The sequence below is a fragment of the Zalophus californianus genome, chromosome 6 (assembly GCF_009762305.2).
Source record: "Zalophus californianus isolate mZalCal1 chromosome 6, mZalCal1.pri.v2, whole genome shotgun sequence".
Classification (NCBI taxonomy): domain Eukaryota; kingdom Metazoa; phylum Chordata; class Mammalia; order Carnivora; family Otariidae; genus Zalophus; species Zalophus californianus.
In genome coordinates, this window is record NC_045600.1 from 136,713,023 (window position 1) to 137,289,738 (window position 576,716).

General features: G+C 44.8%; 2 protein-coding genes and 1 pseudogene across 18 annotated transcripts; 2 read left to right on the plus strand and 1 right to left on the minus strand.

Annotated features, from left to right (window-relative positions):
- Positions 1-16,998: 16,998 nt before the first annotated feature.
- AKAP13 (A-kinase anchoring protein 13) lies at positions 16,999-340,213 on the plus strand. 17 transcript variants are annotated; one of them, XM_027570087.2, is made up of 40 exons: positions 16,999-17,192; positions 99,388-99,431; positions 142,320-142,467; positions 155,316-155,612; positions 164,106-164,289; positions 185,560-185,758; positions 188,434-189,069; positions 189,961-191,482; positions 192,436-192,522; positions 195,236-195,369; positions 243,073-243,148; positions 248,106-248,242; positions 258,552-258,922; positions 261,154-261,207; positions 264,359-264,424; positions 266,246-266,438; positions 269,570-269,678; positions 281,778-281,820; positions 283,520-283,652; positions 289,747-289,921; positions 304,811-304,878; positions 307,059-307,125; positions 310,945-311,080; positions 312,508-312,620; positions 313,243-313,395; positions 314,010-314,260; positions 316,591-316,716; positions 316,827-316,944; positions 317,792-318,040; positions 321,800-321,876; positions 322,865-323,046; positions 323,164-323,246; positions 325,667-325,861; positions 328,493-328,654; positions 329,209-329,279; positions 329,701-329,745; positions 332,627-332,677; positions 333,399-333,848; positions 334,618-334,951; positions 335,768-335,817. In XM_027570087.2, the coding sequence occupies exons 2-40, from the start codon at positions 99,399-99,401 to the stop codon at positions 335,815-335,817; spliced, it is 7,578 nt and encodes a 2,525-aa protein (XP_027425888.1). In that variant the 5' UTR covers positions 16,999-17,192; positions 99,388-99,398. The 17 variants fall into 17 exon arrangements, with proteins under 17 accessions (XP_027425888.1, XP_027425872.1, XP_027425876.1 ...); XM_027570071.2 differs by having other exon boundaries at positions 188,434-191,482; positions 335,768-340,213; XM_027570075.2 differs by having other exon boundaries at positions 188,434-191,482; positions 332,630-332,677; positions 335,768-340,213.
- Positions 340,214-366,366: 26,153 nt separating this feature from the next.
- KLHL25 (kelch like family member 25) lies at positions 366,367-399,729 on the minus strand. Its single transcript, XM_027572834.2, has 3 exons — positions 399,570-399,729; positions 374,987-376,791; positions 366,367-367,977 (listed from the first exon to the last, which is right to left on the minus strand). The coding sequence occupies exon 2, from the start codon at positions 376,778-376,780 to the stop codon at positions 375,011-375,013; it is 1,770 nt and encodes a 589-aa protein (XP_027428635.1). The 5' UTR covers positions 376,781-376,791; positions 399,570-399,729; the 3' UTR covers positions 366,367-367,977; positions 374,987-375,010.
- Positions 399,730-559,253: 159,524 nt separating this feature from the next.
- LOC113910349 lies at positions 559,254-560,416 on the plus strand (annotated as a pseudogene).
- Positions 560,417-576,716: the final 16,300 nt, after the last annotated feature.

Genomic DNA, 576,716 nt, shown 5'->3' on the forward strand with positions numbered 1-576,716 from the left:
ATTGGAAGGATGCCTTGTAATGCTGGATATTGTGTTGTGTTCCGAGGTAATGTAATAAGATGTGCCCCTGTCCTCAGGGAGCTCAAATCTGGTAGGGGAAAACAAACAAATCAAACACAGAATGACGTGCTGTGTTCTGTGAGCCTAGAGGAAAGGAATAAAATTCAGCCTGAGGAAGCCAAAGAAGGCTTCTCAGAGAAGAGAAGGGGCCAGACCTAAGTGCTTAAGGATGCCCTGGAGCTTGTGATGGAAGTAATTTCAGGCAGAAGAACTAACTCCCACCTGGGAAAGCAGCGTCATGAAGGGCAAGATAATGGAATCAGGGATCAGGTGGTTCATGGTAAACGAGTAATTTAGCATGGCATCAGTGAAAAAGGGGAGAGGAAGTTGAAGGTGGAGATGGACCAGATGATGACAAGTCTAACTGAAGAGTGTATCCTGAGAGCAGTGGGACTCACTCGAAGGTTGTAAGCAGATGAGACTTGGGTTTCTTGACCGTGGCTGCCAGGAATCCCCCATGAGGGCTGCTCCTCTCCATTCTTGCAACTTTCCCGGGATGCATCTGGCATAGACCAGCAGCTGCCCTTACTGAGTGCTGGAGAGCAGGGGCTCTCTGGCATGGAATTTGGGTGACAGTAATTATAGATAATGGGCCTCAGTTTGCCTGTCGGGGATTTGCACAGTTGGCTCTATCACTGGAATTTGAGGATTTTATGTCCTGCACGTGCACCAAAGTCAGGCAGCCAAAGAAGCAGGAGTGGTCACAGTTTCCCATCGACTCATTAAGTTGACCTGGGAAATAGCTCCGTGCCTTTCTGTAGCCGTGGCCCTTCCTTTGAGGAGTGGGCATTCCCTGAGAAAACCCATCCTCCCAGAAAAGGTTTGGAGCCACTCTTCTCAGGCACCAGGTCTGGGAGGCTAAGGAACAGGACCTGCTGTTACAGTGATACTGTGGCATTCTTCTGGAGTCTCTGGCTGGGGAGAACTGTGTGCCTCCAGATCCTGGGCTCTAACTCAGGCTGACACACCCTCACACTTCACTGCCGGCAGCCAATTTTTTAAAAAAGCTCCTTGAACACAAATATTTCAGTTTTGCTTGGGGCAATTGTCTTGAAAGCTCTTGCTTCATTACTACTTTTGTTTTTTATGCCTTCTTCAGGTCCAGGATCAACTCATTTTGTTTTCTATCCTTCTGGTTTGGTCTTCTGTTCTTGTCCTAGCACTGACCCTGCTACTTATCTATTTAACAAATATTAATGTAGTATTTGGCCATCTACTAAGTAAGGTTCTAAATGCCTTATGTTGATTAATTCATTTATTCCTCATACCAAAAGTATGGGATAAGTACAGACAAGGGAGCTATTGTTAGACCCATTTTACAGATGAGAAAATGAGGCAGCCAGTAGTGGAACTCAGATTTGAACCAGCCAGTGTTGCTCCAAAGTCCATGCCATCCTTCACTGGATCTGGATAAATTTCAATTTGTCTCTCCTTAGCACCAGAGATAATGTTTTCTAGGCACTTTCTTGGTACTAGGCACTTGGCATGTGTGATCTCCTCCAATCCTCAGAGACAGATACAGATAAGAGAACCAAGTCATACTGACCTAGCCACCTTAGACAAGATGATTCCCATAGTAAATGGAAGAGTTGCTGTCCACTGAGCCCAACAGAGCTCTTTATCCCCAATTTCTGCTGCTTTCCCCCAGGACCTGTCTAACTCGCTCCTGTACTGACTGCTTTGGGTATTCTCAGCTAGAGTCAGTCCCTGGGACCCAGCCACCATGACACTAGACACACCCCTAGCCCACTCAAGGGGAGCATACAACCTGCCACACCCCCGGAGAGCTGAAACTTAACCTTGTAGCCTGCTCTGTGAAAGCCACCTTCTCACTGCTTCAAAGGCTCTCTTAATAAAACTAGCTATAACAATTATATTTGCCATTTATGAAATGCTTTCTAATGCACCAGGCACACTATTTACAATATTCCTAACCATTGTGACAATGCTACAAGGTAAATATTGTTACGGTTCTTCCGCAGATGAGGGAAGGTTCAAAGAGGTTAATCAACTTGCTCGCCATCACAGAATTATTCAGATGTGCCAGCTCCAAAATCTATGTATTTTTTTTACTATGCTTGGCTTCCTCTCTTTTGAACTAGATCCAGGACAAAGCTTTCCAAGGGCTGGGAAGAAATACACAAGGTGAAAGAGAATAGGTTCCAGCTTGGGTTAGGGGGACATTTCTTTCTTTTCTTTTTTCTTTCTTCCTCCCCATCTCCTCTCCCCGCTTCTTTCCTTCCTTCCTCTTTTTAATTAAGAAAAATGAAACAGTGAAAAACAAAGCTAGCAGAAGCCATAGACTTGGCCTTCTGTCGTCTTTAAAATCCACCCATGCACAGTCATGACTGCTGACAATAAAATCCCAACCCAGTGTGAATCAGCACAGAGAAAAAGCAAAAGTGGGCAGGGCTGGGGCTTGGTGCTCAGCATTAGCCCCAAAGTTATGAGTCAGAGAAGCCTCGGAATAATCTCCTGCCAAGTTAATCCCAGGCCAGGGCTTGCCAAGGTGCAGCTGGTTTCACAAACTCCAGAGGCCCGGAGTGGACTGCCCTGGGGAGAAAGGGCAGTTCTAGCCAGGCCTGAGAGAGACAAAGCTCCACCACATTGAACCACGTTGGTGGCACCTGCTCTTCACTGTCCCCGGGCACTCAGTAAAGGTGTGTATAATGCCTCCAAAATGGAGGTACAGATGTGTTTGTAATTATTAAATAACATCTGAGATGTGAACTAGCCAAAAATAAAATGTCAATAGAATGACCGCATGTTCTTCTAAAAACAAAGGCATGAGTTTGTAGAGACGTAAACAAAATGAGAAAGGCTTGCCCCAGTTTGTCCTTGATTGCTCTCCCCATCATGTCCAGTCCACCTTTTTTTTTTAAACTGAAGTATAGTTGATGCACAATGTTACATTCATTTCAGGTGGACAACACAGTGATTGGATGAGTCCACACGTTATGTTGTGCTCCCCGCAGGTGTAGCTAGCATCTGTCACTCATAAGGCTATTACAAGACCATCAACTCTATTCCCTGTGCTATGCCTTTCATCCCTGTATCTCCAGGTCTGCTTCTTTATCTGCATCAAAACTTTGCTAGGAAATTCAGGGGTCAGAAGGTATCCAACCTTGTGTTCCAACACCAGACAGATCTAGGCTCCCGTGGGTCTGAAAAATCTGCATTTCTTTCTTTCAAAGGACAGCAACCAGGAAATGTTCTCCTCACTCAGATCCTCCCAGAGAAAGAAAAAAGGAGTTATGTATTCATGTTGTGTGGAAATAGGGGATTTTAGCATCATAAAGATCTGAAAAGGAGGAATCCCAGCTCTGCTACTTCCTGGGTGCACAGGATTTGAGCAGCTTATTCATCCAAAGCAGCGAAGAAAATAAGAACTTACTCTGGAAAGTTGTAGGGAGGATTACATAAGAAAAAGCATGTGAACGTGCCCTGAACAGTGTCTAGGTCATGGTTATATCTTGGTCACCCAATCTCCTAGGCTGACCTGTTCTTTGTATATTATCAAGTCCTTTTGAGAGCCCCCGTGTCATCTGTTTTTTCTAACATAGGGCTTATTGATCAGAAAGGCACTGGGCATTCCGGGATACTCTGTGTTCCAGAAACAGAATGAGCAATTCAATTATTCTTTCATTCAATAAAAATTATTAGGCACATTTTCGGTGTTAGGGATGGAACCAGGAAGGAGCTGGGGATATATACGTGAGTGGCAAGTCTCTGTTTAGAGGGGGAAACAGACAAGTAAGGCTATTTATTGCTGTGAGATCTGTAAGGGCAAAAACAGTGCCGAGCATGTTCCAGGAAGAGCACCTGAATGGGATTCTCCGGATATGCTTGAGGTGTGTGGAGTTAGTTGGGGTGGAGTAAGGCATGGTGGGAATTGGGGGCAGGTGAGAGCCTGAAATGACAAGCAGCAGTAGGCCAGGTGGAGGAGGAAAAGAAGGATCGGCTTTGCCTGCAGAGGGAAGAGCAGGTGCCTGGGCACAGTGAGTGCCATTACCGTTGGTTCTGACCTCAGGACCAGAGGGATTGTGCGGGGTGGGGCCCAGGCAGAGGCTGGTGGGGTGGGTAGAGGTTGGATTGCAAAGGGCCTGGGGAGCTAAGCTATGAAATTTGGACTTTATTTTGTGTGTGTGTTTTTTTTTAAAGATTTTATCTATTTATTTGAGAGAGAGAGAGAGAGAACATGAGTGGGGGGGAGCAGCAGAGGGAGAGGGACAAGCAGACTCCCCGCTGAATGTGATGCAAGGCTCGATCTCAGGACTCTGAGATCATGACCTGAGCTGCAATCAAGAGTCACCCAGGAGCCCCGAAATTTGGACTTTAAAGTGAAATGTGTGGAGAGTCTTTGAAGCATTCCAAGCAGGAGGGTAACATGAACGGAGCTGCTTTTTAAAACTGCCATAACACAATTTCTGTCCACAGATTTGATTTGTTTCCACAAATTCATGACACTACCCCAACAGAAAAGAACAAGTTACATCTTCAAAAAATAAAACTGTGAAAGAACGCCTAGGTGGCTCTGTCCGTGAAGCGTCTGCTTTCTGCTCGGGTCATGATCCCAGGGTCCTGGGACTGAGTCCTGCATCGGGCTCCCTGCTCCGCGGGGATTCTGCTTCTCCCTCTCCCTCTGCTGCTCCCCCTGCTTGTGCTCTCTCTCTCTCTCAAAAAATAAATAAAAATTTAAAAAAATTATCAAAGAACCTCATGTTAAATGGGATTTGGGGTTCATTTGGTTGTGGTGGTGGTGGTAGTAGTAGCTTTGGACTTGAATAGGAATATTGACTCTGAGACCCAATCAGTAGGATCTCTTTTTACCTGCAGGACCAAAGCCAGGGTTATTAGAACAGGAACAGGACTTTTAAGATTTTTTTTTTTACCAAATCTTCCCTCCAAAAAAACAGGTTCTCAGAGATCTGTCTGGCACCCAGCCCTGAAATTTATTAGCAGAAGCAGTTTATAGCTATAGAGTCTGGCCGTTAAGGCAACCCAGTGCTTGCCCTCTATTTCTGACCCTAACCAAAGCTGTTAGCGTCTCACTTCCAGATGCATTGAGTTCGTGTAATTAAAAAAATATTATAATAGTGAGAAATCTATAGAAGTCCCCTGAAAATCTGATGACCTCATACTTGGTAGCTCCACGACATTTAGGAACATTTGTTTTTAATCACTGTCACTTCTTTTGATCAAATGTACTGTCAGGGCTTGGGAGTTTCAAGGGCAATTTGTCCTACCAAACAGGACCCATTTATCTGAGCCTTTGTCTCCATAACCTAAATACAACACGCCCACATATAATAAAAATCCTACTGTTGCCAGCAACAGGCAAGATCTGGAAAGCACATTTGGAAAGTGGATTAGGAGGAAAAAAGCCCAAACTTTCTGTGTTGCAATCCTGTACTGCCCTCGGTCACTGGAAGGCTTTTCTAATATGACATTTGTCTTGGCAGATAAAGTGTCACATACTAAGCAGGTGATAAGTGGGCATAACTCAATAGAAGCATTCGGGAAAGCAAGTCAGAGACAAATGACAAGCTGGAATGTGTAACTGTCAGCACACAGAGGCCAGGGTCCCAACATAAAGGTTATTTTGAAGGCTTCTGTCTGACTTGGCAACCCTGCCGAAGTTAGACTGGTTTGGGCTGACTTTTAAAATCTGTCTCCGTGCGTGTGTGTGTGTGTGTGTGCATGCAAATGTGTGTGTTTTATACAGCTGCTGTGTTTCCATCACTGAATACTTAACGTAGAAAATCAGGAAGTAGTGTTGTACTAAAAATGAAAAGAGAGAGACAAGGATCTTCAAGAGAAAAACAAAGAGAATAAACCAGATTTCCGAACAGACCTGATACATACTCCAAGACACCAGCCAAAATCACCCCAGCTAAACAGTGTCCTGTGTGTGTCACAAGATTTGTCCCCAATGCACGCAGAGGCCAAACCTCCAGTCATTGCTCAGTTGGGAATTATACTCCCGTTGGGGTATTTAAGTGCCTTAACAAAGGGCCTCCTCAAGCTAATGTGATGGAGACCCATCAAATCCAAACTGAAGCCAGAAAGGGGGAAAGAAAACAAAATCAAATAGTTCTTTCATAAACTTCAATGAATTGGGGCGCCTGGGTGGCTCAGTTGTTGGGCGTCTGCCTTCGGGTTAGGTCATGATCCAGGGTCCTGGGATCGAGCCCCGCATCGAGGGGCTCTGTGGGAAGCCTGCTTCTCCCTCTCCCACTCCCCCTGCTTGTGTTCCCTCTCTCGCTTTCTCTGTCAAATAATAAGTAAAATCTTTAAAAAAAAAACTTCAATGAAGTTTCACAAATTGGGACAGAGATGTGATATTTTAAAAACATTCTCTTAAAGGCCCAGTTCTTAATGAGTGGGTTTCCACATGTAAGCAGTTTTGGCATTTGCCAGGTGCTTGCTTTGTGTGACGGGAAGTGGATGTATGGCTAGAGGACAGCGAGGGGTGGGGAGTGAAGGCCAGCCTGCAGGCCGTAACTGTTTCCAAGGCTTCCTAAGCTCTAAAGGTCTTGGGTTAGAGATACATTGACACATTGGTGAAAGCAGCTCCCAAAAAGAAGTGAGACCCAGAACTACCTTTCTGCGAGATGGTGACTAATCTGACTTCCCAGACTGGGAGCTTCATGGAGGTGGTGTGCTTGAGCCGGCTTTTCAGCTTTGTGGAATTAGCCCGCAGAGATGCAGTGGGAGGGGATTAGGTATAGAGGCAACCACATCAATGGCGACAAGAGAGAAGAAACCAGAGGACATGTTCTGGGTGTGTGAATCTAGAGAGTCAGAAGGACTTGGCATCAGTCTGGATCTTTGGGGCAGGGCAGAGGGAGGTGCCAGAGGTGACTTGCAGGTTTCAGCCCAAATGGTGACCTTTAGTGAAGGACAGAACATGGGAAAAAGAATGAATTTGGGAGGGAAGGTGATTAAGATAGGCGTCTGTTAATTTCGCCTTCCAGCGTCCATCCCACCTGCTTCTGGCCACTGTACGTCAGTTTCCCTCTCAACACACACCCCTCCCACACTCCGAATTCATGTGGCTCAGGTGTAACCAACACCATCTTTGGTTCAACGGGAGGACATGCGACCCAGGTAAAACTAATGAGAACATTTCGTCTCCCAGGCAATGAGGGCTGAGTCCATAAATTTCCTATGCTATTGCTTATGAATGCTAATATAATGGGGGGATGGTGGAATTTTAAGCTGTGTTTGCACAGCAATTTGTCAGATTGAGATATCATCAAAAATGGGAAGATGATGAGGATTATGGGGAGCTAAGTCTTCTTCGATGACCTCCCTGCGGTGCCATGGCATCACCACTGTTGATTCAGAGATGGACATGTGATCAAAGTCTGGCCAATGAAAGACAGCCCTGAGACATTTGATGAAAGTATTGAGGTTCAGAAACTCTCATTTCATTGGGGGTACAAAGCTGATAAAATAGGGGCCTGGAGCTTCTCGTGGTTATATTGTCACTATGACAGAAGAGCTTTCAGAGAAAGAAACCAAGACAGAGGAGAGCAGAGCCAAGAGAGGGAGATGGGGAGAGACAAAGAAGGTGGTAGAGAGAGACAGATTCCTAATGGTACCTTTGGATCATTTGCTGGAAATCTATCTCCAGACTTAAATTTTCCTTTTTATTTTTTTCTTGAGCCAGTGAACCAAAAGAGTCTTAATGAATACAAAGATGCTGTTTCTGGACATATATGTTTAAGGTACTGGGCGTCCCCCAGGCAGTCAGTAAAGGAGAATTAGTGCCTTAAATACTAGATAAGGTGCCTTGAGCTCTTGATAAAGACCTGGCAGTCATTCACGTGGTTAAAGCAATAAGAGCCCACATTTGTCACGTTCTTGCTGGGTGCCAGGTAATGTTCTCAAGGGCTTCATCTATATTCTCTCATTCACTCGTCAGATTGTGCACTTAAAAATGGATATAGTTCTTGCGTGCCGATTTTACCTAAATGAAGCTGAAGGCAGATGACGCGGAGGTAGAATGAGTGGCTGCGAGGCTCAAAAACATGATGGTGAAGGACAGAACAGAGATGGCACAATGTCTTATGCATGTATCTGGGTCAGCAGCTTTATTTATTTATTTTGAGGATAGGAGAAACTTGAGCAAGCTTGAAGGCAGAGGATAAGGACTAGATGTAAAACAGAAAGCATAAATTATAAAATTCCAGAGAAGACTGAAATAAATGCTATTAAGCAGGAGGGTTAGATGGTGAAAGTCTTCCTAGGAAAAGTGGCCAGCCAAAGACTGGGCACTCGGATCTGATGTTCTTGGAAGTGGAAGACCTACCTGTTTAACATGCAGGAAGTTAGAGGCTTTGCGCAGGGATTGGGGTTTAGGGAGAGAAGAAGTTTAATGTCATTTTTGTGCAAGTGGACAATGCAAGTCAATTACTTTTGGATTCCCTGCTATGGTGGTTAGTAGTATTCAGTAAGCAGCGGGGAGCCATTGAAGTTTTTTGAACAGGGAAGGGACAGGGAGGGCCTACTCTAGGAAAATCATTCTGTAGCAGAGAGAAATATGGACTGGTTGGGAGGTTTTAGAGGCAGGGAAGCTGGTGGCGGTGGGGGAATGGTGATGAGGTGGGAGAATGATCGAAATCACCTGGTCAAAAGTTGGTTAAATGAACATGAGAAAAGCAGGAAAGGAAACACAAGCCTTGGTTTGTGAAAGTGATTGTGGCAGAACGAAGAAAAGGCAGAACAGACTGTTAGAAATGACTGGGTAGAACTGAGCGGGTGGGAAAGCAAGAATCAGAGCAAAGGAGGGAGAGAAGATCTCCCGTTTGGAACTGAGTTCCATGGTTCAGCAGACTATCCAGGTGAAGAGGTGCTTGCGGCCGGTGGGAATGCAGGTTGAAATCTCACAAGAGTGACCACATGAGGCTGGAGATGAGATTCCTGAAGCATCTGTTTTCCTCTCTTGACTCTGAAATGTTGACAGTGTGGGTGTATGCATCAGCTCAGGCTGCTATAACAAAATCTCACTGACTGGGTGACTTAAAAAACAGACATTCATTTTTGTACTTCTGGTGGCTTGAAAATCCAAGATCAAGGAGCTAGAAGATTTGGTTCTTTGTGAGGGTCCACTTCCTGGCTAGCAGATGACCCTTTTCACTGTATCCTCACATAGCAGAGAAAGGATGCTCTGGTGTCTCTTCTTCTTATTGGGGCACAACTCCCATCATGGGGGCTCCATCCTCATGACCCCATCTAAACCTAATTACCTCCCAAAGCCCTACCTCCTCGTATCATCACACTGGGACTTAGGGCTTCAACATACAGGTTTAAGGGGGCACAAACATTCCGTCCACAACAGTGCATAGATAGGGAACGATGCTTCGAATCAACTATACCTAGACTGTTCTTTCTGGAAGATGAATGGAATGGATTCAGGCATTGTTTCTCAAAATGAGTCCTTAGCATGATGTAAGATATTAGTGCATTTTCCAAGAGAAATCGGTTTCGTCATCAAATAAGTTTGATAAATATAGGACTATACAAAGCTGAACAGTTTTTTTAATGCAGGACTTCTCAGAGTCTTAGTATATACTGGAAGTATGCACAGTGAATCTTCAAGAGGACAGGGATATATAATATAAAGTATTTCTTCTATGCCCTTAAACAGACAATGCTTTTTCTAAGGAATAGTTCCAGTAACTAGTGTTTTCAAGGGTAGCACTTTATTTTTTAAAATTTTATTTATTTAAGTAATCTCTATACCCAGTGTGGTGCTCAACCTCATGATCCTGAGATTAAGAGTCAAATGCTCTTCCAACTGAGCCGGCCAGGCACCCCTCAAGAAGGGTAGCATTTTATTTATTTTTTTTTCTTTTTTTTAAAGTTTTTTATTGTTATGTTAATCACCATACATTACATCATTGGTTCTTTTTTTTATTTTTTTATTTTTTTTAATTTTTTATTGTTATGTTAATCACCATATATTACATCATTTGTTTTGGTGTAGTGTTCCATGATTCATTGTTTGTTCATAACACCCAGTGCTCCATGCAGACTGTGCCCTCTTTAATACTCATCACCAGGCTAACCCATACCCCCACCCTCCTCCCCTCTAGAACCCTCAGTTTGTTTTTCAGGGTCCATCATCTCTCATGGTTCGTCTCCCCCTCCAACTTACTCCTCAAGAAGGGTAGCATTTTAAAAGAAATCAGTTAAAATGAGCCAAACAGACCTCTGTGATGGAATGCAATAAGGATATAACATCACTTAGATAGTATTCTTGTCCCCCCCAAATTAACCTGATTCTACCAAGGAGGGCCAATAACACAAAATTTAGATTGTGCAATAAATTAAAAAACAACCTAAATAAGGTCAAATAAGTCAAGGTCATCTAAGGCAAAAAGCAAAAGCCAAAAAAAAAAAAAAAGAAAATCTTTCTAAATTAGAGGAGTCTAGGGGCGCCTGGGTGGCTCAGTCGGTTAAGCGGCTGCCTTCGGCTCAGGTCATGATCCCAGGGTCCTGGGATCAAGCCCCACGTCTGGCTCCCTGCTCAGCGGAGAGCCTGCTTCTCCCTTTCCCTCTGCCTGCCATTCTGCCTACTTGTGCTCTCTATCTCTCTGTCAAATAAATAAATAAAATCTTTAAAAAAATAAATTAAAGGAGTCTGTCTAAAGAGTCATTATTAATAAATGCAAAGCATGAGCCTTGATCAGGTCCTCCATGAAAAAAAAATAAGCACCACCGTAAAGACAACTTGTTGTCTTATGAGGACAACTGGTGAAGTTTGACTATGAACTCTATATTGGATAATAAAAAGTAGGGAAGAAAAGAAGGGTCTAACTCAATCATAGTGAATTGCCCCGCTTTTTCCTGAAGTACTTTGGTATCTGGGAATCTATATGCCGTTAAGACCTAAAAACATGAAGAGTACAAGTGGTATTTTTGTTCTATTAAAAAAAAAAAGAAAGCTGGTTGAAGCTATACTGAAACTGTAGTTACTGGTAACAGTTGTGTGCAAATGAAAATTTCTCTTTTAATATTGCAAACTCCATGTAATTTGGGGGAAGATATTATATTAAAGATGAAAACAAAATAAAAAAAATCTGCCCAAGCAAACCCACGTTTGGGCTTCACATGAGTTGCTGACCTCCATTTCTACTAAATGCTGTTTAAGGGCTCAAAAAACATGATGTTTCTCCAACACCAGCTTCAAAAGCCTACCATTATAAATAATTGGGGATAATTATGAGAGCAGCTGAATAAACTGGAAAAGGCTGGGCATAAAGAGAAAAGCAATAGGATGAAATGTGTGGTTCTTGAGCCAGCCCATAAATCTCTCTGGAATCAGAATAACAGTCTCCACCTTCACCAAACTGGAACCATGTTCAAAGTAAACACCAAACCACACCTAACTGAATCAAAATAAGGTTATCCCAAAAAGTGACTCTGGTTTTCCTTTCCAGCGATGGGGAGGGAGTCTCTGGACCCTATGAGATCCCTAAAATTAAATCCCCTTGACTCCAGACTGAGAAATACGGCCATAACTTCTTTTGAGGCCAGGGTGGTCCCTTAACCCCGAGGCTTTAGTGATTCTGTCCCTTGCATCAACCCCATGGCCCCTAACTCTTCTATCACTGGAAATGTAATGACTTTAGAAGCTTAACTTGAACCCATGAGCAGCCTTTAAGCAAATCTATTATTGGAAGTGTCATTATGGAGAAAAGCAAGGTTTCAGAAATTAAATAAATTGTTCTATCACTAAGCAGGGCATCTGGCATGTATTAATTAAAGGCTGGGAAACTCTTTGGGGCAGATTAGGTGGCTGCCACATCTATTGGAGAGGTCAATGCGTGACAATATGTACTTTTTGCTGGAAACTTTCTATTAGAATTGCGGTGGGGTACATGTTTCCCCGAATTTCCCTAATAGCACTTTTTTTTTTTTTTTTGCATCATCAGATCTACTTCTGGACTGTCATTGTCTGTAGAGGAAGAAGTGGAGAAGGTATTTAGTTGGCAGAGCACTCTGTGCCAGGCCAAGTGCTAAGGGTTATGCACATATTGTTTTATGAATTTGCCATTGTGTGGCTATTGGGTAGGAGTGATCACTTTACAAAGAGTTTGAGCATCCAGGATTTAAAACCAGCCCTGGCTGCTTCTAAAACCCTGGTCTTTCTTCCTTTCTTCCTTCCTTCCTTCTTTCCTTCCTTCCCTCCTGTTTATTTATTTAAATAATCTCTACACCTAACATGGGGCTCAAACTCATGACCCTGAGATCGAGAGTCGCATGTTCCCACCCACTGAGCCAGCCAGGCGCCCGAAGTCCAGGTCTTCCTAATACAAGAACTTAAGTCAGAGAGGCAAGGCACTCTGACGCCCTAAGAGTCAGGATGTAAACCAGCAAGACCTTTTTAGAGGACTATTTGCAATGAATGCACATCAAGGTCCCTAAAAATGTTAATACTGTCTAAGGTGGCAATAATCGTAATGATAAATGCCATTTGCTATGCATTTATCTGTAATTCAACATGTAACTGTTCTGTTTTTTTCAACATTGGTTAGTTTCTGCCTGGAGAATTTTTTTTAATAATTTTTTATTGTTATGTTAATCACCATACATCATTAGTTTTTGATGTAGTGTTCCATGATTCATTGTTTGTGCATAACACCCAGTGCTCCACGCAGAACGTGCCCTCTTTAATACCCATCACCAGGCTAACCCATCCTCCCACCCCCCCTCCCCTCTAGAACCCTCAGTTTGTTTTTCAGAGTCCATCGTCTCTCATGGTTGGTCTCCCCCTCCGACTTACTCCCCTTCATTCTTCCCCTCCTGCTCTCTTCTTCTTTTTTTTCTTAACATATATTGCATTATTTGTTTCAGAAGTACAGATCCGTGATTCATCAGTCTTGTACAATTCACAGCGCTCACCATAGCACATACCCTCCCCAATGTCTGTGACCCAGCCACCCAATCCCTCCCACCCCCCACCACTCCAGCAACCCTCAGTTTGTTTTCTGAGATTAAGAATTCCTCATATCAGTGAGGTCATATGATACATGTCTTTCTCTCATTGACTTATTTCACTCAGCATAACACCCTCCAGTTCCATCCACGTCGTTGCAAATGGCAAGATCTCATTCCTTTCGATGGCTGCATAATATTCCATTGTGTATATATACCACATCTTCTTTATCCATTCATCTGTCGATGGACATCTTGGCTCTTTCCACACTTTGGCTATTGTGGACATTGCTGCTATAAACATTGGGGTACACGTACCCCTTCGGATCCCTACATTTGTATCTTTGTGGTAAATACCCAGTAGTGCAATTGCTGGATCGTATGGTAGCTCTATTTTCAACTGTTTGAGGAACCTCGATACTGTTTTCCAGAGTGGTTGCACCAGCTGTGCCTGCAGAATTTTTGAAATGTGTGATAGGCATATATTCTGAACAAGGGATCAGTTGCTTAAACAGCTCTTTCCCAAGCACCCACTCCGTTGATAGGCTGACCCCTTACAATTCTAAATGGAGATGGGGAGGGGGGCATGTGAGAGAACCAAGTGTGCCATTCTAAATTGGATTTAGTAACTTTTTCTTAGTTTTCAACCCTTGGAAGATAAGCTGTGCCAGTCACTAGCTATGTGATTTGGAACAAATTACTTAGTTTTCTCTAAGCCTGACTGACTTTTAAAAGGGGGATAATAGCGCCAGCCCAGCGTTGTGCGAAATAAATGAGGGAATACAAGTGAAAGAGGTACAGTGAGGGAATTATGGCTCCAGCCACATGTTGTGGTTTAGAACAAAATCCCAGATGGAGACTCTACATGTGAATTAATCAATCTGAACTGTACTGTCTGCGACAATAGCCACCAGCCATATGTGTGGCTTTTGAGCGTTTGAAACGTGGCAAATCTGAACTTCGCTGAGCTGTAAGTGTCACATACACACTGGATTATTTTGAAGTCTTAGTATGATAAAAAGAATGCAAAATACATTGTGCTCTCTCTCTCTCTGACAAATAAATAAACAAAATATTTATTTGACAGAGAGAGAGAGAGACAGCGAGAGTAGGAACACAAGCAGGCGGAGTGGGAGAGGGAGAAGCAGGCTTCCCGCCGAGCAGGGAGCCTGACCCCAGGACTCTGGGATCATGACCCGAGCCTAAGGCAGCCGCTCAACAACTGAGCCACCCAGGTGCCCCAGTAAAATCTTTAAAAAAATAAAGTTAACAAGAGATGTAAGTCAACTGGACAGATAGTACGGAGATATAGAATCCTCTCAGTGCTTGATAAGGCCCTGGCATCTGTCTTGGCTTATAAAGTTACTCAAGGAAAGTGAGGAAATCACTAAACCCCACATCACTTTCTGGTGAAATGGGGCACACTGGATGGAGATATTTGCTGTACTTTGGAAGAACAAATCTTTAGTATCGGGGACACTCAGTTTGAGGACCCCTCACAGTAGCTCGGTTGGTACAAATTCACTCATGCAGACCTTTTGAGTTCTTCCTGTTCCCACAGGCACTATGATAGATGCAAGAGAGAGGGGGTTAAACAAACAGACTTCAGGGAGCTTACACGATAGTGGGGGGAGAGAGGTAATAAGCACACAAATAAGCTCTTTTCAGACTGGGGTAAATGCTATGGAACAATTTGAGTCATATGACTGAGAGGGACTAGTGGAGGATGGGTTATTTTATTTTATTTTTTTAAAGATTTTATTTATTTATTCACAAGAGACACACACACAGAGAGAGAGAGAGAGAGAGGCAGAGGGAGAAGCAGGCTCCCAAGGAGCAGGGAGCCTGATGCGGGACTCGATCCCAGAACCCTGGGATCATGACCTGAGCTGAAGGCAGACGCTTAACCATCTGAGCCACTCAGGTGCCCGAGGATGGGTTATTTTAGATAGGGCAGGCAAGGATGTTTCCTTGGGGCTTCCCAAAGAAGACGCAGAGCTCAGCTGTCTAGAAAATTTAGAGAAGACCCTTGCTTCTCAGAGTAGGGTCCCAGACCAGCAGTATCAGTATCACCTGGGAGCTTGTTAGATAGGGAGAATTCCAGATCCCACCCCAGACCTACTGTGTCCGAATCCACATTTAACAAAATCGCCCAGGTGATTTTGTAGCACAGTAAATTTTGAAAAGTGCTGGGCTCGAGATCACTGGATGCAGCATGCAGCCCACCGGAAAGGTGTAAATCCTGCTGAGGCAGGGAGCAGGGAATGATGTTGTCAGCAGTCACCAGAAAGATGACCTGGTAACATTTATTTGCTGATGCCTTTGTAATGGAGCAGTCAGGCTCTAGGAGAAGACCCTGGGATTATCACATATGACAGTCTAAGTGATATTCTGGGTTAGCTCCCTTGCTTTACAGGAGACTAAGGCTCTTGAGGAATGGCCTGTTCATGGTGGGCTCCTTTGTGGCAGAGTCTGGTCTAGGATCTAGGAGACTCCTTTCTCCATGCCGCCTTTCAAATATTGGCAAGGACAGAATAAAGTGAGTGTTGAGGAAGGTGGGCAGGATGATGAGATGGCTGGAAAATAATTTCACGTGATGCACTGGGAATGTTTTTCATTCTGTGAGAGTGAACTAGGAAAATATATGTGAGAACCAGGTCCACTTACAGGGAAGCAAATTTCAGCTCAAGGCTAGGAGCATTTCTAAGATTTAAGGCCACCCCACAGTGGAAGTGACTGATATAGTAAGTATTCACAATACCCCTCTCTCAGGTATTCAGTCCCTGGCAGAGAGCTTGCCTGGATTAGGGTTTTCAAAGAGTCATGTTATGTTTTCTTTCTTTCTTTCTTTCTCTTTCTTTCTTTCTTTTTGTTTTTCTTTCTTTCTGTTTCTTTCTTTCCCTTTTTTATTCTTCCTTCCTTTCTCTCTTTCCTTCTTTCTTCCTTTTGCCATATCCTATATCAGTATTTTTTAAATGGAAATAAAAAATATATGTGTAAACTGTGCAAAGTGCATTTAATCTTAAGCGTCCACTGTCTAGATCAAAATACAGAACACTTCCAGCCCCTCTCCTGCTCCTTCTCAGTCAATAATCCTTCTACCCCTAGGTAACCACTGTTTTTACTTCAATCACTATCAATTTGCATGTTCTTGAACTTCATATAAAGTGTCATTTTTTACTTAATATTTTTCTTTAGTTAGATTCACTTTTTAATAGCTTTCTATTTGATCTAAGAAATAACATCAATGAAATAATGGTCTGATGTGATAGGCATTTTCCTCCTAATACACAGTGAAATACACACTGAAACACACACACACAGACACACACCTATCAAAATGAAGAAGTTTCTTCGAACCAATGGACCACACTTCATTTCTCAAAAGCCACCAGATGATTTCTGAGGTCCTTTGCAACTGGAAGATTGTGATCGAGTAGCCAAAAGTTCACGGAATGCCTTGTCAAAACCTTGATGCCGCCAGAGAGCCATCCTTGTATCCAATGGTCCATCCATCTAAAACACTTGTTGAATATCTAACAATGACGCTCAGAGGCACTGACCCACAGAAGACTAAGCCCCACTTTGTGATTCCAAGTGGAAAGAGTAAATCATTTCAGTCCGTGTGGTAACTGTTACAGTCAGGTAAGCACCGGCACACAGAGGCAGGGCGGTTTCCGGAGACAGGGCGGAGAGAAGAGGGTGGGTGGGCATTTTCCAGAGAAGCCTCCGCAGGCCACCCAACTCAGATCACTTTGCCGCGGCGGGCAACCTCAGCCTCCCTTAGCAACCTGAACGCACCGCCCAGGTGCCTTCCTATTGGTCTCCTGGAGCTTGATGGGCAGCTCTGCAGAGCAATCCCAGCTCGCGGCCCCTGGCTCCGCGCTTACTCACGGGAGGGCTCGTAGGCGTTACCGCCCTCCCCAGGTGCCCCGCCCATGCCCGAGCGGCTTGTGGCGCATGCGCGGGCGCGCTGGAGCTGTGTGGAGGGCCAGCGCGGAGCCGGAGCAGCCGCGGTGAAGCTCCTGGGCTCCGCTGAGACCGCTGTGCCCGCTCGTCGCCTCGGCCGCCGCTGCGTCAAGCTGTCGCCGCCGCCGGTTGAGCGGCTGCCTATTGTCCTTCTCGGCGGCGAAGGTGCGGAGCTGCTCCGGCTGGGCCCGCGGGGGAGCCCCGGGCGCCGCACGGTGAGAGCGCAACTTAGTTGGCGGAGTTGGGGGAAGTTTTGTGATTTGGGGAGGGGTCGCGGGCGAGGCGCGCGGGCCTCTCCCCCTGCGGCCGCTCCTCGGGGCCGCGGCCGGGACCGGAGCCGGGAGGGGGGCGGGGCCGCGGGGCTAGGAGGGGGCGGGCGAGGGATGAAGGGGCGGTGGGGGACGCCCCCGATCCCCTCCTCCCCCCGCGTCACCCCCTCGCTCATTGTCTGCTCGCGGGCTGCGGCGCGCCTCCCCACTCCCGCAGCCCGGTTTCGGGGCCGCCGCCGCTCCGGGGGCGGGGGGGCGCGGCCGCGGGGCTCCCCTCGAGCGAGGCCGGTTCCCCCGGCGCCGGGAGCCGCGGCCCCTTCGGGGTCCCTCCTGTTGCCGGGCTCCGTGAACAAGTGCTGCGGACGCGAGGGAGCGGCTCCCCCGGGCCGATGCGGACGGTAAACACTCCGGGCCGCGCCCGCCTTCGGGGGGCGCCTTCTGCGCCCGCTCCCGGGCCGCGCGGGTCGGGGCCGCGCCGGCGGAGGGGACCCACGCTGGGACTGTGCAGCGGACTCAGCTCTCCACCGAGTTCAAGTGCAGCCATACTTTGAGACGAAACAAAACATTTTTTTTTTTTTTTGGCTAACTTTCTTACACTATATATTTTTTTTTCTAAAGTCAACCAATATGAGAAGGTTTTTTTTTTTTTAAATGGGGCAAACCCTCAATTTTTCTTCCCCAGAAGATAGGATAGACAGGTTTTTTACATTTTGTTTTTTGGAAATACGTAGTTTTTACAGCAAAATGATTTCATCACATTTAAGTTTTTAAATGTTACTGTGAACTGAGGAATTCACAATGAAAGTTGGATTGAGCAATATTTTGGTGTTCTCAGCTTTTACACTCCTGGGTGAATTTATTTTGGGAGTTTATTGCCTCAGGCATATACAACTAAAGGAAAAAGCAGTGTGCCTTTTTTTCTTATTCAGTACACCCCCCCCTTTGTTTTCTGAAGAAGCATCTTACTCTGTTTTTCTAAACTGTTGGGATTGTCCAGATCAGAACAAATGCGTGCAGTTTTTGAAAGATGATTGATTGCGAGTTTGTAAAGGAGTTATGATCAGCTGAGATAAATCACTGTTCTAGTTCCTGTATTCCTTGGTCTCTTGGGAGATTTGCAGCCTGCATTAAATACAAGCCTTGTCAGGTTTGGGCTTCGATTCTACTGAATTTGGTTCATTTGGCTTATGATGTTTAAGTCCCCCACGTGGAACTAGTTTAAGTGTCTGTCAGGTCGGTAGTGGAACAGAATGACCAGAATGTGTTAATACCCGTTTTTATATCCCATTGCCATCTGCTAAATTAAAAAGAAAAATTTGAGAAATACTCTGTGTGTCAGTTGGATTGATTTCTCATCGGAAGTGAGTAATGTGGGGAAGTGTTCCTGGGTTTTTCTGGTTCGGTTGGCCTTGTTTTGCTTTGAAAAACCAACTTTCTTCACCTGATGAGGCTAGAGAAAAATGTCTTTATGGCTTAAGCATTGTACTTTTAAACTACAGCAACAAGTTCACTTTTAGGAGTCACAGTTTTTGCTTTTACAGCTTTTCTTCCTGGTTGTGCAGTTGTGCATGCCTACATGGGACGGTTGTGTGGATGGAGGTTGGCAGAGGTTGCAAGGGTTGTCAGGGAGGGACATAATGTAAACAAACACAACTTAAAACTGACAAGTAGGCCAGTTCCTTTCCTTCTCTGAGCTGTTATACCATGTTATACATTTGTTTTAGGATTTCTCACACACTTCATCTATTTGCCTAATGATAACCGTATATTTAGTATAAATGGACTCCTCCTCTAGTCTGTTAACTCTTTAAGGGCTGTGATGGGCCTTATTTCTTAGTTTTGTCCCCTCTTTGTCAGGAAGGATTCTTAACACAGTGCAGGTGTGCAGTATGTGTTTGAAATGGGTGAAGTGCTTTGTACTAAGCTAGTGATAGTGCGCATAGAACCACTAACTCGGGGAACTTGCCCCAAATGACAGCTCACTTGGCAGATCTGTGATGAAATTTAGTTTACTTAAAAGGATTTCAAACCTCTTTTTTTTAGTCTGTTAATTACTCCTTGAAAAGAAGTGAAGTTTAAATAGTGCCCAATGGATTTTCAAAATGTGGTTCTCATTTAGAAGTTTTCTCCCTTTTCTGATGAAATAAGACTGCTGGACAAATCATTTCACATCTCTGCCTAGGTTCTTCTGTTGTGAAATGGGGAGGTAGCACAGTTTTGAAGAATACACATTTTTTTTGTAGCTAGGTACATTTGAGTTCTGATCCCTACTCTTCCATTGACTAGTTGTGAGCCTTGAACAGGTCACTTAGTCCCTCAGAGCCTCTGTGTCCTACCAAAAGGTGTAGTAACATACTTTGCAGGGTTCTTTGGAATAACTGAAACTATGTGAGGTACTTAACAGTGTGCCAGACATTAAGTAGGTGCCTGTTACTTGGTAGCTGTAATGATGATAATTTTGATACCTTTTTATGTGATTTGAAGCAATTTTAAAAGTCTGATGCTTCTGAGTTATTCTGAGCTATTTCTTTCATAAAGAAGGAATCCTGAGAATTGTCTTTAGTTGAATGCATTTTTTTTTTTTTTTTAAAGGAGCTAGTTGAACTGAATGTTAATAAAAACTTATCTTCTCATTGACCTTAACAGGTGTTTGAGTAGAATTTGCAGAGTAGCTTGGTAGGGTATGACTGTGCATTTATGGTGTTTAGGAAATGGTGAGAGATGGATTGTTTTCAACACTTGTAATAGGATATCCAAGTTATTTAGTCAGTTCCAGCTTTTGTACCTTATTTTACTTCAGTCTTGAAAAATAATTGATAGGGATTATGACTACATTTTTCAAACTCATGTAAGATGGAACTGGACTGGGGGTTAACACAGTGTGAGCACAATTCAGCTGTGTTAGCAAATTGCTCACTTCCCCTTCAAGATAACACCTTGGAAGGTGCCACCATTTGCGGAAGGAAGCAGTGATTTAAATCTGTTTTACCAGTTCAGTTTACACTACTCACAGTACCAAATGGAATAGATATATTCTAGAACCTGTAATCAGGACATTTCTATATATTGAATCTCATCTTTCCATTAGTTTTCTTATAAAATGAGGGTAAAAAGTTAGACATGGAGGGTTATAGTAAACCTTCAAAAATTTTATCTGATCAGACTCACAGATTGAAGAAAAAACATACCTGACAAAGCTAGATGAATAAACTTGGACTTTTTGATAATCTTTTCTTTTAAACTTAATACTTAAGTGCACTTGAACAGACTTGGTTATTACTGATGGGGACAGGGGTCCATTTGGAAGCAGTGCTCCTGAGTCATTGTCAGCTTGTCTTACCGCTGTAAATGAGGAGAGAGGGGGAGGATGTTAGTGGAAGGAATTTCATTTCCTTCATACGTCCTCCCATTTATGGTCTTGAAGTCCACCTACGGGTTGATGGGGACATAATAAATAGAAGATGAATAGATAACCCGTTTTGTTAGCCCTTGCTGGGAGGATGGACAACCTGGTACTATTTATGTGGAACAATAGTGTGCTTTCCTTTTTTACCTCTTCAGAGCTGTGTTAGGAGCCTGGCAAAGGTGGATATCAGTGTGTTTCTGTGATGTAGGTATTGGGGTGGGGAAAAGGAAGAAGTGTGAGGAATTAACCATTTATGTCACTCTAGGCTCTTCTTTTGGAAACCATGCTTTTGAATTTTCACTTCTGATAATATCATAAGCCCATATTTGGCCATAGCCTCTACCGTCCAAAATGGCCAGTTATTCCTGAATGGTTAGGAATTAAGTAGGTATGTCACACTGTAACTGATTTGTCTTTTAGACAACTAAAGATGGCAAGTTAGGGAAAAGCATGTAGGAGTTATGTGAAGAATTTCATAGAACCCAAGATGATTCTATGATGGTGATCTCTACTGAAAAAAAAAAACATGATATGGAGCCACATGTCTGACTTCACATCCAAACTTTGCCATTTATTGACCGTGTGTCCTTGAGCAAGCCACTTCATCTGTCTCAAACATAAGATCCTTGTAAACTAAAAACAAACTTAATATTAATCATCTCCTATTACATACTACTGTTGCGAGAAATAAGGTAGAATACTATATAAATGCTATACCATTTTGTAACTTTATTGGTTGGCTACTGGTTTGGATAAAATTCAAATCCTAGTTGAAAAGAGGAAAACATCCTACTATGTTGGTTTTTTTTTTTTTAATAAAAGATAATTAAAATATGTTGTAATTATTGTCATTCTCCTTGCTTGGGAAAACTGGTATGTTTTACTTTGGCTCTTTTCAGTTTTCCTTTTATAACATTTGTCATGGAGTATTTTTCTAAACTCTAAAGAAATTTTAGTTCACAGTGCTTGCTGTTAGACCCAAGTAACTGTGAAATCACAGGAACTGATGGTCGATGCCAATTCTTGAAGTCAGGTTAAACCACAATAAACAGCAAACAAAGAATGTCAGAATATTTCAAGAGTACAAAAGAAGCTAGTATAGTTGTCTGATGTTTACTGACTCATTTTCTAAAATAATGTTTTTAATTGGTTTACTCAGATCGGGAGTGTGCCTCATCTGTGCCAGATGTTCTACTCTGTGTCTTACCTACTTACATTTCTTATTTAATTTTGGTGAAAAAAAAGCTATGAGGTAGGCATTATTAAGCTGTTTAAGTATGGGGAAACAGCCCCCAAAGTGATTTGACAGTGATCACATAGCTATTAAACTAAGATTTGAACTCAGATAAATCTGGCTCCAAAGGCTAGGCTTTTCACAATATTGATGCTATCACCTGGCAAGAATACATTTTTAAAACAAATCAAGGGGCGCCTGGGTGGCTCAGATGGTTGGGCATCTGCCTTCAGCTCAGGTTGTGATCCCAGGGTCCTGGGATGGAGCCCCACATCCGGCTCCCTGCTCGGCGGGGGGCCCGCCTCTCCCTCTCCCTCTACTGTTCCCCCTGCTTGTGCTCTCTTGATCGCTCTGTCAAATAAATAAAATCTTTAAAAAAAAATAAAAGCAATCAAGTTTATTGAAATACTATTTATATGATAAAATGTGCCTATTTTAAGTATATATAGTTTGATGAGTTTTGTCAAATGTATCCATGCAGATAATAGCACAGTTAAAATACGGAGCATTTCCATCATTCCAGAAAAGTTCCCTTGCAACTCTGACCAGTTCCTCCCCTCAGCCCTCACCCATTCCCTACCTCACCATACGTAACCACTAGTCTGCTTTCTGTCATTGTAGTTTTGTCTACATGAGGGGTCCTCAAACTGTAGCCCCCAGGCCAAATCTGGCCTACTACCTCTTGTAAATAAAGTTTTTTTGGGACAGAGCAGTGCTCATTTGTCTGTGGCTGATTTGGTGCTGCAGTGACAGTAGAGTAGTTGCCCTCAAAGCCACACATTTACTGTCTGGCTTTTTACAGAAAATGTTTGCTGATTTTTGTGTTCCTCATAACCAAATGCATTGGTCACATTTAAGAAAATTAACAATTCTTTTTTTTTTTTTTTTAAGATTTTATTTATTTGACAGAGTGCGAGAGAGGGAACCCAAGCAGGGGGAGAGGGAGAGGGAGAAACAGGCTTCCCGCAGAGGAGGGAGCCTGATGCGGGGCTTGATCCCAGGACTGACCTGAGCCGAAGGCAGACGCTTAACAACTGAGCCACCCAGGCACCCCTAAAGATTTATTTTAGAGAGAGAGCATGCGTGAGAGCAGGGGGAGGGGAGGGGCAGAGTGAGAGAGTCTTAAGCAGACTCGCACTGAGTGCAGAGCCCCATGCAGGGCTTGATCTCAGGACCCTGAGATCATGACCTGAGCCAAAACCAAGAGTTGGACGCTTAACTGCGCCATCCAGGCGCCCTGAGAGTTCTATATATGTTCTAGGATCAGACACATGATTATTGTCTTCAAATACTTTCTCCTAGTCTGTGGCTTATCTTTTTATTAATGTCTTTTGAAGAGCAGTTCTTACTTTGGATAATGTTGAAGTTGTTTTTTCTTTCATGGATCATGTTTTTGTTGTAATATCTGAGAAATCTTTGCCTGACCTAAACAAAAAGACTTTCCCTGTATTTTCTCCCAGAAGTTTTATAGTTTAAAATTTTACATTTAGGTTTATGATTCACTTTGAGTTAATTTTTCTAAATGGTTCAAGGTATGGGTTGAGATTTATTTTTTTGCTTTTAGATAAGCAGTAGTTCCAGCAATTTTTTTTTAAAGGATTTTATTTTGTTTGAGAAAGCATGTGTGAGAGCGGAGGAAGGGTCAGAGGGAGAGGGAATGAGAGAATCTCAAGCAGACTACCTCCCCACTTTGCACGGAGCCCCATATGGGACTCCATCTCATGACCCTGAGATCATGACCTCAGCTGAAATCGAGAGTTGGATGCTTAACCGACAGCCACCCAAGTGCCCCCAACCCGGTTTTTGAAAAGACTTTCTTTATTGTATTACCTTTGAGGAAAGTCAATTGATCATATACCTGTGGGTCTATTTCTGGATTCTGTCTTCTGTTACATTGATCTGAGTCTTTCATTTCACCATTACCACACTGTGGATTATTGTAGGTTTATAGTAAGTCTTGAAATCAGGTAATGTGGTTTCTGTAGTTGTGTTACTTTTTCAGAAATGTTTTTGAGTATTCTAGTTGCTTTGCCTTTCCAGGAACATTTTAGAATCAGCTTGTTGATCTCTGTAATCCTGCTGGGATTTTTGATTGGCATTGCATTGAATTTGTAAATTGGGAGAATTGACATCTTAATGATACTGAGCCATGAACATGGTATATCCCAGGACTGTTTTTGATATTTTCATTTGTGTTTTGTAGTTTCCGGTAACTGGATCTTGCATATATTTTGTAAGATTTTTGCATGTACCATGTTCTTTGGTGCTGTTGTAAATGATGCTTCTAAGATTTCAATTTCCAGTTGTTCATTGCTAGTATATAGAAATAGGGTAGAATTTCATATGCCAACCTTGTATTACAACCTTGCTAGACTCAGTTTTGGTTCTAGAAGCCTTTTTGTAGATTCTTTGAGATTTTCTACATAGATAGTAGTGTCAACAGCAAATATAGGTAGTTTGATTTCTTCCTTTGCAGTCTGTATGTTTTTTATTTCTTTATTGAATTGGCTAGGACCCCCAGTTTGCTGAATAGGCATTTTAAAAGTGGACATTCTTTCCTCATGTTAGGGAGCAGAAAACATTCAGTGTTTCACCATAAATAGGATGTTACAGGCATACTCTACAGAGAATGAGGGTTCAATTCCAGACCACTGCAATAAAGTGAGTATGACAGTAAAGCGAGTCAAATTAATTTTTTGGGTTTCTATTACATGTGAAAGCTATGTTTATATTGTAGTCTATTAAGTGTGTAAAAGCATTCTGTTTTTAAAAAAGTATATACCTTAATTAAAAATACTTTATTGCTAAAAGATGCTGACCATCATCTGAGCTTTCAGTGATTTGTAATCACTAATCACATATAATCATAAATATAGTCACAATGCACAAGTTTGAAATACTACTGCAAGATTTACCAAAATATGACACAGAGACACAAAGTGAAGCAAATGCTGTTGGAAAAGTGGCTCTGAGAGACTTGCTTGATGCACGGTTGCCACAACCTTCAATTTGTAAACAATGCAGTATCTGTGAAGTGCAATAAAATGAGGTATGCCTGTATTTGTATTTTGTTTTTGTATGTGTCCTTTATCAAGTTGAAGTTCTTTCCTGTTTCTAGTTTGCTGAGAGTTTTTATCATGAATGGTTAGTGAATGTTGCCAAAGGCTTTCTCTGCCTCTTTTGGGACGATCTTGTATTTTTTTCTTCTTTACTCTGTTGAATGATGTCTGATTTTGGAACTTTGAACTAGCCTTGTATTTTTGTGATAATCCTGGGTTGGTCATGATGTTTTCTTCATACCTTGTTGGATTCAATTTGCTACTGAATTTTTTTATTTCTTCCATTTGTCTTCTATTTGTATTCATTAAAAAATTCTTGACTGTATGTATAATACTCATAATAGTTAAGGTTTCTGTTAATCCCATTATGTCTGTTTCTGTGGACTGATTTTTATTTTGGGTCAAGTTTTCTTCTTTGCATGTCTAGTAATTTTTTCTTGGGTTCTGGAAATGGTGAATTTTAAGTTGTTGATTGCTGGATTTTGCTCTTTTAAAGCAGGATTTCTCGACCTTGGTCTTACATTTTGGGCCAGGTAATTCTCTGTTTGGGGGCTGTCCTGTCCTTTGTAGGATGTTTAGCGTTATTCCTCGCCCACTAGATGCCAGTTGTGATAACCAAAATTGCCTCCAGACATACTGAAAGTCCCCTGGCAGGGGATAGAAATCATCCCTACTATCAGAGGCACTGCTTTAAAGAGGATTGGATTTTGTTTTTGCAGGTTAAGTTATTTGCGTGATACTTCTTAGGATAATTTCTGAACTTTGTAGGATTGGTCTAGAGGAGCTTTTACTCTAAGGCTGTTTCACTCCATTAATTAATCATGAACCTTCTAGTTTCCATTGAAGAGTTGGATGTTCTCTGCTCTGATTGGTCAGAATATGAATGTCTGACAGCCCTGTGCCAACTCTGGGATTATTTAGCTTATAGTTCTTGGGTCATTCTTTGCCTGCCCCGATAGATTTTTCAGTATGCATGTATAGCTTACTATTCAATATCAGACTCAAGGAGGCTTCTCTCTCCTGAGTTTTGAGATTCTTTAGCCTTCCCAAACTTTCAGGTCTTACTTCTCAACTTGACAAGATTGCCATGCTTTGCTCAGGATTGTCCTCATTGCACCATGCTCCAGAGTGCCTCCAGGCCGAGAAAGCTGGTTGTGGGGCTCATCCCTGTTCCCTTCTGTTAGGGATTGCAGTCCTTTGCTCCTGTTGTCCAGTGTCTAAGAGATGTTGCCTTATATATTTTGTCTGTTTTTCTAGTTGTTGGAGGGGGTGTTGGCAGGATAAGTCTGGATCCAGTTACTCCATCATGTTTGGAAACTGAAGTCTCTTTGAAGAGTATACTTTATTGGTGGGGCTGAAAGTCTTGTTATAGGATTCTTCAAATACTGGGGGGTATAAATATCAAAGAAACATTTCTTAAAGGTCTGCTGTCTGTAGCTCAGCCCTTACCTGGTGGGGAATACAGAAAAGTAGATTGTCTTCCAGGTGAGGAGGGACATACACAGTGCATACATAAGATTAATCAAAGGTGTGAAATGCTCTAGTGATGAACAGAAAGAAAAATCAGTGTGGTCTGATACTTTCATACAGAAATGCATTCTTTTACATTTTTGTTCTTTAGTGTATATGTATAATTCAGTTTTATGGCCCTCAGTCAGTGGAAGAGTACTGGTTCTTTCAGATGCATTTGGCAACTTATTGGCTATGTGGCTTTAGGTAGCTCAGTTTTCTCATTTGTAAAATGGGCATGTAACATCCCTTGTAGTGTTTGTTAATTTATTCACATTTGGGTGCCTTCTGTATGTAAGTTCCTGTTCCAGGTGGGGATTCATTGGCAAATAAGAGGCAGTTGGTGCCATCAAGGAGCTGACATTCTGGTAAGGGGAAGAGATAAATAAGTGATGGTGGCACCTGGGTGGTTCAGGCAGTTAAGCATCTGCCTTCGGCTCAGTTCATGATCCCGGGGTCCTGGGATTGAGCCCCGTGTTGGGCTCCCTGCCCTCTCCTCCCTGCTCATGCTCTCTCTCGCTGTCTTTGTCTCTCAAATAAATAAAATCTTTTAAAAAAAAGAACAGTTTTGTGGATGTCTGGGAGTCATGATTTTAGGAAGAATATGAAGAGTATTAGCAGAAATTGGTGTGGTCCAACAAGATCTTCTGGAGGAGATGAGATTTGAGCAAAGACCTGAAGGAAGTGAAGGAGCAAGCCACCTGAAGATCCCTGGGTGTTCCAGGCAGAAGGAACATCAAGGATGAAGAGCTGGAGGTGGGAGTACGAACAAGGAGGTTGGTGTGGCCGGAATGGGGCAAGGAAGGGGAGCCATAGGAGATAATGCGTAGGAGGCAGAGGCCACATCACATGGGCTTTTAAGGATGATGAGAAGCCACTGAAAGGTTTGAGGAAGGAATAACAAGAGCTGATTTTGGTTTTAAAAGTTTCATTGTGCGTGTAGGGCACAGGAGTGGAAACAGGGCGACCAGGAATTGTGCAGTAGTTCACTGGAGAAAGGATGGTAGCTTGGGGTAGGGTAGCAGCAGTGAAAGTGGTGAGAAGTGGTTGGAAGCAGTATACATTTTGAAGAGAGAACTGATACGATTATTTATGCATTGAAGCAAGGTTTTGAAGGGAAGAAAGCAATCCAGGATGATTCCCAGGTGTTTTCCTTGAACAACTGGGTGAATGGTGCTGTGGCTTCCTGAGAGGGTGGGGGGAGATGTGAGTGAGTTTGTCGAGAGGAGGAAATTGTTATTTCTCTTTTCTCGGATGTGCTAAGTTTGAGATCTGTGAGATTTTAAGTGAAGATATCCATAAGTAATTGGATATGCAAATCTGGAGTTTGGGAATGATGTTTGCACTGGATATAAGAATTAGAGACCCATAGATAGAGAAGGGGGGGTGGTTATTGTGAGTATTAGGGATATATAAACTCCTGGCACATGGCAGGGTCACATGGCATGGTAGCTAGTAACAATAATGACAGTGGTAAACAACAACAACAACGGTATATCTAGGGGGGCTACCAATGAGTGAAGAAAGAAGGTAGTGACCTAAACAGTACCTTGCCTATTAAATCCAAGTCAGTTAGGACTGTAAACATGGTGAAAACTGTTCTCTGAGCATGAGAAAAATATTAGTGAAATCTATTGTACATTTCCAATCTCTGAGGATAGCTGTGATTTTTAATGTGATGCAGGGCTGTCATTTGTACATTTCTCATATACATAATACAAGAGTCTGGAAGGAAGCTATTGCAAATTGTTTTCAAGGAGATGATAGGTAGAGGTATTTCTTCTAAATGTTCTGGAACATATATATATATATATATTTTTTTTTTAAGTAAATACTGCCCCCCATGTGGGGCTCAAACGCACAACCCTGAGGTCAAGAGTCGCACACACTACCGACTGAGCCAGCCAGGCGCCCTAGTCTTATTTTTAATAAAGGGAGTTAGTGTTTTTGGAGAGTCCTGCTCAGTTGGTGAGCTTCTGGGTAGATGAATTTCATTTGTTTGTGGTTGCTAAACCCTGCTTCTTCCCATAGCTGGGTCTTTGTGGTCTGTTGTCTTGAAAAGTTGAGCCCTTGATCACAGGGGGCCATCAGGTAAGAGAGTAGTTGGTGGTTTTGATATGGGTTCATAACAGCTCCTTGGAAAATTGTTAGCACATGTTCTCCCCACCTGGCTAGATGTGGCACCATCTTGTTCAAAGGGGACATTATTCAGCACTTGAAATTTGCTGGGTAGATCCCTTGAGATAAATTGAACTGAGCATGATACATATTTTTAAAATCTGAATTATACTATCAGCATTAACTTAGTTTTTTAGAAGTATTCCTTTTCTCAGGTGATAACTGCTAAAGGGGGTAGATATGTCAGGGGCTTTTTGCAAATTTGGCATTTTCTGTAATTCGTGAATCACTTCTAAAAACACTCAGTATTGTTTGAATGGTATCTGTAAATAAATCCACCTACCTGGTCTTGCTGGTTGAGTTCTGCTTTGTGTAAAGTAGGTGTGTTTCTGGAGTGGGAGAAGGTAGGCCCATTGTGGCATTGCATGGACATTACCTTTTGGAAGCTGGAAGAAAATGTTTTTTGGTTTTTTTTTTGCCTCTTAGGTACTTTGTGCACAGCATGGCTGGGCTCAGAATGCAAAGGATCTCTGGATGCGACCTTGCAGTTTGGGAATTATTTAGGAAAAAAATGTGGCAACAAGAGTTGAGAACTAGAGTTCTAATTGTTCATTTGGTCACATGAGGCCTTTGGGGCCTGGTCGAGGTGCTTTCTCTGTTGGAGGATTAAGGATCTATATGGGTCAGTGGACAGGAATGACCGAAGCTTTTGCCTCGGCCCTCCTGCTAAAGTGGTGCTGTATGTGTGCCTGGAGCTGGGGGTAGTGTGTTTTTAAAGAACTTCTGCAGTCTAGAAAGATCTTTTGAGGCAGGCTAGTTCCTAAGAGGTGTTTTCTAAAAAAGTGAAGTCACTAAAAGACGAAGCTTTTGCATACTACCTATGTATTGTGCGTTCCTTTATATTCTCTTAATTCCTTACAAGAACCCCATAAGATAGGTATTATTCCCTCTCCCTGAACTTTTTTTGATGAAAAAATGGGGACTCAGAGATTTTACTTTGCCCTTTTCAGGTCAATGAACTAGAATTTTCATCCAGGACTTTGTGACTATAAACATACTCTGGTTTTATTATATATGCCGTAAGTCACTTTTTTTTTTTAAAACTGATATAATTATATCCAGAATAACCAGCTTAAAATTCCAGCTTGTTCATGTTGTAAATAGAAAATCATTGTGGTTTGCTCTTAGAATTTTCCTAGAATTCTTAAAAACATGCTGGACTTCCATATTTGTGCCTTGAAAGTAGCAGAAACTTAACCAGTAAAATTGTATTTTACTTCACATGCAGGAGTTTTGTGGATCAACATTAATAATTAACATTTACACACTCTTTCACATATTCAAAGTGTTTTACAGTTAATTAGTTCATGTTTAATCTATACTGGAAGTTGAAAAACCAGTTTAAGTTCATTTTAGCAGTACAGAAGTGTTCAGGGTGGGTGATAAGGAGTAAGTCTTCAGTGAGAAAAATGCAGGTATTGCACCATGCAGTGTAGGAAACATCTTACCTCAGTCCCCTTGCTCTGTGCCCAGATTAGCTTATATTAAGCATGTTTTTTTGGGTGTACATCTGCTTAATGCAAAGGAATGGAATTATGTGTACTGAAGGAAAGACAGGGTTCAGGATGGTCAGGGAAGGACCTGGGTGAAATGATTCAGTGAACTGTGTTGCATGTTTCTTTTCTGTAGTCCTTTAAATGTGAATTGTCCTTGCTTAATTCCTGTGGGGGTTTTGGGGGACGGGAAGGGATTGGCACAGAGACTCTGGCAGATGAACAGAGTTGTTATACGTGCTAGTTTCTGGGAAAAATTCTTTTCTTTTTCCCTCCTGGCTCAGGAGATGATAACTCCGTAACAATACTTTGCTGGTTTCTTCACTACCACTTGTCACTTGATTCCATCTCTTCTCCCCTCCACCCCCAATAAAATGGCTTTTACTTGGCAAGGTTGTGTAGTGGGGAAAAGACTTGGAAGGAGACAAGCCCCAGTTCAGCAGCGTCTTTGTCACATAACTAGCTGGGCAACCTTGAGCAGGTTACTGCTTTCTTCTGCCCCTGCGTTCTTTTGTTCAGTGAAATACGTGTTAACCTTTTACTGAATGCCATGAGGGTGCGGGGGAGGATGTGAAACTCATGCTCTTGGATATGAAGCGAGCAGAGGATATTTTAACATCAGTGAGGATTCTTCAAAGTTGCAGTGACTTCTTCCTTCCTACTTTGGTTGGAATAATTAAATTATTTTCTTGCTATTGTTGCCAACCGCATTACCGCACTTTAAATATCTTTCTTTTCTAATACAGAGCAATAAATAGAACCATTTGATAAATATTGTGTCTGGGTGATTTCCTAAAACAGGACATGCAAGTTCCTTTTCATCATTGCTTATAGCCCGGTCATTCAGAGGGACGTCTTCATGAATTTTTGTCTAGGTGACCTTTCCAGGGAAACCTCAGTATGTGATGGCAGAAAGGAAAAGGCTTCTGAGAGCTTGGATGTGTACTTGATTAAATTTTTATCATCAGTGGGAACCTGTTCTTTTAATGGGGCCAGATAGGAATGGCCCTGAACTTTTCCCTCTACCAAATAGTGTTATTTTCAGGTCTTTCTCTTTTTCCCTCTTTCTCTTTCCTTGACCTTTGGAAAATCTGAAAACCTAAAGGTATGATAAATTGGCTTTTGAACCTTTTTGTAACATTAAATATACCCAGGTTTAAACTTCAACCTTTTCCACCAAGATTTCTGATAACTTGGAAGGAACGTTGTACAGCTGGACCTTGGATAATGCTAGATGTGAACTTTGAATAATTGGGATTGACTTAAATATTTAGAAAGCCACTTTTATTTTAAAGGATGGCTATAGGTAATATTTTTTTTTATGTTTTGAATAAGGAGACCTTTGTTTTTGTTTCAAGAACTTATTTATTTATTTGACAGAGAGCACAAACGGGGAGCGGCAGACAAAGGGAGAGGGAGAAGCAGGCTCCCTGCTGAGCGGGGAGCTCGAACTGGGGCTCAGTTCCTGGATCCTGCGATCATGACCTGAGCTGAAGGCAAACACTTAACCAACTGAGCCAGCCAGGCGCCTCCTGAGACCTTTGGTTTTTTGGGCAGGATAAAAATTATGTATATAAATTAGAAAAGATGGATGTTTTCTTCTGGAAACACCTAGTTGGTTAGAGCAATATTGTAAAAGACAGAAATAAATGTTGGTTTTTTTTTTTTCCGCCCTAAAATACTGTGCCAGCAACCGGGACAAATGATTGTTTTTCCTGTTTACAGTAAGTGTCTTGGGTTGTACTGTTTTCTGTTACCTCTTTAATGTTTCTTTTCTTTTCTTTTCTTTTCTTTTTTGGTTGGAGAGAGAGGGAGGGGCAGAGGGAGAGGGAGAGAGATCCCAAGCAGGCTCCACGCCCAGCACGGAGCCCAGCATGGGGGCTTGATCTCACAACCCTGAGATCCTAACCTGAGCCTAAATCAAGAGTCGGATGCTTAACCAACTGAGCACTCAGGTGCCCCACCTCTTTAACTTTTCCATTATGTCTTCGTCCACTGTACATTTCCTCCCTTCTAGTGAATTCAGTAGGATTCATTTGTCACACTGTGCCCTGACTAGGTGGGGATAACGTAATAACTTATGTCTGTATTTCCTCTAGATTGTAAACTCCTGGAGGGCAGATTTTATCTGCTTTGTTCATCGTTGTATCCCCAGCACCTGGCATTGTGCATGGAACATAGGAGTTAGTTCTATGCGGGCAATATTTGGTTGTTGATGGATGAACTTGTGACAAAACTGTACATATTCTAATATGTGGATATTATTGAACTATTAATAAAATCTACCCTGTTGAGAATAAACAGATTTTAGTTTTCCTGGCATCAGTTGTAGTTTGATTTTGGTGAGTTAAATCATCCTTTTTGGGGGAAGAGAAACACCATGTTAAATGGAAGATTGGCCAGTGTTGACCAAGACTGCTGGTAAAATCTGTACAAATCTCGTCTGGTTTTTGTGCCTGGTCAATGTAGGTCTCTGTCACTTTACATTTTAATCTGTTTGGCAGCTCAACACTGACAGACTATAGGTGGGGTTTGTCTGCCTAATTTTTAAGAAATGTTATATAATAATTTTAAAACATACTCAAAAAAACCCTCAAATAGAACAGTAGAATTGACCCTTGTTGTACCCATTATGCCAGATTCTAGAGAATTAGCAAGATTTTGGCATTTTCTTCATTCATCGTTTTTTAAACTAAAATTTCACTGAAATATAACCCATATAAGGTAATATTTAACCCTGCTTCACTTGAATATGCTTATTCTAGTTGTCTTGAAAGTACTACAAAACTATCATTTTCTTAATAGGGATTCTTAAATAGTATTTTTACTCCAGTGTATAATACTGTAAACGATGAGACGTCTCTATAAATCACGGCATGGTATGTTTCAAGGATACGGAACCAAAAACTTTAACTCACAACAAACGAATGCTGAGTAGCCTTTTTGCCTTTCAACAGAAATCGTTGCAGAAATAGGACCATAAACCTTCTCTTAAGCACTTTTGTATGAAATTCGAGGTTTCTGTCAAATTAGACATGGGAAATTAAGCAAAGCTGCACAAATGACTGATGTGGGCAGTTTTTTGTGTTCTTCTAGCTAATGGTAAGGCTTTCCCCCCCCACTCCCCGCCCCCAATACTGTTTCTCTCTCAATACCAGTACAAGAATGTTATGACTTACATGAAATGATTTCTGGTTTCATGTCAGTAGTTTTTTCACTTCCCTGCATAGAACTTAGTGATTTTATTTCCTCTTGACGATCTGCTTTTCTTCTTAAAATGCATTCCCATTTGTTATGATTTTTGTGAAAAAATGCTTTTTAGGTAATTGAATACCTTCATGAATCTTAGACTTCCTTAATAATTCACTTGGTCACATATATAGAAATCATGTTGATTTTTCTTGTGCTTCCCAATTGAGGTCAACTTAAAAGTTTTCATTTGGGGGCACCTGGGTGGCTCAGTTGGTTAGGTGTCTGCCTTCAGCTCAGGTCATGATCTCGGGGTCCTGGAATCGAGCCCCGTATCAGGCTCCCTGCTCAGTGGAGAATCTGCTTCTCCCTCTCCCTCTGGGGTTCCTCCTGCTTGTGCTCTCTTGTGCGCTCTCTCTCTCTCTCTCTGTCTCTCTCTGTCAAATAAACAAATAAAATCTTAAAAAAAAAAAGTTTTCATTTGAAGCCCCAGGAAATACTGATTTATTGGTCTTCATGGTCTGTATTTGTATATATCATGTCCCAAGCTCACGGATTCTAAATTGCCAGAAGTGCTTGTGACAGTCTAAAAATTACCACTTTAATAGTTAGGCTGCTAGGATATGTGCCTGGAAAGACAGAATTTTCACTCCTGAGTCTAAAAAAAATAATGGACGCAAATATGAAAGGAAATTGAGAGGAAAAAAATTATATCTATTTTCTCCCTTCAGCTTTCGTGTCTATTGAAACCTATAGGGACAAGTTCAGTATAATAGCCCTAATTTTTAGGAGCCTCTTTTGAACTAGGTGTCTTATGTTTACCAATTCTCACCTCTGCAAGGTGTTTTTATGATTTGTCAGAAGAGGAAATTGACATTCAAGAAGCTTAATTAATTTTAGGTGTACTTCATTCAGCAAGCACTTAATGAGGGTGTGCTGTATGTCAGGCACACTATTAGGTGCCAGGGATCCAGGGATGAACAAAAATAAGACACGGTTGCTGCCCTTAAAGTGCTCATGATTTTGTTTCTTGATTAATATGTGATAGCAGCAATCATAATGGTAATAATTGCCATCATTTTTGACTGCCGTGCCAGGCTTAGTACTGTGTGCTCTATATACCGTTCTTTCTTTTTAATCCTCACAACCCTCAGAGGTGGGGTCTGTTACTGCTGGGTTTCATGGAGACGGAGTGCTCAGGGTCACACTGTTGGTGTGTGGCAGAGTTGGGACTTAAACATGGATCTCTAATTCTGGGGCACAAGTCCTTTCTACATGTGTCAAGAACATTTCTAGCAAGGCTTGAGATGAGTAATTATGTGAAAGGGACATTCATTGTGAGCTCTGATTTTGGCAGAACTTTATGTAACTCTGACTTGGCTGGTAGATTTATTTTTATGGTTAACTTTATACTTTATTATCTCTTATTCTAGAAGTTCTCAGTTTTCATGACTCATGAAAGACATTTTTTTGTCTTAGTTTTATTAAGAATTGTGATGTACAGTCCCTCTAGAAATTGGGGAATTACACATAAACTGAACAAAGTACACCTCTGAATAAATGACACTACCTAGCAAATTTTTTTGGTACAATTTGGTGTTTTTCTTTCCAGACTTGAAAATTCATAGAGGTTTTGTGTGTGTGTGTGTGTACATTTACGTATATACACCATTTGTGATCATATTCTATATACTCTTGAGTATAAGCAGATTATAAAACATATTTCATGACTATACCTTTGTGTGCCGTCAAGTAACCCACATAGTTATTTTAATGGCTGTATATAGTATCTCATTGTGTGGATTTAGATTTATCTTCAGTTTACTGATTACCCTTGGTTGAATAGTTGTCTTTCTTTTCTTTCTTCTCCCTCACTTCCTCTCTCCCTTAGTCTCTCCTTCCTTGCCTCCTCCCTACTCTTATAAGCATTGCTGTGATGAACAACCATGTATGTACATCTTTGTATCCTTGTTTATCTCTTGCGGAAATGGAATTAGGGCAGAGGCTGTGCATTTCAACAGCTTTTCATAGATATCGTCAAGTTGTCCAGAGAAAGCTTTTATCATTGATCCAGTATGAGTATCTGTTTATCGTTTCTCCCTAACCGTTAGAAAGTTTTAAAAAACCCAGCATTTAAAAGGAAGTTTTAAATGCCATAATAGAATTACTAGTAGAATTACTGGATTACTGGCAACCAGTTATAAATCGAAGAACTCTGTATTTCTAACATAATAGGAAGAAACTCGTGAAGCATAGTCACTACTCTCAAGCACTGAGAGTTAGTCTGAGATCGGTTCTCAAGATTAAAAGACATCTGAAGGGAACTTTCCAATAAAAAGACAGTCACTGATTTCATATTCTTTAGGCTACTCTTTGTCAGTCCAAATTAACTCCTGTAAGGAAGAGTTTGCTATAAGATTTAGAGAGGTAATAGGGAGTAAGGTCCCTCTCTATACAGAGTGCTCTGTGAGAGATTATCTGTGTCCATTCTGTTGCATATCCAAATGCATATTAGAAGCTTTTAATATGAATGGCTGGCTCAGTCGATAGAGCATGTGACTCTTGATCTTGGGGTTGTGAGTTTGAGCCCCATGTTGGGTATAGAGGTTACTTAAAAAATATAAAATCTTGGGGCACCTGGATGGCTCAGCTAAGCGTCTGACTCTTGGTTTCGGCTCAGGTCATGATCTCGGGGTCCTGAGATCGAGCCCCACCTCTGCCTCCATACTCAGCAGGGAGTCAGCTTGAGATTCTCTCCCTCTGCCTCTCTCCCTGCTCACTCTCTCTCTTTTGCTCTTGCTCGCTCACTCAAACAAATCTTAAAAAAACAAAATCCTTAAAAAAATAAAATTGATGTTTCATCTAATTTAGTTATAAAGATGCATAATCCACATGTGTTCCCCAAATCACAGTCAAGTGTTGACATTCTGCTTTAAATAACCAAGAAAATAAGCAAATTAAACAATGGACTGTGCTCTTGACTTATTAATATAGCCAAACATTTTTCTTTGAGACAAAGATGAGTTAATTGGTCCCAGCTCTCATAGTAGTGATTTTCAAGCAGATAACACTTGCCAAGATTTTCTGTGCAATGGGTAGGAAGAATCTGTTGCCTGACAAGTTATAAGTCAGATAGGTGCATAAGCTGATCTCCCAGCACTGGTAATGCTTCTCTTGGGCATTCTTAGGTGTATTACCTCACTGATCTTTAGCCTATTTCTGGTGCAGAGAAGGAGCTAGTTAATTTAGTAGATAAATCATATCACTAGAAGAGGGTTACACAGTAATATTGTCCTGGAACATGGAGATGGTTATTTAGTTGTGGGAGGACTTCTGTGGTCATCTTGGAATGACCCAGTTTGGACAAAGCGTACCCGATTATTGAACTGTTCAGATTTCATTGATCTATCTGGGTGTTACTTTGGCCATCTCTCTGCCAACCTGAATTCCCAAAGGACCTCTGTTTTAGAAATCTTTGGGGATTAGGTGAGCTTTTTTGTTTCCCCTGTTACCTCCACACTACTTGGACTTTCACAAGTGTGCCATCTTTCTTTCTCACTGTTTCTTCCCTCTGGTCTCTTGAAATATTATCTGTTTACCAAAGAAGCTAGTCATTTTTATCCCAGCATTCACTTGATAAACTGCTCTTTTGGAGATACAGCAGAGGGGGTGAAACATTGAGCAGGTCAGGCAAGGAATAGGATCTCAGCACCACACATTTCAGAGGATTCTCCCTTTGAGTCTCATTATTTTTACTGTCTTATAGATCTGCTGGGCACAAACATAATGCACTTGGTAAATCACTGTTAGGAGTGAAATGTTTGACTGCCGTTGTTCTGGACACCTGACAAGACTAATGGAGAACAAAATGATAAGAGAATAAGTAATATGAGAGTAATAAGAGAGTCCTAAGAAAGTAAGGATGTCAGATTAAAATTTGGGAGATTGAAACTCACAGACTATTATAAAAATAAGGGTAAATTCTGATGCACAGCATTCAGTAGTAAGAAGAACTTGACTGTTAGTGGACAAACATTGGGCTAGGATTCCAGAGTTTGCATTCTAGACTTAGTTTGCTGCTAACAACCTTGGACAAATCACTTAGACACACCCCCACCTCCCATTTTTGCCGTGAAAAGTGGAAGTATCCATTTTTGTTTGTTTTGTGAAGTTTTTTTCCCTAAAGGTGTTCTTAAGCTGTGGGGTTCCTTAGAATTACTACAGGGAGGAGCCAAATGGACTTGGAGAGGGCATGGGGAGGAGACCCAGCCGTCCCCCCAGAGTAGCTCCACTCTCTTATGTTACTTTTGTGGGTTTCCTGTAATGTTTCCTTTGAAGAAAGTTCTGTGGCCAAAAATCAATTTGGAAACATCTAGACCAAAAACATCTTGAAAATGGCTTTTGATGCTAAGATTTGGTGTCCGTGAATACCCACCCATTGTCTTTGTTCCTGGTGTAATTCTCTCAGGGGTAGGGAAATAATTGGCTCAATTGCTGAGTTATACAGTTGCTGTAGTACAATTGGTAATTGTGGTGTTTGACTGCTTGGCTGTGCCCTGATGTCAACTGCTCATGAAATATTTCTCAACTAAACAGTAATTAAAGTCCTTTTTCCTGTTCCTGACTTGGGGAATCCTCATAAGAAGGTAAAGAAAACCATATTCCTTGCTTATCAAACATACTCATACTATCTGCCTCTTTAAAGAATACCTAACCTGTAGCATTTTATGTAAGATGTCTCATTTCACCCTAGGATGGTCTTATGAAGGAGCTGGAATTAACTGTACTGTAGATGAGGAAATTGAGGCTCACTGGGATTCTGTAGCTTGGCTGATGTCCCACAACTAGGGAGAGAGAGCTGGGGTTTGAAACTAGGATTGTATTTCTAAAAGGTGTGCCTTCTTTATTATGTTGGCTTGCCTCTCCTGAGTTTATCCAGGAGATTTGTAGCTTGAAGAAATTATTAACAGCATCGTTACTACTCATGTTTCTCATTAATTAAATCTGGTCATGTAAGTAAATGGGCAACTTTCATTGTTCTTAACTGCTTGGATTATGCCAAAGACTCTTAACAGCTTTCTTAGGGTGATGTAGTAGGGCCTATGTGGCCATGGTTTTCTTTTACCTTTCTCTTTGAACTGTATCTAGAATGTTATATCGTAGGACATGGTAACGTACCAATGGGTCTTCTCTACCACTTTGTAAGGTCTGTTTTGTGTTTCTTTAAAGCGTTACCATAGGGTTTCGTAATGTAATGTATGGGATAAGTCTGGGGCTTCTGAATGTGTAGGTCAGCTGTACCAATTCAAACTTTGTCTTTTTTTTTTTAAAGATTTTATTTATTTACTTGAGAGAGAGAATGAGAGCACGAGAGGGAAGAAGGTCAGAGGGAGAAGCAGACTGCCTGCTGAGCAGGGAGCCCAATGCAGGACTCGATCCTGGGACTGAGCCGAAGAACCACCTGAGCCACCCAGGCACCCCAAACTTTGTCTTGTCTTGGTGTTTTGTTTTCTCTACTGATAGTCTTTTGAAAGATATGTGCCTTTGATTCAGAGTTTTGAACTGGGTAGTTAAAAAGACCCAGATTCTAGTCTGGTTTGGCTACTACTAGCTAACTTTAACTTTGGTTGTGAACTTTGTATCCACACAGAAAGTGGGTTTGACAAGAACTCTGTGATTCTCATTCTGATTTTACAGAGGACCAGGTAAGTTATTGGAATTCTAATCTCGGGTGGATGCTGAAATTAGAGAAAAAATTTGGTGGAGTTGGGATAGGATGAAGGAAACTTTAGGTTTATTGAGTGTTTACTCTATGCTAGATGCTGCTTATTCACTTTATTTACTGTTTATTGACTTTGTTCATTTTATCTCTGTGTTTCAGTTAAGAAAAGTTGAGATTCAAAGAAGCCAGGACACTTGTATTAAGCTGCATAGCAGGCATGAGCAGGATCCAGAATGTTAGCCAAAATCATTCTCACTCCAAAGCCACGGTCCTTTTTGTTGTTAATTACAAGCAGAGTAACCTTTAGAACCAAAGGAAGGCTGGTCTGGATGTCTCTTGGGGGAAGGGCTCTGTGTTGCACATGATAGTGTTTGTAAAATAATCTTAAGGTCCGAAGGAGAGTGTCTGGGTAAAGTCTCTTCCTGGATCTTCCATTAAGACTGTGCCCTCTATACTGTAATAGTGGAGGAGTTCCCTTTGTTTTCCATTGCTCTGCTTTCCTTCTGACATGAATGTCCATTGCTCTGCTTTCCATCTGACATGAATGAATCTGACCGAAATCCCCAGAGCACTGCATGGTTTCATGATTGTGGGTTCACCTTGCTCTCTTTTAACTAGTTTTTGTGAACTTGAACTTAACCTTTTTTGAGCTATAGTTGTCTTGTGTGTAAAATGGAAAAACAGTACCTGCTTTGTATGGCAGGTTGCTAGATTTCATCTGTAGTTGTAGCTGTGACTAGGAGGAATTTTTTTGAAGTGTGGATCATGGTATAGGACTTTGGAAGAAGGTAAAAGAAGACCTACACAGCATGTACCGACCTTCCCAGTATATGTTCCTATTAAGAAATAAGTTAGCTGTGAGATTTGTTTGTTCCGGTTTTAGGATACATGGATGTTTAGTGCTCTAATGAATTGTTTGCAGCTGTGTTTTTTTGCTAATTTTTGGAAATGCAACTGAATTTCATAATCAACATCTTATGTAAGCAGAGCATAGACACTTTGAGGGAAAAGTATATAAGCATGAAGCTAACTTGATTTTTGTTTCTAGGGGCAGATTATCCTGGGATTCTGTTCAGCTGACATTTGAAACAGCATGTTAGAAGCTAGGCCTTGAAAATACTGAGGGAGAATAATGCACAGTCCCAGTTCACTAAAAGCTCATCTCTGGAGGATAAGCATCTTGCTTGCAAAACAAAAAGAAGAGATATTATGCCAGTTATAAGTACATGTAGTATGAGCTCATTGAAAAAAAATGTTTGAGCAGAATGAATGGAATCAGCCACTAGGAATGCAAAGGTAACTTTGGGGTAGTTTGAGAGAGATGGAATTTTGTGCTGCGACAGTGATGTATGCAAAGTTGTAAAGAACACAGATGAGGGATGTGACATTTGAACTGGACCTCAAACCGCAAGTATTTCTCTTTCTGGGATTTTACGTTCTAAGTGCAGTTATTTGACCTCTTGAGTAGTGATGCTTTCCTTTCTTTTTTTATGGCCCATCACTATGGTTATTAGAATAAGCATCATGCCCATTATTTTCTTGGGTTAGTCACTCATCGCCAGCTGTCCTGTTGGAGCCAAGTCCTGTCATACTGTCTTTTGTGAACGTCCCTTCACTGTTGTCTTGAGGCCTGCTCATGCCTTTGCTTCTTACCTTCTCATGGGTCATGGCACTGGCTTCCAAGTAGGCCTTCTGCCTCAGATTCCTTTTACCTTTATTCTTCCTGCACACTGTTCAGATTGGCCTTCCCAAAATGCCTTGGAAATTAAAACCGAACCTCTTTCAGGGGCTTTGTGATGTTTCCAGAGTCAAGTTCAGACTACTGAGCTTGGCAGTCAGACTTCTTCCACCTCGACCTGATCCTTTCCAGCCTTTTTACTTCCCAGGTCATTACTCTGTTGGTGGTGTTCTTGGTCAAGATGTTTTCCTTTCCCTGGGCTGGGCTAAGGTGGTTGGCAGCTGGGACATTGCTCCCTGTCTGTGACTTTCCAGATTTTCTCACTGTGCCCTGAACGTGCGTGTCCTCATGCTGTGCCCTCTGCCTGGAATGCTTTGACCTCTGCTTGCCTTTTTCAGACCCCAACTCAAATGCATTTCCTCCCTGAGTCCTTCTCTAGCTGCTGCAAATTGGGATCATCTCCCTTTCTTAGAAAGATTATGGCATTTATTTTCTGTCCTGTTTCACTGGGCAGTTGATTATAACTGCTTATTGTGGTTGGTTTTTTTTGTGCGTGTGTGTGTATATGTATAACCCCTGTCCCTCTTGGCATAGTAACCATGTCTTATACTCTGTACAACCCTACATACATAGGTAATTGATAGCTATTCATTGATCTATAACATTGGTTTTCCAAAGTGTGGTCTGTGGACGACCCTTGAGGATTCCTGAGACCCTTGCAGTGGGGTGTGAGGCCAACACTATTTGCATAATAGTATTGAAATGGTATTTACTTTTTTTATACTGTGCAGACATTTGCAGTGAAGCAGCCTGGATAAAACTGCTGATGCTTAGCATGAATCAGGGCAGTGACCCCAAACTGGACTCGGGTAGCTGTGGTATTCAAGCAGTCATGTACCCTGAGTGAAAAATGGTGTCAATTAATGTTCTCGGTGAAGCAGTAAAACTATTAATTTTATTAAATCTCAGTCTTTAAGTACTCATTTTTTGAGGGTCTCTTTGACTTGGGAGGTGAACTTGACTGCCTTTATTTATTTATTTATTTATTTCAGGGGGAGCATCATTTTTACTTGAAGGAAGGGTTGACAAACTGTGGTTATTCAGAACCTGGGTGTTTGGCAGACATTTTCTTGATGGTGAATAAAGCAAGTTTGTTACTTCAAGGAAAACAATGGGCAGTATTTGTTGACGGTGATAAAACTTGAGCTTTGAAGTGAAAAATCCGAAATTTGGAAAACTTGTATTTGCTGCCTTGAGCTTGATGGCTTCCTAGTATTTAAAAACTTTCTTGTGAATTCGGTAATGATAAAATGTTCCTTTTTAAAAAAGGTTTTATTTTATTTTTTATTTTTATTTTTTATTGTTATGTTAATCACCATATATTACATCATTAGTTTTTGATGAAGTGTTCCATGATTCATTGTTTGTGCATAACACCCAGTGCTCCATGCAGAATGTGCCCTCTTTAATACCTATCACCAGGCTAACCCATCCCCCCACCCTCCTCCTCTCTAGAACCCTCAGTTTGTTTTTCAGAGTCCATCGTCTCTCATGGTTCGTCTCCCCCTCTGACTTACTCCCCCTCATTCTTCCCCTCCTGCTATTTTCTTCTTTTTCTTTTTTCTTAACATATGTTGCATTATTTGTCGCAGAAGTACAGATCTGCGACTCAACAGTCTTGCACAATTCACAGCGCTCACCATAGCACATACCCTCCCCAGTGTCTATCACCCAGCCACCCCATCCCTCCCACCCCACCCCCACTCCAGCAACCCTCAGTTTGTTTCCTGAGATTAAGAATTCCTCATATCAGTGAGGTCATATGATACATGTCTTTCTCTGATTTATTTCACTCAGCATAACACCCTCCAGTTCCATCCACGTCGTTGCAAATGGCAAGATCTCATTCCTTTTGATGGCTGCATAATATTCCATTGTGTATATATACCACTTCTTCTTTATCCATTCATCTGTCGATGGACATCTTGGCTCTTTCCACAGTTTGGCTGTTGTGGACATTGCTGCTATAAACATTGGGGTGCACGTACCCCTTCGGATCCCTACATTTGTATCTTTGTGGTAAATACCCAGTAGTGCAATTGCTGGATCGTATGGTAGCTCTATTTTCAACTGTTTGAGGAACCTCCATACTGTTTTCCAGAGGGGTTGCACCAGCTTGCATTCCCACCAACAGCGTAGGAGGGTTCCCTTTTCTCCGCATCCCCGCCAACATCTGTCGTTTCCTGACTTGTTAATTTTCGCCATTCTGACTGGTGTGAGGTGGTATCTCATTGAGGTTTTGATTTGGATTTCCGTGATGCTGAGCGATGTTGAGCACTTTTTCATGTGTCTGTTGGCCATTTGGATGTCTTCTTTGGAAAAATATCTGTTCATGTAAAAGGTTTTATTTTTGAGTAATCTCTCCACCCACCGTGGGTCCCGAATTTATAACCCGGAGATCAAGAATTGTATGCTCCACCCACTGAGACAGCCAGACGCCCCACAGATGTACTTTCTAATATTGTGTAAGGAAAGTGCGAACATTTGGAAGAACTGGATGAGTCAAAGAACCAGTAATTTTCAGGTGATCAATATATGATGTTACAAAATCATGCGTGGGTACTTCTACCACTTCTATTCAAAGTGGAAGATAGAGCCATGACTTTTAATGTCACAGAGTACAAAAAAGTCACTGATATGGTTTCAGATTTTATATCACAACTAACCTCTTAAGAAACTATCACTTGTCAAGGTTTAGTATAGTATCAGAGAAGAATATTAGCAATTATTTGAATAGGCTATTAAAATATTACTCCCTTTTCCAGCTATGTATCAGAGGCTGAATTTTTTTCACACACTTCAACGAAAACATTGTATGTAATAGTTTGAATGCAGAAGCAGATGTGAGACTCCCAACTATTTTATGAAGCCAGACATTAAAGAGATTTGTGAAAATGTGAAACAGTGCCACTTTCTCATCCAACTCTTGTTCAGAAAATAGTTATTTTTTTTATAAAAATGTTATTTTAATATGTAATGAGTTCATTGATTTTTAAAATGAATTGATAAATATTTTGTAAGTTTTTTGGTTTTAATTTCTGATACAATAACTATCAGTAAATATAATCCACGTAAATAAAAGGTCTTTGGGATCCTCAAGTTGTAAAGAGGAGTCTCAGAAAACCAAGAAGTTTGAAACCATGATTATAGGTTACAGTGGACTGAAATAAAGTGAGGAAATACATTAGTTTCTGGATTATTTGAAAATCTTTATAGGAGCAACACAGCAGAAAAGAGAAATAATTTGTTTCTAGTTGTCTCATACTGAGTTATTGGGCACTTCATATGTGTCTGGTCTTGTGCCAAACAGAGTACCTATATTATTTTCTCTAACCTTTATTTTGCAATATGTGAATGTTAAAATTAGCACTGTATCTATATTACGAATCAGTAGTTGGAAGAAATTCTGAAGATTGCTCTTGCAGGCCTCAAGCAGTGGCTGTGGGTCGGGCTCGTGTTTGCTTTGAACCCAGGCCATAGTCTTGTGCTGTTACATGGAGCCAGGTCCTCAGAAGGTGAGGGGCACGTCAGAACAGACCCTGACTGGAAGTCAATAGGCTTAATTTCTAATAGGTTAGTAGTACTGTGTAAATGCAGCTCAGGATCCAAGAGGATGGCTTTGGTTCAGGGCCCCTGCTTGCATTAGCGGCCCTTCTGGATTTCATTCAGGGGCACAGAAAGCTGAGATCGTCTGAGAGTGTTATTTTAGATCAGCAAGGAGTTTTCCCATCGGGAGAAAGGGGAAATAGGACTGGAGGTGAGTCAGGAGGAACAGGTGGTGCGGAGGGGAGGGCAGTGTGAAAGCAGAGATTGAGAGGAGGGGAAGCTGCTGCATCCGCACCCCGCCCTGGGATGCACGTTGCATGGTTTCAGCCCGGGCCTCTGGGATGGCAGTTGGTGTTGTCAGGCCCTCTGGTTTGGGACCCCCTGCAGAACACTGTGTTTCTGCTTGGTGGGTCTGCTGCCAGAGAACCTCACCTGTGTTTGTACCCGCATGCCTGCGCAGCTCGACTTTCTGCTCATTGGACAGATGCGTGTGTTAAAATTGTCCCAGTAGATGTGTTTTGAAATTAATTATGTGAACATCACATACACATACACATTATACCTCTCTCTTAAAGAGTATACATGTTTCTCATACTTTATTATAATTATTAAACTCTCAGTATCTTCCTTTTTTACCTTATAAATGGAAATGAAAACAAGGATACCTATGTTAGCCTGAACAGCAGAGTAAGGAGGTGTAATTCTTGTTTATTTTGATCTTGATTAACTCCAGCTTTATTCCCAAGTTTCTCTCTGACTTTCGTCCTGTGCAGAAGTCTGTCTTTCTCTCAGCACTTCTGAGGACATTTTATAGTTGCAACTTGTCTTTCAGATTTGTGTCATGTAAATAGGCTTTGACAGGGGGCAAATTTAAACGGTTGTAAAGACTGCCTATTCATTTCTAAAACTGCATTTTGTGGTAGAATTGAATTGCTAATTACATGAAGGAGTTTTAAAATGCAGGAAAACAAAACGAGAACTTAAGAATAGTTGCACAGTAAAACAGTGGAAGAGGAATATGATCATCTTGCTTTTGTTTCCCAGGGATCGTCAATAGCTTTTTATTCCAGTGATCAGTAACAAAAAAGGATTTCTGTACATACACAAAAATGAGTTGTCGTGAGATGGAGGTGATGCTATAGAGAATAAAGATGGGGAAAACACTGTTAATACAAAGGTACAGAGTGTTCCTTTATTTAGTAATTAGGAAAGAGTTGCAGAGCTCCAAAATTGGATAAGCCAAGTTGGTGGACTACATGTTTTGTTAATTCTTATGTCAAAATGCCTTCTCTTGGTGGATGCATTTCTAGGATGAATGGTTAATTTGTTCTTGGTTCTTTTCAATGTCTGTATTTGAGTGCAAGACATACTGAGAAGATGTCCTAACAGACTGGTGGCATCTGCTCGAGATGTTTTCTTTTAACCTTCCCTTTGTATTTGGGAAGTATGTGACTGGAGGTGGTCTGGGAGTACGGTTAGTATTCTCTTTTCTAAAGTTGCTTCTGGGCTTGTATTATGTGGAGTTGCAGTTTTATGATGGGGGGAAAAAAGACCTGCATGCAGCTTCAGAGTGTGACCAACGGTGTTGTGTGAGCTTTTTGGGTTGGGTTCTCTGCAGTTGGAGTGTTTTGCTTCTTAAATTTTAGTTTCAGGTTTGGGGTAGTAAGTTGCTCTAGAAACTGGCAATTTTTCTTTAGCGTCCTGAGGAATTTGACTTTTTAAAGTGGGACGCCTGTGTGCTGTTTATTCGCTTCTCAAGAGTGATGCGAGGTTTGTGAGAGAGCTGGTGCCTTCAGAGGCCTGTAGTTCAGCACGCGTAGCCCTTGACCTGAGCTCAGGATTTGGGGGTCCAGGCAGTTTTGTAAACAGAAAAATGAGTCAGAGTGGGTAAATGGCATTAGAGAGATTTGAACAAAGTGAGGTGGGAGCGGATGACACGGCAGCTCTATCAGCTTTGAGGTTTTGGGAGGGAAGGAGGAGGAAAGGCCGTCCTAAAACCTTGAGAGTGTTAAAGAGGGAAGGGATGGGGTTACCCTTTTATAAATTCAAGAGTTCACTGGACTGCCTGTTTATCTAAGCGGACACTTAAGAGTTAGAACAGCTCTATTCATTGTGCAGTTTATGTTTAGCAGTGTGCTGTATGCTTGGGGAGGGAGTTAGACAAGGAATATACGGTGGTCCTACCTCTGTAATTTGGTGGGGTGGGGGTTGGGGGTGAGGAGCAGACTTTGTGAGCAGCATGAATAACAGTGGTTCAAGACGCAGCTGTGGGTAGCCAGGTACTGTGGTAGGCTGGTGCCTTTTTGTTCATTCTCTTTTATTTTTTCCCCTCCCTGTGTGAAGCCACTTTGGAAATCCTCTATCTCATTAATGTAGAATCATACCGTATACCTCTCCCTAGTAGCACCCATGGGCATGACTGGTAGCCACAGTAATTCTGGGGACTCTGGTCATTGAGTTTGTGTTTAATTTCTTCTATAGCTAACTAGTTTTTAGTGGGAAGAGGAAATTTGAGAGAAGTTGGGTAATTTGCTTTGATTTGCAGGACATACGAAGTTTCAGATCACATATGTTAGGATTATGGGAATTTTGTCGTATGTTTGAATGCTAGACATAGTGTCACAGTCATTCTGCTGAATATGTTCGCTGTGAACACAATGTGTTCTGCTGAATGTGTGTTCACTCCAGTCGATGTTCATGAGGGCCATGGTTTCCCTGTCCTCATGGTTCATGCCTCCTCCTCCCTCTCCATTAAAAGATGGGGAAATTTTAGGCATTTTAGTAAATTTTGCACCCATGCTTCCTTAACATTGTACTATAACATGAAAGATGGCCTTCCCACCAAGGGTTGTATACTTACAGAGTTGACGTCTGGTGTTTGTGGTGGTTGGTTGGTTAGAGTCCTGGAAGTGTGCTGTGTTTCAACATGAAATACGGAATTTTCTTCACCAGTTTAACTGTCTTCCACCGTTCCTTCCTCAAAGAATATTAATGCTTAACTTGAACAACCGATTTTTGCAATGGACTTTTCCTTATAAGCTTGCCGACTTGGGAACAAAAGGTAACTTTTTCTTTTTATTTTTTGCTGATTGATGTTAAGTTCTAGGTTGCTTTTGGAAATATTAATATGTTCAAGCTAGGCAGGGGCAAAGCTCTTTAAAGTGTACACCACATGAGCTTTCAGTAGTTTTTGGACTTGGAGATTTTAGGAACCTCATTTCTGGGAGGGATTTTGGCTTTGCTGCTTTTTCTTAGCTTTAAATTGTTAGGTGTGACCCAGTGATCGTTCTGATAACGATCCTTTTTTGATATACTTGAAACAGCATTCAAACAATAGACCTTTAATTAGAAAATATTATTTTATGTAAAAATAAACCAGAAATCACAGAAATGTAGTTTTGGAGTGTTGGTCAGTGCTGTAGAGTCAGGTTATATGCTTAGTGGTTATTGTCAGGAAGAGAAATGTTGTAATGTAATGACGAATCATGCATTGTTTAAAGGACAATCCATTATTTCCCCATTGACAAACTGTTTATGTACTTATTTGGGAGCAGTAGCATCATTGGCAGAGTTAGTAATCCTTTCTTTGCTGATTAAAAATGACGGCCATCTACTGAGTTCCAGCCATTATGTCCTAAGTGCTTTTTCATCCTCACCGTGACCAAGAGAAGAAGGTGCTGTCATCCTAGTTTTATAGATGGGGAAATGAAGCCCAAAGGTTAATCAGCTTTCAAAGTAGGCCAAGTACCGCCTAGTGTGTATATAGTGAGCCACATATGTGATTGAAAATTTTCTAGTAGTCCCATCAAAAAAGTAAAAAGCAGGTGAAATTAACTTTAATAATATTTTCTTAAATCAAAACATACAACAGTATGATCACTTCAACATGTGATTAATATAAAAACAAGATATTTTGCATACTTTTTTTGTATTCTTCAGTCAGTGTGTATTTTCCATGTCTAGCACACCTCATTTCAGACTGGCTGCTCTTCACGTGTTCGGTACCCTCAGGTGACTGGCGGCTGTTGTGTTGGGTATAGTCCAGGCCTAGTGCCTATGCTGTTGGCACTACCCCATTCTGCTTCTCTTAAATGTGTAGGTATGGAAGAACCAAGACCTCACCAGCAACCAAGGTTTTGTATGTTTTTGACTGATTTCAGCTTATAGCATACAATTATAGCATTGACTAATTTAATAAAATCAGTCATTAGAAAAAGTGGCATAGTAGCCTTATGGAAATACAGATATTTGGTTGTCTTTCCCATATTTAGAAATTCTCCTCTGAACAGTAGTTAAAGTAACCGTATAGTATTTAAAAGGCAAATAATTGCACTAAGTCTGGAGATTGTAAGGAATGCAGTCACATAGTTATCCTTAATAATAAAGACCACATAAGGCCACTTGTAAGCACAAAAGGGAAACAGTTGAGATAATGTACATGGGTTTAAGGTACATTATTAAATTCAGCAATCTACTGTTAGTGTCTACTGTGTGCCAGGCTTTGTATATATGTTTAGGGATTAAAATAAGAAATTGACCCTGTGCTCAAGGGTCTCACCCTCAAGGGTTTACTTAGAACAGTTTTTTCCAGCAAGGTATTTTTTCCCATCTGATTGGGGTTGAGAAGAAAAATTTGGGGGTGATGGAATGAGTCAAACTCTTGAGGACATTTCACCATGAAAACAGTGTTTGCTTTAGATACGGACTTTATCCCATAGTATTATAGGATTTCAGAAAAGGACTTTGCAGACTAGTACTCTGAAAACTTTGTGTGCATCTTAAAAAATACTCTGTTGTACTGAGAGGGTTGAATTGTGACAGTCCCATGGTAAGTTTATAGAGTCCTCTCCTTTTGACAGTCTGTGACCTACCATTATGTTGCCACATTTGTATTCCTGATAAAGACCCACTGATCGTATTGATGAACTTGCTCTGCATTTTTGACCAAGCTTTTCATAAAAGTCACATCATCTAGAATATGATTGTATATATTCAACTGGATATTATTATGTATAGAATTGCTTGTTTGCAAGAAATAAAAATAGTTGCCTAATCATTTAAAGTTCGTTGGCTAGATTCTAGTTTATTTGGGTTGGGAGAGGAGAGTCCTATTTTTCCAAGTTTAATGGTATTGTTTTTGTTTTTGTTTTTTGTTTTGGTTTTTGGATTTTTTTTTTTTTTGGCGAGGAGATAGAGAACACAGAGTGCAATCATTAGCTAACGAGCATTTGTTATTTCAAGAATGTAAAACTCTTGAAGATAGTATATGCCTTTTGTCAGTAGTAACAAACATGTATGTCTGCCATGTTTTCTGTTGCTGAGTGTCACTGTCTAAGGGTAAGTAGGGCAATGAAAAGAGAAATTTGTGCATCTCATTTTCTCTCTCTGTGGTTGCAAAGAGTGAAGAGGGAGGGAGAAAGAAGACACACCTTTCATAGTCTTAGTTTCTAGATGCCTTAAGAGTGTCTGACCCCTGAAACAGTGCTCTCAGAGCAGTGGTAGCTTCAAGATGCAGGCTGTTGTCATTTTATGTTTATGGTGACCTGCAGAACAGAGCAGACTCATTCATCACTTGGGACGCCATCACTGGGCCCTGTAGCCTGGTCTGTTACCCGTCCTGCTTGAAAGAATGGATGCAGTGTAATGTGTGGTTTTTGTTTTGAGGTTTTGTTTTGTTTTTTTTTTTTGGTCCAGTATGAAGGCTACTGCCTAGCTATTTCTAAAGCAATCAGTTGACCATATCCATATGCGAAGATGATGCCAGAAAACTTTTCCTGAGGGTAAAAATGTAGGGACTCGGGATACATTTTGAAGGGGGTCAAGAGCTGATTATTTTATGTGAGAGAAGTTATCTGAATGGCATGGAATTGTAGGGCAGAGAAACTGAAATATAAAAAGGATTTCTCTTTTTACTATTTTCTTCAACATTGGAAAAAAATTTAAGGAGGCCACACCTAAAAAAATTAGAATACTGCATTTAAAGGAGTTTTGTTCTTTCCTAGTTTCATAGATTAGGAAACTTGAATTATTTGAAAGTCTGTGAACCATTGCCAGTAGGATCTCATTAAACAAAGGTCCAGATGGACAATGACTCAGATATTCAGGCAATAATAATTTTGATTATGTTTGTGTGGATTCTCAAATTAAAAAAAAAATGGTGACAGTCTCAGGGAAGGTAAGTATTTTGTGAAATCTAAGTGTTGAAACAGTGCATGGCACACACAGAATTGGGATCAAGTTGGGGGGATTGTTGGCTTTAGACTGCATTGGCGCTCTGTGACAGTGTACCACTGTCTCTTAAAGGCTGGGCAGAGCTAAACCTAAAAATAATTGGAGGCTTATCTGCACATTTGAACTTCTGGAGCAGCTAGAGTGGGTCTCTTACCTCTTACCCTTGCAACGGAACAATTTTCCCTGTCTGTTATCAGCTTGGTTGAGATGTCCTCACTGGCTCTGAGGGCGTTTTTGAGAAAGATCAGAAAGGGACGTGAACTAGAGCACAGGAAGTGGAATGAATGGCAGGGAGTATTTGGTACTTTCTGCTACTGTCAAAAAAACACCATTTGGTTGGAGAGGTTGCAAGAGAGTAGCATATGTTTTGATGGAGGGGTGTGTTTATGTTCATATTCTTTTTTTTTTCTTTACCTCTCCTCCAATCTAATGTTCACTCTTGTCAAGACTTTGACGGTGTAATGGAAGAGGTAAAGACACTTCCTCCTCTGCTGATGCATTAGAGACTCAGGTCCACGGAGGGCAACAGAAGGAACATTGTACTTCATAGGCTTATTCTGAAATCTCTGAGTAAAAGTTTATTTTTCAAGTTGCCGATTTTTGAGTGTGTACACATTGTTAAAGAACTGCATTTCCCGGGGCGCCTGGGTGTCTCAGTCGGTTGGGTGTCTTCCTTCGGCTCAGGTCACGATCCCAGAGAGTCCTGGGATCAAGCCCCTCATTGGGCTCCCTGCTCCACAGGGAGCCTGCTTCTCCCTCTCCCTCTGCCTGCCGCTCCCCCTGCTCGTGCTCGCTCTCTCCCTCTCTCTCTCTGTCAAATAAATAAATCTTAAAAAAAAAAAGGCTTAAAAACCAAAAAGAACTGCATTTCCCCACGTTTAAAGAACATTTGTGGGGGTGCCTGGGTGGCTCAGTCATTAAGCATTTGCCTTCAGCTCAGGTCATGATCCCAGGGTCCTGGGATCGAGCCCCGCATCGGGCTCCCTGCTCGGTGGGGAGCCTGCTTCTCCCTCTCCCACTCCCCGTGCTTGTGTTCCCTCTCTCGCAGTGTCTCTCTCTGTCAGATAAATAAATAAAATCTTAAAAAAAAAAAAAAAACCGTTTGTGTTAGTAACGTCACTGCCCTCGCCCCCAGCCCAGATTGATGTGAGAAGTATAGATGATGGTGGGCTCTCTCATAATTTCCATCTGCAAGTGATTTATCTGTGGTCATTTGAATGATTGCTAGGTACCAAGCAGTGTGTGTGGTCCTGGGGGTCATACATTTTTAGGACCTCATCTCACCCCCAAGGAACTTACATTTTAGTAAGAGACGCTACACTAGGTGGCCTGTAATTACAGTATGGCGGGGATCTGTTAAGAGGTTTGACAGCATGCTTTGGAAAGCATAGAAATGGGCCGCTTAACCCAGTTCAGCATGAATTGAGAAAATTAGGGGATTGTTTCTTGCAGGTGGTGGTGTTTCTATTACCATGTTTGAAGGATGGGAGGAGTTAGCTAGGGAACAGCGGGAGTTAGACTAGGAAAGACTTGGAGGAGAAAGAACTTTGTCCCTTGCAATGGGGAAGTACTGTATTCAGTTTTCAGGTTATGTGCCATTTTGACTCATCTGTAAGGAAGTGTAATTGGCTTAGTTTGGACTTAACTCCTCTCATAATTTTTTTTTTTTAAGATTTTATTTTTTAACACAGAGAGAGAGAGAGAGAGAGAGAGAGAGAGAGAGAGAGAGGGAACACAAGCAGGGGGAGTGGGAGAGGGAGAAGCAGGTTTCCTGCTGAGTAGGAAGCCCGATGTGGGACTCGATCCCAGGACGCTGGGATCATGACCTGAGCCGAAGGCAGATGCTTAACGACTGAGCCACCCAGGCGCCACTCCTCTCATAATTTGAACAAAGTTCTCTCTTAAGAAAAAACTTATTAATCCTACCTTAACCTAATCTAATCCTAACCTAACATAATCAACTAATCTTAACCTGATCAGACCGAACAAATGTTGCCTCCTTCTCAGTACATCCCTGTATTTGATGCTAAATTAAGGAAAAGACCCACCCCAGCTTTGTTATTTGTAGAACTTAGTGTTAATGTGTAATTTCTTATATTGGTGGCAAGTCTATCTCAGTAACACACATAATAACTCAGCTCTTCAGTAAAATGGTTGACTGAAAATACTTAACACTTTATTAATACAGTATTTTTAAACTAATATATTAACACTTTATTAGTTATATATTGCATGGCCAGTATTTAAGTGAGCTACTTGAATATAGCACAATATTATGTATTCAGGTTTATTGTTTATTGGGATTACCTTTACAATATTTATAAAGAAAAGTCCGGTTATAAATGATACTTTCCTGGGGGGCACTCGGGTGGCTCAGTCTGTTGAGCATCTGATTCTTGGTTTCAGCTTAGTTTGTGATCTCAGGGCCCTGGGACCGAGCCCCAAGTCCAGCTTAGTGCGGAAGTCTGCTCGTCCCTTTCCCTCTCCCTCTGCTTCCCGTCCTGTGCACGTGTGCTCTTTCTTTCTCTCTCTCTCTCAAATAAATCTTTTTTAAAATGATACTTTTCTGGGCATGTTTAAATTATATAACATAACAAGTTTGGTTTCTTTTAATTCTGGGAGTATCAAACTATATGTTCACTTAAAGTCCTCTAAGTTCTTACACTAGGCAGGACTTACTTTCCTCATTCTATTGCTATAGGAATCAAGGCAAGGCCTTTTGAACATACTAATAACTGGTGGGATATATGGTTTTTGAGCAGGTAAGAGAGAGTTTTGGTTTTTAAAAATAGCCCAGAAGAAATTTAGAAACACAGGTTAGTGTAAAAAACTAATAATAAATTTGCAAATGACTGTTTTGCATAAAGAAAGAAAATAAGAGACATATCTATAAAGTAATGAGTTTCTAATGCTCTTTGAAGATCCTTGTAAAAAAGAAGTTCCAAAAATACTTTGAGCAATGGCAGCATTGGTGGAATAAGTATTGACTCTTCCAAAAGGACTTTGCATAGGATAATCCTTGGTTCATTGTGTAATTTCCAATTTTGCCCTTTAAGTGCTTGGTATAATAGTGCCTAATTTGAAAATAAGGTGTCGTTCTCCAAAGCATTTCCCATTTCAATTAGAATTCTTTGTTGTCAAAATCTTTAATGTTCTGTATTGGTTTTTAATCTAAATGTAAGGTTTCACTGTAGCGTGAGACCTTGATAATTATTAAGCCAGCTGCTAGTTAGGGCAGTTGGCAAAAGAGCAGTGTTCAGCCAGTGGGGTGAGAATTTAATCATTTCTTACAGTGTATGAATGAGCCTTCCCTGCTCTGGGGCCTCTGACAGTTTTAGAAGCAAGGTTCATCAAAGATGAAAACAGGGAACAATCCAAGAATAAGTTTGTGTATACAGTTTCACTTGTATTTTGAGGTAGCACAGTCTGTGGGTAAATTTTTTTGGGGGGGGGATATAACTGACATGGTTTCTTTAAAAAATTTTGGTATAACTGACATAGTTGCACATATTTAAAATGTATTTTCATATTTTGATTTGTGTGGAGGAACAAATGAAAATGTAAAGGAGAGAAAATAATTCTGAGTTCTTAATACCACACAGGCACTACTTGGTGGAAAATAGTACGTGATGGTTTGATCTATTGACTTAGTATGGTTTCTACCCATTTACTATATTTTCTCATTTAAAATCCTGAGAGGAGAGATGTTCTAGCCATAGCCCTGTTTCTAACCTTAGATGTTTTTTAGAGGCTGGTGCCCTGTAGGAGATTGTGACTTATTTCGACATCATACCCTCTCCTTCCTAACCATCTCAAGAATTTTCTTTTTTTTTTTTTAAGTTTTATTTACATAAGTAATCTCTACACCCAATGTGGGGCTTGAACTCACAACCCCGATATCAAGAGTCACATGCTCCTCTGAGCCAACCAGGCACCCCTGAAGAATTGTCTTTCAAGTAATTCTTGTGGTTATCATTTACATATATAGTAGTGTTGATTAGAGATACAGATTGTACATGTTTAAAATCCAGTTTCAACATGATCTTTTTAGTACTCTTTCTGGTTTATGGGAATTCAAACCTTGTTCTTCATTCTTCTGTGCCTTATTTCTGCATTCTGCTTTCCTAGGCATAAAGAACACTGGTCGTTAGAAATTTTGGAGTTTGTTCTCCTTCCTTCTTCTAGTACATGAAGTTTTGAGAAGCTTTGTTCTAAGCTAAAAGCTTGATAGGGTGGTTTTATGGCGGGAGTATGAGTAGCATGCAAGCATAGTGATTCCTTTAGGCAGAAATCTCTATTTGTGGTTGGGGAAAAACTAAGTCCTTTGAAAATCCCAGTGGAAATAAAATTGCTTTAAAATAAAAAAGTTGGGGCTCCTGAGTGGCTCAGTCGGTTAAGCCTCCAACTCTTGATCTCAGCTCAGGTCTTGATCTCGGGGTTGTGAGTTCAAGCCCTGCACTGGGCTCCACGCCCAGTGTTGGAGTCTACTTAAAAAAAAAAAGTAAAGTAAAATGTTAACTATATAAGTTTGGTAAATGCTAGAAATACGATTTGGAAGCTGGATGGAACTATTGGAGTCATCTTGTCAAGTCGGTTCTATTAGTGAGAAATCTGAGGGCCAAGGAGGTGAAAAGGGACTGAAATAGTATGCCAATTCTGATAAGGCTAATTGTTGTAGACATATTTGTAAGAACCTACATTTGGGTTCAGAAAACCAGTTGTGCAAGTATAGATGAAGCAAGTCTTGGTTTAATGAGAGCATTAGTTGACCATAATAAGCTTATTTTAGTCATGAGTGACTTTGGCTGTCAGAATCACTCAACTGATACTGATTTGTAGTAATAAAAGTATAAGGTCAAAAAAAAAGGACATTGGTGGTCTGTAAGAGGAGACAAGGACATGCCAGGAGATTCAGCGTATTGTGTTGGGTCCTTGATCACCTATTTTCAGAGGAGCATTGTCAAATGAGTTTGTGTTACCATCCATCTGATATTCCTGAGCACCGTTTGAGACCCGAAGCCCAGCCAGGTTCCCAGGTGTTTCTGAATAATCCGTTCACTGTAATTGACTTCAGATGTTGTTCCTGGCCACCTGAACAAGGTTGGCGTCTTGCCTGTTTTCCTTATTATTTCTTACCTTCTGTACTACGAAAAGATCACAGTAACACCTTTTACATTCCTAGAGGCCTGCTCAGCACATAGGACTCTTAAAGCTGTGAAGGTTGGAAATTGTTGTTTTTGGTGTCTTGGGAAGTCAGGCCTTGAGCCTTAGTAAAATAAAGTTAAGATCTCTCCCCCCCCGCCTCACCCCCTGAATAGCTGGTCGGGGGTTAAATGGTCATTTGTGGCTTTGTACCTGTGCTTAAGGTCTTGTTTCTAGAAAGATTTATGGGCACAGCAATGCCTTTTTAGCTTTCCTGTGATCTTGCATCTCAGAGATGGTAGCTGAGGGTAATCTGAGGGTGGCATACCTTCAGGAATAGAAAAACCAAGAAACATCTGAGAAAGCACACAGGCAAAAATCGTGCTAGAATGAGCACCTGATCCTTTTTTTTACTAAGTAATCATCAGTTTTTATTGTCTTACCTTCTGAGTTTCCATTTGAGGAGGAATCTTTGTTGGACACCTAGGATGTGCCAGATAATGAGCCCGATGCTTTTACAACTATTTCATTTTTCCTTGCCTTATAGTAGTGTTCTTATTCCACTTCTGGATGAAGAAGCTGTGGCACATGGATGAAGTAATGTCATATAGCTAGTGGAGCTGGGATTTGAATTCAGTTGTGTCTTGATCTTAGAAGACCTACTTTATGGCCACAGAAGACAAATTATGTTCCTCTTATTTAGAATGGCCTAACAACCACCATCCTCTTCTTACCTAATTATGTACTTCTTAGGCACTTACATGTGTTTTCCCTTTTTTTTTCCTAGTGAATTTTCTTGACTTCTTAATTTTCTTGAGTTTCTTCTTTAGGGTCATGTTTTACTTCTAGAGTTTCCCCAGATGATCTCCCTTCCTCATTCCCTTACAAGACTAATGGTCCATCTGGGAGTTGTCTTTCAGGCCAGGGAAGAGGGAAACATGGGAGGTAATTCCCTAAACTGCTTCTTAATACTTTGTTTTTGTTGGACTAATTTCCTTTGCTGGCTAAGCATCCGCTAGAGCGCTCTTTGCTGACGTGGTTTGGTGCTAGGCACCCAGGAAAATAGTAACCTCCTTTCTGGCCTTCAGGAAATTTAAGATTTAATTTGGGAGCTGAAGTATGCACAGTTGGCATTGTGATAAGTGCCACAAGGCCACAGATTTTCTAACCAACTAACCAACCAACCCAAACCAAACAAACCACTGTTTAGAGGGGGAAGGGAGCACAAATTTCTATCGCTATTATAGGGAGGTTGTGGTTCTCAAGGTCTAGGGTGAGGCAGGAAATCTATGATTCTGAAATGCACCATAGTTTATGCCATCAAGAAGAATCTTTTATCTTAGTGCTCAGAAATAGGTTTGTTCTTTTGAGAGAACCTTTGCATTTTCGTCTAGCCTTTATCCTGTACTTTACTCTGAAGTGGGAATATTGGATTTTGGTGCCTTTTGGCTCATTCTTCTTGTCTAGTAATAATCTGTGAATGAAATCTGTGATTGACTTGAGAATTTCCAATGTGGAAGTAAATTCAGGATGGGGGACTTCATTTATTTGCATATCTTTTGGGATAGATTTGTGTATTTAATAGCAAAGCATCATATTCTGTAAATTCTCATTAATTTGGACTTTGTTAATTTAAGTTTGTCATTCGGAGGAAGCCTGGGGTAAAGTTTATCCTTAATGAGGGCACTGTTGTTTACTCAGTGTGCTAATTACATGTTTTAATCACTGTAGCAGGTCAAACAGAACCTCTTGGCGATGTTTTGTTGGCTCCTAGTTTCAAGTTGTTATCTGCATTAAAGTAGTAAAAATTTAAGTTCATTAACATCCTCAACTAGATTATCTTTACCAACTTTGCAAAAGAAGTTCAAGTTGTAGACGCTATTCTCTGTATGGAAGTATGCTGATGCTTTCCCTTTGATTGTAGAGAGAGATGCGTGTGACTCAGTCTTTCCCATCATTGGGAGATGAGCGATACGTATGTTAGTGGCTGTTGGTGGATTTGTTTCTTAAACTCTAGAAGTTGTATTTCACTGAACCAGCCTATTGGATTTCCGGTTGTACAGTTGTGTTGTCTTGAAGTTTGTAGTCATTCCTACTCTTAGTGCTTGAAGTGACACCGAGGGTCTTCGTAGCGTTCCTGCTTTTTATCCTGTTTTGACATGTCAGACAATTATTGTTTATCTAGTCATCTTCATTCCCGTCTTGATCATTACATATAACCACTTAGCATTTGCACACTTACTATATACCAGGCTCTGTGCTTGATGGCTTTACTCTTATTTAACTATTCATGATAATGCCTATGTGAGTAGTACTGTTATCCATATTTTGCATATGACAAAACAGAAGTTTTGAAGTTTCACTACTTGCCCTAGAACTAAGAAATTAAAGAGCCCAGGTACAAATCTACCTGTGCCTTCAGAACCCATACATTTAATTTCACTGCACCAGGACCAGGCCAGATCTGCATCATCAGTTTACTGTTTTCTGATCAAATTGGTAAGCACCCATACTTCTTCAGTCTGGTGACACTGAGAGGTAAAGGTCATAGTCAAGGACTAGTCAGTAGCATTTTTTTTTTTTTAATAATCACTGGAGACTGTGATTCCAGGGAATGGAATAACCATATGTGTATTACTTCCCAGACATTCACACTGTTGGTGTAGAGGCTAATGGTTAGCGTGGGTCATTCAACATTATAACATTGTTTAGAAGCATATTTGTTATAGATTTAGGAGCCTGGTGTATCAGGAAAATCTAAAATACCTCTGGTTATGCTGATACAGTGATTAAGAGCTTAGGCTGGGAGCTGGACTGTTGACATTCATGGTATATCCCTGCCAGCTCTGTGCCCCCAGGCAAGTGACTCAGTGATCCCAGTCCTCAGCTTCTTCCCTGTAAAACAAGGGTAGTACTAGTACCTTCCCCAAAGAGAGATCATGAGGATGAAATAAGAATGTAGAGTACTTACCAGAGTATCTTGTACATAATAGGCCTCAAATGTTGCCTTACTGTTGTGAGCCAATAGGAACATCATTGTATTAAATTTAGAGCCTTTATAAAAGCTCTGAGGCGAAGACAGTCAAACAAGGAGGTGCCGCTTACTTTGCCCTGTCCCTTAGTGTTCAGTAGACTTGTGCTGATCATCCTAAGGTCTGCGATTTCCAGCTTGTAGGTAATTATTTAATTTTAAATATTTTTAAACATTTTAAAGTGATTTATGTTTTAAAATATTCTTGCTAGTAGGGAATATGAAAGTGAAGTAGGCTGTAAGAAAATTGATTACCAGATTCTTTTAGCAGACTGATCTTAGGATAGACAAAGCTTGAAAAATGCAAGGGAGAGTTGTATGTGCTTGCGTGTTTGTGTCTGGTTGGCAAAAGAGATGTCAAGTGGCATTTGTAGATCAGAAGGAAGCCTTGGTATAACTGTACAGATGCAGGGTTTGGTATATGAAAAAGATGCCTTTACTGTTAAAATGACTTTAAGAAATAACAGTATTTAACCAAACTGTCTTGTTTTGTCTTCTCTGTACTATTTAAACACATTATATGTTTTCAGAAGAGAGCCATTTGGGAAAACCATCTTGCTGCATAAGGTGGAATGGGAAACCATTTACTTTTTTAATGAAGGCCCCTGAACTGCGCAAAAATTCTTTGCAGGATCTTCTCAATAAGTGATTTAATTGGTGATTTTTTCCGTTTCCATTTTTGGAACATAGACTATTTAAAACTGTTTAACTGTCACAGACTGTGGTCAGGTAGAGGGGAAGGAATGGAGAGAGAAGCAGATAGGCGAACTGTTGGAGACTCTCTGGTGACTGTTCTGTAGAGTGGGATGTGTATTCATAGCCTTCCCTGGACCAGAAAGGGACACAATGCTCTATCACTCATATCTTAAGGTCTTTTATACTTAAATTTGTATTTTATTTTTACAACAACTGCGGCAAAAATGGCATGCTTCTTTGGTTGCATCTGGATCAGCTGATGAACTAGAACACATGATTTCTAAGAATTTATCCAGACCTAAGAGTTTATGATTCTTTGCCATCATCTGGTAGAAATAACGATTGCAGTGATAAATGAGCACTTGTAAAAAAATTCAAAAGTTTTTCAGTGAGTAGAAATAATTCCTGTTTACTAATTACTTCTGCATTTCATTGGGAGGCAGTTTAGGTGAGGGCTCTTTCCCACTGTTTTTGGGATCCTGTGTTTTTGAGTATTGAATGTTCTATACCAGATTAGTTCCCATTTCTTCGTTTTCAGTAGAATGTGTGCTTTAGCCTCGGAATAACAGAAAACAGCTTTCTCTTCTAGCTGTCTCCAGTCATTCTAACTTCATTCCTGACTGAGCTGAACTTTCTCGTTTATTTTGGCTGCAAAATCCTGCCCACTTTTTATCTGCTATAAAAAATGTATTTTTCCTTCAGTGAGGGGAAAAAATGCAAGCTAACACATATTTGTTTTGGATTATCTTCCCCCCCATTATTTTCCTAACCCCTTGAGCTTTGTTCAAGCTTCTGCCAATCTTTAAAAAAAAAGTTGATTGAGTTTGAGGATAACAAACATTTTTTTATGCAGCAGTGGTTTGTAAAATGTGCGAGAATTCTACTGAATTTCGTCTCAGGGCATCACCCAGTAGCAGTTTACTGATGACACTAGGTGATGGCTCGTGCCTTTACTATTCTGGGAAAGTTCTAGATTTAGAATGAATCTGTTAGAGTTTACTTCACTATAGAAAACAGGAAAAACTTTTACTTTGTTATCTGAAAAAGAGCTAAGTGGATGCGAGAGATTTTCATTCACTTTGCAAAATTAGACTTTATTCAGCTAATATAAGGTGAAAAAAAGTGATCTACAGTCTCGCCAGTGTTGTTACAGACTGGTCTTTATCATTTGGAATCACATTACTCTAAAAGAGCAGAAACCATTGAGAGGCTCTGGGCAGATTTCCAACAGCTCTGTTTCTTATGGTTGAAAGCGTCTGCCATCATCTTTTTATAAGGCTGTGGTGGTAGGGTTATCTCCTCCCCCCCCCCCAACCTCCCAGTTAAACAAGTGATAAACAAAATTTGGCAAATATATAAAAGAGGAAATAATTACCCATTATCTCTTTACCTAGAGATAGTTAACATTTTGATTTTAAAAACACATAGTTGAGATGAGATTATATATACAAATTCCTGCTTTTTAAATTTAGTAATGCATTCTCATGTTATACACGTTTTTGAATATTAAGGGATAGCCTTATTCTTTGGAGCTACCAAATGTAACTAATTCTCCATTAGTGGACGTCAAGTTTTCCTCTCAATTCCATCATTATTTCCTCATGACAAAATCAAAGTACTGCATTAAAGTCTGAACATTTTCAAGTTTCTTTATACTTATAAATTTGTTAAATTTTATACAAAATGCTTATGACCACTTGATATTTTGTGCCCATCATGTGAATATAGGGTGTTTGTTTTGCCCCATCTTTGTCAGCAGTGGGCACTTTGGCTTTCCTACTCCTTGATTTATAGGTGGAGAAATGCGATGAGATGATACCTTTCTAAAAATGTGATGACTGCTTGTCAATCCTTAAGCTCCTTGGCCTTCACTTTGGTCTGGACCCTATCATGGGGACCTCTTGATCACCGCTTCGTATTATTAGCTAAGTTTCCTAAACACACAAGTGTTTGTGTGACCAGGTCTGGAGTGGATTCATGAAAACCAGGTTGTCACTGAATAGTTAAGTAAGCATTTGGAAATTCCCTGAAAAGGAAAAAAGAACACCCAGCAATGCTATCCATGTTTATGGTATTCTCTGCCCGTCCTTTATATATTTAGCAACATACATTGGCTGAACCAGTTTGTGCATCCAGAAGAACCAGTCCAGATGCATCTTCCCTCCATCAAAGCAAAGACCTCGGTCATCTCCTGCCTGTTGCCTTTTCTTTTGACTATGACTAGCAAGTTCTCAGCTGCCTTCTAAGTTACAGACTTGTTCATACAACAACTTAAGCTCCATATTTATTGGGCATACATATATCTGTTTTATAGGGGAGACGTTTTCTTAATGTAGATTTCTCTTTCTCTGGAATTTATTCATGTGTTCTGAAACGCTGCTGTTGTAACTGACTATATTATAAACTTGGGGAATCCCAGGAGGGACCGACTTTGGCACTGGAGAGAGAGAGAGAGAGAGAGTGCGCCGATGCAAAATCAAAATCTTAAAAAGGCAGCTGTTGTACAGATAACAGAGCTTTCTTCTTCTCTGTTCATCAGTAGAAATTGTTTTATCTGGTATTGCATGGGTGAATCTTTCCTTGAATTAACCAGTTTTCATTTACCTTGAGGCCAGTCAGCTACCAACAAGGGAGGGGAGATTCAAAGCAGTCAGAGAGATGCCAACAGGGTGGTGCATTGAAGCTCTCACACACTCTTGTTCTTAGGATGCCTCCTTCTTCAGAGCCACCCCCAGTTTCTTGTGTCATATATGCGATCTGAAGAAGTTGAGTTACCCCTTTTCCTAGGGTGACACTTACATTCATGTCTGTGATCCATTTTGGGATTAATTTTTGCTGTGGAGTGAGGTGAGAGTTTAAGTTCGTTTTTGTTTGTTTTTTTCACCCATGGATATCCCCTCCTAGTGCCCTTTGTTGAAGGCTCTTATTAAAAGTTCTTTCCGTTAAGCCCTGTTTCTGCATTGCCCTCTTGGATATGCTGATGAGCAGAAGGTTTCCTTTTGGACTGAGCTGGGGGAAGAAGGGAAGGGGTTTGTGTTGAGTCTTGCTCTTATTGTAGGGTGGTCTCCTATCATAGTTTGCTTTGCTTTGATTCTGATTCTATTAAGAAGACATTTACAGAGTCTTTGTAAACAGTGAATAGAGTTTTAGCCAGCTTGGCTTTAGTTAGGATGCTTTGTTATCCCCTTCGTCTGAGGGTGATTATGAAATCTTATTTTAACAATTTGGGTCAGATAAGCCTAGGATAGAATAAGCTAACTTGAACATTTGTTAAAAATAGTTCTAACATGAAACTGATGAAACCCATCTTAAAACATTTTCTTTTCTTTTTCCAGTTATTTCTAACTATAAAAGTAAAACATGGGGGCGCCTGGGTGACTCAGTTGTTTACACGTCCAACTCTTGGTTTCAGCTCAGGTCATGATCTCTCAGGGTTGTGAGACGGAGCCCTGCATCAGGCTCCATGCTCAGAGGAGAGTCTGCTTGAGATTCTCCCTCTCTCTCCCCCTCTGCTCCTCTCCCCACACTCTCTCTCTCTTAAATAAATCTTAAAAAAAAAAAAAAAGTAAAACATGTTTATTATGGAAACTTTTGGAAGTTACCAAAGAATAAAGAAAAGCGTTTCTTTCCCCATCACTGCCATCCTGATTTTGGCATGGCAGCACTCTTAATTTTGTGTGATTGGTCTGTAGACTCTGGACAGCATAGTTGGGACAATATTTCGATCTACTGATGGGTTCAGGCCTGTTTACTTGCATTTGTCATGGAAGGGGAAAAGATTAGGAGCTGGTATTTGAAGAGTATCTATTAGCCAGGCCTTGTACTTCACAAAGCTCTGTGAAGTATTAAAATCATAATTAAAATAGTAATGAGAACTTTTTATAAGGTCTTTTTTTAAAGATTGTATTTATATATTTGAGAGAGAGCAAGCATGAGTGAGGGCAGAGGGAGAGGGACAAGTAGACTTCCTGGATGAGCGGGGAACCCAACATGAGGCTCAGTCCTGGGACCTTAGCTGAAGGCAGACGCTTAACCAGCTGAGCCACCCAGGCACCCCAAAAATAGTATTGAGAATTTATTCCCTTTCTGCATTCTTCCTACCTCCCCTTTCTCTTTTATAGTCTTAGTTAAATAATTTGCCCAGTGTCATTTAGGTAGTATGTGATAGATCTGAAAACTAGAAGAAAAACTTAAGTATCTTTCGGTTCAAATCATAAGCTGTATTTTCTTTCATGGTTTGGAAGGCTTTACAAGAAAGGATGCGGTAGCTCTCTTTTTCTTTCTTTCCTGGCTCATGTGGTCTCCCTTTTATTCTCTACCAGAATTAGAAGTTCCAAGATCCCCTTATGGCCTGCTCAAATTAAGGCTCGTTTCTCTTCTCTTTTCTGTGCTGTGCTTTCAACTTTGAGAGCCTTAGTTCTGACTTTGGTATTTATTAGTTGACTAGAAAGATGAGAGAGCTGGGATTTTTTTTTTAACATGAAAATTCCTTGAACTGGATTGACTGAATTTATTTTGTATTACCTAATAAGTAGCTGTGGATTACCCTGGCAAGCCACTCAGTTTCTTCATCTGTAAAATGGACTAGCTTACTCAACAAAGATCCTTCTAGGATTTGTCAGCATTCCTAATTTCTCATGTTAGCGGAACCATGAAATATGTTTCTGGTGATGTGGTCGGGAGTACCTATCATCAGGACCTCTGTCTTCCCCTGAGTGTCCTTAAATCTCACCTCATCACACTGTGTGCGTTTGAATTAATGGTTAAGAACATCAATTGTAGCATACTCTTCTTTTAAATGTAAACAAGGTGTGTATGTGTATGATATTTGTGATCTTGGAGCTCAGTCCTCCTTCATTTAGGAGAGGTTTATGATGGTCAGGGCCTTCTTGACAGCCAGGATTTCCCATTGACATCCTCACTTTATCAAATAGCATAATTTATTCTAATCTGTTGCTTATGTCATTGCCATAGTATCCTGTCTGGAAGCAGAAAGGTGGTTGATATGTTTGTATAGGAATCCAGGTTTTTTTTTCCCCTTCATTGACGTTTGTCAGCAGAAATTTTTTTCATCGTGGTTCAGGCTAAGGCTTGAAGTATAATTGAGTGTGGAGGGAGGTGGCATGTTTGGACTCTGGACAGTTAAAGGCAGAGTTCTTTGTATTAACCTACTCTGTTAATCACTAAACTATTTTGTTTAGTGATTTAGGGCTTTACACTTAAGCCAACTACTTATATAAATTGTATTTATTCCAGACAAATGTTCTTTTGGGACCGAACATTAGAACTCAGGCTAGAGCGGAGCATCTTACTGTTACGTTAGGCTCATGGAAACAAACAGTAGAACAGAAAACAACCAAGGGTCACGGCTTCCCACAGTCATCTTACCATATTTGGACCAGTGAATCAGGACAAAGAATGACAAAAGGTGGCTTAGTAGGTGTGGAAAAGAAATCCTAAAGGAAATAAAAAGTGAATTATTTTCATTTCTCTTATTCTCGTGCCAGTGAACCTTTGATTTGGTTGCAGAAGAAATCCACATGGGAGTAAGAAGTTGTTTAGAGTAAAATCTTAACTTTGTGTTGACTGTCATTTTGCTTTTCACATGTTCAGGAAAATTGGAAAGAAAAGCATTAGTGGTTGAATAAAATACCAGCAAACAAAACAGTCCTTCTAGGATGTCTAGGAGGGAGTACAGAATCCATTTTAATCTTTTTCAGAAGATTTGTGGGAAAGGGATTACAATTTAGTTACAGTTTAGTGAGGCCAACCTTGGGATTCTAACAGCACTTCCTGGTTGAGGGGATTTTTTTCTCAGTGGCTTTCTGCTTTCCATTTTGGACCTCTTCTCTCCTGGAGGCTTTCTCTCCCAGCCCCTTTGCCCTGAGGTATTCTGTTACCACAGAAGACGGTAACTCTTCATATGGTACAATCATCATAGCTGTTTTAAAACCTGTTTTACAGCCAAGGAAATTAAGGTAGAGAGAAATTGCATGGGGTCACGCATATTGTTTTTCCATTTAATGTCTGTCTGCTCTTGAAGTGTTTAAGACTTTGCTCTACTCTTCCTCCTTCTTCCGCCTCATCCTCCAGATGCTTGCTCAGTCGGAAAGCCCTTTATCCTCTGATCTCTGATAAGTTATCTGAGCAAAATAGTTCTTTGGAATGAATCTCTTTGGGGTTATTACTCAGATTTTTAAAATATGGTGGATAATTTTAATGAATATTTGGTTAGCACGGCGTGCAGGTGGTCCCTTGTTTTTGAGGCCCCTACAATACCAAAGAAATGGTGAACAGCTTGGCACCTCACCACTGAAAGGCACTTTGTCTCTGTTTCTGGAGCTCACAGTGGGAGCAGTAGGCTCTGATGGCCCCCCTGAGAGTCAGCCTGGGAGAAGACTGGTATGTTCTAATTTTGAAGACAGAGAAGTAAACTGATAATATGTTAAGATTTATAGTGATCATTGTTGCAGAAACCATTTTCCGTGCGAGAAGTTTGTTTGGGATATTCTCCGTGCGAGAAGTTTGTTTGGGATACTCTGTGTCCTGATATGTGACTTAATTCTGTGTTCTTATCTGCTTGTCATACTATGGAATTAATTTGTATAGCTGTGTGCTCTGATGAGAATTCATTTAATTACATCTTCCTTTGCGTTCCCATAGTGCTGTGATTTACCTTTATTACAGTACTTGTAGACTGGCTTGGGGAAAAAGATACCATCAACTGTGAAAGAAGTCAGGCCATAATTAAATTAATGAAATTCAATCAGTTAATTAAATTAAGGCAGTAATGGGGAGAGCCAAAAATTATTCACATTGGTCTCATTGTAATGGTACTGTACTTGCAGTTTTTCCTTCTAATTATTTTGACTTTAGTTGTGGAAGTGCCAGGATTAGCGAGCAGCCTGGTGACGGCCGCAGGTCATCAACATTGGGGTAGACAGTAGGTTGGGGCTAGGGAGTGTGGCCTTATTGTGGAGAAAGAGAAAGCAAGGGGCCCTTGGAAGGATTTGAGCAGAGAATTGACACACAAATTGTATCCCAGTTGTGGGGGAGTTGAACCTCGAAATGATGAGGGGGACAGCTCCTGCCCGGAAGCAGGGAGAACAGTACAGAAGCCATAGTCCAAGGGAGAGGCTGAGGACTTGGGGCCGTGGGGATGGGTAAGGGGTCATCGTGGGGGTAAACTAAATGGGGTTTGTTGAGATACAGGTTGGGCGGGGAGGGACAAGGGAAGAGTTTGCTTGAGAGCCTGAAGTGAGACCATTAATGAGGATGAAGGGCAGAGAGGGACAGTACAGAAGATTGGTTTGGTGGAGAACATCCACAGGGGATAGGATGGCTGGTGGGCAGTTAGGGTATGGAGCTCAGGAAGGAAGCTAGAGCTCCACACAGTCGATGCCAAGGGCAATCCGCATGTAAGAGATTGTGGAAGCCGAGGGAATGGAATGGAGAAGGAACTGTCGGATGTGAGGGCTATCCAGAGCCAAGTTGCCTAGGTTGTTTGGCCAGGCCAACGTGTCTTTTCTTCCCGCCACTTCACCCAGCCCTTCCTGAAGTTGATGAGCAAAACTAATGAGCAAAAATTGATTTGCGGTTCTTTCTCCTCTCCTTTTTCCTTGCTCTGGCTTTGGCGGAAGTTGAATGGTTTGTGCACCTTTCGGTGGTAGATGAGGTAGGAAGCGTCGCCACAGCCGTGAAGAGATTTTGGACCTTTTGTCTCTCATCCTCCCTCGTTCTGCTCGTCTGTGTGGGTGCCGCCGTCAGTGCCCCAACGTGGGCTGTATTGCAGCTTGAAGATGAGCTGCCGTTCAGTGAACTTTTAATTTCCAGTCCTCCAGCCAGTTGCTATAATGATTAGAAATGTTCAGAGGCGTCAAATAAATAAAATGTTTTTATGTTGGAAAAACCTGCCTCGGCAGCGTGTGGGAGGTGGGGGGAGAGGGATTGGATCCTCAGGGTTTGAGTCCCATTCAGTTCTGTCACCAAATAAGTCACTTCCTTACTTCTTAGGTTCGTTCTCCTTTTCTGTAAGATAAAAGGGATGGAACTGTATTAGCAACATTTCCTTTTAGCTTTGATACTGTCATTCCTAGAAAGAGGTCTCAAAAGGTTAAGTTTATCTGTGTAGAAAACAAAGAAGGGCATTTAAACATGAAAGTAAAATGATTGGTGTTTTAACAGTTTTATGAGAGAATGCCATTAATTTGATTATTTAGTGCAGGAGAGAAGATAGTTTGGGGAGAGAGGTGTAGTGCTGGAGGCAGAAACCCAGCATGTGACACTTGGCATCCTGTGGTGTTTTGGGGGGACTATGCTTAGTATTTTGTCCTGTGCTTCTGTGAAGTGTGCCTTCTGAACCGGAATGTGTGGTCGTCACTAGCCTTTAGCTAAGTTTTAGAGTAGTTTTCATGAAAACTCTTCTGTTGCTTAGCTAGAATTTTTCAGAAAATGGACCCCCATAAGGAAATCATTTAGATAAGGCTCCTAGCAGTGTGTGCACTCATGGGTTCGTTAGTATTTGGAAATCCACTGCGTGGCTCTCCTCGAGCTGTGGGGGAAGACAGGCATACACGAATTCCCGATCCTCTCCTTGACGTTCTCAGTAAACCGCACCACTGCCCGTCTCCACATGCAAGGCAGAAATCTAGAAATCGTCCTTTATGGCCCCTTTGTCTTACCCCCATATTCATTACATTTGTCCACAAATTTTGTTGAGTTTAGCATCCTGTTATCTGTTGCCTACCCCCTTCTTTCTTTCTTCATCGCTCACCTGAGCCCGAGCTCTGTCCCCTTACCTGAGTTCTTGCCACAGCTTTCTGCCTGGCATCCCTGTATCCAGCACCGCCGGCTGCCTTTCGCTCTGTTGTCCAGTATATAAACAAGGGATCCTTTTCTAATCATGACCCTTACTTGTAAAATAAAGACCAGAAGAGTTAATGGGGTCTAGGAGGCTCTCAGTGGTCTGGCTCCTACTCTTTTCCACCTTCATTTCGAACAGTATTCCCTCCTGTTCTCTTTGCATTTGTTTTCTTTTAATCCTTCCTATTCACCTACTTTGTTAGGGTCTTTGTACCTCAAGGATTCTTCTCTTTGACTATTATTTCTCAGCTCTCAGCTCAGATAGTGGCTTTCTTGGGGGGAAGCTTTTCCTTGACTTCCCCAAGCAGGTAAAATCTCCCTGCTCTTTGTTTTCATAATACCACCTCATCGTAATGTTGTTACAGTTTTCTGTTTATTAGTGTGCTGACTTGATTTTGTCCTTCACTAGACTGTAAGCCCTCTGAGAGTGCAGGGTAAACCCTCAGAGGACTCCGCATTGTCTCCGCAGTACCCTGTATGGCTCCTAGCATGTAGCACGAGCTCTGTGATTGTATGTTGAGTGAATGTGAGAGCTTTAGGTACTTAGAGGTCACAGAAGAGGCATTCTGGTATGTATAAAGTACAAAATTGTGTGGCCTGGATAGAAATAACCATAATTCTGTAATGAACACAGAGAAGTGGAGTTGGGGGCTAATGTAGACTGATGACCTCAGACAGTGGGCCTTATGCTTAATCTGTGGGTCGGATAATGCTGTTGTAGACTGTGGAAGTTGGTCCGTACCCTTGCAAATGGAAGTTAGGTAAATTAGATTTTCTTTTTGTTTTGGAGCAAAGTCAGTGCCAAATCAAACAACATGTGGGAAGACTTGAGCCATAGTTTCCGTGACTTCATTGGGTTTTGGTGTGCTACTTGACAGGACTTAATGTTCTTTATCCTGCTTTCTGAACTTCAAGAAAGGAATGGGGAGTGGGTTAGGCCAGAAAAGTAAATGTGTTGTAGTCATAAAAGCACAGAACCTCTGATTTGCTTTTTTAAATTAAAGATTTGTTTAAAAAAATAAGAATTCTTCAATAAGATGGAAAGGATATGGACTTGGGTTTGATTCTTAACTCTGATTTTTTTTAAGGCTTTATTGAGATATAATTTACATACCAAATAATTTATCTGTTTAAAGTGTACAATTTAGTGGCTTTTAGGATATTCAGAGTTGTGCAGTGATGACCCACAGTCAATTCTAGAATATTTTCCTCACCCCAAAAGGAAACCCTACACCCCCTGAGCTCTCAGCCTGTTCTCATATTTAATAACCGTTTTGTCTTGAATAACTCACCTAAGCTCTCTGAAGTTCATTTCCCTTTTCTCCTTTTGTCTCTTAACAGCTATCAAGAAATTGAGCCAGACTATCCCCTTCTTTGACCTGAAAACCCTAATTCATCTTATTGACAGAGGAGTGATTATTGGTTACCAAAAGTCACAGGTCTCTTTCTGCATATGCTGATAAGATAGGTTTCTTGTATCCATTTGGATGTTGACAGAAACCTGGAGGATTTATTTATACCCATATATAATTTCATCTTGGCACCTGGGGCACCTCATGTACATCCTTGCTACATTTTTCTTAGCCTTTCAGGGTTTTTGGATCCTCAGTCTTCCTCCCTCCCTCCCTCCTTCCCAAATTTATGGCTCTGAGATACAGAGTCATGCTCCACTGACTGAGCTAGCCAGGTGCCCCTGGATCCTCAGTCTTACTTTCAGTATATTAGTATTCCTAATGAACCTCAGATAGTCTGTATATTTGATCATTTTATTGTTGGATTTTTCAAGATCTTGGTAAAAGTGTTCATCAGATTTGGAACGAGTGTGTAGGGTGGGGAAGAGTTGTAGGTGCCTATAATAGAGACCTTGTTTCTTACAGATATTCATCAGTTACTCATTTTGCTTTCTTGTTGAAACCATGATAGGATTGAGGATGGCCGCAGTGGGGAATGGGGCATATTTACCCCCCCTCCACAGCGCTTCCCCAAATTCCTAGAAAAACAAACAACATGCGTTACCCTAGAAGTACAGACAGCAGCATGTGCTGGGGGAGGGAGAATTTTAGTCATACCGTGCTTGAATCTGAGGCTACCACCTCCTCTTAAACCATGTTTCTTTTCTTTTCTTTTTTTTTTTTTTGAGATTTTATTTATTTATCAGAGAGAGACTCAGCGAGAGAGGGCACACAAGCAGGGGGAGTGAGAGAGGGAGAAGCAGGCTTCCCACGGAGCAGGGAACCCGATGCGGGGCTCAATCCCAGGACCCTGGGATCATGACCTGAGCCAAAGGCAGGCGCTTAACGACTGAGCCACCCAGGCACCCCTTAAACCACGTTTCTTTACTTCCTTCACAGCAATATCATGGGAGATTTAGACAGGTGTTCTGTTGAAATCGACATATTCTCAATCCCTTGGAGTGAAAAAGTTACTTAAAAACAAAAAAGAAAGAAAGAGCTCTGTCTTGGAATGTCTTATTCATGGATGAATGCTGGGTTTTTAGATTATTTCCTTTTGGAAGGCTCACAAAGCATTCTTTTAACCATTTGTGGCTGATGTTGGCATAGAACTCAATAGATCACAGTTGATGGAATCTACTCTCTTAACTGCAAATTGCTATTGTCCCTTTATATTCTTCTGTCTCTTTTATGCCTACATAATTTTTTGGGACTCAGGAAGTACATTTCTTTCTGGCCTGGGACAAACTCCTTTAAGTCGGAAACTCTTGACAGAGTTTTCCAGGTCTTGGGCTGTTAATTTTTGCTTTGCTGTTATTCATTCTACATCATGTAGTCTGAAGTTCATTCTCCTTGGAGAAAAGGAGGAAATAAAACAGATAAGGGACTCTTTTATGTACTTCTTTTTGTATACTACCATCCTGAGTAGTAGGTCTTAGATCTTCCTTATTTGTCTTGCCTCAAACATAGAAAACCAGAAAAGCCCTTTTTGTAGTGCATGGCATTTTTCCAAGCTTCAGGTCATTTGGAGAGCAAAGAAGCATACACTTTCTGCTTTTATATTCTAAACTGTTGTAAGATCGTCCTTCTTGTTGTAAGCAAGATCAGAACTGTTTAATTGTTTAGTCACACGGATATATATACACTGAACATTTTAGTTAAACAGGCCTTTCTGCTTTGAGTTGGCGATGACTGTTCATAAGGTGTTAGAGATGACAACCAATTTTGACCACTCCTCCGTAACCAGAAGCCAGATACTAAGGACTATATACTACCTCAGAGTCTGCAGGAGACTCGCTGTCCGCACTTTCCATTTTCTGATAGCTCAGCTAGCAGCTCTCCAACCTGGCCTGGGTATAGTCCACTCATGCAGAGCTCTTCGCTCTGAGCTCTCATTGAGCTCATGAACCTTCCCCAGAAGTTCCATGAGGTTATGGATTCCGGGGAGGTATTTCTAAGTTTGTTTGATACTGTCACAATAATGGCAATAATTTATTATCTCTGGTGCGCCAGGCCTGATTGTAGCTAAGGATTCTACTTACGTTTTCTTGCTTAATCCTCCCAACAGTGTTGTAAGAAAAGTATGATCCCTTTTTTACTGACCAGGGACCTGAGGCTCAGAGAGGTTAAGTGAATTGCTCCAGACCTCATGGAAGGAGTCTATTCTATATCTGCATTCTTTGTCAGTCCTTAGAAGTAACTCCTCTAAAATAAGAAAGTAAGAGGCATACCAAAGTTCTAACCTCAGTCAGTTGACCTCGAAAGTGAATGCCTGTTCTCACCACTGTTCAGGGCCTGCTGTGGTGTGGGACCATGCCAGGTGCTTTGGAGGATATGAAATTGAAGGAAAGCTATTCTTGGCTTTGCAAGGCTTTTTTAAAAATAAGGGTTAGGGGACCCATTGAAGGTTTTTCATTTATTTTTTTTTTGAAGAGAGGATCTGCTGTTCTTTTGGGAAGCACGAGGTTGAATCTGCTCATCAGTGTGCAGCGTTGGAGCCGTGGTAGAAGTGGGTAGAGATTCTGTGTGTCAGCTCTGTGCTCCTTAGTTGTAGCGCCTGGCTCCTTGCAGTGGTCTGTAAGTCACTGCCTGTGGGCACACCTGTTTCCTTAGGCCTTTTCCTCTGTAGACATCTGTTGCCTGGTGACAAACAAACGGATTTGCCTTTATTTTAGGTTCTTCCATTTATTGTATCTGTCTTCACATAGAGAGCTCCAACCCTTATTGGAGGGTGGTGCTGAGCTGTGACTGCATTGGTAAAGTGTAGTGAATTCCTTTTTTGACGTTCCTAAGCCAGAGTATCATGAAAAGAGTTTGAATGTTGGCTGGATAGAAGCAGGTCCCATCAGGGGATGAAGCATATGCCTTAAACTGTGGTGAAAAAAACAAAAAACAAAAAACTAACTTTTAAGTATTCTTTAAAAGTATCTCCTTTATTCTGTTTTGTTTTGTTTTGTTTTTTGGAATATGCTCATGATGGGAATTTGGAAATATGTAGAACACAGCTCATTAAGGAAATTTTAGAATATGAAGTAGAAAAATAAAAATTAGCCATATTCTCACCTTCTAGGAATAATCATTGAATATTTGGGTGATCTCTACATGAATGGGGCAGCCAAGCTAAGGCTTCAACTGAATGCTGATTGGAGCTGCCATCTAAGAGGCAGAAGTTGGACATCTTAGTTCAGCTAACTGCCTGCTAAAACAAACAAACAAAAAAAAAATCAAGATTTTTTTCGGAGGATAGAACAATCCAGTGTTGCCACAATGTCCAGGGTACAATCTAAAATTCCTCAAAATATGAAGAAGCAGGCACCTGGGTCATAGTGCAGTTGGCTAAGTGTCGGACTCTTGGTTTCAGCTCATGTCATGGCCCTCAAGGTTGTGAGATCAAGTCCCGTGTAGGGATCCACACTCAGCATGGAGTCTGCTTAAGACTCTGTCCCTTCTCCCTTTCCCTCTGCACCTGTGTGCACTCTCTCTCTCAAGTAAATAAACAAACAAATCTTAAAAAAAATAGGAAGAAACAGGAAAACATGACCCATTCTCAAGAGAAATATAATCAATGGAGATTGATTCAAAGATGACTCAGATGTTGGATTTAGTGGGTAAAGATTTAAAAGCAGCTATTATTACTATTCTCAGTTTTGTACAGGGAGACTTACTTGTAATGAAATGTTACAAAATCAGTGCAGAAACAGAAACTGCAAAAAAAAAAAAAAAAAACCTGAAATAAAAATTTTCCAGGATAAGTTTAACAGAACAGAGATAACAGTAAAGAATCACTGAACTTTTAGATCAATAAGAATGATCTAATCAGAAGAACAGAGAAGAGATTGAAACAAAAATGAACAGACCGTCAGAGACCTGGGGGACAGTTTAAGAAATGTCTATACTCTGCATGTAATTGAAGTTCCAGAAAGAGAAGAGAGGCAGAATGGGATAGAAAAAATTACTTGAAGGAACAGGGATACACATTTCCCAAATGCAATGAGAGAATTAAGTAAAACTTATTAGTGTTTGATATTGTTTATAAGAAGAAGGCGGTAAAAAGGGTGGGGGGCATAGAGCCTAGGAAGAACCATGGCTTGATTGCTCTACCCGCCCCCCCCCCCCCCCCAATGTCTGGTCTTAAAAGCCTGACTGATTTCAATCCCTACTGGCGTGTTCCTTTCTGGGTCTTACAAATCCATGCTGTTAGGCCATCAGTAGATTAAGTTGCAGCCAAGACTAAATTGTGCAAAATGGTAGAATATGGTGGGTTTTTTGAACTATGCCAGGGCTGGTTTCCTTTGGAGGTCTGCAGTGAACACTGGGTCTTTTTGTGTGCACTGCTTTTCCCTCTGTCTTTCTTCTTTCCTTTCCTGCTGCCCTCTTCTTGTTTCTGAGAAAGGGCAGAAAGGAGACTGGTACATTTCATCTGGACTGGCTACATCAAAGGCAGTGAGTTCTGTTGGTATCAGAGTCAGCTTTGGCAGAGAGCAACCTCTGGGGAGGCTTTTGTTGGGTTTTTACTAGATGATGGTGCTGGTGGCAGAGCTAGGATTCATTGGTAATGAGTTGTCGTTAAGCCTTGATTGAAATGTGGAAGCCGAATTCCTGTGATTCTGACCTTAACCTTTTTAGAAATGCATGCTTGCACACCCAGCTAGTATGCGCTGGTAAGGCCATCATGATTGTTAAAAAGTTTGAAATCCTGCCCCAAGCCCCTGTTCCCATTTGCTCTGGCTGCCCTTGGACTTGCCCTAGGACAGTCCCTTCCCTTCTAACAGGGCCCCTGTGACCCAGCAACCAGAAGGTTAAAGTCGGTGCCTCTGCCTATTAGGTTTTTTTTTTTTTTTTTTAAGATTTTACTTATTTATTTAACGGATAGAGACATAGCGAGAGAGGGAACACAAGCAGGGGGAGTGGGAGAGGGAGAAGCAGGCTTCCCGCGGAGCAGGGAGCCCGATGTGGGGCTCCATCCCAGGACCCTGGGATCATAACCCAAGCCAAAGGCAGACGCTTAACGACTGAGCCACCCAGGCGCCTTCTGCCTATTAGGTTTTATCAGACCAGTGACTCCCCTGTTTATAAATATTCACATGTCTCCCTTGCCTGTGTGTCCTGCGTAGGTGTTAGAAATCTAGTTACAGATTTTGGGAGGTGGTATAGTCTTGGATTAACAAAGAAAGAGCTTTGGAGTCCTACTGATTCCAAAGTCTGCCACTTTTGATCCCGGTGTCTTTAGACAAGTCTTTGTACCCTGATGTTCATTTTCCTGTAGGATAGGGATAATGCCTATTTCTCAAGAGTTTTTGAAGCTTAGAAGAATCTGTGTCTAATAATATTTCCACATGAATATGTATTCCTTTGATTTCCTTTGGGTTTCATCATAGCTAATTACTCTAGGTCATTTCCCATTTTATACATCTTCGTGTAATTCTGTTTTAAGGAATTAGTTTCACAGAGGGCGTTCAAAACTGGTAGCTTTTTACTTATCCATCGTTTTCTTAAACTGAACGGTATTTATTGATGTCTAGGCATGTATTTTTAACCTTGTTCTGTACCTGTGTATAGATATGTCGTCTGTACTGTAGTAGACCAGAGGTCTTTAAAAGCAAAATATTTGCACTTTAGTACTTCCCGCTTCCTATTGGTCTTCCTCGTCTTATTTTGTAGCAACACGCCTTACTAATGAGAGACACAGAGTACGTTGTATTGGTGACAGTGATGACTTGAATAAACTTTTGAAACACCGTGAAAACTTTTAAAATTTATACTCGGTTGGCAAGCTGTAGAATCTTGGCATTAAGAAAAACTTAAAGATCCTTTAATCTAAAGATCCTTGGACCTTTTCTCCTGCTTAAACCTTTCTAGTTTCATCAATTGTTACTTTTTAAAACACAGTTTTCACGGGGCACCTGGCTGGCTCAGTAGAGTGGGTGACTCTTGATCCTGGGGTCATGAGTTCAAGCCCCACATTGAGCATAGAGTTGACTTAAAAAAAAAAAACTCACCACCACAACATGGTTTTCATTTCTCTTACCACCCCCTTTACTTTGTGCCCAACCTTTTTTTTTTTTTTTAAAGATTTTATTTATTTATTTGAGAGAGAATGAGAGATAGAGGGCACGAGAGGGAAGAGGGTCAGAGGGAGAAGCAGACTCCCCGCTGAGCAGGGAGCCCGACGTGGGACTCGATCCCGGGACTCCAGGATCATGACCCGAGCCGAAGGCAGTCGCCCAACCAACCGAGCCACCCAGGCGCCCCTGTGCCCAACCTTTATTGTCTGTGTCTATCTTGGTGGGGTTCTCAGAATGGACCATTATATCCCTGGACTGTTGAATAAATAGTGGTTTGGAATCACCTGCCAGCTTCTTTGCTTGGACAGAAAATATCTATTACTGTAGTGAACTACACACACACACACACACACACAACTGTGTTAATTATACATTTATTAATGCATACCAGTGATTTGGGCAGCCATTTTATGCTGTCGACTATTGATTTCAGTTTTGTGTCAGCCAACTCTTAAGTGTATTTTACAAGTGATTCTGCTCTGCCACCTCTTTCCTACCTTTATGTGATGTAGTTGATTCTGAATGCATACCTTGCATATTTTCTGTACTTGGTGCATAGTAAGTGCTTAATAGATGTTTGAGTGACTATGCTTTTTATCCCTGAACTTGCTTAATCCCTGAGTTTCTTTCTTTTTAGTGTCATCCCTACACAATCTGTGCTCTAGCCCTGTTGAACTACCAGTTATTAGACCCCGAAACAGCTGACCCTTTGTGCCTTTGTGTGTACACAGTTTTACCTCTGGAACAACTCCCCTCATCCCTGTTGTATTCCGCTTCTAAATTTAGCTAGGGGGCACCTTTTCAGTCTTTCCTGACCTCTCTTTCTTCCCCACACTCCCTCATGTCTTCTTCTACCTGGATAACCAGGTAAATCCTTTCGCTTACTTGTTTTCATATGTATCTCCCTTGGAATGTATATACTTCGAGAGCAAGGACTGTATTTTTATTTTTCCATCTGCAGCACCTAACACGGTGCTGGCATGGCAGTACCTGCATACTAAACTTGGTTAATGTGTGAATGAGTAAACGAACAGATGAACAGTTTCAGGGCCCTATGTTCCAGCCCATAATCTTTTTGGATTTGGGTTCTGTGATTCAGCCTTTTATCCCTTAGTAGATTGGGCAGGTTTGGTCAGCATGCTTTCTCTGTCTTTACTTGAGTTACTGCTTTCAGTGTTGACTAAGGCGGGATTGAGGCCTGATTGCTGTACTTCAGGGACTAAAATTTACCAGTTGCTTTTTTCCTGTATTTTTGTTTCAGAATAATATAAAAGAAGAACAGCAACAAAAATCTTATAATTTCTGGCTTCAATGGTGTAGGAACAGCTCAGACTAGCTTGCTTTGTACCCAGATTGAGAGTCTATTTATTATTTGCTCTCAAAATATTGTGCAGGTAGGTCATTCTTGAGCTCAGTCTCAGCTGAGTGAATATTATGAGACCATGTGGAAAAGCTTTCCTGCATTTTTCAGGGTAAAGGAAGTTTTGAGATCTTCATGGAAACCTACTTAGGCTGCGAGGAAGTGAAATTGGGAATCTTGTCTTTGCTTTGTGGTTTGTTTAGTTGGGCTCACAGTTTATATTACATGTTTAAGTTAGCCTGAACATGCTCTGTGTCTGATGCCCCTTCAAAACTGGTGAAAATCCCAGCCCTTCTAGAAGTATATTGACATTTGAAAATAACACTGTGTTATGACGGTTTCTGTGGATTTAGTGATTGTCCTATAAGTTTGGACTATTTTAATATCCAGGAGCAGATGAGAGGTAATCTTTGGAAAAGGATTGTGAAATAAAATTAACCTTCTGGTAAAACTGATTGTGATTTGTAGCTAGGAAGAGTAGGCACACTAGCATTTTAACAACACAGCTCTGATTTTTTTTTTTTTTTTTTTTAAGGATTATTTATGAGAGAGAGCATGAGTGTGTGAGCCAGTGTGGGGAGGAACAGACAAGCAGACTCTGCGCCGAGCACTGAGCCGGATGCGGGACTCAATCCCACGGCCCTGAGATCATGATCTGAGCTGAAATCAAGAGTCGGACGCTTAACCGACTGAGCCACCTAGGTGTCCCAACACAGCTCTGATATTTTAAAGAAGATTGGGGTTCTCAGATGAGTTCCACTTTGAAATGTTTTGTTCTTTATCTTATGAAGCAAAGCAGAGCTAATATAAAGAGCTTAGGACATGAACTGGATTTGTAGAATTCTGTATTACATTAATATTTGGGGAAGAGTTTAGTCTTTACTAGTGTTTTTAGGTCAGAGAACACTACTCCTGAGAGGTTAAGAGTGTGCCCATGGATTCCACACTTTGAACTTGGTAAATACCTATAGCATTATTGTCAATACCTTGTAATTAGGTGCTTACATATCATCTCTCTCTAACAGATTGAGAGCTCTTTCAGGGCTGTGACTACCAACTGATGAATTGCTGTGTCCCAAGAGTGTAGTTGCTGGCCCTTGTGAGATGCACAAACATTTAAGAGGATAAATGATAGACCTTAGACCTTTGTATGTGTCCTCTGTGACCCGAAAGTGCCTCTGATCGTAAGACATTGCATTTATTCGTGCCTTCTAGAATAGGTAGATCTAAAGTTCCAGCTATAGTTGCTGTATACGGTGTGCATTACTATTGGGTGTTACCGTTGTCAAGGTATCTCTTTTCCAGGTTGCTCTAAATTGTAACAGATAGTCCAGTATAGACAAGTACTGTGTTAGGTGTAAAGTTTAGCATTTATCCCTAAGCATGTTTCTGGAATAGCTACCTGAAAATGGGAATGACATGGCCGCCATTATTTCAGTGATTGATATGATGCAGTTCTGCATTATCACTTGCAGGTCATTTCTGGTGAACCTACTATTGTTAAGATGTGGACTTAGCTACTAACCTCTTTTTCCTTCAACCCAAGGACACCATGAGTATTAAACAGCATGTGGTTTTTGTGGGTTTTTTAAAAATTTTTTTTTATTTTTTGTAATCCCTATACCCAACATGGGGCTTGAACTCACAGGCCTGAGATCAGAGTCAGATGCTCTTCTGACTGAGCCAGCCAGGCACCCCTAAACAGCATGTATTAAATAACACGGCCGGTCTGTTCTAATAAGTGTGCTTACAGACTTTGGCCAGGACGCTTTGGACTGCGAACAGAGAATCCTAAAGTATTAGTATGGGGATTATAGGGTTTGTTTTATAGGGGAATAACTTGAGGCCTAGAGAGATGAAGTGGCTTGTACAGATTTTTTGAAGTTCTTATCTAGCTTATATTCCTGTTTTTTTTTTTTTAATGGCTTTTCCCTTTTTAGAATAGCTTCTCTTGTCCGTCCCTGACTTTGATTCTATAACTCTGATATGCCCTAATCACTTTTCTTTTGTTCTGAGTGTCCAGTGTACACCCAGTTAGGCTTGGGTTGCAGTTAGACAAAAGACCAGAGCTTTAAGCAATGACAGTGAAGAGATTTCAGTGATTTTATGTCTCTGTGAAGATGTGGGGACAGAGATACATCTTCCATGAATGTTCAATTTTATTCTTTCCTGTGAGCCGTAGCATCATGCAGCTGCTGTCGGTTACATGTCATTGTAAATGTACACTTTCTTACCCTTGTTATCCATGTACTTTTCAGTGCTATTTAGCGAAAGTATGGCAGTAGCTTAGTTACCTGGTTTTATGCACTTTCCATGCTTCCTGTGTTCTCACTGGCCCCTTGTTGCTGGCCTGTTACCACACACACTGGAAGAAGCTGAGACTTCGTTATCCTGGCTCAGCCATGGCACCAACGTAATTGATGTTCAACACAATGATGTAGAACATCACAGCTTTATAAAGGACTATTGAGTTGTTAGAAAAAGTGAAAAAAATTGTTTTGAAATTTGCTTTATTAGAGTACAATTTACATATAGTAAAATTCATCCACTTAAAATGTACAGGTCAATTAATTAGTTCTGTCGGCTGCATACAATCATATAACCACCACCACAAACAAGGGATAGAACTTTTCTGTCATTCCAGAAAGTTTCTTTCTTGCCTCTTGCAGTCAGTCCCCTTACCCCCACTCCAGAGCCCAGGCAAAGCACTGATCTATTTTGTGTCACTACAGGTTTACTTTGCTAGAATTTCATAAGAGTGAGATCACACAACATAGTTTTTTATGTCTGCATTTCCATAATGCTTTTGAAATCCATCAATATAGTTACATGTATCAGTAGTTCCTTTTTTTTTTTTTTTTTTTTGCTGAGAAGTATTCCATTGTATGGCTATACCGCAAGTTGTTTATCTACTCACTGGTTGGACAGACATTTGAATGGTTTCTAGCTTTCAGCTATTTACGAGTAAAGCTTCTGGAAATATTTGCATGTAACCATTTATAGACATGTATTTTCGTTTCTCTTGAGTAAATAAATACCCAAGAGTAGGATTAAGAAACGATGAAACTGTTTTTCAGAGTGCTTATACATTTTTCCCTTCCCACCAGCAATATTGAGAGGGTTCCAGTCACTCTTTACTTATCAATATAGGTATTGTCGATCTTGTAAATTTAAGTCATGCTGGGGGGTATGTAGTGCTTATCTCATGGAGGTTTTAATTTTTATTTCCTTGAAGACTACTAATAGTGTGCATCTGTCTTTGGTGAAAAGTCTAGTAAATGTTTTTTGGCCATTTTTTTGAGATATTTGTCACTGAGTTGTAAGAGTTCTTCATATATTCAGAATACATGTCCTTTATCACATACGTTTTGCAAATAATTTCTCTCCAATTTCCCCTTTTCATTGTGATGGTGTCTTAAAGAGCAGGAAGTTCCTTCTTTTGTTGAAGTCCAGTGTATCCACTTTTTTCTTTTTAGTTTGTGCTTTTTTTGTGTCCTCTATCTGTTCTTACACCAATACTACAGGGTCTTGAGTGCTGTAGCTTTATAGCTTTATAGTTGTAAAGTCAGGTAGTGTAAGTCCTCCAACTTTGTTCTTCACAGTTGATTTGGCTATTTTAGGTCATTTGCACTTCTGTGTGCATTATCAAATCAGCTTCTTGATTTTCATAAGAAAGTGTACTGCTGTTTAAATGCAGTAAATTTGTAGCTCAATTTGGAGAGAGTTGACATGTAACTATATCGAGCTAATCCATTAAGTGGACGTATCTCCCTATTTTTAAATGTCTTATGCAGTTTTTTTAAAGCATGTTTACAGTTGTAATATTTTGTTAAATTTATCCTTACATATATTTTGTTAAATTTATTCTTAAATATTTCATGTTTTTGGTGCTGTTATAAATGCTTGAAATTTCAACTTCCAGTTTTAATATTTAGAAATATAATGGATTCTTGTTTATTGACCTTGTAGCCTGCCATTTTGCTGAAAATCACTTATTTCTAGTAGTTCTTTTGTAGATTCCTGGTGAGAACTGATATTCTTGTTGCTTGTCTGACGGGTGAGCATTCATACTTTCATCTCTGTATAATTTCAGCTGTAGGGTTTTTATAAACTCCCTTTATCAGGTTGAGGAAGTATCGTTTCTGTTCGTAAAGGATCAGGGCTGAGTTTTGTCAGATGCTTTTTTCCTCCATCTTAATGAGATATTTGTATAGTTTTTCTTATTTTGTTGATGGTGGTAAAGTCCATTAATTTGCAAAAATTAAACCAACATTGTGTTCCTAGGATAAACCCCATGTGGTGATTGTGTATTGTCCTTTTTTTTTGTTTCTCGGTTTGAAATGGTAACATTTTGTTAGGGACTTTTCTGTCTGTGTTCATGAGGGCTTCTGCTTTTCTTTTAATATCTTTGTCTAGATTTAGTACCAGGGTAATGTTGGCTGCATAAAAAAAGAGTGGATACCCTTACCCCCCTCCCCCCCTTCCCCCACTTCTTGATATTGGTATCATTTTTTCCTTAAATGTTGGGAACATGTTACCTTGATACAGTCTGGGCCTGTACCCTTACCCCCATCCCCCACTTCTTGATATTGGTATCGTTTTTTCCTTAAATGTTGGGAACATGTTACCTTGATACTGTCTGGGCCTGTAGTTTTCTTTGTGGTAAAACTTAACTAAGAATTCAAGTTCTTTAATAGATGTAGGGTGATTCTGGTAGATGTGCATCTCATTGTATTTTTAATTTGGCTGTTCCTTAATGACTAATGCTGTTGAGCATCTTTTCATGTGCCTATGAGCCATTCATATATCTTCTTTAGGGAAATGTCTGTACAGATAGAGTATCTGTTTTTAGTTGGGCTGTCCTCTTATTGAGTTGGAAAAGTTTCTTGTAAATTCTGGATATAAGTTTCTTTTTTTTTTTTTTAAAGATTTTATTTAACAGAGACATAGCGAGAGAGGGAACACAAGCAGGGGGAGTGGGAGAGGGGAGAAGCAGGCTTCCTGCCGAGCAGGGAGCCCGATGTGGGGCTCAATCCCAGGACCCCGGGACCATGACCTGAGCCGAAGGCAGATGCTTAACGACTGAGCCACCCAGGCGCCCCTGGACATAAGTTTCTTACCAGATATATGATTTGTAGGTATTGTCTGTGGCTTCTCAAAGGTAAATTGATTACTCTTTTGCAAACATATGTGCTGAAGATTTTATCTAATTCACTTATCAAGGGATTCAGTCAGATGTTAAAACTGATTCCACATATCTAGTAATATTTTATTACATGCCGTACATTGTGGATGATATGTTTTAGAGACCACCATGGTTTTTATCTTTTAAAAATACTAACTTTTGTTCTGGCAGGCAGCTAATTGGATTGGCCCCAAACTCCCACTTTAGTTTGATCCCTGCTCAGTTCTTTCAACCTAATGGATTTGCTTTTTGCTGGAAATCTTGGACTCTCCCCAGTATATGTACAATTCAGGGGTCTACCAAGGATTTGGGAAGAGCTTAGATAGAGATTTTAAGATCGCAGCTTTCTGGCTACTGTGTCATGTGATCTGGGCCTTAGTTGAAAAGCAGTGTAAAAGTGATTCTTACCCAGTACTTTTTCCTTCTCTCCGCTGTCTGCTTCCGTCTCCTTCCAGTGCCTCAAACGGTAGCTTTTTATATTTTACTCAGTTATAATTGTTTATCTGTAAGAGCAATAGTTTAATATGGGGGAGTTGCCTTTACTTTTGTTGACTTTTTAAATAGTGGAGCTCTGTTTTAGTCTTCACATCGTTACTTATCCATTTTACTGGATTTGATGTCCATATTTTCCTTCTTTTCCCCCTCTGTGTTTCTGAATCCATTTGGTCCCCTGCCCCTCCCCCCCCCCCCCCCCCCCCCCCCCGGCATTCAGGAAGGCAGTATAGGATTTACAGAGCATATGAGACAGTATTGTCCAAACCTTTGTCGTTTCTACTTCCCAGAGTGTATTTCTTCTAATGAGAAACTGGAAACCTAATAACTTAAGAGTTCAGATTTTTGAGAGTGAAAGGAATAGGTTGATTTGATTGGTAAGATTTTAAAAATGTTTTCCTTGCTTTCAGTTCTGTTCTGATGAGAGCCCTTGAAAGGCAGAGCTTGCCTTGGGATTGGTAAATGCAGCTGATGCTGACTCTTAGTGGGGTTTCTGGTTGTATTTGTTAGAACTGGAGGCCCGAGGCTATTAGCCCATATCTGAATATCAACCAAGCAGGAGTGTCTCCTTGGAGATTCCATAACTGAGTTTTTAGATTCCCAGCTCTGTGGTATTTTTTTTTTTCCCCTCTGGTACTGGGTGGGGAGGTATTCTGTGGGTGGCTGCATTCTTCATTTGTTCTTTGCTCTGACCGGGGGATAGCATCAGGGTCTATAATGGGAGGTCGTGGACATGTCTCTTTGGTCTGTCCAACTTGCTTTGTAACTGCTTTGTTTTTTAATTTTCTGTTTAGCTTATTAGCAGGCTTCAAGAATGCTAATTACCTGTATGAAAAGCCAATGTATTTTTCAGTATGTGCCATGAAGCAATAAGATGGTATATTCCTTTATTAGTACTTGCGGTTTGTGAAATTTAATCTAGTACTGACAGAAACATTACCATTTGCTTTCACTGCAGTTTTGAATGGAAAAGACTCCCTGTTCACTCTCTTTTAAACTTGGGCATTGGGTCTGAAGCTTGATTATTTTCATCAGATTTTTGTAGAATTTAGGGGAAAAACATTCTAAGAAGTTCCTGTTGCTTATGTAAGAGCAACTAAATTTTTTGAGCAGCAGATTTCAGCTGGCGGATGTTAGCTTGTGTTTGTGTAGAAGGGAGAGTAGGGAGTTCATTCCCAGCTGATTCTCAAGCTTGTAAACATTTCCATTTGGATGTGAGTAGGAACATGTTGGTCTGTTGAGTGGCTGTACTTCTGGGGTAACTGTGTAGCTTTTTCTACAGGTCATTGCCTGTTAATTTGGAGAAACAGAAGAGGGCATATCTGTAAAGTAGTCCACAGGAGTAAATTTTGGGGGAGATGAAACAGATGAATTAGTCTACAGAGAAGCTTTACACAAGATAGGTCTTTACCTTCTTCTCTCCTTCAGTTTTTCAGTTAGTGAAATGCTCCCTCCTCTACCAAGTATTTTCTGTTAAAGTGAATGAGAAGAACTTCTCATCCTTTCCTTCGTCACTGTGTTCAGTCCCCAGCTCACAAAATCGCCTTGCGTCGTTTGTTTATATACCTAAGGCAACCAGTGTTTCTGAACGTGGAATTACGACGTGTTAGAGATGGGAGGAGCTTTCATGATTACCCAGTCGAACCCCTTCCATTCACAGAATCAGGAATGGAGGTTATAAGGCTCACTGCAGATTGCAGGAGGGCAGCAGTGCAGTTGTCTAGAAGTCAAGAGCCTGTTGGGGTCAGATCTGGGTTCAAATCCTGACTCCCACCATTTACTAACTGTGCAGATCTTCTACAGGTTAGTTAACTTTAACCATGGATCTCTTCATTTGTAAAATGGACTAATGTGAAGATTAGCAAGATGCCTGAACAGAATAAGTAAACTCTTACAAGTGCCATTGAAGATGATGGTAGTAGTTCGTCTTCATGGTTGATAAACTGTAAGATGTCAAGATTGTAGAATTAAGATGCTTACTTTATGGATGAACAAATAATGTTGTGGTTACTTTATGGATAAACAAATAATGAACAAATATGTTGTGTGGTTTTGGATGAGCATGAATTCTGAAAACCAGTGAGTACATATGTTTATCATCCAGTATACTTGTAGTGTATGCTTGAGAGAATGAGGTAAGGAGGAATATTTTTTTTAAATGCCCTTGGTTGAGTTTCAGAAATGGATTTCAGATGCCAGGACTCAGCTTGTAACAAGAGGATGAGATCAGTTGGTATAATTGGAGCTACTTGATAATCCTTTTACTCTGTTCTCTGAACATTTATGGCGTTCCTATTTCTGTACAAACATATGAGCTAGAAAATGACCAGGTCTCCATAGAAATGTCATGTGTCCGGCTGGGGCGGGAGGAGCACGGGGTGAGAAGCATGTGGTGTGGAGCCAGCAGGCTGTCTGCAGCCTTCATCTTCGCTAGGCTTCAGCCTATGGTAGGTACCAGGACAGTTTTCTTCTATTTAAATGCTTCTGGGGATTATTTTAGAATGTGATCTTTAGTTTGGTTATACCAGCATTTGGGGAGAGGAACAGAAGGAAAGAAAGAGGAATCAAGAATATACTTTTAAAACTGAAAAAATTGACCTCTGAGTTTCTACCTTGTGGGGTAGAGGCTGAGACTGCAGGCTTGTGGTTTTCACCATCGCCGCTTCCTGCTGATGGAGAGCCAGCCACAATGACAATGGTGACTGAGCCCAAGTTTGATAGTCAAAGTAGCTTTTTCATTTTATTCAAATCACTTAGAAGAAGCATCGGTAGCACTGAAGTTTTAACTTGAAGCTTCCAAGCTAGTGGTTATTTGAGTAGTCTCTTTCTTAAGGATTCTGCTGTGGCTGCCAAGTAAGGAGCAAGGATTTTGTTTCCTGGTGGTTCCGCATCTTGCATTACTGTCTTGGCTTGTTGGTTGTTCCAGGTCACGTGTTCCTGTTTGCTGGCCTTGTGTCCGTGAAGGACCAAGTTTGTAGAATATCTTCACTGTGTTACCACCACACTCAAGTGCTGCCCACGTTTATTTGATTTACAGCAGTTTTCAGAGGCAAATGATTATTAACCCTGGACTTCAGCGGCCTCCTCCCTCCTGGGCTTTTTACTGGGGCCACAGCGCTCACCCATTTGTCAGGTGGCAGGGGATGTGTAAGGTGTTGATTCTTCGATTTGCCCACCTCAGGTCTTTGGAGCAACCTTAAGCTGGTCTTCTGGATCAGTGTGCATTCTGGCTGTCTACTAGCAATGACCAGTCTAGCAGGAACCAACTGCTTGCTGTCGGGGTGCCTTCTATGTCGGGCCTGGTTAATTTGTGTGGAGAATTGGCCAGGATCTCAGGGCCCCCCCCCCCAGAGAGTTTATTTGGACTATTTATAGTTTGTTGTTCTGCCACAGTCTGTGTCTAGAGTACGCACTCAAATATTTATTTGTTGAATTATTTCCCTTTGTTGCATTTCAAATACCTTTTGTTTGTATGTTTTACACCTTGTCGTCTTCATCCCCTTGCACATTAAGTCACTTTCTGAGTAGCCTGGGCTCTTTGGAGACACAGATGCCGGTACCTGCTCCTCATTCTTACCCTCACTCCTACTTACCAAAAGCAGTTCTGCTTTTAGGACTGTATGCCTGGAAATTTTAGTCTTTTTCCCCTAAATTCCTTTTTCATTGTACAGATTTTCAGGAGAAATAGCCAATTGAAGTGTTCATTATGGCCAGATTATTAGCACTTGGGTCATTCTATGATAACATTAATTTTATGAAACACCTATATATATTTTTTTAAATTTTGAAGTATTGTAACGGTAAAGGAAAGAGCACTGCATAGTAGATGCCTTTCTCTACCTAGATTTTTGTATATATTCCTCAGCTATGAAATATTTGAAGTCTTGTGTGCATAGTAACATGCTCTGTTTACTAGAGAAAAACAATTTATCAGTATGCATATCTGTCATGTGCCAGGCATCTCCTCACACACAGCTAGAAATCAAATGTTTTAGGGCAGTAGGTCTGTAGTTTTTATGGCAACCTTATTTTTCAAATTAGTTCAGGTGGGGAAATTAATTTTCCATTTCTGCATTGTATAATAAGTTGTTAACATGTGGTCCTCTAAGAGTTTCCTATTAAGAGGAGTTCACAAAATTTGAAATTCAAAGAATAATCTCTAAAGTTTCTCTTAAATTTGTTATTTCTAAATCCAGAATAAGTATAATATCATCCATATTTAGCCTGGCAATAAACTTTTAGTAGTTTGATGAAAAGCTGCCTTTTTAAATTGTTCTTTTAAGCCATTTTCAATGAATTGGTCAAGTTAAGGAGAATTTGCAGGACTTTTTTTTTAACCTAGTAGTTGATAATTTAACTCAGTTGAGATCTAATCTTGCCAATTCTTTATTTTAGGATTGTCAAACACTTGCTCTGTTTGTTTTGTGAAGCAGAAGGTCTGAATTGAAAGTAAAGGATCTTTATTGATATTCAAACAGAATTAGCCACAACTGTTACATAAGTTAAATTTTCAAGATTCGCAGGTACTTCCTCATCTGTGCTCCTAAGGACAGACTCAGTTTCACCCTACATGTTACAAGGAGGAGAGATTGCTGCCATTCCCATCTAGTGGTTGAGAAATAGTTCTCTTATTTCAGGACACTGACAAATTTTTGTCTTTAGATAGCGAAGTTCTTTGCTAAAACTGCTAATCAAGTTATCACAGGTTCTGTAGCATGTTATAGTTCTGTATGGCATCTAGATTGCTGGAAGTCGGGATGATGATTTTCACGTGCTTTTAGTTGGCTGATCCTACTTCATTTCACCTAAAATAAATTTATCAGTGATCTTTACTTCCTTAATTTTTTTAAAGTATGCTCTACGCCCAACATGGGGTTTGAACTCACTACCCTGAGATCAAGAGTCACATGTTCTACCCATTAAGCCAGCCTATCAGTGATTTTTACTTTGATTTTATTTAATTTATTTGAGCGAGAGAATGAGAGAGAGCATGAGAGTGGGGAGGGTCAGAGGGAGAAGCAGACTCCCTCCTGAGCAGGGAGCCCGATGTGGGACTTGATCACGGGACTCCAGGATGACCTGAGCCGAAGGCAGTCGCTTTAACCAACTGAGCCACCCAGGTGCCCTATTTTTTTATTTTTTAAAAAAGATTTTATTCATTTATTTATTTATTTTAGAGAGAGAGAGAGAGTACGCATGCCAGTGAGGGGAGGTGCAGAGGAAGAGGGACAAGTAGACTCCGCTGAGTGTGGAGCTTGGGGAGCCTGATGTAGGGTTCCATCCCACGACGCTGAGATCATGACCTGACCTGACGTCAAGAGTCGGACGCTCAACCGGCTAAGCCACCCAGGTGCCCCTCCTATCAGTGATTTTTAAAAATACTCTCAGCTCATTGTGTGTTATGAAAACAAGAATGACTACTCAGGGGATAACTCAGGCCAGGGATGTTTTATGAATAGAAATTCTCCTTTAAAAATAAAAATTTTCACTTAAGTTAATAAAATGATATTTAAAAAAAAAAACCTAAATAGAGGATTGCTGAAACTATTGGAGTCTCTTTGACTCTGTAGTATTTTCACTTAATTATGAAATATATGTATTTCTTTTATTTGAAGTTTTTGTTCAAAACTTTCCCTCTGATTTTGAGATGGTTTAGAAAAAAAGGTCACTCCTCTTGTGTTTCACAATGTCATTGTTCTCAAGATGTTAAAGGCTCAGTATTGAAGAACTACAACATTGAAGGCAATATTTATCCTTGAGATAAGAGAACCATTTAAGCAACTTAAAAGCTAACATGGACGTTTCTAGTACCTCTTCCGCTTGCCACTTGTGGGAATAATGTGGTAGTGCTTTTGTCATGTTATATGTCCAAGAAGGTGGGCTGTGTGTCACTGAAATAATCCCTAACAGTAGCCACTGCAGGACCTGGCCTTCATCCACGTTAGGTCGTCCAGCTCGGTCAGGTCTGCATGTGTGTGAGAGCCCACTTGCCTATATTTTTAGTCTTTCCAAATGGTTTATCATCACTTTAGCCCATTGGGTTGCTTGCTTTTTGGATGATAGAGGTTGGGAAGGATGAAGGAAGTAGAAAGGATTGAATTTGGCAGTTTCGTTACCGGATATCTATTTTAACCCCCACTGAAGTTAATTTACATAAAGCCCAGCTGTGCATGAATTTTTCTAAATTCAAAGTTTATTCTTATTACCATAGGGATAAGAATGTCAGCACTTGCTGAACTGATGGTCTTGCTCTCCTGTGCCTGGACCTCCTGGCAGCTTACAGTTCCGTTTCCTTTGGATACAGGATACAGCTGGCCCCAAACTTCTCACCTGGAATAGCCATTTGGAGTTTTCTTCTCTGTATAGATCTCTGCAAAGCGGCAGACGCCATTTTTTTTTTTTCCAGGAAACCACAAGCTTGTGTTAAACAGCAAAAGAGAATTGACATAACATGTGCATGTGTTCTTCCCAGAGGTACCAACCGTGATGGTAGAGCCTAGGTGTCGTGTTGAGCAGCTCTTCACCCTCCCTTCTGCTTTGAGGTTTTCCAGTTAGATGATGCTGAATTCCCCCACTCTGGTCCCTATTACTTTTCTGGCCGATTAAGCAAATTGATCCAGACTGGATTTCCTAACACTTGGCAGGATCCATACTACCTTTGATGAGCTACTAGGTGAACCTTCTGGGACTACACTGACTTGAGTTATTTTGGCTTTGATAGGTTGGTTTTTGTTCTTAAAGCTAGAGCTGCAGATCCTTTGCTATCAGAAGGGGCAGGAAAACTGCTGATCAATTTCTGTCTCTGATGTTTATATCAAGTATGTTAGTATTTATTGCGCACGCAGCACTGCGCCAGGTGCTCTGGTGGGAGTGGGGATGGTGTGGCGGAAGACATCCACAATGTGCAGACTGGAAGAAACAAGGTCAGGAGAACAGGCAAGCACAGAAATGAAAGAGAAGAAAATGAAAGGAAAAAAAGTGACATTGCTGACTGCTTGGGTTAGATTACCAATAGTAATCCTGCTATCAGAATCAGCAGCGGGGGAGGGCATTATCATCATGAGCACAGTGTAAGGACTGGACCTAGCACGGTGCACGCCCGCAGTGTGTGCAGGCCTGGGTGGAGGCTGTGGGGCAGGAGTGCGGGTAGGGCTGCATGGGCAAGCCACTGAACACTGGCGGGTGGCACCAGTCAGAGTGGTGGGGGCACCTGGAGGGCTTCTGGGAGCTCACCAACAACAAAGGGCATGTTTAGTAGAGCACCTCATATGCTGGGCTCTACATGTGCCTCCTGGACACCCTCCCTTTAGAATTGGGGATCAGCACAGTGATGGCCGTGGTCCATGGGTCATTGGAGTTGCATGTGATGTGAGGTCAGTGCGCACAGCTAATCTGGTCATTCATATTGGGCGGTAGGGACAGGGACTTACCGAGTGTTTCCTTACTCCTCACTACTGTGTTAAACATTTCACACACATCTTGTATTCTTATTTTTACCCATTTTACAGATGAAAATAAATCTTGGCAGCTAAGTAACTTGTCCACAATCACAGAGCCAGAGGTGCCAGAATTTGTCTGTCTCCTTCTCTGAATTATATTGGCATTTTCATTTTTATCCTTATGATGTTCTACAGGGGGTTGTTAATGAAATCTTAAACGCTAGCAGATTGTCTCTAATCTGGCAGTCATCCGTTCCTTTAATATCTTCATTATTCATCAAAGTGGCTTACAGAGACTTAGTGTAAAATAAATATATATATATGAATATATATATATATTTTTCCTTTTTGAGAGAGAGAGCAGGGTGGGTGGGGAGGGGGAGAGGGAGAAAGAAGCTTAAGCAGGCTCCATGCTGAGTGCGATTCCTGACGTGGGGCTCAGTCTCACGACCCTGAGATCATGACTTGAGCTGAAATCAAGAGTCGGATGCTCAACCGACTGAGCCACCCAGGTGCCCCAGACTTTTTTTTTTTTTTTTTTTTTTTTTTACAGAGGAAATCTAGTGAGCTTAATCTTTCTGCTGGCAACTGATAGTCCCAAGCTGCCCATGTGTGTCTGTGGATGCAGCCTCTGAGCTTCTGAGCCCCAGGATGCAGGGCTCTACCTTTAAGCCCTGGAGGTTGGAAGCTCTACTGTAACTAAGACGGGTTAAATGTGTTTCCAAAATTGGGATCACATCTTACTTTTAAGCTTTTCTCTCCTTTTCTTGAGTCAGGGCAGATCTTAAGTGCCCTCTCCTAGAACTCCCTAAAGAAAAGAGATTAGTACCTCAAAAGAACCTTTCTAAAAAGGATTGCTTACTACTGTGGAGGCAGAGAGGGAGCTGCAGAAAGAAAATAGTGTTTTAGGAAGGTTGAGTCAGAGGTGCAAGTGGAGCCTGGAGAGATTTTCTCAAGGTGATAAGGCCCTGACACTCGGGGCTACAAGCTGGGGCAGGTAGACCGGCAGTGACTCCCACTTGGGGAAGAAGGCTGGTGTGGGCTGCTTCTGAGACCCCCCTCTAATTATAAAGTCCTGTGGCCGACAGGATTTGGCTCGGGTTTGGGATGCGGTCTCCAGGGCCGGCGGAACTTGACTGGGAAGCCAGCCATTGCGTGCTGCACCTCGGGGAAGCCGTGGTGGGAAGTTGGCCTTACTGCCTGTGACCCACAACACGTACTTGCTCGGTGTGAGTTTAGGCTACGTGATTACAGACTTCTTCCAGTGCTACTTTTTGTGGATCTTTAAACCTGCAATTGTGAAAGAATAGAAACTGGAGCTGAACTTTAAAAAAAAAAAAAAAGGATAAGAAAAGGAAAAAGCCAAACCAAAGACGTAGATTTTGGTTGATGCCAATGTCATCATGAGGCTGTCAGGTCTTTAGGGTAGAGCGGGGTTGCAGTGGTTTGTCTGTTCTTCTGTCTCCCTTCGTTGGCTTCTAAGGGTCAGGTGTGTGGATTTGCATGAGTGCCTCCCCCGCGTCCTCCCCCCCCCCCCCCGCTGTCCTCTGCTTGCACTTCTCATTCTGCTGAGTGCCCAGCAGCGCATGGCGCTGCCTTGTCCCTGTACTTGCAGCTCCTTCTGCTCTGTGCTTCCCCTGTGTCCACTGGGTGAGACTTGCCTCACGGTTGACCTCCTCCAGTAAATTGTGTTGGGGCCTCCACTTCCTAGCAAGTTTATCCTTCTTTCCTGACCCTTGTCACATTTTTATTGTGCTTACAGTACTGTAATATCATGATCCATTTACATCTCTCTGTCCCTTACTAAATGGGTAGGGGCCATGGTATTATTTATCTCTGACGCTCAGCCACTCCCTGTACATGCAGTATGGTAGGGACTCGAAACCTAAGGAGATTACCACCACTCAGAGTCGCCCAGGCAGATACTCTAAACATATGGAGAAGAAAAGGAGGCCCTAAGTATTGAAAAGTTATGTTGTACTCTCTGTGAATTTCAAAGTAAACTCCCGAGTATGAGGAGTCACAGAATTGATTTTTATTTTTTTTTTAAGATTATATTTATTTATTTATTTGGCAGAGAGACACACACACACAGAGGGAACACAAGCAGGGGGTGTGGGAGAGGGAGAAGCAGGCTCCCCACTGAGCAGGGAGCCGGATGCGGGGCTTGATCCCAGGACCCTGGGACCATGACCTGAGCCGAAGGCAGACGCTTAACGACTGAGCCACCCAGGTGCCCCCAGAACTAATTTTTAAATTAAATTTCTTTCATTATTGTTTTGGTAAGACTTGTTTATTCTGTGTTAGTGACTTTGATTATTTGTGTGTGTGTTTTTGCCCTAAATTCAGGATCATTTTGCCTGTTCGATAAACCAGCACTGATAAATAATAAATGAGTGAATGTGGGTGTTAGTGTTTCAGTTTTTTGGGGTTTCTGTTTTAATCAGCTGTGTCCTTTTGTTTTACTGTGAGTGTTGCCCTGTGTTGGACTCTTCATTCTTATCCTCTCCTACCCTCCTGCCATGGGTCCCCTTTTCCCTCTTACCCAGTTGTGACCAGTGCTTTGCTTTTTCCTTGGGGATTTGTAGTAGTACTGTGTCATGAGATAGTGGGACACAGAAGCCTGGCTGTGTCACAAGAGAACCAGACATATGTTCTGGGTCTCAACACCATTGTTGCCCAAAGTGTGGGCCATGATTCAAAAGCAGAAACATCACCAGGTCCGGTCTCCTGATTTGGACTCACTGATGGTGGAAGGGGGCGTGGGGCACGGGCAAGAATCTGTATTCTTTAACAAGGCCTCCAACTGATGCTTGGGTGCCCTAAAGTTTGAGAATCAGTGTTTAAAGCTAACTGCTCAATTATTAATTAATGCAACTTTAAACAGAAGAAGATAATTAGGCCCCTGTAAGATTTCCTCAGTCCCTTATTCAGGAATTGTATTTGGTATCTGTAGTAGTTTATATATACCTATTTTGTAGAACTTGGCATCTGCAACAGGAAACGCCTGTTTGCTCTTTGTACCCTGCTTCTTGTCTATTATTCAGAATTCCCTGCTCCTACCCCCAATGAGTGCATAACATGTTTATAGCCACCAGCCCAGACTCCTTAGGAATGAAGGAAAGAGTCTTTGGATCCTGTTATTTTCCTTGAAGAGCAGGACACTGTTTTACAAGAATCCAGAGTATGCACTGTCATTTCCATGTTAACCCTCACCCTAAATTTTTGTGGGTTTCGAAGGATTTACTGTAGCTCAGTTTTAGCAGGTTCCCTGGCCGTGGAGATTCCTTGGAAGCACATTCTGCAGTGCAGGTGCCCTGCAGGGACAGATCCTCTCTTTACACTTGGCTGAGTCTCAAGCAGCTGCCCTCTTCCTTTGGGGACTGGGGTTGGTTGTGAAGGTGGCTTGCACTTCTTTTCTTGTGGATTTGGAAGCTTCCCTGTTGTGAATGACAAAAACCATGTCAATTGAAGTGATAGGTTCGGCAGACCTGGACAGCTGGTCCTTAGGAAATGGCTTGAGGTCAAGAAGCTAACAGATTCGGAGAGTTTGCAGGTCTCTGTGTAATTCCTGATGCAGTGTTAGGCCTGTGATCCCCCTCCCTCTCTCCCGTTAGGGACATTTCATTAAGAGTGGAGCACCTGTTAAAGGCTTCTTTAGTATAATATACTATGGCTATTATGGCTAAAGAATAGTAAGATTGATTTGTATTTACATACATATGGGTACAGGCATTGTTATTTTAATTGCTTCTCTAGGGAGCTTTAGTAAAGATTGTAGATTTCTTCAGTTTGCACATTTTGGAAAAGTGTCTTTTTTTTGTTTCCAGTTCAGTTGTGGCACATTGAATGACAGGGGACTTAAAAAAGGATGTGCTATGTATAATGTCTTCTTCCTCATTACAAAAGTAGTATCTGTTCATTGTCTGAATAGTTAGGATTAAGAAACAGATAATTTAGGAATAAAATTCCCTGTAATTCTCAGAAATATGTATATTTAGCATTTTGTTATTTGTTCCTTCACATTCTTTTTTAGGGTTATTTTGTTATATCTTAGAATCATGATTTACCCACCAATATGTTTTTGGACAAATGTATCTCTGGATACCTGACGCCTTTTATTTTGACCACTTAGAATTTTCCAGGTACTTTCCTTGGTAGTCTCCGCTGAGACCCAGAAACTGCAAGAAAGATCTGTGTCTGGCAGTGTGCTTAAGCACCTCACTTGGATTCTCTCTTTTAATTCTTCCACCGACTCCATAGTGTAGGCAGGAATTTTTATGCTCTTACTGCACTTAAAGAGACTGAGGTTAGACAGTCCACTTACTTGCTCAAGGTCATACAATTAATCACTAGGGAACTTGGGATGGCCGCCCGTGTAATTTGATTGCTGGTCTAGAGGATATTGTATAGCATGCTAGGACTTCCCTATGCTGAGAAATCTTTTCTAGCTGAAAATATCTTTGAGACGTACAGAGCTGTTGAATGGGGACACTCAGCTTCTTTGGCTTATTAAGAGGTATTTTGTTAGCTTTGGTCAGGAGTTGGCACTCGGGCACACTGGCTGAATCTAGTCCACTGCCCCTTTTGTGAAAAGAGTTTTATTGGAACATGGCCACACCCATTCATTTACGTATTGCACCAGAGAGTGTATGATCCGCAAAGCCCCAGATATTTACCATCCAGCCCTTTTCAGAAAATGTTTGCTAGCCCCTGCTGTGGACACCGGTTATTATGAAGGCATGTCATCTTTGGTGGCTTCTGTGGTTTTGCATTCATTTGCTCAGGCACGCTGGTCTGTGGAAGCGCGTTCTGTCCCTTACTCGCCCCGCAAACCACCAGACACCTGTATCACTTCGTGCCTGAGTTTCCATGTGATCCTTAGGAGCTACTGAGTTTCTTCACAATTCTTTGCAGGTGGTGCGACCTGCAGACATTTCCAGAACTCTTGCCACTGTTAACCTGTGTCAGCACCACATGTCCCCACGCTGATCCATGCCGCTGATGGTGTCTGCCCAGCCCCCTGCGAGGGAAAAGCTGATGAGCGTTTATTCTAAAGTGCAGGAGGAGGTCACAGCTCGAGTCTGCTTGTCTGTTCAGCAGCACCCCGAGAGCTGCCAGAGGATTGCAGAGAGAGCTGGACTGACATCAGTGAGACCATTGCATTCAGGGTGGAGGAGGTCCTGCTTTGACATAGAGTGAATGTGTTACTTTTGTACAACAGTAAACTATTCCATTTGTTTTCTTTCAGCATTTTGCAATAAAATGGAAAATGTGAGAAGAATGAAAACACTTAATTACTGAGCTTGTTTTTATTCCTCACCCTGCAGATTTATGACTCGTCAGAATTCTAGCTGGCTACTGCTGAGTGGCAGATGTGGTGAACATATTTGAAATCACATCAATTATGTGTTTGAATTTTGATATTTCCATTTCATAGTCTTTAAAATGGGGTGCAGCCTTTATAGTCCCACTGGGTCTGTCGTGTGTTGTACTTGGTGTTACATGAAAGCAGCCCATGCAGATCTGGACTTGGTCAAAGTCATTCTCTAGTTCCCGGGTAAGGAGGAAATTGTAGGGTTTTTCTCTCTCAAAATTTCTTGATTAAATCATTCATGGACATAGTGCATTTCTTTCAATTTCCTTTTGGGAAGTCTTGATCAAAAATCCATGGACAAAAGCAAAGACTTTCAATTGGGTCTTAGAGAATAAATTTGGTTTTTAAGTGTGTTTACTCTGACCCAAAGACTGCCTTCCTGCAATATGCGTCTTCCTTTAGAACACAGTTCTCAAGTAAAGTGAGCTTACTTAAATGGATAAAGTTAAGTTGTGCATTGTCTGTAGCAAGTTTTCTGATGGCTTGGCATCAGAACTCTTGAGTTCTGTGTTTTGGGGCCAGTTTGGGAGTCTGGAACCCCTTCCACCTTTCTTATTCTCTTTGATTTTGGGTGATAAGTGTCACCTCAGAGAGGCCTTCCCTCAGTACCATATGTAAAACATTTCCTGTTTCCTCTTTTTCATTTTTCTCCATGGAACTTATCACTGAAAACCACTTATTTTACTGTCGTATTTAAGTGTTACTCTTACAGTAAACTCTCTGAAGGTTGGGAGTTTGTCTCTATTCCTTCTGCACCTTCAATGCCTCAGTACCATGCCCGGCACATTGTAGGTGCACAGCAGTAGTTGAATGAACAAGGTCAGGGGGAGTCTCTAGTCTTTGTAGAACAGGGGCTAGAGGTGGGACAGGTCAGTTTGTGGATTGAGGTCATTCAGGAGATCCTCTTATGGGGGGAAAGCACGTTTGGGCATCAGATGGGGTTCGATTCTGGGCTCTCTTCTTAAAGTTGGTAAATAACTTAGCCATTGAAAGACTCCATTTTTTTCCCCTAGTGAAATGGGGAAAATAATGTCTTTTTATGGGGATTAAAAATAATATTGAATATAAAGCTCTGTCACTATTAGTCCCGTGTTTCCTCATGTGTGTCAGCGTTGAAGAAGCTTAAAGCAATCTGAATTTACCAATCTGTTGCCTCTGCGGTCATTGCCCTGATGACTTCTGACAGATTTATTCTTTGAACAGCCTCTGTTGCCAGCATAACAATGACCTATCCCTTTGACCAGTGTGGGAGGACAGACACTTTGTCATTCCTCTTTAATCTTCCTATCAGAACAACTTGTATGGGTTCTGGCTTTGATGTGTGTTTAGACAAGGTCATAAGACCAAACAGTGAGATGGCATCAGCCCCTCCTGAGAGCCCTGTGAGTTCCACCCGCTCTTCCAATCTAAACGCAGTGGGAGCCACTCAGATAGCTTGATGTTCGTGGTCCTTACAGACGTAGTCAAGTTTCTTGGCAGATGAAGAACCATCAGAGGGCCAATAAGTCACTATTGTGTCTCCCTAGATTTCTCCACTTGTTATGGGTTACTGAAGTGCTAATTCTTGTTTCAGTTTCCACGGATACTTCTTGAGAGGAACATTTCAGAAGTTAAGGCAAATTGGTTTATAAAGTTATAGGTTCTTTCAGTCCTTTGTCCCAGGCAAGTCTGGACAGGACTTGGAAAGCTGATTAAAAGGCTAGTGAGCACAGTGAGCTCAATTTTAAATTAAATGGATATTTAATTCATTGAGAAAAATAGTCAAGTGGTTCGATCTTTTCCATCCATGTTTGCTCTTTGAATTTGATGGGCTGGAAATCTTTCTTTTTCTACTAAAAGAGTTTGTTATTGCTACATTTCTCAAGCTTGGTTTTCACTCTGGATTTTTGCAGGTGACTTTAGCACCTAAGGGTACAAAATCATTAAATGAAGGCAGGAAGGAAAGAGTGCCACAGAGTGGCCTGGGGAGTGGACCAGAGAATGAACAGGCGTGGTTGTGGAGGTGGTGGGTCAGGGTTGGCGGAAGCCCCCGGGCTGTTGGCACAACACACTGAAAAGCCAGTGGCTGGCAAGTGGTTTGGAGATGACTGGGTTTAGGAGCCCGATTACAGTTTTGGTTTTTGTTTTTTTCCCCCTAAGTGTGTGTTAACTGCTTTTTGGGTGAGCCTTGACCTTGGACATACACATATACAGTCTGACCGAACTGGCAGATCTGGGAGGATTCTGTTCCTTAGGTTACATGTGGTTGCTAAGGCATTCACTGCTCTTTAAACGTTTAGCCATTAATAAGCTGCTGTTCGTGCTATTTGGATTTCAATTCACTGCTGGTAAGGTTTTTGTAATCCGGTAGAACACAAAGAATGTGATTTCCTCTATTTTTTGCATGTGCGAATGACATTTCTGTACTGTTGTTTATATTACTGGTTAGTTACTGTGTGCCTTAATTTAATCCATTTAACCTATTATGAGTAAGAAACTTCCTTAGATCAAATTATAATCAAGTCCCTTGGGTCTGCCTCTCTGACTCCTCCGAGGCCAGGATCAGCTTATGCTCAAATTCAGGGTGTTCGGCAAAGGGCCTGCCATCCTGAAGTCCATGATTCAGGACCATGATATTTTAGCTTGAGGCTCCTGGTCAAATCACCAAGTTAAACCTTTGAGAGCATGCTGTTCTTGATATTTAGGGGAGTGTATTAGACAATCCTGTGAGTCTTCTTTAAAGTTCTTCCTAAGATTTTTGTGAGAATTCATTTAGTGAAGATAACAGTCGGGAACCCAGCTATTATTTTTGAGGAGGACAACGCGTAGTTGGTGGACCCCAGCTGTATCCTCCCTTCTCCGAGGGGAAGAGAACACTCTGGTCCCCTGCGGTCCCTCCCCCCACACTCCCCAGTGAGGCTGGAGGAGGCTCTGGCCAAGCAGCACTTTGTAAATTTGGGGGATTATGTAAAAGTATAACTGAACACACTGTTTTTGCTTTGGTAACTGCATTTAATATCCTGTTGGTTGTTGAAAATTCTCCTAGGACAGAGGAGACTTTTGTGTTTATTTTTCAATCTGCAGGTCTCTCTCCCCAGGGTGCCTGGGTGGCTCAGTCGTTAAGCATCTGCCTTCGGCTCAGATCATGATCCCAGGGTCCTGGGATCGAGCCCTGCATCGCCCGCATCGGGCTCCCTGCTCAGCAGGAAGCCTGCTTCTCCCTCTCCCACTCCCCCTGCTTGTGTTCCCTCTCTCACTGTGAGACACCTGTGTTTCTCTCTGTCAAATAAATAAATAAAATCTTAAAAAAAAAAAGTGTGGGGTGCCTGGGTGCCTCAGTGGGTTTGGCATCTGCCTTCGGCTCAGGTCATGGTCCCGGGGTCCTGGGATCGAGCTCCACATCGGGCTCCCTGTTTGGCGGGGAGTCTGCTTCTCCCTCTCCAACTGCTGTTTCCCCCACTTGTCTCTCTAGGGCTCTCTCTCTCTATCTCTCTGTCAAATAAATACATAAAATCTTTTAAAAAAAAGAGTGAAAGTGTCTCTCCAGTTGTAAAGATTGAATCGGGGCTACAAGAAGTTTTGCAGTCCTTGACCTTCTGGCCTTCCCAAACCTCTCAGGAAAGCCAGGCGTCCAGTAATCTCAGACTTTTGGTTGTGTTCATATGTCCGTACTCGACATCTAGCATTTGTGGCTTTTCTATTTTTTGGCGATGGCTTTTAATTTTATTCTCATTTATTTCTCCCTTTTCTCTTTCAGTGTCCTGGGTCATGAAACTTAATCCACAGCAAGCTCCATTATATGTGAGTACATTGCGAGATTTCTTGTCATTTCATACTCATCTATGCTTTTTACTTGTTATGAGAAAAGTCAGAAATTCTCTCCTGTGATTATCACAGGAATTTTTAACCATCTACACAAGTAGCGTACTTCAGAAGTTGAATTTGATTGGGTAAATGCTAAATGACTCACGCATGCCTGGCCCTGAGCTGAGAACAAAGAATAGCTGTAAGATGTGTGAGGTGAACTGGTCAGGTGGTAAGAGGCACCTGTGAACAGTGGCATGGCCCTGCCTGCAGAATGATGCCGAGGCTGGCGGCTTAATTTCACCATCAGCACATTTCTGTAAAAGTGGTGTGGGGGATCTTCCTACTGCCGTTGAGTTACCCTGTGTTGCAACTAGGTGGCACTCTGTCATTGGCGAGAGTGCTGTTTGCTTTAGGACTCGGGGTGCAAGCTGATACATCATCTCCTGAGAGTGAGGGAACTCTCAGATGAAGTGGATAAATCAATGAATCAAGGCTGGAAAAGGTAAAGTGTAGGTGACTCTCTCTCTCTCTCTCTCTTTTTAAATTACTGTGAGAGTGCATTAGTTGCATGAGGGTGGTGAAAAGTGGTGAGGGGTTCCTTTAGGGGTGTGGATAGTTAGAGCTTCCAGAGGCCATTGGATATTGGATTGGTATGGTCTGGAGAGAGTGAGGAAAATGTCTTTGATGGGACAGGACCTTGAAGATGAAGAAGCATTTGGTCAAGACCTAAGGCAGATGATAGAGGGATGAGGGGCAGTGAGCGTGGTATCCAGTGCATGGTGGGAGGGTGGGCAGTGGAAAGTCTGGCCCAGCTGCATTTGTGTTGAGGAGTAATGAGAGATGAGTCTGAAAAGGTTATCGAAGGTTAGCTATGAAGGCAAACAAAGATGTGGGGACCACTGAGGAGCCTTTGATGGGTTTTATTTTAAAATCTGCTGTTCCTTTTATGCATTTATTTATTTTAGACCATGCCATGTTAGTGATAGTCCTATTACACCTTTGTAGCATAGGACATTCATGTGATCACTCTTCTGCACAGATGAGTTTTATGTTAAATGTAACCTATAAAGAAAAATATATGCGTTCTTATAAGGTATTTTATGTATTTATTTTCTTTCCAGACTACTTGGAGAAAATTTATTATCTTTAACAGTTGGTTTGCACGTGAACTGGATACCTTAGACTTTTAAAAACAGCTTTTATTGAGATATAATTCACACACCATAAAACTCACACATTTAAAGTCTACGATTCAGTGGTTTTTAGTATATTCACAGTTGTGTAATCATAACCATCATCTAACTTAAGATTTTCATCATCCCGAAAAGAAACGCCATACCTATTTGTAGTACTCACCATTCCCTGTCTTTTCCCAGCCCCTGGCAACCATTTGTCTACTTTCTGTCTTTATGGAGTTACATATGCTGGAAATTTCACATAAATGGAATCATACATCATATGGCCTTTTGTGACTGGCTTCTTTCACATAGCAGAATGTGTTTAAGGTGCATGTTAGAGCAAGTGCCAGTACTGTGTTCCTTTTTATTGATGGACAATACTCCGTTGTATGGCTGCACCATGTTTTATTTCTCCATCAGTTGATGGGCATTTGGCCTGTTTCCACTTTTTGGATATTATGATTAATGCTGCTGTGAGCAGCAGTTTTTTGGTAGGCTTATGTTTTCATTTTTCTTGGGTTTGGATTTAAGAGTACAATTGCTTGCTGACATTGATGACGCTCTGTTTAACATTTTGAGGAATTGCCATGCTGTTTCCTCGGTGGCTGCCCCGTTTTACACACTCACCACCAGTGTTGAGGGTCTTGGTTTCTCCATACTCTTGCCAGTGCTTGCTGTTATCTGACTTTTGGATTGTTGTCATCCTAGTGGGTGTGAAAGGATAACTCTTCGTGGTTTTCCCTAAAGGCTAATGATTGTGAGCATCTTTTTAGGTGCTTTTGGCTACATATGTGTCTTTGAGGAAATGTCTATTCAGATTCCTTGCTTATTTTTAAGTTGGGTGGTTTTTTTGCTGTTTAGCTTTAAGTATTCTTTATATATCCTGGATTCAAGTCCCTTATCAGATATATGGCTTGCAACAACTTTCTCCCATTATAAGGTTATCATATCATTTTGTTGATGGTACTCTTTGAAGCACAAAAGTTTTTAATTTTGATCATGTCCAGTTTGCCTTTTTTTTTTTTGTTTTACTGCTTATACTTCTGGTATCGTGTCTACGAACGCTTTGCTTAACTCAAGATCACAAAAAATGAACCTCTCCATTTTCCTCTAGGAGTTTATAGTTTAAGCCCTTACACTGAAGTGAAGAGTACATTTTTTTTGTATGCTGTAAGGGAGGGTTCCAACTTCATTTTTTCACATGTGGGCATCTAGCTGTCCCAGCACCATTTGTTGAAAAGACTTTTCTTTCCACATTGAATTTTCTTGGGCACCCTTGTTGAAAATGTATCATAAATGTAAGGAATTACTTCTGGACTGTTAATTCTCTTCCTTTCCTTTAGATCATCTTTAATTTCTTTTAAGAATGATTTACTGTTTTCAGTGTACAAACCTTGTACTTTTGTGAAATTTATTTCTAAGCATTTTAATTATTTTTGATGCTATTGCAAATTATATTTTCTTAATTTCATTTTCAGATTGTTCATTGCTAGTATATAGAAATAGTTTATTTTTGTATATTGATCTTATAACCTATAGTTTTGCTGAACCTGTTTATTGGTTAATAATTTTTTAGTGGACCCCTTAGATTTTTCTGCATATAGATCATGTCCTCTGAAAATACAGATAGCTTCCTTGCTTTTTAATCTGAATGCCTTTTATTTTTCTTGCCTAATTGTCCCAAGTAGAACTTCCAGCATAGAGTTGAGTAGAATTGGTGAGAGCAGACATCCTGGCCTTGTTTCTGATCTTAAAGGGAAAGTATTCAGTCTTTCACCATTAAGATTAGGTATGATGTTGTTAGCTGTGAGTTTTTCATAGATGCTTTTTTATCAGGTTGAAAAAGTTTCCTTCTGTTCCTAGTTTGAGTATTTTTATTGTGAAAAAGCATTGGATATTGTCGAATGTTTTTTCTGTTTCTGTGAGGTGATCATGTGGGGTTTTGTTTCCCTTTCCTTTCATTAGTATAATATATTAGATTGATTGGTTTTGAATGTTAAACCAACCCTGCATTCCTGGGATATATCCTATTTTTCACAGTGTATAATCCTTCTCATATGTCGCTGGATTTGGTTTGCTGGTTGAGAAGTTTTGTGTCTGTACATAAAAGGTAAGTCTGGGGGCACCTGGGTGACTCAGTTGGTTAAGCGTTTCCCTTCGGCTCTAGTCATGATCTCAGGGTCCTGGGACCTGCATTGGGCTCTCTGCTTGGCAGGGAGTCTGCTTCTCGCTCTCCCTCTTCCTCTCTCCCCTACTTGTGTGCACACGCTCGCTCTCTCACTCTCTCTCTGTCTCAAATAAATAAAATCTTAAAAAAAAAAAAGATACAGTCTAGTTTTCTTCTGATGTCCTTGTCTGGCAGCATAATGTTTCCCAAATGTGTCCATGACTTAATCCCCAGAACCTGTGACTATTTATTTTACTTGGCAAAAGGGACTTCACAGATTTGGTTAAGTTAAGGGTCCTGAGATGCGAGCTTCTCCTGAATTATCCAGGTAGCCCAGTGTAATCACAAGCGTCCTTAGAGGAGAATCATGAGTCAGAGAGATTTGTAGATGCCACACTGCTGGATTTGAAGGAGGAGGAAAGGGCCATGAGCCAAGGAGTGCAGCCTCTGGAAACTGGAAAAAGCAAGGGAATAGTTTTTCCTTAGAACCTCCTCAGTGAACCCAGCCCTGTGGACATCTTTATTTTATTGTATTGTATTTATTTTTCTTTTAAAGATTTTATTTATTCATTTGAGAGAGAGAGAGAATGAGTCCAAGCAGGGGGAGAAAGAAGCAGACTGCCTGCTTGATCCCAGGACCTGGAGATCATGACCTGAGCTGAAGGCAGACACTCAACCATCTGAGCCACCCAGGCACCACTGGACATCTTTATTTTAGCACAATGAAAGTTGTTTCAGACTTCTGACCTCCAGAACTGTAAGATAAGAAGTTTGTGTTGTTTTAAGCCTCTGAGTTTGAGGTGATTTGTTGTAACAGCAATAGGAAATGAATACAGTTGTAGTTTGGAAAAATTAATTGGCGGTAGCATGAAGGATAACTTAGGGGAGATTAGCGGCAGAGAGATCAGTTAGAAGTTTTCCGATTTTGCCAACATGGAATCTGAGAATTCTATAGAGTTCATAAGGATGGTAGGCGTTATGTGCTTCAGCCTCTCTGTTGTGGAATGGGGACGCGAGCTCTGAAGATGATGCGATGAGAAGGCATGGCTGATCTGTGGTAAAATTATGATTTAAATCTATATTTTTGGGCTCAGTCATAGAAACTGTAAAGCTTGTTAGACATAAAAAAAAACAACAACCCTTCATTCTGTTAAGGAAGCAAGGCTCTTTAGAAATGAGTTCTGAGGAATACTCTTAATTAAACTAAGTCCTTTGTATACGATTATGTGTTTAATTGGGCAGGTCCTACTGAAGAAGAATATTTTGAACTTCAGATTTTAAGTATGTCTGTCAGCAAGAATACTTAGGGGCAATTTGTTATCAGTTTTTTAAAAGGAGAGTGACGATGTACCTCATTTTCAATGAACTAAGTCAGGTCACAGGAATTTCTGCTGTTCTGGTAAAGAGAAGTAACTGTTCTATTCTGTGTCCATTGGAGAGGGGGGTCAATGCTCTGCACCTAGAGAAAGGAGGAAGAAGCAAAAGAAGAGAAAGCATGTTGAAGTTTTTCTTTCAGCTTATATTTGGGATCTGCCAGGGGTAAGTATCATCAGAAGAGAGAAAACTCCTCATAAATAAGAAAAAACACTGGATCCCGAGAAGAACTTTTATCTGTAAGTGAAGAAAAATTAGCTGGATTCCAATAAATATTTTAATTCGTCTTTGAATAAAGATGTGTCCAGAATAAGTTACCATAGTTAAAAATGTGGGAAAGTTTCCAAACTGTGCAGGTGGCAGTACTGTTGAATGTTTACGTGGACTTTTCATGAATTATTTTTGATGAAATGTGCACAGTGGAACGTGAAGTCAGTGACCTGGAGCTTGAGAGACCAGGCGCTTTACTGTGGCTTTGCCTGGGTTTTCTTGTCTGTCAGCCCTGTGATCCCTTCGGTGCTGCTCGGCCTCCACGGAGGCATTGATGGTCGCTGGATGGATCGATGAGGATTGAAGGGTTATAAACTGCGTCGACAAGGTTAGGAGTATCCTTCTAGGTGATGAGGGCCTAGAGAGTTTAGCGGGAGTGAACATGGAGAGGCCATATCAGATGCAAAATATATTTTTTGAAGAAGCAGCAGAACCAAATCATAGGGGGAGTGAGAGAGAAGCATAATGGTTGATTGAGAATTTGAGCGTGAGTGACAGCAGATGCCATTGCCAGATGAGGAAAAGAAAGAGGTGCCGGGCTTGTTCTCCCAACATGTTGAAGGGTATCTTATTGACTCATGGAGATGTGGGCCTGGAACTGGGAATCCATTCTTTCATTGAGGTGCCTGCTTTGTTCCAAGCGCAGTTCTGGGTGCTGGAGATTTTGCCGTGAACGAAACACAAGGGGTCCTGCTCTCAGTGTCCTTGTATTATAATGAGGAGAAGGCAGACAACTCATAAGCAGGGAAATACATCAGGAGGAAAACCTTTTTTTTTTAAACTTTTAAAAAATTTATTTGACAGAGCACACACACAAGTAGGGGGAATAGCGGAGGGAGAAGAAGCAGACTTTCCGCTGAGCAGGGAGACTGATGTGGGCCTCGATCCCAGGACCCCGGGATCATGACCCGAGCCGAAGGCAGACGCTTAACCTACTGAGCCACTCAGGCGTCCCAGGAGGAGAAACTTTACAAAAATAAATTAAACAAGAAGATGTGATGGTGCCCGACGAGGGGCTATTTTAGGGAAGGCCTCAGAGGGGCATGCCATTTAAGCTGAGATGTGGGGGTGCCTGGGTGGCTCAGTTGGTTAAGCGTCTGACTCTTGGTTTCTGCTCAGGTCATGATCTCAGGGTCATGGGATCAAGCCCCACTTTGGGCTCCATGCTCAGCCGGGAGTCTGCTGGAGGTTTTCCCTTTCCCTCTGCCCTTCCCCCACCCGCAAATAAAATAAAATAAATCTTTAAGCTGAGACCTGAATGACCGGAAGGAGCCAGCCATGCGAAGATGTTGGCATGGTGTTCTAGCCCAGGGGAACAGGTGTACAACAGGTGTACAGGATCTAAAATGAAGGTTGGCTTGATAGATTTGAGGAACAGAAAGGACAGTGGCTGAGGCTCAGAGAGAATGCTGTGGGTGTGGGCACAGTCTTTCCTTCTGGAGGAGGTCAGTGACTGAGGGAGGAGATGAGAGAAAAGCCTGATGGAGGAATTCGTGGACTCTGGGCCACCTGCCTGGCCTGCCTTTCTTCATGCCCGATTCCCAGCACAGCACCCATCTCTGGGTGTGCTCTGAACACTGTAGCGCCTCCCATGGCTTGGGGTCACGTCAGACCTCTTAGGAATTAGTGATTTATCCTGATGCTTGGAGATGTTGACCTTGGGCAGTTTCAGCACAGTATTTTAGAAACAGAGTTTGGGCACATTGTGGTCATCTTTTAAGATCCGTGTTTTTAATGTAACTTGGATATTCTTGAGTTGAGGAACGTTTTCTTTAGCAGATTTAGCTCTCACTTATCAGAGGAGAATGTAATAAAAAAATTGTCTGGTTTTAATACTCTTTCATGATGAAATTGCTTCTTGGGAGAAAAAAGCCACATTTCCAATTACTTGTTAGTGTTAGTCCATTTGTGGACCTAAATAAAGGATGTATGATGCGATTTAAGAGTAGTCCTTTCACTTTGTGGTTTTCTGTGACTCCTTCCCCTGCTGGTGTGACACTCATTTGCATACACCTGTAGAACAGCTTCCTGAAACAAGAGACCCCCATTGGTATAGTCCTTCTAGTTTACAAAGCATTTTTGCATATATTATGCCATTTGGTTGTCACAGCAACCTTGGGAGGGTGGAGGATGCTACATTGTGACCCTCATCATCCTAAGGAAACAGAAGCTCAAGATGGCTCATCTCGCAAATGCAGAAAGTAGGGCTTTACCCAGAAATTGTGATTCTCAAACCCCTTTTCTTTCTTCTACAGAAGAAAGCTGTCTTACACAGTTGTTCCATAAAACACGGTATCACAGCACTTAATATGATAGAGATTTATACAAGTAAAGCCCTTTTTTCTTATAAGTAACCCAAAATTAATCTTCCACTTCACGTGTTTTTAAAATTTTTAAATGTTTTATTTAAGTTCAAATTTACAGGAAGGTTACAAGAATACTACTTTATCTCTACTCCTCTCTTACTAACAGCATTTAGTCACATTTACTTACCATTCTATTACGTAGTTTTTGAATTGTTTGAAAGTTGTAAACATCCTACCCTGTCCCCCCCTAAATATTTCAGCATATGTTTCCTAAGAACTAGGACATACTCTTTCATAACCACGGTGCAATTAACAAAAACAGGAATTGTAACATTGATGTAATATTCTTATGTAATGTAAGTCCATATCCAGATTTCTCCAGTTATCCCAGTAATGTCCTTTATAGCATCCTCCTGCTTGCCTCTCCCTTCCCCTCCCCTTCCCGGTTCAGGATCTAATCCAGGATTACACACTGTATTTATTTATATCTCTTTAGTCTCTTAATCAGGAACAGTTCCTCTGCCTCTCTGTCTTTGATAATACTGACATTTTGGAAGAGTATAGGTCAGTTGTTTTGTAGCAGTTGGGGTTTATATGTTGTTTTTCTCCTGATTTTGGCCAGAATATTACTTAAAAGATGTCCTTTGGCATACCACATTAGGAGGACACATGACACATTCTTGTTTGATTATTGGAGATGTTAACTTTGATCCCTTGGTTGGGTTGGTGTTGAATTTGCATAGTTTAATTTATCTGTTCTGCAGGAATTAAGCATTTTTAGAAGAAAATGGTGTAATTGTTCACTTTTCCCCTCTAATGCTGTTTCTGGCTTGGAAATGCTTTTTGCATATTGGATTTTCCTAAAATGGGCACCCTTGTTCTTTGCAAGGTGTGCCCTTGAATGTACGTAGAAGGCCTCATGTTAGCAGAGAGTTCACCATGAGTAATTAATTAAACAGCTCACTCTTTTTGAACAGAGCATTGCCTGTGCCCTCATGGATGCACACAGGGTTTTTAAATGAATGCAGTTCTCATCTAAGGTGTACCAAGCACATTTCACATGGAACATAGTAGACACTCAGTGGACCTTTGAGTGAGTGGTTGAAATACAATTTAGATAAGACTACTAAAATTTTAGTAAAATTTACTTCATTTTGATAGAACAACTGTCTTAAAGTTTCTCATCATTACACAAGTTTCATTATTAATTTACCTTATAGGGATGTTGAATAGTTAGTGATGCCATTTTTGTGATTGAAGGTGTTGCTAAACAAGGAAATAAATGTGCTCAACGGTGTCTTTATTGTACACTGTGTGTACAATAAAGTGTAACTGCCCTTGCAGTTGGGAGGAAGTCTGCACAGCATCCCTACGAAGTGTATGCGGATGGAGAATGTCTGGTAGAGTGTTACTCCAGGGATGTGTTCTTGCAGATGTTACTTACTTAGTCATTTAGCGCATTGAAAAGTCATACTAGAAATAGTGCCTGTATCTCTTGAGTTCTGAATTATGATCTCTAATCCTTAGGGGACTTACGGTCTGAGCCGCTTGTTTACAGCGGACTACATTCAGCAAACCACGTGACTGCTAATATTTTTTTATGAACATAGTACATGTACCCTTTAGCTCCAGAGCCCTTCTCACTGTCAAGATAAAAGCAGAGGCTTTTCCCAGAAGAGGTAGGGGATGAGGGATGCTGTCAGATGATAAAAGAAAAAGCCAGGCAACATGAAGCAAAGGTTAGTATTTATAAAACAAACAAAATAGGCCCTACCACCACCCCCGCACACTAAGCACTACCGGACCTAGCAACCAAGCAACTGGACATTAGCAACAGTAAACAAATCCTCCCCCAGACTAACAGCTGAAAAGGAAGCAGGGTTTTTAAATTTCCGAGGGAGGAGGAGGAAAAGTCTTTGGATTCCTCTTATCTCAGGCCCCAGCCTCATTCTGGGAGAGATCTGATGAGGCCAGGCCTTAAGCTCTACACGGTACAAGGAGACAATGGGTGTCAAAGGTCAAGAATAAGGAGACCTGGATGAATCCATACTTTCTGTGCCAGAGAAAGTTGCCTCCTTTCTCTCTTACCCCCTTACTTTTCTGGAGCAAAAGTTGTGCTGATGAACCCCAGTGAGTGTCCCATAGTCAGCTCTTTGTGAGGGAATGAACTTTGTGGGAGAGATCAGGACTCGGAAAAATTTGATGAATTATAGGAATCATTGTATTTTAGGGGTGATTGAGCCCCATTGTCTGGAAGAGTGAAGAAAATTGGGCCACGGAGAGATTGAGGGATTTGCCTAAAGTTTCATGGGGATTGTGATGGATCTGGTCAGGTAGCAGAAACTATAAATAATTAGCCTAGCCCGTGTGCTAAAAGGGCAGGCTAGGTCATCAGTTGGTTTGAACGTAAGATTCAAAGTACATGCGTAGAGAAGTCAAAGTACAAGACTTGGTGTAAGTGGGCTTAGTACGAGAAAAAAAAGGTAGCAGTGGGAAGACTAGAAGAGAGGAGTATTTGAAAAGATAGCATTGAGTTCCTTTTTTTGGAGTGAGCCCGTAAGGGTTAGAATGCCTTTATGGGCTGTAGACACATTGGAGAAGAATTTATAGTTACTGCTTGAAATCCTCCTTAAGTGGACAAAGTAGTCAAAATAAAATGTGTATCATACCTTTTGATAGAGGGGAGTCAGTAATAACCATCCCAAAGAATTACTTGATCGGGTACTTACCTTTATACTTAGAGCTTCCCCAAGAGGATGGGTGACTTCTTAGCTCCAGGCCAGTAAGAGGAAGGCGAAGGCCCTGGAACAGGAAGGCATTTGTCTCCTAAAGCACACCTCCTGCAGCAGTGTGGTGCTTGTCTGTAATAGAATAATTTTCTTTACTGGGTTCCAAAGTGTTCTAGTGGGCACTGGACGCATCATGGTTCATGATGCTCTAGAACAGATGGCTGTAGCTAACACTGACCGAGAGGGTTTATGTGGCTGACGATTCGCTAACTAAAATGACCATAAGAACACAGAAAGAGGGACAACTTGGCGTGCATTTATCACATTCTTCAACTATAAACTCGTCTTTCTGTGGTCTCGAACACCTCTCTAGGTCCCCCTCAGGAAAGCCAAAAGGCATTTTCCCTCTATGAATGAAATATTTTTTAAAATCAAATGTGAGATGTAAATTGTGCTCCAAGGCATGCTCTGAGGCTAGATACGGGATAATTACCATTTTATCCCATATGTTCGGATAAAATCCACATTTATTAGATTTTTGAGGGGAAGAGCCATTCCAATTACAAAACAAATTTCCAGAACCCCAGCAGATCTGGTTTACTATGTCCTCCTTGCTTTCTCCTTTTTCTGGAGTACTCAGTGGTTTTGCATATTACTGCCTCTTGGAAGAGGCAAAAGCATCCTGACAACAGAGGAACATCATTGGAAAGAAGATCTTTGGCACTGGATGCCTCTCTTCATTTAAAATGTACAAAACAAAACAATATGTAATGATTAAAACTATTTCTGTTAGGACAGGGACCATTTCTTATAACGATGTTGTTCCTCACAAGACACATGTAAGATTTGGTTAATATTTGCGCTTTTAGAGCCAGGGAAGTGAGGATCAAGGGAGTGACTAACTTGTCTAAGGATGCATAGCTGTGGTGGATGAAGAGTTCAAATCTTGCGAATGACTCCAAAGCCCATTTAACTAGGGGAGATCAAAAGAACATATCCATTTGACTCACATTTAGATCTTGAGAAAATCTTCCTGGAGTGATTTCCTGCCACCACATTGGATTCTTGTTGACTCTGGACTTCAGTTTCCAGCCTTGGTGAGGACCTGGACTCTGTGCGGTGGATTAGTGTGCTCTGGGCGTGCCAATCAGAGCAGCTCTCAAGAGCCCAGACAGCTCCAGAAGATGGGGGTACATGGGAAGGGGATGTGCTCAGAAAGAAGAGGTTTTAAAATTGTTATCAATTACAGCAGTTTATTCTTGAGTAAGTATAGTTTGCATAAATAATCACAATTTTGAAGGGCCACAGGATTTAGGTGCCTCCAGCTCAGTGTTCTCAGGTAGCTCAGTGTTCTCAGGTGGCTCATTGTAGGGGAGAGGGCCTGGGTGGTAATGGGCACATTTTATCAGTTCTTCCTGGGAAGCGTGTTTCCAGAGCACGAGTTGAAATAACCTGGCTTTGCCCCCTGCTTGGCTGTTAGGTTCCCTTTTGCTCCTACAAAGAGAGCTTTATCAGCCTTCTGATCTCTTAAATGAATTACCTGCTTTTCCCTTAACAATACATGTCTGATGGGTCTGCTCCAATGTTTTGTAGACTGGTGGCCTTTTCCAGCCAGATCTGAGGACTCTAGTTATATAACAGCATTTTGTCACCAGTGCCAGAAGAAATAAGGAAATCAAGTGTTCCTCAGTCTAGCTTTTGATGGTTTCACAGAGCAAGAACTTCAGTTTCCTTCTGTTGGGCTTTTTCATCAGTCACCAGAAACTTGCTTAGAAGTGAATAAGTCCTGCATTTGCAGGTAGCATTTTTTAATTTTCCGGTGGCTGTTTCAGCATGGATGAAGATATATACATAGAGCAAGGCTTTTCAGGGCCTGTCTGCAGGAAGCCTTTACTATCACTTGGTGTTTCCCAAGCATCTGAATGACTGCTGGGTGGGGCTTGGGGCGGGGTGGTTGGAGTAGAAATTTCCATGTGGTTCTAGTGAAGAAAGGTCTTGCTGTCCAAAGAAGACCAAAACGTAATAAGGCTCTATACTTTTAATTCATTCAACAAGTATTTGTGAATCACCTTTTCCGGAAGGGAGGGTCTGGTCTTAGAGGGATAGGTTCTTTCCCAGGGGCTCCAGTGCATGAGCATGAGAGCACGAGCCCTGCCCGTTCGGGTGTAAGAGGAGTTCTCTCAGCAGTGAGGTTCATAGCAGAAAGAGTGAGACGTTGGCAGAAGCAGTTGGGAAGCCTTCAGGAAATGTGGGGGCTCTCTGAGCCTAGGCAGGCAAGCTGTGGAGAGAGGGAAGAGCAGAGTGGGAGAGGGAATACAGTGTTTGAAGGGGGGGCATGGACATGGGGCTGCAGGGGTCCTGAGGCATCTGGCTTGACTGGGGAGGACAGTTCACATGGGAGAACACCTGAGGTGGTCTTCTGTAGAGCTGCTCTGTCCATTACAATAGTCACCAGCTGCACGTGGCTATTTAAGTTAATATAAATGAGATACATTTAAAAACTGAGTTCCTCCCCTGCGGAGTGCTCAGTCGTCACACGTGGCTGTCACTGCAGAAAATGCTGTTTGGACAGCCCTGGTACAGGGGATGCGGGATTTTACATAACAGGGTGGAGAGCGGAGCTCGTCTGACCGGACAAACAGGAGCACGGTGCCTGCGGTGCCCAAGAACACCGATGAGAGGGAGGTTGGAGGTGGGGGCACGGAGGCAGGGCGGGGCTGTCGGCTGGTCAGGCCTGTCACGTCACCGGTCCATCCAGCTCAGCGGGTGGAAGGTGAGACTGGTTAAGCTGTTCCAAAGGGAGAACGTATGGGTCTGCTGTGATAGAGCCACACGTGTTGTGACCGCCGAGGATGTCTGCATGAGGGGCCAGGGGAAGTGGCTCAGCACCAGGGGGTGAGGCGCATTCAGCAGGAGCTGCCTTGGAAGCCTGAGGGAGAGCGCATCAGTTCGACAACTGTAGAGGGTGGGAGTGAGGATAAAACGAGGTGAGGCAAGCGCATGTCACAGGTGATAGAAATTTAAAGAGAGGTGGTTTTTAAAGAGACTTATCTTGGGGCACCTGGGTGGCTCGGGCGGTTAAATGTCAGACTCCTGATTTCCCATCAGGTCATGATCTCAGGGTCGTGAGATCGAGCCCTGCATCAGGCTCCATGCTCAGCGGGGAGTCTGCCTGAGATTCTCTCTCTCCCTCTCCTTCTCCCCTCCCCCACCTGAAATACATAAATAAATCTAAAAAAAATAATAAAGAGACCCATCTCTATTTTGGCAAAAGCAAATACGCGTTTGGTGTGGCTTCCTTTTGTGTCTTTGGCATATGCACGTGTGCTTACAGCCCTCTCCCTGCTGTGCGTACAAAGGGAAGGCGGGACTCCCGTTGACTGAGGACCTTCCATTAAGGTGACTCGCGTACATTATCTCCTCACCCTCGGGAGACCCATGTGACCAATGAAGGAACATAGCTAGGGAGAGGTGAAGCAGGGATTCAGACTCAAAACTCTCCCTCCTTTATCTGATATGTACAAGTAAGGATGGCTTCACTCTCAGTTGCTGAATTGATACTACCTTCTCTCGACCTCCTTGCTTGAAGCCTGGTGCCTTTTTTTTTTTTTTTAAAGATTTTATTTATTTATTTGACAGAGACACAGCAAGAGAGGGAACACAAGCAGGGGGAGTGGGAGTGGGAGAGGGAGAAGCAGGCTTCCTGCTGAGCAGGGAGCCCAATGGTGAGGCTCGAACCCAGGACCTTGGGATCATGACCTGAGCTGAATGCAGATGCTTAATGACTGAGCCACCCTAGGCGCCCCAAGCCTGGTGCTTTTATGTTCCCTTCTACATTTAGTGGTTGTCCTTAGCACTGAATTCTACTTGTCATCTTTTTGTCGAATTTAAGACATAGATCCTATCCGGATTGTTTGTTTACAGCAATAATTGGTATGTGCGTGACCTGGACTGACTTTCCAACTGAATTGTTCTAGAGCACTGGTTTTTGGAGTGCGGTCCCTTGCCGGTAGCATGAGCATCACTAGGGATTTGTTAGAAATGCAAATTTTCAGGCCCTACCCCAGACCCACTACATCAGAATGTATGGAGGTTGGGCCCGCCAAGTCATTTTTTTTCCATAAGCCCTTCACAAATTATACTGAAGCACCCCAAACAGTAAGCATGAACCAAATAAACAAATTGGATAGTTTAAAAATCTCCTTTCTGGGGCGCCTGGGTGGCTCAGTCATTAAGCATCTGCCTTCGGCTCAGGTCATGATCTCAGGGTCCTGGGATCGAGCCCCGCATTGGGCTCCCTGCTCAGTGGGGAGCCTGCTTCTCCCTCTCCCTCTGCCTGCTGCTCCCCCTGCTGTGCTCTCTCCCTCTCTCTCTCTTAAATAAAATCTTTAAAAAAGTTCCTTTCTTATGAATTGAGGCCGTTTGGATAGATTTAGGGCTTTCCACGTGGCTGTTAATCCATCACTAGTGGTTGACTGTGAAGGTGTATGGGAAGTGACACACATTCCAAAAGGACAGATCTGTGGTAGATTCCTAAGTAAATTATTGCTAGATTATTGACTCAAAAAAATAACAAGGTGTGTAATATTACACACAGGGCTGGTTACCTTTTAGCAGAGGTAGTAGTGATTTTCAGTTAAGGGAGTTAATGCTCCACATTGTTTTTGACAATATTTTTGTATCATTTGGATTTCCTGTGAGTTCTTCCTTGTGTGGTTGTGAATTAATTAAAGCCAGTTCTGTCTTGTAGCTAGTTAGCAGAGCTGGTCACGATGCAAATGGAACAGGTTAGAGCGCCTGGGTTTTGGAATGAGGTGTAGACAGGCTGCTTCTGCACCTGATTTTTGGACAGGGTAAATAAAAACTATTTTGAAGTCAGCCTTTGGGAGTTTAAAACTCCGTAGCTGTGGACCCCCTGCTGAATCGATGCTGCTTCAGGTAAACCACTTCCCTCTCTGTGCTAGCCTTCAGCCGTGCAGAAAACAGTTTTTGCATCTCTTCCTCTCTGAAATCCAGTAAACCCCCTCCACCACCCACACCACACACATGAGGAAAAGCGTTCGTCTTTCAGGGTTCATTTCCTGTCGCTCATCTCAATGGAGCCCTTCCTGAACCTTCAACTTGCTGTGGGATCTGCTACGCCTGTGTCCATGCCCCAGCCACTCTGTACAGACTTTTTCAAAAACCACCTCAAACACTTGATGAGTGTGCTTTTGTTTACATGCCTTTTCTCCTTTACTGTGTGCATCTTGAGGGCAGAGATTATATTTAAGTTGGTTTTGTTTTTTTTTTTTTTTTTTTGCTCTCATTTTAACTTCAGCTTCTGTCACAGTACCTTGCATGTTATAAGTTCTCAGTGCATTTGGTTAAACAGAATTAAAGCTGTTCTGGAAAGAGCTTTTTTTGGGGGGGGGTAAGATTTATGACCTCAAAAGGAAGGCCACTGCAAATCATTAGTCAAGAGGTAAAACCACCCAGGGGGCTAGAACCAGTGACAAAAGTGTCACTGAGCTGGGGCCTCTAGGAGAACTTGGTACTGACACTTGGTGAAAAATTGAATTGCAACCCACATAGTTTGATACATCTGTGTTGTGTATGGGCTGTTTACTGGGAGCTCTCTTGTGTTTGCCTCTTTCTCTACTAACCTCATTTTGTTGGCCTGAATTAAACCTATGAATTAGGAGAAAGTGTTTTCTTATTTTACAGTTGGGGAACTGAGACAGCAAGGTTTGTATTTTGAAGTTCTAGTCCATTCATTATAAGACTGAAGGTTTTTATTGCTGTCTTTGGAGTTTGCTCATCTGAGATGAGGCTGTTAGGTAGATTTATAAAGTCAGCCCACTGAATCTATAATTCAGAAATCCATAAATAGCTCCTTCCAGATAGGACACTAGGAATATATTTATATCAGCAAGAATATGTAAAAGTTACATTTTCCTGAAAGGTACACTAATTTTTTGATTGATTGCCATACAGATGATGTGTATCTTCAGTGCCTTTTCTCGTGACTACATATTCTTTCTCCAGGGATTCTGATTGTTTCCTTTTATGTGGGGATTGTAACTAAGGTTCTTTATCCTTGAGCACAGAGAACATCATCTGTACTCCCAGGGTTTTCGCTTGTTTGTCTGTTTACTCCTTCTTAAACCTAGAAGGAGCCATTGGCCTTGTGCATCCCTGGAGCCCTCCAGAGAATTCTGTGTTTGGATTATCTGCTGACCCCATGTGATATACAGAGCATCTGGCAGCTGGGGGGGAATTCTCAGCTGTCTCTCTTTGTTATGTCCACAGAAGGAAATGTGAGTTTTATCTTACTGCTAAGGCATTGGTACATTCCTTTTTTGGTCCATGGGAGCCAGTAATCTGATTGTGGGCTTATTTTCTACCATTCCTGTCATCTTGAACTAGTTAGAGGCCGGGGGTGATCTTAACCTACCTGCATGACTATGAATTAGTTCTTGGTCACCTCCTGCATTCCTGAATACTCACCTTTTGAGTAAAGCTTACTAGGTTTTGGCAACACTGCCTTGTTCATCCTGTCTTGTGTGGTTCAGGGGTCCCAGGCAGCATAATATTAAGAAGCTACTACTACGGGTATTTCTCTTGATATCTTTCCTCCCCAAATCTCCCATTTTCCAGATCTCCCATGAAATTGGTTATTTTAACCTAGCCACATCTGTGGGTACGATTATATGTCATTCATAGTTTACTAAGTCTCAGAATTAGAAGTGGATCTTCACTCTGAGACAAAGATGGGTGTTTTAAGAAATAGTGTAGTGAGATTCCAGCCCCGGTCTTGCTGTTGAGTTGGGGTTGTGGTTGTGATAGGTCATTGGTCACAACGTATGTGTGTGTGTGCAGCGGAGGGCAGCAGAAACACATGTTGTATGAAAATGGTCATCATCAGAAACTCCATTTATTGAATACCTTCTAGTAATTAGTCCTTATGCTCTATTTCCTGCATTCATTTTCTCCTTTAATCACCCTGACAGCCTCGCGAGATAAGTATCGTTTTATATATCCTCAAGATGAGGTAGTAGGGCCAGAGGACTCCAGTCACGTGCTGCGGTCCCGCGGCTGGTAAGTGGTGGAGCTGGAGTTCGTACTGGGCCTGGGCTCCCGGTGTCAGTGTGTTGCTACCGTGTCTGCTGTTACCTGCGTGGGTGGGAAGCAGGCTGTTGCCCAGGACCTGTAAAGTCAGGGTGTTGATGGGTTATTGAAGATGGAATGAGACACAGAGAAGTGGAATTAGCTGGGAAGAAGGGGGACCTCCTGTGATAAGTGCTCCAGTTGAGTGTGGTGCAGTGGGCCTGTTGGTTCTCACACTTGTGCAACCATGGAAGTCATATGTGGGGTTTATTCACACAGAGATCGCTGGGCCACAGCCCCGGAGTTTCCCATTTACTACAGTTGGGGCAGGGCTGAAAATTTGCATTTCCGGTAAGTTTCCAGGTGATGCTTGCTGGTCCTGAGACAACACTTTGAGAGTCCTCGTAGAGAAACGTGACTCTGTGTAGGAGTCAAGTAGACATGGGTTTAAATTTCTGCTCTAGTAGTACTAAGCAGCTATGGAAGCCTTAGATTCTTCATCTGTAAAATTCAGCAGGGTAATACCTACATTATAGGGTTTCATGAGGACTAAATATGATTTTTAAAATGACAACAGTATCTAGCACTTTAAAAAATTTTAAATTCCGGTCGAGTTAACATACAACATTATATTAGTTTCAGTGTGCAGTATAGTGATTCAATAATTTCTTCCACACATCACCCAGTGCTCATCCCAACAAGTACTTACCTAGAACTTCTTGAATACTTACTAAGTACCAGGTGCTTTAAGATGGGCTTCACATATATCATTTCTTCTTCAACAGTTAAATATTGTTGTCCCCGCATATAAAGGTCTTAGCACATAAAGTAGTTGCTCAGATGATATTTCTGCCCTTCCCTGTCTATATTTAAGATAAGGCTGGGAAATGGGTAAGGCACCTTAAGATAGATTGTCATAAAACTTACTTGTTTCTTTTTAAAATTTTGGCAATTTAAAAGGAAAACTTTTTTTAAAAAAACTGGATATTTATGTGAAATGGTTTTACCAGTAATGCTGGATAAGAAAAATGTTACTATCATCTGAAATGATAGAATATTTCTTATTGTTTTTATGGTTTTTAAGTATAGTGGATTGTTTATTGCTCATATAGCTATTATTTACCAATTAGAAAGCTTAACCAGCTTTAAGAAATCTTTATAATTTACCTTTAAAACTAATCAAGCTTTTTACTCTTTCTATGTTCCCTTATGACTGTTCTTCTCAGAGGGTTCGTTCCATAAAGCCAACTTTGCCATCCTGTTAAAATTCTTCACCCATAATTAAAGAAAACAAAAAACAGTAAGATTTGTAACTTTGGCTGTCTTGAGAAATAATGTCTTACCAGCAGAGGCTGTAAAGGAGGGAAAAGACCTGAGGATTCTGAAGTATGGGGTATGCTTATTGGGAATGAATGGGAACATTTATTTTGTGCCCACTGTATGCTATATACTTAGCATACCTTCTTAAAATACTGGCCCTTACTTTATATGGTTGTTGAGGGGGTTAAACAATAACCCTAATCAGTGTAAGACATTAAAACAGTGCCAGCATATAGTTAGCATTTGATGAGAAGTCATTACTCTTGTTTCATGTACTTTAGATCTGTGAACATAATAGAGACAGTTTCAGTCCTCCTAGAGTTTACAGTCTGTCAGTTCCCAGAAAGGATGTGAGGTAGTCCCTAAAAGAATCACAAAGCTAGTAACAAGTGAAGCCGGTCTTCCTTTCCATGTGAGTGCAAAGCCTGTGGTCTTGCCTCCCATTCTGTATTGAAAGCTTCCCTTCTTAATCTTGATGTAGTTGACCCACTTGCCAACTTTGAATATCTCCCCATGGTCCCGGGGTTGGTTGTGTCCTTGGTTAGGAATAAGATTTGATCAGGTGTGGTTGAGCTTGACCTGCTGGGTTTTCCTCCCTAGGCATTGCCCACACACACGTCCATTGTTCACACGGGGCAGGCCCAGGGAGTTGGAGGAAGTCTTGATCTGCATGCAGTGGGTGAGGCATGCTAGGTTAGCTCAGGTAAGGAGACCAGGTACCTACTCAGGAAAGAAAGGCATTGTCTTTCTTGTTTCACACTTTATTGTAATCAGCTTGCTATGATCATCAGACGACAGGAGGATATGACAGGTAAAGGGACCCACAGGGCCAAGGAGTGACACAGGCAGTAAGAGTGAGGCTTCAATTTGTGTCTTCTCGACCTGCCAGCGGTTTGGTGTGATCCTTGTGAGGGTTTGAGGAGAGGCTCTGAGGGAGAGGGGGCTGGAGAGGGAGGCAAGGGCTAGCTCATGGAAGGCCTTGTGTGCTGGTAGCTGAAGAGATGCTCAGGAGTTAGGAGGTGATCCTCCTGGCTATCCATGAGTTTTGGGGCAGTAACTTGATCAGATTGTATTTTGGAGACTTCTATGCCTTCTGTTGGGTGGTGGACTGGCCTTTTGGAGACCCAATTCATGGATGACTTTAGAGGGGAACCAAGAGAACTGCTCGAGGAATAAATAACCAAGGGAACTAGGTGAGTAAGTGTGCAGAGGTGCGTGAGGGCAGAAGTCAAGCTGGCATACTGAGGTTACAGAACGTCTCTCCCCACTTCAGTCATCTGCTCTGTGGGATGGAGAGAGGGAGAGAGGGATGGGGAGCCAGACAGAGTGATTTATCCAGTCCTCTGCATTCAGTTCTTTCAATAAATTTCCATCAAGAATTAATAAAAATCCTTTATATTTTCTTCATTTTAAGCAAGTAGCTAGTCTTGTCAGTAAGAGGGAGACTGTCTCTTTAAGTGTTGGCCTGATTATTCTAGCTGTTCCAGAGAGTTGTGAAACATTTGTGGGAGGGAGAGGTTGTGTGTGTGTGTTTTAAAGCCACCAGCCAACACCCTCTGACCAATTTAGTTTGCTTAACAGGAATAGACTGAGAGGCCTGGTTGTGTGTTGACACAAAAAGTTCATATACTCTTTTTTTTTTTTTTTTTTAAAGATTTTATTTATTTGACAGAGAGAGACACAGCGAGAGAGGGAACACAAGCTCGGAGAGGGAGAGAGGGAGAAGCAGGCCTCCTGCCGAGCAGGGAGCCGGATATGGGGCTTGAACCTAGGACCCTGGGATCATGACCTGAGCCGAAGGCAGACGCTTAACGACTGAGCCACCCAGGCGCCCCAAAGCTCATATACTCTTATTAGAGTTTTCAAAAATTCTGTTTTAAGGAACACTTGCCATTAAGGAAACCGTATATTCAGTGATTTCCAAACTTTTCTGTAATTTGATTCCTTTTCCAGCTGAAGTTTCCAGATTCTTCCCCGTTGGAGAGAATAGTCTCTAAAACCACTCCATACCAAGAACTCAACCAAGAACTCAATAGGTTTATTGAGCGCCATCTGCTGGTTTTATGTTAATGGACCAAAAAGGCAGTGCTTGGAAACCTTAAAGAATTTGTTTGTATCTTAGTGTGGCAAAATTACGAAGCTGGAAGACAGTATGAATTTTTATTATTATTGTTAGTAGTAGTATTTAAAATAATAGTTTTTTGTTTGCATTGGGAAGGGGGGATGCTTTTGTCTGGAATTTAGATGTGTGATGAAAAATGAAGGCAGGTTATAGGGATTTCACTGACCCGTATCTTTATCTGGCAAAAGGTTAGCCTGGTGGAAATAAAAATTAAGTTTAAATGTCAAATAAAATTGTTAAATATTTTCTAGCATGGAAATAAGTCAGAGTCTATGTATATGAAATGAATTTAGTTTATGCTAAAAGTCAGTACATTTCTCAGTGGATTTCCGTTATGTTCCTTGCGGTACTTTGGGGCACCTTTTAAGGAAAGCTGTATAAACAGCTTTATAAACAGATAGCTTGGCTGTCCAGTCTGGAACATGGGCTTTCTTATGAGGGGAATGGAGAATATCTGAATATTTTTCCACTTAAGAGAGAGATAAGGGTACTTAAAGCCCCTTGGTTAAATAAATAGGGATGATGCTACTGTATTTTCTTCTTGTCACTGGTCCTTTTGAGCCTTAGTTCTATTTTAAGTGACTTTTTTTTTGCTTTGTTTTTCTTGTTGGTTTATTTTTAAGTGACTTTTTAAGGACAGCTGACCTAGAAAGTTGGCATAGCTGAATCATTAGATTTTAGATCTTTTAATTTCTCATCCCATCATCATAAGTGTTTAATTGAATTAAAGAGACATTGTTTAGAGGAAGAGAATCCAGTTAAGAATTCATTCATCTATCCATCTATCCATCCATCCATCCATCCATCCATCCAACATTTATTGAGCACTTAAAGCAACCATTTATACTTTTAGGCAATGGTGTTGTATTGAATAAAACAGATATGCTCCCTGGCCTCATGAAGCTTGCAAAATAGTTGGGAGGAAAGGGAGGAATCAGGGAAATACATAAGTATGTATGTACTCTTAGAATTTATATATATATATAGATGTAATATATGGTGATTAACATAACAATAAAAAAATAAAAAAAAGGCATGTATGTATAATAAAGGTATATACATAATAAAAAAAAAGAATTTATATATATATATATACACACACACACACAAGCACAAATATATATACACATGCATTGTACATATATACAAATAAATATATATGTCAGATAGTAAAAAGTGCTATGGGGAAAAAGTCAAGATAGATAAGGAGAGCTGGAGCAGAGGAGTTCATATGTCTTTATGATGGTCAGGGAAGACCTTGCTAATTAGAGGACACTTGAATAATGATCATTAATGCCATATAAAAGTTGTTTGTGATTAGCTTATTTGATCTTCCAACCATGTATAGAAAAGTACACAGGGCAGATAATGTTGTTAACCTTCCATGTTCCTCCTTGGACTCTGGAGTATAAAGGCTGAAATCCTTGGCTTTTATGTCCTGTCTCCTGCTTGTGTGTTCCCTGTGCAGAGATCATGGCACATTACTCCTGTGATGGGCCACGGTTTTTCAAAACATGTAGGAATTGACTAGGCAGACAAAGGATAAAGTCATTCCGAGGAGAGGGAATCATAGTGATTCTTTTAAAACATGAATTAAGATGACTTCACTCTATTCAAAACCTTCCAATGGCTTAGCATCACACAGAGAAAAAACTCCAAACTCCACCCTCATCTCCCATCCAGTGCTTATTCACTTGCTCCTCTAGACTGGCCGCCTTTGCTGTTCCTTGTACATGTTGACTTTATACTTGCCTTGCATTTGTCATTCTCTTGGCCTTGAACACATGTAACTTGCCTCTTTTTCAGGTTTCCACTCAAGTGTGACTTCCTGTAGTAGCCTTCCCTGACCACCCTATCTGAAAAAGCCTCTCACCCCACCCCTACTTCAGACACACTTGAACCCTCTACTCTGTCCTGTTCTTAGTAATGGAACTTTCCCCTGATGTTCCTTTCTATAATTGGATTGTCTTTCCTGCTGAAGTGTAAGCTCTGTGAGGCCAGGAGCCTTGTCTATTTCGTGTTTATTTCATACTCTTAAGAGTGCTAGGCGCATGTTTGATAATAAATACTGTAATGAATAAATTGCTTTTTGCTGACAAGCAAAATGGACTTCAAATTGTTATTTATCAGGTCTATAGCTATTAAGTGACTGACTCTGATCTTATTCCCTAGCCCATGTTTTTTCTACTTCACTATCCTGTGGTGAATACTGTTAGAGTAGCATGTTTCATTTAAGAAATGGTGGGTGCTGGAGGGCAGAGCAAGATGGCGGAGGAGTAGGAGACCTGGATTTCGTCTGGTCTCAGGAATTCAGCTGAACAGGGATCAAACCATTCTGAACACCTACGAACTCAACAGGAGATCGAAAAGGAGAGTAGCAACAACTCTCTGAACAGAGAAGCGACCACTTACTGGAAGGTAGGACGTGCGGAGAAGTGAATCCGAGGCGATATCGGGAGGATAGACGGCGGGGGAGGGGGCCTCCATCGGCCGCTTCTGGCAAGTGCTAGAGCCGCGGAGCACAAAATCGGAACTTTTAGAAGCCGGCTCTGCGGAGGGACGTCACTCCAGTGGCTAAGCGGGGGGTGGAATCCTCCCGGGACAGTGTGGTCTCAGGACCCTCGGGGTCACAGAAAGACCGGGGGTGCCTGAGTGCAGCAGAGCTCCCAGGTATCGGAGCGGGGAAGCCGGCTGTAGAGACGGAGACGAGGCGCGGGCTCTCAGCTCGGGGTTGCCATAAACTGTGATCCGCGGCCCAGTCGAGCCACTGCTCCTCCAGCAGGGACCCAACAAGCGGCAGAGCCGAGGAGACTCCCCTTCCTCCCCTGGGAGGAGCGGCGCGGGAGCGCACCGCAGGGATCTGCTGGGTTTGGAGACTCCACACGGGGTCGGGTGCCAGAGATAGAAATGCTCGGTCACAGGCTGGGTGAGCACGGAGTGCGGCCGGAGACCGGGGAGACGGGAGTGACTGCTTTTCTCTGGGGGTGCACTGAGGAGCTGGGCCCCGAGTTCTTGCCTCCTCTGGGGCGGACATTGGGAGGCCGCCATTTTCACTGTCATCCTCCAAAGCTGTACCGAGAGCTTGCAGGGAACAAAAGCTCCTGAGAGCAAACCCGAGCAGCTTGCTTAGCCCGGACCGACAAGGGCGGGGCAATTCAGCCTCCAGCAAAGACATTTGGGAACCACGGCAACAGGCCCCTCCCCCAGAAGATCAGCAGGAACAGCCAGCAAGCCAAGACCAAGTTTACCGATCAAGGAGAACGAGAGAACTCTAGCGCTAGGGGAATACTGCACCTAGAATTCATGGCTTTTTTTAACCATGATTCGTTAGTTTTTCAAAGTTAATTTTTTTAACTTTTTTTTTAATTTTTCTTTTTCCCTTTTTCAACCAACATCTTATCAATCCCTTTTTTTAAAAATTTTTTTATTTTTCATTTTTAGAGTCATATTTTATCCCTTCATAGTAGTTACCCTTATTTTTGGCATATATATATATATATATATATATATATATATAAGTTGTTCTCTCTTTAAAATTTTGAGATACAATTTCTTCTAACACATCAAAATATACCCTAAATCACTAGTGTATGGCTTTGTTCTAGTCTCCCGACTGATCACATTCTCTCCTTTTTTTTTAAATCTTCTTTCTTTTCTCAAACAACTTCTTATCGTATCAATTCCTTTTATAAAATCTTTTAAAATTTTCATCTTTACAGTCATCTTCCATCTCTTCGTTGTATCAACCCTTATTTTGTACATATATAAGTCTTTTTTCCTTTAAAATTTTAGGAGGCACTTTTTTCTAACAGACCAAAATACGCCCAAAATCTAGTGTGTGGCACTGATCTATGCACTAGCCTGATCATATTTGATCATATTCATTTTTTTTTGTATTCTGTTTTTGTTTTTAATCTTTTTCTTTTTTTTTTCTTTCTTTCTTTTCTCTTTCTTTCCCTTTCTTTTCCCCTGGTTTCAGGTCTTTTCTGATTTGTATAGAGTATATTTGCTGGGGACGTTGTTAACCTGTTAGCATTTTGTTCTCTGATTCATCTATTCTCCTCTGGAGAAAATGACAAGATGAAAAAAATCACCTCAGCAAAAAGAACAAGAGATAGTACCGTCAGCCAGGGATCTACTCAATACGGACATTAGTACGATGTCAGACCTAGAGTTCAGAATCATGACGTTAAAGATACTACCTGGGCTTGAAAAAAGCATGGAAGTTATTAGAGCAACCCTTTCTGGAGAAATAAAAGAACTAAAATCTAACCAAGTCGAAATCAAAAAGGCTATTAATGAGGTGCAATCAAAAATGGGGGCACTAACTGCTAGGATAAATGAGGCAGAAGAGAGAATCAGCGATATAGAAGACCAAATGATGGAAAATAAACAGGCTGAGAAGAAGAAAGATAAACAACTACAGGATCACGAGGGCAGAATTCAAGAGATAAGCGATACGATAAGACGAAACAACATTAGAATAATTGGGATCCCAGAAGAAGAAGAAAGAGAGAGGGGGGCAGAAGGTATATTGGAGCAAATAATAGCAGAGAACTTCCCTAATGTGGGGAAGGAAACGGGCATCAAAATCCAGGAGGCACAGAGAACCCCTCTCAAAATCAATAAAAATAGGTCAACACCCCGACATCTAATAGTAAAATTTACGAGTCTCAGAGACAAAGAGAAAATCCTGAAAGCAGCTCGGGAGAAGAGATATGTAACCTACAATGGTAGAAACATTAGATTGGCAACAGACCTATCCACAGAGACCTGGCAGACCAGAAAGGACTGGCATGATATCTTCAGAGCACTTAAATGAGAAAAATATGCAGCCAAGAATACTATATCCAGCTAGGCTGTCCTTGAAGATAGAAGGAAAGATAACAAGCTTCCAGGACAAACAGAAACTAAAGGAACTTGCAAACAAGAAACCAGCCCTACAAGAAATATTGAAAGGGGTCTTCTAAGCAAAGAGAGAGCCTAAAAGCACAGATCAGAAAGGAACGCAGACAATATACAGTAACAGTCACCTTATAGGCAATACAATGGCACTAAATTTATAGCTTTCAATAGTTACCCTGAATGTAAATGGGCTCAATGCCCCAATCACAAGACACAGGCTATCAGATTGGATTAAAAAACAAGACCCATCCATATGCTGTCTGCAAGAGACTCATTTTAGACCCAAAGACACCCCCAGATTGAAAGTGAGGGGGTGGAAAACCATTTACCATGCTAATGGACACCAACAGAAAGCTGGGGTGACAATCTTTCTATCAGACAAATTAGATTTTAAAACAAAGACTGTAATAAGAGATGATAAAGGACACTATATCCTACTTAAAGGGTCTATCCAACAAGAAGATCTAACAGTTGTAAATATCTATGCCCCGAACGTGGGAGCAGCCAGTTATATAAGGAAATTAATAACAAAAGCAAAGAAACACATTGACAGCAATACAATAATAGTGGGGGACTTTAACACCCCCCTGACTGAAATGGACAGATCATCTAAGCAAAAGATAAACAAGGAAATAAAGACTTTAAATGACACACTGGACCAAATGGACTTCACAGACATATTCAGAACATTCCATCCCAAAGCAACGGAATACACATTCTTCTCTAGTGCCCATGGAACATTCTCCAGAATTGATCACATCCTAGGTCACAAATCAGGTCTCAACCGGTACCAAAAGATTGGGATTATTCCCTGCATATTTTCAGACTGCAATGCTTTGAAACTAGAACTCAATCACAAGAGGAAAGTTGGAAAGAACTCAAATACATGGAGGCTAAAGAGCCTCCTACTAAGGAATGAATGGGTCAACCAGGAAATTAAAGAAGAATTAAAAAAATTCATGGAAACCAATGAAAATGAAAACACAAGTGTTCAAAATCTTTGGGATACAACAAAGGCAGTCCTGAGAGGAAAGTATATAGGAATACAAGCCTTTCTCAAGAAACAAGGAAGGTCTCAAATACACAACCTAACCCTATGCCTAAAGGAGTTGGAGAAAGAACAGCAAATAAAGCCTAAACCCAGCAGGAGAAGAGAAATAATAAAGATCAGAGCAGAAATCAATGAAATAGAAACCAAAAGAAAAGTAGAACAGATCAACGAGACTAGGAGCTGGTTCTTTGAAAGAATTAACAAGATTGATAAACCCCTGGCCAGACTGATCCAAAAGAAAAGAGAAATGACCCATATCAACAAAATCATGAATGAAAGAGGAGCGATCACAACCAACACCAAAGAAATACAAACAATTATAAGAACATATTATGAGCAACTCTATGCCAGCAAATTAGATAACCTGGAAGAAATGGGTGCGTTCCTAGAGATGAATCAACTACCAAAATTGAACCAGGAAAAAATAGAAAACCTGAACAGACCTATACCCGCTAAGGAAATTGAAGCAGTCATCAAAAATCTCCCAACAAACAAAAGCCCAGGGCCAGATGGCTTCCCAGGGGAATTCTATCAGACATTTAAAGAAGAATTAATACCTATTCTCCTGAAACTGTTCCAAAAAATAGAAATGGAAGGAAAACTTCCAAACTCATTTTAGGAGGCCACCATTACCTTGATCCTAAAACCAGACAAAGACCCCATCAAAAAGGAGAACTACAGACCAATATCCTTGATGAACATGGATGCAAAAATTCTCACCAAAATATACTAGCCAATAGGGTCCAACAGTACATTAAAAGGATTATTCACCATGACCAAGTGGGATTTATCCCTGGGCTGCAAGGCTGGTTCAACATCTGCAAATCAATCAACGTGATACAATATATTAACAGAAGAAAAAACAAGAATCATATCCTCTCAATAGATGCAGAAAAAGCATTTGACAAAGTATAGCATCCTTTCTTGATCAAAACTCTTCAGAGTATAGGGATAGAGGGTACATACCTCAATATCATAAAAGCCATCTATGAAAAACCTACAGCGAATATCATTCTCAATGGAGAAAAGCTGAGAGCTTTTCCCCTAAGGTCAGGAACGCGGCAGGGATGTCCACTCTCACCACTGCTGATATGATACTGTATGTGGAAAACCCAAGGAAAAACCCAGACTCCACCCCAAAACTGCTAGAACTCCTACAGGAATTCAGTAAAGTAGCAGGATATAAAATCAATGCACAGAAATCAGTGGCATTCCTATACACCAACAGCAAGACAGAAGAGAAAGAAATTAAGGAGTCGATCCCATTTACAATTGCACCCAAAACCATAAGATACCTAGGAATAAATTTAACCAAAGAGGCAAAGGATCTCTACTCAGAAAACTAAAAAATACTCAGGAAAGAAATTGAAGAAGACAGAAAGAAATGGAAAAACGTTCCATGCTCATGGATTGGAAGAACAAAGATTGTGAAGATGTCAATGCTACCTAGAGCAATCTACACATTCAGTGCAATCCCCATCAAAATACCATCCACTTTTTTCAAAGAAATGGAACGAATAATCCTAAAATTTGTATGGAACCAGAAGAGACCCCGTATAGCCAGAGAAGTATTGAAAAAGAAAAGCAAAGCTGGCGGCATCACAATTCCGGACTTCCAGCTCTATTACAAAGCTGTCATCATCAAGACATTGTGGTACTGGCACAAAAACAGACAGATAGATCAATGGAACAGAATCGAGAGCCCAGAAATGGACCCTCAAGTCTACGGTCAACTCATCGTTGACAAAGCAGGAAAGAATGTCCAGTGGAAAAAAGAATAACATAGGTAGCAACCTCTTCAACCTCAGCCGCAGCAACTTCTTCCTAGAAACATCACCAAAAGCAAGGGAAGCAAGGGCAAAAATGAACTCTTGGGATTTCATCAAGATAAAAAGCTTTTGCACAGTCCACAAAACCAAAAGACAACCGACAGAATGGGAGAAAATATTTGCAAATGACATATCAGATAAAGGGCTAGTATCCAAAATCTATAAAGAACTTATCAAACTCAACACCCAAAGAACAAATAATCCAATCAAGAAATGGGCAGAAGACATGAACAGACATTTCTCCAAAGAAGACATCCAAATGGCCAACAGGCACATGAAAAAGTGCTCAACATCGCTCGGCATCAGGGAAATCCAAATCAAAACCTCCATGAGATACCACCTCACACCCGTCAGAATGGCTAAAATTAACAAGTCAGGGAACGACAGATGTTGGCGGGGATGTGGAGAAAGGGGAACCCTCCTACACTGTTGGTGGGAATGCAAGCTGGTGCAACCCCTCTGGAAAACAGTATGGAGGTTCCTCAAACAGTTGAAATTAGAGCTACCGTTCGATCCAGCAATTGCACTACTGGGTATTTACCACAAAGATACAAATGTAGGGACCCGAAGGGGTACGTGTACCCCAATGTTTATAGCAGCAATGTCCACCATAGCCAAACTGTGGAAAGAGCCAAGATGCCCATCGACAGATAAATGGATAAAGAAGAAGTGGTATATATACACAATGGAATATTATGCAGCCATCAAAAGGAATGAGATCTTGCCATTTGCAACGACGTGGATGGAACTGGAGGGTGTTATGCTGAGTGAAATAAGTCAATCAGAGAAAGACATGTATCACATGACCTCACTGATATGAGGAATTCTTAATCTCAGGAAAGAAACTGAGTGTTACTGGAGTGGTTGGGGGTGGGAGGGATGGGGTGGCTGGGTGATAGACATTGGGGAGGGTATGTGCTACGGTGAGCACTGTGAATTGTGCAAGACTGTTGAATCACAGTTCTGTACTTCTGAAACAAATAACGCAACATATTTTAAGAAAAAAGAAAAAGAAGAAGATAACAGGAGAGGAAGAAAAGGGGTATGTCAGAGGGGGAGACGAACCATGAGAGATGATGGACTCTGAAAAACAAACTGAGGGTTCTAGAGGGGAGGGGTGTAGGGGGATGGGTTAGCCTGGTGATGGGTATTGAGGAGGGCACGTTCTGCATGGAGCACTGGGTGTTATGAACAAACAATGAATCATGGAACACTGCACCAAAAACTAATGATGTAATATATGGTGATTAACATAACAATAAAAAAATAAAAAAAAATGACATATCAAATAAAGGGCTAGTATCCAAGATCTATAAAGAACTTTTCAAAGTCAACACCCAAAGAACAAATGATCCAATCAAGAAATGGGCAGAAGACATGAACAGACATTTTTCCAAAGAAGACATCCAAATGGCCAACAGACACATGAAAAAGTGCTCAGCATCGCTCGGCATCAGGGAAATCCAAATCAAAACCTCAATGACATACCACCTCACGCCAGTCAGAATGGCTAAAATTAACAAGTCAGGAAACGACAGATGTTGGCGGGGATGTGGAGAAAGGGGAACCCTCCTACACTGTTGGTGGGAATACAAGCTTATGCAGCCCCTCTGGAAAACAGTATGGAGGTTCCTCAAACAGTTGAAAATAGAGCTGCCATACGATCCAGCAATTGCACTAGTGGGTATTTACCCCAAAGATACAAATGTAGGGATCCGAAGGGGTACGTGCACCCCAATGTTTATAGCAGCAATGTCAACAATAGCCAAAGTGTGGAAAGAGCCAAGATGTCCATCGACAGATGAATGGATAAAGAAGAAGTGGTATATATACACAATGGAATATTATGCAGCCATCGAAAGGAATGAGATCTTGCCATTTGCAACGACGTGGATGGAACTGGAGGGTGTTATGCTGAGTGAAATAAGTCAATCAGAGAAAGACAGGTATCATATGACCTCACTTATATGAGGAATTCTTAATCTCAGGAAACAAATTGAGTGTTGCTGAGTGGTGGGGGGTGGGAGGGATGGGGGTGGCTGAGTGATAGACATTGGGTAGGGTATGTGCAATGGTGAGCATTGTGAATTGTGCAAGACTGTTGAATCACAGATTTGTACTTGTGAAACAAATAATGCAATATATGTTAAGAAAAAAGAAAAAGAAGAAGATAGCATGAGGGGAAGAATGAAGGGGAGTTAAGTCGGAGGGGGAGAGGAACCATGAGAGACGATGGACTCTGAAAAACAAACTGAGGGTTCTAGAGTGGAGGGGGGTGGGGGGATGGGTCAGCCTGGTGATGGGTATTAAGGAGGGCACGTTCTGCGTGGAGCCCTGGGTGTTATGCACAAACAATGAATCATGGAACACTACATCAAGAACTAATGATGTAATGTATGGTGGTTAACATAACAATAAAAAATTTAAAAAAAAGAAATGGTGGGTGCTCAATAAAATTGAAGGTGTGTGAATGTGTAGGCACATGCTTTCTCTCTCTCTGTTTTGTAATGGTGTCAGTTGCCCAGAAAACCATACAAGCTACTTTGAGGAGATATTAAAAAGCCAATAAAAGTGCATTTTCCAGTGATTGAAGTTTGGGATTTTTCTTTTCTTCTTCTGCAAGCCTCCTATTTTCTAGCTTGATGGCAACATCATACATTTATGTTCGTTCTTAGAGATGTTTGGGGTACTACTTTGCCATGGCTCTGCCTTATAAATTTGCCTTTTATTTACCTAGAACACTCTGGTAAAGTAAGCAGCATAAATGTAACTCATGTGTCCTCCTATAATTAAAGTTTGTCATGTTCTACTTTCGAGTGAATTCCAGTATACAGAAGGCCAAGGAATGGCACTTGACAGAAGGACAGAAATATAAGAAGTTCGATATTTCTTTGAGGTTTGCTAATATATGATATTTTGGTAGCTTCATTCAGTGCGTAGAAGCTTTCAGATCTGACTGCCGTTTCCTGAGTAATTTTAGATTTAGTTTGTAGCCTCTTTCACCTCCTCCCACACATCACCCTTGTCCACTCATTGCAGTGGTTATCTCTTTCAAACAGTATGAAATCAGGCAAGAGAGGGTTCTCGCTGCGGCTCATTCCAATGGCCTGTGTTTGAGATGGCCCCTTGGGAAGCCTCCCTCCCCTGACTTTTGCTCAGCATAGCATCCAGAGCCTCCTCTACTTCCTGCAGTACCTGATCCTTGCTTTTCCTGCAGTGCGTTTTGTACAGCTGTAATCATTGCTTCTTGTGTTTCTCCCTTAAAAAGACTCTGAGCCCCAAGAGAGCAAGAACTGTCTTGTCTCAGTATCTTTGGTATCTGCCATGGTACCTCACCCAAGTGCCCAGCCAATGTTTAGCTAACTGAAGGGATGAGCAAAACAAGCTTAGTATTTTTGCTTATTTGTAACATTTTAAGTTTTGTTTTTTTAGAAGGATGAAATATTTTTGGTTCAACCCAACAAATATTGATTGAGCACTTTCTGTGTAACAGGCCCTTTGAAGGGATGTTGAACGCAGAAAGATGAACTAGACCTACCAGTTTCTTCTCCAGCTTCACTTGTAAATGGCTTAGCTTTCAGAATGTATGTTCCTGCCAAAGATGGTTTGTGTTGAGCCTTGAGCAGCATTGGGCATAGCCATTTCTCCACAGAAGCTTTCTTGATCATTCCCCTCAAGGCAGAGTTTGGGCATCCATCTCCGCTGCCCCTAGAGATGCCAGTTATATCACTTACCATGCAGCATTTTGTCTCTGTACATCTGTCTAGGCTCCTGGAGGGCAGGCACCAGGAAGTATTTATAATTCTAGGACCTGGTTGGCCGCAGAGATGAAATATATTAAACAGAAGGCCCTGTGTGCTTGTTTAGCACAAATGGATGACTGACTTTGGGCTGTGGTTATGAGAATAGAACAGAAAGCAAGGTAACAAACAAATTCATATAAATTATGTTTCTACTAATTCACTTATCTACTTGATGAACTGGAACAGAAATTTTATACTAGTGGTAAACAACAACAAAATATACATATACTAAAGGGAGGGTTGTTTGTTTGTTTGTTTTAAAGAAGGCTCCATACCCATTGTGGAGCCCAATGCGGGGCTTGAGCTCATTACCCTGAGATCAAGACCTGAGCTGAAATCAAAGAGTCTGACACTTGACTGATTGAGCCACCCAGGCGCTCCTAAAGGGAATTTTTAAAGTAATAAAATATTTTCAAACATTTTAAGGCTCATTTACATATCAACATTAATGTTTAATATAATATTCATATTTTCAAATATTCATATTTCAAAAATCTCAATACTAATGGCTAATCGTCGTTTGTATACTTGATAGCAATGAGTTATTTGAAAGTTCATTAACTATCATTCATTCAACCTAGCTTTCTACCAAATCAGTATAGATTAACAGTCGTATTTTGCCTAGGTTATATCATCTTCAAAGGCTTTTGTAGTTAGGGTATTATTAACAATAAGACAGTTAAAATAGAAACCTGAAATATTTTGCCTGGTAGAAATGAACTGTATCATGAATCTAGGAAGTGGTATTTATTTTAGTTTAGCAGTTGAGCTCCCTGGAAGACTCGAGAAAATACATGTTCTAAGTTTTTCACTGCAGACGGTTCAGTCGCAGCCGCCATTAACAAAGAGCGATACGGTAAGTCTCATCATCTTTCTTGGTGGCCCTGGAATTTGGTTTTTTCTTGGGTTCACAGGATCCTCTTTCTGGATTTTGAGGCACAGGAAAAGATAGATGAATGGTATGTTGTACAGAGGCCCTTTTACGGCTGGGGTTTCACGTGAACTGGAAGCAGTTCATGAGTTCGCTGCTCTTTGGTCTTCGAGTCTCTCCTCCGTTGCCCGCTCCGAGGATGGCTTAAAATTCATTCCTTTTCTTGCTGCATGTCCAGTCCTTGCCTCTTTTGGTGCCACTGATCCGCCCTTCTCTGATTTCTCTTCTTCCCTGGCTGGCCTTTTCTTGTTTGGTCTGTTTCTCCGGATCAGTTTCTTCTTCGTGCCCTCCCGTGCAGGAACACCAGGGTCGAGGCCTTGGCTGTCTGTGACCCGGAGAGCTTGTCTGTGCTCAGGGCTTCTCCACTGGGTGCCGGCTGACTCTCAGGTCGGCCTCACCAGCCCAGACCCCCTCTGACAGCCTGATCTGCTTGTCACCTGTTGGATGTGTGTTACCTACTTTTCATCCTGCTGATATGTGAAACTTGACATTTAAAGCTTATTGCCCTCTTTTTCACAAATCATTCCCCTGGCCCACCCCCACGTTTTTTCCTCGTGAGATACCGCTTTTCATGTTTACTCTCTTCCTATCTTTGTCCAGCCCCCAGCCAGTCAGCTACCTATTCCATCAAATTATTTTCAACAGAATGCCTTTCTTACATGTATTTCTTTTCAGATCATCTTACTACCGTAGCAGTTTAAGCTCTTTTTGTTTCCTTAAGTCATTTTTTTTAATGTTTTCCCCATGTGGTTTCCTCGCCTCTATGCTCATTTTCCTTCTTTAGGACGCTGCTGTGGGGTAAAGACCTTTCATGAGCATTTGCTGCTGTTAGCATGTCACCCTTCACCCCTCCCCCACAGTTTTCTTTCAGCATAGAGCACACAAGGCTCTATTTTTTCTTCTTGCCTACACAGGTCCAAGTATGAATCATTTGGCTTGCCGTTAATATTCTCCATGAGCTGAGCTCCACCACCTTTATTCATTCAGATAGTTGTTTAGAAACTTCCTGTGCCTGGTAGGCACTGTGTGCAGTTATACAAGGATGCAGTTCTTGCTATCCACAAGCTTCATACAGTGACAAGAAGGATGGATGGTTGACCCTTGAACTGCATGGGTTCAGGTATACATGGATTTTTTTTTTCATTAAGTATATTGGGAAATTTTTTGGAGATTTGCTATAATTTAAAAAAAACTCACAGACAAACCATGTAGCCCAGAAATATTGAAAAATTAAGTTGGGTATGTCATGAATGCATAAAATATTTGTAGATCCTAGTCTATTTTATCATTTACTACCATAACATGTACACAAATCTGTTATAAAAAGTTAACACTTATCAAAACTTAGGCACACAAACACGTAGAGACCGTACACGGCACCACTTGCAGTCGAGAGAAATGTAAATGAATAGGAAAATTAGTATTGAATCATAGTGGAATGAAATTAACTGGAGCGGAGTTTCGTATCCACCTCCTGGTGCTCTTGCCTTGAGCTCAGCTGTTGCCAGTATCTGCTTAAAACCACCTGAGGGGCGCCTGGGGTGCATCATCACCCACAGGAGCACCCAGCTTGTCCAGTAAATTGCATATGGCAGTAAAAAGTAATCTCTGGCGGTTCTCATTCTAAGTAGTTAAGTTTTTGGGGCGTCCAAAGTTATATGTGGATTTTGACTGGAGCGGGGGCAGGTGGGGTTCATGCCCCCAACCCCCATGTTGTTCAAGGGTCAGCTAATCGACACAGTAGGGTCAGATAGATACTGCTTTTGGTTGCCGTATCTCTTAGCCTTCTTCAACCTGGAACACGTCTGCAGCCTTTCTTTATCTTTCATGGCATTGACAGTTTGGAAGAATACAGTAATCCCTTTGTTTCTTTGGAAGAATACTTCTTATTTTTAATTTTTCTGTTGTTTCCTTGTGACTAGATGCGTTCTTGGCCAGAGTACTACATAAGTCATGTTGAGTATCCCTTCTGGAGGCACACAGTGTCCATCTGTCTTTATTGGGATGTTTATTTTGATTACCTGGTCGAAGTATTGGTAGATTTCTTCACTGAATAAATACATTTTTTCTTCCTTGCAACTAATAAGCAGTCTTTGGGGAGACATTTGAAGACAATGTAAACATCTTCTTCCTCCTTAGAATTTCTCCCTAGATTGATAATTGATAATTTTTGCTAGATGCAATTTTTACCAGTATGGTTGCAGAGTGATTATTTTTCCACTCTAGCACTCTCTACTGGTCAGCCTTCGTTGTTCTGTCATCTGCAGGAATTCTCCCTTCCCTGTTTAATTCATTTATCTGTACTAGTATAGACTCATGACTTCCTATTTTTTAATTATTTATAGTTTGTTACTGTTTTTAATTGATTTGATTTTCAAATTGTCCCAGATTTGGCCAGAGGAAGCCACTTCAATGTGCAACATGTCCCCTTCTTTTTTTCTTTTCTTCTTCTTTTTTGAGCAGTTCCTTATTTTCTGTCAAAAACAAGATGTTCCAGGATCCTCTTGTACATACCCTGACCCTAGGCCTGGGAACAGCCTTTCTTGGAGTAGCTTTGGTTCCTTTTAATGGAGAATGGTGTTTAGTGACTAAGAGCTGAGCATTAGGTATGCTCATTGCTACTGGGTGGCCCTCTGTTGTGTGAGCCTTTAATGCAATTGAAAACTAGCTGTCTTGATTTTCCAAGGGAGAGATTTTGATTTGAGGCTGTGGAAAAACTGTAGCTATCAGTCTTTTGGTTGCTTTAGGAACTGATGGCAAAGTGACTTATCAATTGCCCATCTTAAAGGAGAAAATGAAGCTAATTGCATGAATGCAAGTAAGTGTCTGAATTGTACAAGGACTCACTTTGGAGTTACTCTTTTGGTACTAGAATCATTGCTGCCTCATGGAAAGATAATACTTTAACATTCAATATTTACTTTGTACTACTTACCTCCTTTCACTGAACATTGGGTATAAATCTTATTATTTTGGCAAACTGGGAAATTGATTTGGGAAGGCCTGTAAACTCCTTAAGATTCTTGAATGAAAGGCCGCTGTTGTTATAATTCATTATTCTGGAACCCTGCAAGAATATCTTTCCTAAATATGTATGTCTGCAGGATACAGAAAACAGCCTCAGAAATGTAATTTAATTTTGCACCTTTTAACTTTTGAGTATTTGGTTACATAAATTATTTGAGAAATCATTCCTTAGAAATTTTTTATTTTAAAATAATTTCAAATTTACAGAAAAATTACAAGAATATTACAAAGAAATCCCATTTACATTAAACCCAGATTCACTGTAATATCCTGCCGTATTTGCTTAATCGTTGTCTCTGGTTTTTTGGGAGTAAGTTGCAGACATGCTCCTTTACCCCGATACTTCATTGTGTATTTCCTAAGAACGGATATACTCTTACATAAGCCCAGAAGCACAGCACAATGACCAAAACCAGGAGTTTTAACATGGATACGGTGTTGAATCTGTAAGCCTCCAGTTGTCCCAGTAATATTCTTCATAAGCAATTTGTTTTACCATTCAGCTTCCAACCCAGAATCATGTGTTGCATTACTGGGCAGGTCTCTTTAGTCTGGAGCGACACCTCATTCTTTGTGTATCATTAGTGACATTTTGGAAGAGTACTGGCCAGTTTTTTTTGTAGAAGACCTCTTAACTTGGATCTGTGTGATGTCTGCTTATGATTAGATGGAGGTTCTGCATTTTTGCTGGAGATGCTGTAAGTGGTGTTGTGTCCTCAGCGGCATCAGGTGTGGTGCTGGTTTGTTTCATTATTCATAATGTTACCTTTTCTGATCTCTTGATTCAGATGGTATCTACCAGGTTTCTAGCTTTCCCTTTGTAATTTATAAGTAAGCAGACTATTTAAAAAAAAATAAGGATTTTTTTCTTTTAAAAGAATCCATCTGTATTTGAAAATATTAGAGGGGTGCCTGAGTGGCTCAGTCGGTTAAGCGCCTGACTTTTCAGGTCATGATCTTAGGGTCTTGGGATTAAGCCCCACATTGGGTTCTCTGCTTAGATGGGAGTCTGCTGGAGATTCTATCTCCCTCTCCCTCTGCCACCCAACTCACATATGCATGCATTCTGTCTCTCAAAAATCAAGTCTTAAAAAAAAAAAAAAGAAAATATTGGAAAACAGAAAAGCATGTAGCACATTAAAATTGGCCTCAAGCCACCATGTAGGAGTAGGTACCTGCTATTAAAGTTTCGGCATTTTCTTTCTTTTCAAATGTGTGTTTTGAGCACCTCCTACTTCCTATTCTAGAGTAAGGGGATATCACAGTGAATAAAAGGTGGGGCTTACATTCTGGTAAATAATAATAGCTAGTATTTCTTTATTGAGCTACAAGTGACATATCACATTATATTTTAGGTGTACAACATGATTTGATATATGTGTATATTACAAAATGATTACTACAATAAGTTTAGTTAACATCCATCATCACATACAGTTACAATTTTTTTTTTTCTGGTGATGAGAACTTTTAAGATTTACTCTCTTTGCAACTTTCAAATATATGATACGGTATATTAACTGTAGTCACCATGTTATGTGTCACATCTGTTACCCGTTATATCTGCATTACATTTATCATTATACAAAAATAATTATTACAATAATTATTATTTATTGAACATGCGTTATGTCCCATGCAGTGCCGTAGGTGCTTCACTTTTTTTTTTTTTAAAGATATATTTGTTTGAGAGAGGAAAGAGTGCGCACACATGGGGGAGGGGCAGAGGGAGGGAAAATCTCATGCAGACTCCCTGCTGAGCACAGAGTCCAACACAGGGCTCGCTCTCATGACCCTGAGAGCATGACGTGAGCCAAAACCAAGAGTCAGATGTTCAACCAGCTGAGCCACCCAGACGCCCCCAGGAGCTTCACTTATCAGTTATTTAATTACAACCATGTGAAGTAAATATGATGGTCCTCTTTTATGGCTGAGCATTTAACATACCAAAGAGGTTAAAACAAAGTGATGTGCCATGCTATGGTTCAGACAGAGACCATTCCTTTACCAATGTGGTATGTTAATAAGTTAAAAGCCAAATTTGAAAGTTAGAAAACAAATTGACTTAAGGTGGTGATAACATTGATCTTTCGTGAGCAGAATTCTGGCAGCCTTGTTATCCGTGGACCTGGGATGCTTTGTACTTGCCTTGGGTTTTCTCTGATGGCTGGTCCTCAACTCTCATTCTCATAAGCAGTCTCCTGTCTAGATCGGGCCTGCCATGGCATATCCTTGCCTTCCCTGTAGAAATTCTCTCACTTTCCCTCTCTCCCCTTCTGCTAATCTATTCTCAATGATGTGATGGTTAAAAAGAAAAAAGAAAAGCCCTGGTTTGTAGCATTTGCCAATTTCAGTGTGTAAATACTGCTGTTTTCATTGATTTCAAGCTATCAGTGTTCCACATCACTGAACGCAAGGCTGGCAAGGGGTGTCTGTTGGGGAAAATGTGCAGTAGCACACCGTCATGATAGAATTTCTGTCATAGAGATAAGATAGATGTAAACCTCGAGATTAAAGGTAACAGGAAGGTGTGGTAAAATAAAGTGATGAGTTTTGAGTATTTATTAATCTGTTTTTAATTTACTTAATTCTGAGCTTATTTAATTTTTAATAATGCCTGTGTTTAACAAGTGGCTTGCAGAATTCCTAAAAACACAGCGATCGGCTCTCACGAGCCTGTACAAGCCAGCTCTGCAGTCACCTTGCTGCTTGCTGCCAGGGCCCACTGCCAGAAACCTGACGGCTGGCACTGTCTTGCCATCTGAGACATCAGTGCTGGCCCTTCTTTGACCATTCCTCCCACAAAACTTCCCGTCTCATTCCCCTCATCTCCAGCTAACATCTCCCCTGTTTGCAAGGCCTTGTTCATTTCCCACGCTGTAATTCACTTTCTCCCATCGCTCTGGTGCTTTTCCCTGGCCCATTCCTTTTTTCCCCCTAATCAAGATACTGTCCCTGGTTTAAGGAAGGCCCCAGGCATAACTCATATCTTGGGGCATGGAGAGTCTGTCAGCAAGGTGTTGGGTTTCATGTGGAGAGAAAAATCCTTGTTCTACAGAAGGAAGATCTGTTCTTTGAATTCCAGGTTAGAAATCTGAGTGGGAAAAAAATTTTGTTTTAGTCATTAGTAAATATGTAAAGGTGATTATAGCACCATTAATATCATATATCTACTATATACATGAGTTAAAGATGGGGAGAATTGAGACCACAGCTGCCATTTAAAATTCTGTTTTTCTGGTGGGCGTGAAGGGGAGGGCACGTGATGTGATGAGCACTGGGTGTTTTATGCAACTAATGAATCATTGCACATTACATCAGAAACTAATGATGTACTGTATATTGGCTAATTGAATTTAAAAATAATACATTTTAAAAAACAGATAAAAAATAAAATTCTGTTTTTCTTGGCAAATAAGTGACTGATTGGTGGCATTTAGGACTATGGTGCATTCGTATTTTGGGGATCACCAATATCTACAAAATGGAGCCTCGTATAGATTGTCTTTTTCCATTAGTTCTTTTGTCACCTGTCAGCAAAAATAATCAGGACTCTGACAAAACTGTGAGGTTCAAGGACATATTTCCCATTAATGAAGAGACAAGGAAAGTATCTTTATAAGGAGAGCACTATGTTTCTTCAGTTTACTGGAGAAGTGGAGATGTAGATGCCTCTCTTCGTGGGGCTTTAGTCAAGAACGTACAGAAAATTGCCTTTGTTATCTATTGTCGTTAGATAATATTCTAGATAATAATATCTAGATAATAATAATATTCTAGATAATATTGTCATTAGATAATAAAATTCATGGAATGAATACATAGGTCAACCTGGCTGCCCAGTTAATAAGTCTGTGGAATGAATACATAGGTCAATCTGGCTGCCCAGTTAATGAGTCTGTGGAATGAATACATAGGTCAGTCTGGCTGCCCAGTTAATAAGTCTGTCATGTGACTTACTAACTGGGCAGCCAGATTGACCTATGTATTCATTCCATGGGGTGTATCCTTCCCATGAGCAGCAAAATCATGTACCAGGATGTTCCTTAGGGGAGGTATGGTTAAAGCAATCACCTCAACAAAAATTCTTACTTAGATCTGTTTTTCAGCACTCCTGCACTAGCTTAATCTTACAAGTCCCTCTGCAGGGCCTCTAGGTGCCCCATACTGCTGGGGGAATGTAGGGGTCCTAGCTGGCTGGGGAGTGAGAGTGTGGATTGTTTGCTCCCAGGGACTTGACGAGAGTGCAGAGGGCTCTCCTTCAGGGAAAACAGGGTACTTTCGTGCCAGGTGCCTTTGGAATCTGAATTTCAAGTAGCTTTGAGGTGAATGAGGCTTCTGTGTGCCCTCTATATAGAGTTTTGGGTAGTTTGACTTAACATAAAAAAAAAACAAAACTGAAGCTATGAGAGCATTTTAAAGCTTGTTTACTTTTGTCTTGGGAATGAAGAAAGAAGTTGATGTTGAAAGCTTTGTTAAAAGGATTTAAACTGCCCTGTAGCCCTCTCCTCTGCCCTCAGTTAAAAGAAGGGCCCAGATACCACTTAATACCTTGGGCACAGAGTCTTCTAGCAAGATGTTGGGTCTCACGTGAAGAGGAAATCCCTGATCTTGGGAAAGAAGATATATTCTCTCAGAATTCCATGATCCCCCCCGTAGAAGAAGTCCACACTGTGAGTAGCTTAGGCTGGCAGGCCACAGGATCTCAGTGGGAACTGCTCAACTCTGCTGTGGCTCATTGTGCAAAAGTAGCCACAGGCCGCGTGCAAACAAATGGGCATGGCTGGGTTCCAAGAAGACTTTATGTATGGACACTGAAATTCAAATGTCATGTCATTTTCACATGTTAAAAGATATTTTTCTTTTGATTTCTTTTCCACCCGCCTAAAAACGTGAAAACCTTTCTTAGCTTTTGAGCCTTATGAAAACAAGCGGAGAGCTGGATTGCACCCATGGATTATAGTTAGCCAACCTGTGCTCAGAAGGATGAAACTTTAGAGCTTTCTTTCACACTTTTTTTTTTCCAGGTTAAAATGGTATTTCAATACCTTGAGAAATTTATTCTTCTTATGTGCTGTAGACATTTTAGCTGGTTGTGGTTTATCATGCCAAAGGGTATTAAATATTTTGCCAGCCTAAGCTTTTCAAAAATGTTTCCAGGAAAGGGACTTACACGAGTCTCAATTATAATTCTAAATAGTGACTGCAGCCAGTGATAATTCTGTTTTACCGACTGTGCTATTCCTGTGGTAGGGTGCTTGGGAACTTTGCAGTTCAGCATTTGTAGGAAGTCACAGCTTGTGGCTGTGGCTCATTCTGACTTCTTACCTGTTGCACTGAACAGATTTGAGCCCCTACCGTGTACAGGGCACTGCATAAAGCACTGGGGATAAATGAAGAGATGGGCATCTGGGACTTTGGGAAATACCTTGAACTCTGTTTCCAGAATCAACCTGTTGAAGCATTGCTTTTATTAGACTTGATCCTAAGTTTGCTTTTAGGGTTTTTGGTTTTCAGTGTTGAATAAAACACTACCCGCTGTTCTGTGATGTTGCTGGGCTTAATAAATTGTGGCCACGGGGTAGCATGGTTCTCTAATAGGCTTCACTGTTGCTGAAATGGAAAAGAAAAAAAATGCTGTAAGGAAGGAGTATTCTCACGCCTATTTAATGGTAAAGTAGCCTTGCTTTCTCTAAATTGGTTTTTCCATAGTACATTATTCTTTTTTTCTTTTTTTTCATGGTGCATTATTAAGATTTAGATGGTACTAAACCTCAGTGCTTTAAAATCTTATGGTGACAACATGAATTGTATAATGTTTATGATTGGGAGAATAGTAGTTAGGACTGTATTTAAAGAATATATTTAATTTAGGCACTAACCTCAAAAAAAAAAACCAAAAACCTCGAACGTGTAAAAACTAGAAAGAATATGCGAATAAACAACAGTGATATCTTCTCAGTAGTTGCAGAGTCATGGACAAAGGTACTGACACAAGGTTTTTGTCTAATTCCAAGGGTTTGATGGAGAGGTGGGTAAAGAAGAGTAGGGATTCCAGATGGTCAGGAAACACATAATTGGAAAAGTGATTGTCCCATCCTTGTAGATTAAGAATATTATCACAGCCTGAGAGCTGAATGTGTTCCAAGAGTTTTCATATATTGGCCTCAAGAAGAGAAGGTATTGTCTCCATTTATATAGCCAGGGAAAGTGGGGTTTAGAGGATTTAAGTAAAGTCTTTGTAGATTTGACTGGAGCCCAAGCGTATGCTCTTTGCTCCCTGCCATTTCTAGGCCAGCTCATTGGAGACCCTCCTTGTTGGAGAATGGGTAGACTTGGCAGTGATTTCTGGGATGGAAGAGTGAGAGTTATTGCTGCCACTGGAACAGGGGTCAGGGGGCGTTCCGGGTATAAGGATGTAACTGTTCAGTATGCCTCCTCCATCGTCTTGGCCTTATTTTTGGATTCTTTTGGATTTCTTTCTTTTTTTACCTGTTCATCAAGTAAATATCCAAACCAGCTATTACCTTTGTAATACCTCATTTGTCCAGCCACCTCCACTAAAACCTAAGCTTTAAGGAGGACAAAGATCTCATTTTCAGATAATTTTGTATTCTCAGTTCCTATAATACCTCCTGGCACGTAAGTGCTCGGTGTTTATATTTGTATAACCTACTAGAATGGGACCCAGTTTAGATGATACATTTGATTTTCCCTTGAATTTGATGTTTTGGGAAGACGGACTCCCAAGGGGAACCTGACTCTGTCTTTCCTTTCCTAGGGCGATTGTGTGGTTACCGTGTTGCTGGCTGAAGAGGACAAAATTGAGGATGATGTAGTTTTCTACTTGGTATTTTCGGGTTCCACTCTCCATCACTGCACAAGTACCCGGAAGGTCAGTGCTGATACGCTGGAGACCATTGCTCCTGGTAAGTACTGGGTGGAATCTTCTCTGGCCTTTACTGGTTCATGGACATTTTTATTTTGTGTTCATTAATGTGGAGTTAGAAGAAGAATGAATCAGGGCAATAGAACTCCTGTCAGATCCTTATTTTAAATATGCGTTGAATAAAGCATTTTGTTTAAATTTGCTTTTCCACAGAAATCTGAGCCTCACTGGAAATTAGCGAAATAAAATGGTGTCATAAGTTTGAAAGATAAAACTCAGGATCAGCAAAAACATTAATTTATTGGAATGTTGAGATTTGGGGAAAACTAAAACGGGTGGAAGATACAAGTTCTGCTGTGGTTCCCATGGTATGACGGTGTGATGACGATTTGATTATGAATATCATAGTGGCGAAAGCAAAGGCAAAACACAGTCAGTAATGCATTGCTCAGTATCTGTGAGGGAAAGACCTAAAAATGTTTCGTAAAAACCAAACTTTACCCACATTAACAAATTATAGTTCATGGAAGAATGAATGCGTAATCACTGTTGCAATTATAAATTTAACAGAATTAAAAGGGGAAGATAGGTAGTTATTAAAAATGCTTTACAAAGTCATGAAATCATTGCTACTTCCACCAGAAATGGTCCATAAAATAACGACTGTCTCTTGACCTGTCTGCCCCAACATCTGCAGGTGTACTGATTTGTGTTTGGAGATGAGCTGCTTTCCTTAACTGACCTGGCTTCAAAGTTAACAGTTGACCAGTTTTCATCAGGATACAAAGTAGGGCACATTTACGGGGTAGCCCCTAAAAAGTGTTGACACTTAACTGTTTTCCTTTAGAGAATAAGGTGGATTCAGTTCTTACTAAACCATTTCTTTTTACCGGTGTTTTTATAGAACACTGATTCCACTGTGTTGAAATAGATGGTGTAAAAAATTACTAGTTTATGAAGCACTTTTGGTATCTAGTCTTGCTGGTATTGGATCAGATTGCCAGGTTTTCATTGCTGTGCCATTTAATATAAATGAACTTCACGTCAGATACCTACCAGCTCCTGGAAATTATACTGCAGTCAAGGGCTGGGATTTATGACGGTTGAAAGCTGTGTTTATCCTCCTGCCTGGCAAAAATGACTTTGAAAAATACAGGATTTAAAGATTCTTGACAATTCCTATGAATTTCTCCCCCCCCCCCAAATTTTTAGGGATTAGAAATTAACCTGGAGTTCAGGATAGATACTGATTTCTTTCCTAAAGCGTATTAAGTATCCTCCTTTAAACTTGCTCCAGGCATCTTGTTTCCTGTGATGTATATCATGTCAGAAAGGCTTATCTGGAACTTGAGGTCTGCTCTGGGGCAGGTGCCATCCTGTGTCACCATTGCAAAACCTCTGTCATGTGTGGGTGATGGTGAGAAACAGCTCCTCAGCAAGTAGAATCAGTCGGTGCCTGACTGGACTCTTACTGGGAAAGGAATGGTGGTAATTTTTATAAACTTACTCCTTCCAGAATTAGAAACAGGTTAGGAGTTAAAGTTAGGGGGGTGGTGCGTGTGTGTGTGTGTGTGTGTGTGTGTGTGTGTGTGTGTGTGTGTATGATTGTGTGTACACACATGTAAGAAAGATGTAAGTAGATGTGGAGGATGCAAGGACCTGTAAGAGAAAGGACAGATGTGGCAAGGCTGTTCCCCTGTACACTAGTTGCAGTCCTCAGTTACAAGTACCGGCAGAGTCCAGCCCCGTGGAGACGGATCTGCCTGGCAGCTCTTGTACCTTCACTGACAAGGCACTGAAATTAGGGTGGGCGGCAGGTACTTCCTTTCCTTGGCTTCACAAGCCCCCCTCTGCTTGTATGACAGCCTGGGGCTCTGAGTTTGTTCCAGACCCTGTCTGATCTCCAGCCCACCTTCCTGAATTCTAGTTCCCATTTCTTCCCTTGCCTTTGGTTCTAAACCTCTTTATGTGTCTCTGCACCCCTCCTTCCCAGCCACACCCATCTCTGGGTGTCCTTTTGTACTTACGGACTCCGAGGACCCTTACCCTACCGGCCCCAGCAAACCAGAATGGTTATGGTACTCTGCTGTTTTCTGCTAACTTGATCCAAATCCTCAGAAATCATCCCTGACCCATTTGCATGGGGCCTGGAGTCCTAGTACTTGCCTTCTCCATTTTCCACGAATCCACGAATCCACTAATCCACTATCTCCCCTTTAAATTATGATCACTGGCACCTCCTGTGTTCTCTGTCATGCTTACAGGGCCCAATAACCCGTCCCCTTCTCACCCCAGTTGGCCTGCATGGTCTGCTCCTCACTTGAGGTCTTTCAGGCTGATGATAGGAGGTGGCCGATCACAGCAGAGGTAACAGAGGCTTAGAGTCCCTGCAAGACCCTCCTGTCCAAGCAGGCCAAACGGGATGTAGAGCCACACTGTAACGTAAACCTTTGATACGGATGCAGGGCAGCAGTGAGGTCCTCGCTGGTGAGGTAGAAGCTCTGTGAACTGTTTAAGCAGAGGAGATTGCTGAGTGGAGCCTGTTGCTCTGGTCATCATGTGTGAGATCTTTCCATTCACTTGTCTTGTTAGGCTGCTACATCTGCTGTAGTTGCGTGTGGAGGTCTAGTAGGGATAGGGGCACTGAGGGCATTGAGTTAGTTTTGAATTTCTTGTTGATATCATGGAGTTAATATTTTAGTCTAGAATTAAACTGCGTTAAATCTGTTTTTAGGGAAATCTTAGACTTGTTCCTTCCCTTCCTTCAGCTCTTTATTGAGCTATCATCTTCTCAGTGATGCCTTACCTGTCTACCTTATAAAATACACAATAGCCTCTAAGGGGCGCCTGGGTGGCTCAGTCGGTTAAGCATCTGACTCTTGATTTCAGCTCAGGTCTCGATCTCAGGGTCATGAGTTCAAGCCCCACTGGGCTCCACGTTGGGTGTGGAGCCTACTTAAAAAAAATACACAATGGCCTCCTCTCTGTATTCCCTCTTGCCCTTCTCTGATTTTTCTGCATTGCACTTACCAACTTCTAGCCCATTATATCTTTTATTTATCTTATTTGTTTTCTACCTGCCTCTACTAAAGTCAGCTTCATGAGGGCATAGATTTCTCTCTGTTTTGTTGGTGCATGCTAAGAAGGCTGTTCTAGGAATCCCTACCATTTGATGGAAGAGCATTTCTACTTTATCTGAATTCAGCCCGGTTCTCGGAAGCCACTCCTCTAGAAAGGTTGTGCACACATACACCATTTCTTTTGAAAAATGCAAAAGGAGTTTGCTCTGGTTTCTTGAGTTGAATTTTTGCTTGGGGGTGGGAGTCTGTGTTCTCTTTCCAGAGCTACCTATGATGATTTCTCTGCGTCAGTTAGCTGTATTGATAGCCTCAGATTTCCTGTCTGCTGTGGGCAGTGTCAGATTAGTCAAGATTTTTTTTTTAATTTTTTATTGTTATGTTAATCACCATATATTACATCATTAGTTTTTGATGTAGCGTTCCATGATTCATTAGATTAGTCAAGATTCTTGATGGAAAGTCTGTGCTTGCTTTGTGCACCCCAGGCACCGGATAAATGTGCACAGTCTGTTTGCAGCAGGTGCTGCCGGGAATGATGTCTGTGCACCCTTTCTGCTCACGGGTGGGATGAGCTCTGCAAGTCCTAGTCATTTTGCTTGACTCTGGGAAGAAAAAGAGCTTTGTGTCTTGTTCTTGCTTTTAATGTCATGTTTCATCCACATTGCTGGCTCTGATTTTTCCACTTCTCTGCATGTTTCACTGTCAGTGTTTTGTAACATTTTAGTTTTTACTAAAACCAGATGATTGATTGACCTTCAAAAGGCGCTTGGGTGGCTCAGTCGTTAAGCGTCTGCCTTCAGCTGAGGTCATGATCCCAGAGTCCTGGGATCGAGCCCCGTGTCCAGCTCCCTGCTCCGCTCCGCGGGAAGCCTGCTTCTCCCTCTCCCATTCCCCCTGCTTGTGTTCCCTCTCTCGCTGTGTCTCTCTCTGTCAAATAAATAAAATCTTAAAAAAAAAAAAGGGGGGGGGGGCAGCTACTTCTTGATGTTAGTCTGTAACCTTTTATTATTGGGGGGAGTGGAAGGGAGGAAGAAATGTTTCTAAATTGTGTCCTTTAGAAAAAAGTTTTAATTTCAGATACCAAGATTATTTTTTTCTATTTTCTCACTTTCTTGCTTATTTTCTAACGAGAAGTTTACAATGAACTGTGTGTGTGTATGTTTAATTATAAATTGTAAATGCTTTGTAAAAAATAATCTTTTCTTGCCTTACTGCCATCGAAAAGCTGTAGACCTGATATGATTCCCCTTTTTAATAAAGTAAGTACAATAAAAGCATCTTGGGGGGCAGTGAGGTGGAGACTTTGGTTTCTACTTTATTTGCCCTTGAATTGTTTGCATGCTTTACAAGTGAGCATGTTACTTTTTAAAACATATGTAGTAACTTTTAATAAAAACATTTTGAAGACTGAAAACAGTGTCCTCTCTTCGGAAAATAAAGCTATCTGGGTGCTGATTAACACTAGGCACAAACAAGCTATATAATAAAATGTTATATTCAAAACACCTATGAATTTTCTGGTTAAGAATATAATTTGCTATGAAATACAGCCTGAAATGGATATACATCTCTAAAGATAAAAGGTATTGCCTTTGTAGTAAAGGAAAATACCTCCATTCTTTTCTGTTTGTATGAAACAAATCCCGACCGCAAATCCCACCTTAACTAAACAGTGAGTTTCCTTTAGAGATGAAGCAGAGATTTTTCTTTAAAAGACTTAACACAGGACTGGTAAGTAATATAAAGAAGTCTGAATATCTTTGGAAGATAATTCCTGAGGGATATGGAATACCATTTTATTGTATTCATTTTTATTAGTTAAATTTGAATTTAGATCAAGCAGACATTGATTTCAGAATGGAAATGAGACAGGATGTTCAGTGGATGCTGCATACTATTTTTATGAAAGGCTTTGGTGCAGGATCTCTCCTAAAATGCAGTCTTTTTTCAGCATGTGTTATTTACTTTAAGAGTGTACAGCAAAGGTTCTTGTTGGACAGGAGAACTACAAATATTCGTTGACCTAAAATTTGACTCAGCTCTCCTGTTTTTCTCACTTGTCAAAGGGAAGATACTACATATAGTAGATTTGTCATTAAAAAAAAAAAAAGAAAGAAAAACCCTATTTGCTGTGATCAGAATTCCTTTTGGGTTTATTAAAAATCAGTGCTCACAGCCCAGGTCGCTCTACAGGTGGATAACAATGTATGTCTCACTTTTTGTGAGCCCAGACCCGTCTCTAGTAGCTGATGTCCACGGTTGCCAGATTGAATTACACATTTGAAAAGAAGCTGTAGACTTCAAACTGGCCTAATCGCAGAATGCTGGACCCTCCCTCTGTGGCGAAAGAATCCGTTACTTTGTATTGGACACTTTCTAACAGTCTCCCTCTTCAAAACACTCCTGCTGTAAGGCTGTCCCTAGACAGGTATGATTGTAGATTTTAAAAATCTTAAATTATTGTCCCAATGCTAGCCAGTGTATATAGTTGCTATCCTGGAAAAACAAACAGAACTAATTGAAGGGAAAAACTATCTGTTGTCTACTCTCCCAGCTCTCATGCTTATGTGGACGTTGTATACTTGGAACTAAGGATCCAGCACTGGACTCTGAGCCACGTGTATTATAGTGGAGGCCATGGCCCTGCCAAGGGAGTGAAAATCAGGTCTCAGAGGGCAAAAAATCTTTCTCTAAGCATAGAGACACATGTACAAATAGAGGATATTATCTGTAGTATTAAAGTCTCATTAGGATAGGGAGGGGCGAATAGAGAACAATGCCTACAAAGGCTCCTTGGGGGGATGACAGTGAATAAAACACTGAGAAACACTGCCTTACCGTAATAGGCTGAAATACGGTAGATTATGTTTTGTATTAATTAGCCCCTTTCCCCCCAAAAATGTACATGATGAAATTCCTGTGCCTGTTGTTTTTTTTGTCCCATTCTGCTTAAATACTCCCACACAAAAAGAGACATTTTACACACATACCAAATTTGCACATCTACCATTAGACCACCAAAACTAAGAGGAGGTGCTTTCTGCACATGATCCTGAAGACTGAAAATTTCCTTTAACCCTGTATAGCCACTTCTTAAATAACTTTAATGCCAAAATGAAACAATAAAACATAGTTATTTCTGTGTTTTCCACCCTGACTCATTACCACAGCCTTTCTCTTAGAACATGCTCTGAGTGGGGGCGCCTGGGTGGCACAGTCGGTTGAGCATCCGTCTCTTGGTTTCAGCTCAGCTTGTGATTGCGGGATCATAGGATCAAGCCCTGTGTCAGGCTCTGCGCACAGCGGAGAATCTCAGCTTGAGATTCTCTCTCTCTTTCTCCCTTCCCCCCTCCCTCCCCCTCCCCGTGCTTACACACACACACACACACACACACTCTCTCTCTCTCTCTTCTCTCTCTCTCTCTCTCTCTCTCTCTCTCTCTCTCTCAGGAATAAATAAATCTTAAAAAAAAAAAAAAAGACCATGCTCTGAGTGGGACTGGGCTGGGCTGGTCCAGCGAGCACTTTCAGCGTTCCTTTTTGGATAGTTGGTCAAACAAAGTCTCAGTTGTTTCATCCTCAAAAGAGAAGGCCCGGCTGGGATGTATGCCGCTTTTAGCTTAATAGGAAATGAAGTAATTCTTGGGTCATGCTTCAGCAGAGTTGTTTATCTGTAGCAGTATTTCGTTTCCATGGGTACGGTGCTTCATACAGTGATAAGGAGCCCACAGAAACACTCTCCAACTTCATGAGCACACATACCTCCTGACCTGCCATCCTAAGAAAGGGTGGAATTAGATGCTTTTAAGAGGAGCATTAGCAGTTAATTAACATTGCTGCTCCTCAGCTAGGTGCTGCCTTTTTTTTTTTTTTTTTTTTTGAGATTTTTATGTATTTATCTGACAGAGAGCACAAGCAGGGGGAGTGGGAGGCAGGGGGAGAAGCTGGCTCCCTGGGGTCATGACCTGAGCCAAAGGCAGTTGCTTAACTGACTGAGCCACCGGGGTGCCCCTTAGCCAGGTGCTTCTTGTTGTGTTTTTGTTTATTCTGCATTTACCCCGTGCTTCTTGTTGTGTTTTTGTTTATTCTGCATTTACCCCCCTTCTCTTTATCTTTTCAGTTTCCCAGTGCCAAAGGTAACTTTTAGCTTCGGAGCTTTACTGGGTCCTGCCACAGAAGCTCTTTGTAGAGTATTGGGAATCTCTTTTCCTTGAGTGACCTAAACAGGAACATTTTAAATTTAGTTTAGTTTAGTTTAGTTTTAGAGAGGGAGGGACAGAGGGAGAGAGAGAATCTTAAACAGGCTCCACGCCCAGTGCAGAGCCGGATGCAGGGCTCCATCTTACCATGACCTGAGCCAAAATCAAGAAGAGTCGGGTGCATAACTGACTGAGCCACCCAGGCACCCCCCTGCTTTGTGCATGGCCATCTCTAATGGTTTTTAACAGTCGGGAAGGCAGGTGGCGTTGGACTTCAGGGTGGAGTGACTTATTCAGGATGACCTACCCTGTGCGCAGTAAAGGGTAATGAGTCCACCTGGTATTTTCTGACTCCTCAGCTAGTTGCCCACATACCTCAGTCAGTCAGAAACAGATCTCCCTCACCCCAGAATTTACTGTATATTTCTGTTGTAGAAGAAAGAACTGGACCTGATTGCAGGGTAGATTGAGAAGGCAGTTTTAGAAATGGAATTGAAGCTTAGGCCGTATTTCTTTACTGGTTGTCTTCTTCCCTTTAAATTCTCTGGGGCTGCTTCCTTCAGAAGAAGCTCAGTAAATTTTTCAGAACTTCCCTTTCTAAAACAACTTGTGATTCTTATTTTCCTTCTTTGTTACCAGGAGACTGAGTGGAAGGAGAAACACTCTGCCACTGGCTGAAAACCCTCATCTTTCTACTGCAGCTTCTGTTTTTTTACGTAAAGAGAGGTTAAATTGTGGCGATTATATCAAATCAGATGTGGTTTCCGTGTCTTTTCAGTATAGGTGTGGGCATCGTTAATACCTTGCATTTTGTGTCTACAAAGGCAGTTGGAAGGCTGATGGCCCTGGAGAGAGTCATGTCTCTAGAGCTAATTCATGGCAGCCAGACGTTTTATGTGTGCCTATGCAGCGGGTTTTGTTTTATTACTGGGTCCGTATTTTATAACTTTGTTTTTTAACATGTTGATTTTTCCCACCCTAAATGCTTTATCTGAAAGGTTATAGGGATTAAAAAACAGTCATGAGACCCACTCGAGCATAACAGAAAACACTAGTGGGAGAGAGTAGTGCCGGCAGCCTCACGTGCTGATTTCCAGACGGCAGGGTGAGGCACTGTGGTTTTGAGTGGTAGAGCCCTCCCCGTGTACCCTTAAGTTTTTAAAATAAAGGCCGGTCCAGGACACCCTCAGCCCGCCACTCCTCTTTTACTCCTCAGTGTCTCTTTTGAAAAAGAAGCCTGTAATCATGCCAAACAAATTCCAGATTTATGGCACATTTTACTTAGGATGATCATAGTCTCGCCTTCAGATTGTGAGTTTATGTCTGAAGGAAAAAATATCAGGCTAATGATCGGATCGCCGCTCCTGCCTCCTCTGATACAGTTTTATTTTACACAAAAACGTATACACAGAGCTGACAGTTCACGCACCCATCCACCACCTTCCACCATCCACCTTCTAACCAATTTTTTCTGCTAAAGTGGCAGAAAGAGATAGGCACACGTGGGCTGCTAATAAACACATGCGTGTGTGCCAACACTCTCTCTCTCTCTCTCTCTCTCTCTCTCTCTCTCTCTCTCTCTCTCTCTCTCTCTCTCTCTCCCTCTCCCTCTCCCTCCCTCTCTCCCTCCCTCCCTCCCTCCCTCCCCTGAGCCACCTTCTGTTTCTTTCCCTTTACTTTGTCTTCACCCTGTCCTAGCCAGATGGATTTCTGTGCAGACACTTCTACCCTTCGCAGTTTTGAGTAAGGTGGTATTGCTTCACCGTGGCTTTTCTGCACTCACGCACCGTGTGTGTGTGTGTGTGTGTGTGTGTGATGAAACTGAAGGTCTGGAAACCTGGAATATGGAATGCCTCTCAGCTCCTACAGGGGGGGCGGACGGTGTTTAGGTATTTATAGGTTGGTGGATGCCATTAGTGGCATTGTGACTCCCTTTCTGGTTCAAGCTTTTGGATTTCTCACCTTTGCACAGGCTGGAGGCTTGTAATGCTGTGCTATAATTATTGGTTAGATTCATGAACCACACCGTTCTTACTTTAAAGTAATTCTTCTGACTGAAATACATATTGTTACACCTTTCTGTCTGTCTTATTTAATTGGAAATGAATCGAGGCTAGGTGTGATGTTGTTTTGGGTGATGGTATTAAGGAATTTGAGAAGACTCTTCTAAATTCTAGCTCTTCACTTATAAGATCCGGAGACTGTCTAGATTTAACAGTGTTAGAGGTGTTGTCATTTACCTCAGGCCACATAGCTAAGAAGTAAGGAAAATAGGTTTGAACCCTGGTCTCTGCTGTCACTGGGCATCTAGATGTAACCAAGTTAATATCCTCCCGAAACTGTAATTTCCATTCCTTGAACTTACTTTCTGCTTCCATTTTTATGCTTTTCAAACTGTTCTTTTTCTTGGAATCTCTTGCTAACTTTCCCTCTCCAGCTGCTGCGTGATGACACCCACCCTCTAGAGAAACACCGGGGACTGTAGGGGCTGCTCCCTCATGCTATAGATGAAAAGGTTGAGGCCCAGAGAAGCAGAAGTGATCTGGAGTCACACAGCATAAGAGTCTTACAGCCAGGGTTTGAGCTTGGTGTTCTTACTCCTTCCCTGTGGATTCTTCCATGGTCCCCTTATTTCCTCTTCAAGTCTTCTTGTACCCATAAATCTTAGGAGAAGGGGCAGACTCTAGAGCAAGGAAGTGGGCTTGAGTTCTAATTCTGCCACCTAGGAAATTTATCACCGTGGGCAGATTACTTAATATTTTTGTGCCTTGGTCTCTGCATCTAGTAAATGGTGTAATAATAGTATCTACCACATAGGGTTGCCCTGAGGAGTATGTGAACTGTTACTTGGAAAGCACAGAGAACAGAGCCTAGCACATCACAAGTATTATATAAGTGTGTTAGGTAAGATAACATAGACAGCATGCCTCTGAGTTCTGAGGGTTGCAGTGAAGAACCCCAGGGGTTGCAGAGCTGGGAGTGGGGTGCCTGTCACGAAGGTTCTTCTTAGCGGTCACCTCCTTTGTGAAGTCTTCCTGCTCTTATCTGTGAAATGTCCTGCTTCTCTCCTACCAGTTGCGCTGTGTGTTTCCAGAGAACTTCTTTTGCAGTTCTCTGCAACTTGTTTGATTCTGCCTTATAGACTGTAAACCTCTGGAGGGTTGAAACGGAGGGCTGAGACTCTCGCCTTTGTAATCACAGTGCCCTGGGCTTGGTGCATATCTAGCTGTTGGATGTTATAGAACAGAGTTTTTTGTTTGTTTGTTTTGTTTTGTTTTTTTACCTTTTAAAAACATTTATTTGAGGAAGAGAGGGAGCATGCACAAGCAGGGCATGGGGTGTGCAGAGGGAGAGAGAGACGCGGGGCTCCACCCCAGGGCCCTGGGATCGTGACTTGAGCCAAAGGCAGATGCTTAACTGACTGAGCCACCCAGGCACCCCATTATAAAACAATGTAAAAGAAACACTTTTCTGCCAGAAAAATCTCCAAATCTACTACCTGAATCAGTTGACTTGTTTCTATTGACATTGTTGTTTTATATAATTAGGCTGGCTGCCCTTCAAAGGAAGAATAAGATTTTTTTCCTAATTTCATTTCATATGTTAAATATATTAAACATATGTATTGAATTGAAATACATATGTGGGTATACACACAGGCATGTGCGGGCACACACACATGCACCAGGCAGGGGATGCTCCCTTTTCTTACAGCCTTCTTAGAAAGAATTCAACTCTGAAAGCAGGAGGTTGTATGGGGTGGAGTTACCTGTTTATGTGGAAGCTGATCTCAATGGTTAATGAACCTGTTCTTGCTCAGTAGTCTTACTGGCCTGTCATTTGAGTATTGGGCTCCTTGCAGGCAGGGACAGAACTCTTGCATCATGACATAATAGGCCACGTCCTTTGGCATCAGACTTGAATTTGAATAATGGATTCTGCTTCAAATATCTGTGTAACCTTGGGCATATTACTTCATGAAGTCTCAGTTTTGTCATCTGTAACATGAGGACAATACATACCTCATAAATTTGTTGTATAGAGAAAATGACATGTTGGGTGCCTGATATATAGTAGATACGTGGTCAGTAAATACTTGCAGCCCCCCTAAAGTTACACAACAGTGAGAGATTTCTTTTGACACTAGGGTAAAGGGTTTAAGGAGGCCCCTGGAGAATTGTATGCGGAAAATCAATTTACTTATTATTCTCATTGTTCACACGGAAAAACAATTACTGTTTTCTCTTTCAAAGGCAGCAGAAAGCTTAGTTTGTTCTGTCCACGTCTGAAGCCTCTCCTGGCCTGTGGCCACAGTATGGAAGGTGAGATCTGTGGGCCTGGAGAGGGCTTCCTCAGCCTCACTCCCACCGTGGACAAGCAGTCTCTGCGTGCAAGGGGGTGCAGGGAAACTGCGGGTGCAGGGGCCTGCGGTGATTCAAGCAAAGCACAAGGTGGCATCACTCACGCAGCAGAAACACCCGACTCCATTTTCCTTTCGGTTTTTCTCATCAGAGAGATTTTTTGGAAGAATGATGATGATGTTAGGAGCGTACTTCTAGCCAGTTGAGATCAGCGTTGAGAAGTTGAGGGAAAACAGTGTGTTTCAGTGACTATATTCTGCATGTTGTACATACTTAATTCTGTGAGGCTGAAAATCCCACAGAGACTGGTTTCTCCAGGAAGGTCTTACTCGCATTAACAGTGTGGATTTTACTCAAGTGGAGCTCTCTGGGGTGGCGTGTATGTGGCAGCTCGTGGGTTCTGCCCATTTGTATGGTGGGCACTGATCTCTGGCATGCTTGCTCTCCCTGAACCGGGCTTCTCACCACAGCATCGCATCATCCCTGTGTGAACCAGGTGATGTTGTTGATGTTATTACATTACAGGAAAGAACGTGTATCTGACAGCTGAAGTCATTTTTGTGGTAGGCCTTGAATTGCTAATAATAGTGAAATAAAATCAAGTAGTTTTGTGCTTTTCAAAATGTTTCATCATTTGATAGATTACATGGTGGTGATAATAGGGCAGTGCTGGGGAATCTCTACAATTCCTCCGATATTAACCAGTCCGCATGGCTTTCTCCCTGTTGGGTTTCCAAATCTAGCTCAGTTCGGTTGTATCAGACTTGGTAGGCCTGACAAGGTCCTTGAGCTTTCATTCTTTCCTCTGTTCAAGTTGAACAGCCATGATTCAGTACATCCTGAGATCCTCAGAGACTGTTCAGCTATAGGGGATACATTGGGGTACAGAGTTGTTTGCTAGTAGTAAGGGGATGAATTCATAGTTGTAAATAACAGTTCACAGAAAGAACTAGAAATAAGTGTAAAGTTTAGATTGCTGTCAGAGCAGAGGAAGGAGGGGTTTCTTTTAGGAAGAACTGTGTATTGTGTAAGAAGAGCGAAGAGGACCCACTAGTGTCCTCCTCCCGGCGGGGGGGCTCTGAGACCATCCTCCTCCCGGCGGGGGGGCTCTGAGACCGTCCTCCTCCCGGCGGGGGGGGGGGGGGGGGCTCTGAGACCGTCCTCCTCCCGGCGGGGGGGCTCTGAGACCGTCCTCCTTCCAGTGGTAGGACTCTCAGACTGTTTTTGTGCTCCCTGTGTTTTGTTTAGGTCACGACTGCTGTGAGACTGTGAAGGTGCTACTCTGTGCTTCCAAGGAGGGCCTCCCCATATTCGTGGTGGCTGAAGAAGACTTCCAGTTCATCCAGGATGAGGCATACGATGCAGCCCAGTTCCTGGCAACCAGTGCTGGGAATCAGCAGGCTCTGAACTTCACCCGTTTTCTTGACCGGTCGGGACCCCCGGCTGGGGATGTGAATACCCTTGATGAGAAGGTTGCTCTGGCATTCAGACACCTGAAGCTGCCAGCAGAGTGGAATGTGTTGGGAACAGATCAGACTTTGCATGGTAAGCACTTAAATGACCCACAGACGGACTGAGTTTGGAATACTTAGGTTTTCAGAGGGGCTGCTTCTATTGTCCTCAGACCTTACACAGTGGCTGGATAAATCTTGCAGTTACTGGAGCACAGTGGCCTTATGGCTTCTCTTCTCAGTTCTTCAGCTGAGCTGTTAAACCTGTTCTTGCAGTGAAATGCCCCAGGCCGGAGCTTGCTGTGGCTGATTTCAGTTCCCACTTAGAGCAGAGGGCAGCACACACATCACCTGCTGCAGGTCCCGAGTTCTGGCTTGTTCTCCCAGGCGTAGAAAGTGACCTCTCCTTCATAAGCACAGTAGCAGAGTAACTTTTTGTCATCCTTTTGGTAGTTAATTATCAGACAGGGCTTTCATTATTGTATTCTGAAGTTTTCAAGAGACTCGATGGAGTTGGAGGAAAGAAAAGATGGGGGGTTGAGGCAGGGGGAGCACCAGAGCTGCCTGGGCTCTGAGAAACCCCACGCTGCTTTAACCAGAGCGATTTCACTCATTTCATCTACTGGCTCTCCGCATGAGAGCTCACTGAAGGAAGAGCGCCACTTAAAAAAAAAAAAGGCACTGGTGTAGTAACTCTGTATGTTCCTCTTACTCAGGGGTTTTCCTACATAATCATTCCTGTAGCAGATGGGTATCTACTAAATGTCATGGTTTTATGGCTGTATTTAAATGAAAGAGTATATGCTTGGGGTCCAATAAATAACACCCTCTTTCCCTCCTGAGTTCAAATCAGACGAAAAGGTTTAGGAGTTACACAGATGGAGGTCCGAATGTTTGCTTTGCTGCTGATGACAGCTCGTTGGGCTACTGATGCTGCATCCGCTGGGAGGGTTTGCTCCTCTTCCTGCTTTATCCCTGGAAGAGCCAGAGAGTCACAGGACTGCCCTTCCCCAGCCACTCAGCTCTGATTATTGTATTCCATAGGGAGAGTGGGCCAGAAGTCACCCTCTCTGCCCATGAGCAGATCCTGAGCAGGAACACCCAGAGGGGACTGGGTCAGGGGCATGCTCAGTGCCTGCTCTCACAGATTTCCTCCCATGGAAGAATGCTAAAGAGGTATTAGCCAGCTTTGGTTTTCTTAAATCCTGTGACCCTATGATCAGCTGCAGGAATGGTGTCCCTTAGCATCAGGGGCTGGCTGCAGCAAACTACTGGAACAGTCCTGCCTCAGTAAAATAAAAAATAAAGTGTGAACTCTGAAATCCAGTCAAGGAAAAAAGGATTTATCCTTTTTTCTTCCTAATTAATATAGTGACCAAGGAACCCCTGCACTGCTAAGATCTCAAGATCAAAATACTTGCCATCATATAGGGCATGAGTACCTTTTCAGAAACCTCATGTTGAGGCTTTGTACCTCTACCCCCTACTGTTCTGTATTGGTATGGCAGCCTTAACTCTGGCTGCCATTTACAAAATAGTGTCAAGATAGGATTGCATTAGTTATTTATGGGGCTTATGGTATTTTTATGGTTTTGTTTTTGTCTTATTGAAAGAAGGCATAGGAGTTGGATCGTTTGTTCATATTACCACAATTAAAGAGAACTGTTAGAAAAAGCACAGGTCTGAAACTTTGGGCCTGTCACTTCCCCTCTCTGGGCCTTAGCTTCCCTGTCTTTCACAGGGAACTGGCCAGCTTTGATATTTTTGTGGACTTGCCATGTGCTTCTTCAGTTTCTGTTGTACAGAATTGCTCAACCGGTACTAGCAAGAGCTAAATGAAGTTTGAATAGTTGGGGAAGTGCATTAAAACCACAGTAAGGTACCATTACCCACCTCTTAGAAGGGTAAAATCAAAAATACCAGGGGCTGGTAAGGCCACAGACCAATGTCTCACATATTGCTAGTGGAGTGCAGAATAATACACTCTACAGACAGTTTGGCAGTTTCTTATAAGGTTAAGTGTACGTCTGCCATATGACCCAGCAGTTCCACATTTGGCTGTTTATTCTAGAGAAATGAAAACTTCTATTTTCTCAGAAAATCTTTGCACACATATGCCAACAGCAGCGTTATTTGTAATCACTCAAAATTGCAACCAACCCAGATCTTTCTCATTGGGTGAATATATAAACCAATAGTGATAATATCCATACAGTGGGACACTACTCATCATTAAAAAGCGGGGGTATAAAATTTAAAAATAATAAAGAGGACAAATTATTGGGGGTCCACATGCAACAACCTGGATGCATTTTGCTAAGTAAAACAAGTCCATTTCTAAAGGTTACTTAGTGTATGATTCTACTTATATGACAGTCTAAAAAGGGCAAAATTATAGGAACAGAAAATAGATGAGTAGTTGCCAGGGATTAGGAGTGGGGATGAGGTCTGACTGCAGAGGGCTGTCATGAGGGAGTTTTTTGGTTGTTGGAATGGTTTTATGTCTTGGTGGTAGTGGTTATAAGAATCTATGCATGTGTTCAAACTCAGGACTAAACGCCCCACACAGGTGAATTTTATTGTACAAGAATTACAAATAAAAGAACAAAAAGAAATTGAACAAGTTAGGTATATATACTTTGCAAGGTGAAGTGCATGCATGGAACTCGATAGCCCTCCTTTAAGTCAACAACTGGAATCAGAAACCTGATTTCAAGTGCCAGATTCGCTTTCTGCAGTGTCAGTTGTTCCATTAATTGTGGATTAGAATCTACACCACTGGGTACTTTAAAGGCAGCGTAGCATCAGTTAAGAGGTGCTTGCTGCTGAGGGACAAATGTAAAGGAATATTCTGCTCACATCAGTGAGTTGCAAAGGTACTTAAAGGAAGAAGGTATGAAGCAGGCTTGTTGCCTGGGATAATGAGACCGGTAAACAGGGCACCCTGTTACATAACAGGACTAGTTGCTGTTGAAAGCTAGGAGGTTTACAGTTGTCCCACCCTGATGTTTGCACAAAGGGGTCATATAAGATTTGTGGTTAATCCTCCCACTCTTTGTTTAGATGCTGGGCTTTCTTTTTTTTTTTTAAGATTTTATTTATTTGACAGAGAGAGAGAGTGAGAGAAGGAACACAAGTCGGGGGAGTGGGAGAGGGAGAAGCAGGCTTCCCGCTGAGCAGGGAGCCCGATGCGGGGCTCGATCCCAGGACCCTGGGATCATGACCTGAGCCGAAGGCAGACGCTTAACGACTGAGCCACCCAGGCGCCCCAAGATGCAGTGCTTTTTAACTTTTTTCAAATCAGTGACTCCTTTGAAAGTAGCTTAGATTTCTCCTCAGGAAGAAGTGCATCTAGGTGCCTACCTGAAACAGTTTACATATTACTTCAGGGCTTGTTGGTCTCCCTGGACAGCAGGCATGAACATGATGTTGAGAACTCTTGGTTTAGATTTGATACCGTAATATGGGAAGGGCACAGGCAGTGGGTTCCACTTGTTTATAGGCTGGCTTCATTGCAAGAGTTTGTGCCAAGTACTTCATCTCTGTTTCCCAGTTTCTTTATTTGTGAAATGGAGGAAGACCTATTGGGAGAATGTGTATTGGTGTGTAAGCTCTTTGTTTTGAATATACCTTGACCACTGTCCAGTAACCTATTAGAGATGGAACACTGTTGAGTTCTGTGAGGGACAGTAACATGTCCTGTAGAAGGCTGTCACAGGACAGCACTAGAAAGAACGGTTCTTTGAAGCAGAATGAGACTGTTTTTCTTTTGCTTTTACTTATCGCTAGAAAGTTACTCTTCACTTTAAGCCACGAGTTTGTCCCTCTAGTCCTTCCATCCCTAGTTACATAAAACAGCTTCTGCGCTGTACTTTTGGCCTTAGTTCTGCTTTAAATATAAGTAATAAGGATGCGTCTGGGTGGAGGGTGCATGGTAGGGTCAAGGAGATCTTCCCTGTGAGTGACCAAGCCTCACTTCCTTGTCTCTGCTCCTCAGAGTGGCTAGTGAAACCCTGAGATGGTTTTCACCTGAAGGGACCTTCTAGGGTAGCAGGGCCGGCCCCCTGCGGCCTAGCTCTGAAGAAAGGGGAGGAAGAGAACGTCCTGGGGGAGATCTTCGTCTTAGTCACCGTATTGTGTGACTGAATGAAAAGATCTTATCGTCTTTGGGGGTGGGAAGGATTAGGGAAGGAGAAATTTGGGTGGAGAGAAGGATTAGACAGGTTTAAAAAAGACTGCACCGAAAACGGCCAGGGCATTGTCCGTGCTGTGTGTCTCATGTCGGTCCCTAGAACCTCAGCCCCAATTGTCTGGTGTTTTAGTCCCTCTCCCTTGGCTACACTCACTAGTGTTTGCGTCTTTTCAGCTGTCATAGCTGCTAAAAAGTAAAATAATAAAATGTAAAAAGACCACTGGGAATTTTTTTCTTGGCAGAGGATTAATATCTGTTGACTCCAGGACAAGCAAGTCCTCGTCATGGCAGGACTTCAGCTCCAGAAGGTTTTGTTGCCTCTCAAACTATGATTCTCGGACCAGGCTACAGCTGTCGTTTTATACAAGCCCGTTGCTCACGCCGGCCCACCGTTCTCCTTCCCCGTGGACTATGAGAGTTACCGCGTCCTGTGGGACTGCGGCTTTGTCTAGGAGGCAGTACAGAGCAGTGGAAGGAATGGTGACTTTGGAATCTTATAGATACGGAACTCAGTACTGTGAGCAGGGCATTTAGGTGGATTGATGGGGAAGGAAAAATATATATAGTCTTTTTTTTTTTTAAAAGATTTTATTTATGTATTTGAGAGAGAGAATGAGTTAGAGAGCGAGAGCATGAGAGGGGGGAGGGTCTGAGGGAGAAGCAGACTCACTGCTGAGCAGGGAGCCCGATGCGGGACTCTATCCCGGGACTCCAGGATCATGACCTGAGCCGAAGGCAGTCGCTTAACCAACTGAGCCACCCAGGCACCCTATATATAGTCTTTGATTGCTATATTGTTCACAGAATTTAGAACATTTTGCTTCATCAGAAAATCTGACACTGAAAAAGTCGCTGCCATTTAGCATACTCATCGTGGTTGAATGCCTGTTAGGTACATCAGGTTTCTCTGCAGATTGGAGGGAATGGGTGTGGGAGGTGCTTCCAGCATATACGTGGATTGCAAGTGGGACTTAAGACATTTTCTGCTACCTTCTCTATGGGTAGAAGCCAGGCCTCTAAAGTGATTTTTCCAATTAAGCATGGTTAAATGGGAAAGCCAGCCAACCAGCACATGGCCTGTGAAATAAATTACAGCCTAAAGGAAACGGGAAAGTATCATGAGTATTCACATGGAACACTCCTCGAGTATAATTTTCTTTAAGAAACCAAAGAAAAATTTAGAAGAGAGTTCCCATTTGTCCTTTAAAAGCTCAGAGAGGGCAGACCTGTTATGAAATTAGAAAAGAAAGCAACCAGGAGAAAACTAAGTTTAGGAAGTATCTACTTAATATGCCGGAAGCCCCTCAGTCAGGGTTCAACCAGAGAATCAGAACCAGCAGGAGAAATATACATTAAGATTTATTGCAGGGTATGGTTTACATGATTGTGGGGACTGGTTAAGCAAGTCCAAGATTCTAGGGCGGGAATAGAGGAGAAGATCCTGGGCAAGCTCAAACCCACTGAACTGAGGGGTGCCTGGGTGGCTCAGTCATTAAGCGTCTGCCTTCAGCTCAGGTCATGATCCCAGGGTTCTGGGATCGAGCCCCACATCGGGCTCCCTGCTCCTGCTTCTCCCTCTCCCACTCCCCCTGCCTGTTCCCTCTCTCACTGTGTCTCTTTCTGTCAAATAAATAAATAAAATCTTAAAAACAACAACAACAACAAAAACCCACTGAATTGAGCCAAAGCTGTCATCCTCAATCAGGAAAGGGAGATCCGGAGCAGGATGGAGCCCCAAGAGCACAGGCTCAGGGCCTCCTCCAGGGGAAACCTCAGCCCTGCTTTTAAAGCCTTCCAGCTGATTCAGTTAGACCTAGCCAGATTATCAGGGATAATCTTCCTTATTAAATCAACTGATGAGGGGCTTTAATTACATCTGCAAAAAGCCATCACAGTGAGGGCAAAGATGGAAAAGGAGTTGCTTGAAATGATGCAGGGACATCCAGAATCCCATAGCATAATTAAATTCAAATTGGGGACAAAGGACTCAATTGACATCACAGGAAATGCAGTTAGTGATCTGAAGAACGAAGTTGAGTAACTCTCAGAATACAGAGGGAAAAGATAAAGGATCATGAAAGGAAAAAATACAGAATATAGAGACCAGAGAACAGAAATTGGTCCTGAATTGTAGGTGTGCCGGAGTTTACACTGAGACAAAAGGAATAAAAATGCTAACAAAGGATAAGTTGGGTAAAAATTTTTATTTATTGGAGGAAAACGTGAAAAGGTGCTTTGTAAATCCCAACATTAGCTCACTTGCCTGATGGCTTAATTTTTATAAAAAGAGGGTGGAGTTAATGGAGAGGGTATGGTCTCTAGACTTGACAGAAGAATTTCCGAATCTTGCTGATTCTTGTTGTGGGTAAGTTATTAACCTGTCTTTGTCTGCAGACTGAGGATAATGAGACCTCATAGGGTTATTGTGAGCGTGAAAAGCGTTAATACAAAATACATAGCCCAGAGCATAGCATCTCGCAGGTCCTGACCACGCATTACACTTTTGTCCTCTGTTGATTGCAGAAAGGGGGCAACCTATAAGTACATGTGGCACCTGCTGCTTAGGACCTTAGAATCAGATCTGGGGTGGATACGGGTGCTGGAACTAGGGTGCCAGCGTCGAGCAGGTGCATGGCCTTGTTGTTGGAACTCGTAAATACAGAGCTGACTCAGCAAATCAGGCATCGGAGAGGGTGAGGCCGTAGAGAAAACTGCTTTGAGGAGGTGTCACTTAGTAACACTGGAATTGACCAGTCTCTAAAAACTCACATAGTTCCTGGTCGGTGCCTTATTAGTTCTTTGGTTTTGATAAGGACGTCAGAGTGCTTGTGAACAACTGTAAGGCACAAGTCAGGTGGTGATACTTGATCTTCTGTGAAGGTTCTTTTTGCCCTTTTGTCTGGCCCTGCCACCTGCTCTGAGGTGTTGCTTATTACAGTTTGTACCTGCAGTGGTTTCTTCTGGGGTGTTGATGTCTTTCCAGCCACGTGCCTCTTGAATTGGTGTGCGTAGTTCTGTAGGAAAAATGTAAAATACGAAAGATAGCTTTTGCATCACAGTAGGGAGACTAGACTGATTGGAAAGCAGTGAGGTTCAGTGTAAAATCACAGGTTCACAGATGGATTCATTCTTCACTGCTAGTCACGTGAGAAGCATGGAGGAGTTATGTGTAAGGAGAAAACAGTGGGGTCCAAGAAGTCTGGGAACGCCCAGGGAAGGAGTTGAGACCTATGGAAGCCATGGAGAATGAGGGAAGGAGGCAGGCACAGCTCCTGGGCGCCATTCCCATGGCAGTGTCTGAGTAGCGCCCTTTGGAGGTGAGTCCCGCCCGGTCCATGTACCACAACCCTGCCGTTGGCTGTAGCCCTGTCATCGCAGGTTGGGCACAGGAGAGGCCCTGAGGAAGAGAGAGGTTGTTAGTGAACCGGGAACTTGAAGTCCAAGACAAGAGGAGAGAGCCGGGAACAGGAAGGAACCTGGCATTGAGTGAGGATCTTGTGCAGCTGGTCTTTATCCCCGTGTTCGCCTGCCTCCGCCCTTTTGTTGCAGCCACCCTGGGTGTGAGGTGCAGGTGCCCCACCTAAGGGATGAAGAAATGAAACTTAGAGAAGTAAGAATGGATCAGGCCTGGTCTCAGGTGGTAAATGGCCACATCCAAGCCCAGATTTGTCTGACTCCCGAGCCCTTCCTTGTTCCACCACTTGACTCGCTGTACCAAAGAGGGGCCTTCCCCTCAAGTGAAATAAGCCCAAGTACATGTTTTTCTTACTGAACTTACTAGTATATTATCTTAAAATTAGTCTTTCTTACTATGCCTGGAGATGCATTTCTTTCTTTCATTAAGCAAAACAAAAAAAGCTGGCAGTGTCTGCAATTTGATTTGCCCTTAATGTGGGGAAATAAAAAGACCTGTGTGTGCTTAACAAGCAGAACCTGTTCTTAGTGTTTGACTAGCCAACTCCTGTCTGGGTGTTATTTTTTCTTTAATTATACCTTTTATGATACACCCATCTAAGCCCCAACAACTGTTCCCTGTGGGTCCCCACGTTGTGAGGCTGCATTCTCCCCTCTCCTAGTTTAAGGAAAAGAACATGTGTGTGAATTCACCCTTATAAATCTGCCTGTGTAAAATGAATTGCACAAATGTGTTAAATCAGAATACAGAAGGGCGTGGTTCTCTTCGGAGACTTGACTTCTCGAACTGTGTTCCAGCTTTGTTCTCTCTTTGCGCGGGCGCCGGTTGTAGCCCGCCACAGTCAGACTGTTTATGTCGTGGTTTAACTTTAGGATCTTAGGTACTTGGAGGCGGCAGTGCAGTGCTCACATAACTTGTTTTTCTGTTTGTTTGTTTGTTGTTTTCACGTTCTCCATACTGATTCTCTCTCCCATGTACAGATGGCGGCCCCCGAGAGACATTGATGCATTTTGCCGTGCGGCTGGGGCTGCTGAGGTTGACGTGGTTCCTGTTGCAGAAGCCAGGTGGCCGAGGGGCTCTCAGCATCCACAACCAGGAAGGAGCGACACCTGTGAGCTTGGCCTTGGAGCGGGGTTATCACAAGCTGCACCAGCTTCTGACCGAGTAAGTGCTCCTTCTCCCTGTTTCCTTCCCCTCACCCCTGGCCCCACCCCCTGATTCATAGCAGCACCGCCCACTTGGCATCTCTGAGTGAGTTTGCCAGGAGTTAAAGCCTCAGCTCTGTGCCTTGCCTTCTGCTGGAGGCTTGTAAGCCTGCTCCTGCTAACCACTTCATTGTCTGAGAGACACAAACGTAAGTCATGTAACCAGCTTCTCTCCCTGCCTCACTGCTTCTTGCCTCTTAATATTTTACTGAAAACTCAGAGTAGGTCTTGTCTGTGGGGGTAGCATTCCATTACCACGTATGTAGTTTATCCCGGTTTGGTACAAGAAAAAAGTTTTTCTCTGCCATACATTTTTTTCTATTATGTCTTCAAGACTTAAGTTGATTAGAAACAAATATTTTAATGTAATAATTGCGTGCAGAAAATATGCTGAACCACTGGGTTTTGGTCTGAATATAATTTCTATGAATAAAATCAAGAGCCACGGTCTCTTCATATGAGTAGCAGGAGAAAGCAAAGGAGTTGTCCTGGGAACGGGCAGTAGGAAATCCTGTGTGTCTGCACGCGTTCAGTTGTGAGGCATTCTGACTCTTTAGAGAGGCCTTTGAAGGAAGGTTGTTAGAACATTTGAAGAGTCCTTTTTTCTTGTATAAATAGAGAAAGAAATGCATTACAACAGCCGACCTTTTTCACTGGAATATTTATAAAAGGTGGAAACTTCAGTTGTAGTGTCTCTAGTTTAATACATAGTTTTTATTGTTTTATGGTCACCACATCTTTTCAGCCACATAATCAGAAGAATAAACTCTATGGGATTCATGTTCTTCAGTAATCGAGGGACCCTCATAAGTTAAGTGGATATTCCCAAATTCTCTGATCTTTTACTCCTGTTAGACTTAATTTAGTTGCTTTTTATCTTTTATCATTTGTGGCTGTGTGTGGGGAGTGGGTGGGGAGTCTGGATGGGCCAGGAAGAGATTTCAGAATGTAATGCTACCTGCTGTTACTTAAACAGGTCGTTTGTTTGTTGTTTACTTCACCTGCCCAGTTTATAACTTTTCTAGTCAAGTCAGAAGGTTCTTTTCAGCCACTTTCTAATGGGTGCTTCGGATACCATGACAGTAGGAGGGGCGCTCTTCATCTCAAATGAGCTCTGGATACTTGAGCCTCTCCTGTGACTATTCCAGGGAGTGATCTGTTCCATTCCTTCGTACTTCCCATATGGCCAGTGATTAGATTCCTTCTGCTGTTCGCCTCAGGGCCTTAGGACGAGAAGCCTTGTTCCAGAAGTTGAAACAATTAACTCTGTATAACTGTGGTGCAGTTGGAGAGCAGTTCCTCTAAATGTAATCTTGTAGCTCAGAGTTTTTGCTGGGAAGCAGAGTTGGTTAAGGATTGCCATCCAAATGGGGAAATAAAGTGATTACAACAGCTTTATTATATGCTCGGTGAGGATGTCACAAGACCTATTGCAGAGCAGCTTTAAGGAAATAAGCGTGTTTGTTCTTAGAGAAGATTTTTTGGCTTTATAGTACGAGCTGTGTTCCATGTGCAAAAGCCACTTACCTCCTTTTGAAGGGAAAGCCAACTTGAGAAATCTTCAAATAGAGGACCGCAGTAGGATGTTAAAATTAGCAAGTAAAAAATGGTAAGGGGGTGATTTTACTAAATCGCTTGGTCTTACTGTGATGTTAGTAGACTTTGCTAGAATTCCAACCATAGAGTCAGGAAAGATCATCATTAACGGATGAGGAGGAAAGTGAGATCCAGAGAGGCAATGACAAGGTGACTGGGTCAGAACCAGAAGCCAGATCGCCTAAGAAGCTGTTCAGAGCTCCTTCCACTCCCAGGACTTCATGGGGTCTGCGGCCTTTACAATTATAGGCAAAAGTTTATGCACATGTGTTTCTGAGCGAGGAGTTTGTGTGGTTTGTGAAAAGCTACGAATTGTTCCACTGTGTGACGCCATCTGATACTTCACTAAAATCTTTAGACTTGGGTGTTCTTACCTCTCCCCTTATTTAAATTATATTTTTCCATATAGGCCCGTTTCATTTTATTCTCGCTTTTCAGTTAGTATGAAATTGAGGTAGGGCTACATACATTTTTACCTTTACAAAATAACTATTTGCATGCCAGTCTTAACTGAAAATTCAAGTTTATTTAAATCCTTTTATATATCTCCCAAAGTAAATTTGTTGTTTTCATTCCTTGCTGCTTACCCTGGTTTTTTGGTTTTTTTTTTACTTTTTGGAGGCAGGAGAGGAAGACATTGTGCCAGTTAGGGTTCAAGTTCTGTTTGTGTTTATGTGTCCGAGGCTTGTTTTGATAAGTCCATTTTGATAAACGGAGTCACTTCTGTGTGAAAATCGATTCTGCTGTGCTTGGAAGTAGAAAGATCATCTAAATAAGACCATGTCTTCAGAGAACTCTTGAATTGATACAAAATCCGAGCAGATAGCAGTAATTCTTCAGGACGTTTTTGACAGCTTCCCTTTTTTGTAATCTGTTATTATTAACTTCCACTGAGTTCAGTGACAGGGAATGGAGAGATTTTGTTGACTCACTGCTCTTTTAGCTTATTTTGATCTTGCATTATGAATGTGGATGTATTTGTGATCTGAAAATTTACCTTAGACAAAATGTTACCAGTCTTGCCTGAGAAGAAATCTTAGAACACTCAGGCCTACCCTTGCTTTTAGGTAGATGTACAGTTGGCTCCCCCATTTGGAAGAGAAGTTAGTTGACTGTCCCCCTGCCTGCAGTCCCCTAATTAGTGATGGGTAGAAGAGGGAAGGAACCTAAGTCTTGAGGCTCTTGGTTGAGCTCAGGCTAGGAGGTGACATTAGATGGGTGTTGCATTGGAGTCATCCAGAAAGAGATTGTGACAGCCAGGTGCTGTGGGACATCGCACACATAACACACAAGCCATTTGGGGACCTGGATCACTCATTTGGGGGAGGAAAAGAGCTGAGACCCAGAGGCAGTTCTAGGTAGTGGCTGAGTGTGCGGACTTTGGAGTCAAACCACAGTTTGCAGTTTGGCTTTGCCATTTGCAGCTGTGTTACTGTGGACACATTACATAACTTTATTCTCTATGCCTCAGTTTCTATCTCCACATAAAAAGAAACAAGGATAATACCTACCTTCTGAAATTATAACCAAGGGCCTGGCATGTGCACTGTGAAGAATCGGGTTATTTGTCGCACAGATGATGGTTATTGCTTGGAGCAGATACAGGGGCAATAGACAGCTTGAGGAGAGGGCAGTATGGTATAGTGGAACTGCTTAGGGACGAAGAGCTTAGTTAAAATCGAAGCTTCCCCACTTAGTAGCCTGTGTGAATTGGAAAAAAGTGGGTAGTCCTACCTGCCCATCCTGAGTTTCTCATCCCTTGGATGATACCTAGTTGGCCTATGTCACCAGGTTGTTAGAACCGAGTGAGATTTGTGCAGATACCTTGTTAGACTTTCAGGTGCGCTGTGTAAAAGTTTCTCGTGTAGTCGCGTAATCAGTAAGCTGATAGTTCACTGATCAGTGAAACTCAAATTCCAGTTGATTGGTCTACCTAGAGTATCTTTTTTTGTGATATTTATTGTAGCTGTCTGAATTGAAGTTGGTAGAGAGATTGGCAGAATTTGTGTTGAGACAGGTGAGTCTTGAACCCAGGATCTACCTCTGTGAAGCTATGATCTTCGGTGATCTCCTTACCCTCCTGAAGCCCCAGCCCTGTTTGTAACATGGGAAAAACAAGAGGGCCATCTCCAGGGTGAGTTGCTTTGAGAAATGAATGAAGGAATGTACGTAGAGCATCAACGTGGTGACTGATATAAATGGTGTCCATTGTTGCCCTTTCGTTGATATCCCATTACTTCTAGAGCCATAACATTTTTCATATGTTAAAGAAATTTTGCCAAAATCTTAAAAGGATTTCCAGGCAGCGTGTGGTTGTCCCTGCTTTTGATAAGAGTTTGAAATCGTTCCCTAGTGTAATAGATACCACTTCTAAAAAAAATTAGTTTGGTTCTATCTCCATGCTGTGATGTGATGCCTCTGGGTGATGATACAGGGAGCTCCAGATGGACAAGGGGTCGCTGCCACCCTTACAGGAAGAGTATTCCTGTAGAGAATGTCAACTCTGGAGTGTTGACACGAAAGTGTTGAAATATTTCATTTGCCCAGAGAGCAAGTTCCACAGTGTTCATCCTTGTGTCATTTTCTGTATTGGTTCAATAAATCTCTATATTTAATGAATGCCTGCAGTGCACTAGAAATCATGGTTTGGTACATTACAGCTAATATTTCACTTCAGTCTTAGGACAATCTTTCTGAAGTCAGCCTTATTTGTGTTGTACAGATGAATTATGAAGGCTCAGAGAGCTAAGGTAACTAGCCCGAGGCTTTATAGAAAGCGGTAGAGCTCCTGTCACACGCACACACACACACATCCATGGAATTCCGTGGCCCATAATCTTCCCTCTACAAAAACTTGACGGGAGGAAAGAGACTCAGGAAGAGGCCACCAGGACACAGAATGATGAACACTCAATTAGAAAAGGCTTAACAGCTTTCTCTTTTGGTCGTGGCCTCTACTTTCCATTCATAGTACCCAGCATATGGTTTTAAAAGTAGTGTTATTTACACTCAAGCTGTCTTTTTACCTTGGTTCTCATGACAGCCTAACGAGTAGATAAGTCAGGTGTTATTAATTATCCCTATTTTATAACTGAGGAAATTTAGGTAAAGTGAGTTGCCCAAAGTCGCTAGCTAGGCTACAAAGTAACAGAACCAGGCTCAAGCTCAAAGTCCAAGGATCTGTCCAGGTACAGATGACACGTGTGCACATGCAGAGCACCGACCCAGCCTGGCAGACACGAGGCACTAGGTCATGGTTTATTATTGTAGGGCAATGTTGGCTCCTCTCAAAGAGATTCCATTCTCAGGTCCTTCTTTTGATACATTTACACTTAAAACCTGGGTGCAGGGTCAGAGGGTAGAGTAACTACTCATGTGTACTTATTGCACAGTTGAGCAGAGTGCTGTTGAGCAAGATCTTCTGTGAACATAGTGATTGCCTCTTCAGGATCCTCTGTAAGTACTTGACAAGTGGGTCCTCAGTAGCCCATCTGGCACAAAACAAGTTTGGAACCTTTGCTTTTGCTCAAGAGGGGAAAGAATGAAGCAAATGTACAAACTTACCTTCAAATAAGTAGCCAGAGAGGAGGATTTTTTTTTTAAACTTTACGTTTCTCTGGCTCAGGTCCCATCTATCTGTCCATCCTTATTATGTTCGACCATTCATCCATCCCCCTTTGTCGCTATGTGATCTGGGTCTCTGTTCTGGTAAAGCTGAGTGGAAATTGGAAGGGGGGGGCACACATTTATTGGCTACCTGCTACTTTGGTGCTTCAGTGTGTTCTCATTTAGAACCTTCCAGCAGATGTTCTAAGGTATAGTTAATACAGCCAGCATTCCTCTAGAAATGGGAAAATTTCCAGAGGTTAGACAGCCTGCCCAAGGCCATCTAGCGAGTAAATTGCTATTCTTGGGGGCACCTGGGTGGCTCAGTCGGTAGGGCGTCTGCCTTCGGCTCAGTTCATGGTCTCAGGGTCCTGGGATCGAGCCCCATGTCAGGCTCCCTGCTCAGCGGGGAGTCTGCTTCTCCCTCTGCCTCAGTGATCTCTGTGGCTCTCACTCTGTCAAATAAACAACAACAAAAAAATCTTTAAAAAAAAATATTAAATTGCTGTTCTTCACAAGCTTGTCCTTAGGATGTTTTTAAACTTTATTGATAGAATTTTGGGAGGAAGCATGTTTGATAACATTGTCAGTCTTCTAAACAAGGTCATTTAATTTCGATGATTCATTGATCTGGTTTTCAATGACTTTTTTTCTTTTTTGGTAACTTCTGAATGGAAGCATTTTAAGAATTTTGACATTCCTAGTTTTTTAAGAAAGCCATTCAAATGGTAATCTCAAGATTGTTAGCCTGTGTGGCAACACGTTGGAAAATTGCAGATGCACTTTCTGAAAATAATACGTGTATTTATATAACAATAGCACTAGCTGCCATTTATTGTATTCGTGTTAGGCACTTTGCATAAATTCTTGTATATTTTTTTCTCGCTCCAACCCTTCGGGGTTGACATATTCTCATTTCAGAGGGTAATTGCCACAGTTGCTAGGTCATGGACCGGTAATTTGAACCAGTTTGTAACTGTAAAACCTATGAACTTTTACACTACCTTGGGTGGCTTGGTGTCGCAAGTTGGTTGGAATAACAAAGCCATCCCGTATGTCTTGTGTTCCCTTGTGTGCACTTCTTGCTGTATGCATGCAAGTGGCCCTGGCCTGTTTGCTCTTGGTGCCACGTAACTTCAGGCCTCAGTGCTTTTCTTCAGAGCGCTGTAAAGTCAGCTTAACCTCTGGTAGCAAATTCTCTGTGGCAACAGCACGTGATCTTGACAACATTTCTGACTTCACTATGGACCCAGGTGGAAGAAAACACGAGCCTAGAGGATGGGGCTTGATGGGTGAGTCCTCCACCCTCTAGAAAACATAAGCCTTCCGTAACCATTATATGTTAGTTTTATTTGGTCAGTTTTGGAGTTTCCTTAAGGGCATACCTACAGAAAGAATGACTTCGAGATTTTACTTGCGTGTATTATTAACAGACGTAGAAAGGATTCTTAAGGAAAAAACCAAGCATGCCGAATAAACAAAATCAATATTTGGCCAAAGCATCTGGCTGTTCAGCCTCACTATGGCAGATTCAAACATGGGTGTGTCCCGATTGACTATTGCCTAGGAGCCTTAGTTTTCTCATCTATACAATGGGAAATGTGATAGCATGTACCTCCTACATCTCTTAGGATAAAATGGGAACGTGCCTGTGAAGTTCTTAGAAACTGGGCACGTCCCTCTGCCTGGACAGTAGGAAGGAAGAGTCTGTGGAAATAAGATGACCACTCAGTTCTGTGTGAAGAGGACCTCTCTGCACCCCACCGAGTTTCTGACATGTTTTTTCCTGGTCAGCCTCACCCACAACGGTAACACTCCCTTGACACAGCCAGGAAGAAGAGCCCCATTTTCTTCTTGGATTTTTGGGAGTAAATAGTGGTAGGGTGATGTGGGTGTGGTTTTAGTTGTCTGACAGTTAACTCGCAAGCAAGGGTTCTGTGCCCTTTTAAAAAATATATAACTCAAAAACTGCCTTCTTTTTTTGTTCCTTAGAATCACATGAGCCCTAGAGTATCCCATATAGTCACAATTTATTGAGCACTTTGGGAGGGCTGGACACTATGCTGACACTTTACATTCATGTTTATTTGCTCTCACAGCCAACCCAGTATTCCCACTTCACAAATGAGGAAATTGAGCCACAGAGAACTTTCAGTAACTGACCCAAGATCATACAGGTGTCACAGAGTAAAGAATCAAAGCAAGGCTAACTTTCCAGCATGTTCTGACCATTATCTTAGTAAAGTTTTTAGTTATTTAACAGCATAGAATTTATAGCAAATTGCTGATACACAGTAGTTGCTCACATTATGTACCCTTTTTCCTCTGCATTCTTTCCGTACTAGTTAAGGGCAGAGTGACAGTACTAGGTCAAAAAAAAAGGGAAGGCGAGAAGAACTGAGTATCGTGTGCATGGATGCCAACTACTGTACGGTGAGTTCCTTACAGGCACCGAAGATAGTAGCCTCCTATCCATTGTGAGGTGCATCAGCGATCCCCCTCTCCCAGTTTCTGGCATTTCGCTCTCCCATTCCATTTTGTTGCAGTTGTAGTTGATTTTGTAGGACTCCCTAAGGCTCAACACTGTTACTGTGAGGTGGCTTCATGGAAGAAATTGCAGTAGCCCTCAAACAAGGAACTAGATGCTGCAGTTCCTGTCAGAGGGAGACTCAGCAAAACACGCCTTTGGGAGGGCTGCCTTTCTCTCTTAAAGCTGCAGTATGGAGCCAGGACCCAGATAGGATGGGCTTACGATATTCGTGGTGCTTGAGCAGCGATCAGTGAGTATCCGCTTCCAGACTGATGCATCGTTGGTCTTCAGTGTTGGTTCTCTGGCATTTGACCTGGCTTTTGCTGATCTCAAGAAGACGCATCTTTGAACTTCCCCCTGTGAATGACTCGTGTTGTTAGTACCGGGAAAATGGTTTTTTTCCTGCACTTGATTTGACAGGATTTTACATGTGTGGTAGCATCAGCCCCGACCTTTTGCTTGAGTTGCATCACACTATATAAGGTGAGGAGGCAGAGACTGACTGGTTGTCGATTGGTGCATAGCCGTGGGAACGCTGAAATGAGTTGAAATGTACTCTGTGCTTGTTGAATTTTATTGTTCCACATACATAAACCTTAGTTTTGGGGCCAGCCATGGATACTCGGGATGCTATAACCCCATCTCTGAGGAATGGCTTCTTAATGTATGGTTTTCTTGCTAGGGATCCTAAAAAAGAAACTTGTAACAGAAAATCTAACATACCTGATTAGCTTCTGATAAATATTATATCAGACTTACAGTGTGTATAATGTGGCCATTGTTTGACAATGTTAGAGGGTCAGTTTCACAGTGGACAGTGGAAGGAGGTACAGAAGTTTTCGAATTAGGTCTGGGTAAATTCTGGCCTTTTTGCTTACTGGCCATGTACGTGAACAAATTATTCCTTAAGCCTGTCATTTCCTCACATGAAAAATGGAAAGACACTGAGCCCTCCCTCAAAGTCGTTCAGAGGATTAAAAGTAAGTTATATTCATCTGATACCAAACTAATATTTTTGTTTTATTCTTTTGTATTTTTATCTTTGCTCTCCTCTTCCTCACATTTTCTCACCAAACGCAGAGTAAAATCCTAGTTGGTAACCACAGTCCGCAGAGCCCATGAGATCCAAACCCTGACCAACTCTGACACCTCATTTCCTGACCTTCGCCTCCTTCCCGTGGCTTTCTCTACACAGGATCCTTGCGCTTTGCTGTAGCCTTTGCCTTCTTTTCTGTCCCAGTAACTCCATAATGCTGGCTCTTTTCATAGGATTCACGTCACTGGTCCCCTCTCCTCAGATTTTTCCTCACCACCTGTCTGAGAATGCACTCTTTCTGCCCACAGGAAGTTTCTGCCATAAGCGCCCGGTTGTGGTGTGTTTTTTTTTTTTTTTTAAGACATTATCTCTAACTGTAACTATACCCTTGTCTAATAGAAGCTCCGTGATAGTAGGAACTTTGGCTGTCTTATTTATTCATCCATCTATTCCTAGCATCCAGGAACATAGTAGATACTGCGTGAATATTTGTTGAGGGTTTGAATGAGTAAATGTATAACCTAGGTCATTCATTTTCTGGAAATGTGGTATTTTGAGATATCTTGAAATACGAACTTAAGTACAATGTAGAGAAGCCCAGTTTCCAGGGGGGATTCATGTTTAATAAAATGTCATCCCATCTTTAGTATTATCTTTTTGATGGGCCTTTGGAGACATTTTATCAATGCTGGAAAAATACCTATACGGACATTTGTAAACAAGTATTCATATAGAACCTAATGCATTTTCATGTACTGAGAAGTAGTGTCTTTTTGTCTGTGCATATGTTTTTAGAAAATATGTGCTTATATGAAAATGATTTTATTGGTTAAGATAAGAGTGTTAGAGGTAGAATACCTCTTAATGTAATCTAAAACATTTTGCTCTTAGCTATTCTTTCAGCTCATTAATCCACGTAAGTTTAATACTAAATTGCTTGGGAATAGATTGCTTGGAATAGATTTTAAAAATTTATCTTTCAGGGGTGCCTGGGTGGCCCAGTCGATTAAGCGTCTGCCTTTGGCTCAGGTTGTGGTCTCGGGGTCCTGGGATCCAGCCCCTCATTGGGCTCCCTGCTCAGCAGGGAGTCTGCTTCTCCCTTTGCCTCTGTGCTCGCACGTGCTTGCTCTCTCAAGTAAATAAAATCTTTAAAAAAAATGTATCTTTTTGCCCTCATTCAACCCTTATCTGTGTGAAACCTTGGTTCGTTTATCTGTGCTTTTGTTCTTCATCTATATGCAGGTCATTGGCCCTTGTCACTTGGAAGAGTAAAAATGGTATTTATGGTGAAAATGCTCTGAAAAACTTAATCCTGCTTTACAGTATATTTTTATTATATACTGTGATTAGTTCCTAGTATTTCACATTTGGTTCAGGGAAGTCGTGTCAGTGAATTAATTATAGAAGCTCTTTGGGGGGGGGAAAAGAAAAAGCTCTTTGTGACATGGCTGTTAAAGTGGATATTTGGATGCTTTTGATTTTATAAAAATAATAATAATAAACACCAGCTGGGATTGAACTTTTAAAAATACTCTTGACTGCTATTGAGTAAGTGTTCAGCTTTGCCCGGACCTCTGTGAGGTGTACCTCAGGAGGAAAGGACACGTGGTCCAGTGCATCAGTTAGCTGGTTCCACATTCTGTGTCCCCGTCTGTGCCATGACTTTTCTTTCTCCTGCTTGCCTGTCTCGCCAGGGTCTGTAGATGTCAGGAATGTAAAACCGGTTCCTGGCAATCTGCAGGAATCTCTGTTGTAATCCACTGCTGCTCAGAAGGAGGCAGGCCTGGCTCAGCACTGAGCTGCCCGTTCTTTGTCACTGATCTGTGATGAGATCAGTGTGGAGGGAATGTGTTTAGAAACTTCTTTGGTAAATTGACAGTCATTTTATAGCGATTGAATCAAACAAGAACTTTGGGCTTCAGTTTTGTATTTTGTGTATTTTACTTCCTAGTAATTTATTTTTAGAATTTTTGCTTCTGTAATGAGTTGGAATTTTTTTTTTTTTTTTTAATCTTGTCCTTCGTCAATAGTTTGAGCAGCTGTCCTTGAACCCACCTACCTACTGATGGTACAGTGCTGTGCTCAGGGAGAGCAGATCGATGTTCTGTGTTGCTGCACAAGGAGCATGTTAGAGAGGAGAGACCTGAAAAAAGTCCCATCTAGTCTGTGAAAGAGACATTGTCTCTTTATTTTGACATATGTTATTTGTCTAACTGCTTCTAAATAAGACAAATCCATTTCAACAACGACTTATGAAAAATGCTGCCTTGGGACAATGGGTTATATAAAAATATACAAGCTCATTAGAAGCTTATTGGAATTATTAAGTATTGGTTCTTTTCTTAAATTTTAATGACAGTAACCTTATATAAAGTCAAGTGAACTTCATGTCTGAAGAGACCTGCCCAGACTAATGAGCAAGAACACCTTTTTTTTTTTTTTCCCCCTGAACTGGAAAAAGCTAGTTTATAGAGTGATGACTTCATTGTGATTAAAGTTACCGGTTTTTGTAAGTAGAACAAATCACTTGTCTATAGAATTGTGGCAGCTTCCCCATTGGAAGCTTGTTAGTCAACTGATTTTAATGGTCACCGTTACCCTGGAGTTACAAATTCATATTTAGGTCTTAATCTTTTCTGTTGAGTTTCAAATGCTTTTCAGAAATGAAAGAAACTGGAAGAAATGGATGTGCATTCCTTGCCCTCTATCAAGATTCGATTATTTAAATTGGTGAACATCTAGGGTTGCTGTTTGATTTTTGTTTTGTGTTTTTGCTTTATGAGAAAGCTAAAGAAACTTAAAATTTTAAAGATGTGTTATTTCTCTTCTAGTGGTTGGATATTGGACTTTTCTTCCTGATCTGTTTTCTGTCATCGGTTTCAAATTACTTTATCCAGTTCTATTATTCTTAACAAGTTTCAGATTATTTTGTAAGCATTTCTGTCTCTTTCCCCAGCCTGGAATTTGGTGTAAGTCACAGTGATAATGGTCTCCCTTTCAAGATAATTCTCACATGCCTGTATTTCTCCTCTCATTAAGTACACTTTGTATGCAGAAGACAGTAAGTAGTTATGAAGTCAGTAACTGTCATGGAATAGACAAAGAATCATATGTTCTTCGAGAGATCAACTTAGCTTTATAGAAATAGAAATCCAAGTAATACTTAAATAGAAATCTCTGTGTCCTCACTTAGATGGCCTCAGTCATCTGGGGAGAGAGAGGGTAGAAAAAAGAGTGCATTACTGAGTGAGTGGGGATTGGTCAGTTGGGTTATTTCTTAGATGAGGATCCATTTGGTGTTGGTCTGGGGATGAATTAAATATAACTGTCAGAGTCCAGACTCAGGTTTATTTCTGTGTCGCCCTGCGGTAGAGCTCCTGGTGATACCTGCACGATTACTGTGTCTGACCTCTGACTTAGACCAGCAGCAAGAAGCAAGGAGGGAGAATTAGCATTTATTTTTTAACAATTAAGTTAGACATAATGATATTCATAATGCTGCCACCAATAAGACAGGTTTATTTCGTTTTCAGGTATTACCTCCCACATTGCATTGTTTTTTAAGCAGTGCAGCTAATTTTCTATTTTGTGTTCTGGTATTTTTACTTTATCCTGTTATCTATTTCTGTGGTCTTATAATTGTTTTTGAGACCCTCTAAAATACTTTTTCGAGTATTTAAACCATTTACCCAATGTTAAATGTTAGTTTTAACATTTAAAAAAAAAATCAGAAATTAAGTAATGAATGCTGCAGTGAGCCTCATTTTTGCTTCTGTTAAAGTATTTCTATAAGCTAAATTCCGAGGACTTGTATAATTAGGTCAAAGGATAGAGTACTTCAGTATTTATTGCAGTCTTGTCAGCCTTGAATTTGCTTTTCTTCTTAAAATGAACTGGTACCCGTAGGTTACTTTAATGTGGTGTTTTACAACTTTGGCTGTACATTAAAATCCTCTGAGGATTCTAATTACACATTAGAATCTCCTGGAGGGCTTTAAAAACTGATGCCTAAGGGCCACCTCTAGAGATTTTTATTTAATGGGTGTGAGGTGTGATCTGGACATCGGGATTTTAAAAAGCTCTCCAGGTAATTCTAAAATGCAGTTAAGGTTTAAGAACTTTGCCTTAGTGGGAAAATGAGACTTAACACTACATCTGAAAATTAATTCCTGAGAGTTATTTGAATCAGGTTGGCGGCTTAAATCTGGTTCAGTAAACAAAATCAACAACTAAGTAGGTTGATCCCATCAGTGCATCATTTAGATGTCAGTCTAGTATAAATTTGACTTAACTTTAATTTTTACTTATCCTGTGAATTGTTGGTATGTTAGATATTTATGCAAATATCATTAATAGCATGGTAAGATATTAAAAATATTTTTTTTAAGATCTTGAAAACAGTGCAGTAAGGTGAGACTAGAAAATGGCAGAACTTCGGCTGTCAGAGGAGCGAGGTATTCCAGAAGTCATGGAGCCTTTCCAGAAGTCATGGAGCCGTTGAGTTAGAGACCCCAAGTAGCCTCTCCAAGTGAAAAAAGAAAAATGACCATGGAAGCCATGGGCCACAAAGTACAACCTTGTGTCTGTAATGCACAGTAATCTAGAATCTGCACCCCCAAAACTCAACCCCCCAAAGAGTATGTGTTAAAAATACTTCGTGGGCTTCACTGGTGCACATTTTCTGGTGGTTTTGTGTGGTGGTTTAGAGCAATAGCTCTAATTCCGGCCCCGTGACATACTAGCTGTGAGGCAGGTCATGACACTTCTCACAACTTCAGTTTCCTCATCTGCAAGCTGGGGTAATGTCCTCCTTCACAGCACAGTTGAAAGAATAAATGAGGTGATATGTATAAAACACAGCTCAATATTGGGTACATTGTTAAACCATTAATAAACGCAGCTGTTAAAAGGGAGTGACTAGGGTGTGTACCCCTTGCGTGTGGAAGGAAATTGAAACTAAATGTAATAGTAAGTGTATTTCTAATCCCTAAAACAACTCTGTAAGAAAGCTGCTGTTATTGCCACTATAGCCAAGCTAACTCAGCTTGGACCAGACCATGATCTAAAGGGGATTCCACTCTCAGCAGCCTTGGGCATCATCACCGAGTGATTCAGCCTCCAGGGAAATCTACCTTCAGTGCAGCGAGATATCTTTTTGCTTCTATGGAGGTGACGGTACCACCAATACGCCAGGCTGTGGCTATCTCACAGTAATTCCTGTTCCACCTGAGACTCTGTGTTTACACTTACCCTTGAGGAAAGCTGTCCTTTTTACCCTTGTAGCCCTGGCATCCAGCACAGTGCCTACCACTTAACAGGTGTCCAGTAAATGTTTCGTTGAATGATCTTTGACTGTCACCTTGTGAAGCAAGACCATACAAACAAGGTTCGAGCTAGGAGTAATTAGAAAAAAGAAATTAACTTAATTCAAGTGAAAATACGAAGTCGTGCAAGAAAGGGAGAGTACTCACAGGACATTCTGTGGAGCAGCTCTGAGCAGCACGTCTAGATGCAGACTAATGCAGACACCGAACGTGGCACGACCATTAGACCTGCCCTGAGGAGAACAGGACAGGCTGTGTGCCTGTGGTTTTACGGAGGGGGCAGGTAGGGAGCTAAACATTCCCTCTTGGTGTTGGGAAGTCAGTATGTAATGCCCCGGGTTCCTCATTCCCCTTCAGTATGCACATCTGTCTGCTCTGTGATTCTGTTCTTTGGAAGAGTGTAGTTTTTTCTATAACGTAGGCCCAAAATGATAGGCCGCATTTGCATTTGTTACTGAGCCAAAGAAAATAATAATAGAGATTCTCTGTACACTTATTTTTGTGCCCTGTGCTGATTTTCGATCTTAAACGTAAATCACAGCACCAGTAAGCACCATCCTTCTCTTAAGGAGCCTTGTATTCTGGTGAGAGGGGTAAGACAGGTACATAAATGACCATTAAATAGCCCAAAGAGGGTTTGGTTTGTTTTAAAGACACAAGACAGTAATAGAGTAAGGTCTTGTATAGTCAGAGGGGAGGAAAGACTGTATCACTGGAGAGAAGAATGGAAGAAGTCTGGAAACCAGACTGAAAGATGGGTGGATTTTGGATAGGCCGGTGTCCCTGGCTGATGAAGTGTGCCTGGGGAGTGGACATTTACAGTTTGGCTGCAGAGTAGGGTGTAAGAAGAAGAGAGTACAAGAATAGGGCATCAAGGGGCGCCTGGCTGGCTCAGTCGGTAGAGCACGCGACTCTTGGTCTCGGCATTGTGTGTTTGAGCCCCATGTTGGGCATAGAGATGACTTAAAAAAAAAAAAAAAAGGAATAGGGCATGAAAAGATAAGTTGGCATGAAGAAGGTAGGTGCCTTAACGTGGAAGTGTTGATGGCCAGCTAGAAGCATTGCTGCAATGGCGTGCCCATGAAGCTGTCATCATAGAGTGGAAAGAGATGGTTATCGTTCTGGTGTTCTTATTAGCTGCGTGGCCTCGGTCGTGCTGTGGCCTTCTGTTTAAATCCATACAGGGCAGATGGGATGCTTCATAGAATGCGTAAGAGTAAAAGGGAAAGCCTAGGCGATAGGGGCACACACAGCACGTGCTTCACTCCCGATGTAAAAAGAAGAACAAGAAGCACAGCAGAACTTTTGGGCAAGAAGATGGCATCACTCTTGCTTTCAGATGACTTCTTTGGGTAGATTTGGGGAGCAGTGGGGGTTCTAGGGCAGCTGGCCTGTAACAAGAGTGTCTGCAAGAGTCCAGATAATTCCGTGAAGCCCTGAGCGAGGGCAGTGCCTGTAGGAATTGAAGTATGGCACTGAGTGGGAGACACATTGCAAACACAAGACCAGTGGAGTGTTCTGAAGAGGAGATGGTGTTACTTGGGATGACAATGGTTTCATTCATGGAAGTAAGTTTGGAGTTGCTGCTGCTTTGGGGATGGGGGTTGGGGGTGGGGTATGACATATAATTGAGTTTTGAAATTTGAGAATGCCCACTGCACATCCTGGTAAAGACCTTGAAGTAGTTGTAAATGTGGGGCAGAGCTCAGACTTTGCAGCTGGAGAGGGATTCGGGAGGCGAACCGGGCCTGTGGGAAAGGATGAAAGAGAGTAGGAGAGTGTAGAAAGTGAACGTGTCTCCGCACCTAAGATGTGCAAAGAAGGAGAGAGAGCCAGAGAAAACCGTGGGCAAGTAGGATGGTTTTTTATGGATGTCCAGTGAGAATGAATTTCCGCAGAAGAATCGGGTCACTGTTTTAAAATTCTTCAAAACTCAAGGGTGATGGGGACAAAGGCCGCTGCATTTGGGGTTTTCTTGTCAACAGACACCTGTGACAAAGAGGTTTTAGTAGCGGTGGAGTGAGGAGGAGCCAAACTGCAGAGCCTTGAAGCTTCTGGATGACCATAAGGAGACAGAAGGGAGAGGGGGACAGACCGGATGGGTCAGGGAGTTGGCAGCAGGGTTTCTCAGCCTCAGCACTACTGACCGTTCCTTGTGGCGGGGAGCTGTCCTGTGCCTTGGAGAACCGCCCTGCCCAGGTTGTGACCACCAGAAAATGTCTCCATGTTGTCCCCTGCTTCCCAGGGGCCAGATTCCTCAGTGAGACCTGGTCTGCAGGGTAAGTACAGATTGCTTCCCCCAGGCGCCAGGGCAGAGTAATCCCCTCTGCTGCACCCACTGCTCCGTCTCCAGCTGGTGTTTTAACCACTGGGGTGGGGGGGGTGGCAGTGCGGAGCTCGCCCAAAAGCGTGTGGAAAACTGCAGGCATCCGGGGTAGGATTACCCAGTCTGGGAGGGCAGGGGCAGCAGAGCAAACCCACCATGGAGAAGAGGCACTCTTGACGTTAGAGGGGGTGGGCAGAGGCCGTTATTAGTGGATGAAGATTGTTTTAGCTCACGCTACGTGGCCGCAAGCTTCTCACTAAGAAGGGCAAAAAGGTCACCTGGGAATGAAGTAGCGTTAAGATTGGGCCTTTGAGGAAATTAAAGTTTCACTAACACACGAGTGAAAGCCTTGCAGAGCAGCAGTGAGTCCTAGCTCAATAGGGAACTCTAAAAAGTGTGTTAAAAACATTTAAATCTTGGGGAAGAAAACCTACAGCCCAACCACTGTAATGCTATTTTTACTTGTGCATTTTACCATCTAGACTTACCTAAATTTTTATCCTTTCTATTTTGCTTATTTTCCTGAACGTTGTAGATTACAGTGTTACTGGACTGTTACTTCCATTATTTTTAATGGCTATGTAATAGTCCAGAGATCTGTTTTTCAGTTTACCAAACAGGCCTCTAATTACTGATCTGGTGGTGTCCAGTTTTTAATACCATTATACCAAAAGTTTCAGTAAACATTCTTATGCCCAGAGCTTTGCCACGTTATGTTAGTGGATGCAGGACAAGTCTAATACAGTGCTAAACACAGAGCACAGAGCATACTGGCTTAAATTGCCACCTCACGGAGCACCTGGGTGGCTCAGAAGCATCCGACTCTTGATTTTGGCTCAGGTCATGATCATGAGGTTGAGCCCCATATTGGACTCTGTGCTCAGCGCAGAGTCTCCTTGGGATTCTCTCTCCCTCTCCCTTTGCCCCTCCCACTCATTCTCTCTTTCTCCCTATCTTCAGTCAATCAGTCAGTCTTTAAAAAAGCTACCTCCATGAGTCCTTCCACATTTAAAATTGTAACCCTCAGGGAAACAAAAGCAAAAATGAACTATTGGGACTTCATCAAGATAAAAAGCTTTTGCATGGCAAAGGAAACAGTCAGCAAAACAAAAAAGACAACCGACAGAATGGGAGGAGATATTTGCAAATGTCTTATCAGATAAAGGGCTAGTATCCAAAAATCTGTAAAGAATTTATCAAACTCAACACCCAAAGAACAAATAAGCTAGTCAGGAAATGAGCAGAAGACATGAACAGACATTTCTCCAAAGAAGGCATACAAATCGCCAACAGACACATGAAAAAATGCTCAAGATCGCTTGTCATCAGGGAAATCCAAATCAAGACCACAATGAGATACCACCTCACACCAGTCAGAATGGGTAAAATTAACAAGTCAGGAAACGAGAGATGTTGGCGGGGATGCGGAGAAAGGGGAACCCTCCTGCGCTGTTGGTGGGAATGCAAGCTGGTGCAACCACTCTGGAAAACAGTATGGAGGTTCCTCAAACAGTTGAAAATAGAGCTACCCTACGATCCAGCAATTGCACTACTGGGTATTTACCACAAAGACACAAATGTAGGGATCCGAAGGGGTACGTGCACCCCGATGTTTATAGCAGCAATGTCCACAATAGCCAAACTGTGGAAAGAGCCAAGATGTCCATCAACAGATGAATGGATAAAGAAGAGGTGGTATATATACACAGTGGAATATTATGCAGCCATCAAAAGGAATGAGATCTTGCCATTTGCAACGACGTGGGTGGAACTGGAGGGTGTTATGCTGAGTGAAATAAGTCAATCAGAGAAAGACAATTATATGATCTCACTCATGTGGAACTTAAGAAAACAGAGGATCATAGGGGAAGGGAGGGAAAAAGAAAAAAACGAAATCAGGGAGGGAGACAAACCATAAGAGACTCTTAAGTATGGAAACAAACAGGGTTGCTGGAGGGGAGGGGGTTGGGGGGATGGGGTAACTGGGCTGGGTGACGGGCATTAAGGAGGGAAGGTGATGTGATGAGCACTGGGTGTTAAATACAACTGATGAATCACAGCACTTTATGGAAACTAATAATACACTATATGTTGATTAGTTGAATTTAAATAAAATAAAAATAAAATCGCAACCCTCATTCATCTCTGCTTTATTTTTCTCTGTAGCACTTGCTCTCTTCAAAAATGGCGGCTGTATTATTTAATCTGACTGCTGTTGTCTCCCTTGCTAAGTATGTAAACTCCCAACAGGCTTAAGAATTTTGGTGTGTATCACCAGCACCTGGAATATTGCCAGGCCCATAAATACTTGCTGAATGGTGGGGTTTACCCCGACCTGCAGGCAAAATGGGTTTGGAAGAGTGTCAGTTGCCCCAGATATTCATGAAATCAGTAAGAGAATAATTGCATTGACTAGTTGTTGGTATCTAGACAGACTAGGAAGCAACACAAATTCACAGGGACAAGGAATTGGGAGATTGAAGGGTTAGCACTTAGGGGTAATTGTGGCAACAAAAGCACATTCCTCTGGAAGGAGAGCTTGGGAGCCCTAGAAGGTAAATAGTTTGTGGTTACAGACGGGAATTTCTCAAGGTTCGGGCAGTAGAAAGGGACGGTTTGAGAAGTGGTAGTAGCAAGGTTGGTAGAAAACTCTATTTTGCTGGGAATGGATTGTGTCCCTTTTTAATTGCCCCTGCTTTGGCAGAGAGTCCTTTTTTTTTTTTTTTTTTTTTTATTAGAGTATGGCTGTATGTGGTAATCCGAGCAATCGGGTATGCTAGTTATGTCTGTCAGACAGTTAATTACCCAGAGTTAGTGGCAATGTCCACCCAAGCTTCAAAGCTGAATTTACAGAGAGTTTGCGTCCCCCCTCATTTGGTGTAGCTGATTGGCTTCTTAGTTGAGTCATTCAGTTGAACTTTTTTTTTTAGATTTATTTATTTATTTGAGAGAGAGAATGAGAGAGAGAGCACATGAGAGGGGGGAGGGTCAGAGGGAGAAGCAGACTCCCTGCTGAGCAGGGAGCCCGATGTGGGACTCGATCCTGGGACTCCAGGATCATGACCTGAGCTGAAGGCATTCGCTTAACCAACTGAGCCACCCAGGCGCCCTCAGTTGAACTTTTAAGTGACTATCTTACAAGTAGAATTGGCCCTTGAACAATGGGAGGGTTAGGGGTACCAACCTCCTGTGCTGGCAAATATCCGAATATAACTTTTGACTCCCCAAAAACTTAATAGACCGCTGTTGATTGAAAGCCTTACCAATAACATAAACAGCCAATTAACATGAATTTTGTGTTACGTGCATTATATACTGTATTCTTAGAATCCAGTAAGCCAGAGAAGAGATGTTAGTTAAGAAAGTCATAAGAAGTGGGTCACCTGGGTGGCTCAGTCGTTAGCCGTCTGCCTTCAGCTCAGGTCATGGTCCCAGGGTCCAGGGATCAAGCCCCTCATCGGGCTCCCTGCTCAGCGGGAAGCCTGCTTCTCCCTCTCCCACTCCCCCTGCTTGTGTTCTCTCGCACTCTGTCTCTCTCTGTCAAATAAATAAAATCTTAAAGTCATAAGAGAAAATACGTTTATAGAACTCTACTGTATTTATGAGCAGGAGAAAAAAAAATGTGTGTGTAAACGGACCCGTGCTGCTCAAGAGTCAGCTGTACTCTTCTACTTGAGGCCACTTTACTCCGAGCAGAGCAGCTCGGCAGGTCTGTAGAAGATTGAGCATAGTGTGTGCTAGGTTCATTTTCAGCAGCTGCTGGGGTGTCGCTCTCGAGAATAGACCTTACAGTAGTTTCCTTTCAGAACAGCCTTCATCATTACCTTCAGCCAGCGCACAATTACTCAGTTCTAGGCTTCATAATATAGCATATAGTTAGTTTCAAATTCCAGTTACTATCTGGTGAGTTGTTCCTGACAGACAGGTATGATTTAGTAAATAAAACACTGCAGAGAGGGTTTCCTTGTCCTTTTTGTCAGTGTGTAGCATGTCTGTTACTTCTTCATGCTTGATTCTGTTTTACTTCCATTTTAAAACATGATGATCTCAAAGATCACCTTCCTCCTTCTTCCAGAATCTCTGGGATACTTTACCAATCTACTGGTTCATAAAGAGATTTCATGTTTTGGGGCCTATCCCAGAAATGTTTCTTTACATACCTGTGCCTTTGTCGGCTGTATTTGTAGATGAGGTATGTTTATGATGATATTAGCTGAGCAAGGTCATTCATTTTTTTAAAATAAAAAGAAAAATTTTAACTTGAAGTTCTTAGAACCAAGTGCTTCTTCATAATTGTATTGACAAGTATCATATGGTATGGGATCGTAGTCTTTGCATCGTTGACCTTGAGAGTTGCTAATGAAAGTTGGAGTGCCCTTGCATGGGTTATAGTGATTCCTTCTTCCCAGTATAATCGACTGCAGTTAGCATGTGGTACAACCCAATTTAAGAGAAGTGCTTAATATAAGCCTTGCTTCTGTTGAAAACCAGGCTAAGACCATCCTCCTTACATTTCCTCATTAGTTGGGTGTTAGCATAATATTAACTATTTTAAGCTGCCAGGCCTCTCTTTATCTTGATCAAAAGAACATTCTCTGGGAGGAATCCTGCTGTTTTCATTTAATCCATTTGTGACCTCTTATGAGGTAGATGGAACAGTTACTTATATGCCTGGATCATTGGGGAACTCTACAAACCAGATTTCTGCTGCAGAGCCTCCAGAGCAGTGGGGTAAGACTGAGAGGAAAGAGCCCTGCCAGGGGTGAGGGAGCAGAGCATATGTAGACTAACCAGAGACTGCTTGCTTACAGGGAGAATGCTGGGGAACCAGACTCCTGGAGCAGTTTATCCTATGAAATCCCATATGGAGACTGTTCTGTGAGACATCATCGAGAGTTGGACGTCTATACATTAACCTCTGAATCCGAATCACATCATGAAGCCCCATTTCCTGGAGACAGTTGCACTGGACATATTTTTAAACTTATGAACATCCAGCAGCAGCTAATGGTAAGGAAGAAAATGTCCATTTTCAGGCTTTTGTGCCCTTGCTCTTTCTCCCAGTGAACCTTCCTATAATTAGAACATAGAAATGCTTTCCTCAAAGACTGTGGTACCGAAAGCAGTTCTAGCAGCATTAGATGTTACAGACACAGAACAGCAACAGGGGACTGGGAATTTTTCTTTTTTTTTTGCCAGGTTTTTGAAATAATGGAAGATACATATACACCCTGCAGATACAGAAATATGCAACAACTAGAACTCAATTTTCTTGGCATAAAAGGAAATTCGTCTGTTTATAAATTTGTCAGTTTAGCTTTATAAAGCTAAATGAGCAAAACAGTTTCTGAGATTGTTGCTAAAGAACAAGGACCACATTTACTTAAAAATAAAGCCTTTTCACAACTATTTCAATGAGTGATGATAATGTTACTATATTTAAATTGATAGTTGTATGGTAAAAAGATCACTAAAAAAATAAAGATTTTATAATCTACTCAAGCCTTCAAGATAAAGTTGTTGCCAGACGTAAAAACATTACAGACTCCTTGGTAGCATTTATTATGGAGAATATAAATGTCATATGGGTACATGTCTCTTGGCCATAACGTCTGAAAGGCTAAGTTTAGATAATTTTTCCACCCAGTTTATTTCAGAGCTGATTTGATTTGGAAAGAGCTTGACAATAATTTCATTTAAGGTCATCTAGGGTCAGCTCAGTACCAGAAGGAAAGTTGTAAGAGTACCAGTTACGAGCAGGGAGCAGGCATTATATTTGAGGCCATCAGGCCAAGACACTTTACCGCAGGGGTGTGTGGTGAGCCCACCTTTCCCTTTCTCGGTCGTGTTTGTGCCAGGACAGGTGTCCTTTTCTTTTCCTCTGAACGGCTTGCCAAGAGGCCCGATTTTTCCCTTGGAGCTCTTCTTACTAGTCAGTTGAAAATACCCCCTTGCAGGTGCTGGAGTTACTGCACGATATGGGAATATTTGACAGGAAACTGTGAGAAGTTAAAACTCTGACAGGATGCGTGTGTTAGGAGCTTCTAAAACAACACGTTTCCCCGAATCTCTCTTCTTTATTAAATGGAATGACCTGCTTTCATGATCTTGAGGAGACTAAAGGAGACTCTCACAGGAATGGGAGCAAGCTAAATTTGAACACTCTACAGAGCACACATAGCACAAAAGCTTTTAGCGAAAGTTTTTCTTGTACTCTCTTAGTAGAAAGACTTTAGTTGAGCACAACACATTGTATACTCGTACGTGTAAACTTTTACAGTAGACCTGGTAGGTAGACAGGACTAGTCTGATGCTGGAGAACTAGAAGTATTCTGAGGGAGAAGGTGAACGAGGGCAGTGCACAGTAGATATGTACGAGCTTATCACAGTAGGTCAGAGAATGGGGAAGAGCAAACAGATGCTTTAAAAATCATTTTTATTTGTTGAACAAATTGTAGTATTGTAGGAATTTCTGAAATCTTGAAAGAAAGGCAAACCCACCGTAAAGATGAGCTGTATTTGTTTTTTTTCCCATTTTTCCTCAGCCTTGTCTACATGTACATGTAAATTTTTCATACTTATGACCTTAGATTAACCCTAGGTTTTATCCATTTTTTTCAGCATTGTGTCATAAATCTGTATTTCAGCCTTTACCATGGTCTTCATAGTTAACAGCACGGCCTTGCCATCAGGTTGACCAACCATGATTTTTTTTAACCGCTCCCATATAGTTGGTAATATCTGTTTGTTTTTTAAAATACTGTAAAGTTGCAAAAAGCAGTTTTGACATGACCTATAGTATCCTCAAGCCACAGTGCTATCTAAGAATTATTGGGAATTGGATCTTATTTCATATTCAATACTAGACAACAGAGGAACCACTTTTATCAAAAACAAAAGACTATCTGCCATGCCACTGTTCTTGAAATTATGAACCTGTCACGAAAAGTGGTACGCTAGACTTGAATGGAGCCTGTCTGGGGGTGGTTAAAGGACACTGTGTAACTCCTCAGTAAGAATTTCAGGTGCAGGCACATCGGCCTGCACCTTGCAATTGATGAGACTTTACCACACTGGTTAGGACTTCCTTTTACTCATATACATGAGGTCGATGGAAGCCCCTCTGCTCCTCTCAAGACCCTATAAAAATATCTTTCTCAGCTGAAGATAGTCACTGTGGTTTTGTCAAATAAAGTTTTTGAGGGTCACCTTTCTAAAATAAGTTCATAATTTAGGAGATAGCCATGTTGTATATTCTTGACTATTTTATCATTCCAGTGGATATGTAGCTACAAGAGAGGAAAGTGCTTTCAGGAACAAGAGAAAATGTATTTGTATTTGTATTTTTTTTTTTAAGATTTTATTTATTTGATAGAGACACAGCGAGAGCGGGAACACAAGCAGGGGGAGTAGGAGAGGGAGAAGCAGGCTTCCTGCCAAGCAGGGAGCCCAATGTGGGACTCGATCCCAGGATCCTGGGATCATGACCTGAGCCGAAGGCAGACGCTTAATGACTGAGCCACCCAGGCGCCCCGGTATTTGTATTTCTTGAGATCAGTTTTTCATCTGATCTTAGGAGGGCTTGGAATGGCAGCGAATTCTCTCCGGCAGGAGTTTTGCTTCTGGGTGTCAGTGACATCTTTTCCCATGGGCAGCTTTTACAACTATCTTTCATTTCCTCCTAGAAAACAAACCTTAAGCAGATGGAAAATCCTGTGCCCTTAATGGTGGCGGCACAGGATCCTTCAAGTCTGCCCAGTGCCCAAGACCCAGATGGCCAGTTTCTTGGCTGCACGTCAGATCCTGGGGACGGCCAGCCACACTCGTCTCTTCCCGAAGACCCTGAGCACCCTCTGTGCGGCCACGGGAGCACTGTGGGGGAGATGGAAAGTTCCTCCTATTTGTCAGGTGTGGCTGAGGAAGAGAATACAGACTGTTCCTATGAGAAGGGAACCAAAGGTGTGGGGAGAGCCGGGGAAGAGGCGGAGCCATCATTGGCTGCAGACTGTGGAACGGTGTCTGAGCCAAGCAGCTGCCTGGGGAGCACGCCTGCTTGTGGAGGGGAGGGCACAGGAGACTTTCTATCCTGTGGAATCAGAAATGGAGAAACTGGAACAAAATCTTCTGCATTGGCCCCAGAGCAGGAGTCTCCAAAACCTGGAGACAGTGTTCTGCAGGGAGACATGGGCATGCAGCTGGGCACCGCTCCCACTCCGCATTTCTCTGGAGGTGACCTGGCAGTCAGCGTCCCAGTGACTGCAGGGGAGACAGAATGTGGTCTCCTGAGCTCAGACACCACCATCCAGAAGGACGTGCTTGAGGTAAGGGAACGTACAGAGGAAAAGTTTGAGAACTCTAATATCAGCACAGCTGGAGTCTCTGACGTAAAAGTCACAAGACAGCCTGCAGATAAAGCCTTTGTTCCAAACTGCGTCTCTGCCCCCGGCTGCCCGGATGGTAACAAACCTGCTGAGTCTTTACTTGAGTCTAGCAAGGGAGAAGCCTGCCCTGTGAAAACTGCAGAAACAGAAACTTCAGGAAGTTGTGAAGGGGGTGCTGGGCCTCCTGTGGATCAGAGCTCCCTGGTAGTTCCAGCTGCTGCAGAAGACACGGCTTCAGATGGGCTTGATCCTTCTGCTCCCTTGGCAGGCACAAGTGAGGCAGCGTCACCCTCTGCTCTGACCTTTCCCGGGCCACGAAAAGATGCGCCAAACCAGAAATCAGAACCTGATTCATCTCCCATTCAGAGCTGTTCTACAGCTGGAGGGGACACTCTGGGTGCCACCCCTGCCCGTGGGCAGAGCACAGGGACTTCTGGTGGCGTGCTTGCTGCGGGACACTGTGATGGCCTAAGTACCCGGCCTGAGAGCACTGGCCCAGGACTAGCCCCCACGCAGCATCCCCCCCCGGCCTTCTGCTGTGAAGGTCCACAGGCTCACACAGCCACCGCTGGCCCTCTAAGATTAGACACCCAGGAACAGGTGGAATTTTGTCCTCTTGAAGTTTCGGATACAAAGGGCCACGGTAAAGATTTGAACCTAGGAACAGCTTTAACAAATATGCTTGAGGTGCCTCCACAGGCAGTTGTCCCCAAAGCCGAGAAAGAACTGGTGCCGGCCCGGGCAGTGACATCAGATGAGACTTCTCTGGCAAGCAGTCCAGGCAGTGAATCAGTAACCAAAGATGACGCACTTTCTCTTGTCCCCTCCCAGAAAGAAAAGGGAACAGCAACTCCCGAACTACATACAGCTACAGATAGTAGAGATGGCCCAGGCAGAGATTCGAGCGATCCTGATAAGCAGCCATTAGAAGACGGTGCCACGGGCCTACCTGCGCCCTCCACTGCTCTCCGTCTTCAGCCCAGCATGGGGAATACCAGTCCCATGGGACTTGGTGGGGAACATGGGGATCCCTGCCTCTCAGCAGCCCCTGAAGCCCTGGATATCGAGGGGGGCGGCGCTGACTCTTTTCCGCTACGTGCGGGTAAGGCCACTGTGGCCTCTGATTCCATTCTGACTGAACAAGGGAAAAATCTGGTGGTTCCAGAACTCTCTGAAGCTCAGGGACAAGATGGCAGGGATAAAGCAGTGACTTGTTCCTCAGGAACGTTTCACGAAGAGCAGAGAACACCACCTCCTGGACAGGAGGCACTGCGATTCTTTGGAGAGCCTAGCTCAGCCGCCTGTGCTGAGGACAGAGCACTTGAGCGCCATAATTCACTGGGCACACCCTCAGCCTGTCTGAACGCAGAAACTAAGCATAACAAGGAAGTGGCCCCACCAGTCTCGCTGCTGACTGAAGGTGGGGCTGCACAGAGCCTTGTACCACTGGGAGCAAGTCTGGCTGCAGACCCACGCCAGGAAGCCTTCGGTGCAGAGCAGAGCAGCTCGACTCCATTGCCAGGCCTGTTACCAGATGGGTCAGAGGCTCTTCCTGGCAATCGATCTTCTGCTCTGGATGTTGGAGTGCAAAACCCTGAATCCCAAGGTAAAGACACTGCTGGTGAGGTGAGCGGAAATGTGGGGTTGGATGTTGCCGTGGTTAGTGCTTTACAAGATACTGTCGGGGCCAGAACAAAGGCTGTATCACACAACGCCCAAGACCTCCTGATTTCAAAAGTCTTGAGCCAGGAGAAGATTATGATCCTGGGTTTACCAGGAACTTTAGCAGACAAGGGTGTGACTGACCTACAGGGCACTGCAGCTCCAGAGATGGTACCTCTCGGTTGGCAGGAAGCAGCCCACAGCTGTGGCGTGGCCGACTCCAGGGAGCAACAGGTGGATGCTGACGCACATCACGTCCCACAGCAGCCTCTTGCCAAAGAGCTCCCCACCGAGACTGGACTCTCAAGCAGTGGTGACCAGACCCCAGACAGGGCAAGGGGTGCTCCCCCTCTACCTTGTGCTGTGTCTCTGCCTGAGAGAGCAGACTCCATCGAGGAGGCTGCAAGTCGCATAGTGGAGGCTGTCCTAGACCAAGTCAAGTCCTCGGGAGCACTGATCACTGGTCCGGGGATCAGTCACATGTCACTGTCCAAGCCTTCAGAGTCTGGTCCGGTGACTGGGCAGCCAGAGAGCGCTTCTGCAGGGAAAGGGAGCACTTTTCCGCCTGGGCGGACCCCACACATGGGCAGTATCTGTGAAGAAGCCCCTGGCAAACTTGCAGGGGGTTTGGCTGAAAGGGAGGAGCCAGAGAAGATGGTTCTGCCCACTGAAGGATCTGAGCCAGCAACAGGTAAGCAAAGCAGAATACAGAAGTAACAGTTTGAGGGGCAAACTCCTTTAAGAGCCTCGGAGATATGCTGGTATAAAAAGGAAGCGTCTTTGTGGTTTAGAAGCGTCTTTTCATTCACTGGGTAAGTTGCCAAGTTAATAGTCACCCCCGTCAGGAGAGGCACATCCCCTCAGGGTTGGACAGATTTTGCTTCCTGTATTGTAGACTCCGGGCTTGATTGATTAAAGCCTGTAAATCCTCCTCCGTCTGCCACCCCAGAGCAGTGGCAGTTTTGCTAACCGAGAAAATGGTCTCTGTCGCAGGTGCTCTACAATGATAAAGGAATTTAGCAGATGTTTTTATTCACATGGCTTGGTCCTTTTTTCTAAAACTGTGAAAAGCAGTGCTGAAAAAGTATGTTTTGCTTATAAGCCTGGAACACTTTTCTTTCCCTGTCATCCTAATCCGTATTCTGAGCAAATTTAGAGTCAGGGTGGTTTCATGAAACAGCTCTAAGTGTCGTTCTACACGAATGACCCTACATCCAAAATGGTGGTATTAGGTCATTGGGGAGGGCGGGGGCTGGGACAGGGGGAGGGGAGCAGAGAGAACGCCCTCCTTTTCCTGCCCTCGGAGCCGACTTCCAGTTCCATTGCCTGTTGCTTTTGGGCAGCAGTCTGGGAATTCGGGACTGTGCGCAGTGCCGGGGACGGGATGCAGGGTGTCCGCCCAAGTCTGCTCAGCTGCCGTGACAGGGCACACGTTGTGTCTGCTTATCTCCGTGAAGCAGCTGCGCCGAGCAGATTGCTCACACAGCGGCCTGTTCCATCTGTGGGTAACCATGTGCAGAGAGAGAGAAGAGAAACCGCTCTGGCTCGGGGGAAATACACCATGTGAATAAAACTTCCTCCTGGGGGTTGAGGCTCAAGCCGAAGCTGGAGTCCGAGGTGGTATTGACTCCTAAATCATTGCAGGTCAGTTCGATTCGTACTTTGATGCCACCACCTGTCACCAGGTGCAGACAGAGGGCCTGTCTCCATGCTCACCCCCAGGCTGTGTGGGTAAGAAGTAGCTTGATTGTTTTTATTGGTCATTTGTTTTTGCTGCTCTTCCAATGTTTGAAAATCTCCTTAAGTGTAGTGTGTGTTAAAAGTGTGGGGGTGGGGCATGTAGAGAAATGAACAAAAAGAACCAGAAAAGAAGTTGCTTAGGAAAAAGAGCAACCTAAACACAGTGGTCCTCCCCTACCCCAGCCCTCAATAAAGGGTTTTTAAGCATTTATGATCTTTTTTTCCAGTTGAGGAATTTAAGAAGCCTTAGGTACTATAGTGTTTTTGGTGACTTGAGGTTTTTAGTTTTATTCGTGTTTTGGATTGTTTAGTGCTAGAAATTTGTTGGCTGCTATCTCAGGATTTAAATGAAAAGGTCTCAAATTTTTAAAATAAGATACAACAACAAGTCTATTTTGGGGGCCTTGGCAGGTTGACATTTCAGAAGAATGGGAGTGGCTGTAAGCTGATGCCTGGCTATGTTCTTTTCATTTGGGTGCTGTGTCTCTGGCCACATGGGCTGGAATTATTTGTCTTTCTGGCTCAGTAGTCTGAATTTAACCCAAGCAAGTGCAATTTATGTGAAGTTTGGGTCTCTGATACCCGGAGAGAAAAGGTAAAAACGAGGGAGAATTTCAGACTTTGAGTTTTAGTAGTATGTAGATAGGGTATAGATGCTAAGAAATGAATTTTAAGGTTTTAGGAAGGAAAATGAGTTGTATGAAGTTTCAGCTGTATCTCTGGGTTTAGGGTTGGTTGATGTGTGTGGGCGAGTTACTTGTTCTGCTACCAAGAGGAGTCATATGTGTTCAGTGCTCATGGTCTTACATTACAGAGAGAAGTAGCCAGTGACCAAGAAATAGGTGCTTTCTTCACGGAAAAAAAAAAAAAAAAAAGGCAGAATCGGGGAAAGTCGCGGGTCACATTGCACTAGAGAAAAAGCACCTGAGTGTGATCTCAGCCAAAGGGTGATTTTTGGGAAGTTTACCTTCCATTAATGGATTTAACCATACTGTTTTATGAGTGAAGAGACTTCGGTGTAACCTGTCACTTGGAAGGAGCCACATGGCACTGGCTTCTGTTTGTAGATGCGGCCAAATAGAAATCAACATGAGAAACTACAAATCAGAAGGAAGGGATGCGGCCCTTCACTCATCCTGGGCATCCATCACAGTGGTTTGGGAAGTTAGTCGTCCATGACTGAGCCAGGCCAGGCCCGCAGAGGTTGTCGGTGCCCCTCGTGATCTCAGTAATCAACTGCTCACAGTCGTGATTGTTTGCTGCTTGCCAAGATACATCTTTTCACTTGCTGGGTATAGGGTAATAAGGTTGTGGCAAAAATCACATCCCCAAATAAATAAAATAGAAGTAATCAACAACCCAGAAAAATTACTCTTATTTAGAAATGTTTTCATCAGTGAGCACTTCTAAGGTGATTGCTTCGATTTTTTTTTTAATTTATTTACATTTTATGAAATGTAACATAGATTTGGTTCTTTGGGCAAGGAAACTTGTTTGCCCACTTTTAAATTGCTATTAAGATTGTATAATTATAAATAAGGGAATTTATGAATGTTCATCTGTAGGAATGTAACTTTCCTAAACCTGAAGTTAGACCTTTGGGCATGTCACAGTGTGCTGTTAGAATAAACTCTGTTCTTTGGCGAAAGAAACTTTTCTGTCCTTTGGTGTGTGGAACATTTTTTTCTGCTAGAGTGGTGGCATGACAAGATTAAAACTGGCCACGGAAAAGTTTCCACATGAAATTGAGGTGATAGTTCTATTTTCGTTTATATTATCAAGGTGAATTTTAAACGTTCAATCATCAGCCCCCTTTAAAAAAAAAAAAAGTCAAAGCTTAAATTTGCCTCAGACATCAAGTTATCACTTCCTTCCTGTATTTGCTTGACCATATGGTGGTCAGGTAACAAAACCACTACTGTTCGGTCTAGTGAGTATAATTCTAAAGAAAACATATAAAAACATTTTCTTAAGGAATTCCTTGGGGTGCCTGGCTAGCTCAGGCCGTGGGGTGTATGTATGACTTTTGATCTCAGGGTTGTAAGTTCGAGCCCCATGTTGAGTGTAGAGATTACTTAAAAGTAAAAATCTTAAAAAAAAAAATTCCTTGTTTGTGATTGTTTTAGTTGGGGAAGAAATAAAAATTAAAATATAAAAAATATATTATTTACTAGAATACTCCAGTCTTGTCCGTTGCAGTGATGGTTAGATGAGAGTGTGCAGTATATTTTTAAAGAAAGACCCTTCTTAAAGGTTTTATCTCATTCTCGACAGATCTTTCCTCTTTGTCCTATGCAAATATAAACATCTCTGGCTTCTTTGATGATGATCAAGATGGACTAGTTAGCTTCAGCTGTTAATCTGTTTCCTTAAAGCTTGTGAATTTACTTTCCTATATGCAGTCAGCACCACACTCACGGGTTTGTCAGAAGTCAGTAGTGAAAATGGAAGTTCAGTAGACATTGAAGTGCATGTCTGCTTAGCTACAAATCCATACAGAGGCTACGGAAAAACCATGCGGACCTGGTGATAAAGGAATAGCTCAGCACGGGGCCCGAAATGACACCAGCTCCAAATGAACACTTTCCCATTTAACACAAAAGCAAAAGCAAACAAAACACGTGAAGCCTGATGTGTTGTGTAAATACTAAGACACAGGAACTGATTTTTCAGATGCACTTTGTAACCGCCTTGTTCTCTTCAGAAATGCCAGACTTGAAAGCTGCAGACGAAGTGGATTTTCTGAGTAATACCAGGGCGAGCTCGGCTTCTGCAGAGGTGGCCGTAGGAGACCCAGCCGCCACACCTGACGTGAAGCAAGGCCTGGCGACCCGGGCGGTAAGTGGCATTAAGTCTGTAGGGGCACAAAATGTATTTAGCCTGGTCTCTTGTGTCTGATTTATGGCCTTTGTTTGTTTGTTTGTTAGGGGAACTTTTTCTTTTTAACAATAATATTTCCCCCCTTTTCTCTTGTCCCATCGCGTGTAGATGTGGCTATGTTGCTGCATTCAGCTTTCATACACAGCATGCACCACCCAGCATAGTTTTGGAACGGGCCCTTCTGCATGGGTCCCTTGGAGATTGTAATGAAAAAGATTTGCCCTGTGAGCACTGGACTTGAGTTTGTCATCATGTTTAATGTGTCACAAAATGAGAGTTACCACCAAAAGGGATCTAGTAACCCTTCTTAAACCTGACTGTTAGAAACTGATAGCAAAAAATAAGATTTTAACTTAGAGTTCACTACTAGCTGTCTAAAATGTGCAGTATGTCATTTTTAGTGACAAAAAAAGTTCACTAGTTTTTTTTTCATAACAGCTTTATTGAGTTATGATTCACACACTGTAAAATCCACCCATTTAAGTGCACGGTTTAGTCGTTTTCAGTAGATTTCAGAGAACCCGTCACCACTGATGTCAGAACGTTATCATCACCCCAGAAAGAAACCTCATATGCATTAGCAGCCCATCCCTCCCCACTGTCTGGCTCCTGGGTGTCCCTCATCTCCCTTCTGTCTCCAGCATCTGCCCATTCTGGAACATCACATGGGATTATATAGAACTATGTGGTCTTTCACAAGTGGTTTCTCTGACCTAGTTTACTGTCTCAAGGTTGAACCATGTTGTAACGCTGGTTAATAGTTTCTTTCTTTTCATTGCCAAGTAATACTCCATTGTATGGATAATTGATCTCTGTGTTTCTGCTCTTGGGCTGTTACGAATAATACTGCTAGGAACCTTTATGTACAAGTTTGTGTGGATATATGTTTTCATATACCCAGTAGTGGATTTGCTGGGTCACTGGTAATTCTATATTTAATATTGAGTAAGTTTTCAAAAATGTTTTTTCCTCAGGTTCTTGCGATTCTTTTTGTTTAAAGGTATTAACTTAAAACAATGAAACAAACTTGTTGAGAGAAACAGTGCTCTAAGCTTTAGAGTCCTTGCTGGTTAATTAAAAAAAAAATAGGTAAAAAAACTCTTTGGAAGCTGAAAATCAAGTTATAAGACTAAATCATATTTCCCCTCAGAAAATCACTCTTCTTTGTCTAGACTTGACAGGGCCCTGTTTTTGCTCTTCAGAGGGCTACGTGGTACTTTTTTCTTAAAGTTGCCCCAGTAGGTGAACAGAACTGTACCCTTCCAAACTGTTTCAAGTGTATGAATTGTGATAAACAAGCTTATTTTATTGGAGTCCAGTGGTAGGGAGGTGCGGACTGCTGTAACCCACTCCTCATTACAGATAATGTTCATGACTAATGCCTGGGCGGCTACTTGTTAGCGAGCAGCATTCAGACCAGTGTTGCTCTTGTCCCTGGGGAAAGAAAAGGGAACACACCCTGCATGGGTACATGTGTGTCTTTGTTTCCAGAAGCCCCTAAAAAAGGGAAGGAACAAACTCACATCCTTGAATTCAAATGCCTGTTTCGTAGTCTTCCATCCTGACCTAGTACTAATCACTGTCGCTGAGGACGGCCTGCTGCTTGGCCGTAGGCCCTTTCCTTTCCCATGAGGGTTACCTCTATCCCGGTTTTATCGTGTCTGTTATAAAGAAGGAAACAAAATGGTATACTGTTTTTTTCCTCTCTCTCTCTCTTTCCTCGTCTCATTTTTCCTCTGGTTTTAGAGGAGTGGAGAGAGAGAATGCCCCTCTGGTTGGCCAGCATGTCTCATTTTCCGGGTGTGAGGATCAGACCCTCAGAGAGTGCCATGACCAGCCCGAGGTCAGACCCAGCCAGAATGAGAGCGAAGAGCTGGATTTCTACCGACATGGCAGGGGCTTCCCTGCTGATGGCCGCAGGCTCTGTGAGCAGGGCTTCTGAGGAGTGGCCCTGGGCATCTGTGACCTGTCGGTTGTTGGGAAATACTGGTGCCTTCAGCGTTGTGTCTGCCTCCGCTTCGCAGAGTTGGAGACGACCTGTGTCCCTGTGTCCTCAGGTCTAGCAAGTGCCGGGACGTGTGCTCACAGCGTTGTTGGTCCCAATGTGATGTCTGGCCACTCCCCTCCCCTCCCTGTTGCTCTGCAGCACTTGCCCTGTTTGCTGTGGAGTGAAAGGATAAATCGTGAGCACACACTTGGATGTTCCCCGTGTCTCACTTTCTCGTTTCTCTTTCCTGTTGATCTCTTCATATACTGTGTTCACTGTGTAGGTTTTCAAGAAGTCCACAAACTTTTGGTAAAGGACAGAGAGTAAATATTTTAAGGCTCTGTGGGACAGGCTGTGTCACGACTCGTCAGCTGTGCTGTTTTAGTGTGAAAGTAGCCACAGGCTACATGTAAACAAGAGTGTGACTGGGTTCCAATAAAACTTCATCGATAGACCCTAAAATTTGAACTTCACATAAAGTGCGGGTCATGAAATACTCCTTTTTGAACAATTTTTTTTGTCACTCATTTAAAAATGTAAAACCTACTCTTGGGATTTTTCATGGGCTACACAAAACCATGCGTGGGCCCCTGGCCTAGAGAACGCTTGTGCACCAATGGATGAAAAGAAGGAGAAAGCAAGTACACTTGTTTTCTTTTCCACATTGTTCTGTTTGTTTTGTGGTGGAAACGCTCGGTGTTAGACTGCACGTTGGAAGGCAGAGAGTTTGCTTCTGGGTCTCTCCTGAATTAGCTTTTTGACTTAGTCTCTCCAGAGAGTGTGGCTTCCTTGACTCTCTCTACCTTCTGGCCTTACCACCCTGGACTGTGTGTTTGTAGTCTGAAAAGGGTTACTTTTCACCCTGAAAGGGTGAGCTTGAGGTTGTAGTGGAGGGTGGAGTGGCATTAGTTTAATATTATTTAATCCTATCTTTCTGACACATGCCCAGGCTGTGTGTTGACCTTGGGAACAGGCCAGCCGTTGCTTCACTGAATTACTGCTTCATGGAATCATCCTCTTGCAGTTTTAAAACAGAAGTTTATATCTTATGTTACTGTCTTGAAAACCTGGAACGGTGGTGCATTTATGGCAATTTCCTAGTAAATGTAAATGAAGAATCCATTCAGAGTTCTTAGAGGACTCTCCCTGTTCCGTCACCTTCTCTAAGCACCGAAGCGTCAAAGTGCACACAGCCCTCTGCTGAGTGTAGCACTACCAAGTATTTAAGGAATTTTGCATTCCTTCACCTGTTTGAGCATCGTGCTGTACACAGACCCTTACGTGAGAGGTCAGTAATGCTTAAAATCGTGGTTCATAAAGGAATTAGTATCAAGATGAATGCTTGCATTTATTCTCTGAGGAAGTATAGGTATGTGTTAAATGTTGCAGGTTTCTTGGTAGACGATAGGTGGTCCAAGGAGATACTTCACTGGGTTGAAAATTGTTCACAGTTTAGGAGTCCAAGTCATTCACTTACACATACCATGGCCTATTCTCATTAGTCATTTCATCAGCATTTTATGGTTGTGGTTTGTTATTAAGTATTGCCGACGCTTTAGTACTAGTCACAATTTAATATTCAACATTATCCACTCTTAAATTACGGGTTTCAAGGTTCTCAGATTACCTTTCGTTTCCTTCCCCCCCCCCCCCCCAGCCCCCGTGAGTTAATATATGTCAATCACTTAGAACAGGGCCTGGCATACAGAAGGTACAGCTTTGCATCTCCACTTATTTAAGTGGCCAGTGGCATATGATGGTTCCTAAGTCAAGACACAGTTTCTGTTTCTCTATTATTGTTATAAAAGCTTCAGGAATAACATCAGACATTAATTTGAGTTGGGAGACATGGAGCTTGTTGTACCTCTGGGAGCTTTAGAATTTGAATGGACCTTAAAGACTCTGCAGTCTCAACGTTTTTACTTTATAGGAGAAGATGGTTTTAGGATGGTTAAGTGACTTGACTTATTTCACAACTAATTAATCTTTAAGCTAGATTAGGACCTAACTTCTATTTTAGTAATGTTTCTCCTATACTGTGGTTTCCAGAAAAGTCAAACTGGGAGGTTATACTTTTCAGGAATCCAATTCACCTGGATGGGTTTTTGCATTCTACCCCAGAATGATGCTTACACATACTAAGACTCTAAAACCATTACATTATAGTACTGTGTTTTTCAGTGATGGTTCGAAAAATTCCTTTGGCCATTTTAGGACATAAGTGATTCACTTTAAAATAAGTCTCATGTTCTTATCACAGTCTGTTAGCTGTAGCTAAATATCACCAAGATACTGTTTGTCCAAAGAGTTGGCTTTTGCTGCAGAAATTACTGAGATTTTCCAGACCTGCCTTTTATTTCCTAAAGAATGCTATGAGTAGGTATAGAGATGACATTGGATACTTAGGTGCAGAATAGAAAGCCTTCTGGGACCATTCTTTTTGAGAATAGCTCCATGGTGATCAGGAAAGAATTCTGACTTCTCCCCTACCTGAGGGCTGCAGACCAGCACACTCCATGTCTTATGGGATTCTTTACCCTTCAGTATGTGGCCAGGTGCATTGGGAAGGAACTTGCTTCCCTGGGGTGTCTGTTCATTGAGGTATCTCTATAATAACTCCTTTTCCAAATGCTCATTGCATAAGCTTATTAGCCATTTGGAACAGTTAATTCAGCAGGCCCATATATCTTATCAGGATGCCTATGGTCCTAGCAGCCAAACACTCAAGCCCAAATATGCTCAAGCACAACTATAAAATCCCATATGTTTATTAGGTTACTGGGAAAGTCGACTCTTCATTTAACACACAGTCCCCAATCAAGAAAGCAATGTAAATCAGAACCATTCTCCCTTTTTTAATAACTACACAGCAAAACATCACATTAACTGAATTTCCATTCCTAATTATTTTTACAAAAATGTGAATATTTCAGGGTTGTGGAAAGGGCAGTGTTGAAATATTTCCAGTTAAAATCTTGAATTCTGCGTGTATTTCTGTTATTTTTAATGGAACGCAGTGTTTTCTTTCTCTTGTCTCAAGGGGGCGAGCTTGCATTTCCATCTCTGGTCCAGGAGTCTGGCTAAAAGCTTTTGCTTTATGTGGCTGGTCACAGCCTTCTTGCTCAGGTGCCGTAGGAAAATATGGCAGCTCTCAGGCTGTTTGGTAACTAACCGGACAAGCCTTAACACTGACACACAAAGTGGCGTACACACCCTACCCTCTTAAGTTTTCAGTTTCAAGAAAGGTCCTTTTAACGATGTCTCTGCTGTCATATTTACATATATAGTTTTGTGGCTTGTCACCTAGGGAAAGGCAAATTGGCCTCTTTACGAGAGCCACCAACTCTTCTCTGCATGTATTTGGCATTTAAGAGAGCCAGGCCTCCCCAATTACCCCTTTTGGGTCTGGTGCTAGAGCTAGCTTCAACCACAGGAAAACTCAGTCCTCAGCTTTCTCATACAGATTTTTTGGAGATATTCTTTCTCTGCATCTCCTCTGACATGGAGTATTTCCGGGAAATTCTGGAAGTTGCAAAAAAGAAGTGCCTCAAAGAACTATAGGTTCAGGCTGTAAAGTCAGAAGTTAAAAAAGTATAACCTTAGTGTGAAAGTATCTGTAGATAATATATGGAAAGGTGTAATTTAATGATCTGACTCAAGGTTTTTAAGTGACCTTGAACAAGTTACTTAATTTCTCTGGCCTATTTTCTCCTTTGTTAAAATGGTTAGAGACTCTCTGAAGTTTCTTCCAGCTCTAATTGTGGACCAGTTGGTCAAATGTTGGGGGGTATATCTTATGTGTTGGACCAGAAGGACAATCATGAAGGACTTTTTTTTCCTTAAAGTATAATTGACACACTATGTTACATTAGTTTCAGGTGTACAACACAGTGATTTGACAACTCTGTGCGTCAGATTACATGAGAGACTTTTTAAAATCACACTATTTAATGGCCAGATTCCTAGCTAATCACTTGCTCCTTGAACAGTTCCCAAGATATTTTGCTCTGTAGTCTTAAATTGTATTAATAATCTACTCCCCCCCCCACCCCACACACACAGAGAACGGCTTGATCATAGGTTATATGTGCATTTTGAAAGGGCATGTGTCTTTTTTTTTTTTAATCTTCTGTTGGGACAAAAGAACCAAATCTGATTCTTATCACTCTGTTGGCCCATTTCTTACACTCCTCATTTCACTTTTGTTCATTCTTATCTCATTATTTTGACAGTCAAGGATAGTAGCCAAGCATAATGGAAAGTTTGTGGAGCCAAATAAACCAAAGTTTTAATCCCAGTTCTGCCACTTGATCTGCCGCTTTGATCCATTTGTTTAGAGACTCAGTTCCCTCATCTGTAAATTTGGGTTAATGATGTCCTCTTCAAGAATTGTTTGTACGAACTAGAGTTAGTGGAGTGGCTAGCATGTAATAGGCATTTTATTAGCGGTAGGTGTAATTCTAACCCCATTTTAACCTAAGAATTATCAGACCCACGCTTAAGACTGTGGATGCATGATTTTAGGTAGGTGATGGTTAAGATGGTCTTGGAAGAAATTACCAATTCTGTCAGGCCATAGTGGTCAATTATCATGCCACATGCTGTTTTTGTGAAGGGGGTGCACTAACTTATTCAGTATTTGTTTGAGCACATGCTCACTGAACTCTGCTAGGCCTTAGGTTTGCTACAGTGAAAACAGGTCAGTCTGCATTCAGAGACTCTTATTCCAGTGGGGAGAGACGGTTATCAAACCAGTAAATTAGATACAGGGTAGTAGTGTTCAAGTAGAGATAAACATAGAGTTGCTCACAAATAGTTATCTTTCAGTGAGATAGATGATACATTCTTCTCTCCAGGTTCCTGTGCACACCCTGGAGGGAGGAAAGTTTCTAAAGAATGGTGTGCTATTTTTACAGGGTTTACTTCACATGGTTTTCCAGGTTTCATTTTAAAAGCGGATTGATTGTTTTTTTGTGAGTGAAGATATGTGCATGCTATCGGAAACACAGGCTTGGCCATACCTACTCTTTCTACTAGTAGACTTGGAAGGGCCACCATCAGATGCTCTCTTAGAAAAATACTGTATCGGGGCGCCTGGGTGGCTCAGTTTTATCTCAGCTCAGGTCTTGATCTCAGGGTGGTGAGTTCAAGCCCAACATTGGGCTTCACACTGGGCGTGGAGCCTACTTAAAGGAAGAAAGAAAGGAAAGAAAAAAAAACCTATTGCTTTTGATCCTAAGTTCTGTGTTCAGCTTACTGACATACACATGACTTTGCAGCCACTTGTTTTTGTCTCTTAAAAGAGGAAACTTTTGTCATAGAAAAACTGAAAGAAAAATGTCATTTGATCATTTGATTTGTGAAGAAAGGCTCAAGTCCTTCTCAGGGATACACATGACTGGGGATGTCACAGATTTCTCATACTAGGTTTTGATTATGTTAAGATGCCTGGTGATGTCTTGCCTCTGGTTGGCCGCCATCAGGGTAAACGTGTGCCCCGTGTTTGGACTTGTTGACTTTATCCAGAAAGATTTCAGGGGTACAGATTTCAGATATTTCTCATCTCTTCAGGCTGCTCAGTTTTGGGATCTAGCTTGTGGCCTTGATTTTGTTCATTTAGTAAGCATTAAATGAATGCCTTCCCCTTTCAAGATATTGCATTGAGTAGCTAGGGTTTTTTTTAGAAGTTAAATATTATCCCTGCTTCTGATTTATTTAAATAAAGCACGCATGCGCAGACATAATCACAATATGTGGATGCAGTGTGAGAGACATGCCATAGGAACCATTAACATGCTTTGGAGGTTCACAGAGAAAAGACTTTTTTTTTTTTCCAAGTGGGCTCCATGCCCAGTGTAGAGCCCACCGTGGGGCTTGAACTCAGAACTTTGAGATCAAGACCTGAGCTGAGCTAAGAGTCGGACGCTTAACCGACTGAGCCACCCAGGTGCCCAGAGAAATGACTTCTTGAGAAGTGCTCGTGTGAAATGTAGTAGGGTTTCCTTAGTAATAACCATGTTGTAACACATATGGTGTAAATATTCAGTGGAAAGAATAGGGATAGATTGAGGGAGCCTTTGATGTGCTTTCCAGCCTCAAACAGCCAATTCTGTTTGCTTTCACTCTGTACTTGGCCCCTCGAAGATCATAGAATTGCTTAAGAATTGCCAGAAATGCCCCAATTTGCAAGGTAACTGTGACCTGGCAGTAATCCAGGTTGAAAAATCCCATTAGGAAACTAAGAAAAGTAACATTTACTGAGTATGAAGAACAGAAGTGTTTGGTAGTATGTGAACCACATGGGAATTAAAGAGTGGTACCTTTGTGTAAATATTTCCATTCAACCAGCGTCAATCCGTGTTTCCCCCACCTTGGCCTCTTTCATTTCATGCAGTGATATGGGCGTTTTGCTTCCCTTCCAAGGACCCCGCCTCCCCAAACCCGTGTCACTGCTTGTGAACCTAGAGGATTAATGTGACATGGTCTTAAGTATTACCTCAGTGCCCCATATGTAGTCTTCCAGAAAAAGTCAGTTAATGGTAAAAATACCTTCCATGACATTCAGATTAGCATATTTAAAATACCCCGAATTTAAGCCTCACTCAGAAGTCCGAGTAAGCTAGAATATTTATTATGTTGATCTTCATTATCTATAGTTGGCATTCTGTCCTGAGTCATCAGGATTGACCTATATTTAAGAGTTTTGAAAGCCTACGCCTTCTGGTGTTGGAGTTTGGGATTGAACTGAGGTATAGTAATGAAGCAGGTTTTTCTTGTGTGGTTCTTGGATTTCTCTTGAAGGTAGTTGCAGAAGATGACTTCTGAAAGTATTTGAACAAATAGTAGGAATAATTGGAATAAATGTAGAGCTTCCCAAAGTGGACACTGTGGAAAAGATTTGGATGTATAAATTTGACTTTGACCTTTCATTTATTTGAGATACATACCCATACGTGTGTGTGTGTGTGTGTGTGTGTGATTCTTTTGCGGCATAGAACATGAGCTACCTTACAAGCTGCATAGGATCTGGGAAATTTTTGCTCAACCCCTTCTTTGAGGCAGGAAAAAAAAATGGAAAGGGAGATAATTAGTAGAAAACTATGAATTACTCTATTGCTTGGAATCTTTTTGAAGAAGGCTAAAGATCACTAGAAAAATGTACTTGGTTTGGAGATGTCCCACCACCCCCTTGGTTTGTTTGTAAAAATACAGTGCTAGGGGATCATAAGATATGCAATGGAGCCAATTGAAAGTCTTTTCTGTTTATATTCCAGATTATCTAACTACAGGAATCCAGAATCTTCCAGAAATCATTATAGAATCTTAGTGTAGGGAGGAACTGTAGTCTTTATCATGCAGTCTGAACCCTTTAATTTGCAAGGAAGGAATTTGAGCCCAGAGCACTCAAAGGGACTGCCATTGTTTGCCCAGCTGGTTAGTGCCAGAGCCAGGCCTAGGATCCTGAACCCTGGGGTCAGTCTTGTGTGGTGGTCCAGCCTCTCCGTCTTGCCCACCTCTGCCTCAGAGATCAGCTCCCGTCACTGCAGTCAGCTCCTCAGTGTCACAGTGGAAGCTGAGGCACCCTGCGAACCTCTCCCAGTGTTTCTGCTGATTCTCAGGCCTGTGCTTACTCGCTGTGGGCGCCCCTTACATAGCAGCACCTTGATGGCTCAGTGACCTTGTGCTATCTCATTAAGTCCTGTTCTCCCCGCCCTTAAACTGAGAGACATCATAGAAGGGCACAGCTGAATCTGTGCCTCAAATCCTGTGTTATGGCTGACACGCTGTATGCATCTGCTGCCCAGGGCGGTGGGGTGGGGGGTACTCTGGAGCACGTCCTTCAGCACATGGCCATCTCCCATAGATTCCAGGGTGCTTGTGGCTGGGCCACATGCAGGTCACGAGGTAGGGCAATCTGGATAGATTTGAGCATCCTACCTCCTTGTCGCCTTCTCCTTTCCAGAGTGTGGCATCTTTATAAATTCCATATGCTCGTTCTGGGTTAGCTTCCCTGTAACGTAATGAGAACTTTTGCCTACCAAGGCAGGGGGCCTTTAGTTCCAAACGAGCCCACATGAGTCACTCAGGAGTCCAGTAGGTTGGATGATGTTTTCTGGCAATCTCATAGGAAATGAATGACATGAAAAAGGAGAAACGTGGTGCTTGCCGTGTCCTTCACTGGGGCCACATCCCTGTAGCCCTGGAAAAAGCTGAATTGTAGGATCCCCTATCCAATGCCCTTCTTCTCTCTGTTTCTGTGGAAATAATAACTTATGGAACATGTGCTTGTGGTCGGTTTCATTTCTGACATCATCAATTTATTTCTTTGCCGTCCTTCCTCATTATTTTGCCACCAACCAAAAATTCTATCATACTCATTTTCCCCACTGAATCATCTATAAGCTAAGCTCTTTTTATGCAGAGGGGCCTGGGGACAGAGAGTAGGTTGGCATCGGGTCTCTCCTTGCCATGCTGGGCTAGTGGGTCAGCTATAGGTCTTGTGAGATTGGACCAGGGTCTGGCCAATCTGGAGGCCGATGAGTGACAAGAAGCACTGAAGTCCATGTAGTGTGTAATCTCCACTTTGTGGGCAGCAGGACACTCATTCTAAGAGGCTCAGGAGTTTTTCCTCTCATTCCACCCCTATGAGGCCAGGGACTGTGGGAAGCCACAGACAGGCTTGTCACCAGGGAAGCATGGAGAGAAAACACACACACACACACACACACACACACACACACACACACACACACACACACACACACACACACACTCTGTGGGAAGCCACAGACAGGCTTGTCAGCAGGGAAGCATGGAGAGAACACACACACACACACACACACACACACACGCATGAGTTCCTTTAAACATTTATAACAAAGATTCCAACAATCAATTATGCTGTTAGAATGTAGTCCTTTGCTGCAGGAGTTACTATTTCGCATTTCCAAAACTAAATCGAGGCTTTAATTTGCAGACTTACGCTGTTTTGTGTACTGAACATTGTAAGAGAGAAACTCGGGATGCCATGATGGGCAAAATGAGTAAGAGATATCCCATCCCACAAGAAGTTCTGTTGGGAGAGATGAAGTAATGAAGCAGGAGTTGACACCTGGGTCATGGGAACTGGGAGAAGGAATTATCCATTGTTTATGCCTGTCTGCACCAGTGTCCCTCCTACTGTTCACTTTTGGTGGCATTAAGTGGAATACTGCTGAAATGTTTCACTCAAGGGATTTTCCCCCGTTGACAGCATTGCTAGCCTTAAAATAGGGAGTCAGTCTTTTCATTCCAGTTCCAGAAAGTGATGCATGTGTCATGATTGTTTGCCATGGAGCAGTTCCTGTCCCTATCTCCACCATACACAACACAATAGGCTCTGTTCCTTCCTAGGAGTCATTAGGTTTCCCTAATGGGATGATCTAAAGGAGAAAAACAGAGCTCTGGCCCCCCTCCCTCATTAGTGCTGAAACCTGGTGCTGTGTCTGCTTCACATCAAAGTCCGTGGGTTGTTTTTCTCCTTGTCTGAGACTGTTCTTTCCTCCTCGAGTCAGGAAAAGGACTTAAATCCTGGTTTTCTTGACATGAAACTTTAATGCAGTTGCTATTGCAGTCTGAATCCATTGAAAGGAATACCTGCAAGATGTGAGAAGAGATGATTTCAAGACTGGCATAGAACAGAATGTGGACAGTGCTCTTAGGTTTGCTTTTTAAGTCAAAGGGTGTGTCCTGTAGGCTTTGGGAAAGAGCTTGTCATTGGCACAGCCCAACCCACCCCCAATGGTCCCACAGGCTTCTGTGAAGCCAGTGGAGGTTCTTGAGAGATGCTGGACAATGGTGAATGCAGATGATTGACATCTGCCAAGTAGTGTCATAATTAAAATGTATCTCTCCCTATTCACTTTGGTTTTAGTCTCATACTCGGAGCTGCTGTGGTTTTAGCTGTTCCTGGAGAAGGAAGGGGTTAGCAAGCTCATCAGGGCTTACTGATGCCAAGTTTACTTATCCTTGTTTTGTATTCCTGATGAAGAACTCTACTGCCATGTGTGTGTTTCTTGGCATGGCTCTCTGGGAAGGAGGATGGGCTAAACAAACAAAAACAACAAAATAATGCATGGCCTTTTAAGAATATGATCTCTAGGGGCGCCTGGGTGGCTCTGTCAGTTGAGCGTCTGACTCTTGATTTCATCTCAGGTTGTGATCTCAGGGTCATGGGAATTGAGCCCCTCATTGGGCTCTACACTGGGTGTGGAGCCTGCCTGAGGTTCTCTCTTCCTCTCCCTCTTCCTCTGCCCCTCCCCCTACCCACACTCTGTCTTTAAAAAAAATAATAAAATGAATATGATCTCTGAATCAGTCTTGTTTTTGAAAAGGCTTAGACACTCTGTGGGTTCTCTAATACAAGCCATTTTGTTGGTGCATAAACATGAAGGTGCCTTTAAACTGACTGATGTGACAAGTTGCCTTGATCCTTCCTCTTCAAGACTAGTCAGTGGGAGCTTGGAGCAGGAAGGAGGGAGGTAGCAAAAAGGAAAGGGAAGATGAAGGCGAGCTTGCCCTTGGGGGAGTGCGGAAGGGAAAACAGAAGGGTGACTGAACATAAAAATCTCCTGAGAGCATCTGCAACTGACCAAGCTCTAAAGGCTTGAAACTAGGCAACAGCTGTGGGAACACCCAAGCTGCCTGGTTCTATAGCAGTTGCTGGTGTATCTTCTTGTAATTTATCACCCGCATAGAGTGGGAAACGTGGGATATAAAATGAGAGGTTTTGATAAAAGAAGAAGAAATGATGCAGACTTCTTCCTCTGGAAAGGATTTTATCACATAACCAACTAATTTAGTCTAACGAAGGGAGATAATTGTACAAATCCATAAAGAAGTAAAAAGTGGGACTTGTCAAATATTTTTAAAGGCAAAGCTCTTAGTTTTGGGCATAGTTCCTCACAGGAAATGTCAGCAGCTGTTCTGCCTAAGTGGAGGCATTGCTGGGCCATCGCTAAGGTAGTAGGACTTGATCAACATTCATTTCCACAAAACAAATGTTCCTTTAGGAAGTTCTTTCTAATAAACAAATAGTAATTAAAACATTTGACGACTGCATGCCATTGATTTTACATTTTAACGAGGTGTCCTTTCCAAAGGAGTACATCTCTGCCTGCCTCCCATCAAAAAGCATGTATACTCTGATGACCAAAGGGAGTAGCTGAACTGAGAGACAGCTCAGCTTTGGCAGAGAGAGAAAATTGTATGAAGTCTTCTACCACGTTTTTAACTTCCATTCCCTAGAGTTGTGGCCTGTTGTTCCTCATATTACCTGCCCCAGGAATGAAGACCCTCTCCTAATGCGATCAGAACATTTCCTCTCCACGGAACCTGTGACAGGTGAATCTTTCTGGAATGGCACATGGACATAAAGCCTTCAGTGCTGGAGCTTTGATTGGAAATCGTTGCTGCAGTATATTTCTGAAATGCCAGTGCAGTTGGCTGGCAAACACTGGACACAGTTTGTCTTCCTCTTGATGTCTCACAATTAATGATGGCATTGCTGACTGTTGCATGAAAAAATGTACCTCAGTGGACACTAATCCTGCTAGTCGTACAGGAACTTGCGCTAAAGAGTTACTCGCCTCAGTTTACCTGTTGGTCATTTGCCCTGGTCTCTCAAAAATGGAATGAGACCTATTCAGCCATATGGTCACCTAGGAAGCACCTCCCCGCTAAGTCCTTTCTCACGTAGATCATGGAAACAGTCTTTTCCTAAAGAATTTTATGCACCTCTCAGAAAACAGTCTTTGCTTTTCATTCCTGCTGTAGTTACTTTTAATTCATCAGCTTCATTCAAAATATTATGAAATCGTTTGGGCCTAACTTCATCTGTAACTAGAGGCATTGGCTTTCATGCAGTCTGTTAAGCTAGAAAGCTTTCATCCCACATTGCCAATGCCGGTCCCCATTTTTTTTCTGTCAGATTTAATTAACCTGTTGCTTCAAACTCTGATTTAGAGGGTTCATGTTCTCATCCTTTCTCAACTGGATTTGCTGGTTTCCTTACCACTGATCTCTTTCTACCTTATAAATATCTCAGCAGTTCTTCAACATTTTGGTCTCAAGATCCCGTTATGCTTTTAAACATTATCAGGAACTCCAGAGAACTTTTGTTTGTATGAGTTATACCTACAAATATTTACCACATTAGAAATTAAAACCGAGACATTTAAAAAGTATCAATTCATTTATATAACAGTAACAGATCACTGCTTATTAATAAAGGACCATGTTCTTTTGGAAAATAAGTTCCAAAACAAAATTAGAAGAGTGGCATTTTAATCTAATTTGTTTTAATCTAACTTCACTCAGTAGAGAACACTTGGATTCTCATAGCTCTTATGCATTTCACTTGTTACAGTATAGTGTTTTGGTTGAAGTAAATTCTCAGAAAATCCAGTGTCACACAGGTATGTGCTTGTAAAAGGGAGGAATATTGTAATCGTCTTCTCAGATAATTTGGTATTTTTATTTGATACCAGATCAGAATTGACAGATGATAGGCTCTTAAGAATTATTTGCAATGTGGAATCTGAAGTCATATCGTTGAACTTTTTGTCCTCTGATACATTAAAATCCACTGGTCTGCCTTGCACTTTCATGGGTCTTTTAGCCATGCATGATTTTCTAACCTAATGGTTCAGTCATTTGGAAAGTACTGATTCATTAATACGCAGCTCTTCCAAATGTTGAATTTTTTTTTCATTTTCGGTGTCAGAAAATCACATATTACCACCAGTCTCATCAGAAATGGCTTTAAGTATCAGTAAATTTGGCAGTTTCACAGTGGCGAATATAAGTTTTCCATAACTCTCATTTTCACTTGAAAGTTTGAATTTTATCATTAGCGATAAATATTGCCAGTTGTTCCTCTGGAAAGACAGGTTCACTTTGTTCATTTCCAAGAAAATACCCAAGTTCTGAATAAGCATCATTCGTTGGCCAGTCTTTTAAGTAAAAATGTTGTTCCATGAAAAAAGTGGCTAGCTTAGCCCACAACTTAAAACAGTTGCACAAGTGAATTTCCTCAAGATAACCATCCTACCTTGTGTGCAGAGCATTTTCTGAATACTTTCCGTTTGTCACACAGAAGATTAAAGAGATACGTACCTAAAGATTGAAGTGTAATGAAATTAATGTTTACAGCTTCATCAAAGACATTCTATGTGAAAATATTTTTCTTTTTTCTAAAATGGTGAGTGTATGGCAGTAAGACTGTGATGACCACTGGTTCAGTTTGGTGGTAACACTGCCTTGATTCTTGATTCTTAAGGCCCATCAGCACAAATATCAACAGCGAGAAGGGCAATGACCTATTAGTAGTGCCTTGAAAATAGGTGTGACCCCACAGATGCCCTGAAAATGCCTCTGGGAGCCTCAAGGTTTTGTAGACCATGCTTTGAGAACCGCTGCTCTAGCTTATGTTACAGATTCTTGCAAAAAGTAAATCAAATTAGTGCTTTAGTTTTTAAACTTAGGGTGTGGTGTACGTGGACTTCACAGTCTGTGTCCTGAGGTTGCTTGTGTGGTCCCATTAGCTTTGCTGTTCCGGCTGACAGTCCAGTGGCCAGCCACGCAAGACTCATTTCCATTTAAATGTGCTGTTGTACTTGATCATTGGTACTCTGCCTCAAGTGTACCCTTGCAGTCTATACAGGTGCTCTTTCATTCTTGAAGGCCCTTCTCAGGTGGACGCACTGTCCTCCTTCCCCACACTGAAGCACAGGGTACTGGAATCGTGAGGTGAGCCGTGTGTCATGCGCCCTGCTGCACGGGGAACTCTCCTGCCTCCCGCCGCTGACTCCACACAGTGACCTGCCACATTTTCTCCCACGTGACGGCCATCTGTAATGTTCAGTGCGTGGTGAGGATCTTGAAAGAAAACGGAACGCAGGAAGAACTTCAGCAAGAGTGATTTCTACTTAGTTAATAATTGTCTGTAGTACTTCAGTTAACTTTACTTAAGAGTATATTTACTCAATGCACTTATTAATTTCTCTCCTTCAGGGCACTGACAATCTTAAGTAATTCCCTTTCTTTTAAAATCCTATTTCCTGGGGCACCTGGGTGGCTCAGATGGTTAAGCGTCTGACTTCGGCTCAGGTCATGATCTCGGGGTCCTGGGGTGGAGCCCTGCATCAGACTCCCTCTGCCCTTCCCCCACTGCTTGTGTGTGCGCTCTCTCACTCTCTCAAATAAATAAATAAAATCTTTAAAAAAAAATAAAATCCTATTTCTTATTTCCATAGCAAATATGCTTGAAGCTTTTAAGTGTTAACGAGGTTAAAAAACTAATTTAATCAGGGTGGCTGGAGTTTCAACTAAAAGTCAGGTGGAGAAGAGGAAGCTCTTCTTCATTGGTAACCCATTAATTTGAGTATTTAGGACTGAACCAAGAACTCTTATCTATGTAGAGTTTGGATAATTGCCTTTGTAGTGAGACAAAAGAGCAAAACTTCAGGTTCATTGGTGTGAGAATTGGAGAAGAGCCATTAGAATTCAGACCTTGGAAAGCTGCACTTGTATGAAAGAAAGGCAGTAACAGTAAAGCCATATTAAGTAAAGCTGTGCTCTTTGGAAAACCACTAATGCCTGTTCTTACAGCATCCTCATAGGGCAGGCAGAAGAGATATTTTGTGATAGACTTACATGTGGCAAGTTGGAGGAACAGAGCAAAGGCCTCCTGACGTGTCCTGCTCAGTGCTGGGAGCTCAGGGGAGTAGCCTGATTCGTTAGATGTATTGTCCTCGACATAGTGAACATCTTGTCAGTGCTGTGCAGTCTTCTGAGCCATTAAACCAGGCATTGAACACATACACACATGCACATCATTGAAGAAAATACCAAATGCTTCCGAGAAACTTAGTCTTTAATAATTCACCATTTTGGCCAACAGACACATGAAAAAGTGCTCAACATCGCTCGGCATCAGGGAAATCCAAATCAAAACCTCAATGAGTTACCACCTCACACCAGTCAGAATGGCTAAAATTAACAAGGCAGGAAACGACAGATGTTGGCGGGGATGTGGAGAAAGGGGAACCCTCCTACACTGTTGGTGGGAATGCAAGCTGGTGCAACCCCTCTGGAAAACAGTATGGAGGTTCCTCAAACAGTTGAAAATAGAGCTACCATATGATCTAGCAATTGCACTACTGGGTATTTACCACAAAGATACAAATGTCGGGATCCGAAGGGGTACGTGCACCCCGATGTTTATAGCAGCAATGTCCACAATAGCCAAAGTGTGGAAAGAGCCAAGATGTCCATCGACAGATGAATGGATAAAGAAGAAGAGGTATATATACACAATGGAATATTATGCAGCCATCAAAAGGAATGAGATCTTGCCATTTGCAACGACGCAGATGGAACTGGAGGGTGTTATGCTGAGTGAAATAAGTCAATCAGAGAAAGACATGTATCATATGACCTCACTGATATGAGGAATTCTTAATCTCAGGAACAAACTGAGTGTTACTGGAGTGGTGGGGGGTGGGAGGGATGGGGTGGCTGGGTGATAGACATTGGGGAGAGTATGTGCTATGGTGAGCGCTGTGAATTGTGCAAGACTGTTGAATCACAGATTTGTATTTCTGAAACAAATAATGCAACATATGTTAAGAAAAAAGAAAAGGAGAAGATAGCAGGAGGGGAAGAATGAAGGGGAGTAAGTCAGAGGGGGAGACCAACCATGAGAGATGATGTACTCTGAAAAACAAACTGAGGGATCTAGAGGGGAGGAGGGGAGGGGGATGGGTTAGCCTGGTGATGGGTATTAAAGAGGGCACGTTCTGCGTGGAGCACTGGGTATTATGCACAAACAATGAATCATGGAACACTACATCAAAAACTAATGATGTAATGTGATTAACATAACAATAAAAATAAAAAAATAATTCATTTTGTGCAGAATGTTTTAAGTTTCACTGGGAACAGTTTCCTTTTTTCAAGGTTTGTGTTAAAAACATCTATATTCTAAAAAGAGACATCTGCATATTTATCAGAAAGGTACTAGGTTATATCAGTCTGTTGTTAATTATGAACAAATAAAAAACAGTAGGTATTTCGTCCGACAGATCTCCAGAATGGCCTTACAGAACAAACCTCAACTGTAATTTATATTTCAAAAAGCCATTCAGGGTAGGCTGAGATGTTCTTCTGCTTGCTGATTAATTTCTGATATGTCCTATTTAGTGACAAGGTCCAACTACTCATGCCATTTGTTTGCAGTGAGCAGAGTCGATGCCTTTTCTCTAGTGTATATCTCCATGCCAGAAATCCATAGGTTATTCAGATTTATGAATAAAAGGAGCTTCTGCATCTAGATTGCCTGTACCAGTTTGATCTCCTGAGAAATGGGTTTATGTTGCCTGAAAGATCTTCTTCAGACAGAGAGGTGGATACGTATTTATCCCTGTAGGAACCATTTGTTGATTGCTAAGGCCAGGAATCTATAGGAAATACAAGAAATAAGAGAGGTCTTGCTTCAAGAGACTTGTACAGCAGGTACCCGGATTCGTGTGATAATCGATGGATGCTATCATTAGGGTAAGAGTGCTAACGCAGTTCTGACAGAGTCAGCTTTTTAGTGGAAGCATCATGAATGTGATCACATAGGAAGCAGTTAAAGACAAGACTGGCTCTGCAGAGATGAGGAAGACCATGAGGGCAGGATCAAGGACGTGGAGTCAGCGAGGTGTGAAGTGTAGTCTTAACACTGGATGGTAAGTTGACTTGTGTGGCAGTGGTAGAAGAGTCTTACAAGAAGAGGTGAGAGAAACGAGCAGAGAAGCTGTCATCATGCTGGGCTTTTCTCCCGAGTCACCTCTTAGAGCCAAACACTCCTCATCCCAGCGGGTCACTCTGGTATTTCAGCCTTCTGGGTAGGGATTGTTCAGGGACACTGTAAATTCGGTCCAAATTAGGCACTTGGGGATTGGCCAGGAAAAATCTATAAATATCTGTCTTTTCTTACTCCTTTCCCTTTGCCTCAGATGAAGAACGTTTTTCTCCACCACCCCTCCCCCCCAAGGCTAAAAACTCTTTCGTCTGAGTTCCCAGTCCTGTCTTGACCTTTTTAAAGAACTGCTTCTCCATAAAACAGCATTGAGAAGTTCAGTAGTTTCTTTGGTCTTAGTGTCTGGGGAGGCTACCTGCCTTCTCCATTTACCAGAGAAAAGAAGACTTTTCCCTCTCTCTTCTTCTTTTTCCCAGGATGCAATTATCTTCAGAGGGAACCTAGCGATCTGATTCAAAGCAAAGGTGTTTGGGTCTTTAATTTCTAACTTGAGTCAGAATATATCAGTTGCTTGGTTTTGCCTTCCACACACCCTTGTAGGTTGCCTTCAATACCTCTTTCTTTCTTTCTTTCTTTCTCTTTCTTTCTTTCTTTCTTTCTTTCTTTCTTTCTTTCTTTCTCTTTCTTTCTCTTTCTTTCTCTCTCTCTCTTTCTCTCTCTCTTTCTTAGTAAATAAGACAAAAATGTATTGATGATAATAAAATATTACAGCAACTAACAGTACTCATGCCACAGACACTTACAATATACTTTTACATGTATCAACTCATGTATTCCTCATAGCGACATTGCCCCCATTTTACAGGTGAGAAACCAAGGAACAGAAAGGTCATAAAGCGTGGCCGAGCCAGTCTAGCTGCAGGGTCGCTCTTGACTGTTGTGTGGAGCATCACTAGCCAGTTGGCTGCCCCTTCACTTCTGGCATGTACTATAGGGGACATCTTGGCCTGTGTGGATTTCAGTAAAGGGCCATTCCCCCACCCCAAAACATATTTTTGTGCTAACATTTCATCCGACACAAATTCTCACAATTTCATCTGAGGTAAACAGTTATGTTATCCTTCCTTGAAAATGTGCAAACTTCAAAATACTTGTTCTAGTTGAATAAAATTACCAAATACAAGCTCCAAATAGTAGTCTCTAAATGAGCAAAACCAGATTTATTCTTTTGGGAATGAGCAAATGGCAAAACTGACCTGGCAGTCTTGTTAGAAAGTAGGGGATTTTTTTTTCTTGAAGGATTTTTCTCTCTTCCCTTTGTTTTGTCTTTTGGACAATTGATAAAAAGAGCAAGTTATACCTCTATATTTTTTGGAAGGCATGACTGTATGGTGGTGTGTGTGTGCCTAGAGGGATGAGGGAAGTCTTCCATGGGAAGTTGAATCACTTCTTGGCTTGTCTGACTGAATGACTATATTAGGGCTGTTCTTTTTGCCGTGAAGTGAAAAATAAGAGTAAGTTGAGTAATTTCCTAAAGTGTAATACATTTGCATTTTATGTGGGATACAAAATTTTCCTAAGGGTATGGTTATTTTGAAATTTAAATTTTCATGTCTGACCAGGGCTTTTATCCTTTAAATTCGGAAACTCTTAGACTAACCACCTTTTCTGTATGTTAATGCTGACAAAAACTTGTTCTCTTGTTGTTTAATAACTAAATCTGGTCAGCCATTGGAAAAGTCTGAGGATTATGACTGTGGTAATAAATGAGTACATAATCAGTCACCCAGCCTTTGGGTGTCTGGTGCCATTTTTAGCACTCTGCAGGAGAAACTGAAGAAGTGCCTATTGGCCTTTAAGGAACTCCCCATCTACTTAGAGTCAAAGTAAGCATCAAGGAACAGTGCAGAGCAGAACGCTGGAAAGTGAGTGCATCAGAGTTCAGGACTATCAAAGTTCAAAGGATAGAGTTTTAAGGTAGGTTAGAATAGGCAGAGAGATTCCCTAATTAGGAAGATAGGACTTAAAGAGTGGATTTTGGCTAAGGTGGAGTGATGAGGTAGGGAATTCTATAAGCCACAACTGTTCCTAAGGGCCAAGGGTGTTGAGGGAGGAAGAACCAAGTCCTGATTGTGGTCCTTAAGAGACCAACTGGATACCTATCTTGGGGAATAGTAGTGAATGAGACTGGACAAGACCATGGAGTGGTATGACATCCAGACGAGGGAGATTAGGCTTGATGAGGCCAAAGACTTTTGTAGTGTCCTCCTGAATTACAGCACAAGCCATATGGCTTCTCTGCTCCAAAGCCCTTGCTGGCTCCCACTTGCCTCTGAATAGAGTCTGTACTTTTTGGCATGACATCATATGCTTTTATAATTTAGATGGTTAATGCTTTCCCAGGCTAATGTTCTAGCACTCCCCTAAAGGATTTGACGCATGTGACTAGACAGTGTGGCTAGTCCTCCGTCATACCTGCCACTCATCAACATCTGTACCCCATTCATACTTTTTAAAGGCAACGCCTACCTTCATGGAATTTTTCTGCCTAATCAGTTCAGCCAGAGATCCTCATTCCTTTGGTGGAGTTCTGCACTTCATTTGTACTACCCGTGCGGTCTCATGTTTGTATTTCATGCTGTTGCCCCTTCCTTGAGGTCCCAGGAATGTCTCATCCATCTTTATAGCTCATAACACCTTGCAGAGCACCAGAACTAAAGCAGGCATTTAAATATTTGTTGAAGGGATAAATGAATTTTGTTAATACTCACTAGTTCACTACTAACTGGCTGTGACATGCTAGTGATGACAAAATCCCATTAGGAAATTCTGGTCAGTAAATGTCAGTGATGTTTCCCTTGATCTCATTGCCTTTGTTTTATAGAGTGAGGTTTGTTCTTATTTCCATAGATGTTCATATGGAAAGGGAGTTTCTTACTTGTTGGCTGTTCTCTTCTTTTTCCGTTTCCTTGCCAAAACACTCTCCACCCTGCTTCCCTTCTCTAGCTGTTATGAAGCCCTTGTCCATATTCCTAACCAAGATAGCAGTGTGTGCACTCAAGTGTTCTGTTCTGGTCTCTATGACAGAATCTCTTGGAAGGAATTGAAAGTACACAAAAGAGCAGGCATACATGTTGTGTAGAACTCACTTTGTGTTATGGTTCTTTTTCTCTGTTAATGCTTCATTTCTCAAAGTTTTTTACAATCTAAAATATTTATTACCAGGTTAGCAATCCTATAGCAACCATTATGGAAGGATTCACTAAGATGCTTTCTCTAATAGGAAAAATATCTTAAGAGGCAGCTAGGAAAAGTTGAGTATATAGACAGAGCCTAAATGTTTCCTTGTGAAATGGTAGAATATTTATATCCAGCTCTCATCACTCTGCTACCTCAGAGCTGCACCTACCAGTCCATAAAACGTTAGCAAAATCCAAATCTCTTACTTGCTTGACCTTTTTACAACACTTGACATTGTTTACTGCTGTATGAGATATTTCCTTCTTTTAGCGTCCCTGATGTCCCATCTGTGTGTTGATTCCCAAATCCGAATGCCCAATCCCAGCCATTCTCCTGGGCTCTAGATGTACACGCTCGCCTGCTTACCAGGGCTCTGCTTGGATGTCTCTGAGATCCTCTGATTCTCTGCATCTAAAACCGACTGATCATCTGATCTCTTCCTGCCACCTCCTTCTGCTCCATTCCACTGTTTATCTGGTTGCCCAGGGCAGAATCCCAGTCAAACAACACTGCTTTCTCCCTCGCCCCTCCCATCCCCAGTGCCAGTCAAAGGTAAATACCTTTGGACCTCCCCTCCACTCTCATCTGCTGCCATTACAGCTTTGTGACCTGTCTCCCTGCCTCTCATCTTTTCCCTCCTGTCTATTGAGCATGCTCTAGAAAAATGGTATTTTTCAAGTGCAGAACTGATTGTGCCTTTCCCTAGCTAACAACCCTTCAATGGCTTTTTCTTGTTGCCATGATTCATTCAGACTTCTCAGTATGAGTAGCGTGTTCATCGGGAGCTGGCCTTTTTCTGCTCCTCAGGCCTCGTCCTTTGTCACTTACTGTTTCTCACCTCTGGGCCTTCGCAGCCAATCCTCTGCCAGAGCCTGTCCCCAGAATGCCTGCGAAGCTCTCCGTCCCGGGCCTCCCTGCAGTGCTGCGCACGTTCCTCTCACCCAGTTAGTTCCTGCTCCTCTGTCGGGCCTCCGGTTAGTCAGCATCGCCGCAGCAGGCCCGTGCTGGCCCGTGGAGCGTTTCCATCTCCAGGCAGATGTTCTCTAGGAGACGGAGCACCCTGTACTCCTCTGTTCAAACACTTCTGGCCCATTCTCATAACTTCTTCATGTCTTGTTTGCTGCGGGACCGTCAGTGCCCAGCATGGGTGTTGAGTAAATATCTGTCTGATCCACTTCACTCCCCAAAAAGCTTGTTGAAGGTTGTAGTATACGATCACGACAACATTACGAATTTTCCTTGTGAAATTTCTTGGTTGTTCAAGTTGCTACTGATACTAAATTTGCCATTTTTGGCATTCTGAGCATTCCATGTTTTTAAAATACTAATGTATTTTAAAGCCACATTCTTTGGAAAAATTTGAAAATTCTAAAAAATACAAAATATTTGGTATACTTAAATAGGTGCCATTTATCATATGTCGATTATATCTCCATAAAGTTGCTTAAAAATCATTTAAATGGTGGGGGTGCCTGGGTGGTGCAGTTGGCTAAGCATCTGACTCTTGATTTTGGTTCAGGTTGGGATCTCAGGGTTGTGAGATTGAGCCCCACATTGTACTGCACACTCACTGTGGAGTCTGCTTAGAGTTTCTCTCTCCCTCTCCCTCTGCCCCTCTCTCCTTGCCCCCCCTTAAATAAATAAGTAAATCTTTAAAAAAAAAAAATCACTTAAGTAGTAACTTAAATATTTTTCAAGGTCTAGCTTACCATCTGAAGTAGAGGTTATGACCAAAAGTTTAGTCTGAGCCTTGTGGTTGTAAATGTATATACCAACTATTTGGGCGGGGGAAATAGCAGAAGTGTTATTTGAATGACTCTTTAATACTATAGTTAGTGTGTTGAAGAATAAGAACGTGTGGGGAGGGTGCATTTCCTTTTTACTCTTAATGCTTTGGGGGGACAAAGAGGTGCTATTACTTAGTTATTTTGCTCAACTAAAAGTTTGCAATTGTAGGATTATGAAGTTGGTAAGATTTCTGCATGTGAGAAGTAGTTCTTTCACCATTATGAGGAAAAATCAAAGTAGGTTTTGTTTTGTGAGTGCTGTACTGTCTTATGTGATGTAGTCATAATGGTCGTGCTAAAAATAAATGTTGCTAGAAGATTCAGAAATAACAGTGAATGTGACTTACAATTGATCATATATGACTGTCTTTGGGATCTGGTTTCAAATATAGTTCATGAGCACACAGAGATGATTATCAAACCGTATACTGCATGGGCGGTGTCTCAGTTCTTTTGATAGGGGCACTAGACAGGCTGAACAGGAGAATGTCGGCCATCTAGTATGTATTAATTTCAGCAGGAAATGTTACAGATTGTTCCACATAGTAAAGAAGATGAAGAAATGGGACTGGAGGTTCAGTTGGCTTTATAGCTGGTGGACTAGCACTTCATCAGGAGTGCTGGTTGGTGCATCACCATCCTTCCAGGGTAGGCTTTGGGGTATCTCTGGGCTTCCATTGTTTGTTTGTTTTTAAAGATTTTATTTTATTTATTTGACAGAGAGATAGCACAAGTAGGCAGAGCGGCAGGTAGAGGGAGAGGGAGAAGCAGGCTCTCTGCTGAGCAGGGAGCCCGATGTGGGGCTTGATCCCAGGACCCTGGGATCGTGACCTGAACTGAAGGCAGACGCCTGACCGACTGAGCCACCCAGGCACCCTGGACCTCCATTGTTAGCCTTGCTCTTCAGCTTTATTGATGACACAAGGTTTGGAGGGACAGCTGTTATTTCAGTGACAGAATCTAGGTTCAAGATGCTGTTTGTAGGCTAAAGTGATAATGAGAATATAGAAGGGAGAGATGTAAAGTGGGTTCTTCACATAAAATCACAAGGTATGGGACGTTTTATTACAGTATGGAGAAGACCTATTTTGAGTCCAACAAAAAAGGTACAGGAAGTGAGCTTATTTCATCAGAGGCGTTTATCCTTGTAATAGGGTGGTATTTGTGTTAAGACAGTCAGTTTCATCTTAATCACCCCAGAGTATGTATGCGAGAGCCATCAGCCAGCCAGCAGTTGTGGGAACTGTGATCCAGGGGAGAACCCCTGAGGAGGACAGTGAGTGAGTCGTGGTGGGTATCTTCAAATATTTAAAATGCTGCGTCAACATAATGTTTGTCCCAAGGAGAAAAACTAGGATTAGTGGGCTGGTTAATTCTGAGGAAGACCTGGCTCTCAGTCGTCAGTGTTCAGACTAAAGTCTCTTGTGTTGGATGCGTTCGTTCTGATTTTTGTAATATATTACTAGAGTGAAAAGCTGTTAAAAAAAAAAAAGGGAAATGTTCAGTATTAAAATGTTGACAAGTCGAGTCTGTTTAACGTAATGATACACTTTCTACCTGTACTTTCTAAAATTAGGAATGATTTGTCATTTTTATTGAAAAAAAATTTTTCAGTCCTTTGGCATTTGTGTAAAATCAGATATGAAAATATTGATATGAGTAACAAATTCCAAGTTTTCTCAACGATAGTTTTCTTTCTTTAACTTTGGGGGATTACTCAAGGCAAAATAAGATGCGTAATGAAAGGAAAGAAGATTTACAGAATTGAGTGTGAGAGAGGCTCACGTTGTTAGCTGTATGACCTTACCCAAGAGGTGCTCTGAGTGCACTTCTTGCTCAGCTGCCAAGTGGGTGCTAACATTCTAGCTTTTGAGGAGGAATCAATGAGATTGTGCATGTGGAAGCACCTGGCAAACAACAAGTACTCAGTACACATTGTTGTTAATCAGTCTTGCCCCAGAAGAAGCTATCCTGTCACTACCTTTCTACCCGAAATTATGATTCTGCCATCTCTCTTTTCTCCCCACTCCTTTTATTTTACCAAGCTGTTGGCAGTTTTAGTAAAATTCAGCATTTGTGGACTTGTTCCTGTTGAGACCTGTTTCCCAGGAGGAGCAAAAGTTTGTGCAGAGACATTTTTAAGGCTTTTTGTTACTTTTCTTGTATTCGTCCATCTTAATTTCTTTTGCCATTGTTAGTTGTGGTCAAATAACTTGCTGCTGCCAGCTAAATGGTCATCAGGTTTCTTCTTGCAAAGGCAGTAAGGGGTTAAGCAGACGCGCAGCTTTGCTACCACTCAGGCCAAATGAAAAAGAACTGCTGGTGGGCTGCTGGCTTCGCTGCCTTCTCTGCTGCCTTTTTCACCTTGGAACCTCCAAATCTGAAAGTTGGAGAAATGCCTGGCGGACGAGGACAGTAGGCCTCCCTCTCCTGGATCAGACACCTCAGTTGAAATTAAAAAGGAAATCCCAAATAGAAACCATGCTTTTGCAGCCATTGTAAAGAATTTCCTTCTTTCATTAAGCGACCGTCATACATGAAGGAGTCTGTTATTCCAAGCAGACGAGAATTGCCCAAGTGGAGGTGAAGTGTTTTATCTATATTCTAGTAAATTCTGCCACCAACAAACAGGTAACTCTGGGTGACTCACTGTTTTTAAGTTAATCACAGATAAATGAAAATTAACTGTGGTAGACCTTTCCTTCCTTCTGATTTCATGTGAAAAGTGGCGGAGGAAAACACAGTGACGTAAGAATACACATGTTTTCTACAGCCGATTTTGAGAGAATTTCTCAATTCCTTTTTCTTTCTCCTCTGTGTCTGCCCACATCCTATGAGCTATGTGGCAGGTGATAAAAGATTGCTTAGTCTCAGGCTGACCATGTCCCTTCAAGAAGGAACTTCCTCTCGTGCCCACCCCCTGTCATTTTTCAGTTCTGGAAACCTAGGTCCAGAGAGTCCAAGTCATCATCCCACATTGCTCAGTGAGAACAGCGGCACACCTCGGAATAGAAAGAACCCTTGATTTTCACCCTGGTATCTTGTGTTCCTGCAGAGACTGAATTGATCATTGGGAGGGGTCAGTTAGCCAGTGCCCAGTCTCATGCTGCTGTTTTGTGTTCACTTTGGGGTTATAGGAAAAATATTTAGAAGTAGACCGCCCCCCCCGCCCCCACCCCCCTGCACCTCCCTGCAGTGCTTACTGGCTTTTGGTGTTCTGTTTGAGTCTTAGCATCCCCACTAGGTGGTGTCCTAATTCAGAAATTTGACTGTGGGGCCTTGAGACTGGGTTCTGCCCTAACTAAACAAAAGGAGCTGAATAGAGCTGACCCATGAGAATTGCTTAAATAATTTGGATAAGGTGTTAGATGTTGTAATTAAATAAATCAAGGGAAAATTTAATTTGTGAACAGAAATGCTGTAGTTGACTTAAAATGCATAAAACATTTTTCTACTTCATTTTCTGGAATCTTTAAGCACATATGTTGGGCCTGTGGTATGAACAGAGTACAAGCACTGGTTGCTTCTGTTGAAGAATTTGGGACTCCTTTTGAGGATAGAGAGTGGGATGGAGGACACAGAAGGGAGATAGGATTAATCTTGTAAATAACTACTATGGTAAGAGGCTGTCAATAGTAAACCTATTTTACTACAAGTTCCCAAAATTAAAGAAAAGGGAGAATTTTCTCAAAACAAAAATTTGTAGCTCTCGGCTCTGGTCTGGATACAAAATGATTGGTTGGTGTGTTTCAAACTACTAACTGAGTAACTGTTCAGTGGTTCCAGATGTTTTTGATAAAAACTTGGAATTGTCAGCTCAGCAGCCCAAGCATAGGGCTGCGGATTCTGTCTTCTGTGGAAAGTGCTGAACAGATCCAGAGGGGAAGGCAAAACAGACGGTCCCCCCCCCCCCCCCGCCCTGCCCCGAGTATTTGTTCCCTACCCAAAGCGTTTATTCTATAAGAAGGAACAGAATACGGAAGGACAATTCTAAATCTTTGTAGTAGGTTTATGTGTGCAGAAGGAGTAGGAAACCTAGATTTCCAGCCTCTGGCACAAAGTCAGCAGATGGTCAGAAATAAAAAAGTTAATCTGTAGGTCTTAAAACATTTCAGACAATTACTTTATTTTGAAACCGGTTTCTCTTTATATAAACATCTTGAGGACAGAGACCTTGTTATTTGTTTGCCTTCACTGCAAGGCACAAAATATCTGTTAAAGCAATATAGATTATCTGCATTTAAGTCAGTAAGTACTTAGACAAGGTTGGGAATAGGAAGGCTGTATGGTGACTAAAGCATCTCCGATCCCTTGAGAGATGCCTGGGAACCTTGGAAGCAGGAAACATTTGCTTTTAATTAAAACAGAGGGCGTGGCAGGAGGGATAAACCATGTGGAGGACAGAGGGGAGCCAGCCTTGTGTTCATATGGAGAGGAGGGGGTTTCTAAATTACAGCCTGATGAAAGTTCCTACAGAAAAGCTGATAAAACCAGCCATTTTCCCATACCCTAAAGCCTAAAAGGGTCTTACGATTTGTGCTCTGGACCACAGAGTCTCAAAGTATTTGTAAAGTCCTGGTCAGGTTCCCACCCTTTTGGGAAGTCTGAGCAAGAACTTTATTTACAACTCTTTAATCTCTCTCTAATCATCGTGTTTCTACTGTTTTCCATCCTCACTCTGGTGAAAAGCAACGTCTGTTTCACTGTTCGCGTTGGTAACATCACAGAGCCAGGGCTCACCGGGGGCACGCGGGGAGGGGGAGGTGGTCCACCGGCCTTGGATGACACAGGGAGGGGTGGGGATCGGGGCTCTGCATTGGGCACAGCTAGGGCCGCAGTGTAGTAATAGGTGAGGACAACGCTTGCTTTCCTCATAGGGTTTGCTGCATTTCCCTCCTTTGGCTGGTTAGCAGTGTGAACGCCTGGACTGGGGAAATGATGACTCATCAGACCTTCTACACCCCTTTTATAAAACTCCTGAGAAACCTTGTCACCAACTCTGCAATACTGACAGAAATTTAAGTACTGAATCTCTTTTCTTCCTCTCCCCTGTGGTATCTGAACCCCCTCATTCACACTCTTCAGGTCTGGCTAATGACTACCTTAGCCCCTTGAGGAAAATGGTGGCAGCCTAATGCTCCTAGAAGGACAAGATCTTATTCTTTTCCTCTCTCCACTCTTTTCCCCTTTTTGCTTCCTTCGGTCCCCCCCCCCCCCCCATCATTTAAGAACCAAGTTGAGAGGGTGTCTGAAGAGGATGAATTCTGGAGTAGGCCACTCGGAGGCTGCGGCACAGGGCGGAGCTGGGGGGAGGGGGCCTCAGCAAGAATGAAGTGACAGAGCCGCAAGGCTTAGCCAGTGCGCACGAAAGCCCTGAAGGGGGACGCAGTCCCAGCCTAGGTGACCCTCCTCACTCAGAAGTATTGACACATGCACCCATTCATTCTACTCCTTTTCTCTTTAATTGTCTGTAAAGGTCTTCCTTCACTCACTCACTTTCTCCCCACCCACCCCCCTGCCCCACAAAAAAAACAAAAAACAAAAACAAAAAGATGAACTCTTGATGATTTTTAAACCATATCAGGCACTTTTGTAGCCACTTCTGGATCCTAGAGACATAGCCTTAAATACTTGGCTGACATTTTTCTCATGTTAAATCACTGGTTTGCTTTTGGCAGGGAGCTGCAGTGTGCGCCTTGGGTAGTTTCAATTTTCTGTACTTCGTGGAATAGATAAGTGTGTTGTACTTGCTCATGATGTTTAGGATGACATCCTCCCCCCTTTATTATCGTACTGCTCTGACTTCAAAGCATTCGAGTTGCATCTTGCAATGCCTGACAGAGCCTTTTTCATAGGGACAGTGAGGAGGAGGAGGAGGAAGTGGGTTGGAAAAAGAAGCCTTGTTTTTCTCTTCTCCGTCTGTGGATGAATCATGTTCCCACTGCAATTAGGTTTTCAAACCTCCAAGGCTGCTGGTGCGGAGCTCAAAGGGCAAGTAGTGACGTTCCTGAGGGTGAGGGAAAAGGGGGGCTGGGGCAGGGAAGGGCCAGCGCCCAAGAAGGGAGGAGAGAGTAGAGCAGGGGGAGTGGTCTTTCTTGTCGCCTTTTCCTGTGCTGTCATTAGAGATTTTCAACTGAAATCGGAACCAAGCCCTTCTGCCTGGTGAGCAGGAGCCTGACTCCGAAGACTCGACTTTGAACAGAATCTCCAAGCTTCTGCTGGTTTTTGTTTTTGTTTTTTCTGTAAAGGAAAAATTTACCCTCCTCGTCTTTTTTGTTTTGTTTTTGTAAGCGAGAACAGAATTTAATGAGAGAATGAGAATGTTTTCATGCCATCCCTTTGAAATAGAGTTGTCTTACCTTTTTCTGTCTTTCGCTTTTCCTGACAAAGTGCATACTGGATTTTTATTGCCTGCTTTGGGTTTTTCCCCCACGTGCGTCAGCCATTATGCTTAGCTGGTTCATTCTTAATTTTTCTACTAGAGTTGTCGCCAGTGATGGAAACGCTGTGTGCTTCTCTTTCACTCAAGATCTGCCTAAAGTATAGGATCAGGAGGCACTTACTGTTTATAGTATGAATTACAGTGCTCTGAAGTTGCCAGAAAGCCTTCGATCCGTTCAAGGAATTGGATTCCACTTGGTTTCTTTTTAATCAATTTTGGACCCTTTGAGGGTTTTATAGAGAGAGGAATCTGGAGTGCAGTGTCTCCAGCTCGGCGTGAGAAATTAGGCACCGTGGACTTGGGGGGCGCAGCTGGGGCAAAGATGTATGAGCGGCACAAGAGACGCTACAGCTTGTGTGACTTCTCCAAGGTGGACAGGACCGTAGATGTGGTGTTGCTGAAGGTAAGGGGCCGCACTGCACACACCTCAAAGCTCGCAAGCTCCTTCCTCTCTTTGCGTCCGGTAACTGAGCGCCCGGCTGCCCCGTACTGGGAGAAAGGCTGAGAAGATGTGTGAAAAGTCGGGAGCGGAGGGGTGAGGTTGGTGATTTTAGGGTTCTTAAAAGAAGATCTGAACAGAGACTGCGGGGGGAGGGGGGCTTAAGAATCAGGACTGAGCCACACTTACTGTTGAAATGTCATTTTGTTTGCTTTAAAATGCATTCTTAAAGCTTAGGAGCACCTCATAGTCTTGAAAATCACAGCGGGAGAAATTTGCCTTTAGAGTTGCTCTTTCCTAAGATGTCTCTGTCTGTCCGTCTGTCCCTGTTCTCCGTTCCCTCAGCCTCCCTTGCTCCAGCCCTTCCTGTCTGGGTATCGCTCTCTGTTGTCTTCTGCTGTCTCTTGCAACTCTGTCGGGGCAAGATGAACATTTCCTTTCACAGGGTCCCCAACCTATTTATTACAGTTGCAAAGTGGTGCTTCAGCCTTGGTTTTGACTGCCTTTCGTGGACTCTGTTGAGAGCTGTATTTGTTTTCTTGGCGTTAGTGATGTTGGGTGTCTAAGCGGGATGGGGGCGGAGACTCTGAATAGCTAATTGCTCACAGAAGGCATCCTTGTAGCTAAAATTAGTAAGGACTCCTCCAGCCATAAGATGGGAGTCTGGGAATGTTGGACAACTCAAGGAGCACTTTTTGGAAGTTTAGCAGTTTTCTGGCAAAGGCAGGGGAAATTGGAAGCCAACCAAGTGCTTCACAGATGCCAAAAGAACCTCAGTACCTGAACTTGTGAAAGTGTAACGCTAGCAGAGTGTAGGCAGAGAGGTAATGTATTGCCCTGGTCAAAGAAATTTTGGAACTGTGCTATCAATTTATCAATGCGGTTTATTACTTGGGACTTCCTAAATTTTTTCCTTGGTCCATTGAGGCCAAGAAATGGGTCTAGAAGGCTAGACACAGAAGCCAACGAACTACCACCTTGGGTGAAGGGCCAGAGAGGAGTCGTGATTTGTGGTAGAGTGGTGTCACTGTCCCACCTAATTGCTGTCAGGTACTTGTCTGACTTGCTAGGCCTAGCCTGAGAGCAGTTGGGGATTTGGCATTTTGAACTTGTTCCAAGATGTTATTAATTTTAGTTTCTCCGAAATGTGATTACCTCTGTGAAAGCACAGTGGTGTTTTAAAATTTCTGTCCTCATATAATATATTTAGGAGAGCCCAGTTTTTAGGACTTTTATGTGCTTGACTCTTGATGATCTTAGATTTTACTTGTCTGGGGGAAGAGAAAGAAAGAAAAAAAGGAGAGAGGGTAGAACATCCCAGTCTAGGTGTCACAGGGAGAATCATACACTTAAAATAATGCTAAAATGCATAGTACTCTACGCTCTAGCTGGGAAGGAAAGCCTTTACGAGTGCAGCTAAGTCAGCATGGGCCTATTGGCCTCGGAGATGCTGTTTTACAATTTTAACGAAACACTTCCATGTACATTATTTCATTTGAGACTTACTGCTCAGGCAGCAGCTGTTCCCCTTCTCCTCACGCCCCACCCCCCCCCACCCCCATAGGAAGAGCGTAAGGCTTCTCTTCATCTCTTGAGCCATGGTGAGGAGTATGAAGAACTTGACTGACAAAGATGTGATTTTCTTTTTTTTTTTTCCACAAGGCCATAGCTAATGAAGGATGGAATTAGTTTTTTAGGTGAATTTGTTTGTATTCTTCTTCTTTTTTTTTTTTTGTACCGTGTGCCAATTGTATAATGAAAGTGTTTTAGTAGAGAAAACTTCACTTCTCAGAAAATATGCATTGATTACAAATAAGTAAACACTAGGAGTCCTGAAAATAGTGTGTTTGAAATAAGATAGCTAAGTTTCGTGTTAGTTTTTTTGCTTTGGAGACAGAGAAGAAGGTTGTTGAGAGCCATACATTAAAACAGTATTAATGACCCGTTCTATGCCAGCGACGGCACTAAGTCCAAGGAGTACACGGTTCTTTAAAATCCTCCTATTGCTCAAAGACAGACAGTAAAAAGTAGGAATTGCTGTAAGTGATTCAACAGGAATAAGCAGTGGGGAATATAGGAAATAATCAGAAGGCCTGTTTTAGATAAAAGATGTTTCTGAGGTGCTGCCGTTTAAAAAACTGATCTCCTGAGGATAGAAAGATGCTCACTCTACCAAGGGAAAGTGTTCAGGCGAGAATGAACAGTAAATGTAGAGGCCCTGAGGTATTCGGGGAAGCAGTGGCCGGGCCACTGTGACGGGGGTGTCACATGACTGAGCAAGCAGAGGACCAGTTTCAGAAGGGTCATAAGTGGGACCTAGAAAAGCAGGGCCTTGACAGCCGTGAGGACTTGGCTTTGTCTGGATACGTTACTTCTCAAATAATGTTTTGAAGAGATCCTTCTGGCGGTGTGGGAATGAGGTAGGCCGCCATTATGGCAGCCCGAGGAATGGTAACTTGGTTTTGTGGTCTGAAGTGGGAAGAAGTGGATGGATATGAGATCCAGGCTTTTCATTTTTACATTCCTAGTGTTTGTCTCATTTTACATATGGAAAAACAGATTGGGTATTCAGTAATTTTCCGACGGTCTCACAGCTCATGTGTAATAGGTAATAGGATGCAAACCCACTCTTCAAGTCAGCAGTGCCTTTTGTTACATGAATATGTGAATCGGTTTTCATATAAATATACATGTGTTTCTTTTCTGTTTTAGACTTTAGGAGTTTTATGTTGTGTTTTTGTTTTTTTGTTTGCTTTTTAAGTAGGCTCCAACATGGGGCTTGAACTCACAGCCCTGAGATCAAGACCTGAGCTGAGATCAAGAGTCAGACGTTTAACTGACTGACCACCCAGGCGCCCCTAGACTTTCCTATTGAAAATAGTCTTAGAAGCTGTGTCGACCGCTTCTTTCCCAGGGTAGGAATTCCTTCCATAACACTTAGGGCAAATTTGTGACCTCACATAAATTCATTTTGTTGCACAATTTTTTGCAGATTTTTTCCACAATTTTTTTTCTTTAATCATTCAGAAGTATTCTCCAATTATTTTTCATTTTGAGCTTTGGTATCTTTAATCAGTGTTTTTAAAACATTATTATATTTGGGTGTATATGCCACTTCAGTTCTCAAGTGATGGTGTGTATGTTCTCACTCCACTTTTGTCTGTGGAAATTTGCTCTTTTATACAAATGAACTTGTAATTTTTTCATCTGTTCGCTATTTCTAAGTACTGAAAACAATGTTTCTAATTTGTATTAAATGCTCAAAAAGTTTTGTTAAGGGGCGCCTGGGTGGCTCAGTCTTTAAGTGTCTGCCTTCAGCTCAGGTCCTGATCCCAGGGTCCTGGGATCGAGCCCCACGTTGGGCTCCCTGCTCCGCGGGAAGCCTGCTTCTCCCTCTCCCACTCCCCCTGCTTGTGTTCCCTCTCTCGCTGTCTCTCTGTCAAATAAATAAATAATCTTTAAAAAAAAAGTTTTATTAATTGAATTAATCTTTTAGGGCTACTAAGTAAGGATTCCTACGCATCATGCTGCATAAGCTGTAGTTAACGTACTGAAAGGTAAGAACACAGAGATGGAGGATGACAGTAAACACAAAATTCAGATTGTGGGCCCGCTGGTGTGGAATTCCACATTTACGACTGCAGGCCCTCCCACTGGCATCCTAGTAATTCGCTGGGTTAGCTTCACAATTCTCATTCTGGGTTATGTCTCCATGCTTTCTTTGGCTTATGCTGCAATCCGATCTTTTCCCTTCATCAGTTCTGTGCAGTTCTGTTTCATGGTAGCTCTCCTGCATCAAGGCCTTCTCTTAAGATTTCCCTAAAGCTGCATATGTTGTTAGTCTTTGTCCTCAGATCAGCTCTTGCTTCCCATCATCAGCCTCCAACATCCCTGAAATGTTACCTCCTTTCTGAATTCTTTGCTAAATAAAAAGGCATAAGTTAACAGTATTCATTGGTCACTTACCCCTCTGGCCCACGGCCCAGTACACACACACACACACACACACACACACACACACACACACACACACACACACACACACACACACATTGCTCTTCCTTGCTGTATGACATTCCCTTGACTATGCGCTCTCGATGTGTGTGTAAGTTCTTGCTCCTATGATAAGTGGTTGGTAACTATGAATCACATGCTCAGAATGGGATATGGAAGAATTTTATGGTTGGCAGGAACCTGTTGGTACTAACATGCCTATTTTTGTCAACATCCTTCAAAAGCTAGTAGGGAACTCACAAGTTGATGAATGATAGAAGTTTTCACCTAACATAGTTCAGGAGCTAAATTCATGGTGAGTATTCCTGAGACCAGTGTTAACACAAGAGGACACTGCATATCTGAAACTTACTGCAAAACTAGCATACCAGAAAGAAGGGTGTCTGAATCTAGGATTGACTGCTAATGTAACCTGATTTTAGTCCAAGGCCCATTTCTGTTTTACTAATGTTATAACTTTAGGTACCTGCAAAAATATGGCCTACTAATAATAATATGATTCTTCATGTTATTGATGGTTTATTGACGGCATACTTTGTAGCTAGTAATTAAGAGTGTCAGGTGAATGCTTAAAAGATTTGCAACCATGTTTTGTGTGCATCGAATGAAATTATTTACAGAGGACAGCCCCATCCCTATCCATGATGTTTGGGCAGGCCACATGACCTCATTAGCTAAAGCTCAGAAAGAGTAATTTATCTTTAAGTCTGGTGTCATTTTCCTGAGAAATACACACATCCTTTATACGTTTGCTTTCTCTAAGACAGTTCCACCTTGCGACAAACAGAAGATGTAAGGAGGCTAAGGACTGAGGGCAACTGCGCATATCTGCTCAGTTGCAATCTGATGCCCTGAAAAGATTTTGACTCAAGTATTGGCTTCCGTGTCCAGATGGTGGGTTTTTTGCTTCCTTTTGTTCAGCCTTGTAACTGGCTGGATCTCCTGAGACAGTTGCAGAGGAAGTAAATATGAGCAATGGCTGGGAAGGCTGGGTGTAACCATGAGCTCGTATTATTAGGATGTTCAGATATAAACAGTAGGAGAAACACTGCCAAAAACAAAAGGCAGTTCCCTCTCTGCTGGAAATATGTACAACTCTATTTTCAGACTGATGGGAACACAACGTGGGTGCAGTTTAGATGATCACAAGGAGTCCCAGGCTTCATGGCAGGAATGAAAAATTACCTGGATGGCCCTGACATTTCTTCTGAGCTTCCATTGTCCCAGGGTCCATGTGCCAAGTAGTTCCTCCGAACTTTGGATGTTGAATACCTATGGTGTCTGTGATCTAAGGATCATGGAGATAGTGTGGGTAAAGGACTAAGTTTGGTTTCTAGCTAAAGAATCGTAAATGGGGTCAGAGCCAGAAAGTTTTTTGGTAACTTCTTCCTCCCAAAAATGTGGATATGTAATAGCAGAGTGTCTGTCTTCCTCACTTCCAGCCACTTGCTAAACAAAGTTTCTGAATCATCTTGAACTCTTTCCTCTCCTACCCATTCAGTCCGTTGCCAGTCCTGCATCTTGCTCATACTACCTCAAAGATGCCATAGTGCAAAATCTGGAGAGATGGGCTCATAATCATCTTCATTGTTCTCTTTTAAAACTCAAATTATTAGCGTCTTGACACTGTTGTTTCTTCCTTTTCTGTCTCCTAAATCTGCTAACAATCAGAATCTTGCCCAGCCTAGTTTCAGAGCCAAGTAAGAAAATTGTTGATAGTACAGAGAACCAGCTTATCATCTGTTTATGGAAAAATCTCAGTCTTAGAGGTCACCTTTTGGAAGAGACTAACGGTCAAACAGGTGTGTTACCATGTTTGTACTCGGGACTTGGCGTTGTATCTGGCCTATAGGAAGCACTCTGAAAATGTTTCCAGTGTAGCCACACTGTGTGGTCTTTTAAGTTCTCTCTTGGTGTGAGTGAGAAAGAGACAGTTATTGAAGAATAGCACTGAGACTAGGGCAGACTTACCTGTGACTTCAGATTCTGAAATGGGGGAGATATTTTGTAATCCAGTTTATATCTCTTAAGCAGTTTACTGATACAGTAAGAACGATCTGTTCACACAAGAAGACAGTATGCTTGGTGTTGCTGTCACTGTATACAGGATGTGGAAAATGCTGATACGTGTTTTGACAGTCTTTCCACACTCGGTGCAAATGAAGTTGGCCCTCCGGTTAATGGCATTGACCGTGATTGGTAGCATCTGGCCCAGAATTCCAGCTCTGCCCTGACTATGTGCATCGCTTGACCACTTTTGTCTAAATGAGCTTGCTGATCTCTAATTGCCGCACACTTTTTTTTTTTTTAATTTAATTGTGGGAGCACACACGTAACACAGAATTTACCACGCAGTAGCTGTACAGGTCCTGGTGGGTCAGTACATTCACATTGTTGTACAACCATCACCTCCATGCGTCTCCAGAACTTTCTCATCTTTGCAAACTGAGACTCTACCCATTAAATAATAATTCCACTTCTCTCTCTCCCTCCTCCTCGTGCCTGGAAACCACCATTCTGATTTTGTTTTGTCTCTTGAGTTTGACTACTCTGGTTCGCTCACATAGGTGGAAACGTACAGTATTTGTACTTGGGCTGACTGGCTTGTTTCACTTAGCATCATGTCCACAGGGTCATCCGTGTTGTGGCATGTGTCAGACTTTCCTTCCTTTTTAAGGCTGAATGGTGTTCCACTGTATGTGCATACCACATTTTATTTATCCATCCATTGATGGGCATTTGTGGTGTTTCCACCTTTTATCTATTGTGAATAGCGCTACTGTGGACATTGGTGTACAAATAACTGTTCGAGTCCCAGCTGTCAGTTCTTTTCAGCATATACCCAGAAGTGGGATTGCTGGATCATGCGGTAGTTCTCCGTGTCATTTTGGGAAGTATCAGCCACCGTTTCACAGCGACGGCTGTGTCTGACATTCCCACCAGCGGTGCACAAGGTTCCAACTTCTCTGTGCCCTCGCCAACACTTGTTGTTTCCTCAGTGGTTTTTTGGAGGTGGGGAGGTGATGGTGGCCACCCGAAGGGCTGTAATACAGCATCTCGTTGTGGTTTGGACTTACATGCATTTCCCCAATGCACACTCACTTTTGCGCTGGTTGTGTTTGTAAGAGGCCAGAAGGAGCTTTCCAGGCTGCTTCATGTCAAACTCTTAAAGACATCTGAGCACCTGAAGCTCTGCATAGTCAAACAGAGTGTGCCATCGTATTCTTCCCCACTGGATTTCCTGTCTGTTACATGGTGGATTTTGACCGCTTTTTCTTATTTCTGTAGATTCTACCCTGTGTGCTGGCGTACTGGTCTGCTTCTGTCTGCAGAGGACATGTCCCCAGTCCGGTGGCACACTGACACCAGACTGGCCCGGTTTCAGGCTCCTCCTCGCTGATCTCTGTGTCCTGAGGCTCCATGCCCCCTTCCTCCCCGCTACCCCATTTTATCGGTACGCTTCTAGAGTTACCTTCCGGGCATAATACTGCTCTCACTCCCTTGCTTCTGTAACTGGCGGAAGGGTCCACCCTTGCTTGAGAATAAACCCTAGATTCAACTGTAGCCATACCTTCGATTCTTCTTTTTGGGAACCTTTGGGCTTTTTGTGTTCCTCAGAAACATCTAAGGAAAAGGTCTGTCATCGGGGTTCTGAGGGACATGCTCCAGAACCACTGACTGGACACACGTGCGTGTTTCTGGTAAGGGTTCCATGGCTTCCCTCAGATTCTTGGAAGGAGTCTGTGCCGCCGTAGGCTATGAACTCCGGCTCTGAAGTGTCCCAACTGATGGCTCATCCTTTTTTTCACGTGGCTGGAATTTCCTTCCTCTCCTCCTCTCTCTCCAGAGCATACTGCCCCCTTTCAAGGCCCACCTCATATACCACCACTTTTGCTAAGCTTTTCTCAACTATCTGAACCAGAAATTATCTTTCTTTAATTTTTTTTTTTTTTTTTTTTTAATTCTAGGAGCTTCCTTCCTGTTGTGGGTTTCCAGTACTCTATACCTATTGTATTTCAGTGACTACTCAGTGTTTCCTGAGCTGTGGTCCACGGATGGTGGAGTCATTTCACATGGTTATTTACCTCTGTTATCCTGGGGCAAGGAGGCAAATGTAACCCATGGCATTTCCAATTAAAGAGGGTTCCTAACACGTGTAAACTGTGAGACCTGCCGTGCAAACTGTCGTCAGGGTCCCATCATACTCATCTTTGTGTTGCTTCACCTTAACACTGTTTCTTGCCTAAGGTGGGTGCCCCCAGTACGCTGCCTGGCTACCTGTGTGGATGGATCTGTGTGTAGTTGACCGCAAGAGAGCTTCGGGAAGCCTTCTTAGGCTAGATTTCCCCGTCCTTCCCTGGTGAAAGAGTCTTGATTTACCTGAAACCTTACCGTTTTCCAGTATAGATTTTACTTTTAAATTGTTTGTAAATGAGTCCTAATTCGGAAGAAGGAACCAGCTGATGACTGCATTGTGGCCAGATTTGCTTAAGTGTCTTGTGTCCATAGAGACAGTGAGCCTCCTCGGTGCATCGCTGTTAATTAGCTGTCAGTGACTGCAGCAGGCATCTAGACAGAGAGCCCCAAACAAACAGAAAACATCTCTCAATGACAGCATTCTGATACTCAAAAAATTGTCACCCACAGCTCCATATATTAGTTGTTTCATTTTGATACTTTATTTTCTAAATCCTTTTGTCTAAAGTAAACAGGGACTCTGTTTTCCAACTAATCTTCTCCAGAGATCTGAATTGCACTTTGCCAGCTTTTTTCAGTTTAGTATTGTTATTAAAACTTGTTTAAACAATTGTTGAATTCCAAGACAAAGAAAAAAGTCAGAAGAGGCACTTGTGGGGTTGGGGAAAGAATGCTGCATTGGAAGTGAGGAAAACGCCCTCACTGTTTCTGAATACCGTACTGACTTGTTCGAGTTACTTCACCTCTGCTGGCCTCGGTTTTGGTTGTTTATGGATCTGGTAAACGGAGGCAGAGTGATAATCCCAAAGGCTCTCCTAACTTTTCATTCTCTGTAAAATCACTGAAGATAATGAATTCAAAGATGACTCATTAAGAATCCACCCTAAACCCCACACTTAACTACTCAGTCGGGAGACCCATGGAATAAAGATGTGCTTCTGTTCTCAAGAAGCTCGGTCTTGGGAGCAGACGCAGTTACCAGTACAGTTCACATGCGAGGATACTGTCCCCAAATATAGCGTCACAGAGTGTGTGTGGGCTCCTCTCTCAAATGGCATTGTGCCTCCTCCTGGGGCATGAGAGAGGTCCAGTCTAGCGGACGGTATTTTACAAACTGTAAAGTACTGTGAATCTAGAAATATCGAGAGATCTTTTACAGCCTTAATTCTGATCTTACCTGTCCTGCTAAAACCTGCTCTTTCCAAAGTCACAAGAGACCTCACAGTTGCCCAGTCCAGTAATGTCTTTTATCTGTTTTGACGGCTCTGCCGTGGTTGGCACCGTGGACCTACCTTCTCATTTCAGCCCTCTGCTTCCTTAACTTCTGTGAAACTGAGCTCTCTCAACTCTTCTGTTTCTACAAGGGTGTGGCTGTCTCTGACTTCCCCACTCACTGTGTTGTGCAATGCCTTGCATGGACCGGAAGAAGAGAGTCCTTAACTCTGGCCCCGTGTCTCTGTTTGTGTCATTTGTGACCTGGCCAGAAATGCACAGAGCATTTAAAACATGGTTACTCCTCATGGTGTTCCTCTCATTCTCCTTTCTATTTATTATAGCTCACACTGTCCCAGTCAGCACACATTTTAAGTGCCTGCTGTGTGCAAGGCACATAGTAACTGACCACTTTCACATCTCTCACATAAACTCTGAGACCTTGCAGGACACTTTGACTACTTTTGCTTTTAAGGCTTCACATAATGATTTGATATATAGAAGGTATTTAATACTTTTTTTTTTATAAGGAGGGAGACAAACCTAAGGGTGATGCATATTACATCTGCATACTGTCTTCCTTTCCTAGAAAGCAACCAACAGATTAGAATATATTTTCCATTTAAAAAATATATACTCCTGGGGCACCTGGGTGACTCATTTGGTTGAGTGTCTGCTTTTAACTTGAGTCATGATCCCAGGGTCCTGGGATTGAGCCTTGCATCGGGCGTCCCTGCTCAGCAGGGAGTCGGCTTCTCCCTGGCATGCCCCCCAGCCACACTCATTCTCTCTCTCCCTCTCTCTCTCTCTCCCCCTCTCTCTCTCTCCCTCTCCCTCTCTCTCCCTCTCCCTCTCCCTCTCTCCCCCCCCATGAGATACCACTTCACACCTCCTAGGATGGCTACAATCAGACAGACAGGAACAATTACAAGTGTTGACACAGATATGGAAAGATAAAACACCTGTACATTGCTGGTGGGGACATCAAATGGTGCAGCCACTTTGGAACAGTCTGTCAGTTCCTCAGAATGTTAAACATGAAGGTATCACATGACCCAGCAGTTTCACTCCCAGGTGTAAACCCAGGAGAAATGAAAACACGCCAAAACAAAAACTCACACGTGGATTTTCATAGCGGCATTATTCCAAACTGCCAGAAAGTGAAAACAACACAAATGTCCATCATAAATAAATAAAATGTGGGTATCCCCACTCAGTGGAGGATTATTTGGTAGTAAAAGGAATGATGTACTGATACGTGCTCTGACATGGGAAAACCTTGAAAACCCTTTGCTAAGTAAAAGAAGGCAGTCACCAAAGACCACATAATGTGTGGTTCCATTTATGTGAAGTGTCTGGAGTAGGCAAGTCCATAGACACAGAAAGTCGACTCATGATTGCCCAGAACTGGGAAACGGAGGTTGGGGTGGGGCGTGAAGACTAGCAGATACAGTATCTTCTTGGCATGATGAAATGTTCTCAATTTAGACATTGGTTAATGGTTACACAGCTCTGCGAATATCCTAAACCATTGAATCATACCCTTTAGTTGGGTGAGTTTTAGAGTATATGAATTACATTTCATTGAAAATGTTAAAATGCCAAATTACACACACATGTGCGTACACACCCTCTCTCTCTCTCTCTCTCTCTCTCTCTCTCTCTCTCTCTCTCTCTCTCTCTCTCTCTCTCTCTCTCAGTGCCCTGTGGTATCCTGGTTTTGATCCTGGAACAGAAAAGAACATTAGTGGAAAGAGAAATGAAATCCAAATCCAGTCTAGAATTTAGTTAATAGTAATGTACCGATGTTGGTTTCTTCTATTGACGAATGTACCAGGGTTATGTAAGATGTTCCCATTGGAGACGCTGGTGAGGGAGAGGTATATAAGAACTATGTGCTTTCTTTGTAACTTTTCTGTCAACCTAAAGCTATGACAAAACAGAAGATTTGCCAAAAAGTAATTTGTAAAGAAAAATTGGGGAACTACAGAAAAGTTAAAATAGATACTGTTTATATTTATTCAAGCATAATCATTCAATGAAAAACTGAATCAGATTAAGGTTTTTCACGACATAGGTGGGATTCTATCAAGAGACTTTTGCCTTCCACTGTGTTTAAATGTTTTAATACTATTTAATATATACTAATTGTCAAAACTGTGATAGGTCTGAGATTTTACCCTACTTGCAGGCTCCCAAGTTAGCCTGACAGTTTCATGGGTGCTAGCTGAAGTCACAGGGCTCCTCGGTCCTGGGACAAATGAATTCATTAGTCATTGCACAAAAGGCACCATGAACATCATTTCCTTGTTGGTTCCTCTTGCTTTCCCAAGTTCCCCAAGGGCAGCACGGAGCAACCCAGGTGGATGCTTCGTCACAGCCAAGAAGCCCCACCCGTAGGAAACCTCAGTTTTTATAATGGGCGGTGAGCCTGCCTGATCTTTGCCCTTGACTGAGACATTATCTTTATTATGCTGGATAGTAAACAGACCTACCCTTTGCTTCGGAAAGAAACTATCTCTATTTTTCAAGGCTATTTGATACACAGACATTTTGGAAAAGATAGTGTAGAACAAAAGAACGATCAGGGCGTTTGCTCACAAGACCTGGGGAAGGTAGGAGAGACCCACGAAGAATGTTCCTCCAGCATGAACATGTTCTCACCACTGTTACTCAGAAATGAGTGTATTCAGTCAAAGAGATTTGATTTAGGGGCACCTGGGTGAGCTCAGCTGGTTAAGCCTCCAGCTCTTGATTTCGGCTCAGGTCATGATCTCTGGGTTATAAAATCGAGCCCCGTGTCGGGCTCCACACTCAGTGTGGAGTCGGCTTGAGATTTTCTCTCTCCCTCTGCCTCTGCCCCTACTCCCACTCATGCTCACTCCCTCTCTCTCAAATAAATTAATCTTTAAAAAAAAGATTTGATTTAATCTTAATTTCATTATTGTGGTTTTTTTATATTTTATTTTTAATATTTTAATTTCCATTGAAACAACACATTTTAAAGTAATATATATTATATATTATTAATATATTCACATTTTATATTATCTGTATATATTATATATTTTGCAAATTGTTTAACTTACTTTTTCTAAAATGCAAATGCCTAAAATGACATGCAAAGTATAGTCAGTTAGTCCCTTACATATTGAAGGCCGAGAATGTTAGTTTACTCACTGGCCATGGAATTGAGAAGGCGATGAAAAATATTCTAAGATAAGGAATTTTGGCAAAGCTTCCTAAAATTTTAATGAAACTGGAGGATTATAATGTTAAAGTGTTTGGGAGTTATAAAAACTAAAAACATATATTACACTTATATTTAGGGGATTTTTTTCAGCTCTATTGGAATATAATTTATATGCAATAAAAGCAATTTAAGTTCACAATTTGATGAGTTTTGACAAATGTTTAAATTGTGTAGTAACTTCTGCAATCATGGTAGGAATATCACCATCACCCCCAAAGTTCCCTCCTGTCCCCTTGCAGTCATTCTGTTCCTCCGGTTGAATCACTAATATGCTTGCTCACATTACTTTTGTCTTTTCTAAAATACCGTAAAAATGGAACCATACACTAGGTAATATTTTTTGTCTGGCTTTTTTTTTCTTTTAACATCATGATCTTGAGACTCATCTGTGTTGTTTGTATCAGTGGTTCATTCCTTCTTGTTGTAAGTCTGTTGCACTGTATGAATGTACCACTATTTGTTTATCCATTTACCTATTGACAGCAAATTGGGTTGTTTCTAGTTAGGGGCTATCATGAGTTAAGCTGCTATGAAAATTCCAGTAAAATTCTTTGTGCGAAGATACATTTGTTTTTCTTGGGTAAATACCCATCAGTGGGATTGTTGTGTTGTATTAAGTGTCTGTGACATCATAAGAAATTGCTAACCTGTTGTCTAAAGTGGCTGTACTCTTTTGCATTCTTCCGGTAATGTATCAGTGCTCAGTTGCTCCACATCTATGTCAACACTTGGTTTTATCAGTCTTTAGTTTTAACCATTCTGATATGAACCGTTAGCTCTTTGTGGTTTCAATTTGCTCTTTCCTGATGATTAATGATGTTGGATACCTTCTCCTGTGTTCTTTGCCAGTCATATATATTTGATGAAATAATTTCTCAAGTCTTGTGCCCATTTTAAAAGTGTGTTGTTTGTCTTATGGCATTTTAAGAGGTTTTTCATTGTTTATATTTTAATATTTATATATTTTAATAATTTATATTTTAATATAGTTTATATTACCAGTCCTTTAACAGATAGATCCTGTGTAAATATTTTCTCCCAGTCTGTGGTTTGCCTTTTCATTTTCCTAACCATGCATTTGAGGAGCAAAAAAATTTAATTTTGATGTGGTCGATTTTTTTCAGGTTTTTCATGTGTGCTGAGAAATCTTTGCCTGACCCAAGATCACAAAAAATATTTCCCTCTGTTTACTTCTAGAAGTTTTGTAGTTTTAACTTCAATATTTAGGTATATTTTTAGTTCATTTTTATAGTTGATAGAAGATTTGAGATTTGAAGGAGATTTGTTTTTTGTTTGCATGTGGACCTCCGCTTGTTGCAGGATTATTTGTTCAGAAGACTGTTCTTTTCCTGGTTGAATAACACTTGGTATCTATGTCAGATATCAATACACCATGTCTCTGAAGGTCTCTCGTGGATTCTCTCTTATTCCATTGATCTAAATGTTTGTCTTTGTGCCAGTACCACACTGGGTTGATGACTGTACCTTTTTATAGTAAATCTTAGAATCAAGTAGTGATCGTTTGGGGAGAATTCACAACTTAACAGGACTGAATTTTCTGGTGTATAAACATGATGTCTCTATTTAAGCATGCTTTAATTTTCCTCATCAGTGTTTTGTAGCTCTTAGAAGACAAGTCTTGCTCAGATTTTCTTAATTATTTTATATTTATTGATGCTATTGTAAATGGTATTACTTTTGTTTTTAGTTTTACATTTTAATTATTCACTGCTAATATGTAGAATTAGTGCTGCTTTTTTATATATTGACTTTGTATCTTGCAGCTTTGCTAAACTGATTTATTATAGCAGCATTTTTGTAGATTACTTAGGATTTTATACATAGGCAATCATGCTGTCTATGAATAAAGAAAGTTTTATTTCTTCCTTTCCAGACCTATGCATTTTATTTTTTTCTGCTTTACTGCATTGAAGAAACTCCTATACAGTGTTGAATAAAAGTGATGAGCGTGGACATTCTTGCCTTGTTCTTGATCTCAGAGTAAAAGCATTTAGTCTCTAGCCATTAAGTATAATGTTAACTGTAAGTGTTTTGTGTGTGTGTGTGTGTGTGCGTTTTTTTAGTAGATACTATTTATCAGGCTGAGGAACTTCATTTCTGTTTCCAGTGTTCTATAAGTTTTATCATGAATAGATGTTGATTTTTGCCCAGCACTTTCCTACATTTCTTGATAATCATTAATTTGTGGAGTTTTTGGTCTGTTAATTGATTTTTCAACATTCCTGGGATGGTCATAACACCTTGATCTTTCTGTGTTGCTGGATTCAGTATCTTAATTTTTGTTCAGGATTTTGCATCTGAGTTCCTGAGGGATATTGATTTATACTTTTCTTGTAATGTCTTTGTCTAGGTTTGGTGTCCGGGTGATGCTGGACTCATAAAAATGAGCTGTATGTTGTTCCTTCCTCTTCTGTGTAAGAGTTTGTGTAGAATTGGTATAATTTCTTCCTTAAATGTTTGGTAGCATGCACCACTGAAGCCTTCTTGGCCTGTAGATTTCCTTATAGGAAGGTTTTTAACTGAATTCAATGTCTTTAATAGAATAAGGGTATTCAGATTATCTTTATCTTCTTGAGCAGATTTGGTAGTTTGTGTCTTCCATGAAATGTTTCCGTTTAATCTAACTTGTTGAATCTGTTATGGTAATGTTGTTCATAATATCTCTTTGTTATCTTTCCAATGTCTGTAGGATCTGTAATAATGATTTATTTTAATTCCTGATACTTACAGTTTTTAACTTTCGTTCTTGGTCAGTGTGGGTGGAGTTTTACTGATATCATTTATCTATTCAGGGAATCAGCTTTTGGTTTCATTGATTTTCTCTCTCTCTCTCTTTTTTTTTTTTTTAAGACTTTCTTTGTCAGAGGGCGGGGGGGGGGGGGGGGGCAGGCAGAGGGAGAAGCGGGCTTCCTGCTGGGAGCCCGACGTGTGGGACTCAATCCCGGGATCCTGGGATCATGACCTGAGCCAAAGGCAGACACTAAACTGACTGAGCCACCCAGGCGTCCCCGATTTCATTTTTCTGTTTTCTATTTCATTGATATCTGTTCTTTGTTTTCTTTATTCTGTTTGCTTTGCGTTAGTCTGCCCTCTTTTCTGGTTTCTTAAGGTAGAAGCTTTGATCATTGATTTGAGACCTCTCTTTTCTAATATAGGCATTTAATGTTATAAATTTTGCTCTAAACACTGTTTTAGCATTTTTATATATGATGTTTGAATTTTTGAGTTTGAGATATTTTCTGATGTTTAACTAATTATACAATGATTCCTGAAGATTTCTTCTTTGATTCATGGATTTTTAAATAAGTTTTTGTTGTTTTGTTTTGTTTTTTAAATGTTTGTGGTTTTTCCAGGTAACTTCTTAGTTTTCTGATTTTAATACTGTTGTCAGAATGCATATGTAGTATGATTGTAATCCTCAAATTTGATACTACTTTTATGTCACTGGATATGGTCTGCTTTGGTGAATGTTCCATGTGTACTCGAAAAGAATGTGTATTCTGCTATTGTTGGGTGAATTGCTCTGTATGTGTTGGGTAGATCAAAGTGGTTGGTAATATTTTTCAAGTTTTCTGTCTGTCTACTTGTTTTATCAGTTAGGGGGAGAGGACTGTTGAAATCTCTCATGGTAATTTAAAAAATTACATTATTTTAAATTTAATGAAAGTAGATGGTTATGATGTTAATAAGATGACTGAGAGCTGTAAAGGCTAAATTTAAAAAAAAATATTTTAGGGGAATGTTTTCTTCTTAATATACATTAGATTCCCATAGACTTGTTTTCCATCACCAGTCCTGTTACTTACTGCCTCAGCAACCCTGCTGAGCTGATTCTTTGGATACAAGTAATACAAACTTCTTGTAGCTATTGTGGGTATTAAATTAATAATTAATTACATAGCATGCTTAATCTGATCCCAAGCCGACAGTAAGTCTTGAATCCATAGAAACTATTTTTGTATTTTTTTAAACTTTCAAATAAAGATATCAAATATGTATTGTAATCTTTGATGCATTGCATTTGTTAACTTTTTTTTTTTTATTTCACCCTTGGCCTGCACCAGATTTTCTCTTTGAATATCTTTTTCCTGTTGCTCTTATTGGAGCCTTAATTGAGCATAGCGTGCCTTGATTGTGTTGTGGAAACGATTCTTTCTTGTCATAGTTTTACTCACTTTACGATAGATAGGAGTGTTGGTACGTTAGATACACTTGCCGCAGCTATAAAATCATCCCACGTTACTTCGCTGTCTGAAAGGCAATCTGTTTTTCTTTTCTTTCAGATAAACCGAGAAAGCTGGTGTGCAATAAAGCCGTGCCCTGATACAGCATCTCTGTTGGCCCCCGCACAGAGCCCAGGTAAGCAGGGGTCTTCCAACTTCCAGTTGCTTGAATCACTGCGTCTCAAGTGTTCATTTTTTTGCACTGCAGCCCCCCTCTGATTACAGACCACTTTCAGAGATCTGTCCTTCCTTACCATGCCATGCAATAAGTCAGAAGAGAGGGTATGTGTGATTTGGGTTCGTAGGCATTTTGTCTCAACTGAGAATGGGTAGTGTCATATAATTAACCTAAATTTCAGGTTAGTAGTGATTCTTCACATGTGGCTTTCTGACTCATCACTTCTGTGAAGGCATCTGTGCTGTGCACATTCATGGGATCATGGTTTCTCAGTCTGGTAAAACTATAAATATTTGTTATTAAGACCTAAACCTGGGGCTCTCCATTTTGGCTGCACTTCAAAATTATCTGGGAATATACTGCTGCCTGGGTCCTGCTCCCAGAGGTTGTGATTTAATCGGGCCTGGGATGTGAGCTCGGCCTCAGAATCTTCGAAAGCTCCTTTGGTGACTCCACTGCACAGCCAGGATTGAGAACCAGAAACTTTGGAAGTATTGTCAGCCATTGAGCCTTGCCTTAAACACCCATGAGGTATCAGTAACAACAGCTGAGGGTCAGCTGCTAAGACCTGGCTTGTTAATGACACAGTGCGTGGCTAGTGGGTAGTTAAGATGCCCAACTTTTTACCCAGGTTTATCCACTAATTCACAGTGACGAGAGTTCCCTAACGTCTGTGCGCTCGGTTGTCATCCATCTCTCAAGGGCTTACTAGCTCTCCTCGGTGGGGGATGTTGCCTGAATGACACGGTGCTAACTGTAAGGCCCTGTGCCTGTTGTTGCGGCCTTCCTGTGAGTGCTGGTCATTTGTATCCTGGGCTCTTGAGTCGACTTGACTCAGCAACACCTCCGTTTACCTTACAGGTTTTACTGACCTGCTTGAGTGCTCACTGACTGGTCTTTATAGTAACACTGTAGCTGTGGCTGTCCTGCAGTAGTTTAAATGGAAAGGCAAACTGTCCAAACCCTGCATCTCCCAAGAGGTTTCCTGCTGACTCTCAGTTCTTCACTCCGAAAGAAGTGTTGGAGACAGATACGAAAAGTGGTCTTCCCTAGTTTTGTCTCACGTGGAGGATACTATGCTATAGTTGTGTTTAGGGTCTCTGCATGTTATAAGGTTGACCCTGTTTCCAGACTTAGCTGACCCTTATACACCAGCCAGCCCCCTAGAATCTTCTACTTAAAAGTACACTACTTAGTGTATCTTGGTCGCTTGAGCTGTTCAGGGTGTTTTCTGAAAATACAATTACGCCCAACCATCCAAGCAGTGAAACTGTCTGCCTTGTAAAGGTTAAATGTGGAAGTTTCTCCACATGCTGGAGTTTAATTTACTCATTTAAAGAAATGAATTTTAAACCCCTGAGCATTTTCCCCAGGACACCCTCTTGAATTTTGTTGACAACGCCTGCCTCCTACTCCAATCCCAAGCATAACGACTTTGGTGTTTTTAAAATGGGTCTTTTTAACTCTCCGTGTAATGGCATCCAAGATCTGGATTATGCTTTGGAGCTTCAGACCTGAGTTTTTGATTTTAGTAAATTTTTTGGTGAATTCTAGGCCCTTTGGATCTTGAAGGTTTCATTTATGTTATGAACACAGTTCAAGAGAGAGCAATAGTACAAAACCAAGTAAGATGACATGTTTTAAAATCACTTTGGATATTCATTATGGATAAATACAAATTTATATAAGTACAAATACATTATGATTAGCATGGTTCAGCAAATCTCAGTGGGCGCTGCTGGTAGTTTTTCCTATCTTTGCCTGCTGTAATTTGTTTGCATATATATAATTTTAGACCCAAATGACTAGAGAGCATCTTAAAATGACACGTTTTGCTAGCTTTTAAAGAAATTAATGTCTCAGGACACAAAAGTTTATAGGCAGATTTATGTATGAGTCATAAAACAGGACTGGCCCACATCAAGGTAATGTCCTTTCCAGATACTTGCACAGTATAGGTTAATAACAAAGCCTTAACTGCATTAGGTGTGTTTATCACACACCTGCTGTGTGTGAGGGGCAGAGTTCTGGTTACTATTTGCATAAAATTCTTTCTAACCGTCACTACAACTATTTCAGGGAGATACTAATCAGTCCCATTTCACTGGTGTGGAAGTGAAGGCTTAGGGCTTAAATGACTTCCTGCCTGGGATCTTTCTACTAAAAGTAGGCGGAGGGAGATTTAAGCTAGACAGGATCGACTCTAAAACCAGTCAGTGCTCATTGTTCTGACTCTAAAACCAGTCAGTGCTCATTGTTCTTGCTTCTACCTGCATGTGTTGCTCCACCTCATTCATTAGGAAGAGGGCAGGTAGGAAGGCCTGTAACACAAGGTGGGGATTAGCTTTGCCTTTAGGGTCCCCCCTCATTTGTGGGGTTTCATGATGGCTTATAGGTCTTTTTCTCCCCCTTGTTCCCTGTTTGCTTACTCTTTCCCCCCGCCCCACGCCCCCCCCAACTCAACAGTTAGGATTGTATCACACAGCAGAGTCTCCCCCCAGCTTGATTTGTGGTCCCTTGTAGTGCTGGCCCGGATTTATTTTCTGGGTGAACTGTTCCTACCAGGGCTGGATCTGGATCTTCCCTGTGAATTTTCCATTAGAGTGTCTTGAGTTGGTTTGTTTTCCAGTCTGGAATTGGGACGTGGTCTGTTTGCCTGCCAGCTGGACAGCCAGCAGCTCAGCATAGTTGCTGTGACAGCCCTTTCTTTTCTTGGCCAGCCCCCTGTTTTCCCCTCAGCCGTGAAGTAGAGTCTTTGATTTTTCCAAGTGGGGAAAGGGGGAGAAGTAGAAAGGTCACACCCACCGACTGCACCTGGGTTAGTACATACTCTGACCCTGGGTGTGGCGGGGGGAGTCCGGAATACCCATGGTCTCCAGTCTTTTGAAGGCAGGGCTATTCCCATTGAACGAAACACTCAGAAATAATTTGGACCAACCAAGACTGAAATGGACTAGGATCATTTTTTTTTTAATTGAAACATTTTCGGATTAATCTGTGGGCCCCTCCTCGCTCTCGGTGATATCCTTTGTGTACTTCTATGTTGAAATGGTCTCTTAATATGTCCGTTTCTGCTGTAAGGTTGCAAACTATTCCACGCGCATACACAGACTATCTCTTTTTACTTGGATAATCCCTAGCACCTAGTCAAATACCTAACTGACAGAAGAGGTAATTTTATGGACAGGCAATTCGTGACCCATATACCAGTGCAATGCTTCTTTGACCCTTCCTCTAAGATCCCCAGCTAATCCAGGGCAAATAATTTATTAATGATCAATAATTAGCTAATTCAGATATGAAGAAACTTCCTCTTCTCAACCCTCCACACGCGCGTGCGCGCACACACACACACACACACACACACACACACGATTATTGTCCAAACATAGACCCTGAGGATTTAGAGAGACATTGGGGGTTGTCTAATCTCTACTTCCCCTTCCGTGTATGCATCTTTTCTGAAACCTCTTGACAAAGTCACTCAGCCTTTGCTCCACCCCTTTTGGTGAAGTGACAGTGGTTACTTTATGAAACTCCCAACCCATTGCCCAGAAGCCTAGTTATAGCAAAGCTCTGTGGCTTCCACTCAGTGGGCTTTTAGTTCTTCCTCTGGAACAGTACAGAGCAAATCTGCAGCTGCCCTTAGACACATTTTCTTCAAGCTCCTGTGCAAGCCTCATGGCTCTCGAGTGTTTCCACTGTTGTAACCTCATCACCATGCGTGCATTTCTGTTTATCAGTGTTTTACTTAAATGTTACCCAGGGACAAACATCATCCTGTGGGTGCGGTCCAGCTGTCACGTAATGGCAGGACTGTCCCCATTTTGGACCTGGGTACACTATTAATAGAGTCTAAAACCATCGGTGTTTTTTGTTTTGCTATCACCTTGTATCGTCAGCTCCTCTTGAATCTGCTTTCAACCAAAACCTCCAGGGGAAGTTCTCATGAACTGCTAGGTAGCCAGCTGATCTGTTGTGTCCCTTGTCACTTAGTCTCACCTGAAGAGTTGATATATGTCTGTCTGTATCCCATATAAAAATGCTAACTGGAGTGGAAATGCTTCACTCTCCAGATTTCTTGAAGGAGGTTGATATCTACCTACTAATTGACTTTCTTTGGGCTCTTGGTTTTACTGCACACAAATTCTGTTGCTGCCAAGTCCTGTGTCCCTTTTGTTTACAGAATTAATAGAAAGTGAGTTAAATACCTTGCTAATTTCAATGTACTAAGTGTTTAGAATTCCTTGATGTACAGCATAACATTTCTGTCAAGGCCCCCTCTGTCTGATTTACCAGAGTCCCTATGCTAGTTATTGAACTGAAGACAGATTCTAGATGATATATTTTTCTTTAGTGTATTATTCCCCCAATGTCAGATCTGCTTAAGGTAGAAGTCAAACAATTATATTTGTTATTACTCAGTAGAACCCATAAGTGTGATACACTGATATTTTTATTAGATATGCTTCCCCTCCTTTTTTAATCCTAATATTTGGCTAGGTAATAAGTTTCCAGAAAGAACTGAAGTCTTAGAAATTTGGTCATAAACCCTATCTCATAGTTTCCTAATAAAGGACTTCTGATTTTAGTAGCAAAAGGAAATATTTTCTAACTCCCAAGAGGAAAAGATTACCACTTAAATGCCTACATATAGATGGAATTATGGTTCTGAATTACCATTTTATCTTTTTGTGCCTTTGGTTTACATGGCAAACTCATGGTGGTTCCACAGTAATGATCACCCTAGAATTGGAATACCAGAGTTAAAAGCTAGTAATCTGTGTCCTTTACAGCTGCTTAATACTGGAAGAGGGGGGAGGCTAGTTGGTTGACTTACAAGGTGAATTGCTGGACTGAAAAGAAAGTAAATTTTTTTTTTTTACGTATTGGTTGAATACATTTTCTTTTTCAGACTGTGAGAACTTCCTGGATGTTGGACTGGGCAGAGAATGTGCCTCAAAACAAGGTGTCCTCAAAAGAGAGTCCGGCAGTGACTCTGACCTCTTTCACTCACCCAGCGAAGAAGTGGACAGCATTGTCTTCCCCAAGGTACTGTCCGCCTCAGTATGTACCTCCTGCTAGCCATGGTGGGCATCTCTCAGTGATCCTAGAGAACACTACATCCTCCCTTTCGGAGAAGGGAGCTCCGGGGCTCTGGGGCTTAGATAAGGGCATCGGCCACTTGATCTTCAGTAGAGTTGTGGCTGGTTACAAGCAGGTTTTGAAGCCTGAAGAAATGGGAGTTCCTTTGGTGTGAATTAAATCAGATGAAGGTGAATACTTTTCAGTGGGCAGGAAAGGACCGCAGCTCAGACTGTAACACGTCATGTGTATAAACTAACCATAGAGTCATTTCTGATTAATGTGTTTAGGCCTGAAGCTCGCTGCTCAGCTTGGTGATGTCACCCCTCCTCATCTAGCCTGCTTAATTGGAACTTTCTAGATCTCTGCTGTGGAACCCAGACTGTCTTCTCCCCAGTGAAAAGCCAAGCCCATGCACATGAGTCACCATATGTCTTCATATAATTTGAGGCTCTCTAAGGGGTCGGGGGTTGGGGGTGGTTTGCTTGCTTTTGCTTACGTTTGTATCTAGTTGCAGCGAGTTCTGTTTTGTCTCCTGAGAAGAATAGCGGGCTTTGCCACACCAGGATCAGCAAGTGGTACTCAGTCACACGCCACAGGTGCTTGTCTTAATCACGAGGGGGTGAAGGGGCAGAAACACAGCAGCTGTGAGGACGCCTTTATGAAGGCTTCAGGATGACCCTGGAGAAGTGATAAAAGGGCAGTTGGGTAGTGGGTGATGCAGTTCTCCAAGACCCTGTGAGGATGCTGTCCCATAAGTTACAGGAGAGGCTTGGCGTCCTGGGATTCTGGGCTAGAACATAGTTAAAGCCTCTGTGAATGTACCCCTCAAACACTTTATTTCCGTTTTTGTCCAGTGGCTCTCATGCGCCCATTTGGCCTTCCCTAATCTTCTTTTCCACCGTGGTCCCTTTCCCTGTGCTCACTGTCTTCCAGAGGTCCTTGGAAAAATTTACAGAACTTCAGGATTCCCGTCATTGTTACTTGCAGCGAATTGATTCAGTGGGTTCTGTAAAGTAAAAAATCTGCACACTGGGAAGGTCTGTCTGTCTCTGAGGTTATCTAGGAAGAGGGAAACCATGATTTTTTTTTTTTTTTTTAAATAATAGAATTTGGGTAATTTCTACTGTGACTTTGAGGTTTTCATTGTAAGGACTTCTGAACCGTCCCCCACCCCCAAGGAGAATGCCATTCTGAAGGGGCATGTCTCTCAGAATATTTTACTTGTGTCTCAGATAAACAGATAATCTCTCTTAGTTCCAGCTTTAAAATTGAATCACTGACAGTCACTGAAACCAGGTCATGGATACATGGGGATTTGTTAAACATTTATGTGTGTTTGAAATTTTTCATAGTCAAAAGTTGTTTTGAAATTGCAGAGTCTTCATTAAGAAAGACTTGCTTGCTCCCTCCTAGGTGCATGACAGCTTGTCCCTGGATGCTGGCGTCTGCAGAATGGGAGTGATTTCTGGTCACTAAACTGAGTGATTTTCCTAGCTAAAGAGAATTTGAATTTCCTGAGTTTTGCCTCCTTACTCAAACTGCCAAAAATATTTAGGAGATTGTTCATACGAATGGCTGGTGCTAGATTTGGCAGTTTTTTCAGGATGACTAGACAGAATTGTTAAGAGTTGAAGCATACTCCCCAAATCAACTTTTACCTACATGTCATACCTGAGTGGCTCAGAAAATCCAGAAATGGTGGACGCACTGTCATCTCTCCGTGCACACACGAGGATGTCGCATGGCCTGGGGCGAGATCTGGAGGGTTCTTCCTCTTGGTTATTTCCACTTTCCCAAAGTTGGGTTGTGACCCGGAGAGGTTTTGCAATAAAAGTTTTCTCTGGCATTCATAAAGCCAACCAAGGGTTTGCATATGAAAGGAAAAGGGGGGAGAGAGAGAGAGGGAGACAGGCTAATGCTTAACAAAGTGGTTACTATACACTCGACACCGAACTGAATTTTTTATAATATATGTGTTCTCCTTTCATGCTCCGGACAGCCCTGCGAGGTGGGTGGTTTTATCCTCATTAAACTCCTGAGGGAGAGCAGGCTCTGATTGGTAGACAGGTGTATTCCAAATTACTCAGCTGGTACGTCACAGTCTTGAGATTGTACGTAGGCCTGACTCTCCAGTCTGTTCCCTGTTACTTTGCTCTCGATCTCCAGACACCTGCTTTAATCGCCAGTGATTTTATACAGAAGCAGGGTGCTGGCAGATGGGCCATCAGCAGCGTCCCTCACCGTCTGCCTCCGTGGATAGCCACACAGTGTGTGTGTTGTGAAACATCACCCTGTCCCGGAGTGCCTCATGCTCTCCCGTCTCTAAAATATCCTCTCTGGGCAAGCCATCACAACATTCTTTCCTGTGAACCACGAGTGGTGCGTTAGGTCACTTCCTACAGCCGTGTGGGTGACTCTGGCCTCACAGAGGTCTCCTGAGCAGCCTGCAGTGTTGGTCACAAACTCTTCACCTTACCCTTCTATTTCCATTCACCTGCCTTCTGGTAAACATGACTCGGGTGAGAGGACCTTCCTGATTACCCTCTGAATATTTGCTTGTTCTAAGGTCTTATTCTCCATAGATCAACAGCATAAAATTTAGATTTTTTTTTAAGATTTCATTTATTTATTAGAGAGAAAGCACAGTGGGGCAGAGAGGGAGAGGGGGAAGCAGACTCCCCACTGAGCAGGGAGCCTTATGCGGGGCTCGATCTCAGGATCCCGAGATCATGATCTGAGGCTAAGGCAGACTCTTAACCAACTGAGCCACCCAGGCGCCCCTAGATTATGTTTTTAAAGTAGGAAGAAATCCTGGTATTTTTCTTGGCACCAGCAAAGAAAGAGTGACCATAAAATAGATAATCTCAGCCACCCTGTTATCCAAAAGGTTCATTGAAGTCCACGAAAATACTGATAGTCAACTGTCTCTTTTCCCAAAGAGAATTAGATAAAGTAAAACGCTCACACCTTGTTTTTTCTCCAGTTCGTAAAATGTATCCACAACTAAGAAAATCAGAGTAATTCCCCTAAGATGCTAAGCCTTAAGGGAGCATCCTTTCCTTCCTATGCTATAGTTTGCTCTCAAGTACTTGATCACCAAGCCAGATAGTTTTTAGGCTTTCAGGGATAAAAATAATTATACTTACAGTATCCATATTAGAAAAACTGTTATCATTTATGCACAAGTATTGAAAATTACTGTAATTTCAGAACTGTGAAACAGTTTGCTATCACATGCTTAATTAAGATTCTTAGATTAATTATCGCATGTAAATGGATTAAACAGTTGGCACATACTAGGTGTTTAAAATGTGAGTTGTTATTTTCCAAGGCACATAGCAGAGTGCCTTGTGTATCATAGACAACAATTTATAAATATTTAATAAGTTATTAGAAACTGAAGGACCAGTATTTTGGCAATATCAAACATTCCTTCAGGGGTAGTAATAAGATAGACAGTGTGTAGTTTTTGTATTTATGTATACATATGTTGCATATGTATACATATACTATGCATATGTATACGTAACTGCATAGTACCCATCTAGTGTAACTCTTGGTTAAGAGAGCCAGTCAGGCATTTCCCCCCAACATTTTATTGAGAAAATGCTGGAACATCCGGGGGGGTTGGAAGAGCTGTGCCATGAATACCCACCACCTGGATTCTACCATTAACTTCTTATACTTGCTTTGCTACACACCTGGACATCTGTCCTTCCTTTTTCTACTTACCAGTCCACCTAATTTCTTTGATGCATTTCTGAACAAGTTACAGATAACAACCCACTTTTACCCCTAAATACTTAGAATTCAGTATGTGTTAATAGAGTTGTTTTCTGTTTGTTATAAAATCTACACACAGTGAAATGCGCAGTGTGAAGGCTACCATTCAGTGACTTTTCCCTCAGCTTTACTGAGTTATAATTGACAAAGATTGTACATATTTGAAGTGTACAAGAGGATGTTTTGATAGACATACATTGTGAAATGCTTACCACAATCAGGCCAAAGTTATCTATCACCTCACAGATTTACCTTTTTGTGTGGGTGGTAAGAACACTTGAGATTTACTTTCCTAGCAGATTTCAAGTATACCGTACATTATTATTAGTAATCGTGGTCACATGCTGTACATTAGGTCTTCAGAATTTATTCGTCTCTTAACAGAGCTTGTTCCCTTTGACTAACATCCCTATTTCCCCCACCCTCCGGGGAAGCCCTGTTCTACTCCCTGTTACTATGAGTTGCCGTTTCTGGTTTCCATGTAGAAGTGAGAGCATGTAAAGGTTTTCTGTCTGGCTTATTTCACTTAGCATGATGCCCTCGGGGTCCATCCATGTTGTTGCAAATGGCAGGGTTTCCTTCTTTTTTTAACTCTGAGTAATATTTTCTTTACCTGTTCAGCTGTCCGTGAACACTTAAGATGTTTCCGTGTGTCGGCTACTGTGAGTAATGCTGCTGTGAACATGGGAGTGCAGATACCACTTCAGGACGGTGTCTTTATTTCCTCTGGATATATACCTAGAAGTGGGATATTGCTAGATTATATAAAACAGTTCTAGTTTTAATTTTTTAAGGAACCTACATACTGTTTTCCGTAATAGCTGCAACTCAGCAACTTTTAACAAATGGTTCATCTTTGTTACCCAAACCCCCATATGGATCAGACTATTACCTTCACTTTGGGAAGTTTCCTTATGCCCCTTCTCAGTCTGTCTCCTCTCCAAGCCCTTGGAGGCAACAACTGTTCTAGTTTCTTTCCCATCACAGGTTCGTTCTCTTTTTTTCAGAGCCTCATACAAATGGAATATAAATATTATTTCTTTCAGGTAGATGAAGGGAACGGATAGATCATATGGCAGGTATCGGTTTGGTCTTATAAAAAAAAAAATCGCCAGACCTTTCTCCAAAGTGGTTGTATCATTTTACATTCTCACCAGCAATGTATGAGAGTTTTGGTTGCTCCATGTTCTTATCAACATGTATAATTGTTTTGTTTTGTTTTAACTTTAGCATTTCTGGTGTGCAGGTAGCGGTAGCTCATTATCATTTTGATTTACATTTCCTTGACAACCAGCGATAATGCTAAACACATTTTCATGTGTTTATTGGCCACTTGCATATCTTCCTTTGTGGAGTATCTGTTCATGTTTCTTGCCCGTTAAAAAAAAAAAAATTGGAGTGTTTGGCTTTTTGTTGTTGAGAAGTAGGAATTGTTGTATATGGTATCCTGGATACCAGTCCTTTGTTAGATTTGTGTTTTGCAAATATTTTCTTGCAGTACATGGCTTCCCTGTTTGCGTTCATAAATGTGTCTTGATGTACTGAATGTTCAGAATTTTGGTGGAGTGTAATTCATCCATTTTTTATGAACTGTTGCTACCTGTGTCCTGTTCCTGATTTGTCTGCCCCCAGTCAAGATGTTTTCTTTTAGGACATCTATAATTTGGGCTTTTACATGTAGGATTGGTGTCCATCTTAATTTTTTAGAACATTTTTATCACAGCTCTGTCATATATAATAATAGGACCGAGTCCTAGCTGTACTTAGAATCATCTGGAGAGCTTTAAGAAGAAAAAGAATCTGGCCCTTATTCCCAGACCAGTTAAGTTAGAATCTTACTATGTAACCTCACTGGACCTCAGTGGTCTCGTATATAAAATGAGAATAAGAATACCTACTAAATCAAATATTGAAAGAACAAATACATCTAAATCACTTAGTGCAGAGCCCCCATGTGGCGCGAGTATCCAGTAAATAATCATTACTCACATTTATGGAATGAATAGTCCGTTGCATGTATATCTAAGTATGAATCATAGTTTCCCGAACTTTATATAGACAGCAGCATCATTTAATTTAGCCTTTCTCATTAACTTTTATTTATATCATTATTTTGTAATTTCAATTTTCCTAGTTTATTTCACCTTAAATTAAGCAAAACAGTATCCTTGGGTCAGTGCCCCTGGAGTCCGAGCTGTCCGGCAGGGGCTGGTGCACAAGCCTTTGTATTGCTCACTGGGCCTGCTTTTTGCAGGCTTTCTCTTTGACTCCTAGAGATTTTTGCGAGCCTGATCACCGTTTGCAGATTTTCAAGATGGCATAAACTGTAAGGAAAAAGAAGCTGTTGGTAGAGATGGTAGTTTATGTGTATGTGTCCATCCTCCCATATGCAGGAGGAAAACCAGTCAGGACAGCTCAAGGGAGGAAGGGCTCGTGTGTCAGTCTCAGGTCTAGACTCAGCCGTCTGTCTCCCAGTATGCTTGCTTTCTCGCAAACAAGCACAACTCCCAGCCACCCCTCCTCACCTGTGTCTGCCTTTCTGTGTCTCTTTTCCTTCTCTGCCCTAACCCACTCCCAGTACTGCATCTTAAGGGAAAAGAAAAACAAAAAACTTGTATGTAGCAGAGAATTGTGTTCTGGTCATCTGCTTTTAAGACTAAGGAAATAAAAACCATATTTTTTTTTCTTAAATATGCACGTGTATATATTGCTTAAATATATTCAATGACTTTCAGGAATTTGGGCTATTACTCATGATTGTCTGGAGGAACAGTGCCAGGGGATCAGTTTAACTAGTACATTTGATTTACATAGAGTCAAAACCAAGTTTTTAAAAATGTGCTAGTTAATTTAATCCCATGGCACCTTTTCTCCAATCAGGACTAATATGCGAAGTCTCTGAAAGTCATTTAATCAGCAGACATTTTAAGAGAGAAGACCTCTCCAAAGAAAGACCAACATACAACTCAAAAACTGTTAAGAATAAATAGTTTCAAATATTAGGCGTGGAACATTCTATTATGTGACAGAAGCCATAACTTTCCCCCCTTCTGATGTATAAATGGAAAAACAGCATCCCCAAACCTGGTACTTTCTGTGAGGAGGGGGCAGAATGGTGGAAGTAACGGTTCTCGTATCTCTTATTTGGCAGATATCCCTAAGAACTTAAGCGCTAATAAATTCAGGGACTGGAAAAGAATCCTGGGGAAAAAAATTCAAAGGCTTAAAAAACCTACTTGTTCCCTCTATTCGTGATTAAAATAGACAGTACCTTGCAACAGCCTTATATTAAGGCCTAGCCTTTTTACTTAAAGGTCATCTTCTAGTTGAGGAAGTGGCTTATCCATAGGCAGATACCTAGCTGCAGAAAGACGAGGACCATATTCCGGGTTTAATTTTTGGTTATGTCGCTGATGCTTTCTCTTCTGCCAGGGGAGCATAAAGACTTGGTGAAGCCGGGAAACTCTTCGGAGAACGCATAAGTCTCTGGAAAACGTAATTTAGAGCCTTCTTTAGATTCAATCCAGCATTTAAAGAAAAACCACTGGTCTCGATATTTAGAAGTGAAGACTGATCTCAGTTATTGAGTTTGTCCTGTTTTTGCCTTTTTCAAGTAATAACCACAAGCTCATAATAGTTGAAAGGTACAATAACAATACATTGTGAACTTCGTTCTTACCAGGAGCACAAGACTAAAGAACTCACGCAATTACTGTGAAAACTCCCTGGTTATTTAATTTTTAGGGGGTGTGTTTTGTTTAGTTTATGAGTTAAAAGTACACACTAAGACGTGTCCTGGGACACACCAGGATCAACACTGCATTGCGGATGTATGCTAGACAGATTTCTCGTTTTTTTAAAATGTGTACAAACAGGCCACCAACAATTTTCCCATCTCGTTTTAATGTCTTACAAAAGGGTGGATGCTTGTTTAAGTCTCAGATTAGTAAAGTACCAGAGAGATAGCAGGTGGTCTTTCAAGGCAGTGTCCTTGCAAGGCCACTTAGGTGCCAAATCGAAAAGAACGACCTGTTCTGTCATCTGCGCGTCATTTCCTAATCGGGAAGCATGAGCTTATGAGAATATATGATAAATGGCTAAATGGAAACTTGAACTCATTTTCGTTTCCTTTGAAGCCTTGATTGTGTGTTTGACAATGGGCCCGTCACACATTTTGCTTTTTCATGCCCCTTCTGTTTGTCCCCTGGTACTGTTCTGAGAATTAAAGGTTGAGCAGCTTGGGGGTGAGTATATAGTTTCCGAGGGTTGCTGTCACCAATTACCACAAATTTGGTGGTGTGAAACGACAAAAATTTATTTTTCACGGTTTTGGATGCAGGAGGTCCTACAATCAATGGATCAGAGGGGCTGCTTTCCCTCAGGAGGTTCGCAGGAAGAATCTCGTCCCTGCTCCTGTCCCAGCCTCTGCTACTTGCTGGCACTCCTTGGCCAGCCCAGGGCTGTAGACCCATCATCCCAAGCTCTGCCTCCCCGCATATCTCCCCCTGTCTCTTCTCTTCTCCTAAGGATACAACTCCTTTGGATTTAGGGGCCACCCTACTGTTGTATAATCTCATCTTAACTAACTACGTTTGAGGAGAACACAGTGAGAAAGCCAAGACATCCTGAAGGTTGATATTTGTGATCATCTACATCGTTCCTGTCTCTGGAGAGCAGCCCCATGATAGAATGCTTTAGGATGCACAGGTTAATCCTCACTCACTTAAAAAGAACTGTCAATGATTTTATTTTAAAATAATACCTGCCCTATTTTAGAATCTACTTGGTTAAAGCATCGTTTTATTTTACAGTGTGGCCCAGTGAAGGGAACACAGGACCTTGAGATCTTGTCCTTGCAGAGGCGCTTTTTTTTTTTTTTTTTAGATTTTTTATTCATTTAAGAGAGAGCAAAAGCACGAGCACAGGGGAGGAGCAGACTCCCTGCTGAGCAAGGAGTCTGATGACATGGGGCTTGATACGGGGCTCGATGACACAGGGCTCAGCTCGATCCCAGGACCCCGGGATCAGGACCTGAGCCAAAGGCAGATGCTTAACCAACGGAGCCACCCAGGCCGCGCCTCCAGAGTTTTTTTTAAAGATGATGAGGGGAACAGAACAGGGCAGTTTTAGTTGAAATCAGCCTGAGTTCACTTCTTGCTCCCGCTGCTCACTGCCTATGTACTGGGAGGGCCTGGAGAGCCATTCCAGGTCCTGGTGACCCCCACATCTCCCTCTTAGTCTCATCCCTCACGCATCATTTCAAGAGCAATTAACCGAGGAAACCCGGATGCCACAGAGTTGGGGGGGGGGGTACTCCAAGAGCTGGCAGAGATTCAGCCCAAAAATTGTAGAGAATGCTTTTGAAGTGTTAATGTAAACATTTGAAAATACTCTCCTTATTGAATAGGTCTTATTTTCTATTCCAAAGCTTAAAAGGCTCATTAGTTCTCATAATTTTTAAAATCTTTCTCAAAGAACTCTAAATTTCTTCACTCTTAATTAAAACTTTGAGTAGACTGGGTAATTAGGAAAATACTGTGAAGAAGGAAAAATAAACCACAGAATGCCTTTCTCTAGTCCCTGCTCCCTCTCCTAGAAGAACACAGTAAAATAAAGATGTTAAGATAGTGCAGTGCCCAAATCTGAGAATGTGATCATGCATCTTCTAGACACTTCTACTTACCTTCTGGATAAATTCATCTTTTGAGTGTCAGGATGCTCATCTTTCCCTCACCTGTCAAAGTATGAGCTCTGGTGTATGTAGCAAACAGAGAATGTCAGGCTACTTGGGATCAAAACTGTACTATTTCTCTTAGGCTCCCGAGGTTGGCCAGAGAAGGAACATCATCACTTACTCAAGACTCCATTGCCAGGACTGATTATGTTATGTGTGATTTAGCTTGATGACACTGCCAATCCTCAGTGAGAAATGAGAAAAAGGAATAGATTTCTTCCACATAGGCATTTATGGCCAGAATGTGGGCATTTGTGGCAGATTTTAGGTAGGGTCATAAGCTATTCTGCATTTTTTTCAGTTACAGACTTGCTTTGGGAATATTAAATTCAGAACAACATTATGGCAGCCAAGCAGACAACCTGGTTTTTAGTTAAAGCTTGGGGGAAAAATTAAACCTAATAGTAAATGAATTTACAGAGTTTTCATATAGAAACCCCAATACATAAGGGTTCTCTTCGTTTCAGCTGGTGGTATTGGCCTGTGGAGCTGACCTGAACCCGGGTTAGATGTTTTTCCCCTGTAAGAAAGGAGGGGTCTGTGTACCGCTAATAAGAGGGTCAAGGGAACACAGACCTAGACCATACCTTCATCGGGGACAACTTGGATCCAACTGTGACCATGCTTCAAAAAAGGAAACACCCTGTTTGATGCCACTTGTGATCTTGCCCATCCTACCCACTATGAAGCCACTCCTGGGTCGGGACTAAGGAGGCCTTGCCATTTCCAACTGTGTGTGTTCTCTCTCCATGACAGCCCGAGGAAGAGCCGCTGGTCTGTGATATCACCGGATCCAGTTCCTCCACCGACGACACCGCTTCCTTGGATCGACATTCTTCTCACGGCAGTGATGTTTCCCTCCCCCAGATTTCAAATTTGAACAGGTCCAGAGATCAGCAGTGTCTTGACAGCTTCTACAGCCATGGTGTGGGAGCTGAGGGCCGAGAGAGCGAGGGTGAAGCTGCCGGCTCAGGTGAGATGGAGGAGGAGGAGATGGACAGCATCACCGAGGTGCCCTCGAACTGCTCCGTGCTGAGGAGCTCTATGCGCTCCCTGTCCCCTTTCCGGAGGCACAGCTGGGGTCCTGGGAAGAACGCGGCCAGTGATGCCGAAATGAACCAGCGCAGGTGAGGTGGACCCGGCGGGGCCGTTGGTTTCATTTCTCGGTGTCTGCTTGCTTTTGATTCTGTGATTTGGTGTTACCATGGTAAAAGAATTTAGGAGACACCGCGGTACAGAGGAAAGCAGATGGGCTTTGGAATCAGGAAAACCTGTGTTCAAACCCCAGCTCTGTAACTCACTATGTAGATAAGCTTGGGCAAGTTACTTGATCCCTCTGGGCTTTAATTTTCTCATCTGTAAAATACCTGCCTTTCAGAATATTTGTGATAATAAATATTGCAAGTGAAATAGGTCTATTACATGGTGGGGGTTTAATAAGTGCCAACAGTCGTTCAGGCCATATCTGTTAATAAAATTCATAGACTAAAAAGTTGTGGAGGGAATAGAGTCCTGTCAAGCTTGAATTAAAAACTAAACACGAAATCTTGGTCTCAACACCATCTGTTTTCAGAGTGCTTCCCAGAAATTGCGGTCCGTTTCTAATGTGGAAAGTTTGGACAGAGTCTGAATGATTATTTAATCAGTAAGAGAGCCTAAGAATCATTCAATATCATTGGATGGTTGGTACTTCTCCATGTATCCTCCAGTCTTTGGGGACGTGGGTACATGTGACCCTATGTCACACCTTCCGTCCGGAGGCAGGCTCTGAAAAGGTAGTTTGGAGTTGGCCTCTGACCATAGGCTGCTTCCAGGATTTAAGCAGACGGTTGTAGCTCTAACGACCAAGTGCCATGTTGCCTGCTGTATGTACAAAGTTGTGTTTACTCCCCAGCTACTTTCTAGATGAGGGAAAGCAGCTGAGGGAGCAGGCTGACCGTTGTGTGAATACAGGTGATGTGACAAACTCACCTGGAGCGGTTATGGCTTTTTTTCTTTTTAATTCCCTGACCTCCTTATAACATGGCCCAGATTTCAGAGCTGTAGGTATGTGGAATCTGATGGCACTCACTCGTGTATTCTTTCATCCAGCCAACATATGTTGAGCACCCGCCACATGCCAGGCATTTCTAGGTTCTAGAGACACAGGTGAATGAGCCAAAGTCCCCGCCTTCATGGAGCTCACAGCGATATCTTACACTTGGCTCGTGTGCTACTCTTCCCAGACTTGTTTCATAACAAACGATCCCATGTGATTCTCCAGTCCTCTCCCTGAGTCAGGTGGCGTTGTCTGCATGTTCACAGATGAGAAGATGAGACAGGTGCAGACAGTTGATATCACTTAAGCCAAACCAGGTCAGTAGTAACTAGGTTTCTGGTCTCCTAGTTAAGTGCTCTTTCTGTGATTCCATATTATTTTCTGGTAGAGTTCAGGATGTTACCCTTAAAAATAAGCAGTTGCTTTATCTGCTGGGTAGTTTTTATATACATTTGAAAGCATGGATTATATAAAAAGCATTTTCTAAAAGCTTTCCTTCCCAGCTTTATTCACGCTGTACTTTTTTTTTTTTAGAAAGCATTCACGCCAGTTAAAAAATAAGGATGTGGGGAATCATCCCTGTAGCTGGAATTCTCTTCCTTAAGCAAGAATAGCCTCTTGACAGGACATACTGTCAGAGATGCTAACAGCATCGAGAAACAAGGGTTTATTTTAAAAGGCAATCCATTTTTCTTTATAACCCACTATGGATTTCAGAGCTGGCTGTGACTGGATTCTGTAGCTCAGATGAGGAAATTAAAGCTCAGACTGAAGGATTTGCCCCAGATTACATGGTGCCCTTAAGACTGAACTAAGACTAGAACCCTATCACTTAATTATTCATATTTGCAACCTGTATAATATCATGGCATCTCCTCTGAGCCTAGCATTGACAGTCCCCTCACACCACTGCCCAGTGCCTCTGGAGTGATGGAAGGGCTTGAATTAGTTTGATGTTTACAGTGTTATCTGCATATAGTATAACCTGAATTTTAAAGTCTTAAGGAAACCCTTCTAACGCTTTGAGTGGCCTTTTTTTTAATCCTTTTACTTTTAGAATTTAATAAACCTCATTCCTTGTCATCTGATTAACTCTGTGGAGCAAGGAGGGAGCAGAGTAACCCTCCCCAGAAATTGTCAGGCTGTCAGGCCTTTGTGATTTTGATGTGTTTCTTCCTCCACATTCTCTCTTCCCCTGCCTTCCTGTACTGTTTCTCTGAGTGGCTCGTGTCTCTCCCCTTCGTGATGTCTGTATGCTTCATGCGTTTGTGTCCATTTTGTTTCACCTCAACACTGACCTCTTCCACCATTCATTTTCAGTTCATTGCGAGTTCTTGGGGATGTTGTCAGGAGACCTCCCATTCATAGGAGAAGGTACAGAGTTCACTAACTTGATGGACTAACTGTGTTGGCTCTGAGCTTCTACTAACAAGCATTTCATTTTGCTTGATCCATGATTAAACCATCTTTTACAATAATGTCACGTCTGCTTCAGGCAAATAAAATATAGGTATTTATTAATTGCTGATGTCCATTTGCATATGAAATGGTTTTGTGAGTCTGAAATTTTTTCCTATTCTCTTTTTATCTTTAAAGGAAACTTTTTTAGTGTTTTTTCCATCTTGTTACTTAACTGATGTTCAGATCACTTTGATAATAGGGTCTCCCCAACTCCCCCTAGAATTCAAAGACACGTCGACTGTGCCTGTCTAATGGACCCTGGGGAGTGCATTTTCTTCCCCCACCCCACCCCCCAAGAAGGGGAAAGAACCAGAAAAAATTGTGTGCTGGCACACAGGCCCTAACACATTTTCGACACATTCTAGGCCCCCTGACCACCTCCACTCCAATGTTGATGTAGTCATTTCCGAAAACAAGTAAGAGGCATCCGCTCATCTCCCAGTCTTCCAACTCCTTAATTATTTTTTGTCAGGTAACATTTTGAAGCTAACAATTAGTAATTTAGAAGCTGAAAAGTCATTTCTAGTCAAAAAAATGCCGATTTGCTTTTCAGATGCTGAGTTTTACTTTGTTCGGAAGTCGTCACTAGTGACCTTTCCTTCCGTTATTTGGGGGAGACAATTCGGAAATCCAAAAACGATGGTGGCATTATACATAGTTTCTCATATTGGGAGACATTTGTAAAGACGTATTTTCAGTTCTGAGCTGAAGCTCTTCTTGGGAAGCTGGCAGGTAGTGGTCCTCCCTACTTTGTCTTTTTCCAGATTTCAGGCACAAAATTGAGTTCAAATACAAGTACCCTCGTGAATCTCCGGTGACGAGACTCAGTTGAGTTGTTCTCCCAGCGGAACAAGTTGTTAAATGCCCTTTTCAATAGAAGTGTCTGAACCCATTAGAGATCTAGTTGGCTCTCTGTAAAGCATCCACGTGTTGACAGTGGAAGGGGACGGGTGGCTGGATGCAGTCCCAGGAAGCATATAGATAACGCTTCACAACAGGGCCACACGCCATTTCACCCTTAGTCATTTTTCTGCAGGAAGAACGTGAAGTATCATTTAAAATTCTCTATGAAGCCTTAGTTAGTAAAATTGAAACATTTCCACAAGTGTTAAACAGTAGAGAGCAGGATATTTGTTTTTTTTTTTTAAGAATCTAAAATTTTCTACATCTCAAAATGAGGCCAAAGAACCATTAAATGTCACCCCCACTAATTGAGGAAATTGAGGATGCTCTCAAAAACACTCTCGTGTGCTCTCTCTCTCTCTCTCTCTGACAAAAATCTTTAAAAAAAAAAAACGCTCTCGTAATGGGAGTTCTCCGCTAGAAGGAAGGGCAGGTCTGCTGCCGCTGAAGGACCACCTGCAGCTTCCTTCTTGGAGCCTTAGGACCTCCCTGTTATGTCCTCTTTCTCTCTCCCTGTCGCTCTCCATTCTCTTCATCCTAAATTTCACCCTGTTCTCTCACATCATTATCATTTTCTGAGAGTAAAGGGATGTTTAAATCTGTAGAGGGAGAGTATTTTTTTGAATGATAACTTGGTAATGTACATTTGGTTGCTGATTTACCATGTTGGATATTTTTAAAATTTTTATTAACAGTTTGGAGATTCAAAATGAAATTAATAACTTCAGAGAATGGACTTCTTAGTCTCGTGTGTGTTTGTAAATTATATCAAGGCTTGCTTGCTTCCCTCGCACGAGCAAATTATAAGTCCGTCTGATTTCCTGTATCAGACTGGAGATGTGTCTTAGATGCTAAATTTTCCTTTCTGCTTCTGCCCTTCTGTGCTTTGTACTATTAATTTAACCTGATTTTAAGTGTTATTACTATTTAAATTATTTTTAAATGCCATGATTTTAAAGATTTGCTTTTAGAAGGCTCTTCTTCTTCTATTTATTTATTCTTCTATTTATTCTCCCACCACCTTCCTTATGTCTTTTCCTCTGCCAGAAACCCCCCACTTACTAAAACGAAATTAAGTGTATTCAAGGTATTCAAGGGGTTTTTGGTGTCTGTACATCTTCCCATTTGCAAGATTCCAGAGAGAGCTGAGGGGGTGTTACTGTTATTCCCCCTTCTGAAAACAAAAACACATCACTTAGAATTTTAAGGCCCCAAATAGTAGCAGTGTATTTTTAAACTGGTTTTTGATTTGTCAGTCAGAAATCCTGACCTACTGATGCAGTTCCCTTTACAGTGTACCTGATATTTTGAATTGGTTATTTTTTTGGCTAGTTATATTTACATGGTATTTCCAACCCTAGATTTTCTGTCCCTCCCGCTTGAGAGTAAATATTGGTGCTGAGATAAAGTAGATGATCAAATGGAGTTTTGGTTTTTTTTTTAATCTCGTGGGGAAAATGGATGCAAACCTAAAATTAAGACACATTTCTAACTCAGTACCACAGAATTCCTTTTGAAGAAAATACTGCCTTTGTTATCATTAAAATACAAGGAAATGTGACCATTGTGACATGGCCAATCTTCATCACAAGAGCTTAGTGAGTAGCGTTTAAAGATGGGTGTGAGTGTTGATAGGATATCCTTATTAGGAAAGACTCATGAGTAGATGGACCCTTAGTGGAAACGTGTGAAGAAAATTGATGACCCAGTGAGCTTACCCCAGTGCAATTTGTCACTGTCCCTTTTAGTCAAGGGGGAGTTTAGTGTAGTTAAGGATTATCACTGTGGCCACGGAGGTCTGAGAGTGGCGTGGCGGAGCATGTGGAGAGACTGTCCCCAGTAGTGGGGATACGTCGGGAGAACACCTGAGGAGGGAGCCGTGGATGGAGTGGGCTCTTTGTTCAGAGTTGTTACCCTGTAACGAACTGACGTAGACATTTCCAGCACATTGTCTAGGTGGATATTAGTAGAGCAGTTTTAAGTTTCTGTGGTTTTTGTTCTAGCCTTTTTCTAAATTCTAAGTGTTACGTTCCTTATTTTTTGATGATCACATAAATCCATCTGTCTGTAACTATGGCTTTTCTTTTCAAACCCAATAACCCCGTCCCTGTTTCCTCTTTTCTCCCTCCATTTCTGTTTCTGCCTTTGATGTCATCCCCAGTATGAGCTGGTGTCCCTCTGGTGTACAATACTCTGCTGCCCTGAGTGCTGACTTTAATTACAGAAGGTATGGTATTTTTCCATGTCCAGCCACCAAAGGGGGAATCATACAATATGGCACCTGGGCTTTTGGCTGGGAGCTTGCTTCTGTGTGGCTAGAATGCATATGGCAGTGCGCTTTGTGACGCAGTGTTGAGTTGCCTCTGCTGTGGGCATCACTAATCCATTTGAAGGGGTACAAACTCGGAGGCGGATGGTGTACCCTGGTGCATCCTTTCTGTCTCAAGTGGCTGTAGGTTTGGTGTTTTGTGCACAGGCCTGTACCTCTGGTACGGTAGACCACTTCTCTGTTTCTGGTCTGTCCTGATTCCCAGAACCTGGGGATTCCCACAGCCTGAGGAAAACAATGACAGAAGCAAGGCAGCTAACGAGATGCACTGATTTCTATTATGTTTCCAAATCCCCCAATCTCTTTAGATTCCAAATTCACAGATTCCTCAGTGTTTTATATTCTTCTCTCAACTAAGCAGCCAGATTTAATTACTAAAACATTCTCAACGTTAAGTTTTGTGGGTAATGACAGACTGGTTTTCTCAGGCTTTACAAACAGTTTCACAATAGAAACCTAAATTTCTTCTTCACGTAGCCTGTGTCCTTATCCCTGGTACTGCAAAGGAGTTCACAGAGACACGTGGACTTACACTTAATCATGATTTCTATTGTCATATTGAAATAAGAAAAACAAAACCCATTGTTTAAATTACCCACTAGAGAAAAACAGAAGCATATGGTTTCAGTTCACAGTAAGTAATTTGTGAAATGCAAAAAGCAAATAACAGGCCCTCCGGACTGGCATACGTGAATTATTTGCAGAATTAACTGTCGTACAGCTTGAGCAGAGGTAACTGCATAGCTTCAGTATACCTTCAAGTGCGTTTCCAGCTGCTTGTAACGGAGGTCGTGGTCAGCTACAGCTCTGTTCTGCTCTCTTGCTTATTGGAAAGAAGTTCCCGCTGCAGCTGTAACAGGTGTGGATTATTCTGGCTAGCAACCCCGAGGCGGATAGATGGCTAACCGCTCTCTGTAATCTCCTGCTCACAAAAAAAAAAAATGCTTTTTCTCACTCTGCAGACCACAAAATCGTTATTCCAGGGATCCCATGCCCTTAGTTTGCCCCCTTTTTTGGTCAGTCTTAAAAGGCCTAGACTTAGCAGCTTTTCAGCATTTGTTCTTTAAGGTGGCCCATGCACCTGTCTGCGACTCACAGTTCTCGGGAAACCTGTCAGGCAGTTGTTGGACTGGCCACATGGGCACAGACGCTACTGCTCAGAAGTAACACTCAGGTCTCTGGGGTGGACACACACCTGTGAAATAGTAAAGGTCAGCTAGACTGTAGTTGAATGTAAAGTTGTTAACGGTCCACTTGAATGGACACAAGGGCAAGTCTGGGTCTCCCTGTTTGTCTTCTGAAAGTGACTTGTGCACCAGTTTTCTCTGGGCCGTTAATTCTTTGGCATTAGCTGAGTTAGACTTTGGCAAAGATCAATTACATCAGATCAAGGAAAAACACACAAATAAAAGATTGGTAAGATAATACAGATGGTATATTGAAAAAAAAAAATCTTGAGAAAATGACCTTAGATGGTCACCATTTGAATAAGTTGAATGAAGTAAGAAAATCTAAGTGCAGTATTCTTTCTCAGCATACCAACGCCTGCGGGGGGAGAGGTAGGCGGCACTCCTTTGTGCCGTGCCCTTGTCAATAGCTTTGCTAGGTGACATAGAAATAATATAGCAGCAGGGAGATATACCCGAAGCAATTTCTTATCCTCCTTTCCTTCCTGAGACTCGGAAATAGAATGAATTAACTCCTTTGCTCTGTGTTCAGTTTCAGCCTAGAAGGCTTGGCAGGAGGAGCTGGTGCCGGGAACGAGCCATCTTCGTCTCTAGGTGTAGACTCTATAAACACCAAAGAGCTCAGGCACCCTTTCAGTGGGGAAGAAAGGGGTGACTCTTTGGTGTCACTTTCAGAGGAGGATCTGGAATCAGGCCAGAGAGAACATAGGATGCTTGATCAGCAGGTAAGGCTGAAGAGGGTATATACTGCTAACTTGGAAAAATTCACTTTACTCCCCTACATGTGTCCTCACATTAGGAACAAGGAAAACAAGACTTACGTTAATATAAGGCTAGTGGCCGTGATTGCTTACCCATTATATAATGCACTCAATCTAGCACAAAGCAAGTTTTTAGCACTTAATACTAATTCAAGAATACCATCAATCTGCATTAATTTAAATATTCCGTCAAATATTTGAAGCATACGGGTTTCAGTTCACAAGTAATTTGTAACCTTTTTTAAATTAGGAAAGTACCCAGGTTATTAAATTTTTCCTTCTTATCTGAGGACTTCTTTTATCATCTCAATAGTAAAATGAGTCTTGGTGTGTTACACAACACTGTTAAATTTAAATTCCCTAATTTTTCAAAAACATATCCCTTTCTGGGGGGGGGGGGGGAAGAAAATCTTATTCTTTGTCTTCTCACATTGCCTAGGAAATGGCTATTTCTTTCTCTCCGCTTCCTGCAGCTGTCAGAATTTTTCAGAGAGCATCTGCACTCCCTCCCCTCCTGATGCTCTCTTCATGCCTGCCACAGGCGCTCCCCCTTGGAGGGCCTGGCCTTCCTCACAGCCGGTCAGGTGACTTTCCCAGTGCTCCCCTCGCAGGCCCTTCATTCCGAGGCTCACCACCGGGGATGGGTCCTCGGGGAGTTTGCCTTGAGAACTGGAATCGTAAGCTTTCTGAGCGTCGCACCCTGCTCCCGGTCTTTTATCCTCCTCTTGGACCAATGGGACTTTGGATTGATTTCTAGGAGGATTCTGTGATACACATGCAAATGAAACGTTTCTAATTAAACAGACACAAAATTAAACACCTGTCTTTGAGTAGGTGACTGGAGTTTTAGGTAGAGATAGAATGAAACATTTCTAATTAAACAAACCAACAAAAAAGTTAAACAGCCCGTTCTTTGAGTTAGGTGACTAGGGTTTTATGTATACATTTAATGTTTTGTTATACCCCACTACAGAGCAGTGATATGACCAAATAGAAATTGGACACTGGAGGATTACCTTAATAATGTATTACTTACGTGAAGGCCCAAGAGAATTTCGGCTGTATGAAAGTCAAATTGAAGGCCCAAAGGAATTTTGCCCGGTTATCCCCTCCCCCCACCCCCCCCCGGGTCTCCTGGGCCTGACAGTTTAGAAGAAGTTAAGAAAAATAACAAGAAGATGGAGAATAGGGTGCCTGGCTGGCTCAGTCAGTGGAGCATGTGACTCTTGAGATCAAGAGTTCAGGATTATGAGTTCGAGCCCCACATTGGGTGTAGAGATGATTAAAAAAAAATCTTTTAAAAAATAAACTTTTAAAAAAGAATATGGAGAATATAGTTATTGAGGCAAATGATTTAAATTTATTCAACCTAACAGTAACAGAAAAAGGGAGTGAAAAATAGAAACAGTTCTTTTTCGTGACCTGCCGATAGCATCTTTGGTTAGTAGAGAGTCTGAAGAATAAACCGCATTTCATGTGTGTAGAATCTTTTGGAAGTCTAGTGTAAGACCAGACAAAATACCAAAATTGTGGGTTTGTGAACAGAATCCTAGACTTAACAGTCAATATATCCCTTTGGATTCCGCGTAAGCCCTTGTGTGTGAGAACTTCACACCCATTTGAAGCGACTTGCCTAAGGCCTCATAACTGGCCATTAGCTGGACAGCATCAATCTCAGAATTCTTGGCTGTTAGTCTCACTGCTTTTTTTCACATTTTTGAAGTAGGGGAGTTTTAATGAGGAAATGGGAACACCTTAATTTCCTTAATATTGTTTATGTAAAACCTTTTCTGAAACTCCTATTTCTAGAATTGGACAGAGGACCCTGTCTGTTAGTAAGTGATGTCAGTTACCACTGAAGTCTTTCTAAAATGGCTTTTCTGATTTAGTCTTTCTAGATGAAGTTGCGGACATTTTCGTGCTTTCTTGTGCTTATTAACCTTCCTGGAACTGTCTGCTCACCCACACCTTTTGTCTTGTGTGCAACCTCAGAGTGGGTATTTGAGCTGATGGTATCTCTGATCTGGACAGGTTGCCTGCAGCCAGCTTCCTGCTGAAGGTCTCCGCCTTTCACTGAGGTCATTTTTTCAGACCTCACAGTTGTATTTGAAACATAGCAACTGTTTGCCTCAGACTCCATGGTTACACATGGAACAAGTTTTCAATAATCAGAAGTCTTTGGCACACTTGAGTTGAATTCATGGTGCTAACAGATTTTCATTGCTTGCCTTTGAGCACGTGCATATTTTAGCCTACTATGAAGGGAGGGGATTCATGACAAAGTTAGATAATAGTTCAAAATGGCTCTCAGAACAAAGGAGGGGGGAGCCCCTCACCGCCAGAAGAGTGCTAGTAAACACTGGTGGACTATCCTTCTAAGGGTGTTATTACAGGAGCTTCTGCAGTTGATTGCATTACGTGGCCTCAAAGCTGCTGTGAATTTTCTGAGGGAGGTAATTTACCAGGTTTCAGCCCCCCTCTTGTTCCTGTAGAAGCAGTCTAATCTTAGAAGAGGAAACGAAAGCGATTTAGGCTGCTTCCCAGATGCACAGCTGCCTTGCTCTTGATCTTAAAACACCTTTTACTTGCAGCTCTGTTTCCAACTTGTTAAAATCAGAAAATAATATTACTGATATCTACTGTATCTCTAGAAAGGGCGTTTAGATTCTCGAAGAACAAGAGCTACTGTATGTAGTTTGGTATTTCCAGTGAAGTTGTTTTGTCTGATTATGCATTCAACAGATGTTTACTAAGCATGTACTAAAGTTTAAAACATTATCAGGTATCATGAGGGATATGAAACCCACTGTACAGGATGGCTACTCGTTATTCCCATTTTACAGATAAGAAAAGTAAGGTTCATGAAAGCTAAGTAACTCCTCTGAAGGTAGACTAAATGAGTTAGACTGTTGTCAGGTAGCAGGGGCAGACTTGAATCCAGTATCTGCAGAGCCTTTGCTGTTAACCCCTCCCAGGTTCGGCCTTCTGCTCCTAGGTGGGGCCGGAAGGTACAGTTCTGTGCGTATCTAGAAATAATAAGAACATGTACTTAAAACCTGTTCTTCAGTTATTTATTTTGTTTCTTTACTTCACAGGCATGTCACAGATCTAAACAACAGGGATTCAATTATTGTACATCAGCCGTTTCTTCTCCGCTAACAAAATCCATCTCATTAATGACAATCAGCCATCCTGGGTTGGACCGTAAGTATATTACTTTTTTTTTTTTAATTAAGTGTATTTTAAACACTTTCTCTGTCATTTTTCTCATTTTAAGACCCTGTAACGTTACCTTCCCAAATTTGCCTGCCTCTTCCTTTGAATGGCTCATTTACACAGAAAAGGTGACAGCTCAGTTTTGGGAACTTACTCCTTTTGTGACCTAAAAAAATCTCTTTTGTACATTAAATGCATTATAGTCTTAGGCCTAAATCTGACACAGATTTCTTTAAACTTTTTATTTTGAAGTAATTTTGGACTTTAAAAATAGTTACAACAACAGTGCAAAGAATTACCATATGTTTGGGGACTTAGAGTTCCCAAATGTTGTTAATAACCATAACCTGGAGTCCCCCACGTGTTATATATGTTATATAAAAGTGTCATAACTTTTTATCAATCTTTCTTCCTCTATCATCATTTCTTTTAAAGTTTTTCTGAAACACTGGAGAGTAAGTTACAAACACAATGCAGTTATGTCTGAAAGATATTCTGTTCTATTACTGTAGTACAATTATCCAAATTTTATCCAGTATTTATTTCCTGAGCTCTTCAAAAACGTCAAGCTCGGGGCGCCTGGGTGGCTCAGTCATTAAGCGTCTGCCTTCGGCTCAGGTCCTGATCCCAGGGTCCTGGGATTGAGCCCAGCATCGGGCTCCCTGCTTCACGGGAAGCCTGCTTCTCCCTCTCCCACTCCCCCTGCTTGTGTTCCCTCTCTTGCTATGTCTCTCTCTGTCAAATAAATAAAAAAATCTTAAAAAAAAAAAAAAGTCAAGCTCATGAAGGAAAAAGAAACACAGATACATTTTTAGTTGGTTAAGCATGTGCCAAAAGAATTACATCTGCAAATGATGAATGGAGCTATATGCAGGTTTTGGACCCACTGGCTGGGCAAGTTAGGTAGATGTCTGGCATCCATAAGCACAGGGCCTTTGCAAATGAAAGATGCTCAGAAACATTATTTGAATTGGATGTAAATGTTTGCTGTGGAAAGTCAGCTTGTTCTTTGAGCAGGCCCACCTCTTTGTTTTAATTTTTAAAATCTTGATTATTTTTCTATGAGTAATTACAATTTGAGATCACGATGTAAAGATTTAATGCTCACCAAGGAGGTAGTGATCCATTATTTACTGAAAGACTGTGTATTCAGGGGGTTGAGGCAGAGGGAATTAAATAAACTCTATGGTGTTTCTGGTGCTTCTTCGGTGTCCCCTGATACAACTCATCTTAAAAGAGCTGGGGACAGAAGCAGCTGCCCTGCATTAGGGAGATGACTTACTGCAGGCCTCATCTTTTTAACTTCCACAGTAGAATTAAGACATGATAGATAATTCTATTAACCTTGTCCTCGTTTTCATGGTCAGTGCTGCACGTCTGGCCTGTTTGGTGTGCCTACTGATGACATGTTCTCAAAGATGCGGACGTGACCCCGGCGAATTACAACTGGAATAGCTTTCCCTGTGTTTGTTTGGGTTTTGGTTTTGTTTTGATCTGGCTTTGGGTTAGAGTTTTTGCTGGTATGGAATGAAAATCATTAGAACAAAATCGTTAATACTGGATTTGATGAGCCTGGAGTGCTAGAGCTCAGTAGCCAAAGACAGGAAAGCGCTCCTAAGTGAGACATTTCAGCACTTTGTAGCTTCCTTCCATGACTAGTAAGTGTGGTGTCATGGTGGAGAGTCTACTCCCATAGCAACGGATACCCAACACCAACAGAATGTGTCCCATGGAGGGATCTTTTTCCTACATTTTGTGACACAGTCTCTTGCCTCGTGCATGAAACACTTCATTAATTTTTCCTCCAAAAAGCAAGATGGTTTTGGTTTTGACTGTGTTTTCAGTTGCTAGCCAAACACTATAAATAATGCGGCTAACTCCCAGAAGACACTGTCCTAGAGTGGAGTTCTGGCACATGGAGCTTTTCCTCCTGTTGCTGGGAAATGTTCTGCTCCCCTCACTGAGGGGACTGAAATGAGTTAGACTGTTGTCAAGAGTAGAGCTCTAAGCAAGAGTTTAATCCTTTGGTTAAAATAGGGTATCTTTATTCTAACTTACATTGTACATTTCATGCACGTTTGAATGATTAAGTCGTAAATCGGGTAGCTAGCCCCACAATTTCCCTGAGTTAGCATACGCTGTAATTGGAGGATTAATCACCTCTAATGACACTGTTTCTCCTTAGTCCCTCCCCATATACAATTAAATTAGTTTTCCCAAGTGTGTGTTTTTATTCTACTCTAGAAACATCAATTTTTTCACAGATATAAAACTTCTGGCAGTTGAACAGAACACTAAACCTTGTGTCCCATGCGCTGTGCCTTTAAGCATCAGGATCACTGGACAGTTCTCAATTTGCTGGGGACTCCATTGCAAATCACTTAAATACTCTGCGGGATTCATCTCTGGTCATGGTCTCCCTAGCCGAAAGGATCATAATTAACATCTACAAAGTGATTTTATTTTATTTTTTTTTAAGATTTTATTTATTTGAGAGAGAGAATGAGAGAGAGCACGAGAGGGAAGAGGGTCAGAGAGAGAAGCAGACTCCCTGCTGAGCAGGGAGCCGGATGCGGGACTCGATCCCGGGACTCCAGGATCATGACCTGAGCTGAAGGCAGTCGCTTAACCAACTGAGCCACCCAGGCGCCCTACAAAGTGATTTTAAAGCTGCAAAAGCATTCAGTACACTTAAAACGTTTTAACTGTTGTTTTACTATAAGCACACATTTCGGTGGCTGTGTGACCTTGGGCTAGATAGTGAAATTTTTTGTGTCAATTACTTGATTAAACAGGGGTAATAACGTGATAAGGCTTAAATGTTCATTTACGTCAAGTCCTTAGCATATTTCCTGGCTTATAAGAAGCAGTTGTTACTGTTATGGAGTGAGTTCCTGGTGCCTAGAACAGTGCCAGAGTCTGTCTGTCTCTGACCAGAGTGTAAACATTAAACGAGAACGCCGTCCCTCATTGTCTTAGAGTACACTTGTCTAGGAACAAAGTACTTTCTAAGCTCAACCTTATTTCACTACTTCCAACTTCTACCTGTGCTGTGTCTTCTTCCTTCAAAGAAATTAGCTGCTTCTGCCACAGCCTTTCACAGCTGTTAACATTTGGGCATTTCTGAAAATGTATGTCTCCTGAGCCTGTTGTCTGGTATGTCCTGTTGGGTCATTTTCTAGAGGAGAAAAACAGAGAAACTCAACATTATTTCGAAGCGGGGATCATTTTCTCATATCCATTGATACAGAGGAAAACACTGAGTAAAGGTGGTGACTAATGGATTTCTGTGTCATTTTCTGGGGTTTGGAAAGTAGACAGGCGACAGCTTCCTCGGGAACCACAATGTGTGGAGAAGCTGCCCTCCTGTCTTGGCTGTGCTGCTGTCTTGGGGGGAACATGAATGCGTCTCGCCAGTTCATTTTTTAGGGAATGGGAATAGCACCGAAGCTGCCTGCATCATGTGGGGAAATGCTGGGAAGGCTGCCCTTAGAGAAGCTGCTCCCAGAGGTGTGTTTGGTCCCGTTTCTCCTTCTTGCATCAGAGCGGATGGAGTGGAGGCTTCCGGAGATGTGTTTGGCCCCATTTCTCCTTCTTGCATCAGAGAGCATGGAGTGAAGGCTCCCAGCTTGCCAGGAGACCTAGATGATTTCTTGATTGAACTTAATAATAAGCTTTGTTTTTGCATATACAGAATAATTCTCTTATTACAGATGATCCCTTTCCAAGAGTATATTTTAAAACATCTCATTGCTTGTACTGAGAAGATGCTTACGAATAGTAGAGAAAGTGCTTGGTTGATTGGGCCCCCGGAAGGGCCCTGACCACGTTAGTGGTGGTGATGTTAAAAGGAGAATTGTACCCGTTAGATAGATTTTTTTTTAACTCAGAGGCTTTTAATGAGAAATCGTTTTCCCTTCATTTTTCAGGGTGTGTTATCACAAAGAAGATACGTTGCATACATGTTGCGGATACGCCTTTAGATATTCATACAAATACGTTTTTCCTTATGATCCATGAAATTGTGGCAACAGGTTTTGTGTCATAAGAGAGCTCATTTTCATTTCCTGAATTTGTTTTGCATTTGGAAGTAATGTTAGAAAGCACATAAAGAGGGTACCTTAACTTGTACTCGCGGTCACTGCCCAAAAAGCCAGTGTACGTGTATTCGTGCCAGTAGCTGTCTGATCTCTGTTATTGATGTAGCCGCAGACAGTAGTCTCGGATCACTTAGTTTTTGTGCGGGGTATTACGTTGGTGTAGGGTTTTTTCATTTCATTTAGGACACTGAGCTTTCAGAAATCCTGACAGAGGGAAATTCATTTATTACTTTGTTTATTCAGGAAGCACTTGCCTTACTCTGTGCCAGGCACCAGGCCAGACAGTGGTAGGAGAGGGATGAGCTTAGAGGCCCAGTTCCTTTCCTCACCACATTCACGCAGACAAGAGAACAGGTGCACGTAATAGGAAGTGATCAGTGCCCCAAGTGAAAGAAACATTGGGCTTTTCAGGAGCATCTGACAGGGGCGGCTTACCGGGGAGAAGTAATCTCAAAGTTGAGACCAACAGGAGACTAGGAATTCGGTAGGTGAGTGAGTGCAGGCATGCCGCAAGGTGTCACAGTCCTGTTCCAGACCACCACGGTGAAGCAGATATCACAGTAAAGGAAGTCAGGTGAATTACTAGGTTTCCCAGCGCATATAAAAGTTATGTTTGCACTGTGCTATATAGTCACATGTGTAATAAAGTGTCTAAAAAAAAAAAAGCCGTGCACATACCTAAATTAAAAAATACCTTATTGCTAGGGGCGCCTGGGTGGCTCAGTTGGTTGGGCGGCTGCCTTCGGCTCGGGTCATGATCCTGGAGTCCCGGGATCGAGTCCCGCGTCGGGCTCCCTGCTCGGCGGGGAGTCTGCTTCTCCCTCTGACCCTCGCCCCCTCTCACATGCTCTTTCTCGCTCTCTGAAATAAATAAATGAATAAATAAAATCTTTAAAAAAAATACCTCATTGCTAAAAAATGCTAACCATCCCCTGAGTTTTCGGTGAGTTGTAATCTTTTTGCTGGTAGAGGGTCTCGCCTCCAGGCTGGTGGCTGCTGAAGGTTGGGGTGGCTGTGCCAATTCCTCAAAATAGGACAGCAGTGAAGTTTGCCTTATAGATTGATTTTTCCTATCATGAACGGTTTCTCTAGCATCTGGTGCTGTCTTATAGCATCTTACCCACAGTAGAACTCCTTTCAAAATTGAAGTCTGTCCTCTCAAAACCTGCTGCTGTTTTTATCAGTTAAGTTTGTGGGATATTCTAAATTCTTTGTTGTCATTCCAACAGTCTTCACAGCATCTTCACCAGGAGTAGATTCCATCTCAGAATCCAGTTTCATTGCCCATCCATAAGAAACAGCCCCTCATCTGTTAAAGTTTTGTCATGAGATTGAAACAGTTCAGCCCCATCTTCAGGCTCCACGTCTGTTCCTAGTTCTCCTGCTGTTTTCACCACATCTGCAGTGACTTCCTCCACTGACATCATGAACCCCTCAAAGTCATCCATGAGGGTTGGAATCAGCTTCTTCCAAACTCCTGTTCATGTTGATATTCTGACCTCTTCCCATCAATCACGAATGTTCTTACTGGCATCCAGAATGGTGAATCCCATCCGGAAGGTTTTCAGTTTACTCTGTCCAGATCCACCAGAGGAATTACTGTCTATGGGCAGCTATAGTCTCATGAAATCTATTTCTTAAAATAATAAGACTTAAAAGTCAAAATGACTCCCTGATCCATGGGCTGCAGAATGGATGTTGTGTTAGTTAGCAGGCATGAAAACAACATGAATCTCCTTGTCAGTCTCCGTCAGAGCTCTCAGGTAACCAGGTGTATTATCAGTGAGCAGTACTGTTTTGAAAGGTGTCTTTTTTTCGGAGCAGCGGATCTCAAGAATGGGCTTAAGATATTCAGTAAAGCATGTTGTAAGTGGATGTGCTATCAACCAGGCTTTGTTGTTCCACTGACAGAGCACAGGCACAGTAGATTTAGGATAATTTTTAAGGGCCCCAGGATTTTCAGAACGGTACATTGAGCACAGGCTTCAGCTTAAAGTCAGCGTCTGCATTAGCCCCTAACAAGACAGTCAGCCTGTCCTTTGAAGCTTTGTAGCCAGGCCCTGACCTCCCCTCTCGGGCTGTGAAAGTCCTAGGTGGCATCATCGTCTGACAGAAGGCTGTTTGCTCCACACTGAAAATCCTTTGTGTAGTGGAACCACCTTCATGAATGATCTCCGCTAGATCTTCCGGAGACCTCGCTGCTGCTTCTCCATCAGCCCTTGCTGCTTCACCTTGCGGTTTGATGTGGAGACAGCGTCTTTCCTTAAACCTCATGAACCAACTCTGCTAGCTTCAAAATTTTCTTATGCAGCTTCGTCCCCTCCTTCAGCCTTCACAGAATTGAAGAGAGTGAGGGCCTTGCTCTGGATTAAGCTTTGGCTTAAGGGAATGTTGTGGCTGGTGTGATCTCTGACCCAAACCACTAAAACTTTCTCCATATCAGCAATAAATCTGTTTGCCTTTCTTATCATTCATGTGTTCAGTGGAGTAGCACTTTGGATTTCCTTCAAGAACTTTTCCTTTGCCTTCACAACTTGGCTGTTTGACGTGAGAGGCCTACCTCTCAGCCTGCCTTAATCACTGTGCTTAATTATTTCTAGCTTTTGATTTAAAGTGAGAGACATAGGACTCTTTCTTTCTCTTGAACACTCAGAGGCTATTGCAGGGTTATTAATTGGCCTAATTTCAATATCGTGTCTAGGAATCAGGGAGGCCCGATGGGGAAGGTGGGTGATGGCTGGTCATTCTCGCTGAAGTTCACTGTCTTATATGGGAGTGGTGTGTAGCGCCCGAAAACAATTATACTAGATCACTGATCACAGATTACCATAACAAATGTCATAATAATGAAAATGTTTGAAATATTGCAAGAATTATCAAGACTGCTAATGGACACAAAGTGAGGAAATGCTGTTAGTAAAATGGCGCTGATAGGCTTGTTCAACACTGGGTCACCACAGATCTTCAATTTGTAAAAGTTGCCATATCTCCGAAGTGCAGTTAAACGAAGTGCTGTAAAATGAGGTGTGCTTGTATGTGGAAAGCAAGACTGGGGAATTTGGGTTTCTTGTCTGAGGGCAGTGGAGTGATTTAAGGTGATTAAATGGATCAATTCAGACACTTCAGAGAGACCACACTGACGTCAGTGTTGGGGAGCAGAGGTGCCAGATCAGGAGAAGGCGAGGATTCTAGAATACAGAATCAAAAGAACTGAGTGTGGCGTGACAGAGGCCTTCAAGGGTGGTGCCCAGGTTTCTGTTCGGAGTAATTCTTTAGATGTTAGGTACCACTTACCAAACAAGAGTACAAGAGGAGGAGCAGGTCTGGAGGAAAAGCGAGTCCACTTCCGTGCTTGCTCAGTTTGCGCGGCCTGTGGGCTATCCCCCCCCAGAGGGGAGCAGTCTCTTGAGCCCAAAGGACAGCTCTGGCTGAAGGGAGGACAGGTATGTGTCACCAGTCCATCCTATGCAGACTGTACTTTAGGGAGGGCAGGGGGTGAGGAGGTTTGGGGTGAGGGAGAAGAGAGCAAAACACAGAATCCTGAGAAACACCACCCCTCCAGGTGTTTTCACTCTGAAGGAAAAAACTCCAGCTATAAATTATGACCATTAGGGTGCCTGGGTGGCTCAGTTGTTAAGCGTCTGCCTTCGGCTCAGGTCATGACCCCAGGGTCCTGGGATTGAGCCCCATATTGGGCTCTCTGCTCCACGGGAAGCCTGCTTCTCCCTCTCCCACTCCCCCTGCTTGTGTTCCTGCTCTCGCTATGTCTTTCTCTGTCAAATAAATAAATAAAATCTTAAAAAAATATGGCCATTAAAAATAATGGACTTGTTTTCTTACTCTAGCAAGGGGGTGTTTGTTTTGTTGGATGAATTTTTTAAGCTATATTGGAATTCTACATATTCAGAAATAAGGATGGAAAATTAAATACGATGTTGGCCTAGAGAGCCTTTCCTGGAACCAAACAGGCTTGTGATGTGATTCTGTTCAGCCTGGTTTGAGGTGCCTTTGACTTTGTTCTGGAACAGTCTGCATGCACTAACGTCTTCTGTGAACCCACTTCTCAGCCCAGCCGCGGATGCAGCCAGCAAGGCGGGTCTCCTTCTCCGTCCGCATCTCTCCACATCTCCTTAAGTCTAAAACCCTTTTTTCTCTTGGCTCTTCTTACTCCAGTGATGAGGAGGAGGGGTTGCATAGTAAGTAAGCAACTTTGGTGTCCATGGCTGTTCTCCAGAGTCTGACCAGTGCTGAAAATGCTGTCAGCTTAACTAAGAAATTGTCTGGGGACTTTTATCCCTTGCATGCCATCATTTCTAAATCACTTGTCTTCATGCTTCGCTTTGAAAATTAACCTAGATGAAACAGTTTTGGTCTTCTGTACACCACCTGCACTGGTTGATCCAGTGGCCTGACTGCAGGGCATGGGCATGTGTTCCTGTCCCACCTTGTACCTTGTGTGTACTGAGCACTAATTTCACAGAGCTTTCTATTTGACAACATAAATTTCATTTTTCCTTGTTTTGCTTTTTTTGTCTCATGGGACATCTAGATATCCACCTTTGGTATTTAAAAGCTAATGTTAAACATTTTTCTTCTCACCTTTCAGACGTGTCTTTAAAAATACCTTTCCCTTGGGGCACCTCACTGGCTAGAGCATGTGACTCTTGTTCTCAGGGTTGTGAGTTTGAGCCCCAAGGTGGGCAAAGAGATTACTTCAGAGAAAAAAATAAATAAAAAATACCTTTCCTTTGAGGTTACACCCCTCATGTAATGTAACCTAATATAAATTAGGGGGTGGGTGTTATAGATTCATTTCCTTCCTTCCTTCCTACCTTCTTTCCTTCGGAACTTTTTCAATCCTTTTACTACGGTGTGGATTTCAGATTAATATATTCTTAATTGATAATGCCTAGTTTAAAAACTTTATAAAGTATCAGTTTTTGTAAGCTTAGAAAGGAAATGAATTCTCTCCCCTCCCCATGAAAAGATCACTGTTTTCAATTATGCAAGACTTCTAGAGTATTTCAGGATTGCTATTTTTAATGGAAAAAACATTTCTATAATAAAGGTAAATAATGAATTGTTTTCATTTCATATAACTAATATGAGTCTCAGGGAATTACAGTATTCATATAATTGAACACCCTAATTCCTACCACTTGCTGACCCTATATTTCAACAGTATTTAAGTGTCTATTTAAATATTAAAATTTTATAATTAAGCAATATTAAGTTCAGAGTGACCTCTGCATTCTTACGAGAAAGTACCGTATGTACAGTAACAGAAAGTTTAGTTAATTTCTCTTAAATGGAGGTCTTACTATAGTCAGTCCTTTTTTTCCACAATTAAAAGATGTTTGGTAAATAGGCGCACCATGAGATACTTACTTTATACCAGTTGTAATAGGGAAGTTGTGAAAATCCACTTACAGCTTTGAGTGTTCAGAAATTCTCAAGCCTGTTTCAGCTCAAAGTATTTGTGATACCCCGGGAAATAGGTCTACTTATGGCCACTAAAACAAAGGTCCCAGTGGCATTTCTTCTACCACTAATACAAAATGATTAATATAAAACGGCACTGGTTATACAGTTAACCCAGCATGATGGAATCATAAAAATATGGATGCTTGAAGAGACCTTTAAATCAAGTATCTAGCATTCCTCAAAATGTGTTCCTTAAATTCAAAAATAGCAGTAGGCATTAGGGAGGTGGAGGGGAGAGGAAGATAAAGAAAGGGTGGGTTCATGGCCATGTAAATTTAGGAAATTCCAGTTAAGCTCGTTTCAGATGCTGATGTGCACATTGTGAGTTTCCAAGGCAGTGTTCAATGAGCTGTGTTTCCCAAACTTAACTAGCTTGGTAACCACAATATGTGCCTGATTATGCACGACGCCTCACAAGACTAGTATTATGTGGAACACACTTTGAAAATATTGACCGTGTCCATCCAGTAGTTCTGACCCTGGAATGTTATAGTATATTAGGTCTGCAGGTTACTTCAGGACTTTAAGAAAAGCCTAGTTGAAATACGCTGTTGACCTGCACTAGCACCTCAGAGGCCAACTTCAGTGACAGATGTCTCCGTTTTTGTATGTGATTGTACTGTGGAAGTAACGTTGGTTATTTCATCCTCTTAGGTGCTCTGAAAACTTGATGACACTTTAGGAATCTCAGAGGCATTGGTGGATTAATCACTGTTTTCAGAACCACATCTAAGATGTCACAGCAAATGAATTAAAATTTTTTCAGCAGTGAGAAGGTTGGAAATCCTTGTAAGAGTCAAAGATTGTCCCAGTACTCAATCACATTTTTGTTCAGTTTTTAATTTATTCAGCAGAAAACTGCTGGGAGCTTATTCTTGGCCAGGCTCTTTGCTGGTTGGTATTTTTCCTCATTGTGGATTTTACGTTCACTTGTTCATATTACTAGGGTGGTAACTTCCCAGGTGATTGCTCCCGTGTACAGACAGAGTCCTGGCAGCGTGAGAGAATTTAATGCTGCTTCTACCATGCAAGGTTCCTTGGGTAGAAAAGGTTTTAAAGCCACTGATGTAAACCACACTCTTGGTTATTTGTTTAAGTAAATTAAGGCATCTGAGGTTAAACTGCTGACAGTTTCACACCTAGATCATGCAGAAACTCGGGGACAGATCCCAGATTTTCTTAACTCTGTTCATCTTTCGCAACTGGCTGTTACTACCATGCGTTGTAAGTGAAATAGAAGAACCCAAATAGGTAAAAGGAAAAACCACAGAGAGCAGTCTTTTGAAGACTTAGAATTGATTTTTAATTTTCTTAGGCATTATTCCTTCTTGTTGGCTATTTACTTAGCAAGAGCTACCATTTTGCATTTCTATTCAGAATCTAGAGCAGGTTGGACATTTAAGAGTTTTGAATGCCGGTAATGTGGTAGTGGAACATCTTCAAATCTCTATCAAATTAAAATATTACAGTAATCTCATTATAATAATATAAAATTATAAAATTATAATAATCTCATAATAATCCTTGAAACCCATCTGAAGGAAGAAGTGTGTGTCCTGTTCACATTATAACAACAGTGGTACTTGTGAACAGACTTTGCCTACTGGTATTTCTGTACCTGATCTCCTAAAAATTGGAAACCATTTATCATTGTGTGATTGAGACCTTCTCCTCTAAGTCCTAATGTAGCTCAAGCTTTATTAACATGTCGTAGATAAAAGAATGTGGTGTTCCTTCTTTTTGCTCCACTTAGTGCCCTGCTGTCTGACCTAGCCTTACTTGTAATGACCTGCTTCACTTTATGGTCTGGTTGTCATGGAAGGAGGAAGGATGCATCTGCCCTACACGTTGTCAATGTCAGCCTGGCAAGGACCTTACCATGTGCTTTATCTCCCCGTCTCACAGATGAGGAAATGAAATCCCAAGATCTCACCCAAAATTAGGGACAAGACCAAGATCTTAAAAGACAGCGCTGATGCCCTTTTCCTGTTCACTTGTCCATTTCCTTCTAGGAATGCTCACGAAATTATCAGATATACATTAGCTAGACTTTTTTGGTATGGAAACCTTTGAAAGCAAAATGAACAGCATGCGGAATACGATATTTAATTTTTGATTTTCTTCCTGTGATGTCATCTCAGAAAGATGGCCTGTGGAAACGGAGCATTGACAGGAACAGGAATTAAACCTGTTTCGTGTGTGTTTGAACATGAGGAAAAAAATGTTGTTTAGGGGTTTGCTCACTAGCTTGAATCCTGGATTAAATATTTTGTCGTGGGGAATTCGCTCCTGTTGCCGCCTGTTTGTAGTTCCAATATTGAGGGGTTTGAGTTGAATTTTTCCTTCTTCCAAACCCTTGCTTAGACAGAGAAGGCACTGCGCGCTGGCTTTCAGATGCTGTGTCTGCTCTACGTGTATCGTTGTAAACATTCTAAACATCGGCTCCGTCATCCACGCACAGTCCTTTGGTTCCAACGTTTTCTCTCCCGTTTCTGTTTTCCAGATTCACGGCCGTTCCTTGGTACCAGTGCCAACCTGACCGAGAGGTACTGCATGTTTATTTTGTTACTCCTTTCCCCAAGACAGAATGAAGGAAACCCAGAATGTCTTAGGACATTTAACTAAGTCAACGAAGAAGTGAATTCAGCTCATGGGATTCTTCCTTGAGTAATCAATTTGGAATAATGGCTACAAGTGGTTTGTAAAGAAGGCTCTGGCCTTTTCAAATAATGTCCTCAAGAGTCTTTTACTTTTGTTCTCTACACTATCGCAAGGACATGTTTGCATGTTTATTCAGGAGAAGAAACACTTGTATTTGACTCTATGAACTTTAGTACTCTGTTTAGAGGAATTGTTCATCCCTAAGCCCGACAACATTTTGTTTCTGTGTGTGTGTGTGTGTGTGTGTGTGTGTGTGTGTGTGTGTGTGTGTGTGTGTGTGTGTGTGTGTGTGTGTGTGTGTGTTACTGCTGCCTTAGCCATTTTAAGCTTTTAAAGTCCTTTTCTTCTGCCTGCACGGATATGGTACACAGTTCTGTCTGAGTAAGTTAATTGGTTCTTACTTGACACAGCAGGCAGAAGATTTGTATGTTGACTCATTGTTTATTTTTATATTCCTCTTGTCATGCTTATGGGGCTCTTGAGTATTCTAATGTGAGCATAATGGGGGTTCTGGTTGTTGCCCTGCACTTGAAGCTGCTCTCCTTTTCACAGAGGCATAAGCTGTGACTCAGTGATCCAGAACTCTCAGTATGAATGCTTCTCTTTGCATTTCTGTGATAGTTTATGTATCTTTTGTCCTCTAGAGCAGTGGTTCTCACACCATTTCCCCCTTATCATAATGACAGGCTGCTTTATTTTGTAAGCAGATCTTTATACATAAACAGACCTTAGCTATTGAAGAGGATTGTTCCCCCTCTTGAGTTGTGCCTCTGTCCTCTCTCGAGGCCCTTGAGGTAAACAACTTTTCTGCGGAAAAGTTCTTAAAATAACGATTTGTAGAACACCTAAGAAAAGTAGTATAAGTAGATTCCTTTTCTGTGTAATGGATTGTGTGTACAAGTGCCCAGCATTCTTTGAGGAAATGAACCACTGAATTTCCTAAGATCCAAACTTAGTCCATCATAGATGGACTTAGATTCTTTGTAGCCTCCCTCCTAAAGTTGTGCAAAGCTGTATGCACCAGTATTGATTGCCGAGTGTGCCAAAAGACTAGAAAAGATATGTGATTTCTGCTTTTAGGGAACTTGAATGTACATTCAGTCATAACAATTCCTGTGTCTGCAACCTTTATTAACATACCCATCATTCCATTATTGTATTTATGAGTTTCTTCTCAAGCACCTATTTGATGCAACGATGTTTCTAAATTGGGTGCTAAAAAGATTAAGAAGTTTGAGGTAAAGTAATAAATGAATAATTGACAGGTAGGCTGTGCTTCATACTAGGTCACTAAAAATCTGTTAGTAAAACATTAATGGCTGATACAAGAAAGCGTAGCCAGGTTTTGGCACCAGAGCGTGGGCATTGTGGTGTGCTCTGTTCTCAGATCTTACTTTGTGGAGTCACTCAGCAGCCTCTGTCCATCCTTGCTCTGCCTCCCATTCTCATGTGTGTATGTAAGTTGACTGTGACTTGTAGCTAAAATGTATATGGTTACAGAGAAATGTATTTTTTAATCTGTGTTTAATTTTTTAAAATTCTGTAGTCTTTTTAAAAAAAATCAATTGCCTTGTTTTTATTTAGCATAACAGAAGAGACCTATAGTTTCCTGCCACAAAGCCCCTCCAAGAAAGATTTTGAAGGGAAGAGTGGAACAAAAGTCAGTCGTACATTCAGCTACATCAAGAATAAAATGTCCAGCAGCAAGAAGAGCAGAGTAAGTACTGTTGGGGGCCTTCCCTGTGTGACCGCCTTAGTCGCTCACCCGTGGGCTCCTGTCACAGCCTGCATACACCCAAAAAGTGATGAAATAATGGGGACAAAAGGAAATAAACCCAGAAATAATCTCTGAAATAGCCTAATATTTGAAGAAAAATAACAGCAAGAAAAATGGCAACAAAAGGTGATACCACTGATTGGGTTTTTACTGTATGCTAAGAGCTTTCCATATGTTATTTTATATAATCCTTTCCACAGCTGCGTAAGGCAGATATTATCTCCCTTTTCTGGGAGTGAGCTACCCTATGTGGGTGTGTGTGCCCCCCACGTTAGTGGAACAGAGGTCCAAATCTGGACCTCTTTGGCTTCAGATCCCGTACGCTCAGGCACATGTTTTAATTGGTAAACCAACTTTAAAATGTACCTGAAGGGGGTGGCCTGGGTGGCTCAGTTGGTTAAGCGTCCAGCTCTGGATTTCGGCTCAGGTCACGATCTCGAGGTTGTGAGATGGGGCTCCGCACTCAACGTGGAGTCTGCTTGTCCCTCTCCCTCTGCTCCTCCCCCCCACTCGTTTTCTCTCTCTCTCTCTCTCTCTCAAATAAATAAATGAATAAATAAAATCTTTAAAAATAAATAAATAAAATAAAATGTACCTGAAGGATTTTATGCCAAGATCAGGGGATTTAAAATATTTATATTTGGATTTAGAGGTTAGAAAGATTGTCCCACAGAAAATTACAAGAACTTTTAAGACGAGAGTGGATTCCTAGATCTAGTTCCAATTGGATCTGCATGTTGCAGTGAATTCTCTTTAGTGAGTCAGGTCATGTTAAAGTACTTAAACATTTTTTTGTCTTTTTTTTTTCATACTCATAGCAATATTTAAAATATAAAAATAAAAGATAAAAACCACCTGTAATACCCCACATAGAGATAGCTACTCTTCTAGTTTATTTCAATGTATTTTTAAAAGCAAGGAAGACAAGGAGTTACTTTTCTTATACTGATTCCCAGTGTAAACCAAAACCAATTCAGTGTCACATCAGTCGGGAAAAAGCTTAATGCCTCCCACTTCCCCTGTACTCCATTCACCCACCCACCCACCCAGACTCCAGCAAAATAAAGAAATAACAAAAAAACAGAGTTTTTAAATGGAAATCAGCGAAGGAGCTCTTGCCAAGGAATCACTATATATATGCATGTGTATACACGTGCGTGGTATGTACATACGTAGAAGTAAGGGAATGAACAAACACTGAACTCAAGAGTATTATTTTAAAAGTGCACCCCTCGCACTCCCCCCAAACTCCCCCCCGCCCAAAATATAGCAAGCTTTTTAAGCCCTCAGTTAAGTGGGCTGGTAGAAGTAGAGCCAATGAATTTTACGAGGTTTTGTAAATAAGATCACTTTCTTTTAGCAGATGCTAGGTTCAATCCTCAGAGGAATTTTTCCACAAAACCTGCCACCGGAATTGTGTTTTCATTTTTCCTGCCCAGGTGCAGAAGGGAGGAAGGTGGGCCAATCAGGAAAAAGACAGGAAAAGATGCAAGGAGTCTAGCAAATTTTTTCTAGAATAATCATGTATACAAGTATTAACTTCAGACATAGCCTTGTTTTATCATTTAAAAAGTTCAGGTTAAATAGTGCAGAATGTTTATCAGTGTTCCACAGATTGGCGGCAAGGCTTAAAATAGAGCCTTATCTTTTTGACTTATCACTGCTGGCTTGGACACTGGTTGGCATCAACAAAAGAAAATCTCCTTGCAAAGATCAGTATAAATTAGCCAACTATTACCAAATGATTTCTGTAGATGGTCTCAGTATTCTGCCAGGTGCACCTAAAGAACTAAAGATCATCATCTTTACTTTGAGAAGTTCTGTGATCTCTTTGGACACTTTCAAATGTAGTTGTGTTTGTTGTTCTGTTTTTAAAATGTGGGGTCTTCAGTTGGAAGACCAGTAAATAAGTGGCGAGTCCCCTTTCTCTCCATCTCTGCAGTGACCACGTTAACTTTCAGGGCAGGGCAGTGAATACACCGCAGATTGCATTAATGAGGGAATACAAATAGACATAAACAAAACCATATAAGATCAAATTTAGAAACTGGAACCTGACTTTTAAAAAAGTCTCATCCCATCCTCCTTATTTTACAAACTGAAGCCCAGAGAACTGTGCTTCAGGTCACAGAACTAGATAATATTAACTAAATAACCTCTTTGTGGGCTGACTTCTAGCAATTCATATATTTCATTTCATGCTCACTCAAAATCTAGCCATTACTAAACAGTATCTTTTTAACTTTTTAAATAACTCAGAGGACTGGAGTTTGCTAGTAGGGAGTGAGAGAAAGGCAGGAGAAAAGAAGGAAATCGTTAGAGCAGAGTCTGTCATCCCTGGCAGAAACTGTTATCAGTTGACCTTTCGTGTCCGAGCATCTCCTTTGCCAAAACGACAACACTGTTTTGCAATGAGACTGGTTCCTCTTTCACACGTGGCTTCAACATTTGGTCTTTGGGGGCTCATGCTGTCTCTGGCAGTGGAAACTCAAAAAATTACGAATCTGGGGGTGCCTGCGTGGCTCAGTCAGTTAAACGTCTACCTTCAGCTCAGGTCACGATCTCAGGGTTCTGGGATCAAGCCCCGCATCGGGCTCCCTGTTTGGCGGGGAGTCTGCTTCTCCCTCTCCCTGCCTCCCTGCTCATTCTCTCTTTCACTTCCCTCCCTTTCTTTCTCTCTCTCTCTCTCTCAAATAAATAAACTTTAAAAAAAAAAAATTACAAATCTGTAACCCTGGATGGCAGTCCTTCACATTATCAGGTGTTTAGAAAAGTGCCCCACTGGCCAAATGTGTCAAGAAGGATAAGAGTCACCTTTCATGTAGAATAGCTTGCTTTTGAGAGTGTACCAAAAGATAGTAAGAAATAGGGGAAATAGTGTCAAGTTACATTAAATACTCATCTATTATATGTGCTTAAGAGTTAATCTGTATGTCACACTCTTAAATAATATTCTAAGGAGCTAAAAGGAGCCAAAAAATTATTTATATTTTGCCTGTAGCACTAAGAGATAGAAAATTCCTCATATTTTGCCTCTAGCACAGATACATATATATATATATATATATAAGGATCCTATGTGTGTGTGTATATACACACACACACACACACACACACACACACATACATATAGGATTTGAGAACTTGAGTACTGATCCTTCATATGTGCTTTTAAAAATTAGTGGTATCTGGCATGAGTAATTAAATGTATTCAGTGTTTTTTTTTTCAAAGGGGGCGAGCCTAAACAGGAAGTATAACAGGAAGACTGGCAGGTTCTGCTTTTGTCTTTTTAGTATCTTCTGATAGTACCATTTCCTGCTAAGTATGTTTGCTTGTTGCAGAGTATTGAAACACTAATGTGCATGGTGGTCCCATTCACAAAGGGAGTAGAGTGAGCCCCTTTAGACCATCCTGTCACACTGATGTTCTTCTTGGAGCTTTCCCCCTCACAGACAACTAGGAGACGGGCAGAAATGTTCTACAGAAATTCTTACTCTGGCTTGAAATGGGCGTTTGCGGGGCAAGGGCTACATTCCTGCAGAGCTGCTACTGTTGGGCTCTGCCTCCTTGGGCCTGTGCCCCCATAAAAGAACTAAACCCGTGAGCCTTACGGAGGTGCCCGCTGGAGTGTGTTTGCAAAGGCTGAAGTCTGTGTGAAATCCGGTTCTCTGTCTGGTTCCTTCTCCGATCAGAGATGTGCAGCCGGGGCGGTGGCTTCACAGCAGCTTGTTGTACAGCTGTCTGGAGTGCTCTCTGCTCTCCTCATGGTAATTGCTTGTCTAAAATGGTAGGTGGGGGAGAGCAAGAACTCGTTTTCCTTCTTAGTACCCTGGTGTAGTTATTTCCTGCAGCCATCCCTGAAATACTGGGAGCTCCAACTTCCCCATGTTGTTGAACATGGAAAAGTCACACTTGAGAAAACAACTGGTCATCACTTGACCACAGACTTCACCAAACACTGTTCTTAGGAAGCATACATTATGATTCGACATAATGAGGAGTCTTCTTAAGTAGATGTGTTCCTTAACTTCCAGGTGTCAAAAAATTGGCCTTGGTCCTTCCAGAGTGTCGAAGCACTGAAGCACTGTCCACACACACTATATTTTGGGGAATTAGTTTTGTTTCATTTCCCACGTCCTTTGTAACTAGGGTAGTTGGTTCTGCTGGCAGCATGCAAATGGTTAAGCCTGTCTTAAGGAAACCAGCAGCCTCAGCCCTCCCTCCTTCCCTTTCTCAACCAGTCCCTGGCTTCCTCTTATGGTCTCTCTGATGGCAACTCGAAGCTGCTGAGCTCTGCCCTGCAGGCATGAGCCCCTCCTCCTGTGAGAGCACATTTCCTGGCATGGGGGTCGAATCATGTCGGTAAAATGGGGTCGGTTTCCTGAAGTACCCCTCATAACAGTGAAATTCACAGGACATGGGGAGGTAAGAGTCTGATTTCTTTAGAGCACTAAATTCTAATAAACAGAGACAATGGGAGTTTATTGTTTCGTGTTTATCCTTGGAAGAACTAGTTGGGCTAATTGCAAAGGACAGGGGTATTATTTATTATTTATTTGGATTTGATGAGCATTGTGAGGCTTGAGAGAATGTTGCCATAGAAGATTTTTTTTCAACTCTTGGAGCACGCTTTAGCTCTCTTAAGCAAAGAGGCAGATGCTGTTCAGTTTAACGTTTATGCACAGAAAAGCCTGCAGCAAGATTTAGTTAAGAGAGAGAAATTACTTGAAACAATTCCACTTGTTACTGATTGTTATTAGAAGATTACATTCTGTAGTGGTTACTGATTGTCACTCACAACAGTTTCCTGTTTTGTAAAGTGAAATACTTTGTTTTTCTCTCTCTCTACTTAGTTTTTACAGTTCTAAAGTGTAGCAGTTAAGTTCTTAGATATTTATTATAGGTGTTCTCTTAACCAAGGGGGCTGTACGTGAATTAGACTTGGCCAGCACTCGCCGGTTCAGTATAGCAGATGGGCTCGGAATTAGGATGTTGGGAGACCTGCGTTGTGATGTTGACTGCCGATCACTTGCTGAGTGACCCTTTGTGAGTCAACACACCTCTCCAGCCGCTGGTGACAGTGTCGTGAATGAACGCAGAGCTGTGGAGTCAGCCAATCTGGATCTTACTTCCAGCCTGGGCAGTTACTGGCGTGCGGCCTCAGATTCACTATTAAACCTCCCTGAGCTTCAGTCTCCTCAAACATGCTGTGAGGATCGTAACTAGTACTTCACTGGGTTGTTAGGAGAAAATACACCTAAGTCGCCTGCTGTCGTGCTTGGCACATAGCAGCTGTTGAGAGTTGGAGCTGGTATTTATCATCTTTATCTTCTCAGTTGTACAAAGGGAAGCGCGATGCCCGCCCTTTCCGCTTCAGAATTGTGGAGTCAGGTGCAGTCACGTACATAGAAGGTGTTGATTCAACGTGTAAGGCATTTCGTAGTTGTCGTGATCACAAACTTTGGGGTGCCCCTGTTGCAGGAATTTTTTTAGATGACAACAACGGTATATGTGTATGTAGGGGACAGTTAATACTTCCGGCTAGAGGGAGTCCATGAGGAACCCCCGAACAATGCTTCCTGCCATCCCATCATCTTCCCTCTCCCCAAGGCTGATCCGAGAATGGTTGCCGTCCTTTCTGCTCCCCACCTGCAGCTGGCCCTCAGCTCATTGCTTGCTTCCTCCATGGGCCAAGCTTGGGCTTGCTGAGGAGGGTTCATAGGCCACCCCAGAGTCCCCTCCTCTCAATGCAGAAGCCTCTTCCCGGGGTTGGTGCTGGGACGTTGTGTCCATTGGTGTGAATACCACTGAGCAAGCAGCCGACAGGACTGCTTCGCCTGCCTGGTCTTCGTGTAGCGTTTCCAGTGTAGCTGGAATGCTCACAACTTAGAAGAACCATTGTCCAGGACAGTGCTCCTGACTTGCATCCAGAGCACTCACCGCCACCCACCGATGACCCCATGCCGCCTGGGTGCCCAGGTGAGGGGAGGGCCTTCTGATGTTCAGTTAACTGTTGGTGCTTTCCTTTGGCAGGAGAAGGAAAAAGAGAAAGAGAAAATCAAAGAGAAGGAGAGAGAGTCAAAGGAGAAGGAGAAGGACAAGAAGATGGTCAACGGGCACACTTTCAGTCCCATCCCTGTGGTCGGCCCGATCAGCTGTAGCCAGTGCGTGAAGCCCTTCGCCAGCAAGGACGCCTACACGTGTGCAGGTACGCGACGCGCCTCTTCCTGTGAGGCACAGCCCTCTTGGCTCCGGGAAAGCTCCTTCCAGGTTTCCCGTCCACCCACCCATGTCCCTTCCTGGTGTGTGTGGGGAGGCTGGCCGTTATGTCTGTCTGAAACAGCCTGTGTGTCGTCAATTCCAGATGTAGAACATACAGCCGGCACGTTTTTACAGAGAGCCCCGATTTCTTATATTCTGTTCTGTTGTCCCCAAGCCCCTGCCTGTCCCAGAAGTCTGTGTCAGCATCAAAACAGCCTCCCTGCCTCAAACTCTGAAGCTATGCAGCAGTCCCTCGTCAGGTCCTGTATGCGCTTGTTTTTATTCTGGTACTTGGGCGGATGCTTCAGCTGTTTACCAACATGCGGTCATGGTGACTGCCAAGAGAAGGTGCTTGCACGTGCAGAGATGTCCCATATTGACCTGTAGCTGACGTGCTTCAAACCACCTTAAAGCCAAGTCTGTTAACTGAGCCCGGGTCCTGGTTTTGATACGATACTGGGCAGAGGATGGCTGGCTTTTTTTGTCAAGGACCACTAGCAGATATCTTAGACTCCATGGGCTGGATGGTCCCTGCACAGCTACTAAGCTCTGCCCTTGTTGTGCAGAAGCAGCCTACGTGACATGTAGACCAGTGAGCATGGCTAGTGAAACTGGAATTTCATGTGATTTTTGTGTGTCATAAAATATTGGCCTTTTTTTTCCCCCCCAACCGTTTAGAAATGTAAAAACCATTAGTCGTGTATGGGCCATACAAAAGTAGGCTATGGGCTGGATCTGGCCCACAGACCCTGCTCTAAGGTACCGTGTCTCAAAAACACTGTCAGTTGGATATATAGAAAGTAGTGATATTTGCAGTGCACACCAAGGTAAATCAGTGAGGCTGCTTGTGGCCAGAAGGGACCAGGCTGGAGATCGAGCCACCCCAGGCCCAGCGCAGTCACCCAGGAGGCTGAGGTGATTAGCACCGTGTTATACCTACAACCACGTCAGACAAAACAGTGACTGATTCAGACGATCAGGACGTCATGACATTGTCTTGTTTTCAGTCATTTCTGTGGAGTATCCCAAGTGATTTGTTACCAAAAATAATTAACTTACTGGAATTTGAAGTTTTTAAAAGCTTGTTTGAGCAGATTCAAAGCTACTGCAAAAATGATTTCCACCCACTTGCTTTCTTGAAGAGTGGAGTGAAGCTCGCCTGCAGCCCGGCTTATTGCTGCCGCAGCTGTCGTACTTTCTGAATGACTGATCTTATCATCACGTTCTTTTAAGATGACTTTTGTGGGTATATTATATCCCAAATGTTGTCTGTAGCCCTGTTTGTTGTACTGTCCTATTTAAAAAAAAAAACAAAAAAAAAAAAAAACATCTCCTGGGAAGAGCTCTCAAGATCTTTATGCATATCACACACACTTATGTCCTCCTTCCTGCACATAGCCTCACCAGGAAAGTAAGTGGTAAGTTCTGTGTGACCTCTAGAAAACAAGAGGCCACCGCTGTCTGCTACCTCCTGCATGTTTATTTGGGGGCCCAGGTTCTATGAGGCTCCTCCTTGGGACACCAACTGAATATCCTCTGGTTAGTTTCTTAGCCACTTGACACAGCTCCTTGGTACTGGAATAACGTGGTTGCCCAGGGCAGTAGTCACCAAGCACTTTTTAGTATGTTCATGTATCATTAGAACGTTCTTAACCTACTCACAAGGGGTATATATATTTAATGCAAAAATTACATGCTTCTCCTGTCCTACACTTAGAAAGAGCTCATTCTAGGGGCACCTGGGGGGCTCATTCAGTTAAGCATCTGACTTTTGATTTCAGCTCTAGTCACAATCTCAGGGTTGTGAGATCGAGCCCCGCATTGGGCTCTGTTGTGGGCATGGAGCCTGCTAAAGATTCCCTCCCCGCCCCCCCAGTAAAGAAGGAGCGGGGGAGAAAGGAAGGAGAAGAGAGGAGAGGAAGGAAAGAGAGAAAGAAAAGAGAAAAGGAAGCTCGTTATAGGAATAAGAGAAGTCAGATTTGCCATTTTCTTGTTTGCTGATTATTAGTCTTAATAATATTGTCTTAGGTCAGTGGTTTCTTTGCAGGAATTTGTGTAAGCTACTTTTTCATTTTATTTTAGTTGAAACTAAAGCTCACTTCATTGAGCACCTGTAAATTTCCATTCATCACAGCATGCTGAAAGTAAGTGAGTGAGGACAGGCACCAGTGTCCTCTCCCCTTTCAAGTGCTCTTACCTCTAGCAACCTACCTCTATACAACCTCTAGCATGTATAAAGGGAAGCTGCCCAACATAAAGGGCTGAATGAGGCACCAATATATCGTCTACATATTAACTGTTTCTCTTTAAAGTCAATATAAATGAAAGCTGTAAAATCTTGCTCCCATATCCCAAAGAATCATTTTGTGTATCCCTCCTGCAAAGTGCCTGTTCTCCATTTGAGGAGCACTGGTCTCAGAGAAAAACAGAAAGACTTCCTATTTCTTGATTGGACAGTATGAAATTGGTGTTCAAAGAACTTCAGTGAAGCAGACTGAATACCTACTGTCTGCTATAAAACAAAAATATTCAACGCAATATATTTAAAAAAAAAAATGAACACATAACTGAGCCTGCAGAAAGGAAAATCCCTGAAGGAACTCAGAATCAGAGCACTAAAGAGCCTCCCCCTTAGTAGGGAACAGGGTATGTGGCTCCAAGGCACATAGTGGGAGCTGGACCTGAGACCCCCGGATAAAACCAAGAGCTTTAGAGACTGCAACATCCATACTGAAGGACCTAGAAAAACTCCACCCACTGGCCTTTCAGAAGCAGCAAGGAAACGTGCCTTCTCCCAGGACTCTGAGTCAGAATTCTGCATCATATGTGAACCTGGGGTCCAAATTCACACCATCCATACCCCAAACTAAGAAATTTTCACAAGCAGTTGAATGAAATCCCAACCTGAGAATGATAAAACACTAAGGAACCTCAGCTGAAACAAATACAGACCTGCCTCGCAGGGTCACATTGACAAAACAGGCTAGCTGGAGGTTCCCACGGGAGGAAAGAAGTCCTGTAAAGCTGAAACTGAGCTTACAATTAAAACTACATGGGTGTCTGGGTGACTCAGTCATTTGAGCATCCGACTCTTGATTTCAGCTCAGGTCATGATCTCGGGGTCGTGGGATTGAGCCCCATGTCAGGCTCTGTGCTGGGTGCAGCGCCTGCTTGGGATTCTCTCTCTCCCTCCCCCTTCACCCCTCCCTGCACTCACGCACCCACGCATGCACCCTCTCTCTCAAATAAATTAAAAAAAAAAAAAAATACACAGACGCCACATAAGGAAGTCAGCCACCACGAGGAAGTTAGCAAATGCGTAGACAGGGGAAAATGTTGAGGATTATTAAGAGGTTAAAATACATAGAATTTCTAATGAAAGAACAGCTAAGGGGGTAGATTTGAAAAAATAACTGAATAAAATTTCAGGAATAAAAACAGCTCTGGAAGGATCTTCATGGAGATTTTTCAGACATGTCTGTGTTCTGCACCATCACTGGACTGTTGTGATTTCTGTTTACGGAGGAAAATGACTTCCACTCTGTCACCTGCTTTAGGAAAGGGAGAGCTGGGTGAATGTTCTAGGAACTCTCATGACTGCAGACTGACTTTATTTTTTACATTTAACTGTCAGTAATTATGCACTTGAGTTCCTTATCTTAAAAGAAGTTCTTCAACAAAGACCAGTTACCTCTGCAAAGCACTGTGTTTGGTATTGTGATTTCATTCAGAAGCCATTGGTCAAGAAATATTTATTGAGGGGCGCCTGGGTGGCTCAGTTGTTAAGCGTCTGCCTTCGGCTCGGGTCATGATCCCAGGGTCCTAGGATCGAGCCCCACGTCGGGCTCCCTGCTCAGCGGGAAGCCTGCTTCTCCCTCTCCCACTCCCCCTGCTTGTGTTCCCTCTTTCGCCGTCTCTGTCAAAAAATAAATAAAATCTTAAAAAAAAAAAATATTTATTGAGCGGCAGTATGTACCAGACACCTTTTTTTCCAACTGAATATATTTGACATATAACATTGTGTAAATGTGAGGTGTGCAAACACGTTAATTTGATGTATTCAAATATTGTAATGTATTTGCCATTGTAGCCATATTTAGCACCTCCATCACATTACATAATTGTCCTTTCTTTTCAGTGGTTGGAATAACGAGAGGCATGTTTCTCGGGTTGCTTACACAGCGGCTTTTGAGAAGAGTTCTCAAAGTATAAACCTTGGTACCTACTCAGTGCAGCATTATTCGTAATGTGGAAGAATTTAAAGGAACTAAATAACCATCAGTAAAATATTGTATATTCATTAGATGGAATTTGGAGCTGATACTAAAAAGAGCAGACTGAGGGTCAGCCAACTCTTTGTGTAGAGGAACTGGCAGAAGGTGTGCCAGGCTCTGCAGGGCTTTGTTGTGGCTGCTTGACTCAGCTCCTGGAGCACGGCAGCAGCCCAAGACGAGACCTGAAAAGCGAAAGTTGGCTGTATTCTGTGAAACTCTATTCACAAAATGGATATGGGCTGAATTCAGCCCACAGACCACAGTTCGCCAGCCCCTGGGATAGTTCTGCCGACACAGATCTCCAAGACACTTTGATAAGTTGGAAAGGCAGCAAGTAGAACTGTATGTATGATCTGAATTTACAGAAACCAAATGAGCAGTCACTGTTTATATAAATATGCAAGAGTATTTAAAAGGACATGCTTTAAAGGAAGAGATGAGAGATCAGGGAGACTTAAGTTTTTATTTTATTCTCTTGTCTTGCTTGAGTCTTTTAAGATTGTACATATATATGTGTATATATATATATGGGTTTTTTTTTTTTTAAGATTTTATTTATTTGACAGAGACACAGCAAGAGAGGGAACACAAGCAGGGGGAGTGGAAGAGGGAGAAGCAGGCTTCCCGCCGAGCAGGGAGCCCGATGTGGGGCTCGATCCCAGGACCCTGGGATCATGACCTGAGCTGAAGGCAGACGCTTAACAACTGAGCCACCCAGGCGCCCCAAGATTGTACTTATATATTGTTGGCATGAGCAAAAACGAAATGTAAACGTTGGGTCACTGATAACTTTAAAGGTTTTTCTGGTTGTCAGCTGGTCTCTGATGAAAGAGCAAAATATGTTGATATTTGATTCAAGAACTTCATGGACAAAGAGCAAAATGATACCAGAAAACAATCAGCTTTACAGAAGACTCAAGAGTTGCACCAGACAGCACCAGCTTTAGTAAGAAGCAATGTAGTTGCTTCTACAAACTCTCGGTGCTGAAATGTGATATGAAATACTATCAGAAGAGTTAGGGACAGAAGAGATGGAAATCTTTTTTGAAGACCCAGAGAATCTTCTCCTTTGTGCCGTAGGGAACAGTGAGAACCGTTGGTTTCTGGTTATAGTAGATGGATGACTCCTGCCGTGACTGGCTCCAGACAACTTTTCAATTTAAATTCAGATTGGAAAGGTTGTCTAGTTTATGTTCAGTAAATGTTTTCTTTTCCACTGCCATTGATTTTTCTATATACATTCTTTCTAGGTGAAAACAGTTGAATGTTACCCTCCTTGGCAGTATTAATTCTTAGCCTACATTAGACTTTAATGACCCAGAATTAAACCCGCATGGGACTGATTTGTCAGATAGCAAAAAATATCTGCTGTAATGTAGGAGAATGCACTTCTTTTAACCACAGGCATCTTGAGCCCTTTTTTGTTTTCTCGATACCTCTCCCTGTTAAACGTAAATAGAATTTCTCTTTTGCTGGGCTCCCTCCATGAGGAAGCATAGCCAGTCTTCCTAGACTGTGGAACTGCTCACACTGTTGGAATAGTCCGCACTAGGATTTCCCCTGGAGAGGGGGGTCTGGGGATACCTCTTGGAAACTTCTGTGGCCCAAGGATACCAGGGGAACCCATGAAGAATCACTTGTGTGGGGTCTGGTACTGACAAAAAACTAAATGTAGGAGGTATGAGACTTGTGGACCTAGGTCATCAGCCACAAGTCTGTGTAGTAATTAAGCAGTTTGATAGAGCAGTGGTTTTCAGAATGTTTTTTGTGGAACTGTTTTGGAAGCTCTGCGGATTTTTGAATATATACACGTATATATTTTTGAACTAATTTTAAAGCCACATTAAAAATCCACATGCTCAAAAATATAACCAGATTTTAACATCAGCATATTAACTTTAGCTGTCAGCCTACCTACTTGTTTGCATTTTGCCTCCTAGCTCTAATTCATTGAAGAATATAATGTGATTGCAAAGAAAGCCAGTTTTTAAACTGCGAATATTTGGAACCTACTTATCTGTGTGACTGAAGAAGATATCCTCTATATTGTGTACGCAAAACAAAATACAGGAGTAAATTAGATGCCGAGGTAGTTAACATTAATTGCAACTGTCCTAGGCATCTCTGATTTCTGATTCTTAGATCCATTAAAGCAACTTCATTGTTTTCATTTACTGACTTTAAAAGTAAATGTTAAAACTGTAACTCAAAAATCCATCCTAAATATTTTACATATTTGATGTCCCGTATAACAGTATTTCACTCAAGACTTTTTTAAAGGAGGAAACCAATAAAATACCAGATTGGCTAATCGATTTATGCTAACAGTGTTTATAATGGGATGGAACTTTTCTGGATGGAACTATTTGGCTTAACTGTTTCTTCTGGAAGCAGAGTATTTCACGGAGTCCAACGTATCATCACTGGCGTCTTTTCTGTTTGGAGGTCTGTCAGGAGAAGGGAGTATCAGAACATCCTCAGCCAGTGGTTCTTTGATATACGGCAATAGCTTGATCTAGCAAAAATGTCACAGATTACATTAGTTCTCCCTGCTCTGCAAAAACAAGGGAAAAGAATAATATTTTTGAAGTTTGAACTGAAAGAATCAGCAAAAAGGAACAGTTTGATGGGGCCTGATTGTTAGCCTCATCTGCACCTAAGGTTCAAAAATCCCTGTTTAATTTGCATACCACCCCACCTCAGAAACTTCAGGCCTCGCTCCCTGCCTCCTCTGCAGCTTTGCACTCAGCCCTGGGGGAGTGTTGAAATAGGCTCAGCATTTGGTGGTGGCATTAAGATGTGTATATGACAGTGTGCAGCCTGCCGCTAATTAAAAAAAAAAAAAAGCTTGAAAGTGAAGGAACAATGTGTAGTCATTTTCCCAAAGGAGTAGAAGCAGTCGGCTGATTGTCTTCAGCTTCCTGAAGAACGGAGCCTGCAATGAATGTTTATGTGTGTGAAGCACCATCTGTTATCTTAGCAGGAAGTGGAAAATATGAGTAATTTGGAGATTCAGAATCTTTTTTTCCCTTTTCTCCATCCCCTCCCATGTTCAGGATCTTCCCAGGAGTCTCAGGAAATGTAACATCCCTCCATTTAGTCACTTACCCTCCTGGTAGCTTTCCTTTTCAGTTTAACATAACCCTCGGTGGCTGACTCCTAGAGCCTCACACCCAAGCGCCTGCTCAGTCAGGTTTAAGTTGTAGTTTGGGAAGATCAGCCACATAGCCCACTGTACTGATGGATGATGGTGGCTGATACTGATGGGCACCAGTCTTCTAAACGTCATTAGTCCCTTTAATGTATCCCTCTGCATGCATATACTAAGCCATTCAACAGGATAGAGCATTCCAAAACCCATCAACATCTCTTGACTCCACTGGAATACACCTGGACCAGTCTGAAGTAAGTCATAATTTGGAATGAAAGCTTGAATCCCTTTATGTGGACTTGCATGGAAATGGTCCTGATCACAGACACTGGAAACAGCAAGGAGCGAAGCCTCCATGTAGTTTCTTTGCAGCCTGCTGGGGGGCAGGGGGGGTGAAAACAAACCTCGAAAGCCAAGACTAAAGCCCCCTGCCAGGACTGCTTCGAAGTACCTTAATTTAGGAGAAACCTGGCAGGTCTTTTTTTTTTTTCCCCCCAGCCATAATTCGATTCGTTTTAGGATTAGGTCATTTCAACGGGGAAAGGAAAGAGTGTCTCTCCAATTCTTACTTCTTCGGCTATGTAAAGCTTCCCTTGAAAAATCAGCTCTTCTTTCCAGCTGCCACAAATAATTTGGTCTTTGGAATGCATGGTGGAGTCCTTCAGAGCAAGGAATTCCTTATGTTTGGGTTTCAGGTCTTGTCAGGGGTTCTGTTTTATTTGCTTTAAACAGATGTAAGATCTTGAGATTACTGTTAATTTATTTCCTGTTGTGTTAGCAGCGTCTGAGTACTTTTGTGGTTGGTTGTTTCTCTTTTTTTTTTTTTTTTTTAAGATCTTATTTATTTATTTGAGAGAGAGAGCCCAAGAGGGGGTAGGGTCAGAGGGAGAAGCAGACTCCCTGCTGAGCAGGGAGCCTGATGCGGGACTCGATCCCGGGACTCCAGGATCATGACCTGAGCCGAAGGCAGTCGCCTAACCAACTGGGCCACCCAGGCGCCCGGTCGGTTGTTTCTCTTGATTAAAAAGATAAGCAGATCAGCTGCAATCTAAAGAGGAACCAGGAGAGTGTTCAGAACGTGTGTGATGGTCAGATTTTGCTTTGGATTTTATCTGGGAGGGCAGCTCTCCAGATGCTGGTTTCTGATGTGTAGAGTTCATTGCTTAAATGAGATAGTAAAATATACATAATCAATTAAAGAAAAGACATTGGTGGTTTAGGGAAAAGGGAGGTAAAAGAAGAGCCTCATCCGTGAAGTTGGTTCCCAAGCAGGGCACTTTTGTTCTGTTGCATTTTGTGTACCGGCATTCTTAGGAGCCCTTACCATTGCGTGTCACGTGAGTACTTCAGCTAAGATGTTGGTGCTCCTTTCTGTGGCTTTCCCCTGGTTCTGTGCATCAGCTCTGTGGTTATTACACCACACCAGCTACAAAGAACATTTTACGTGCCTTGTAGCTAATAAACTCTATCAGTCCAGACCACGATGTTTCACACTCCCCAGAGATTTTTAAAAAAATAAGTTGCAGAAAGAATTTTGGAGCATGTATTTCTAAATTGCTCATACTCACTGGTTTGTTGTTTCCATTGTCACTTGTTTTAGTTTCTCAGTTGAAATGATAGGAAGCAGTTGCAGTTTTCCGTCCTTAAAGGTAACCCTTCAGCCTGTTGCTTGAGAAGGATCAGAGCATTTTCCCCGGATCAGTTTTGCTGCCTAGATGCGGCTCTGCTGGGCAGGACTCCTGGCGTGTTCCCTAAGGGTGATCAGTGGCTCAGGATGGGAAGCTCCCTCCCTTCAGAGCTCAGCTCAAGAAGGTGAATCCTCCCTTCCATAGGAGTCCTGTGATTGCAGTTCTATTCGGCAGGGCCATTCTTCTTACCCTTCTATAAAGCAGACTTTCGGGGTTTCTTACCAGTTGTTTTTTGTTTTTCTGCTGAAAGAGAAACAACATGTAGTATATAACAGCTCACCACAGATCTTTGGCGGTTGGTGGCAGAGGTTTAAAAAAAAAACAGCAACAGATAGATGATATTTCCCAGTTATGTGGGTTTTCCTTCATACTCTTTTGTCCGATGCCTCCTTGTAGTGAAAAAAAGTTGTTGTTGAAGGCTGGGCTGTTTGTGTTTAAATTCAGAGGAGTCTAATTAGGAGCTGGCTCTGTTCTCATAAACCACTGTGCTGAGACCTTTTGGAATAGCTTTGAAAAATGAAAGCATGTTGCTAACTGCTATTAGGAAATCTTTCTCTTTTAAATAAATAAAAGGCCAAATAATTCTTTGATCTCCCTAACAACATGGTATGGTTTGTGGCAGTGAGCTTGACGTGTATTAGATTTGTCTTCGGTTCTTCTGTTCTTGGTAATTGTGTGTGTTCCAGAACCGAGAATAAGATTTTAACCTCGTGACTCTGGCTGATGTCAGTGGGGCCGGAGTTTCTAAGCCACTCCCACACACCACTAAAACTGTGGCTGCAAACAGTCTGGGACAACTTGGTAACAGGCTGAGTGTTTTTCAAGTAGGTACTTGAGTATGTTAGGCAGACATCCACACGAATTACTTATCACTGAGACTTGTGACCCTGTTACAGAGCATATTAAAATTTCAGCTGGGTTAGAGGTTTGGGGACCTGTCTCAGCTAATTAAGAAAGTGAATTTGTATGAAAAGTTGTTTTTTAAAAGTACATTTTATCATTATATCTGCGTGGGTTGATTCATCAGTTGGAGATGTCTTTTAAGTCTCAAATACTGGCCTGAGAACTTGCATATTGCTGAAGTCTGTTTCAAAGTGATGGCACCACCTCCTCAAAAATCACCTTTGCTTAATTCTGTGGTGTTAGAACTGATTGGGGAGAAAGGCACAGGCAGAATGTCCTTCGGAGACAGGACATGCCTGTCCCAATATACTGACTGGTCTCTTCTAGATCAAAATTAGTGGCAGGTTCTCAGGCAAATCCCACCTCCTCTGTTGCCCATAGATGCCAAAAACATTATTGATTTTCATGAAAGCAGAGAAGAAAATGCACTTTTGTAACTGGAATAGAAGACAAGAGAGGCTGATTGAAAAATTGTTTTTAATTTATCACAACTCTGATTGACTTTTTTAAAGGATAAGGGAATGTTTATAAGGAAATCCAAGGAACTTTGGAGGATATTAGGATATGATACACTGGGGTTTGGGTTTTTAAATACTAGTGGGAAGTAGTACATGGATAATGTAACAACACCTATGTACTCACCACTCAACATGAAAAAGTAGTAAAATTTGTTATATGGCTTCAGATTATTTTTCAATTTTGAAGAAATAAACATTACAGTTGAATCCCCACCTTTCCCTGCCTTATTCTCTTCGTCCCTCCCCAAGGACAAGCACTGTCATTTACTCGGGGTGCCTGCCATGCAGATGCCTGGGAGCACGGAGCCCCTCTGTGTATGTAGTCTGTATTTTGTAATTTTATCTCCCACGTAAATGTTTAATTTTTTTGTTTTGAGTTTACATAAATGGTACCTTATCTCATTCTGTAATTTTCTTTATTCTCCTCAACATTAAATCTGGGGGATCCAGAGTATTGGAAATGATCAGTCCTAGACCACTGACTTCTAACTCTTAAATGGTATTCCATTTTATGAATATATCAAATCTGTCCCACTACTAAGTCATTTGGGCCACTTCCAGTTTCTCTCTGTTATAAGCAGAGCTGCAGGGAACATCCCCGTACACCAAGGGAATTGCTTAAGTCATAAAGCGGGCACCTTGTCAGCTTAACTATATGTTGCCAAATTACTGTCCAACATGAAGGTACCAGCTTCAGCAGATGCTGAGAGTTCCCGCATCTCCGTTTCTTCACCAGTACCTAGAATTGGCAAACTTTTATTGTATTTTATTGTACTAGATTTATTGTACTGGATACTTTTATTGTATCCAGCCTGGTTGGACACAAAATGGTATTTCTCTGTTGTTTTAGTTTGCATTTCTCTGATTTCTAGAGAGATCAGGCACCGTTTTGTGTTGTGAATGACCTGTTCGTGGTCTGTGCAACTTTTCTGTTGCATTGTCTTTTTCTTATTGTTTTACAGTGAGTCTTAAACACTTTCAAGCCTCTGCAATTGTGTGTAGCAGTATGTTTAATTTCATTTCAAAATGTGTCCGTGATATGGATTCGTGAGCTTTCCTCATATGCCATTATCCTTCTACCTTTTAAAGTGTATTTTATTAAGTAGAAGGGAGCCAATGAGAGGTTCTCGTAAGCAAGGCTCTGAGAGGGGAGAAGGAGGAAGGGGGTTAAACAAGAGATACTTGAAACACTTTAGCTGAGCGGGGACTTGTGAAAGACAGAGGAAAGGTGGCCAGGGGAGCTCTGGAGCCTGAAAGAGAGGATGGGTCACCTAGGTCCTTGGAACAGAGGGGCTCCGTGCTCCCAGGCATCTGCATGGCAGCCACCCCGAGTAAAGATAGTGTGCAGATGGGGGAATGCATCTGTCTTACTAGAAAGTGACTGTAGGAATTTGTCTCGACTACGGGGTGGTGTTTCTTGCTGTGGGTCCACCAGCTTGGAGCTCACCCGCCCACCACGCCCCCTCTTCAGACATCTAGTGCTTACTGTGGGCCAGGAACTGGGGGTAGGGATATAAGAGTGTGCAAGACAAAGTGAGACTCCCTCAGGGAGTCCAGGGGAGCAGAGTGGCCAGTCCAGTACCGTGACGGAAGCAGGCGTGGAATTCCAGACGTGCCGAGGTGGGGAATCTTTTTTTCCCTAGGTGAGCCAGGACTTCCTCGAGGTGAGTCCTACCGACCCAGCCAGGGGAAGGGATACAAGCACAAAAGACGGTTTGCTCAGGGCTCACAGGCATGATGACCAAGCATGGTGAGGTGCTGGAAGCCAAGTAAGAAATTTGAGCTTTATCCTAAAGATGGTGGGGAGCCATTGAAGAGTTTCTGGGAGGTGAGAGGCAAAAAAATGTTAAATACAAACCAATGTAGACATATGGTCCAGCCTACCTATTGGTTCTTTGGCCCTTCCTAGAAGACTGTTGGCTAGAGAGGCTTCGCTGGGGTCTGCGTCCTGGAATAGGCATTACGTTGCATGACACAGAGAAGGCCTAGCCACATTGACCTCTCAGGAGTTACGCTGATTTCTATTTGTGGTTCTACATTTTCTCTCAGTAGCAAAACAGTGACTTCTTTATCAAAGTTGATCCTTATTTTCAAGTCACAGAGAACTGGACAAATTAATGAGAGCCAGTGGTTTCCGGTTCTTTAGAGAAGCATCCTCAAAATGTTTACTGATTAGAATGAGTCACTCCCCAGGGGTCTCTTTCTGCAAAGGCCTCCTTATGCTCAGAAAGGGACATTGCTGAGAAACCCCAGCATTCCTGTTCAGTGGTACATAACCTCTCTCTCACTGCCGACTTCTAGAGGACCTCACGACTTACATGGAGCTGACCACAGGCGGTAGAAATGACAAGGAGCATGGCCTCCAAGTCACTCCCTTGCCATCTGCTCTTGGAGAAGAATGCAGGGGCAGGGCAGGAACAGAGTTTTGACAGAATTAAAACCTTCCAGGTTTTTCCTCTGGATGCCGATGTGAGCCTGTCCCAGCAGAGCCTCACCTCATCCTGCCATTGGTAAAGGAACTTAGATGTCTCTTCCGGTTTGTTAACAGAAAGGTGACCAGACAGTGAATGTCACAGGGGTTAGAACCAGGCCTAGGAGTGAAAGGCCCCAAACCAAGCCTCATCCCACCCCCAGGACTGCAGACTAGTTCCGACGGTGGGCCATCCTGTTGACAAAAGCAGACGTGCTCCTCATAGCCTCCTGGGTGCTGGTGGCCTCTGTCAAGACTTCTCCAGTTTAGGCCCTTCCCTGATCGTAACCTATGGAGTGGCTGAAGCTGCCCTAGTGATAATTCAGATGACGCAGAAGTTGAAACCTTCCGCTGCGTGAACCTGGTGGGATGGTCCAGTAGGATTTACTTTGAAAAATTATCCGTTTCTTAAGGGGTGTGAAGAGTCTTACGGAATCACAGAACGTGGTGGCGGGGAGTGTGGACCCACCTTTCGTTTACTAGATGGAGAAACCGAGGCCCTAAGGAAAGACTTGCATGGGTCACCCTAACTAGCGGAGCCAGGACCGAAATCAGATGTGATTGCATAGCAGCTCTTCCTGTGCTCCTGCTAGTGTTAATAAGTTGGCGTCTCACATTTTATAATCAGTGTTGTATCAGAGCACTTGGCCTTTGATAAAAAAGAGACCTATTTAGGGTGTAAACTAGACATTTGAATAGGAGCCACAAGCCAGGCACTGTGCTAGAGAGATGTAAAGACTCAGCAATAGATGAAGCATTCTGGCGGAGAAAACCATAAGACTATCACAGTACTGCGTGACGGGTGGTGCTAGAGATCCATGAACCAAGTAGGCGTTGCGGGAGCAACTGTTGAGGAAGGGCCTGTGGGAAGACGCCTCTGGGACCTGGGGTTCTGGCAGTCTCCATTCTAGTGCCCTGTCCTCGCCATCGTCGCTCTCCTCTCCCCACATCCACACGTATGCGCCAGGAGAGTGTCTCGGCCCACAGTGAGTGAGTTGACGCGGGCAGGACCTGTGGCGCTGACTATTGAATGGTGTCTGGTTGATTTTCTCAGGGAGCCTTCCCCTGGAGAGGCTCTCATCACTGGGTGTCCCCACGGACAGATCTTTTATTTGCTTCTGCTTCCCCTCTGGCCTCCTGACGCAGTTCTGTTTTATGACTTCATAGCAGCAGTAAGAGCTGACAACAACCCTTCTGAGGCCCAGAGGGCTGGGTTTTTACATCAGTGGCTTTGGAGCCAAGGCAGTAAGGAATCGGGGTTGAGGTTTGGTTGGCAGATGTGGTCTCCCCTCCGTCTTTCAGGAAGTCTCCCACTTTATCCTGAGTCAGGATTCCCAGATGTGCCTGGGGTGGTTCTGATGACCTTTCTTTTGCGTCTCCTGACTCCGGCTGGGTGGCAGAAAGCTCAGGGTGGTTAAGATCCCGAGCAGAAGGACATAAACAGGTGTCTTTTGACACAGCCATACAGATTTCCCAAGTCCTGGTAAGGGGTTCTATTGGTGGATTTGTTTGTGACTTTGACTTCACATGTTGACGGCAGACACTTTTACTTTTCGTTTTGCTTGGTAGCCTCTCAGCTTCCTGCCTGAGAAGCTCCAGACTTCTCGTTTCCGTTAATCAGAAATCACATCTGCTCTCATTTCTCCTCCTCCCCATGACATCACACGCCTGCTTTCTGGAAGGGGACTGCAGTCCGTAATCCCAGTTAGAGCCACATTCTGACATGCGAGTGATTTCACTCGGGAATCCGCAGGCTGCTGTGGCTGCAGGAAGTCCGAGTCCAAGATCTCTTAGCTGGGTTGAAGTCACCTTGGGCTTTGCTTGCTTTTCAGGTTGCAGTGCTTTTGTCCACAAAGGCTGTAGAGAAAGTCTGGCCTCCTGTGCAAAGGTCAAAATGAAGGTAAGACATTTCTCAGGGTGGGGAGAGTCCTGGTTGGGGTTTTTGTTTATGGTAATCACATGGTACCAACACTGAGACCAAAACAACCAAACAGTAATTCTTCTCTAAAACGACCGAGTCTCTTCTTGATTAACACACTTGGGCATCTGTGGCTTTTGGAAAACAAAATGCTTTCAGAACTCTGTGTTAAATACACATTTCTCTGCGTTTCTAGCATCTCGGTGTTGTTATTCAGGTGGTTTTGTGCTGAGCCACATCTGCAGGCCTGCTCTGCCGGCCACCCTGAGGGCAGCAGGTGTCATTCAGGGACTTTGAGCTGCTGGGGAGCTGGGGAGGGCTGAGGGTTTGACGTGGCTGCCCGGTGGCGCTTGTGTCCACGGGGCACGAAGCAGTTGGCTCAGGTCACGTGACGTAAGACTAGGACACGTGCCGGGCGTGTGGAGGGACCTGCTCTGGGCATGCGCGCTGTGCAGTAATGGGCACCGCTTATCAGGTGGCCCTTAAAGAGAGTGGGTTTGGGGGCCCACCCTCGGGGTAGCCTCCGTGGTTTTCAGTGTTCTAGTCACCCATAAATAAATGTCCTTTTGTCCTTGTCGGAAGAGCACTCTCCAGCAGCATCGACACGATGCTCAGTGTGCCGTGTGCTGAATCAGTGAGCAAACATTTGTCTGTTACAGTGGCCTCACACTTGAACGAGTGTGCATTAGAGTCACCTCGGGGACTCTAAAGTCTAAAAGACCATTTACTGCACACCTCTCCCCGAGTTGCACACTCTGGGGTGGGGCCCAGGGATTTGCATTTCTAGTAAGTTCCCAGATAACGCAGATGCTGCGAGTCTGAACTAGTGTAAAAATGATACACTTCTGTACCCCAGATCTTATCAGCCCATGGGCATAAATTTTGTTTGGCTCTTGAAGTATTTTTTGTTGTTGATGATGCAGTTATTTTTAAAAATCACATTTCATATCAATTGGGATTTCTAATTTCTCCTAAAAAATTGGAAGATCTCAAAAAAAAAAAAAAAAAAGAAAATTGGAAGATCTCACAACCCTGGTTATTTCCTCTTACCCAGCATTCCCAGTTTTCACCTTGCTCTTTTTCCTCTTCTCCATAGTACTTCTCAGCTTCTCAGAGTTTCTCTTTAACAGCCTGTATTTACTTACTACATTTATTTTGTGTGGTCTTGCACCTTCCCCCCACTAGCACGTAAGCACCAAACCTGCCAAGCAGTCTGAAGTCAGGAATGTTTGATCCATTGATAGATCCTAAGCATCCAGCATGGACTCTGGAGGTCTAGGTCCCTGAATGTTGGGGAGATGGATGGGAAGTGGTAATCCACGGGGTCTGAGTGGCTGCCGCCTCCTCCACAGGATGTGCGGGTTCCCTCCCCACCCCCACCCCCCCCCACCCCCCCCCACCCCCCCGCACCTTGCCTCCTTCGCTTGTTGCCTGCCTGACCCCACGGGCACTGGGTTTGTGATCTGACAGCACTTAGCGCTATTGGGAATGTACTAGGTTCTGTAGAAGGCTGATGATAGAGCTGTAGCATCTCCCCTTATAGGAGAACACAGCCCGAAAGGGGGAGTTCCATTTTAAAATTGTGTCCACTAATGATTTATCTCCGAGTAATTGGTTCACTCTAACTTCTCACACACAGTATTTCACATGCTACAACAAAAATCTTAACTGGAATTTGTACTTGACTTAAGGACTCTTTAGTCCCTTATTAACGCCAGTCACTGGACAAACAGGAATGAAGAAAGGCACAGATGCCGCTCTTCAGGACCTGGCATTCTGCTGGGGAAGATGTCAGGCAGACGGGGACCGTACATGAGGGGGAAACTATGTGGAGGTCTGTGCAGGATTCTCAGGGGCGGCCAGGCACTGCCTTGGGGGAGGAGGAAGAAGGTGATGGGTGGCCTTCCCCGGGAGGTAGCTCTCACGTGGTCTTGAAATGGAGGGATACCCTGGGGCGAAGGGCATTCCAGGCAGGAGAAGCAGCCTCTGCGGGGTCCTGGCGCTCGGTGGGTTCAGCCCGCCGGGGTGGCTGGCGGGATGCTGAGCAACCTGGCCAGGAGCCGGGCTGGAGCTCTCTCCCTGCTCTGGGCTTCTTGAGACCGTACAGAGGAGAAATTGTGGATGCGGTCTGCGTGTATTTATTTATTCCCTTTTTCCTTCAGCAGCCCAGAGGGAGCCTTCAGGCACAGGACACATCTTCGCTGCCCACAGTCATCTTGAGGAGCAAGCGTAAGTCACTCAGCCCTGCTCTCTTCCAGCCCTTTTTGACTCTGGCTCAGGACTTAAACACACTTCTCTAATATTCATCTGTTATTCTTAATCAAGATTTGAGTGTTTATTTTGTGGTAAGTTAGAGGAGGCTGCAGGTGATTGACCAAAAGCCTAACGTTCTACCATCAAACTCCCTTGGAAGGCTTCTAGAATAGTGTGTGTACTGGCTTGAAAGGCACCCCTGTTGTCTGTCTAAGCAGGTGATCCGATGCATCTCAAAATTCCTCTTCCATGGGTTGACAGTTATGCTTGTTTTTAGCACCTCACGGTTGCACAAAGAAAATGAGATCTTTCTGATTAAACTTCTTAGTTTAGGGGTGCCTCGGTGGCTCAGTTTGCCTTTGGCTCAGGTCATGATCTCAGGGTCCCGGGATCGAGCCCCGTATCAGGTTCTCTGCTCAATCAGGGAGTCTGCTTCTCCCTCTGCTCCTCGCCCCTGCGTGCGTGTGCGCTCTCTCTCTCAAATGAATAAATAAAATCTTTTAAAAAAAAAACTTCTTAGTTTATAAACTGTGAAGTTAAGTAAATAATTCTCTTTTTTCCCCAAGGGCTTCAAGTGGTACACAAAATTCAGTAAATCACAGCGTCCCATTCACCAGTGTGTGCAAGGCTCCACTGTGGTTTTACTTAATGTTCTCCCTTTTTCATTCCCCATTCCCTTCCTCCTTCCTTCCCCTCCGTAGCGCCCACTATAGTTATTTAACATGTATCTTTCTGATATGCTCTGTCTTTACACAGATGTTTATATCTGAAAATAACTGTGTGTTGCATTTGTATTAGATATGACTTACACTTCTTCATTCTTTTTTCTCAGTCTGCCATTTTAAAATCTACTCATGTTTGTATGTATAAGCTGTTGTTCCATAATTTAATTATCGGTTCCCCCAAAGATGGATATCTAAGTCATTTCCAACTGCCACTGTAAATAATGCAGTACTGAATATCATCTTAATTGGCTCTACGGGCACCTGTGTGGGACTTACCCTAAGGCAGTGTTTTTCAAAGTGTAGTTCCTGGATCGATAAGAAGTGTGCATTCTTGGGCCCTACTGAGACCTGCTAAATCAGAAATCCCAGAGGTGGAGCCCTATGATCTGTGCTTGAATAGATCCTCCAGGTGAGTCTGAATCACACTCAAGCTTGAGAACCGCTGCTCCACACCGAGTTGCTCTGAGTTCTTCCAGAAGCGTGCAGATTCCCTCTAGGTGGATTAAGTCTGCTTATTATCAATCTTTGCATGTAGATTACTATAAGAAAGGTTTCGCCAGACCGACACCCACTTTAATCAGTGATCCAGTCCATTTCCAACATCTTTTACCAGTCTGATCTTCCTTAAACTTTTTTTCTGAGACATTATCCCTTGCTTCAGAAATCTGTTTTTTTCCCCACATCAGAGAAAATAAGCTTTTTTTTTTTAATACCTGTTATATGTCAGGTTATGTGTGTTACCTCTGACACAAGTAATCTCACTCCTGTTTTACACCTTCCGACACAGTGTGGTGGTGAAGAGTACAGATTGTGGATTCAAGTTGTATGGGTTTGGGTCCAGCCCTACCACTCAGTAGCCCTGTGACCTTGGGCACTTACTACATCCCCACCCTGTACTTCATTTTCCTCCTCTGTGAACGGATGGTAACAGTTTCAACGGGTGGTTCTCAGGTTTAAATGAGATCACACCCATAAAGAACCTGATAGTAGGCCTCCTTAAGTGTTAGCTTCGGCTACTTTCATCGTCCCCAGAAATAGGGAAACTGAGGCTCAGATATTACATCACTTTCCTGAGTGGGGTAGGGATTGGTTTCAAACAAGGGAAAGCTGTTATTTTCACCCCCCTATTCTGTCCTTTAAAAACAAAGTTGTTCTTGGGACACCTGGCTGGCTCAGTCAGTGTGACTCTTGATCTCGGGGTTGTGAGTCCGAGCCCCACGTTGGGTGTGGAGGTTACTTAAAAAATTAAAAAATTCAAAAAAAAACCCCCAGACTTGTCCTTTATCACTTTTAGGGTTCTGCGTAGCATGACTTCCTTCTGCTTCTCCAGCCTTTTCTACTGATTCTTCATATACCTCCTCTTTCCTTCTTTGTTCTCTTCTCCTTGTGTTTTACTCCGTGATTATTTCTGCCTTCGTTCATACAGTTCTCATCACAGTGTCCTCCTTTCCCTCTGACTACCCACATCCTTGCCCTTCTTCAAGGACCAGCGTCTCTTCCTCTGTCGGATTTTATCCGCTCACTGACCTCCCTCCTAAAACACCGAGGATAGGCCCCAGGCTCTCAGACACTCCAGCACATTCCCTTTTCTGTCGTCGTTCTTATTCCCTGTTGGGGCAGGGCCCACATCTCCTGCTTCTCATGTGCTTCCTGCAGGAAGGCTCTGGTCATATGGTAGGTAGTGTGTTTCTGGTGTTTTATTGTATCACCTTCCTCTAAATAGAATTTGGATTGGAAATTAATGGTTTTATTAATTTTTATTAAGTCAGAAACATCCTGCAATGCCGTGAATGTCATAACAGCTGCCCCAGTCTTATTTCCTCCGTCTCTTGACACTCCTGGGGATAGAGAGATCATGCAGCTCGTGTCTGGAGCACGAGCTCAGTTACCAAGGAAAAATAATTTGGTAGCCAAATGCCAGTGCGACACTTGAGCGTAAAATTAGAGCTTCAGTGTCCTCTCTGGTCATGTTCAGGAGACCTGCACAGTATGAGAACAGCTTAGCTATGTGACAGTAAAGTGTTGCATTTTTCTCAGCTGTAAATTAAAGGAATTGGTCAAAATCTGCATTCTCCAACAACGTGCATAAGAATCACTTGGTGATCGTAAAATGTGTGGACTCCCAGGTCCCACCCCCAAGGGACGAGAAGGGCTGGGAGTTTGCATATCTCCCAAGCACCTCAGATGTGGCTGGATAGGCACTCGCAAAGAACACTGGCCTCTGTTATCTCTGGTTCCTTTTATGCTTAAAATTCTTCCAATTTTATTTTATTTTACTTTATCTTCTGTGTTTAAATATACTGTCATCCCATGATTCTTCATCCCCATTGCCTAATCTCCATGCCACCCCACAGCTAACCACTCTTCTTAATTTTATATTTATCTTCAAGTTTCTTTATTGAAGTAAAGCAAATACCAATTTGGCTTCTTTTTCTTTTTTTTTTTTTAAACGTGGAAGTCTGTTGTGCAGCTTTGTTCTGGGCCTTGATTTTTTTCCCCTCGTTAACGATATTATCTTGGAGATCTGCATCAATTCATGGAGAGTGTACTCATTTTTTTTTTTAAAGCTACACAGTATTTCACTGTGTGATGTACCATAATTTGTTAATAGATCTTCTTTTGATACTCATTTGTGTCATTGCCTGTATTTTGCTTTAACCAACAACGTTGCATTGAATGACTTTGGACATAATGTCCTTTCAAGCATCACAAGTGTATCTTATAGAATAAACATATCCAGGGTGCCTGACTGGCTCAATCGGTAGAGCCTGAGACTCTTGATCTTGGGGTTGTGAGTTCAAACCCCATCTTGGGAGTAGAGATTACATTTAAAAAAAAAAAAAAAAAAAGAATAAATCTATCCTAAAATGGAAATCCGGATCAAAGAGTATAGGCATTTGCAGTTTCAATAGATACTGCTAGATTGTCCTTTGTAGAGTTTTTGTACCCACTTACACTCCCAGGGCAAATCTGTTTTAAAGAAATTTGCTTCTATTTGGCATTTGTCAGATGAGTCACTACTTGTGAGCTTGGATACGTGGTTCAGCCGGTGTCCTCTCTTCCTTTACAGCCTCACAGCCCAAGGAGCGTCCTCGATCTGCAGTCCTCCTGGCGGATGAAGCTACTGCCATTCCCATGTTTGCCAACAGACGGTCCCAGCAGAGTGTCTCACTCTCCAAAAGCGTCTCCATACAGAACATTGCTGGGTAAGTGGGGATTTAAAGATTGCACAGTTGACAGCTAGGTGACAAGAGCTTAATAACCCTATCATTTGACAAAGAGATTCTTCTCATTGGGAAAAAAAGTGTATAAAATAATGACTTGGTGCACAACCAAGTGTTACAGACATGGAGAATGGGGATTGCATTTTGATGCACTGTCGTGCCTGCCATTTTGTAGCAAGGATCCCCTTTAAACACCATCATCAGCCACGTTGTCCTATGCTTCATGCATGGTCAACCTCGCTTTTAAGGAACCTGAGTTAAAAAAAGATGGTTTTTAGATGAAAATAAGAAGTGAAAATGGAGGGGCCGGGGGGGATGACTTATTTCTGATTTTTGTTTGTAACCACTTGTATTTTCAGATATTACACTTTTCTGTTGGTCAGATGAACCTAGTGTTTCTGCTTTTTATAAATCTCTTTCCTGTGCTTGCATATTGACTCCTGAGTCAGTTTCATGGGAGTGAATAATGGGCCAGTTACGACTATTGGGTCCCCACTCACTCATTTGCATGAAGTTCCTTTTGTGGTCCCTGCAAAAGTTTCCACGGCCCCTGACTATTCAGGCCGAAGCTGTCACATGGCTGGCACAGGGCTGATTATGATGTTGCTGGCTGTTTTGGGTAATAAGACTCCTGCTTTCCCATCAAGTAAAGAAGTCATCTCAAATGTAGGACTGAAAGCATCTCTTCCACCTCTCTTAACCTGGGCCGGAACAAGGTTCTTAACTAAAGATGCAAATCTTCCTTGGTCTGTACATCCTACCCTCTGTGCTGGCTAGTGTTTTCTTGTTAAAAAAAAGTTTCAGGTATTTTTATTTTGTTTTGTCTTTGTATTGTCATTATTCAGAGGCCTTTCAGAGTTGTTACGGTTTCAAAATTTGTTTGCAATGTGACTTTAAAAAGCTAGTCTTTAAATAAAATGTAAAGCTTTAAATGACTCTGGCTTGCTTTTGGATCCTACCAGAAACATTACTGGGGGCCTACTGTGCTGGCTGGTGGGTTGGGTTTGAGAAAGTCCAGGGAATACAGTTTATTAGAAGTGCTTGGTCTACAGGTTATTTAGAGAACAAGGAGATAAAGTTAGTGGTTACACAGTGAGTTGCAAATGGAGAAATTTCTTATGTGATGTGTAGAGAGTTTAAGGGAAGAGCATTCTCCTTGCTGCCTATGCTTTAAAAAAAAAAAAAAAATTTGAAGGCTCAAGAAGTTCAAGTTTGTAATGATGTTAGATGCTTCTGACCTTCATTAATAGTTTGTGTTGCATGTTGCCGGGTACCTGACATTAAGTAATTTGTCTTCCATCATTTGGTACTCAGAGCCAGCTGTCATTTTTAGAGTTTTTCAGGTTGAGAATGCAGACCATGGTTTATCAAAATGTGTTTGACAGTAGGTTGCTTCTTTTTGTCCCCAGAGTTGGCAATGACGAGAACATATCAAACACCTGGAAATTCCTGTCTCATTCAACAGACTCACTAAATAAAATCAGCAAGGTCAATGAGTCAACAGAGTCACTAACTGATGAGGGTAAGAGGAAATGATGGCCTGTGTCTTACACATCTGTGGAGACTGGGTGCCGTTCCCTGAATATAATTGTTAATGGAATAATAGTACCTGCCTCTTCCTTACTCCTGTGAAGGTTCTCTAACCTGCCTCTAAAACAGCAAACTCTTTATAATGAATTGGTAATCAGACTTACCCAGTTGTTAGGTAGTTGTCCATTGAGGGATGTCGTTGACTTTCATGTGGTCATTCTCTAGTACAAACACTTGTCCTTCACCTGGACTTTTGGTACGCGGTCAGTTGTAGCTCTCTCGGCAGGTTGTGAGCCTGCGGTCTTCAACAAGTAAAGTTACCAGGTCCTTCTCAATTCCTTATTCACATAGGAATCCTGAATTTCAGTCACATTTGATTTATGTGATATTTATCACTCTTATCCAGAGTCATGAATGTGGAATGTGTCACTCCCAAACATTTGGAAATGATTCTTCTCTGGTACTAGACTATGCGTTCTGGGAATATTCCCTGTGTCAATGCCATGTTTGTGTCTTATGAAGTCACCACCCGAGGAAGGTGGAACTGAGTCCAGCGTAGGCTTTCTAGAGCTCACAGAACCCAGATTCTGATCCTGATCTTTTGATATTTTGAGGAGTAGGTACAGACATGAATGAAGGACAGCTAATGGGGGACTTCGAGATGGAATCCAAACAACTAGAAGCCGAGTCCTGGAGTCGCATAGTGGACAGCAAGTTTCTGAAACAGCAAAAGAAAGATGTGGTCAAACGGCAAGAAGTGATTTATGGTGAGACTCTCCGTTTCCTCCGCTAATACTTGGTACTTGGTTTGCATTGTGCAGCATTTTTTATCAGGGGAATCGCTAGACCATGGAAAGCCAATTTTCAAGTATGTAGCATGTCAGAGATTTTCTTCAAAAACTTTGAGGTCTAGAGACAGGATCTTATATCTCTCCTTTTCCCTTTAAAATTGTTTCCTTTAATTTTATTGAATGTCTTATTGACTGTGAGTGCTTATTTACGCAGCCGCCCTAGAAATCTCTTGTGTGATGGTACAGTTTGATTCCTCAGCTACACTGGAAACCAAGCACGAGTCATTTCTATGAAATGGGACACAGTAAATTATGAAAGGCTCTGAATCCAATGAAGACCACTTGGGAAACCACCATTTAAGAGTGATGGAATCCAGTATGCTGTCAGAAAACACTGTTAGGTCACGTGAAATAGAGGAATCAGATGAGAACACTTTAGGGGAAAGACAGCTGTTGACCCAGTTTTTAAGTTTAAATTGTGCTGTAAACAGCTTTAAGACTAAAGTGGGCTCTAAATGGCCACAGATGACCTCTGAAGGAGAACGCTTTAAAGGAAACATTCCTGACCGTTAAGCTTTGTCCTCCTTCAGAGTTGATGCAGACAGAGTTGCACCACATCCGGACGCTGAAGATCATGAGCGACGTGTACAGCCGGGGGATGATGACGGAGCTGCTCTTTGAGCAGCAGACGGTGGAGAAGCTCTTCCCCTGTTTGGATGAGCTGATCAGTATCCATAGCCAGTTCTTTCAGAGGATCCTGGAGCGGAAGAAGGAATCTCTGGTGGATAAAAGTGAAAAGAACTTTCTCATCAAGAGGATGGGAGATGTGCTTGTAAATCAGGTGAGCAATGAGAAGGATCTTTCCCAAAAAATGGGGTAAAAAGTGAAGCTTTAGGGTTCAGCAGCCACTCACTCACATCCTGGCTGTACTGTTCGTTATCTTTATAAGCTTAGGCAAGTTATTGAATCTCTCTGAGCATCCAGTTTCCTTTTCTGTAAATGAGGACAGATTTTCTCTAACACCGTTTTGTAAAATTAAAAGGAATGTATACATCAAATACCTAGCATGTATGGTAGATACTCAGTAAAAGTCCATTTTCCTTTCTCAGCATCCAGACTGTCATCAGAAACAGGGTAGTTTAAGAAATCAAAAGCTATCTGTTGGAATCTCAACGTCCCCCGTGCCTCAAATCAAAAAGGAGCTCATTTATCTGAAAACCAACTGAGCATAGAAAATTGAATAAGAAACTATCTAAAATAATTCATAAAATAGATCTTGCTGATATTTTCATCAAGGTGTGGTATGGTTTCAACCCTGCTCCAAAAACAGTTGGACCAGAAGTTATTTTGAAAAAAGTGTTGCTAGTTTAACCCTAACAGACAGATGGGCACCGCGAAGCCGACTAGCTCTTCTTCCCCAGCAGGTCTCTGCCTCGGGGTGGAAGCAGAGGCTTCGTGGCTGGAACACTTGCCCAAGAGCTGGAAGTGTTGTCCTTCCCTTATATTCTTCAGTCCATACCCCTCGCCTCATTCATTCATTCCTCTCTCACCTGTTTACTGGGCATAAATCCCAGCTAAAACCACAAAGGCAGACTAGCGTCGACCTGTGCCTCATGGACCCCATGCTCCCAGGTGAACATAGGCATGGTAGGAGGTAAATGCACGCACAGTGCGGTGCATGCCAGAACGCAGCTGTCTGCCGCAAATAGGGCCTCAAAGTGGGAGCGGTCAGCTCTGCAGGTGAGGACATTTCCTCCCCAAACATCCCCTCCCAACATTTTCCATGACCCTCTCTCTGCCCTCAGACCCGCACAGGTCCCTCATCTAACCCTGACTGGTGTTGTCCATGGCTCACTGTACTCATGCACCTAAGGATTCATATCTTAGCCCCTCCCCCATGGCGTCCATTTATTGGCTCTGTGTGCCAGTTCTAGAATCACCCTTTTAGAGCACTTGCTTTGTGACGGGAGTGGAGCACCTAAACTCTCTGCCTTAGCTTCCCCTTTGGTAAAGGGGAAAAGGAAAAGCTAGCTACCCTGAGCCTTTTTTCAAGTTTTTCTGGTAAGGATTGATTTGTGTTGCCTTCAGAGGTTTTTAGTACAGTGGAAATTGATGCTTAGCAAGCATCATATGGACCCCATACAGAAACTCATTGGTTTCCCCCAAAGTGAACATATCTTCCGATGAGCCATTGAGATCGCACACATTTTAGGAATGATGAAAGGCCACGCAGAACTGTTAGGACTGCTGACCTGAGGCAGGAGAGGTATGCAGATCCCTAGGTAAGAATAGCTATTTCTGATACCTTTCTAACTTTATCAAGGTGAAATTTTTAACTTCTAGTGAGCCTCCTTGTTTTACCACCGTGTTTATGACACATGGACATTAGAACACATTTTGCATTACTTAAGTGCACAGTACATAGATATTTCTGGGTGGTTGTTTTTTTAAAATATATATAACATGTTTAATGAAATAAATTCGTAGGCCATATAACGCACCCATTGAAAGTATACAGCTCAAAAAAAAAAAAAAAAAGAAAATGTACAGCTCAGTGGTTTATATTCACGGAGTTGGGCACCTGTCATCAGAGTCAATTTTAGAGCATCTTTATCACCCTGCCCCTCGACTGCCCCTACCCTGGGCATCCACTAATCTCCTCTCTGTCTCTCTGGATTGGTCTGTTCTGGACTTATTATGTAAATGGGATAAAACAATATGGAGACCTTTGCAGTTGGCTTTTCTCATTTAGAATAATGCTTTCAAGGTTCATCAGTATTGTAACATGTATCCATATGCCATTCCTCTTTGTGGCTGAATAGTGGTCCATCCTGTGCATCTGCCACATTGTATTTATCCTTTAAGGGACATTTGGTTTCTTTCCACTTGGGGGCACTTGTGAATTTGGTACCCATGAACTTTCGTATCCCAAGTTTTTGTGCAGAGTACGTTCTATGCCTCAGAGCGGAATTGCTGGTCACACAGTAACTGTAGCTTTCCGAGGAACTGCCAGACTGTTTTCCAGAGCTGCTGCGCCATTTGAATCTTTGGGAGGAATTCTTGGGGAAGCGCTCTTGGGTTTTACGAATAGACTGGAAACCGTATACAAAATGGTGGGAAAATTTTAGCATCCTGAGCTCCGACTTAATGTCTCTTGGCTTTTCTCCACAGTTTTCAGGGGAGAATGCAGAACGCCTAAAGAAGACGTACGGCAAGTTTTGTGGGCAGCATAACCAGTCTGTGAACTACTTTAAAGACATTTATACCAAGGACAAGCGGTTCCAGGCCTTTGTGAAGGTATTGGTGTGAAAAATGGAAATCTGCATGGTTGTCCAGGGCACTGTTGCTGTCAGTTGAACGAGAACCTTCCTCCAGTAGCTCCTGATAATCTGTTCTGTCCTTTGCAGAAGAAGATGAGCAGCGCCGTCGTGAGGAGGCTGGGAATCCCAGAATGCATATTGCTGGTGACCCAGCGGATCACCAAATACCCAGTTTTATTCCAAAGAATATTGCAGTGTACCAAAGGTGAGCCCCTCTCCTTACCCAGTCGTGTGTGCCCGCGGACTGTTTCCCGTCTGTCCAGCAGCACAAGGGGCCCCAAGGAAGAGTTCCTTCAGGCTCTCACAGGTCTATAAGAGATCCTGTGTTTTGCCTTAAAAACTATTTTCTTGGGGCACCTGGGTGGTTCAGTTGGTTAAGCAACGTGCTCAGCAGGGTGTCTGCTTCTCCCTCTGACCCTCCCCCCTCTCATGTGCTCTCTCTCTCTCTCTCTCAAATAAATAAATAAAATTTTTAAAAACAAAACAAAAAAAAGTTTTCTTAAGTGAAAACTTGAAATGCTGCATCACCAGATGTAGGGCGGATGAGAGCAGGAAGGGAAAGAACCACTTACTGACTCCTTCCAGATTCTGCACCCTGAGCATCTTCTCCCTTACCACAATATTGGGTGGTGCTTCCCCCCACTTCTTTCCATGAGTGCTAGACCTGCTGCTTTTTCTCACTTAGCCAGGACTTACGAGGTTCCCTCTTGGCTAACCCTGCTCCTAGGCAGTTCTATTAAAGATGAGGTAAAACAAAGACATAAGTTAAAAAATTATTGCTCCTCTCCCTCCCTAAAATTGTTGGATCCTTATTACTTCGGGACATGGTATGGAATTGTGTGTTGTGTCTACCAGTGAAAACATCTAACTTTATTTAGAATTAACCTTATGACAGGGATTGGCACGTGAACTTTGGTCTGTTGGCTTCACTCTGCCAGACACACTATCAGCCTGTCCCCAGACGGAAAATGACGGTGTGGGGCGAGGAAGTAGGTTTCCCCCTCCTTGTCTGAATGGATCCATTAAAAACAGGATTATTCCTTCCTTCCAAGACAATGACGTGGAGCAGGAAGATCTGGCTCAGTCCCTGAGCCTGGTGAAGGATGTGATTGGAGCTGTGGACAGCAAAGTGGCAAGTTATGAAAAGAAAGTGCGTCTCAATGAGATTTATACAAAGACAGACAGCAAGTCGATCATGAGGATGAAGAGCGGCCAGATGTTTGCCAAGGAGGATTTGAAGCGGAAGAAGCTCGTGCGGGACGGGGCTGTGTTTCTGAAGAACGCAGCAGGAAGGTTGAAAGGTAAGACTCGTTTTTGTCTTGAGTCTCCATGTACCGGAGAAAGAGCAAGCAGAATTCAGATGTTTTTGTTAGAAACCCGCCGCCAGGTTTTTCCTAGGGAGCCCACGCCCGCACATCATACAGGAGCAACAGTCCTTTAATTGTTCTTAATTTTATATCAAAAAGGATGAGGTTGAGATAAATTACAAGATCAGAAACTCCTCCAGTAAGATAACAAGGGAATGATGCAGGTAGGGAAATTGGAAAAAAAAAAAAAAACTAATTTAAAAGCAAAGCAGGGTGGCCCTTCTCGGCACCTGCTCCCGGTGGCCCCGAGGGCGTGCGGACCAGGGGCGGCCCCAGAGAGGAGGCAGCAGAGGGGGGCTGGTGTGTGGGTCTGCGTGTTGCGGCGTGGCCTTCGTGTCCAGAATCGGGAGGAGCGGGAGACCACAGGGACAGGCCCAGGAGCCATGACGCCCAAAGAGGAACAAAAAATCTCGTGCCAGCCAGGAAAATGAAAGGAAGGGTGAAAAGGAGCAAGTTGCAAATAATGGAGAGCCACTGCCCCTGCCCTGGAAGCCAGTGACTGTGTGTCGTGTGCTTCGAGTCAGTCGTCGGTGGTCCCATTCTGCAGTATAGCTGGGACACGTGTCAGTGGCTCGGAGGGCCACGGGGTGAGGGGGCGTGTGTGGAAAGGCTCGGGAGGAGGTGAGACAACAGAGGGAAAAGCCGTTCAGCCGTCGCCTGCGGGCCCTGAGCACTGACCCTCCTCACCATGGCTGTCACGAGGAGTGTGGCCTAGGCCTGGAATCCTGATGTTTTCCCTGCAGCTCATAATAGGAAGACACACATGCCTCCTGAACTGAATGTTCTCAGGGTACCATTGTTATAAACCTTCTGGTGTTATGTGTCTCTTGTGGCAAGATGCTCGTTTTATATTGTGAAGTTCATAATGCAGTTTAAAAAGGCAAAAAAAAACAAAAACCAAGTGTAAGATTACTACAAAAACTTGGGCTATTAAAGGAAGGCATATTCCTCTACAGAAACGGGCAACACATTTGGGGTTGGCGTCTCTGGGAACAGGTGCAAGGAGGGAAAGCCCCATCAGGCAGCAATTCAGAGTCTGTGAGATTAAAAACACATCACTTGTTCTGAAGACAGATGGTAGAAGACTTCTCAGCTCCCAAGACCTTAGAGGAAATGTATTTTTAACTCACACCAACTAGATAATTAAAACTTGATGATAATTCATCTCTTTTATCTTCCTCTAAGCAAGAGATCATAAAGGATACTAATTTTCCATTTGGTTTTAATTTTTTCTTTTAAAGGATGAGCTACATCAAGTTAAGGAAGTTACTGTGAGGTTTGTTGATTCATCTATACATCTGATTTTTTTTTTTTTTTAAATAAATCTTTTCATCGAACCTGTTCTCTCTAGGCCTGTATAGCAGCTCTGACTTGACCAGCAGCCCTGAGCATGCCCCGGCCCCGGCCCCGGCCCTGGCCCCTGCGAGCTGCATGCACAAGGCAGGCCAGCCCGATGCTGTCAGCCCCGCTGACGTAAAGCCAAGGCTAGGGATGAAATGTGGGCCCCTCTCTCATCTCTCACGTGTCAGGAACACTGTAGGCAGCTGCTGCCAGCCAGTAGCCTAGAGTCCAGCTAGCGTCTCACCCGGCTTGGACCAAACAGTAAAGACGTCCCGGGCGATTGGTGGGCCTCAAAGGTGAATGAAGCTGACCGTGCCTAGAAGTTGGGCTCTGAATGAAAAGGCCTGTGAAGAGGTGCTTGCCGCACAGTGCACTGGGTGCTGGAATCAAGAGCTGAACTGAGCACTGGGGGAGGCAGTGCGGAGTGGCATGGAGCTAGTGGTGAAGGATGAAGGGCAGGCGCACCCGGCTCTCCGGCAGCAGAGACAGTGGCAGGGAGGGCTGGGGACATGGGCAGAGAGGGGCCTCGTCCAGATGGAGACACGGACGGCTGACACTGTTGATGGGCGTGGGTGGGCAAAGAATGGGTTCCAGATGGAGGGTTTCCAGCAGGGAAGGGACACAGTAGATTGTTTTCTAGCACAGCAGTGGAGGCAGCGAGGGGGTGCCTTAAAGGACAAGCGGTTCCAGGCCTTTGGGGAGAGACTGGCGACAGACACAGGAGTGCCCCTGCTGCAGGAGCCTGAGTTGCCTGAAAAGGAAGGACAGGAGCCTGTCAGAGAAAAGAACGAGCCCCTCCTGCCTCCAGCAGATGTGTCTCCCTGCTGCATGGTGAACTTGGGCTAGGTGATCCCCAAGGCTCCCTCTGTCCTTCCAGCCCCAGTCCTCTGACGCTCCAAGAAACCTGGATCAGGACTCTACCCGCACTTGGGAAGCGCCTGCCTCCTCTTGCAAGGCCTTGAATTTCCTAGAGCAGCTGCTGCCTGGAGCCAGCACTTGGTTCTTTCCTGTGCACGGCGGTTTATTTATCCACTCCCAAACTAGCAACGACTGGATCCCAGCTGTGAGCATGACGCTGTGGTCAGCCAGTGGCAGCCGGACAGGCTCTGTCTGGCCTGAAGGGCCTCCAGTGCAGTTAGGGGGTGGCGGGGAGCCCTTTCCCGTCAGGCGAGCTCGTGCCAGGAACAGCCAGTCCTGCACTGGGCACCCCTCGGGAGGGCTGGGCTTGTTTTTCTCTGATCCACTGACACTGATCACAGAAGCCTCAGCATCCCATGAAGTGGAAACTTGTTTTGGAACTTTTTTTTTCTTTTTTGGCAGACACCCAAATTATTTACAAGTAAACTGTAAGAAGCTTGTCCGAACCGATAGCGGTCCACAGAGTAGTCGTGCACAGCCTGGTTCGTCTTGGCTGAAAACAGTACCTCCCTAGGAACCAGCTGTGCTTGCTCCCGTTCTCTTCCTAGCTGTGTAGTGAGTCACCAGAGAGGGCCTTCCGGTGGGGGCAGAAGCAGGAGAGAAGGCCTGACCGCCTGGGATGGGGCCGCATAAGTCCTCTCCGTTCTCTCCCCAAGGGGCTGTGGGGGTCGATGACACGGAGGGGCCAGCCTGTTAGCTCTAACTACATTAGGGGCGTACTGGAAGATGCCACTTCCTGTTCTCCAACAGAGCGAGAACTGGTGGCATTTCCTGGATTACTAGATCCAAGTAGGGATCTCACTTTGGCTTTTGTTTCAGTTGAGAGGAAGGGCAGGCTGTGTCTGTGGTAGAGGTTGAGGCTGAGTGGGACCTCTTGGAGCCGGGGGACGAGCCATTGTGTTCGCATGTACCCGTGGAATGAGACGGCCTTGTGGAGCCATTCTCTCCTCCTGCGGGTGCGGGGGAAGCCTACCTTGCATTAGACTGAGCTCTTTCGATACATCACCTCTTGGCATCTCTCCGGTCTGCTGTCCCACACCTCTCCCAGTATTAGGATCCGAAGTCGAGGGGTATTATGACCTGAATATTTGGTGGAATATGTTGCTATTACTATCTGTTAAAGTCCTTCCCAGCTTTATTCTTAAAGTATTTTGTTCGTCAAGTCTCTCCTTATGGGATATATCTTTCCAGAATGGAGTACTCAAGCTTTGTCAAGATAAGGCTTTGGTGATAACTACATTAAAAAATGCCTCTAAAAATGTAATGACCCGATGTGGATCCTGCAGAAATGTAAACCCATCCATCACCTTGGAGGAGTGGAGGGGGAGCACTCTCCCGTCCTGATCTGCTCTGTGGGCTGGAGTGCTGAGTTGGCCTCTGACTTGCTTCACTGCTAAGTAACCCTTGTCCTTCCTCTCCTTCCCCACTTCACAGAGGTTCAGGCAGTTCTGCTTACTGACATTTTAGTGTTCCTTCAAGAAAAAGACCAGAAATACGTCTTCGCATCACTGGTAAGCTGAACCGTCAGTCTCCTCTGTTTGTAATGAATAGTATTTGAAACAGCTGGCTTAAGTATGGGGTCGGAACGCTGGATTCTTGCTCTCCCACCCTTTCAACATATTTTGCTCAGGACAGATTCTATTTCCTCAGATACTCTTGCAGTTTTCCACCCCGCCCCCCCAAAAAAACATTTTTCTGTTCCCTCTCAGTCCCTTTGAGAGCCTTGGACGTTTGATCTAAAGAGATCTATCACTGGAGTATTTCTTGCACATTATGCCCCATAAATTGTGCTGATTTATAATGTTGCCAGCCAGAGTCACAGAGGAACCTAGAAGGATTCATCATGTAGGAACCATGTCTGAAAACTCTGTAGATACAAATTATTGTTTCTTTTTTGGAAATCTTTTTCTGTTTGATAAAACGTAGATGAAATAACGAGATACTTCTCTTTATCTTGAATCTACCGTTGTTTGTTAAACCATACGCTTTTTTTTCCAGTCTTACTGAGAAATAATTGGACATATATCACCATCTAAAGTGTACAGAATGGTGATTCGATTTACACATATTATTAAATGATCACAATAAGTTTAGCTAATACTCATCATCTCATGTAGATAAAATATAAAGAAAAGAAGGAAGAAATGAAAATAGTTGTTGTGATAAGAACCTTGAGAATATATTTATTTGTACCAAACAGCAGAGTTAGCCATAGTCCTCGTGTTCACGTTACATTCCTAGAGCTTCTTTATCTCACAGCTGGAAGTTTGTGCCTTTTGACCACCCTCCTCCATCTCATTCCCCCTCCCTACCCCTCCACATCTGGTAACCACGAGTCCGGTCTCTTTTTTTCTGTGAGTTTGGTGTGGGGTTGTTTTGTTTTCTTCAATTCCACACGTGAGTGAGATCATGCATCTGGTCTTGCCTTAGATCAGAGTTGTTCTTGAGAGTTAGAATATCGTGTGCCTTTTTTACATTGACCCTCTCCCCTTTTTCCAGGACCAGAAATCAACAGTGATCTCGTTAAAGAAGCTGATTGTCAGGGAAGTAGCACATGAGGAGAAAGGTTTATTCTTAATCAGTATGGGGATGAAGGACCCAGAGATGGTGGAAGTGCATGCCAGCTCCAAGGAGGAGCGAAACAGCTGGATTCAGATCGTTCAGGACACGATCAACACCCTGTAAGTCAAACGCCAGGGCCCATCCCAGCCTCTGTGATTTTATCCTCGAGGGGGCAGTGACCAGTGTCCTCGACATCATGGGGGCTGTTGGTCCATTTCGTTTTGTTTCGGGATTAGGAACAGAGATGAAGATGAAGGAATTCCGAGCGAGAATGAGGAAGAAAAGAGGATGCTGGACACCAAAGCCCGAGAACTGAAAGGTAAAGCTGTGGGAAGCATCCGCGACCTTGTCCGTCGGGGGGGACTGCGAGCGGCTCCCAGGGCAATGCGACCCCTCGGCTCCAGAGCTGTCCTGGCAGCTTCAGAACAGGGTGGTGAGTGGCTTTTAATGAAAGAGCAACTGAACCTGAGCTGACATGGGTCCCAGGTCCCGTAAAACGGCCATCAGAAGGTGTCTGACCCTAGGTCAAGGGGGTACTGATTCTCTGTTCTCACTTTGTGTTCTTGGACCCTGGTGACATCCTTTGTACTTTGTCACAGAAGAATTTGCTAAAACTCACGGTCATATTTGAGATTCAGACAGAAGGGTACTTGAGGAAAAGAATTTTCCAGTTAAATCTGTTTTTGTCAGTTACCCCTGCTGCCATGCTGCGTGTCTGCCATGAGTTATGAGGTAGTTCTGGGAGAGGTGTGCTCACCGATTATGCTCGACCTCTGTTTATTGAGTCCCTGCTGTTCCGGGTAGTCTTCTCAGCACCCCTGCAAGACACGTTTGCCAATCCCCGTTGTGCACATGAGAAAGCTGAGGCCCACAAAGGCCATGCTGTGGGTCCAGGGTCACATACGTGGAGCGTGGCAGAGGCTTCTTCTCCCCTGCCTTCTAAACAGCAGGGTGGGTGCTCCTCTCTCTTTGCCAGTGCTTATCGAATGTTCCAAAGTAAAGACCGTGCTTTGGGTAGAAATAAGGCCCAGAGTCAAATAAATGTAAGCACCCGAGGAGTTTGGTTAGTCCTTTAAGCTGGACAGAGCACTAACACTGTGTCTGGGGGTGGGGGGTGGGGAGGCAGATTTAGGCTGAAGCCAGAGTTACACCTGATTTCTTGGCCCACGGTTAGTGTGGCAGGGATGAAAACTTCCTTCTCCTCACATGCATGAAGCCCGGCCAGGCACACTGCTAAGTGCTGGGGGTGCAGAGCTTGCCAAAGCAGCATCCCTGCTGTCAGGGAGCCCCCGTTAGCAAGGAAGACGTATGGAAATGATGGGACGGGACCACAGGCACATCTAAAGGACCAAATCCTGCCTGCGAAGCTGACGCAGGAGCTGAGTCTAAAGCAGTTGCCGCACCAGACGAGAGGAGCAGTTAGGGCAAGAGTGAAAGAGGCCTTGAGTGTGTGCGATGTCGGGGCAGTGGGGGGGGGGGGCGGTCAGGGCCAGGAGGTGGGGGTTTAGCTGGAAAGGCACCAGGGCTTGAACGGCAACAAGGCAATGATACAATCTGTGTAGCAAAACGTCCATCTCAATTGTCTTCATTGGCATTGAAGCCCGTGGGCGAATGGCTTGAGGGAGTGGGGAAGCCCCTGGGAGTAGAAAGCGGGACTGGGAGGCTCCTAGGAGAGGGGTGGGTGTGGACGGCAGGGTGGAGCAGGGAGACGGAAGCCCTCCCAGGTCCTCGGCATGGCCCAGCTGGAGGATGAAGGGGATGTTGGCTGCGTAAGGGATCACATGCCGGAGGGAGGAGGGGGATGGCAAGAACGGAGAAAAGAGCTTTCTGACAAGCCGAGGACGAGGCATCTAAGTAGAGCTAGCCACAGGCGGGTGGGACTCGATCTGGCGCTCAGAAAAGCGGGCAGGATTCGGGCTGCTTTGCCTGAGTTACCAGTACACGGGAAGTCACTGAAGCCAGGGGAAGGAATATCCCCCAGAAGGACGTGTGTGAGGTGCAGGAGGGCCACCCAGGATGGAGCTGAGAGGAAGCCCCAGGTAGTATTCCACTGCAGATGGCAGGAAGAGAACCAGTGATGTCCTCCAAGTAAGCGGGGGGGGGGGGGGGGGGAGGTGGGATCGGTTTAAAAGGAGAGGGGAGGGGTGCCTGGGTGGCTCAGTTGGTTAATTGTCCAGTTCTTGATTTCAGCTCAGGTCATGATCTCAGGGTCATGAGATCGAGTTCCATGTCAGGCTCCATGCTCAACACAGAGTTGCCTGGAGATTCTTTCTCTTCCTCTCCCTCTGCCCCTCCCCCTGCTCATGTACTGTCTAGATAGATAGATAGATAGATAGATAGATAGATATAGATAGATAGATAGATAGATAGATAGATGATAGATAGATAGATAGATAAAATCTTTAAAAAAAAAAAAAAAAGAGGAATCCTCCATGCTGGAGAAGATGAAACATAAGCCTCATTGGATCAGTAATGAAGGGTAGACTTGGAAAGAGCAGATGCAGACGAGAGTTGGTTGAGAAATAAACAGGAGGTAGGGGAGTGGAAACAAAATGTAGGTTTGTTGTGTCAGAAATTCTGATTTTGCCTAGAAAGACGCTGGATGGAGTTGCCCCTGCGGTGGGAAGGGGGCTTGGGGGTGGAGCTGTGTTGTGTGTTGTCCCACCAGTGACCACAAGGTGGCACTCATGTCCTGGTTCTCTTACTAAACACCAGCCCTTTCCTCCATCCTCCCCGCAGAGCAACTTCAACAGAAGGACCAGCAGATCCTCCTCTTACTGGAAGAGAAGGAGATGATTTTCCGAGACATGACTGAGTGCAGCACCCCCTTGCCGGAGGATTGCTCCCCGACTCACAGCTCTAGAATCCTCTTCCGCTCCAACACAGAAGAGGCTCTCAAAGGAGGACCTTTAATGAAAAGTGCAATAAATGAGGGTAATTGCCCCTCTTAGTCTCTTCCCAAAGTGCTTTATGCACTAACGTTACCTACCAAATTTTACTTTTCCATTGTAAAATAAAGTACAGGTACAGGAAACAACCCAAAACAAATATTTTGCTTCGTAAATTACTATCAGGGGAACCTCCTTGTAACCGCTTCCCAGGTCAAGAAATAAGATGTGGCCAGACACCCCAAAGCCCTTCCACACGTTCTGTCCCCATCAAAGCTCCCTCCCTCCTTCCCAAAAGGAACAGGTACTGTGACTTACACGTTTCCATTCAGTTCTATGGCCAGGGGCCTGTTTGTAGACACTAGAGTCTTGCTTGTGTTTTTTTATAAGGCCTTTCCAGATTCCTAATTTCCAGGCCTCCCCACCATCCCTTTCTTTTCCACATAATTTATCTTTGAAGAATCTGAGCTTTTTGACCTAGAGTGTCTCTCAGAGTCCAGCTTTTATTCACACAGGGCTTCTGTTCATCTGTCCGATATGCTAGTTCCTTCAGATTTTGAGCTGGATACGGAGGCTTAATTACTCAGGCTTGACCCCCCCCCCCCCCCCCCCCCCCCCCCCGGTAAGCTGTGTTCTTGGAGTGTCATGCTCCTTTATCGGAGGCACAGGATAGCTAGCTGTCTCCTTCTTTGTAACATGCAGGAAAAAGAAGATAAAAGGATAGATACTGGATTTTTTCCCCTTTATTTACCAATTATCAGGATAGTGAATTGCTCTGCAGTCACCCTCTAAGGGTGACCTGTACTTTTCAGGTATTCTTACACTCATGAATTTAGACCTGTTTGATGGTTTTCAGGTCACCGCAGTGATTATCCATACTAAACATTCAGAATGTCCTCTATTTGCCAACCAGCGCCTCTTTGTTTGGCTTCCAGGAGCTTCTGACCTGACCCCAGGAGTTTCTGAGAGCTTCGTTGCTCTTTGGTATATTAAGATATTCTAGACTCACTTTGTTTTCTGCCCAGTCTAGAGTCCTTTCTCTAAGGAACTCTTGTATCTTTTCCTGGGAAATGCTATTTTAAGACCACAATCTGGGCAGCAGGGATGGTCATTGCTGCTGGGTTTTTCATTACGTCGTTTGTCATTTTGGACGTCTGGAGCTCATCCTTTAGTAGCTGTCTCAGGAAAGGCTCGTGAGAACACTGCACCCTATGTCCTTGCACACTGCTAATAATTGGTGCCGCATAAAGCTTGGAAGTCGGCTCTGGGATATGAAATCCTTGGTTCACACTTTCTTCCCTTGGGTATCTTAATTGCTCTTAAATAATGTTCTTCCTTTTTCTCTGGTGTAAAGCATTCCTGTGAGAGTGTAAGTCCCATGCCTCCTGCCTAGGCTACTTTTTCAAAATGCAGGTAGTTTTACTAGCATACACCTTATGTTGGGGTTGTTCTGGGTTGATGTTCTCAGGGTCACAGCGTTCTAATTTGATGTGGTTTCAGAGTTTTCCGATTTCAGAAAAGTATTCTTAAATTATAGCTTTTAGTATTTTTCCTCTGCCCTTGTCTGGATTCTCTTCTTCAAGAGCTCCCGTGATCTGCATGCTGGACCCCTCTGCCTGTCCTCCGTACGCCTTGCTCTCCTCACGCTTTGTATCTCTTCATCTTTTTCATGTTTAAGTATTCTTCCTTCCACCTTCTGGTAAGTCATTTTCTGTTGGGTTTATTTTGCTCTTATGATCTAGTTTTCCTCTCTAAAATGATCGTTTCTCTTTGTTTCCACTCCTTGGCGTCTGTGTTTCCCGATTCTACCCTCGGTTCCTCCATGGCCGTGTCCTCCCCTTGCAGTAAGTAGCCCGTCCACTTCACGGACACGTCTCTCTGAGGTGCTGTTACCCCACGCGGGGACTCCTGCCCCCCCTCGTTCATTCTCTCGCTCTCTTTTTTCCTTAGCATTGTGTGGGCTTTGACTTGGGTGTTTCCCAGTTGCTCATTTTTACATGAAATAAGTTTCCTAAGTTTTTAGGTTCAGATACCTTTTCTCACTTCACAGGACTCTCTCATTGTTTCCATGGAGTGTTTTGTTTTGTGTGTTTTTTTTTAAACACGATGGCTTATCTTCCGAGATTCCTTGCCTCTGTTTCCCTCCATTCCATCTGGCCGCCTCTGTTGCTCCTCTCCAGCTCAAATTTCATTCCACTTTTAGCACTTTCTCCTTTCTGGGGGACACTGCTCTAGAAAAGAAGCCTTTCCGGTCAGATTTGAGAATTCCAGTCCTTACGCTCCTCTGGTCCCTTGAACTCACTTTGTCAGCGGGAAAAACCCTGCTGGTTTTAGCACTGCTCTCAAATTGGCCCATCTTACTTCCTAGGGAATTCTTTTTGGCTACTTTGGGTCTGACTCTAGAAGGTCATGCCCCTTCCAGTAAATTACTGTCTCCCCGTGCCCTTCGAATTTCCTAGACCTCGTGTAAATAAGGCTGAAGGCTTCATCTGTGCATTCCCAGTAGAATCCAGTTACAACACATATCCTGAGCTGAGACCTTTCTCTGAGCAAAGGAAGTCACCTAGTCACTCTGGAATTTTCTGATCGTGCTCCCTGTACGTGTGTATTTACTGTGAGATTTTCCTTTTCTCGGTGGAAGATGAAGTGTCACTTTTGCATGTTTCCTTTTTTCCAGTGGAGATCCTTCAAGGTTTGGTGAGTGGAAGCCTGGGAGGCACGCTTGGGCAGGTTGTCAGTAGCCCTGTTGAGCAAGAAGGCATGGTTGGTCCTGTTTCCTTGCCCCGGAGAGCAGAGACCTTTGGAGGATTTGACAGCCACCAGATGAATGCTTCAAAAGGTAAATGATTTAGGGGCCCCTGGCTGGCTTCATCCGTAGAGCATGCGACTCTTGATCTCAGGGCCATGAGTTCGAGCCCCACATTGGGCCTAGGGCTTACTTTAAAAAAAAAAAAAAAAGTAAATGATTTAGAACCCATACTCCTGTAGGTGACCCTTGACTGTTACACACAACCAAGAATGAGCTCATATTCTGGTAGCCGCATCTCCTCTGTCCCATTCAGTCAGTAGAAGTTTCAGCGAAAGAGTTGTTGGCTGCTAAAATACTCAAGAACCTCTGTCAGTGTCACGCTTATTTTGAGTAATAAAAAGCAATTTCCTGGGATCTCAGCTAAGCTGTGGCCAAAGAAGTAATAATACTCGTTTTTCCTTTCTGCTTCTAATTCTTCTGTGGCCATAAAATTCTTAATAATCACTGAGCTCCCCTCAGGTGGCTTCCCCCTTTCTGGCATTAATAAGATGCAGGAATACCATATCCCTAAGCTATATATGTTGTATTCTTTTCTTGGCCGATGTGTTCTACAACTTAAAACAAAACACCCTTGTTTGTTTCAGGAGGTGAGAAGGAAGAGGGGGAGGATGGCCAAGACCTGAGGAGAACCGAATCCGATAGTGGTCTGAAAAAGGTACTTTTCTAAAGCCTCTACAGCCATAATCTTTGCAGTTAGTCCCCTTGGATCTTGTTTTGGATGCCTGACTTGCTGTCATTTCCTACTTCGAGAGGAAAGCACATTTTGAAACGAACCCTACAATTAGAGTCCCATGTTCCTGGCCGTTAGGCCTCTTGGGCTAGAACCCTGTGCTTACAGCCCTGGCTCCCCTGCCCCCCGGCATTAAGAGCTTTGGGTCAGTGACCCACGCCAGCCTGGACTCTCTAGGGGCTTCCGCTAAGTCCAGCCTCAAACCTTCATTACCCTACAGCGGGAGGCTGTGGTGGGAAAGAACGAAAATGGGAAGCCCAATCATAATTGAGACACACATTAAATATTTTTGCCTGAGGATCTTCTTTTTTTTTTTCTTTTTAAATGCATGTTTTTTGTTTTATAGGGTGGAAATGCTAACGTGGTATTTATGCTTAAAAGAAACAGTGAGGTAAGGGCATTATGAGCTATGTATAAGAATAGGATTTTGTCGTAATTGCTAGGCTAGGAATGCTCATCTGTGTTTTGCTGTTACGAACAAGCTGACTCCTGGCTTCCATCTGTACACTTAGCGGTGGTGTCGCCATTTTCCTTACCTTGCTGTTTCCCTGGCCCCCGGGCCATCATCCTGGAATTGCGCCAGACCGTGGCCTAGTAACATGGCCTCGGCATCTCTGTCCCTGAGAAGCAGGCCTCTTGCTTTCTGGGAACATGCGCTGCCACGCCTGCTTGCCTGGCACACGAGCCTGGCGCCAAAAGCCACAAGTGTGGGCCATGGCACCTCAACTTGTGGGCCACTCTGCATAGTAATAGCCTATCCTGCGAGGACTCAGGTTGCGTTTTCTTCTTTGAGCGTTGTGCATCACTCAGAAAGCAGCCTTGGTGTCCCTCTCGTTGGAGAGCAGGCTCTGAGGGGGTCTCCCTCCCCTGCCTCCGTTCAGGTCTGCTGACCCTGCCGGAGAACTGTGCCGCTGTCCCTGCTCCTTGCTCCTGGCCGGCAACCCCTATTCCCCAGGCCACCACCCTCTCCAGACTTGTGTGGCTCGGAGCGTGGGCGCGCGCGTGCCTAGATATGGGACAGTGGCTTTGTGGGGCATCCCTCTCAGGATGCCATTGTGTTTCTTCTTGCTTTTAACATAATATCTTAAGTCCCTGAGGAGCTTTGTTTTACAATTTTTAATTAAAGGGAACTTTCCCCTTTTGCCCCCTAAGATGCAGAAGGGTGTTTTTCGTTGGGTGGCATTGTCGTGTAAACACTGCATTCTGAAGGCAGTCCCCTCAGTGTGTTTGCCTTAAACGAAATAAAGTTACTCTCACACAGACTAGTACTCTCTGTATCTCCTGTTCGAATGAAATTTCACCCATATTTTTCTGTTCAGTGACTTTTCGCCCATGTGTTTCCTGACAAGGGTCAAGGAAGAAAGTACCAGACCCGGGCTTTTCAGGCATTCCAGCATGGATAATACACTGCGGAAGCCCAGCCACAGCCTGCTGGTCTTTGGTGACCTCTCTCTGTTTTTTAAGAATATTAATATTCTTAATTAATATTAAGAGTAAACTGAAAAGAGGAGTAAAAAGTGTATTCTCAGAAGAGCTAAGCCTGATAATTAGGTTTTTTTGTGTTTTGTTCTAAGTACAGTTGAATAACATGGATTTGAACTGCAAGGGCCTACTTAATATGCAAGTTTTTTTCAGTAAATATAGTGCAGTACTATAAATGTGTTTTCCTTATCGTTTTTCCTAACGTTCTCTTTAGCCTACTTTTATAAGAATACAGTATATAATACAACATATAAAGATATGTGTTAATCACCTATGTTAATGGGTAAGACTTCAGGTCAACAGCAGGCTATTTGTAAAGTTTTTGGAGACTCAGAAATTATACGTGGATTTTCTACTGTGCAAGGGAGTTGGTGCCCCAAGTCCTACGTTGTTCACGGGTCACCTGTATTATAAAAGGAATATGTGGTCATGGTAGAACGTTTGAGAAATGTTCAAAAACAAAAAAGAAAAACATGAGTAAAATAATCCCACCACTGAGGAATAACTACTGTTAAATGTTGGGTGTTTATATTTCCACACAACATAGATTTATGTGTCTAAGTTTGCATGAGTGTGAATAGTACAAAAATAGTTTTGTGTCATTTATATCCATGCCCCCTGGAGCTTCGTGTCCTTTTTTCTCTCAACACATTCGAAGCATTTCCCCAGGGCCTTGTGTGCACAAGCATGCTCTTTTAACAGCTGCACATTGCTCTGTTGTGTGCCATGGCTTAGTTCATTCTTCCTCTGCATCTTCATGTGGGATCTGACGCAGCAGGAACAGCCTGGTGCAGCGCTTCTGCGCTCTAGAAAGAACTGTGTGCGGCGTGCGCCCCTTCCCTCCGTACAAGGCCATTCTTGCTTTCACCAGCATTGGGAATGGTCTGTTTTTAACTGATGTTTTGTTGGTTTCATGAGTGCAAGTGGTGTTTTATTTTTCATCTATTTGATTTCAAATAAAGGTGAATCATTTTTAATAGGTCATATAATTGACCATTTATATTCTTCTTTTGCAAACTGCTGTTTCTGTTGCCTTTTTGCTTCCTAGGGTATTCATTTCTCATTGATCCACGGGAGCCTCTTCTTTTTTTTTTTATTTTTTATTTTTAAGTGAAGGGGTTTTTCCTTTGGCTTTCTGTTCAAAGTGTCCCTGCATTTTATATTTTAATTTTATGTTTCACACAGTGGCAAGTGAAAGTACATCTGTGGCTGCTTGCCTTGCTTCTTCGAAAAGCCTCTGTTTCACGATCAGAAGAGACATTCTCATATTTTCCACAACTCTCTTGTGGTTTTTTGTTTGTTTGTTTGTTTGTTTTACACTTAACATTTTAATCTGCTTGAATGAATATGTTTTGTGTGAGCCAGGATCCCAACTTAATTTTTCCCAAAGATTTAGCCCGTTTTCTCAGAGCAATTTGTTGAATATTCTTTCCTTCCCCATTGATTTAGGAATGCTACTTACATACTGAATTCCTGTGATTTGCTCTGGGCTTTCTGTTCTGTTACGCACACCATTTTTGCACCACTCATTTTAGAGAGTTGGAGCTTTATCATGCCTTTAATGGGTGCTGATGGCCCTCCTGCACAGTTGTTCCGTTTGCTTGATCTTGTTTTTTATCTCTTGGCCATCTGTACCTGCTTATTCTTTTTGGTGCTTTCAGTCTGGAAACGTTCCATTCAGACGCAGGCCCCTTGCTGTGTGTGTAGTGGGTTAGGCTCAAGACGTGACACGGTGTAGTGGGTTCCAAGACTCCGTCCTGAGGTGATGTTTCCATTGCCTCCTTTTGCAGCAGGTTGTCCAGAGTGTCGTTCATCTCCACGAACTCCTCAGCACGCTGCAGGTACAGGCCTTTGTCTTTCACCCCTTCACTTGTTTTAAGAGAAACCATAAGGGTATTGTGGGCCTGGATCTTTGAGGTCTGTGAGCTGCTCGTGGGTAAAATGGGGCCCTCCGTCAAGACAAGACTGGCTGTCATGATGAGAAAGGGTACAAAATGCAGTGCCTAGAGTGTCATTGACCTCATAATACAGAACTGATGAACAATTGATGAATTGATGATGGCAGACTATGTATAGGTGCTCTTGGTAACCTTAGCACAGAGCCCATGAAGCCTTAACAAGGTTTGGGTGCTTTATTTAGCATGATTGTAAGTTTCCATATCTCCCTGTAGTGTGTGGATAGGGAAGTCCTCCCGGAAATAACTGCTATTTAGCATTTTCTGGGAATTATCCTTAAATTCTGCGCACTTCCTTTCTCGAAACTGTTAAGAGATCCAATTCCTACTTCCTCCCACCTCCAGAACATACACAGCCCCCACCCTGGGCAGTGTCAACAGCGTGTGAGCAAGTGTAACAAGACTCTGGGTCCCCACACAGTTGACATTTTGTGGGCTAAGTGCCCCCCCCCGGGGGGGGGGGCGCGGGCAGGGACTCCAAGGTTATAGTGGAGCAGTGCGGACCAGACCCGCCTAAAAATGAGGGGAGAGCTGTGCTCTGTCCCTGGGCGGGGGCGGGCTGGATCGGTGGCACCTCCCTCCTCCGCATGTCCCCCCCCCACCGCAGGGCGTGGTGCTGCAGCAGGACAGCTACATCGAGGACCAGAAGCTGCTGTTGGCGGAGCGCGCACTCGCGCGGAGCTCGTCGCGCCCCAGCTCCCTGGTGGAGCAGGAGAAGCAGCGCAGCCTGGAGAAGCAGCGCCAGGACCTGGCCAACCTGCAGAGGCAGCAGGCGCAGCACCAGGAGGAGAAGCGGCGGCGCGAGCGCGAGTGGGAGGCCCGCGAGAGGGCGCTGCAGGAGCGCGAGGCCCGGCTGGCGCAGCGCGAGCAGGACGTGCGGCGGGGCCAGCAGGAGCTGGAGCGCGAGCGCGACGAGCTGCAGCACCGGAAGGGCGCCTACCAGTGCGACCTGGAGAGGCTGCGCGCCGCGCAGAAGCAGCTGGAGCGGGAGCAGGAGCAGCTGAGGCGCGACGCCGAGCACCTCAGCCAGAGGCAGGCGGAGCACGACGCCCGGCAGGTGCGTGCGGGCGCCCGCCCGGAGGGTTGCGGGCAACGAGGGCCCGCGTCCTGAGCACGGGGCGGCGGGCAGGGCCTTCCGTGGGCGTTCGGGAGCACGCACACCCGTGGCCGACCGGCCTGACGGTGGACACGCTCGTCCCGTGTTGCCGTGTGTCTGACAGACTGACCTGGGGCCCGGAGAGGAAACTCAAGTAGCACCTTCCGGAGGGGCGGTGGGTTCAGCTTCCCGCAGAGGCGGTCAGGTGTCAGGTGGGGGCGGCCGGGAGCTCAGCAGAGCCCCCGCTGAAGCCGCCCCCCGCCCCGCGGCCCCGATCAGACGGTGCTCCTCTCTCTCTGGGTTTCACCTCCGACGCCCCACCACCCTCTACCCCGACAGGCTCCCGTAGCCCCTCCGCCCTGAAATAATTCTCCACAGCCCTGTGTGAATCAGTCTTCACCTAAGCAGCTCTCTCGTTTCTTAAGGGGATGGGAGTTCTCTTCTGAGCTGCCTCATCGAAGGTACTATTAATTCTTTGTGGTGCTGACGTTAAGTACGTGTAGTAAAAATAGGAATGGCGTCAAGGGGGATATTTGTAGCCCTTTCCCAGGTACTGCGTGGGGAGGGCTAGTCAAGAAGTCCTGAATCCTGTTTAGTGAGTGCCGTGGCGTCCAAGAAGTGGGTACACACCGGGCTGATGCCCCCCACTGTTGACCTGGGCACGTAGTGAGCAGGCCCTGGGGATGCCGCCGGCCCCTGACTTAGAGCCTCATGTTTTGACCGTGTGCAGGTGTCACATCAGCACACCAAGCTGCTGAGGATCCCATCCTTCCTTCCGAATCCTGAGGAGTCCCCCTTGCCATCTGCACCTTCGGTCGCCAAATCGGGATCCCTGGACTCAGAACTCTCGGTGTCCCCAAAAAGGAACAGCCTCTCTCGGACACACAAAGATAAGGGGCCTTTTCACATACTGAGTTCCACCAGCCAGCCAAACAAAGTGCCCGAGGGTCAGGGCCAGACCCCCGTGCCCGCCTCCGCCTCCACCCGCCTGTTTGGGTTGGCTAAGCCAAAGGATAAGAAGGAGAAAAAGAAGAACAAAAAAGGCAGCCGCTCTCAGCCTGGTGGTGAGTGACACATGCCAGGTCTCCCTACGGCCATGTTGCTCCTGGATCCTGAAGGGCGGGCAGGGTTAAACCGAGGGTGCCACTCGACTGTGTCAGAGCTGCACCGCCGTCCCCCCGAGCCCACTTGCTCTGCCTCTGGAGGGCTGTCTGGACTCCCACTAAGAACACGGACTCCCCGGGCATTTCGGACCCCCCCCGCCCCCACCGTGTGCACGCGGGTGCCAAGGAGAGCACGCGGGTCTCCGTGTGGGGGCATCTGTTGTTACCCAGCTGAGGGCCTGACACTCACCTCAGTGAAGACTAACGTCTTCCCCGCTTTTCTGTAGGCCTAGTCCAGTCATCGGTATAACTAGTGCTTGGTGAGCATTTCCCAGGGTCTGATTACTCCCGCAAGTGGCTGCGTGAAGTAGGTGATGCCAGACTCGTGATTAAACCCCACTAACCGAGGCTCCCAGTTTGTGCAGCCCTTTCTCCTAAGTCCTCCCTCTGTTCCTTCTCCTTAGGATTGCTCCCTCCCATCTCTGTGGGAGATGAAAGAGAAGTTTCTGTCTCTGGGCCTGTTTGTGTGTGAATAGGAGGTCCAGTGCTTTGTCAAGTTGAAGGGACCAGGGGACAGCAAAGGGTGTCAGAGGACCTCATCTACTAAACCAATCAGGGAGCCCCAGTGGGGGAGGTGGGGGATGGGGGGGTGGACTGCCCACCCGGCCAGCAGCTGTTGCATCCCAGAAGACTCGGGTTGAGGAGGAAGGGAAGGGAGTTCAAGGAAGAGAGCAGTTTTTTTCTGAAGTTCTTTCTCCTTGGTTTCCCCTTTCCCAGATGGCCCCGCGTCAGAAGTGCCCGCAGAGGGTGAAGAGATCTTCTGCTGACCCTGCCCTCTGCCATGGCCACTGCCTCGTGTCCAGCCCTGCCTCTCCTGCTGTTCCTGGGGGTGGTCTCTTACCTTGGACACCCGAACTGCCCCAGGTCCTGGACCAGAGGGACAAATGGTCTCGAGTGTCAGGGTGGGGCAGGAGACCCGGGATTGGCGGCTGCCGACGGCTCCCGGCTCGGGGCGGCCCTACTGAGGATGTTACACTGAAAGTAGGTGGCCCCAGAAGTCCAGGCGATGGTTTCGGACATGTCAGGAATCTCTAAAGGCTGAAAGAAGTTTCCAAATAAGGTCTGAAATCCTACCTGCCTTTTATTTGAGGGACATAAGCAACAAACAGCAGATAGTTTGGATTTGGTCTGTGTACATAGAGTTACCCGTCTGCATATACACATGGGCCGTGCCAGAATTAGGCGCCCTCTGTAGCAGGGGCCTGGTCAGCTTGACGCAGGAGGTGCTGCCTGGCCCTGCGCCGGGAGCACACGGGCGCTCGGCCCGTCCCCCCCCCCACCTTGTCCTCCAAAGCGGTTTTCTCGTCAGCCTACCCCGTGCACACCTCCCCTCTTTCTGCATGTATTTCTCGATCTTAGAAGGGCTGGCAGGCATTTGTGAAAACCAGTGAGAAAAGGCATGATGTGTTCAAAAAATATATATACACACACACACACACAAACGTGTGTGTGTGTGTGTATATATGTGATCTGTACCATCTTGATTTTGGTGTTCGTCATTAAAAAAAAAATCTAATTTTAACATGAAATCCAAAGAAATAGACTGGCTTTCCAAGATGTTTGCCCACATACTCTAGGCACAGATGCAGTAAAGCAGTCTCCTCATCCTTACTCCTGCATTGTGCCACTTTCTGGTTGTCACTGACCCCCGGCCTCCGGCACCATCCCAGGGGAAGCCACTGCTCCACAGCAAGGTTGTCCCCACCCCTGCACTAGGACAGGGCCCCCGGCCCCTCTCATTTTTATACCAGGACAGCCTGAGAGGGAGCTGGCCCAGGTGTGGCTGGGAAACGTGCTCATTCAGTATTAGGAGGTCAGGGCAGAATTTGATTTCTTAACCCATTTTCCAAATCTAAGGGTCTGTTGGTTATTGTACCCCACCCCCTCGAAGGTGCCAGATGCGGCCTGCTTTCTCTGTGCTTTCCCGCACCGTTGGTGATCTGTATTTGCTTGAGGCTCGTGAGCAGCTGCTGGGAGCAGGCCGGTTTGTGGAGTTCTCTGAGGCCCCCTCTCCCTGCTGGACTCACTGCTCCCCTGTGAGGGGAGACCCTGGAGAAGTCTGTGCTTTCGGTGTGCCCTTCATTCCTGCTTCTCGCCCCTCAGGAGCATGGGTCTTTGAACATACTTTTTAGAAAAACGAAATCTGTAACTTGGTGCTTGATGAATTGCAAGCTGGCCTTGCAGATGGAGATATTTATCTTTCAGTTTATTTGAAAGAGGTCTGGTTTAAAATTTTTAGCTTAGATTTGTTTATTTATTTGTGTGTGTGTGTGTGTGTGTGTGTGTGTTTTAAGCCCTATGGTTTCAACTGTGTGATCCATGCAGAACATGACCAGCCACAGTGCTCCTCCCTCCTCAGTGTCTGTCAAAGTGCGTGAGGGCCCAAAGGAAAATGAAAGGGGGATCCATTCCCTTCCTCCCCTCCCCCACCTCCTTCTTCCATCAAGGGATGTCGTCGTCTTGCATGAGAGTCAAGAAACTTGCCACCTGTGAGTTACGCTCACCTGTTTGTCACAGAGATTTCTTAGCCTTCAGAAACACTTTAAGAACAAGACCAGCTAAGCTAATCATCTTTTGAACCCTGATGTAACCCCCCACACACACCCCCCCCCGAACCCTAAACAGGGAAAAAGAGCGGTTACTTCCTTGCTCGGGCCACACGGCCACGCCTGCGCTGGTTTTCCTCAGATGCGCGTGGGGCCCAGCTGTCCGTTCTCGTCACCAACTGGAGCTCCCCTCTGGGCTCGCTGTCCCACGAGACGTGGGCTGCTGGAGGGAATGGCACTGGGGAAGGAAGCTCCCTCCCTCCTTCCTCGGTGTCCATGTAGGCCAGGCCACACTGTTCTTGGAGCCTGCACCAGGAAGCACTGGGTGCTGACAAGCTGGGCCCTCTTCTCTCCAACAAAACGCTGTGGACCCCGAGTTTCTGTCCACAGCTGCCCAGCCTTGAAGTTGCTTTGGTGGTGGTGCTTGTTTAAACGGAGGCTGCACCAGCACCCACCCCCAGTCACTTAGCTCGGGCAGGTTCTGGTTGGACAAGTGTAGAATCAGACTTGGAAAGTAGCCTCCTGCTTCCACACCACTGCCCACCTTCATCCAAAATCGAGTCTGCAGTACAGAGAGACAACTGCTTATTAAGAGCCATGCTTTGACATGTCTTCCTCCTCCTCCCCCCACGCCCCCCGCCACCACCCTCCCCCCGGAAACTGAACTCCAGGGACTTCTTTGTCATGCTTGGAGAACTACCTGGGTTGTTGCTGCTTGTGCTTGTGACTTTGGGAACTGCTCTGGTTCCAGAGGCGGTTCCCTGTTGTGTTCTCCAGCAAGCTCAAGAAAGAAGATGCCAGGCTTTGTGGTTAAGTTTTAGGGGGACAGATAGAGACACCAGCCAGAGTCCCCAGATTTCCAGAGTCTAGTGAAGTTCCTGGAAGGAGGCTCAAAAATTCTATCTCAAAAATGCTATCATCTCAGAAGTTGTCATCCCAGTTGGGTGACGTGCACTTTAAATGCTCTCATCTGTTGGCTTCGTTTTTGAGACAATCAGCTATGTGAACTGTTTTCTTCTTTGAAAACGGAGAGGGTTAAAAACATGCAAATTGCCATAATTCAGCCTTTGCCAACATTCCATTCTCTACCCCCGTGAGAGCGATCTGTGGAGAAGAAATCCTTATCAAGATTTTTTTATTATTTTTTTGAAAAGGTACGAATCTTACCTTTCTCCCTGTTGTGTCTCAGGGTAGCATCACTAAAGTTGTCTCTTTGAGAATAGTTCTCCCTTATTCTCTTCCCGAGCCCCTAGTAGCAGTAAGCACAAATTTTCAAGACCCTTGGGGTTTGTTGTCCCTTTCCTGGGAGGGGGGCAGGTATGGGGGTGCGGGGGTTTGATAAAGTAAGCTCTGCCTTAAGTGAAGGGCAGAACCATACCTTAGAGACCAGGACTTGATCCAGAAGTTGCTGTGCACAGAAGTACTTGATATTTCATTGCTTGGTCTCTCAGTGGCTTTTCCATGGCCAGTTCTTTCTTCCCGAGGATTTTGGTATTTGTCGGGGAGGGCTGCAGTCCACTCCAGTGTTGATGGGTGACTGGTTGCACCCAGGCCAGCCGAGCCCTGGGAGGAACGGGTGAGTGGGCCTCAGTGGCCATCCACAGGGTGGGTTGGAGGGGACTCCAGACTCTGCCAGAGGGGATCGACCTCCTCCCCCCCCCCGCCCCCGCCAGGCTTGGATGCCCTCGGACTGTGGAAGCCCGGAACCAGCCCCGTAGGTTAGACGGCACGTGCGCCCTGCCCGCCCGCCTTCCGTCCAGACACACGCATGCCGGGGGTGCTGGGCCCGGCTCCCCAACACGCAGACACAGAGGGAAGGGCAAAGAGTTTGTTGTGGTTTGCGTCTTCATTTGTCTTCCAGCGTAGCCTGACATTCCTAGTTACCCAGAGCTTTGGAATCTGCTTGCTGGCCAGGTTTCAAAGTGAAAAGTATTTTAATGCTGCCATAAAAGTAAAAACAAAAAGGAAGGGAAAAACAAAGGCTTCTGTCTTTGTACCCCTCTAATTTGTCAAAAGATTACAGGCCTTGAATTAATTCTCCATCTTGCTAAGGTTGAAAGCCGGGCAAACCCAGATGGCGAATGCCCTCCGGCCCCAGACCACGAGCCCGGCCTGTGCTGGGGGGCTCCTTGCTGCCTCGAAGCAGAGCGTGCTGCCTCTTCACCCCAGATATTCACCCATCTTGAGCTCTCCTGCCTTTTGCAGCCACCCGCCAGGGGCCCGCCCGGTCAGCTTGCCCACAGTCACGGTTCAGCCTGTGGTTTTCTGTGTTCCTTGCCCGCTGGGGGCGCGGGGAGACGCCCGGACCTGCAGGAGGGTGATTACCGTACACCTTATACCTCTGCTTTTGTGGTTTTCAAATGCTAGATGAACATTTCTGTGCTAGATTCTTTTAAATAAAAAGGGGTTAAAACCCAGATGCTGTATATTAATTTGTAATTATGTATAAAGTAAAGCAGTTTTAAACTGTAAAAAAAATTTTTCAGTGTGTTTTCTGGGATTTTGCCACAACATACTGGCTTTGTATTTTATTTATCTTCCTTTCTAGTTACTGGCTTCAGACTGTACTTGTAAAGTCCCCTCCACCCTTTCAAAAAATAAATGTCCTTTAAGTCTCGATTGTTGCCATGTTGTATGCTATCCCCACTCTGGGCTCCTGATAAAGGGGTACCCCCACTCCAAGAAGAGCCCTCTCCCCCAAAGAGAACTTCTGTTTCTAATGTACCTCTGGGAACAGGAGTCAGGAAGAGTCTGTAAGCACTCTGGCTCCTTGAAGACATTTTCCGGGGGCCCAGAGGCAAAACCGGGGGGTGACTGGCCAGCCCTGAAGTCATGAGATTTGTGCCTGGAATCAAAACTATTTTCAGTCATATCAGTGCAGTAAAATCGTCCTTTGCTAAAGATTCTACTCTGTAAAAAGAATCAATGTTAGTTTGCCTTCCTTTGACAACTTTCTCTGCCCATATGACCCCCCCACCCAGGAAGAGGACTTTGGGGGACACTGGTGGAATAGGAGGACCCTAAGCTCACCTCGTCCCACAGACACAACTAGGTAACACATCAGTGCAAACAAGCCAAAGACCGACTCCACAACTAAATGTAGAAATGAGGCCGTATCAAAGAGGGGAGGAAAGGGAGAGACACTGTGGAGAGCTAAACAGCTCACAGCCCTCCATGCGAGGGAGGGAACAGGGCCCAGAAGAGGGGAGAAAAACAGATCATCGCACCGGGAAGCCTACACAGGGAGGACGAATCCCCATGACATTTTGCTTTGAAAACCAGAAGAGCTGAATTTCACAAGTTCTTACAACCAGTAGGACTTAAAACCTGGAACCTTAAAAATCAGCTGGCTTGGCTCTGGGACTCTGGAGGGCACTAGGAACCTGAGTCCCTACCCTTAAAGAGACAGCACGACAAACAGCCCAGGGAGACACAGTATAGAAACAGCGGTTTGAAAACCACCCGGGACATACAGGAGGGAGAGTTATTTACTAACCTCAGAGCACGTGCAGGAAGGGGCAGAGATCAGCAGGAGACTCCTGCAGGAACCAGGGAGCTGATCTTCACTACCCAACTTGCTAACACCTCACCCCACTCCCTGCCCTTTGGCAGATCCACCCCCTCCAGCCAGGCCTGCCTCAGTCCCGGCGCTGCAGGTCCCCTCCCCCAGAAGACTGCGAGAACCTTGCCAACACTTCGTGTCCTATCCCCATGCACTTTGTGGATCTGTCCCTTCCAACCTGGCCAGCCTTGGTCCCTGTGGCTGCGGGCCCCCTCCCGCAGAGGACTGGCGCGCGAACCTTGCTAACACTGCACATCCTGCCCGGCACACTTTGTAGATCCACACCCGCCAATACACTTGGCAGGAGCCCACCCACAGCACAGCCACAAGCCACAGTGTGCAGGCAGCCCTGACCTGAGCCAGCACCGCTCCAAAGAGACTCCCGCCCCAAGGAGAGGGAAAGACAACCACACACACCAGTCAGACCGCAGCCCCAGCAGTGGGCTGGGGACAGACATCTGGTCTGACTACAGGCCCCGCCCAACAACAAAACCTTCTCAGGGACAACACAGGGAAAGTGCCCTGTAGTTTGGTGATACTACAGCTCTGGCAAACGTCTGGTCGGACTCAACCCAAGCCCAAGGCAGCCCCAGAGCAGCCCACTAACAGTACGGGGACCAAACAGTGCCCACACCAGGGCAAAGAGAGCCACTGCAGGTGACTGAACAGGAGAGAAGAGGCTCAGCCACAAAAGCAGGCTGCATGCAACACGCACAGAGACCACCCCCCCCACCTCGGGGGGGCGCCTGGGGGACTTAGGTGATTGAGCATCTGACTCTTGATTTTGGCTCAAATCCTGATCTTGGGGTCATGAGACTGAGCCCTGCATCAGGCTCCATGCTCAGCCCTGACTATGCTTGAGACTCTCTCTCTCCCTCTCCTGCCCTTCCCCCTGCTTGTGCTAAATAAATAAATAAATAAATAAATAAATAAATAAATAAATAAATAATTAAATAAATAATTAAAAAAAAAAGACACCCTTGAAGCACCCAGGTTCTGCACTGCAGTGCACTACAGGACCTCTTCTTCCACTGCTTGCAAGAGTAGGAGACATAGGTTACTTTCCTAACACACAGAAACAGACACAGAGTTAGACAAAATCAGGGGACAGAGGAATATGTCCCAAGTGAAAGAAAAGGACAAAATCCCATCAAGAGACCTAAGTGAAATGGAGGTAAATAATACGCCTAACAAAGAATTTCAAGTAATGATCATGAAGATCCTCACTGGACTTGAGAGTGGAGGACCTCATTGAGGCCCTTAGCAAAGAGATAGAGAACATAAAAAAGGACCAGAGATGAAGAACTCAGTAAATGAAATTAAAACTACATTAGGTGGAATAAATAGAGGAAGCAGAAGAACAGATCAGTGACACTTAGAGGACAGAGTAGTGGAAAGCAATCAAGCTGAGCAGGTGAGAGAAAATAAACAAAATGAAAATTGACTTAAGCAACTCGGTAATAGTATCAAGCATAATAACATTCACATTATAGGGATCCCAGAAGGAGAAGACAGAGGAAAGGGGGCAGAAAATAGACTTAAAGATATAATAACAGAAAACTTCCCAAATCTGGGGAAGGAAACAGAAATCCAGATCCAGGAGGCACAGAGAGACCCAACAAAATCAACCAAAGGAGGTCCACACGAAAGCATAGTAATTAAAATGGCAAAAAGTAGTGATAAAGACAGAATTTTAAAAGCAACCAAAGAAAACAGTTACATACAATGGAAACCCCATTAGGCTATCAGCTGATTTTTCAGCAGAAACACTGAAAGACCAGAAAGCAGTGGAATGAAATATTCAAACTGCTGAAAGAAAACAACCTGCAGCCAAGAATATTCTATCCAGCAAGGCTATCATCCTAATTGAAGGAAACAATTTGCATTTCTCAGACAAAACTAAAGTAGTTCATGACCACTAAACCAGTCCTACAAAAAAATACTAAAGAGGGCTCTTTGAGTGGAAAGGAAAGACCTTAAGTAGGAGTAAGAAAAATAGGAAGCACAAAAGCAGTAAGAATAAATATATCTGTAAAAATCAGTCAAGGGACTCACAAAATAAAAAGATGCCAAGTATGACACCATAGACCTAAAACATGGGGAGGAGAGAAGTAAAGAATGGGTTCACACTTAAGCGACCATTAACATAATACAGACTGCTACATGCAGAAGATACAAAGCTAGTGGTAACCAGGAATCAAAAACCACCAATAGATTGCAAAGAATAAAGAGAAAGGAATCCAAGCATATCACTAAACAAAATCAGCAAACCATGAGAGAGCAAGAAAAGACAGGATCAGAGATAAAATACAAAAAAACCACAAAATAAGTAACAAAATGGCAAAACATACAAATCAAGAAGTCCTTGGACTATAAATGGACTAAATGCTCCAGAAGACATTGGGTGAGAGTTTAGATAAGAAAACAAAACAAAACAAGACCCATCTATATGCTGCCTACAAGAGACTCCTTTCAGACCTAAAGAAAGACACCGGCAGATTGAAAGTGAGGGGATGGAGAAACATTTCTCAAGCAAATGGGTGTTAAAGCCAGAATAGCAATACTTACATTGGACAAAATAGACTTTAAAACAAAGACTGTAACAAGAGACAAAGAAGGATATTATAATAAGGGGGACAATCCAACAAGAGGATATAACAATTGTAAATATTTGTTCACACAACATGGGAGCACCCAAATGCATGAAACCATTAATAACAAACATAAATGGAATAACAGACAATATTACAATAATAGTAGGGGACTTTAACACCCCATTTACATCAATGGACAGATCATCCAAACAAAATAAGGAAACCATGGCTTTGAATAACACACTGGACAACAATGGATTTAACAGATATATTCAGAACATTCCATACTAAAACAGCCGAATACACATTCTTTTCAAGTGCACATGGAACATTCTCCAGAATAGTTCACATATTAGGCTACAAAACAAGCCTCAACAAATTCAAAGAGATCAAAGTCATACCGTACATCTTTTCTGACCACAATGCTATGAAGCTAGAAATCAGCCACACACACACACACACACACACACGATCTGGAAAGACCACAAATACAAGGAAGTTAAATAACATGCTACTAAACACTGCATGGGTCAACCAACAAATCAAAGAGGAAGAAATCAAAACATACATGGAGACAAATCAAAATGAAAACAACACTCCAAAACCTCTGGGATGCAGCAAAAGCAGTTCTAAGAGGGAAGTTTATAGCAATACAGGCCCACCTCAAGAAGCAAGGAAAATCTCAAACAACTAACCTTACACCTAAAGGAGCTGGAAAAAGAACAACAAATAAAACCACAAACGAGAAGAAAAGAAATAATAAAGATTAGCAGAAATAATAGAAACTAAAAAAAACAAAAACAGATCAATGTAACCAGGAGCTGTTCTTTGAAAAGATCAACAAAAGTGATAAACCTCTAGCCAGTATCATTAGAGAGAGAGAGAAAGGACTCAAACAAAATCACAAATTAAAGTAACAACCAACACCACAGAAATAGAAACAACTTAAGACAATATTATGAAAAGCTATATGCCAACAAATTGGACAACATAGGGGGAAAAATGGATAAGTTCCTAGAAACATATAATCTCCCAAAACTGAATCAGGAAGAATTAGAAAATTTGAACAGGCCCCATTACCAGCAATGAAGTTGAATCGCTAATCAAAAAACTCCCAAGGGGAGCACCTGGGTGGCTCAGTCAGTTGAGCATCCCACTCTTGATTTTGGCTTAGGGCATGATCTCAGTGTTGTGGGATCGAGCCCCGCATCAGGCTCCACACTCAGCGTGGAGTCTGCTTGAAATGCTGTCTCTCTTTCTCCCTCTGCCCCTCCCCCTGCTCGTGTTCTCTCTTGCTCTCTCTGAATAAATAAATAAAATCTTTAAAAAAAAAACAAGAAACTCCCAACAAACAAAAGTCCAGGACCAGATATCTTCACAGGGGGATTCCACCAAACATTTAAAGAAGAGTTAATACCTATTGTTCTCAAACTATCCCCCAAAATTGAAGGAAAGCTTCCAAATCCATTCTGTGGGGCTAGCACTACCCTGATACAAAAACCAGATAAAGACACCACAAAAAAAAAAAGAGAGAGAGAGAACTACTGGCCAATATCTCTGATGAAAATAGAGGCAAAAAATCCTCAACAAAATATTAGCAAACCAAATCCAACAATACACTAAAAAAATCATTCACTGTAATCAAGTGGGATTTATTTCCCAGATGCAAGGGTAGTTCAACATTTGTAAAGCAATCAACACGATATGTCACATCAATTAGAGAAAGGATAAAAAACATGATCATTTCAATAAACACAGAAAAAGTATTCAACAACGTACAACATCCATTCATGATAAAAGACTTCAGCAGGGGTGCCTGACTGGCTCAGGTGGTAGAGCATGTGACTCTTGATCACAAGGTTATGAGTTCAAGCCTCATGTTGAGGGTAGAGATTACTTAAAAATAAAATCTTAAAAAAAAAAAAGCCCTCAGCAAAGCAGGTTTAGAGGGAACATACCTCAACATAATAAAGGTCATATATGGAAACCCACAGCTAATGTCATATTCAATGGGGAAAATCAGAGCTTTTCCCCTAGGGACAGGAACAAGACAAGGATGTCCACTCTCAACACTTTTATTCAACATAGTCCCGGAAGTCCTAGCCACAGCAATCAGACAACAAAAAAGGAACAAAAGGCATCCAAATTGGTATGAAAGAAGTAAAACTTTCACTATTTGCAGATGACACGGTACTCTATGTAGAATACCCAAAAGACTCCACCAAAAATCTACTAGAACTGATAAATGAATTCAGTAAAGTCGTAGGATACAAAATCAATGTGCAGAAATCTGTTGCATTTCTTCACACTAATAATGAAACCGCAGAAAGACAAATTAAGAAAACAACCCCGTTTACGACTGCACCAAAGAATATAATAATGAAAATTATAAAACACTGATGAAGGAAATTGAAGATGACACAAACAAATGGGAAGATAGTCCATGCTCATGGGTTGGAAGAACAAACATTGCTAAAATGTCCATACCACCCAAAGCAATGGACAGATTCAATGCAATCCCTCAACAGCAGTTTTCACAGAACTAAAACAAACAATCCCACAATTTGTGTGGAACCACAAAAGACCCCCAATAGCCAAAGCAATCTTCACCCAAAAAGAAAAATCTGGAGGTATCGTGATTCCAAATTTCAAGTTATACTATAAAGCTGTAGTAATCAAAACAGTATGATACTGGCACAAAAATAGACACATAAAACAATGGAACAGAATGGAAAGCCCCAAATAAGCCCATGATTTTATGGTCAATTAATCTTTGACAAAGGAAGCAAGAATATCCAAGGGGAGAAAGTTTCTTCAACAAATGGTGCTGGGAAAACTGGATAGCTCCATGCAAAAGAATGAAACTGGACCATTTTCTTATACCATACACAAAAATAAACTCAAAATGGATTAAGGACCTGATAGTAAGACCTGAAACCATAAAAATCCTAGAAGAGAGCCCAGGCAGTAATTTCTCTGACGTCAGCCATAGCAACCTTTTTCTAGATAGGTCTCCTGCCTTTTCATCAAAATGAAAAGCTCCTGCACAGCAAAGGAAACAATCAACAAAAGTAAAAGGCAGCCTACAGATGGGGGAAGATGTTTGCAAATGACATATCCAATAAAGGGTTAGTACTCAAAATATATGAAGAATTCCTACAACTCAACACCAAAAAAACAAAGCAACAACAACAAACAATCCATTTTAAAAATGGGCAGACGACGTGAATAGACATTTTCCCAAAGAAGACATACAGAAGGCCGACAGATGAAAGAAACTAAAAAAAAAAAAAAAAAAAAAATGATCAATGTCACTCATCACCAGCAAAATACAAATCAAAATTACATGAGATATCACCTCACACCTGTCAGAATGGCTACCATAAAAAAACACAAGAAAACAACAGGTGTTGGCGAGGATGTGGGGAAAGAGGAGCCCTCATGCACGGTTGGTGAGAATGCAAACTGGGGCAGCCACTGAAGAAAACAGTATGGGGGTTCCTCAAAACATTAAGAATACAAATACCCTACAGTCCAGTAGTCACACTACTGGGTATTTACCCAAAGAATACACAATCACTAATTTGAAAGGATACATGCACCCCTATGTTTATAGCAGAATTATTTACATTGGCCAAATTATGGAGGCACCCCTCATGTCTACTGATAGATGAATGGATAAAAAAGATGTGGTATGAGGGCTCCTGGCAGGCTCAGTCAGTAGAACATGCAACTCTTAGTCTCAGAGTTGTGAGTTCAAGCCCCACATTGGACGTAGAGCTTAAAGAAAAAAACATATATATATTAATGTATGTATAAAACAATGATGCTCTAAAAACTTTGGGATGCAGCAAAAGCAGTTCTAAGAGGGAAATTTATAGCAAAATAGGCCTACCTCAAGAAGCAAGAAAAATCAAATAAACAACCTAACCTTACACCTAAAGGAGCTGGAAAAAAAACAAAACCCCAAGCCCCTAACAGGTAGCGCGCGCGCGTGCGCGCGCGCACACACACACACACACACACACACACACACACACACACACACACACAGGGATATTATTCAGCCCTAAAAAAGAGTGACCTTGCCACTTGCAACAACGTGGATGGAGCTAGAGAGTACTATGCTAAGGGAAATAAGTCAGTCAGAGACAAATACCATATGATTTCACTCATATGTGGAATTTAAGAAACAAAACAAAGGAAAAAGAGACAGACCAAAAAACAGACTCTTAACTACAGAGAACGGATGGTTCCCAGAAGGGAGCTGGGTGGGGGGTGGGGGAAACAGGTGAAGGGGATGAAGAGCACGCTTATCGTGAGGAGCGCTGAGTAAGGTATGGAGGTGCTGAATCCCTGTATTGTGCATCTGAGACTAATAGAACACTTCCTGAAATATACCAGAATTTAAAAAATTTTAAAGCCTTTAGGGCAAAAATAATAAAAAATAAATACAACTAATTCAGGAGGAAAAAACCCATTTGCATTCCGCTGCACGGGGGGATTTTCTGGGTCTGACCTCAGAACGGAGGGGCGCACAGGGAGACTGCTGAAGCCCCCCATGGCCTGCTGGCTGTCACCCCGCCGCGCGATGTCTTGCAAAGAACGTGGGCACGGCTGCCCGGGGTCCGGACTGCCACTCCCCTGCCGACAGCCCCAGGAGAGGGTCCTGCTAGAACCACCCTTCTGCAGCGGGCGTGGGCGCGCACCCACGCGTCTGAAAGCTCGCGCAGCCCCGGACGGGGGCTGTCCCCATCACCCTGGGCCCCACAGCCAGGTGCCCTCGGCAGGGCGAGCCGTGGGTCCCAGGGCCTCCTGCCGCGGCTGGGTCTGAGCCAGGGACGGGCTGTCTGGGAGGCCCGAGGCGTGAGGAGGTTCACTCTTTCCAGAAGAACGGTGGAGGCACAAAGCGCTCAGGGCTGCAAGGATCGGGGGTGGCCATTCAGCGGGGCTCTGAGGGAGGTACTGTGCCCCGTGGCTTGGCGACAGCACCACCTGGCCTGGGAGGGGGTTCCCCACCCGGGGCAGAGCCCGGGGCACGGGGGGTGGGGGGCAGCCAGCCACCCACTGCCCTGGGAGGGGTCTGCAGCGAGGGCTCTGCCCTATAGGAAGCATGGTACCTAATACAACAGGACAAACCTCTGAGCCAGAAATACAGGAAGAAAAGTCCAGAAAAGAGCTGGCAGGGGAAGGAAGAAATGCAGTGCGCGGGTCTTGTTTTCTCGGAGGCCGGCCTGAGCTGAGCTGAGCTGGAGAGCATCAGAAATAAGACAGGGAACTCCCTTCACTCTAGGGGACCCACCCCCTCACCCCTGGTGCAGCCCTGGAACCGGCTACCACCTCAGCAAGCAGCACCCCTCAGGCCTCCCCCCCCCAACCTCCTGTTCTTGGGTTCTGAGGTTTTCTTTTCCTTCAAATTGCCCCCACTTCTTCAGGGGCCTCAGACCACCCAGAGGGAGGACCCTGCCCTGTCCCCACCCCCGGGGGGGTGGGGAGCCTGACAGGTGTCGCTGGGGGCGGGGGAGGGGGGGTCTCAGGGCTTGGCTGCCTCCCAGGACCGGGCGCCTCCTTTCTCATGGTAATCGCCTGCAGGACACAGCTCTGAATAGTCCCACCCACTGAAGTCCCCCCCAACCCAGGCTCCTTTGTGACCCTTTCCTTCTTCCCGCAGAATGGTTGTGGCCCCTCAGGATGGGGGTGGAGGGGAGAGGGACCCAGGAGGGCCTCTGGGGGAGAACCGACTGGGGCAGGGCTGGCTCCAAGTGACTCCCCGAACAGAGCCCTTCCATCTCCCCTTCCCTCCGAGGGTCCCTGCACCTCCCACTCCGCACCCCACCCCCGCCCCAGTTTGCAGCTGGAGGTTGCCTGGACCGCTCCTTCCCAGCCCGGCCTCAGTCCCTGCCTGAGCAGGACTCTGGGCATCTGAGCATCTGAGACAGTGCTCTCTGCAGGAGCCAGCACAGTGAGGAGCTCGGGAGTGGGCCAGGCGAGGGACCCGCTCCCATTTGGAGGGGGCTGTGGACGAAGACTGGGGAGACCAACCTCCAACAGTTTAAAGTATCTCCCTTTCCCTTTTCAGAAGGGGCCCACAGTAGCTAACTTGCAGATTTGCTATGAAGGTTTGATGAGGTATGTTGAATGCTTGGTCCTGAGCCTAATGCACGAGTCTCTGCACCTGGGGCCTACTAGTCGGGAGCCCCTAACTCACCCTGGACAGTGTCCCGACCAGGAGGGCCCCCGAGGGCTGACAGGCCTTCTCCATCCGCCTGGCCCCGGCGCCAGCACAGGGCTCCACTAGGAGCACCTTCTTGTCTCTGGGCCTCTGCCTGGTTCACAATACCCTTGCCTGGCCTGGCTGAATTGTCTCCTCCTCCAGGAAGCCTTCCCTGATACCCAAGGAAAACCCAGCCCCTTTCCTGCGGGCCTTACACCTGAAACCCACCAGTCTGCTCTTCCATGGGCTGGACCCTCCCCAGCTCTGCTGGGGCTCACCTCCCTCCAGCTAGCATGTAAGGCTAAAGATTCTCCCCCTAGGGGGCGCCTGGGTGGCTCAGTCGTTAAGCGTCTGCCTTCTGCTCAGGTCATGATCCCGGGGTCTGGGACGGAGCCCCTGCTCAGCAGGGAGCCTGCTTGTCCCTCTCCCTCTGCTGCTCCCCCTGCTTGTGCGTGCGCTCTCTCTCCGTCAAATAACTAAATTAAATTAAGAAAAAGATTCTCTCCCTATGCTCCTCCCCCTGCTCGTTCTCTCTAAAAATGAATAAATCTTAAAAAACAGGAAAAACCAACCTACAGTCTCTGGATCTCTCCTGCATTCGAATGATCTGGGCTGCTTGTTAAAATACATCTCCCTGGGCCAAACCCAGATTTAATGAGGCAGAGTCTCAAAGGCACACTAAGTTCCCGAGGACCGCTGCGCACCCCCTCCCTCCTGCAGAGCAGAGCAGGCCCGGAGGGAGGGAGGGCAGGAGAACCGAAGGGGAAGAAGGAACGTCGGAAGGAGCTCCCATATTCCACCCCCTTGGAGCAGCGAGGGCCTTCCCACTCTGCAAAGCGGGCCCCTCTCCTTCTGCAAATAACTCTCTAGGAACACTGGGGCTGTTTACTGGGAGCCTTACAAACCGTGGCGAGAGCCGCGCGACCTCCTCCTGTGGCCGCTCAGCTTCCTTCCTCTGCGAGGAACGGAGGATGCCACCTCCCAGGCTGCGGGGACAAGGAGTGGCAGGCCAGCTCGGAATCCCTGCTCCCCCCGGCCTTGCGGTGCCTACCACCCCGTCCCAGAAGGCCTGGCTGGCCTCAAACGTATCAGCCGGCGCCGCACCTTAGGATCACCTGGGGGGCGCGCCGGGGCCACACCTGCGGTTGAGCCCGCCCCGGGTCTTCGGGGCAGGCCGGGCGCTGGGACCTTTCAGTGCTTCCAGGTGATTCCTGTGCGCAGCTGAGGCCGAGGAGGCGCACGCTGGATGATCCCTAGGCTGGATCCACAAAGCAGCTCTGTTGTACGGGTGCAGCCCCCTCCTCCGGGGTCTCCAAGCAGCCCCTGACGCACAGGTGCCCCGAGCTGGAGCCTGAGCATCACCCGGGCCTGCACCGCCCTGAGTGTCTGGATCGCTCACAGCTCTGTGTGCTTGTGCCCCAGAGAGCCGTGGCTCCTGCATCAACCCGAACCTGCTCTCCACCCCGCAGCCTTCACCAGGGGCTTGCAGAAGCAATGGACAGTGGTGGGCAGAGAATGCAGCTCCCCCCGCCCCGCCCACTCCGGGTGTCCGGAGCCCCGCTGCGCCCCGCTGCGCCCCGCTGCGGGTCCCCGATGCTGGTACCAGCCTCTCGATGACTTTCCCCCAAGGTTCCTGGCCATTGTGGTCCCTGCCGCAGCTCCCCCTGCCCTGGCCCAGCCACCTCCTCCCCTCTACCCTCCCCAGGCTGACATTAGCCTCTACGACTGGGCTTTCTTAACCCGTAGGTGGGGCTTGTTGTGTAATATTGTCAATATTACAGTAATATTACAGTCAGTAATAACTGCAATTCATACTCCCTAGAGAATATATGAGTTTTGTTTGTTTGTTTGTTTGTTTGTTTGTTTGTTTTAAGAGGGAGAGAGAGAATCTCAAGCAGACTCCCGGCTGAGCCTGAAGCCCTATGCGGGGCTCCATCTGCCGACCCTGGGATCATGACCTGAGCCAAAATCAACAGCAGTCCCACGGTCAAGTGACTGAGCCACCCAGCTGGCTGGGCAAGTACTGAGATTTGTTTTTTTAAAAACTTTTTTGTTTGTTTTCATTGGTCTTTTTATTTATTTATTTTTATTAAGTTAATCACCATACATTACATCATTAGTTTTTGATGTAGTGTTCCATGATTCATTGTTTGTGCATAACACCCAGTGCTCCACGCAGAACGTGCCCTCTTTAATACCCATCACCTGGCTAACCCATTCCTTTTTAAAACACCTATGACCCCATCATCCAGAATAAACCATCCCTTAGCATTTCATTAAGACCCCCCAGTCCTGGGGCCCTGGGTGGCTCAGTCGTTAAGCATCTGCCTTCCGCTCAGGTCATGATCCCAGGGTCGGCAGATGGAGCCCCGCATCGGGCTCCCTGCTCGGTGGGAAGCCTGCTTCTCCCTAGGCCTGCCGCTCCCCCTGCTTATGCTGTCAAATCAAATTTTTTTTAATTTGATTTGATTTTGATCTTTTATAAAAAAAAATCCCCAGTGTTTTCTGTGTATGTGGGGGGGGTTGTTGTTTTTAGTAAAATTAAGGTCATGTTCTATATAGACACTTATGTCCTACTTACCTCATTTCACAGTTTGGTATGAACACTGGTATGAACATTGCTTAATATTCCACTTTACAGAGAGATCATTTCCAGGAACTTAGGTATTTCCAACTTTTCCCTTTATACGAATAACACAGGGCTCTTTAATAATGTCCACTTTTTTTCCTATTTCAAAGTAATGCAAGTTTATGAGAGAAAAATGTTAATCAACCTAAAGTCTTCATTAGCATCTGCAAGTGCCTGGAGGGGAAGCTGAGCCAGCAAATTTGATAAGGCTTCAGGAAAGCTTTCTCCGTTTTGCAATAATAAGGCTTGACAGGTTTTTCATGGGTCCACGTGAAAGGAGCCCATTAATCACAGTATTTGCCACGAGCTGGGGAGCAGCACGTTGTGCGGGGGATTATCTGGGCACATAAAGGCAGTCCCATGGGGCTTGCACCCAAAACACAGCGGCTGCTTCATTGGGGTGTTCCACTCGCATTTATGGGGGGATGGCAGTCCCCCTTCTGAGGGTTAACGCACTTTACAAGGGCTTTGATCCAGTCTGCCGGGCTGGCCAGTCCCTTGGGAACACCGCCCTGAGTGTCCCGATCGCTCACAGCTCTGTATGCTTGTGCCCCAGAGAGCCATGGCTCCTGAATCAACCTGAACCTGCTCTCCACCCCGCAGCCTTCACCACCGGATGCCGCTCCCGTGGGCTACCCTCCCAGCCGCTTCAGTATGGGCTCCCAGGAGGCTGAGGAGACAGGTCCTCCCACGACACCCTCTGGTTCACCGCCTTCTCTATGACACAAGGTCTAAGCGGTGTTTTCTGCTGTCCCGTGCACTTTCCCCTTGGGGCTGGCTTTGAGGTCGTGGCCGAAGCTCAGACTCACTGAAATCCAGCTTGCTTCAGCATCTGGGTCCGACCCAGCGTCCTCTTCCGTTCAGGGGCAGCTGCTAGCGGTAACAAGAACCAAGGGGAACAATACTTCACCTTTTTCTTCTTAGTGTACATTTCCTGAGGTAACCAGTGACACGCCCCCCCAAGATTGGATTCACCTCCCAATTCCATTGGTAACTCTGCCTCTAGCCACTGGGGGCGCCACACAGCTGCTGCTTCATCCCAGGGGTGACCACACGGCCCCCCAGGAATCCCTTCTTCCTTTTTCTTGCCAAACCACATGCTTCCAGGAGCCGGGAACCATCTAGCAAACCCCGCTCCTGTGACACCCACTAAATAAGTGTCCTGAGGCCAATTCCAAAGGGCCTGTGTGTTTGGGAGCGGGGTTCCCCACACCTACAGCCAAGCGATACTCACTTGAGAGAGAGAGAGAGTGTCCCCAAGCAGACTCCCCGCTGAGCAGGGACCAATGGGGCTCCATCTCCTGACCCTGAGATCACGACCTGAGCTGAAACCAAGAGCCGGGGGCTTAACCAACTGTGCCACCCTGGCGCCCCCAAGACAAATCATCAAATTTTAAAATGGGCAAAGCATCTGAAGACATTTCTCCAAAGAGAGGATATGAATGGCCCATAAGCATGTGAAAAAATGTTTGCATCTTTACGTGTCAGAGAAGGCACATCAAACCCCGGAAAATGAGACACCAATTCGTACTCAATAGGGAGCTCTAACTTTAAGATTTTTTTTTATGTATTCATTTGAGACAGAGAGATACACACAGAGAGAGAGAGAGAGAGAGAGAGAGAGCATGAGCAGGGGGAGGTGCAGAGGGAGAGGGAGAAGCAGGCTCTCCGCTGAGCAGGGAGCCGGATGCGGGACTCGATCCCAGGACCCTGGGATCATGACCCGAGCCGAAGGCAGACGCTTAACCATCTAAGCCACTCAGGCAACTGGGAGCTCAAACTTTAAAAAGAAGATGATAACACATGTTGGTGAGGATATAGAGAAATTAAACCCCTCACACAGGGCTCAGGGGAATACGGTGATGCAGTTGCTTTGGAAAACATTCCGGCAGTTCCCCAGCTGGTTAGACATCAGTACTGATACCACAGGGATGAACCTTGAAACCATTACGAAAAGTCGAGGAGCCAGTCACAAAGGAAGCACACATCATTTATTCCATGTATACAAACTGTCCAGAACAGGCAAATGCAGAGAGACAGAAAGTAGATTGGTCATTGGGGTACAGGAGTACACTAGCATCTGGCTCCGGGGCCCCCAAACAGACCAGGCCCGGCCACTCGCCACTGACAGAATCCAAAGACAGAGGGACAAGTGGAGGTGACACAGGAAAGGAGTTGACTTCCAGGAGGCCAGGACTGGGAAGACGGCGGACCAGAGTCTCAAAGACTGTCCCCCGAGTGCTGAAGATACTCCCAGGAGAATGGGGGACAAGGGCCGTGGGTACGTGCAGGTGGGTAGTGAAGGTCAATCATGCAGGGTCTTGCTGGTGTCAGGACAGTCCTTACTGCTTGAAGGGGAGTTTCAGTGCCCATCACGGGATGCTTTGCCCACGGGGCCTTTTGCCTGAGTTAAGGGATAAGCTGGAAAGAACTTAATCAGAAAGTACAGATGGAGTTGGAGTCCTCTTTCAAAAGAGTGCCCAGGATGGGCGCACTTGTAGGGGATGGGGAATGACTATTAATGGGTATGGGGTTTCTTTTGGGGGAGGGAATGAAAAGATTCTAAAATAGATTGTGGTCCTGGGTGCATAACCGTGAGCATACTATAAACCACTGGATCGTACCCTTCCATGGGTGAATTGTATAGTATGTGAGTTCTATCTCAATAAAGCTGTTACATATATTCACAACGTGGTATGAGGCACCTTTCCCAGGTGATGGATATATCACCACAGTGACCGTGACCATTTCATGGGTGTATACATACATCAAAATGTTTAAAACAGTATGGTCAATTAATCTTTGACAAAGCAGGGAAGAATATCCATTGGGCAAAAGACAGTCTCTTCAATAATTGGTGTTGGGAAAACTAGACAGCCCCATGCAAAAGAATGAAACTGGACCACTCTCTTACACCACCCACACAAATCAACTCAAAATGGATTAACCACCTAAATGTGAAACCTGAAACCATAAAAATCCTAGAAGAGAGCCCAGGCAGTAATCTCTCTGACACTGGCTGTAGCAAATTTTTCTAGATAGGTCCCCTCAGGTGAGGGAAACACTTCAAAAATAAACTATCAGGACTACATCAAAATGAAAAGCTTCCGCACAGCAAAGGAAACAATCAACAAAACTAAAAGGCAACCTCCAAAATGGGAGAATATATTTGCACATGACATATCCAGTGAAGGGTTAGTATCCAAAATATATAAAGAACTGATACAACTCAAATAATCCAATTTTAAAAATGGGCAGGAGACATGAATCAACATTCCTCCAAAGAAGACATGCAGATGGCCAACAGACACATGAAAAGACGTTCAACATCACTCATCATCAGGGAAATGCAAATCAAAACCAGAGTGAGATATCACCTCCCACCTGTCAGAATGTCTAGAATCAAAAAGACTAAAAATAACAAGTATTGGCAAGGATGGAGAAAAAAGGAACCTGCATACACTGTCGGTGGGAATGTAAATCAGTTCAACCACCATAGAAAACAGTATGAAGTTTCCTCAAAAAGTTAAAAATACAACTACCCTATGACCCAGTAATCGCACTACTGGGTATTTACCCACAAAATACAAAAACCCTAATTCAAAGGGATACCTGCACCCTGATGTTTATAGCAGCATTATTTATAATAGCCAAATTATGGTAGCAGCCCAAGTGTCTATCAGTAGATGAATGGATAGGGAAAATATGGTGTGTGCGTATGAATATATATACACATATTTATTTTATATATATATATTCCATTGTATATGCATGGATATATGAATTGCATATACAATGGAATATTATTCCACCATAAAAAAGAAAGAAATCTTGCTGTTTGCAACAACATTGATGGAGCTAGAGAGTATAATGCTAAGCAAAATAAGCCAGTCAAAGAAAGACAAATACCATGTGATTTCACTCATATGTGAAATTTAAGAAACAAAAGAAATGAGCAAAGGAAAAAAAGAGGTCGGGGGGAGGGGTGCCTGGCTGGCTCAGTCAGCAGAGCATGTGACTCTTGATCTGGGGATTGTGAGTTTGAGTCCCACATTAGGGACAGAGTCTGTGTAATAAAATAAAATAAATAAAATAAAATATAAAATAAAAAGAGACAAACCAAGAAACAGACTCTTAACTATAGAGAACAAGCTGATGGTTACGGGGGCGGGGGCGGTGGCGGATGGAGGAAACAGGTGATGTGGGAATTAAGCAGTGTACTTAAAAGGTGGGGAAAAAAAATATAAAACTGTACGTTCTAAATATGTGCAATTTAGGGGCCTGGGTGGCTCAGTCGGTTAAGCATCTGACTCTTGGTTTCAGCTCAGGTCATGATCTTGGGGTCGTGGGAACAAGTCCCGTGTCGGGCTCCACGCTCAGCAGGGAATCTGCTTGGGATTCTGGCTCTCCCTCTTCCCCTGCCCCTCCCCCCTCTTGCTCATGCTCTGTCTCATCAATCAATCAATCTTTTAAATAATAAAAATAAATATGTGCAGTTTATTATACATCTATTAAACCTCAATAAAGCTGTTTCTAAAGATCAGCTGCAGTGAGCCTCTAGCAAAGCACACCATTCACATTATCTGTCCTTCCAATCTCTTTATGAACACACACACTTTATTTTTTTTTTTAAAGATTTTATTTATTTATTTGAGAGAGCGAGAATGAGAGAGAGAGAGCACATGAGAGGGGGGAGGGTCAGAGGGAGAAGCAGACTCCCTGCTGAGCAGGGAGCCCGATGTGGGACTCGATCCCAGGACTCCAGGATCATGACCTGAGCCGAAGGCAGTCGCTTAACCAACTGAGCCACCCAGGCGCCCCACACTTTATTTTACCAAATGGGATAATCTTTCCTTTTCTCCACCTGGGGATAGATTGGGAGCAACTTTCCAAGTCATGAAATAACGATGCTTAATGGCCACACAGAATTTTATGTTCAGTAATGTAGTTAACGTGTTTCAAACAGGGATATCTAAAGTGAGACCACTGAGCCTTCGGGGTGCAGGGCCCCCCTTTCTCCCAGAAGTGGTATAGACTTCCAGGCCCGTCCCTCCCCAGACTGGCCTCCTCTGGAAGGAGCCTTCAGAAGGCCAGGCCTCTGCCTGGCAGGGAGCCCGTGGGAACGAGCCCCTGGCCAGCTGCTCATTCCTGGCAATCCTGCCTCCTCTTATGGGCCCAGGTTGGCACCCGGTGCTGAGTAGGTCTTGGGCAGCGGTGTCCTCCCCCTCCCCCACGGGGCAGCATGGGCCTCACACAGGCCCCAAGGGACACCCTAGTCCCAGCCCACTGTTGGCCGGGCCCTGGTAGTGGTCATCAAACTTCTCGGTCATGTGTCCCCTAAAATAATTTTACATGCTCAGCTCTTTGGTTTTGGTTTTGGTTTTTAAGTAAGCTCTACGCCCAACACAGGGCTTGAACTCATGACCCCAAGATCAAGAGTCTCGTACTTCACAGACTGAGCCAGCCAGTCTGTACCCCCGTCCGTCCATACCCCCAGCCACCACCCCCCCAGAATAATTTTGAACACTCATCTACCTCTTGCATTTTTTAAAAAAGATTTTATTTTTAAGTCATCTCTGCACCCAACTTAAACTCGCAACCCTGAGATCAAGGGTAGCACGCTCCTCCGACTGAGCCAGCCGGGCGCCCCCTACCTCTTGCATTTTTAAACTGATCTCCAAAAGGGTACCACAAACTTAATAGGTACAAAGTGTTTTTAGATTTAGGGATGAAGAGTTCAGTTGTTCAGCGTATAGAAAATGTCTACTGTGGAACCCGATTAGCCAAGCCAGTCCTTGTTGGCAAACTGGCCAATTCAGAATTCATTTCCGTCAGGGAAAAGAAAAAACAAAACAATTTTGTTTTTTAAATTTAAATAAAATTGTCGGCCCGGGGACAACTCTTTGTTTTGAATTATGATTCAAGCTAAGAGTTGGACAGAGAGGTAGGCAGGGAGGTAAGTAGGACGGATGGACGGATGGACGGATGGGCACACAGCCACGGAGCCCTGCTGTGCCTGTCAGTGAAATTCCTCCTTGGTGGCCTTAGGCTTTGCTGTCAACCTCTCCCTCAGTGCTCCCCGTCCTTAGCACCTCCCTCTGGTGGCCAGGAAGTTTCTGCACTGTGGGCAGCGGGACAGAATGGGTCTCAGGACAGGAAAGGGGTGTCTTTTGTGCGGTGCAGGGGCGATCCATCATGGAGGGTGGGAAAGGAGGGGAGAGAGGAGCCCCGTGACTGTCCCAGCCCGCGGCCACTGCACGGCCTCCCCTGGGTTTGGAGCCTATGCAGCAGGCACTGCTCCCAGGGGAGACTTGCGCCCTTCCTCCGTCACCACCAGGCTGCAGAGAGAAAAACCCCTCCTCAGTGGCCTGCCCTGACCCCTGCTCCGACAGGCCTGGAGAGCTTGCTCACACCCAGGGACAGCCTCGGTCTCCTGGGGGAAGGCCTACCCCCACCCCACCCCCACCCCCAGCGACCGGCCGTCCCCTCGATGCTTGGCATGCACTGTGCAAAGCGGTGTCAGACCAGAACACACCTCTTCTAGCCACAGACACAGGCCTGGACCTGGAGGGGGTCATCCCTGCCAGCAGCTCAGGAAGTCACTCTTCCTGGATGCGGTCAGCTGCCCAGGGAGGAAAGTCTCAAATCAAGCAGCCCAAGCAAGTCTCTCAGGACTCTGTGCACTTTCCAATTGGAAGCGGAGTTCCTGTGATCGTGCTAACCATTTCCCCAGGGGGCTCGTGAACTGGACATCCGGGGGGGAAGGAGGAGGAAGTGTGGGGCCCCGGGGGAGAGAGATCGTGGTGTCAGTGCTGGAACGGGCAGTGGGCCCTGGGTTTCCCGGCAGCCAGGGCTAAAAGGGAAATGTGTCTTTCTCATGGACTTTCCCGTGACTCTCCAGGGAATCTGGTGTGCTTTGCCTTTCTAGTGAATTTTTCTTCTGACATGCACACGTTCCTCAGTGGCAACCTTATATGAGCAGAGGAAATGACCATTGTGGAAGGAAACCCAGCAACCTCTTTATCTACCGGATTCAGTTTAAACCTTACACCAGCCAATATTATCTGCCCCCGCCCCCCTTTTGTTGCAGATGGGGAACTGAACTGCAGAAGCAAAGCGACATTGCCCAGGGAGGACAGCCCCCGCCCCCACCCCCGCCGGGTTCGAGGAGGGCTGGAATTTGGGCCCCAGCGGGCCTGACTCCCAGTGCATCCTCACCACTCCACCCTGGGCGACCTGCAGGCTCAGCTCGTGGGGACAAGGCGTGCGGTCCAAGGCCCGCCGCGGCCCGACCCAACCCTGAGCGCGGCTCAGACTCCCGGGCAGGGACAGCGAAGGCCCACAGCGAGCAGTAGGGCGAGTCAGAAAAAGTCGCCGCCGGCGCCAGCACGACCTGCTTGGTGAGCAGAAGGGAGCTGGAGCCCCGAGCGCGTCCCTCCGACAGGGACCTCACAGCCCAACTCAGCAGCTTGGGCTGCAGGGGATCGTCTCAGCTCTCATGTTAAAGTCTCATTTCTTGGGGGGCCTGGGTGGCTGGGTCGGTTGAGAGCCTGACTCTTGGTTTTGGCTCAGGTCCCGATCTCGGGGTTGTGGGATTAAGTCCCTCACTGGGCCCCGCGCTCAGCACGGAGTCTCCTTGTCCCTCTCCCTCTGCCCCTCCCCCTGCTCGCTCGCTCGCTCTCTCAAATTAAAACAAAGAAACAAAAAAAATCCCCAAACAAACAAAAAACCTCATTTCTCTCCCTGAGAAGTGGGGAGACGGAGAGCAAGGGAGACCAAACCTAGTGTCCCTAGTGTGTGACAAGGCCTAGCAGGAGCTCAGAGATGTGACTCAGAGCACGAGCGTCCGCTCTACAAAGCGGACAGAAGGCAGAGTTATCTTTTTAAAGTTCGCAGGCAGTGGGAATGAGCTCCAGCCGGCATGGAATCTCAGAGCATGCTTTGTCCTCAGAGCTGGCGTCTGCGCGAGGCTCACCCCAGGGGACAGGGGCGGCAGAGTGCCTCCCGATCCCACCTCCCCGGTTCCCTGCCCTGGCCCGGAGGGGTGCGGGTGCTTGGGAGGCCGCTGCCGAGCACGTGGGGCCTCGGCACCCACGGGGAGGGCTGGGTCGCTGGACCCTGGGGGGATGGCAGCCACCAGCACAGAGCTCAGTGCTTGGAACCTAGTTGGTGCTCCAGAAATTAGATGAAGTAGTTGGCCGGGAACACAGTCCAGTCTGACCCAATTCGACTCAATGAACCAGTTATGGAGTGTTCCTCCCACAGGGGACCGCCTGCAGACAGCCTGTGTAATGAACCCCACCAGAGGGTGACCAGCCTTCCCGACAGATGCGAGATCTGAAAGACTCTGGGGTTTGCCCACAACACGCTGCTGCGGGGGTGGGGGGGGGGGTGGGGGCGGGCGGCTAGCCACTGCTCCCTCCCCTGCTGCACACCTCCAGCTCCGGTCAACCCCAGGGCAAGGCCCCTCGGCTCGGGGGGCCAGCAGAGGGGACGCGGGTGGGGCGAGCCCGTGTCCTGGTCTGCATGACTCTCTCCCGCATCCCGGGAACCGCTCGCTCAGGCCCAGGCAAACCGGGGTGGCCGGTCCCCGGGCTCTCTTAACCCACCCCCAGGGCTCGTGGGGGAACTTGCGTCTGGCTCCTCGCTTGGCGCAGAGGCTCTCGGTCCTTGCCCAGGTGGCTCACCACCATTGTGCTCCGCTCCGCTTCCCCCTGAAGGCCACCCTGGCCTCCGTGAGCCAGCGTCCCAGGCCGACTCTGGCAACAAAACATGTCCTCCACCAGAGAGGGCAGGGAGGGCTGTCTGGTCCCAGGGGCCAAGGATGCTCCCTGATGGCTGTGTCCGCGGGGCTTCCCAAGTGCCCCTCAGAGCCTGAGGTTGAGACGGCTCTGGACTGGGGGCCCCCGGCTCACACCACCCTCCTCACCCCCAGAGCTCTCTCATCCTCATTTCAGCCCCTCGACAGTACTTCCAGGGAGGCAGCCCAGGTGAGCAGGCATCCCTCGCTCAAGGCCAGACCGTAACCTGGATCTGCTTGTCTCTGAAACTGTGCAGGCATCTGGTAAAGACCCTGCCCGTTGACCTTGAGCCGTGTCTTTTCCAGGAAAACTACCCTGCCCTCTGACCTCAACCACCACTTTGGGGTGTAACATGGCTCAAAGCATTGACCCAAGAAGGAAAACATGACATGAACTAAGACGTTCTCGGTGATGGACCGGTAAGCACGACGGGCATCGGCCCGCTGGTTCGGCCTTGGGCAGCGGCTGGGCCGGGGTGCGGTCTCTGCACATGGAAGGTTCGCCGGGGGCCACCAAGGAGAGCCACGCGGCGATGATGTTTGCCAGGCGTTTCCTGAGGCCCAGGGCTGCTCAGCACCTTGCACCGGACACTCATGTGTCCTTACCTTGTTCAGTTCTCCTAGACACCCGCTGACATGACCCCTCATGATGTCTCCTTTATACACGTGGCCGCTGAAGCATGGAGACCCGAGGGGCCTGGCGTCAGGTGGGTAGCTGGAGGGATGAGGAGTGAGCTGGGTGTACACTAGCATCCCCCCCACACCTCCACCTACAGATTTTACAACCATTTCTCACAAAGGTAGCCGGGAAATCCCGGCTTGGGTGCCCACCTGGCAGCCAGGTGCGTGGATACAGAAGGACGGGCCTCAGCGGGTGCAGAACAATGCCCCGCGCTGCTCGGTCCTGGCCACCTGTCAGAGGGAGGGGCTTGTGGCCCCAGTGTCCCTGTTGTCTGGATCCGGGAAATGGGATCCTGGCCTCTGGGGACGTGCATCACAAATGTGTGCCTGGCATTCAGGGCTCTGCCAGGCTTAGGCAGCCCTTCTCCAACCCAGGGACCTTGGCCAGCCTCCTGTCATTGGGGAGAAGGTCAGAAGTGAACCCCAGGGGCAGCTCTCCACAGCCATCCGGGGGCTCTGTGGGGCCTCTACTGAGGAAGACTCCGTGGGGGAGCGTGGCTCTGAGGCCTGGCCAGGGTGGCTGGTGCCCCGGAGTCATGTGACCCCAGCTGGGGGGCCAGGGGGGTCACCCCCTGCTGGTGAGGCTGGGCTGAGAGCTTCCCCAGGGGAGTCCCCCGCCCCTCCCCTTGCCCTGTCCTGCCCCGGATCAGGACCACAGGAAGGTACGGGGCTGCCATGCTCAGCTAGGGTCCCAGGCCGGGGGTCTCTTGCCGGCCTGCAGTTGCAGGGGGAGCTCCAGAGAGCAGAGAGCCTTGGCACCCTGTCTGCACCCTGTCTGCACCGAGCCTTGTGCCCCTCGGCTCACCCTAGGTCAGGCCCTCGAACCTTCTCAGGGTTCTGGCCCCTCTGGTCACCTGGGGAAGGCTGTGGACCCCGCGGGGGAATGGTTTTATTTATGTCCCCCTCCCCCCTGTTTTCAATACGTAAGCTACAACATGCAGGCTAGCAGAAACCCACTGCTTCAGCGGGCGGGGGCTGCCCTACACAGTGCGCCGCCTGGCTGGAACCCCAGCCCTGGAGGCAAGTCCAAGATCAAGATGTCAGCAGGATGCTGCTCTGCTCTCACCACACTGGGACCGGCTCTGTCCCGGGCCTGTCTCCTGATAGAGCCCTGGCCTGTGCAGCAAAGCTCCAGTCTCCACGTGCGTTGCCGTGTGCGTGTCTGCGTCCACATCTCCCCCCTAAGGACACCGGTCAGGTTGGGTTAGGGGCCCAGCCTGCTCTGCTATGACCTCATCTTAACTGATTACATCGGCAAAGGGCCTGTTTCCCAAAAGGCCACACTGAGGCACTGGGGGTTGGTCAGGACTTCAACATAGGAGTCGGGGACAGAGTTCCTGTACATCCATCGAATATTTTAGAAACCGAATTTATGTCTTGGAACGTCCACGCTTCTCTATTAGTAACGTGATCGGTGGCCAGTGTGAGAATGATTGTAATTTGGACACAGTAATGAGTTTGTGATATTTTTTTTTTTAAAGATTTTATTTATTTATTTCAGAGAGAGAGAGAATGAGAGACAGAAAGCACGAGGGGGAAGGGGGTCAGAGGGAGAAGCAGACTCCCCGCTGAGCAGGGAGGCCGATGTGGGACTCGATCCCAGGACTCCAGGATCATGACCTGAGCCGAAGGCAGTCGCTTAACCAACTGAGCCACCCAGGCGCCCCGAGTTTGTGATATTTTAAGATACGGATGACTGTAATGTCGCGAGAACATCCGGAGTCAGTCACAGAGGCTGATACCAGTGGGGTGGTTGCCTCCATTCCCAGTTGAAGAAAATGCTGTTAGAGGTTCTTGAATAGAAGGGTGCAATGCTTTCCCATTCGAGGGCACAGACCCCTGAATTCGATCCTGAATCCCAGGTTAAGTACACCTGCCCAAGCCCAAGCCCAAGCCCAAGGTGGCAGCAAAGCAGGTGAGGACAGCTGTGCCTCCCTGCTGGAAACGGACCCCAACCACACCCACCTATAGGCAGGGCCCGACGCTGGCAGGTGCTGCGAGCCCGGAGGCCGGGAGGTCAGGTGGGGCCCGTTCTGGCCCAGCTGCCGGAGGGACAGGGAAGCAGGGGGAGGCCGGCCACCTCTAAGTGGCAGAACGTTCGTTCCCCCCTCCCATAGGGGAGAGGCTCGTGGAGACACTGGGGCTGGGACGAGACAGTTCGTTTCTTACTGCACAAAACACCCACCGATGACCCAGAAGAACCAAAGGCTCTTTCTGAGCCGCCTCCTTAAAGACAATTAATGGCTGCTTACAAGGCTCCTTCTCTCCCCCCACCCAAGGATTTATAGCCTTGGGTGCTGAGCAGGGATGGTGGCCACAGGCCACTGGAGTGGATGGTCTGGGCTGGCCCCTCACCAGCCCCTGCGCCGGGGAAGGGACTTTGGACACAGGCAGACCTGGCTGAGGAGCAGTGAGGAGGGACGGTCAGACCCCCTTCCTGGCCTTGGGAAATGCAGGCCCCCAGGTGGCCTCATGGGGGTGCTGAAGGCTCCAAGTGGCCTGAGCATCGGGGGCTATAACCCGCGAGAGCTCTGTGGGCCACCTTGGGGCAAGGTCCCCAGGGATTTCTTACCCCACCGCGGCTGGGGCTCCCTTCCCAAAGCCCCATGCCAGACACGGCCTGTCCCCTGGGGGTCCAGGGAGCGTGGAAGTGGGCGTGCTGGCCAGTGACCGGGCACGCACCCCTCCCTCCTCCAGCTCTGCAATGACGGCGGCCCTTCTCGTCACCGCAAGGCTCTCTGGGTGCCCGGCCTGGCGTTCAGCGCTGCACAGAACCCGACCTCACTTCCTCATGAACCCTGCCGCCACTGAGTCAGACGCACACACAGGAGCGCGCACACCCGCCCCAGCTCCTTCTGGCCAGTGTGACCAGTGGGGTGGGGTGGGGAGCTTTATCCTCCAGGCCTGTTTCCTCACCAGCAGGGAGAGGACGAGAAGGCCCACCTCCTGGGGTCACCGTGCAGACTATGGGGGCAACCAGGCAAAGCGCTGGTCGGCGGCAGCACGGGTGGGCCTCCCTGATGCTGGCACGCACAGGGCCAGGCTCCCTGAGGCTCTCTGCGCGCCCCACTTGACCAGCTCCAGAGAAGGGGAAGCAGGCCAGTGTGGACAGGCTCCTTTTAACTCCAGGTCAGGTGGGCCGGTGCTGAGGTTGCTCTTTGTCCGCCAATACCCACCTCCCCTTTATATTCAGTGATCGGCCGGAGCTGTGGCTGCCATGCCCAGCCTCGCATGGGAGTGTGCACAAGTGACGTGTGCAAGCTGGGGGGCATGCCCTTAAAGAGGTTTGCTGGTCGTGTCCTTTCCTCTTCCCAACGGCTGGGATGCAGACGAGATGGCAGGAATGAGGTGGCCACATTGGGCCAGGAGACAGAAGCCTTGCATGGAAGCTGCCAGAGAAACAAGATAGGAGGCTGGGGCCCAATCCTACTCCAGCCTTGGCTCGCTTACACTCACACTCAGGCTGCATAAGGAGAAACACGCTTCTACTTACCATCTGTGCTGCTTCTACTGTGGCCTAGTAGGAGGCCACCCCCACTTCTGGTGGCCAGTGTCCAGGCCTGCGAGGAGCGGTGCTTGCCTGTCACTCCCAGCACTAGGGCAGGAACAAACAGTGTGAGGGGCTGTGCCTGGGGGTTTGTGGAGGGAGCTGGGAGGGCGTCTCTGCTTGGAGGTTCTGAGCACATTACACTTTCGAGATCGACTCACTCGTTCAGATGATGCTCCTTCGAGGTGATGAGAAATGAGCTGTATCACCCCAATGTCAGCATCTGAACCACTTCTTCACACAGTTCAGGGCCAGTTTGGGTTTGGGGGGCCTGCGCACCACTGAGCTTCAGAGCACACGGGCAGTGGGGGCCTGCTCTGAGGGGCGCCGGGGGTGAGCCCATGCTCCCAAATTGGGAGTTGCTTTGGCTGTGGAGGGTGTGCAGGGACAGCAGGGGACATGAGCGTCAGAGGTCACACGGTGCTAATGCTGGCCCCTGGGGGTGACTGCGCCACCTGACCCGCCTCCCTCTGTTCACACAAATGAGTGTCAGCCGGGGCTCCCGCAGATGAGCACATTGAACCTCGAGCTCCCCCAGCAGGGGCTTTTCAGGAAAGCAATCTGGATTCTATGAGGGTCAAGGGTCAATTTCAAGGCTTCACTGCTGGGACAGTCTGAGGAAAGGAAGCCATGTCATCTGGGTGCCGGGGGGATCCTTGGGGAGGAGGTCTCCCCGCCCCCCAACTCAGCGGAGGGGCAGAGGTCAGAGGGCAGACTCCGGCCCTGGCTGGTGGCGCAAACTCCAAGCCTGCCCAACACAGGTCCCCAGCCCCCAACGGAAGCACAGTTTTTCTCAGCTCTTTATTAAGTTAGAAACAGAAGGAACAACTCTTGGAGGAAGCACCACTGCGAGGCCCGTGGTGCTGCGTGACAAGTGTGCGTGTCCCACCTCGGCCGTCCAGAAGCCCGCCTCAGGGCGAGCGGCCTCCTCTGCCACCCGCTGCGCTATCCCCCAGGACCAGAGCCCTCCCCAAGAGACGGCCACGGGGCCAGCGGCAGCACGAGGTCCAGCGAGGGGGCGGGGCGAAAGGACGACAGTGGTGGGTCTGCGACGCGGCCCCACAACAGGGCAGCCCACTCGGGCGCCCCAGCCCCAGACCAGCCGAGCAGCGTCCAGCAAATGGCAGGTAGCCGGCAGGTGGCCAGGGAAGCCAACGGTTCGGCCCCGGCCGCATCCCCCCACAGCGGTGCCCGGGGGTGGCAACGGCGGCGCTGCAAACCCGAATACTAGGTGTGAGCCGACCCCTCCAGAACCCCAGACACTGGGGACACACTGACGAGGGACCCACTGACTTGGGGGGTGGAGAAAATGAGCCAAGAACTGGCAGTTCTCCTGGGGACTATTCTTGCTTCTGGGGCCCAGCTGGAAGGCCCCGGTGCCAGAGGACAGCTGGTGCTGGTTGGGGGCCCGGTGTCACAGGCCTTGTTGCTGTCCTCCATGCTGAGGCGGCCAGGCCTGCTGGGGTCTCGAGTGGGTGCCTCGGAGTAACCCTGCGGTCGTCAGCTCTTATCTGCCCCTAGGCTTGGGGACCAGGGCCACATCCCGAGGGCCAGTATGGTCCTGTCAGGAGATGGGGTCACCGTCACCTCTTGGGGTGTGGGCCCTGAGGAGATGGGCAGCCCCCAAGTCCTGCTGTGATGGGGCACGAGTGTCCGTGTCCGTGTGCACCGGGGCACAGCGGGCCTGACTCTGGGGAGGGGCCCACAAGAGTTTCCTCTTTAACCCTGGGGGTCTTGGTGTCATTTGCTAATGAAGTCTTGTGGGTGCCACTGAGGTCACCCGATGGGTTTCTGCCCGTGATACAATGTGTCCTTGATTTCTTCCCGGGCAACTTGTGCTCTCAGGCCCGGTGGACCCCGTTTCCGCGAGGCCCGGGACACCCTCTGTTGGGTGACATCACAATGACAACAGGGAGGCGGCGAGGCCAAGGCTGTGCTGAAGGCGCCGCATGACCCAAAGGCCTCCCAGTACCGCCCACCCCAACCCACAGGGGGCTCCTCCCTGCCCGGTCTCCCCGCCCCCGAACAGGACTTGCTACAACAAGCCACCTCAAGGCTCTGCACATGTGTCTTCTCCCTAAGGCCGAGGGACTCCTGAGGTTGGTCCGTGCGTCTCCAGAAGGTCTTCTCCCCTACAAACCACCGCAAAGCGGAAAAGGCCTCGGGCGGACACACAGGGCACTCCAGACAGCTTCTCTCCTCTTGTCTGAAGCTCAGGACAGCCCCCGAGACCGCTGCTCCCACCACGAGTGCTGCCCTGGGGCCGGGCTGAGCTTCCTGTGGCGGCAGGCGGGGTCAGGGCCACTCTGGGACAGTGAGGGCTGCAGCCGCAGGGGTGGGGAGAGACACACAGTCTGCAGGGGAAGAGAGAGGGAGGGGGAGAGAGCATGAGTCACATCCACATGGCTCTGTCCTAACCTGGAACAAAGCGAGAATCAGGAGGCCACACCAAGGGGCTGGAAGTCAGGCACCGAGAGCAGAAGGCCAGGGCGTGAGAAGGTGGCTCTTCCATTTACCAGCTGCGCAGCCGTTTCCCTGGGCCCTGCTTCCCTCACCCGGAACGCAGCAAACCCCGTCCCTTCAGCCACTCCAGCTACAGGGCCTGAGCCCCCGCAACCCAGCAGGCGCTGCACTCGGCGCCGAGGAGACAGGAGGGCAAACAGACACAGCAACTGTCCCCCGGATCGTCCCCCGGTGGGAGACCCCGTATGCTTGTACCAGTAACTGCATATAGCAATCACACGCCGTCAGAGGTGCTATGCGTGAAAAATAAAAAAGTAGAAGAACCAGGACTTTTTATTTTGGTAGAGGATATGGGAAGATGGTAATATTTAACCTGAGACCTGAAGGAGGGACAGGAGTTTGCTAGAGGGGCCAACAGCAGTGCAGGCAGGAGAAACAGCACGTGCAAAGGCCCAGAGGTGGGAAGCTGGCATGTCTGAAAATCGAAAAGGAGGCCGGTGAGGTGGAAACAGGACAGGCGTAGACACAGTGAGCAGGGAGGCAGGGGGGGACGCCAGCCAGCAATTCGTCCGTGTCCTCCACAGATATTTACTGGACCCTGAGACAGGCTCTGGGAGCTGATGGTGGTGAAGGAAGGAGCACAAGCCCGCAGTCACCGAGCTCACACTCCAGCCTGGCTTCTCCATCAGTGCAGTGTCCGCCTTCTCCGAGCTTCCTGCTGTCCAGGCAAGTGGAAGGATGGATCTCAGCCTCCGGGGGAAGATGTAGTGGTCCACCGCATGGGGGAGGTTTCGCGCAGAATGTCCCTGAAGCACCTGACCTAACCCAACTGGGCCAGGTTGGTCGATTTTAAGGCCTGACCCACTGCAACAGCTCAGCATAGCGCCGCCTGAGTCCACGTGGAGATGTGGCGGTGGACGTGTGTCAGGGTCAGGGGCGACACCCGTGGCGGGAACCAGGGCGGAGGGGTGCGCAGGAAGGGCCTGGCTGGGCGGGGGGGGGGGGGGGGGGGGGGACGTGCTCGGGACAGCGTGGCCGGGACTGAGCACTCGGCCTCCACGGGGAGCCAAGCCCTGGGGGCGGGGGCAGCGCTGTAAGAACTCTCGGGAGTTCTCCCAGAGGATTTCCAGGCACCTGGCTCGTCGGCACACCCCTTCGGCACCGGGCGGCACACTCTGGCCAGCACTGGAAGCGCCGTGGGCTCCGGGGTGACCTTAACCAAGGAGACCCGTGTGTGCCAGGGGGCACGGAGGATGTCCTTCCAGCACGCTGAGCTGCCCGAAGGAGTCTCCGGCGGCTGCACAGGGGCAGGGAAGCGGGCCCTCGGCACGGGCGGGTGGAGCGCACTAGGAAACCTGCGGGTCCGCCAAGACGCCAAGAGGCCAGACCGTCTCCGCAGGACAATTAACGACGATGCCGTTCTTGGGGTTACAGCTTTGGTTGGACTCCCCCTGTGTACTCGTGTCTGCTGTACCTCCGCACGCAGCAGCTCAGAGCCACTTGTAGGTTTGCATGTATTCAAGTAACATTTAAAAATTCAAGCCAGCACTGGAATCTGCAGGACTTTCTTCCTTCAAGTGGGGTATGCGCCTCGCTCCCTCACTGACAAGGCTTCTGGAAGGTTGGCTTGAACACAGGGGGAAGTCCCCAGGGGGTCAGCAGCCCCCAGATGCAAGGCAGGGCAGCCACTTTGTCCTCAGGGGGGTCGGTGAAGGCCCCTCGAGAAGCTGGGTCACAAGGCCCCGAACATCCCAAGATGCTCCAAGGTGGCCAACCCACACCTCCAGGGCCCGTCTCTGCTCACACCCTCCCACCACACGAGGCAGACAAGGGGTTCCCCCCCCAAGACAAGGCCCTGCCGCTGCCCCAAACCAAACCTCAAAGCCACCCATGGCAGTGGTGAGGGGCTGTGAGACCCTGACCTGTCCCAAGTCGCTGAAGAGGAGACAGCACCCTAAAGGCACTCTTATGGCGGAGAAACTGGGGAGCCCACTGCCCGGCTCCTGAACTCCCTCGCAGCTCACACAGCTGCCCTCAGGCTCAGCCCACGGCTATCCCGGTCTGGGCCACCACAATTTGGGGCAGGTGCTTGTCTGAGGCCTAGGCTCCCCATCTGTGAGATGAGACACCCCTCCACCTTGCAGAGTGGTGTGGGGCCTGTGGTCACCCCACACTGCCTGCGTGCAGCTGGCCCTGGCAAGCCCCTTACTGCTCTCACTGGGTTGTGGGTGAGGGGTCTGCCCCGCAGGACTGCCACAAGGGAAGGCGGCTGGCACCCGATCCCCGGCCTGGCATGCGGCCAACCCTGGTGAACACGGCAAGACTGTGGGTGCACGACGGATGGACGGAGCTGGGGTGTTCCAAGAGGCCTGAACTCCTGCCTGGGCACCTTTCTCGCGACACCAGGCCCATTGTGTGGATCTGTGCTCTGGGATTTCCTCTCGGTGGCAATGTCTTTTAAGGCAGGATAGGATGTGCTCAGTCACGCGTCCTGCGGCAGTGATGAACCCCTTGCAGGGCCCCGCGGGGGAATAACGGGCTCAGCCTTTCCCAGAGCTGGGACTGGAGGCCCCTCCGCCCCCACACCCCAAGTGGCTGGGTCCCAACAATGACTGTGGAGAGATGAGCTCCTGGTGGCCTGGACGCTTGCCCGGCATGCTGGGTGGGGGTCTGGGGAGGAGAGGCGAGGGCACTGGGCCTTTACAGAGCTTGATGGGGGGCAGGGGGGCTCAGCGGGAGAGAAAAAGAGAAAAGAACATTCATGGCTAGTCTACACTTCACGGGTAACCAAGGGTAACCAAGACCCAGCTCCAGCGGCCTCCCAGCTGCCGCCGGCTGCCATCACCCAGCTACGTGGGTCTGGCTGCAACACTGGAGCTCAGGGGCTGGTCCTGGAGCTCCTGCTGGCCTTAAGCTTCCGACACAGCAATCAGCCCTACCGCCCGTGCCCGTCCCAAGCTTGGTGCCAGGGTGCAGACCGGAAGAGACCCGGGGCCTGGCTCCCCAGACACCCACAGGCGTGAGGCACGGCTGGGGCTCCAACCCCGCTCCAACCCTTCCTAGCTGTTCATCTGATGCCAAGGACGTAGCCTCTGTCTCAGCTGCCCCCTTTGCAACAGTAGGACCTAGGACAACTCACTCTGAGGAGTCAACGAGATCACGACTAGTGCACTTGCTGTAGACACAGGCACCCACCAAGAGCTCAAGGCTGGGGGCCGAGACAGGATGTCACCTGGGGTGATGCTGAGGGGCTGCAGAGGGCAGACGACCTCTGGTTGCGGGCTCCTGGAGTCGGAGTCTCGTAGGCTGGACAGAGGGGCACTCCAGACATGGGGGCAGGAAGGTCCCCGAGCCAACAGGGACAGGGAGGTAACCGTGGGAATCCAGAAGCCATGCTCTGGCCCTGGCACCGGGCTGGGGGATTCCCAGCTGGCAGCCAGGCTCAGTGGAAAGCACCACGGTCCACTACGGGCGCCCACGGCAGGTGGAAAGGGAGGCAGCCGGCACGGACACCTCTGCTCTTCCCGTCCTCCCTCCTTGCAGACGGTGCTCGGCCTGGGCTCCTCGTGCGCCTCGTTCGGGCGCCACGGCTCAGCGCCCCCCGCTCCCCAACACTGCTGCTGTCCCGGCCCCCTCCCACCCCCTCTATCTGCCGCCCCCAACTCAGGGCCATCCCTCCAGCCCGGGGCCTGCAGCACTGCGGGGGGGGGGGGGGGGGCGGCCAGCAGCCACACCGAAGGGCCACCTGCCTGCCGCTGCAGCCCCATTTCCTGGGGAGCCACGGGAGGGCCAGGCACACCCGGAGGCATCAGCTTCCTGCCCGGTGCCGGGTCACGGGCCCCTCCCCAGAGAGCCCCGTTTACGACCCGGCCTTTGAAGAGATCTGGAGAACTCCAAGCCGTCCCGGGCCGGCAAAGCTGGAGGGAAGCAGGGCTGTGCAGAGCGTGGGAACAGCCCCGGTCAACCTGTGGGACGGAGCCACGGGAGCGCCGGTTTCCCAGGCAGAAGGGGGACTGCAGGGAGGCGGCTGCTTGGCTGTGGGGGCTGCCTGGCTGCGGGGGCCTGCGAGAAGGAAATGGCTGGGATACAGGCAACGGCTGAAGGACCCTCTGCCTCTGCTGCAGGTGGTGCTGGTGCAGGAGCTGGGGAAGCCTGCACTGGGGACGCTCACACACTCACGTGCAGGCGTGGCTCTGGGACACTGGGGCCCAGGCATGGCTTTCCCCGGGGATGCGGGAACGGCTCCATCTTGTGTCCCTTTGCACCTGCTTCCTCCTCCCTGAGATGGGGCTGACAACTGCACCCCCACCATGGACTGGGGCCGGCTGGAGGGCCAAGGCCCCGGCAGCACTCAGACGGGCACACCCCCTTGCCTCCTGTGGGTGATGGACCCTTCCAGAAGGAGGGGCTGGCCAGGGACGCGGAGTGGCCCCCACCGCCCAAAGCCATTACTGCCACCATCCTTCTGCATCACCACCTCATAAAAACCCACTCTGAACCCTCTCCTCACTTGACCTATAGGAGCACTAGGGGTCATACAATTTTCACTCCTGTATTCGCGATGGCAATGCTGAGCTCAGGGGAGTGACATAAGAGGGTCAAACAGCCAGTGAGAGCCAGAATCAAAGAGTGGTGCATGCTTCGCCTCCCCGCCCCTGGAATGGGGGGAAATTCCTGGAAAAGTACAGGGCTCATGAGGTCCGCCGGCCTGCCCCCACCCCTCCCACGTGGGGTTGAACTGCTGTCCAGGGTCATGGGGAGGGGCGAGCACCAGCAAAGGAGCCCTCAGGCCCCACAGATGGCCACCACTGAGTGCAAGAAGAGGCCACGAGCAGGTGCCACTATTCTCTTAAAGCTTACGCCCCAGGGGACCAACAACTTGGGCTACACAGATTTTTCTCCCAAAGAGGGAGAGAGCAAATTAAAACAAAACAGGGTAACCTCAGAAGGGGACAAAGCCCCCTCCTATCTAGGAGCCTATTTAGGAGCCTGAACATCCTGGATGGCCTCACGGGCGGCCCAGCCGATCAGATCATCAGGCCAGAGCTCCTGCTTGCCTGGAGGGGCAGTCCCAGCAGCCACGTCAGCGAGGAAATCAGGTTTTCGGCCCAGGGTGGCTCCTGAGGGGGCTTCTGTGACCTGAAGGGCCTGGCCTGAGGGCCGGTTTCTCAGAGCTGGGGCTGGTCACCAGCCCTCCCGGGTGGGAAGGCTAGCTCCATGGCCTCTTCTTGTGCTGCAGACAGAGCCTGGGATCTCTCACCCCATGCCCCAGCTTCTCAGAGTCCCTGGGACCCATGCCTCCCTCCCTCCCACCCACCCTGGCATCCCCAGAACTCAAGTCCTAATGGCTGAGGACCTGCTGCCCCTGCCCCAGGTGTGAGGGGCCCAGGAGGAGGGCTAAGGGTGGGGACACACAGCCTGGCTTCCCCAGGACCTGACCAAGGAGGGTGGGACCAGAACACAAACCCTTCCCTGGGTGTCGACAGATCTACCATCCCTTTTTCCAGCCCCTACTCCTGAGCTCCCTGCTGGGCCGGCTCAGAACACCCTGATCCAACCGCAGTTCTGGTGCTGTTCCTGCCCCAGAGCGGCTGCAGGAGAGACCCCACCCCACCCTCATAAGAGGCGCATCTAGATAAGCCGGTCTTTCCCTCCAGCTGACTCTGCACCTGCCCTCAGGCCTTGGGCAAGTCCCTCCTGTGTCTCCCCATCCCTCCATCACCCCAAAGAGCACCTGATGGTGTCCCTTAACTCCCTGCATCCACTGTCACCTTTCCCTTCTGGGTAAGGACCTCACATCATAACGGCCCCAAGAACAAAGAGCAGGAGCAGTAACTTGGGCAGTCCTCTCTCTGCCACAGTCCCTGCCCGGCCGGGGGCCCTCCGTTCACCAGGATGCCCGCTCTGAGGAAGGCCCGCTCACCACCTGGCGGGACGGAAGCAGCACCCCGCTGCCTCCACAGGGTGCCTGCCCCACGGCTCCAGCACCCCCCTTGCCCCTTGAGCTCTCCCGTCCACCGTCCCTGTTTCTCATGGGACCCTGGAAGCACACTGGACTCACCTGGTCCGGGGTGTGGTGTGGGCTTTAGCACTTGTCATAAAGAAGTCTGGCCTTTGCCCTCGGCTTCTGGGAGATGACCGGTCCTATCCGATAGACTGTCCTTATTTAGGGCGGGGCTGGGCACATCCGTATGACTTAGGGTAGGGGCTTTGGGTCACGCTGTACCAGCTGACCTGGACTTGGAGAGGAACCCCGTGGGTCATCCACCGAGCCTACGTGATGGGGCCCCGAGAGAAACTCTGGCCCCCAGAGCTTGTGTGAGCATCCCCCGTGGGCAACATTCTGTGCGTCCGGTCACTCACTGACGGAGGCACAGTAACACTGTCTGGACTGCACGGGCAGAGGGCTCTGCCCCAGTCATCTGTACTTGGCTGATCTTAACCTGTATCCCTTCCTATAATAGACCATGACCGTGACCATAGCAGCCTGCGGTGCATTCTGTGAGTCCCTCCAGTGAATGCTCGCATCTGAGAGTAATTTGGGGAAGCCCAAACTTGCCGCTGCGTCAGACATTAGGATGCGCTCGTGCGCAGACTGCTCCTAGACTTGGCTGGCAGGCCTAACCTCCACGTAGTGTTGTCAGAACACCCCCAGTGATTCTGCTTGGCAGCTGTGTCTGGGACACACTGCACCAATCAGGTGGTTGTTCCCATTTGGCAGAGGGCTTACACACGCTGCTCAAGGTCAACTGCAAGTAAGGGGCAGAGCTAGGCTTTAGCTTCAGATCTGGAAAAGGCTCCCAGAGCACCCAGCCACCTGCTGCCCCATCCAACCCTCCCTGGAGGACACGGTGACCCTGACCCTGAGTGGGAACAGGCCCCAGGCTGCTGGGGACTCACCTGGCTGGGCACTGCTGGTGCTCCTCACGAGGGCAGGTGCTTCCAGGTGCTGACAAAGGCAGTGGGGATGAGCGAGTAGGGCACGGTGGTGATGCAGTTCCACGTGTCCGAAGTGGGGTCATAGCAGTCCAGGGTCTTACACCTCTGGGTCCCGAAGTAGCCCCCCACCACATAGAGCTTGTTGCCCGAGGCCAGGGCGTGGCAGGACATGCGTTTGGCGGTCATGTCCCCGATCCGCGTCCACTGGTTGGTCTCACAGTCGAAGCGGTAGGCTGAGGCAGCCGTGAACTCTGTGTCACCTCCCATGATGAAGATCTGGCTGCCCAGCACGGCAGCTGCCGTGTACCGCCAAGGCTGGGGGCACTCAGCCTTGATGGTCCACCGGTTCTCCGAGGGGTCGTAGCACTGGACCTTGGACACCATGTCTCGGTGGATGCTGGTCCCTCCGAAAACAAAGAGCTTCAGCTTGGCGCTCACCACTGCGGCATTGCTGACGCCGTCCCTCAACGGAGCCACCATTGTCCACTTGTTAGCCCCGGGGTCGTACTTCTCCACCTGCTTCAGGGAGACAGAAGGGGAGGCAGGGAAGACGCCCGCCAGGGACGTGTGTCCCCCGACCACATAGAGACAGTTCTCCAGCTCCGCTGAGCCGTGACCGAAGCGAGCGATCAGCATGGGCGCCGCCTTGGACCACTCCTCGTGGACGGTGTCATACACCCACACGTCCTTAGAGACCCCGTTCTCAGAGCCCCGGCCCCCGGTCACGTAGACCTTGCAGCCGATGGCTGAGGCGCTGAACTCCTTCCGGGGGCTGGGCAGGTCCGCCTTGGGGATGATCTCCTTGGCCTTGTGGTCCACCTGGTAGATCTTGTCACACATGAAGGTCTGGCCCCCCAGGATCAGCAGCGTGTGGCCCGCCTTGCGCGGCCGGGCGCAGGGGCTGGTGACCACCCCGTCGTTCTGCAGGATCTTGGTCTTGCAACGGAGCGCCTCGTCTATGATAAGCCTGGTGCGCTCGTCAGCCATGAGGAGGGCCTCGCCGGAGACCGCCTCCTTCAGGCAGTCCGCCGGCAGCAGGGCCAGCCGCACGCTCCGGAGGAGCTCGGGCAGGTGGGCCTTCCTCTGCTCCAGGTCATGCTTCACCCACTGGAGGATGGCCTCAAAGACCACGCGCTCGTCCTCCGTCTCCAGCTCGTCGCTGGATATGAGGTCCAGCAGGGTGTCCTTGGACAGGCTGTTGAAGTCCTCGCTCTGCCGCACGGTCTCGAAGTGCACGAGGCACATGCGCCAGGAGAACTCGTACAGCCGGCGGCACTGGTGCGCGTCCGACAGCAGCATCATGCCCAGGCAGTTGGACGGGAAGAGATTCTTCTCCAGGAACTCGGCGGCAGCGTCGCGCACGTCGTGGAACTGCAGCATGTCGCCGGCCTCCAGCAGCGACTCGGCGTTCTCCTCGTTGATGACGATGCGGGACGAGTAGGCGAAGTCCAGCAGCAGCTCCAGCACCTCGGGATGCAGGTTGTCCTGGAAGTTGACCGTGTCGTCCCGGCTCTCCCGCAGGCCGTGGCTGAACATGGCCTCGAAGTAGCGGCTGGACGCGGCCAGCACAGCGCGGTGGCAGGGGAAGGCACGGTCGCCGGCCCACAGCGTGACGTCCGTGAACATGCGGTGCTTGCGCAGCGTGTTGAGGTGCGCCAGCACACAGTCGGGGTGGGAGGCTTTGTGGAAGAGGCTGATGTTCATGGACCCCGTGCTGCTCCGTGACTTCCGGCTCTCATGGACGCTGACCGACATGCTGAGCCGACCTGTGGGGGGCGGGGCAAGGCCACAGGTGAGAGGGGCCAGGCCCTGGCTCCCGGCTCGGGCGGCCCTGCGCAGCTCCCCCTTCAGCCCCGCCCCTCCCCTCGGCCACGTGGTCAGGGACGGTGTCGGGGGCAGTGGCTGGTGTTTTACCTCTGCCCTTCAGAAACTGATTTTTTTTTTAAATTTCAGACCAGCTTTGGAACCAAATGTCTTTGGCCTGGAAATAGCCCCCTCGGGGTGAGTTTGAGCTGCAGCTGCCTCCCATGGTCAAGGGAACACCTATATGGTGGCCTCCGGCCACTTAGTGGACTTCAGGTCAGAGCAAGGCTAAGTAGCATGTGCCCTGGGCCACATCCCATTCTCAAAGATGTCCTCTGGGGATACGGCTCAGGTGGCCTGATTCTACAGCTGGGGAAGCTCAGAGAAGCAAAGTGGCTGCCCCAAAGTGCTGGAGACAGGATTCCCACATGGGCTCTCCAGTTCCAAGCCCAATTTCTATTCTCCATGGGCCCAACGAGACTGATTCTTTCAGGGTTTTCTGTGGCAGGCTGGATGCACAATGAGCCCAAGGAGCCACAGACCCCAAGCAGAGCCTTACATCCTCCCCGCACTCCCAGTGGAACCTGTCCTGAGCTGGGCTCCAAGCAGCACTGGCCAAAGTCCCTCATCTCCCTTGGCCTTGGAAAATTCCCAAGAGTTGCCGCTACAGCCCAAGGGCTCAGGATAGACATGTTCTCCAAATCCAGGGTCTTCCGAGGCTTCCTGACCCAGTGGGGATGAGCAAGGGTTTGGAGGCAAAGCTGGCTGATCAGTGAGTGGCTCACCTACAAGACACCTGCTTGATTCTGAGTTCCCCAACAAGAGAGCCACAAGAAGAGCCGGGTACAGACTACTAAAGCAGTCCAGATTTGCCTCGGCCGAAGCAACTGGAAAACCCACAACCAAAGGAGCCTCCTTGGTCCCTACAGGCGACTCCAGGATCTTGGGCCACAGAGAGAACCTTACCTGCCTCCCCGCTATGCCCTTCAATGCCAGGCCAGGACTCGGGGCTCAGAGGGCTGCTCTGCATTAGCATCCTGACCCCCCAAAGCCTGTGCTAAGTTCATCCTGCTGGGATTGAGCACCCCCTCAAAAAACCCCAAACCTCTTCTTCCTTTTTAATTTTCAAAAGTATATAACTCCCGCAACCCCCACTCCAAGTCAATTTTCTGCTTAAGTAATAATCTGGTAAAGGAAGGAAGTGATTTCATGCTTCAGTGACATTGTAAATTAGCGTCCAAGTGCTCTGCTGTCTCTCTCACTCACTCCTCCCCTGGCAAAGAACCAGAGAAACCGCAAACTGACGTGATCTGAGCTGCCTGGGCAAGGCCCCCGCTCCCGGGCCCACGCAGAAAAGACACAGGAGCTGAGGCTGGCCCTGCTGCTCCTGGCCCCCAAGCTCCAGGTGGGTGACCCACTAGGGACGCGGCTATGCACACGTGCCACTGTAGGCCACCAGGCTCACGGACATGAGGTTAGCCCACGGGGGTGCGAGGTGCAGCCGGCACGAGGGTAAGACAGTTGGGCCCAGGTCCAGGCTGGACAGGGTGGTCCCTGTTCAACCACCATCCTGGGCACCTCTCCCGCGAACCCCCATTTTCTCTTCTGTGAAACAAAATCCCTGTCCTGCTGGGACCTCAGAGTTACTCAGTTGTTGGCAGTTACTTACAAAGCATGACCTCTGAGCCTGGCCCTGGGACCGGGAGGCCCAGAGGTCGAGAAGCTCCAATGGCCTAGCCCACCAGAGGCTTTCCTGGCAGCTCCGTACTCGGCCCAGATCCGAATTCCAGACACTGCAACACGTTTCCCCAAATCTTGCTCACAGACACTTTCCCAAATGTGGCCATTCATCGAGTGACTCCATCCATCCCGTCCCCACTGTGCCTGGGCTGAAGAGGAGCTATGGCCTTTGACCTGTGCACCAAGCTGGGGGCGATGGCTCCAAGGACTCCGATTCAGGGAACCGGGTGGAGACTCCCTATGGAGAGGGCTAAGGGCAGGACAAAGCAGGACTCAAAGAATAAGAAAGCGTCAAAAAGCAGGGCAAACCCAAGCGGAGCAGCCGAGTCTGCCCTGAGAATGAGGTCAAGTGGTGACCTCTCCAAGGCCAATGCTGAGTGAGCAGCCCGGAGCTCCAGAGCTCCAGAGCTCCAGAGCTCCAGAGCTGGCTGATGTCTTGCTCAGCACGAAGATGCCTGCCCAATGACGCAAATCCCCTGCACAGGCAAAGAGCCAGGCATGGGCGCACACACCCAAGCAGGTTCCCAGCCCCGAGAGCCGCCTGTCTGGGCATCTCCGTGCCGAGGGCAGAGGCACCTGCCTGGCTGTTTCCCCAGATTGTCCCCCCTCCTTTTGGGCAGTGCCTGTTCTGAGCCAGTCTGCCGGTGACAGCAACCACCAGGCATGCACTGACTTGCCCTGGACCCTGGGGCGAGGTGATCCCGCCCCAGAAGCATCATGACTCCAGGAGGTGGAGGGTCTCGTTACCCCAGTTTATAGATGAGGATGCTGAGGCCCAGACACAGGAAGGGAATCACAAGAGCTGCAAGTCTCCGGCGGGCCCACAGGTCCCTAGGGCTGTGCTTCAGCTCCGGGCTGGCCGGCACGGGAGGACAGGCCTCAGAGCTGGGGGCGGGGGGCGGGTGCTATATGCCCTGTGGCAGGTTCCTCGCCTCAACCACAAAACATCTGGAAGCCGGTCGCCTCCACCATAACATGTCCAGGACAGCGCTCAGCATTTCCTCCAAACCTGCTGCCCCCAGCCCAGGAAAACAGGCAATGGCACCAACATGCTCCTTCTTATCTGGGCCCAATCTCTAGGCTCCCCCCATCTCTCCCCAGCAGCAACACCCAGCCCTCACAAGTCCTGTGGCTCTGCCTCCTAAGTGAGTCCTGAGTCTGACCCTTCTCCCTGCCTCCACCCCTCCCCTGGACTACTGGAATGCACCCCCCACCTGGGTCTGCTTCTCCCTTGGTGATCCAGGCTCCCTCCCGACACCAGAGGGCTCCAAAAGTATCACCTGGAGCCCATGACCCCCAGTCACCACCCACCAGGGGCTATCCCAGCACCCTCAGTGAAATTCCAAGTTATCACCCTGACCGCCAGGCCCCGCATGAGTTGACCCTTCCTCACTGGCTGCCTTCTGTCCTCACGCCCTGCCACTTCCCAGGCTGCTTGGCCCCTCAGGCCACACTGGACTTCTTCCTGGGCCGCAGGACCTTTTCACACGCTGCTCCTTGGGCTGGAAGGCTCCCCTGCCTGTCACTTTTTTTTTTCTGCATGGCTCACTCTGTCACCTCCTCAGAGGGTGACCTGACCGCCTTGTGGAGGTCAGCTCCTCCCCAACCCTCACCCACTTCTGCCCTCATCGCAGCACCCGCCGCTACGTAACATGCGTTTGTCTCCTGTCTCCGCACCCTGCTGGAGGTGGGGACCACGTGTGGGGCTGAGGTGACCCCAACATGCAGTGGGACCTGGCAGAGAGCAGCCGCTCGATTTGACTGAATGAACCCACTGGTCCCTGCCTTGGCTCATGACGCAGACTGGAGACATGTACAGTGCACAAAACTCACTCCACTGGACGCCTCATGGAGTGCTCGTTCAGCTTGTTCAGCCCAGACGCAGAGAAGCTGGAGGCTGGGATGGTGAAGGCTGTGCCTCTCCCCTTCCTTTGTGTCTGACAGGGGTTTCTGTCACCGGCCACCTAGAGTCCCCACCAGGACAAGTGCTAACTAACATCAGTTCCCTGGATCGGTGACCAGGGGCTGTGTTCCTTGCTCGTGGGTCTCCACTGTGTGGGTCCCTCTGTCCTTTCCACCCACAGGGAGGCCACCCCAGACACCGAGCATGGGTTTTAGGAGATGGTTTTCTGTGTTCACTAGCAGTTACAGGAGCAGCCCTATGCGGGGCAGGGGGTACAGAGAGTGCAGGACACAGGCTCCTGTCCAGTGGCAGGAGGGGCCGACGTTCGAGAGTGTGCGTTCAAGGGCCGTCACCTCGGCTCCCTGCCTTGGGGGCCGTGATAAATCAGATGCTCTCATGCTGTGTGTATCACAGAACTATTTTGATTACCTAAGCGTCATCCTGGGCTTTGATGGATTTAAGGCACATGAAGTAACAGCCATGCTCCAGACTAGCAATTTATCATCCTGCTAAGAGGTATTGATCCACCTCCGCTCCCCACACTGCAATCCTCACCTGCACAGAAGCAGTTAAAATGCACCAAATAACAATGTGCCCAGCTCATTTCTCCCATCATCTTTGGAGAATTAACTAAAGTAGCCAAGGTGGTTAGACCTCCTGAAGAAACTCGCCATGCTCTCCAAAGATCCCAGCCCCAGAAAGCTAAAGGTCTCTGTTCTCAGAGAAAAAATGCACCACAGACGATCAAAGCTACTGTCAGGAGGCGCCTGGGTGGCTCAGTCAGTTAAGTGTCCGGCTTCTGATTTTGGCTCAGGTCATGATCTCAGGGTCGTGGGATGGAGCTCTGTGTAGGACTCTGTGCTCAGCACGGGGTCTGCTGGAGATTCTCTCTCCCTCTGCCTCTCCCCACATGCTCTCTCTCTCTCAAATATATAAATAAATCTTAAAAACAAAACAAAAACAACCTGCTGTTGGTACCCCTGCCCAGAAGGCCTGACTGCGTCTGGCTACAGCACTAACCCCCTCCTCGCCTCCCTCCACCAGCCAGGAGTCTGCACGCTCCTCAGAATGAGGATGTTAATGCTAGTGATCTTCACTGGAGGCCAGAGGGAGTGGGAAAGCCCAGGGCCCTGCTGCTGGGCTGCAGGTAATGTGGCTCCAACTCATTCATCAACCATAAGCTTCCTGAGCAATTCCCATGTGCCACGTACTGGGCGTGGGAGTAGGTGATGGACAGACAGGTTCCTGCCCCCATGGGGCTGCAGCTCTGGGGTCAGTGGTGTGTGTGTGTGTGTGGGGGGGCAGCCCAGCAATGAGGAAACAGGTCAGCGAGTGAGGGAAACAGGAGTGGGCCACGGTGACAAGACGGCGGGGTCACTTAGGCCCCTGTGAAGAGGGGACATGTGAGTTGAAGCTTCACTGATGAGCCGGAGCCAGGGTGTGATGACAGGAAAAGGAAGGTTCGAGGTGTAGGAATTGCAAACACAAAGGTTGGGCAGAAACAAGGCTGGCCCCCATTCAGGGAAGAGAAAGGCCAGGGGCACAGGCAGGGGCACAGTCATGTGGAGCTGGGGGGGGGGGACCAAAGATGCCCACGAACTGTGACACAGCTCCCACCGATAGGCGGGGTTCATGTTACCTCCCTCTGCGTCTGAGTGGGTTCTGTGGCTGCACTGCCACTGACCAAACGGAGCCAAGGAGACCCTGGGCCCAGCGAGGCTTCCACTCCCTGTCTCTCACAGTGCTCACTCAAGGGGAAGCCAGACGACGTGAGCGGCCCGGCTATGCCCTGTCCATCTGGCCATCTGAACGCTGGTGCCGGACACGTGAGTGAGGAATTCACCTCGCACAGCCCAGCAAGTCCGAACTGGGGTGCCAGACACAGGACCCCAGTGACTGCAAAGGTCACACATCACCCAATCTCAAAACCCGAGACAAATCCTGACTGAACACCTGCTGGATCCCAGATGATGCCAAAGGCCCAAAACAAGATGGCAAGGTCTTAGCTCTTGGGCCGCACCACACATGCACCACACAAAGGCTAACGTGCGAGCAGGATGGGAGAGGGCCGGGGTGGGGAGAGGCAGCAAGTACTCTGCAGATGCTTCTCTGGTGGGATTCGGCCCCAGCTGTACTGACAACTGTGACAAAGCGGAGGAGGGATCAAAGTCCGTCCAGGCCACTGGTTAGACCATGCAGCCGTCACTGTGTGCCTTTGGGAAAGTTAATTCGACTCTCTGGGTGTTTTTTTTTTTTTCAACCACAGAGTGAGAACAAGTGAGAGACAAATGAGACAGTAAATGATGCGCACTTCGAGTGGCCTGGTCACGCTCTCTCCGTGGGCCGTTTCAGTATCATCGCTCCATTACCACTGTCACCAAAGAACAGAGGAGACACCCCTGCCCCTTACTCCAGCCCTACTGTTTTTCTGCTTTTGTTTTAAGTAAGCTCTATGCCCAACGTGAGACTTGGACTCACGACTCCGAGATCAAGAGTCGCACACTCCACCTACAGAGCCAGCCGAGTGCCCCTGCCCTCTGCTTTAAGGCAATTTTCACTGTCTACTCTATTCATTTATAAGTTGTTTGATTTTTTTAATGATTATGCCATATTTTTGCGATCAGAAAAAACACCAAAGGTGTGTGTCATCTGGGTGTCTCCAGGAACTGTAAAAACGAAGGAGTTAAATGCTATTAAACACTGCATATGCGCTGGGATGTGTGATGCAACACGCTTCCCAGGCCAGGATCTCAGGGTGGCCACGTGACGCGGCAGCTCGAGTGCCTGCCCTGCCCCACCCCCACGTCTGGGGACTCAAGCACCTCAGGGAGCCCGCAGGGCGCAGGGCTATCCGTTCTTCCATCTTTCAAGTGGAAAGCAAACTGAGCACCTTACAAAGCACACAGATCTAATTGTTAATTGAAAGCAAAATCACTATGACCACGGTAACTGAATCAGAGGCAAAGATCATTCTAGATACAAGTGCATCATCAGACAAAGGGTCCTTTCCCTAAATGCCTCCGCCTTTCAAGAGCCCTTTCTTTAAAAAAATAAAACTTTATACACATTCAAAAACTTGTACATATCCTGTTTTTAATTTAAAACGCAAAGGGCTAGAACTATTTGTATTTTTTGCTGTCTCTATTTTGATTTTGTTTTCCGTCTCTATTGTGAAAGATCTCAAACCTGCAGTAAAGTCACAAGAATTGTGTAACACACACCTTCTGCTCAATGTGGCTAGTTGGCTGGATGCAGCTTTGCCCCACCCCAGGCCACAGCCTCACGCTCACCCCACCCCCACATCCGTCCTACAGGGGAATGGCTTGGCTTCAAGGACAGTTCTAGAATGGAGCATGGCCCAGGGAAGGGGTGAGGGTGTTGCTTCATACAGCGCTGGGTTAAAAATGAAGTTCCTCTTTAGGCAGTACCAACATGACCCTGCATCCGATGGCTCCCCATGAAAGGGAGACAGCAGGTCAGCCTGCCCCTGAGCTCATCTCCCCACAGGGCAGAATCCCAGCCACTTTGATCTCTGGCAGACCACACTATGAGACAAACTGGTTCTCTTGTCTGTGGTTCTGAGATCATGATCACCAGCGCCACTATACCCCCTCAAACGTGCCGGGCTCCCCCCTACAGTGTGTCCCTTGGTGGGTAGTGAGTCCTCAGGCTTCCCTACACATGGCCCCCTTGTCCACCTGCAGCCAAAGTCTGGAAGGGGAAGGGAGGTCCTGGTAGACCAAGAGGGGTAGGCAAAGGCTTCAGTGCCTTCTCCACGTGTTACAGCCTTTCTACTTAATGCCCCCAAATGTTAAGCACACTTGAGGAAGGCCAGCCTCTTTGGCTTTCATGACTGATAGCCAAGTTCCAGGCTGTTGCAGCCTCTGCTGGCCAGGAAGCCAGGGGACTATTATTACTAGTTGACAGATGCATCTGAGACGGATGCCAACTCCACTGGTGTGGAAACACTGCCTGGGGAAGGGCTCGGGGGTTGTGCTGTGCTGGCTTACCCAGGGCCAACGCTCTGCCTTCCCAGAGGAGGCACAGGACAGGCGGTAAGGGGTCAAGGCTGTGCAACCCTGCTGAGAGATGAAGCAACACTTGTTGCAAAGCCTCAGCAGGGAATTCTGGCCAGGAGGGCCAGACCAGATGCATGGCTACCGTGTGCTGGGCATCTCACACAGAAGGTGCGATCCCCACTAGCAAGCCTGACATGATAGGGACCATCGCTTTGGTGGTGGGCTAGGTTACGCCACAACAACAAATACCCGCAAATGGCAGCAGCTTCGGAGGACGGAGGTTTCTCTCCTGCTCATACGACATGCATCGTGGTTCGGTGGTGGTGGGGAGGGGAGTGTGGGAGTGTTCTTGTCATCACTGTCAGCCCCAAGGACAGAGCAGCACCATGCCATCAGTCGGTAATGCCAATGGGAAGAGGGAGAGCGCTCTGGAACGTGAGCACTGACAACCCCATGCTTGGCCTGGAAGACATGCAGCACTTCTGCTCCCATCTCATTGGCCAAAACCAGGCCCATGGCTTCGCTCACCCACAAGTACCAGAAGTACAGTCCCACCATACGCCCCACTAGTTCTGTCAACTGGACGTAAGAACAGGAGCTCCGGGATTCAGGGCAGGGACAGTACTACGAGTACTGAACTGTAGTCCTTGAGTACTTGCTATGTAGTAGGCACTGTTCCACGTGCTTTCTGTGCTAACTCATCCACCTCCCCGCAGCCTTGGGTACAACCACCACCTGCACCTTCCCTGCTGGACACTGGGCGATGAGCTCCCACCATTGTACTCTGTGCACCCAGCGTCACAAGGCTGCTGGGGTGCAGATCCCTGTCACTCTTTCCCATGCACCAAAGAACAGAAGAGATCTAGGGGCCACAGCCCGGGGTTCCAGCCACTGGGCCCTCTCGTCCCTGTCTACCCCTTGTCAACCAGCTTCTGTGCGCCTGGGGCAGTGCCATCGTGAGGAGAATGAAGCCTCCGTGCCCCAAGATATCCAATGTGGGTAACGAACTAACTTTTCCCCTGTGTGCTGCAAAGGGTCCGAGTGAGAAAACAGCCTCTAGGGTCCTTTTGTGGGTCCTGTTCAGGTGAGGACACCCAGCTGAGCAAGGCTGCCTCAGGGAAAGGATCCAATAGTCTCCCATGCCTTGCCCAGCTGCTCCAAGACAATGTAAGGATTTTGCCAGCTCCACACCGGCAAAGGTCCGTGTTTTAGGAGAAGCCATCTTGCTCAGGAGAGAAGCAGACCCTCAGGAGGGACCGTCTGGGCGACATGGGCAGCCCACAGCAGCTACCGCCCCGGGGACAGTCGGCACCCGGTTCTCTGCCCAGAGCCCTGTCTTCCCACAGCGTGAGCTCCACGGACCAAGTGAGACAGGCCAAGAGGCACACCCAGGAGCTCAGTCATTTTTACTGAAAAGACAATGTAAGAGTGAAACACAAGATACAAAAGATGTAATCCCCCAGAATTATAACCCTGAACACTGGCGTTTTCCTGACGGTTTTCCTGAGGGTGGGGGACAGGGAGGTTGTGGCTGAGGACACTGCCCTAAGGGGCAAAAACTGGTTCTTGGGGGATGAAAATCTTGTGTTGTTGTTGTTGTTTTAAGATTTTATTTGAGAGTGAGAGAGAGAGAGAACGAGCAGGGGGAGGGGCAGAGGAAGAAGCAGACTCCCACTGAGCAGGGAGGCCAATGTGAGGCTTGATCTCAGGACCCCAGGGTCATGACCTGAGCCGAGGTCAGACACTCAACCGACTGAGCCACCCAGGCGCCCCTCTTGTTCTTTTTATATACAAAGCACAAATACACACACAGTACGCTGACTTACAGTACATATGGTATCAACGTTTATGGGAGGGGGTAAGCACAATTGGGGAAAAATGTCTAAAAAGGTTTCGGGGGGAGGCGATAAGGTTAAGAAACACCGGGAACTATTTTCACTTTGGCTTATTTTCCCCTTTTATCCCCAAACAGTTTACATTGTTGCAGTTATGGAATCCTATTTTACACTGTTTTTACCTTTTTACATAGTTTCCAAATTCCTATCCTTCACTCACTATTGAGCAAAGGTTAATGAAGTGCCTGCTCCCTACAGGCACTGGGATCGACAGCCTTCTGGCTCCCTCATCAAATAGCCCAGGGTCTCTGTGGTTGCCAAATGTAACTTTCAATGTCTGTGAAATATACAACGACCAACTAGGTCATTCATCCAGTTTTAAAAATTTTTACCCAAAGAATAACATTTTTGCTTATGTTGAATTACTGTATTCTCTAGGGATAAAATCTATGGAGAAGAATCACAGATGTTTGATGTCCTATTGTCCTAAAAGTTCTGTTTACCATGCTTAAACTGCCCCTGCAACAAAGCGCCTTCTTACAGCTAAGTGGGGTAGTGGTGTAGACAGCACCAAATTCATTAGGGACGGACAGAGAGAAGTTACCACATCCTGCTCCCACTCAGCTCAGTGGGGGCCGCCTGGACCGTCTCTGGCCCCCAAAGCTGGGAGTCTGCAAGCCCAGCTGTTGCTCCAGCTGGGAGCAGGGCCAATGAAATGGACACCACTGCTCTAATGAGACAAGGGACAGAGAACTGGGCACTCAGGCTCACCCATCTGTTGAAATAACTTGTTTCCTTTCACTTATGCAGAGTGAGACAGAGAGAAACAAAGAGGGGCAGAGAGAACAGTCCCCTCCAAAGCAAACATTGCATCATGGTCTTGGGTTCCTCCCGCTTCAGAAGGACTGGCCTGGCCCTTGGCAAACAGAGGGGGGCTGGGGACCTGGAGGGAGGCGGTCTCTTTTCCTGTCTGGTCCCTTAAAAGATCGGCAGAGCCCCGCAGATGGAGCCATTAAAAGCACTCTGGCCTAGATATCACTTTCAATGAGCCACCTGGAGCAACAGTCTTGGAGGAAAATGAATATGCAGAATAGAACGGGGGGAGGGGGGGGCAAAAAAACACCAAGAGTAAAAGCACTGGCCATTTCCTCATAGTGGGTCTTTCTCCCTGTTCATTTTTCTCCAGGCTGTCAGCGTGAGTGTTGAACTGGAATCAGAATGCTCCTCAATTCCTAAAGCCCAAGATATAAGCTGTCTTTTCTCTTCCCATTGAGGGCCGAGAGCAGGGGAGTGGTGTAGCTGGAGAGCAATTCAGAGTATCTTTCAAAATGACAAATGCAGGTGCCCTCTGCCCCAGGATTTCCACACCTGGGAACCTTGCCCTCAGTCCCATTTGCACATGAGCTTTTGGCTGCAAAAGGCTGGAAAACAACCTTAATGTTCATAATTAAGAGTCCTAGTCAAATAAACCTTGGTTCATTCATAGAGTGCGATGTGATGCACCCAAATATATATATATAAAGCAGGTGGCTTTCCATGCTACCATGAGAAATGCTGTGAATCGGAGGCTGTCTTTTACGTCTGCTAGAAACCGGACTACCTAATGCACACACCCGTGGGTATGTGCACAGACTTCCTCTGGGAGGCTGTGTTGAAACTGGTTGATAGCAGTGCCACTGGCGAGAACAGGGGAGACCCCCACCCCTGTGAACTGATACAGTATCACTTTTTCCAAAACCCTGCATGAACCTTTGTGCCAGGTGCTTTTAAATGCATTCTCTCACTTAATCCTTCAGACACCTCTTCAAGGTCCCAATTGTACAGATGGGCCAACTGAGGCTCAGAGAAGATTAAGAAACTATGTGCACACATCTTCAGTATTCAAAGCTGTTTTGCTCCCAAGTCCCTGCTCAAATAGCACAAGGTGGGTTATTTATGAAGATAAAGAACCTTCCTGGCCACAAATACTGTGTGCAGCTGAACAGGAGATGGTATTTTAAATGAAAACCCTTGATTTCTCAAGCACCCCCCGTTCCACTTAGCAAACCTGCATCTTCCCTCCTGGGCATCAGGAAAGGAGGAAGCGTGCGCAGGTATGTCTCCCTGCCAGGCTTAGTACTGCCAGGAAGGGTGCCTGCTACAGAGGACAGCGGATGACCTGGGGACAGACCAGACCTGTGATACGGGCTGTCAGGCACCTGCCTTCCCCCCTGCCTGGAGAACAGCCACCATCAGTCTGGGACCTCCCCTCTTGCTGCTACTGCCTTGTCTGTGATGCGAGGCCTGTGCTGGTATTCAACTGCTCGGTGCCCTTGTTTCCACATCTGTCAAATGGGCGTGCAAATCACCACACCCACCTCACCTGACTGCTGAGGGACTAAAGGGGGAATTAATGTAGAGAGCTAGGCTCAGGTTCCCGGTTCCCAGGTGCTCTGGGCAGCACCATGCACTCAAAATGTTTGTTGTAAAATGTTTTCATTGAAGAATGTGAAGAAAATCCAGCCTCACAGGGATGAGCTGTCGGAAAAGGAAGGAAACTGTAAGAGCCTTTTCAGATAATTTAGGGTATTCTTCTTTGATACCTCATCGAGACCTGACAAGCAGGAGCCTCTTAAAGATTAACTGCAGTGTGGAACCTGAGCCTGAATCTGTGAACTTTTGTACACTGTGACATTCCGATCAGTCCTGGTCTATCTCGCACTCTGAATGGAGTTTTCACCCATGCATGCTTTGGTAACACCATGCAATGGTCATTTGGAAAACATCAGCTCACTAAGCCATGCACTTGGAGATATTAGTGAAAAAGGCAAATAACACCTTGGTATTCTCATGAAAACAGTTTTGACCTTGGGACCCCTAAAAGAAACTCAGGGATCCTCCTAACCACACTTTGAGAACACCAGGTTAGCAGAACAACTCCCTTACCCTCCACATTAGACATGTTTTTGTTAAGAACTCAGAGGAAAACTTCTATGGAAAGCACGGGGTGGGTGACGGCAGGATCACCTGCCCCTGCGGGTCTAGGTCCCCTCCCCAGCTTGCAGTCACGGTGAGCCATCATAGAGGTGTGGTCACAGGGGCCAGCACCTTCTGCCCTGTGGCTGGCTGGCCTCCCCACCTTCCCCGGTGCCTCCCTTCTTCTGGCCTGCCCTGCTCCTCCCCTCATTACTAGCCACTTTCTTCTTCCCACAGGACCCCCTCATTCTCCCCCAAAATAACAGACCTAGGTACTTTGTACTGGGCAGGGCCTCAGACAGCAAACTACAGGGGCCATGCACGGACTGCTGCCTTTGGGCTTTGCAGCTGATAATTCTCGGTTTCTTGAAATTACATATGTGTGTATATTTATAGCCAAATACATGGGTGCCCAGAAATTGCGATTCATTCACATATACATTTTTAGCACATCGCTTGGCCACCAAGTTCCATTAAATCTTCCTTCCTCTGGGTTCCTTGTGTCACCAGTCCTATGCTGGAGACAAGGTGAGGCCTTCTCCACTGCATGCTGGACTGTGAGGGGCCCCTGTCCCCAGTGTGACCCCCCGCCAACGATCTGAGGCCAAATGCTTTGCTCCTGACCACCAGTCTCTCCTGCTCAGAAAGCCTTCAATGAGGCCTGGATGTGCCTTATTCAGTCTGTCCCCGGCTCATGGCCCAGGCCAGCCCCTCTCCCCACCGCAAAGTGTGCAGACACAGCCTGGCCTTTCCAGCTCTCCCTTCTCCCCTTTCTGCCCTCAAGTCACAACTCCTCCGTGAGACCTTCACCTCACCATCACACCCCTTCTGGACTTGGCAGCTGGTGTGCAGAGGGCCCTGCACACACAAGATACTCAAAAATTACCCAGATAAGGAATCTGAGCACCTACTATGTGCAAGGCTCTGTGCTATGTACCAGAGATATGGCAGTGAGTAAATGCACATTTTTGTGTTGTTTCCTAAAGTTAGTGTTCTGATACCCGTTAATGCTTTGCTATAGCATTCTGGTGTTTCTTGTCTGGCACTCTATTCCTTCAGATCATTGTATATCGTGCCCTTATTTTAATTTCCAACTCCTAGAGGACGGTAATCTGTGTCACTTTTGTTGCCTAGAGTATATGCAAAGCTAGTAAATACGGCCAAAGGGGAATGGATTAACCACAATATCCAATGGAATAAGAATCAGAAAGATCCAGACATCTGTCAAACCCACGTGAGAGGTTCCTGCTGTCTGCTGTATTAACTTGCAATATGACTGACATGTTTCCTATTTAAGTATTTCAAGTGCTAGATGGGAAAGAGCAACCCTCAACCCTGCCCTGGACGGTGTTCCATAAATCGCAGGAATCAAACTGGAGATGCCAACTAACGAGGCAGCTAGGCTCTAAGCCCCTCGTTCCAAATCCCAGTACTGCTGTTTGTACCTGTATGACTGGCCCCACATACGTCCATTCCCTGAGCCTCAGTCTTCTCATCTGGAAAAGGGGGGCGAAAATAACTGTCCCGACGTCAAAGGACTACCGTGGGAATGAAAGGAGAGAACCCAGGTAAAGAGCTTAGCACAACGGGGCACACAAAATTCACTCCATTCATGAGAGCTGCTGTTCTTCATACTGTTGGTGCAGCCCCTGGGGGCATGAGCCCCGTGGTACGAACACGCAGAGAGCTGGTCCCCTGAGCTCCACCCTGGCCTTACTCCCGTGACCCACGTGGCAAAGGAATCTGCAGATATAAGTAATGATGTTGCAGACTCCTCAGGTGACCTAGAAACAGAGGTTATCTGGGTGGGCCTGACCTAATCACAAGAACTCTTTACAGCAGAGTTTTCTCCAGCGGATCACAGAAGTGGATGCCAGAGATTTCCAGCAGGGGAGGATCTGATATCCCCACTTCGGGTCTGGAGATGGAGGGGGCCATGTGGCACAAAATGTGGCAGCTTCTAGGAGCCGAGATCAGCATCCAGATGACAGCCAGAGAGGACAGTGGGACTTGAGTCCTACAACCATCAGGAACTCGACTGTGCCAACAGCCTGAATGGCCAGGAAGCCAACTCTCCCCCAGGGCCTCAGGGTAAGAACTCAGTCAATACCTTGACCTTGGACTTCTGGTCCAAGACCCTAAGCAGAGAACCCAGTCCGGCCAGCTCATGCTTCTGCCCTACAGCACTATGAGCTAATAAATAGGTACAACCTAAGTCACTAAGTTTGTGGTGATTTGTTATGCAGCAACAGTATCTAATATAAGCCCTGCTTGGCCTCAAACCATAATGCATATAGAGGAAAAACATACCAGGTGCTTGTCCAAAGGGTCTGGGGACCATCTGAGCCATGTCTACTCCTAGCACTTAGCAGTGCACGTATCATATAGAAGGTTCTCAATAATTTCACTGAAAATAATGTCAACTTCCAGGGCACTCAGGAATGGAATGGATTAGCTAGTTAGCTTCAGTCCCATGACCAGCCAGTTATAAGGTGTTCAGGTGCAATTATCTGGGGCAAAACCCAGCACAGGCCTCTTTTTGGCCTAGAGGAGAACTCCAGACACTGCAAGTGGTCAGAGGAAGCCACTCAGCAACCAGGGAGGTAGGCGTCCACGTGCAAAGTGTCTTGCTTTACACACCACCCGACCGTGCCGTGGCCCCTGCCTCAGCCTGCGGCAGCCTCCCAGGACTTGGCTGGCCAACCAAACCCTGACATTTTACTTGTAATTTTACCTGCCAGTAAAAAGTCCTAGTTGGAGTGGTAAAAATAGCAGCGGCAACTTCTTGCAGCACAGATACACCAGTCTGTCTCAGGGCCTGAAAGGAAACCTGGTGATCTGGTCTCACGCTAGCTCCGGGAAACGCCTGTGAGCTGGGCTCAGGCTGACAGCAGGTGGCACCCAGCGAGAGCAGCCCACTCGTGCCGCTGCCCCTGGTGCACCACCCTCAAATCGGCTCCCAAGATGCTCCCCTCACTCCCTTCATGAAAATCCCAACCTTCAGCATCAGGGGATGTCTAAGAAATGTACAAACTTGCCAGCAGCCAGGCTCCCCACCCGCCTCCCCTCCTGCTCACCAGCTGCAGAAGTACAGAAGAGGGGAGGCCCCCTACCAAGGCCCTTTGGGGGTCCCACGGTCCCCTTGTGCATCTGCTCTTTATTACCCTCTCCCATGTCTGTCTACCTCCCTCTCTGTGGCCTCCTGTCCCCTGCAGCTGTCCTAACCAGGTAGGGTACTGGGGGGATAGTAGACGTCTCCACCAGTGCTTACGTTTGAGTCATCCCCAGGGCAGCAGGGCTCAGGCCACCCTGGATGCCGCCCCTCGAGCAGAGGAGGTGAGGTATTAGAGCCCACTTGGGGAATGACAGGAGAGCTGTCATTGGCTGAAGTGTCCCCAGGTACCGGAATCCCGGCAGTCATGAATTCCTCCAGGGGCCCAGGACATAGGGCTGCCAGCCTCCTGGGTCCCCCAACATAGGGCCTGATGCCACCCAGGAACCACATGGGAGTGGTGTTCCCTGGCCCCAGACTCATCCTTTCCTTTTCTACCAATCTCCAGAGCTTCCCCATCCTTCTGTCTCCAAATCAAGTACAAGGGCCCTTTTGTTGATCTTGGCTTGTTTTAAAGCCTCCTGTTTTAAGAAAACAGACAAGGACCCCCAAAGTAATAAACATGGGAATCCATAAAGTTCTAAGAGCTCTAGCCTTTGGTCTAACCAGCAGCTAAATAGGGGGATCAGCCTGTGGTGACCAATGCCCCTCTCAGAGCCTTTTTATGGATGGGGTAGAGATCTTTCTCTACCCTCCTGGCTCATTCCTTCATTCCTGCAGGTGAGACAGGGAGGAACGCACCTACTCAGCTAGCCCTATGACTTCTCTCTCAGGCCAGGTGAGGGATGCCAGGCAGACGTCCCACCTAACGCCACCCCAGCCCCTCCCCTAGACACAATGGCCATTCAGAAATACTCGGGTTCACTCACATGTTCTGAGCTTCAAATATCGGGCTCTCACTAGTAAAACCCATGATGTTTGCAGAACTTTTCAGCAACAAATGAACTTTCAGGAATGTTTTCCCATGCGCCACAAGCAATGCACAGCAGCCTGGCAGGGGGCAGGGCAGGGATTAAAAGGGCCTCATTTTACAGATGAAGCTTCGCTAGAGGTCAGGAGACCAGTTAGAGACAGAGCCAGCAACTGCTAAATCTCGATATTCTGGAAAAAAAACAAAGACGGATGAAAACAAAAAGAGGAAGCCTGGATAAACTGGATCACTTTTTTTGTTTGTTTGTTTGCTTGTTTTAAAAGAATAATGAGATCTTTACCCCCCTCCCTCCCATCACATGAGCTAAGAGTGACAACGTGGAAAATATCAAGTATTATCATTATGGGTGAGGGTGTGGGCAAATGAGCTCCCAGACACCATCGGTGGGTGAGTGAGCTGCCTGTCTTTGGGAAAGGCATTCAGCTTTGACAACGAACATTTAAAAATCAGAAAGATGCACTACCCAGCACATACACGACTTCCTGGATTGCATGAAGGGGGAGGGATCAGATAGGACCTAACGGTCTCCCCCAGAGAGGCTGAGATGAAAGCCGGTGACCAGGCCACACGGGAGTGTCGTGCAGCTCTAGGATGGGCAGGAGCACCACCATGCACCGGGCCACAGAAGCTATGGACAGAAACCCAGAAAAAGGGCGGCCAGAAGGGTATGCACCACACCGCCGACAGATACCAAGGACAAGGGGGACTTCCAGGCCATGTTGCATTTTCTCTCACCTTGTCCGTTTATAAAGAGAATCTACTGATGTGTTGTCGAAGTTAAAGGAAACAATTAAACAACTTAAAGGAACGTGTTTTCCTTGGCCTCCCTAGGAACCAGAAGATTACAGTGGGTGACGGCTGCTGCTATCTCTGGCTAGATCCCCCTCCGTGGCCCATGCTGTTCCACACTGTCCACTCGCTTGCTCCCTGCCCTGCATGCCCTTCCTCAGATCTTCCCATGGGAGCCCCAGTCCAGTCTTGCAGGTCTCGGCTCAAAGGTCACCAAGCCCAGAGAGGCCTTCTTTAGGCCCCCTAGTCCCCCACCTTGACCTTTTCCTTCTCATCCACTAATGGCAGGTGTATTTATTTTGTCTATCTGGCCCCCGTGGAATAGGGACTCCAGGAGGGTGGGGACCTTGCCTCATTTTCTGCTGCATCCCAGAGCCTGGTAGAGAACAGATGGCAAAAAATATTCATTGGGCCCATTTGGAATGGAGATGCTAGAAACGGTCTACTTCCTCACCTCTCCAATGGGGAAACTGAGGCAGACTCTTGCCATGCCACTCACTCTTTAGCAGTGTGCCACAACGACCCAACTACCTGTCTGCCTCACATATCAGAGGCCGAACTTCCAAGAAAGGACTCTCTTTGAACCTGACTTCTTTTTCCCAGTTTCTAGTCCAGGATGAGGCATTCAGAAGGTGCTAAATAAAAGCTTGCTGCATGAACGGAGCTGTACGGCCCTCTCTCTTGGATTTTCAAAGCTGTGAACAACAGAGGCACAAACCTGGCTAGCACGCAGCAGAACCTGAACTCTGGATGCTGGACGTAATGGCTTTCTAGAAAAAGAGCTCCTGTGTCTCTTGGCCCTCGCTCCTGCCCAGACAAATCTGGCCTGGCCAATTGCAAACCTGGCAGGCAGCTCATCCTGGAACTGAGTGAGCAAAGCTCCTCTTATCGTAATTAGGAAATTAATTACATTCACCCTAGATTGATCTGTGGTCAGCCTCTCCTTGGGGGCCAACGAGAACAGGCAGAAAATAAGTAAGGCTTTTTGTTTCCCTCCTATCCCTGCATCCTACTCTGATGGACTGGCTGACAGTAGAAGGTATCTTCTTGGCAGGCAGAGGTGGGTGGGAAGTGACACCCAAGGCGAACGTGGTCCTCCCTCTGGCAACAAAGACGTGGTTCTCCCACGGCCCTGCTCAGCGCCCGCCTTCTTGCGGGAGGAGCGATCCAACTGGTCTTGCAGGCACCTCCTTGGCAAAGTCTGGTGTGTAGGAGCCTCACGTTCTGTCCCCCTGGGCTCCCTCACGATCCCTACCAGTCCTGGGAGATCTGTGCCCATCTCTCTTCTTGGAAGTGGCCCTGGGGACACCTGTGGGCTAGGTCCCACCCTATCCATTTTGGGATTGGGGCAGGGGTGTCAGCCTAAGTGCTCCCACACCTGCCACCCAGGTCCCCCTGCCTGGGACCAGCCACAGCAACCTTGGGAAGTAAGTCATCCACATGCCACCTTCCTCTGGGCCCAGCTTTGTTCTTCTTTGAGCCAGTCCTCTGTCGTCACTAGCCCCTCATCCCTGGGCACCAGTGCCTGCAGGCCCTTTACACCTGGGCCCTGGACTCCAAGGCAGTGGGCAGAGGCAGGAAGCCGAGGGAGGCCTGAGAAACTGGGAAAGTCTGACTCAGTTTCCACCCACCAAGAAAGGAAAGAAAACTGGGAGCTTGCCTACTGTATACTTTTCTCGTTCTACAGGCAGGAAAATTAGGGCCCAGAGAGGGAAAGCGACCTGCCCAGAGCCCCATAGCACACATCAGAGGCAGAGCAGGAAGTCTAGACTCCTCACTTCTGATTTGCCCCTCCACACTCCACTGGCTGCTCTCTATTTCTTCCTGCCCAAGAGGGCTACGCAAATAACTCAAGCCTATAAAACTACATGACATCAGAGGCTGCAAGGACCTCTGGGATTTTATAGCAAAACATCTAATAGAAGCATTGTACAGAAGAGCATCCATACATGTTAGAGAAGAGCAAGTTGAGGCCCATAAAGGTAAGGGGACCTACATGGCATCACACACACAAAGGCACAGCAGGACTTTCAGACCCCCCCAACTTAAGGGCTCTTTCTGCCAACAGGTTCCAGAACTGTTGTAGGATGGTGAAGAGGTGGAGTTGGCCTTGGGCCTCAGTCACATTGCAACAAAGTATGGCCCAGAGAGCCTCATCCAGACTCTGTATACATCGCAGGGGTGCAAGAGATCATTGTGAGGAAATATGGTGAAATTTGCCAACTGAACTGGATTTCTCAGGTCACAGAGCCAGCACTTTGAGGAACAGGTCAATGAGCCACGCATGCCTACCTTTGTTCCTCCAAAGGGCAAGGACAAACGCTTAGAAGGAAAGGTCCAGGAATGAGAAAGAACAGTCTCCTGGCACCAGAGGGAGGGGAAAAGGGTGGATGGAGGTGGCTGAGGCCCAAGAGATCAGAGACACACGAGCAGCATCTGAATTCAAGTCTGGTTCCCGAGCCCGTGCTCTTTTCCCCAATCTTGTGCTTGAAGAGACTTAATAGGAAGCCCTCCCATCTTTGAGCTCTCTCTCTGTTCCCACCATCCCCATCCTCACAGCCTAGGGACCTGGAGTCAGTCTGGCAAGGCAAGTGCCTGCAAGTGACAGGTATCAGCTTTCGCGAATTTTCAACTGGACGGGGCAGTGATGCTCAGGGGCCAGGTGGTCCAGGAACGAGGCTGGGCTGGATTCCACCACCGGGGACAGACCCAGATTACTAGGGGAAAGCCCTACTGGGATGAGGTGAGTAAAAGCTGTGGATGCACATGCGACCCCCCCCCCACCCCACCCCCAAGCTGTCCCAACTAAGTGTTTTCTGGCTGGGAAAATGCTTCAATAGCTCTGGTTGCCTGAGGCAATTCAATTATGAAATTTACCACATCAGATGAAAACCATCAGCTCAATCAGCCAATTCATTTGCGTCTGGCCACTCTGTTTCCTCCTCCCAGTTCTGTCCGCCCCTCCCTGGCCAGGCCACATCCACACTGCAGGCTGCTCCGGGCGGATGAGGGCTTAGACGATGGGCCGGTCTTCGGGGCCTGTGGGGTGGCTTTTCCCAGGACTCCCTGAGCAGAGAGGCTGCAACCAGAAGCCATCCCTCTTCCTGGAGACTCCGGGGCCTACTGACTCCACAGTCTCAGATGAACCCTTCTATCACCTCCCATCTGCGTTCTCCCTGACCTCAATGTGCACCTGGCTTAAGGTTGCAAGGAACTGGCTTCAGGGAGAAGTGTGGGTGGGTGGTGGGAGAAGGCCGCTGCCTGGGGGCTCGGAATCAGTGCTCTGCCATGCCACTCTCATCTTTACTTTGTCAAGGCATCATGGCTCCAAAAAGCCTTTGCCACCCGTTCCCCTCGGCTGCCCTCGCTGCCTCTATCACTGGGGTACCGCGCACACACCTGTGTGTCCATATGGTAGGGCCCCTATCCACGTCCCAGCACACCCCTGTCTAGGAGCTCCCAGAAGACAGGGCCCTGATCAAGACCCTTCAGACAAAGACTCAATTAGTCAATTAACAAATGAATGAACAAACCACTCACTGAATAACACTCCCTCCCCAGCCCCCTTGTGCATCAGAGTGGCAGAAGGGAAGAAGCCAGCCGGCTTTTGCTGCAGACCACGAAGTCCCAGGCCTGGGCAATCTTCCTCTTCTTCCTGCTCTCCTCTGCCCACACTGGGTGCCCAGAGGTTTGAGAGGCTTTTAAGGAGCATCGGGCTGCAGAAGCTGCCTCGGACGCTGAGTGTGCAACTCACCCACAGCTCCTCTCTGCACCACAAACATAAATCCAGCTGCAGCCCCAGCCCCAGGATGAAGGTTTCTACCATTTCTCTCTACCTTCCTTTTAACAACATCCCTGGAGTCACTTCCTGACAAATGGAATGACTCAAACCAAGACAGCTGCCAGACCCAGAGGTCTGACTCCATCACCCTCCTCAAGCACAGCATGGGGACCCCAGGACCCCTGGTCTCAGAAGGATACCAAATCGGCCCCGGGTGGGGTGGACCTTGTGTCCTACTACCCACTCGCCCCCAGCCCCCAAATGCAAGTCTTTACCAACAGCCCCTAGGAATCCTAACAGCACACCCGGGCCCACTGAGCATCAGTCCCACCTATGAAGGGAGAGACACAGGTCCAGGGTCCCTAAGGGCCTGACCCTACATCACTGTCACCATAGCCTGGTCTATGATAAGAACGGGGAGTTCCTGCCTCCTGCCCTAGTGCCACCGGCAACTTCACTCTTCACATGGCCAGAGTGAAACCAGAAGGCCCAGACACCTGCTGTTCTCCGCCCTGATTCACCAGGAAGGGCCAAAGCTCAGGGAGCCTTTCCCCTGCTCAAAGCAAGTCAGCAGGACCCCAGAGTGCCCAGCTTCAATCTGCAGGGGCCTGGGTTGTCCTCCACCCCAATCCCTTCCATCAGGTCTCTAGAAAGACTTTTCTTTGCACAAAGTGTGTGATCCTGCCCCTTGGGGACTTTGAAGCAGCAGTACAAAAAAATGTACGGTGCCCTTGGGGGTACAGTCTCTCAAAGGAAAAGCTTCTCAAGCAACCAGAGGAGGAAAAGAAGTGGGCGGGGGGGGGGGGGGGCGTGCCCAAATGCGGTCGAGGAGCCAGGGCAGGACGTGGGTTAGAGGACTGCTGGGCTGGAGAAGGCTCGCTCCAGACCTGCTAAGGTGGCACCCCCTCGGCGGGCAGGTGGGTGGGCCTAACAGCGTGTGACCACTGCTCTGCTGCTCCACAGCTCTCTAAACAGAGACGAGGGGCCCCGTCAGGCCGAACGTGGACGGCCGGGGGCACCGGGGCGGCGGACGCGGGCCGGGCTCGCGGGGACGACACTGCCCTGGTTAACCCGCCCGGCCCTCGCTCCGCACGAGGCAGGTGGCCATCTGGCCCTCGGCGTCAAGTGCGTGGGGACTTCGCCCAGCCCGGGCGCAGAGCCCGGCGGCTCACATCCTCCAACACAAGCAGCCTCCTCTTTCCAGGATCGATAGTAATTTTTTAAAAAGAGAGTCTGCGGACTCAATGAATCAACCACTCCCGAGGGAAAAGAGTTGTAGCTCCCGCGCGCAACATCCATTTGCAAAACAATTCATTCCCTCGCCCGGAGCTCTCTGCAAATACCCTCGCCGGGTCCCCAGGCACGCGCGGGGCGGGAGCAGGCGCGCGGACTGGAGAGGAGGTGGCCGACTCCAGCCCCCTCCCTCCGCACCATTGTCCCCGACTCCAGCCCCCAAGACCCCGCGGCGGTCGGGGCGGTCCGGGAACCCGAGCACCGCGGCGCTGCTCCCGGGACACGCGCCCCCGCGGGGGCTCTCTCAGCCGTGGGCTCCCACGGCGGGGCGCGAGGGTGCCCACCCGGGGGGGGTGGTGACAAGTGCCAGCCCAGAGGTCGGGGCGCGCGGCTAGACCGGCCCGAGGCCGGCGCCCCCAGCCCAGCCCGGCTTCGCCACTCACCGCTCGGGGAGCCGCCGCCCGCCGCCCGCCGCGCTAGTCGCCCCGGTTCCGCCGCTGCGCTCAGAGGCCCCGCGCAAGGCTTCACAGCCCGGGCCGCCGCCGCCGCCGCCGCCGCCGCCGCCGCTCCCCTCCCCCGGCTCGCCACAGCCGGAGCGCGCTGCCGCTGCTGTACAGCCCCGGCGCCGCCAACAAACTAGTTTCTCAGGCCTTCCCGCCCCGCCTCCCGGCGCGAAGCCAATCAGAAGCGGCGCCTCTGTGACGGATGGACGGCCGAACCCGTAGTTCAGCCCGCAGCGGGAGAAGGGGGTGGGCGCCCGGGCCGCGCCGGCTCCGCGAGGGGGCGGGGCGGGGCGGGGTCCGGAAAAAGACTTCGACCAGATTCTTAAAGGGACAGGCGCCTGCCTGCCCCCCGCCCCCCGATCCCGCGGCCAGCGTTTAGGAACAAAACCCTCCGGTGCTCTAGAGCTTTCCAAGGGAGGAAACTGTGTAGATTGCAAATGCCTCTTCTCTACCGGGTGTGCGGAGTCACACTTTTAGTTGTGGAAGTGTTAGGGAAATTGTTTCGTTTTACCCTGAGCTTATTCAATGTTTGGGATTTTCTGCAGCCACTAAACCCCATTAAGTACTTGGAATATGTATTTTTCAGGGACTTCAGCTCTCCAACCCATACCACTTCTCACTAAGTTCTTTATGTAAGCCAGTCTTCAAATATTCATTCATTCATTCATCCATTTATTAATTCATTCCACAAACGTTTGCTTGACGCCTGTTCGATGTTCTTGTTTCCGAACGGGAGAAATGATCTATAATTTCTATGTCTTGTCTTTTAGTTTTGCATTTCATTCCACGACTTCAGGTTGCTGTGTGTCCAAATTCTTCATCTGTAACGCGGTGGGTAAAAAAGTCCTGTTTCCGGAATTAAAGAACACGAACTCCTATGACAAGGTAAGCGTGCAATAAATGTTACTTAAGGGTACGAAAAGCCCCGGTAAAGTGTTGAAAGTCCCAAGTGCTGTAGGAGCCCATTATGGGGCGGGGAGAATTCCCAGGAGGCTGAGGTCACACCTGAAGGGAGGTCTGAGGAAGGTTTATAGAGGGGGAGGGGAGCACACGGAAGATTTGGAAGAGGGGTGGGATTTTGACTGGCGGAAGCTGGGAAGGAGAGCCCCTGCCTAGAGAGCTGTTTGGACAAAAGAGATTTCAGGGCGCAAGGTAGCAGCAGGGAAGACATCTGGGGGAAACTATATGGTGCAGACAGAGAGAACAGCAGAGGAAACCTGATCTGGATTTGGATCCTGGCTCTACCCTCAGGAGCTGGAGAGGGCTGGAGGCAGATTGCTCAGGCTCCGATTCTTACTGGTGAAAGGAGGATTCTAGAACTTATGGCAGGGTTACTGTAAAAATTAAATAAGAGAGCATATGTAGTGGGCCTGGCACCTAGTAAGTGCTCAATAGAGGTTTGTGTCTCTGTTTGGCCTAGATCTGGAGAGGGTTAGGACAGGAGTGTTCTGGTATTTAAGAGCAGTGTTGGCCTGAAGTAAGAAGTTGGCCAAGTGTGCTGTTAAGGTGCCTCCAAGGGAAAAAGGAGGCATCAAAATAATTGGCCCATTAGAGAAATGACACAGATCACATTTGTAGTTTTAGGAGCCGGCCAATTTTCTAGAGCTAGAGTATTTATATAATTGTTGGTTGGATGAAGCTCCACATACAAAATGGATTCCTAGCAAGCTTATAACCATTGTTTCTTATTCCATTCGGGTTCTCTGAGAGATTATAAGTTCCAAGCATCTAAAATCAAGCCTGCTGACGTGGGTAGATCTAGAGGGTATTATGCTGAGCGAAATAAGTCAATCAGAGAAAGACAAGTATCATATGATCTCACTGATATAGAGGAATTTGAGAAACAAGACAGAGGATCATAAGGGGAAGGGAGGGAAAAATGAAACAAGATGAAACCAGAGAGGGAGACAAACAATAAGAAACTCTTAATCTCAGGAAACAAACTGAGGGTTGCTGGAGTGGGGGGGTTGGGAGGGATGGGGTGGCTGGGTGATGGACATTGGGGAGGGTATGTGCTATGGTGAGCGCTGTGAATTGTGTAAGACGGATGAATCACAGACCTGTGCCCTTGAAACAAATAATACACTATATGTTAATTAAAAAAAAGGAATACAAAAAATAAAATTGAATCTGCATTATCATTCTCCCCCCTCCTCAACTCCACAGCTTAAATTAGGTACTGGAATATATTAAAATCAAATGCCGGCATTGGAACAAAATCAGACCAAGAACACGTGTTGAGTTATTGAATTTAGATATGATTTGAGAGGAAAAGAGGAGATGAAGCTCGCTTTGCCATCTGTCTCAGTCCTCACTCTGGACCCAGGAGCGTAACCGCCTTCAAGAACCACCATCAGTGAGGTGGGGAGGGGGGCCTGGTTCTGATGTCCAGCCGGTGTGTGGCTGCCAATGTATTTATTCCGGATGGCCATCTTTGAAGTGGATGTCTCTGCCTTCAAAGTGAAAAAAGAGAAAACCCAACTGTCAGGGCTGATGCTACAGCTGACCCTACCCCCCGTGTTGTAATGACCCACGTGTGACCTGTTAGTCCACCCCACCGCACAGGGAGTTCTGGGAGAGCGGGGAGCATGACTTCTCTGAATCCTTGCTTCCTCTCACAAGTTGTCTACACAGTTTTGAAATCCTATGAACAAATCTCATATCAGTTAGAATTAGCTTTTGGTACATGTGACAGAAAACCCAAAATAACTGTGAATTTTAAAAAGACGGAAGTTTGTTTTTTGCTCGTGCAGAATAAATCTGAAGTTAAGTAATCCGGAACTGGTTGGCATCTCCACAGTTATCAAGCACATGAGCTATATTTCCACCCCGCCAACCTTAATGCTTCATTTTCCAGTTGCCTCATGTTCCAATATGGATGCTGGAGCTCCAGCCATAACATCCACATTTCAGAGGCAGGAGGGATAGAGTAGAAGAGCAGATGTGTACCTCCCAACCCTGTTAGCTCCATTTAAGCAGAAGTCCCACATGCACTTCCATTTACGTTTGTGAGTGTATTGCCTCTCCAAACAGAGTCAGGGGTCTTTTACCAGGAAAGAAAAGAGGGAATAGGTTCTTCATGTCAAGGGACAGCTCCAGCAGACACCTTTTTCTTTTCCTCCTGTCGTTGTCATCTGTCCAGTCTTCTGGTGGCTCAGAATCTAAAGTCTTAGAAATTCTGAGATGATGTGCGGAATGCAATGCAAACTTGTTAATAGGCGATTGAACTCTTGGTTCTTCTGTCTTTGAGATGTTCCTTTTCAGTTTCCTCTGCTGACTCCCCCTTACTTCCCAGATGACCAGGTATTGGAGTCACCTCCAGAAGATAAAACCTCTTCTCTACCTACATTCACACTCCAGGTGATTTCATGTGCCTTACATTCGTGTGAACTCTGGGATCTTCCAAATCTGTACTCCCACCCCAACTTCTCCATAACTCCTGGCCCACAGGTACAACTGCTTACTCGATGTCTTGGCTTGGATGTCTAGGGGCACCTCACCCTAACATGCCCCCGCTGAGCTCCTGCTACACTACCTTGCAAAACATACCCTGCTCCTCCTGTCAATTTCCAATGTTATGGTTGGAATGGCCCTTGTGGCAAGATACCCTTCAGCCACAATCATCAGGAAACTTTGAAAACGTAAGTTTATTATTTGCAAAACATGGAAATTTCAAAGCACCCTTGGGCCCACACAGAGAGGTTGCAGGTAGAGAGAGAGTGTGAGTGCAAGCAAGCATGGGGGTTCTGTGTTTATTGGGGTCCAGGGTGGGGGTCTGGGGTTTCATGGGCTCTCTCTTTTTTTTTTTTTAAGATTTTATTTATTTATTTGACAGAGAGAGACACAACGAGAGCAGGAACACAAGCAGGGGGAGGAGGAGAGGGAGAAGCAGGCTTCCCGCGGAGCAAGGAGCCCGATGTGGGGCTCGATCCCAGGACCCTGGGATCATGACCTGAGCTGAAGGCAGACGCTTAACGACTGAGCCATCCAGGCGCTCCTCATGGGCTCTCTCTTTATTGGTAAGTTCCAAACATAAAGGCTGGAATTTAAAGAGCAGGAAGAGAAAAAAGAAGTGGCCCAAATGGTCAGTTACTGAAACCAACCAAGATCTCCAAAACAAAGGCGCCTCAGTGAGGCGGGGAGGGGGGCCTGGTTCTGATGTCCAGCCGGTGTGTGGCGGCCGATGTATTTATTCCAGATAGCCATGTTTGAAGTGGATGTCTTTGCCTTCAAAGTGAAAAAAGAGAAAACCCAACCGTCAGGGCTGACACTACAGCAACTCAGTCTTTTGCTCAAATAAAAAGTCTTGGCACCATCCTCCCTTACCCACCTCCAATCCTTGTCCAGTTTGGGCGAGACGGTCTCGCTACGTTCACAGCCACCACCAGGCTGCTCCAAGCTGTCATCTCTTCCCTCGGTCATCAGAACCACCACCCGGCTCTCTGCTTCCCCTCTGTCCTCCTAGAGTCCATTCTCAACACCGCAGCCAGAGGGAGCTTAACCACAGGACGGATGTGTTGTGGCTGTCCTCTCGCCAGCCTCGCGTCTCAGAGTGAAGGCCAGAGTCCTTATGTTGGCCTTTCCTGATGATCCGGCCTGGACCACGTCCCCCGCATCATCTTCCACCTCCCTGTCCTCACTTGCTCTGCCCTGGAACCCCTGACCCCACGGCCAGGCCTCAGACAAGCCAAACCCATTCCCACTGCGGGGCCCCTGCCTTTGCTGACTCTACCTGGAAAGCTCTCCCCCACCCTGATGGCCACACGGTTCACCCCCTTGCTTCTTTAAGTTTCTGCTCAGATTAGTTACCTGACCACATAGGCCACCCTGGCCGCCTCTATAACATCACCATATTCCCCACCCTGGGGATCCCTGGCCTTACTCCCAAGTACTTACTTCTACCTGAAATTTTATTTATATATTTATATATTTAGGAGGGTAGGGGAAAAGCAGGAAGCATCCCTGACGTCTAGAAGTTGACCCTGTAGGTACGGTGTTCTCCTGTTGAATGTAAAGAATTTCACAGAACATCGGCGTCAGACAAGGGCCACTCTTGACCATGGTCGGTCAAGACAAAAGGAAGACCACTCCATAATCATGTCTGAACCCAGCAAATAATAAGCATTGTCTCAAGTCACAAAATCCCAACCATCCACCTCTCCTAGTTAATATGAGTGCTGCTTATTAATTACAGCTTTGACCTTGATCTGGTCTCCTTTTTTTCAGATAGGACTTATGGAGATGCCCTATCATAACATACTCATCCCTGCTTTCTACAGCACCCAATCTAGAGCAAACCCCCACTTCCTTGGGCTCTTTCCCGAACCACCCACCCAGTGTCTAAATCCTATGCGGGTTCTTCTAACACCCTTGTACCAGGTTGTGTGGTCTGTGCCCTTAGACAAATAATAAACCCAACTTGTTCATCTCCAGGTGTTCCCAGATGACAATACAAACCCACACACACTGACAGTACAAATACACACACACATCCATTTTATTTGGCCTGGCGATTGGCTGTTTGCTCTCCCAGAGTCTAAGTTCCATGCGGGCAGGGGCCTTGGCTTGCTGTTCCATGTATAGACCTAGAACAATGTCTGGCACATGGTGGGCTCTCCACGAATATTTATTCCATGAATTGGGAATGAATTGCATGTAGCTTCATGTGCAGCGTCAGCCACCATTCAGTCGGTGGTTTCTGATCTCAGTGTTGGATACATTTGACCAGGTCTTCAATTTGGGGTCAAGCTCCCTACAGACGGAACTCCTGGTCTGATGGGGCTGCCCAGGGCAGGGCTGTGGCAAGAGATGGCTTTGTCAGCTTCGGCTCCCAAGGGAGGGGCCGGGTGTCAATGATCTCTTGGGGAGCAGCTGGGATCAAGGTCACTGATGAGTCACCACTTGGGCTCTGGGTGCATAAAGGAGCAGGGCAGGGCTGGGTCTGGCAGAGACAGAGGCTGCGGAAGGTGGACGGTGTCCTGCCTTCACCTGGTGGCAGTGTGGGGACTGTATGAGGAGGAAGTCCTTCTGAGCTGTCTGCTCCTTCCACCCCAAGGAGTGGGAGCCACTTGGTGGCGGTCTCCTTTCAGCAGTCCCCGTGAAGCCCCTTCCCCCAAATGTACTCTCCCCGTACGATCCAAAAGGCCACAATTTAGACCTTTACTTGCTATCAAAAGCATACTCACGCTTCCATGCCTTACAGGGCATACTGGTGCTATGGGAAGGCCAAAGGGGTGACCGCGTCCGTCTGTGGGTCGGGGGCACCCACAGAGACACCAGGGAGGAGCCTGCCATGTCCAGGGCCCAGCCTGTGATGTCAGCAGCCGCTGAGGAGCTGGACCGAGGGGGTGGGAGTGAGCTGCAGGAAGGAAGATAAGAGAACATCACAGAACAAGTGCCTCCTTTTAGAAATGTGGGCTGGGGCCTGTCCCCACTCCCTTCCTTCCTGGGAACCAGAAGGCAAAACACAGTATGGAACAATGGTTAATAAACAACCGTAGAAACGCAAAGCAGTGGGTATCGTGGGCTATCTTTGGAGCCCCAAGTGGGAAAAAATCAGAAAGTACACTTGTAAAAGCATGTATGTAGATGAAGACACCATGTGAGGACATTCAGAAAAGGGACTCAGCGGACCTCCCCGGGGGGTGGGGGCTGGGGAGGATGGGTGGAGGGGCCCGTGAGGGACAGAGCTAGAGACAGCACTGGATAGTTGGACCGTTGGATTTCTGAGCTGTGGGCATCTATTGCTTCACCAAAAAAGAATTTAAAAACAAAGTCAGAAGCTTAAAAAATGAAATCCTATGCAGATTAGGGTGGGAAAAAGGGAAGGTTAAAGATTTGTATTCTGTCTATGTGGTCTGGAGTTTTAGAAAAATATTATCCGATTTTCTCTGTATAATTACAAAATCATGTTTAATAAAGGAAGGGAGTCAGGGAGGGAAGAGAGAATGGCATTTGGAGACAGCCAGAACAACCTGGGTTTGCATTCTGGCTTTGCCATTTACTAGGTGACTATGAGCAGGTTATTCTGCCTCTCTGAGCCTCCGTTTCTCCATCAGCAAAATAGGAAGGATAGTAAGAGTAATATCGTAGTTTCAACTTTATAGGATTCTTGAGACAGTTCAATTAAGACAAAATAATCTGTATAGAGCACTTAGCCCAGAGCCTTGGACCCTAAAAATATTAGCAGCACTAGCCACAGCTACAACTAAATGTCTGTAAAGGGCCAGGCAATGTCCCTGGGTTACCAAGCATAAGTGCTCAATTAATTATAATTATTATTCGGGAATATGATCCTAACTTTGGAGATGTGCTCTGGTAACTTCCCAGCGGGTTGGGGGCAGGAGCCCTGTACCTCTCACTTGCTACCCCTGAAAATCTGTCCCATTAGTGGTCTGATCCCTCCAGTTGGTTGTGGGGGGAGTGGCCTCCAGCCCTGAGGGCCGCTCCCTGGCATCCATGAAAGCTGCGAGGAACATAGGAACATAGCCCGGACAGGACTGCCGGATTCCTGGGCCTGGCTCCAGAAGAGCTTCTCCAGGGAAATCCACAGTGTGCCCTGTGCAATTTTGTTGCATGCTCAAATGGGTCCATGCATAACTGAGTGGGAGTGACACCTAGGAGTTGTTTAAAGTCCAGAGGCTTTGTTCATTGATGTGTTGTTTTCGAAATGTTTATCAAATGCTCAGCATGTTCTAGGCACAATGCTGCGAGATGAGTTAGTTCCTGAGGGAGATGGGGCTCAGAGGTGAATAAATCATCCTCCTATTCTTTAAAGGAAAACAAATCATGCCCAGTGGGGCAGAAGACACAGGAACTGCAAAATGACACTAAGAATGCTGTAGAGATTCGGATATAATGTTGTGACAGAGCAGGGGAAAGATGAGTTTTGGAGGCGTTTGCCCTGGGCCCCTGCTGGGTGAGTTGAGTTTAACGGGGCAGAGAAAGCATTCCACGGTGAAAACAAAGAGCTGGCGTGGGAAAATTGCAGAGATAGCTACCAGAAAAGAAGCCCTTGGGAGGATTATGGGGGTATGGAGTGTGGGGAGTCGGGGGTGATGGGAGAGGTGAGAAGACCAGAAGGACAATAAATGACTGATTCCTGGTTATTGTCCTGCTGCAGACCCTACCCAGGCCCATGATATAACAGGCCTTCCCATCACATGAAGAACCACTTGAGCAGTTAAACTGTTCATGTTTATTCCCACAAAGGGTTACAACACAGCAACGAGGTATCTTTATGTGTTAACATGGACACATCTTGAAAAGAGTGGTGTTGAGTGAGAAAAGCAATTTGCAAATGGATACAAAGAGTAGATCACATTTATGTACATTATAAAATCTAGCAAAGCAATGCTATGAAGTACATGCTGTTTGCAGATCGTTGTTTCCATTGCATAAATGTAAAAACACAATGCATGCATGCACACACGTGATATACTGCGGTGTAACAAAATACTTTGGGAACTTCAATGATACTGAAGATTTTCTGGGAAAATACAGGTTCTCAAAGCTACCTCAAAGATATGTGAAAGACAGGAAGGGCTCAATGACCTACTTCACAAGTTATTGATAAAAGGGTCAATCCACCAGGAAGACATAATGATTCTAAATATGTGTGCACCAGACAATAGAGCCTCAAAACACATGACGGAAAAACTGAGAGATCTGAGAGGAGAAATAGATAAATCTACCATCTTGGTTAGGGACCTCAACACTCCCCTCTCCGAGAGAGCAACGGATAGAACTACCAGACCCGACCTCAGCAAGGCTATAGAAGTTCCTAACGGCACAATCCACCAACAGCCTCTCGTTCACGTTTATAAAACACTCCATCTGACAACAGAATAGATATTCTCTTTCAGGTGCCCATGAGGCATTCACTAGCACAGATAATACCTTGGACCATAAAACAAACGTCAACTAAAAAGAGAAATTGAAATCATACACAGTGTGTTCTCTGACCATAATGGAATCAAAGTAGAAATCAATAACAGAAAGACAAGCAAAATCTCTAAACATGTAGGAATTAAACAACACACTTTTAAATAATCCATGGGTCGAGAGGGAAGTCTCAAAAGAAATTAAACAAAACAAAACACACAAAACACGACACAATCAATCTCCATAAGATATCTGCCAAGCCGATACAATATTAAAAGCCACAGAAGTTCAATTCCCTGCAAAACCTGTTGTAAACAGAGAGCCCAAGGTCTTCACAAGATGCTGTTCGGCATACTTAGAAGAGGACTGATTTGTGATGTGCCAGCAAGAAAGTGACCCCAATTTTCTCCCTCACAGAAGAAAAACAGGAAATGTACATATAGCTGGCTGAAAACATTCCCTACACCCCTTTCTTCCAACATAATTTCTTACTGACTTTCCTCCACGATTGGCAGGACGTCTGAGCATGATGTCTCGGGTGTACACCTGAGTTTGGAAGCATTTCTCTGTGTTTTCTTTTTTGGCACAGGACGTGGTTGAGAACCATCTGCCACTGAAGTTGTTCATCACTTGTATGAGAGTGGGTCATGGGCAATGAATCATGTACACTTCTGATATTAAAAATGACACAGAACAGAATGTCAACAAAAAGACAACATATCCCAGTATGTGGGATGCAGTGAGAGCAGAGCTGAGGGGGAGATGGGTAGCACTAACTGCTGACATTCAACATGAGAAAGAGTCTCAAGTTAATAACCCAAGTTCCTGCCTGAAGGGATTAAGAGAAGACGAGCAGAAAACAAGACACAGCAAGGAGGAGGAAGGAAGGAATACAGACAAGAGAAGAAATCAATAAAATGGAAAATAGGGAAACAATAGAGAAAATCGGTGGAACAAAAATCTGGTTCTTGAAAAAAAACCAGTAAAATTGATAAGCCTCTAGTAAGACTGACAAACAAAAAGAGAGAAGACACAAATTATCAATAACAAGAATGAAATAGGGGACATTGCCATAGATTCTGTTGATCTTTTAACATACAAGAGAGTAAAACACTCATTTTTTCTTTTCTTTCTTTAAAGATTTTATTTATTTATTCATGAGAGACAGAGGAGGAGAGAGAGAGAGACAGAGAGAGAGAGAGAGAGAGAGACAGAGGGAGAAGCAGGCTCCCAAGGAGGAGGGAGCCCGATGCGGGAATCAATCCCAGGACCCTGGGATCATGACCTGAGCCGAAGGCAGATGCTTAACCATCTGAGCCACCCAGGTGCCCTTTCTTTCTTTCTTTCTTTCTTTTTTTTAATAACAAAGATCAGTATGGCTTGTTCCAGAAATAATTAAAGGAAGGAAATAATAATCACAGAATTACAATGCTTGTTTGAGGCTCCAGAATTATAATTTTTTTAAAAATCACTGATACCGTGCTTACAGGGTACACATCCACCTGGATGTGTCCTGGGAACACAAATTGAAAAAACATTTTAAAAAAGATATTATTGTTAAGTATCTCTACACCCGATGTGGGACTTGAACTTAGAACCCTGAGATCAAGCGTCACATGCTTGTCCAACTGAGTTAGCTAGGTGCCCCTACACACTTTACTTTTTTTTTTTAAGATTTTATTTATTTATTTTAGAGAGAGAGAGCAGAGGCAGAGGGAGAGAGAGAATTTCAAGCAGACTCCCCGCTGAGCATGGAGGCTGATGTGGGGCTTGATCCCAGGACCCTGAGCTGAAACCAAGAGTTGGATGCCTAACTGACTGAGCCACCCAGGCACCCCTACAAGTTAATTTAATATTAATTTTTAATATTTTAATATTAGTTTTTAATATTTTAATTTTTAATTTTTAATTTTTAATATTAAACAACTCCAAAATAAAAACAAATTTGAATTATGGCAGTGCCATATAGTACAAGGCATTTTTTTGGCTGCATTTAAACTGCATTCCATGGGGCACCTGGGTGGCTCAGTTGGTTGGGCGTCTGCTTTCAGCTCAAGTCATGAACCCAGGGTCCTGGGATTGAGCCCTGCGTCGGGCTCCCTGCTCTGCAGGGAGTCTGCTTCTCCCTCACCCTCTGCCATCCCCCTGCTGTGCCCTCTCTCACTCTCTCTCTCAAGTAAATAAATAAAATCTTAAAAAAAAAAACACTGCATTCCAGTCTATGATTCTTTTGTAACGTACAATAGAGTAACAAAATTTTTCTCTTTTTTAAAATTTGGGGAGGGGGCTGTAGATCTTTTACTACAAAGATAATAGGGGTATACTATGAACAGCTATACAGTGAAAAATTTGACAACTTAGAAGAAATGGACCATTTCCTCAAATACCACAGACTACCAAACTCAACCAAGATGAAATAGTCAATCCGACTCATCCTATAGCCATGAGAGAAACTGAATTAGTAATTTTAAAACTCCCAGAAAAAAAAATCTCTAATCTCAGATAGTTTCACTGGAGAATTCTACCAAACATTTAAAGAAGAATTAATGCCAATTCCACATAATTTCTTCAGAAAATAGAAGAGACGGGATCACCTCCCAGTTTATAAAGTTATTATTACCCTGATGCCAAAAGCAGGACAAAAAAAAAAAAAAAAAGGAAATTGTAGACCAATATCTCATGAACTCAGAAACAAAATTCTCCAGGGGCGCCTGGGTGGCTCAGTCGTTAAGCATCTGCCTTCGGCTCAGGTCATGATGCCAGGGTCCTGGGCTTGAGCCCCGCATTGGGCTCCCTGCTCAGCGGGAAGCCTGCTTCTCCCTCTCCCACTCCCCCTGCTTGTGTTCCCTCTCTTGCTGTCTCTCTCTCCGTGTGTCAAATAAATAAAAAAAAATTAAAAAAAACCTCTCCAACAAAATATTAGCAACTAGAATTTAACAGTGTATACAAAGAATTAATTACATACTATGACCAAGCAGGATTTATTCCAGGTATGCAAGGCTTGTTCAACATTCAGAAATCAATCAATGAAATTTACCATATAACAAGCTAAAAAACAAAAATCATATAACGATATCAATTGATACATAAAAAGTATTTGACAAAATCCAACACCCATTTGTAATCAAAACTTTCAGCAAGTTTGGAATCAAGGAGAACTACTACAGCTTGATAAGGAGCATCTACAAAAATCCTACACTTCACATTAAACTTAATGGTGACTGATATGAGGAATTCTTAATCTCAGGAAACAAACGTAGGGTTGCTGGAGCGGTGGGGGGTGGGAGGGATGGGGTGGCTGGGTGATAGACATTGGGGAGGGTATGTGCTATGGTGAGCGCAGTGAATTGTGCAAGACTGTTGAATCACAGATCTGTACCTCGGAAACAAATAATACGTTATATGTTAAAAAAAAAAAAAAGAAGAAGAAGATAGCAGGAGGGGAGGAATGAAGGGTGGGAAATCGGAGGGGGAGATGATCCATGAGAGACAATGGACTCTGAGAAACAAACTGAGGGTTCTAGAGGGGAGGGGGGTGAGGGATGAGTTAGCCTGGTGATGGGTATTAAAGAGGTCATGTACTGAATGGAGCACTTGGGTGTTATATGCAAACAATGAATCATGGAACACTACATCAAAAACTAATGAGGTAATGTATGGTGACTAACATAACATAATAATAAATGAAATAAAATAAAATAAACTTAATGGTGAAAGACTGCTTTCCCTCTCAAATAGGGAAAGAGGCAAGGATGTCCATTCTCATCACTCTTACTCGGCATAGTACTGGAAGTTCTAGCCACTGCATAAATGTAAGAAAAAAATAAATTAAAGGCATATGGATTAAGAAGGAAGAAATAAAACTATCTTTATCTGTGGATGACGTGATTGTTTACATAGAAAACTCCAAAGAATTCATACATAAACCCCTCCAAGACTGATACATATGTTTTGCAAGGTTACAGGGTACAGGCTCAACACATAACAATCAATTGCATTTCCATGCAATAACAATGAACATGCAAAAAGGGAAAATAGAAGCACAATGTCATTCGCCATTGCTCTAGTACAGATGAAATAGCCTCATTATACATGTAACAAAACAGGTACGGGATCTGTCTGCTGAAAATTGCAAAATGCTGATGAAAAATATCAAAGAAGAACTATGTAAATGGAGAGATATACTGTGTTTTTATTTATTTTTTATTTTTTTTATTTTTTTAAGATTTTATTTATTTGACAGAGAGACACAGTGAGAGGGAACACAAGCAGGGGGAGTGGGAGAGGGAGAATAAGGCTTCCTGCCAAGCAGGGAGCCCGATGCGGGGCTCAATCCCAGGACCCTGGGATCATGAGCTGAGCTGAAGGCAGACGCTTAACAACTGAGCCACCCAGGTGCCCCAAGATTTTATTATTTTTTTAAAAGATTTTATTTATTTATTTGAGAGAGAGAGTGCAAGTGAGAGAGAGAGAGCATGAGCTGGGTGAGGGGCAGAGGGAGGAGCAGGCTCCCTGCTGAGCAGGGAGCCCGATGTGGGGCTTGATCCTGAGATCATGACCTGAGCCAAAGATAGATGCCCAACCGACTGAGCCACCCAGGCGCTCCACTAGGGACTTAGGCTGAGTAAAAAAAAAACCAATCCCTAAAGGTCACACACTGAATGGTTCCATTCATATAACATTTTTTAAATGAAAAAATTTAGAAATGGAGGACATAGTAGTGATTTTCAGTGATGAGAAATGGGTAGGGAGAAGGGGTGCCAGAGGGGCGTGGGTCTGACTGTAGAACGGCAGCATGAAGGATCCTTGTGGTTTAGGGACTGTTGAGTGTTGAGTCACTTGACTGTGGTCATTGATCCCTGAACCCACAACCCACACGGGTGCTAAAACTGTATAGACTCACACACACACACACACACACACACAAAACTGGGGAAATCCGAATAAGACCAATAAGTTATATCAATGTCAATATCCTGGTTCTGATAATATACCATAGTTCTGAAAATGTTAGCATTGGGGAAAATTGGGCAAAATGTATAAAGAACCTCTCTGTATTATTTCTTACAATTGCATGTGCATCTACAGTTATCTCAAATAAATTCCAATTTGAAAGGTCTTTAAAGTTATTGACCATCTTACTACACCTCCCCCCCCCATTAAAAGGATCCAAGCCCAAATGATTTTAAGGCACAGATCCTTTTCCGTGCTATTTAAAGTGTTTTGGCATATACGAAGAGATGGAAAACCACCCCATTCATTTTTACTCAAAGAACGTGAATACTAAAGCCACATGTGGAACCCCCATGTGTGAAAGAGATTTTAAAAATGAAGCATCTCTGGGGCGCCTGGGTGGCTCAGTCGTTAAGGGTCTGCCTTCGGCTCAGGTCAGGATCCCGGGGTCCTGGGATGGAGCCCCGCATCGGGCTCCCTGCTCCGCGGGAAGCCTGCTTCTCCTTCTCCCACTCCCCCTGCTTGTGTTCCCTCTCTCGCTGTGTCTTTCTCTGTCAAATAAATAAATAAAATCTTTAAAAAAATAAAAATAAAAATGAAGCATCTCTGGCGGAGACAGAGCAGAGAGTGTGGTGTGACCTACTGGCTCTCACTACCCTCCCCCATGCCTTCCTCCTGCCCCCAACTACACTTAGGGCTTCCATGGAAACTAAGGGCCATGCAGCTCACTGTTGGAAAATCACTGCCTTGCAAACCCCTAATTATTGAAAATCATAGCTGTGAAAATCCCAAACAAAACACTAGCAAACTGAATTCAATTGAAAACAATTATCTGCTATCACAAGGAAGTAGCGTTTATCTCAGGAGGGTTACAATGACATAAAAATAGAAAATACATTACTATGATACAGCATATCCGTAGATCCAACAAGAATTCACATGCTGAGTTTAAGAGATGCAAAAAAAAAAAAAAAGAAATTCAGTAAGATTAATACTTCTGGGTTAAAAAAAAACACCCAATTTGCTAATAATAGAAGGAAATTTCCTTAACCTGATAGACTCGCTCTGAGTGACATGCTCTGCAGTGTAGGAAGCCTCATCTTTTGGAATGTATTTGGGTAGAGGCTCCAGGTGGGGAGACCAAGCTTACGCCAATTGGGTAGTCCAGGCAAAAGGCTAATAGGTTGGAACAGCAGTGCTTGCCAGGTAGAGAGAGTTCACTGATGAGGCAGGCACCTGACATTGGAACAATGAAGGTAAAAGAGAAATCGAAAGTGACTCCAAGGTCAGAGGGTGAATCAAGGAGCAATGCAGACTCAGAAATGGAGCAGAGGAGAAGGAGCAGTTTTGGTGGGTAGCAAATAAAATCCCTATTTCTGTCCGAACTTCCATAACTCCACAGAAGGGGATGTGAAGTGTGGGGAAATACTCCCTCCTCCAAGAGCACCTGTTGCTTTCCTCCAGACTCAAGGTCTTCTAACACTCCAGGGAAATATTTTTTTTTTTATCATAAGCAAAACTTTGATTAATCACATTGTTCTCTAATGAATGCTAAAGGTTAGGAATATGGATTCTAAAGTCCAATATAGATTCTAGACCACTGGAAAAATCCCAGATATAAAGTGTGGTCTTGTGTTGCTTTCAAACAGCTCTTCTATTCATGGCTGCACCTGCCAGCAGACCCAGGTTTATTTCAGTCAATAATTAGTATTATGAACTTCCTTACCATCCCCTGCTTGGGAGTTAACAGTAATGAGAGAGTATCCTGCTTTGGGTGAAAGGAGCTTTCAAACTAAAAAGATAGGGAAGAAGACAGCAAGAAAAACCCCCTTTCCTCGATCATGGAGAACACTGAGAGCTAAATATTCCAGGAACATTTTAGGGGGTATAAGGGGGGAGAGTTCCAGTGGGACAGATTACAACGGAGGGAAGGGCATTGATCCTTAATCAATTGCTCCTACTCTTGGCAAGTAGTGTAATACCATGTGTGAGCCTTAGAAAAACCAAGTTTCCGTGGGGCATGAGAAATGACAGAAAATTTTCTCTTGCTTGAGTTTTGTCTAGACCCTGGTGGCAGATTTAGAGTGGGCTTGGTGAGCAGAGAAACCAGAGTAGGAGGTGGGGGTGGATGTGTCTCCAGGGAACCGTGACTTGTTCTCTGAGAGTGAAAAAGGAGAGGATAAAGAATGAGAGAAGAGGTCCTCAAAGAACCTTAGAAAAAATTTATTGGCATTTGTGTGCAGATACTTCTTGTTTTTTCCAAGTACCTTAATTTCTATGGTCTCATTTAATCATCCCCCCTTGAAACTCTCAAAAGGTGTCCTAATCTGTAGGCCCACGCTGGGAATTTGGGAGGGCCATAGAAGACCTCAGAAGAGCATGAGCGCTCCTCATTTTAGAGACTGCACCACCCCGAAACACACATTGAAATGCACCCACAAGTCATCCTGAATGTAATTCATACCAAACCAAAGGTGAGCTGACTGCAGTTACATTTTATGGACGTTTAGATATGTATTTGTATTGATTTTTTTTTTATATTTAGAGTCCATGTGTTTCTCCTGGTTTGTAAACTCACAGTAGATCCCCTAAAAGCTTGTCAACTTTAGTCACCGAAACCAGAGTGCCCTGTGGGTAAAAGGCCCTGGAGTCTAACAAGCCAACCAAGACAGGTTTCTGAAGTCCCCAAGAAGGTCCTGGCAGAGCATGAGAAAAATGTGCGAGGTATGGTTGGAACACCAAACTGAGAAGACTTATTTTATTTTATTTATTTTTTAAAGACTTTATTTATGTATTTGAGAGAGAACACAAGTTGGAGGTAGGGAGTGGGCAGTGGGAGAGGAGAGGGAGAGGCAGACTCTCCGCTGAGCAGAGAGCCCAACTTCGGGCTCGATCCCAGGACCTCAGGATCATGATCTGAGCCGAAGGCAGACGCTTAACTGACCGAGCCACCCAGGCTCCCAGAGGAGACTTATTTTAGACAAAATGGGGCAGTTCGCAAAATGAGTGCAGGGGGGAGGCAAGGTGCAGGGGCTTTGGGTATGACAGTGGGTGATGATACTCAAATAGCTTCCAACCAACCCCCCAGGAAGTTCTCCCAAATTCTTCAGAAGATACATAGCTTTCTTCTCCTGAAGGTGAGCAAAAGTCTCCCTTTTGACTTCGAAGTTGTAGGGCAGATTTGATTACCTCCAAGTCGACATTGAAGGAAAGGGGAACCAAAGACTCTCACTCTCCAGCTGCACCATTCAGTTTGTAAAATTTTTCTTTCTTTCTTTCTTTTTTTTTTTTAAGATTTTATTTATTTATTTGACAGAGAGAGACACAGCGGAAGAGGGAACACAAGCAGGGGGAGTGGGAGAGGGAGAAGCAGGCTTCCTGCTGAGCAGGGAGCCCGATGCGGGGCTCGATCCCAGGACCCTGGGATCATGACCTGAGCGGAAGGCAGACGCCTGACGACTGAGCCACCTAGGCACCCCCGGTTTGTAAAATTTCTTAACTGTTCTTTCAGATTCTGGCTTCCATGTGTAGTGTGTCCAATCCCACTCATGGAGCGCACGTGGCTTTTCCCCAGGAGGCCTTCAGAAACAGTCTTATGGCGTTATTTCTACCATTAATTATTTTTCTTTCCATGGACAGGACAGGTCTTATCACCTTTGTGATCACACCTCCCAGGGAGAGACACTAAGGTAGATGGGATCTGGACCTGGAGGGGGAGAAATTTACAACATGAACAAACTGAAAAGGAAATGGACATTCACAGCTCCAGAGCCTTGAGTATTTCTGTTTGGTTTTGTTTTGGCTTTTTAAAATAATCATCCTTGAGTTGTTTATCATATATCCATGGGCTTCAGAGCCAGGCAATGTTGGATGATTTTGATGCTGTCATAAATGGCATTTATTTTAAGATTCCTTTTTTTTGTCAATGTGTTGCTCCTATGTGGAAATACAATTGATTTTTTTTTTTTAGTACAAACTGTCTTTTACCTTTATTGCCTGTATACACAGGAATACATTATAAAACTCAGTGGGAGGAGAAAAAAAATAACAGAAGAAAAAGTTACCTGCTTTAGCATTTTCAAGAATAGTTTTGATAACTTCTTAGATCAACTTGCTTATCTGAAACAGCAAAACTACAATGCAATCATGATATAATTCTGATAATCACAGCAATTATGCTTTCGTTTTTAATTTTCTCTTCATAAAACATTAATGCTATAAAAAATGAGGTTGATGACATCCTTGTTTAAAAGACACCTTGTACTGGTATCAAAATGTGATTTATTTTAATACCAACTGAAAAAATAGAGCTTATATAGTCTATTAACACAATTGATTTTTTTAAAGATTTTATTTATTTATCTGACACACAGAGAGAGAGAGACAGCAACAGAGGGAACACAAGCAGGGGGAGTGGGAGAGGGAGAAGCAGGCTTCCCGCTGAGCAGGGCGCCCGATGTGGGGCTCGATCCCAGGACCCTGGGATCATGACCTGAGCCAAAGGCAGATGCTTAACAACTGAGCCACCCAGGCACCCCTAACACAATTGATTTTTAAACTGATTTTTTTTCTCATGGTTCCCAATAAATTCATTTATTAATTCTAATAGTGTATAGATTCTTTTGAATTTTCTAAGCACTCAATCATATTCTCCATGAATAATAACAGCTTTATTTCTTCCTTTCCAATCCTGTAGCTCCTATTTCCTTCTCTTCCTTTACTGAACTCCCTTTGACCCCAGGTACATTGTTGATAGAAATGGTGTTCATAGGCAACTTTGTTTTCTTTCCAACTTGAGGGAAAAGCATTCAACATTTCATATTTAAATGTACCGTTTGGTGTAGGTTTTGTACATATCCTGGATCAGATCCGTCCTCTGTACCATCTGGATTCTTTCCCTCAGATGTCCCGTTCTAGCTGTTGCTGCTAGAAGCATCTTTTCATGGACTCTGACCACCATCACACACGCTTTGACAGCATCTTCCTTTGTGTCCGTGCTCTGTGATTCTTCCCCTATGCCCAGGGAGCTTCCTGCTGATGCTGAAGTGGCGGACATCACGGGTCCCCACCGGGTGCAACCTCCGGGGCTAAGCTTTGACAGTGGACGTGGGAGCCAGTTGATCAAATTTTCCCCCTTTCTCCCCTCCTAGACAGACCGTGCCGAGAAACAGATGGTCCCACAGGACCGTGCACATTAAGGCGATGGCCAGCTAGCGCTGCACCCTCCTAATGGTTCTCCCCCCTTCCCTGTCTCACTCCCTCTTCCCCTCCCCCCAAAAAACCCTCCAGCTCCTTGGGATTGGCTCAGGCGTGGCTGTCTGGGAGGCTCAGACTGAGATAGCTAAGAACAGGTGTGACCCCTGAAAGCGGACAGAATTTCAGAGCTGGATTACTCACCAACTGAAGCCTTAAGGGCCCCATTATTAGTGATAAGGGGTGTGATAACACCTGGCATGCAGCAGCATCATGGTTATGAAGCTTTTTACCTGTGGATAAGGTGCAGGGGGGGGGTGGGGGGAGAGGAGGAGGGAGGGGAAAACCAGGCATTTGCTGATGCAGTGGCTGAGGGACTTGGATGCTAGGGGACAATGATAAGCCCGAGGCTGCGGATCATGCTGGCTATTGGTAATGGCATGAGGGGCCTTAAAAAGTAACTCAGGGCAACCAGTTGTCAACTGTAGGCACGCTCTGAAAGTGACAAAGTGAGAGACATAGCCTCCTCTAATTGCAGAGAACGCTTCCGAAAATCAGTTCTGTCAAATTTTGTTTGTGTATCTGGGAACCGTGTTATGAGGTACACACAAGGTTGTTAGGCTTTCTTGATGAATTGACCCTCTTATGGTAATGAAATGCCCCGCTCGATCTCCTGCAATACTCTGTCTCTTGAAGTTTCCTTTGCCTGTTATTTTTAGGGTCACACCAGCTTGCTTATGCTCAGTGTTTGTATTATAGGTCTTTCCTCAACCTTTTTCTTTCAACTTCTCTTCATTTTTATGTTTGTGGAGTGTTTTTTGTAAAGAACATATCGTTAGGTCTTGCTTGTTTATTGAGTCTGCTAATCTCTGTTTTTTAAGTGAGCATTTTAAAGATTGGTTTTAGGTAAGCATTTAGGCAAGGGATTTTAGAAATTGGTTTTGTTTTAGGACACCCAGGTGGCTCAGTCGGTTAAGCATCTGACTTCAGTTCAGGCCATGATCTCAGTGTCCTGGGATCAAGCCCTGCGTCAGGGTCTGCCCTCAGCGGGGTGTCTGCACTCATCAGGAAGCTGGCTTCTCCCTTTCTCTCTCCCTCTGTCCCTGCTCCTGCTCTCTCTCTCAAATAAATAAATAAAATCTTTTTAAAAAATTGGTTTTGTCTTATTCTTCCATTAGGTAAAAAGTATAAATATGTTTTTACATTCATATTTCCTCCCTTCTTACACAAAATGTAACATACTCTAAACATTGTTCTGTGCTTTGCTTTTTCCTCCCCTGTTAACAATGTATCATGGAGACAGACTTAGCAGTCTATAGGTGCCTTTCACGTTTCTGCAAAGTTGCAGAGCTTTGCTTTGTTTTGATGTCCCAGTGTTTATTCAGCCCATTCCTACTGATGACATTTGGGTCCTGTCTCTCACTATTACAAATACAGTTGCAAAAACCCGAAAGACTACACCAAGAAACTGCTATAACTGATAAATGAATTCAGTGAAGTGGCAGGATACAAAATCAACGTACAGAAACCTGTTACATTTCTATACACCAACAATGAAGCAGCAGGAAGAGAAATTAAGGAAGCAATCCCATTTACGATTGCACCAAAAACCAGAGGATACCTAGGAATAAACCTAACCTAAGAGGTGGAAGACCTGTACTCTGAAAACTATAAAACTCTGATGAAAGAAATTGAAGATGACACAAACAAATGGAAAGACATTCTATGCTCATGGACTGGAAGGACAAATATTATTAAAATGTCAATACTACCCAAAGGAATCTACACATTTAATGCAATCCCTATCAAAATACCAACAGCCTTTTCCACAGAGCTAGAAACAAACAGTCCTAAAATGTGTGTGGAACCACAAAAGACCCTGAAGAGCCAAAGCAATCTTGAAAAAGAAAAGCAAAGCTGGACTTCAAGCTACATTACAAAGCTATATTCATCAGGACAGTATGGTACTGGCACAAGAATAGACCCATGGATCAATAGAACAGAAGAGAAAACCCAGAAATAAATGCACAATTATTTGGTCAATTAATCTTTGAGAAGGCAGGAAAGATCCAATGGGAAAAGATAGTCTCTTCAACAAATGATGTTGGGAAAATTAATAACTCCATGCAAAAGAATGAAACTGGACCACTTTCTTACACCACACACAAAATAAATTCAAAATGGATTAAAGACCTAAATATGAGAGCTGAAACCATACAAATTCTAGAAGACAGCACAGGCAGTGACTTCTTTGACATTGGCCATAGCAACTTCTTTCTAGTTATGTCTCCTGAGGCAAGGGAAACAGAAGCAAAAAAAAACAAAAAACCCCCCAAAATCAGATAAAAACAAAGCAAAAAAACTATTGGGACTTCATCAAAATAAAAAAGATTCGGGCGCCTGGGTGGCTCAAATGGTTAAGCGTCTGCCTTCGGCTCAGGTCATGATCCCAGGGTCCTGGGATTGAGTCCCGCATCGGGCTCCCTGCTCCGCGGGAGCCTGCTTCTCTCTCTGACTCTCTCTCTCTCTCTCTCATGAATAAATAAATAAAATCTTTAAAAAACCCAACAAAATAAAAAAGATTCTGCACAGCAAAGGAAACAACCCACAAAACTAAAAGGCAACCTACTGATGGGAGAAGATATTTGCAAATGACATTTCCAATAAAGGGTTAGTATTCAAAATAAATAAAGAACTGATACAACTTATCACCCCCAAAATGAATAACTCAATTAAAAATGGGCAGAAGACATGAATAGACATTTTTTCAAAGAAGACATACAGATGACCAACAGACACATGAAAAGATGCTCAACATCACCTATCATCAGGGAAATACAGATCAAAACTACAATGACATTTCACCTCACACCTGTCATAATGGCTAAAATCAACACAAGAAAAACAGGTGTTTGTCGGCAAGGACGCGAATGAAGGGGAACCGTCTTGCACTGTTGGTGGGAATGCAGACTGGTACAGCCACTGTGGAAAACAGTGTGGAGTTTCCTTAAAAAGTTAAAAACAGAACTACCCTATGATCCAGCAGTCGCACTACTAGGTATTTAACCAAAGAATACAAAAATACCAATTCAAAGGGATACATGCACCCTGATGTTTATAGCAGGATTATCTACAATAGCCAAATTATGGAAACAGCCCAAGTGCCCATCGATTGATGAATGGATAAAGATGTGGTATATATATAATGGAATATTACTCGACCATAAAAAGAATGAAATCTTGCCATTTGCAACAACATGGTTGGAGCTAGAGAGTATTATGCTAAGCAAAACAAGTCAGTCAGAGAAAGACAAATACCATATGATTTCACTCTTATGTGGAATTTAAGAAACAAAACAAACCAGCAAAAGGGAAAAAGAAAAAGAGAGAGAGGCAAACTAAGAAACAGACTCTTAACTATGGAGAATGCCCTGATGGTTACCAGAGGGGAGGGGTTGGGGGGATGCGGGAAACATGTGATGGGCATTGAGGAGCGCACTTGGGATGAGCACAGGGTGATGTGTGAGTGTTGACTCTCTATCTTGTATACCTAAAACTAATATTACACTCTATGGTCACTAACTGGAATTGAAATAAAAACTTAAAAAAAAAAAACAACAAATACAGTTGCGGTGAATAGCTTTGTGCATGTTTTTGCGTATACGTCATGTGGATAGATTTGTGGAAGTGGAGTTGGTCAAAGTACAGAAGCATGTGTGATTCCGCTCCATGTTGCTAAGTACCCCTTCAGAGAGATGACACCCTTTTGCATTTTGTAGGTGGGGTTCTCAAATGGGAGGCTCTGCCTCAGGGGGATCAGGAGGGCTCCTGTCTATCATCTTGGGCCCCTCAATGCCAGAACAGAGTTCTTTTCCTTGGAACGTTCAATTGCTTTAAGAAGTTGTCTAATTGTTTGTGTGGAGCGAGTATGTATTGCTTCCAGGCGTCTGTGTTTCCACATGTGTGTGTGAGGTATGGTGGCTAGGGGAAAGTGGCTGTGAGTACCCTTGCTCCATCTGTTTGTCTTCTCCAAGTTTCCATTCCAGCCTGACATTTCACTTCCACCAAGGGTTTCTGAATCCCAAGTCTCTCTCCGTGTCCACAAGACAGGCTGAGATCCTCTCTGAGTGTGATGCCGGCTCCGTCACTCCTGGTTGGGACATCTGCTCACCCAGAGGTGGTTCTTGTGTCTCCGTCCGTGGGCTCACCATCTTGCAGAACTCTACTGACCTCTTTTATCTCTTTGCGTTCCACCTCTTATTCTCTTTTCTTTTCTTTTAAAGATTTTATTTATTTATTTGTGTGTGTGTGAGAGAGAGAGAGTTCACACACAGGGTGAGCTGCAGGCAGGCAGAGGGAGAAGCAGGCTCCCCGCTGAGCAGGGAGCCGGATGCAGGACTTGATCCCAGGACCCCGGGATCATGACCTGAGCTGAAGGCAGCCGCTTAACCGACTGAGCCACCTGGGCGTCCCTCTTACTCTCTTTTCTATTGAGGGTTTATACCTTTTAAATTAATTTGGTACTATTTTCTGGGGTTGAGGTTGGAGAGGAGATATATAAGTTGTGTTATTCTAGGGGTTTTGATCCAGAAAGGTGCTGGAAAGGAGGACTAAAGCAGTGGCAGGAAAGTGAGGGAAATGATCCGGGAAGGTAAGACCTTTCTAGTAATGGCTTCTCTGGAGTATGTATTAACCTCCACTTCATGATTTTTGAGAAACATAAGTGAAGGAGTTAGCTTATTTTGAAATTGCTTTTGGTTGCCAGATGGCGTATGTTTGGCTGGGCCACCCAGGTTCCCGATACATAAAGGATTAATGAACAACCGACTTAATTCTGGAAATAGAGCAAATCTTATGCTTAAATTTTGCAACATGCTAAAATATTGGATTCAGCCATCCTGCTTCCTGACATACATATGAGGCTTTAATTTTATTATAAAGCCTCAGAACAAAATATAGAACAAAAAAAACTGTGCAAGGCATCTACAGAATTCTCTTACACTCTGACAATTCGCTGGGACCCTTGCACATGCCATCAGTTTTCTCAGACTCCTTGCTTCCTCTAAGACTAAGGTACGAAATGAATGTTGATCATTATAGATGGGGACATACCTCCTTGGTACAATCAGTGGCCTGACTGCCATCTATCCAGGGTCAGACTTGTATTAGGTGCTGTGCTCGGTGCTGGGAACAAGACAATTGTCGTTGTCAGGGGATCTGCAGTGTGGTGGAGGAGGAAGGGGAGATGGGCCAGCAAAGAGACAGTTATAAAATGATGTGATGCGTGCTGTTATAGCGGAATGTAGGGATGAGTCCAGGATTTAATTACCATCACTAACAATGTTCATTTTTATATATGCTCCCTTTGACAGTGCATATATTAAAACTGAAGCAATATGGAGAAAATTGGCCGGGTTTCTGAGCAGAGATGACTTGGACACTCATGAGGCACTTACATTTTTGTGAGGCAGCCTGTTATAGCCGAAATATGTCTGTGCTTGGTCTCCAAAGGTCTGGGTTTGATGCCTTTTTCTACCTCTAATTGCTATGAAACCAGTCCCTTAAGCCTCTCTGGACCTCAGTTTCCCCCATGTTTTAAAGCAAGGGAGAAGTTTAAGCAATTGCTGAGGACCTTCCATGTTGAACGTCTCGTGGGGTGAATTCCAGCCCTTCTCCCACGTGAAACCAATAGCCCGGGGAAGATGTTGCTGATTCTCCTACGGACTTGGGCCAGATGTGTCTAAAGAGCCAACAGGACCTTGGCTGGGTGTCAGCCTTAGCTATGTGAAGTACCTTTTTGGAGAACAAACTCAGCGAGTTTAATGACAATGGGGTGATGTTGCTCTTCATTTCTGAAACCAGATTTGATGTCTCTTTGTGAAATGCTATCTGGAATATACATGCAGAGCAGAGAGAATACACACTCCCAAATATTCATGAGCCAGTTCAGGTTACCAAGTCTAGTGTGGGCTGGGGGACACATTCCGGGGCTGTCATAACAGCCTGACTAAGGAAATTTGTGGATAGAGGCCCAAAGAAGTCTTTAGGAAATCTGGCATTCAATAAGATTTAGTCACTTGAAAGATAAAATATGTTTTGGTTTAAGAACATTTTTGAAGATTGTTCAAGTTCATGCTCAGGTTTATTGGAAAGTCAGAGGTGAACCCAGGTCTAGCTCATCTCAAGGTATATGCTTTTTTTTTTTTTAACATTTTATTTATGTATTTGAAAGATAGAGAGCACACGGGTGGGGGGTGGGGAAAGGCGGAGGTAGAGGGAGAAGCAGACTCCCCACTGAGCAAGGAGACTGTGGGATCATGACTTGAGCTGAAGACAGACGCTTAACTGACTGAGCCACCCAGGTGCCCCTCAAGTTTTATACTCTTCTACTCCTCGGGACTCTAGTTGGGGCAAGAATTGAACAGTGCTTTCAGTGGGGCTTTATTTCTTTGTTTAGTATTTTTTAAATTTTAGTAAAATATACATAATATAAACTTTGCCATCCTAACCATTTTTAAATGTACCGTTTAGCCGTGTTAAGTGCATTCACATTGTTGTGCAACCAATCTCCAAAACTCCTTTCATCTTGTAAAACTGAGACTTTGTATCCATTAAATAACTCCCCACTCCCTCTTCCCCCCAACCCCCAGCCCCTGGCAACCATCCTTCTACTTTCTGTCTCTCTGAATTTAACTACCAGTTACCTCCTGGAAGTAGAACGAGGCTCTATTTGTCTTTGGGACTGGCTTATTTCACTCAGCATAATGTCCTCAGGATTCATCCATATTGTTGCCTGTGCTAGAATTTCCTTCCTTTTAAAAGATGAATAATTGTTATGGACTGAGGTGTGTCCCCTCAAATTCGTATGTCCACCCCCAACCCCAAGTGGGGCTATGTTTGGAGTAAGGAAGTAATTAAGGTTAAATGAAGTCATGAGGGTAGGACTGTGATCTCATAGGATTAGTGTCCTTTATAAAAAAAAAAATATATATATTTATTTATTTCAGAAGGGAGAGAGAGAGAGTGCATGAGCTGGGGGAGGAGCAGAGGAAGAAGGAGAGAAAGAGAGAAGCAGCTGCTGATCGTGGAGCTTGACACGGGGCTCGATCTCATGACCTTGAGATCACAACCTGAGCCGAAATCAAGAGTTAGATGCTTAAACAACTAAGCCACCCAGGTGCCCCAGGATTAGTGTCTTTATAAGAAGAGACACCAGAGAGCTCAGCCTCTGTGTGTGTTTCTGCATGCACGCACCAGGACCAAGGAAAGCCCACATGAGGACGTAGTGAGAAGGCAGCCTTCTGCAAGCAAGGGAGAGACCTCTCACCAGAAACCTGCCTCCAGAACTATGAGAAAATTAATTAGTGTTGTAGAAGCCACCCATTCTATGGTATTTTGTGACGGCAGCCTGAGCAGACCAATGGAATGATATTCCATTGTTTGCATCTACTATATTTTGTTAATCCACACATCCACTGATGGACAGTGGGGTTGCTTCCATATTGTGGCTATTGTGAATACTGCTGCTATGAGCTTGGGGTACAGATATCTTTTTGAGGCCTTGCTTTCAGTTCTTTTGGGATTCCTGGGTCAGATGATAATTCTGTGATAATGTTTTGAGGAACCGTCATAGTGTTTTCCACACAGCTGCACCATTTTCCGGTCACCACCACAAGAGATCTAATCTCTCGCCATTGTTGACAACGTTTGCTATTTTCTGTTTGTTTGTTTTTTGGGTTTGTGTTTTTTGTGTGTTTTTTAAAAAGATCTTATTTATTTATTCATGAGAGACACAGAGAGAGGGGGGCAGAGGCAGAGGGAGAAGCAGGCTCCCCGCTGAGCAGGGAGCCCGACCTGGGGCTCGATCCCAGGACCCTGGGATCATGACCTGAGCCAAAGGCAGACACTTAACCGACTGAGCGACCCAGGAGCCCCATGGGTTTGTGTTTTTTGATAGCAGTTATCCCACTGGGTGTGAGATGAAGGGCTTTCTTTTTAAGAAAAGGAAACTACAGTGGTTCTTAGCCTTTTCCAGAGCAGAGAATCTGAGAATCTGGTGAAAGCTTATGACTTCTCCCCAGGAAAACGCCCATAAACATACAATTTTGCATAAAATTTAAGTAAGTTCCTCTAAGGAGCCAGGAACTTCAGATTACAAATCCTTGATCTATCCCTAACGGTGTCACTATAAGGTACTCAATGGTCTACAATACTCGTACTAGTAATTGTCTTTTCTATTTCTTCTATATACAGGTCTCCCCCAGTATCTGAAAGTAGAGCATTCCTATGAAGCCTTTTGTAAGTCGAAATGGCATACAGCAAAGAAGCAATTACTCTTAATTTATATGGAAAAAGTTTTGAGTGTTCCCAAACCCAAAAAGTCACCTCTCTTAGGCTTTTCTGATACCTTAGGAAAGATCTTGCTAACGGATGCAGAAAATAAATAGAGATTAAGCAGAGCTGCTCACCGACACAGTTCCCAAGCACCGGAGGCTGACTTTGACATGCTGAGTGCAGTTCCAGGGGAAGGGGCTTGGGGGCGCCACTCTCCTGCTCCTCACTTGCACTGCATCTATAGTGGTTTCCTGCAAAACAAACACCGAAAACAATTTTTTGCTTTTCACTTTTTTTTGTAAAAGCAAAAATCATCTTAGTGTCCTTGTTTAGCAAAAACAGGTCCCAAGGTAGGTTGTTCTTAAAAATAAAGTAGCATAATGCAAACTTTCAAAGAGCAGGGGGTGCCTCTATTGGGCATTTACCATCTGCCTAGTGCCAGGCTAAATGTTTAACACATATTTTTCCACCTCACAACAACCTTATAGAGTAGATACAATCATTATTCCCATTTTACAGATGAAGAAACTGAGGCGGCTCAAGTTTCCCACAGAGAGTCTGCAGAGGAGCTGGGATTCTTTGAGCTTAAAGATCCTGGGGTCATTGGAAATCTATAGACGCTGGATGAAGGCAGCACCCATGTCAGACGCCTGGGGCTTAGTGAGCACCCTCTTGTCTTTTTGGGAGGAGCAGGTATTGCAATACTTGACCTTATCCAAGCTTATCTACAGATGCCCAATCATGGGTCTCTGGAGACTTTCAGGCATCCCTGTCGTTCCTAAATTTTCCTGATACTGTAACTATCCCTTTCCTTCTAGGCTTCCAAGGGCGTAGCCCTGTGTTTCAAGGATGAGGTCAACAGAGGAAGACCACCCAGAACTAATTCTGGATGCCAGGTATCACTGAGATATGTCAGACACAGAAGGGGAGAATAAGAGGAAAGAACAATCCATGGGACTTCCTGTTTTCACTTCTGCCATGACTACCGTTCAAGGGCTCCCAGCTCTTAAGGGAAAGCCATGCATGGTCTATGCTGAACCTACTAAAACTTAAAGCAAGTGCTTGAAGCCTTCCCAGGGCTACTCATTTTCTTTTGTGTTTTGTCTTTACAAATAGTAGCCACTGGGGCGCCTGGGTGGCTCAGATGGTTAAGCGTCTGCCTTCGGCTCAGGTCATGATCCCAGGGTCCTGGGATCGAGTCCCGCATCGGGCTCCCTGCTAGGCGGGGAGCCTGCTTCTCCCTCTGCCTCTGCCTCTCTCTCTTTCTGACTTTCATGAATAAATAAATAAAACATCAAAAAAACCCCACAAATGGTAGCCATTGCTCGACCATGTTACGTTTTCTAAAAAGGGACGCTCCTTGGCCTTGGGCTCAGAGCATCGGGGGGTGTCAACTCTCAGAGTGGGTTCCCCCAGCTCCACAGGATGCTGGGATCCAGGGAGGCTTACCTCCTCCTCCTTTGAAGAGAGAATGAAATTTCACAGTGCTGCCTGTGTGATTCGAGATCAGATTGTCTTCAAGTCGGTGTTGAGGGGGTGATCAAGAGAGAAACTGCCCAAAGAATGTAAACTCTTCACTAATGCATATGAATTATTTGCCCACAAAGGATGCATTTTATGGGGGAAAACTGTTGTCATTTCAGTAGGTTTTTACCACATTATCTTGGCCACGTTGTAGCAGTGTATTGGGGCAATTATTGATAGGAAGGCATCTATGTTCTCTCTCAGAATTGGTCTGCATGGGAAAGGCTGAAATTGATGATTCCTGGAGGCTGCTTTAGAAACCCCACCAAAGGAACTTACTGGACCACAGGAAGTGACCTGGAATATCTTTTAAAAACATACTGATTATGCAGGAACATACCTGGGGAGTAACTTGACTTTTCTAAAGGGCTGAAGGTAGTTCTCATTCCCATCTCAAAACTTCCCTTCAGCAACCAAGGCCCGGCACCAATTATTTATAAGCAATGTGGGTTGCCAGACGGGAAAGTTTGTGGCAATGGTTCTATAGCTGAAATCGTGAAATTTGTATATAGGGATTTTATGAGCCATCATTAGCAGGGGTTATTACCCAGTGATCCAGGAAGATGGCCAAGAAGTTGCTAAAAGTTTCTTACCCCTCAGCACATCACAGAAGTTCTCCTTGTAGAAATATTAACTGGCCAGCCTCTCAAGACTTGCTTCAGCCATTTCTATGCAGATGTAGCTGAGAATTTCTAAGACAAACGTGAGCATATTTTGGATGTTTCTCTATCTGTATCTACTCAGTTTTTATCACAGGATTTTGTCTTTGCCAGAAACAACGAAACTGGACAAAGTTGATTCACCGCCAAACCTCTGATAAGCCGCCTCAGGTTCCCCATGTAACTGGGAAATGTCTGCAGAGACAAAGATGGAAGCAAGAACACAATTTCATTTGGCCACTTATATATCCCCTTTGCACAGAGCTGAATGCCATCTATTCACTATTCTAGGCAGACAGCACAGGGTAAGGACAACCGAATTATGTACTTAACGTTGTGCCTTTAGAACTTCCTGAACACTGGTGTCCATCTTTTCTTTGACTTTGCTCAAGTCTTTCATTGCTCAGCCTAGAGTTCTGGCTTTTTAAGATTCATTTTCTCATTCTCCTTTTTTACCCCATTGTTTATTGATAGATACACATGAAAACACAAAAGGACAGATTCATACGGTCCAGGGAGGCCAGTATTTATGGAATAAGGACTTAGAGTATCTGCAGTGGACACTTGTTACTCTAGAAATTCCCCTTTTTTCACCCTTTCCCCCTTCACATGGCTACTTTGGGAACCACCATCCTGGTGCGGTATCACTTTTGCTGTGGCCACAAGTAATTGGTCTCCCAGATTTATCTCCCGAGGTCAGCTGGGCCAATTAGAGTTCTTTCTCAGAAAACTCAATTTGGGAGGCAGAGAGTACTACCCCTCTTTCTGGAAGCCTGATCCTCAAGTGTCAAATCTGCAAGGGATTGGCAGCTATTTGGTATGTCGCTGTGTGGCAGCTACATTAAGGAGGACAGGGGTTGGTCTGTCGCCAGAGGGAAAAGAGAAGCCCACATAACCAAGACGAGTAGAAGGCATACATAGTAGTTTCCTGGGGCTACCGTAACAAATGACCACAAACTCGGTAGCTTACAACAACAGAAATGTATCCTCTCACAGTTGTGGAGCTTAGAAGCCTGAAATCAAGATGGTGGCAGGGCCATACTTACCCTAAAGCCTCGAAGGGAGGGTCCTTCCTTGCCTCTTGTCTAGCTTCTGGTGGCTGTTGGCAATCTTTGGCATTTCTTGCCTCGTGGACATACCACGTCAATATTTCTACCTCTGTCATGTGGCATTCTCCCCTGTGTATTCACATCACATTTCTCTATGTCTTTCTGCATGTCTTCTTCTTCTTTTCAAAGATTTATTTATTTATTTTTAGAGAGAGAGAGAGAGAGAGCCTGTGAGTAGGGGGAGGGGCAGAGGGAGAGGGAGAATCTCAAGCAGACTCCTCGCTGAGCACAGAGCCTGATGCAGGGCTCAGTCTCACAACCCATGAGATCACAACCTGAGCCTAAACCAAGAGTTGGGCACTTAACCGACTGAGCCACCCAGGCCCCCCCTCTGCATGTCTTCTTATAAGGGTACCAGTCATTGCTTTGAAAGCCTGCCCTAATCTGGTATGACTTCATCTTAATTTAACCAATCACATCCGCAAAGACCCTATTTCCAGATGAAGTCACCTGAAGTTCCAGGTAGATACAAAGTTTTGGGGACACTGTTCAACAAAGTACAGAGGGAGGTGGTCTGGTGGCATCTGGAACCTGGATTTGAATGTGTTCGTAAGACCAAATCACACTCCAAGCTTTGAGTGTTGGGAGACAGGCCCATATTCTTATAATTAATCCTCGTTTGTGTGTAAGCCTAGTTCGAGTTGGGTGACTGTAAATGCAACCAAAGGAATTTTAAATATGAATAAAATAATACAGAACCCTATTGTTACAATTCTATTAGTTTTCACCGTAAGTCAAGAGATAAGATCTTTTTCTATATGCCCCAGTATGGGTGGGTGCCATATTTATCAACCATGGAAGTGTTCTCTTCAGGGTAGCTTGAGGAAAACAAACTGTTTTTATACATCGTAGAAAATGAAGACCAGGGAGACTTGACCAAGCATACATGGTATATCATGAGGGTGCCTACAGGACCCTTGTCATAGGCAGGACAAGCTCAGGGGGACACCGGGCTCCAGTTCTCTGCTTCTCTGGGCTCTGCACATCTCCGTGTATCTGAACCACTCCTAGGATAGAGTCCCTGTGTGTTCACAGGGTGGCTGGTGTGGGTCCAGACATCATATTCAGTCACAAGGTCCTGAGGCAGGAAAAGGCTATATCTTGTTTAGGTATCTTTATAAGGGCGAGGGAAACTTTCCCAGGAGTCTGCCAGCAGACTTGCCCCTTGTGTCTTGTTGATCAGAAATATGACATGTGCCCATATCTAAATCCATCGCCAACAAGGGTTCTGGGAACCCATGATTGACTGAGACTTATCAGGACTCAACCCTCAGCCTGGGCTGACATGAACCCCCCTAGAAGCGCAAGGCTGAGTGAAGGAGGGCAGATGTCTGTTCTGAATTAAGAGGAAAGGAGGGTGGGCGAGGAATGCATGCTGAGTGGGCAACCAGCAGCGTCAGCTACACTTGGCAAACTTATGTTTCCAAAATCCCAAATGACTTGGGGCTCTTTCCACCAGACTTTTTAGATCACTCCTAAATACCCATCCATGTATGGTAGGCAAAGTCTGGCAGGAAGTGCCAGAATGTAGCATCCCACTAATGTTCTGATCTGCCCACTGTGCATCTGACGTCAGCACAAAGGGCAAAAATCAGCCCAGCCTTCCTGATGGCTCCATAACCTCAGAAGAAGCTGTCTGACAGGTGGTTTTAAGAGACTTATAAAAGAACAGACATGCTTCACTGCTGTGAGCCCATAGACCGGGCTCCAAGATGACACCAGCTAGTTTTCTTGGCTAGGGCCCCTCAGATGCCCTCCCTGTAGGTCCCATAGCAACAAATCCCATTCACTACCCTTTTAGCTGGGAGAAGAGTGTGAAAGGGTGGTTCTGAGCAGGGCCATTGGTTTCACCCCATAAAATCATGTGTTAAACAATGGCTAAATGCAAAGATCCACCAAATCTTTGTGGCCTCCATCCAGGTGTTACAACCTCTAAATGAGCTACCAACATGGTACCCCAGATCTTGTTAGGTCAACTTCTGGGAAACCACTGGGTCCTGGCAGCAGGAAGTGATTCTCCATCAAACCCAGTCCTTAGAGGGGGGATCTCAGCTCAGTTTTTCTGTGATCTGCAGGGTTGGGGCAGGAGAGTTCCTTGGTGATGGGGTGGGGGAGGGGGCAGAGGTAAGAAACTTGTCCCAAGGTTCATCCCATCCTGGAGCTTTCCTGCCACCCGGCCAAGGGGAAGGAGACTTTTCTATTTGTTATGTCACAGAATCATCATAGCGGCCCACAGTGTGGGGGTTAGCACCCCCAATTCATATTTAAGGAGTTGAAGGAGTTAAACCTGGGGTTCAGACAGGGTGAGTTGTATACTCAGGTCACACAGCCAGTGAATGGATTCAGAGCCGAGCGAGGTCCTGAGGGAATGGGACTTGGAGACAATCGTGTGATAGAAGACAAAGCTCAGGGGGGGACCTGTGATGCTATCTGGGTAGGCAGGCCAGTCCCTGATGCAGGGCACAGCCTGGGGGCACAACAGTTAGCATCTGGAGGCTCCTAGGGAGGACGGGGTTGCATGGGACAGGAGGCGAACAGGTGCCCTCCCAGGGCCACCGCTCGAAAAACACACACGGCGCACCCAGGGTTCAGTTTTCACCAGGGAAGCCCACCCAGCTGGCTGGCCTGGCAGTTGGGGGAACAGTTCTTGGCAAGTAGGAAAGCACGGGGACGGCCGGGAGGCGGGCAAAGTGTTGTTTGTGGTTACCTGCAGATGCAGGCTTCCCTGGGTGGGATTCCATGTGCAGAGATGAGACTGCACCGCGGGGTTTGGAGCACCAGAGCCCATCCCTTCCCCCAGTGAGAACGTCAGGGAGAGATAGCAGGGACGTCGGACCGGGGAGGGCTGGCTTCTCTTCTGTCTGAGACAAACAAAGGAACTCTGGGGGCAAATGGAAACTCAGCTCCTCTTCTGGCAGTGGCCAAGGGACACCTTTAATTGTAAAATTCAAGACCAGCCCTTGATGGAAATTGCAACAAGCCCAGGCCATATGGGAACATTTCCCAATGGAAATGAGCATCTGTTCTCTATAAGAAATGCAAATGATGCTTAATTGCGCCTTCAGAGGGATCTGTTTCTGTCCCCAGCGGGGCGGGCGCCCACAGGTGGGGTAATCTGACCTCGGTTCAGAGTCCCCAGCCCCTCTACCCACAAGACAGAGGCAGCCAAGAAAGTACATTGGAAGCTTCCCGGATGGAGTGACCCCAGACCAAACAGTGCCCCCTGTTGATGGTCCATCCAGGAACCTCAGGGTACAGAAGGGCACTCATGCATACCAAATTCCTACTACCTTGTTCCAGGTTTCGTTTAATGTGGGCACCCCTTCCCCCCATGCCATGGGATCCCCTGCTTTATAGATAAGGAAACCAAAGCTCAGAGAATTCATGCTGTTTGTCTGATGTGTCAGATAGCATATGGTGGTGCAGAATCACAGCCAGAACGGGCAGTTTGAAAAGCCCCACGGTGTTCTGCTAACATTTACCGAGTGCCTAGGTCATGCCTTTATCAAACGTTTTCTTATTCTGTCCGTTGCTCACACTCCTCTGAATGGCTGAGTAAAGGGGGTCTGCACAGGAAAGGGTTAATTCCTTCGTCATTCACATGAGAGATATCTTACAACCAAAAGCACCCCTAATAGGACTGGTAAAAGGAAATGAAGATAGGAAAGTGTTTAGAGGACCCAGCCATTCGCTGCAGGACGTTGAGGGATTAAGTTTCTCCATCACCACCTCCTCCACCATCATCATCGTCAACAGATTCGATGGCGGGGGAATGCGGTATACTTGCGTTGTTCTTTACCACTTCTGGGGAGCTCTGTGAGGCACCTCAGCACAGGTCCTGGGCTCCAGGGAAGTGACTTTCTCCTCTGTGCTCCCCTTCTCATCTCTAAAGTGGGAGGCTAGTTCCTCATGGGTTGTTATGAGAGTTAATGCATTCTTGCTTTTTGAATATCACCTGGTCTGTATGAAATGCTTAAGAAACACAGCTGTTACTCCTTTTCAAGATCTCACTGTTAACCCTGCGCAGAGTTTGAGAACTGCCTGGAGGTCCCGGGATGAGGTGTGGTTCCTGCCCTTGCTTCTGCACCCAGAGCCACCAGACGTTGTACCTTTTCTATACATCAGGGTGCCTGAGAGATAATTGAAAAACTGCCTTAGAGGAACAGAGAATGTTTCTTGCTTATGCGATGTTAGGGGCTGAATTGTATCCCCTGCGAATTCATATGTTGATGATCTAATCCCCAGTACCTCAGAATGTAGCCATATTTGAGAATGAGGTCTTTAAAGAGGTGATAAAGTTACAATGAGGCCATGAGGGTTGACCCTAATCCAGTATGACTGGTGTCGTTATAAGAGGAGGAAGAGACACAGGGACCATCCTTCAGAGAGAAAGGTAATGGATCCTGTGAGGAGGCAGCCATGAGGTGGCTGTCTCCAAGCCGAGGATAAGGGCCTCAGAGGAAGCCAACCCTCTGGCACTTTGATTTTGGACTTCCAGCTTCCGGAAGCATGAGAAATAAATGTCTATTTAAGCCCCCACCCCCCCATCTGTGGTGTGTCATTTTGGCAGCCCAAGCTAGGACAGACTGTGTGCCCAGTGCCTAGCATGGAGCAGACGTTCAATAACCACGCACAATTGGATGCACCTTCCTTTTCCTTTTCCATGAAGTGAAAAAGAATGTAGGGGTCCCAGCGTTTGTGACCCGTTTAAAAGAGACGTCCTTTCAGACAAGTTTCATGCACATGTTCTGGACCCCGTGCTGGAGATCCGTCCCATCCTCCTTCCACCACTGAGTGTGAGAGGCGCTGAAATCTTTCAGGAAAGGGGAGCCCCGGTCGTGGCAATGAGGCCAGAGCGAGAGGAGGTAGAACAGGAGGAAAAGAGGGGGCCAGTGACCTCAGGGAGGGTAGGCGGGGAGCAGAGGGCTGGGAGAGCCTTGTGCTCACTGCCTCCATCTGGCTCCCAGGAGGGCATGCAGAGGTGCCTGGCCGTGCTGCTCAGGGAAAGCGGGTGGCCCTTGGGTACCCCAGGCGGTGGGGACTGGAGTGGCTAATGGCAAAGCTGGTCCTTTCATGGGGCTTCTCTTCTCGGGGCTGGAAAGGAGAGGTGCTGCTGGTGCCTGGGCAGGCATGGGGGAGCCGTTGGCCAGATGCAAAATGAGAACATGCTGGAAGAAGGGCCTCAGGAGCAGCTGCCCCCCCACCTCCCCAGCCCTATCCCACTGGCCACAGTTTGTGGGAGGAGGGATTGTGGCGCTGAGGTTACTCCTGGGATGCTGCTCCGGGGTCCCCCCGGAGCTGTGAAGCCTGGGCACTCAGAATAGCATTCTTAGCAGAGAGAGTTTACGGAGGTGTTGGAGGTCAAGGAGGGGTTGGAGAAACAGACCTCTCCCCTTATTTGCCCCAAGGAAGAGAATATTCCCATCTTACAGATGGAACAACTGAGACTCAGAGACATTGTGACTTGTCCAAGGTCGCACAGATAGAAATTTCCACCAAGGGGGCCGGAAACCAGATTCTGGGCCATATTTTCTGAACACAACCCAACACTGCAAGCTCTCAGAGCTACCGGTTTGTATTCTGTTTCTCGGGACCCACCCACCTTCAGGGACGAAAACCTCCCATGGGGTCAGGGCACGCCCACCCATTCCCTACATCCTCGTGGTCCACTCTGGCGATCCCTTGGACTCTCTCATCACGTGGGTTCTGAGCACTGACCTCCTTCAGCTCCAGAAAGCAGAGATTCAGCGACATATGGAACTCATACGCCATGGGGGCTCCTGTCCCTTGGTCTGTGACTGCAAAATAAGACCCCACTGGGGCGCCTGGGTGGCTCAGTCGTTAAAGCGCTGCCTTCGGCTCAGGTCATGATCCCGGGGTCCTGGGATTGAGCCCCGCATCGGGCTCCCTGCTCAGCGGGAAGCCTCTTTCTCTCTCTCCCACTCCCCCTGCTTGTGTTCCCTCTCTCGCTGTGTCTATCTCTGTCAAATAAATAAATTAAAAAAAAATCTTAAAATAAAATAAGACCCCACTTACACTTATGCCCAAATGACAGAGGCCTTAAACCACTCATCTCCCCGGGCAGGACTGCTAGCCGCCCCCACCCCTCATTGCAGTGTTTCTAGTCATCTTGGGGACATCTCAAAGGGAGACTCGGATGTGCTCAGTCTGTCCGCGGCAAGTCCCTTTGTCCACTATTCACAGCTTTCCTGCCATTATAACCATGAAAGGGGACCATCTAAACAATGAGGTGCATGCCAATGTCTGCTGGAGCCCATGCTGGGAGGGTTTGACCGGTGACGTCCGGTGCCCAGGGGACCACAGTTGTTGGCAGAATCTCACCAAGGCTCTCCCGAAGATGGCTCAAGCCCCATCTCAAAGGTCTCAACACCTGCCCAGAAGGCCGGCATGGGCACAGGTGCTCTGCCGTCCTGCCACGAACCTCCAGCTTCCCGATGGCATCTGATAGTAATGGTGCTCCTCTCTGCCCTTGTTCCTAAGCGCTGCCTTCTGACCCTGGCCTATCAAAGGGTATGAAGAAAATATCGCTGGAATATTGTTATGGTCTACACGGGTCTTCAAGGATTTTTTTGATTACACATTCCATCAGTGCATTTAAAAAAAATCACATACAGGGGTGCCTGGGTGGCTCAGGGGGTTAAGCGTCTGCCTTCACCTCAGGTCATGATCCCAGTGTCCTGGGTTCGAGTCCTGCATCGGGCTCTCTGCTCAGTGTGGAGCCTGCTTCTCTCTCTACCTGCCTCTCTGCCTACTTGTGCTCTCTCTGTCAAATAAATAAATAAAATCTTTTAAAGAAAGTTTTAAAAAAAAATCGCGTACAATAGTCCTCCCTTGTCCACAATTTCGCTTTCTGTGGGTTCAGCTGTTTTCGGTCCACCAGAAGCAGATGACCCTTCTTCTGACCTAGTGTCAGAAGGTCAGGGGTGGCTTCACTCTCCATCATAGTGCCCACATCACCCACCTCACTTTGTCTTGTCGGGTAGGCATGTTGTCATCTTGTATCATCACAAGAAGGGTGAAACAGTACAATAAGGTATTGTGAGAGAGAGACCACATTCACATAACTTTTATTACAGTATACTGTAATTATTCTATTTTATTATTAATCATTGTTCTTAATCTCTTATTGTGCCTAATTTATAAATCAAGCTTTATCATAGGTATGGGTATCTATGAAAATCAGCATATATAGGGTTTGGTACGATCTGTGGTTTCAGGCATCCCCCGGGGGTCTTGGAACGTCTCCCTGAAGATAAGTGGGGGGGACTACTCTACCCCTGGATATGCAAATCTGTTTATTCATATATTATATACACATAGCTCTGCATTGATGGATGATGCACATTAAAACCAGGTACAAAGTGGAAATGTACAAGGACGATCTTTTTCATAATATAGAAACACTTACGTGTTATGTTTATGAAAACTGTATATAAAAATAGAAATGTAAGAAGAACGGGTAGGATAAATGCAAAAAGAAGTTCTGATTCTTTCTGCCTCTACCCCACTTCTTGTCTTTAAAAAAAAATGTTTCTTTTTCATTGAGGTATAACTGACATATAACATTGTATTATTTTTAAGTGTGCAACATAATGATTTGATACATGTATATATTGTGGAATGATTATACATTAAGTTTAGTTAATATCTATCATCAGGCGTAGTTCTTGTGATGAGAACTTTTTTTTTAAAGATTTTATTTATTTGAGAGAGAGGGAATGAAAGAGAGAGAGCACTTGACGGGGGAGGGTCAGAGGTTAGAAGCAGACTCCCCGCCGAGCTGGGAGCCCGATGTGGGACTCGATCCCGGGACTCCAGGATCATGACCTGAGCCGAAGGCAGTCGCTTAACCAACTGAGCCACCCAGGCGAGAACTTTTAAGAACTATTCTCTTAGCAACTTTCAAATGCACCGTACAGTATGGTTGACTGTGGCCCCTGCTGTGGTCTTCACTCCACTCCTCACTCCCAGGGGCACGCACCTCATTGTAGAAATGATAACTCTTCTTCAACGTCGGCGCACTGTCCTAGGCGCCCATTCCACACACACAATTTCACTTCCATTGCACTGCCGAGCCAGGTGGAATGTGTCTCTCCCTTTGTTTTACACATCAGATCAGGAGACAGGCGGAGAGAGGCTGAGGGCCTCCTTTGGGACACAGTGAGGAGGTCTGGAGCCTGATGTGTCTGAACCTTCCCTAGAGGTGAGTTCTGAGTGTGCCCAGATTCTATCCTACCTTCTTTCAGTCTCTTCCCGGTGTCCAGTCCTTTGTTATTCCTTTGCTCCATAAATACCCCGGACACTCAGTTGAGTACATTCAACTGCAGTTCACTGAATGAATGTGTAAGTGAGATGTCCCCTCTGCCTTTATATCCTGGGTTCTTCTTGTGTCCTTTCCGCTCAGTCCTTCCTGCTCTTTGGGCCAGTTTCCAGAATTCAATCTCCTTTAGAGCTAGCCTCAGATGTGGGTGGCCAGGCAGCCTCCGGTGTGAGCACAGGGGGTCACGCCCAAGGTCTCTGGCCTCTTTATGACCCACAGGTGCATTCTTTGCCGAAGCCCACCACCCTCATTCTCCAGGGGCATTCTCTGCCCCGCTCCACACTCCCCTCCCACCAGAGGATAATCAGTTTGACCGGGCAATATAGACAGAACCTACACATCCTGATACTCCCTCAAAGGGTGGGCAGAAACTTCTGGAAGCCAGGGCCATTGCTCAGAGAAAGGAAGTGGGCAGAGAGGTAGGCATTGGTCCTGGAGCAGAGTCCCAGCCAGGATCAGATAGACCCCAGCTTTTCCATCGTGGGAGGGTGGTGCCAGGAACGCTCCAGCTGGTAGCTTCTGAGAGAGCAATAGTATTGCACTCTGATTACGACAGGTGAGCCAAAGCCAAAAAAATCCCCACAAAACACAAAGCTGCACAAGTAAGTACATTGATTTTGTTCAGGCTGCTGGAGCAGGGAGAACACGCCAGATCCAAAGATTCTAATATCTCATGAGGCAAGGTAGTTTTGCCTTCAACTTTTCTAGGGAGGAGTAGATAAGTTATAGATGCTGTGATTTTAGAGTCGGGTTGTTTTTGTGATCAGGGGTGGTTTCAGTTAGTCATCTGGACAGGGAGTGTTTCTCTCTGTGTCTGGCTAGTTTTGGGGGATCAGTAGTTCAGCCAGTCACTCATGGCACAAAGAACAGAAGGTTGGAGGGATTGAGTCTGGCCGGGCCACAGGGAATGAGGGGTTCATCTGGGAGTCTATGGGAGTCATCAGGAAGAGGGGACAGCGGGTCTTCTCTGTCATACGGGTAAGGCCGTTCTTTGCGGCAAGCTGTTTTCTAGAACACAAACGGGCAGAATGATTTCAGAGTATGCAAGTTTGGGGGAGTTTCTTCACTGTTACTGTTTGTTGGGAGTACGGGGCTCAAGTAAAGTTCAGTGTTGTCCAGTTCTCCCCATGTTACCAAACTAATTTTTTGGTTTAAGTAACCTCTATCCCCAATGTGGGGCTCGATCTCATGACCCCAAGATCAAGAGTCACATGCTCTACTGACTGAGCAAGCCGGGCGCCCCAACCAGGCTAATTTTATAATTTTATGGCAGGTCTCTGGACACTGAGGCTCTGAGGACCTCTTCTCTCTGCTTCTGAGGATAGCAGCTGCATGGGGGATGATCTCTGCCATGCTGGACACAGGGAGCAGAGTGGGTTATTTGGAGTCAGGTAGGAAATTGGAGAAACAAAAGATCGCTTATGTTGAATTATCTGCACATTTGTTTGAATTCTCCGTTGACTTCACAGCCTGTGGTATTGATCTTTGTTAGTGGATAATGTTATAGAGAAGTGGATTGAAATTTCGGCACAATGAATGATTTCTTGCCAAAGGAGTATAAAATCTCTGAGTCTTAAATCGGACTTGAGGGCTTGGATTTGAGGTAGAACTCAAAGTTTAGAAAGAGGTTCGTAGAGGCCCTTGTTAACATGTATCTGACCTTGACCATGTGGATATCTTTCTACCCAGGACTTTCATTCCTAGGAATTAATCTGAGGGAATTAATCAGATAATGTTCAAAGATGCTCACAGTAAAGGGACTCTCCCTGTGTTGTTTACACTGATGAAGAATCAGAAACAACTATAAGTCTAATAACAGTTTGCTACATGAATTATAGGAACGTGACATAATAAAAATCCATAACCCTTAAAAAGAGAGCGAAGAGAGCACAGAAGTGTATTTGTTTGCATAGCGTAGGGAAACAAATGTGTGTTTCAGTTGAAAACCAGGCTCTGTGCAGAGCACACCCACCTGGGTTAGGTGGTTCTGATTCTGTGGGGTTTTTCACCTTTCATGGTCTTTGAGCTATTTCTTAAGTCCGTAGATTGTAGACAACTAATAGCGATGCAAATTATTCCCTATGGACGTGCAAATAAATTCTGTCAAGTGACTCCCCTGTCCCCAGGGAGGAAGCCACGTCTGTGTCCACCTGCAAATCCATCTCAGTATTCCGGGAACTTCTTCATGGTTCCCTCATCAGTAACAAGTTAAATAAAAGCGTTAACATGCTTTCATTTGGTATCTGTAGGAGAGTCATGATTTTGCCTTTTATCAAAAAAAAAAAATTCCTTAACCATTGAAAGGTACTTGGAATTATTGTTAAATGATAAAAAAAACAAGCTACAAATAGTGGATTCAGCATCACGTTTCTGGAAAAGGGGCATGTGTATCAACAGATGCACGGGAAGAAAAAATTCAGTGGAGTATGCACCAAAGTGTTAGGAGCGTGTACCTCGGGGTGCGTTCATGGATGAATCTAATTGTCTTTAGGTTTGTTTTATTTCCTAGGCCTGACATATATGACTCTCGAATAATGATTTTAAAACACCAAAGTAACACTAATCAAAATCTGGGAGATGAGACCTTTTCTAACCAGATTCCCACAGGATTCATTCAGGGCCCTCTTCCTCCCAATCTAGCAGGTCAAAAGTCAGAAAGTGACTTTTCCAGCTTTCTTACTAGGGGGAGATGAGGTGGCTAACATTTAGGGAGCTCTGAGGGGTCCTTGTGGCTGGGCTTCCGCCTGGGCTGGCCTGTTGGAGAGATGGGGGCAGGTGGTCTCTAAGCACCATAGTTGAGACGTGATTATGATTTTAAAAGATTGAGTGATTGAGTATTTTTGCCTGAATCTCTGGTGGCTAAGGTACGAGATGGTCTCAGGAAATACTTGGATCTATGGGAGCAGTGGATGGTTTGAACTGAGGAAGGGTTCAAGGTTAACCTACTCTTCTAACCTCGCGTGAAGAAGCTGGTGGGCAGACGTGGGAGGGGTGGGCAGGCTCCTTGAGGATGCTGGGTGAGGTCATAGGAGACCACTAGAGGTGCTGTCTCAGCCCTGGGGGAACACAAAGACTCTGAGCCTCTTGGGTCTTGGAGCAAGGGGTAGGGAGGTACATTACTGCCCGGAAAAGCTGCTCCACCCTGGGAGAACTTTGAGCCCCTAATTGGGCAGTGTCTGCCAGCAATGAAATGCACATCCTTTGCACTGCAAGTCCTGTTCTATTTTCAGACTGATTCATAACTAAAATATGAAATAAGTGATGTGAAAGCATTAAGCACCGACTGATGCTTGCTCAGTGCACGTTACTCTCCTCCCCCCCCCCATGTCTTCTTCATCAGAATCTCTGGGGGGCCGGGCTACAGGCACTGACTCTCAGACTCTTCTGTTTGAAGAGCTGTTTCCCTCGGGTCATTACAGAGGCAGTGGGTCCCAGGCCCTGAGGAGGGGGAAGGAACCTGGCTCTCCGTCCTAGCGCGCTCAGCCTTGGAGCTCAGGACGCCGCGAGAGCGCCCTCTAGCGGCAGAGGCTCAGCCCTCGTCTGGGGCTTAATTGCAAAGCTTCCCGGCCCGAGCCCTGTCGCCTTCCGGTCACTGCAGAGATGACCCACGTCAGCTTAGGTGGCCTGTGTCCCCCCCTTTAGACCCAGTCACTGGGCAGGACTGCAAGGTGACCTGCTAAAGCAGCCAGACAAGAAAGGAGGGCATGTGGAGCTGGAGAGGGAGAGGAGAAGTTTCAAATTTCTTAAAATACAAGTGACATCTCTTTCCCTGTTCCTCCACATTTTACTGTGAAAACTTTCAGACCCCTAAAGGTTCAAAGAATTTTACAGTGAACACACATATCTCCATCACCTAGATTCTTGCATTAACATTTTACTCTACTCGTTCCTTTGCATATCTATCCATCTAGCCATCCACCTCTCCACCGTAAGCCATCTTATTTTTCTGATGCATTCCTCAGTAAGTTGCAGACATCAGGACACCCCTCTAAACACCTCAGTCCTCAGGAGCCAATGGAAGAGGTTGCTAATAATTATTTTGCCACACAGTTTATAGGTTTATTTTCATATGTTGTTCTTATAGTTCTATGCGGGAGGTATTTAAAAATCCCATTTGACAGGTGTGGATGCTGAGGATCTAGAAGTCATTTGATGGAGCTGGGACTCAATCTGTGTCACACTTCCCAGCAGGGTCCCCTCTTCCCTTCTTTTGGTACTTCGTATTGTTCTTGGGATAAAAACGCTACTCATACGCACCCAGGCATCCAGGACCCTGAGTCCTCCCCACCCTCCCTCCCTTGCCAAAGCCTCCTCTCTCCTTGCAGATATGTTCCCAGATGGTCCTAGCTGCAGTCAGCCCCCATGATGCTATATAATCACCAAATTTTATTTATTTTTTAACACCTTTCACAATTGGGAATTACTTTGCTTTACATTTGTTCACTCATTGTCTGATTCTCCAGGAATGTGAGGATCTCTAGTATCTAGAACTGGGTCCAGAATGAGTCAGCGCTGAAGGCATAGATTCATTAAGTGGACGAGTACGGTACACCGCTCAGTCACTTCTCTTAGTTGCTGGTCTCCACCATAGCAGAATTTGGAATCTCCATGACATCTTCTTTTCTTTTTTTTTAATTTAAGCAGACTCCACACCCAGCATGGAGCCCAATTCGGGGCTTGAACTCACGACCCTGAGATCAAGACCTGAGTTGAGATCAAGAGTCAGACGCTCAACTGACTGAGCCACCCAGGCACCCCCTCCATGACATCCTCAGTGGGTGAATTTCTGAACAGTGCTGCTGGCTAGATGATAAATCATTTTTCGTCCAAATAATCATTATGGTCGTCTGCATGGTGCCTACTGAAAGATAATGGTGGAGAAAAGAGCCCAGGTGGAGAAAAGAGCCCAGGTGACTTGTGCTACCATTTTGCTCCAGTGGAATGAACCTTAAGAGGCTCTTGAATGTATTGATTAGTTATGTTGAGATCCCCCAGTCGCCCTTGGTAGTAGATGTTGTCCTCCTGAGATACATTCTACTGTTTGCCATTGTTCCACGCCCAAGTTTCAGGGCAGAATGGTCTAAGCCCGTCAGGTGATCCGTCCGCTCGCCATGGTGATTGGCTCTGGGATGAGCAAGCGTCAGCCAGGCTGTGCCTGGTCTTGTTTTGGTCTCAATATCTTTCAGGAGATGGATGTGCCCTGGCTCAACGTAGACAAGGAAGAGGCACTTGTTGGATGTTCCTGAGAAAGAAGCTTCCAGCTCTTTTGAGACCTCCTGGAAGTTGCCCTTTCTCTTCCCCGGGGACATTGGGGTGCACAGATATCAGGACAACAAGTGTTGCCGCCATCTTGCTTCCTGTCTGAGAAAGAGCCAGCCCAGAGACGGGCAGAGCTGAGCAGATTCTCTGGCTGGACCTCCGGGCCCCCCAACCGTCCTTCAGGACTGGCAGTTCAGTGAACCAAGGAATATTTTCTTGTATCAACCAAGTTGAAAATTTTTTGTTATTGGCAGCCAAAGGCATCCTTCACCATTAACTGACCACTTACTATGTACTCCCTACTTTGCTTAGCACTTCAGAAATAGCATTTCTAGTCTTTATAACATTTGAGGCTGGCACTAGCCCCTAGGGCAACTTTGTAAGATTTGGTAGTGGTTGCCTCTCTGGGCAGGTGCAGCCTCACGGGCCCCACTCACCTCTTGCTGGGATGTCTTCAGTGAGGGTGCAGCCTGGCAGATGCCACTGTTCCCATTTTGCATTTGAGGAGACCCAGGCCCAGGCAGGAGAACAGGAGACAACGTGGCCAATGGCACGTGATTTGGCCACAGCAGGGTTGGGATCACACCTATGTCTTTCGAAAGACGATAACAGGTTTCAAAAATAATGCGTAGTTCTGACTATAGTCGACAGATTAGAATTAACTCGACAACAAAAAAATTAACATTTTATTTATTTATTTATTTATAAAGATTTTTATTTATTTAATTGAGAAAGCATGAGTAGGGGGAAGGAGAGAGAGAAGCAGGCTCCCCGCTGAGGAGGGAGCCCGAAGCAGGGCTCGATCTCAGGACCCTGGGATCACGACCCAAGCCTAAGGCAGATGCTGACTGACTGAGCCACCCAGGTGTCCCTTTCACATATAGTCTTTTTTTTTTTTAAGATTTATTTATTTATTTGACAGAGAGAGACACAGCGAGAGAGGGAACACAAGCAGGGGGAGTGGGAGAGGGAGAAGCAGGCTTCCCGCGGAGCAGGGAGCCCGACGCGGGACCCTGGGACCATGACCTGAGCCGAAGGCAGACGCTTAATCACTAAGCCACTCAGGTGCCCCTTTTATGTACAGTCTTAAGTAGATCGCAATTCAAATAGACCAAATCGGAGTTAGGATGCTCCAAGGCTTACTAACACTGTGGAGGAATACTTTCTGGCCATGTGATCATGGCTAAATTACTTACCTTTTCTGAGCCTCAGTTATTTGGTCCATTTCATAGGCTAATACTTTCAGTCTTGATCTATGAGTGTCAAATAATAATGAAACTGCTCCATGTGATTGATAGCATGGAAATTAACCATTAAGTTTACTGGAAATGGATAGGACCACCTCCTTGGAGTAACTGGAAAGAATAATTTTGTTCCAACACTTGGGTGTCATATTCTGTCTTCTTTTTGCTTCAAGTTTGTCTTTCTCCATCCCTGCCCCTCCCACCCCCTCTCAGTTATTGTGAGAATGTGGGAAATTGACAGCTGTGCGGGAGACCAAAGGAGAGCCTAGATGTCTAATAATTTTTGTAGAAAGCTTTGGAATTTCCCCGTGGTGGGTGCAGGATAACCTCAGAATGTCAGCTTAGCTGTTCAGTCTTGATCTTCTCTTAAAGATGCATTCCCTGTAAAGTGACTCCATGGATGACCTGTGTTTGAATCTTTTTCATACCAGGGCATTGGTGTCTGAGGGGTACTTCTCTTTCATGATCTTCTGCATGGTCGTATTCCAAGTCATCTGCAGCAGCTATAATATGATCTATGGAATATTTCCAAATATGAACCAATTGATATTTTGGCTGTCAAAGAATGATCTGGGTGACCCCCTTAATTATTCCTTTTCCACCCAGACCTTTTAGTATTGTCCAGACCTTACCATTATTGACATGTTAAGCCAGGCTTTGAGAATAGTTCCCCTTTGTTGAGCTCAGGGCCGAGTGCTCTAACTCAGATGGGTAAGTGGCTTTATCCTTGTTTTACAGATGAGAAAATGGAGACTCAGTGAATTTAAGTGATTTGCCAAAACTCACCTGGTAAGTCATCAAGTTATCCAGACCTCTTTTTCTTTCTTTCTTTCTTTTTCTTTTTTTTTTTTTAAAGCAGCCTCCACACCCAGCACGGAGCCCAATGGGGGCTCGAACTCGTGACCGTGAGGTCAACACCTGAGCTGAGATCCAGAGTCAGATGCTTAATCAACTGAGCTACCCAGGTGCCCCAAGTTTTCCAGATTTCTTGCTCTTTCTACTGTACTGTGCTGTTTCAGAGTGGTAAAGTGGGAGTTTGTAAGTCTATTGATTATACAAGTCAGTTGATCTGGCCTTTGACGAATTATGGGCCATTAACTCTCACCAGGGCCATTCAAGTCATAAAATGTTCCAAGATAAGATAAGAGTTCGTGGGCTCCTGACTTTGCAGTATTTGTGCATTTGTTCTTTGTAGATTTACCCAGTCCTATTCGTCTTTTTGTTACAGATACAATGCATCTTATTCAGTCTCTGAACTCATGCTGCCCTGAACATCTGTTTGGATGGCTATTTGTAGTTGTGGTTTCCCAAGGGGAATAGTGCAAAGGGCTGAAGATGGTGCTATCCGAATCAGCTGCTCAAAGCCAATGAAGAACCGCCCCCCCCCATCAAAGGTACAGAGTGGTGCCTCTATTTTTTTTTTTTTAAGATTTTATTTATTTATTCGACAGAGAGAGGCACAGTGAGAGCAGGAACACAAGCAGGGGGAGTGGGAGAGGGAGCAGCAGGCTCCCCGCTGAGCAGGGAGCCCGATGCGGGGCTCAACCCCGCATGGATCAACCCTGGCATCATGACCTGAGCTGAAGGCAGCCGCTTAACCGACTGAGCCACCGAGGCACCCCAGAGTGGTGCCTCAAAAACTCATGGTTTTCAGTCTAATGGTGGTTCTTCTATTCCTTTTACTACCTGCTTCAAAGCTTCATTGCCTTGATTCCACTTTTGCATGATCTTGTCTTTCTTCATAAGGAAAAGGCAAGCAATGGTGTGACCTCGCCTTGCTACCTGTCCATTTCATTCTTACTTAAAACACATCTGTATCTCCATGCATTCTTGCCTCATTCTCTGTAGTCAAAGTGGAAGAGGTATCCCTCCTGGACATAATCAGTCAGGGTCCAGATGGGAAATGGAGTTCATTCAAATGGCTTAAATGGGGGAGACTTTTAACAAAGGGTCTAATCATAGCATGCGTTTGTGGCTTGTGTTTACAAGTACGAACAAAAGATGTTGGAACTCCCAGAGCTAGCAATAATGAAAGACATTGTCACCCTTGGAGTGATGACACTGGGGTTAGAGATCTTGTCCCTAGAGCCTCTGAGATCTGGAGCTGTGAGAGAGATTTTGGTCATGGAGGGACAGGGATGCTGCCAGAGGCGTGGGGCAGGGCAGGTCTTGGCTGCCTTTGGCAGAGCCCGACTGGAAGGCAGCTGTGCTAGTGAAGGTTCCTTACAGAAACAGAACCTCTCATTCTCTGTTGCTTTGTCTTTCTGTCTCTAACTCTCTGTCTGTCTCTATCTCTACACACACACACACACATACACATTTATTATCAGGAATCAATGCACAAAACTATGGAGACTGAGAAGTTCTCAAGATCTCCAGTTGGCAAGCTGGAGACTTAAGAAAGCTTATGGTGTAAGTTCCAGTCCGGCTGTAGGAGAAGACTGATGTCCTAGCTCAAACAGTCAGGCTGGAGAAGTTCCCTTTCACTCAGCCTTTTTGTTCTAGTCAGTCCTTCAACTGATTGGACGAGACCCACCATATTGGGGAGGGTGATGTGCTTTATTCAGTCTATCCATTTAAATGTTAATTTCATCCCCCAAACACCCCGGCAGACACACCCAGAATAATGCTTGTCCAACTATCTGGGCACCTCCTGGCCCAACCAAGTTGACACAAGAAATTTAACCGCTGCAGTGGCCATCTTGGGAGCCCATCTGCTGCAATCTGCAGGGATCGGTCTCCAAGATCCCTGAGGGCAGGGAAGGACACAGAGAGGACTGGAGCGGAGAATGAATGGAGAATAACCAGCATAATTATTTAATTAAATGAATTGAACTCCATAGGAAGCAATTAGGAGATCAGTTTATTTTTTCCTCATCACTACCTTCAATTATACTCCAACTGATCTTGGGCAAAGCCTGTTCCTTTTTAGCCACTTTGGGGCCTAATTAGCCTCCTTTTCAGGTACTAAAAAGTCCAATCTGATGTGAAACAAGACATCAATTTCTCAGGCCGTTGGAATAGTTTTCCCTCCTCACTCAGCCTGCTTCAGCCACCGGGGGAAGCGAGCACCTACCTGTCCTGTCTCCTTGTTCCATGTCACACCCTCTGACTCACAGCTGGCTTTTCCAGGGTGGATGCTGGAGGAGGGGTGAGCGGGACCCTGGTCAAAGGTCTTTTGACTTAGGTGGAGCTTTTGTTCCTACATTTCCGTGGGCTGTTGGATGCTATCTGTGAGCCACATGGCTTCCCTAGGGCACATCATTAGGTTCCTCTGGGACACCCCACGGGTACCCCGGACTGCTTCACTTCTTAATATAGGTGATTCACCCTTTGAGCATCTTCTGACTCTCCCCCGACAACACCTCCATAGCCTCCTCTGTTGGGGTCCTCTCTCTGCAACATTCAGTTAATCTGAGCAGAGTCTCTTCAGCCCCGCTCTGACTCAGCTCTTCTCTCTAGCCTACACCTGGTCTGGGGGATCCCTGTACCCCTCTCTGCCATATGGACCCTTCTGGAGGGGAAATGGATCCATCTGCTGTCTTTTATCTGCTGTCCTTTCCTTGGTGTGTTGCTATGGCCAGGAGAGCAGGAAGCTTTTGTTTCTGTATGCCCAAATACCGGGGAGCTCACATCAGACTCTCCCTTCTATTTCTTTGAATTTCTTTAAAAACATTCCCACCCCCAGGAAACCCCCTTGGAATCTCTGGCCTCTCGCCCATGGGTTGTGGAGGGGGATACCAGTCAGCAGGCTTGTGCTCTCTTCACAATGTAGAGACAGGGTGGGGACTAAGGTAAGGCAGGTGAGGACTGGATGCAAGACTTAACGAAGTGCAAGCTCAGTGATCAAGATAAATAACATCTTTCTGCAATCTTCAAAACAATGAAAATCAATGCAAACAATCCACCAGGAACAGAATATCAAAAATGTAAAGACAGGATCAGAATGGCTGATTTTCCCATTTGCCTCAGGCTCGGTTGTGCTTCGGTGAGAGGCATTGTACCTGATCCTGTCTTTATTTAAAACGTCGAGATTTTTTTTTTTTCCATCACTCTGTGGCCTTAAATTTGGATTTTTAAATATTGCATTATCTCAATTCCTGAGTGTTTGGGCCCCTCCTCCCCCTTCAATTTTGCCCCTCAGCCAGTGCCTCACTCATCTCTCCCCAGTGTAGGGGCACCCATCACACTGACCTGGGCTTTGAGGTTTAGTCAAATTCCTGAGAAAAATGGTTGTATTTCCATTCCATTGCCTGGTTCATGAAGCCGTCCCTGCCTTGAGTTGGTCTGCAAATTCATCTTTCCAGACTTCTTGTTCAGCTCCCTAGAACATTCTAGAACATTCTAGTACATTCTTTCTATTGTAGGAACATGCTGTGTACTTCCCCGTGTCTTTGCCTTTACTCATGCCTTGTCTACTGCCTGGAATGCTTCCTAAACTCCCTGGCTTCGAAACTTCTCCTCTGTCTCTGGGAATGGTTCCATCACCTGCTCTGTGAGGCCTTCTGTGGCCTCTCTGGAAGGACTGACCCTCATCTTGTTTCTCCCCCACCGAGTGACCCATGAATATCTCTATTACAGCAATGCTGAGACCGGGGAGAGTGTGTTGGTAGGTGGATCAGTTTCCCACAGCTGCTGTAACAAATTATCACAAACTTACTGCCTTAAGACGGCCCACATTTATGTTCTCTTACACTCCGGAGTTCAGAAGTCTACAGTCAAGGTGCAGGCGGGGCTACGTTCCTTCTGGAGGCTTCGGGGGAAATCTGGTGCTTTGCCTTTCCCAGCTTCTAGAAGCCACCTGCCTTCCTTGGCTCGTGGCTCCTTCCTTGCATCCCTCTAACCTCCTGCTTCTTGTGGTCACATCTTCTACTATTGACTCTGACCCTCCTGTCTCCTCTTATAAGGACCCTGGTGATGACATGGGGTGCACCCCGATAACCCGAGATGTTCTCCCATCTCAGGATGCTTAGCTTAATCACATCTGCAAATTTCCTGAGCCGTGTAGGTTAGCACGGTCGCATGTTCTGGGGTTTAGTATGTGGACATCTTTGGGGGCCATAGTTCTGTCTACCCTAACTATCTATCCTGCCGCGATGGCCAAGCCAGAGTTGGATTCATGGTTTCATCCTCACTGCTGAGCACAAGCCTGAGCGTGAAGCCTGTCCTTCAAGTGGGCTTGCTGAATGGAAGGGCATTCTCATAGCTTGAGCCTTCTCTCTCTCTCTCAAGCTTTGCTGTTAGTTCTAGGCGGTAGCCCTGGGAACCCTCTGCAGGTCAGAGTCCAGTCTCTCTGAATTTGAGCAGGGGTGTCATTACAGACTTCTTCCTAGTCAGGCTGGTGGGAAGGGAAGTGTGGCAGATCAACCCACCTCCTCCATGGGCTATCTCAATATTTTTTTTCCTAGGCTTAATCCCTTGCTTTATTATTTAAAAAATTTTAAAAACCATTTTATTTATTTATTTGAGAGAGTGAGAGAGAGCATGAACAGGGGGGAGAGGGAGAGAAGCAGGCTCCCTGCTGAGCAGGGAGCCCAACTCAGGGCTGGAGCCCAGGACCCCGGGATCATGACCTGAACTGAAGGCAGATGTTTAACCAACTGAACCACCCAGATTCTCTAACCCCTTGCTTTAAAACCCACCTCAAGGGCGCCTGGGTGGCTCAGTTGGTTAGGCGACTGCCTTCGGCCCAGGTCATGATCCTGGGGTCCTGGGATCGAGTCCCACATCGGGCTCCCTGCTCAGCGGGGAGCCTGCTTCTCCCTCTGACCCTCCCCCCCTCATGTACTCTCTCTCTCTCATTCTCGATCTCTCAAATAAATAAATAAACCTTTAAAAAAATTAAAAAAATAAAACCCACCTCAAGTTTCCAGTGTATTAAAAATATATTTGGTTTTATGCCATGCGTGCCTTCAAAAACTGAGAAAACCCCCCACACTGGACAACTTGGAAGCAGTAATCTGCTTTCATGTTCCCACAGTTTGTAGGAAACAGAGTTCCAAGGAGTTCAGGCTGATTTATCCAGCCCCAGAGAATAGACCTATTCCAGAAATATCCCCACTCTGCTCAGCCCCCCATCCTGGCTCTCCGAATTGCCTCAGCATCTGTTTACAGCACAGGGGCGGCTTTGCCGATTTCTGGGCAGGCGGGGAAGGCAGGAGCAGGGCTGGACCTGCAGCTTGGGCCCGGGGGCCGGGGTCGGGGGAAACCTGTTCCTTAGTTCAGGCCAGGCCCTTCTGGGTCTTCTTTCAGGGTTTTGGGTCCAGTCCTCTTTGGCAAGTGCTGAAGACATGTGGAAATGGAAGCCACATTTAGCAATTGAGGGGTGATTAATGTGCATGGAAATGTTTGCAGGCAAATGCCAAATTAAAGCATGCTAAAAGGTTTTGTATCAGCTAAATATTTTGACAGAAAAGTGAAAATAATTGTGAAGACCACTCCATCTTGATCCCCTTGTTTATTGACTGAATGTTTACACCACTGCTTTGGAAGTTTCATGGATTTGAGAATTAACGTACAGAAAAATATTCTGTCTTTTGACCATAGTATGAGAGAAAACTTTTTTTCTGTGAATGGAGGGTAAGGAGAGAAAACAGGCAGGATTCCTGAAGGATTCCATCCTCTCTCCCTTTTCAGGTTCAAGCTAATGCCACACCCCCTTCCCTCCCCGCAAAATCCCTTAAGAATGAGCTACCATTATTGCTAGTCGCTGGTGTGGTTGAACTTGCAAGAAGAGTGAATGGCTTCTGTTGAAAACCTTGAATAGTGCTCAACTTAAGGAATTTCAGATTGATCGTGATCTGAGAAGACAGAGAACTTTCTTGGAACCTCAGTGCAATATATAAAGGAGGAGGGACGGACCTCTGCAAAGGGGCAGTTAAAAAAATTAAAACATTTTTATGTACATTTAAAAAATTGAGGTATAGGGGCTCCTGGGTGGCTCAGTCGGTTAAGCGTCGACTCTTTTTTTTTTTTTAAGGATTTATTTATTTATTTGCCAGAAAGAGACACAGCGAGAGAGGGAACACAAGCAGGGGGAGTGGGAGAGGGAGAAGCAGGCTCCCCGCTGAGCACGGAGTCCAATGCGGGGCTTGATGTGGGGCTCGGTCCCAGGACCCTGGGATCATGACCTGAGCTGAAGGCAGATGCTTAATCACTGAGCCACCTGGGGGTCCTATGTGTCTGACTCTTGATCTGAGCTCAGGTCGTGATCTCAGGGTCGTGAGTCCAAGCCCTGCATTGGGCTCCACGCTGGGTGAGGAGTCTATTTAAAAAAACTGAGGTATATCACTGATATGAGGAATTTTTAATTCCTGGAGTGGGGGGGTGGGAGGGATGGGGTGGCTGGGTGATAGACATTGGGGAGGGTATGTGCTATGGTGAGCGCTGTGAATTGTGCAAGAGTGTTGAATCACAGATCTGTACTTCTGAAACAAATAATGCAATATATGTTAAGAAAAAAAAGAAGAAGATAGCAGGAGGGGAAGAATGAAGCAGGGGAAATCGGAGGGGGAGACGAACCATGAGAGACAATGGACTCTGAAAAACAAACTGAGGGTTCTAGAGGGGAGGGGGGTGGGGGGATCGGTTAGCCTGGTGATGGGTATTAAAGAGGGCATGTTCTGCATGGAGCACTGGGTGTTATGCACAATGAATCATGGAACGCTACATCAAAAACTAATGATGTAACGTATGGTGATTAACATAACAAAAATAAAAAAAATTGAGGTATAATTGAATATAACATTCTATTAATTTCAGGTGTACAACATAAGGATTTGATATTTGTATACATTGCGAAATGATCACCGCCATAAATCTAATTCCCATCGGTCACCATATGCAGGTAGGAAATTTCTTTTCTTGTGATGAGAACCTTTGCGATTTACTCTCTTATGCAACTTTCAAATATGTAATACAGTATTATTAACTATAGTCACATATAAGTCCCATGACTTATGTATTTTATGACTGGAAGCTTGTACATTTTGACCCCCTTCACCGGTTCTGCCCACCTCCCTCCCCACCTCTCCCCTGGCAACCACCGTCTGTTCCCTGTATCTACTATGGTACAGTGTATATAATGTATCTGTATACTATATAGTATGTGCTACACTGTATACTATATTATATATATGGTATATACTATACCGCATACCATGAGCTTAAGCAAGCTGTCTATTTTCATCTTCATTTACCACATATAGCAACACGTTATGCCCATGAGCGTGATAAATATTGGTTGGCAGATTATTAATTGAAGATAATCACTGAGGGTTTCCCTCTTTTATTTTACCACTGGGCAGTCCTGCATCATGGGGAGGGGGGGCAGGAAGGACAGTAGGGGCAGCTTTGGCCCCGGGTGGATGTAGCACACTCTGCAGCGGGGAGGTCATGGCTGGCCCCCTGATGAGCAGACAGATAGGAGGGTGGATCCCGAGGACTCACCCGAATTTACTGATATCAACTTCCTGCTCCATGATGGAATGGGTATGCTCATTTATAGAAAACAAAGAAAACCTACTTCTTGCACATCCACTTTTGTGGATTAGAAGCCACAGTCGCTGAGCAAATGAACAAAACGATAGAGGAGGACTATCGCTTTTAAGATCCCAGATGAGTCTTCTCCTATACGTCAGGAGTTGGCTTATTTTTGTCATTTTATGTGATATCCAGCGGGCCTCTGTAGTGGTTCCTGACTTATCTATTTGTTAAAGATTTTATTTATTTATTTGAGAGAGAGAGAGAGAGAGAGTGTGTGTGTGTGTGTGCAGAGGCAGAGGGAGAAGCAGGCTCCCTGCTGAGCAAGGAGCCCGATGCAGGGCTTGAGATCATGATCTGAGCCAAAGGCAGACGCTTAATTGACTGGGCTGCCCAGGCACCCCAGTTCCTGACTTATTTAGAGCTAGGTATAGGATAGTAGAGCAGAACATTCGGAAAATGAGACGGAACACTAGTGCCAAATCTGATTTTGAGCACCACTTCTGTATGTGGGAAGCAAAGAATCTCCATAAACTTGGTTGAAAAGATATTAGTGGACAGATTCCTAGAAATATTGAAGGAAGACACCAGACAGCTAAAAAAGCGGTGGCGGGGGGCGGGGGGGAAGCATCCCCTTGCATCCAACACTGAAAGGTTCGGGGAATGTAGAATACCAATGCCCCACTAGGTGGTACTGCTGATCCGCACTAGGAGCACCTAGAGCCTGTCTCCATGGCAACAAGCTTACCAATTTATGGGGAGACTTGGCCTTGTCCTCTGTGTGTGTGTGTGTAGCAGTTTTGAGTGTTCAGAAAAGTCAGATCTGTGCAGCAGGGACTGTTGATACGCAGCCTTCAAAGAGATAGAGAGAGAATCAAGGAAACATTATCATACTGTGCGAGGCAGTAAGAACTGGAGAGTGGAGAAACCACTCCTTCTGATACAGTTACAAACCACCTTCTCGGGGTGGCTTGGACTCTAATGTTCTTGAATGCATGTGGCTGGGAGGCAGGGGTCTGAGGCATGCTGGGAACCTGGGGGTGGGCTGCAGGTTGCATTGCTTTGGTGCAAGATATCGCTGTGGGAATTCAGCCTAGGGGGAGACTGGGTTGCTTGAATTCTGAGTGTTCTAGGGACGTGGTGATGGAAAATATTACATAAGCCCAGACATCCAGCTCTACGTGTTACTATATGTCTAGACATTTATAATTGCTCTCTGTTGTATGTAAGTATCCCACGCTCTGTGTATAAAATATGTTTCCAGAATGTGGTTCGGCTAGCCCTTGATAGCTCTCTGATTTGATCAAAAGCGCAGCTCCCTGATCTTTCTCTGCTTCCTCCTATCTCACGGCAGGGTGCTGGGTGCTCCATATTCACTCTGTACTGCTTGCAGGTGACTTCTTGGATTCTGGCCGCAGGTGGGGGGCGGGGGCGGCTCCTAGACCTGCAGGGATCCCAGGTGCCTCATCCTGCAGAACACTAGTAAATGCTGCTCTGGAAGGAAACCAGCTACTCTGAATCTTGTGTCTGTGCTGCCAGGGAGGCTTTTGGAAAAGCCTTCTCTTTGGTCCTAGCTGGTGCCCTGCGGGTAAACAGGTTATACCTGCTGAGGGCTTGTCTCAGTGTAGAGTTTATATTTGCTTCTCAGGAATTCCAGCCTATTCATTGGGGTCAATCATTCTTTAATTTCACTTTTCATGGACAGAAAGAAAAAAGAGAAAAAATATGAAAAAAGGGACCTGGGCAATATTTTTGCAAAGGTTGGTTCCTTCCTTCCTTTCTTTCTTTCTTTCTTTCTTTCTTTCTTTCTTTCTTTCTTTCTTTCTTTCTTTCTTTCTTTCTTTCTTTCTTTCTTTCTCTCTTTCTTTCTCTCTTTCTCTCTTTCTTTCTTTCAAGATTTTATTTGTTGGGGCGCCTGGGTGGCTCAGATGGTTAAGCGTCTGCCTTAGGCTCGGGTCACGATCCCAGGGTCTTGGGATCAAGCCCCACATCAGGCTCCTGGCTCAGCGGGGAGTCTGCTTCTCCCTCTCCCTCTGCCTCTCCCCCTGCCCATGCTCTCTCTCTCTCTCTCTGTGTGTGTCTCAAATGAATAAATAAAATCTTTAAAAAAAAGATTTTATTTGTTTATTAGAGAGAGAGAGTGAAAGAGAGAGCACAAGCGGGGGTGTGGGGAGGGTCAGAGGGAGAGGGAGGGAGAAGACCCCCTGCTGAACAGGGAGTCTGAAGGGAGTCTGATGAGAGGCTCAATCCCAGGACCTGAGCCCAAGGCAGATGCTCAACTGACTGAGCCAGCACCCAGGTGCCCCTAGAATTTTTTAAAAATTGAAAATACTTTGAAGTAATTTCAGAGTTAGAGAGAAATTGTAAAACGGTACAAAAAAATGCCATACAGCCTTCATCCAGTTTCCAAATTTTGTCTCCTGTTATGATATTCAATATTTTTTAGTAACACTTTTGAGAATAAGTTGTAGACATGATATCTCTAGATACTTCATTCAATATTTCCTGAAACGACATTTTCTTATATAATCACAGTACAATTATCAAAAGCAGGAAATCCACATCAGTCTAATACTATGATCTAATCAATGGTCTTTATTCAAATTGCATCAATTGTCCCACTGTGTCTTTCATATCATAAGGAAAATATTTTCACAGTTCAGGAGACAATCAAGGATCACACATTGCATTTAGTTGTCATGTATATTTGTCTCTAAAAATTTACTTAAGTTGCCTTTTACTTGAGAGTGCCTTTGATTTTACTTTGTTTTTCCTTTTTTTTTTTTTTTAAGATTTTATTTATTTATTTGACAGAGAGAGACACAGCGAGAGAGGGAACACAAGCAGGGGGAGTGGGAGAGGGAGAAGCAGGCTTCCCGCGGAGCAGGGAGCCTGATGCGGGGCTCGATCCCAGGACCTTGGGATCATGACCTGAGCCGAAGGCAGACGCTTAACGACTGAGCCACCCAGGCGCCCCTACTTTGTTTTTCCTTTTCTTGCTATTGTGAGTCAGTGGCTTGCAGTTGAAAGGTTTTCTACTCCTGGGAATCGTAGTTATTTCCTTAAATGGCTAGCAGATCTGGTGATGGAAAATACACAAATCCACACAAACCTGGATTCAAATCCCAAACCTGCCAATTTCTAGCTGTGTGACCTGGGGAACATCTGCTTTACTTCTCTGAGGAATAATTTTCTTTGTAAAATGTTGATCAGAATCCGAGTCTTGGAAAGTTGATGAGAATTAGTGAGGTAATGTCCAATAAAATCCACCACAAGGTCTAACCGATAAAGCACTATATGCAATTTCCCTTATCCACAGAGGGAATTCTTTTATATTAAGAATATTCAGAATATTAAAAATATTTGAGGATGTCCTCTCATTTTCTTAGATTTGAACCCCAAAGTGGTTTAATTGAACTTTTAAAGACTGTTCATCACCTCAACTTTTTCAACCACTGGGGACACCCAAAAGGTCCCTATAGTTTTCTTTTAACTAAAGGATTAATTTTTTTAAAAGATTTTATTTATTTATGGGAGAGAGAGAGAAAGAACGCCAGGTTGAGCATATGAGCAGGGGGAGGGGCAGAGGGAGAGGGAGAAGCAGACTCCCCACTGAGCAGGGAGCCTGACATGGGGCAGATCCCAGGACCCTGGGATCATGACCTGAGCCCAAGGCAGGCACTTACCTGACTGAGCCACCCAGGTGTCCCCTAAAGGCTTAATTTTGATCTAGTTGTATATTCACATCAGTTATGACATAATGCAGAGAGACCTCATGTACACTTTATTGACATTCCCCCACTGGTAGCATCTTGTAACTCTAGTACAATATCATGGACAGGTTTTTGACATTGATGCAGTTGAGACACAGAACATTTCCGTCAACACAAAGGTCCCTTCTGTTGTTCTTTTATAACCATACCTGCTTTCTTCCCAACCTCATCCATTCCTTAACCCCTGCTAACCATGAATCTGTTCTCCATTTCTAGAATTTTGTCATTTCAAAATGTTATATAGATGGAACGATACAATATGTAACCTTTGGGATTGCCTTTTCTCATGCAGCATAATTCCCCAGAGATTCATGATGCGTGCATCAATAGTTTGTTCCTTGTTTATTGCTGAATCGTATTCCGTGGCATGAATATACCGCATTAAAGAAATTGTTTTTTATTTGAGCATAGTTGACACACAATGTTACATTAGTTTCAGGTGTACAATGTAGTGATTCAACATCTTTATGCATTATGCTGTGCTCACAATAGCTCACAAAGCTACCATCTGTTACCATACAGTATATAGTATCATTGATTATATTCCCTATACTGTGCCTTTTATTCCTGTGACTTATTCATTCCATAACCGGAAGCCTGTATGTCCCTCTCCCCTGCACCCATTTTGCCCATCCCCCCAACCCCTTTCCTCTGGCAACCATCAGTTTGTTCTCTGTATTTATAAGTCTGATTCTGCTTTTTGTTTGTTTTATGCACTTGTTTTGCTTTTTAGATTCAACATATGAGTAAAATCATATGGTATTTGTCTTTCTCAGTCTCACTTATTTCACTTAGCATAATACACTCTAGGTCCATCTGTGTTGTTATAAGAGGCAATATTCCACCCTTTTTTATGGCTGTGTAATATTCTGGGGTGTGTATATGCCACATCTTTATCCATTCATCTATCAATGGATGCTTAGGCAGCTTACCAGTCTCTTTAGCTTTCTTGTTAGAGCTTTGCTCACTTGAGTTTAGTTTAGTTGGCACACATTAAGACAACAAACTTCTTTTTTAAAAAAGATTTCATTTATTTATTTGACACACTGAGAGAGAGAGAACACAAGCAGAGGGAGAGGGAGAAGCAGGCTCCCTGCTCAGCAGGTCCTGGGATCATGACCTGAGCCAAAGGCAGACACTTAACCGACTGAGCCAACTCGGTGCCCCCCAAATTCTTTTTTTAAAGATTTTATTTGTAAGTAATCTCTACACCCAACTTGAGGCTCAAACCCACAACTCCTGACCAAGATTTCCATGCTCCAGTGACTAAGCCAGCCAGGAACCCCAACAAAAATTCTTTTTAAAGAAACCTTCTTCACAGTAAAGATCAGAAGTTCTACAATTTTATTATTTTCAAATAATGAGATAATTAAAAATAAAAGCAATTCTCAAGAAATGATATTGTTGAAATGTTAAAATTTTTCAACAATTGTTGAGATATCATTCTGGAATGGCATCTCTAACAATATGAAATGTTGTGCATACTTTTTCTCAAAATTCCTAGTTCTGTAAAATTAAGAAAAACAAAACCAGGAAGAATTGTCTGGCAAATTCCATAAATCTATCTTAGGTTTTGCATTTTTCGTATTTATACCTTTCACTTCCTTCAGTTAGAACATCAAGATTTAAGAAAGGCACCATCCACCCCAGGTATAAGTGGCCATAAAGGACGCTGTGATTGGCAGATGAGTATGGAGCCATGAAGGAACTATGGCCCAGTTTTAGACTTATTATAATAATACATGATGTAAAAAGTTATGCCTCTGTGAAACATTTGGCACTGAAGTGAATAAATGAAATCTTTATAAGTAGACATTTGACTCTTCCTTCCACATTTCTAGAAAGTTTGCATATTTGAATTGAGCCCCAAACTTTTTAAATGACATATTTTCATTAGGAAAATAAGAGATCTCTATATTTGGCTGACTCCCCTTCTCTGCTTTGGGATAAGAATTTAAACACTTCCTCTACTATCATTTAACTTCCAACACAGCAGAGGTAATGTGTAACAGAAATAAATGTAGAAACAAGGTAGCAGGTTGGGAGCAGTTTTGCATTAGAACTTCCCTGGACACCTTGAGTTTGCAATTTTTAGGATGTCCTGAGTTGATCTGCAAGAAGGTAATTTGACTTTAGTTGGCTACACATTCAAACCTCAGGCATAAGTGAGCTGTCCTGTTTTTGGACTTTTTTTTTTTTTTTTTTACTCATTAGGATTCTAATAATGGAATTTATTTTCTTTATTAGTGTTTACTCCTGAATGCTAGTTCCGATGCTGTTTGCCGCACCTAGACGGGAGTCACTGACCGACAGCATGGGCTTTGGTTTTGCCACTAATTAAATCAATGGCCCTGGGTAACTGACAGTCTTTCCGATCATCGAATTTTCTCATTCATAAGAATGAAGGTAATAGGATCCCCCTCCAGTGGGTAGGTGGCAGGTGTGTCCTAGGCTCGGGCAGACAGAGTTGGCAGGGGCTGCTCTGTCCTTTGCCTCCTGACCACTGGCCACCCTGGGCTTCTGTCCAGCCTCCTTCCTCCTGAAGTGTGCTTACTGGCAGGTGGAGGAAGGGTTTGCATTCCTCACTGTCAGTTCTTTCCCAGAGTTCCCGGCTGTGTGTGTGTGTGTGTGTGTGTGTGTGTGTGTGTGTGTGTGTATGCACACTCTCCCCTAATGGCCAAGTGTTTTCCTTAGAGCCCAGCCTTCTTCATCAAGGATGCAGGGGGGACAGTGATGGTCTGGCCAGCCTCTTGCTGTTCCTGGCCTGTCCACTCCAGCTTCCTGGCCCTGCTCTCAGCTAGGTACCCCTGGGCTGATTTTTCTTTTGGGCCTCAAGGTCAGGCCTCACCAAGGGGGATCCCCACCCAGCAAACGATCTGAACATGTCTGAACCCCTAAATGTGAGACAGGTTCAAATATTTTTTCACAGGGGCCAGAACTCCAAGTACATCAAGGCGGTGGCTGCCCGGTGGCTGGGTCTCCAATATTCAGGGACGGCTCTCCGTTGGCTTCCGGGGGGGGGGGCATTGTCCGTCTCCTCCTGCTGACCCAGGCCCCCAGTGCTGAACGTGCTCTGCCAAGCACGTGGACTTCAACAAAATGCAGTTTCTACAGGATGACAACCCTGATCACCGGGGCTAGAGCTGCTGTGATGGAACCGTTTTCCTTCTTTCCCTCCATTGCAACCACAGGTCTGCAACGCCTTTCTCCGTTGGAGCCTGGGAACCTCTCCCTCAGAGGACTTCTCAGCACTTAGTGTCCTTGGCCTTTGGCATATTCTGCCTTTTATTGTGGTTTTTGTGTTTAGTATAAGTTATCCCTACATTTAGCTTTATGTTGCTGGGGTGGAGGGATGCGTTTTTATTTTTCTTTGATTCACCACCATGTTTGCTAGCCAACAACGCCCTACCCCTGGAACACTGGGTCTGGAGCAGGGTCTCAGTGTGTGTTTGCTGATGATGGGGTGATGACGGCAGGGCAGCGATGTGGAAACCGAAAGTGAGATGCAGGGGCTGCTGGTCGCCCGGTGATCCCTGGTGTGTGCTGTGCCTCTTCCTCACTCCACGGCAGGGCCCTCCATCCCGACCCACTCCCCACTTTCATTCCTCATCCTTCTGTTTCCTTCTCTACCACATCGGGATGGTACTAACTTGTCTTCACCTCACTGCCCACAATTTGGGAGGGACACACTTTCCCTACAACCTCCTTAGGGGCTGATGGCCTAAAAGAACAGGCATACATAGCACTTAGGGTTCGAAGACCCAAGAGGTGATCTGACATTCCTTTGGACAGCCTATTGCTTCAGGGACAACCATGCTGATGGGGGCATGGGCTATGTACACAAGGAGGTGCTGAGAAGAGCATATGGGACTTCTCTGGATCACTAATGGTGTCTGACGCCCTAAGGGACCCACACAGCTGCTAATGAGAATGGGGCCCGGTGAGGAGGCTGGGGCTCAGTACATTGCCCTAAACCTTGAGCTTTTGGTCATGGTCCTTTTTTTTTAAAGGTTTTATTGTATTTTATTTTAAAAAGATTTATTTATTTATTTGAGAGAGCGAGAGTGCAAACGTGAGTGGAGGGGAGCAGAGGGAGAGAGAGAGAGAATCTTCAGCAGATTCCCCAATGAGCCCAGAACCCAATGTGGGACTTGATCCCACGACCTTGAGACCATGACCTGAGCTGAAATCGAGTCAGATGCCTAACCAACTGAGCCACCCAAGTGCCCCCTAAAGATTTTATTTTTAAGTCATCTCTCCACCCAATGTGGGGCTCGAACTCACAACCCTGAGATCAAGAGTTGCATGCTCCAGTGACTGAGCCAGCCAGGCGCCCCAAGGTCATGGTTCTTTGACCTTCCACTTACGTACTCTTTTATGGTTTTCAGAATGCTCTCAGATCTCTCTTTCTCTTAGATGTTACAGGGAGTGCTGTGGCAGCTGGGGCATTTGACTGGGAGACTTGCTCAGAGTCACAGAGCTGGCTAATAGAGGAACCAGGACGAGAGTGAGGGTCTTCTTCTGTGCTCTTTCTTCTCAGTTTCACTGGCTGCTCAGAAATGTACACTCAAGGCAGGAGGGCAGAGTGAGTGGGTGCCTTGGGCACCCTAGTGGTGGCTTGCCTTGTCCCTGTGTCCCTGTCACCTACAGAAGTGACACTTCATCATTCCGTGCCTTCTGAGCTGGCTTCTGTTACTCAAAGTGGGGTCCACAGACCAGCACCAGCAGCATCCCCTGCAGCATGCTAGAGATGCAGAAACCTGGTGCCGTTCCATGTCGGCATCAGATCCAGTGTACCAGTCCTCACTGTGCTCACTCTTCTCATAAAACCTGTGTGGTCAGAGCTGGCCCGTGGAGTGAGTGGTCATTCCGGTGTGCCTGTCAATGCATTGAGGAGTTCCCCATTCCCAGGCACTCAGTGATAAACATGGGGATGCCTAGGTGGGCAGCCCCATGCTTTGAGCTCAGGGGTTAGATTCCCTGCATGATTAACCTCACAAAGGCCTCCTTTAGGACGTATGGGGCTAACTTTAGGCCCACGTGGAGGGCACAGAAACCCAGTGGGACCTACAGCCCTGAGAGCTGTGTGTGTGGCCTCTGCCCCATTCACAAGGCCAACCTCAACCCTGTCCTCTAGGCGCATAGCCTTCCATGGTGCTGAACCATGCCAGACACTCAGCTGAAAGTCTAGTCATTCTCTCTCATGCAAAGAGAAAGAAGACCGCTTTATTTAGCGTAAATCCAAGAGTGATTTCATCTTCAGATTTAACTCCCAAGCACTGAAGGCTTGAGTGTTCATAAAAACACTCTCAAGATGTGCCAGGAGCCCCTGGACCCTTGGGGACTCCTCCTGTAAGCACACGCATGCCTGTGAGTGGAGAACATTGTCTTGGAGGGAACAATGTTAGCTTGAAACTAGCGGAATTTGGCGTAATGCAAAATTCATGCCAAGGGATGGCAAATGAAAGATAGCTTATTTGTCCAACTTCTTCAAGATGGCTAAGAAGTGCTCAGGAGACTGGGGCAGCTGGTGAATATTCTTCATGCTGATTAGAACTGTTTTTAGGGCTCTGCTGGGCAGGGGCAGGACCAGATGGAAAGTTCAAAATCCCCTTTGGAGTCACAAGAGTTGTGCCTGGTCAGGAGCTACGGGCTTCGGTGTTGGCCACCTCCTGGCCGGGGGCCAGCTAAGTGAGGCATGCCTTTGCCCTTGTCCCCCATCCAGGCAATTGGATTGCAGCTCTTTAGGATATGCACAAGTGAGTCTGTCCCCAGTGCTCTTTCCAACCGCTGGTTGTAGGAGGCACTCTGCTCACAAATGGGCAGAAGTAGGATCTATGTGGACAAGTGTCTTACTGAGGAATTAGTAGCGATGGTGGTGGGGGTGGGTAGCTCTGTACCTACTGGCCACATGGCTTTAAGGACATTATCTGCCACCCCACCCCATTCCCCATCAGCTTAATCTCTTGATTCTCTTTCTTTCTTTCCTTCCTTCCTTCCTTCCTTCCTTCCTTCCTTCCTTCCTTCCTTTTTAGAGAGAGAGAGCACACACTCGAGTGGAGTGGGGAGGGGTAGAGGGAGAGGGAGAGAGAATCTTAAGCAGGCTCCATGCCCAGTGTGGAGTCCGATGCGGGGCTTGATCTCATGACCCTGAGATCATGACCTGAGCCGAAACCCAGAGCTGGATACTTAACTGACTGAGCCACCCAGGTGCCCCTCTTCCTTTTTTAAATTAGAACATTTTCCAGGTTTATTGAGATACAATTGACATACAACACTGTGTGAATTTGTGTTAACTCGATACACTTACATATTGCAATATGATTACCACCACAGCATTACTTAACACCTCCATCATGTCACATAATTACCATTTTTGTGTGTGGTGAGAACATTTAACATCAACTCTCTTAGCAACCTTCAAGTAAATGATATAGTATTATTCACCATAATTGCCATGCGGCACATTAGATCCCCAGAACTTACTCATCTTCTGACTGAAAGTTTGTTGCCCTTTGACCAACATCTCCGCATTCCCCCATCCCCCAGGCTCCTGTAACCACCATCCTGCTTCCTGTTTCTGTGAGTCCAGCTTTTTTTAGATTCCACTTAAAAGTGAGATCATACAGTATTTGTTTTTCTCTGTCTGACTGATTTTACTTAGCCTAATGCCCACAAGTTCTCTCCAAGATCTGGTGAATGACAGGATTTCCCTGTTTCTCATGGTTGAATAATATTCCATTGCATGTATCTGTATCTAGATATGTATATCCGATCACACCTTGTTCATCTGTTCATCCATTGTCTGATACTTGGGTGGTTTCCATACCTCGACTATTGTGAATAATGCTACAAAGAGCTTGGGAATGCAGATATCTCTTTGAGATCCTGATTTCATTTCCTTTGGATAAATACCCAGAAGTGGGATTGCTGGATCATAGGGTAGTTCTATTTCTAATTTTTTGAATGTTTAATTCTTCACAAGACTGTTCTAAGGACTCTGTGAATTAGTGTGTGCTGCATTCCTAGACAGGTGTTGGGAGAGTGCTCAAAACATCATTGCTGTGGCAGGCCAACTTCTAAGATGGTCCCCAATGATCCCCACTCATTGGCATTCATACCCATGCAAAATCCCCTCTCCTTGAGTATGGTCTAGGCTAGTGACTTTATTTATTTATATTTTATTTTATTTTTATTTTATTTTTCTTCTCTCTGAAACCACCTTTATTTAAAAAATAATTTTTTTTTGCTAGTGACTTAATTAAAAAAATCTTTTAGGGACTTTTTTTAGAGCAATTTTAAGTTCATAGCAAACTGAGGGGAAGCTACAGAGATTTTCATAGATACCCTGTCCTTACACATGCACAGAGCTCCCCACTGTCAACATCCCCCATCAAAGTAGTACATTTGTTACAATTGATGAATTTACATTGATACATCCTGATCATCGGAGTCTCTAGTTTACATTAGGGTTCACTCCTGATGTTGGACATTCTGTGGTTTTGAACAAATGTGTGATGATATTTATCAACCATTATAGTATCATACAGGGTGTTTTCACTGTCCTAAAAATCCCCTGTGCTCCACCTATTCATCTCCCCCTCTCCAGTGATCTTTTTACTGTCTCCATAATTCTGCCTTTTTCCAGAATGTCATGAATTAGAATTAGAATCTACAGTATGTAGCTTTCAGATTGTCTGCTTTCACTTAGTAAGAGGCATTTGAGTTTCCTCCATGTCTTTGCATGGCTTGATAGCTCATTTCTTTCTTTCTTTTTTTAAAAGATTTTATTTATTTATTCGAGAGAGAGAGAGAGAGCACAAGCAGGGGGAGCAGCAGAGGGAGAGGGAGAAGCAGACTTCCCACTGAGTAGGGAGCCCGATGCGGGACTCGATCCCAGGACCCCGAGGTCATGACCTGAGCTGAAGGCAGATGCTTAACTGACTGAGCCACCCAGGTACCCCACCTGATAGCCCATTTCTTTTTAGTACCGAACAATATTCCCATTGTTTGAATGTATCACAATTCTTTTTTTTTTTTTAACCTACTTCACCTACTGAAGGACATCTTGGTTGCTTCCAAATTTTGGCAATCGTGAATAAAGCTGCTGTAAACATCCATGTGCAGGCTTTCAGGTAGACATACATTTTCAACTCCTTTGGGTCAATACCAAAAAGCAGGATTGCTGGATCATAGGGTAAGAGGATGTGTAGTTTTGTAAGAAACCATCAAGCTGTCTTCCATTGTGGATGTACCATTTTACATTCCCACTGAATGAATGAGAACTCTGGTTGCCCCACGTCCTGGCCAGCACCAGTGTTGTCAGCGTCTTGGATGTTGGCTGTTTTAATAGGTGTGTAGTGGTACCTCTTGTTTTAGTGACTCGCTTTTCATAAACAGAATACCACACAAGGGATGGGATGCCCCCTTCTGTGACTAGGTCACGAAAGACTGTGACTTCCATCTTTTTAGCATTTTCTCTCGGGCTCACCCTGAGAAAGCCAGCTGCCAAGCTGTGAGCCACCCTACACAGAGGTCCACACGGCAAGGAACAGAAGAGGGTCTCCAGGTGACCGCCAGCGAGAAACCGAGGACCTCAGCCTGACAGCAGGAGAACAGTGAATCCTGCCAATGATCGCTTGAGTGAGCTTGGACCCAGGTCCACCCCATGGTCAAGCCCAGACATCTTTACTGCTGCCTGGGAGAGACCCAGACTCCAAGGATCCATCTAAGCCACACTTGGATTCCTGGCCCACCGAAACTGTGAGATGATATTTTTTTTTTCTAAAGACTGGAATCATTTGTCATGCAGCAGTGAATAACTAATACAGTAGCCATTAAAATATGTTTATGGTTTTAATTGTTCTTCCCCAGGTTAGTGATAGAGTCTGGGTACACAACAGAATCTCAGGGAAGGGAAACTTCTAAAATACCGATTCTCAGCCCCGTACTAGTTTTGTACACCTGCGTTGAATCCCAGATGAGGCTGATATTATCCCTAACAGAAAAATGTTAGGTCACTGGCTGATTATTGAAATTAAGCAGGTGGGGCGCCTGGATGGCTCAGTTGGCTAAGCATCTGACTCTTGGTTTCGGCTTAGATCATGATCTCAGGGTCCTGGGATCGAGCAGCGTGTCTGGCTCAGAGGTCAGTGTAGAATCTGCTTGAGTTTCTCTCTCTCTCCCTCTCCCTCTGCCCCACCTGCTTGTGCTCTCTCTTTCTCTAAAAGAAATAGATAAATAAATCTTTAAAAAAAAAAGAAATTAAGCAGGCAACTTTGAAAAAATGCTGAGTTCTGGGCTTCAATGAAGAAGATTCTGATTCAGTTAAGGGTCAGGTCAGGGACCTGAATTAAAAAAAAAACAAAACAAAAACTGCCTCAGATGTTTCTGACTGTCCTCCTGGAGGGGGGACTACTGGTTTAGGTGATGTTTGTACTATTTAGTGAACATGCACATTTCCTGAAGTGTTTGCCTCATATTAAACCCATGGTTTTTATTCCTGGCTGCACATTATGGTCACCAAGGGAGCTTTTACAAAAAATACTGTTACCTGAACCTTCCCCCGCCTTCCCCAGACCAATTAAGTCAGAATCTTGGGGGGGGTGGTTGGGCTCTGGCACTAATATTTTTAAAAGCTCCCCAGTTGAATCTAACATGCAGCTAAGGTTGAGAACCTTTATGTTAAATCTTTAAAGAACAAATAGAATTTTCTCATGAACTGCATTTAGAGGCTGCATTTGATTATTGTTTGTTTTTTAGTCTTTCATAGAGAAAATTTGTTAAAAATGTAAGTTTTCCAATATGGTCTGACCAATGCAAACCTATTGGATCTGTAGCTTCCTTTGATCTGAGTGCTAGACTTCTATAAATGTGGTTGAGGGCAGCTCTAGCTTAAATTTTTTTTTTTTTTGGCAGCTTCATTAGTCTGTTGTTCCATTGGGCTTTGAAAGAACTCAATCTCCAGGTCTTCTTTACGTTCACTGCTACTGAAATGGTCTCCTCCGTCAGGTATTTTTGCTGGTGATCATTTTGGTGCCTCTGGCCAGAGATAGAGCAAGCCTGGTCCCTGGAGAGGTGGTGGGGTGACCTTTCAGGGCCAGTAAATAACAAGGGGCCTTGATCCATTGGCCTGAAGCTGCACATGCTTGGCCCAGCTGGATTTCAGCCCCACTCATCCCTTAGCACACGGCCCTGTATAGGGCATGAACTGTACAGCCCCAAGTGGCAAGGGTGAGACCCAACCACATGGACTGGAAGAGTGGACAGTGGTTCCCCAAAGGAAAATTGAAGTGCTGTTTCCCAAAGATGGGACATGGATGTTGGGCAGGCAAACCAATGTTTCCCTTGGGCCCGTCCTCTAGGTCTCGTGCTTTAGAAGGCCCTTCTCAGGTCCTGTTGCAGGGTGGGGCCCCACAGGGTTGGGGCTAAGGAATTGTGTCCATCCACACCTGTGCCACACTACTCTGTGCCTGGTATCACCTATCTGGTGGCCTGAGGCCATTTTCAGAACTGATGTGTGTCTCTTCCCTCAGCCCAACTCCCGAGGGCAGACTGTGCTTCCAGTGTGCATACCCTAAGCCTGTGGGGTGATCTAGGGGTGACAGGTAGTAGATGGTGCAGATGGAACCTGGACATGTGGGCTAGGGTATCCACATGCATTGCATGTGTGTAGGGCCGTTGAAGGTGTGGGGCAGAGCTGGGCTGTGAAAAGCAGGGATGGGCTGGTTGCTGAAGGCCGAGGAACTGAGGTGTGGGGGCCCTCCCCAGGCTGCCATAGTCCAGGAAAAAATACTAGTGAGTCCAGGAATTTGAGTCACATCTCGTCTTGCAGGTCAAAGTGAAGGGGTATTTGTCAAGGCAGGAGGCTAGAACGTGTCATTTGATGGTTTGATGGGTTGATTTCTAGCTTTTAGATATAGATATGTGGTAGGTAGGCCCTCATTTGGACCCTTGACCCAGATACCACACACATGAGGGATGAGCTTATGCAAATGGTTCCAAAATATGTCCGTGCAGAAGGAACCCAAGGGAAGGAGATCTTGAACTGGAGGTCAAGATGAAGAAAAGGAATCATGTAGATGATGGCTAAGTTCTTGGATAATTTGAGGCCTTCTCTCTGTCTGTTAAAAAAACAAAACAAAATCTTGCCATTGCAAGATGGCATGTGCCATTGCCACATGCAACAATGTGGATGGAACTAGAGGGTATTATGCTAAGCGAAATAAGTCAATCAGAGAAAGGCAAGTATTATATGATCTCACTGATATGAGGAATTTTTAATCTCAGGAAATAAACCGAGGGTTGCAGGAGTGGTGGGGGGTGGGAGGGATGGGGTGGCTGAGTGATAGACATTGGGGAGGGTATGTGCTATGGTGAGCACTATGAATTGTGTAAGACTGATGAATCACAGACCTGTACCTCTGAAACAAATAATGCAATATATGTTAAGAAAAAAAAAAAAGAAGATAGCAGGAGGGGAAGAATGAAGGGGGGAAAACCGGAGGGGGAGATGAACCATGAAAGACTATGGACTCTGAGAAACAAACTGATGGTTCTAGAGGGGAGGGCGGTGGGGGGATGGGTTAGCCTGGTGATGGGTATTAAAGAGGGCACGTTCTGCGTGGAGCACTGGGTGTTATGCACAAACAATGAATCATGGAACACTACATCAAAAACTAATGAGGTAATGTATGGTGACTAACATAACATAATAAAATAAAATAAAAAAAATAATAAAATCTTCTAGAAGGACCCTTGACAACTGATCCTGCCAGAACCCTACAGTTTCCTTGGATTGTTGCTGATTGACTGGGCTCCAAAGGATCACAGAGATGGCCAAATGTTTCCATCCTTGCTTTATGGCAGTGTCACTCCTGTCTTTGCTTTTGTCTTCACATGGCTGTCTTCCCTCGGTGTGTCTGTGTGTCCCTTTCTCTCCTGAGGACACTCTCACTGGACTTGGGACTTACTCTAACCCAGTATCATATCATCTCAATCCTCACCTGCACAACATCGGTGAGGATCCCATATCCAAACAAGGTCATCTTCCGAGATTCTACGTGGATGAGCATTTTTGGGAGGCGGGGGGAGGTGCTGGTCTACCCACTGTGGGCTGCGAAGTGTCTTTAGGAAGAACTTTCCTGCATACCCTTAAAGATAGCCTCAGCCTCAGAAACTCTTGTGTCAACTCCAAGGTTGGTGCAGGGGGTGTGTAGGATGGAGTGGCGGGGAGACCTCAGGTAGACATTTTATTGACTGTCAGCGACCTGCTAGGTGCTTACCAGGTATTTGTGGTGTTTAATTCTTAAAACAATGGTTCTCAAACTATGACCAAGACCAGCAGCATCAGCATTACCTGGGAACTTGTTAGAAATTAGAAATGCACATTCCCAGGCCACCCGAGACTCAGTGAATCAGAAATTTTGGGGGTGGGGCCCAGCAATCTGTGTTTTAGCCCTCAGGTCTTCTGCTGCTGAAGCACTTCCCGAAAACATCCTTAATCTTTAAAACAACCCTATGTGTTATCATTACCAGGTTGATGAAGAACCCTCAGGAAGGGGACATGTCCAAGCTGCCCCAAGCAGGAAGTAGTCCTGCAAAGCCAAAAATGCTCACCCAAGTAAGCCCATCCTCGAAGATTTCAGAGCTTGTACCCCAGCTATCGCGCATGCAAAGAAAATCCAGAATCTATTTTTATTTCCAGCTGCTTCTAACATTCTCTTTATTGTGGCAAGGCAGTCTACCCCCTTCTGATAGCTTCTCAATCAAGGGGAACCTTCTCAGACCCGCTTTTAAGGTTTGTCTGTGAATTAGACAGGATTTTTTTTAAAGATTTTATTTTATTTATTTGAGAGTGAGAGAGAGAGCACAAGAAGGGTTAGGGTCAGAGGGAGAAGCAGACTCCCCGCGGAGCAGTGAGCCCGATGTGGGACTCGATCCCAGGGCTCCGGGATCATGACCAGAGCCGAAGGCAGATGCTTAACCAACTGAGCCACCCAGGTGCCCTAGATAGAGTTTTGAAAGGGCAGTATCGGAAGTGTCCAGTCTCATTTTTAGTAGTCTTCGTGAATAAGAAAACAATGCCAACAAGTCAATATTGTGTGCAAATGGCAGTAAAATTCCCCTCAATGGCTCCCCAGCTCCAGTTTTGTAGAATAAAATCAATCAAAAGTTCTGTCAGGCCTGGTCATTTTAAAGACAAAAGATGCTGTGCATCCAGGGTGCCCCCTTGCTGGAGGATGGAGCCTGTGCTTCTCCATTACTCACCGTGGAGGGAAGTTAACAAAAGCGCTTAAACCTTTAACCTCCAGGGCATGTTAACCGTCAGGCTGGTGGAGGGCAGCTCATTAGCATCCGGTGACCCTGAATGTGTGGCTTCCACCCTCGCTGAGACTCAGAGATCCACGAGATGGCAGTAGCCACTAGAACATCACACACATGGTCCATGCTGCTTCTGGAATTTCCAAATTTAAAAAAAAAAAATCTGCAATCTGGAGGAGACCATGAAGGATCATTCACCCTAATCCTGCCCCGTCCTTCCAGAACTGTGCATGTCAGAATCAATGTGAGCCAACTGCTCATGAAGCGCTCAGGGAGAGGAGCTCCCCAAATCCCGTGCGTACATTCAATGGATTATCATGTTATTTACCTATTTCCCATCCTCCCAACTTTTTATTCTGAAAAATTCAAGCCTGTTGGCAAGGTGGAAAATGAATGCACCTGCTTGTCCTTCCCTTGGACCCACTGGTTGGTAACATTTCGCCAAGTTTACTTTCTCTCTCTCTTTCTCCCTTTTCTTGGGGGAGGAAATGCTTGGAAGTGAGTTACAGACATCCTGACACTTCACCCCTCAGCCATTCAACATTACTGAGAATGAAGACCTTGTTCTACATAAATGCAACATCATTATCACACTCCTAAAGTTTAACATCGATGCATTATTATGTGACTCACAATCCGGATTGAGATTTCCGCAGTAGTCCCAGTATGTTCTTTATAGGGGTTTCCAATCCCTCCTCCGGATCCATTTGAGAACCATACACTGAATCTAATGGTTGTCTCTCTTCAGCCACTTTTCCTTTTTCCTCTTCCTCTTTTTCTTCCCCTCCTTCTCCTTCTTCTTCTTCTTCTTCTTCTTCTTCTTCTTCTTCTTCTTCTTCTTCTTTCTTTTTCTTCTTCTCCTTCTCCTTCTCCTTCTTCTTCTTCTCCTTCTCCTTCTTCTTCTTTTCTTCTTCTTCTTCTTCCCCTCCTTCTCCTCCTCCTCCTCCTCTTCTTCTTCTTCTTCTTCTTCCTCCTCCTCCTCCTCCTCCTCCTCCTCTTCTTCTTCTTCTTCTTCTTCTTCTTCTTCTTCTTCTTCTTCTTCTTCTTCTTCTTCTTCTTTCTTTTTCTTCTTCTCCTTCTCCTTCTTCTTCTTCTCCTTCTCCTTCTTCTTCTTTTCTTCTTCTTCTTCTTTCCCTCCTTCTCCTCCTCCTCCTCTTCCTCCTCTTCTTCTTCTTCTTCTTCTTCCTCCTCCTCCTCCTCCCCTTCTCCTCCCCTTTCCCTCCTTCTCCTCCTCCTCCTCCTCCTCCTCCTTCTAGAGCTGCCCTTTCTTTGGGGACGATTTTCTTTCAGGACATGACATTTCTTAACAGCCCAGTTGACTTGTTGCATAGAATGCCCAGCACTCTGGATTTGTCTTATTGTTTCTGTACCATTTGACCGAAGTTAAGTATCTGGGCAAGCATTCTACCTGGGGGGGTCTGGTGTCCTTCCTGCTGCACCAGCTCAGGTGGTACACGGTGTCATGTAGTCATGATGGCGCTGAGTTGGAACACGTGGCTAAGGAACTGAACCTTTTTCTGAACTGTGGACTGACTTTCCTGAGGCCCTTCTCTCTCCACCGTGGTCAGGGGGTGTTCTGACAGGACCTTCCTGTGCCTGAACCCCACCTGTTGCTTCCTGTCATGCCCAAGCAAATTCCAGACGCCCTGCTGTGGCTCTCGTATCCTGTACCATCTGGCCTCTGCCTCTGACCTTGTTCGGAACCACTCTCCCTTGCTCACTGTGCTCGGCTACCTGGTCCTCTTTCTGTGTTTCCCAGACACCACACTATGCACTTCTGGGTCCCTCTGTCCTCCATGCTCTGGCATGGCTGGCTCCTTCGAATCACTCAGCTTTTCATTCAGATGCCACGTGTCCACCCCCGTCTTACTTTTCTTGTTCTTTTTGTCTGTGAACCTGTGGACACCAGCTGAAATGATCTGTTTACTTATTCTTTCACTTCTAGCTTGTTGTTTGCCCCATCCCATGGGCCTCGAGCTCCGTGAAGGCCAACACCTGGGTTGTTTTGTTCACCATTGCGTCGGCACCCCAGAATAAAACTTGGCACATAGTGCTCAGTAAATGTTTGCGAATGAACGAGCGAATGCATGGAGTCAACTCGATGCCATATTGGGTGTTGTTTTAGTTTCTGAGATGGAAAAATAAGGAAGCTACGGCTCCTGTTTGGCGGGGATGACTTATATACACAAAGACAGCTGGGGTATAATATGGATGCTTTGGGCATACAGAGGAGAGGGTGATGACGACCCTTTAAGGAAGGGGAGGTTTCCCACCAGGGATGACTATAGAACTCTCTCCTTCATCCGCTGTGACACAGATTTTCCCTTAAAATGCTGTGGTGGCAGTGATGGAGCATGTCCTGGGAGGCAGGAGGCCCAAGTTCCAGGTCTGAGCTGTGTGACCTCAGAGCATACACTTAACCCCTCTGGGCCTCATTTCTCTCATTTGTAAATGAGGCTAAGTTCTACTCTTTGTGAGCAGGTGGGGACCCTGGACCAACCTCTTCCCTTTGTGCCTCACTCACCTCATCTGTAAAATGGGACTAATGACACCCATCTCACACAGTTGCTGTGAGGAACCATGTGAGGGCAAAGTGACCGAACTCAGCCAGTAAGGAATGGTTCTACTTCAGGGACAGTTCTCAGGAAACACAGACATCTCAGATTGTCTGTGTCTTCAGAACTTTCTTTCTGAAGCTGCCCCAGCAAGAAAAACTAGACTTTGTGCCCAAAATCCTTCCCTGGAAGTCTTGGCACTTTGAGCTGAAGGGTCATTAAGAGACCAGATGGCAAAGAAACATTTCAGGTTACTGTTTCCAGAAGCTCTGTGGTTCAGTTAGAAGCTCCGGTGCCCCGGGAGTGCCCGCAGAAATGAAGATCAATAATGCCACTGGTAATCAATACATTTGGTGCTTTTCACCTCTGCAGCACTGTGGGCTCCTGGCAGCACTGCCCACCTGATGCTTGGGAGATGGAGGAGCAGAGTAAGGCTTGGCCCTGTCACATGTCACCACGACAACTGTTGCACAGGCATCCCCTAGCTACCCACCAACCAGCTGTGGGGCAGGGGCGTGCCAGGAGCCCACGGAGGGGCCGAGGGGGCTGGCAGGGGGGTGGTCTGTGCAGGGGTGGGAGGACCTGGGTGGGGAACAGAGTGGCAGCTTTTCCTCCCTCCCTCCCTCCCTCCCTCCCTCCCTCCCTCCTTCCTTCCTCCCCTCTCTTTTTTATGGAGCCATAACTTACATTGCATAAAATCCACCCTTTAAAGGTGTACAGTTCAATGGTTTTCAGCAATTCACAGGTGGTGCAACCATCACCACTATCTAATGCCACGGATGGAGGCCCTGTGGCCATTAGCAGCCCCTCTCCATCCCCAGCCACCCCTCCGTGGGTTTGCCTATCCTGGATGTTTCATCTCAGTGGAATTGTGTGATGTTTGCCCTTTAGTGCCTGGCTTCTTTCACTCAGCATAATGTTCTCGAGACTCATCTATATGGTAGCACGTGCTAGAGTTGCCTTCCTTTTTCAGGCTGGGTAACGTTCTCTGCTATGGGCATACCACATCCTGATGGACGTCTGCGTTGTTTCCCCTCTTGGCTGTTGTGAATAGTGTCGCTATGAGCATTCACGGGTGAGTTTTAGGGAGAACCCTGGCCTTCATTTCTCTTGCGTGTATACCCAGGAGTGGAGTCCGCTGGCTTCTCTTCCTTTACCCTCCCCGCCCCGCCCCCCCGGCCAGGATTCTCATGTGGTCGCTGTGTCAAGGGCGTGTGGGATAAGGGAGCATTTGGACTGTCTGACTCATGAGTTCTGCAGATGAAGGTGAGCCTATTTCCTGTTCTGCTTTGGCACACAGCTGTGTTTTCGTGCCTGCCTGACGTTAGACCCAGTCCTGTGACTTTGTTCCAGCTGGTCATGAACCCCATCTCCAGGTACTCTTTGCCTCTCTCCTCCTGGGTCTGATGAAGCACAGAGGACCCAGCAGGGGATCCTGCCCTAAGGCATGTCAGGCAACTCCACTGAAGGGCCCCCATGCCTGAATGTGGAGCAGGGCCCCTCTGCCAGCCCACATTAATGTGTCATCATCTAAGCAACAAACGAACATTACTACCTTAAGACACTGAGCTTTGGGGGGCTATTTTTGAGTCCAGGTCTGTCCTGTTTAGGATAGGTTTTTTTTTTTTTTTTAAGATTTTATTTATTTATTTGAGAGAGAGAATGAGAGGGAGAGCACATGAGGGGGGAGAGAGTCAGAGGGAGAAGCAGGCTCCCCGCTGAGCAGGGAGCCTGATGCAGGACTCAATCCCGGGACTCCAGGATCATGACCTGAGCTGAAGGTAGTCGCTTAACCAACTGAGCCACCCAGGCGCCCCTAGGATGGGTTCTTTATGTAAGAGGGGACCGTTCAGTTTTTAGAACTCTCTGCAGAGCTTCTGGCCTGGCCTCCAGCTTCCTACCACCTTTGCCCTCTGCTCGGTCTATAGGGGGTAGTTTTTGCCTGGGCCTCCCCTTGGATTTGATGTCATCTACTCAGGTCACCAGCTGTCCTGTTGTACCTGGGGTTGAGGGGTTTCCTGGGATTGGGGACTTTGGGTTTTGGAACTGGGACACTCCCAGGCAAACTGATGCTCTTACCCATCCTTGATCTGTGATGTAGGCTGAACTTTGGCACAGCAGGAAGAAATGCCGTGTCTGGCACAGGGGAAGTTTGGGGGAGCTGAGGCATACCCATGAGGTGTTTGGCCTCCCTGGACGAGAGTTGGGATCCTGCCTGCACTCCTCTGGGAGTGGAATCAGCCCTTCTCAGGCTGTACTGGGAAGAAGGGGCAGCGCCTGTTTGGAACCTCAACGAGGCTGCTCACGGGGGCATTGCTGCCCAATGCTGACCCCTTCAATGCTCCAAGTGAGGTTTGCTGTGAGGAGGGAGGGGGGCCAATCGACGTTGGGCAAATGAATTAGGAAATACAGGATGGGGAAGACTAGAGCCGCCAGCATGTCAGTCTGGAGGGATCGGGGGAAGGAGAGAAGGCAGACATGGATGGAGGACAGGAAACGGGGTAGCCAGGAAGGCAGTGCGTTCAGATCTGTGTCTGTGAACATGTCCCACTGGCCTGGGGGTTGCTCTTGTGTGCTGCCTGGCACACCCGTGGGCTGGGGGTTGTGCTCTTATCCATGCCGTGCATGCAGTTTGAGACTTCTGCTGTGTCCCTGGGGTCACTTTTGTTTCTCGTGCTTGAGGTCTTCCAACGACCACTCACCTGCAAGACTCAGAGGACACCCATACTGGTTCTTTGAGCAAGTGGACTCTTACCTGTCCTCGCGTGGTTAGAGCTCCATGAGGATGCACCACGATGGCAGGCATGATTCCTATTTTATTTTATTTTATTTTATTTTAGAGAGAGACAGAGTATGAGCAGGGGTAGGGGGAGTGGGAGGGGGAGAAGTAGACTCCCTGCTGAGCAGGGAACCTGATGCGGGACTTGATCCCGAGACCCCGGGATCATGACCTGAGCCGAAGGCAGATGCTTAACCGACTGAGCCACCCAGGCACCCTGCAGTCATGATTCCTGTATGCGTGGTGTGCAGTGCTGCACCCTAGACCTCAGCTTCCCTCCCAAACTCAGGCTGCCTTCTCATCAGTCCCTACCTCTGGTCACAGGGAGAGCCTGCAGAGCGGGGTGGACCCACACCATCCAGCAGCACCATTGGAAAAGAACCTCAGGCTTCTCTATTCCTGAGCCATTGGCACCATCTTCGGGAATGAAAGATAGCTTCTCCTTTAGCTCTACTGTAAGTGAGAAAATGAGCGAATTAAAGCACTCATTAAGGTCCTCCAGTGATAGAGATGGGCTCTCCCCCTGGTCATCCACCATTACAAGTGAATAAGTCTATCAAGAGAGTCGGATATTAGCCTTGAATTCCTTTCTCTAAGTGCAAAAGGGTTTTTTTTTTTTTTTTCCTGGATCATGAAAAATAAATGCCCGTTTCTCTCCAATCCAGTCAGCATAAGGAACCTACAGGGGAGAGACTCAGTGTTCTCATGATGGAGGATTTTCTGCAGCTGAATCTTTCCAAGGTTGTTTCCACTCAGCTGGCAGGAAGAGGGGCTGCAGCCTGTGACACGGAGCCGGGGTTGTGCTGGGAGGCAGGTCTCCTTCTCAGTGCTGCGGGCTGGTCGGGACAGGGAGCCGCCCTGCACAGGGTCTGGGCTAGAGGAGCCACGATAGTGCTGATTACGCCCGGCTATGTCTCGGCAGCAGCGCCAAAGACTTCAGATGCCTCATTTCCTTTGAGTCCTCCTGGCAGCCCTGTGGGGGGGCAGTTTATAAACGAAGAAACGGAGACTCAGAAAATTAAGTATCTTGCCCCAAAATACAGATGTGGGATTCAAACCCAGTTCTGTCTGGTCCCAAATCCCAGCTTTGGAATTCTCAACTGCTTATTCCAGTCTGCCTCCCAGCTGTGCGGTGTTGGGTGGCTGGAAGGGATACTTTCTAGAAGCAGACCAGAGGGGAAGCCTAAAGCGGGGATCGGTTTGGGAAGGGGATAGAGATAACAGGAACATCCCGGAGTGTGGGTCCAGTCACAGGGACAGACACAGGGAGCAGGGTTCTGTTCTGAGCACTCATTGTTTGGGAGCCTTGGCCGATGATAGGGTGCAGGAAACAGTGGGGAACCGTGCTGTGGGTGAGGCAGGGTGTCCGAGCACCAGCTGACAGTAGGGGGCTGGGAACACTAGCCAGGAAACCAGGGCAGAAGCTTGCTTGAATGGACTTCTCAACAGGACAGGGCGTATTAATGCTGAGAACCAAGGCTCCGTGAGATGCCAGGGCTCCACCTTGGCTCCCCCAGACACGGGGTTTGTGACTGTGTGATTTGTTTCAGACAATATCCAGTTATCCTCCCTTCCCCGATAAGGCAAGGCAGGGCCAAGTGACCGAGGACAGCGTTGGTTTTCTTCCCAAGGTATCAAGAGCCAGACTTTCTGACCTTTGGCAAGCTCTGCGGGACCTGCCTCAGCTCTTTGCCATAATGATATTCTCCTCTATTCTATTGTGTGGAGCCCATTGCTAGCTACATCATGAACTTGGATCCATAAACACGATTGGAGACTGAGCTGATAATGCATAGCAGTTGTGTGACCTTGGGTAAGTCACTCTCTCATCAGGCGTAGTTATAGAAATTGATGAGCTGATCCTAAAACGTATATGGAAAAGCAAGGGACTAGAATAGCTAAAAGAATTTTGGAAAAAACAACAACAGCAACAAAAAACACAGTTGGAAGACTCCCACTAGCTGATTTTGAGACATACTATAAAGCCACAGTCATCAAGACCATATGGTATTGGAAAAAGGATAGACACATAGATCAATGAGTTAGAATAGAGTCCAGAAATAGACTGCACATGTTTGGTCAATTGGTTTCGACAAAGATGTCAACGCAGTTCGATGGAGAAAGGATGATCTTTTCAACAAATGATGCTGGAATGATTGGATATCCCTAGGCAAAAAAATAAAACAAAAATAAAAACCTTGAACCATACTTTGCACCCTATGCAAAACTTAACTCAAAATGGATCATAGCCTAATATTATAAAACTTCTAGAAGAAAACATAAGATGTTTGTAACCTTGGGTTAGGCAAAGATTTCTTCTAGAGGACACAAAAAGCATGAGCTATGAAAGGAGAAAAATGATAAATTGGACGACATCAAAATTAAAAACTTATGGTCTTCAAAAGACACTGTATAAGGAAATGAAAATGCAAGACAGTCTTGGAGAAGATATTTGCAAAACACATATCTGATAAAGGAGTGGGATCCTGATAATAGATATTAACTTTCTGAACAAAGACCTGGAATAAAAAATTTCACAATAGTAAGGAAGCAGATAACTCAATTAAAAAAATGGGCAAAAGACTTGAGCAGACACTTCATCAAAGAGGATATATGGGTAGAAAGTAAGCCCATGAAAAGATACTCAGCATTAACAGTTATCAGGGAGAGGTACATCATATACCACTCCACACCTCTTAGAGGGGCTACCCACCTGCGGTCCCTGCCCAGCTGGTAATACCTATGTGGGCAGCAATGTGGAGCTGGATTTTTCAAATGCTGCCATTGGGAATGCAAAGTGCAACAATCACTCTGGAAAATAGTTTGGCAGTATTTTAATAAAGTTAAATACATTTATTTTACAACCCAGCGATCCCACCTGGAGGCATTTACCCAAGGGAAATGAAAGTATTCGCCCACACAAAAACCTGTATGCAAGTGTTTAGAGTGGCTTTATTAATTGTCATCCCCAAATGGGAACAACCTAATTGTCTATCCACTGGAATGGGTACAAAAAAAAAAAAAAAAAAAAAAGTAGTGAATCCATACTGTGGAATTCTGCTCATCAGTAAATAGGAACAAACCACTAACACACGCAACAACACGGATGAATCTCAAGTGTATGATGCTAGATGAAAGAAGCCAGACTCGAAAGGCTACCTGCTGTATGACCCCATCCCTATGGTATCCTAGAGAAGGCAAATCCGTAAGGATGGTTGTGAGGGGCTGGGTGTAGGGGATGGGAACTGATTACAAAGCAAGCATGAGGGCACTTTTGGGGATGGCAGCAATGTTCTGTAATCTTGACTGGTGGCTGTCACATGACAGACCATTTGCCAAAACTGATAGAGCTATATAGGTATACATAAAAAAGTCTGAATTTTACTGTGTCTAATAAACCTGACTCAGAAAAATTAGTACTTTTCTTGAAGTTGCAGTTTTTGTAGGCCAAAAACCAGTCAATTTCATATGGTCTAATGTGTAACGTGATGAGTCCCGCTAAGGTGGTGGTCCCGCTAGAGGTAAGGTTCACGTGAGCTCATGTAGATGAGAGTGCTTGGTAGCCCATGGTCTAAGGAAGACTCTGGAGCCATCCAGCTTCTGGGAAGGGAGGGAGGTCCCTGTTTACCAGAGTCAGAGGGAAATGCTGCTCAGAGCTCGGACTTCCCCAGAACTGGGTCTGCTCATGCAAACACATCTTCCAGTCCTTTCTCCTAAAGCAGGTCCCTCTGTTGGAGGAGACCAGCCCTCGCTGGACCTGAGGCATGACTGAATCCTGGAATAACACCATTCCCTCTGGATGCCAACCTTCACATCTTGGTGCTCTTTTGTCTGTGGGCCATCTTGGCTGACAGTGGCATCACATAGATGTTTTCTCTGAGCTGACAAGTAAAAAGCCAATAATTCTCTGTCAGGCTGAGGCTCCTCTGATAGCAAATCATTGAACGGTCATTTCAAAAGGGTAAAGAATAGAAACCATCCTTAAAGCTCCCCTGACAGGAGAGATTTAAGAACACGGAAGGGTATTATGGGGCTGTACCATTACTGGATGAACATTCAGTGACAGGCATTACATGGCCGGTGATAAAATCACTAATATCTTCACACCTTACCTCCTAGGGGATTTGATTCTTCCATTGCAGACAAAGTCCCCATCAAGAACTGTTTCCTTTCATGAGGGAAGGCAGCTGCAGAGGGTACACTTTTGTCTTCACAAAAATAGGTCCACTTTTGAACTACTTTCTTCAACACTGATAAAGAGAGAAGTCCTTTTATCTCCCTTGAAGGCCTTCTGCTTCGAGCTCAAGTTAGCTAGATTTGTGGCATTCTCTGACCCCACCGAAACCAGGCTGGTTGCTGATGTCTCTAACAGAAACCTGATAGAAGGCAAAGAACAGGCATAGCCCTCAAAACTCTCCCTGTCTTTAAGGAGTCCTTCTTTCCAGACTCATGAGAGTGTCTGAGGGATATGGTCTCAGGAAATAGAAAAGACATCTCTATTTGAGGAGAGTGTCTGTTTAATCATATTTTAGTGAAAAATTGAGGAAAAGAAGACCTTTGCTCATTGCTTTTCCTTTCTACAGCTTCCATTAATTTTCTGTGAGGGATCCAGGACGTGAACTGATATATTATCGTTCTTACTCCACTGACCTGAAAATTTCTCGAGGGTCTTAATTACCCCTGTATTTCCAGCATGTACCACAGTACATGGAATGTAGTAGGGAGAGGGGAGGAAATTAGTATTTATTGGGCACCTACTCTAGACTCGGTCCCATGGGAGATACTTTATGCTCGTGGGCATGTAAATACAGGTGTATTGGTTGGCTATTCCAATAGTGATGCCATATAACAAACCATTCCAAAATTCCGTTGCTTAAAGAGCCTCAGTCATTTCATATTGCTCGTATTGTGTGGAGTTTGGCTGATCCAAGCTGAGCAGAGCTGGATTCGGTTGGGTGGTTCTTCTTACCGTAGGTCTGCAAGTCTGCCAGCATGGGTCTGTTTTGGAGTGGCTCTGCTTCATGGGTCCCACCCTCCTGGGACCAGCCGTGGTAACCAAGGCATGTTCTTCTCTTGTCTAGGGCAGAGGCACGAGAGAACAAGTGGAAAAACGCAAGGCCTCTCAGGGCTCACGCTAGGAACTGGTGCACTGTCACGTCCACCTTGTTCAATCCATCAAGGCAAATGACATGGCCAAACCCAAAGGCAAGGGGTGGGAAAGAGGCGGTGGGCAGGGAGGGGACAACGCCAAAGCCACAAGGCAAAGCCCGAGGGAGAAATGATGACCAGTAATGCAATCTCTACAATACATTTAATCCTGACAGCAACCCCATGTGCTAGATCATGGTGTTACTCCCATTTTCCTGATGAGAAGACTGAGGTGGAGGGAGACCAGACCCGGGTTCCAAAGCTTGTTTTCTTCCTGGCATACCATGTTCTCTCTGCCTGGTGTTTCCTGGTCCTCAATGAACACATGGGTTAATGAATAAAAAAACAAAAAACAAAAACAAAACACAAGTCTGGTTGGAAGTTAACACAACCAAGGATCTGTTTTATGGAAGTAAATTGTAGTCTGCGGTTTTCTTCATGTAGTTATCCTGGTTCTTCGTCATTCCCACGTCCTGGTGTTGTTCAGACTTTAACCAGCTGGCAGCTCTTAACCCTCCTGTGGGACAGAAGCATCTGGAAGGCAGGGGATGGAGGTAACTCATGGAGGGCCCTGTTTGTCTGGTGACTCCTAGCGTGTCCCACGACAGCCGTTGCCAAATTTTTAAACAACCTTCTGACATACTGACAAGATCCCAAGCAAATCATGATGTCCTCTCTTCTGTGCCTGTGTGAATTCCTGTGAACTTAGTGGCCTGCCATGTTTCTGAGGCCGTTAAATGGACGCCATGTTTCTTATGAGGGGGTGGTGGCGGCACCATCATTTCAGAGATGAGCAAGATGCTTGTTTTGGGGCGAGAGATGAAATGTGGTTTTGGAAAAATTTCTGAGCATCTTTGAAAATGTTGGGGGCGCCTTGGTGACTCTGTTGGTTAAGCGTCTGCCTTCGACTCAAGTAATGATCTCAGGGTCCTGGGATTGAGCCCCGCATCGGGCTCCCTGCTCAGCAAGTAGCCTGCTTCACCCTCTCCCTCTGCCTGCCTCTGCCCTTGCTTGTGCACTCTCTCTCTGTCAAATAAATAAATAAAATCTTTAAAAAAATGTTGTTGGCTGAACATCAAGGCATCTTTATATATTTATTCCCCACTATTGCTTGTAATAATCCATCCAAAGCTGAGGGTGACATTGGTCTTCTGGTGATCTCTTTCACCCCAGAAATAGTTCCTATAGGATTATTTGCAAGTACTCACATCTTTGTTGGAGTTCATGGGTGACATCCTTTTGGGGGAGGACAAACGTGGTTTTATTCCATTTCTAGAGCTGGTTTACTGGAATGAAGGAAGGAAATGAGGAAGGCAGGAGAGAAGGGTGAAAGGAAACAGGGCTTCCTGAACACGGATCAGATGTTTGACACCTTTATGTCTATTATCCCATTTTATTCTTCCAATAAATCTTTGGGGTGGGGTGCTGTGATCCCCATTTTGCAGATGTGGACACTGAGCTGTAAATTGAGCTAGCCAATCGTCTGGCAAGTAACAAGAGTGAGGATTCAAATCCTAGTCTCTCTGAACCCAGACCCAATCCATGCTTGCCAGCCCCCACCCCCCCCTCCCCGGGTGGAGCACCTTTGCTCCTCACCAGCCTCCCTGGACAATATTCCTCTCCATTTCATCACAGAAACAACCACAGCACTGCCCCCTCTCCTTCGGGCCAAATGGCTGTGACTTTCTCTCCACCTCATCCATGCTTTTCATTATTCCACTCCTCATCTGTGCGTTTCCCCCCGAGTTAACTTTGGCCTTTAAATACAGGAAAATCATGATTTCTCACTGCAGGTGGCCAGGGGATGTTCTTAACTAGCATCTTCCCAGCCTCTAAGATGGTTCCCTCGGCTGCTCCCAGCCCTCTATTAGCAAAATTAAAATGATACTCTATAGCTCATGGGCCGTCATGGGGCCATACACGGTGATTTAATTCATAAGGCGGAGCATCTGACCTTCCAGAGCTTTCTATCTGAGGCAGCATGGATCCTGAAGCACGGGCCACAGGTGTGTGGCTTGACAAAAGGCTGCACAAAAACCCTCGATCAATAAACCTTTCTGCCATATTCAGGAGAAGGGAACCGAATGGAGCTTATTCTGGAAATAAGATCCTGATGCCGGCATTCACACAGCCCTTTATCTCGGGGGAAGATAACATGACAAAACAAAAACATTTCTTAGAGAGCACATATTTAATTCCCTTTGCAAACTGGCCTTCGACCTGGATTATTTTTCTATATGCCCCATGTCCAGTGTATACCCTACTGGTTCTCTTATTCCCGATTTTTTCATAATAATTGCATCCAGATTTGGGAGCCCCAAGCCAGCTTTCACTGAGTGACACGGTGGCCTCGGATATGTCTCACCCTTCTCCCGTAGGTCAGCTTTATGGCTTGCACTGCGTGTCCTCCTGTCTTGTATGGACACCACCTCTGTCCCTCCCTCCCTCCCTCCCCTCCCTCCATCTTCCTTGCACTATGCCTTTTCTGACCTAGTGGGAAAATGAGCTGGGGGGAGGTTGGTGTTGTTCTGTAAGCAAGTGGGAGCCATCGAAGATGTGAGGGCATGAGGCTGACTCTATCAGTGGGGAACCAGAGCCCCCGGGGGTTGGGTGGGGTGGGGTGGCGGACAGTGAGGGGCTGAATGGGGGACATCATTCACAGCGCTGTTGTGACACTCAAGGAAAGGAGAGTGAGGGTCCAATGCTGGGGCTGGGGGTGGAAAGCAGAGCAAAGTTACAGAGCTCCTCTCCTTCTGGGATCCCTACATCCCCAGATATTAGAGGGGACACCAGGCTTTACAGGAAGGACAGCTAGATTTCAGCTTTTGTATAAAGCTGTCAGCTGCCTTGGAAATGTCCCACGGATGAGAGGTGCTTAATTCCAGGCTGTGCTGCAGGGAATGGTTAACCTTGTACAACACAGAAGTCCCAGGAAGGAGGTTTCGGTCTCAGACGCAGGAAGGAGAGAAAAAAACCCGAATGATTATAAATGAAAGAAGAGATCTCAGAGATAGATTAAGAAAATGGGACAAGGAGGCATGATCAAGACTCTTCAAAGGATGGCGTGGACAGGGGGAGCATGCTGCATGCTCCAGTGGAGCAGAACTCCACCCGATTTCTCTGTCTGTTTGAGTTGACACTGGAGTTCCCACGAGGAAAGAAAAAAATATATTTTTAAAGATTTTATTTATTTGACACACACAGAGAGAGAGACAGCGAGAGAGGGAACACAAGCAGGGGGAGTGGGGAGGGAGAAGCAGGCTTCCTGCGGAGCAGGGAGCCCGATGTGGGGCTCGATTTCAGGACCCTGGGATCCAGACCTGAGCCGAAGGCAGACGCTTAAAGACTGAGCCACCCAGGCGCCCCAAGAAAATATTTTACTTAGAAAAATATCCTGCTTGGTACAGAAGGTGAGATGTGGAGGGCAGTGAGTGAGAGTCAAGAAAACAAGCTTCTCTGTATTATAAAGAAGCAGCAGGTGGGTGAGAAGGAGGGTGGGGGGTGGGGCCGGAAAGGAAGATGGGAGGGAGGTGAGAAGGGGAAGAGCGTGTCAGACCAGGGGAGGTTCTGGGGCTTTTAAGAATGATTTACATTTCTGTAATGTAGTCCCTTTCCCCAGTACCTCTGGAAAGCCTGCTACCTCCAAAATCCAATGGCAGGTTTCCTTTTCTTTTTCTTTTTCCTTAGGTTTCTTTTCTTTTCTTTTCTTTTCTTTTCTTTTCTTTTCTTTTCTTTTCTTTTCTTTTTTCTTTTCCCCTCCCCTCCCCTCCCCTATTCTTTTCCTTTCTTTTCTTTTCTTTTTAATATGAAACCACCACTGTGCTGGATCCCTCACCCATATTGATGTTATGGGGCAGCAGGACCACATGCAAGGGTGAGTGAGGTTATCCATCTGCTGACCTGATTCACCACAGGAACCTGAACCTAGAAGAAATCCTAAGATGGTAAACTTTGTAGGAATACCCAGAAATCTTGGGGGAGGATCCTGGTATTTCCACAGGTCAGGGAATGAAGTTCTAGCCGGTTAGGACTGCTCCTTAAGGGTGGAGAGACCCCAGCTGCTGGATGGATTCTATATCTCGGCTTTTCTGTTTTCATCTGGGGTCTAGCTTACTTGATGGGGTACGCTAATTTGAGATGATCATTACTAAATGCACTGACCCCTGATCAGCTCAGATCTGAAGCTTGGGAATCCCAGGGCCTGGATTCTGGAACGGGTGGCTGTGGAAAAGTGTGCCGGGAGGCTGGAACGGTGACACATACTGCTGGCTAGAGCCCACCTTCTGGGTCCTCCTTCCAAGCTGTGATCAGAACGCCTTTTCTGAGATCCCTCCAAACTACCTCCTTCCAAAATGCACAAGCTGTATCCTAAATCAGTGCTGCTCAAACTTCACTGTGCCTCAGAACCACCTGGATGCCTCCTTAAAACCGTTTGCCAAGGCCCATCCCCAGAGGTCCGGGAAGGGGCCTGCCAATGTGCATGTCTAACAAATTCTCAGGGGCTGCTGCTGGCGTGGGACCCACACTTCGAGAACTGTTACCCTTGACCAGTGTTTCTCAAACTTTAATGTGCACCGAGTCATCCGCCGGTCTTGTTAAAATGCAGCTTCTGATTCAGGGGGCCTGGGGTGGGGCCCAAGAATGTGCATATTGGAAGGCAGCTATGCTCACCACTATACCACCAATGCAAGAATGTGCATATTGGATGACGCTGAAGCTTCGTATGAGGACCACCCTGTGGCTGGGGTGGCCCTACACCATGTTGCCTTTAGCCTTTGATGGGCTGAAGTTCCAGTGTTTCTGACCTGCTGGGAATAAGTACCGTAAGTACCACCATCCCAGGCTGCTAGCCTCAATGCTTTGCATGGGTCTGGTTGTCTCCTCTTCCTTGCGCCTCTGCAGTCCCTGGCTCCGTGTGCCCCACCCCATGTCCCCACTAGGAACTGAGCTGCCTAGTCAGCTGTGGGAACACCTGTTGGTCCCAACCGCAGCACTGCGGGGACAGTTAAGCCTTGTCAGGCTCCAGCTCTCGCTGGTGGCTGGAGATCAGGGCCTGCTTTGCCCTTACCAGGCTGGCAGTGGCCTTGTGAAGGGTCAGCTGTTCCTTTGCCCTTGAGACCAGCTCCACTCGGCTCTCCCTTGGCCTCCCTGCTGTCCCTGGCTGCTCCTGAATGACTCCATCCTCCAATGAGGACCTGCTGCAACCTGCTCAGGCCACAGCTCTGGGCAAAAGGGCAGGAGGATCTGGGAGGTGGTTCAAGATGAGGAGGCACTGAAAGGATGGGCATGCTGGGGAGAAGGAATGAAGGATGGCAGTTAATATTTGCAGGATTGCAATAAAAAAAAAAAAGCACGTCGACTTCATCTGCAACATGACGGATTTAGGGAGGGTTTCTTGTAGGGTGGGGGAGTGGGAAGAGAAAAATGGTCTGGGATTCAGGAGACCCGGAGATCTAGTCCGTGTTTGAGGCTAGTCAAGAACCATCCCCCGCCCCGGACCTCAGTGTTCTCATTTATAAAAAGAGAGAGTTGGATTAAACTCCCTTTGCGGTACCGCATGTCTCCGAGTTATTTATTACTAGATTGATTATAAGGGAGGCCGGGAAAAACCTTAGGCTTTGCAACAGGAAAGACCTGACTTTAACTCCTCACTTCTCCTCCTCCTCCTCGACAACTGGGAGGCATTGGAAACATCTCAGCCACCCTGAGTTATTTCTTCACCAGTGAGGATTACTTGATACAACAAATTAAAAGAACCTGAAATAGTTGCAGGTTCATAGTGAGCAGACACTCAGGAAACAGATGCTAATATTACGACAATCATTAAAAACCAGGACCCTTTCACCGTACTCCATTTATTTGGGCTAGACACAAATGCTCAAAAGCGTATTATTATCATTTTTTTAAACTAGAAATCACTTTGATTCTGTGCCTCCCACGTCAGCCCCTGAGTTAGTCTGTGTCCGCTCCACTCAGTCTCCAAGAAAACATGTTCCAAAACCCTGGAACAACAAGGTAACAACAATCAAGACAGCATGTTGCCATACTTAGTTTTAGAGAATTATTTAATACTAAATTGCAACAAAACGGACTGAAACATAACCTGTGCCAACAGCCCCCGTGGGCGCTATAAGCCCAAGGAAATGTTTGAGAGCAGGGTAGACAGCACGGGACGAAATGGTTTTCTGTTCTCTTTCTTTGAAAATGGTTGTCTTGGGATGCTGTACTGATGGGTGCTCACTATATGGTCCTTGATTGAAAGAAGGCTGTTCTAGACGCTTCACTGTCGCACCCCCTTGAAGACTGTAGTACATCCCGAATGTGACTGGCATGTCTCTTGATAGCCTGGGGGTTTGCTCACGTTATTCTTCTTCGGGGCCTCTAGGAGGCAGGGTGTCTGGTTGCAAGCAGCAGGAACAGAGCCCAGTTCATTTGCACCTGGAGCTTACAGGTGCAAGCGGAAGGCTGGAGTGTCGGAGCTAGTAGGCAATGGCAATCCAGGCGCTTCTGCCTGGATGAATCAGTTAGGAGGAACCCACGTGCTTTGGATTTCCTATCTCTTAAGGAAACAGGCCTGGCACTTCCAGTGTCCTGCTCTCAGGCCCAGCCCCCAAATATGATGTCATCCCCCGCCCCTTCCCACCTCTCCCACCCAGGGACTCTGAGGTCAGCAGCTGGAAAGAGGTGTAGTGGCGCATCCGAAGGCCAGCCCCTAGGTGACCCCCATGCCCAGCAGTTACTTTAAGCAGTTGTCACTGATAGAAGGACATCCGTGTGAGTCCTATGTTTAATATTCAGCTCGGTGGACGATGTTGCCTTCAGTATCAATCTTTGGTGATTGGGTAGTTAATTTCCTATTATACCTGGTGTTACTGTTCAGTCATTCCACGCTCAGTATGTTTGGTTTTTATGAATACGTGCTTATAAGCACAGTGTGTCTACAAATAATCCCCTTGATGCTGTATGATTAGCCGGGGGTCTGCATTAGCCAAACAGTTACACCTACTTTTGAATCACTTCCACTGTGGGCTACACATTTCCAAATGTAACTAGGGAAAGACAGCCCTGCTGTCTCCTATGCCTTCCTTCCCAATTATATGCTGAAATGGGCATAATAGCAGCTACATGGTGAGTTTGCTGCATTCAATTGTATAATATATACATAGTGCCTGACACGTAGGAAAGTATAAAAGGCAAGGATTATAACTAATTTTTCTTCATGTCTTTCCCCACTCCCATATGCTAATCAGCAACTAAGCCTTTGTTGGTTCATATCAAAAGTTTATTTTTGTTTAAGATTTTATTTATTTGACAGAGAGAGAGACAGAGAGAGAGGGAACACAAGCAGGGGGAGTGGGAGAGGGAGAAGCAGACTCCCCACGGAGCAGGGAGCCTGATGCGGGGCTCCATCCCAGGACCCTGGGATCATGACCTGAGCCGAAGGCAGATGCCTAACGACTGAGCCACCCAGGCGTCCCTCATATCAAAAGTTTAAAGGCAGGAGGAGGGTGGAAGAAGGGAAGGGGCAGCTGTGGGGCATCCCTTAGCCCTTTCCATGGTGAAGAACTGAGTTACAGTAAGCACCTCCCCATCTCCTCCCTCCAGAGCGTGGCTGCCCTCATACTCCTAATTCTGATTCAGGACTGATGTGGGATTATTATTTTTTAATGATTATGCATTATTTTGTGTGAAAATAATAAAGTAGATGTTATTTATAACACAGCTCTAATAATTTATTTCTTTCCATGTATCACTGCTCAAGACACAGAGTCCCAGAAGAGAGTGGGAAGGAGAGAGAGAGAGAGAGTTTAATTTGTCTGGCTTTGATGATGTGCCTAACCCTTCAGCTAGGGGAGAGAATGTCGCTCTGGTTTACAGTTCTACTAAGCAAATTAGGGCAAGTTGATTTTCATAAAAGGAAATTGGGTCACAGTTGCCAAAAGTATGGAGTAGATGCAGTGGGGTGGTGCAAAGCCCCAATCTCCATTGCAGGGTTCCGAGCAACTACTCCTATAAAACTGTAAAGCCCAATAAACAAACCACTTCATAGTAGCAGCTATTCAATTTGAACAAAAATGGTAAGAAATGGTATAATTTAATCATTTTGTCATATATATATACACACACACACACACATACACGGACACATAACTAGGTAGAGTATTTTATATGGACACGGTTCCTTAAAGTTGCCCATTATTGGTGGACGTCCATCTATGGACATGCCTTGTTTGAGACTCTCACACTCCTCCCCCCTCCCACCTGCTCACTGTCTGAGTCACCCAAGTCTGTCTTCTACTGTATTAGGAAAGAGGTCTTGTGCTACGTTCTGACACTAAGAAGACACCAAGGGATAAGTCTGAGTGGCCCTTGTCCTCAGGGAATCCCAAATTGAGGAAGAAGGACCGACATGTGAGTGGGTCAATTCCAGATGGCCCGTGGCCTGGAGGCCACCAGACTTGGATTTGCAGGTGCAGCCTGAGCCAGAACACCAGGGGCTCTGGCTCCAGGGTTTGTGCCTGGGGCACTGACTGTGCTCAGCTCTACAGGATTTCTGGGGCTTTTCTCAAGCTCTCTACTCATGTCTTCCCTTAGGAATCCTGTGTCTCACTTGCACGAACCTGGTGTCAACGGGCTGGGGCCCATTCAGTGTCCTGAGGCTGCTGTGGGCGGTGGAGAAGTGGGCACCTGGGCACCTGTCCGCTGGTCAGCTCCTTCCCACCGTGGAGCTGGGTTTGCCAGAAGCAAGGCAATGCATTCCTCAGTCCCATTCCCTCTCTCCTCCTCCAAGTCCCTTTTGCAAGAGGACTCCAGAAGGCCAGCTTCCTGCCCCAGCTTCCCCAGAAAGCTCAGGGATGGTCACCGAGCACTCCTTGACGTGCTCATCAGTTGATCTGAGACCCACATAGGAAGCTCCAAAGGGGCAGCTTGATCACCATTCAGTGTCAAAGGGCAAGCATTAACCATGCCCACCTCTTTCCATCTGCCCTTTTTGGAGAGAGGCCAGTCAGGGGAATGTGGAAGGGATTTTATTTAATTTCACTTTTATTCATTTTCAAGTCTCCCAGGAAGTGGAATTGACTTTTCTGCTCTTGCATTAGGTGCAGCAAGATGATTTAAATCTGAAAATATTGGGGAAGTATCTTCTAGAACTCTGCCTTGATCTTGTCACCCTTCTAGTCAATAACCCTTGCCCTTGCCCTCTGCCCTAGGGGACAATCCAAACCCTTCCTCTGGCATTCCAGGCCCTAGGCGGGTAGTGGGCCACCTCGCCAGTCACACCTCCCGCTGTCCCATCCTCTGCCGCCCTCTGTTTTCGCCACATTGGGTTACCCTCCGTTCTCCCAGACACTCCTCTGCTTTGCCCATGTTGGGCGCTCACTCAGAATGCCTGGCTCCCCTGTTTTCATGTCTTCAAATCGCCCTCAGTTCTGACATCACTCTGTCCGGAAGCCTTCCCTGTTTCTCCAGGTGGGAGTTAATCACTCCTCCCATCCCACTCTCAGAGTGCTTGTGTGTGGCTCTCTCTTGCTCTTTCCGTTCTAAAGTGCATTCTGGATAACTTGTATGTTTCCTCACCACATCCCAGTTTTTATTTCAGTTCCCAGTCACTCAAGACAAAAAAAAAAAATCTAGGGGACATTGAGAACTCCCCTCTGCATTACTGCATGCATCCCGCCCAACAGCAATGCTGCTCATTTTCCCTGCTAAATATTTCTTGAACCCATCTCTTCTTCTCTCCAGCAGTTATTAGCTCAGTGGTTGGGGCTCTGTCACTGGTCTCAGAGGTCACTGCAACAGCCTTCCCACTGGGTTCCTTACTGGGGTCTGCTGGGCAAAAATCCATCCTCCTCATGCGGCTGGCAGATTTGTCTCTCTCCCCATTAGTATGGCAACTTCTCAATAGCAATCACATCATGATTACTAGGGCCTGGTGCAAACTGAGGCTTAATAAACATGGAGTGAATGAGGGATGAATAAGTGATGTCATGGGGAGGCCACCAAATCACCTTGGTTGGGAGGATGTTACATAATCACGGGTCCTTGACTCACATAAAATTCTGTCTTCCCTCTCCAAACCCACTTTACTCATCTTAAAATGACAGTGATGCATTATTTCTAAGGTCCAATCCATCCAACTTCCCTGCCCATTCACTTACATTTGTCTCATAATTGAGCAAACACCTTAAATTGTAGTGATTGGGTGGGGCACTTTGCAAGAGATAACTCTTCCCTTATTAAAAAATGTTTTTCTGTTTATTTCAGCTTGCTCCCCAGGCCAGCCAAACATTCATTTTCTTTTGAAATAGTTACGGGCTTTTGCCAACAGGGCAGAATGCAACCAGAAATCTTTCTAATCTGGTGTGTGACTCTCTCCTCCTTCAGCACCTGCTTGGGTCTCTCAGACTCCATGATTCAGAATCAAGTTAAAGATTGTCTGGAAAATCTGCTTTGACATAAAAATCAATAAAAGAAAAGGAAGTAGGAATGATTTCAAGCTACAAATTACATGATTCAGCGGGTGAGCACACATGGCTTCCTCCTTTAAAGATGATGGAAGGTGGGGTCTGAAGTGTTAATTCAGTGAAATCACAATAATGATTGTGCCAGGAAATTTCTGCTTTGGGAAAATGTGCTCAGACAACAGATGAAGTAGCCATAAACTTCTCCCCTTCCCAAACTATTCCTGAATTCAAATATTCTCTTCTTTTGCTCCCAAAATTATATTTAGGCCGGCCATTTCAATTAGGATAACGTAGTCAGTGCCTCATGCTTGGAAAGCTTTGATAAATTTATACCAGGTTTCTCTTGTCTACTGGAATAAAGTAAATATAACATTAATAATGGCGGGGACTTCTCAAATGCCTCCTGCTTGTGTAATTCCAATTTCTTTGTGGAAAATCTCTACTCGAAGGCCATCAAATTCCAAGTCACAAAGTCATAATTTTCCTGGAGAACCGAACCTCTTACGTGGGATCCCATTTCATTACTTGGTGCTTCTCAACGAGACAGGACCCGGGTCAGGAGTAAGCAGCACTGTGCTGAGCAGAATAGTCTGTATGTTAGGGTAAAGACTTGGGAAAGTAGTTGAGGGGTGTTTGGACAAAGGGAGTTGAGCTATGTGAGCTGTGTGAGCACAAATGTGTGGAAGAGAATAACATGACAGACCAGGGGTCAGATGGTAAGTTGTTCCTAGGAAACGCATGAGTGTGATATGTGGGGATGTCCCTAAAGAAGGTGAAATGCCAAGTGTGCATCCTTTTGTAAGCACTAGTATTTACCTTCTGTCACCTTTGGTCGCCTTAGCCCTAGCTTCTCTGTTCCTGTGTCTTTCACCACTTTAGGAATGACTATGTCATGGTGGATATTGGGAAATCAATATGACCCCATCCAATCCCTGTCCCAGGTGGAATATGTGGAGTGGTGGAGGACCAATTAGGTCAAATGAGTTGATTGGAGAAAGCCAGTGATTTTGGCCAGGGAGGTGGATCCATGGAGCCAGAATGTTGGGGGTGGGCAGGGAGGATGGTGTCAGGGATCTGTTTTTCAAAAGGGGGGAAATCAGAAATTGATTGAGGTCAGGGTGGTGTCCAGGTTTGGAAAGTGCCTGAGCATCTGGCCTCTAGTGGTCAGGAGGTCAGAGTGTGGCCAGGGAATTAAGGATCCCCATAGAAACAAGTGGGGTTGCCTATCCAGAGACAATGGTGTCTGAGAGGGGGTCTCACCAGCATATCATTAAAACAACAGCAAAAGAATCAATGCTGATAAGTTTCTCAATAAATTGAAGTCGATTCGAGGTGATTTCTTTACGAGAGCTTATTGACTTTGCATTTTGGTGTGCTTTCTTGAGTAGGGGAAAAATGATCAGGGGTACAGATAGCTCACCAGGATCCACAGGGGCTATCCCCCCATCTGCCACCTTCCACAAGGGAAAACCTTCTGCTAATACCTGCAAAATAAAATATTTTGCAGCATTTTACTTCCACAGAATTTTTTTATGGGTTTCCATCAACATTTGAGGAGCATATTATACATGTAAATAACAGTGTCAGGTGTATTGCTGAAGGGAAAGATTGAGAACCGCCAATTTAGTGTCTTGAGCTGCGGCGGTGGAGATTGAATGGGAAGGGGTGGGGAGCAGGTGCTTCTTTCTGCTTTGGATTTCACGATCCTGGTGCTCAGCATTGGCGGACATCAGGGTCATAGACCAGTCAAGGTCAAGGAAGGTCAGTTGCTGCACCATTGTCTTCTCTTCCAGAACGTAAATCTCTCATACGTTAACTCTTTCCTTCACTGTGGTCTAAAATGGTCTCTGTTGATCCTGGCTGCTCAGTGTCCTGGTCGAGGCAGAGTCTGGAGTCTGGGAATGTCTCTCCCGGCAGCGGCTCCATCTGCCGCTCAACCCATCTTCCTGAACTGTCCCTGGCATCCCAGTGCCTGCCGTGCTGGAAAACTTGAGCAGAATACAGGAAGGGAGATCACGCACCAGGCACATACCTGGTTTCTCACCCCCTTTGGGTTCCGGAGGCTTACTAGTCTGACGTCTCTGTTTCCTCCTCGGTAACAGGAAGTGACGCCATTAGCAGCCGTTAGCAGAGCGTGAGGAACTCTGCTTCCTTTGCCTCAAAGCTCCCCAGCTATGCCCCACCCACAATTCTAATACAATACTGATTGCTATTTAAGACACACATTTATGTGTTCGTGGGAGAAATCTTGGAAATGCAGATGAGCACAGGGCAAAAAATGGAAAGCCCCTGCAGGTAGGAAGGAAACCTGCTTTTGAAAGAGGATGGGATAGCACCTGTTTGTGCGTCTGTCCCTGCTTCTACCTTTAACTCTTGAGTTAGCTCAGCCTCTGTCCCCTTTGGCCCGTCTCTCTCTGTGCCCCGTGTAGGCTGGTGGCACAGCGGGAAGCTGAGTAATAATAATGCTGGGGTTGGAAAAACTGGTTTTGGAATCAGACCAGCTGATGCATAATTTCAGGGTGGCCTACCTGAACCTTGACAACGATGTTTCTTTCTTTTTTTTTCTTTAAAGGTTTTATTTATTTGACCGAGAGAGACGCAGCGAGAGAGGGAACACAAGCAGGGGGAGTGGGAGAGGGAGAGGGAGAAGCAGGCTTCCTGCTGAGCAGGGAGCCCGACGTGGGGCTCGATCCCAGGACCCTGGGATGATGACCTGAGCCGAAGGCAGATGCTTAACGACTGAGCCACCCAGGCGCCCCTTTTTCTTTTTTTAAGATTTTATTTATTTATTTGAGAGAAGGAGAGAGAGCACGCAGAGGGAGAAAGAGAAGCAGACTCCCCCTGAGCGGGGAGCCTGATGTGGGGCTCAATCCCAGGATGCTGGGATCATGACCTGAGCCAAGGGCAGATGCTTAACTGACAGCCATCCAGGTGCCCCGACCATAATGTTTCTAAGTGTCTTTTACTCATTCGTAGAATGGAGATGAGAGGACCTTGCTCAAAGCCTGGTGGGGAATTCATTGTATGCCCTGGCACACAGTAATAACCAAATAGATGTTTGCTCTGCATAAGGTCCAGCTCAAGCCTTCTCTTCTTGTGGGTGGGGGATGCGGTAACTGGGTGATGGGCAGAAGGAGGGCACGTGATGTGATGAGCACTGGGGGTTATATGCAACTGATGAATCACTGAACTCTGCCTCTGAAACTAATGATGTACTACTGTATGTTGGGTAATTGTATTTTTTTAAAAAAGCCTTCTTTTCTTTAGGTAGCTTTTTCTAATCTGGTCCACACTGACCTCCCAATGACTTCATGGCATTGTTACATGATTTCTATTTGGCTTTTTACCTAGTCCTGCCTCCTTTCTCCTGGCTAGCCCAAGGGGAATGAACTCCCTCAGCTGTGGACCCTGCTTCCATTTCTTCTGTTTTCTCCAGGGCAACCACACAAAATGCTTGCCAATGACATTTTTGGAACAATACAACATTAACACTGATTAGATGTTATGGAATTTGTCCTAGAGCTAATCAAAACTTGGTGAAATCGCCCTTCGCAGGCCATACCCTTGTGCCGGCCACGATGCAGACACTTCGGGGACACCCAGGAACTCCTGAGGTCTGGGATTTGGTGACCACTCAGATTGTCTGCCTGCACTGGGTCAGGCACCGAGGGCTCTCTCTCCCCCAGCCAGGTGGTGTCTGCATCCTTCTGACGCATGGTGAGTTTGGGAATGGCCGTCTGGGGGCTCAGGAGTGGAGATGCTGAGTTCCGAGAGGCCCGGAGGGGAAGTGACTTTGGAGTGAAGTCTCTGTGTTTGTTTGCTGTCCATCACTCCCCATGGCTGTGGGAGGGAATGACAGTGGGTGCTTTCCTTCACTGTCCCCAGCCTTGTGATAATAGTGGTACCAGAGGCTGGGGGCATCTTTCCCCAAGAGCTTTTGTCTTTGGAACATCACCTCAAAAACACACGTAAGGGGATAAAGTTCCATTTATTATCCTTGCCATGATAAAAATTCTAACTGCCATCTGTATGGGGAGGGTCTCTTTTGGGACTGACGCAGGAAGACAGCACCCTCTTGCCCCTCCTGGGGTGTGGTGGAAGCAGGGAAGAAGATAGCACCCTCTTGCCCCTCCTGGAGCGTGGGGGAGCAGGGAAGAAGACAGCACCCTCTTGCCCCTCCTGGCTTGTGGGGGGAGCAGGAAGAGGCCACGGCAGGAGCAATCACAGAGCTCCTTTGTCACGGACTCTACCAGCCATCGCTTTCGTCCCAAAGTGAGATCGACAAGGTGAGTGGTCAGGAGTCAGGGCTGCAGGTGAGGGGAGGCTCTGCACCTGCATTCTGCAGCCCTGGTCTGTGTCCCACGTTCACTCTGCATCTGATAAGGCTCCCATTAGCCACCTGCTTAAGGATCAAAATCTCACTGTGGACTTCCTCCATGTGTGTATTTGGGTGTCTGGGCGGAAGTTGACCCCAAGCTTGTCGAAGCAGAAGGCTGCCTCCTTCTCTGATCTTGTTCCCTGACAGCTCGGTTGTGTCCCTCCCCCAACCCCACCCAGGAGGCCAGGGTGTGCCGACGAATGTTGGCATCTCATTCCTGCTCATCAGATGGGCTCTGTCTGCAGGGTCCATCCATCGCCCCCTGTTGCTGTGTGGAACCTGGAGTTCTCCAAATGCCCGCCATGCGGCTGTCACCAGAGTATTTTCAACCCTGCTCAGTGTGTACCCAAAATCCAGGGAGGGAATCTACACAGAAACATTTGGAGGAACCAAAATGCAAGAGGAATTATTAACATTTGAGGTGGGGGTGGCGATATCTTGGCTCAGGATCTGAGCTTCCACAGAACTCCGGGACACGAATGGATTATTTGGTCTCTTAGAGACCCCTCCAGTTTTGTGATGTTCTAAGTTGGATTCAGAATGAGAATGGGAAGGGGCAGGCCAAGCGGGTAGAAATTTGCTCCTGTTTATTAGAAGGAAATTCAGAGTTACGGGAGTGAAAGGAGTGTTCTCAGATCACAGTGGCCTGGCTCCCTCAGGCATGCCAGGGAAGGAGGATGGTGAAGCCGGAAGGCTCTATAGGGCCAGGGGGTGTAGGCACAGAGGGTGGCCTGTGGGTGGGCAGACCAGAGCAGACTCAAGACTGGTGTTACTAACAGAGATGGGCTCTAAGGCCCTGACACTAATTCTAGACCTGTCCTCTGGCAGGTCTGAGACCACTTACCCACATACGTACTCTTAGGGCTTGGCTCGGAAGGCTGAATTTTCCAGGGACCTTATTAGCGGTGGCTCCTGGTCACTGTATTAGCTCAAGGCTGTGGGACAGGTGCCATTCATCTTCATACAACGTTCTATTCACACTTTACAACCCTTCAGTTCTCCTAGGTGCCACTTTCAAGGTTTTAATGATCCCATTAGATAAGACAGTTGTTTCTTTCTCCCTTCACTTTTATCTGGATCGCTGGGTTTCCTTGTCCATGGAGAACGGTCATGGTGTGAATGTTTGTGCCTGTTGCTGGAAGGCACTGCTTGGTGAGGGATGTGAAGGGTGGATTTTTTTTCCTTCGATTTTTTGCAGGAGCTATGTTAGTATTCCAGAGCAAAGGAAATCCTGGAGAAGTGCTCTCAAGAGGAGCTTATGAAAAGACACCTGCGAGGATTCTGACATGTCCTGCTGAGCGAGGCGGTCTCCTCACTGAGTTACAGAGCTTCGGTGAGCCACTGTCACTGGTGGATGAGCTAAAGAAGACAGCTGGGAAGTATTGTTTAGCCACCTCTGGGGTTAGTGGGGGCTAAGGTCACCTATGCATCACTCCAGGTGCTTCAAGGATATCCTGTCACTGTATCCAACCTCACTGTGTTTTTAGAGGTTCAAGAGGGAATGGGCTCTAGCAGCCAACTGAACATGAAAGCCCAGGCAAGGATTTCTATCAGGATATACTTTTGCTCCAAGAAGAGTAGCAAGTCCTGAACCCAGGTCACAGGTGTCTTCAGGTGTCAGTTTCTACCTCTCAAGTTATTAAACATTTTCCACCACTTGTACATTTCTTTGCACAATCCCTATAATATAGGGGCAGGTATAATTTTGTATATTCTCTATAAAATGTGTGAAGATACAATTAGCCTTACTTCCTATATGGGGAGACAGAGACTCAGAGCAGAAAAGTTACTCTTTCAAGTCACACATTTCATCGCTGGTGGAGTGTGGAGCGCGAGTTCCTGTCTCCTGATTCCCAGGTACACACTGTTTTTGTTAGCCTCAAAGTATTAAAGAACCCAGACTCTTTGGAAGTAATGAGGGATTCCAGAAATAGCCTTAGCAGTGCTTAATGATTTGAAAAACCAAAGGAACTGAGGCCAAAGAAGATTGAGATAGGTGAGCTATTTCATTGTATAAATTTCCATTAACTTGGTTAATAATAATTGATGCCCCATTTGTACGTTTCTATATATTAATTAAAAACACTTGAGGGCTCCTGAGTGGCTCAGATGGTTAAGCGTCTGCCTTCGGCTCAGGTCATGATCCCAGGGTCCTGGGATCGAGTCCCGCATCGGGCTCCCTGCTCCTTGGGAGCCTGCTTCTCCCTCTGCTTCTCTCTCTCTCTCTCTCTCTGTCTCTCATGAATAAATAAATAAAATCTTTAAAAAAAATAAAAACACTTGAGATTTGATACAGGGTCAAAAATGACACATTGAATTGTCTCTCAAAATGTGCTAATCCCCAAATGAGAATCCCATTGTGACCATGATTTTGTAGAATTGATTAGATGAAGAGAAATGTACTCAAGGGTCAAAGGCTACATTAGGAATGGTTGCTAATGAGCTAGACCTCTCAGAGCTGCCTGGCTGGGTGCACAGTAGGTGCTCAATGAGTGCTGATAGTTGGCTGGATTGATCAAGTTTTTAGTTAGCCTTCCATCCCAGGGAGCACGGTGCTTTCATGTGTCAGCTAAAATGATATTCCAAACATATACCAGCCTATAAACTTTAAGACGTGTTTGGAAAATTTTCAAACCTACAAAAGGTAACGAGAATAGTATAATAAACTCTAAGGTATTGTTTTCCAGATTCAGTGCTTATCGATATTCTATTTTTGTTTATTGATTCCCCTTACACCCCCACACACACACGCACATGCACACACACATGGAGGTCGGGGGGAGACAGAGAAAGAGAGAGAGAGAGAGAGGGAGAGTTTCTTTTTGGCTGGGGTACTCTAGAAGAAATTCCAAACACCGTATCATTCACCTGTGAATACACGTGTATGTATCTCCAATAGACAATGATTTAAAAAAATATATAGCCATAATATCATCATCACAACAAAGTCACATTCATTCCTTCATATCACAGAATACCTCTTTCATGTTTAATGTTCCATGATTGTCTCAAAATGTTGTTCTTTTTGTTAGATTCTTCAAATTAGATTTCACACGACATGCACACTGCACTGAGTCGATCCAGCTTTTTTGGTATTTCCTTCCACCTATGATAGTGTCCCCTCCCCTCTAAAGAAAAAAGTTAGGTCAAGAGACTTAACCAGATTCAGGTACTTTCTTTTTTACTTTTGAAAAATACTTCATATTTTGTGTACTTTCAAGTGCACTTCAAAATTGTGCACTTTCTTTAACCTACAACATTTGGAAAGAATTCTGTTTCTTGAGTATGCATTTATTCCAGGTCCTGATCCTTGGACAAAACTGATCATGTGAGCAATGTTTGGGGTAAATGACATGGAGCCATGGTCCTTCACCATGCATCAGAAGTTGGACTCCTACAAATCACAGCCACCCAAGACACTACCACTGGGTAATGATATAGGTTTCTGGATGCTGGACATAACTATCACAAACTCCCTCAGGAAGGATTTTAGGGTAGAGCAAACCTCCAATTCAGGACCTATTTTCTCTTGCTTTACACACAACTCTAAGAAGCATCATTTTATTTTGGCAACTCACAGGACATAGGAAATAAAATTAGGAGGAACAGGTGGTCTGGAAATACAGTAAGAGATGGACGACAATTGGCATGAAGGAGGGCACGTGATATGATGAGCACTGGGTGTTATACACAACTGATGAGTCATTGAATACTACATCTGAAAGTAATGATGTACTCTAGGTTGGCTAATTGAATTTACATTAAAAAAAAGAGAGAGATGGATGACAGCCATGTGATCCAGAAGAAAACAGAAGAAACATGAAAAGCAAAAACAAGAACAAGAGAAGGGACAGAGTCCAGTATAAACTGATAGAAAGTCCAAGAAACTTCCTCTTCCTCTTAGAGATATATCATGCTTGCCTATTTACTTGCACTATCTAATTTATTATCACATCAACCTTAGGACAGAGGTACTGTTATATTCTTTTTTTTAAAAAGATTTATTTATTTATTTTAGAGAGAGAGAGAGAGTGTGTGCACATGAGCGGAGGGGGGGGCAGAGGGACAGAGAGACAGAATCCTCAAGTCAACTCCCCGTTGGGCTCAGACCCCCAATGCAGGGCTTGATCCTGAGCCAAAACCAAGAGTCAGACACTCAACTGATTGAGCCACCAGGTGTCCTGGTACTATTATATTCTCTATTTTACAGATAAAAAAAAACATTAAGAAATGTTGCTAACATCACCCAGTTGGGAAGGTAATCCCCAGGAACATTGTCCCGTTGTCCCATTGTCCCATGATCTAGTACTGGCTGTGCCTAGGTGTGCATGTGACCCAGGGAGAGGGATAAGCAAGACCCTGCATCTCTTGGTTAAATAGCCAAGAAAGCACACAGTGCGTTTTGGAAATTTACCAGCTTCCGCACAAGATGGGAAAAATAAAAAGTTTGTAATCACATTTAACAGCTTCAAGTTTCTAGAAAATTTATATGCATTGAAGTGCAGGTATAAATGTTTGGAACTCCAAGAAATTTTATAAACCAGAAACACAGAGATGTTACAGCAGTAGTTAAATTAATGGATTGATTTATCTTGAAGCATTATGTGGTAACTTTGTGATGATATTGATGTTGCCTATTCTCTCCATTCAGCCTGGAATTTTTTTTTTTCTGTGGTTTTCTAGAATTTTCAGTGAGGCAGTGGACTGCCAGAGCCAGCAAGCTCTACTCAAGAATCTAATTTTCTGTCCTTTCTCCTCCATAACTCAAGACTGGATCAGCTAGGGCTGGGTTTCCCCATCACATCCTGTTGATGACAGTGACTAGTAAAGAAATGATGTGTGCATTTGTCTCTTCCTGCAAAAAAAGAACCTGATGGGGACCCTTAGAGTGGATAAATTCTCCATGATGAATGTCTCACCTAATTCTTTCTGAGGCTTAGGGATTTGGGGAAGGTAAACGCTTCATCATCAGAAATGACACTTTGGAAGTCACCCGAGCACCATGTTAACTGTCTGAGACTCTGTCTTCTAAGCCCATCTGAGAGTCAGAAAATAGAGAATCCAAGTTAGAAGTCACCGTCAGGCACATCCAGTACAATCTGGGGCAATTTATGGAGGGACAAATAACCCTGCACAATTCATCAAGTCCTTAGGCCTTTGGTAAATAACTTTTTTTTTTTTTTTGAGAGAGAGAGAGGGAGAGAGAGTGAGCAGGTGGGCAGGGACAGAGTGAAAGAGAGAATCTTAAGTAGGCTCCATGATCCCTGAGATCATGACCTGAGCCAAAACCAAGAGTCAGATGCTTAACCGACTGAGCCACCCAGGTGCCCCAGTAAATAACTTTTGGTGCTCATAGTCCTCACTCTGAATGAGCAAGTGATGTTCAATATGGAAACGGTTAAGATAAAGAAAAACTTTTGCTACTCAAAGAACTTAACTTCAGCTCTCCAGAAAACTTAGCTATCCAGTGAAGATTCATATCCTGATCATTCCAAAGAACCAAAGTTTTATTCTATTGTGCTTTTGGAAGAAAGCATCTTTTGTTGTGCTGGTGGAGAGAATCTGGACCACATGAACTAGTCTCACCTGGCATGATGTTTCTTCTGTGCCTTCAACAATTTCACAGCATAGTGATTCTTCATTTCAGTCTCAGACACATCAGTTAATTAGCTAATCTGGGTTTTGATTCACACGTATTAAACACCGTCTTTTCTGAGCACCCAGAAACCCCCCTTATGTGAAATAAATGGCATTATGTCCAAAAGAATGGTGTGAGATTGTCTTTTACTTTGGAAGAAAAGGAGGTAATTAGTTTGATATATATTTTTTCACTGGTGAATGTTAATGCTATTTTCACTGCTGAAGGAAAGGTGAATGGCTGTGCCCAGTCACTGATCCTGGTTTTTGTGGCTCTGACATTATATGAAAGGAGTTTGGGGAAATGAAATGGAATAGAAGGGCCTCAGTTGAATATGTGGATAAGTAGCGTTCTTAATACTTCAACAAAACCTAAAAGACTTTGCAATTCATATAGCTTTTCTGAAAGGCTGCCAAGAGGGATATTTTCAATAGATTGGTGGAATGAGGAATTAAATGTAGATTATTCTGGAAAAGATTGGAATTTAATATAACATTTGAACAGGTTAAATTTATATCAATAAAATACCAGGCAGAGAATGGGACCGTTTAATTTCCAGCACACAGACGACACATAATGTTTCTGGAAAGGATGAACGCAGCGGAGGTTGCTCCTTAAGGCTTCTGTGTTCATTTTCAAAAGCAGCCTGGGAAATTTCTGCCATTCTTTGGGATTCAAGGCACTGGCAATGCGGTGGTCAGATGTGATGGATTATGCAGCCAATTTGCTTGAAGTTTGTGGTTCATTAATCCAGCTCTCTGAAATTCAAAGAACTGAAGTGATGTCATTTGGAATGTACATCACAGAAAATTAATGGGGTTCCTTGGTCAGAAGTGAGAATGCAGACAATGTGAAGGGGGGGAAGTGGGGGAAGGGACTGGTATTAGTAATGGCTGAGGAGTGGGAAGCCTGGTTTCCAAAGGGAAAGCCCGCCTAGCCATTCAGTGTCACTCCCAGCCCCACCATGTAGGCTCTGAGGGGACCCCTCTTTGTGGGGTTACCCCAGAATTCAGCAGCAGTAGAAACAGTTAAAAGTCTTAGACTATCTAATTCAAATCAGCAGATCTGAATGGTTCCCCGCCCCCCCCCCAACCTGTCTCCAATCACCCAGGGTTGCCATTCCTTCTGGGTCTTGCTGGCAGGGCTGGGCTGGGCTGGGCTGAGACTGGTGGGAGCCCTGCCCATCAGGGTGGCGTGTCGACCCTGGATGCTTCCCCGATGGACCGGGCTTTGAGGCCTGAGACTGAATCACTGCCAAAGAGGTGGGTTGGGAAAGTGGGCTAAGAGGAGGTCTCTGGAAAGATCCAATGAAGTAAGTGAATGGGAAAGGAATGGCCATTTAAGGAGCTTGCACTCTGCCAAGCTGGGTGCTAGGTGCTGTCACAGTTCACTGGATCATTATAGCCACTGTCTGTGCTGTCAACAGAAATACAGCCCTGGTGCAAAGTGGTTGCTTGACAAATGTTTTTTTGAATAAAAGCAAAAAAAAAAAAAAAAACAAAAAACTGAGCCCGGGTGGCTCAGTCATTAAGCGTCTGCCTTCGGCTCAGGTCATGATCTCAGGGTCCTGGGATCGAGCCCCACATCAGGCTCCCTGCTTCGCGGGAAGCTTGCTTCTCCCTCTCCCACTCCCCCCTGTTTGTATTCCCTCTCTCGCTGTGTCTGTCAAATAAATAAATAAAATCTGAAAAAAAAACCCCACCAAAAAACAACAAACCCCCCCAAACACACCCTAAAACCCACAACCCCCAAAACAAAAAAAACCCCAAACCTAAACCCAAACGAAAAACACCCCCAATACTGTTCAGCTGGATAATAATATTGTCCTTCCTTTTCAAAAGGAGGATACAGATTCAGAGACTTATTTGGATAGCAAGAGAGTTCTGTTCTTTGTACTTTGTAAACTGCAAAAATGCTCTTCAAATGTTAGCTTTCATTACTGTATAATGGAATAAGCCCATTTCCTTAAAGCCTTCACTTCTGGAAGTGCCTGGAACATTGTAGCAATTCAATACCTATTTATTGATTGAATGACTCCTTGACCATTGGGCAAGAGGGGCTGATGGTACCTTAATGGGACTGCTAGCTCACAGGAAGGGAAATGAAGATTTACACACATAGACACAATCCACTGTGCAGGGTGCATTTCCAAAACTGTGTAAGAAAGTTGAAGTTAGTTATTTATTAAAAGAGGCAACATGAAATTTTTCAGAATTATTTTCCCCTTGGAAATCTTAACTTTGGCTTAGACCCCTTGAAAATTCCATTAGGACTCAAAATGTACTAGTATTTTTATTGGGTAACAATATAATCTGAAAGAGTGAAAAATTTTCTGTTTGACAGTGCAGATGGTGGTTCTATTTCATATTAATATCCAAATCTAATGCAGATAGTAGTTTTTGTTGCCTACATGTTTAACGTTTGAGTGCGATTTGAACTTGATAGCATGTTTTATTGCTTCCTCGACCAGTAACTACTCTTTCACTTTTAAATACATTTACGATATTACACATATATTTCAAGACATAATAAAAGTAAATTTATTTAAAAAAATTCCAAACAGCTTTATGCATTCTTATTTCTAGCCTTTACTTCCACTTAGAGTCTGAGAGTCTTCGAAGTAACCACTAAATGTTGGTGAATGAATTGCAGCTTTTAGAATCCAGGGAGACTGAACTTTAAAAGAGAATCTCAGGACTCTGGGATGTTCATTCTCTCCTGGTGCCATCTTTCTCCAGGTGGAGAAAACCCAAGATCTTCTCAGTCCATGTTGGTCTCCCATTTACTGACTGGCGTTGGGATAGGGTAGAATTTACCTGTAGGTAAAAAGTCTCTGTATGTTTTTCACATGTTAAAACCAACCAACCAACCAACCAACCAATCAACCCTTTATCATGGAAAATTTTGCTCAATATCAAATGTAGAGAGAATAGATTTATGGACCTCCCCCTTCACCCCAGATCGGACAATTACCATTTTGCTCATCACATTTTACCTCTTTCTCCCATTTATTTATTTTGCATTATCTTAAGACAAATCCGATATCATTTCACCTGTAAATAGTTCAGTATAAATCTCCATTAAGGACTTTTTAGAAACCACCTTGCAATTATCACACCCAAAACAATTAACAGTGGTTCCCATCTACTGTGCTGTTCATATTAAAATTTCCCCAATTGTTTTAAAGGTGTCCTTTGTTTTGTGTTTGGTTTGTTTGAATCAGGATCCAATTACTGAATGCTTTTCCTGAAGCATAGCATCCTCCCTGGGGCTCCCTCAGGTGTCTTTAGAACTAAGGTATTAAGGCAAACTTGGACTCCATTTGTTAGTCAGGGCCGAGGGGAGGGAGAGGTAGCAAGGGAGGATTAACCTGGCCTCTTAGGCTGGATTGGGTGGGAGAGCCCACAGGGACCAGCTACAATTCTAAAGGGGCAGAGAATCCTCATTCCTAGTTCTAGAAGTGGTCCACGCCAGGTCATTTTATCCTGTGGCCACAAAGATAGCAGTGGAATTCTTTGGAGCCTGGTGGGAAATATCAGTCATTCCAGGAGATTCGGTTTAAGAAGGCAGCAAAACATCAGGTCTTGTGGGTTGGGGAGGGTGGTCCCAGCACCCCAGCCCATTAGTATTTGTAGGGAGTAGATAGAAGGCAGAGAATGAAGCAGAAGGAACTGGAACAGAGACAGTGGATTTATTACCCATGTTGGAGAGAAGAAAGAGTATGATTGGTTCTATAGCTCTTTTAGGGTCCTAGGTATTAAGTCTGTTTGGAAAACAAGATTATTTGGCTCATATGGTAGGAGACCAACAGTGGGATCTGGCCATCAGATGCCAGTTCTGGAAATAGAACTTCCTTTCAAGACCCACTGGGTGGGAGAAGTAGGAAGTAGGTAATCCATGCGTTCCCCTGAGATTGGCCTGGGACCATGTGCAAGCCTTCAGGGGTTGGCCTTCTGATTGACCAGCATAGGTAGAGGAGAGCACTCAGGTGGGGTTGACATAAGGTGTTATTTGGTACAGAAATAGTATCTCAAACAATATATTCCTTATCTGAAAGACTTAGATCTTGTCTCCTCAGATTCATCAACATTCTTTGTCCATATTTCTGACGGTATAAATAATATCACTGAGTACTGAAAGAGTGAAAACCACATTTGGGTAGTATTTCCTGGATCTCAACACTTTGAAAAAACAAACATTCTTCCATCATTTCTTTCATCTTCAGAAAAGCTTTGTCCTTTCAAAATTGGCCGATATTTACTGAGCTCTTCTTACTATATGCCATAATCTGTGCCGGGTGCTTTTTTTTTAAGATTTTATTTTTAAGTCATCTCTACACCCAATGTGGGGCTCGAACCCACAACCCTGAGATCAAGAGTCCTGTGCTCCACGGAGTGAGACAGCCAGGCGCTCCTGTGCTGGGTGCTTTTATATCTTGTGTGGTCCTCTCCACCTACCTCTTCCTTAAGAGATTTTGTCTCTAAAATCCCTTACTTGTTGTATTGAATGAGGTTCACCTAAAGAATCAGAATAAGTATATAATTTATTTTCTACTGGGAACTGGCTTCTGCAGTTATGGGCACAGGCTGAACAGCCTCCACGTGCCATTTAGTCTAATGCTGCTTGAAGCCCCCAGGCAGGTGATCAGAAAGGAAAGATCACAAGCTGGCTGGACCCCACGTGCCTAAGCTGGAATCCCATAAAGACACACCGAATCCCGTGTCTGTCCTTGTTGCCACTAACCTTGGGGATGAGGGTATCCTACAGGAGCCAGAGTGCTCTTCACATAGAGCCGAATACACACACACGGGGCAGTCAGAGAAATGGAAGAAAAATTCAGGGGGAGAAGAGAGCGATTATAAGACCAGCCACTGCTTCAGGTCCAAGGGGAGAGTCAGCTGATCAGCAACAAGGTAAGTGCTACAAAAGAGCTACAAAATCCCACCTCCGAGAGACTCTCTTGGAGCCCCAGGAAACATGCAGGTGAAGGGAATTCTGGGAAATGTAGTTCAGCCTAGCCCAGTGGGTGCAGAGCTGTCACACCCATTCTGCAAGGTGGTTGGGGGTGTGAGGGCAGGGAGTGCTTGCAGGAGGGAGGGCTGGTCTGCAGCATGCAGAGAGAAGATAAGGTAAACAGACAGACCTTAGTGACCACACTAAACCTTCTACTACTGCATTAGGAGCTTCATTGCTGTAGGGCTCACTATCCTGATATATTCTGCTAAATTTGGAATGAAATGAGGTAGCATGTCCTCAACTTGAATAATTAGCAGGGATACCTGGAGTAGTGGCCTACTTACGCTGATGGGTCATTTATTCATTCACCTGTGGGGTGGTGTGACTCTGTTGTTCTGCTTCTCAGGGGACCATCCAGCCTTACATGGAGGAACAGCTGAAGCCTTTGGCATCCCAGTTGTAAGCGGCTAATTGTCGCATACCCCTTCTCCCAGCAGGCCTGTACCTGGCAGACTGTTTGCCTCACCAGGTGGGCACCTTGCCTGTGGGGGCATGCCGAAAATGTCTTCCCTAGCCAATGTAATCTCAGGTGAAACACCACGGGGCCAGCTTAACTCTTATCTATTTAGAATCCAACCCCAGCAACTTGGACCTCAGGAGATGTGCTCTTGGGGAATCTATCACTATGCACCCTGCAGCGGGAGGGGAAGGAACTCTGTCTTGGCTGGTCCGAAAGTATGTGGGATTAACAGTTATTGACAGTCCCTCATCTGTGTGAGTGGGGACAGGCGACATGGAGCCACCTTTGAAATTAAGAACAGAGACTAAATGTCCTGGTGGGCGACCAATCCTGAGGACAAGTGCAGGGACACGTTCGAATCAGCAGAACCTATTACTGTGTCCAGGAAGCAAATCCGCTGTGCTGCACCTTTGGGCCAATGGCAGCTCTGAGCACCTGGAACAAGATTATAGACCCTGTCCCATGCCTGTGCATGGGGCTCTCACAGTGTGTTCCCTGGGAATTTCTTGCCCTTTATAAGTTCTGTTCTTTGATCTTTGCTTAATGGAAAAGAAAGCTTCGTGTGTTCACCAGAGACGCGGCAATCCCAGGCTAAGAAGTGGAGCTCAGGCAGGCAGACCCCAAAGACAGTGCCGAACCTGCTCAGGGCTGCTACTTAGTATATTCCCTTCTGCCATCAGGCTTTCTCCTCCAGCCAAGGGCAGGTGATGATTTTCTAGGCTTTTCCCATAAATCAATCTGGATAATTTTATTTCCTGTCTCTCTGTCTCTGTCACAGAGGAAGGCAGGGGTGACTTTTAGAATTTCAGATTTGTGGTTCAGCCCCTGACAAATAGGCGGATCTTGGTGCCCAGGAGGGCACCTATGTGGCTCTGGGGAGGACAAAGGCTTTCATCTCAAAAAAAAGGATTTCCTTTTTTGAGAGGATTTCATAAGTTATTCTATGCATTATCTCTGAACTAATCAGCTATGACCCTAGAATTGCGTTGAGAACCAGTGGGGACATCTGAGACAATGAGTTCTATTTGGATCATTTGGGTAGTGGAGCAATTCCAGTTCACTGCAAGCAGCTTCTGTGAAGTCAAAGAAGCTTGAGGGTTTCCTGACCTTTAAGACCCTTTACTGCTTGTGAGCAATCCCACCTCCCCACCATTCAAAGATATCCCAACCCATCAAAATCTAATAAGTCATATCTCTCTAAAAAAGTGTGTGTGTGTGTGTGTGTGTGCGTGTATGTGTGTGTGTTTGTGGTAAATTGATCTTTCCCTTTCCCTGGTGAGCAGGGTGTGTGGCATGGTGATTTGAAGACCCACAGAAGCATGCTCACAAAGGAACACAATGGAATGTGCTCAGAGAAAAGCATCTGGGTGCATTTGCCTTTTCATCCTGCCAGCCCTGGAAATTCTGATATGGAATATGCTTTCAAAATGTATTTTGTAAGTCCACTCCAGCAGAGGGCTTTGGCAGAAGAACCCTTGACTCTCAATCAGGAATGCACTCCCCTCTTGCTCCTTAATATAGACAGTGTGTCGTTCACTTATCTTTCTCTGTGGTCTAGACTTGATCGGCTCTTTCTGAAGTCTGTCCTGTGCATTTTTTCTGTTTCTGGATTTGCTTCTTCCGTCCCCACCCTCATGATTCTGAGTCCTGCCATTTTTCTTTGAGGCCAAGATAGAACAGTGGCTCTTATTTTTGGGAAACGAATTCCCTTCCTTCCTCCCTCCCTCCTTTCTTTTCCTTTCTTCTTTCCTTCCTTCCTTCCTTCCTTCTTTCTTTCCTTCCTTCCTTCCTTCCTTCCTTCCTTCCTTCCTTCCTTCCTTCCTTCCTTCCCTCCTTTCCTCCATAAACCTCTTCTGAATGCTAAAAACTGTGCCAACCATGGAGATTCAAAGTCAAATATGACATGGTCTGTACTTTGAGGAGCTCATAATGTTCTAGGGATGATAGTCATTTATATTCAGTTTAATAGTTTGTTAATATGCATCTAGTCATGTGATTCTCTACCTGCATCAGTAACAAGATTGCTAAATCCCCAGGAGCAGTGGCTACAGTTTTGCATGGCTCACAGTGCCTGTCCCAGTGGTACAGATGAGCTTTTGCATCTATAAAATGGAGGTCAAACTGCCTACTTCCTGGTCCTGTGGTGAACTTTAAAGTTACATGATGTCTCTAAGTGCACAATCTGGTGTCTGGCCCAGAGTAGGTCTCCATAAGTGGTAGATATTATGGTCTGTGGTTAGAGCAGCTTGGTAAATACTCCCGTAACTCATTTGAAATGTGTTGACTTGACAGATGGGCAGAGACAGGAGATGAAATTCAAGCCCGTTGACTTGTAAGCAGAGGAGATCCCAAATTGGATAACAGACAGAGCAGAGAGATCCTAATGCTGTCTTTGTTCTGTGACCAGTTGGAGCACTTATGCAAAGTTGATTTCTCAGGAGAGCATGGAGAACTATGGGATTTGCTGCCTGTTAACTGCAGGCTCAACCTGAAGCCAGATTTACTGAGATGATCATGTACATAATGATGCACGTATGACATCAGCAATGTTGGAGTAACAGGTACACAAGGTACATCTTACTTACACACACACTGCATTACCATAACGGGAAGCCATGGATGAGGTGGCTTTGATAATAGAGATGTGTTATCCCACAGGTCTGGATTTGCAAGTCCAAAACCGAGGTGTCATCAAGATTGGTTCCCTCCAAAGCTGTAGCAGAAGGATCTGTTCCTGGCCTCTCTCCTTGGCCTGTTGATGGCCATGTTCTCCCGCTGTTTCTTCATGTCATCTTCCTTCTATGCATGTCTCCATGTCCAATTTTTCCCTTGGTGTAAGGATCACCAGTAAAAATTGGGTTAGGTTCCATCCTTATGACCTCATTTGAACATGATTACCTCCATCAAGTTCCTACATCCAAATAAGGCCACATTTTGAGATGAGGAAGGTCATAATTTCAACAAATGAATTTTGGAGGTGGGAGGGGGGAGACACAATTCAGCTATAATACAGACCGTGATTAGCTATTACTTCCCATCTTTTAGAGAAAGGGAATAGGGGCCCAGAGAGCTTTGGGGTGACCTGATGAATCAGGACTGGGAACAGACCTCAGATTTCTGCTACTCTTGTAGGTCAGTGTGTGAAGTAGCTCTGAGGGCTTGTGTTAGTTAGTGTCCCCAAAATGGGCACGGAGTTGGTGTCAGTATTTATCCTATGCAGGTGGTGAGCTTGACTCTCAGGTAACATCTCAAGTGGACATGTTATTCAGATTGAAATGAGGCTTTTCCCTTCTTCCTTAATCCACTTTTAGGATGATGATGGAGATGATGGTCACAGTTACAACCACCACTATCTCCACCATCTAACGTCTGGCCGGTGGTTTGTTATTCTCCACATCTGTTCATGTGCATTAGCACATTTCCTCCTTACAGCAACCCTGTGGGAGGGGTTCGGGTTTATAACCCTTCATCCAAGCCTTGGGGCCAGATGTATTCCAGAATTCTGAGCTCTGCAGACTTGAGAAAAGCAACCACAGTGCATGTCCTGTGTACAGCAGAACAGTCCTTGTGGGGTCCGGGGCAGCATTTGAAATCAAACAGCAAAACGTATAAATATTCACACCAAATTGGGTCAGATTCTGTGGTTGACAAGTTTTGGAAAACTTTCAGTGTTCAGAGCTTCATGAATTTCAGGGGATCACAGACCTATTGTTATTATGGTCAGCTCAGAGCACCCTCCACAAAGAGGTCATCCAGGAGGAGGTCAGGGAGAGGGAAGGTGGAAAGGAAGGATCTCCTTTTCCAGATGAGCAGGTCAAATCCCATGCTTGCCTGCAGACATGAGCTGGGCTGGGTCTTGAGGAGGAAGCCCAAAGCTCCCTGGCAGAGCTCTGTCAGGAGGATGGGTGTGATGGCTGTGATGTGTGCTGTGTGTGTAGTGAGGATGGAACCAGCCAAGGAGGTGGCAGGACCGGGAGGATTGATCTGGGCTCTGAGGGACTTGAAGCTTGTGAGATTTTGAAGGTGCTCTTGAGAAAAACAGTACAGAATGACAAACATAAAATTAGATACAAAGTGACTTTTTCTTTCTTTTTTTTTCTTTGAGAAAGAGAGAGAGAGAGTCTGGGCAGTGGGGGGCAAAGGGAGAGGGAGAGAGAGAATCCTAAGCAGGTTCCACGCCCAGCTTGGAGCCTGACAAGGGGCTCGATCTCATGACCCTGAGATCAGGACCTGAACCAAAATCAAGAGTCAGACGCTAAACTGACTGAGCCATGAGCCACCCAGGTGCCCCCAAAATGAATTTTTCTTTAGGATGAGGAATCACAACAGATTATAAACTTTAAAAAGCTGCCAAATCAACTGGAGGTGGGAGTGTGCATGAGGGGGTTTATGGGAATTTTGTGTGCTTTCTGTTCAAGTTTTCTGTGGACCTAAAATTGGAAAAAGGTCTATTAATTAAAAAAAAAAACTGCTGAAGAAACAACTTAGGTATCACACAATCTAGAAAGGGAACATGATATTCTTTTTTTTTAAATTAATTACCTATCTGAACGCCTCTATAATATTTTTCTTCCCTACCAGTCTTGGCTGTGTATTCTTTGTTTTCCTTTTCACAGGACAATGATTTTGGAATATTTTTAAAGAGAGGCCATGAAATCATATAGAAAGATGGTTCAGTCTTCCCTGCTGCAAGGTCGATTAAATTGGCTTTTCATTATTGAGAGCTTAGGAACATTCCTTTCAACCTGGCAATTCTTTATTGGTAATATCATGCCAATTTTGAAGACTGTTGACAAATTTGATATCCTCTGTCAAGTTCCTTCCAAATAACTGCCTTTCTTTAGCCACAGGGTCAGTCTCACTGGGGAGAGAAGATGCGGGGTGCCCACTACAAGTGGCCTGGGGTGTGCTGGACAGATGAGCTAGTTACACCGTGTTTGCTTCTCACCGCAATGGTGATGTTGTCTGTCACCCCACTCTAGGGCCAGCCCTGCCCTGGCCTCCACACCATCTTTAGGTGGGAGGTGTATTCCCAGCCCTGTCTTCCCAAAGCACTGGTTCTCATTTGGGTTCTAGACCTATGTCTAGGGCATCCCAGCCCTTAGAAGGCTCTGTCTGATTCCTAAGCCTTCCCTCTCCCTGACCGCCTCCTGGATGACCTCTTTGTGGAGGGTGCTCTGAGCTGCCTGCCTGAATTTCTGAGCATGCTTCTCCCTCTCAAATGTGAGCTCCTTGATGGAAGAGGCATGTATTTTGTGACCCCAGCAACCAGAATAGTATCTGGAGTAGAATTCATCCATGGAAAATTTAGGGGAACGAAGGCAGGAATGAGACATAGAGGACTGGGCTAGCTTGATTGCCAAAGGGCATCTGGGAGCCTTCTGAGCAATAGGTCTAGGTGTTTCTGAGTGTGGCAGAGAGGGATTTGAGGGCTGAGGGTGCGGTGTGGGGGGCATCTCTGTATTATTCTGCTGCGGCTGCCATAAGGAAGGGCCACAAACTGGGCAGCTTATGTAGTAGAAAATTATGGTTTCACAGTTCTGGAGGCTAGAGATCTGACATCAAGGTGTCAGCAGGGCCATGCTCCCTCTGAAAACTACAGGGAACCCTTCTTTGCCTCTTGCTACTTCTGGTGGTTTTCTGGCTATCTTTGATCTTCCTCGAGATCACACCAGTCCTCTGTCTTCGGGTGTTCTCCCTATCTCTTCACATCATCTTCCCCCTGTGTGTGTCTGTGTCCAAATCTCCCCTTCTTCTAAGGACTTCAATCATAGTGAATTAGGACACACTCTAAGGACCTCATCTTAACTTGGCTAAATTTGCAAAGAATTTATCTCCAAATAAGATCACATCCTGAGTTGCTGGGGGTTAGGTTGTTTCTCCAACCCATAACACACCCCCAAAACGTTTACCTGGATGTTTTGGATGTTTCCATGGCTTTCATAGGATGGAGTGGGGATGGGATGTCCTCATGGGCAGAAGAGCAAGAATCGTGGGGGGAGTTTCTCAGCATCAGCTGGGACATGGTTTAGCGCTTGTTCAATGAAGGAAAAAAATAAAGAAAAAAAGAATAAACCTGAAAGAACACCCAAATGAGCACATTCTATGGTGCGCCATCCTGTGGAAATATCCTTGTGGCTTCATCTTGGACATGCAGGCTGATGATGAACTTCCTAGACAGGTTGTTTCTGGATGCTTTGGAGATGTTGCTGGCAGACTGAACTCTACTGATGCGTGCAACTGGGAGCCAGACAGACCTGGCTCCGCTATTTTCTCGTTATAGGATGTAGGTCAAGTTACTCAATCGCCAAGACCCTCGGATTTCCCATGTTGGATGAGAATGGTGATAATAATCTTAGAAACTTATTAAGCATAAATATGGTCACGGACATGATGCATGCAGCTCCAAGCAGGCAGAAAGTCAACGCCCAATGACGAGCAGTTTGTTGCTGTCACCCAGACTTTGTCTCTTCCATGGGTCCCCTACCCTTGCTTGTTACTCTGGTTCTGGTTCCTTCCGCACTTCCCCTTTCTTCCAGCTGTAGTTTATCACGCTGTGCTGACCACTCTCAGAAATAGGGTTATTAGATACATAGCCCCAAGTGAGGCAGGAGGGCTTACCCCTGGGCCTGATCGTCAATGAAGTGGCTTGTGGACTAAACCATGCATCTTCCTTGTCCCCTGAGTGTCCTCATTTGTGAAATGAAAAGGTCGTTGGTCTAGTCCTCCTTGTCAACTGTCCGTACCCATATTTTGTGTCCCTATGAATGCAGGCGGTATAAATTATCAGTGAGTATTATTCTGGTGTAGGACAGTATTTTTATTTTTTGTCATACTGGTGCTGACATGGAGTTAAGACCTGTAGAACGAAGAGCAATATAAGGAATCATGGATTATAGCATGCCCCAGAGGAAAAGGAATGAAGTGCCCGAGACTCTGCTATGTTTCATGCACTTTGCTGTATGTTTCGTGTACAATCTCCTATCACTTGCACCCCAGACCCTCAAAGAAAGGAGCTGACACTCCCATTTTACAGGGCAGGAAACTGAGGTCTACAGAAGTTACATAACTCCCCAGAGGTCTCAGTGCCGGTGAGTGGAAAAGCCAGAATTGGAACCGAGGATGGCTGACATTGAGGTCCCTCTGGAAAGGCAGCGGATCCCAGAAGGACAGTCCCAGCCACGTGCTCACCACGTGCAGGGGTGGGAGCTGCCTTGGGCTTGAGCAGTGGTCCCTGGGAGTAGGTTCCTATGAAAGCAACAGTCCCATCCATGAGTAAGGAAGCACAGACCCTCTGGCCTGCCGAGCCCCTCTGCTTGAGAAAACAAGCTTTTAAGAGGATAATGAACTTGGCCTCTAAGGGAAGTTAGCAGGCAGCTGGTGGAGAATGTTCCCATGCAGACTTAGCATCAGCTTCAGCTGGTTGGTTCCTGCTGGCGAGGAAAGAGCCTCACACCAAGGAAGGGATATCCGTCTCCCTGCAGCCCTGAACCCTGGGAGTCATCATGGCCATCCGGTGAGCTTCCCAGGCTATTTTCTGTCAAGTATTTATATGAAACAGGTGCTTTTTGCTTATGAACTCCTTCTCTCAAAAGGATATTAAAATGGAACTCGGCACCTCAATTGGTGGTCTAAGACAACCCAGACCAGCTCTTCCCATATTGCAAAGTCAGATGCTGCAGGCTTTACGAAAGACATAGTTGAAAACTGGTTTTGGAACTTTAAACCCTTACCCACTGCGGGAGGTGGTCTGAAAAGGGGTATAAAGACAGGACATAAAAATTTGGAAAGGTGGAGAGGGGTGATTAGAATTTCTTTGGAGAGAGCTGTGCATTGACTTTTTACCCTTGATGGCAGAGACCAAGGGAGACTTTCTTTCTGATCCCAAACCTATCGAGAGGGATGTTAATGGGAATTCTCAAAGATCTGGGCAAGCATCTGCTGGTGCTTGAGAGACACAGGGGTCTGATATCTATCTCAAACTGGGGAACCTACAGAGCAAAAGCCTGTGGCTGAAGCTGTCCGCAGGTGACTCAGTGAACAGAAGGATGCCTTTGGAAAGTCATGCCACCCCCATCAACTGAGGTCAAATGGGAGTATTTCCTGGGGGCTGGAGAAAGAGAGAAAACCCGGTAAAGTGTTGTTACCCTGAAGGGGGAGAGGATAACTCAGAAGCAAAAGGCTGAAGCTGTACCATGGCATGCTCATGAGTCAACAGAGAAATTATAAGTGGATTAGCCAGAAGGGATGCATTTGCTCACATCAAGGGCCCTGAAGCAATGGTAAGCAGGACCTGTATTTATAATAATAATTCAGACTTGGCTAGAGCTCATCAAGGGCCAAGTGTTCAAGCACTCATTTAGCCCTCAACCACTCTATGAAACAGATACAATTATCATCTCCATTTTACAGATGAAGAAACGGAGGCCCAGAGAACTGAGACCCAGAGATGTCAAGTGACTTGCCCAAGGTTGCACAGGTAGAAAGTGCCAGAGCTGGAATTCAAATCCAGGCAGTCTGGCTCAAGTGCTCACCCTTGTAATCAAAGCACTGATGCTGAATCTTCCAGGAGCAGTGAAGCCGTTACACAGTTCTGTAGGGGAACGTGTTCAGTTCCTCTCCTGGAACTGTGAAGAAGGCTGGGGTCCTAGGTAAACTGATCCAGGTCCCACTTGTCTCTCAGGGGCAATACATGGAGCCCCTGACTTGTCTCCACTTGCCAACACCCTCCGACATTCTCTCAATGTGTTTTCCTCAAGGTCTGCTCCAGGGACACTGTCATCCCTCCTCCCAGCCAGCTCTAAACTCAGGTGTCTGCAGAACTGGCACCAGCCCCAGAAGCTTCTCGTAGACACCCCCCCCCCCCGCCCCACTGACTACAGGAGCATCTCTGCAAGTCCAGTCTCAGAGAGAGCCTCCGGGAAGTCTCTAGTTTCCTAAGGGAGAAGCTACAGGTTCAAGCGTAATGCTTTTTGTTGCCAAAGTCAGCTGGGGAGGCTCTTTTTTTATAAATCCTTTCTCCTCCTTTACTGGCTTTGAGCCCTCTGTAGCCCGAGACAGGAGACAGTCTGGAAGAGGGGAACGGCTATACTTGGACTGGGATGATCTGGGGGCATCCTGAGCTCTGGACCGGGGAGAACAAGCTGCTCAAGTGCAGGCGGAAATGTCGCCCTGCCCCCCATCCCCGACTAAGTGATGCCCGCTAGAGGTCCTTTGATGAAGGGAAGCCCTAATGAAAACATCTTTTTTTTAAAGATTTATTTATTTATTTGAGAGAGCGAGAATGAGACAGAGAGAGAGCACATGAGAGGGGGGAGGGTCAGAGGGAGGAGCAGGCTCCTCGCTGAGCAGGGAGCCCGAAGAGGGACTCGATCCCGGGACTCCAGGATCATGACCTGAGCCGAAGGCAGACGCTTAACGACTGAGCCACCCAGGCACCCTAATGAAAACATTGTTAAGAAGATATAAAAATTTAAAAAAGTATATATACTTTTTACACTCACATATATACATGTATACACAAATATTTGCATTTATATAAAATTTATATTTATTTGTATATATGTATATACATGTATATGTGTATATGTGTGTATACATATGTATGTATGTATGTATGTATCATCTATCTATCTACCTTAGACTTTGCAAGGTGCCTAGCAGAGAAACAGAATTTAAAGTCACCGGTGACTCTATAGGTTGTAATCCAACCTCCTGATTAATAAGGTAGAGAACTGAGACCCAGAGATGCCAAGTGATTTGCCCAACATCACATAGCCAGGCAGCAAAACTGGGGCTGTTCCAGTATCCTTTCTCCTTAAAGTGCACTGCTCCTCTCCACTCAGCTCCCATCCTGTTTTGCAGACGCCACATATCTGCTTGGGGAGGTCCTAAGCACTTTGGTGTTGCCTCCAGCAGCCTCCGTTTTAAGGGTAGGAGACTGAGGGGCAGAATGGTTAAGGGACCCGGACATACTAGGGGAACTTTCAGGTCTTCCTAACTCCAGGGTCAGAGCTCTTCCCAGGACACACAAGCCTACGCCTGGCATGCCAGCCCCCATTGCCTGCTAGCGGCTGCATGGAGGGTTTGGGGTCTCGGCTGACTCGAAGGCAGGCTTCAGTCTTGTGACCCTGGTCTGTATCCTGTTCACCCACCTCCCAGTGGGGAGCCCTTTAGAGTTCTCAACGGACAGTCCGGACTCTTTTCTGGAGCCTTTGCTGCTTGGTGGGCTCTGGACGCCAACTTTATTCCTTCGAAGCTCTTAAGACACCTAAATTGTGTCCAGCTTTTTGGCCACCAGTCATTATATTGGAAATGGCAGATGTCACAAGGGGAGAATCTGTGTCACATGATGGTTCACCCCTGTCTCCTCTTTACTCTGCACTCTTGTATCAAGTCCTTGCTTCCTTGGTAGCTCTCTGATGCCTTCAAGCAGGTATTTTAAGTATCTTTTGTTTTTCTAGTTGCTTCAGCAGGAGGGGCAGTCTGCCACACGAGAAGCCACCCTTCCTTGAAGAAGAACCTCACTACGGTAGGATGGAAAGAAACCAAACCTGGACGTTCAATGCTAATTGCGTTATTTGAGAAATTGGCCTCCTCCCAGAGGCTCTTCCCTGAACTAGGCTATACCTCTGAAGCTTCTCCACCCTCCAGCTAAGCCATACTGGCCATTTGGTGATGGAGCTCGGGACAGAGCTGCCTGGCTAAGAGAGTAATTCCCTCTCCTATCATGACTCTGTAGATCCTTGGCTCATAGCAATGTGCTCAATGGCCACAGGGAGGCTCAAATAAAGCCTGTTAGGTCGCACTTGGGTATAGGTTGATCAGGCGGACTGGACGCTGAGCAGAGCTGAGGATGATAAATATCTGCCCCCGTCTTTCCTCCGTCACCCTGCCAAATCTTCCGAGAATAATCTAAGAGGGGCTACTTCTAGCCATGGGCTGCGCTCCTAGTTCTCAAACAGTTTGCTCCAAATGGTCAGAATAGGTAATGATGTATAAAAGGAATGAAATGCTGACAAAAACGGACCCGTTTGCAAAGTGCTTATACAGTATTTATGACCCAGATACATCATTTAGCACTGTATTTGGAAACTGATGGATGCTTTAGCAATACCCAGTGCATCCCCTTGTAGGAGCTGGTGACAGGTAGGGAAGACACAGCCTTGCACTTGGGAGGGGCAGGGTAGGTCTCCTCTCAGAGTGGCTGTAGCCCTCACTTGTCCTTCTTGTGACCTTGTGTCTTCGTCATTCTGCATCTTCTCCTTCCCTTTCAGCCCTGGGCAGCAGAAAAACGGAAGAAGGCAAGCCATCAGGTATCACGTGGGCATAGTGGAGTTTGCTGGGGTACCAATCTCAGCTCAGGCAACAGGCAGCAGGAGGAAGGCCACGGTCATAGTTAAAGTCAGACCTCCCTGGGTGGAAGCCGAGTTCTCTGTGACTCTCCTGTCCTTGACCTCTCATGTAACCTCTGAGTCTCTCCTTCAACATCTGTGAAAGGTAAACAATCATGCTGACGCAGCAGCTTTGCTTCGAGAAGGAAATAAGACACTGCCCGTGGAGGGTAACACATTCACAAGCTGGCTTCTCTGTTTCTCCACCTTCTCATCGTTAAAGAACTTGCCCAAGATCTCACAGCTGGTGTATGATGGCACTGGGAGTCAAACCAAGCAGCCAGCTTGGGGCCGGGACTTAGCGCCACCGTTTACCTGTGAGGCCACCACCATCCTGCATAATAAACCCCATGGTGCAGCACAGGGCATTTTGACCTTGAAGGTATCCCGCCCCAACATGGCTCCTTTGCAGAAAAGCTTAGGCTGCTTCCCCGGCAAAAACCCATCTTTTGTGTTTGCTCAGTGTCTGGTCTCTTGCTACCAGGCTTCTGGTTTACAGCCTCCCCTTTCACCCCCATCAACAATTCTGGGTCCAGCAGCCCTGGGACATAGATCAGACCTTCCTAGCATCTCCATTAGGCTGGAAGAGTTTCATTTACTTGCTCATGCCCAGTCAATGAGAAGTAGAACAAGGATTTGATCCCAGAACTTTTGCTCGAAATACTCCATTCCCTGTTGCCATGTCATCATGGTCACTTCTGCCTGGATTCTGCAGCAGGAAGTTCCCATAGGCTTCCTTGAGTGTGACGCTGGCAGATTTTTAGATTTTTAGCAGTTTTTTGGAGCTCTGTGTTGAGAAGGGCTCTGAGGCTTCATTTAGACCCAACTGGAGTGAGCATCCTGATTAATTAGGGATGTGTGCTAAGTGGGGAGGGGGGGCATGCATTGGCTGCTTCTGAATTTCTAAATCGTCTGTTAGGAAACATGATGTGGAAGCATCTAGTACAGTGTCTGGGATGTAGTAGAAGCTCAGAAAATGTTTGTGAAATATTAGTGGATGCACAGGATTTTTTCTAGGGAGAAGAGCTGTGAGACACACCGATCCTTTAGAATACCCACCTCCTCTCTTGAATCGGATGGGATTCAGAGCTGATTTTAGAAATAGAAACACTAGACTTGGGCCGGGGTGGGGGGTTGTGTCATGTAAAGAATTGAGACTTTGGAGCCAGCATCTCTAGGTTTGAAATCCCTCTTTGTCACATAGTAACTGTGTGACCAAAGGCAAGTTGCTCAATCGTTATAAACCTCAATTTTGGCATCTGTAAAGTGGAGGTAGTAATGGTACTTATCAAATAGGGTTGTCAAGTGGATTAAATGAGGTAATGTATATAAAAGTGACCTAGAGAAAGTGTTTCATGGATTTATGGTCATGTAGAAAGCTTTCTTGACATACAGAACATGTGCCATAGATGTTAACTATTAATAATATGCTGCAAGGAACCAGGCAAGGCATTCTCCCTCTCCTGCCCCAGCTCCTCCGTCTGCAAAGTGGAATCTGCTGGCATCGTGTTCGGGTCTGTGGGAGGGGGATGCCATGGAGTCATCTGTAAAGCTTGCAGTTGCCCAGATGACAAAGGCAAAGAAAAGATCTGTTCTCTTCTCAAGCCACAACCTTCCTCTTCCAATGAAAATGCACTTGCAGGTTGTGCCCATGTTAGGGGCAGTCAGAGGCTGCGTCCTCACCCTGGGGCTTATCTGAAACACCAGTGTCCACTGCGCTGTTGCTAAGACCTCTTGGTCTTGCCTGGCATTCTCACCTTTTGCTGATCAACTTGTAGGCAGTGTGGGATTGTGCTTTGGACAGAAAGGAAAGTCTAGGAGAGGTGGACGGGGCCTCAAGAAAGGTGACTAATTTGCTGGATGCTGAGTCTTTCAGGAAATGTCTGGAGAGTTTGAAAATTTTTAAAGACTAATGAACTAAAAAAATACCCAGAAGACTGGAGAGCATCGTCTTGTTAGCGTTCCCTACTTGAAGGGGCTCATACTTGTTTTATTTCCCTGTGATTCTTTTAGACCTTTGTTTTTTGGGTTCTTATTTGGAACTAGATTTGTTTTGAGAAGCGTGCAGGTTCTTGTTGGAGAACATGGGTTTCTTTATCCATTTCGATGTGGGTTCGAATCCCGATGCTCTTACTCTTGCCATTTGACCTTGGGCCAGTTAGTTAATCCTTCTCTGTTCTAATCTGTAAAGTGGGACAACGATCCTTCCCTTAGAGCTTATTAGTGAGACGAGAATAAAAGGATGAATGGAAAGCATGTCTCACAGAGCACAGTCCAGAACAGGAGAGGGGCTGTGATTGACGTTACTGCCCAAGCAGAGTTTCCAGGCAGAGAGGGAAGAGGTCTCATTTAGGACTCAGAAGATAAGATCTCTCTTAGGCTGAATGAGCTCAGAAGTCACCAACCTGCATTTGCCTTGTTTCCTATAAAGGTAATAATACCACTTTGCCAATTTGTTGTGAAATCAACAAAGTAATGGATGAGGAAGTGCATGGTTAACTATAAAGCATTATCCAATTGGAAGATGATTTTTTGGGGTGCCTGGGTGGCTCAGTTGGTTGAGTGTCTGCTTTTGGCTTTGGTCGTGATCTCAGGGTCCTGGGATAGAGCCCTGTGTTGGGCTTTCTGCTCAGTGAGGGATCTGCTCCTCCCTCAGCTCCTCCTCTCTGCTTGTGCTCTTTCTCAAATAAATAAAATAAAGAAAAAAGGAAGATGATTTTTAAGGGGTATTTAGGAGTAATTAACATGTAATAAAATTCACCTTTTTAAAGTGTATACCTAGATAAGTTTTGATAAATACCTTCACTGGTGTAACCATGACCATTGTCAAGATATAAAACAATTCCTTCCATTGCTCCAAAAAAATTCCTTCATGCCCCTTTGTAGTAAATTCTCAGCCCCGTCCCCCACCAGCCCCTGGCAGCTTACTGATTGGCTCTCTGGCCCTATAGTTTTTCATTTTGTAGAATGTTGTGTAAATGGAATCATAAAATAGATTTAGCATTATGCTTTCAAGATTTACCCATGGGGTGTGTGTATCAGTAGCTTGTTCTTTTTTTTGTTATTTAGTGGTTTCCCAATATGCTCTGTAGGAAACAGAATTGTGTTCCCCCCAAATTCATATCTGAAGCTCTAAGCCCCTGTGGGATAGTATGTGGGGATGGGGTCATTGGAAGATAATCAGGTTCACATGAGGTCATGAGGGTGGGGCCCTCATGATGGGATTAGTGCCCTCATCAGAAGGGACCCCAGAGAGGGCTCTCTTTCTGCCTCCACATGTGTGGACATAGCGAGAAGGCAGCCGTCTGCAAGGCAGGAAGTGGGCTTTCACCAGAACCCGAGCATGCCAGCACCCTGATCTTGGATTTCAGCCCCCAGAACTGTGAGAAAACAAATTTCTGTTGTTTAAGCCATCCGGTCTGTGGTATTTTGCTCCAGCAGCCTGAGCTGACTAAGACATATGGGTAGACATTTTTAAAAAATAAATTATGGTATATTTCAAATATTTACATTTCTCATTAATTCCTTTAACACATACCAAAATATTTCATTATAAATGTGCTGTTCACAAGATAATCACAACATGTAAAAAGAGGGATTCGGAGCTCTGCGTGGCAAGACATAACATTTCAAGTGCTGCCGGCGCCTTGACATCTGAGAGCCTCATGGGGCCCCAAAGCCCTCACCAGATATGTCCTTCGGACAGATGGGAAAGGGTCCCCCCTAGTCCCTGCCCCTACCAGCCCAGTCAGCTGCTCCCTGCAGCATCCCCAGCCCGATGGTCTCACGTTCCTGCCAACACAAGGAGTTGTTCAAACAAAGCATTCACATCCTCCCACAAGAACCAATGGTCACCTCACCCTCTTGTCACCACAGAGCTTGCTGCTCACAGTGTGTGGTTGTTCACTCTCTTCCTGAATGTTACCCCCATGTGGCCCCAGCAGGTAGCAGAACCCTCCTCCCCTGGGCTGTGAGTATGTGTGACTCAGAAGCTGCTGCAAACCTTGTGTCAGGGATTGTGTGTTTGGCCATCTTGTATTATGGAGCACTGGGGATCCCTCTTTTACCAGCGAGGTGAATAAGAGCACATAGCAGATCCCGTGATTTGGCGACAGGACTGGAAGGGTAACATCCTTGCTGGTCACCTTTCTTCAATCTTTTTCTGTGGCTCTGTTATGCTGTGCATGGTCTCACCTGCAGGGAAGGCTAAAGGGGCTTACTTTGTGGACTTCTGGAATAGGGGACCCATAGAAATGATCCCGAGAAGGGGTTGTTTTGAACCATTTTGTATCCCTGCCTTTTCCTGAGATCCACAAAACCTCTGGCTCAGGATTAGCCAGAGGCTGGGAAGATGTCTCCTGAGGGAAGAGGAGAAATGTCTTCATGGTGAAAGGAACATCACAGATGGAGAGAAATGGGTCCAGTGTCCACGCAATACCAGGAAGTGATTCCAACGCAGCTTTGCTTTTTCCAGTCCAGTGGTCTCCTTAGCAAATCAAGGTCCTTGTGAATCCAGAGTGTGTATCCCATGAATAAGGGAGTATTTACTCTAACCACCTGCTTGAAATTCTCCTCATCTCTCTGTCCCTCACTTCCAGGTCTGGATTGGCCTCCATGAGCAACTTGGTTCCTGTATTAGGGTTCTCCAGAGAAATATAAACAATAGCAGACATATATATAAAGAGAGAGAGAGTGACAGAGAGAGGGAGAGATTGAGAGAGAGATCTTAAGGAACTGGTTGCCATGATGATGGAGGCTGTCAGCTCCATAGTCTACAAGCTATACCATCGCACTGGGGACCCGTGGAAGAGCCAATGCTGCAGTTCATTCCAAAGTCAATCTGCTGCAGAATTCCTTCTTGCTCAGAGGACATCAGGCTCTGTTCTGCTCAAGTTTTCAGCTGATTGGATCAGGCCCACCCATGTTATGGAGGACAGTTTGCTTTACTCAAAGGCCACTGATTTAAATGTTGATCTCATCCAAAAAAAATATGACTTCATAGAAACATCCAGAATAATATTTGACCAAATATCTGGGCACCATGGCCCAGCCAGGGTGATTCATATACTTACCCATCATCGTCCCCACACTGAGCTGTTGGACATGGCCAGAGGAGGTCACACGATAGTGCCGCCCGGATTCACGTTAACTAATTCATTAACTAATTAATTAATTAAGGATTCACTTTAAATACAAAATCTTCAAATGGCTTCTCTATGTCTTCAGAGGAATGCAGACTCTTTTCTTGGGCTGGAAAAAGCAAAGCTGGATTGGATGCTACAGACAGTCTCAGACACCTTGTCGATGGCATCTGTGTGTCCCCATCACAGTCACCTGTCTCCCCACCGTGCGTGCAGCGAACCCTCTCTTACTATTGTAATAAATTACCAAGATGATATTTGGGATCTCATGGGACTGGCAGAAGCCACAAAGATTAGCGGTTGTCTACATTATCCCTGGCGGTATTCAGTAGGAAACCCTTCCTAGGATTTGGAGCCTCAAATCCAAGTGGGCCAGGCTGCTCATATTTGTTACTACACCCCTCTTAAATCATCATTAATCACAAGGCACATAAAGCTGATGGAAAGTTTTAGGGACAAGAGACAGGAAAACCTGGAAAGACAGCAAATGATACCGTTGCTTAGAGAAATGGAAGGATAATCTTCAGAAGTCTCTATGAGCGAGAATTAAGAATCGGAGAAAAGAATTCTGAATGTGAGAGCAAATGATTTTAATTGAACCCTTTACTTTAGATATTCTTGTTTCTGCTAGAGCTTATCATGCTCAAGCAAGATGTTAAGCACATTCTTTAAAGTTTATATAAGAGCTAAGCTTCCTTTTCGATTTTTCTTGGGGGTGCCATGCAGGATGAGTGGAGTTAAGGAGAGGAAGGGTTGCAAGAGTTGGGGAGAGAGGTGTGCTTGCTGGAAAAAAGCGGGATCATGTATAAGCCACAAACATTTTGCCAGAGAACTTCAGCCTGGAGTTAAAAGTGGGGGCACAATGATGTTGTATAACAGGATTCCCCTAACTCTGCCTTTCTCTGCTAAATGGGAGATCCGGTTCTTCTCAGATTCTGGTCAAGGGGCCATAGCAGTACCTGTGTGCCCCAGAAGTGTTTTGCTTGACTTCTGTCCTGTGCATGCACTCTGGAGGGAGCGACCTTGTCACCTCTTACACCCAAAGAGACCTCTCTGCTGCAGATTCTCACAGAGGTAGAAAAGAAATCATCCCCCTTGCATGCTGGGACCCAGACCTCCATGAAGGGGCTGGGCCCCGGGACCTCAGGAGTGGCCACGTCCCGGGAATATTTCCTATCTGTTCTCTTTCTTTGCCCCTTTCTTGGCCACGTGCTAGCTGACTCTCTTCCCTAAGAGGTTCTCCAGCCCCTGATGTAGGTCCGGAGTTGCTTCTTCCATTGCTGCCGAGACCGGCCAGCTTCTCTTTGCAGCCCCAGCAATCACAGCTTCAGGTCAAGCTCTGCCCCCCTCCCAGTCACGCTTGTTTGTCTACCCCATCCTTGCTCAGCCTCTCAAAGTTCTGCAGTACCTGGCTCACCTCACCCCCTCCAGGATTCTTCTCTGGATACTCACTGCACCCACGGTATCTGCAAATGTGTCCTGCGCCCCCTACCCCTGACCTGGGTCCCCTTTATAATTACCGTGTTGCTCTTCCTTCATGGAGGGCATGCCTTTCTCCCACCCCTGTCAAAATCCCACTTATTCATTCTGAATGTGCATCATCTCAAGTGGTGGCCAATCAGGGTGGAGACTCCGATTCTGGGAGCAATTCAGACAGCATCACGAAATGAGTCTGTTTTGTCACAGTCACACAGAGTTAAGCTTTGATCCAATCCTTAAAAAAAAAAAAAAATAGAATACGGAGAGGGAAGTAAAAGAAACTTTTGAGAAATGTTTCAATCATCAATAAGAGTATCTGGGTGGTGAATGTTGAAGTCCCAAATGGGATCGAATGTGCATCGTTCATTCATCCATAAGGATGCGCTGGACAAATTTTGGTGAGCACCTACTATGCACTGTGCCTTCCACATGAGGTATGCAGGGGTGACTGAGGTAGGCATAGACCCTGACCCCTGACCTCACAGGGCATGCATAGCAGCATTTACGATGCACTAGGTAGTCGCTGCCTTTGGGCACATGAAGATGGTCAAAGAAAGTTCCAGCCCACTTGGGCCCTTACCACTGGGTGGCGGGGGGGGCTGCAGGGGGAGAGAGAGACGAGTAAACCTATGATTTCACCACCTGTGATAAGGGCTGGGAGAAGAGTAAGCCCAGTTCAAAAAAGGGTGCCAAGGAGCAGAAGTGTGCCCAGACTGTACAGGGTCAGGGAGCTGCTCCTAGACCTTGAGGGATTGGCGGGCATGCCTGGGGGTCGACATCAAGTGAGCCTGCAGCCTGAGGAATGGGGCAAAGAAACAGTTGCAGCTTATCAGTCAGATAGGCCTGGGTCCGAATCCCAGCTCTGTGGCTACCGTTAGCCATGGTTATTATTTTGATCAACCACAGCACGTTTGGGAGTAGGAGTCAGCAGGGTGCATCTGGGGGTTTCAGCTCAGGGTGGTCAGCGTGAAGTGTCTGAAAGGTTGGAACTGGAAGTTTTGCTGGAGAAATTTAGAGCAGGCAGTGTAACATTCTGCTTTTCTAACATTTCATGGCATTGGCATCAGTATTTTTGGCCACATTGTTTTCTGTAGCATTAACAGCAATGCCAGACAAGGCAGATGTACCCCCTTAAGGACGCAGACCCGAGACCCCCTTGAGCCCCTGAGCTCCCAGTAGCTGAGACCTCCCAGGCCCTGGCGGAGGTATCTGTGAAAACACACCTCACATCCTTCCCTTTTGTTCTGGGTCGTGAGAGACAGAAAGGATCTGCCCTTGGTATGTCATTATTACCTTTCAGAGCCTGGCTGTGAACGCCACACTTGGGGAAGGGGGGGTTGCCCTGAGGCCACTGCATTGCTCTTCAGCTGTTTTTGTTGCCTGGCTTTTTATTGAGGGGGCTGGGTCAGTATTGCTGCAGCCAACCCACAACTCACAGGGCTCTCCACTTCCCTGCACATCTGAAATCTCTTGGGGCCGTTTGTGCCCTGGGGAGTGGCATGGTGGCATTGGGGGGGTCACTGCCAGCCCAGGAATAGTCAAACCCCAAGTGAGGGTTAGTTTGGGCTAAGATGAGAGCTTTGAGAGTCCAGGGAGGGGTGGGGGATAGAGAAGACAGGGGGCTATTTGGCCCTGGTAATGTCAGAAAGAAATTTCACATTTATGACTTTGGATGATTTCTTTGTGATTAAAGCATAATGAATGTGTTGGCCTAGTGTTTATTTATTTATTTTTTTGTAGGCTCACTCTGCCCCTTCTCCCCTCCGAATGGAAGTGGCCCAAAACTCCCCAATCAGCGCATGGTTCTTTCAAGCTGATAGGTGCACCTGCTGGGTCTAGGGCGTGGCCAGGTGAGCGATCACATCAGTACACAGGTGAAACACCTGGAGGAACCTCGAGTCAGGGTTGAAAAGTCATTGAAGAGCAACAAGGATGGATGAGGAATGAGGAGGAAATTGCTCAGGCCAATTTTTTTTGCTTGTTTCTGTCTGAAGATGCCCAAGCTGTCCATCATGGCTGTCTGCCTCTGCTGTGGCTGAAGGGCAATTCTTGGGGTATCTGGGCTTGGAGGAGATCTGCTCAAGCCTAACAGAGCATTTGGCCATTCACCGCTTGGGAGTGGATATCAGTACATCTCCTGACCAGGCACATTGCCGTGGTTCAGCCTTGACCATTTATATTTAAAGCTGAATATTTGAAATGGGTGCAAGGGTAACCCCTCAACCAGCGCCAGAAAGAAAAAGCAGTCTTGTCTTACTTTGACGAACCCAGCCTGCAAGTCACTGATTTTAAAGCTTTCAATCTTGGTACCCAGAAAGCTAAGGGAAATTTTGGCCTTCCCACTTGCCTATTTGTGGGTGCTGCAGCTGGGAAGGAGGACCAAGGAGCCCAGTCCTGATGAGAGGCCTCTCATAGTTGGCCAGGTCCAATGCCCAGCTGAGGAAGGGGCAGAATGAGTAACTGTCCTGGTTCGCCTGGGCCTGAGGGGGTTCATGGTAGACAAGACTTTCAGGGCTAATGCCAGGGAAGTCCCAGGCAAACTGGCATAAGGTGGTCACCCTGAGGGACTGATCCAGCCTCGTCAGCTCCAGGGTGATGGGACACATCATGTGGCCTAACCGGGGGGCCTCCCTCTGAGGGTGTGGGGAGCACTTTGCCACAGACTACGGTGGACTCAACCCAGTTTTCCAGAGCAAGTTGTTTATGTCTCATCATTAAAATAGTTTTGGTTTGTTTATGGCATCTAAGGTTCTGGAATGCATCTATGGGCCTCCTTTGTGATTTCTTCCTCCAATAGTATTTTCTACAGACAAGAGGTATCACTGGGCACTTCTAAACAAGATTCCTCATCGTTTTCCCCATTTGAACAGATGGTGGCCCACCATGCCCTGCTCTCTGTAAGGCAGGATGTTCCTCACTTTATTGCCACTGACCTCCAGGCCTCCACAGAGAAGAACGTCTATTTAACTTAAAGATAAAAAGCTTTCCTTAATTTAGTTTCCTTGCCTTCCAGAGGGGAAAGGGGGAGTAGAGAGGAAAACAACTGGGGGAGGGGGTGAGGGAGAAAGCGAGACCAAGGTCTTCTGAGGAGTGCACCCACCAGCGGGCAGGAAGCACGTGCATGGGATCAGTAGGCTTTTGGGAGACAGAGCCCAAATTCACATCATAAGGCTGTTTTGACACCCTTTCTTTGCCCCTCCCTCCCTTCTTCCTTCATTCCTTCGTTCCTTCATTCCTTCCTTCCAAAGCCTTTAACTTCAACATACTTCCTCTGTCTTCCTTTCCTTCCATTTGTCAGTTGTGAGTATTTTGGTTTAACTCAAGAGAAACAGACAGCTGGTGCAGCCTTCATTGCTTCAGTAACACCAGGGTGTTTATGCTCACACTTTCCATCTGATGAGTGGAGTGGGTGTGCAGGAAAGCAGCTCAGTGTTCTGAGCCTTTGCGGGTGGGTGGGGGATGGACCGTGGTAGTAATGGCCAGGTTCAACTTCAGGGTCATATTGGTGAGCCCTAGGGAGGTGTGAGTGGTGAACAGGGTATATAAAGGAGGAGAGGGCATGGAAATAATTTGTTATCTGGCATTATGCCTGGTGGCTACTTTGTAGGGAGCCTGGCCGCCATGATTTTGTAGGTGGTAGTGGGTTAACAGGGAGAGTGATGATTTTGGGGGGAACTTCCAACAAGGATGAAATGAATGATGAAATTCACCTACCTCAGCAGCAAATTGAGACCTGGCTTCTCCCTCTCACTATTCTGAGGACTTCTTATGACGCCAGAGCAATATTTTCAGTCTTGGATGCACATTGGGATTGCTTGGGAGCTCTAAAAACTCCTGATACCAGGACACCTGCCCACCCTGGAGATTTTTATTTATTTGGTGGCTGAGGCCCATGAATCGGGATATTTAAAAGCTCCCCAGGTGACCACAATGTGCAGCAAAATTTGAGAACTTCTGTCTCAAAGTGTGGCCAGGGAGCCAGCACCTAGCATTGCTTGGAAACTTGTCGGAAACGCAGAAGCTCAGGCCCCACCCCAGACAAATCAGAATCTGCATTTTATTAAGATCCCCACGTGGCTCATGAGCTCAGTAAAGATTGAGAAGCTTGTGTCAGATACTGTGTCCCGAGGCAGGCGGGACAGGCCAGCAGCTTTGCTGAGCTCCCATACTAGTTATAGAACAGTTTTGCTGAGCTGTTGTATTGGTTAGAAGCCATGGAGTGGTTGAAAGCATGGTTTTTAAGGTTAGCCACACCTGAATTCAAACCCTTGCTCTTCTGCTGATTAGTTGTGAGGAATCGGGCAAGGCAGTAACTGCTTGGGACTTTGGTGTTCTCATCTGTAAAATGGGGACAATATGCATTCCTGTCTCGCAGGATGGCTGTGAAGGAAACTCCCTGCGGCGTGTTCTCCACGGTGCCTGGTCCATAGCAAGGGCCATGGGTTAGCAGCCGCCGCTACTGTGAAGAATGTGCTGATTTCGTCGTTAGGACTGAAGGATTTTTAATCAAACTTCATCTCCTTATACAGCGAGGTGGATGGGAGAGGAGTTCGACTTGAGTTAAACTATAACAATATTTTGTTTTGATTTTCTGATCAACCCTCCTAAAGAATTTCTAGCAAGCATTATCCAAGACCAGCAGTTACTAAAAATGCGACCCTTTTTTCTTCCTGATCGTTTCAGAGATGGATTCTGGGAACTGGGTGTTGGGACATCAGCGACAAATCACCTCCTTTGAGCTGTCCAGGTTACAGCCCCTTGTTGAACCCATTCCCCCATCCCCAGGGCCAGCCAGCCTGCTTCTGGGAAGCTGCAGACATGCTTCTACTATATGGGAGCAGGCCCGGAGCCAGCCTGGAGGTTCTTGGCCCAATAAAAAAATGCAATCATCAGCAGAGCCTGGCCTCAATGACTCACTGCTCTAAAGAATATAATTCACATATCTAGATGAGAGGCTCATATATTTGTTGGACACTATTGCAATGGTGGAGTGTTACTGACAGCCAATCAGGACCATTAGTCAAAAGCATGACCTCAAGTCCACCCAATCAGGCTATTCCCAGAAGAGCTGGACCTTCCACAGATTACCTGTTATTTGTAACTCACTTGGAAGCCCTGGGTCAGGGACTCAGAACAACCTGCTGGGGACTCTAGTTTCCTTTGCTCTGTAAACTTTGGTCCATAAATGTTTGGAGAAGGGTTTTTGCGAAGTGGGGCCAGGAGATACTCCTGGAAAAAAAAAAGAGGTTTTGTGGTTGCATAAGTTGAGGATGGTTGCCTCTGCCATCCTTCTCTTGGAGACCCAGCATGCAATTAGCATGTTATAAACTTGGAGCTGACACGCTGTCATGAAAACTCTGCTACTTTGTTTTACTCAAGTTTTTATAAGGATATGTGCTATGGATTCATATTTTTAAATAATGTCTATGGAGCATCTGGCTATGCTAATGTTTCACAGAACAAATTTTGGGAACTGCATAAGAGAATTCTGATTCTGCAGCAGCTTTCTCCTCTTTATATTGCTTTCAATCAATCAAGCCGATCATTTAATTTAACGCTGGGTTCTGGGGTTACTTTGCAGGGCATCGGTAAGGAAGGCTTCTTGGAGGAGGTTACATTTAAGAGAACCTTGAAGGGCGAGAAGAAGCCAGCCTTCTGAGGAGCTGGGGAGGGAGCACTGCAGCTGGAGGGAGGGAGTGAGCAAGACAAAGGCAGGTATGTAGAGCTAGAATATGCAGGCCCTTCTGGGCTGTGGTAAAATGCCTGGCTTTTCCCCCCAGTGTAATGAAAAGCCACTGAAGCATTTCCAGCAAGGATATGACAGAACCTGGTTAATTTTAGAAATGTATAACTTTACCTACTGAATGGAAAATGTTCCATAGAGCAACAAAACTAAAAGGGAGTGGGACAGATTATATTCTCCAAATATGGCTGCCAACAATAACTCCCTTCCCCTATGTTCTTCTAGGATTTTCAAAGATTCCATCAAGAGAAGAAGTCAGGAAAAAAAAAAATGAGAGAGAAGACGTCTGACTGCACTCCTCTGGAAACTGAGCAGGTTGTGACTGGGTCATAATTAATAGAATGCAGTGGAAGAAATCGGACTCCCTTCCCCCCCAAGGCTGCCATGCTGTGGGGAAGGCAGAACACGTGGAGAGGCTCCATGGAGGCGCTCTGGTCGGCAACCTCAGTGTCTGAGTTCTCCCAGCTCATGTGCCAGACATGGGAATGAACAAGCTTCTAGATGCTTCTAGTTTCCAGCCCTCAAGATACCCTTAGCCTTTGCATCTTCCCAGTGGAACCCCAGACATCAGGGAACAGAGACAGGTGTCCCTGCTGTGCCCTTTCCAAATTCCTGATTGACAGAATCATGAGCAAGTTAAAGGGGTTGTTTTAAGTGGCTGGGTGTTGGGATAATTTGTTATGCAGCAGAATAGGGAACATAGTAGGGGGAACATAGGTAGTGGTTTGGACAAGAGAAGGTAATGTCTTAAATTTAGGATGGTCAGATCCCATCATCTGTAGATCACACGAGGAACACACCTGTACTACAAAAATTTAGATTTATTACTTGCTGCAGCAAGGGGGCCTGCACACCATGGGGAACCACGAGTACTCAAAAGTACCCCATAGGGAAGGGGTGATAAGGAAAATCTGTGTCCTAAGATAGCTGACCGAGCCAGCGAGAGAGTCCCAGTCCTTGCCCTGGGGCTCTTCTGGGTTCTTCTCCCTGCCCCGCTTCGCGCACGTGCCAAAAGTGCCAAATATGTGGAAGTAGAAGTGTATAATTTGCCCTCTTTGTACTCAGGGCTCAGACCTTTGGAGACTACTCTCCTCTGAGCCCGCCGGCGTTAAATAAACCTCCTGTCCTCCAAGATCTCTGGGTGCCTCTTGATTCTTCATGGGGCGACCCAGTCCAGGTTCTGTAACAGGGGTACTTAGAAAGTTTGGGGGTCTAGAGTTAATCATAGATACCCTTAACAGGAACTGACCAGAATTTTGTTATTCTGGAAGCTGCTGCCGCAGAGAGAGATCTTATCTTTATTTTTTTAATTTTAATTTTTTTTAAGTAAATGCTACACCCAACACAGGGCTTGAACTCATGACCCCAAGATCAAGAGTCCTATGCTCTACTGACAGAGCCAGCCAAGCACCCTAAGAGGTCTTATCTCTAGAAGTCATGAATCTGTGTGCAAATTAGTTTGTCTCCAAGATCAGTGTACCTGGTCTTACCTGGAAGATAGTAGACTGAAGGAACTGGTGTTGAAAGCGTTTGTGCTCTAGATAGCCTAGGACACACACTGTGGCTTGGTGGAGCACAGAGTATCTGTTGGTGAGTCAGGGTATATTTTGCAAGTTGCGGCTTCTGTTTTAATTCTAAATTCTCCTCGACAGCTTTGTTGCCAGCTATTCATTTGAAGAGTGAGATTGTGATTCTGTTAAAAAAAAAAGACTCCTGATCTTTAAGAGATCCAAATGGAAACATTGACGGTTCAAATCAGCAGTTTCTCAAATGTTTTGGTCTCAGAACATGCATCTACTTAAAAATTATTGAAGACCCCAAAGGACATTTTCAATGTGAGTTTAGCCATTGATGATTACTATGTTGGAAACGAAACCCTAAAAAAGTAAAATATTTAATTAATAACATTTGTTTATATGTATTTATTTGTAATACAAATGACATTTTTTGTGAAAAATAACTATATTTCAAAAGTTAACAAGAGGAGTGCTATTGTTTTACGTTTTTGCAAATCTCTGATATTCTGGTTTAACCGAAGATGGTTGGGTTCTCTCATCTCTGCTTCTGAATTTAGTCTGTTGCAATATGTTGTTTTGGTTGGAGCCTATGAAAAAAATTTGAACTCACACAAGTACATAGTTGGTAAAGGGAAGAGTATTTTAAAGATTTATTTATTCATTTATTACAGAGAGAGAGAGAGCATGAGCACGGCGGGGAGGGGCAGGAGGAGAGAATCTTTGAGCAGACTCCCCGCCGAGCATGGAGCAGGATGCAGAGCTTGATCTCACGACCCTGAGATCATGACCTGAGTCGAAACCAAGAGTTGGTCGCTTAACCGACTGTGCCACCCAGGTGCCCCAAGGCAGGAGTATTTTAATAGACTTTTTAATATCATTGTGGATATTCCTTGATATTATATCACAAGTGCTAACTTCTATTTGTAATAGTCTCCATGAACTTTTTGTACTCTGCTATATTACAATCCACCGGTCTGTCTTATACTTTAAAATAGGTCTTTCGCCTATGTGGGAGTTTATATTATTGTTCATTGGTCATTTGCAAATATCAGTTTACTAGATATGCATATCTTCTAAATGTTGACACATATCACTGCATGATATTTTAAAAATCACATGTATTAATATCACCACCGATCTGGAAGTTGTCAAACTCAGGGTACCAGATATAATTTTTCCGAAATTCTAATGTTTGTGTTAAAGGTTGAATTTTATCATTGACAACAAGGGCTGTCAGTTGTTTTCCTTGAAATGACAAGCTCCCTTTATTCACTTTTGAGGAAAATTTGTGTCAAATACCCACGTCTATCTAACCAGAGTTTAGTCACACTTTCCATGAACAAAAGTGGCTAGTTTAGCTGGTCATGGGAACATCTGTGAAAGTGTTTCTCCTTGAGGCAACTATTATACTTTGGTGTGTAGAAGAAGCACTATATGGGTACATACTTCCATTTTGTAGCACACCATAGGAAACAGATGTAAACTCAAAAGTTGAGGTTTAATAAGATGATGACTTCTTTATATCAGTACTTTTGCAAGGGCTTCTTAAGCACAACTGGTGTTCATTTTAATGCGAGTGAATGGTTGTCAAGAAAGCAATGCCATCATGCTACCTGGATTCACTTTCGGGCACCAGCAGGTTTACCTACCACGGCTTCTGCACCATTATTAGCACAAGTGTCAACACAGTGAAAAAGGTAAATAATGTCTTAACATGATGATGTTGAAGTTTCCTCTAAAATGGTCTTAGAGACTCCCAGGAGTCCATGGACCACAAAGACCATGGACCACAAAGACCATGGACCACAAAGACGAAAACTTTGAGAGGGAGGAAGGGGACAAGACTCTCGATGAAATGAGTGACCATGAGTTGGTAATCGTTGAAAGTTGGGTCATGGGTACAAGGGGGTTCATTATACTATTCTGTTCACTTTTATGTATTTGAACTTTTTCAAAATGAGAAGTTGAATTGGAAAGATTGAATCCTAGGATTCTAGCTTTAGTATTTGGGTGAACAGGAGTGTAGTTCCTCATGGGGAAGACTAGGGGAGCAGGGACAGGTTTGGATGGGGAAATGTCATAATTCTGTTGAGGACACATTACATTTGAGATGCCAGTGGTGGGACATCCACTTTGGATATGTGTGTCTGGAGCCTAGAATCTCCAGCACGTAGTTGGTATTTTAAGCCATGGAACCAGCTCTTAGGGTGAGAGTGTGGAGAGAAGGGAAGCCCCAGTTGGGCAACCTCCTTCATGTTTTGACTTTGGGCTTTGGCTGATTGCATCCAACTCTGAGAGTCTGCATTGGACTTCCTCAGCCCTGGGAACTTGGCACTGCCCCTTGGAATTCAACCTCATCCTCTGGTATTCTGATTATCTCTGGGATGAGGGGGCATTAGGAGAGTGGAGGAGGAGAAGGCAGCTTTTGGATTTCCTTGGAAAACTCCAAGCAGATCTTATCCCCTCTTCATCTGTTTTGATGGGAGTTAGCGGGAGGGGTGAGATCCCAAGAGAGTCATTTCATAGAGACTCTTTCAATCTAATTTGGACTAATGTCTGTAAACTCCACCCACGAGAATATTTGCTGGAGCTGTTGAAAGTTTAGACATTGTCATATACGAGGCTAGTCTGATGGTGAAGAATTTAACTTCTGTAATTCAATCAACCTGGATTCAAGTCCCTGCTCCTCCCCCTTCCTGGTCGTATGACCTGGGTGTATTGCTAAAGTCCTCCAAGTCCTAATTCCCTCAAGTCTACAATGGAATGTGAAAACAGCACTTCTTCTTTGGTTTGGAGGGAGGAATAATGAGGTGATGCCTTCAAAGGGTTTCTCACTCAGCAAGTTTTCAGCTAACATCGGTTTGTTTTCCCACCTTTACTCTAGCCTTGCTCCTCCCTTGGGTAGACTTGATGTCAAGCCACCGCTTACATCTTGCTGTCAGAAGGAATGAAGTGACTCTGCAGGTGACCAGATGGCTTTAGGTGTGGTTGTTTTTATTGGTCTTGGATCTTCCTTTCCATTCTTTCAGCCATGAGTTCCCAGCTCCAGCTCTCAATGACTTATCAAAGACCAAAACCAGATCCATCTGGAGCCAATTGAGGTCCTTCTATCTAGAACATTCGGGAAGCTCTAGTGCCCTGAAGAGCCTCACTACTGTCCAGGGACAGGATGAATGAGGCAAGGCAGTGCCTTGCTGCTCCCCACTTTGCCCCACCTGATTGCAGCCCTGCAATGTCCCAGCTTCCACACCATGTTGGAACCGACTTTACAGGGGCTGTCTCAGGTTCCATGGGTACTTCTCATCGTTTGGTCACTACCATTAAAAATTTGCTCTTGAGGACAACTAGACATTTGTCTGGTAGCTCTCAGAGACACCATCCCAGTTTGTGCCTCAGTGGTCTCTTGTCTTGGCATCTTACTGTGCATGGTGGGCTTTGTCTGATACAAAGTCCATTACTCCACATCTCCTTCTAATTGCTGCTCAGCAACAAGGATATCCTCAAGGCTTATTTTCCAGGCATAAGTCCTGGGGTAGGCCTGATCCCAGGCAGCACAACAGTGGGTGGCCTGATAATCAAGGAAGGCATCTAAGAAATAACTGTTTGGCAGCTGTATTTGGTCAGACAGGGGAAGGTGTCAAGGTAACTGCTGTTCAAGCTCACTTGGGGTCACTTTCCCCTAATTGAACCTAGATCCCCTAAGCAGTCTCCAAGTTATACTTTTAATTCGTTCAATTTCACTGACGCTTAGTGTATATCTTCCCATGTCCGTATTTCTATTTGCTAAGAATCTACTTAATGATAGACACTGACATAAACACCGAGAATACAAAGATAATTTAAGGAAATCTTTTTATCTCTTTTTTAAGATTTTATTTATTTATTTGAGAGAGAGAGAGCACAAGAGGCGGGAGCGGGAGAAGGAGAAGCAGACTCCCCGCTGAGCAGGAAGCCCGATGTGGGACTCGATCCCGGGACTCCAGGATCATGACCTGAGCTGAAGGCAGTTGCTTAACCAACTGAGCCAACCAGGCGCCCTCTTTTTTATCCTTTTTTAAAAAAAGATTTTATTTACTTATTTGAGAGAGAGAGAGAGAGCATGAGCTGGGGTGGGGGGCAGAGGGAGAGGGAGAAGCAGATGCCCTGCTAAGCAGGGAGCCCGATGCGGGTCTCAATCCCAGGACCCCAAGATCAATGACCTGAGTCGAAGGCAGATGCTTAACTAACTGAGTCACCCAGGCGCCTCCTAGGAGGGGTTCCTTAGAGATGGTGTCTGCAGGGCCAAGAGGGCAGGAACAAAACCATCAAAATGCAAGTTGGCCCTGCTTCCCAGAGCCCTTTGAATACCGAGGCCGAGGCTGGCATGACGGAGCAACTCCAAGTAGTGAAACCAAGTAGTGTGTGAAGAGTGGGAATGCTGGTGGGCAGGGCTCCACCCTGAGGGAGCTATATTTACAACAGCACTCACAAGGCAGCTCGGCAGCATCATGGGACAATATGACAGCAGGTCCTGTGGGGAGTGTCTGAGGTCGCTGGTCCTTGGCGGGGTTGGCATGCAGGAGCATTTGCGCACCCAACCATCTGCAGGAAAGGTGGCCTCGGAGCGTGTGCCCAGCCTCCAGGCTCCAGGATGGAAGTGAGTGCATTCACCAGGACTCTGTGTCTGGAAAGACTGATGAAGCTGCTGGAATTTTCCCGAACACCATGCTGTGTTAATTTCAGGCCGCCTGTGGCTTAGAATTGCACAGCCCAGGGCTGAGGGAGGTGATCAAACTTGTCTCCTCTCATTGCCTACAGGCAGGCAACGAGGATGGGGTAGAGGCTATCCATGGCCTCCAGAAGTCCGCAGGTGCGGTCAGGCAGGCTGGAGGGAGGCCCCTCCGCCTGGTCAGCAGGGTTGGTGGGGATGATCCATTCAACAGATGGAGTGTTAGTTCAACACCAGCCGGCAGGCAAGATCCTGGCATTGATTCTCATCTCTATTACAACTGACTGGGGCCTAAATCCCAGAGGTTCAATTACTCCCAGCCTTGTTTGCCTCCGTGCAGAAAAGCATCTGCAAGCTGTCTTTCATTCCTGTGGTGCTGAGCACGGTGTTTGATACATAGTGCATAGGCAACATTCAAAAATAAATGAACACTATTCAGCGCTCACCATCATCCTTTGTGTCATTTAACTGACACAGCTGTCCTGGGAAGTAACTGTTACTACCCCATTCTACAGAGGAGGAAGCAGAGGCTCCCAGAGATTAAATACATTTTCACCGTTGGGATAATGTTGAATTTTACCAGAGCCCCGGAGCCCTGTGATCCTGGAAAATAGTGAGGATTCAAGAAATACCACCCCTCCACCCCCCGCCTTGTTTCTAATTTACTGTCAGATCCAGACACCTCTACCTGTTCCTCCTGTGCCTGGTTTTTCCTAGCCTGGTTCATTCTATCGTTTTTTTTTTTTTAAAGATTTTATTTATTCATTTGAGAGTGAGAGCATGAGCAGGAGCTGGGGCGAGTGGTGGGCAGAGACAGAGGGAGAAGCAGGCTCCCCACTGAGCAGGGAGCCCAACAAGGGGCTTGATCCCAGGACCCTGAGATCATGACCTGAGCCGAAGGCAGACGCTTCACTGACTGAGCCACCCAGGAGCCCCTCATTCCATCCAATAAAAGAAAAGCTTCTTTTCTCCCCAACCCTTGGGATATTTGTAGACCTCATGGTTGGAATGTTCTCTCAATTGAATAGTCTCTTTTCTGTCTTACAATAATCCTTTCAAATAAAGTCTCCCCTTACCTAAGTCCAGAGTTGTTTTTCATTTGGCAGTAGCTAACATTTATTGAGTACCTATTTAGGACCAGCCCTGACCTAAACACTTAATAGGTCATATCTCATTTAATTCTTAAAATAAATCTATGTGTTAGTCTCTTATTGCACATTAGAGACAAAGGCTAGATAGAGCCCATGGTGCTTCATCAGGGATTTTAGAGCCAAAACAGTCTAGCTTTTCAATTCTACTCATCGTGCCTAATGATCACCCACAGTGCATTCTTGGTCTTAAGATCAAATGATGGTAATGATCTTAACTCTCTGATTTTGATAATTATATCATGGCTATGTGGTATCCCTTTGCATAGGAAACTTAACACAAAAGAATTTGGAGGTGATGGGGCTTCCAATCAAATGGTTCAGGAAAAAACTATATTTGTAACTTTTCTGTAAGTTTGTGGTTGTTTCCAAATAAAAATTATTTAAAAGACGTGGAAGAAAACACGAGATCCTGTACGTAGGGCATCTCGCACAGAGCTGGGAGTGAGAACGTAGGACTCACTTTGATTTTACCTTCCTTTCTCTCTCGCACAAAGAGCTCTTCCTCATGCACCGTGTTCATCATTTCCCCTCCTTGCTTAGACTCCCGCCATAGCTCCATGCAAATGAACCAAGCCCAAACTCCCTGGCTGCTTTTGAAGCTGCTTCATCATCATTCCTTAACCTGTTCTGCTAGTCTTCTCTCACCTATGTGCCTTGGATGTCCTTGCTCATCTCCATCTTGCTACTTTTGCTTTTTTTCAATCTTGACGATCCCTGGTGGTCTAGTGGTGAGGATTAGGTGCTCTCAATTTGCCTTCCTGGCAAGCCCTCTCCATTCATCCTCCTTGGTCAAAAGTTTCTATCCTCTAAGACTCTGTTCCACTTCCACTGTCTTCTGGAAGTCTTCCACACCTGGGTGATTGCACCATGGATGGGTGCTAATGCTTTCATCGCCTGAACCTTTGGGCAGACGTTTAATCATGTGCTCTGGTCTCTGGGGATTTCATCCTTCATATTAATTACTATCCTTTCCGTGACCCGATCTACAAGTCTATGGAGCTGAGGGCCCAGAGCTACTAGAATATATACTCTATAAAGCCTGGGAGTTTTGTTTGTCTTGCTCACTGATGAAACTCAGAGCCTAGAATCCTGGCATCTCTTAGTTGTTCAATGAATGTGTACGAATTTTGCATGAACGTCATATATCTCATTGTATATCCCGCAGTGTGGGGTATAGTGATCTGCAGATGGGTGCTCAGGAAATGCATGTTGAACAAATGAATGGATGGATTGGATTGGCCAGTATGAGCATCACCAGCTCTCACAGATGGTTTACTGTCTCTGCTGCAGGAAAGGGGGATGAATGATCAGTAACCACATTTGTTTGGTAGCACTAGGATGTTGACTGTAAAGTTCTTACAGGAGGGGCAGTAGAGTCTGTGGCTGAGGATGACAGCTCTCACTGCAGTATTTATGGGTCTCTCACATACCCGCCCTGGCAGGGCTCTTTCCAAGTCATTTGTACATGATTAATTTCCTCTCCTTGGATAAGGCGTCATCTGGCCTTAGTGGTGGCCAGCCTGATGAGACATCTATCTGACAGGGCTATAGGAGGTGAATGAATGTGCAGGCAAGCCTTGCAGGTCTGTCAGTTTCCCCCAGGGCCAAGGTCAAGACAAAAGGACTTTAATACTAGAATCTGACATGGAGCCCTGACAAGCTGTCAGAAAGGCATCTTTGTGGAAAATGGCAGACATTCAATGCAGGTGGATTAAAAGGATAGGAATTTGTATTTTTGAGCACCTACTAGATCAAGAGCTATGATAGACCCTTCACATATGTTCTCTCGTAAACATTATGAACTAACAATGAGTTTTGGGTCATGTGTTCCTTGAAGCCAGGCATTGTGTCCATGCTTGCTGTCCCCGCCTCCCCATTTCCAAGTATCTCCTCTGTTCACTCCAATCAGGCTTTACCCCATCGCTCCCTTAAATAGTTTTTCTATCAAGGTCACTAATGATGTAACTTGCCCAGGTGAATTCTCCTCCTGCATGTGACTCTTTCTCAGCCGCAGTGGACCAGCTGACAACTTCCTCCTTGAAACCCTTCTTCCAGTGCATCTTTCAGAGTCACGTGCCTCTCTCCCTACCTCACTGGGCGTTCTTTCTCAGTCTGTGTAGAATCCTCCTTTTCTTTCCACCCAAAGTCTAAATGTGGGAATCCCTCTGGCCCTCTTCTCTAGCTACATTCTCTCCTCAGGGGACCTTACCAGGTCTCATTTGTTTATTGATGACTCCCAAATTTATTTCTTCTACCCAGACATATGCCCTGGGTGCTGGACTTACATATCAACCACCTACTGGATATTTCTACTTGGGTGTTGAATTGATGTCTAACACTCAACTTGGCCAAAATGGAAGTATCAATTTCCACCTTGTATCTGATACCCCACTAGTAGAGAGTTAAGAGTGTTTGATCAGCTTTTACCCACTTCTCTCCTTCCCTTCTTTTCACTCAATTCAGTGCAACACATGTTAGACTTCAGAATCCTGAACTTAGAAGTGGTTTGGAGATTTGCTACTCAGATGGGGGCAATGATGGGGTCAAAGTCTTACAGTTAATTAACCATAGGGCTGAGACGGTTTCCTTACTAGTGTTCATTTTACTGAGACTTTTCACTTTCTCCTTTGAGTATCTGAATTTGAGAAAACAATGCCCTTGGCTGCTTACTTTGTTAGTTGGTCTTCCAGCCTCATGCACTGGCTTCTCTCTGGCCCCGACAATTGCTAAGCCTGACCTTATTTTGTAGAATCCCACAGTCTAGATCACAGATGGTAAACACTTGGCCCATGTGTAGCCACTCCTGAGTTAGTGTTCACGGCAGACATCATTAATCGATTATGATACTTTACCCTGCTGAGCCCTCATGCAACATCAGAAGGCTTAACGTAGTGCTCCAGGCAACTATGATCAATTGATCAGAGCTGACCTTCTGGATAAGACTTACTTGTTACTGATGGCCTGAATCTTTTCCTCTGTACAACCTCAAATTCTATCCATTCCTGTTTGGTCTCATTTTTTCCCCTGAATCTGTCTTTGGAGGTGAGGTAATTTGATCTAGGGTGTTAGAGAATGCTAGTGAGATATTACACTTAGCAGTAACACCTGGAAGCAAGGCTGACCCAAAGATATAATATTTTAATGGTAAAAACACAAGGACCTCAGGCCAGGGGCCTGTATCTCTCCAGTTACACCAAGGGGACAAATGTCTTCTGTTTCCAAGGTCATCTCCAAGCAACTTACCAGCAGTGTGACTTTGGACAAGTTGCTTAACCTCTCTGAGCCTTTCTCTACTGAATGTCCGTAACAGCTGACATAAACTATTGTGGTTGCATAATTGCTTTGCATAAATTGCTTAGACCCCAAAGCAATTTTTCCTAAGAAAGTTCCCCAAGTTCTCCTTAGTTTCGAGGTGGTTTGAGGCTGTATGTGGCCAAGAGGTGGTGGTCCCTTAGAAAGAGGACAGCTTTGGAGTCAGACAGACATGTGTTTGGTCTTGCATCTGCCATCGACTGCTTGTGTAATGATCTTAGGCAAATGACTCAGTCTCTCTGAGATTCCATCAGATCTCAGTGTCCTTAAAAGCTTTTAGTACGTGGTGGCTGGCATGTAGTGGATGCATACCAATGAATGAATGAATAAAAATAAATAAATCCAACTAATATTTACTAGCATCTACTATGTGCCTGGGCTGGTGTTGGTGATAAGGCAATAAACACAGCAAGTAGAGAGAGATCCTGTCTTCATGAGACTTAGGAGCCAGCTCAGGCTGATAATGATGATTTAATGACTCTTTCTCCCAGGCTGACACAGAACTCTTGCCTTACTCAGGACTTCAAGCTCTCCCAGTGCATGGCATCCCTGGGTAGGTACCACACCAGGAGAGAAAGAGCATGATGCCTAGCACACCTCTACAGCATGGTTCTGGAGAAGGACGGAGGAATTTGCCCCTATGTCTTTGCGCTGGACTAGAGTCGGGCTACAGAGGTGCTGTCTTGGTCTGGCAAAGGACGCATGCCTGGGAGGCTATGTTATATTTGTGCCCAGCTTTGGCCATATCCTGGCTCTCTCGGAGGCACACGGCACTGGGAATTTCTGCCAACTTGAAAGCCATCCAAGCAAAAAGCAGAACTTCCCAGGAATGACTGTAATTTCTTGATGGCGAGCTTAATTCTGTGGAACGAATATCATGTCAATGCTATTTAATAATATGGTAACCACTGACCATTTAATTACACGGTAATTGTCATTTAGTGGCTGGAAAATTGCATAGTAAGTACCATCTAATTTCAGGGTAAAGGGTAAATACATGATTATTTCAGGCTCCTTAGGCACAGTATAGGTCACCCAGGAATTAGGTTTGGATTGACTAAGTATAAATTACCTAGAAATCTGTTTTCGGGTGATTACTCCTGTCATCCTTCCCTGACAAAACCCCTAAGGATTACCATACAATTAAAGAGAGATTTCAAGGTTTGGGGCCTCAGGAACTTAAAGGGACATGGCTTCATTTATAGTCAATCATTGCCTACTGTGCAAAAGAAGTTGCTTGGTTTGGGAGACATGGAGAGAGGAGCTTACCGTTCTCTGTCATTTTCCAACTGGCAGCAGACTTTTCTTCATTTGATGTGGGTGACTCAACACTTGGTGCCAAAACTTGGCATAAGTGATGCCACAAGATGTGACTTTAACATCTGTCTCCATTGTCTCTTGTCGTGAGCCCTGGGCTGGAAGGAGGGATGTCTCTACGGTGGGCTAAACGGTTAACTCTCCCCAAAGATATGTGCACATCTGAATTCCCTGCATGTGACCTTACTTGGAAAAAGGGTCTTGTAGATGTCATTAAATTAAGGGTCCGAAGACAAGATCATCCTTGATTATCCCGGTGGGGCCTAAATCCAATGACAAGTGTCCTTTGAAGAGATGCACAGAGGAGAGAGAGAGACGAGAGGAGGCAGAGGAAGACACCGGAGTGATGTGACATCGGTACCACCAGGGACTGGAAGAGGCAAAGGATGGAATGTCCCCTAGAGTCTCTTGAGGGAGCAGGGCCCTGCTGACGCCTTGATTTCAGAAAAGATCAGTTTCTGTTGTTTTTCAGCCACCCGGTTTGTGTTAATTTCTTAGCGCAGGAAATGAATACAGTCCCCAAGGGATTGTGGGGCAGCAGGAGCTCCTGGCCTTGTTTCCCTCTGGTGCTAGTCTGGCTGGAGCTGGCAAGCATCCCAAGAGGGATGAAGAGACATCTGAACAACTCGAGTCTCATCTCTTGTGGTGGATAAGCAGCCCACCTCACGTGGACCACAGAGTGGGGACGCTTCGGCTCTCAGCCTGCGGCCCCAGGCGGAAATCAGGGTCTGCCGCGAGGTCCATCAGAGGCCTCCTGTTTGCTGGGATGTCCTGTGGGAAGGGACTTTACAAAACCAGGGTTAATGTTCTTCATTAGGAAAGAAATGTACGATCCTTCTGCACAAATACAAAATACCTCTTAAAAATGCCCAAACTCCCCGAAAGCAGATGCAATCCTAGTGATCTGTTTCCTCCCATCCTTTTGTGTTGGCCATCACGGGTTGCTCCCACTGTGGCAAAAATGAAAACGTGGGCTTTGGAGTCAGACGGGTTGGGCTCTAAACCCTGGTTCTACGCTTAGTCTTTGGACCAGTGACTTAGTTAGCTTCTCTGAATCTCGGTTTCTCCACCTTCCCGGCTGGAATAATAAAACTTGGGGCGTAGGGTGTTGGTTTAATGAGATTTATATATATAAAATAAGGAGCGGGGGAATTCGTGCTGAGTCAGGTGGGGCTATTAGTTCTGTACTGAGCGTGTACAGTGGTGTGAAATAAGTGTTTCCCATGTTATTGTGAACTCTCCGCGGACGTTTGTAAATGGCTGCATCACACACACCATCACATAGACAAAAGTGATGTTGGCAGTCACACTGCCTCCCCAGAGACCCTTAATGAGTTTCTTGCTAATTGCTCAGTCCACCACCCCACCTCTGGGCTTCCCCGGCTGCCCCTCCTCTCTCCCTCTGCTACCTTCTCTCCCCGCACCCCCACCAGAAGCTCCTGGGTTTGGGGAGGCATAGAAATCCGCTACCCTGCATACACACGTTAGGTACCTTGGGCACTCAGGTTTAGACAAACAAGTGCTTGGAGGTGGAGAATAAGGCCCCCAAATAGCCCGTCTGAGATTACACCTAGCTTTATGATCCTACAAGAAGGAGCTATCCAGTCAATAGGAGGATTAACCAATAAAGGATTTAAAAGACCCTCACTAAATAAAAATAACACGAACCATTCTCCAGGAGGCCTCCTGAGTCCTCATTGCGTTTAAGTGCTGCAAGCAAAGTCGGGTTTATTTTTATAGGTTTTGAATCATTTGCTCCCATATCTGTCCTCCTTCTTATAAGACTATGCTCTGTTCCATTACACGTGGCATTTTGCATACTTGCCCCTCCATCTCCCCAGTGGGCCATGGGAAAGACACCACTACCAAGGACTGGTGGTAGCCAGGCAGGTGCACACTGTGATCCAGCATTTCAGTGTTTACCTTGCAATCAAGGAGGGTGCCTTGGGGTGTAGTCACAGAAAAAGGGTATTTCCTAAAAGAAAATTGAGCAACAAAATTTCCTTTATTAGATTTTTCTACTGCACGTGCTCTTTGCTAAGACTTTCACATATCCTGTCTTATTTAATCATTATAACACATTTATGTGACTGGTTTTGTCATCCCCATCTCTCTAGGCCATGTGAGGCCTAGAGAGCTCCCCTGACCTAACTAAGGGCCACATGGATAATAAATGGAGGGGTTGGGATTCAAACCAAGCCCTGAGCCCCACTGGGCACGTGGAGCAGTAGGTGAGAAGTCACTCCAGCCCCAGGACTCAACCGTTTTGGAGTGATGCTTATCTACATTGACACACTGAGGAAACCCATAATTGACTGGGGTGGGGGGGTGTCTCAACTTGACTTCTCTTTTGTCCAAGAGTTAGCAAAGTCAGGACAGAGAGAAATATGCCTATATATCAGGAGGCTTGCTTGAGGCTATGCACTTGATCATTCTTCAGATGACCTGACTGGACACCAGAATTGTCCAGTGAATCAGATTCCCAGGGACAGAGCCCAGATGTATGTATCTTTTTAAAGGTGATTCCCCAGGTGATCTGGATGCATCTAGTTTGTGGGCTAGCGTTTGGGAACTACAGCCTAAAATATTATAAATTTTGTCTCTGGATTAAGCTTCACTGTTAGAGAGCTATAAACCAGTTGCAATCCTTTTAGCTTTGAAAATCACAGCTTTTGCCAGGCTGCATGGTCATTGGCTAAAAATGAAGGATATTATAAGATATAGCCCTATATGAGTCAGAACTAAAGAGTGTGTTTATGGGATGAAGGATATTGCTGAGGATATAATTCAGTAATCAGACAAGTCTCTTAATTAACTTTCTCCTAGGCTTCAGTACCAGAAATAGCTTTGCTTCTTCTGATAACTGTTCTTTCTTCCTCCATGTGGAAATTGGTTATGTAACTGATTTGGTTTCTTTCTTTCTTTCTTTCTTTCTTTCTTTCTTTCTTTCTTTCTTTCTTTCTTTCTTTCTTTCTTTCTTTCTTTCTTTCTTTCTTTCTTCCTTCCTTCCTTCCTTCCTTCCTTCCTTCCTTCCTTCCTCCCTCCCTCCCTCCCTCCCTCCCTCCCTCCCTCCCTCCCTTCCTTCCTTCCTTCCTTCCTTCCTTCCAGAAAGGCAGGCCACCACATGCAGCACCTCATTTGGATGTGTCTGGAGTCTTGGAAGCTTGGCTACCCTACGTTCTCTTACAAATGGACCTTGAGAGCTTGTTTGGAGGTTCCAGCAGGGAAGCACATCTACCGTTGACTGAAGAACAGTCTTCCTGTATCAGGGAAGATTGTTCACTTCTACCGAGTACACAGCTTCAGGAGGGACTCATATGGAGCAGTGAGGGAGGAACGGGACACCAGCCTAACCAGCCGGATCAGCCAAATCAACCCTGGTGATCAATGGGGTAACAGAGGTTGCACCCAGATGACTCTACACTCTTGGTTTCTTTCTTTAAATTGGTCACTAGGAAGCCCAGAAAAAAATTTATATCCCTGTAGCAAACCATGAAGAATCTTAGATACTCTGTTTCCAACTTTACTTCTGGATTTTTTTTTCTTCTGTCTTTCCTTCTGTTCTTAATGTTCCCACAGTTGCCTTACCAAACATACTATTAAAAAAAAATCTGTATGATGTAGTTATTCTTAGACAGAGATTTCTTTCACACTTAATTTTTTCAGAAATTAGGATAAGACCTATAATTCATGTATGCATCAGATATAATAGTGTGTTAGTTTCCCAGGGCTGCCAGTAAGAAGGACCCGAAACTGGGTGGCTTAAAACAACAGAAATTTATTGTCTCACAGTTTTGGAGCCTAGAAGTCTGAAATTGAAGTGTTGGTAGGGCATTTCTCTCTCTGATGGCTCTGGGGAGAATCCTTCCTTGTCCCTAATGTTTGATCATTTGCTGGAAATCCTCAGCATTTCTTGGCTTGTAGGTAGATGCATCCCTCCAGTCACATGGCTGTCTTCTCCCCGGGTCTTCACATTGTCTTCCCTCTGCATGCATCTGTCTTGTCTTTAAATTTCTGTTTTTTTTAGAAGCACACCAGTCAAATTGGATTAGGACCCACCCTGATGACCTCAATTTGATTACCGTTGTAAAAACCCCTTTTCCCCCCAGTCAGGTCACATTCTGAAGTACTGAGGAATAGGACTTCAGCATGTCTTCTTTGAAGGGACACAATTTATCCCATGACAGTATTGCTTTTCCGCTTCATTTTTTTCCCTTGGTCTTTTGTTGAACATTTTCCTAATGGTCACTTGATAGGGAGAGGCTGTTGAATGTCAGTATCATTTTTTAAAAAAATGAGTCTAATTGCCCTGACTTTTCCTGGTCCCAATAGCCTGAATAATTAGTTAATAACTGACTGTGTGTAATATTCTTTTTAACTCTGCCATTAATATCAGATCAATTCATGAATCTTAGCACCCCCTAAGGGCAAGAACCATCCCTTTTCTGTCTCCCTTTTATCTACAGGGGTCATTTTTATTTCCAGAGGAGAGGATTGAATCACTACAGGAGGACTCTGTTTCTGTGTCATCTCTGTTCCATATTCCTCCAAAAAACCTATGCCCCTTCCACACTGTCCTAGAGCAATGGAGACTATAGCAAGAAAGCTTATTTGAAAGAGCAAGTTCCTACCACCCAGTGTCTCAAGGATTTTAGAATAATCGGGAAAGAGCTTCCAGGTAACAATAGCACTCAAGACTTCTTTTCCCCACTAACACCAGGGAAGTCTGAACTACCCACCCACCATAGCTAGAGATGGTATCTGTAGGACTCTTCCAAAGGCTTTTCTGGAGGGTGTTGGCAAGAGCCTCCACCTTTGGTTGCTTCAGCATTTGCATGGGACAAGACAGAGCAAAGCCCTACTGTTATTAGATGTTGGGAGCAATATAGAAACAGAACCCTCAGTAAATGCTGGTCTGACTCTGGTATGAGCAAGTGGCTGGTCCATCACAGATTGTCATGGCTCAGCAATGATCTCGGACTTGCATGAGGCAAAGAGATGGAGTAGGGATGATGAAGCCAAGAGGCTACAAAGCGGTAGTAAAGCCAGACCAGAGGGCCAGCAAGGAGAAGCTCCTGAAGCTACTGCTGGTGGAATTTCATCAATACCTGAGAGAGGGGCAGGAGCAGTTAACGCCAAACCCATACCCATAACGTAATGCTCATTTTAATGTAAATCAGTGTCTAGGTTACCAGTTTAATAAATGGTATACTGTAGATACTATTAATCCTAAAGAGATGAGCATTATAGCACAAGAAGCACCCTTTGGAATACTGCTAAGAGGAGGTACTTAAAGTGAAGGATCTTTCATATGTAATCACAGCCTGGGTCTCTGGGGTGTGCAGAGCAGGGGAGCATCCATCTGCACACTGAGAACTCTTCATTCCTCTGGACACCTCATGCGGGCTTCCATCTCTGTCACTCCACCAAAACAGTGATCACCGAGGTCACTTGAGTGCTCCCTGATGTTGGAAATCATTCTGTCCACTTTCCCTGTGGTCCTCTTTCATTACCTCTTAGCAGCAATGCATGTCCTTGAAACCTTTACCTTCCATGACACTCTTGTCTTCTACCCTTCTCTCCTCCATGTCTGTTGCAGGCTCATCCTCCCTTACTGGGTTGTTAAATGTTGGGATAATTCAAAAACCAGGCACTATTTTCTGCAGCTGCTATTTATGTGCCAGTCATCATGTGGTGAGTTGCTGGGTACACTGTATTTAAAGAGCTGGGGATGGGGCAGCCTGAGATATTTCTGAGTTTTCAGAGGAAGTGATCAGTGATTGCTGATAGTGCTCTGATTCTGGGATGCCCTCCTGAGACTTCAACTCTTGTCAACTACCATCTTGCCTGTTATTGGAGGAAGAAGGATCCTGAGATCGATGTTTAACCAGAATGCAATAGCAAAAGGAGAGATAGTGCATCCATTTCAGAGGTTGGAAAGAAATCGAGTGGGTCGAGTGCTTGGAGATCATCCAGAAAGGAAGATGCAACAAAAACACCAATTATTCTTGCTGCTCTTCTAGTTATTATCTGTGTTAGTCTCTTTGGGCTGATAGAACCAAATACCAAAGACTGGGCAGCTTCAATATTTATTTTCTCACAGTCCTGGAGGCTGGGACATTCATGGTCAAGGTGTTAGCAGATTCGGTTCTGGAGAGGGCTTGTAGACAGCCACCTTCTAACTGTGTGCTACTATGGCCTTTCCTTGGTGTGTATGTGCGGAGGGAGAAATCTCTCTTCCTCTTCTTATAAGGACGCTAATCCCATCATGAGGGTCCGATCCTTGTGACCTCATCTGATCCTAATCACCTCCCAAAGGCCCCACCTCCAAATACCATCACTTTGGGGGTTAGGGCTTCAAGACAAGAATTTTGGGGGACACAGACATTCATTCCATAACATTATGCTTCTGGTGTTGTTTGCTTGGTGACCTCATTAGATCATCACTGTAAAGCACCAATTATTACTTGGACCATTTTTACAATGGATGGGTATGTCCTTTGGTTTTTTTCCTAGGCTGAAGAGCCAGGCAAGAAATTGAGTTGCTTGAAATTTTAAGCTCCCCATCCTGCATGTTTTATGATTGCTAAATAAAAGTTGCCTTCATTGCTTGCTGCAGTACATAAACAAGTGTCAGCCATCTTAGCAAAGAGGCGTCATTTGATTGAATTGCAAATTAAAAAACATAAACCACCTTAAACATGGAGCTAATGCTGCATCAAATCAATACAATAATTGCACCAGGGCAATTGAGAGGTGCACGGGGTTTGCGCACCTTGCATACTAGAAGAAGCCACTCATTAGGGGAGTTGGTAAGTCCTAGGGAATGGTGGGTGATCATGGTAAATTGTCCTGACCGGCTTTATCTTTGAGGGTGGGCTAGACAGGCTGAGTTCTTCATTGTCTGTGGCAACACAAAGGAAGAGGCTTTGTCCTTGAAAAGTAATTAATAGTTCTTTCAGTGGGTTCAGTTGGACAAGTTCTCGTAGTTTCACAGTAGGGGGAAGAAAGAGATGTTCCTGGGTCCTTGTAATGCCTTGTGCTGAGCATTGATTGTCTCGGGATCCAGCAATTATTTCTTTATAGATCTGACATATTGTGGCAGCTAAATTATGCCAGTGGAATATTTCTGAGTGACAGACCCCAAGTCCATTATGTTTTGTGAGCCACTTAGGTGACACTGAGTGTCCAGGGAGCTTTGTTTCGCCCTGGAGCAGACAGCAGGCCCTGGCAAGCTCCACTCTAAGTGGCTTTTGTCTCCTGAAAGTGGTCCCCAGTCTTATTCCAGGGATGACCCGGGATGAAAGGTGGGTGCATCGGGTCATCCCCCTTTGTCATGGGGCTTGAAGGTTACAAGAGAAGGCCTCCTGTCCCAAATTGCTCTCTTCTTTCATCCTGCCACAGTCTTGAAATAACTTCCCATAGACCCACATTCCTCTGAGTGTCTGAAGTGCCAGTTAAAACGCAATTGCCCCTGGGAAGGATGAACAAATTAGACAATTGACAGCTATTAATACTGCAATGTCAAGCTGATTCAAGAGGAAACATCCTCTGTGCCCCCATGAGGTATTCATGAAATAATGCCTGATAATGTGTCTTGATTAGTTTACCAAATTAGCCAGTCACCTTAGCAAGAAGTTGAAGGAATGAGACGTTGCATGAGCATAGACCGTTGTCCACTCCCTGGCCTTCCGATCTTGCTGGCCTTGTTGGCGAATGTGCTCTCTCTCCAGCACGTGCTAAGGTATATGGGCTTATGGAGGCTGACTGGGCCTCCGTGCCCCAGAGCCTTAACCGTCTTCCTCAGGTCCCCACTACTCCCATGTGACCCCCATGCAAGCTAGGCCTGCAGTCCTCTATGTCTCCCCTGTTCCTTCCTGGAGCCTCACTTTTGCTCTCAGCGCATATGGCAACACCAACAACTACCTAAATAGCTTTTATCATTCCTTTTTTTAGGGCCAGTTTCTGCTTCCGTGTTCCCAGCTGTGGTTAGCATCTGAGCCCCAAATGAAGAGATCTCTGCCTGGCTACACACCATCAGCTCTGGACACGCTTCCTTCTCTGCACCAGATGGGAACCTTCCCTTGAGCTCCTCATTAGTCTAAGTGGAGCCAACTGGTCACAAGCCTTTGAATCCTATTACTATTATTTAACATTTTGATTTTTTTTTTTTTAATTTGTTTCTACGGTATGTAGTTTGAAAGGCACAGAGAAAAAACAGTGGAAAGTATGTCTCCTTTTGTCTTCTGCCCCAGTGGCCCAGTTTCTGTTTTTGAGGCAACCACTGTTACTACTTTTTCATATATCCTTCTGGAAATATTACACGTATACACGTATATATGTGTGTATGCCGTTTCTCTCTTTCCCACCATGAGAGTTATAAAGGAACATTATTCTGATCTTGCTTTTTCTGGACTCATTTATTTATTCATTTATTCATTTTTAAATAGACTTTATGTTTCAGAGTAGTTTTAGGTTCACAACAAAATTGAGAGGAAGGTACAGAGATTTCCATTTATACTCCCTGTGCCTACCCCCACACATACACAGCCTCCCCCAGGAGCAACACCTACCACGAGAGGGCTATATTTGATTTTTTAAAAGCTTTTATTTATTTAATTATTTGAGGCGGGGAGGGGCAGAGGAAGAGAGAGAGGAAGAGGGGAAAGAATTCCCAGCAGACTCTGAGCTGAGTGGAAAGCCTGATGTGGGGCTCGATCTCATGACCCTGAGATCATGACCTGAGGCAAAACCAAGAGTTGGACACTTATCTGACTGAGCCACTCACGTGCCCCGAGGGGGTACATTTGTTATGATTGATGAGTCTACAATGACATGTCATAAACACCCAAAGTCTGTAGTTCATATGGTTCACTCTTGGTGTTGTACATTCTATGGGTTCAGACAAATGTGTGATGACATAGATCCATTGTTATAGGATCACACAGAGTATTTTCATTGCCTAAAAATCCTCTGTGCCCCACTCGTTCATTCTTCCTTTCCTGACCATTGTTTTTTCACTTAAAATTGTATCTGGGAGATCATTCCATATCAGCATACAAAGAGCTGCCTCATTATTTTTAATGACTACATAGTATTTCATTACATGGATGTGCCATGAAGCGTAGGCTGTTTCAATCTGTTGCTTTAGTAAACAATGCTGGAATGAATATCCTTTTCATGCGTCATTTGTCACATAGACCCAGATGTTTAGGATAAACATCTAGAAGTAGAATTACTGTCCAAAGAACATAGACATTTTTAACTTGTAATTGAAATATTGCCAAATTGTCCTCTGAACCTTATGGTTTTTAATGCTGTGCACACCAACCCCATCGGGATATTCCCAGGCAAGATTCACATCCCTGACCCATTCCCTTCCTCTTTTCCGTTTGGGCTCTGATTGCATTATGCCTGTGGCTAGATCCGTGATTCAGCAGGCAGACAATTGGTTTCTGAATAGGGGCAAAACTTTTCCCAAAGTCGGAAAGAGGTCAAGGGGGAAGGCAGGAAGTCATGGAGAGAGGAGGCAACTAGTGTGCACTGAACATTCCCTGGGGATCTTGCCCGAGCTTCACATCAGGTCACAGCCCTGTTTCCTGCAGCTGAGGCTCAGAGAGGCTGATGAAAGTTTGCCAAAGTAACTCAACTACTGTTGGGGGTTGAATCGTGTCTCCTCGAAAACATCCATTGAGGCCCTAACCTCCCTCTCTCCAGTGTCTCAGCATGTGACCCTATTTAAAAATAGGGTTGCTGCAGATATAATTAGTTAAGATGAGGTCATTCTGGAGTCAAGTGGGCCATAGTCCAGCAGGACTGGTGTCCCTATGAGAAGAGAGAGACTTGGACACAGGCACGGACACGGAGGGAAGACCGCAGTGTGGAGGAGGAGTCAGAGATGGGGGTTGGGCTGCTCCCTGCCGTGGGACTCCTGGGGCTACCAGCAGCTTTGAGGAGGCATGGGAACATCCTCCCCTAGAGTCTTTGGAGCGAGCACAGCTCTGCCAACAACTTGATTTCAGCACTCCAGCTCACGAAGCTTCAGTGCGTTCTGAGGTCAAGGACTTCCCTACAACCGTGCCTGTCCGTCCCCCATGACTCACATGTGGGAGAAGTGATTGGAAGCCAAGGTCCCATTCTGGCCATTTGGTGTCTCCTCAGCCTCATGGCAGGCATATTTCATGGGAGTTCCAGAATAGTGGGAAGCTACTCTGTTTCAAATTCCTTTGTGGTCAGGACAGGACTCCCAATAAACAAATCCACCTGCTATAGGATGGCGTCAGGATTATCAAACTTAATCCAGGCATTGCTAATATGATATGAGAGGAACAAATGGGCCGCCATTCCTACTGCCTGTCCATCAAGGGTAGGCTATGCCCTTTAGAGATGGGGCCTCGGGACTGGCAAGTCTGTTTTGTTACTGTTTACATCGTTGCCACTGGAAGAAAACAATCCCTGACTTCCACGTTTCCACGGCAACGGTAGGATGTGGTCTGACTTCTGCCAGCACGCCTCTGTCCCCTGGCCTCGGGAACAGTGTGGGGCCTTTGCAGGGCCGAGGTGGGATTCAGTCCAAGAGGGGGCCCCAGAGGAGGGAAGGGTAGGACCAGACAGAGGTCAGAGACACCGACTTCTGAAGTCCCGGCTCCTGATTTCAACTGGCATGGAGTTCATTGGCATATCAGAGATCGCCCCCAGCTTTTGAAGGAAGGGAACATGGCGAGTCTCAGAGGGCAGGATCTGGGTTGGAGGCATCTGGATCAGTGTTTGTAAGACAATCCATCGGAGTGCAAGCAGAAAATAATAGAATTTTGAATTGGATTTCTCTCTTATCTCTTTAAAATTTTTACTTTTTGTATTTGCCTTATAAAGTTCATAATATATTAATAAATTCAGACATGCAGAAAATAAACAAGTGATGTATTGGAGGGCATACTCAAGTTTTGAAAACTGAGAGAGGTATAGGATCAGAGAAATTTGGACACATCGCTTTAGAAGATCATGTCTGACAGGTCCCATCCCTCCTCTTTGGCACTAGTCCAAGTTCTCTTCTCCACTGACACTGAAACTTAGCCTTTGGGTTTTGATTCATGTGTCGTCCATCTCCTTCAGTGTTGTACACATATGTGTATAATAAAAAGCCTGGCTTTGTTTGCAGAGATTTAAAAGTGCACATCTTGCCTTCTCTGCGTACTTCCTGTGGGACTTATGGAAAGTTCCCTATTCATATCTCTGAGCCTCAGTTTTCTCCTCTGAAAAATGGAAAGAACAATTTTTACCTTTGTAATGTTGGTGGGAGGCCTGTAATGTGTAGGAGGCCATACACATACTCAATGTGTACGAAGTGCTTGGTGCTGTCGAGTAGGGGCTCAAAAAGTACTATTATTATTACCATCATGATTATTTATCTGATTATTTAATGGTGCGGATTTTACTTGGTCTTCAAAGACGCTCGAAGGGTCTTCAAGGATACTCTGAGATACTCTCCTGCCTTGTGTTCTCTCTGTTCTAAACCCCCTTCCCCCCACTTGGAAAGCAGTTGTCTGTAGAACAAACTCAGCACTTACTTGTATATTGTTTTATGTTATTGATCAGTTTGAATTTGTTGACAGCCTTGTCTGCTATTGCAGGGACTGGTCCCTATCTCGTGTCTGGTCTAGGGGATTGTTGATGGTTCTCAGGTGCAGAGGCTTGAGTTAATCCTATTCCCCACTTAGCAGCCCGTTACTGCCATTGGCCCTTACGACGTCCTTTGCGTGTATTCCTTTACTTTCCCCACTTACCCCATTCCCAACTCCTATCATCTTCCAGAGATGCTCACCTTTATGGATTTGAAATATGCTTAAACATGTTTTTAACCTTGCAAAATATGTAGTGGTGCTTTGTTAATTTACATAATTTTGTTCATATTGCTGATGCACATAAAATAGTATTATGCCAAAATGTCTTATTTTCTTTCTCAAATTTTTCCCTCACTGTTTTTAAGCTCTATCCATGTTGCTACATATACATCTAGTTGGGTGATTCTAAATGCTCCAGGCAATTCCTTAATATGCATTTGCCACATTTTATGTGTTGAATCCCCTGGTGATAGACACAGACTTTGCTTTTACCTCCTTGCTTCTGCAATGCCATGATGAGCTTCCTTATCTCAATGGACAAGGATCTGTGAGAATCTTAAGGGTGGGACATGTCCCTTAGGGTCTGTGTGATTCTTTCTCTGAGATATAGACCCAGGAATGGGATTGCTGGGTTATAGGGTAAGGACAAACTCAGCAGCACTGGGACAAGAGTGGGTTGACCAAAGGCACACAATTTAAGGTTGCAATCGCTCTGTGGGTCATGCATGTTCACAGGTGTACGAAACTCTCCTCGTCTGTTTTCCAGAATGGCTGATCTCATCATCGGTGCATGAGAGTCACTCAGTCATCACACCTTTGCCAGCGCTAGGTGTTACCCACCTTTCTAATTTTTGTCAGTATGATGGGAATACAGTGGCATTTCATCATTGTTTCATCTCCTGCTTTTTTTATTCTTTTATAGGATCTCTACTGGTTTGGGCAGAGTGTGGGCACCTGCTAAGTGAGTGCAGGATGGCTTTGATGGAATATTCAAGGTGGTTCTGAGTGATCTATGATGCAATTGCAGGCAACACAAGGCAGAACTGAGTGCCAAAAGGTCTTTTGACATTCAGTGTTCTTCTCACTAGACTGTGAGTGTGTGTTTCATTTGCGCTGATGATTTTATTATGGTGTACCCTCTGAACTGCACAGAAATGCATGTTTCAGAATGTCAGCTCATCATCATGATGATGAAAGCCATTGTGTATTTGCTTTCAAACAGTAGTGATGACAACAACAAAACCAAAACCACCACCAACTAACCCTTCCACAGAATTTTTTTTTTTTTTTAATGAGCAGAGCTCTGTACTAAGCACTGAAAGTATTTTAGCTTTTTTAATGCTTGCGACAATTTAATGGAGCTATGTACTATTATTATACTCATTCTATAGACAGTGAAACCAAGGCACAGAGAATTTTAAACTTCTTTAAGATCATACAGCTTGTAAATGGTAGAGTCAGGAAAAATTCAGTCACTTGTTTGGGTGCTCAGGTGACAAATCTCTGGATCAGAACACGTTGGAATTTTGGCTTTATGAACACAGGTGTAGGGAGTGAGTTATCCAGATCTGTGAAGGCCACAAGTAATTCCCTTGTAGCAAAGTGAGGTCCAATCGAAGTGCAGCAGATACAACCCAATCCCACTGCTCACACTACATGTAAGGCTGCCATCCCGAAGTGCTGTCTTACCTAGCAGCCTTATCAAATTCCAAATATTTTTGGCTGAGAAAGCAATCTGTGTTTTGGGATCAAAAGTTATCATATCAATCATTTGAAATGGAAGTATGTGAGACGTCAGAAGCAGAGTTCATACGTGGTTTTGCTCCAATGTTTCTCCTTCCCATTAGTTTAAAATGGCCTTTCTGGGGCACCCGGGTGGCTCAGTTGGTTAAATGTGTGCTTTTGACTCAGGTAATGATCCCAGGGTCCTGGGATCAAGTCCCGCATTGGGCTCCTTGCTCAGCAGGAAGCTGAGCTTCTCCCTCTGCCGCTCCCCCTGCTTGTGCTCTCTCTCTTTCTGACAAATAAATAAATAAATAAATAAATCTTTAAAATGACCTTTCCTCTTGGGAGTGTTCCTATCTCTGCAGCAGTGACTGGGGTCTTTACTGATGAATTTAGGACCTTAATCCTCTCTAAAATCACTTTCTCCAGTTGAACTTTTTGATGATGGTGCCATAAAAAGAAAAGTTTGATGTTAAATAGGTGGGTCAGGGGTAAAGTCTGATCCTTAGATTTATTTTGTTTGACCTGAATAGTGTTTTCTTCTATTAGGAATTTCACATTAAGATCCAGATTTCCAGATTCTTTTGAAAAATTACAAGGGTTGGCAATTTGGGTCTGCATCCCTGAATGAATCCATCCCTCTGAAGATGAATGGAAGCAATTCTGTTAGGTGGGACCTGTAGCCTTTACTTTCTCAAGTCCCCACCAAACCCCCTTATTTTTAATTTTTTTAGAGAGAGAGGGTAGGAGGAGGGAGAAAGGGCAGAGGAGAGAGAGAGAGAGAGAGAATCTTAAGTACGCTCCACGCCCAGCATGGAGCCTGACTTGGGGCTTGATCTCACAAATTTGAGATCATGGCCTGAGCCAAAATCAAGAGTCGGATGTCTAACCCACTGAGCCACCCAGGTGTCCCGCATTTGTATTTCTAACTGATGTGGTTTTGGAATATTGGTGAGGTGAGGTCCAGAGCCGACGACCAAGAAGGAATTCCTGAGATGTCTTTGGTACAAATAGGGGGTTTATTAAAGCACGGCGACGGGACCCGTGGGCAGAAAGAGCTGCTGCCCCGGGGTTGTGAGGGGTGGCTGATTATATACCATGGGATTGGGGGAGGTAAGGAAAAAGGGAGGTTTCTAGAAAGATCTTTCATATGTTAAAGAAGATTCACAGGTTATGGGAGGCCTTGCCATTGTCAAGTTAAGGTTGTTTTCCCTCTAGCAAGGCATTAACATGAAGATAGTTGGGAACTTCCTGGAGGAACATTGCACTCTGCCCCGCTTCCAGTATCTGTCAACGGGTTATAAGGACATTTAATTGTATCTACATTTCCTTCTGGAAGCTAGGACGCTGATAGAAATGCTTTGTTTTTGTAAATTGCTAAGACATTTGTAAACGGAGTCTTGCAGGATTGTGATCTCTATAAGTTAACTATTTGTTTTTCCTTTAGGGCAGCCAGGAGTGCATGAGGAATGTCACTTGGTTGCTGGGGTGGTTGTGGGGTGTCAGCTTCTGCTTTGTCCTCAGCTTGCCTTCTATTCCCTCATCATAACCTCTGTTTTAAGGGATATTTTGAAGATAAGAATTAGGAAATTGTTTGGAAGTTAATGAGCCCCTCATCCCTCAAATAAGGTTGGATGTGGACTGTGGGGCTATCTTCCTCAGCTTGGGCTGCGATAACAAAAATAACAGAGACTAGGGGGCTTATAAACAGTGGGAATTTATTTCTCACGGTGCTGGAGATTGGAAGTTTAAGATCAGAATGCCAGCACGGTTGGGTTCTGGTGAAGGCCCTCTTCTGAGTTGTAAACTGCTGACTTCTGGTTATATCCTTACAGGACAGAAAGCAGACCTGGGAAGAAAGCACTCTCACTCATCTTGTTCAGGAGGGCTCCACATTCATGACTTGATCCCAAAGGCCCCACCTCCTCACACCATCACGCTGAGGATAAGGGTTTCAATATAAGAATTTGGAGGTGACACAACAGGGAGCATGGGAACGATGGAGGAGGTGTGGGGTAGTTGAAGCAGGACGGGGTGGGGGATTCTTTAAAGTGAAGCTCCTTGCAACTTACCCTGCTTTCTATCAAGGTTGGGGATTTTGCCAGAGCTGTCTTCTGATGGGAGTGGTGAATGAGAAGGCTGACCTCTGAGGGCAGATTTGAACTGGAGACATTAAGGGCTAGAGGTGGGGAGTCTGGTTAGGAGGAGATGATGTGGACTTCCCAGTTTGGAGATAAAGATGATTCTTTCGACATCTGTTGTTTCCTGACTTGTTAATTTTAGCCATTCTGACTGGTGTGAGGTGGTATCTCATTGAGGTTTTGATTTGGATTTCCCTGATGCCGAGCGATGTTGAGCACTTTTTCATGTGTCTGTTGGCCATTTGGATGTCTTCTTTGCAGAAATGTCTGTTCATGTCTTCTGCCTATTGAGAAAGATGATTCTGCTCTTGGATGTTGCAAAGGGCCCAGAGAGGGACCCCTCCACCACACCCTTCCCCAGGGCTCGGTGCCACCTCTCTTCAGCGAGTTGAAAGAGAGGAGCTGCCTCTTTTGACTGGTGTCCTCGGAGCCATGAGCCCTTGATTTGGAGGTTTACTCTCCTGCACACTGGAATAAGCAATATTGGTATTCACAAAGGTTCTGCTCTAAGTTTTATTGTGCTGTGTCAGACTACCAAAGGAGGTTAGGTACTGAGAGCCCCAAGACATCTTTGGAGATGTCACAGGTGGAGGTAAGTATCAGGTTTTCTTCCATTCAGGACTGTCCCCTGACCAGTGAGTCACAGCAGTGTGCACACATCAAGAGTCATATTTGATGTGGGAAATTCGGGATTAGGGTTCGTAGCTGACAGCCAAGAAAGAATTCTTGAGACATCTTTGGTGCGAAAAGGTGATTTTATTGGTCGTCAGCAGCGCACCGAGACTGAGCTCGCGTTTCTTCCCGCGCGCGTTGTGGGCTTGCAGTTGAGATTTTTACGACGCTTGGATGCTACTCCTGACATGGAGAAGATTGAGGAACAGTTTGCTAATCTGAACATTGTTAAACATTCCTCAGAAACTAAAGAGCCTGCTTACTTGCTTGGTATAGAATACATCAAAAGCTATACGAGCAGAAAAAGAAAACTTGGTTGCTGTTTTATGTTCTAATGGATCAATCAGAATATATGATAAAGAAAGGTTAAACATACTACGAGAATTTAGTGGATATCCTGGACTTCTTAACAGAGTTAAAATTGCAAATTCTTCTGACAGTGTATATTCCTCATATACCGATGGCACTGTAAAGTGTTGGGATGCTCGATTAGCCAGTGAAAAACCTGTCCAGCGTTCAAGGGTTACCCTTCCAGTAGTTTTATTAGTTTTGATATCAACTGTAATGATCATGTCATTTGTGCTGGTACAGAAAAAGTGGATGATGATGCATTGTTGGTATTTTGGGATGCAAGAATTAATTCTCAGGATTTGTCTACTACTAAAGACCCACTTGGAGCATATTCAGAGACTCATAGTGATGATGTCACTCAAGTGTGCTTCCATCCCAACAATCCTAACATGGTAGTCTCGGGTTCAACTGATGGCCTGGTAAATGTATTCGATATTAGTGTTGATAATGAAGAAGATGCACTGGTTACAACCTGTAACTCCGTTTCATCAGTAAGCTGTATTGGTTGGTCTGGGAAGGATTATAAACAGATTTCCTGCATGACACATGATGAAGGATTTTGTTGGTGGGATCTTAATCATCCGGATACTGATGAACCAATTACATGTTTGAACATCCAGGATGTCAGAGAAGTAGTTAATCTGAAAGAAGGTATTTTGGACTATTTAATTGGTGGCCTATATCATGAAAAAAATGGACAAATTGTTTGTTGTTGGAGGAACAAACACAGGAATTATTCACTTGATGAGCTGCACTATATCAGGATTGATCCATGTGACCAGCCTTCGTGGAGGGCATGCTGCTACAGTCTGTTCTTTCTCTTGGAATATGCAGGATAATTCTTTGCTAACCAGAGAAGAAGATGCACAGTTGTTACTTTGGAAACCTGGAGCAATAGGGAAGACATTTACAAAGAGACAGCATGAAAATAGCATCCACTGTGTCCCAGCGAGTTTGAGTTCACAGTAATGATTCTTACAAGAGAAGGAAAAAGCAGTGATGTTATGTTGGGAGTTTACTTGAGAGGCTTTATAGTTACAAGTAGTTATTTTTTGTACTACCTGTGATAGATATGTTTAAAGCTCATATGTAAAAACAAGCCAGTAATAAACAATCCTGGAAAAATGTTGAAGATGGTTTAATTCCGGTCTTCATGTATTCTAAAATTATTTTTTTTAAAGCTGCCAGTTGAGTATATAATCAGTGAGTTGAAAGTAAAATTACATTCCTCATTTTTTTTTAAAAAAAGGTGATTTTATTAAAGCACGGGGACAGAACCCGTGGGCAGAATGAGCTGCACTGGGGTCATGAGGAGTGGTCCCTTATAGACTTTCAAGTTGGGAGGGGTTTAGGGAGAGTGTAAGTCTCCAAGGAATTTTGGAAACAAGGTTTCCAGGACCTTGAGAGGGCTAGCTATTTTTGGGAAAAGGTCATTTATTACCGTCTAATAAAACCTTAGTCATGAGACCCTTCAGATGTATATCGGTGGGCCATACGCTTGGGGGATGATTGCCAACAATCTTGGAGGGTTTAGAGATAAAGGAAGTTTCCAAAGAAATTCTTATACGTTAAAGTAGACTTAAACAGGATTGGGGGTGGGGGCGGGAGTCAGACTAGAATTGCCTTTTGCCCTTAGCAAAGTATTAACATCGAAGCAGTTGAGTCCCTAGAGGAATGTCACTATGCCTGTTTCAAGGACTTGTCAGTGGGCTCTAGGCAGTAAGGAAATTCAATAATTTTTCTTCTGCTTTTGTTTCCCACATCAATATTTACTATTATAGCCAGGGACTCCTTCATAAAACTTACAGGGCTCCACCTTAGAAGCTAGTGTCCAATGTAACCATAATAACAGAATAAGCAATGGGTTATCTTATTTTAGAGATTAGACAAAGTCTTTTCAAATAGCATTTTGCTGGTAGAAAATTCTATCTTGGCTCAGGCCAGTGGTCCTTTTGGAAACTGACCGAATCAGGCTACCATCCAGCTTCACATCACATCCCTTTATTAGTACATTTTTCATGACTCCTTGCCATAGAACCTTTGTGTTTCGATGGCATTTTGTAATTTGTGGGTGAAATGGTGGTTTCTGGCATCATATTACAGCTGCAAGGTCTTTTGCTTAAATCCAGAGGAGTGGGACATTCATTACCTTGAAAAGTGTAAAGGAGGATTTGTACCACCGGCTTCTGCATCTCTGAGCAAGCAATGTCATTCACTCTGCCTACAGTTTCCTCCTCTGTTCTGCATCAGGATGACTTCTATTTGTCCTTCAAAAATCCACCTTGGTGTTCCCTGGTCTACAAACCTTCCTGACCCTCCAGTGCTCCCCCGCTCCACTCCCGTGTTCCTCTAGAACCAAGCGCTCCTTTCTAATTTTGCATTGATTAATTGTCTAAGTGCCTCCCCAGCTCATCTGTAAGCCCCTGAGGGTGGGTGGGACTCCATCTTGTCCTTTCATGAAGGATTTTCCTGACCAGATCCCCCCTCTTTCCCCCCTGCTCCTGCCTGGGTCAGATGCCTCTTCTCATCTTCCCTCAATTCTACTGACCCTGATCAGAACCATCTGTTTAAGTGTCTCCATCCAGACGCACCTCTCTTGTTCCTCTTTGTATCTGAGCAACTCGTGGGGTGTCCTAATGCTTGACACATTGAAGGTAGGTGACCAGCTCATCTTGTTTTGCTTGAGCCTTTCTAGGTTTTAAAATGGAAAGCCTCACAATGGCATCCCTGGATAGAAACCTAAAAAAAATCGAAAGCTTATACTCAAACAAATACATGTACACCTATGTTAGTAGGTGGCATTATTCACAACAGTCAAAAACTGGAAACAGCCCAAGTGTCCATCAACTGATGGATGGCTAAACAAAACGTGGTAGAGCCATTGGATGGACTACGATTCAACCGTAAAAAGGAACAAAGTACTGATACATGCTATGGTGTGGATGAAACTCAAAAAAGTTATGCTAAGATCCAGGAGGCCATATATAAAATGTCACATTTTATATGATTACATTTATATGAAATTTCCAGAGCTGGCAAATCCAGAATCAGAACACAGGTGGGGGGCTGGGAGTAGGGGGGAGAATGGAGAGTTAACAGCTTAATGGGTACAGAGTTTCCTTTGGAGGTGGTGAGAATATTTTGTAACTGGATAGAGGTGGTGGTTGCACAACATTGTGACTATAGTAGAGGCCCCTGAAGTGTTCCCTTTAAAATGGTTAATTTTATGTTATGTGAATTTCATCTCAGAAAACAAACACACAAAAAGTCTTGCAAACTGGGATGGTTCTGTGCCTGTCTCTTGAAAAAGAAATTAAGAGAAGAAGGGAATGCTGCTTCCGTTATGAAGTCAAACCCAAATTTTCAAAGGTTTTAAAGTAGAATCTGTTGGCGGGGGTGGAAGGTCAGGCCACCTGGCTTCCCCTTTGGGGTACACTTCCTGACAGTCACTGTAACCCGCATCCTGGGTCCTGAGGGGCCTCGAGCCTCCTTTCACACGTGGCCCAGCATGGACAAAGGTCCTTCTGGTTTCCCACAGCCCCGCCTAGGAGCTTGGATCTTTAAAGATGGTCTTTAAAGGACAATGAAAGGGAAACATACTCCATGAGTAAGAGCGCTTTAGAGAGCACAGACTTCTGCTCTTGTTATAGTCACCTTCCTGGGGCAGGTTTGAAGGCTCATGTTGGCTCCATGTTATCCCAGAGAAATAAGCATATGCCCCAGAAATTCCTAACACTTAATCCTATCATATCAGAATAAGTGCATTAGAAAGGTTTCCTTTTTCTTTTTTCAGACTGGATGTCCCCCACCTCTAGGAAGCAAGACCCTGATAAGACCCCCAAGGCATGTGTGTGGGGAGGTGGGTGGGGGCTAATGGCTCTTCTGACCTCTTTGAGACCCCCAGACTCCCTTGTGGAGATTTTTCTTTACAGGATTTTACTTTCCAGGTTGGTGGATTGACTGGGAATGGCAGGTGAGGACCTTGGAATGAGAACCGCGTGAGGGTGGCGGATTCTGGAGGGAAGCTGGTGTGCAGGGTCTGGAGCCCTGGGGAGCGGGAGGACTCCTGCCTACGTGGAGGACCGGCTGGGCTGCCCCCTCCTCCTAAGGTCGCAGGCATGGAGGCTTCTCTGCCCTCGAGGCTGAGTGAGTACCGGCCTCTGTCTGCCTCGTCAGACACCTACCAGCCCAGCTGTGCACACCGGAGGGTGGGCCGTGTCTTTGTCAGTCGCAGCAGCTCCAACTTAGCCCCTGTGAGCAGAGGAGGGGAAGCCAACAGCGTGTGCCAAGGAGGACTTTGTAAAACATCCAGAAGTGGTGCCTGAAATACATGGGCTGGAAAAGATTTTGGCAAGAATTATGACTATGTGTCATAGTTTTTGGTGGCCGAAGTAACAAGTCACCAAAAAGTTGGTGGCTTAAAACAACAGACTTTTATTCTCTCATGGGTCTGGAGGCCAGAAGTGCAAAAGCAAGATGTCGGCAGGGCCATGCTCTCTCTGAAGGGTCTAGGGGAGAATCCACTTCTGCGTCTTCGGCTTCTGGAGGCTCCTGGGACTCTGGTGTTCCCTGGATTGTGGATGGGTAATTCCAATCTCTTCCCCCTTTGTCACATGGACTTCTTCTCTGTGTGTCCTTTCTTTTTTTCTATTTTTTTTTCTTTAAATGAGGACACCAGTCCTTGGATTAGGGCCCAACCTCATCCAGTATGACCTCATCTAAATTAATTATATCTGCAGACACTCTATTTTCAAACCAGGTCACATTCCAAGGTTCTGGGTGGGCATAAATTCTGGAGAGAGGCTACTCAACCCACTATCCCATGAAAGGAGATTTAGGCATAACAGAAGAATACTTTCTTGTACTAAAAAAGTGTAGCTTGCCAGCTAAGAAATTCAACAGATAAATGGAACAGGAAGATGCAGACCTGAATTAGTGGCCGGGAGACCAAGAGGAAGAAATCACTGGAATGGAGCAAAAAAATGCAGAGAAGGAATTCTCATGGGACAAGATAAGCAGCTCGAAGGTTGGATCCAGGAGACCGACGTCAGTTCCACAAAGCGAAAAAGGAACAAAAGGAGGTAAGTTAGAAATGAAGCAAATAACAGAAAAAGAAAACATTTCTTAAGTGGAAGCCAATTCTTTGAATCTTCAACTAGAGAGATTATGCCAAACTCCAGCTGACATTATGTGGAATTGAGACAGACTCATGCATAATCTGGGAAAACCCTGGTAAACTTCAAGGATAAAGAAAATCCCACCAGCTAACAGACATAAGCATGCAGGCCGAGGACTCTTTTCTCATACATTTTCAATTTCTCTATTGATTGGTTTGCTAAGCCATTTGTTGTTATTTAACTTTCTGTGTTTCCTGACATGTTTGCAAGTTCTTGATAGTCGGGATGATGTTTTATTCATATTTCTATCTGTCTTAACATCTGGCCATCCAAAAAATGGATGCATAAGACCAGGGAACTAAGACACCCTAAAATTCAATTTACGATAGTCCAAGAGGCACCTGGGAGGCTTTGCAGAAGCACCTGGGCTACGGATGTGGCTGGTACTCTCGTGCTTTTGCAATGGCCTTGGGAGTCTCAGCTTTGGTCCAGGAAGTCCTGAGGCTGGTGAGAATCTTAGGGTTGGGATGATGATGGAAGGGAAGAAAGTCCTATAGAGCAGAGCGGGGCCAGGCAAACCGACCTGCCATCCCCCAGTCTCCTCAAGACTGACTCGGGGGTGAGCATCACTGTGAGACAACTATGTCAGCCTTGGGCTTCACTCCCAACATCAAGGCCTGAGAGATGGGGTCCAGCCTCCTAGGAAGAGATTTTCAGGGGCTAGGCAGGAATGGTCAGCTTTCTAGACTCCGAGGTATGACCCAGCTCCTGGTGTATGTAGGAGCCAGTCAGGAAATGGGCACAAGCCCAGCACAAGGATGGGGTAAAAAGAATAGAAAGGCAGGGATGGGAGAGACCATAGTTTGGTTGGCAAAGTAGGTGCTGAAGTTCACACCAGTTTGGGTCAGGGCTTTGGGAGTCAGGCAGGCCTGCGTTTGACCCCTAGTTGCTCTACCCACTGGCTGTGCAATATTGGACAAGTGCTGACATTCTCCAAGAATTGTCGTGAGGATAAAAAGACTCTTGAATAAATAAAATATAAAAATAAATCAAAGTGTTGGTGCAGTTACAGGTACATAGCAAGGACTCAGGACGCGGTAATGGTTCATTATGAGTGTTTGTTTCTCTGCTTTTTTTTTAAGAGAAGATTTTATTTATTTGAGAGAAAGAGAGAGTGAGCGAGGGCAGGAGCAGAGCGGGAGGGAGAGAGAGAGAGGAAAGAAACTCAAGCAGACTCTGTGCTGAGCATGGAGCCCAATGAGGGGCTTGATCTTGTGACCGTGGGATCATGACCTGAGCTGGAACCAGCTAAGCCACCCAGGCGCCCCTCTTTCTCTCTCTCTTTTTTAAATAGTTACAACGCCTTTTCTAGATCTCATATCTGGTGGGCTGGGAAGGCTTGTGTATTCTCTGTCCAGGCTGGGCTGACTCAGGACGTCTGAGGTTTGGTGATTTCTGTTGTGTGGGGTGTTGGCAGAGTTTGACAACCGCGCACTGCTCTGAAGACACCCTTGTTGAGCCTCATCTCAGAGCAGATAGAAAAGCTGGAATCCCCACTCTCTTTTTTTTATTTTTTTTTGGCTCTTTATTTTGAAATCATGACACTGGTCATCATCGTCTCCTAGGTTTGTTCCCTTTGAAGGGCTTTGCAAATCATTCTTTCATCATCACTCCTTTTAAAGAAAATAAACTCCAAGCTCGCAAGGGATGTGTCAATGTGCATGTCTTTCCCCCAAACGAACATGAAGTGATACCTGCCGTCCTCCCTCTCTGCCTCCTTCCCTCCTTTCTCTCCCCTTTCCTGCTTTCCTCACTCCCTCCCTTCTTTCCTTCCTTCTCTTAATTCCATGTATTCATTTAATAAATAGCGAATTTTTGCCCGGTGAAGTACACTGAAATCAGTGTTGTGTGAGACCCTGAAATGAGTAAGATGTGATCTTTACGCTCAAGGTAGTCACTGATTGCTAGGGGAAGATTAAACACATGCAGACAGAGAGAAAGTGACAATTGATGATGATGATAGATGGATAGATGGGTAGGTGGAAAGGCTATGAGATGTACGAGACGTTGCTAAGAGACGCTGGAGGCAGGAGCACTCCCTTCCCCCTAAGTAGAATCCAGGAGCTGTAACTATAATGTCACACCTGCCATATGCGTGTTGGCCTAGGGATTGGGTTCTTGCTCTTGCATACTGTACACTATCCTTTTATTTATCAGAGAGCCCAACGAGGTAGATCCTAATGTAAGGCTTTGTGAGATTAAAGACTTGCCCAAGGACACATCACTTGCAAGAGGCTGAGGTGGGATTCTCACCCAGGGTCATGTCACTTCTCTCCTGAAAACCCTCTAATGGTGTTGCTTCACACTCCAAGTAGAAGTGAAATTCTTCTCCCTGGCCTGCAAGTTTCTACCTGGCCAGGCCCCTCTCAAACCTCATGTGCTCCAGACACCCCCATGTTCCTGAAGTTTCTCAGACCCCCGAGCTCGTCTGTGCCCTAAGCCTTTTTGCTCCTTGGGTTCCCTCTCCTTGAAATGCTTTTCCTCCTTGTAGGTCTCAGCTGAAAGGCCCCTTTCAGAGAGGACTTTGCAGACCACCTGAGCTTCCTTGTTACACTCTTTTGTCTAGACCATATTTTATTTTCTTCCCAACCTGCATCGTCTCTGGATATTTTACACCAGACATAGGATAGTCCCAGCTCACGGGACTCTCAATGAAGAGATGTCAGTTGGGGGAAAAAATAAGTATCAGGTCCTAGAATTGGACGTGGAGGGCATTTAAGAATGGACAGAGACAGAGAGACAGAGACAGGGAGAGACAGAGACAGAGAAAGAGAATTCACAGGGGGCATCCAATCTGACTGGAGTAAAAGATGGATATGCTGGTGGCAGAGCTTGAAAGGCACGTTTGGAATAAGGGGCCACCTCTACTTCTCGGTGAGCCTGAGCCTCAGATGTCAGGTTAAAGAGTTTACACTTGATTTGCTAAAGTGCAGTTTTGGCAGGGGAATTAAGCCTGTGAGAATGAGCTTTATATCATTTTGGCATGGGGGTAATTCCTACCAGTGTTTTAAAAATATCTTATGAATCTTGAACGGAAGGTCCGTTTTGCTTTTTTAGACATTTTCATGGGTCATGCACAATTCCTTTCTCTTGATGGAAGAGCCAGGGCAAAGGGAAGTCCAGGCATGTGTGGTCCCACAGGACAGACCACATGTGATGGGACGATATGCTGCTTGTCTATGGTGCCCTGGCTAGAATTCAAGTAGGGAAAGCCGTCCTTCAGAGAGCGCACCCAAGTTTGACCTGACCGTCCAAATCAGGGAGGGGAAGAGACCAGATTACTCCTGGGGGTCATGGCACAACAGGGAAATTATTTTGACTCTGGGGCACCTGCTAGTTGTGCTAAAGAAGGCACCACAATTCCTGGGGAGGGGAGAGGGGCTTTCCTAGGAGCACAGCTCACACTACCTCTACAAAGAGTCTTTTTCTCTCACTCTGATGTGCCTACAATTCCTCCAGGCTGTGGCAGAAAGATGGCTGCCCTGGCCTTGGCATTATTTCCCTTAAACCAGCATTTCTCCGACATTTCCATCAAGGGTGCCACCCCCTTGGAAGAACCCGACACAGTTCACCCCAAGCATGAAATTTCTGTGAATATTTTTATGTTTTTTATTTTTTTAATTTTTGTTTTATTTGAAAACCATATGAATTTTGCATTTTATATTCATGTCTAATATCGAATAATGCTTTAAATTATTATCAGGTAAAAAATATATAATTTTCTTTTTTTCTAACTAAATCATTGAATAAAATGGATTTTCCCAGAAAATAGGCTCTGCATACACGAAGCTTTGTATGAGTCCGTGTTCCATGGAAAGAGGTGAGGTGGGCAGCAAGAACCACTCTAAGCAGCTGTTGGCTCCGGAGGTCCACAGAGCTGGGGGATTTCATGTTACCAAGACTTGGCCATTGTGTCCACTAACCGACCGGAACTCTTCCCCGATGGAGATGGCTCATTTCCTGGGAGCTGAGAGGCGTGAAATGGCAGTGGGAGAAACTGTGGACTAGGTTGACTCTCGTCAGCGTCTTTGTTTATGAGCCTAGTTGGGGCTGGCAGATGCCTTGCATTAGCATTATTTAGACATTAAAGGATTCTAATTGGAGACTAACATGTGTCCTCATCACAGTTGACCTTATTCATGGAGTGGCTGACATCTGAATGTCAAATTTGCATCAGTGAATTCTCTCCTCTAATAACCACTTTAATATGTAAATAACTGATTTGCAGCAGGGAAGAATGTACGTGATATTCTGATGATTGCTTGAAAGATGCAGCTTCCTTCCGTACACAGAGACGGAAGGACTGGTAGGTTCCTCCCTGCAATTGTGGGCCATTGGCCAAAGGACTGAGCTGGAAAGAAATGCATTGTACCTCAAATCAGCAGATATGCAGAGAGTTCCCACTTTGTGGACATATTTGGCGAAGCGCTGAGGGAGACCAAGGTGAGGAAGACAGGTTCTTCCCCCAGAACACTTGAAGCTTTTACAAGGTGGGATTAGAAAGGTGCACAAATCAGTACCTTTCACAATGTCATAGGAGAAATTATAAGGGGAAACACAAGCAACACTACTTTGCCACTCTCTCTTTCAGGGTCTGGGTGGCAGGCATCTGAAAAGGTGTTATATTAATTAGGGATGTGATTAGCTCCCAAACCCAGTAAGCCCTATGACTCTGAATTAAATAGACAAGCTGGAGTTGACTCATGTCATGAGAAGTTTGGGGAGGTAGTTCAGGGCAGGCGCAGTGACTCAGCAGGGCCTCAGGCTCTTTCTAGCTTTTCCACTTCATCAGCCCTAGTGTGGAGGTCTTGGTATTATGCTGGTTGCCTCATGGTTACAAAATGGCTGCTTCATCTCCTAGGCCTCAGGTCCACATCCTAGGCAGCGAGAAGGAAGTGGGAGGGGCAAGGGGGAAAAAGAGCTTCTCTTGAAGAAGCTTTTCTTCTTCTTCTTTTTAAAAAAATCCTAGAAGAAAAGCCTTTCTCAGCACACTTAGGACTATATCCAAACTGGCCAGCTGAGGTTGGAAGGCACCCAAGGAGGAGAGGATCGTAGATGACGGTTGGGACACACAGTGGTGTCCACCACGCTATGTTGGAGAAGACAATGATGCTTTGGTACAGGTAGAGATTTTGACTGATGTGTATGTGTGTGCAGGGGGAGGGATTAGCGTGAGGGAGGATAGAACAACGTGAGGGATAATTAATAAAGAAGCAGGGAGAGGGTGCCTGGGTGGCTCAGTTGGTTAAGCGACTGCCTTCGGCTCAGGTCATGATCCTGGAGTCCCGGGATCGAGTCCCGCGTCGGGCTCCCTGCTCAGCAGGGAGTCTGCTTCTCCCTCTGACCCTCTTCCCTCTCGTGCTCTCTATCTCTCATTCTCTCTCTCTCAGATGAATAAATAAAATCTTTAAAAAAAAAAAAAAGAAGCAGGGAGAGACACTGGAGCAGGAGCCTGTGACTTTGCAGTGTCTTTGAGGAAGAAGAGGAAGCAGGATTGTTCTCCACTGTGTGTTGGTGGTGGGGAGAGGAGATGTGTGAAGACAGGCTGTGGAGCTGGGTCAGAGCGCCCTGAGGCAGCCTGAACTGACCCCACCACGGGCAGGGCTGGAGATCTAGAATCCCTTCGTTTGGAGAGATGGGGATTGTCGAGCCTTTGTGCACGGGAGCTGGGTTCCCACAGAACTGTCACACTGAGTAGAGGGATAAAGTTCTCACTGATTTCCAGCTTGTTCATCTACATTACTAACGAAGTGGGGCAGAGCTGAACAAGCAGTGTTATTGATCAGGGCAAGCTGTCTGCTAGTGTGTTCAGTTAATTGTTTAGCAATTCTTCCCGAGTGCCTGCTACATGCCTGCCACTGGGCTTTGTGCGAAATTAGTACCACTGAGGCAGGTCTCTGCCTGCCAAGGGCTGTCATTCTGAAAGGGAAGACAGGATAGAATTAGTGAGCACTCTGGGCAGCACAGGATGATATCCCCAAATGGGTGTTTCAGGATGGTAGAATGTCGATGGAAAGTGGGGAGAAGGGGAGCATTCTGGGGCAGCGAAGGAGGTGATGCAGGGCAGGGTCATCACCCACGTAGGAGAGGGAGAGGGATTGATTGGTCCAGCCCAGTGTTGGGGAGGGATGGGTGAGAACCTTCTCAAGCTCAAGAGTATCAGTAAAATGAAAACAATAAGACTGACCTGGGAGAAGCGTGGCATGGTCCATTGCAGCAGTGTTTTATAATAAGGGCTGGTGTTCTGGGGTCAAAGAGGTCAAGGTTTAATCCCGATAAGTATGTGACTTGCCTAATTTCTCTGAGCCTTTGCGTCCTCATTTATAAAATGGGGCTATCAAGAGCATGTTTATACACCGCAATCATTTCATGGGTCAGGGTTCTGAAGGTTTTTGGAAATCACAGAAACATACTCTGGGGGTTAAACCTAAGAGGAGATTGGTAAAGAATGTTCAGTAGTGTCTGGCTTTCTCAGGGGGACCAGAGAGCCAAGGTTGGGAGGCATGCAGGCTGCAGTGGGGCCTGCCTTTCTCTGTAGGCCTGCTCCAGGACAGACACCCCTATGACTGTCGCTGGGCTGAGCCCTGCTGCTCACCCTGCCAGGCTGGCCCCGGACACCATCACCTGCATCCCTGCCCCTGGATAGGGATGTCTCTGACATGCTTGTGATCTAGTTGCCCTGAAGGCTGGGAAGGTGAGTTCCAGTGCTCCAGCTTGGGGAGGAGAATTCTCAGAAGATGGGGAAGTCCCTGAACATAGAAAGGAAATGTGTTCAAAAGTGTTGGGCGACAGAAGCATGACCTCGTACCCTCCAAGGCAGCCCATCAGGGTTCTGTGAGGACGAAATGATTCAGTGCAAGTCAAGCACTTAGCATGGTGCCCCTGCAGTAAGCAAGCAGTAAATGCTAGCTGCTAGCATTATTGGTTATTGATTATTACTAGCAGGTGTGGAGATGCCAAGGAGAAGCATGCAGGACATGTGGCTTTAAGAGCAGAGGCTGGGGCCCCGGGGTGGCTTAGTCAGCGGTTAAGCATCTGCCTTCTGCTCAGGTCATGATCCCGGAGTCCGGGGATCGAGCCCCGCATTGTGCTCCCTGCTCGGCGGGAAGCCTGCTTCTCCCTCTCCCACTCCCCCTGCTTGTGTTCCCTCTCTCACTGTGTCTCTCTCTCTAATAAATAAATAAAATCTTAATAATAATAATAATAATAAACTTATTAAAAAAAAAGAAAGTTGACTCAACAGCATGTGGAAATTGAACTTGTCTCAGGAGCACCCCCCCGCCTTCAGTAATTTTAATTTATTGAATTATAGTGAGAAGTGTGCCCACCCTGTTTGTCTTTCCCCTGATGGGCCATTCATCACACAGACCTGTCCCTTTGGGAAAGATCCATGTGAAGGTGTCTGAATCAGAAGTTTGTGTGCTGAACATGAACTCAGAGCCTGCAATTGAGGCATGGCCCATTCAGGCAGGCAGCGGGGATTCAGGGGCCCACTGAGCCTGGACCTGTTTCGTACCTGACCAACAAAACCCCTGGACTGGTGGTGTACTGGTAAGTGATTCAGAAAGGAAGACCCTGATTTGGGACATTTGTCCATTTCTCTAGTGTAAATACTGCCTCCACAGCTAATTTCAAGCTATGAACTTGAAGTGATGTCATTGAACGCAGTTCAATGGGTAAAGTTCAATGGGTAAAGCCCTGGGTATGCTCTTGTGAGCCAGCAGAAGCTTCTAGCACATGGCTCCTCTGGACAGAACTGGGGTCACCTCTGTGGAGCGTGGCTTCCTGAAATTTCACTTTCTCTTCTTTTTAAATTACACTTTTCTCCCCCTCTAGTTGCAAAAGGCCTTTTGTAAGACCTTGGAATAAAGAGAGATGAAAAAGAAAAGAAAACAAAAGAAAACTCGACAGAGTAAACCACAACTTACCGTTTAAATTTTTTCGTTTATAGTATTCTTTTCTCCTTTGACTCGCATCATATAGAATTGATGATATTCAACTGTTTTGACCTATAAAAAAAGGAAATTTTATATATGATTCAACATAATGCATTTCACAATGTATATAAAGTCTTATGGCCTACTCTGCATATACTGTTAGATCATAAACATTTCTCCATGTCATTAAATTTTCTTTGAAGGATGGTTTTTAATGGTTGTCTTCTAGTAAATTGGATGTGTGGCCATAATTTATTTAACCATTTATATCATTGGAGGATATTTGCACTTTTTTTCTCCTCTCTTTTTCTTTCCCTTTCCTTCACCTCTTTTTTTGCTATTATAAATAATGCTGATATAAACATTCTTATAACATGAATTTTTGTGCTTATCTCTAATTATATCCTTAGGATACAAACTTAGAAGGGAATTATTTAGAAGAAAGTCAAGACAAAATTCTTGGATACAATTATAAAATCTGGATACATTAATGCCCAAACGCTTTCCCCCCAAAATAGTAAATTATCATCTAAGTAGCCACATGTGAAAGTGCAGTTTCCACCACAAAATCATCGCCAATGAATATTGCCTTTTATTTTATTTTTGTCTTTCCCAAGAGCCTTGGAGAAACATGGTAGCTAGAGGAAGTTTATTTCACAAAGTGAAGATTTGAGAGGAGAGAGAAGAAATGGAGATTTTCATCTGAACCTCTGTTCTGACCATCTGCCTTCAGCTTCCACGCTTATTTCAAAAAGATGGGACAGAAGCCAAGTCATAGACCCGTGGCCTAAAGCCATTTAGCGCCAACCCTCCACCCACCCCCCTCTCTTTACCCACCCATCTTCCACGACCTTTTCTGCCAGTAGTGTGTCAATGGGTGGCTCTAACAGGTGAGTAAGCCTGCGGCCAGATGGCTGCTCATTTTTTATTTTTGTCATGATTGAGCTGAATTACTATCATTTGGTGTAGGTGACTCAGCTACGCAATCATAACACATTGTCAGAAGCAGAAAGAACTGGTGTGGGTGGCTTGTCAGGCCTTGGGCACAGGGCCCTGTCATGTTGCTGCAGCTTGCTTGTTTCCGTTTATTTCCAACTTCAATCCATGACTTCTAGCATTGCCAGACGTGGCCTTTCACTCCCCCCTGCCCCCACCGCCGTGTGTCAGTGTGGGGTATGGGCAGGGACGGGGGGAAAGGCACGTGGGACAAGAATGTCATTACCTTGGCTTGGCGGGGAGAGAGTGAGAATATGGCTGGAGGGTGGAGGGAGGCATGAGTGGGGAGATACTAATTCTTCTCGTTCGGTACCACTGGTCAAAGCTGGGGAGTCCGAGTGAACACTTTGGGAGCATGGCGTTGTGTTTGTCCCACCACCAGTGAGGAATACCAACAGCTGATTGTGCATTCAAGCCCCAGAGTGGCAAGACTGTGAGCTGTTAGGGAAGAAAGGGATCGTCCAAACCAGATTTCCCAGCCGCTGAGTGGTCCATGTGAGGTAGGAAAGATGACATTAGGGTTCGAAGCCGACGGCCAAAAAAGAATTCTTAAGACATCTTTGGTGCAAAATGGTGGTTTTATTAAAACATGGGGACAGAACCCGTGGGCAGAAAGAGCTACACTGAGGTCATGAGGAGTGGCCCCTTATATAGTTTCAAGTTGGGAGGGGGTTAGGGATAGTGTTAAGTCTCTAAGGAATTTTGGAAGCAAGGTTTCCAGGACCTTGAGGGGACTAACTATTGTTGGGAAAATGTCATTTATTACTGTCTAATAAAAGCTCAGTCATGAGATCCTTCAGATGTATATTGGTAGGCCATATGCTTGGGGGATGATTGCCAACACTTTATCTCTAAAGGAAATTTCTAAAGGAATTTTTATATGTCAAAGTAAACTTACAAGATCCAGGAGGGGTGGGGGTCAGGCTAGGATTGCCTTTTGCCCTTAGCAAAGTGTCAACATCCAGGCAGCTGAGTCCCTAGAGGAAGGTCACTCTGCCTGTTTCAAGGACTTGTCAACAGGCTGTAGGTAGTAAGGAAATTTAATAATTTTTCTTCTGCCTTTGTTTCCCACATCACATGGACCCACGAGAGGATTTTTTCCTTTTTTTGCCATGTCCACCCTAGCTTGTGTCTTCAGTTCTCTGGTCTCTGATTGCCAACAGTGGGTGCTTACGACTCCTTGTCATAATCCTGGCTAGACCTTGCTGGGGAAGAGACTTTTGCCATGTGCAGTGGCTGGCTGAGTCAGTCACATCGGGTGACACGAGAGGTGCTGGCCGGGTAGGTTAGCTGGTGTCTCCATACACTGAGCATGATAGTCACCTTATATGGCTTCTGTGAGGGTTAAAACATCATGCTTCTTTAAAGCCTTTTGGAAATAAGACATAAATACGTATTTTTTTGTTTATTTTTTTGTTGTGAAGATAACATAAAATTTACCAGCTTAATCATTTTTGAGCGTGCAGTTCTGTGGCATTAAGCACATTCACCTTGTTGTGCAACCATCCCTACTGTCCGTCTCCAGAACTTTCTCATCTTCCCAAACTGAAACTCTGTCCCCATTAAACACTGATGCTCTATTCCCCACTGCTACCCTACCCCCTGGTAAACACTTTTTTTTTTTTTACCTTCTATCTCTATGAATTTGATCATTCGAGGTAGTTCATATAAATGGAATCATATGCTTGTCCTTTTGTGCCTGGCTTCTTTTATTTAGCGGGATGTTTTCAAGGTCATCCATGTTGTAGCAGATATTGGAATTTCTCTCCTTTTGAAGGGTTGAATAATATTCCCCTCTATGTATATACCACATTCTGTTGATCTATTCACCCATCCATGAACATATGGATTGTTTCCATCTTTTTAAAAAGATTTTATTATTTATTTATTTATTTTTCAGAGGGAATGAGAGAGAGAGCACAAGCAGGGGGAGTGGCAAGCAGAGGAGAAGCAGGCTCCCTGCCGAGCAAGGAGCCCGAGGTGGGGCTTAATCCAGGACCCTGGGGTCATGACCTGAGCCAAAGGCAGATGCTTAACTGACTGAGATACCCAGGTGTTCCTGAATTGTTTCCATCTTTTATTTTTTATTTTTCTTTTTTTTAAGATTCTATTTATTTATTTGACAGAGAGAGAGACAGCAAGAGAGGGAACACAAGCAGGGGGAGTGGGAGAAGGAGAAGCAGGCTTCCCATGGAACAGGGAATCCGATGCGGGGCTCGATCCCAGGACGCTGGGATCATGACCTGAGCCGAAGGCAAACACTTAATGACTGAGCCACCCAGCCACCCGTTTCCATCTTTTAACTGTTGTGAATAATGCTGCTATGAACATGTGTGTTCTATTTGAGTGTGTATGTGTGTATACACAGATATATATGTGTATCTATTTGAGTCTCTGCTTTCAACTCTGTTGGGTATACACGAAGTCTAGTTGCTGAATCATATGGCAATTACATGTTTATAAATATGTGTGTTTTAAAGATGAGATTGTAGGGCAGTGTCTTTGTTTAAGATGCTATATCAAAAATACCATAGATGGGGTGGCTTACAAACAACAGAAATTCATTTTTCACGGTTGTGGAAACTGGGAAGCCCAAGATCAAGTCACCAGCAGATTCAGTGTCTGGCAAGAGCCCATTTCCTGGTTTATAGATGGTTGTTTTCTTGCTGTGTGCTCACATGGTGGAAAGGGCAAGGAGGCTTTCTGGGGTCTCTTTTGTAAAAACACTAATACCATTGTGAAGACCCATCCCATTAAGGGCTCCCCTTGACCTAATCACCTCCCAAGACCTGATCTCCAAATACTGTTACATTGGGGATTAGATTTTAATGTATGAATTGGGGGGGCACAAATATTCAGTCCATGGCAGGGATTGAAACTATTCTGTATGATACCATAATGGTGGATACATGACGTTAAACCTTTGTCCAAACCCACAGAATGTACAACACAAAGAATGAGCTCTAATGTAAACTGTGGACTTTACTAATAATGTCTATTGGGTGAGGTCAAGAAGACGTCACTGCTCATTGACCCATGAGTTGGACCTGGGCAATTGGAGGCTCTTCACCCTCTCCCTGTCCTTGGAATGTGCATTTTGCTTGCCTCCCCGCCTCCCAGAAGCTGCCTCAAGAATGTAGCCTTGAGAGGATGTGGTGTTGAGATTACCTGGATGGTATATGTGACTGAA

Excerpts from the sequence above, each read along its gene's own strand:
- AKAP13 (XM_027570071.2), top strand. The coding sequence starts at position 99,399 with ATGAAACTTAATCCACAGCAAGCTCCATTATAT. Across the intron at positions 185,759-188,433 it reads ACATCCAGCAGCAGCTAATG|AAAACAAACCTTAAGCAGAT; the intron begins GTAAGGAAGAAA and ends ATTTCCTCCTAG. Across the intron at positions 264,425-266,245 it reads GCTGACTTTAATTACAGAAG|TTTCAGCCTAGAAGGCTTGG; the intron begins GTATGGTATTTT and ends CTCTGTGTTCAG.
- KLHL25 (XM_027572834.2), bottom strand. The coding sequence starts at position 376,780 with ATGTCGGTCAGCGTCCATGAGAGCCGGAAGTCACGGAGCAGCACGGGG.